The 467411-nt window shown below is 42.4% G+C and overlaps 8 protein-coding genes and 2 long non-coding RNA genes across 33 annotated transcripts; 6 read left to right on the forward strand and 4 right to left on the reverse strand.

The window, feature by feature from the left end:
* Positions 1 to 5083: 5083 nt before the first annotated feature.
* Positions 5084 to 11529, forward strand: IGLL5 (immunoglobulin lambda like polypeptide 5). Its single transcript, XM_084801927.1, has 3 exons — positions 5084 to 5448; positions 9372 to 9487; positions 11104 to 11529. Exons 1-3 carry the CDS (start codon positions 5249 to 5251, stop codon positions 11421 to 11423), a joined length of 636 nt encoding a protein of 211 aa, XP_084658053.1. The 5' UTR covers positions 5084 to 5248; the 3' UTR covers positions 11424 to 11529.
* Positions 11530 to 25625: 14096 nt separating this feature from the next.
* On the forward strand, positions 25626 to 88133 carry LOC311609132 (sperm-associated antigen 6). The gene is made up of 11 exons (XM_084801920.1): positions 25626 to 25753; positions 25834 to 25929; positions 51069 to 51235; positions 58060 to 58243; positions 63682 to 63887; positions 65261 to 65434; positions 66866 to 67018; positions 69093 to 69284; positions 76340 to 76456; positions 80779 to 80924; positions 87234 to 88133. The coding sequence occupies exons 1-11, from the start codon at positions 25729 to 25731 to the stop codon at positions 87301 to 87303; spliced, it is 1530 nt and encodes a 509-aa protein (XP_084658046.1). The 5' UTR covers positions 25626 to 25728; the 3' UTR covers positions 87304 to 88133.
* Positions 88134 to 134920: 46787 nt separating this feature from the next.
* Positions 134921 to 149568, reverse strand: LOC311608791 (uncharacterized protein). The gene is made up of 4 exons (XM_084801426.1): positions 149413 to 149568; positions 143694 to 144106; positions 142493 to 142830; positions 134921 to 135529 (listed from the first exon to the last, which is right to left on the reverse strand). Exons 2-4 carry the CDS (start codon positions 144060 to 144062, stop codon positions 135370 to 135372), a joined length of 867 nt encoding a protein of 288 aa, XP_084657552.1. The 5' UTR covers positions 144063 to 144106; positions 149413 to 149568; the 3' UTR covers positions 134921 to 135369.
* A 26146-nt stretch (positions 149569 to 175714) lies between these two features.
* LOC311608460 (olfactory receptor 7A40) lies at positions 175715 to 176644 on the forward strand (the record flags this gene model as incomplete). Its single annotated transcript, XM_084800966.1, has 1 exon — positions 175715 to 176644. One exon carries the CDS (start codon positions 175715 to 175717, stop codon positions 176642 to 176644), a length of 930 nt encoding a protein of 309 aa, XP_084657092.1.
* A 48950-nt stretch (positions 176645 to 225594) lies between these two features.
* On the forward strand, positions 225595 to 382751 carry FGD4 (FYVE, RhoGEF and PH domain containing 4). 6 transcript variants are annotated; one of them, XM_084800971.1, is made up of 17 exons: positions 225595 to 225656; positions 308948 to 309067; positions 323069 to 323255; positions 331107 to 331731; positions 338890 to 338979; positions 340528 to 340673; positions 341081 to 341237; positions 350238 to 350376; positions 354032 to 354090; positions 354365 to 354511; positions 359201 to 359373; positions 366696 to 366726; positions 367160 to 367252; positions 367847 to 367972; positions 372149 to 372289; positions 375924 to 376064; positions 377091 to 382751. In XM_084800971.1, exons 3-17 carry the CDS (start codon positions 323161 to 323163, stop codon positions 377346 to 377348), a joined length of 2421 nt encoding a protein of 806 aa, XP_084657097.1. In that variant the 5' UTR covers positions 225595 to 225656; positions 308948 to 309067; positions 323069 to 323160; the 3' UTR covers positions 377349 to 382751. The 6 variants fall into 6 exon arrangements, with proteins under 6 accessions (XP_084657097.1, XP_084657093.1, XP_084657094.1 ...); XM_084800967.1 differs by lacking the exon at positions 225595 to 225656 and adding an exon at positions 225743 to 226055; XM_084800968.1 differs by lacking the exon at positions 225595 to 225656 and adding an exon at positions 258589 to 258751.
* Positions 271777 to 272800, forward strand: LOC311608465 (ADP/ATP translocase 2-like; the record flags this gene model as incomplete). The annotated part of the gene is given in 2 exon segments (XM_084800996.1): positions 271777 to 272652; positions 272654 to 272800. Coding segments are annotated over 2 exon segments (1008 nt in total). The 3' UTR covers positions 272786 to 272800.
* LOC311608467 lies at positions 281884 to 333304 on the reverse strand. The gene is made up of 3 exons (XR_014782977.1): positions 333289 to 333304; positions 318688 to 318784; positions 281884 to 282068 (listed from the first exon to the last, which is right to left on the reverse strand). It is a non-coding gene; the product is annotated as an uncharacterized lncRNA (long non-coding RNA).
* LOC311608466 lies at positions 376080 to 384312 on the reverse strand. Its single transcript, XR_014782976.1, has 4 exons — positions 384163 to 384312; positions 383915 to 384069; positions 383555 to 383808; positions 376080 to 376295 (listed from the first exon to the last, which is right to left on the reverse strand). It is a non-coding gene; the product is annotated as an uncharacterized lncRNA (long non-coding RNA).
* Positions 384313 to 390576: 6264 nt separating this feature from the next.
* On the forward strand, positions 390577 to 443062 carry DNM1L (dynamin 1 like). Of its 19 annotated transcripts, none has more exons than XM_084800976.1 (21): positions 390577 to 390940; positions 410696 to 410861; positions 414146 to 414184; positions 415470 to 415516; positions 415815 to 415886; positions 418729 to 418815; positions 420572 to 420734; positions 423461 to 423581; positions 425167 to 425298; positions 427686 to 427892; positions 432486 to 432606; positions 432776 to 432931; positions 433139 to 433228; positions 435084 to 435176; positions 437344 to 437400; positions 437975 to 438052; positions 438347 to 438379; positions 439787 to 439963; positions 440126 to 440235; positions 442078 to 442237; positions 442454 to 443062. In XM_084800976.1, exons 1-21 carry the CDS (start codon positions 390839 to 390841, stop codon positions 442508 to 442510), a joined length of 2268 nt encoding a protein of 755 aa, XP_084657102.1. In that variant the 5' UTR covers positions 390577 to 390838; the 3' UTR covers positions 442511 to 443062. The 19 variants fall into 19 exon arrangements, with proteins under 19 accessions (XP_084657102.1, XP_084657113.1, XP_084657114.1 ...); XM_084800987.1 differs by having other exon boundaries at positions 410696 to 410843; XM_084800988.1 differs by having other exon boundaries at positions 410696 to 410831.
* A 2046-nt stretch (positions 443063 to 445108) lies between these two features.
* YARS2 (tyrosyl-tRNA synthetase 2) lies at positions 445109 to 452154 on the reverse strand (the record flags this gene model as incomplete). The annotated part of the gene is made up of 5 exons (XM_084800995.1): positions 445109 to 445419; positions 447359 to 447529; positions 447828 to 447983; positions 450608 to 450775; positions 451391 to 452154. The coding sequence occupies 5 exons, from the start codon at positions 452152 to 452154 to the stop codon at positions 445260 to 445262; spliced, it is 1419 nt and encodes a 472-aa protein (XP_084657121.1). The 3' UTR covers positions 445109 to 445259.
* Positions 452155 to 467411: the final 15257 nt, after the last annotated feature.

A 467411-nucleotide genomic window follows, 5' to 3' on the forward strand; every position in this document is an offset into this window, starting at 1 on the left:
TTTCTCTCAATGTGTAGTAGCTCCAAATGGTAAAAATAAGTAGCCCTTAAAAAAATAAGTAGCCCTTATAAAAGTTACCATTTCAGGTAGCCTCAGGCATCAGAACCTTTGGTCCTAGCAGTTTTACAGCTCTGTGCAGATCTCAGATATTAGAACCCTTGGCCCTACAAGCCTAATATCCTTGTGCAGATATTGGGACCTTGTCCCTGTAAGCATCATATCCCTTGGTTATTAGAACCCTTGACCTCACAAGTACTATGGTCTCCATGTAGTCCTTTGGTACTATTCCACTAAACCATCTTGTAGGCGAATGCCCCAGTGACCTAATCACCTTCCAGTAGATTCCACCTCTTTTTTTTTTTTGCATGTGTATGTGGCATGCATGCATTTGTGTATGCACATTAATATGTATGTGTGTTGTGTGTATAGAGGTCAGAAGTTCATTGCTGGAGTAGGGTCTTTCACTGGAATCCAGACCTCACCAGTGCAGCTGGTCTACCTGGCCAGCTTGCTCCAGGAGGGCTTACTTCCCACCTTCCACGTGCTCGGAGTATAGATGAGCCTTATGTGGTTCTGGGGTGCGGCCTCTGGACCTCTCTCTTGTGTGTCAAGCACTTTAACCTCCGAGCCATCTCCCCAGCCCCTAGACACCACCTTAAAAAATATTTATTTTTATTTTTTAATTTAAACAATTTTTTCAGATTACATCTAGATTGTTATCCCCTCACTTGTATCTTCATTTTCCCCTCTCCCTCCCTCTTTCACCATATTCCCCTCCCCTAGGCCTGTGACAGAAGGGGACCTCCTCCCCCACCATATGATCACAGCCTATCAGGTGTCATCCAGGTAGCCTGTTTCCCCTTCCTCTGAGTGCCACCAGGCCTCCTCACCAAGGGGATGGAAGTGGTCAAATAGGAGGCACCAGAGTTCACGTCAGAGTCAGTCCCTGCTCTCCACACAACTGTGGAGAATGCGCTGTCCATTGGCCAGATCTGAATAGGGGGTCTAATTTTACTGCATGCATTGTCCTTGCTTGGTACAGTAGTTTGCACTGGCCCCCTGGGTCCAGACCTGCCAGCCTTGATGGTCTTCTTGTAGGGTTCCAGGACCCTCTGGGTCCATCTATCTCCCCATTCTCCCACACCTCTCTTACCTGGAGTCCCAGAAACAAATCCCAGCATCTGTCCCAATCCCCCACTGAGTGAAGACTCTCAGAGGACATCCATGATGGGCTAGTGTCCAATTGTAAGTGAGTATATACCATGTGTGTCTTTCTGGGTCTGGGTTAACTCACTCAGGATGATCATTTCTAGTTCCATCCTTTTGCCTGAAGATTTCAAGATTTCCTTAGACAGCGCCTTTTAAAGGCACCAGCACAAAGCTTGGACCACATGAACTTTTGGAGAGCAAACTGCATCCACACCATAGTGAGTGAGTGTCGGGGGCGTGGTGTTTGTTTTCTTTTCTCTGTCCACATGGGACATCTATGTGCATCCTAGTGGCTTCTGACATAGATTTCAGAGGAGCTCTGATTAGCCTCTGGTGGCAGTCTTACTTAGCACATGCAACACGCCTGTCTCCTTTCAGAACTCTCTGTATTGTGCTGTTAGCTCTGCACGGGACAAGCCCAGGCTTGGCATTTTCAGATGCCGTGGGGTTTGGTAATTTTAGGTAGTGTTGGTAGTGCAGGAGCGGTGGGCAGAGCTGGTCCTGATGGGTGTCCATCCCACTGACCCTCCATCGCTGTGCGCCCTAGGGATCTGTACCCAGCTCTAGCAGGCCTCTGCTCGGACTAGATTTGACTAGATTTGACTAGATTTGAACGTGATCCTTCTGTGAGAGAGACTTGACTATACCTAATAGCTCATGTCTCCTGGTCAGAAACCTGTCTGGACTGAACTCTGTGAGTCTTGAAGCCCTGCCGAGGGCCATCGTGTGCTGGTTCAGTGCAGCAGGAAAGCTGTAGTGAAGGTTAGACACCCCCCCCCCCCCCCCCCCGCTGCTTTCCCCAAAGGCTATCTGTGGAACCCAAGGAGTTAGGAGCAGCAAACATCGTTTCCTAAAAGGTTTTCTGTGGCTTTCCTCACAGTTTTGAAGATAATGGCTCATCAAAGGCTCAGTGTCTTTGGACTTAGGTCCCTTTATCCCTTCCCAGCTGGATAGGAAGTGTCCCAGCACAAACCGCTGCATCACTTCAGCGTGCCATATGTGAAGGACTGACTGTACCGAGCACTCCACGGATATCAGATGACATAGCTGACTTAGTAGTAACGTTCTCTAGAGAAACAAAATGTCTGTGCGTGCGTGTGTGCATGCGTGCGTAGTGTGTGTGTGTGTGTGTGTGTGTGTGTGTGTGTGTGTGTGTGTGTGCATGTGTTCTCAGGAATTGATGCTTACAGCTTTGTAGCAGATTAGAGCCACACACTGCACTTGGCTTTTACTCCAGGCTGAGATGGTCACTTGGGCCTTGCCAGTAATCGTTCGTAACTAAGGGGTGATTGTTATCTGAGGTTTGTGGGGTGGCTCTTCCTTGGGTATCTCAGCCCCTTCCCATGACCTCAGGCCTAAGACATTCCTGGAAAGCCTGGAATTCTTATGATGACTGTGTCTGCTTAGATAAAGGCTCCCTGCCACAATCCTAGATAAGATAAGAGGCTTTGGTATGTGGGAATTGACTTGCTAAAAGACCTTTTATTTAACAGTCAGTAAAAGCGCTTTGGGAGATTGTTTGTGGGGCTCTGCGTGGGGGGTATCTGGAGTCTGGTGCTCATCTTGATCATAGGATAGAGTCACTGAGGGGCTTGATGATGCTCGAATGAATGGTTCTCCTAGGTTTAGATTGGTCAGGGGGTGGGGTGTTGGTAATGGAATTCGTAGTCTAAAAGCTGCCATTAGAAACAGGCTGGGGCAATAAGGAATAGTGATGCTGAGTGGTTCTTCGATAAGTAATTTTATTGCATCTGCAGGTGAGGTGGCTTGGAGTTCAGTTAATGGAAGTTGACCCCCCTGCCCACAACACATTCGGCAGTGCCCTTCTTTCTTTGACCTGACCAGCATCTCTCAGAACACCCACACAGCCTGAAGATGACAAGCTCAGAATGTGAAGGGGCTGTCAGGCCGGAAGCCCAGGGAAGAGTGGTCCCTGGTCCAAGCCATGGTCCCGAGTCATCAGCCAGCAAAACCTCCTCTTGTTTGGGGGAATTCAGTGTTATTGTTCCAGTAAGCTAGACGAAGCCATACGTATCATAAAAGGTAATCTAGATTATTTGAAGTCCATGAGTTAAATGTTCACTTCACCAAAATTATCTACAAACAGTCCAGATTAATGGTTGGCCAAGTCCCGGGGCTCCTGCAGCCCAGCCAGGTAGACACATCAACCTCATCATGGTGCTGGCCGTAGGACTGGCCTGTGGTTGCTATGCTATTATTCCTGTGTCCAGGGAAACCTTGAGATCCGTGGGCTTTGGAGAATGTTTTGAGCCCTCCACAATCGCAGAGGCCATCTTAGAGAGGGTCTTGGGAGCCATGGAACAGGCCAGGGACTCTGAAAGCCAGGAAGCTTCTTCTAGAGTGTTGACATCTGTAAGCTGGAAAAAGCAGTTGTACAGCTGTTCAAAAGTCAGTCTGAGTGTGCGTAGGTGAGTCTGCAGCGGCTACAGGCAGCCTCCCTGCGGCCTTGAGTAGAGAGGTGGGCAGGAGCCAGAGAAGAGGGGTATTGTCTGGTACCAAAGCATGGCAGAAGTACCTGGATCGGAGACCATCCTCTATCCAAAGACAGGAGAGTCGGGCATCTTGAATGTCGAGCAAGGGGATTTTCTGATGGCTACATCTGCATAGCTGTAGGAAGCTGTTCTCTGTGGCTGCTTCTTGCCCAGAGGCTATGGTCGGATCAGGGCGCAGAGAACAGTTGGCGTGCTATCCAGTTAGGGAAAGTCTGGAGATCAGGCACTGCTCCAAGGGGGAAATCATGGGTCCTGGGGTGTGAGGCTTCTGTGGTTGAGTAGCTTAGTCAATGTCCCCTGGAACTTTTCTTCAAGATATAAGGAGCCCAGCATAGGCAGAGGGGACGTGTGCCTCAAGTGAGAGAAAGCTAGGCTGTGTCCAAGGTCACACATCTTTTAGGGAACTCACACTTTACTGTCTGGTACCCTGTCCTTGTCTCAATGGATCACAAGCACTCCAAGCTAGAGTGCTTGTCTGTCAGGGTTTGTGGTCGGTGTCTGCGGACCATAGGGATCCGAGGCGAATCTCATCAGTCTGTGGAGTCTGACCTCGCTGTGTCCCTCATGATATCTGGGAGACAGCAAGATGTCTGCTTGTCACAGTATTCCACAACATGGCTGGATACATGAGGGAGAAATGTTGGATGGCCACGTGAACGCCCCCATACTGGAGCCACGTCGCAGGAGGCCTATAGGTCACAGAAGACAGCAGTGAGGATAGACTTTACACGTTCTAATCATGCAGAAAAACAAATAAGACGGTGGATAAATGAGTCTGCGTTATTTCACAATGCCCAGGGTGTATCCAAAGGACATGTCAATACACTCCTACTCAGCGTTTATTCACTTTCTTTGCTTTGTGTTGCTTCTTTGAGATAGGCCCTTGGTATATGTCCCAGGATGGCCTTGAACTCACCATCCCCGTCTTAGCCTCCACAGTGCTGGAACTGCAGATAGGTGGTGGCACCATGAGTGACTAACGTCGATCAGTTCTACTTTTACAGATACGGGTGATATCCATAAAGATTTGGGGTGTCTTAGTTTGTGATATGAGACCTATAGATGCTGGACATAGTGCGTTAAACACCATTATAATTATTGTATCTCGCATTCCTGGCATTTAGCTGTTCATGGGGCAGGTGTTCAGCTGCTCTCTGTGGCCCCTCTAAGCCCTGGAGACATGGTCCATAGACCGAGAGGCCCTTGGGGGCCTGGATATCAGTCAGGCGGAGCCCCCTGGAGCTTCAGGGATGAGTTAAGCAGGCAGCTGCGAGTTGAAACAGTTGCGCTTGCATCCCAACCACAGCTGGGTGGTTTGCAGATGTCCCTCTGGGAGAGGCCTCCGCAGATGATGACCGCAGTCACTGGTGTGTGTGCTGCTGGTGGAAACCAGAGCCAACCTGGGGTTTGGCTACACAAATCTATTTGCACCAGAATAACTTCTGGCCATCGGAGGAGGAGCAAGCCTTTTGCCGAGAAACCTGTGCTGCAAGTGGGGCCAGAGTTGACTTTGAACTTGAGGGCCAATGAAGCTCACAGCAGGACAGACCCAGGGCACCTTCTCCGGGCAGTGTACGGTTCTCCTCCTCCTCCTCCTGCTGCTGTTGGGCCTAGTAGATGGTGTCCAGCATCCACTTTCCCCAAGCTCAGCCCAAAGGAACAGAGCCACGGGCCCTGGAGCCTCAGTGGGAAGCAGCAGGCCGAGTCTGTGGACCCAGCCAGGAAGGTAAGGACTACCTGGTGGGTGGGAAAGTATATGTTTGGGTGCACGGAATGGGCAACTGGGAAGAAAAGTGGCCGTTGAGACCATAAGTGTGAGAAGGAGGATCTGCCTAAGGCGGGTGGGGAGGGGTAGGGGGCCTGGTCAAATCCCAGCTTAAACTCAGTACTTCGCTCATGCTAGGCCAGTGTTCTACCAATGAGCCACGCCCACAGCCATCTCTCGTTTCCGTTATCTTGAGAGAAGGTCTTGCTAGGGTGCCCAGTCCAGACCTTACTTCGTGTAGGGGAGGCAGGGTTTGGATGTCCTGAGTCCTCCCTCTGGAGTAGCTAGAAGTGTGACCGTGGTACCAGGTCATTTCAGTGTGCCGTGGTCTTCATTCATTTAGAATTAACTGTGTGTGTGTGTGTGTGTGTGTTCATCTTAGTCAAGTAGTTGAAGTTCTGGAAATTTCTTCTTAGGCAATTATCAAAATGTCCATTAAATATTTATGGAAGCGCCTTGCGGTGGGAGGAGTAGAAACTGAGGCCGTGGAGATGACTCAGTCGGGAAGACCTTGGCCCTCAAGCATGAGGACCCGCGTTCAGACATGTGAACAGAGAGGTGGGCGCCAATGCTGCTAACTGTAGCCCAGGGAGGTTGGGATGGGAGGAGCCCCAGGCTCAGGGTCAGTGTAAGACCCTGCCTCAGAAAATAAGATGGTCTGCTCTGAGCTGCCCACAGCTGTCTCCAGCAGAGGGAAGCACTGAGTGTTTTCATTCAGCCTGACTCACTGGATGCTAACTAGGTGGGCAGAGGAATCATTAGTTATTTTCTCTTTTTTTTAATTTTTAATTTTTATTTTATTTTATTAGGAACATAACCTTTGAACTTGTCCCCTTTAGCTTAGTATGACACTTTTGCAGTTTATCTTGAGTTGTTTCATGCATCAATATTTTTCTTTTCTAACTGAGCAGAATCCCACTTATTTTTATTTATTTTATTTTTGGTTTTTTTTTTTTTTGAGACAGGGTTTCTCTGTGTAGCCCCAGCTGTCCTGGACTCACTTTGTAGACCAGGTTGGCCTCGAACTCACAGAAATCTTCCTGCCTCTGCATCTGCTGGGATTACAGGTGTGCACCACCACACCCGGCAGAATCTCATTTTTTTACATTTAATTTTTTAATTTAATTTTTTTTTTTAGTTTTTTTTGACACAGGGTTTCTCTGTGTAGCCTTGGATGTCCTAGACTCACTTTGTAGACCAGGCTGGCCTTTAACTCATAGTGATCCATCTGCCTCTGCCTCCTGAGTGCTGGGATTAAAGGCATGAGCCACCAGAATCCCATTTTTTATAATCATAGCTAAAGGAAAAAAAATCAATGAAGCATTAAAAATTCTATTAAACCATAATGAAGAAACAACATTATAAATGATCAAGAAATGGAAGAGAGAAAAGAAAAGTTATAAATTATCATCCACATTGGTTGGGCATATCTAATCTGAAACGTCCCAAACCCCCAAGCTTTACAGGTGGGGAACTGCATATTTAACTTCATAGTCAAAATGTCGGCCCACTGGAAATGTATAAAAATGCTTCTAGACTATTGCATAATGTGTATATCAAATACAAATTCTTGTTTAGAGTTGGGTTTCATCCCTCGCATATCAGGTATGTGTGAAAATCCCCAAATCTGAAATATTTAAGAATTTCAGGTAAGAAAATCGTTTGCTTGTGACAGGGAGGGAGCATCCTAGCAGGTGCTATAGTCTAAGGTGAGAATCATGAAGACTGTCCTGATATAGTTAAAAACACAAGCTACCAAAATAACATAAGACGAAGCACACATCTATAGTCATCGTTGTGTTTAAAGACCGGATGCTGATGCGAACGCTGCCCTTTCCTGCTGGACGCCTCTGGTGTGGTACAGCGTTTAGCTGTCTGCTTTACCTGAGAGTGGGGCAGAGCGTGAGGAACATGGTAAGGACACTGGTGACGGTAGACTGTGGTCTTCACCCAATGTGATCTTGGCTGGGGAGTTTGTCAAGAACATCAGCATCCTTAGGTGCTTCTCCCTGACCTGGCTCTTACTCTTTCCTGGAAGATGAAAACCAGCTTCTGCTATCTGGAAAGGGAAAAGAGGCCTCTGGACTCAGCTTCCAAGGGTCATGCGTTCACTTAAGTCTTGGTTCCAGGGTGGGCACTGACCTCAATTGGATGCAGCAACCCCATAGTCCAGATTTACTGGCATTTGCATTTCCTGGTTAAATTCAAGCTAGACGGTGTGCAGCTTTGGGAAGGGTTCTAAGAACTTCTTTTGTAAAGTAGGTTTCAAATTCCTTTTCTTTTGACATTGCCGTGTAAGTTGTAGCTTTTACACTGAGCTCTCTGGTCAGTTTGTGTGTGTGGTATGGGACAGGGTAATGTCTGTCCCTTTGTCTGAGCCGTTTGTTTCTTTCTTCCTTTTTAAATTATTATTATTATTATTATTATTATTATTATTATTATTATTATTATTATTATTATTATTTGGTCTTTTTTGTTTGTTTTTTTGTTTTTCGAGACAGGGTTTCTCTGTGTTAGCCTTGGCTGTCCTGGACTCTCTTTGTAGACCAGGCTGGCCTTGAACTCACAGCGATCCGCCTGCCTCTGCCTCCCGAGTGCTGGGATTAAAGGCGTGCGCCACCACACCCGGCTTATTATTTGGTCTTTTGAGATAGGGTTTCTCTGTGTAGCCTTGGCTGTTCTGGACTCGCTCTGTAGACCAGGCTGGCCTCGAACTCACAGCGATCCGCCTGCCTCTGCCTCGCCACCACGCCCGGCTCTCTTCCTTTTTTTAAAGTTTTATTTATTATGTATACAATGTTCTGTCTGCATGTACACCTGCGTACCAGAAGACGGCACCAGATCTTATTATAGATGGTTGTGAGCCACTATGTAGTTGCTGGGAATTGAACTCAGAACCTCTGGAAGAGAAAGCAGACAGTGCTCTTAACGTCTGAGCCATCTCTCTAGCCCCGCTGTTTCTTTCTTTCTTTCTTTTTTAAATTTTTTATTAATTCATTCTTGTTACATCTCAATGGTTATCTCACCCCTTGTATCCTCCCATTCTTCCCTCCCTCCTATTTTCCCCCTACACTCCTCCCCTATGACTGTTCCTGAGGGGGACTTCCTCCCCCTGTATATGCTCATAGGGTATCAAGTCTCTTCTTGGTAACCTGCTGTCCTTCCTCTGAGTGCCACCAGGTCTCCCCCTCCAGGGGACATGGTCAAATAGGAGGCACCAGAGTTCGTGTGAAAGGGTTAGGAGTTTGTTTCTTATACTGCAATCTCTGGTTGGTTTATGTGTATGGTATGGGACAGGGTAATGTCTGTCCCTTTGTCTGAGCGGTTTGTTGAATGATAGTTTCCCTCTTAAACTGTCTTGGCACATTGGCCAGAAAGTCAATCACAAATGTTCGTGCCACCCAGAGCGACAGACTGAACGCACCCCTGTAAGGATACAGTCACGTAAGGCGTGGTGTGGTGGCACACCTCTTTATCCCAGCCCTTGGGAGGTAGAGGCAGGCAGGTCTTTGTGAGTTTGAGGCCAGCCTGGCATCCATAGTAGCCTGAAAGATCAGAGAAGGCCTTATGATAGAAATGAAAACTGGATTTCCCCACACTATAGTGTGCATGGGTCCTGGGAGGAAGCGGGTCTGGAGAGTCACACACACACACACACACACACACACACACACACACACACACACACCAGAACTTCCTGCTTCCACCAAACCCCCAGGAATTCTCTGAGAATCTGCTGGGCCCAGTGTTGCCATCAACACCGAAAACTTCAGATATGGAAGTGGTAGATGGACAGATGGACTTGTGGGATACTGGCTGTCCATTTCCTCTTGGCCAAGGCCATAGTTCATTTACTGTAGTATTGTGTCTGATTCACCCAACAGGTTTCTGTTCCAGATCCTTCCACGGGGAATAGGCCCCAGGTGCTGGTCCCATGGGGCTCCACCCGAGCCCCAGTCATGGCACATCTTTGGTAGTGGCACCCACCTCACCGTTCTAGGTAAGTGGCTCTCATGATCTCATGGTCCAGCGATCTCATGACTGTCCATTCTCACTCTGGGGAGTTAGTTCTGCCTTCCCTAGCCTTACAGTCTGACACGTGCCTTTTTCTGTGGATGAGGGAGAGGCAGTAGACTTAAGGTAAATCACAGGAAAGGCCCCAGTAGCTTTGTCTACTCTTCTGAGGCAGATGGCCAGACGAGGCTCAGAGACTGGAAGTTTTCAGGCCTTAAAGACCACTAGACCCCCCAGCATCTGAACTGAGGCCCAGATGCCCATCCAGACTGAGAAGGCCACATAGTAGGTCCAGGAAGGTCGCTTGTGCTGCGAACCCAGCCTTCAAAAACCCACAGAGGCTGAGAGAGGAATCAGGCTCAGTCTAGGCTGCGGCTCTCTGATCTTCTACTGGCCCATAAAGTCATGAGGATTCAGAAAAGGCTCGGAGTGACCAGGCAAGTAGGACCAGGTCCTCCCAGGTGGGGAGAAAAAAAAATACTAGGAAAACTCTTGTACCTGGGGTCCCTTCAGGCCTGGAACCTGGTGTCTAACTTGGGCAGGTGTTTCACTTGTCCATCTTCCCCAAATGTCCTTAGACATAGATAGATAAGGAATGTGAAAGCAGATGGTGCCCAGCGAGATCAGGAGCCACCAGACACTTCTGCGGTGGCCAGGGGGCTGCTATCCACCATAGTTGGTTGGAGCCCTAGGAGGAAGCCAAGGCAGCGCTTGTGGTTACTGTGGCCACAGCATCAGATGCTTGGCTGAGTTCCCAGGGCTTTTCTAGATGAAAAGTGAGAGAACCGAATGAAATCTGGAGTGCAGCCCCCAGGACCCTTTAAGCAGCAGGCACACCTCAAGACCAACAGGACCGATCCTCTAGAATGAATGAGCGCCAGTTCTCAGAGGAGGCTCTGAGTACCGGAGGAGTGACGGGGTTGGCGAGCTGGGCCAGAGGAGGGATGCAGGAGCTCAGGGTTGGCGAGCTGGGCCAGAGGAGGGATGCAGGAGCTCAGGGTCGGTCCTGATTCAGACTCTAGCTACTAGGGAGTCTCAGTGAGGAATCTGAGATGGCAAGTGGGGCGCGGGGCAGGGTATGTGTGGGTGTGTGTGGGTGTGTGTGGGTGTGTGTGGGTGTGTGTGGGTGTGTGGGTGTGTGTGGGTGTGTGTGGGTGTGGGTGGGTGTGTGTGGGTGTAGTAGGGAGTGGGGGTGGGGTGGGGTACTGGGTCCTTTCACCTGGAAGAGAAACACAGTCTAACGAGGTGCCAGGCTGCCTCCTCTTTAGGGGCCTCAAGTGGACAGAGGAGAAGGAAGCACCCGTGGGTGCAACACCCTGATGCTGAAGTGAATGCTGACAGGGCTCCTGTTAAGAGACGGTGGCTCTGCCAGGCGTGGTGGTGCACACCTTTAATCCCAGCACTTGGGAGGCAGAGGCAGGTGGATCACTGTGAGTTCGAGGCCAGCCTGGTCTACAAAGTGAGTCCAGGACAGCCAAAGCCACACAGAGAAACCCTGTCTCAAAAAACAAAACAAAATGAAACAAAACAAAAAAGAGACAGTCGCTCCCTCTGTGGGCTGTCTTTCCTAGGACAACTCTCATGCCCTCTCTATCCGCACAGGTCAGCCCAAGTCTGACCCCTTGGTCACTCTGTTCCTGCCTCCCCTGAAGAGCCTCCAGGCTAGCAAGGCCACGCTGGTGTGTCTGGTGAGAGAATTCTACCCAGGCACTTTGGCGGTGGGCTGGAAGGTAGACGGAGTCCCTGTCACACACGGCGTAGAGACAACGCAGCCCTCCAAACTGACCAACAACAAGTACGTGGCCAGCAGCTACCTGACACTCACGTCTGACCAGTGGACACCCTACAGCAGATACAGCTGCCAGGTCACGCATGAAGGGAACACTGTGGAGAAGAGCGGGTCACCTGCTCAATGCTCTTAGACCACGATCCTCCCGAAGCTCAGAGGCCGGACCGGAAGTGAGGTTTTTTTTCCCACTAACCATCCCACTCCCTTTCCTGTGCCTAATACTCAATAAATATCTCATCTCCCACAAGAATCGTCACCGTCTCGTTAATTTCCATGTCCTATTTCAGTTGTATGCCCAAGGATGCAGAGTCGGGGAGTCTCAGAATCCATCGGGAAACTAACCCAGGGGGCAGTTCCCAATCTGAGCGTGATATGGGAAATAGCTTTGTTGCTAACATTCCTTCCTATGGGAGACACAAGCGACATCTGCCCCTCCGCCTAAGGGTCCAACGATGACCGAAGGCGTCATTCCAACTAACTTCATTCTGCAGAATCAGTGAGTTTCTGTGCTTCCTGAGAGATCACAGGTGAGGGGTCACGTACAGGGGTGTGCATGCACCTCCCCCCTAACAGGCTACAGAAGGGATGAGGATTTTTCAAGAGCCCTCAGTTAAGGCAGAAAGGTATTCAACAGATTGTAGGGGAGATCGAGAAAGTCCGTAAGACTCTCATGCCCGCTCCAGCCCTCCATTTGGGGGTGTAAACATGCCCAACTGGGATGAATTCTTTTTTTTTTTTTCCAAGGGGCTGAGCCTGACTGCCCCAAGATGGTAGTTTCTTGGCTTTGGAGAACAGTCACTCACAGGATTGTAGCCCGTGCGTCCCTGCTTTCTTCTCCCTCCAGCACAGCCCTTTCCTCACTTACTTCCTCCTTTCAGGACAGAGCTGTGGCCTCCCGGGTGGGATACTGCCTGCCCTTCCATCTCTACTCTAGTGTGAGGGTCAAGGCTTAGAGACATTACGAAGTGGCCCAGCGCACATCTGAGTCAAGATCAGAGCTGGGATCGGAGCATAACCCAGGATGGTTCCCTCACACGGAGCCCATCTGGCCGGTTTGTTAATGGCCCTACTGGCTGCAGCTTGGTTTATCTTCCCCGCCTTTTCCTCACCATCCTTGGTTCTGACTTAGGTCCAAGTTCAGATTAGCCGCAGCCTGGAGGTTACTGGGGTGGCGAGCAGTAGTGTAACCTCGGATGGAGAGCTGATGGTAGAGTACAGTAACAGTTCCACCCAAGTCCAGCTTGGCACGTTAATGAGTTTATTGGATTTACCTTTCAGAACATGGGTGACTTGGAGGGAATTTCATTAGCAAAAGCCTCCCATCATGAGTGGCAGTCTAGTGAAAGCCGAGTTCCCGGAGGCATGCTGGCTCTTCTCCCAGCAGTCATGGTGGTCTTATGAAACCATGGGAGTCTTGTAAATCTTGGATATTTTTATTTATTTTTATTTTTTATTTTTTTATAGATTGATTTATTTATTATGTATACAGTACTCTGCCTTCCTGCACACCCGCAGGCCAAAAGAGGGCATTAGATCACATTATAGATGGTTGTGAGCCCCTATGTGGGTGCTGGGAATTGAACTCAGGACCTCCAGAAGAGCAGTCAGTGCTCTTAACCTCTGAGCCATCTCTCCAGCTCCCTTGGACATTTTTAGATCTTCTAGAGACTTATGCATTTGTTCACTCCCTGAGCCTCGTAAATTTTGTTTACTTCCTGCTTCTTTAAAAAATAGGTTTATTGCTGGGCAGTGGTAGCTCACACCTTTAATCCCAGCACTTGGGGAGGCAGAGGCAAGTGGATCTTTGTGAGTTCTAGGACAGCCAGGGCTACACAGAGAAACCTGTCTAGGAAAAAACAAAACAAAACAGAGGTTTATTTATGTTTATTTTATGTATACAAGCGTCTCATCTGTATGTATGAAATGTGCCCAATGTCCCAGGACGCCAGAAGGGGCAGTAGATCCCCACAAACCGGAGTTACAGATGGCTGTATAACGTTATGTGGATGTTGGGACAAGCTGTGGTTCTCTGCAAGAGCAAAGTGTTCTTAAACACAGCCATCTTGCCAGCCTCTTCCTAAGTCTTAAGAAGCCTCCCTCCTTCCATGCAGTATTTCAGTTTAGAGGAAATTGCTACACACTAATTACAGCCAGGGCTCCTGGCACTGGGGGAAGTGACAGGTTGCAGCCCCTCTCCTTTGTATGGGCCTAATTTACATTCTGCGACATCTCAGGGCACACTGCCCCTCTCAGCTTTGTTGGCTGGCTCCTGCATCCAGGGATCTTTTATGCTTTCTCAGATGGTTGAACTTTATGGTCTGTCACCACCTCCTCCTTTGACTCCTTTGACTCCTTTGGCTGGTATTTCCTGCCAGCTGCCTTCCACAACTTGGGTGGTGACACAGTGGCTCCATGTATGTTGTTGGGTTCTGTCTTAATTAGGCTGTGATTAAAAAAAAAAAACTACGATCAAATACAACTTTTGAGGAGATACTTCAGCCCACAGTTTGCAATCCATCATCCAGAGTAGTTAGAACAGGAGCTCAAGGTAGGAAGTCATGCCCGGTGCCTTTCCACATGTCCTGCTCAGCACCCAGGCCCACTGTTTAGTGGTGGTACCATCCACGGTGACTTGGCCATTCTACATCAACCATCAATCAAGGAGGTGCAGTGTAGGCTTGCCCACAGGCCAATCTGGTGGGGGTACTCATTTATTTTTTTTTCAATTGAGGTTCCCTATTCCCAAATGGCTGTAGTTCGTGTCAAATTGACATGAAACTAGCCCTTTGTCAGTTTGACACACAAACACATCAGTGTCAAGCCATAACCTTTTCTTTTTTTGTCCCTATGATTTCATATTAATATCAACATCACACTATCAAATATTCCAATTTTCAAGGCTCCCACCGTCCTTAAAATTTTCAACACTTTAAAAGTTCAGTCTCTTTAAAAATATCCAAAGTCTCTCTGTAATTCCAATTATCTGCAAAATTCCGAAGCTTCTTAAGTGTGAGCTCCTGTAAAACGCAAAAATAAGTTAAATGTTTTCTTATTCCAAGAGGGTAGAACCAGGCACCGTCACAATCAAAGCAAAACCAAAGTCAAACAGCACAAAGCTCAGTGTCAGGCCTTTGGGACTTCCCCACAGCGCTTGCTGATCACATGACGCACAGCTCAGAGCCAGGCCAGCTCCACGCTACAGTTGTTCTTGGTGGTCACACCACGGTACCGGCATCTCCACAATGCTGCAGTCTCCTAGGCTGTCTTCAGGGACTCTGACCCAGCGATGTGTTGCTAAGGACCAACTTCCCTTCCGATGCTTGTTTCAGCCTAGGCCCCTCTCCACGACTCCCGCATGCCTCGAAAAACAAAACAAACAAACAAACAAACAAACAAACAAAAAAAGCTGCTCTCTTCTGAATCACAGCCGATTTTCAGCCCCAACTGACCAATACTAATTGTCCCAGGAAAGCAGAGTTTTCACTTTAGTAGTTCTTTTTTTTTTTTTTCCTCGGTTTTTCAGGACAGGGTTTCTCTGTGTAGCCTTGGCTGTCCTGGACTCACTTTGTAGACCAGGCTGGCCTCGAACTCACAGCGATCCGCCTGCCTCCTGAGTTCTGGGATTAAAGGCGTGCGCCACCACTGCCTGGTCCTAGTAGTTCTTAATTCAAAATATCACATAAATGGCCCTGATAGAGTCCTCCAGGGACTCCCCAAATTTCCCTCAGAACTTCACACGCCTTCACTTCCTGCAGTACTTGCGACACTGTCTTCCGAGGTCCCACAGAACACACTTTAGAGTGCGTTTACATATTACAGCTCCTTCGGTTAATTTCATCAATCAATCATGTCAGCTGAAATGGCTGGTTTTGTGTGTCAACTTTGACACAAGCCAGAGTCAAGGTCATTAGAGAGGAGGGAGCCTCAGTGGAGAAAATGCCTTCGGGTGGTCCAGCTGCAACGATTTTTCCCAGTTAGTGGTCAGTGGGGGAGGCCCAGCCCATGGTGGGTGGGGCCATCCCTGGCTTGGCAGCCCTGGGTTCTGTAAGAAAGGTGGCTGAGCAAGCCAGCATGCAGCACCCCTCCGTGGCCTCTGCCTCCAGGATCCTGCCCTGTTTGAGGTCTTGTCCTGATGGCTTCCTTCAAGGATGAACGGCAACATGGAAGCGTAAACTCTTTTGGGTCTGGGGTCACACAAATAATGAGGGCAAGATCACTGAGGTCAAAGTGAACCAGTAAGCAGCTTTACTCACCGTGGGGAACTACTTGTAGCTGCCTTGGGAGCTGAAACTGCAGGCTCAGGGAGCGAGAGCAGGCACTTTTTGAAGTGTAAACACCACCACCAGGTGTCCAGGGGACGATTAAGGAGGAATTCGGCTCAAGGCTATTTCAATAAAGCAGCAGTTCTTATCTCAAGGTTTTACGGGATTGAGCAGGCCAGGTGGTCCATTCTGTAACTGGAGGAAAGGTGGGGCTGGGCGCATCCCACAGGCCCTCAGGGGCACCGTAGGAGGAGACCCTGGTCAGGGACACAGATCTTCCAAGTCTTCAGACCTCATTTTTGCCAATGGTGAGTCTCAGACTCAGGCATGAGGACAGGAGTCCTGCCTGTGTCAGGACTGTGTGTGTGTGATGATAAAGGGAATACTTTCTATTGAAAAAGTAGCTGTTAATTTACTTTTAAGATTCTTTATTTCTTTATTTTATTTTAAAATTCTTTTTAAAAATATTTTATTTATTTATTTAACGTACGAAAGATCTATCTGCATGTACACCCACATGACAGAAGAGGGCACTAGATCCCATCCTAGATGGTTGTGAGGCACCATGTGGTTGCTGGGCATTGAACTCAGGACCTCTGGAAGAGCAGGAAGTGCTCTTATCCCCTGAGCCATCTCTTCAGCCCTTAAAATTCTTTTTAGTTGATATATTTTGTTACATAGTATGGCTTTGTTATGCATGCATATATTGTGGGTGACTAATTAGATTAATTAATACACTCATTTATTTATTTTTTGAACCCTCTCCCCTTTGGTACCTTACTATCTACCTAAACTCTGTGGCTTTTTCTTTTTTTTTTTCTTTTTCAGACAGGGTTTCTCTGTGTAGCTGTGGCTGTCCTGGACTTGCTCTGTAGATTAGGCTGGTCTTGAACTCAGAGAATCCCACCTGCCTCTGCCTCCCGAGTGCTGGCATTAAAGGTGTCTGTGGCTACATTAAATGAAGCACACACATCTAAGGTTAAGGGGCTCACATATAAGAAAAAAAGTTGCCATGTTTGTCTCTTAGGGTCTGCTTTATCTCACTCAGGATGAGTGTTTATGGCTCCGTTTACCTGAGCTTTTCATTTTTTAAACAGCTGAATGATACTTTATTACAAAAATGTACATTATTTTTATTATGAATTCACCAGTTGATGGACATTTTGGCTTTTGTGGCTATCATGAATAGATCAGCAATGAACTTGGATGAGCAAGTATCTCTGTAGTAAGATGTAGAGTTTGTTGGGTTTTTACCCATGAGTGGTATAGCTGGGTTTTGTGGTAGATCTATTTTTTTTTTAAGAAACATCGATTTCCACAGGGCCTGTATGGATTTGCACCCCCACCTGCAGTGAGTGAGTGTCTCCTTTCCCCTTGTTCACCCCAGCATGTGCTGTCATTTGTTTAAATTTTATTTTATTAATTTATTCTTATTACATCTCAATGGTTATCCCATCCCATGTATTCCCCTATTGATCCCTCCCTCCAATTTTCCCCTTACTTCCCTCCCCTATGACTGTGACTGAGGGGGACTTCCTCCCCCTGTATATGCTCATAGGGTATCAAGTCTCTTCTTGGTGCTCTGTCATTTGTTTATCTTGGCCATTCTGCCTGGTATAACATAAAATCTCAAAGCAGTTCTGATTTGCATTTCCCTGATAACTAAAGAGATAGACCATTTAAAAAGTGTTTTCTAGACATTTGTGTTTTAGTTTTTGAGATAGGTTAGTTCTATACCCCATTTTCAAAATTGTGTTACTTATTTTGTTGATGTTTAGTTTTACTGAATGCTTTGTATTTTCTGGCCACTAACTCTCTATCAGATGTATAGTCAGTAAAAAATTTTCCCCCATTCTGTGGGCTGTGGCTATTGCAGGATATTCGATCCCATTTCGAACCCTGATATTGTAAATGGTAAAAAAAAAACAACCCTGTTTCTAATTGTAGTGTGGCTCAGCCTTTGATCCTAGAGCTTTCTGTTTACTGTAAACAAGCACTTGTGGTGTGGCTTAGCCCTAGCACACACCTTTAGTACAAGAGCTTTCTGTAAACAGGATTAAATAAAGGCAACCCTAGGCCCAGTGGCAGAGCAAGCAACCAGCTGACAGGGGTTAAACAGGAAGGAGGGACACCGAGTTGAAGGGTATTGAAGACAGCGTGGAGAAGAAGGGGCTTTTTCCTTCTGGGGCACAAGCTGAGGAGGAAGGTCAGCTGGGTGCTCTCTTTGCCTCTCTGAGCTGGGAGGCTTTCACCCCAGCATCTGGCTCCTGAGTCTTCATTGGTAAAATCAAGTGGTTGGAATTTTCTTTCACTATAACAACATGCGGCTTTACTCAAATGATGGTGTTCTTCACTGTGCTGCAGCTTTTCAGCTGCCTGGGGCCCTGTTGTTCACTTTTGTGCCTGTGCTATTGATATCCTCCTGTGGAGCGAGTCCTTTCCTGTGCCAGTGAGGTCGCGCTTATTCCCTGCTTTCTCTTCTATCAGATTCAGGGTGTCAGGCCCTTACACTGAAGCCATTCATCGATTTGGAGCTGAGTTTTGTGCAGGGAGATAAATATGGGTCTAATTGCATTCTTCTTTATATACACTCAGGGTAAAAGGGTGGAACAAGATATTCCAAATAAATGCACCTAAGAGGCAAGCCAGTGTACCCATTTTAATATCAGACAAAATAGACTTCAACTCTAAGCTAATCAGAAAAGATAGAGAGGAACACTATGTAATAGAAGTTTTGGTTCCTTTGTAAACTCAGTTGTGCTTTGTAAATATGCTTTTATTCTAATTCCAAGTGTGGAATTTTCAGTATGAGCTTTAGCTTGTCCACACTGGTTGTCTCATGAGGGGCGTGGCTTTTGCCACCCAGTATGGGCCTTCCTCATGCAGCATGGAGTGGGGTGTGGCCTAGGGCTCTGAGGATATAGAGAGAGCGTGGTGTGATGTGTTGGTGCATGGGGGTGTAGCAGTTTGAAGAGACCAGAGACAGATGGTATAGTGGTTTGGAGCAGACTGCTGGCTGTGTCTGCTGTTGACAGAGACAAGGATAGCCCAAAAGAACCCAATTGACCCTAAACGGCTGGGGGAGGTAAAGAGGCCCCCTCTCCCTACTAACCTTCTCTCTCCTACACAGGGTTGGGAAGTTGGAAAGGAGGCTGAGGCCTAAACACCCCAAATAAAGTAGAGTTTAAAAGAAAATAACGCTACAACACTACCTACTCATCAAAAGAAAAATCCACCAAGAGGACATTGCAATTCTACACATTTATGCACCAAACACAAGGGCTCCCAAGTTTATAAAAGAAACACTACTACAGTTGAAACTGCAAATTGACTTTCATACAATGATAGAGAGTGACTTCAGTACTCCACTTTCTTTTTTTCCAGCTTTTAATTATTGCTATATATTCTTTTTTTTCATTTTTATTAATTTATTCTTGTTACATCTCAATGGTTATCCCATCCCTTGTATCCTCCCATTCTTCCCTCCATCCCATTTTCCCCTTATTCCCCTCCCCTATGACTGTTCCTGAGGGCGATTTCTTCCCCCTGTATATGCTCATAGGGTATCAAGTCTCTTCTTGGCAATACTCCACTTTCAGCAAAACTAACAAAAACTAAACAGACAAATGCTGAAGTTAATGGGATAAACCATATGGATCTAGTAGACATCTACAGACCATTTCACCCATATACTGAAGAATATACCTTCTTCTCTGCAGCCCATAGAACTTTCTCCACACTTCACCACATACTTGGACACAAAGCAAGTTATAACAGATATAAGAAAATTTAGTGTTAAGGCCAAGGCTTATGCTGAAAGAGATGAAAAAATTAGAGAAAAGCCTGATCCAAAATGAAATAAAGGGAGTGATACCCTTAGGGCAAGCTGCCATCCTGCTAAACTTCCAGCTTGTAAAAAAAAAAAAAAAAAAAAGAAATCCTCCTGGGGAGTTGTCTACCCCTAAAAGCCAATAGCAAAAGAAAATTTCTGCAAATGTGATTCCAGGTGGCCAGGCGTCATCCCATGGTGAGCCTCCCACAGCAAGAGCCTTGTTACTGGTCCGACTTCTACCTTCGTTACTCTTCTACTGCTGTGATAAGACACCTTGATCAAGACAACTTATAAAAGAAAGTGTTTAATTTGGGGCTCAAGTTTAGAGTCAAGGTTAGAGATAGTGGAGCAAAGACATGGTGGTAGGAGTAGCTGAGAGCTCACATTGGAGGCAGAGAATGGGTGAAGAGAAAGACAGGGGGCTGACATAAGTCTTTTGAAACCTCAGATCCCACCCCCCAGTAATAGACCTCCTCCAACAAGGCCACACTCCTAATACATTTCAAATCAACTGGGGACCAAGCGTTCAAACATATGAGTCTATAGGGGGTCATTCTTATCCAAATCACCATAAGGATCTACAACCAACACTTTTAAATTGTTCAAAAAAAAAAGTAGAAACAGAAGACACTCTATAAAATTCCTTTTATAAAGTCAGTGTTATTCTAGTAGCAAGACAAGTTAAAAGCACCACAAATTGAAAATTATTAGTCAGTATCCACAATGAATATAGATGCAAAAGTTCTAAGTAAAATACCCACAAACTAAACACAGGCACATATCTCTGGAAGTTATAGAGATGGGTTAATATATGCAAATCAATACATAATAAATTATATAAATGTACTTAAAGACAAAAATCATAGGGTACAGAAAAGGCCTTTGAAAAAAAATCCAACATGCTTTCATGATAAAAGTCCTCAAGAGAGTAGAAGTGGAAGGAAAATGCCTGTCTTAGAGTTTCTATTGCTGCGATGAAACACTAGGACCAAAAAGCAAGTTGGGGAGGACAGTGTTTATCTGGCTTACACTTCCATATTGCTGTTCATCATCCAAGGAAGTCAGGACAGGAACTCACATAGCGAAGGAAGCTGGAGGCAGGAGCTGATGCGGAGGCCATGGTGGGTCTTACTACTTACTGGCTTGCTCTGCGTGGCTTGCTCTTACTGTCTTCTTATAGAACAAGGATGGCACTATCCACAAGGGGCTGGCCCCTCTCTCGTTAATCACTAATTAAGAAAATGCTCTACAGGCTTGCCTATAGCCAGGTGATCTTCTCTTCCTCCTCTTCCTCTTCTTCATTTTTAAAAAAAGACAGGGTCTCTTTATGTAGTCTTGGCTGTTCTGGAAATTGCTCTAGACCAGGTTGACCTTGAACTCACAGAGATCCACCTGCCCCTGCCTCCTGAGTGCTGAGATTACACTACCGAGTTTACAGCTGGATTTTATGGATGAATTTTCTCAGTTGAGGCTCCCTCCTCTCAGAGGACTCTATCTTGCATCAGTGGGTACAATGTCTCAACACAGTAAATATTATGTATGTCAAAGCGATAGCCAACATCATCCCAAATGAAGAAAAACATGAAATGATAACATTGAAATAAGGACCAAGATAGGGCTGCCCACTATTCTATCTTCTTTTCAATATAGAGCTTGATGCACTAGCTAGAGCTGTAAGACAGGAGAAGGAAACTAAAGGACCACAAATAGGAAAAGAACCCATCAGAGCATCTCTACTTATAGAGGATTTGATATTATACACAAACAGATGCAAAAAATTCCACCAGAAAACTTCTAGAAATGACCAATAAATTCACCAAAATGGCCCAATCAAAGACCAACTTACAAAACCCAGTAGCCTTTCTGTATACCAACAACAAACTCTGAGAAATCTATCATGGGCACACCTGCATTCGCAATAGTAACAACAAATCATCTTAGAATTAACCTGAACAAGGAAGTAAAAGACCTCTACAATGAAGACTTAAATCTTCAAAGAAAGAAATTGAGGAAGACACCAGAAGATGGAAAGATCTCCCATGCTTGTAGTTTGGTAAAATTAATATTGTGAAAATGACTATTCTACCCAAAACAATTTACAGATTCAATATAACCTCAATCCAAATCTCACAACACTCTTCACAAGAATAGAAAACACTATCGTGAAATTCATATGGAACCATAAAGACCCTGGAATAGTCAAAGAAATATTGACCAAAAAGAATAGTGTGAAAGGATTACGTATCAGATTTCAGGCTATATTACAGAACTACAGTGATAAAAACAACATAGTACTGGCATAAAAACTGACATGTAGTCCTATGGAACAACTTAGAAGACTCAAACATGAATGCAAATGATTACACAAATCTGATATTGAACAAAGATACAGAAAAAAAATACAATGGAGAAAAGACAGCATCTTTAACAAAGGGTGCTGGGGAAAGTGGGTGCCTACATGTAGAAGAATAAAATAGACTCATATCTATCACCTTGCACAAAAGTCAACTCCAAACAGATCAGATACCTCAGTGTGAAGGCTGAAATGCTGGAAGAAAACAGTCACTATCTTACAAGATATAGTCGTAGGAAAGAATTTTCTGAATCAGACTTTATTTGATCAGAAATTAAGGTCAACAATTGACAAGTGAGATCTCATAAAACTTAAAAGCTTCTGTATATCAAAGGAAACAACAATTTAAGAATAGAAAAATCCCACAGGGTGGGACAGAATCTTTGACAACTTTATGTTGCAGGATAGTTGATCCCATTGTGAATTGGAAAATTATGGTATGGCTTAGCCTTTGATCTAAGAGCTTGTAATCTTAGGAGGTCTCTTTACTTTTCTTTTTTTTAACTGAAGTTGGAGAGTTAAAGAATGTTACATTTTAGCCTTGAACAGTAAAACTATCTTCTGAGCAGGGAGGGCACAAGTTCTTCCTATATGCTGCCCCCTAGTGGAATCCTGCACAGAGCAGGCGAGCATCGCCTGGGAAATTGGAAGAGCCAGCCAATGCTTACTCTGACTGGAGACCGGCTTTACTGACAGGTAGGACCCAGAGCCTGTGTCTGTACAGCACGAGGACTTCCGTCATCTCCTGTGCTGTGCCTGGAGACTGGGGGCTGACACGAAGCAGAAGATTGCCACCTTTCCCTCAGGGTGGCCATTTTCCTTTTATCCAGAAACCAGCACCCGTTGTCAGATACTAAATACTCAAGTTGGAAGGGCCAGGCCTGGGGACAGATGGCACTTTGCCTGTTTAGCTCTAGTCTGTGCTGGACCTATCACCAACCAAAGCCAAACCAAACCAAACCTCTGAACAAATAGTGAGTTCCTATCAGTCACCCAAGGGGACGAAGGAAGTACCAGGCCACATTTAGATGATCACAGTGCATCTTTTTTTTTTAATGTTTAACAATAAGAAATAAGGCAATAAGATAATAAGATGCCCAGACAGCATATATTAGAATATTAAATGAGCATGGGGGAGAAGGATAGGGGGAGGGGTACCTCAGAGAGAAAGAGAGGGGTAGAGATAGAGGAAGAGAGAGAGGGAGGGGGGGGCAAGGTAGGTCTGTCCTTTTATATGGCCCTGGGCAGGTAGGCAATGACATCACAGATAGGTGCACAGAAGCAGAATCCTAACAGTATTAGACAGGGTTCTCTAGAGCAACAGAACTTACAGAATGAATCTCTCTCTCTCTCTCTCTCTCTCTCTCTCTCTCTCTCTCTCTCTCTCTTCCTCTCCTCTCTCTCTCTCTCTCTCTCTCTCTCTCTCTCTCTGAGGGCACATAAGTGCTAGAGCCCCAAGAAGCAGGGTCAGTGGTTATTTCTCATCCAGGTCCATTGGTTGCAGTGTGTTAATGGTCTTGGTCAAAGAAGAAACAAAAGGAAAGAAGTTAGATTCAGGGATTTTCCTAATTCCTCTCTCCCCTCTCTCCCTGTTTCTCTTACATCTAGTAGCAGGGCCTGAAACTGCAGTATAAAGGGTAGGGAAAAAGGTCACCCACACAATGACATGGTCAGGATCTGAAATGTAAAACCATTTGAACTCTCTAGCCACAAGTAGACTGTACTATGTTTGTAGTATTAGAACCCTGCCTCCCCCCACAAATGGCAGGGATGGCAGTTCAGAAGAACAGCTTATTTAAAGACAAAAATAAAATCATAGGAGCTCTTTGGTTTCTTCTTCTTCTTCTTCTTCTTCTTCTTCTTCTTCTTCTTCTTCTTCTTCTTCTTCTTCTTCTTCCTCTCCTCCTCCTCCTCTTCCTTCTTCTTTTTCTCCAAGACAGGGTTTCTTTGTGTAACAGCCTTGGCTGTCCTGGAACTTGCTTTGAAGGCCAGGCTGGCTTCGAACTCACAAAGATTGGCCTGCATCTGATTAAAGGCCCGCACCCACCATACCCACCCAAGGACCTTTTAGATTTAAGTGGATTTGTTTTTCTCATAATGCAACAAGGAACTAAAAATAAAACTATGAGGACTCATTTGCAATTTTAACTCTTTACTCCTACGTCTCTAAATGGGGCCATTTGACGACTTTTATTTTAAATGACCTGGTGGGGGAATGTAGAGCTCACTGTGAAACCTTTTCCTTAGCAAATGTACAGTGCAACTGCATCAGAACTGCAGAATTGAAAGATGAGGACAACTTTAGAGAACCTGGGGACAGTGGCAGGGGTGGGGCGGGACTAACAGTGCTTTCTCTCCAAATCTAATCCCTAACTGCCCTGGAGCACCGTCAAAAATCAGCACTTCAAGAGAGCTCAGATATAGGCGCGATTTCAAAAATTAGTGTAGAGGATTCCAAAGATGAGAACCAGGTAAACAGGCGCACTCCCTCTGCTGGACGAGGCAGCTGGGGGTTTCCTGTCTTGCCGCCACTCTGCAGCAGTGGGCGCTGTCTGCCCGCTTCACGTCTGCTGGGGCTGTAGTTTCAGATAGATATTTAAAGTAGACACACATTACTGAGATATTTGGTACAGTTTCCAAAAAGGAAGCTAGAAACCAAGCATCGATAGACTAAGTGTAGTGCATAAAATTTGTTAAAAGAAACTGGAGACTTTCTCAGTTAAGAATTGTTCTGCTTAGCTGGGCATGGTAACTATCAGAAGGCAGGGGCAGGGGCAGGGGCAGGGGCAGGGGCAGGGGCAGGGGCAGGGGCAGGGGCAGGGGCAGGGGCAGGGGCAGGGGCAGGGGATAGATGCAGGGGCAGGGGCAGAGGCAGGGGCAGGGGCAAGGGCAGGAGCAGGGGCAGGGGTAGAAGCGGGGGCAGGGGCAGGGGCAGAGTCAGGCCCACCTCTGTGAGTTCAGAGCCAGCCTGACCTACATAGTCAACTGTATAGGGCATCCAGGACTATGTGGAGACACTGTGTCTCAACCACCCCCTCCCCAGTTGTTCTACTGTATGAGAATGTCAACAACATCAAACAACCCTTCTGTTTAAACATTTAACTTGATATATATCTGGAATTTATTATTCCTACAGGACATTTAAGACACTGGTATGAGAGAATACTGTATATAACTTTAAATTGTTTTTAAAAATCGTTACATTTTGTACATGTATAAAACTTTCAAAACATATATATGTATACATATACATATATATATATATATTTAATGGTAAGAAAAAGAAAATGGGTTTCTTTGAGCTCAAGATATATTCTCCTACCCCATTTTGGAAATGTCACTCAGCCACAAAATGAAGCTCGACTTTAAAACAAAATGTCTAATGGAATGCAGATAACAAAATTGTTATTAAGAATAACCCTGGACTGCAGCATAGTAATTACATTATTAGCTCGTCTGCTTTCCCCACGAAATCTCTCGGACCGCTTAGTTGGATGTCTTAAGTGTAATTAGGCATACAGTTGTTGTGAGCCTTCGGAGATCCGGAAGTAAAAAATGTCATGTGTATCAGGGATACACCAGAAAGAAAATACTGTATCGATCTGATTATCTTTCTTGATGGTTGTATGTTTGGTTGGTCTTGACAGCCCAGCTATAGTTTACTTCTGAAACTCCAGCGCCCGCAACTATGGGCGCCACATTAGCCACAATGGATCGGGGTGTAGAGGACCGTGTCCTCCCCGACAGTCGCGCGCCCGAAAGACACCCCAACTCACCGAGGTCGGTGTGACGCTGTGTGCAGGTGGTACTGTGTACTCGCCTTCTGCATCCTGGCTGTGACGTCACGACCCCTTCTGGCGGTTGCATCCGGTTTTGGTCGGTTGCCCTGGAGACGGATACACAGAGGAACGGATCCCAGTGCGGTCCCAGGGGTGGCGGACGTCCCTGGTATCTGCCGACCAGGCGCTCCTGTCCCAGAGAGTGCAGCGCCATGAGCCAGCGGCAAGTGCTGCAAGGTATGGCCGGGCCGGGCGGGCACCCGGGAAGGGCTGGCGCCGCGGGCCGCAGGACGCCTCCATCGGGTCTCTCTCTTCAGTGTTCGAGCAGTACCAGAAAGCGCGGACTCAGTTTGTGCAGATGGTGGCGGAGCTGGCGACCAGACCCCAAAACATCGAGACGCTGCAGAATGCGGGTGAGTCTGCACTCCGCGCGTTGCCCGCCTGCCTCAGCACATGCAGCTGCCCCTCCTAGCACGCGCTGCCCCTAATTTCCCACGCCCTCCGACCAGCCACCCTCCCCTAATTCACCCTGATCTCTTATCTCCTGGGCCCTGGCCTCTCAGTCCCTGCCTGCTCTCCTCCCTTGTACCTCTGCCCCTCAGCCGCTGTCCTCCCGGGTTCCTTACCTGCTGAGGTTTTTTGTTTGTTACTGTTCTGTTATTTTGTTTGCCTGGGGAACCAGAGGAGACTTCTCCAAGTTCCTCCTGTACAATTTCCAGTACCCTCAAGGGGTCTTAGTGGGTGAGGCCAAGAGGGTGAAAGGGTTTGGTGTCTATTTCCATTTTTACTGATATCAGGCAGGTTGTCAGGATGATTCGAAGCAGTATGAATTGCCCGGAAGTCGTTTTGCATAGATGTTACTCTCCGTAATCAGATCCATTTTATCCAGGAGCTGTGCGCAGGTGGTGTGTGTGTGTGTGTGTGTGTGTGTGTGTGTGTGTGTGTGTGTGTGTGCGTGCGCCATTTCTGCAGGACTGGCTATTAGCAAACCCACAGCCTGTGGGATTACAGGCACCTGCCACCATGTTCTGCTTTTTGGGGGGTGCTGAGGATCCAAACCAGGGTCCTAAAGCTTTCTTAGCAAGCACCTTACTCACCAAGCCATCTTCTCTTTCTCTCTCTTGACGCCCTTTGACCATCTTAGGCTTCCTTACAATAGGGAAATTCAAGACAAGTTTCGTAGTACTTAGGGAAAGCGGAATGTTACGCTTTAGATTGTAAGTAGGTAAAGACCGGTTTTGTAAAATCCTTTTGATGCTTTAAATCTACCCCTTAGATTGAGAAAGTGGGACGTGATGTAGAGAGAGAGAGGGAGAAGGAAGAGGAGAGGGAAGAGGGAAGGAGGGAGGAGGGAGGAGGGAGGAGGGAGGACAGAACTGGAGGGGGAAGGAAAGAGGGAAAGGGGTGTGTGTGTGTGTGTGTGTGAGGGGGAGGAAGCGCCCAGATCAATCATGAGCTGAGAACCCTGACGTGATCACTATTTTGTCTAAAAAGCCTTCAGTTTGTAGGATATATGTGGCTGTCCTAGAACTCTCTCTGTAGACCAGGCTGACCTCAAACTCAGAGAGATCCTCCTGCCTTTGCCTCTGCCTCCTGACTGCTGGGATTAAAGGTGTGCATCACCAACCACCAGCATATTATAGGATATCTTTAAAACTAATGTACGTACCCTGTACCTTTTTGATAAGTTGCTTTGTCCTTTGGATTTTAATGTTTATTTTCTTTTTAAAATTTTAATTTTATTCCTCTCTCATACATTACTTCCTGACCACAGTTGCCCCTTCCTCCACCGCTCCTGCCTCCCCTCCCTCCCTCCCCCTCTCCCCTAGATCTACTCCTCCTCTGCTTCCCTTAAAAAAAAAAAAAGGCAGGCATTCCAGGGATATCAACCAAAACGGTGTAACAAGTTACAACGAGACTAGATACAAACCTTTATTCACATCAAGGCTGGGCAAGGCAACCCATAGGAGGATGAGGCTCTCAAGAGCAGGCAAAAGAATCAGAGACAGGTTCCTGTGTGTCACTTCAGTTTCCGGGAGCCCCTGTGGCCCCTGTGACCCCTGCTTAGTTGATTCCGAGGGCTGGGGTCTCACAGCGTCCTTGACCACTCTGGCTCCTGCAATCCTGTAGAGGCGGTATGGGAAGCATTTAGGATTGAGAAAGGAATTTTTATCTTTAATTTTAAAGTTAATCTTTAACTTCTTCCAGTAACATATTTCCAAAGTTTATGTGACTACAATTGTAATGCTTATAGTGACAAAAATTTATTAATTTAATTCATTTTCCAAGTCATATTGTCGTCTCTGTCTTTCATTCTGTGTAATTTTATTTTGTTTTCATTTTTAAAAATTAATTTATTCTTGTTACATCTCAATGGTTATCCCATCCTGTCTGTGTAATTTTATCTCATGATTACTCACCATCCTTATACTCAGGACACATTACACTCAGATCAGTATACGGGACACTTGCACTGTCCTCCTAGCAAGCACTAAACTGGTACCCATCGCTAAGACACCATCATTAAAGGATGTTGAGGGCTGGAGAGATGACTGTTATTTTTTTCTCTTTAAAAAATATTACTTTATTCATATTACATCTCAATTGTTAGCCCATCCCTTGTATCCTCCCATTCCTCCCTCCCTCCCATTTTCCCCTTACTCCCCTCCCCTATGTCTGTGACTGAGGGGGACCTCCAACCCCTGTATATGCTCATAGGGTATCATGTGTCTTCTTGGTAGCCTGCTATTCTTCCTCTGAGTGCCACCAGGCCTCCCCATCAAGGGGGACGTGGTAAAAAATGGGGCACCAGAGTTCGTGTGAAAGTCATTCCCCACTCTCCACTCAACAGTGGAGAATGTCCTGTCCATTGGCTAGATCTAGGTAGGGGTTCAAAGTTTACTGCATGTATTGTCCTTGGCTGGTGCCATAGTTTGAGCAGGACCCCTGGGCCCAGATCCACCCATCATAATATTCTTCTTGTAGGTTTCTAGGACCCTCTGGATCCTTCTATTTCCCTATTCTCCCATACTTCTCTCACCTAAAGTCCCAATAGGATGTTCTCCCCTCTGACCCACTTTCCTGGTAAGTGAAGACTTTCATGGGACATGCCCCTTGGCCTAGTGTCTAGATATAAGTGAGTATATACCATTTGAGTCTTTCTGCTTCTGGGATTCTGATCATTTCTAGTTCAATCCATTTGTCCACAAATTTCTGGAATTCCTTGTTTTTCATAGCTGAGTAGTATTCCATAGTGTAAATGTACCACAGTTTATCCATTCTTATACTGAGGGATACTTAGGCTGTTTCCATGTTCTGGCTATTATGAATAAAGCTGCTATGAACATGGTTGAGCATATGTCCTTGTGTGCTGGAGCATCTTCTGGGTATTCCAAGGAGTGGAATAGCTGAGTCTTGAGGGAGCTCTATTCCCAGTTTTCTGAGAAAGCAGAGATGGCTCAGTTATTAAGAGCTCATACTGCTCCTGCTGAGAATTGGAGCTTGATTTCCAGCACCCAGATCAAAGTTGTCACAACCTCCTGTAACTCCAGCTCCCGGGATCCAATGCCTCGAGCTTCTATGGGCACCTGCACTCATCACACACATGTACACACACACACACACACACACACACACACACACACACACACAGAGTTTAAAAAAACTTTAAAAATTTATTTTGTGTTGCTGGTGTTTTATGTAGATGAATTTTCTTTGTCCTTGGTGTGTTTGTGTATACATATTCACAATACTCAAAGTGTCCATAGTACAAGTGTCTAGTTTATTAATTACTTTTTACTTTTTACTTTTGTGTTGTTTTGTTTTCTCTGTGTAGCCCTGACTGTCCTGGACTTGCTTTGTAGACCAGCCTGGCCTTGAACTCAGAGCGATCCTTCTGCCTCTGCCTCCCAAGTGCTGGGATTAAAGGTGTGTGCCACCATGCCGGGCCTACTTTTTACATTTTAATTATATCACTTTCCCTGATCATCTCCTCCCATTTTTGTTTCCCCTGCCTCCTAAATTCTTGTCTGCTCTTACTTAACCATTGTTGCTATATCTATCTATCTATCTATCTATCTATCTATCTATCTATCTATCTAAATAAACACATAAACACAATCTGATGAGTGTCTGCTTCTAGGCCTGGTGGCTTGGAATTGGGTCACCAATCAGGGGACCCACCCCTGGGGAAGACTAATTCTTTCTCTCTCAGCAGTTGTTAATTGCTTATAGCTTTTCATCTAAGGATGGGAGGGACCCCAAGAGATCTTACCCATCTTAAGTTGGATGTCATCTACTGTTGGATTGTTCAAGTCTTGTCTCGGCAGCCATGTTGCTGAGACTTCATGAGTGTATCTTTCCTGTCATGGCGAGATGGCACATCCTCACAGCAGCTCTCTTCATCCTCCGGCTCTGGCGTCTTCCCACCTTCCAAAGCTTTGAGCCTTAGGTGTAGGAACTGTGCTGTGGATGCATCAGGTGGGTCTGGGTACCCCCACGGTCAGCTGCTCTCTGCATTTTGACAGTTGTGGCTTTCCGTAATGAACATCTACTGCAAAAAGAAGCTTCTTTGATGGGGGATGGATGAGCTTTATACTTATCTGTGGGTATATGGATAAGAATTTAGAATGTAGTTAGGGATTATATGAACTTAGGAAAGGCGGTAGGTTCTCCTCTAAGATCCATGACCTTATTAGCCCGGGGCAGTCACAATTTCTCCCCTGTTAAGAGGGCTTTGAGTTCAAGTAGACAGCTGTTGGTTACCACCAAGAAATGGCTGCCACCACTGCACCTTTAGAAATAGCTTGCTGTGCTGGCCGTTGCTGTGGCTCACAGGTGTTGCAGCTGGGTCAGACCTTTGCATGTTTTCCTCCCTTAGCAGCCTGCACAGCACCTTCAGGTCTTCCCCCACGGAGGAGGCTTTCAGGTCGGTTCCACCTCAAACCTCTGAGTTCTGTGTCCCAAGTGCATGCTGTCTTCAGAAATAGGTATTTACCCTCAACTCCTGGAAGGCAACCCGGGAAATAACAGTAGCCTATATTGCTGTCTTATGTGTGCTGAGGATAGGACCCAAACAGCAACAAGAGTTCTCGTTAGTCTATAGCTCGTGGGGGAAGCATTATCACTCCAAGTGGCATAACTGCCTTATATTACACACACACACACACACACACACACACACACACACACACACACACACACCATGATTCCCTGATTTTCTGTGTCTTTTTAAGGCATCCTTAGTCATTTATCCTTCCTCTCCCTCCACTGTAATGACCTCACTTTGCAGCCGCGGATGACTTTAGATAATCTGATTACAGGTGTGTATCACCACCTCTCACTCTCAACATACATTAAAAAATAGCTGAAGACACTTTAAAACTAGGTTTCCCCATAGCTTCTTTAAAGTTACCAGTGAAGACATCAGTTATCATGTCACAATATTTATAGGAGGAAATGTCTATTTACTCTTTAAGCACTTGTTAACATCTCACGTAAAGCTAGATGATGGGTATAAAATCCTAGTAAAAAAGCTCCTGCTTTATTTTATTTCATAAGTTTATATTCACCTTTTATTTTATTTATTTATTTATTTATTTTTATATTCACCTTTTCTTTGCTGCCATGGAGCTCATGTTAAGAACTTAACTGCACTGGAAATGCAGCCTGTATTTCTGATACAGTTATCATCAGTCTCCCTCCTCAACCCCTGACTATTTGTTGCTATATATAACATATATTTTCATATATACATATTTGTTATATATGACATATATTTATGTGTGCTCAGGGTTGAACCCAGGACCTCTGTTATTTTAAGCATGTCCTATGTCATATATACATGCCTCTTAAACTAGATAATCTTTAACTTGTACATATAATTGATTTTGTGTGATGTTGGATATTGAATTTAAGCCTTAGCCATGCTAACCAAGTACTCTGCCCATGAGCTGCTTCCTAACCTCAGACAGATTTTTGAATTAACTGTCTTACAAATATTTCTTCTTCAAGTGTTACCCATAAAGCCTCTTGCAGAAGGCTAGCCTTTCTGTTCCTGCTACTCACTACGTGGTCTCTTTCACAATATTCTACTTTCTGCTTACAGGCGACTGCAGTAGGGATGCGTTACAGAAGGGAAGACACATTAGTGCCAATAGGCGAGGCATGGCCAGTTGTGGGCTTCCTAGGAGATCTTCAAATTAAAACAGTGTTGTCTGTGTGGGATGTTTTATGTGAGAGAACAGTGGTCTCTGCCATATCTTCTCACCCCTCCACACCCCGCAATCACAAACCAGACATGGCAGTGCTTGAAGGGTTAGATTATATTTAGACATCATGGCATGGATGTCAGGCATGGGCAAAGAGGACTAACTGGGTATCCAGGAGATTATGAGTCAGTGTAAAATGGCTGATGCCGGATGTCTGAGGAACCCAACAGTAAGGAGTATTGTAATTTTGTATAGTTATTTCTTGGCTCTGTTTCCTTAACGATTCTACTTTATTAGGAATTTATTAAATATATGCACCTCCCTTACAACCTGACTACCCTAAATAGGAGGGAAAGGAGATTAAGGAGAACAAGAATGGAACCTTCTGGGTATCAGTTATGCGGGGTGAATCCCCTGGCGTAATTGTCAGGAGTCTTGCAGATCATCTATCTACCAGAGCGAAGAAACCGCTTCGCCTGTGGACCGAACCCGGAGGAATCCACCGAGCTTGCGCCTGCCGCGAAATCCTCCAACTCCCACGCCGTGGGCAGGAACCTCTGCTCTCTCTCGCTCTGATTCCCCCGCGTCCTTCTCCTTCTCTCCCGCTAGCTCCTCCCGGCTTCCTCCTCCTAATGAACGATACTTTTTGCAGTACATTATCCTGGGCAGAGTTGGAGCCTGTCCTCTGTCTTGGGCTGAAACTTCCTCTCTCTGAGACTATTTAAGATCTTTTATCAGTTTGTTTTTAATCCCAGCACTGGAGAGGCAGAGGCAGGTGGATCGCTGTGAGTTCGAGGCCAGCCTGGTCTACAAAGCGAGTCTAGGACAGCCAAGGCTATATAGAGAGACCCTATCTTAAAAAAAAAGAAAGAAAGAAAGAAAGAAAGAAAGAAAGAAAGAAAAAAAAAGATCTTTCTCAGTTTGTAGAGACAAGGTCTCAGTAGGGTCAACTCACCCAAGACTGCTTTCACCTTGGGCCCAGCCTACGTTCCCTTTACAATTATTCCTTGTAAAATGTGGTAAATATAGCCTTGTGGCCGGAGGTAAGTGAGCAGCCTGTCTATCTGTAGTTCTGTGGGTGTCTACTCCACGGTGGTCTATATCCTGTTCTCTGTCTGTGTCGCCTTTGGCCATCTTGATGAAGGCCATGAGTGTTGGCACTTGCCTGGGTACCTGCTGCCATCTGCCTGCCTAGGGGTCTGCGCAGTAAATAAAGTCTGATTCATGCGTCTGTGGACCCTTGCAGTTCCTCGCAGCATGCCACGGCCTTTCTCATTTCCTGGCACTGGAACTGAAGCCTCATGGGAATCCACTCATACCTGAATTAATATTAAAGTACTAATCAAAACTCAGAGGGTAGGAAAGCTAACGAGAATACATTTAAAAGGAGAAAATAGACCATTCTTGCTCATAACAGGACTTTGATTTATTTGGCACTACTGTTGAATTCTGTCTGAGAACTATTTGTCTTGTGATTCTTTCTGACTGAGTAAAGTACAAGGCTTTGTGTTGTAAGGGACATAACATCTTAGATCATAACTGACTTTATAACCATGACAGTGGAAATTGCTTCACGGGAAATAAGGCGAGTGGATATGTTACACCAGAATGTTTGCTCGTGAGCTCTGCCAAGTCCCTTTCAGCTGAGCACTCTCCAGGCCTCTCCCTCCTCATGCCACCCATTTCCCCCAGGGGACAGCTTCCTAAGAGCCCTTGATCTCAACTTAAATGTCCCTTTGGCTGCAGGTTCCTGTGTGACCCCTCCAACGCCTGCTTTGCTGCAATGCGAGCAGAGAGACCCCGCCCGCCTGTTTCTACTTGCATACATTACAGTGTATTGAACTCATCTTTCAAAACCCTTTGGAGGTTCTTCGAGGACATTTTCCCCAGTGCCTTGCATATTTATATTTTATGTATTTTATATATTTCTTGAGAAAGCTGAGTGTGATGGTGTACACCTGTAATCACAGCACTTGGGAGGCAGGGCCAGGCGAATCACCATTTGGAAGCTATCCTGAGCTACGTAGCATGAATCTGTCTAACAAAACAAAACAAAACAAAACAAAACACACAATAACAATTAAAATACCAAGAAAAAACAAATAAAAATAAATCTTTCTATGGTAATTATAAAACATATGGCAAATGGCAGCCAGATTCTAAATATTTACTCATTATTATGGAATATATTAATGAGTTATTCATTAATAATAAATGTACTGATGAAAACTTAGACTGGCTCCTTTGACACCAACTTGTTGGTATTTACTGAGAATTTGGTAGTTTCTATTTTGTCTCAACTAATGTTCTAGCACTTTAGGAATTTTATCTATTACTACAATTTTATGGGAAATATTAGTGTTCATCACCATTTTACGTGTGAGGAAACCAAAGCTCACATGTTAGGCAGTGTTGTCCAGGCTTCATAACTGGGAAGTGGCAGAGGCCAGATTTGAACACTCAGTCTCCTTTTAGATTTAGCCCCTTCCTCTGTTGTCTCTCAACTAGGCAATCAGATAGTAGGCAGGACCAGAGAGCCCATTCCTAAAGCCTGACATTCCTGTCATATTTTTATTGTGCCCTAAACAGAGTATCTTGAGTCAGATGGCAATACTACAGCCAAAAGTGGATCCTTTGTTTAGTGATTGTGTAGTCGCATATAAACATCACTTGGTCAAGAATGGACCGATCTGTAGCAGTGGTAGATTTATAGGAAATGGGCACATTTTAAAATAAAATGTGTTTTAGGATTTGAATTTTTAAAGCTTTTAAAATGTAAAGTAAATATTGAATGCATTTTGTAAGGCAAAGTAAAGATTAATTTTGAATTGAAAAATGAAAGGAAAAAACTGGTCAAAAGTCAGTTTAAATCCAAAACCAAACAGAAATCAAAGAACATGATCCAGAGAGCATAAAAACAACTGACAGTGTAAGGAAAATACATGAAAACACAGAACTGATAAAAGATTAATATCTATAATTAAAAAGCAAAGAATCCCTGAATCTCAACAAAAATTATCTAATTCAAAAATGGGCAAACAGCAGCCGGGCATGGTGGCGCATGCCTTTAATCCCAGCACTTGGGAGGCAGAGGCAGGCAGATCGCTGTGAGTTCGAGGCCAGCCTGGTCTACAAAGTGAGTTCAGGACAGCCAAGGCTACACAGAGAAACCCTGTCTCAAAAAAACCAAAAAAAAAAAAAAAAAAAAAAAAAGGGCAAACAACTTGAACAGATTCTCTAAGGAAAACATAGATGGCCAATCATCTTCATGTGGAGCGTGACTCAGCAGACAGGAAATGCAAATTAAATCCATTTGAGTGATGTCTCCCTATGGTCCAAGCTGTTCAGGAGACTGGGGCAGCTTTGTTGGTCCAGGGTGAGCCTAAGCTACAAAGAGAGACTGTTCGTGATGGCTGATCTTGGCTGTCAACTTGGTTGCCTCTGTGGCCTGTGAAGGCTTTGGTGTGTCTGTGAGGACGTTTTCAGGATAACAAATGGAGAGAGCCCCTCACAGTGGGTGGTACCATCCCACGGGTGGGCAAGTCCATGGGAAGAGAAGGCAGTGCTCTTACCTGGCTGCCTTCACACCTGCTCTGCTGCTGCTGCTGCTGCTGCTGCTGCTGCTGCTGCTGTCAGAGCCCAAATTCTTCACACTGCTAACATCCACTGGAGGCCAGTGACTCTTCCAGAATCTTTGTTGTTGTCGTTTTGTTATTTTGAAACAGGGTCTTCTTGTCTCTGCCTCCTGAGTGCTGAGATTAAAGGCATGCACCACCGCACCAGGCCTCTTCCAGAATCTTCTAAGCCTTCAGCAGAAGATTGGGACTGCCGAGACATCTAGATTCTTATACTGGGTAGCTATTGGATTTGCAGACTCTCGGGCATTCAGACAACCAAAGCGTCTAGGATATAAACCAATCTCATAAATCCCCTTTATAATACATACCGTTCCACTGGTTCTGTTCCTCTAGAGTCCTGGCTAATACACCCTTTGTTATTTATTTACTTAGTACATGTGTGTGTGTATTTGTATGCATATGTGTGTGTTGGCTCAAAACTGACATGGGTTGATCACTCTTAAAAAGTTTTAACTTAGCCAGGTGTGGTGGTACATGCCTTTAATCCCAGCACCCAGGTGGATCTCTGTGAGTTCAAGGCCAGCCTGGTCTACAAAGAGAGTCTAGGACAGTCAAGGCTGTTATACAGGGAAATCCTGTCTTGAAACACCTACAAAAAAGTTTTAATTTATGATTATTTTGTGGAAGTGTGGGGGTGTGTATGAAGTGGTGTGTGTGTATGTGTGCATATGTGCACTTGCCTCAGTGTGAGTGTGTCATAGCATACATGTAGAGATCAGAGGACACCTTTTAAGAGTTGTCAATTGCTGTGGCAGGCCCCAACAGCTGTTTTTGGAGGAATGTAGGAAACTTTGAACTAAAAAAGAAGTTGAACTCAGACTCAATGGGCCATCTTGGAAGATCCTAGTACTGAGAACAATGTGGACCAAGAGGTGTCATAGGGGAACAATATTAGCAACTAGGCTAGAGATCATTCTTGTGGTATTTTGGCAAGATTGTGGCTGCTTTTTGCCTTTGACCTAAGAATCTGAGACTCTTAGTAGTGGGGGTCATGGAGACTAAAGAGGACACCCTCCAACTAGACAGGACTCTTAGTGGAGGGAGGGGGACACTAACCTACACACACACACACACACACACACACACACACACACTCGACCCTAAATTTACCATGCCTACAAGATGTGCAGGGATAAAGACAGAACAGAGATGGAGGGAATGTCCAATCCATGCCTGGCCCAACCTGAGACCTACCCCATGGGAGAGAGCTAACCTCTGATACTATTAATGATACTCTGCTATGCTTGCACACAGGAGTCTAGCATAGCTGTCCTCTGAGATGCTCTACCCAGCAGTGGTTTGAAACAGATGCTGAGACTCACAACCAAACATTAGGCGAAGTGTAGGAAGTCTTGTAGAAAAGTAGGGGGATGTATAGAACTAACTGAAGTGACAGGTGCTCCATAAGAAGACCAACAGAGCCAACTATCCAGGGACCAGAGGGCCTTGTCTTGCAGAGACTAAAGTACCAATCAAAGTCCTTGCATGGGCTGGGACTAGGCCCTCCATACAGATGTAGCTGCTGCGCAGTTCAGGCTTCATTTAGGTCCCCTAGTAAAGGGTGTGGGGGCTGTCTCTGACATCGAATCTGTTGCCTACTTTTTGATCACTCTTCCCAGGCAGGGCTGCCTCTCCAGGCTACAGAGGAAGAGGACGTGTTCAGTCCTGATGCAGTTTGATGAGCTGGGGTGGGTAGATGGGGCCTCTCCTACTCTGAGGAACAGGAGAGGGGGGAAGAGGGAGGGAGGGTAGGTTCAGGAGGAAAGGAAGAAAGGGGCTACAGTGGAGGATGTAGGGTGAATAAATAAATTAGTTAAAAAATAAAAAAACAGAACAACAACAACAAAAACAATCTGCTTGAGCCCAAATTGAAGACTTTTGGACTTAACGTTTTTGGGAATTTTTTTTGGCAGAATATTTTTCTGTCGTTGTTTTATTTTCAAGACAAAGTTTCTCTGTGTAACAGCTCTAGCTGTCCTGGAACTTCTCTGTAGACCAGGCTGGCCTGGAACTCACAAAGATCCACCTTCCTCTGCCTCCCAAGTGCTGGGATTAAAAGAAAATCTTCCAAGTAGAACGAGTCAAGCATAGGACAGAATATCGGTATGATAGATGAGCCAAACAAAATAAGTAAGGAGTATGAAAAAAAGTGAAAAACACCAGAATGTAAGATACAGGAAATATGGGGCACCGTGAAAACACCAAGCCTTTGAATTACAGACATGGATAAGGGAGTGGAATCCTGAGTGAGTGGATTAGAGCAGATCACAGAGGAAAACTGGCTCAAATTCAGGAAAGACACATCGTACAGCTGTAAGGAGCACAGAGAATACCAAATAGACAAGACCAGAAAACTCTCCATGGCATATCATAGTTAAAACACTAAGAACACATTACAAAGAAAGTGTTGAAAGCTGCTAGAGAAACACGCAAGTTGCGTGTAAAAGAAAACCCATGAGAATAACAGCTGATTTCTTAGAAACTCTGCAAGTCAGAAGAGCCTGGAGCAATGCACCCCAAGTCCTGAAAGACTATGATGGCCAATCTAGGCTAATATAACCACCCCCCATGACAGATATGTGGTCATTGAAGGAGAAAGAAAAAAAAAACCCTCTCTACTATATAAACAGCCTACATCCAAGAAATCAAACCTAAAGAAAACACAAGAAGCATTATTTCAGGCTGAAGAGTGTAGTGAGCATAGAAGAGACCAGGGGAAGAAACACGAAGCCATATTTATTAAAGCATAAGGTAACATGGACACCAACACAACAGTAACACATTGACAGCAGCTAGCACATTTCAGTAATACCTCTAAGTGTCGGTGGCCTCAACTCTCCAATCCAAGACACAAGCTGAACAGATCAAGAGATAAAAATCTATCCACCTGCTGCTGACAAGGAAGACACCTTAGCTTTAAGGACTGCACTGCCCTAGAGTAAGACAATAGACAGAGTATTCCTAATATCTGGCAAAATAGATTCCAAACTAAAACTAGTTAGAAGAGATATAGAGGGTCACTTCATTCTATTCAAGGGAACAGTCGACCAATAAAACACTAATATCCTAAATATATATGCCTCCAATATAATAAAAATGCACTACTGGATTTAAAGACACAGATGGACATCCATTAATTAATAGCAGATACTTTCTTTTTTAAAAATTAATTTATTTATTGTATATATAGTGTTCTGCCTGCATGTACACCTGCACACCAGAAGAGTCAGATCACATTATAGATGCTGTGAGCCACCATGTGGTTGCTGGGAATTGAACTCAGGACCTCTGGAAGAGCAGAGAGTGCTCTTAACCACTGAGCCATCTCTCCAGCCCAGTAGACACTTTCAATATGCTACTTTCTCCAATAGATGGGCCATATGGACAAACAAAACAAGACAAAACAAAACAAAAAAAAGAAAAACAGAAACATCGGAATTAATTGACTTTATACATCAAATGATTTTAACAGATGTCTACAAACACCAATGAATATACATTATACTCAGCAGCACATGGATGCTTTCATTTTGTGTTTGTTTTTCAAGACAGGGTTTCTCTGTGTAGCCTTGGCTGTCCTGGAGTTGCTTTGTAGACCAGCCTGGCCTTGAACTCACAGAGATCTGGCTGCCTCTGCCTCCCAAGTGCTGGGGTTAAAGGCGTGCGCCACCACTGCCCCTCTGCACATGGAAGCTTTTAAAAACAGACCATATCCTTAGACATAAATCTTTAAAATTGAAAAAGGTTGAAATCACTGCTTGTATCCTATCTGATGCAAATGCAGTAAAACTTAAAATTGACAGCAAACAAGTCTAGTAAATGCACAAACTCATGTAGATTGAACAACTAATTGCTGCGTCAAAGAAATCAAGAAAAATACAAATTTGCTGCCATTAAATGAAAATGAAATGAACATGAACAGTAAAACCTCTGGAACACATTGGAAGCATAAGGAGCTATATAGTTCTCAGTGCTTGCATCAAAAAATAAGGAAGAACACAAATACATGATGCCTATACTCCATTAAGTTGGAAAAGCTAAAAGAAATGGCTGAATTTCTAGATTCAGTCAAACTACCAAAATTAAACCAAGAAGTCAACAACCTCATCAGATCTATAACAAAACAGTAATAAACCTTCCAGCTAAAATCACTTCCAGGGCATACTATACTCAAACTTATGGGGCACAAGGAAAGCAGTGTGAAGAGAAAAAAAATTCATAGCACTAAGTGCCTTCACAAAGAAATTGGAGAGATCACATACTAGAAACTTTAAACCTCTGAAAAAGAAAAACTTTAAAGTTACGAAGAAAAAGATAGAGAAAGATACTAGAAAATGCTAAGAAACCTAATGTTCATGGGATACAGAATTAGTATTGTGAAAACGACCATTTTGTCAAAAGCTATTTACAGAGTCAATGGCATCCCAGTTAAAATCCCCACCTCATTCTTTCAAGAAATTAAAAAGAAATCCTGAAACTTACATGGAGACATAAAAACCCCTGATAGCCAAAACATTGCAGAACAAAAAGAACAGTTCTGGAAGACTTAGCATTCCTGAGCTTAAGATATGTTATAGACACATAGTAATAAAAACAATATTGTATTGGTACAAAATTAGACACATAGACCAATGGAACAAAGTTGAAGTTCTGAACAGTATTTGAGAAAGATGCTAAAAACTGAAGCTCAGAAAAGCATCTCCAACAAATGGTAGGAAACTGCGTGTCCACATGCAGAAGACTGAAATCAGACCTGTATCTTTCACTTGCACAACAATTATCTCCAAATGGACCAAAGAGACAGTGAAACATGAAAGACTGAAGATGCTAGAAGAAAACACGGGCTACAGGTGTAGGGAAGGACTTCCCGAGGAGATCGCCACTTGCCTGAGGACTAAGGACTGACAAGTGAGCCCTCATAAAATAAAAATGCTTCTGCATGGCAACGGAAGGGAAAGCCCTGGAAATGGGAGTGTCTTCGTCACTCATACATCTGGCAGATGTGAATATGTGAAGAACTCAAAAAACAATCAAGAAAGAATGACCCCTTTGAAAACTGGGCCTGAGACATGAACAAAAAGTTGTCAAAAGAAGAAAAAAATGCTAAGAAATATCTTTAAATTTACTCACCAATCCTAGCAATTAGGAAAATGAAAATTATTTTTGTAAAAATCATTTCACCCTAGCCAGAATGGCAAAGGTAGACAAAGCAACCAAACTGCCTTTGGGGTTGCATACTGGTGTAGCCACTTTTGGAATGAATGTAGAGAATTCTCAAAAATCTAAAAATCTACTATATGACCCAGGTATACCACTTGCAAGTGCTCAAAGGGCTCCACATCCTGCCCTACAGACACTTCCTTAGTCATGGTCACTGTTGTTCTACTCATGGTACCTGGCAAATAGAAGCATGCTAGGTGTCCTTCAACGTATGAAGAACAACACACGGCACATTATACACACCATGGGATGCTGTAAAGAACACACGGCACATTATACACACCGTGGGATGCTGTAAAGAACACACGGCACATTATACACACCGTGGGATGCTATAAAGAACACAGGCACATTATACACACCGTGGGATGCTGTAAAGAACACACGGCACATTATACACACCGTGGGATGCTGTAAAGAACACACGGCACATTATACACACCGTGGGATGCTATAAAGAACACAGGCACATTATACACACCAGGGGATGCTATTCAGCTATACAGGAAAGTGAAATGGGACCATTGCCAGCAAGGAAGGGTTGTGGGCCGATAGAGAGGGGAATAGCAGAGTATAAGTGATATGACCCTGGAAATGGGAAAAGAAGGGAGTCGTTCAGGAGGAAGAGGAAGGTAAACACAGGAGGGAAAAATAGTAAGGCTGTCTGAAAAAGTCAAACAGACTATTAACTTTTATCAAAAACCTCCGATAGTAATATAATTCTGTACACACACACACACACACACACACACACACACACACACACAGTTTAAATGAACTTTACTCTTAGGCTGACGGTGCTCCCGCCCAGAGCTGAATCCCACCTAACAAACCCCAGTGCCAGACGTAAGAAGCCATGCTTTGACTCGTCGCTCAGGGCTGCCCAAGGGGCCCCGGAAGCATACGACCCATAGCTTTCATCCTTGGTTGCTCCCTTGGTGGAAGGCGAGTCCTTACTGCTGACAGCACCATGTACTTCAGATACAGGGTCCAGAGGCCTCATGCTGGAACTGACCTGATTGACTCATTGCTGAGGACTAGCGTTCATGGTACCCGAAGGTGACATGCAAGCTTCCGAGGGGGGGAGGCCACCACACTACTACCCAGCTGTGATTCCTATGAACCACACCAATGGCAGGGTAACACGAACATGCCACAGTCACACCCATACCTTGTCAGTAACCAGGAGCTCTCAAATTGGACTTAAGTCCTGTTCAAAGAGAGAGAAAACCATTCCTGGTACTGGAAATCTAGCCAACGCTGTAGTGCTAGTGCAGCCACGGGTATCGGAGGAGAACCTGCGAGCACAGCTAAAGCAGCACACCCCTACCAACAATTGATCAGTGTAGTCCTTGCTTCTCTTTAAGGAAACTTCTTTTTCCAACAGCCAGAAAAACAAAACCAATCAGATAAATCCACATGCCTATGGATACCTGATTTTTAATAAAGCCAGAAATACACACTAGAGAAAAGATAACATCTTCAGCAAATGGTGCTGCTCAAACGGAGTGGCTGCATGTAGGAGAATGCAAACAGATCCAGGCTTATCACCCTGCACAAATGGATCACAGGCCTCCACCTAAGGCCAGATGCATTTACCCTGGTGGAGGAGAAAGTGAAGAATAGTCTTGAACTCATTGTCACAGTTTTAGAAAAGTCTTTCTGAGCAGGACAAGATAGCACAGGCGCACTAAGAACGACAAATACTAAATGGAACCCCATGGAACAGACATCTTTTGTAAGGCAAAAGACACCATCATTTGAGCAAAGCGTCTGCCTACAAAACGAGAAAAAAAGAAAAAAAAACCCCTTTGCCCATTTACGTCTGATAGTGAGTTAGTCTCTAGGATATATAAGAACCAGAAACCCAGAATATCAAGAAACAATTAAATTAAAAATATGGTGCACGCCTTTAATCCCAGCACTTGGGAGGCAGAGGCAGGCAGATCACTGTGAGTTCAAGGCCAGCCTGGTCTACAAAGTTAGTCCAGGACAGCCAAGGCTACACAGAGAAACTTTGTCTCGAAAAACAAAAACAAAAACAAAAACAAAAACAAAAACAAAAACAAAAAAAGTCTACAGAATTAAACAGAGTTCTCAAAATATGAAATACAAATGGCTGAGGAACACTTAAAACATATTCACATCCTTACTAACCAGGAAAATGCAAACTAAAACCACTTTTGAGGTTCATTCCGAATGGCCAAGATGCAGTGCATGCTGTTGAGGATGTGGGGGAGGGGAATGCCTGCTCACTGCCGCTGGAATGCCTAAGGCCCGTGGAAACCAGTGTGGAGAGTCCTCAAAAAGAAAATACATCTACCAGGAAATCCAGTGACCCAAAGGAATATATGTTTTACCATGGAGGTATTTGGTCAACCATGTCCAATTCTTATACATAATATCCAGAAATTGGAAAAAGCCAAGATGTTCCTCAGCTCATGAGTGGATAAGAAAACGTAGTCTAAAAAGATGCTTAAAAAGATGAAATCACGAGATTCCCAGGTAAATGGATGGAGCTAGAAAAAAAAATCCCGAGTGAGATTACTTAGACCTCAAAAGACAAATATTGCATGTTTCCTGTGATACAGGCGTTAGCTTTTAAGCATTGCCTATGTTTGTTTCAATTTGAATAATCACATAGTTTAGGTAGCTAGTAAGACACTGGGGGAGGGGAGAGAGGGATCTTACAAGGAAGGGGAATAGAATATAGTGTTATAAAGAGATAAATGAAGGTGTATCACAGGAGAATTAAATTGGGAGGGGATATGGGAGTGGAGGGTAAGGGATGGAATGCGGGAGGGACAGCTAACATCACAGGGCTATTGAAACACCATGTGAAGACCCGCTGTTGTAGAACCTTCCAAAATAAACATACACACACACACACACACACACACACACACACACACACACACACATATACGAGAGACATTTAAATGGCGTCAGCATACAATGGTGGAGACAAAGTCCCAACTAGATATTCTGTTGTTTGTACAAGTCAAACCTTCAGCACCAGAAATGGGTTTCATATTGTTGAGTCGCTGGCCCAAAGTGGCCCAGTGGAAATCCCAAACACCACAGGCTAGAGCAGAGGCTATTCTTCACTCTCCACAAACCCGTGGTAAGGTCCTATTGCTGAAGACGACACTTAGATTTCTCAGTGAAAATGGAGAATTTCAGCTGGTGCCTAACAAGTTGCTTCCCCTCTACTGACTAGTGCTCATGTTGATGGAAGGTACTTTGCACATTACCAAAAGAGAACAGTAACAGTAACAATTTCACCCAGCTACAAAACCTGGGGTGCGCAACAACGACCTGCCTGTGAGATACACTGGTGCAGTAGTGGCATGGATTTTCTGAGATTAGCCAACTATTTTATGATTGGATTTAAGGCATGTTTCATGGAATGGAGCTCATGCATGACACTACTAAAGTGGCTAATAACATGAAACTAGTTTTTTTTTCCTGTGAGAAGGGGATTGTGTTAAATCTATAGATACAGAATATTAAGTTGGGTTATTAGGAAGGTGAAGAGGATATGGGAGGAAAGAATATGATCAAAATATATCACATGAAAAACTTCTAGGAAATAAAAAAATTAAAAAAATACACTATATTTTCTCCAGTACCTCTTATTGAATGATTTATAAGTAATTAAATGGTTGTGGTATTGTGGGTCCTCAATTCTATTCCACTGGTTAATGAGTTCATTTTTGTGGCAAATAGCATCCCATTTTATTATGATAGCTCTGCAATATAACTTGAAATCTAAGATGTTGATACGTCCTACAGGTTTTTTTGTTTTTGTTTGGTTATTCTTGATTGTACTCAGTCATTGAGGCTTGCCTTTGAGATTTGTTTGATTTCTTACATTTTTCTTTTCCAGTTTCATCTTTGTTTGGGATTTCTTTCTTTCTTTTTAAAATGATCTTGTGTTTATTTTCTTTCAGTTTGCTTATATGTTTGATTACATTGGTGGATTTCCATATATTGAACCACCCCTGCATGCCTGGCATGAAGCCTACTTGGTCATGGTGGATGAGATTTTTGAGGTGTTCTTAGATTTGGTTTGCGAGTAGTTTAGTGAATACTTTTGCATCAATGTTCATAAGGGAGATTGGCCTGAAACTCTCTTTCTTTGTTGGGTATTTGTGTGGCTCAGGTATTAAGGTGATTGTGGCTTTTCATAGATGAGTTTGGTAGTGTTCCTTCTGTTTCTATTTTGTGGAATAGTTTGAGGAGTATTGGTATTAGTTTTTCTTTGAAGGTTTGGTAGAATCCGGCACTCAATCCATCTGGCCCTGAGGTTTTTTTTTTTGTTGTTGTTGTTGTTGAGAGACTTTCGATGACTGCTTCTATTTCCTTAGGAGGTATAGGGTTATTTAATTTGTTTGCCTGATATTGATTCAGCTTTGGTAAGTGGAATCTATAAAGAAAATTGTCCATTTCACTTATATTTTCAATTTTTGCGACATATAGGCTTTTGAAGTAAGACATAATGGTTTTTTGCGTTTCCTCGGTGTCCGTTGTTATGTCTCCCTTTTCACTTCTCATTTTGTTGATTTGGATTCTCTTTTGCCTTTGGTTGTTTGGCTAAGGGTTTGTCTATCTTGTTGATATTCTCAAAGAAGCAGCTCTTGGTTTTGTTGATTCTTTGAATTGTTTTCTTTGTTTCTAATTTATTGATTTCAGTCCTGAGTTTGATTATTTCCAGCCATCTACTCCTCTTGGGTGTGTCTGATTCTTTCTTTTTTTTTTCTAGGGCTTTCAGGTGTTTCATTAGTTGCTTGTATGAGATGGCTCCAATTTCTTTCTGAAGGCACTTAGTGTCATGAACTTTCCTCTTAGCACCACTTTCATTATGTTCCAAAGCATATGTCCCATATTATGGATATGATGTACTTTCATTTTCATTGAATTCTAGCAAGCCTTTCATTTCTTTCTTTATTTCATCCCTGACCCAGTTGTCATTGAATAGAAAATTGTTTAGTTTTTTTTTTTTGTGTGTGTGTGTGTAGGATTTTTGTTAATTCTATTGTTGAAGTTTAGCTTTAGACTGGGGTGGTCTGATAAGATGCAGGGGATTATTTCAATGTTTTTCTATCTGTTGAGGTTTGCTTTGTGACTGATTATATGGTAAAATTTGGAGAACGTTTGTATGTTGCTGAAAAGAAGGTGTATTATTTTGTGTTTGGGTGAGAAGTTCTGTATCTGTTGGATCCATTTGGCTCTTTACCTCTGATAGCTTCATTATTTCTCTATTTAGTTTCTGCCTGGATGATGTGTCTGTTAGTGAGAGTGGAGTGTTGAGGTCTCCCACTACTAAACTGTTGGGATGGACATGTGATTTAAGCTTTAAAAGTGCTTCTTTTATGAATTTGGTTGCCCTTGTATTTGGGGCAGAAATATTCAGGATTGTGATGTCCTCTTGGTGGATTTTTTCCTTTGATGAGAATGAAGTGTCTTTCCCTATCTTTCTTAATTAAATTTAATTGAAAGTCTATTTTATTAGATATTAGAATGGCTACTCCAGCTAGCTTCTTGGGTTCCTTTTCTTGGAAAATATTTTTCTAGCCCTTTATTCTCAGATAATGTCTATCTTTGTTGCTGAGGTGTGTTTCTGGAATGCACAGGGCGTTGGGTCTTGTTTCTGCAGCCATTCTGTTAGTCTGTGTTTTTTTATTGAGGAGTTGAGATCATTGACCTTGAGAGATATTAGTGACCAATGATTGTTGGATCCTTTTATTGCAGAATTGGTGGTAATCGTGTGTGGCTGTGTCCGTTTTGGTTTTGTTGTTGTGAGATTATCTACATCCTGTGATTTCTTGGGTGTAGTTGACCTCACTGTGTTAGGGTTTTCCTTCTAGTATCTTCGTAGGGCTGAGTTGGTGCATAAATATTGTTTAAATTTGGTTTTGTCATGGAATATCTTGTTTTCTCCATCTATGATGATTGAATGTTTTGCTGGATATCATAGTCTGGGGTGGCATCTGTGGTCTCTGAGTGTCTGCATGACCTCAGCCCAGGCCCTACTGGCTTTCACGGTCTCTGCTGAGACTCAGGTGTGATTCTGATGGGTCTACCTTTACATATTACTTGGTTTTTTCCCCTTGCTGCTTTTAATATCCTTCCTTTGTTCTTCAGATTTAGTGTTTTAATTATTGTGTAGCAGGAGGAATTTCTTTTCTGGTCTAGTCTATTTGCTGTTCTGTAGGTCTCTTGTATGTTCAAGGGCATCTCTTTCTTTAGGTTGGGGAAATTTTCTTGAAAATATTTTTTTGGTCCTTGGAACTTGGCATCATCTTTTTCATCTATTTCTATAATCCTGAGGTTATGTTGTTTCATGTTGCTCTTGATTTCTGGGATGCTTTGTGTCACAAACTCTACTGCCCCTGAGATTCTCTCCTCCAGCTGTTGAGTTCTGTCGATGATGCTTACCTGTTTGAATTCTGATCTCGTCTCTAAGTTTCCCATTTCCTGGATTTTCTCTGTTTGTGTTTTCTTAATTGATTTTAATTCCATTTTCTTTTTAAAAGATTTAGTAATTTATTATTCATACAGTATCTGCCTGCATGTGTGGCTGCTGGCCAGAAGAGGGCACCAGAACTTATTATTGATGGTTGTGAGCCACCATGTGGTTGCTGGGAATTGAACTCAGGACCTTTGGAAGAGCAAACAGTGCTCTTAACCTCAGAGCCATCTCTCCAGCCCAGCCCTCTAATTCCATTTTCATATCTTGAGCAGCTTTATGTATTTCCTTCACCTGTTTGATTGTGGTTTCCTGTTTCTCCTTGATGGTCTCTGTTTGTCTGTATTTTTCTGTAATTTTTGGATCTATTAATTTACTCTTTATAATTCTCAAATAACTGTAAAAGCATAACTTTAAGGTCATTTCCCCTGAGATTCAGCTGCATTAGAGTGTCCATTGTTCTCTGGGATTTCTGGTGGAACCATGCTCTTCTTCTTTTTGTTGGTTGAGTTCTTATCCTTTCTTTCCTTTAGCCATCTGCTGAGGGGGCTGGGGTTTTCTAAGCTGGCAGTGGAGGGGGTGAGCCTCTTCGGAAGGCAGCTTCTTTGTTCACTGGCTTGGCAGACACCGTCCTCCTGGAGCTAGATTCCTCTGAGCTCTGCCACCTGGGATCCGAGATTCAGCAGGGCTCCTCTGACTACGTGGTCTCCTCAGAGGGATCAGCCACAGAGTAGAACAGTGGCTTGGGGGCCAGGACACATCATTGGTTTTGCTGTGCCTGTGCTGATCCTCTGTTCCCCAGGGGGCCTGTGCTCACTCCAGTATTTGGAGGACTGCAGGGTTCTCTAAGGGCTGTCCACCTGTGACGGAGGCCGAGGACTGGCTATTCTGCTCCTTTGCTCTCTAGACACAATGCATACTTGGCACTGCCATCTGGAATCTCCTATTTGGTGTTCTTTATGCCTCTAGGACATCTCTTCAATTATGGAAACTTTCTTCTATGATTTTGTTGAAAATATTTTCTGTGCCTTTGATTTGGATCTCATCTCCTTATTATCTGTAGATTTGGTCTTTTATAGTGTCCTAAAGTTCCTGCATGCTCTGTTCTTTGTTTTTGTTGGATTTAACATTTTCTTTGACTGAATAATCTAATTCTTCTTCCTGGTTGTCGAGCCCTGATTTTCTTTCTTGCACTTGATCCAATCTATTGGTGAGGCTTTCCTCTGAATAATTTGAATTTTTCATTTCTCCTAACTAAATTCTATTTTCTTATTTTTGAGTTGTTTTCATTATATATTCAACTGTTTGTATTTTTGTTCATTTGTTTGTTTCAAGATAGGGTTTCTATGGGTAGTGCTGGCTGTCCTGGAACTCACTCTGTAGACCAGGATGGCTTTAAACTTAGAGATCCTTCTGTCTCTGCCCCCAGAGTGCTGCGATTAAAAGGTGTGCACCACCACTACCCAGAGATCTTTATCACAGCATTTATTCATATACTCTCTGAGTTCCTGCATCACGCCTATTGCCATTTTGAAATAATTGTCTTGTACACCATCTAGGTCATCTTTCTTGGGGATGTTACTATGGGAGTACTAATTTTTGGTGGAGACTTATTGTTTTGGTTATTTATATTTGTGTATTGTTTATGGGACCTAGGCATTTGGGGTTAGGTCATTGGTAGTGTTTAATTGGTATAGAAATCTTGCCTTTGATTTCTTCAGAAGGTATTTCAGACTGTTTCCAACTTTTTTTTTTGTAGACAGGGTTTTTCTGTGTAATAAGCGTGAGTATTGAGGAGCTTGCTCTGTAGACCAGGCTAGCCTCAAACTCATAGAGATATACCTGCCTCTGCCTCTGCCTCTGCCTCCTCAGTGCTGGGGTTAAAGGTGTGCACTACCACCACCTGGTCCTATTTCCAGATTTTATTTTATTTTATTTTTAATTAAAAAATTAAAAAAATTTTCTTTTGTTTCCAGCTTTTAAGGTGGTTAACCAACTGTATGGGACTTAAGATTCAGTCTTTTAGCAATTCAGTGTTGATGTTTGAATGAGTAATCAGAAGTATTTTCTGCTCATCTTGGGACAAGTATGGTTTCTAAGCTCAGGACCATTCCTTCTATAAAGTTAGATGATTTTCATAGTCTGTCTTATGGAATCCGGAGGGAGGTGATCAGGAAGGAGTGCTGCTGCTTGTGGAGTTCTAATGTGAGCCTTGGATTCCACCAGAAGAGGAGATGTAGGAGAAAGCTGCCAGGCAGGCAGCAACCATGGTCTTCAGTCAGGTTGTGGGGATGGGCAAATGGTTGAAGTTACCAGTGTGGATCAGGTGTCCCTTCCTGAAGAGGGGTGGTGCTTGGCATGTCATCATCATTGAATCGCTCAAAGATGGAATCCTAAGCCCCATACAGCTGGCCAGCCACCTTGAACGTTGGAAACAGAGTCTGAAACACCTGTTCAACAAATCAAAGGGAAGATTTCCATACCAATAAACACTACTAGTGACCTAGCTCCAAATGCCTAGGTCCCATAAAAATATACAAATGTCGTATTGGAGGGTTGTTGGTGGGATTCTAGGTTCTTTTCCTATAGATGGAATGGACGGGTTTAGCAATGTGATTCTGGGGTTTTTCTTGAAACAGGGGTGTGAAGGGGTAGGTACAGGAAGTCAGGTGTGGGACGCATGGCCCTCAGGCAGGGGTGGGGTGGTTGGGGTAGCTTGTGTTGGTCTGGAGTCCCTCGCTGTAGAGGGGTGGTCCTTCAGTCAAAGGGGTGGGAGAAGTTTATGGAGCAGGTCTACGGTTTGTGTATGGAGAGAGAGGCAGGTGAGTGAAGAAGACATGCGTGTACTTGGAAGGAGTGGGCATGGTTGGAGGCTGGAGCCTAGGCTTCTCGACCATTGATAAGGGAAGAAGGAGAGGGAATTTGGCAGAGATAGATAGGGCTAGTAAGCATGAAGCTGGACGTCCTATCTGTTGGGGGGGAATTCTGGAAGTTTCTGGAAGGAACGAAGACAGCAAGCGACCGACATCTGTTTATGGTGGCTGTATTAATTACTTTTGTATCACTGGGATAAAACGGCCAACTTAGAGGAGAAAGAATTTCTTTGGGCTTGTGGTTCCTGAGGGACAGGAGTCTGTCACGGGGAGAGAGAGGAAGGACAGCAAGCAGCCAGCATGATGGTGGTCACTGGGCTTCACATCTTAAACTACAAGCCAGAGGCAGAGAGAAAGAACTGGAAGTGGAGAAGGGGTTCTCACTCCTCACACCAGCCTCCAGTGGTGTGCTTACCCCAGTAAGGCCACACCTCCCACACCACTTCACATGGTGCCATCAACTGGGAACTAGGCACACGAGCCTCTGGGGACACGCTCCTCTGGGGACACGCTCCTCTGGGGACATGCTCCTCTGGGGACATGCTCCTCTGGGGACACGCTCCTCTGGGGACACCTGCCTATAGATCACCGCAGTGGCACACGCTGTAGAGTGTGCTGAAGATGTGTTAGCAGGAGGACCAGGAACTCACTGATACAGTTCCATGAGTTTGTATCTTGTCCAACTTAATACCAGTTACACATCTCTGTATTTGGCAGAGTCCTCTTTTGCAATCTGGGCTAGCTTTGAACTTGTAATTACTCTACCTCTGCTGCCCAAATGCTGAGATTATAGGCATGCACTAGGTTATCCGGCTTTTAATTATCTATTTCTGCTGATTTTTTTAGCCCTTATATTTTTGTGTGCATATGCCAAATCACATGTTTTAAAAATGTTTGATTTTACATGTCTAAGTGTTTTGCTTGCATGTATGTGTATCGTGTGTATGCCTGGTTTCTGAGGAGGCCTGAAGAGGGTATCAGGGCCCCTGGAACTGAGGTCACAGACAGTGGGTGTTGGTAACTGCGTGCAGGTCCCCTGCTAGAGCAGCAAGGGCTCTTAACCACTGAGCCACCTCTCCAGCCCCCATTTTCTGTTCTAATAAGAGTTTTGATGATTTCTGTTTTTCATGTTTAACTCAGGCGTAATGTCTTTGCTGAGGCCGCTTCTTCTGGACGTGGTCCCGACAATTCAGCAGACGGCGGCCCTGGCTCTGGGCCGACTGGCCAATTACAATGATGACTTAGCAGAAGCAGTTGTGAAGGGTGACATTCTTCCACAGCTTGTTTATTCCCTGGCAGAACAAAATGTAAGAAAAATTTCCAAAATGATTTATGTACTTTTGGTTCTAGCTACAAATATGACAAGGTTGGCACGGTGTGGGTTTGAAGGAATTGCAATGATAAGGTGATTTTCATTTGGACTTGGTAGCAGCCTCTTTCCATTTTTGTTTATATATGGAAATTGTTTTTATATAATTGTTATTTTTTATTTTTATTTTTATTTTTAATTTTTTTATATAATTGTTAATATATAAAAAGAGTTCTTGTGAGTCATACATAAAGAACTGTGTCCATGGGAGCTTTTGAGGGAAGAGTACACAGTTCCTAAGCAAAGACACAGTTTCATTCTGCGAGTTTCATATGAAGGTGGTTAGTGGAAAGAATAATTCTTAAAGAGACAGAATGTCTTTAATGAAACGTTTGATAAGTAACATTTTTTAATTAATTAGACAAGCATTTCCAGTCATTTAAATGCACCCTTTGATACTTTCCCAAGGAAAATCTATAAACAGTCAACAAGCTGTAAAAAGAAGCTCAATAACATTAGCAATTAAAAGCTATAAATCCAAACCCGAATGAGATAATAACTCATATCTGCTAGGATGGCCATAATGAAAATAATAGAAAAGAAGTGTTAGTGATGATGAGAAAAGATTGAAACCCTCATGTGCTGTTGGTAGGCATATAAGATGGACAGTTTCTATGACAAACAGTTTGGAAAAGTGCAGTAATATCGGTGTATTTACCATCTGATTAATCACTAACGTCAGGTGCTCACAACTACCTGTAATGCCAGCTCCAGGGAATCTGACGACTCTGTCCTCCATAGGCAGACACACACACACACACACACACACACACACACACACACACACACACACACACGCCACATGTTCAGACAGGCAGACAACACACACACACACATCCATCACATGTTCAGACATACACAAAAAGAACTAAAAAAAGCCAACCAACCACTCAAATCTTTAAAAAGAAGAAAGCATAAAAAAAACCCCAAAACCAAGTGAAAGATGTCAGACACCAAACGCTTATGTTATATAATCCCATTTATACAAAATGTCCAGAACACGCAGGTTCACAGAGACAGGAGCAGGTGGGTGGTTTGGGGGGGGGCGGAGACGGGGACTAGGAAATGACCACTTGACTGCTCAGTCTTAAAGTTTCTGATAGGAACGAAGGAGACTTGGCGACAGGAATATGAGCATTGGTTTGTGCACTTTGACATGAAAAAGGAGAATTGTATGATGTATTTTACTAGAATAAGAATCATAATTGTGCAAAAATATTTTTCTGTATAGATTTGAGACCTATTTGCTAACGTCTCTGCAAAGACTCACACATTTTTGTTTTCCTGTTCATGCTGCTTAGACTTTCCCCATCCAGGCTTCTTGCTCTCGTTGGACGGCAGGCTCTGTGGTTTTGAATTCCATTTTAAAGGTTTCAGAAATTTTTTGAATATGAGTTAATATCTACTAATTATAAAGAGACAAGTAGTTCTAGGCAAAAAAGTGAGGAATAGTAAGAGTGCACATCACATCTTCATCTACCAGCCTGCCTCCCTTCTTGGGAAACCTCTTCTTCTTCTTCTTCTTCTTCTTCTTCTTCTTCTTCTTCTTCTTCTTCTTCTTCTTCTTCTTCTTCTTCTTCTTCTTCTAGGTACAAAGTCTTGTGGCTTTGCTTCACTTAAAAAAAAAAGAATTTTTGCTCACTCTTTTTTTTCTTTTTTTTTTAAATGTTTTACTTATCATCCACAGGATTAAATTTCATGCTGTCAGTTTTGAAGGAAAGCCTCCTCTCTGTCTGCTTCCCAGCATCCTCTCTGCCCTTTGCCTTTCCACCCGACTGTGTGGCTTGCCTTCCATATTCATGATACTTGCGCCTGATTGGTCTCACCCCTCTTTCTTTTTTCATATCCCACAAGCACAGTTTCTCCAGTGCACACATACATATAAACATTGTAAGCCAGGATCTGCAAGTGAGGCAGAATGTGTGTGTTTTTTGCATCTTTAAAAGATTATTATTAATTCTTTACAAATATAGTACAGTGTACTTTGATCACATTCACCCCTTCCCCCATTTCCTCCCATATCCAAGCTCTCTACTTCAGCTTCCTAAAAAACTTTGAGTTTTCTTTAACTTATTCTTCATCAATCCAGTTTGTGTTGCCAACTTCTCTTGGGAGCGGGGCGTGCTCTGGAACATGGCCGTCCAAGCGTCACCTAGAAGAAAACCTCCTGCCAGAAGATTCTCCTCCTGCCAGCAGCCGTCACATGCCAGTGCTCCTCAGCCGGTCTTCCACTGGGACTTTGTTCTCACTTTCCTTCCTCTCTGCTGAAATTATTGTCGGCCTTGGGCTCACAAAGGTGTTGTGCACGCATGCTTTCACAATCCCCATGAGTTCACAAGAGCAGCTGCCTCGTGTCTGGAAAACAGATTCCCTGATATTATCTACAACCTCTGGCTCTTGTGCCCTTTCCTTTCCTCTACTTCATCCATGAAGAAGTCTACTACTGGGCGTGGGGTATAATCCTAATTAGAGTTGAACACTCTATAGTTTTCCACACTCTGCATTGACCAGCTCAGGGTCTCTGTGTTGTCGTTTACTTAAAGGAGAGTTGAGATGGACTGATCTGTGTATACAGCAATAAGTCCTTAGGGGTCATTTTAATAATATGTCCATTTAGCAGAAGCCAGAGTAGCCTGTTAAGCGAAAATATGTGGTCAAAAGAATAGAGTCCCTGAGGCTGGAGAGATGGCTCAGTGGTTAAGAGCACTCACTGCCTGCTCTTCCAAAGGACCTGGGTTCAATTCCCAGCACCCACATGGCAGCTCACAACTGTCTGTAATTCCAAGATCTGACACCCTCACACCAGTACACATAAATTAAAATTAAATAAAATTAAAAAAGGAAACAACAACAACAACAACAACAACAACAACAACAACAAAAGAATAGAGTCCCTGAATTGTGTAGAGACCTAACCTTCAAGCTCGGCCTGCTCAGCCACCTGTAGGGAACTGCCACTAAGGAGGTGGGCTGCATTAAGCCATGCTAAAGTGATGGGCAGAATAGTTTATTCCTTGTGTTGGGGCCTGACCAGAGGCTCATAGAGAGACACTGTGGTACCAACAGTTGCCATTCACAACATTATTACAACAATTTGTTGTTACTTTACAGAGAGCGTCATGTCACATGAATTTCCCAGGTCTTGCCGTCTCAAGTATTCGCTCCCATTAGGTGCTGGCTCTAGTCTTGGGGGTACATGGTTAAGCAAAGTAACTCCTCTAAAAACTAGTAAACATCTCATATAAAACACTTGCCAAGATTAAAAAAAAAGCCCCTCCCTGGAAGTCTGGCATTACTTCCTTAGTTCAATATATAAAATGCAGTGTCCTTATCACTCAAGAGCAGAGATCGCTCTGGCTTCACATGGCCATGGTTGCATTAGGCATCCGGGAAAGTGATCCTAAAAAAGGAGGCGAGGATTGGGATGTGGTACAGGAAATTTTAGGGGTGTGGCTGTCCCCTGAGGGCTCAGTGGTACTGGGAAGTTTGAGAGGTGCTACCATTTTGGTTTATGCTGTATGGTTGTATTGACCAAAGTAGCAACGAAGTCATATGGCCTTCAGCATCTTGATGCTATCGCTAGGCAAGATGGTGGCCATGTCACATGGCAGCTACTGTCTTAGTGGGACCACTAGCCAAGATGACGACAAAGCCACATGGCTACTTTTTGTTTGAGCTTAGCTTCTTGATGAAATAAACCCATCAGAGCACAAGGCCTTCTAGGATCCCTGTGTTTCACAGTTTAGTGTGGACGCACCACACACACACACACACACACAAATAATATATAACACACATACATATACATATATACACTCATACACATAAATATTCACACACACATATACACACACAAATAATATATAACACACATACATATACATATATACACTCATACACATAAATATTCACACACACACACACACACACACACACACACACACACACACACACACACACACGTATGTAAGGAGAAAGTGAGTCTGGTGCCATGTTGTCCATCCAAGCATGGTGTAGGCTGAGATCAGATCTGTGATAATCTATATGGGAGGGATTCATTTGTTTTTGTTTTTGTTTGTTTGTTTCTTTTGATTTTTTGAGATAGGGTTTCTCTGTGTAGCCTTGGCCGTCCTGGACTCGCTTTGTAGACCAGGCTGGCCTCGAACTCACAGCGATCCGCCTGCCTCTGCCTCCCGAGTGCTGGGATTAAAGGCATGCACCACCACTGCCCAGCGGAACATTTTTATTTAGCATTTATTTCAGGTTGTGTCTCCTTTAGGGCAGATGCATTTGGGCAGCAGAAAAAATTCATCTTTAAAGTGAAAAAAAAAAAGTAGAGTTAGCACAACTAAATATAAGGATTTAGGTGGGTGTAAATACCCCTTTTTTAATCTTTAAATTTGCCAATTAAGTATCTGTTGGTGTCATTCCACAATAGCTTGACCCTGTGGATAGCAAGGGGTTCCAGTAACATGATTAATATTAAAATCCCTCAAATCATTTGCTAGCATAAGCAGTACCATTTTTAGTATTTAGTTGTAATGAGAATCCTACAAAGGAAATGTATAAAGAGCTATTCGACTAAGTGAAGTTCCAGACAAAATATAATAGCATTTTCCTGGAGCTCCCAGGGCCTCACGCCATGCCTGGGCTGTGCTCTGGAGTTGACTAGTTAGGGAGCAGCATTGTGCAAGCCTGTAGTGAGTTTTAGCACAGATCTGTACATACCTGAGAGCAGAGAAGATCCCATATGTAGACAGCAGTAGTTTAGGTGTTAAGCTGATGTCCACTTATTACTAATTATATATTAGAAGCATGGAATAAAATAATACTTTTATATTGTATAAAGTGATGCCCCTAATAGAGGATAGCCTTTATGCCTTTAAAAAAATTCCTCTCTTGCCAATGTCTGATCATTTATCAGACCCAGGGCAAATATAAACATTGAAAAACAGACCTAGTTAATTAACTATGGAAATTGACTTTTGAAGATTTAAACTTAAGGCTTTTGTTAATGTAAGATTTAGAACAATTTTAATTTTGAGCTCAGGAAGACTCTTCTGGTAGGTAACAGGATGCCTAGAAGTACCTCAGAAATAATCTCAGAATGTCAATTGAGTTTGTCCACGTAAGCATGAAGGTTTATGTCCTGGTGGTACTGTGAATGAAACAAAACTGTGGCTTCATGGAGGAAGAACTTTCTGGAAGGCTCTAATTTTCATTATGTTCTGTAGACAAGATAGTTTGATTTAACAGATTTCTAGGATGTGCCAACCATAATGTTAGGTGAAAATTTCCAAATAATCTCATTTTTACTGATTGCATTTTTTCGTTTAATTCATTTTTAACCTCCAAGGGAATTTGAGAAACACGCAATTATGTTTGCATTCCATGGCCACTGTATTACTCAGCAGAAATCTTAAAACAAAACAAAACAAAACAAAACAAAACTTTTTTGATTCTAATTTATTCTGATTTCCCTTTAAATAAATCCCAAGCCTGTTTTTTAAATTTTATATTCTTTTGTTTTGCACAAAAATACAAAATTTAAAAGAGTTTTAGTAATCATGAATATAAAGAAATCTGAGTGGGTTGGGTTTTCAGTGCCTAAAAGGCCTGAAATGAGATAAAACAAAACAAAACAAAAACCTCTACTTTTTGATGTAAAGGATCAGATAAAATTTCTTTCTTTCTTTACAAAAAAAAAAAGATTTATTTATTATTATGTATACAGTGCTCTGCCTGCATGTACACCTGCAGGCCAGAAGAGGGCATCAGATCACATTATAGATGGTTGTGAGCCACCATGTGGTTGCTGGGAATTGAACTCAGGACCTCTGGAAAAGCACTGAGCCATCTCTCCAGCCCCCCAAGATAAAATTTCTTATTTGGTTAATACTGTGACCAGGCAATCACCTATTAAGTATACCTGATCGTAATGAGCTTTATTTGTTTTTAGTTACTTGCTTTAGGCTTAACTTTGACAGCATATATAGAAGGCTAAATAAATCTTGTGTTTGGAAATGAATTATATTTGTAGTTAGCATGACTACAAGCATAGTTTTGAGCAAATTAAAGAATCTGATCATTTATAAGGTGACTGTCAATTTGTATAGCTAAATTATTTTTAACTGTTTACAAGTTAGTAGCTTTTATAAGACTAGGATTTATAGTTTTATCCCTGTAAATAGCCATATATTTTTAATTTCTCTTGGTAATGCAACTACGTTGCTGGGTCTGAAAAATATATTTCTAAAAGGGCCAAATAACTTATATTCTACTGTTTAGCTTATTTCTTTTCTGCCTTATCTGGTGACTGCTCAGAACACCTCGAAACCTGACTTCTATTTCAGAGTAACTTGGAATACCAGAAAAATTAACTGTGGTCATGAAAGTCCTGCTATGCTTAGAGACTGAAGGCAGATAAAGGAAATGCATTGTTGACAGAGTACGGTGACACAGTGTCCCCACGAGCTCAACAATACCTTTCAGTGTCATAAATTCTCATTACTTCGTGAAATTATGGAAAGCATTGTGCTTATATTTTATTTTTACAATTTTAAAATGCACACTTAAGTGTAAGATATTTGAAAATGTAAATTTAAACACACTTTAATTTCATTGTACCAAAGAGGAGCCATGGGGGAATTTCAAAGAATCAAAGTGATTTTCCGGGCTAAGTTTTTTTTTTTCTGTTGTATTCTAGATTGCTGAGCTTTCCTGAAGGTAATTTTTAAGCTGTTTCTTTCTTTCCCCTGGTAGCGTTTCTACAAGAAAGCGGCTGCCTTCGTGCTGAGGGCAGTTGGCAAACACTCCCCTCAGCTGGCCCAGGCCATAGTTGACTGTGGGGCTCTGGACACGTTGGTGATTTGCTTGGAGGACTTTGACCCCGGAGTCAAGGAGGCCGCAGCCTGGGCCCTTGGATATATTGCAAGACACAATACAGGTAACGGAGTCGACTTGGAAATAGGGCAACTCTGGATCTATCAGTCCAGGGCCAACTGAGCCACTCAGTAAGATCGTCTTAAAACCAAAGTAAACAAAACCAACCAAAACAAATATCTCAGTTCAACCAATCAAATAAAAATATCCTTGAAACTTTTCTTTTTTTCTTTCCTTTTTTTTTTTTTTACTGACTATGGTGAGTTTTATTGTTCCTGCTTAACAGGGAGCTCAAAGTCAAATAGATCCAACAGGCAGAATCACAACCTATAGGCCTTTCTTGCCTACATTTTAGCCTCCTAACAGCACATGAGGTAGAAATATCATGTGCTTTTTCTTTTTTTTAATTTTTAAAATTAATTTATTTATATTACATCTCGATTGTTAGCCCTTCCCCTCTTTCCTCCCATTCCTCCCTCCCTCCCACTTCCCCGCTTCTCCCCTCCCCTATGTCTGTGATTGAAGGAGACTTCCTCCCCCTCTATATGCTCTTAGAATATCGAGTCTCTTCTTGGTAACTTGCTATCCCCTTGAAACTTTTCTTAAATTAACAAATATATCTTGGATTGTCACCCCATGAGAACATGTTGGGTCTTTGTTATAAGTTAGGGTCAAATTGATAAAATTATATATATATTGATAATATGTGTAAGCTTTCATATGGAAAGAAGTTATAATGAACTATGTGTTTGTATTACAGTTAGTAGAATAAGAATGCTTCTTCAAAACTTCTAGATTTTTCTCATTGTGTTTATGTATAAAGTGGCAGCTCCTGTCGACTGAATAATTATGAGCCTGGCTCTGAGCCTGTCATTTCAGATGCCGTTGTCTCATTTCGATTGTAGCTACTTTGTTTAGGTGCTTGTTGCTTGTCTCCCTACTAAACAGCGTAACTTAGAGAAGGTGCCTGAAGCTATGTGGATTGTAACACCAGAATTTGGGTTTAATTCTGACTTTGAAGACCATGTTTACTACTTGACCATATGACTCCAATATCTACTTCCTGACCATATTGATGACAACCCATAAAACTAGCAACAGTGCCCGGCATGGTGGTGCACGCCTATAATCCCAGCCCTTAGGGAGGCAGAGGCAGGCAGATCTCTGTGAGTTTGAGGCCAGCCTGGTCTACAAAGTGAGTCCAGGACAGCCCGGACTACAAGAGAAACCTATCTCAAAACAAGCAAGCAAGCAAGCAAAACAAACAAACAAACAAACAAACAAACGCTAGCAACACCATTAGAGGCAGAAAAGAAATAGAACATGAGAAAATTGAGCTGAGAAACAATATCATTGTCATGCTTAGAAGGATTCAAAATTATTGCATAGCGTAGTATCTAGAGTTTGGTTTCCTCCATAAGTTCACTTAAGCCTGTTGTCTAATACCCAATGGGAAAATAAGTAATACTTTTTTCTTTAAAATTAGCATATGCTAATGGTATGCAACAATAGGCTTCATTATGACATTGTCTCTCTCCCATCTCTCTCTCTCTCTCTCTCTCTCTCTCTCTCTCTCTCTCTCTCTGTAGTTTGAGCTTACTCACTCTGTACACTCCAACCCCTACTACCCTCTCTGCTCTGCTTCCCACTAATCATTTTCCTTTCCCCAGCTCGTCCTCCATCTTCATTAGGGTGACTATTGCTGTGATGAAACATCATGACAGAAGCACCTTCAGGAGGAAAGAGCTTATTTGACTTATATTTCTACATCACACAGTTCATCGTCAAAGGAAGTCAGGACAGGAACTCAAGCCTGGCAGGAACCTGGAGGCAGAGGCCGCGGAGGGGCGCTGCTGGCTGGCTTTTCCCTCGTGGCTTGCACAGCCTGCTTTCTTACAGAACTCAGAATCACCAGTCCAGGGATGGTACCCCACTTCAATCTCTCTCATCAATCACTAATGAAGAAAATGGCCTATAGGCTTGCCTGAAGCCTGGTCTCATGGAGACATTCTCTTAAGTGTGTTTCTTCCTCTCAGATGACTTTGGGTTGTGTCAAGTTGACATAAAACTATCCAGCACATCCTTTGACTTTTATGTCTTTTTCTTGTATTTTATTTTGTTTTGTTTACTCAGTGAGCTTCACTGGGGTTGAGAATTTGATACATGACTGAGCGGTATGCATCATTTCTATGCCTCCTTCTTCTCTCTCCAAGTCTCTTGTGCTCCCACTCTCACTTCCTCTCAAATTCATCACCTTGTTTATAAATATTGCTTATGTATGTGCGTGTCTATATATCTGTATATTTAAATCTCCCACTGAGTGCGCTTAGTTCTGATGTGCATATGTTTAAGGCGACTTAGGCCTGGGAGCTTGTCTTTGAAAACAGCTGCTGGTGACTTTTCATCTAGGGGTTAGGGCCTTGTGAAGCTGTCCTCTGTCCCTGTGGGCGTGTCAACCGATGTGACCTTTACACGTCGTGCTGAGAGTTCATGGGTGCACATCCCTGTCCTGTCTAGAAGATACTGTCTTGTAGCCACCATCTGCTTCTCAGCTCTTAAAATCCCCGCTCATTGGCCATGTTCCCGAGCCCGAGGTGTGTTTGTTATAGATGTCCCACACGCGGCTGAGCGCTTCATGGTCACTTGCTCTCAGCATTTTTACCACTTGTGGATCTCTCTGATAGTCTCAATTCCAAAAGGAGCTTCTTTGATGAGGGGTGATTGCTGCACTGACCTATGGGTATAAAGACAAACATTTAGAAGACAGGTGGACACTGTATTAATTTAGAACATGGGCTGGCAGGTCCTTGTTTGGGGTCTGCCTTCATTTGTGGGTTACTGGCTAGGTTTACAGTAACAGGCATGTGTTTCCAATTTCCTCACTCCAAACCCTCACATATACCTTCCTGTTCTCTTTCAAATTCATGGCCTCTTTTTACATAATTATTGTTTTTTTTTTTTTGAGACAGGGTTTTTCGGTTAGCCTTGGCTGTCCTGGACTCACTTTGTAGACCAGGCTGGCCTTGAGCTCACAGTGATCCACCTGCCTCTGCCTCCTGAGTGCTGGGATTTACATAATTATTGTTACCTACATGTATGTATACCCATATATGTCCATAAAACATAAATATGCCCCGCCCAGTCTGTATAATGTTATTTGCAAGTATGTTTTCAGATGACCACCAGTTGGTGTGCTCTTCCCTGGGAAAGACTGTTTCTTCTGACGTCAACATTCCTTAGGGTCCCATGGTTCCTTGTGTAGGGTCGAGTCCTCGTGAACGTCCCCCTCCACTTTAGCATGTCTGTTGCTTTCTTTAGATTTGGGAAATTTTCTCCTATGTTTTTGTTAAGGATATTCTCTGCGTCTTCCACCTGGGTTTCTTCTTCTTCCTTTGTACCCATCATTTGTAGATTTGCCTTTCTCATTAGTGCCCTACATTTCCTGGCTGTTTTGTGTCTAGATTTTTAAAGATTTAACGTTTCCTTTGACTGACTTATCCATTTATTCTACCTTGATTTAAAGACTTGACTTCATGTCATTTAGTCTGTTGGTGAGGTTTTCCTCTGATCTTTTTATTTGACTTCCTGAGTTTTTTTTTTTTTTCTTTTCTTTCAATTTCAGTATGGCTTGACTTTGGTGATTCTATTTCTTTGGTAAAGTCTATTTCTGTATTTTGAATTATTCTTACTATTTAATTAAAATGTATTTTCACAGTCTTTGTTGAAGCATTTATTCATATAATCTTTAGGGTCTTTGAGCATATTCATAATTGCTATTTTGAAGTTTTTGTTTTGTGCTTCAGCTAAAAGGATTTTTTTTAAATCAAGGAATATCACAGTAGAGTCCTGATTTTTGGAGATGGCATGTTGTCTTGGTTGTATCCTCCCAGATACCCCAACCCGTCCTTCCACATCCACCAACTTTATATTGCATCTCTTTACATATCCACTAAGTCCAATTTCTGCTGCTCATATATTCCTGTATGTGTGATATTTAGCTGGAGCATGGTCAATTCATGATGAAATATACTCTACAAGAAAGCCAGCTTTGCCTGTCCTAACAGTTGTCACTTGCCAAGAGTTCCTTGGCTAGGGCTGGGACTTCTTGTCTGCCTCCCCATCCATGCTAGGATGTGGTCTGGCTGAGGCTGCACAGGTCGTGTATATACAGATTGTTATAATTGCTGGGAGCCCATGTGTGCAGATAACCTTGCATTGTAAAGGACGTGACGTGTGGGAGTATAAAGAGAAGTAGTCGTTTTGCAAAAGATGATTATATTTTTGCTAATGTATGTATGCATGCATTTATTTATTTATTTATTTATTTATTTATTTATTTATGGGTTGGAGCTCAGAGTCTCAGTCAGGCTTAGCAAGTGCTCTACACTGAACTTCATATCCAGCCTTAACTGTATTTTTAAAGGCTTGTTTACTCTTATAAAACATGTATAAGATTGGAAACATGTGAGTTAGGTGAGTGCATTCTTTCTTCATGACACAAATGTTAGTTAGGCACATTGCATGCCATTACACACATATTAAGAAGATATTAATTTAAGTCAAATTGAATTTTTGTTAAATTTAAGCTTTTTAGTATTTTTAAAAAGAATTTATCATTCCCACCTACTTCCCCCACGTCTTCTACCACATACTCACAATTCCCCTCAAAATAATGACATTTTCAATTATTATTGTTTTACACACACACACACACACACACACACACACACACACACACACACACACCAGGACAACCATTGTTGAGGTTTCAGATGTCCAGGATTTCCTTGTTTTTAATAAGTAGTATTCCATAGTGTAAATGTACCACAGTTTCTTTATCCATTCTTATACTGAGGGACATTTAGGCTGTTTCCATGTTCTGGCTATTATGAACAAGGCTGCTATGAACATGGTTGAGCATATGTCCTTGTTGTGTGCTTGAGCACCTTCTGGGTATATTCCAAGGAGTGGAATAGCTGGGTCTTCAGGAGGCCCTATTCCAAGTTTTCTGAGATAGAGCCAAATAGATTTCCAAAGTGGTTGTACAAATTAGCATTCCCATCGTAATGAAGGAGTGTTCCCCTTTCTCCACATCCTGGCCAGCATGTGCTGTCACTTGAGTTTTTGGTTTTAGTCATTCTGAGAGATGTAAGGTGTAATCTCGGAGTATTTTGATTTATGTTTCTGAGACAGAGCTTCTTGTAGCCCAGGCTAGCCTGAAACTTACTATGTATCTGAGTCTGGCCCTGAACTCCTGATCTCCTTGCCTCACCTTTTTAAGAGACATGTGCCACCATGCCCAGTGGTCAATAACTGACAGAAAATATGAATATTATATAAATGAATTCTACCCATCACGCTTGGCATTCTCTTCGTTTCCCTCAGGTGGATGTGATGTGTGGGAGACCACCTCCTCTATCCCTTGTATCAGTCAGCATGAAAGAGAGTTTGCTCAAGAGCCAGTCACCCATCCTCACTCACTAACTTCTCTTGGACCTACAGAATTATCTCAAGCTGTGGTGGATGCAGGAGCAATCCCTCTTTTAGTTCTCTGCATCCAGGAGCCAGAAATTGCTTTGAAAAGGATCGCTGCCTCAGCCCTTAGTGATATCTCAAAGCACTCTCCAGAGTTAGCGCAGACGGTGGTGGACGCAGGAGCTATTGCCCACTTGGCCCAGATGATCCTCAACCCTGATGCAAAACTGAAGGTAAAATAAAAGGAAGCGAAGACACAGATGAGCCGGTGCTTTTATAGTCTAAGAAAATGGGAATACGCACACGTTATATATAGTAAAAGAGTTAGTACATGTAATTGAAAACATACAAATATATTATGCAGTTTGTCTTCTAATATGTGAAAATAATGCTATTAGGATGATACAGTTAAGATATTATTGGGGAAAACTGTTTCATTTGCTCTTCTGCTATGATTAAAAACACCAAAGAAACTTGTGGGAATAAGGGTTCATCTGGTTTTTGTGCTGGAGGCCATCACTGAGGGAAGCCGGGACAGGAGCTCATGGCAGGGACCAGGAGGCAGGCACTGAGGCAGAGGCCACAGAGGATGCTGTTCACCGGCCTGCGGTCCTGCCTTGCTTCTTCCTTTCACAGCTCAGGTCTGTCTGCCCAGTGATGGCACTGCCCACAGTGAGTTGAAGCCTCATACATCAAGTAGCAGCTAAGCAACTGCCCCCAGATGTGTCCATAGGCCAATACAATCTGTTAAATTCTTCATTGATGTTCCCTCTTCCCAGGTGACTGTAGGGTTATGCCAAGTTGAGAACTGAAGCTAACTGTAACGTTCCATACCCATCAACTTTGACATACAAGCACATCACTTTAAATGATAACCTTTTCTTTCTTGTTTGTCCCCAAGACCTAACATTAACGTCATAATATAAAATATAGTACAATCTCAAAAGTCCCTTAGGCTTTATAAACTCCAGCACTGTAAAACCTCACTGTCTCTTAAAAAATCCAGAGTTTCTTAACTGTGGGCTCCTGTAAAAAAAAATATTACATACTCTTTTTATTCCAAGATGGAAAAACCAGGGTACATCAGATCAAAGTAAAACCAGTGCCCAACAGTATAGCTCAGTGGCTGATATCTGGGACTCACGCATAATATTCTGGTCCCCGAAGGCCCCTTTCTACCTCTGCCATCTGTAGCACACACAGCCGGCCTGGTAGGCTCAGGCCAGCTTCACTCCATGCCTGCTGCTCGCCTTTGTCGCTCCAATATGGTAGCGTCTCCACTGTAACCGAGCCTGTACTGTCACCAATGAATGGCTTCCCATGGTCTCTTCAGTACCTCTGACCTGCCACCTGGTGCCACGCCTCAGCTTTGCCCAAAGACCCCTGCAGCCCCAGCGTTTCCTCTGTAACTGAGGCTGTGTCTTCACCAGGAGCCTGTCCTGGTTGCTGCCACACAGCTCCAAGCCTTAGCTGTTCTCCATAATTTCTTTATGCCTTCCCAGCCAACACTGCACGGGACTAGCAGAAATCTTTTAAAACTATATCTGAATTATGAGGGGGAACTGTTGGATTCCGTATAACGTTTCGTTTCGTTTTTGCTTGACAGCGTCAGGTCCTTTCAGCTCTCAGTCAGATTGCAAAACATTCTGTGGATCTGGCAGAGATGGTCGTTGAAGCAGAGATTTTCCCTGTTGTACTTACCTGCCTGAAGGACAAAGATGAATACGTGAAGAAAAATGCTTGTACCTTAATTAGAGAGATTGCTAAACATACACCGGAGGTAAAAAAAAAAAAAAAAAAAAAAAAAAAAAAAAAAAAAGCAAAAACCAACTGAACAGCGAGCTTCAAGGTGCAGTTGCACTTAGTTTTAGTGAACGCCAGTATTCCTGGCCTTTGCCCACTAGATAGCTGTATTATCTCTCTCCCAAGTGGTAACAACCAAAAAGTAACTTTGTACATTGCTAAAAGTTCTGTAGGGTGTAAAATCCCCTTCAGCTGAGAACTGCTGAATTTTATTAATCTAGCTGGAGTTTAACATCCAGTTTCTAGTCACTTATAGCTTTCTATTTCTAGTTGTAAGGACTGTGGAACTCTGCCATGTTCAACATTTTGTGTCATCTAGGAGCAGTGAGATTATATGTTATATTTCTGGGTCGGTTCAGAATATAAAGATGCCCTGGCCAAGTATCAGTTGATTTACATGTGGGAAAAAACCCCATGAAGCAAGCCTGTGTTGATTCTGAAGTTTTATCCTTTTTTTTGTGTGTGTGCATGCTTTACTTAGCCAGTTTTAATTTTATCATATATTAGTCCCCATGATTCATATTTGTATGAATCATGATCATATTTGTATGAATTTTTTTTTGTAATTGAAGTACAATCAGCTTAGCAGTCACTGCCAGCAAAGAGGCAAGTAGATTAGATTATTCTGAATGTCCGAGCTTTCAGTGATTAATATAGGCCGAGTAATTAGTTAGTCATGAGCACGCTCTGCACTTAGTGTCTTGATGAAGGATTCTAACATCCATGACAGGAGGGATAAAACTTCTGCCATTGATGTGAAGGAAACTGAACTACAGAATAAGGTTCCTCTATCTCTCAACAGCACGACTGCTACACTTGCATATCTCTTTGGAAAGTACAATAGTTTCTCTAAATCACAGCTCAATTTTATCAATTGTTTTTTATTTTATTTTTCTTTTCTTTTTATTTCTAAAAAATATTTTATTAATTTCTTCCTATTACATCTCAATGGTTATCCCATCCCTTGTATCCTCCCATTCCTCCCTCCCTCCCATTTCCCCCTTACACCCCTCCCCTATGACTGTGACTGAGGGAGATTTCCTCCCCCTGTATATGCTCATAGGGTATCAAGTCTCTTCTTGGTAGCCTGCTATCCTTCCTCTGAGTGCCACCAGGCCTCCCCATCCAGGGGACGTGGTCAAATATGGGGCACCAGAGTTCCTGTGAAAGTCAGACCCCACTCTCCACTCAACTGTGGAGAATATCCTGTCCATTGGGTAGATCTGGGTCGAAGTTTGAAGTTTACTGCACGTATTGTCCTTGGCTAGTGCCATAGTTTGAGCAGGATATTTTTCTTTTTATTTAATTATATTTTTTCAGGTGTTTTTTTAAGTCCTAAATAAAGTGTGGTCAAGCTGTATTTAAAGATCATCTTATGTAATCTGGGCTTTTGTTCTCTTTCCCTCAGCTTTCACAGCTGATTGTTAATGCAGGAGGCGTGGCTGCTGTGATTGACTGCATTGGGTCCTGCAAAGGGAACATCCGGTTGCCTGGCATCATGATGCTGGGTTACGTAGCTGCTCATTCTGAGAACCTGGCCATGGCGGTGATCATCTCCAAGGTGTGAGGTTGTTCCACACCTTGTGATGCACTAGGCTGTTGTAAGGTAGAACCGTAAGGTGATGTTCGCCATCAGAAGAGAAAATATAACTCAACAGAGCAAAAAACAAAGTTACCCAATTTTTTCAGTTGTTTTACTGTTGAATTCATTGTTTGTTGGCATGTTTCCTAGAGTGAACTAGAAAAATGGCTGAGATCACAGAAAAAATTGTTTTATTCAGTGTCTCCTACCAATAATTATTACCACCTTTAAGTATTACAGCTATATGGAATTTATCTGTTAAGTATATGTGTATATTAAACAACTAATTTGCATATTTGCAAACATGCCAAGCACACTGTGGCTACAAAAGGTCATAGCTGGGTTGTGGCCCATGCCATTAGTCCTGGCCCTAGGGAGCTGAGCAAATCTCATGTGTTCCCATCAGTGGGTCTTCACAGTAGACCCTGGCTCAACAATACAAAACCAAACCAAACCAAGTAAACAAACGCATCACAAACGATTTGACCACTAGTCACTTTCCCTGCTCTCAGTGGTCTTTATATTCCTCCATTTCCTGTCACGTAGATATGGACACATCTCTCACAAATGGGTTTCTTTCCTCAGGCTGAAGTTGGACGTGTGCACAAACAGCAGACAGCAAGGGTGTGCTCTTGTTTCATTGCTCTGGCAAGATTAAAAAAATTTTTGGGTTTATATCAATCTATCTTTGAATAAACTCACTAGGTAGTGTAGGTTGGGACCATAGTAGCTGCGCACAAAATGTGTTGGTGCAGACCTATTGATCTCCTGAAGAATGCTTCTGAGGCAGTGTGCTCACGGAGAGCCTCCAGCACAGACAGCCTGCTGCTGGTCCCCACACAGGACTTTGAGAGCTTTGCCATGCCTGCCAATCAGAACGAAGAGCAGCATGTTATCTTCTGCCTGCTCCACGGGATGCTCCGCCCTTTGATCCCGCCCTTCTGTGTTTGTACTTCTGTCATCATAGGCTGTGACAGTGACTAGGGCAGTGGTGGTCCTTTTATAAGAGGTGCTGTAAGGATGTCACCAGGGAAAGGATGATGGAAGTTTGGCGACTGATCACTTCCTGGGCTTTCAGCTCAGGCAGCACGGAAGCTTCCCTCATTCATGGTGGGTGGCTGTGGTTGCCAGTTCTTCCTTTGTTTTTTTTCAGTTTCCTGGAGATGAAAGTGTTGTGCTTGGGGTGCTGTGGTTAGTGTCGTTTTTACGGAACCACATACTTCTGGCATAGCTGAAGGATTCATTCCTACGTAGGCATCCAGTCACATTAGGATGAGCAAAGCTGGACTTAAGTTGACCAAAATTAATAAAGAAAGAAAGATATTAGTGGGATATATTCCACTTGCTCATATTATTTCAATTTTAGTCTACCATAATAATCTTGTTCTCAGATTTACTGTATTTGGTAAAAAATTAAGTGTGTGTGTGTGTGTGTGTGTGTGTGTGTGTGTGTGTGTGTGTGTATTGATGAAGATTGAACCCAGGGTTCCACATATGCCGGGCAAAGGCTCTTGGCTCTACCCTCAGTCCTTGGTTAACTTTTTTGTTTGTTTGTTTTCTTGACACAGGGCTTCTCTGTGCAGCTCTGACTACCTTGGAACTCACTGTGTAGACCAGGCTGGTCTTGGACCCAGAGTTCTGCCTGCCTCTGTCTCCTGAGTGCTGGGACTAAAGGTGTGCACCACCCTACCTGGCTCCTTGGTTAACTTTTTAAAACAGGGAAAATAAAAGTTTTATGATCCTAATCAGTTTTATTTGGTCACAGTAGCAATTGGTGGCATCTGCTGTTCCTTTGACCGTCCCTCCATTAGTGGAGTAAAAGCTAATAGGGATATAAGGATAGTTAGGTTATCTTGTTACAGATGCTTAGTACAGTTTGGCTCTAATTTGTTGACTTGTTCAATGGTAGGCCTTGTGATGTGCCCATTTCTTGAACCATGTAGGAGAAAGGAATGAAGGCCAGAATGTCTTCTTTCAATGTCTGAGAGGCAAGGAAGATTCATGCCGTCTGCTCTGGCTTATGTGTAACACTTGCTCTTTGGGTCTCCCGCAGGGTGTGCCCCAGTTGTCAATTTGCCTGTCAGAAGAACCGGAAGACCACATTAAAGCTGCCGCTGCCTGGGCCTTAGGGCAGCTGGGAAGACACACTCCAGAGCATGCCAGGGCTGTGGCCGTCACGAACACTCTGCCAGTTCTGCTTTCTTTGTACATGTCACCGGAGAGCTCTGAGGACCTGCAGGTGAAAGTGAGTGCTGGTCTTTATGGTTTGGGAGGATTTGTTAGATAGGACTAGTTTTTTAAAAAAAATATGTGATATAAAGTCTTTTACTTTTTGATTGGCAATATTTTTCTAAATCAAGACGTAGAAATGAAAATTAAATTTAAATATAAACTTAGACACTAAAGGTAGAGTAAGAAGGGTAAAAAGTTCAGTCATCTTTGGCTACATAGTGATTCCAAAGTCAACTTGAGCTACGTGAGACCCTGTCTTGAAAATAAAGATAGAAAATTATCAGAAAAATTAAGATTACTTTTCTTAGCCAGCACTTGGGAGGCAGAGGCAGGCAGATTTCCGTGAGTTCGGGGCCAGCTTAGTCTACAAAGAGAGTCCACAAGAGCCTGGGCTCTGTGTAACAGAGAAACCCTGTTTTGAAAAACCAAAAGAAACTAATAATTTAGCCATGTGTTTTAAAAAACATTCTCTACAGATATCAAATTGTTTATAAAAATCAATGTTGTTTTATAAATTCTACATTTCTGTTGATGAAGAATTATTTTCATGATAGTTTTATTAAAGTTTGTGTGTGTGTGTGTGCATGCGTGCACACGCTTGCGCATGCACACACCATGGCGTATATGCAGAAGCCAGAGAACAGCATGTGGGGTTCGCTCTCTCCTTCCGCCCTGTGGATCCCTGCAGATTAAATCTGGGTTTTCAGACTTGGCAGCAAGTACTTCGACTCACTGAGTCATCTTGTCATCCCTGCCTCTCCTCTAATGTGTTTTAGTTTATCAAATGTGGTTTATTTAACCGAAATTGAGTATTTGCTTCCAGCCACTTCTCTAGATACTAAACTGAGAAATGAGCAGTTGTCAGTCCCTGATCTTAACAATGTCAAATCAGACTTTAGTTCACCCGAACATCTTTTATTGTAGGAACACCATCATTCTTTTTTCCCATTCTCTAAAGTCTCTTGAATTATATTATCTGTTGTTTTACAGATTTAGAATGTAGATTGGTCAATTCTACTTGATTTGATACTACCTCACTGGGGAAAGCTGTATCTGAAAATATCAGGTGTCTTCTTATGGTATTTTCATTTACTATTTTGTAGCAGCTTTCAGACTATAAGGCCATGTGGACGTTCATTTTGACGCAAAGTCATGTTACCATTTTAGTAAGGGTTTTATTGCTTTGATAAAGTAATGTGACCAAAACCAATTCAGGGTGGAAAGGATTTATTTGACTACTATATTCTGGATTTCAGCCATTGAAGGAAAGAGTTCAAGGCATAATAAGCCTAGAGGCAGGAACTGAAGTAGAAGCCATGATAGAACCCGGATCCCTGGCTTGCTCCTCCTGGCTTTCTTATACAGCTTAGGTCCATCTGCCTAGGGTTGGCATCCTCCACTTCAGTCATTAATCAAGAAAATGCCTGATGGATTTACCAATTGGTCGGGGCCATTTTCCTCAATCAAGATTCCTTCTTCCCAAAAGACTTTTACTTTTGTTAAGTTGACATGAAACGAACCAACCAATCTCCTTTTATAAACAGTCCCTAATCCCTAATTGGTTCCAGTCTCGGAAAGCCAGAGAGCAGCCATCAATTAGCATTTTTTCTATGCTGTCACTATCTGTCCAAACTCTTCAATAAAAACTAAGGTATTTTATCTGATAAGCTACCTGGTTTTGTTATGAAAATTTTTGTCTGTTTTTATTTGTTTTGATTTAGAGAAATCCATATTAAATGTTTTATCTTAGTACCTATTGTGTATTATTTCTAGAATATTTGATATTAATTAATGCCTATTGTGTTAGTTATTTCATTTTTAGAAATTTTACGGAGATAAAATTCATATACCATCCATTTTAGTCATTTAAAGTACATAATTACAATAGTATTCAATATAGTTACAAAATGCAAAACTATCACCAAAAATTAATGTTTAAACCTCTGTATTTCAATCAATAGACAAAGAGAACTTAGGTAAAGAGAAGGATCTGGGGACACACAAGAAGGAGGTAACAGAATCCATGAGTGGACTAGAGGTGGAAACAAGAGAGGGGTAATCATGTTGAGGGGAGATGGGGCAGAGGGAGAGACAGCTGGAAGTGGGGGGCACTTGGGAGGTGGTGTGGAAACCTAATGTAGTGGACTCTTCCTGGAATCTATGAAGGCGACTCTAATGAGGACTCCTAGTAACAGAGTCCCCGCTCGCCATCTCTTCCAGCCAGCTGAGGCTGCCAGTGGTGGGACTAGGTTACATTCAACCGAGTAGTTGGCCAGGGTATCTCATAGAAATCCGCAAACAACCTAGGCTGCTGTTACGACAATGACGGCTCTCCACAAATTTATAGCAGGGTCCTGTTGTTGAGGAGACACCCACACAACTCATAGAACTTGGAGAAGTGGAGCAGGTGCCTTCGTGGAGCCCTCACCCCTATGTCTCTCTGGTGTGGGAAGTTACTTTGCAGGCCAGCGAACGAGGAATGTGGACACCAAACCAGCCACAAACCCCTTTACTTCCAATCTGTCCTGCCTACAAAATATGCCAGGGCAGTGGTGGCCCAGAACTTGTGGGAGCAGTCACTGCTTGGGCAACCAAGAGACAGAGACTAGATAGCCCAGAGAGCTAGGGTAAAACCAAGCAGTACTAGTCTAAAAGCATCTGTAAGATGATTTCTAATGAGATTCAGTGCCTTATCCAGTCCCTGCCAGACAGGCTTTCTCCTGCAGCAGACCGGAACAGACGTGGAGACTCACAGCTACATAGTACACGGAGAGACAATCTGTACTGAAGAGCTCCAGACAGCTGCTTTCTGAGCGCAGGGAACCCCCTTGGAAGAGGAGGCGGAAAGACTGTAAGGGCGAGAGGGGACAGAAGATGCTAGGAGAACACAGGCACACACAATCTCAAAAACCACATACTGCTAGGGGTAAAGTCATAGCTGAACCTCAGCACAGCAGTGGTAGATGATTCAGTGCACAATACCGATCAACTGACAGGCCATCTGGGAAAAATATAAATAAGATGTTGAAGACATGCACAACAAGTATTTGCATACATATTTGGTGGTAGTAAATTCTCCTCTATAATCTATAATCTATAACCTCACTAGCCCCGGGGAGCCGGCTAGGTTCTCAGCAGTAGGCACACTTCCTCTCCTCTTTAGCTGCCCTTAGGTCCAACTAGACAGTTATTAGTTACTGCCAAGATATTAGTGCCACTATTGCGCCTTTAGAGATATTTCATCACGTGGCTACTGGTGTGGTTCCCAGGCATCACAGCTGGGTAAGACGACTGGTTCCCTCCCTCCACTGGCGACTTGTAGAGTACTTCTTGGTATTATGAAAGCTATATCTCAGGAGGGAGCATGTCATGGCAGAGTCATCTCCAGCACTCCACGTTCTGTCTGAGCATTGTGTGGTAGAGGCTTGTGCTCAGTCTCTGGGAGGCAACCAAGAGCAACAGCAGCAGCCTATATTGGTGTGGTAGTCTCTTGGACTCCCCTGCCCAACAAAATGGAGGGAATTCTCATGGTCATATCTGCTGCTGGGTTTTTTTTTTATTAGATAGTCTATGGCTTGATGAGGAGGCCTGGTGGCACTCAGAGGAAGGATAGCATCCTACCAAGAAGAGACTTGATACCTTATGAGGATATACAGGGGGAGGAAGTCCCCCTCAGTCACAGACATAGGGGAGGGGAGTAGGGGGAAAGCGGGAGGGAGGGAGGAATGGGAGGATACAAGGGATGGGCTAAGAATTGAGATGTAATCTGAATCAATTAATAAAATATTAAAAAAGAAAATTAAAAAGTTCTCCAATAGCAAATATATATATTATATATACACAATTCCTTCTGGCTTTTCAAACATATTTAGTTCTATTTTTTCTCCTCTTTCCCTTTCCATGTGTATTGACTTTCCCTTCCCTTTCCCAATTAAGTCTCCCCTACTTCTCACTTTATGTCATTGGTACCCCGTTAGTCCCCCCTCTAATGCTCTTACAAGCCCCCACCACATGCTTCAGGTTTACTTTCCTAGTTTTTGTGGCTACTCCAGGGGACACACCGACCTATGAAGATCTGGGGCAAGAATGTGGATGAGCGAGAACCTGCAGTGGTCTTTTTTCTGGGACTGGGCATCTCAATAATATTGTATTAATAAAAATACTAATTTTCTAGTTCTTTTAAAGTTTCTTTTGAGTCAGAGTTTCTCTGTGAGGCCTTGGCTGTCTTGAACCCACTTTTGTAAACCAGGCTGACCTCAAAATTACAGCGATCCACCTGCCTCTGCCTCACCGACAGCTGGGATGAAGCTAGGTACCACACCTAGCTTAATTTTCTAGTTCTACCCATTTACCTGAAATTTTAATCTTTCTCTATAGCTGAGTTGTGTTGCATTGTGTATACATACCACATTTACATTGTGTATACCTACCACATTTACATTATTTATTTGTCACCTGGAGGGTATTCATATGTTACTGTTTCCTAGCTACTGTGAATAGAGCAGCAATGAACATGGCTGAGCAAGGATCTGTGGAGAAGGATGTCAGATCCTTTGGACATAAGACAAGGAGTGGTTTAGCCGAGCCATAGGGTACATTTAACTTCTCCACACGGGTTATCAGAGTTGCCATGCAGAGCTTGTAATCCCACCACTAGTGGATGAAGGCTCCCTTTCGGCCATATCCACTGCAGGTCTGGTGGTTGTTTGTTTGTTGGTCTTTGCTATTCTGAGCAGGGTAAGATGGACTCTGAGTGTTATTTAGATTTGCATTTCCCTAAATGATTAAAAAATGATGAACAGTTTCAAAAATATTTTTCAGCTGTTTTATTTCTTCTTTTGAGAACTCTCTGTTCAGGCCCTCTGAACTACCAGAGTCCTATATCCCTAGTGTCCAGTGTCTTCAACAGTAGGGGCTCACCCTTAACCCCTGAGAGGCGACCAAGGTCTGCATCAGCTGTCTGTATTGCTTTGGAAGTCACTTAGACTACTCTCTCCAACCATGGAAAGGAAGTTTCTTGTGCATGGCACTGGGGTTCTTATTAGTCTGTGGTTCTTTGGAGAGACTTGCCAGCCCAACTGGCTTAACTTCCTTTAAGGTGTGTGTGTGTGTGTGTGTGTGTGTGTGTGTGTGTGTGTGTGTGTGTGTGTACATTGTGCATAGTTTTCGGGAACTATAAAATATGATTTTTTGGCTTTATCAAATAGCCTTGGTTTTGTTGGTCCCTTGTCCCTCCTCTTTCTCCTGACCTCGCTCCTTCTCCCCAGTTGGAGATGTCTCACTGTTTTAGCCATTTCCTGCCTCATATCACCTGTACCCTGCTATTCCCTTCTCAGTTGTCCCTCCCTGCTGCCACGGTTGCTATACACTTTCCTGGTTTCTGTGTTACATGCTGGTTTCATGCTATGTGCTCACATCTGAAGATCCGGAACTAGGAAACTCTGGCGAGAGAGAACGTACAGACTTTCTTTCTGGGTGTGTGCTACCTCACTCAATGTAATTTTTTAGGCCTGACGGTTTATCTGAAAATTTCCACGATTTCATTTTTCTTTACCGCTGAGCAGTATTCCATTGCATATATGTACTAGAATTCTTGCTCAGCAAATTTCATAGCTGCCCTATTCTGGAAATGGAATCAACCTAGATATCCTTCAACAGATGAGTGAATTTTCATTTTTAATCTAGTCGCCCATCGGTGTCTTTTGATTATAATTATGGTCATTAATATTTACAGTTACAATTGAAGGTTATGCCTTGACTGTAGTCACTTTGTTGGTTTTTGCTGTTGCTGTCTTTGTTTTTCAGTGGTTAGTCTCATTTTAGTAACTGTAGCCTGCTTTCTTTCTTCAGCCCCTTGGCTGTGCTTATTTCTCTTTACATTTAAAACATTGTTTCCAGTATTTTGTTCAGAGTTGATATTCTGGACATGAATTCTGCTAGACTGTTTGGATCACAGATACATTTTCTTTTTCCTTCAACTATCGCAAATAGTTTTGTTGGGTACAGTAGTTCATATAGGCAGTCCTGTTGTTTTACAGCTGGATGTGTATTGCTCCAGTCTCTTCTGGAGGGCAGAGATATACAAGTTATATTTTCAAGAAAAATGTTGTATTCAAGATGTGAAAGGAGCTTTTAACGGTCTACTCAGTCATACAATAGGCCAAAACAAGGTGGGACATGTCACCATGTATAGGCAGATATCCAATTAGCACACACAGTGACATTCAGTGTCATTGGCCACTAGAGAAACCATCCAGTAACTCCACTCCTATGTCTCTACCCAAAGAAATTAAAATATTTTTTTACACCAGCACTTTATATATATATATTGATAGCCCTAATATTCATAGTAGCAAAAATGGAAACAGTTGTTCTTCCATCCTCTGGAAGAAGAAAATGTGTTAACCACCTATGTTGGAATTCTAGTATACAATGAAAAGAAACAATGTAGTATAGAGCATGGTAAAATACATGGGAAATTTACACATATGGTATGATTTAATCCACATGAATTACCCAGAAAAATATTTATAGAGACAGAAAGTAGGTTAGTAGATGCCTGGAGATAGGGAAAAGTTTAGATTTTTTTTTCAAAAACCTACTTTATTTAGGGTTCTGCAATGCATTTACCTCCCTTCTCACCCATCTACAAGAGGTAGAGGAGAAAGAAGGTTAATTGGAAGGGGAGGTTGTGGACCTGTTCAGAAGTGGCTCCTCCAGGGATTCCGCTCTTCGTTGTCAGGACACCAGCAGGCCCATCAACTAGCAAACACCAAACAGCAACATGGATCAATAGTGGCAGCATGATCCAGCAGAAAACGCAAGGCTCTGCTGAATCGGCACATGTCAGCAGAAGTGGCCAGAATTCACTTAATGTTTTAAGGTTTAGCATGAAGATTAATGTCAAAGAATTCTATGATAAAAGCCAGTCAAAATAGTTTTTATACAACTACTTTAAAAAATGTAACAACTGCAGGTTAGATCAGCAAACTGCTTTCATTTTTAAATCTAGGAATATAGGCTATCTATTAAGCTTTTATATGCATTTTTTGCTTTGTATTTCAACAGAGTAAAAAAGCCATAAAGAATATCCTTCAAAAATGCACCTACCTGCCAGCCCTTGAGCCGTTCCTGTATGATGCACCTCCCAATATCCTGAAGCATGTCGTTGGGCAGTTCAGTAAGGTAAGGAAATGAAAGCCGTCTGTCGACGTGCTGCTTTCCCTGTTCTCTTCGTAAGGTGGACTGTGGGCTTCAGTGTTTAATTCTCACCCCCACCAATATGCATTAACACAGATACATAGGTGAAAACCCGTAGACAGCTAGAACTCTTCCTCCTTTTCCACGTTTCCCATATGGCCTCCAGACTGCTTTTTAAAAATTATTCTCATAAAGCATCACAATCGGGCTGGCGAGATGGCTCAGTCTTCTCCACTCAAGCCTGGCAGCCTGACTGGCATCCTTTGGACCCATGGTGGAAGGATGGAACCTGAGAGACTGTTCTTTGGCTTCCACATGTGTTTCCTGACCCGAACATGTCTGTGTTCACAACAATAAAAAAAAATAATAGATGATGATGATGATGATGATGATGATGATGATATAAGTTCTAAAAGGTGATTTCCCCCAATGCTGCTACTTTGCATTGATAAATAATTTTCATCTTTCCCAGTGTCCTTTAATCTTAGACACCTAGGACCACAGCAAATATCTTTATTTAAAAAAAAGGAAAGAAAAAGAAAATTTTGAGCCCCTGTACTATTTTTCAGAAACTCTATGCACTTTACTGCAGATTCTGTCATTTAGTCATATTCATTTGTTTTAAAAATGTTTCAATTCAAACTTACTTGATGTATGTGAGATTTGTTCACATGTATGTCTGTGTACCACGTGAAGGTCAGCAGAGGGTACAGCTTACATTAACTGGAGTTGTAGGTGATTGTGAGTCACCGTGTGGGTTCTGGGAATGGAGCCCAGGTCCTTGCAACAGCCAGTGCTCTTACCTGCTGGGCCATGCCTCTAGATCTGCATAGTCACAGCTTTATGAAAAAAATTAACAAATGTGACTGTCATATTTCGCAGATGATTGCAAGTTCACGGTAAGTAAATGACAGTGAGATAGACATGTTCAGCTAAGAAACGTGGCTGCCAGCTGATGAAGGACGACCCTGTGATGCCATAGTTGGCCAGACACAGTGTTTGGTTCCTGAGAACTAATGAGATGGCCTCTGTCTTTGATGCAGAAAAAGAGCCCATGTAAGTCACCAGGCACAGTGGGTTGTTTTGTTTTTTGAGACAGGGATTCCTTGTGTAGCCTTGGCTGTCCTGGATTTACTTTGTAGACCAGGCTGGCCTCGAACTCACAGAGATCCACCTGCCTCTGCCTCCAGAGTGCTGGGATCAGAGGCGTGCACCAGCATGCCTGGCGCCACAGTGGTTTTGTGTGGGATTATTGTTATTGTTTTGTACTTGGCATGGTGCCCAGGGTTTTCTGCATGCTAGACAAATGCTCTGCAACTGGAGTGTAACTATAGCTACATTCAAATTTTTTGTCCAAGTCTTGACCCTTCAAAACCTTAGTTTGGCTAGATATAAGGTGGGAATAATAAGTGCTTTTTATTGTAAATATTAAAGAGATGGTGTGTACTAAGAATTTATTTTAGTTCATGACACATTAAATAACTAAAAAAATATAAAACAGAAATAACCAAATATTATTTTAAATAAATAAAATATTCAGACTCATCATGCTGGTGCACACCTATAACCCCAGCACTTGGGAAGCAGAGGCCTGCCAATTTCTGTGAGTTCAGGCCCAGCCTGATCTTCATAGCAAGTTCCAGGCTAGCCTGGGCTATATAGTTGAGACCCTATCTCAAGCAAACAAAAAATTAAAAAAATAAAAATAAAAAAGAAACAAAGATTTTAAGTGGTCAAGTCAGTTGAAACTTGGGGCTAATTAATAGAAGAGGACATACTCATTTGAGTAGTCTTATGGAGCCACAGCAAGGAGACTGATGTTTGCATGCTGTTCTGCAACTGATTAGAACTTTTTAAAAAAATTCATTCATATTATATCTCAATAATTATCCCATCCCTTGTATCCTCCCATTCCTCCCTCCCTCCCGCTCTCCCCTTACTCCCCTCCCCTATGACTGTGACTGAGGGGACCTTCTCCCCCTGTATATGCTCATAGGGTACCAAGTCTCTTCTTGGTAGCCTGATATCCTTCCTCTGAGGGCCACCAGGCCTCCTCATACATGGTCAAATATGGGGTACCAGAATTCGTGTGAAAGTCAGTCCCCATTCTCCACTCAAATGTGGAGAATGAACTGACTAGAACCTGTCCTGATTCTTCTGTCTCTGCTTCCTAAGTGCCCACCACTGCGCCAGGCTTGTCAGCCCAAGTTTTAAAGCAGACTCTGGGGTTTGTGTCTCTGAAAACCTCGACTTCTCTGCTTAGCTGACCTTTACGCATCATTGCTATTGGAAACAAGGTTTCCCTGGACGAAGCCCCCTCTGACTAAGGCTCTGTGTAACACCCTGCACTCTGCCTTTCTGAGTTCAGGAAAGCCACGGAAGGTTCTTTTCCTCTTGGCAATGTGACAATCCAAGTAACCACACAGCGCACATAGACTATTACATTGTTAAATGGAGAACGCTGATCCGTTTTTCACTTCCATGTGAAGTGGCACTACATAAGAAGTGGCTGACCTGGTCACCCCCGAATGAGCAGTAAGGGCTGAGGGGGCCACCCTCAGAGAGCTGCTCTACTGCAGCTCTGCTCACACTTCCAGGTTTTAGTCAGTGATGGAGATACGCCGCTCTTGCCCAGCCGGCACTAACATAAAAACTCACCTCCAATGGTGAAGGTCCAGGCCGGGCGTGGTGGCGCACGCCTTTAATCCCAGCACTCGGGAGGCAGAGGTAGGCGGATCGCTGTGAGTTCGAGGCCAGCCTGGTCTACAAAGTGAGTCCAGGACGGCCAAGGCTACACAGAGAGACCCTGTCTCAAAAAACCAAAAAAAAAAAAAAAAAAAAATGGTGAAGGTCCATACTGAGTAAAGAAAAGTAATTTTTGTGTTACAGTGAGAGAGAGGGAGGATGGGAGAGAGGAGGGAGGGAGGAAGGGAGGGAGGGAGGGAGGGAGGGAGAGGGGGAGGGAGAGAGACAGAGAGAGACAGAGACAGAGAGACAGAGAGAGACAGAGAGAGACAGAGACAGAGAGACAGAGAGACAGAGGCAGAGACAGAGAGAGGAGAGACAGAGACAGAGAGACAGAGTTCAGTATTACAATGTTTTTAATTTTCAAATACAGCCCTTATATGGAGTACGTAAAGATGTGAACTTTGAAATTCTATACAAGGCCAACATACAGCTTCCTTCGGACCTCTTTTCCCTTATGAAAGTTAAATGTGTTTTTTTGCAGTTCAGGGACTGAACCCAGGGCCCCGTGCTCGCTAGGCAAGAGCACCACCACTGACCCCCCTACTCAGCTCAGATTAATATTTTAAAAAGTAAAGTTCATTTGCAGAGCAGAGAGAGAGAAACAAAGTCGGATGGGTAGGGAAATAGGGAGGATCTGGAAGGAGCGAGGGGGAGGAAACATCGTCAAAATATATTATATGAAAGTATTAGACAGAAAAGAGAAAAATCAGTAGACTACGTGGAAGTTGGACCACCAAAGTCAAGTGAAAGATGCTATGTCATTTATATATGTGTCTTTGATGATGTTTGCTCCCAGCAGATGCTGCAGTTTCTTAAAGGTTCCTCTCTGTGTCCCCTGACCCTTCTCTCTCAGTCTAGGGATCAAACCTAGGGACTTGTTCTGCCATTGGTCTCTACCTCTTAGACCTTGAATTTTTTTTTTTTTAAATTGGGAATCACTGTGTAGCCTCAGCTAGCCTCAGATTCCTAGTCATCCCGGCCTGTGCTCTTCTGGCTTGTGTGCTGAGATTACGTGTGTCTGCTACTAGACACAGTAAGCATTTTCTTCAAGTTACCCCCACAAACAATGAGTAGGAGTTAATCAGGCAAGAGGGGAGGTGTCTGTGTGGTGGAGAGGCATTCTAGAGAGAAGAGACTGTGTGGGTAAAGACAGGTGCCATAGCATTTGCCCTCTTAGCTCCTGAGCACGGCTTCAGCTAATGACTGCCTGGCAAGGAGCCTGGCCAGAGGTATTCAGGGCACGGGTACAAGGGACCCTTTCTGCCGTTGCTAAGGAGCTTGGCTTTCATTTCCTCGAGGGTGGTGAGACTTCGGAGGGTTTAGACTCCGTGTGTGAGGGGATAACATCCCCTTTGCTCATGTTCAGTGCCTTAGTCCATTTCTACAACATAAAAAGTTAATATACTTTTCAAAAGAGTGTAGTTTACTTCCAATTACCAGCAGGTTTGGTGTACTGTGTTCTAGATACACTGAGAATAGATCCTCTACCAAGTTATTTTCAGCAGTAGAACTCTTACTTGGGAACGAAGAGATGATGGTTTGTTCACTTTCCCTTCAAGGTTCTGCCGCATGACAGCAAAGCCCGGCGGCTTTTCGTGACGAGTGGTGGCCTTAAAAAGGTCCAGGAGATAAAGGCAGAGCCGGGCTCTCTCCTGCAGGAATACATCAACAGCATCAACAACTGCTACCCAGAGGAGATAGTGAGGTGAGAGGGTGGACTGAGGTGTGCACCATGACAGTGTTCCCAGTCTCCAAACACAGCCTTATGTGGCATACACAGAAATGTGGACTTTGAAATTCTACATGAGGCCAATATACAGCTTTCTTCTAACCTCTTTTCCCTTATGAAAATTATATAATAATAATAATAATAATAATAATAATAATAATTATTATTATTATTATTATTATTATTTTCAGTTCAGGAACTGAACCCAGGGCCTTACGCTTGCAAGGCAAGAGCACCTATGGAAATAGCAGAATATCATTAAGGGTAGTTTTATTGCTATGTTTCTTTAGCTGAATAATAGTATTTGTTTTTCCCCAAGGAGCCATGAACTAGCTAGTCTCAGGTTCTTGGCCACCTTTGGTGTCATCTATGAGTTTTATCTCATGGAGTGTGCCTTGAATCTAATCAGAAAGTGATTGGTTACTCCCATAACATAGTGCACCAGTATATCTTACAGGCATATCTTGTTGTAGGTAGCAGAGTTTGTAACTGAATGATACTAAGGATTACCTTTCTTCTGTGGTACTGTGCAGAGTACCTTCCAGTACCAGGAATACTAGCCAGTAGGGGAGAATATTCTAGTTAGCAGATCAATTTCTCTATGTTTGATGACGTATGCTCAGTGTTGTCTTCAGCAATAGGACCTTACCATTGGGCTATGGAGGGCAACCATAGCCTTGGTAATAGCTTGTGAGGTTTGGGGGGTTTCCATGGGGCCTCTTTGGTTAAGAAATCAACTCATTTCTGGCACTGGAGATTTTTTTTGGTGTCATAAAATGTCTAATTGGAGCATTGTCTTCACTATTATTTGGTAACTCCATTTAAATTTCATATATATATATGTATGTATTTTTTTTAGGAAGCTTCTACAAAGATAAGTTTTCATATGGGTTTTCAAATGTCCCTTAGTATTAGTCGTCCCTCACCACACTCAATCTTCTTACCTTTCTTTTCTCTAGCCTTCCCTAGTTAGCCCTCCTTTCTTGGGAGATCCTTTCCTCCTCTCTAGTACTTGTGGGGATCTGAATGAAAGTAGCCCCCATAGGGTCCCACGGAGTGGAATTATGAGGAGATATGACCTTGCTAGTGTAGGTGTGCCCTTGTTAGAGGAAGTGCGTCACTGGTTTGGAATGCTCAAACCAGGCCCAGTGTCACTCTTCCTGCTGCCTGCCAATTCAGATGTGGAACTCTTGCTCCTCCTCCTGTACCATGTCTGTCTGCATGCCGCCATGCTTCCCACCATGATGGTAATGAACTAAACCAGGCCCAATGAAATGTTTTCCTTTGTAAGAGTTATTGTGGTCGTGGTGTATCTTCCCAGCAATAGAAACCATAACTAAAACAGTCCTTAATAGGTACTCAGCCTCTATGGTTCAACAGCTCACAAGCTAACATCCACATAGGAAAAAAAAAACCCCATAAAATATTTGTCTTTTGAAGTATGAGTTATCTCACTCAGGATGTTTGTATTCTATTCATTTACCTGCAAATTCATAATTTCATTTTTAAAACAGCTAAATAACCAGAGATGTATCTCAGGGAGCCAGCCAACTTGATTGTGGTGTATGACCTTTGTGAAATATATTTGTGTTTGGTTTTCAGAATTTATTTTTGCTGTATTTTATTATCCTCACCAATTTTGTTTATGGAAGGTACTCCTTCAGTTTTGAGTTTTGGGGATAATTTCAAAAGTATTGATTATAGATCTTTGAAAGTCTGGTAGCATTCTATTGTTAATGCATCTTGGCCTGAGACATCTGTGTGACAAAGCTCTGTTTAAATTGCTGATCTTTTCTTGATTTGAACTTGCTGGTTTGGATGAATTTACAAATTATGAATATTATTTCAGATTTCATAGTTTAATGGCACATGAGTCTTTAAAGTGTTCCCTTACAATACTCTGAATTTCTTTGGTGTCTGTTGTAATGTTTCCCTGTTTTGTTTTGACAAAGCAGCAAGTTAAATTATGATGATACAAATTACCATGTTTTCCAGTGTATAAGATGACTGGGTGTGTAAGACAACCCCCAACTTTTCCAGTTAAAATATAGAGTTTTGGAATATACTTGCCATACAGGACTACCCCTCTTCCAACACACACCCTGTGTAGCAGACTCGGGCCTGTGCCTATTTGCAGGCAGGGCACAGACAGCCAGGCATTAAAAAGTTAAAAAGTCATCTTATATGCCCAAAAATATGGTAGAAGAACCACAAATAATTTAAAGCTATTAATTAAGCTTGTTCTTTGACATTTTTGTTCATGTATAAAATGCATTCTAATTATTCTTACATTTTTCCCTCTGTCAAGTCCCCCTCCTCCCTACAAATCTTTCCCTTACATTTATGTCTTTTTATTTTGTTTTATGATATAATGAGTGCTATGGGATTTTATTTAAAAATATAGGTAGGTATTATTAGGGGGGGAGGAGCCTGGGCTTTAGAAGAAACTAAGCTTTAAGTCTGGCCACCAGGTAGGATTTGAACTCCTTCATCCTAACTCTGCGAACAGGTGAGAGTGATAAAAAAAAAACCCAAACACCGTGTCAGAGACAGCCCTCACTCCCCTTACTAGGAGACCCACATGAAACCTGAGCTGCCCATCTGCCAAATCTGTGTACTGGGTCTGGTCTAGTCCATTTATGGTCGATGGTTGGTGCTTCAGTCTCGGTCTTCCTGTGGAGCCCCTGGCACCTCCAGGTCCTTCTGTCTATGCGCTTACTTTCCCACAAGACTCTGCGCTTCATCCAATGTTTGGCACTCAGCACATTTTTTATTAATTGTAATAATTTATAAATTTATTAAATTCTTATCCTGGCAAGATTTTTAGTCAACTTGACACAAATTAGAGTTATCTAGGAGAAGGAAAATGTCTCCATCAGATTGCCTATAGGGAAGTCTCTGGACCATTTTCTTGATTAATGGCTAATGTGGGAGGGTTCAGTGCACTGGGGATGTTGACATCCCTGGCCCTGTGGTACTAGATGGCATAAGAAAGCAGGATGACGAACAGGCCAACGGGAACAAGCCGTAACTGTGTTCCTCTGTGGTCTCTGCTTCAATTCTTGCCTTGAGTTCCTGCCCTGACTTCCCTCAGTGATGGAGTGTGACCTAAGAAGTAAGCGAAAATAAACCCTTTCCTCCATAAGTTGCTTTTAGTCATGATGTTTTATTACAGCAATAGAAACTTTGCCTAAGACAGTAACATAAGAATATAATATACTCAATAGTAACCAAAAGGCTAAAAAGCAATACAACAACATAATAATATCCAACATTCTACACGGGCTAGGGTAAAGTTAATATACTAATACTCTGAGAGGCCATTTGGTAGGTTAGGATAACAGTGATTGATAAGAAAAGGGAAATAATCCTTTGAGATTTACTTTGGATCTTTGTTAAGAAATATGGCTAAAATCTCAGCTTATATGTCAAAGAGACATGGGTTCCCACCTCAGTTTCAGTTACTTCTGTATGACCTTAGGATAGTGTTTAACCCTTTCAGCAACAGTATCTGCATCTGCAAATTTATTTCTTATATCATATCATTAGAGTTAAATTAGAACAGTGCACAGCCACAGTGCTTGCTTTAGTAAAAATTCAGTATCTTAAGCTGGGCGTGGTGGCGCACGCCTTTAATCCCAGCACTCGGGAGGCAGAGGCAGATGTATCACTGTGAGTTCGAGGCCAGCCTGGTCTACAAAGTGAGTCCAGGACGGCCAAGGCTACACAGAGAAACTCTGCTTCGAGAAACCAACCAAACGAACAAAACCAAGCCAAATCAAACCAAAACAAAGAATTCAGTTTCTTAACTATTTCTTATCCTTTTTTCAGGCACCTCCATCATCTTTTTTTCACTTTTGAGTTTATTATTAGATAAAGTATATTTAAAGAAAATTATAGTATTGGAGAAACTATGTAACATTTCTTGGTTACTCATTTTCATTGTTAAAAAGTACATAACAAGCAAATTTTATGTTTCATGTTTATAAATATAAAAAGAATAAAATAAGATTATTCTCATGAGATTTAAATCGCCTTTAGTTGCTGATATAGAATTCCATACTTCTTTATGTTGAGAAGATAGTTTTTAATTCCTTAGTATCAGATACATTGGGGAGAATGGGGACCTTCTGGTGGTTGGTAGGCAACTTGGTACATTAATTTATGAATCAGCATTTTAAGATTCATATATGGCCTGTATGAACTTATAAGGAGCTGAGAATGTGATGCGTGGCTCTGCTGATAAGGATTAGTGAGAGAGTCTGAGTATATTTTATTCTTTGGGAAGCGTGGGATCTATAAGGCCTCTGAGGTCTTGGAAGAGGAAGAATAGCAACAGGAAGTAGCATACACACACACCTGGTCAACGGGAAGTAGCATACACACACACCTGGCCAACGGGAAGTAGCATACACACACACCTGGTCAACAGGAAGTAGCATACACACACACATACCTGGTCAACGGGAAGTAGCATACACACAAACCTGGTCAACGGGAAGTAGCATACACACACACCTGGTCAATGGGAAGTAGCATACACACACACCTGGTCAACAGGAAGTAGCATACACACAAACCTGGTCAAGTCTAAGGAAATGTTTGTTGGGTTAGTGGACTTAATGGAGACTTTTAATTTAAGTTACTGTCTAATAGAATATAATATGAGCTACATGCATAATTTCAATGTTTTGGTAGCCATGTTTAAGAAAGCAAAATAGAACAGAATAAATAAATTTTAATGATTATTTGTTAACTCAAATATCCAAATATAATTTCAATTTGTATCAATATAAAATTGTTAATTAGTTACTTTATATTTTTATGATATTTTGTTATTTATTTTAAGATGCAACATTGGAAAATTTGACCTGAATTTATATTACAAAATTTACAGTTTAATAAAGTGACTCATAAGTTATTGTAAGACCCACAATTGGCCTGTGTTTCAGGAGTGAGAGAGTTTGGAGTACTCAGCTGTAAATGGGATGTCTTCATGAAACCTTTCCCCTCAGGGCTCAGAGATATATAAGGAAGAAGAGGAGGAAAGATGGTTAGAACCAAATTAAAAAAATGGTGGATAACTCTGAGGAGTTGTTGTCTACCAGACACAACTAGACTGACACACATTGGAGCTGACAGAAACCATGGCAGCACGCAGGGAATTCGCACAGCTTCCAGCCAGCTGGGGTCCGGCTGAGAGGGGGAGTTGGACATGGGCTCCTACTCACAATGAAAATGCTATCTTCAATTGACACTCCCTTTCAAAGGAAAAATTAGTGTTTTCCAAAGGAATCTCGTTTGGCTTATTATATCCTAGAATACATGCCAAATATTATTTGATATGTTTTTATGTTCATTTCCATGATAGATCAAATGATCCTACAATGTATTTCTAATGTTTAATATTTTATACTAATCTTTTATAAAAATGTCCAATTTAGAAATATATTCATATCATTCGGTATGTGTCCCCAAGAACCAATAAAGGTGACACACTCTGGTTTATATTGTAATAATTTTTATGAAAATTATTAAAATCTATTAGTTATCCCTTTAAAGTAACATTACGGAGCTGGGGAGCTGACTCCGCAGTTGAGAGCACTGGCTGCTTTTCATGAGGACCTGTGCTCAATTCTTAACGCTCATGTGGTGGCTCGCAATCCTTTGTAACTCCAGTGCCAGGAGATCTGATGCTCTCTTCAGGCCTCTGAGAACACAGACCTTGAAAGTGGTGTACATATAAATAAGCAGGTAAAATACACATACACATAAAATTAAAAGAAAAAAGTAACACTACTCACTTGATTAAGAACAGTGCCCATGGATTAAAGGTTTTGCTTAGAAAACATCTCAGTTGCTATTTTTGTTATAAATGAAATTTATCTCATTTTATGTGCATTGGTGTTTTGCCTGCATGTATGTCTGTGTGAAGGTGTTGGATCCTGGAGTTACAGACAATTGTAAGCTGCCATGTGCATGCTGGGAATTGAACTCCAGTCTTCTGAAAGAGCAGTCAGTGCTCTTAACCACTGAACCATGTCTTCAGCTCTGTTGTAGCTGAAGTGTTTTGTTCTTAAGTGTTTTGTTCCTTTTCAAGCACAGCATTGTGAGTTGGTATTCTTCATAGTTTCTAACTATGTGTAAAACATTACTAGAAGAGTGTAACTGCTACAAACATATATGATGCTTTGCTTATATCATTTCAATACATTCTTGTGTAGAATTGTTTGAGTCCACCTTTGAAAAAAAAGTTCCTGTCTAATAGCAAATTTTTGCTTTTAGGTACTATTCACCTGGATACTCGGATACACTTCTACAGAGGGTGGACAGCTACCAGCCAGTTACTAACTGAACAAAGTATATTTTTTATTTTCCTGTGTCCCAAGAGAGTATGAATAATGATTGTTAAAGTTCTTTGAGAGTGTATTCTAGCTTTATTCAGTGTGAAATACCTTTAGATAATGTTTTCTAAATGTGTGTAATAGTTTAAGAATTAGTAGGCTGGAATATATGAAGGACTGGTCACAGTCATTTGCAAGCATAGGAGTTTCTCTAAAGATAAATTTTAAGGCCTTTAAAGGGTTTATAAACTTTGTACTGTCCTGATGAAAACCAAATACAAACAGGGCACACACAGACTCCACCAATGCTGTTCAGCAACACTTAGGCTATTTTGGCCATTTCCTTATAAGCATTAGCAAGGACAACTTGCCTTTCAAGTTCCATAGAACCATCTGGAAGGAAAAGAGCTGAAAGACGAATTTGATGACCCGGCATCTAACCTTGGTAAGAGGTTCTGATGCTGCACACACCGAACCAATGCAGAAGCTACGATAGCCTGTTAGGGTTTTAAGGAATTTGTGCATGGTCTCCTCATCCTCGCTGGTTTTGAAGCTCTTTCCCTTTACTCTACCTCAAGGGTCCTGAGCATTGCATTATGGTATCTGGGCTCTCTGTTCTTGAGAGGTTTCTTATTCATGATCTGCACTCAAGGACATGACAGAGAACTTCTGCCTCCACTGTTCCCTTGTCCCAGGTTCACTTTACCAAACTTCAAGGAGTCATGTTTTTAGACATTTAATTAATGTGAGTGGACTACATCAGACTCAGACTTTATATACATTTTATATTAGATATAGTAATGGGGTAAGAAAAGATTTCAATAAAATGTTACAAACAGCATTAGAACTGTCCTTTTGTGTTTTTTATAATTTATTTTTATTTTTTTACATATACATTTATATTATTACACATATATATGATAAAGTACCTACAGCAAGACGAACCATGAAACAATCAGGAATTAGAATCATGAAGCAATCAGGAATTCCTTTTGTGTTTTGTATCTAGTGATTTTCTTACATTGGGAACTTGTCTTTGGACTTAGTCTTTGATTGCTGGTGTATGTGTCTTTGGGCCAAGAGGGATCTTCCTTAAGGAGGTTTCACCCGGAGGTCAGCAGGTCAGCCTAGGCAGCCACATTGGAACCAGTCTTATAAACCTAGTTCTAGCTTCCTTCTTATACTCCTCAGCCTTTAATTTTTCATTAAAAGAAGTATTCATTTAGCCCAAACATTTTTCTGGACCCATCTCTGTCACCAACATTTTTCAACAATGCACATCTTTGTTTTATGACCAGTGTTCTACAATCTGTTTTTTACTTATGTCAAATTAGAATTGCTATCACGGCACAGGTAAATGTAATGTGCCGTTCTTCTTTTGACGTTCCCCAACACCGCATGACCACTGCCCTCTCAGGGACCCATACAGCATCTAAGGGGTCAAGGATTTTTATGACCTATTTGAAGACTTTTCCTCCTGAATTGATTAGGCTCCATTCTTTATATAAAGCTTCATATATATGGGTGGTGACAATGGCTATTTAGAGTCCATGTGTATATTGATAACTGTCCCTGCTGCTGGTTGGAGACCTATGGTCAGCACCCCAAAGACATTTTCCTTCTTTCATAAAATTATCAGAGGTGAAATACTCATGTCAGAGTCCCTGAGGGCTGGTCTGTTAAGTCTAGTCATGTGGGAAGAGCCTTGTGCATAGCTTTAGTGTAGTCATGATCTGGATTCCCTGGTCTAACATGTGGTAGGATCTCCAGGGTGTGTGTCCACACTTCTTAAATAACTATGTGGGCTTCTCACATGGCCTTCATTCCCTGATACCTGACCATCTGGGCTAGTCAGCCAGTGTTTACCATTAATACCTTAATGTCAATATTGAATGTTTGGACTGTTTGGACTGTTGGACTGTTAATTCATACACCAGAGTCAGTCTGTCAGCTTCTGGCACTACATGGGCCATGGTCATGCACATCCATAGGCAGGGTGGCTAGCCTTGGGCAATTGGATATCTGTGCAAGTCCCAGGCCAGGAGCATCAGTGAGGACCTGCTTTATTTCAAAGACCTTTTGTACTCACTTCCATAACAAAGTTCTCTCGCTCTTCCATCTGTAGACTCATAAAGCGGTTTCACTAAGTCAAAAGAAATCAGAGACCCAGAGTCTACAGAAGCATGAGGCTCTGGGGAGTGATGTTGGGTTGGCAGACATGTGCCAGGATCCGTGCATGCAGAAAGGGCCTATGGCAAGCCAGTGAGCATCCTGACACACTCCACCATTGTTTGAAAGGCTGAGCAAAGGGAGAGCCCTGGCTGAGGCATGACCCCGGGGACTTTGTCTCCATGTTTCTTGCTGCCGCTGACATGCCTTTCCATGCTTGTCATTGCTGTATCTCTAACGCATCTGGTGTGTCATAAAGAATCTTCACTGCCTGTGCTCTGGTGTAATTGCTTCACTCTATTGGGCAGATTTCCTGCAGAATCAATATGAAGATAATGTTATAATTCCTGATAATGATTTTTATATAAATCTCTTATCTGAGTCAAGTGATTCTAAGCTTCCCCCACCCTGCAGAATAGCAGAGTTGTGCATAAAGAGTCCATGAACGTTCACACATCAGTAGCACATAAACTGCAACAGGGAGAAGAACAGGATCAAGACAGATTCATTATCGAAGGTAAATATTTGCTCTAGGTTGGAAATGAAGTCATGGTTCTTGGTATGCACCATGATAGATAGCCATGAACAGAAAATAATTAACTAATTGTGGGATGGAAGACCGATAGAAATATTATTCTGAACTTATAATGAGCTCATGGAACTACGAGATAGCTGGAAAGGGTTTAATTAAGTGTGAACCTTAATGGAAAGACATATAAACAATAATCCTGCTGTAACCCCTTGGGCCCCGTTAAACTCAAGCCTCATTACATGAAAAATTATTGCTCTGAAATCTCAATGAGCCCATGGGATGATGACATAGATAATAAATGTTTAGTTAGATACGAGGCTTACTGAAAAAATATAAATCAACAATCCTGCTGTGTAATGAATATTGTTTTAATTGCTTTTATGACTATGAGATAATTTTTCTTCTGACACAGAAGACTTTGCTTTAGAGGATACGAAAGGTACTAAGAAATAATAAACACTATGGTTGATAGAGCTTTGCTTTATGTTCCATACATCAAATATGTTTGTCTGATTGTATGTATATATGTATGTATGTATGTATGTATGTACGTATGTATGTACATATGTTGTTGGTTGGGTTAGACCTTTGCTCTATTCATCATCCACCAAAATTATTTGTATGATTGTCTGTACATATGTATATTGTTGGTTGGAGCTGGAGCTTCTGCTCAGTTCACCATCCAACAAATATGTGTCTGCCTGATTGTGTGTGTGTATATATATGAAAATAAATGGCGTGTGTTAGAGCCTATGTGCAAGAGCCTCACTCAATCCACCAACCAGATATGTATATGTGTATATATATGTATGTATGTCTATGTATATGCATGAAACTGTTAGAGCTTGTTTGTCAGGGCTTTGTTCTACCAGATGTATACATGTTTATACGTACGTATGCAGGTATGTAAGATGGTTTGTGCTTTGCTCCATCCAGACGTTGTGTAAATAAGTTTGCATGTCTGTATGTTTGTCTCTCTGTTTGTATGCATGCATGTGCGTGTATGTGTGAAATGTTGGATCCTGCTTTGCTTCATCCTTTGAATGTTGTTTTTCCTTTTTCCTTTTCTTTCTTGATGGTTCATAAGGAGTTAATGAGCTCCAGATTCCTCGTCTGCTGTCTCAGAGTAAAAGCCTGGAATCTTTCGGAGTCTTTCACAGGCGTAGGTAATTAAGTTCCTTTTCTTTAAAAAAAATTTAAAAATTCATTATAATTTATTCAGTTTATATCCCGATTGTTATTCTTTCGCTTGTATCTTCCTGTTCTCATCCTCCCTCCCTTTTCCTCCCTAGTCCCCTCTCATAGGCCTCTGACAGAAGGGGACCTCTTCCTCCACCATCTGACCACAGCCTATCAGGTCTCACCTGGATATCCTGCTTCCCCTTCCTCTGTGTGCCCGCCGGGCCTCCCTGCGGAGGGGAAGTGGTCTTCCTGGGTCCAGATCCACTGGACTTGACGGTCTCCTGAACCCTCCAGGTCCTTCCATTCCCTCAACTCTTCCACACAGCTCACAGTGCTTCTCTCGCAGTCCAACAGCCAGTCCCCACCCTGTCCAGATGCCCTGCTGGGTGGAGTATCTCAGAGGACATCTATGTTGGGCTAACATCCTTTTCTTTACCACCTGCGGCTAATCCAGAGGAGGCCCCAAGAAGTCAGAAAGCTAACAGCTCTGTCAGTCTAAAAGTTAAAAAAGCTTAAAACTACAAACAATGGCTGACCCCAAGAAGCCAGGAGCAACCAGATCTTTGGCTTCTTTCTTCCAAATGCTATGTCCTGCCTCAGTTTCCCCTGCATTAAAAGCTGGTCTTGTACAGTAATGGGATTGAGAGTACATCTTATTTCCTCACTGGGACAAGTTCCTGCTATTCATGGGATAGGTGAAGCCAATGTGTTTGACTTTCTTGACAGTGGGCCTTTTTTCTTGAAGCCTCCTACAAAAGGGTGAGGATCTGTCATGCTCTTCCTTGGACTCCTCCTGTGTCCATCCATCCAGCGACAGGTCATCCATACATTGCCATGTTGGTTCACTGGGGGAGGCTTTTAAACCAGAGTGTGAAAATGTTGGAGAAAATTTGAATCTCCAAGACATTCTGGTTCAGTGCAGTTGGCCTTTGTTATCATTTTCAAGGTTTTTCCCTCTGTAAGGCAAAAGTTGGTTGACTCTCAAAGACACGGTGGATACAGTAAAAGGCGTCTTTAAGGTCCAGACAGATGAAGAAGGAAGGCATCTAGGAGAGGTAGGGGTTAGGGACAGTTTGTTTTAGGGTAATGGTAGCCTGGCTCACTAATTATCTGTTCCTGGATTCTGAACTGGCAGAAGAGGCATGTTCTTGGACAACTAGCATGGTTGGAGGATTTCATAATTTAAACACCATTCCAAGTGCTCTAGACCCCAGTTGCACCTTGCAAAGGATGAAATATGGTTCTAATGAATGACTTGTTCTCTGGCTTTAGGCCTCTTACTATTGGGGCTTATGTTCTAGGCCAATCTAGGGGGATTGTCTTCAACTCATACTCTGGCAATCTTGAAAGGAAGTGTAGATCCCTGCTGTGGTCTCTTATTGAGACTGTAGAGATACCATTCTTCTTGTGGGGGGGCATGATAGTCATGATTTTTGATTCTTTATTTCCTAAGATCAGGGCTGCTTGGCTATAGGAGTTGAAAGTTACCTGTTCCTGCAGCTTTCCCAGTAGGTCTTGATTCACTAAAGCCACAGGATAGCTGAGGATATGTAGGAATTTAGTGATTTTATGGCTGCTTAAATTACCCTTGGCTTCCATAATAGTGGCTTTTCTCTGTGAGAGGGTCCAAGGGTTGAGTAACCACAAACTGTTCTACTCTGGAACTACCATGAAGTCAATGGCTTTGTCCCTACAGCTTACTTGGACCAAAGATTCCTGGGAACCAAACAGAATGGATCCAATTCTGTCCTAGTTTTCTTCATAATTTTCCATGGCAGCCAGAGCACACAGGTTCCATCCCAATGTTGTCTCTGGGCGAGGCAGGTTTTTTATTTATTGATTCCTTCTCTGGGCTTTTGCTTCAGCTTGGTGGGGTACTTTTCTAGGATTTCTACCATCCCACCAGGACAGCAGCAAACAGATCCAACTTTTCAGTTGATGAAGACTTTCATTGTAACTTCTAATATCTGACTGGCATTCCTTCTAGCAAAAGTTTCCAATTTATGTAATTTGTATTGGATGTGTCCTTGGGCATGACTGACAAAGGCTGCACTCATCATTTTCTATTTGTGATTGCTTCTGGGTCAAAGGAATAATAATAAGGGTGGATGTTTCACACAGCCTCTGAAGACTTGACTAGGGCTTCCTTCCGGTCCCTGAAGCAGCTCTGAGGGTTTGCTAATGTTCATGGTGCTCTGCCTCCTTCCTTCATGAGCCTCTAGGTAATACCCAAGCACCTGAAGTCCTTGCCATCATTAAGGTTCCACTGGAGATCTTCATTAGGGAACTGACTCTAGATGTAAGTCTGGGCATTTCCTGTCCCTGTTGGCATGTTTCTGCAACAGTTTCAAAGTGGCCTGAGTTAAGTCTGTGGTGTCATTAATTGCTAAACAGAGTCAGGAGAAGCTGGTGAAGTCAAACCAAATGGACTTTTGGCTTTGGATGATGGATTACAATTAGATCAATGATGGGCTGAGGTTTCTTAGTGAATGAGGGAGTATGTTTTTTTTCTAGTTCAGAAAATCAGTGGCATTGGGAAAAAGGCATTGGAAATATAATGTCCTCCTTTCAGTCTTAACTATAATAGAGGGACCTCTGAGCTTCCCTCAGTGTAATCTGCAAGACACCTCAGCACCATGGGGTTGGGTCTGCTAGTAGGGTACTCTTGATTCTTTGTCTATGGAATGTATGGATTTGAGATGAGAGGCTCTGGAGTGGCTAAGGTCAGGGTCATCTTGGGTGACTTTATGGGTGTGGACAGCATCTGATGTGGTGCTGCCTATGGTAGATGCAGAGAGTGTGGGTAGTAGATGAGGATACAATGGAGCATCAAAACCCATTCCCAGTGACACACCTCCTCCAACAAAGCCACACCTCCTAATAATCCTTCCCAAACAATCCCACTAACCGGGGACCAAGTATTCAAATATCGGTGCCTCTGAGGACCATTCTCAGTCCAAACACCACGATGCTGCTTCTGCCACAAAGTTAGCTATTTAAGAAATGTTAAAATTATTTGAATTTCTTATTCTTTATTTTATTAAAATTGGTTTTTATGCAATATATTCTAATTACAGTTTCCTGTCTCTCTAGTTCTTCCCCTCTTTCTGGATCTACAACCTTACTGTCTTTCATTAGAAAACAAACATGTATCTAAGGGATAATAATAAAATATAAGAAGATAAAACAAAAACAAACAAATTGCAATAGGTCAAAATAAAACAAAAACAAGGAAAAGAGCCCAAGAAAGGGCACAAGAAACAGATCCAGATGCCAAGTTCCACTCTTTCACACACTCAGGAATCCCATAAAGAGCACAAAAACAGAAGCTACACTACACGAAGAAACTTTAGGGTAAATAAAATAAAATAAATTGAAAAATACTCCTGACACATTATAAAACAAGGAGCCTCAAAAGATGCAATTCAGAGAACAGACTCGATATTCTAAGAGCATATATAGGGGGAGGAGGTCTCCCTCAATCACAGTCATAGGGGAGGGGAGAAGGGGGGAAGTGGGAGGGAGGGAGGAATGGGAGGAAACAGGGGAAGGGCTAACAATCGAGATGTAATATGAATAAACTAATAAAAAAAGATGCAATTCAGTTCATTTTCTGTTGGCTATCTACTTCTGGTCATGTGGCCTACTCTTAAGAATAGTTTGCTTTGCTCTCTGTTCCTCTTTATCTCTTACCTATTCTCTCTCTCTCTCTCTCTCTCTCTCTCTCTCTCTCTCTCTCTCTCTCTTGCACCTCCTTCCTTCTCCACCCATGCCCATGTAATCAACTTCTCCATATCATAAAAAACAACAACAACAACAATAGTTTGTTTCCCCAGTGAGACTCACTTGGAAAAACAAAAATTTCATTTGAAAGTGCTTATCAATTGGAGATAGCTTCTGGTTTAGAGATGCGTATGTGTTTGTCCACTTTTCCTTTTACCTCTAGGGCACCATCTGGTGCAGACCCATGTAGGCTCTATGCATGCTGCCACAGTCTCTGTGAGTTCATATGTGCATCAGCCCTGCTGTGCTTAGAAGGCCTGATTCCTTGGTGCCCTCCATCTCTCCTGGATCTTATGCTCTTTCTACCTCTTTTTCCAAAGGGTTCTCTGAACCCTGAAGGGAGGTTTTTGATGGAGACATCCTATTTAGGGCTGAGTGTTCCAATGTCTTTCACTCTCTGCTGTAGGTCTTTGTATTTTTTTCCCATCTGCTGCAGGAGGAAGCTTCTCTGATGATGGATGACCAAAGTACTGATTTTTGACTATAGCACAATGTCATTAGGAGTCATTTTATTGTTATTTTCCCTTAGTATAATAGTAGCATTTGCTTTTACCCTATGTCCTTGGGATATCTAGCTTTAGTTTCTTGGTCATTCAAGCTGTGTCAGTTATAAGTTCCATCTTGTGAAGTAGGCATTAAATCAGATATTGATTGGTTATTTCCAGAAGCTTTATCCCATCATTTCACTAGGATATCTTACATTGGACACTTCTGTAGATCAAAGAGTTTGTACTGGGTTTGGTGTCTATGGTTTTCCTTTGGTAACATGCAGAGTACCTTATCGTACCAAGAACACTAGCCTGTTTGTTCTAGCCCATGGCGATCTGTGTTGGCACAAGCTCAACTTGTACATGTTCAGTGAATTATGTAGATGTTTTCTTCATCAATGGGGGCCTTTCTGTCTTTTTTTGGGGAGCAACCTATAGTCTTGACAACGGCCTGAACTGATTGGGGGTTCTCAATTAGATGTAACTCAATCCCAGTACTGGAAACTTTATTTGGTGGCAAGAGATGGCCAGTTGGGGCTCTGTATGCTCTGTGACTTGGTTATTTCACTTATGTCCCCTTTATACATGTATACATTTTAGGAAAATATATCTACTCTATTAGGTTTCCATAACACTCATCAAATGGCCCATAATTCAAGATGTCACTTCCTGTGTTCTCCCTATCCTTGCTAATTTTTAATTATTCTGTTTTTTAGAGATTAAAATAATCAGGTTACAGTCTTTCATATAACTATTGCATTTACCAGTTGGTTCAAAGCCCCTTCTACCAACGAGGATCAGGGAACATCATGGAAGAGAGAAGTAATATAAGAGCTGGGCCACGAGGAGGACTACATGACATCACCCACTCATTGCACACACGAACTCTAGTAGTTATGGACACCTGCATTAAGACCTACACAAGATTATGCCAGTCAAAATCACAGCATAGGTCATCGCCAAGTCATCCTCTTACTGAGCAGCTGTTGGCAGATAATTTCTGGGAGAGGGAGACTCATTTTTCTAAGGAGATGTTCACAGGTGGCTTCCTATGATTCAATGAATGGCCTCAAACACATGCCTATATAAACTTAGTGAGTTATAATGAAAAAGTATGAGGTTATATGAGCATTTTTGCAGGAGGAGTATGAAGTATGTTGGAAGAGATAAATAGGGGGTAATATGATCATATTTCAGTGGATACAATATAAAGTTCTCAAAAATTTATAAATAATGCCAATTGTGGTGACACACACCTTTAATCCCAGTACTCAGGAGGCAGAGACAGGTGGATCTCTGAACTCCAGGAGAGCCTGGTCTGCAGAGTGAGCTCTGGGATGGCTAGGGCTACACAAAAAACCTTGTAATCTCCCCCCAAAATTAGAATTAAAGTAAAAATAATGCATGAAGTTAAGAAATGAACATGTGGGGTGGTGTAGGAAAGAGTAGGAGGGAGAAAGAATTGATGTCATATTTAATTGTATACATGTTTGAAATTATCAAAAGTTAAAAAAATTAAAGCCCCTAGAGTCACAGGATTCTCCTTGTCTTGTAGATCATTGAGTTTTCACTTCAGTTTTTTTCTTTTGTTTATCTCAGTGGACTTAGGGTACTGTATTTTCTCAGTGAATAAAATTCAATGTAAAATGTTGAGTTTCTTTCTTTAATGACTGATGTACTTTCTATAGTCAATTTTCAGATAAACGTCATGTTGAGAATATTAAGATCATAAGGGGTTTAGCATACATATACAATAAAAAAAGCCTTTTATTTTCCATGTACACCATTTATAGCAACCCATTAGTGTTAAAATTTATACTAAATCAGAGGTTCTCAACCTGTGGGTCATGATCCTTTTGGGGGTTGCAGATCAGATGTCCTACATATCAAATATTTACATTATGATTTATAGCAGTAGAAAATTACAGTTATGAAGTAGCAACAGAATTTTATGTTTGAAGAACTGTATTAAAGAGTAGTAACATTAGGAAGGTTGAGAAACACTGTACTAAAATATGAAAAGTATATATTACTAATTGAGTGTTCGTTCTAAATGTTTTGAATGTAAAGAAGTTGAAGTGTTTGTGATTGATTGTAACTTACATTGACTTCTCCGTTTTCCAAATTTCTGTGGCATGCACAGTATAATTTAAAGAATCCAAATATGATTGTCCTATTCTCATATGCTCCTGGTGCTAACCAGGCTTGCAGCGAGCACATTTTAGTTAGACCTAGCAGCAGGTTGGTCTGGAAGTTAGGACGTCTGGGCACCTAGCTGAGTTAGACTGATTCAACTTTCAGACCATGGTCAGGTCTTCTTACTACTTTTCTGATATATCCCAGTGTAATGCTGAAGGAAACAGACTGAAAGCCACACAAATACCTCAAAATTACTCTACTCTGAGTTAGTAGCCTTAGGCCAGTTACCAAAACACCCTTTCATAAAATCCTGAACATTAATTAAACGAGGCTTGAAGAGTCCAGGGGTTGGCAGGTAATTAAGTCGTGCTACCAGAAATCTATATGGTATTTTTGTAAATTGAAAAGGTCCTGATTACCCAAAATACTTTACTAATACCTTCAAAATTATTGTAATACTCTCATTTTGTTATATTAGAACACTTTATTGCCATCCACTGACTTTTTTTTGTAAATACGTAAATATATTATGTGTATTATTTAAGCTATGCCACTACAAAAGTGTTGGTGAACTTGTGCATGGAGTGCACAAATGTGCATGTAAGTGCTTGATAGAGTTCATTTTCTCCTCTTCTTTTCACTGTTGTAAATGGTATTTAGATAAGCATCCAGATGTTGCTATTGTATGAAGAAATTCATTTACAAAAATCAAAGTTAATCTTAATAAAAAGAGCCAGAATTCTGTTCCAAAAATCTTTGAAATATTTGTACCCACTCTTTTCCTCATTTCCCCACCAAAATTATGTTTTACCATAAATCAACAACTTAAATTAGCAGAAAAACAAAGCCAACATTTTTTGATTTATATATATGCCAATATTTTTAATTTATATTTGGATATAAAGCCAAATTAGAGTACATATTTTATGTATTAAAAAGCTAAATTTGTTTTATAAGAACATATATAGTCTTTTCATTATGATTTGAAAAATTGGACCAAAATAGTATGCTGATAATATATAACTATTGTAAGATTTCAGGTCTCCACCAGAAAGCAATTCTGATATGCTCCATTTAAATTTGTCTCAGAACATGGACTGGGATGTAACAATTGATTCACTTTATAACAAAGTAGCCTTACTTCCATTATGATTGTAGTAACCTTTTATATACAAAAGAAACAAATTGCATCACTCTCATTCCTAGCACTACAAGGGAGTTTATAGATGGCAAGGACCCCAGGCTCTGGGATGGCTTCTTAAAACATGGAAGAAGCAACACCTTAAGGTGACAAATGCAGGAAAGCCGCAGTTACCAAAGTGGATGCAGAGGGCATCAAAGTGTCCACAAGGTGGGCATGCTGATGTGTGTACACTATGTAGGCATGGAAAACTCATCAGCTAGCTGTGTCCTGAGGAGACCCATGAGAACATGGTGGTAACTGATGCATTAAGAAAGTAATAATCACTGGCACTGTAAGTGGAAGAGACAAAGCAGGGCTCCTTGTCAGAAAAAAGATTATAGGGTCCCCAAATAGGAAGCCCAGTATTTACCTACCAGAAGCAAGGTGGGTGAAATTGTTACAGTGAAGTAATAAAGCTGGCATGGCATCCAATAGCATTAATCCACATAGACATAAAAACCAATTAACAGAACATAATATTTCTAGAGGCAAAATAAGGACAGTCTATAAGAGTATCAGGGTGTAACTTGAAATAACTCAAGAATGCCCTAGCAGAAAGTCACTCACTAGGCCAGTTTTCAGTGTGGAGTCACTTCTTAACATGTACTCTGAACCATTCCGTCAGACAACGCAGCTGCTCTGGAGTAGAAATGCATGCTCTGTGCCACAGAGAGACCTGCAGTGGAAAGGAAGCCAGGGAAGGTTACAGGGAATCTCAACAGAAGAATCACAGCATGGACTCCTAGGATTTTTGGAGCAAGATCCATGCCTCCTTTAGAAAACACATATTCAAAAGAAGTTATTGTAGACTAGCAGTACATGACTGGATGGAATTCATCAATTTTACCGGGAATTTTGAATAGTGAGTTGGTTTTGACATGACAGATGGCAGCCCATTAGAGAATTCAGTGAACTCCCTTTTCTGAGGGATGGTGCTTGGTTACCAAGAGCCTCAGTGATTTGTTTTTTCTTTGGATTACATAAGAGACTCTAGTATAATTTTGTAAATATATGCTGTCACTTAATTTCTTTCCAGCTGACTTCTATTTGCAAGAAGTTTGGAAGAAAGGCATTTTAAAAGAGATAGGTTGGATCTGGGTTGCATTCTGCAAGAATTGTGGTGTTGCTGAGGGGAATGGTGGGACAGAGGAAGGAGAGGGAGTGGGGATGTAGTGAGAATTTTGTTTTCTTTAAAGACCCAGTTATGCTGTGTACATACATATACTTTTGTTTTAATCCCAGGTGTGGGGTATGAGGCTGTCCACAGCATTGTCCACAGAAGCTAACTGTAATGTGACTCATGCTCTGGCAGGAGCATTGTTTTTTTTTTGTTTGTTTTTTTGAGACAGGGTCTCTTTGTGTAGCCTTGGCTGTCCTGGACTCACTTTGTAGACCAGGCTGGCCTCGAACTCACAGCGATCTGCCTGCCTCTGCCTCCCGAGTGCTGGGATTAAAGGCGTGCGCCACCACGTCTGGCTGGCAGGAGCATTGTTAGTGCCAGTGTAGATAGTTTAATTCTGGGAACTCTTTAAAGGGTATAAATGGGAGAGCCTTGAGAGGGCCTGTGGCAGGTGCTGCTCCCTTGCTGCTGCTGGTTTGTCCTGCTGTTGCATTTACTGCTGTTTTTACTATTAGTGGGTTGCTGGTTTGTTGATTCTGAGATTGGACTTGCTTTAAGGAATTGTATGTACCTAACCAGCAGGAAGCAGTCTAACATGATCTCAATGCTTCCGCTCCCCCACTAACTTTATACTGGTATTGGGGTATTGAAAGGGATTGAGGTGGAGATATATTTATCTACTATATACATTAGATAAAATAAATATGCCAACAATGGTGCCCAGACATGGCTAGGCATAATGGGAAATTTGGTTTCTAATGCCATAGAGGAGATGGCAGGGTATGAAGGAATGAACACACTGTTTAATGATGCCATCAAAAGCTTTATTGCAGCTGCTGACACTGAGTTGTCTCCTGCTTTGTTCCCAAGGGGGATTTTGAATGGCTGAACAATTGGAAAAGTTGCAAGTAGATAGGAAGATGTCAGAGAAATAAAAAATAGATGAAATAGGAAAAAGGATCACTCTAGTCTCTCATTTTGAAAGGATTACAGATTGGCTATAAAACTAAGAGTTTGTGCATGGAGGGTGAACCATTTGGAAAGTAAAAAGGGCCAGAAAAAGGAGAACAAAAGAGTTCAGATCTGATGACGGAGAGCGGGAGCTTCCTGCAGGATTAAAGAGGGAAGCAGACTGGACTGGAAGGAAGATTTCAGGCCTTCCCTGTGACATACACTTTCAATTTCAAGTCCTCATAGCCCCTGAGTGGGGCAGGGAGCCGGGAGGACCAGGGGGTCATACAAGGTGACAGGGTTAAAGAGAAACAGTCTGTTTCAAGAGAAAGGATTACTCTTGAGCCAAGTGTATCACCAGAGGAGCGGCCTGGGAGTAGTAACTGTTGGCTTTTCCAGTAACTGTGCAGCACCTGCCTGCTAATGGTGACGATTGTGAATATGGTGAGATAACATGGCCTTCAATAGAAATGATAGATCTGAGGCATTTTAAAGAGGCCTTTGTTTCATATAGAATGCATTCTCCTTTTGTTAAACAAATATTAAGTAACTGAGCTACCTGAAATAGAATTTTTCCCAAGACTGAGACGCTTTGGTAACAGCTGTGCTAAGCGAGTCAGCAGTTACAATGGTTAATGGGTGGAAAAAGGAAGCCTCAAGTATAGAACAATGAAATAGAGGAAGGGGAATAAATATTATTAAATATCAATTGCTTGAAGAAGGATGGTATTATGATCTACAAGAATAAATTTGATTGATGATGTCATTATAAAACAATGTCACTTGGATGCTTTAAGAACTTGGGATAAGGTTGAGGAACCCAGAGAATATCCACTTCATTTATGAAGATAATACAAGGCTCTAGGGAAGCCTTCACAGATTTCTTGCAGGGATTGGTTTCAGCTTTAAACAAAGCCGTATCAGATCCTGACACAAAAAGGTGTTAATAGAGACCTTGGCATTTGAGAAAGCAAATACCAAATGCAAGAGAATAATTACACCATTAAAGGTATGGGCATCACTAATGGATGAACGGATAAGAGAGACAGCTGATATTGGCTCTCACAAGTATCATGTCAATATCATAGGACAAGCCATAGGTAGAGGTCTTAGATCTCAAAATACCTTTTGCTTTAATTGTGGTGAATTGGGCCATTTACAAAGAAATTGTAAGGTTAAAAACCTCAGAGCTAAAAATGGCAGGTGTGTTAATTCTGAGAAATATAGTACGAATATAGTACTGTCAGTCAGAGATGCAAACAGCTTCTGGTGTCAATGGAATTCTTAGGATTTCTGGGGCTTGAAGACAATATGGTAAAGGGTGCAGTATTGGACTAATAAGTGCAGGTCCAGGAGGGATGTAGGAGGTGTCCTCTTGCCATTATAAAATGAACTGAGGGGCCTGGCAGCTCTAGGCCCTGCATCAAAATGTATGAGACATTTTCCACAGGTTATCCAGAAGGTAACAAGCAGGCAGAGAAACCACAAAGCATTTCTGATCTCATTCATTATACTGAAGGCAGTGGGTCTTTAGATCTGACCACAGATAAACCTCTTGTCCTTTCCCCCCAAATTCAATGTTACAAAATAACCACTGGTGTTTATGGTCCTTTGCCTTCAGGGACAGTAGGGATGATCTTAGGAAGAAGTGGATTGACTTCTCAAGGCTTTATTGTGCATCCAAGTATTACACATGGGAATTGCAAGGAAGAAATAAAAATTATGTCATATGTAAAAAAAAGATGCAGATTAGAGAGATCCAAGAGGGTGACACTGATCACATACTATGTCTGATCAACAAGACAGCAGTGACTGCACAGTGACCAATGGACCAAACTGTGGGCTCCAAAACACCAGTGCTTATATTCCCCAGGTGAGAGGAAACCCTAAGGTGTGGGACACAATGGATCTGATCCCAGGTCATCCAGATAATACATGGGAAAGTTCCTGGGTCCATGCATGTGCATGTCCACGCATGTTCCCTAGCATCTAGCTACATTCCTGTGTGCAGCACACTGTACTCAGTGTCTCAGACCAAACTGCAGGCCCTAAACACTACTGATGAGAGGAGACATGGTGGTGTGGGACACAGGTAGTTCTTACCTCAGGTCACCCTGCTAATCCACAGAAAAGTTCCCAGGTCCCTGAAGGTGTAGGGTCTCAACCTAAGCACTGGGTGCTCTTAACAGGCAGTTAAGGGCATCAGAAACTACTACCCAACACCAGAGACAGTCATATGGCTAGAGGCCAGTGTGTAAAAACACAACCAACAAAAGCCAAAGCAATATGGCATCTCCAGAACCCAGTCATCTCAAGGCAATCAACCTTGGAAACTCTAACACAACTGAAACTCAAGAAAGTGACCCCAAATCTATGCTTATGAAGATGATATGGAAGAAACTAAGAAAATCCATAAAGGAATACAAGAAGATACAGTCAAGCAGATTGAGGGCTTTAGAGAGGCCTGTAGAGAAGAATAAATCACTTGAAGAAATTCAGGAAAACACAAACAGTCAGGTGAAGGAAATAAATTAAACTGTTTAAGCTCTGAGGATGGAAATGGAAACAATAAAAAAAAGCACAAAGTGAGGAAATCCTAGAGAGAACTTAGAGAAGAAAACAGTTACTACAAAAGTAACCATTGACAACAATGCAAGAGATGAAGGAAAGAATTTCAGGTGTAGAAGATAAAATGGAAGAGTTTGATGCAACCATAAAAAAATGTTAAATTAAAAAAAATTCCCAATATAAAACATCCAATAAATCAAGGTCACCATGAAAAGGTGAAACCTCAGAATAATAGGGATAGAGGAAAGAGATGATTCCTGGCTCAAGGGCTCAGAAAATATTTTCAACAAAATCACAGAAGAAAATCCCCTCAATTTAAATAAAGAGATGCATATAAACATACAAGAGGCATACAGAACACCAAATATATTAGACCAGAAAAGAAAATCCTCCCACCACATATTAACCAAAACACTAAATATATAGAACAAAGAAAAATATTAAAAGCTGCAAGGAAAAAAATACCAAGTAATATGTAATGGCAAACCTATCAGGATTACATTTGAATTTTAAACAGAGACCAAAAAAGCCAGAAAGGTCTGGGCAGACATCTTGCAAACCCTTAGAGACGGTCCAGACTACAATACCCTTCAAAGCTTTCAATCACCATAGATGGAGAAAATAGCCCAGGACCAAAACAAATTTAAATAGTATCTATTCCAAAATCCAGGCCTACAGAAGATACTAGAAGGAAACCTCCAACCCAAGGAGGCTAACTAAGCACAGGAAAACACAGGAAATAAATAACTTCACTATAGCAAAATCTAAAATTATACAAACACACTAACACACTACAACATCAAAATAAAAGGATTTAACAGTCCCTAGTAATTAATCTCTCTCAACATCACTGGAATCATTTCTCCAATGAAAAGACAAAGACAAACAGAATGGATGTATAAATAGGACCCAACACTCTGCTGCATACAAGAAACACACCTTAGGCACAAAGAGTAGAGGGTTAAAAGACGGTTTTCCAAGCAAATGGACCCAAGAAGGAAGCTGGAGAAGCCATTCTAATGTCTAATAAAATAGACACTCAACTGAAATTAATCAAAGAGATGGGGAAGGACACTTCATACTTGTCAAAGTAAAATTCAACCAAGATGACATCTATGCCCCAAATACAAGTGCACCCACATTTGTAAAAGAAACATTAACTATGCTTAAACTACACATTGATCCCCACATTAATAGTGGGAGACTTCAATACCCCACTTTCGCCAAAGGGCAAGTCAATGAAATAGAAACTAAACCAAGAAATAACACTAACAAAGATCAAGAATCAAATGGACCTAACAATCATCCACAGAACTTTTCACTCAAACACAAAAGATTATACCTTCTTCTGAGCACCTCATGGAACTTTCTCCAAAACTGACCATATAGTAGGTCACAAATCAAGCCTCAATGGATACAGGAAGATTGAAATAATACCTTGTATTCTATCAGGCCACCACGAACTAAACCTCAACAATAGCAGAAATAACAAAAAGCCTACACACACATGGAAACTGAACAAGTCTCTACTCAATAACAACTGGGTCAGGAGAGAAATAAATTAAGGACTTCCTAAAACTCAATGAAAGTGAAGGTACAATATACTCAAATTTATGGACACATTGAAAGCAGTGCTAAGAGGAAAGTTCATAGCACTAAGTGCCTTCATAAAGAGATTGGAAACATCTCATAGGCAACTTAACAGCACACTTGAAAGCCTTAGAAAAAAGAAGCAGATGCACTGAAGAGGAATAGATGGCTGGAAATCATCAAACTCAGGGCTAAAATCAATAGGTTAAAAACAAAGAGAACAATTCCAAGAATCAATGAAACCAAGATCTGGTTCTTTGAGGAAATCAACAAAATAGACAAATTAACTAAAAGGCAGAGAGACACTATCCAAATCAACAAAATCATAAATGAAAAGGGAGACACAACAACAGACACTGAGGAAATCCAAAGAATCATTAGATCTCACTTCAAAATTCTGCACACCACAAAATTTGAAAATCTAAGTGAAGTGGATGGTTTTCTTGATATATTCCATTTCCCAAAGTTGAATCAAGATCAGGTAAACAAATTAAATAGTCCTATATCCCCCAAGGAAATAAAAGCAGCCATCAAATGTCTCAAAACAACAACAACAACAACAACAACAACAGCAGCAGCAGCAGCAGCAGCAAAGCCTAGGGTCAGATGGTTTCAGCACAGAATTCTACCAGACCTTCAAAGAAAAGCTAATACCAATACACTTCAAACTATTCCACAAAATAGAAATGGAAGTAACATTACCAAACTCATTCTATGATGCCACAGTCGCCTTGTTACCTAAACCACTCAAAGACCCAACAAAGAAAGAAAAATTCAGATCAATTTATCTTGTCAAAATTTATGCAAAAACACTCAATAAAATACTTACAAACTGAATCCAAGAACACATCAAAAATATCATTCACCATGACCAAGTGGGCTTCATCCCAGACATAAGAGGTGGTTCAATATACAGAAATCCATTAGTGTAATGCACCATATAAACAAACTGAAAGAAAAAAACTCACACGATCATCTCCTTAGATGCTGAAAAAGCATTTAACAAAATCCAACACCCATTCATGTTTAAAGTCTTGGAGAGATCAGGGATATAAGGCACATACCTAAAGAGAATAAAGGCTTGATTCAGCAAGCTGATAGCCAAGATCAAATTAAATGGAGAGAAACTCACAGCAATTTTACTAAAATCAGGGACTAGACAAGGCTGCCCACTCGCTCCATATCTCTTCAGTATGCTACTTCAGCTTCTAGCTACAGCAATAAGACAACAAATGGAGATCAAGGGGATCCACATTCAGAAAGGAAGAAGTCAAAGTATTGATATTTGCAGATGATATGATAGTATGCATAAGTCACCCCAAAATTCCACCAGAGAACTCATACAGCTGATAAACACCTTCAGTAGTGTGGCTGGATACAAGATTAAAAAACAACAACAACAACAACAAAAAACCCAGTATCCTTCCTGCCTACAAATGACAAACAGGCCGAGAAAGAAATTAAGGAAACCACATCCTTCACAATAGCCAAGAGGATACAAGTGAGGGGTTAACAATTGGGATGCAATGTGAATAAATTATAAAAAAATAAAAGATAAATTAAAAAGGTGTGGATTAACACAGGGGATATAATTGCTCAGCTGTTACTGTTTCCCTACACGAAGGGCAACGAAGCTACTAGAACAGGGGGATTTTAGAGTATTGGAAAACGACTGTTCTGGAAAACAGTGGTTAATGACCACAGACCAAATTAAAATTGCAAATCAATGGTATTGAAGTAGGTGCTTTGGTGGATATAGGAGCTGATGATACTATCATTTCCCCAAAATCCTGGAACTCAGAATGACTACTTCAGAAGGTTTGTACACAGTTTATAAGAATTGGTAAATTATCTCAAATAGGTCAAAGTGTAAATGGGTTAAATGTGTGGGACAAGCAGGGCAGACAGACATTGAGACCCCACGTGGCTGACATACCCATACATTTATGAGGAGGGGATATTTTGCAATATTCCTGAAATCCAAGAGATAGTTCACAATGAAATTAACAGGGAAATGGTAGGTGCACTTTGGGAAGGTATTGATATGCGTCATCAAAAACAATTACAAGCTGGGCGTGGTGGCACACATCTGTAATCCCAGCACTCAGGGAGGCAGAGCCAGGCAGGTCTCTGTGAGTTTGAGGCCAGCCTGCTACCAAGGGAGTCCAAGGCTACACAGAGAAACTCTGTCTGAAAATGCTGTGTCCTCCCTGCCCCCAATCACAAGCTGTGTCCATTGTCCAAACACAGGACATCACAGTGATTGAGTTTCCAAATTTATAAGTGGGCCACTGCTGAAACTCAGTTACTGTGTGGGTAAAGCAATGGCCCTTAACTAAGAAAAATTGCAGGCACTTGAGCAGCAGGTATGAAAGCATCTGGGGGCTCATCTGATAGAGTCTACTAGCTCATGAAATTCCTCTCTGTTATTATAAAAAATAAATCAGGAAAATGAAGACTGTTAAGGGATTTAAGAGGGGGTAAATAGAATAATTGAACCAATGGGTCCTTTGCTGTCTAGAATTCCTTTACCTTCTTTGTCACCTAAGTCATGGCCTACAATAGTAATTGATTTAAAATATTGCTTTTTCACAACCCCTTTGCATCAGCATGATAGGAAAAGTTTATTCTCTTATTACCTACTTGCAATAATAATGGTGTAATAAAGATATATCATTGCTAAGTTCTTCCATAGGAAATGTTAAACAGTCCAACCTTATGTGTGACAACCACTAGAAATAGTTCAGAGGCAATTTCCTCAATCTATTATTTATCATTATATAGATGATATTTTGTTGGCTGATTATGATACAGGCACTTTAGAGAAAATGCTTAAGGAAACACAAAGAATTCTGCCATGCTGGGGGTTACAGATTGCTCCTGAAAAAAAAAAGCACAGAGAGGATATTCTATTAACTATCCAACCATAAAAGGTACATCTCTGTAGAGATCACTTGTAAACTGATGCATAAGTGTATCGAATTTATACTAGACTTGATTGTGTTTTGGTTATTTCGCCTTTAACTCATCCTCGTATTAGGCTCATTATACAAAGGAAAGATAGTATTATGGAATAGACTTTTTAAAAACACATAATCACAGTAAAAAATAAAAAACATAGGTAGAAATGTTTCTGAATTAATCATAAAAGGCAGAATGAGACTACATCAATTGTGAGGAACACACACAACCAAAATTGTTAATAATGCTGAGACTGTCATTATGGGCAATTAATGAAGACTGGCAAAGAGCATGTAGTAACTGCTTAGGAGAAATTAATAACAAATATTAAAAAAGCAAACTTATACAGTTTATAAAAAGAACTAATTGGATTCTTCCATAGATTATAAAGGATTGCCAATTCCTGAAACACCTACATTCTTTTTTAAAATACATTTTATTAATTTATTCATATTACATCTCAATTGTTATCCCATCCCTTGTATCCTCCCATTCCTCCCTTCCTCCCGCTTTCCCCCTACTTGCCTCCCCTATGACTGTGACTGAGGGGGACTTCCTCCCCCTGTATATGCTCATAGGGTATCAAGTCTCTTCTTGGTAGCCTGCTATCCTTCCTCTGAGTGCCACCAGGTCTCCCCATCCAGGGGACATGGTCAAATATGGGGCACCAGAGTTTGTGTGAAAGTTATACTCCACTCTCCACTCAACTGTGGAGAATGTTCTGTCCATTGGCTAGATCTGGGTAGGGGTTCGAGGTTACTGCACGTATTGTTCTTGACTGGTGCCATAGTTTGAGCAGGACTCCTGGGCCCAGATCTTCCCTTCATAATGTTATTCTTGTAGGTTTTTAGGACCCTCTGGATCCTTCTATTTCCCCATTCTCCCTTGCTTCTCTCACCTAGAGTCCCAATAGGATGTCCTCCCCTCTGTCCCACTTTCCTGGTAAGTGAAGATTTTCATGGGACATGCCCCTTGGGCTAGTGTCCAGATATACGTAAGTATATACCATTTGACTCTTCCTGCTTCTGGGTTAACTCACTCACTATGATCATTTCTAGTTCAATCCATTTGTCCACAAATTTCTGGAATTCCTTGTTTTTAATAGCTGAGTAGTAGTCCATAGTGTAAGTGTACCACAGTTTCTTTATCCGTTCTTCTACTGAGGGACACTTAGGCTGTTTCCACGTTCTGGTTGTTATGAATAAGGCTGCTATGAACATGGTTGAGCAAATGGTCTTGTTGGGTGCTAGAGCATCTTCTGGGTATATTCCAAGGAGTGGACTATCTGGGTCTTGAGGAAGCCCTATTCCCAGTTTTCTGAGATAGTGTCAGATAGATTTCCAAAGTGGTTGTACTAGTTTGCGTTCCCACCAGCAGTGAAGGAGTGTTCGTTTCTCTCCACATCCTCACCAGCATGTGGTGTCACTTGAGTTTTTGATCTTAGCCATTCTGATGGGTGTAAGATGGAATCTCAGAGTTGTTTTGATTTGCATTTCCCTGATGATTAAAGTCTTTGAGCATTTCTTTAAGTGTTTCTCAACCATTCGATATTCCTCTGTTGAGAAGTCTCTGTTCAATTCTGAGCCCCATTTCTCAATTGGGTTATTTGGTTTGGTGGTGTTTAATTTCTTGAGTTCTTTATATATTTTGGATATTAGACCTTTGTCAGATGAAGGGTTGGTGAAGATCTTTTCCCAGTCTGTAGGCTGTCGCTTTGTTCTCTTGACAGTGTCTCCTGCCTTACAGAAGCTTCTCAGCCTCAAGAGATCCCATTTATTAATTGTTGACCTTAAGGCCTGGGCTGTTGGTGTTCTGTTCAGTAGTTGTGTCCTGTGCCAATGTGTTCTAGGCTCTTCCTCACTTTTTCTTCTCGCCAGTTTAGTGTCTCTGGTTTTTTTGTTGAGGTCTTTGATCCACTTGGACTTGAGTTTTGTGCATGGTGACAAATATGGGTTTAATTGCACTTTTTTACATGTAGACATCCAGTTAGACCAGCACCATTTGTTGAAGATGCTATCCTTCATTGAATAGATTTGGCTTCTTTATCAAAAATCAAGTGACCATATGTGTGTGGATTCATTTCTGGGTCTTTGATTCAATTCCACTGATCAACCAGCCTATTGCTGTACCAGTACCACGATGTTTTAATTACTGTTGCTCTATATTACAGCTTTAGATCAGGTATGGAGATTCCTCTGGAGGAACTTTTATTGTACAAGATTGTTTTAGCTATTCTGGAACACCTACATTCTATACTGATGCAAATAAGTTGGAAATGTCAGGCTATAAGTCAGACAAAATAATCAAAATGATCCAAAGCCCAAATCTGCCATTTAAAAAATAGTTGTATGCAATCCTTATGGTATAATTAGATTTTTCCTAAATCTCTTAATGTAATTACTGACTCTAAATATGCAGAAAGAGTTGTTTTGTATATAGAAACTGCTGGATTTATTTCTGATAAATCAGAACTTTGTTATTTGTGAAACTGCAATCATAAATAGAAACTATTCATTATATATCAGCCATATTCAGTCTCATACAGTTTGCCAGGTCCATTGGCACAGGAAAATGAGGAAATTGATCAATTATTAATAGAATGTGTTAGAAGCCTCAAATTTTTATGAAAAACCATGTTAATGGTAAAAGTTTAAAGAGAAAAATTTCTATCACTTGGCAAAAAGCCAAAGAAATTATAAGAAAATGTCCTACTTGCTCTCTGTATAATCAAATTCCATTATCTATCAAAAATAACCCTAAGATTTCCAAAAGACATGAAATTTGGCAGGTGGATATATTTCATTATGCAGAATTTGGAAAAATAAAGTATGTACAATATTCCATTGATAAATATTAAGGGTTTTAATGGGCAACTGCTTTGAGTTCTGAAAAAACTAATTTTGTAATTACACATTTATTGGAAATAATAACAATTATAAGGATATCTGCACAAATTAAGACTGATAATGCTCTCACATATGTCTCTAGGAAGATGAAGCAATTCTTTGCATATTATAATATAAAGCAGATTATAGGTATACCACACAACCCAACAGGACAAGTAGTTGTAAGAAGATCTAATCATATTTTAAAAGAAATGCTTATTAAACAAAAAGGAAGAGTAAAGACCCTCAGGGAGAGGCTAAGTACTGCTTCATTAAAAATAGCTAAATGTTTTAATGTTAATGAAAAAGGAACAACAGCAGCTGAGAGACACTGTGTTATAAAAAAAACTGTTGAATTAGATCAACCTATATACTACAACGATGTGTTGACATCAGAATGCAAGCCTGTAATAGTTTTGCGATGGGGACGTGATCTTGATTCTGTTTCTACAGGGAATGAAAAAGTATGGCCACCATAAGAACTTATATAGATTAGATTTGACCAGGGAAGACCTCCTGCCAGTCGAGTCATGAACGTCCTTGCAAAGCCAATGAGTCTTTTTGGCTACCTGGTTCTCATGACTTATTATTGCACATCATCCTTTCATATATCATGGATGGAGATTTATTTTACAATTCAAATGGACTTGTAAAGCTGATAGATGCCTTTCACCTGCTCAAACATAGAGCAGAAAAGCATGTTCAGCTGATTTGCGCACACTGTACATTCTATGCAGGTGTTAATGCAGAAATGTTCTGGTGAATTTACACAATGGAATACTACTCAGCTATTGAAAACAAAGAAATCTTGAAAATTTCAGGCAAATGGATGGAGCTAGAATGATCACCCTGAGAGAGGTAACCAGACCCAGAAAGACACACATGGTATATACTCACTTATAAGTGGCTATTAGCCATATAACACAGGATAACCACACTACACTCCACAGACCTAAAGAAACTAAACAACAAGGAGGACCCTAGGGAGGATGCTTAATTCTCATTCGGAAGGGGAAATAGAACAGACACTGAAGTGCTTGAAGAGAGGGAACAGGACGGGAGCCTGCCATAGAGGTCCTCTGAAAGACTGCACCCAGCAGGAAATTGATGAAGATACTGAGACTCGCAGCCCAACTTTGGGGCAGAGCGCAGGGAGTTTTATGGAAGAGTTGGGAGATAGAAGGACCTGAAGGGGACAGGAGTGCCACAAGGAGAACAACAGATACAACAAATCTGGGCCCAGGGAGACCCCGGGGGAGACCTACAGAGACTGATGTACCAACCAAGGACCATGCATGGAGAAGACCTAGATCCCTCTGCTCAGATGTAGTTGATGGGTAGCACAGTCTCCACGTGAGTCCCATAATATGGGGAGTAGGGGCTACTTCTGACATGGACTCGGGTGCTCGTTTGTTGATGACTTCCTCCTGGCTGGGCGGCCTTGCCAGGCCACAGAGAAAAAAGGATACAGGGAGTCCAGATGAGACTAGGTAGGCTGGGGTAAGATGACAAGGGAGGAGGGCTCTCCTTTCTGAGGACTAGGGGAGGGGGGAGAGGGTGCGGGGGAGGGAGGGTTGGGCCAGGAGGCCACAAGGGAGGTGGCTGTGATTGGGATGTAAAGTGAACAAATTAAATGTTTAAATTTTTTAATGTAAGAAAAAGAAAGAAAGAAAGACAGGAAGAAAGAAAGAAAGAAAGAAAGAAAGAAAGAAAGAAAGGAAAAGGTTCCATGCGACTGCACACAGGCCAGTCTCTTGGGGGTATGTTCCTCAGTCAAGGATCCTGCTTCTCAAATGACCCTGGCTTGTCTGAAGTTCACGAGTCTAATGAGGACAGTGGGGCATTGGTAGATCTTCCTGAATCATGACAGAATTTTAACTGGCTTGATCTCATGCTAGTCTTCAGTCTTGTGTGGTTAAACTCAGCTGTGTGAGTTGATGTGTACAGCAGCTATGCCTTGTCCTCATCACCTGTGACACTCTTCACCGTCTCTCTCACAGCGCTCTGACCTGTGGACGGGTGAGCTTGATACAGACGGCTCATCCTTTGCCAAGTGCTCAGTCATGGTTTACATGTGACCATTTGTGATTCTGAATTAACTATCTACCACAAAAGAGAAAATTATCTGACAAAGTTGGTAGAATCAGAAGTCTATCGGGTAAGAATAGATATTTAACCTCTAATCCCAGCACTCAGGCAGGCAGATCTCTTTGAGTTCAAGGCCAGCTTGAACCCTAGGTCAAGAGCGAGAGCAAGAAACCAACTGGCAGGGATTAAATAGAAAGGGGGCACTTTGAGAGAAGAGTATTTAAGAAAGCAAAGAGGAAGGAGCTCTTTAGCCCTTTAGCTCTTTTTTTGGCTTTTAGTTTTTGGCCTTTTTCTCCTGGGCCTCCAGCTGAGCTTGCAAGATTTTGGCCTTGGGCTTTTGGTTTTCAGTGTTTTCCTCCTGGGATGTGAGCTGAGTAGGAAGGTCAGCTGGGCACTTTCTCTGCCTCTCTGAGCTAGCAGGATCTCCCCCAGCATCTGGCTCCTGAGTGTTCATTGGTAAAATTGAATGATTCAGTATTTTCATTCTTTATAACAACCCCAGTGACACACCATTGTAGTAAGGCACACATATTCACATTTAGCTGTGTCCCAGAACTATCCCATGGTGTGAGTACACATATTCACACATGAGCCGTGTCCCAGCACCATACTTTGGCATCATGGGCATGGCTATTCACAGATGAGCTATGTTCCTGTTTCATGGCAGAGTGGGCACATGTGTTCACATGCGGCTGTATCTCAGTACCATCTCTTGTCAGAGTGGGCATGCCTGTTTACACATGAACTGTGTCCCAGTTCTGTCCGCACTCATAATTTAGCATGATCTGCATCCCAATGCCATTCCATGGTGACATCAGCATGTCTGTATGCAAGTTGTTCCTGCCCAGTATTATCCCGTGGCAGCATAGGCACACCTATTCACACATGAGCCAGGTCCCAGTGCCATGCCATGACATCATTGAGTACCTTTGATCTCACATAGGCTGTGTCCCAGCATGTACTTTGGTAGCATTGTGCACACGTGTGCTATGTTTTGGCTGCATGGGTATATGTGTTCACAATCAAGCTGTGTTCCAGTGCCAACTTTTGGTAGTATGAGCATACCTTTTCACATGTGAACAATGTCCAGTCAATTTCTTATGGAAGCTTGTGCATGCATGTTCACACACAAGCTGTATCACTGGACTCCTTCTTGGCAACATTTACAGGTATTTTCACACATGTGCTGTGCCTCAGCACCATCCCATGTCAGTGTGTACATGAGGGTTCCTATGTGAGCTATGTCCCAGTGTATCCCATGTTGGCATACAAACACATGTTCATTGCAATCCACAATCCAGTGATGTTCCTGGTGTCAAGGGCATACATATTCATATATAAGCCATGTCCCAATAACTGTCTTGTGGTACCTGGGCACTTGTGTTCACACATGAACTGTGTCCAGGCATCTTTCCATGTCAGCATCAGCACAGCATGAGTTCTCCCTCATGGTATGTCTCAACCCATCCTGTGGCAGAGTGGGCATGTCTGCTGCCAAGTAATCCATTTCCCAGTGTCACTCTTAGGTGGCATGAGCATGTGGGTTCAAAAAACAATCTGTTCCAGATCTCTGTCTCACGGAGGCATGGACACACACATTCACATGGAAGCCATGCCCTAGCATCATCCCACAGCTACATGAGCACATGTGTTCATACATGGCCTGTGTCCCAGCACTGTCCTCTGGCAGCATGGGTATACATGTTCACAATGACCCATGTCACAGGGCTATCAAATGGGCACATGTGCTTTCATACAAGCTATGTCTCATGACCATCCAATGGCAGTATGAGCATATATGTTTACATGTGAGCTATATTCTGGTGGTGTCATGTAGTGATGTGGTCATATATGTTCACATACTTGCCATGCCTCCACACTACTATATAGCTGTATAGGGACACAGAGTCTCATATTCTATGCCCCAGACAGAGCCATACCACTGTGATGTGGGCACAAGTATTCATACATGAATCACGTCCCAGCACCATCCCATAGTTGCATGAACATGTGTTCATATTGTAGCTGTATCCCTGTCTCACCACCATAAGAGTGGACAGACATATGTATTCACATGCAAGCCAGGCCTCCAGCATTGTCCCACGATGGCATCGGCATATGTGTTCACAAATGAGCCATGTCCTAGCCCTCTCCACAGTGGTATGAACACACCCATTAATAAGTAGTATTGGTAATAAGTAGTATGGGTAATACCATCCCGTGCTAGGGTGTGCACATATATTTACATGCAAGTTGTTTCTCAGCATTGTCCCAGGATGATGTGAGCATGCCTGTCCCACTGCCATACTTTGGTATCATGTACACATGTGTTCACAAGTGATCCATGTCCTAACTGTTGTGTAAAACTATGAAAATGTGGGCTTCCTTTTGCTGAGGGATCATCAGCTATCAGCTCACTAGTGTGAGGAGAACAGAGGTTGGGGGAAGGAGGTGGGGGGCAGAAGAGAACAGAGGTGAGGGGCAGGCTTTGGATGGCCGTTGGTAGCGTCTGCTTCACTGAGAGAGCGCCACTTCATTCAGGGTGAGCAAGGGCTATATAGTTCTTGGAGGTGGGTGAGGGGTTCCCAGGGTAGGTGTGCACTATTGGCTGGGGGCTAAAAACATTTTATTTACATTTCAAGAATTCTAGATACTTGTTGGACAGATTCTAATCAGCAGAAAGGAAGTCGAACCTGCATTTTGGCCATGAGCCACCTCAGGGGTGAGGGCTGTGCTTAGAGACACTCTCCAGATGATTTCAGGCAGAGACACAGAAGCCTCCTGCTGAGTAAGGGAGGCCTCCATTCTGTGCAGAGCTCAGGAGAGCTATCCTGACATGTGCACTGGGACCTGAAATAGCAGGGCCTTCCAACATACGAACTTCATCAAACTGCCTCCATGTTGGACCATGGAATTTGAGGTGACCTAAATCTGTGTTCCCACGCAATGGCCACTCAAAATGGTTCCAGAACAAACCATCTCTTTGAGATGAGAACTGTTGCATTCCTATCAACTCACAGCTTTTCTGTAACCAACATCTCTATAACTGAACTTAAGAAAGACCTGTCCAACAAGAGGGCAAGCATGCCTACTCCTGGAAACCCAGCCAACTACCCAAGGCTAGTGAAGTTGTAGATCATGGAGGAAAACCCACAATGACCACTTTACTAAACCAGAGTAACCCCTAGCTACATTTTAAATATGTGTCCTTATATAAGTTTAGTCTTTCTCTCTCATATAGGTTAAGGACTTTGAAACAAACAGAAATCATTAACAGAAAGCCACAACCAATAAAAAAGTGCAAGGCTGTGGATCCCAGCCCTAAAGGACACATCTACAAAATGTCTGAATCTAAGATACAGGGAACATGGTGGAAGTGAAGGCAGAAGGTATTAGAGCCAGGAGAACAGAGAGTTTCCTGTGAGATTGCATCTCCCAGGAACGGAGGAGGCCCACATAAAGTCTCACCACCATGGCTGCCTAGCCATGAGCCTAGGAAGATGACACCAATAGACAGGCTGAAACATGTGTGTGGGGAGCCGGGGAGTAGTATGGGGGTGGGGCAGGACATTGCGGGGATGGGGGAGGCCAAGAGGCCCCAGGTTTACACAGGCAACTAAGGAATGCTGAGAGTCTGAGGACTTGTATTCTTCAGGAAGAGCACACTAATCCGTCATCCAATGCCAAAAGGTCAGCCCTGAAAACACACATACAAGTAATTTTATATGGATTGAGCTGGCTATATTTATGAATATATAGGTTCCTCATAAGCAGCTATGAATTTAAAAAAGAGCAGGCAGGTATAACAGGAACTTTTGGAGGGAGGAAAGGTAAGGGATAAAAAGTCTCACAAGGCATCCGGTTACCGTGCCCCTACACTTCCTCCTCTCTGGAGCCTCATCAGACTATAAACAAAAGTTACCTCCTGACTTCTGGAAAAAAGGATTCCTCTGTCCTTGTGGAGCCTGGGTACCTGCTTCTTCACTTGAGTCCAGGCACCAATGTGTACAGATGCTGGATTCAAAGGGATGAGCCTTATCCATGCATGTGGGGCATCCGGATCCTGAGATCCTGATTCGGCAGTGAATGCCTGAGAAGGGAGACTGACATCTCTGACATGGCTTCTCTAGTGATGCCCTTCTGAGATACAATAAGGAAAGGGTGTGTAGGTGAGAATTAGTGCACCAGCCTGCTGGCAGGTCATATGAATCACGGAAGTCCTCAGATGAGGACTCCTTCACTTCACCATATGTCACAGAATGTTCTTTCAGGAACTGCTGCTGCCTCTGGTATTTTCAGGGATTATTGCTAGTATAACCTTGCCCACTGAAGTTGGGGGTATGTAGTGCCAAGTATCTTGAACAGTTCTTGAGCACATTCAAGCATGATCAAGCATGTTTGATCTTTAGAGTACAGCAGCCATCACAAGCAAGCCAGGCCTCGGGCTCCTGGGCACTTGAATAGTGTATTTGTGTAAGACCGAGACCTCCAGAGAGATCTCTAATCTATTCCCGGAGGCCCCAGAGAGAGATGGAGTTTGATTCAATGCAAAACACACAGGAATTTGTTGAGCAGATGGGAAGGGGTCTGTCAAGCTCTTTCAAGCTGCAGACCCCGAAAAGCAAGAACAAGTGCTTTTTATATCTTTTTGCAAAAGCAGAATTTAGCAGGCTAGGTGGGGGCGGGGGTAAGTACATTTCAGGGGTAGTGTCCTTGAGTCAAGCTGGACCGTGAGCACAGACTGAGACTTTGAGTCAAGTTGGACTTTTTATTATCTTTAAACATGAACTAACTGTTCTTGGGACAAGCTGGACTCTACAAGGGGGGGTGTGTGGCAAGTCTCCCTACTGTCCTAGACACACAGGGTGATGTGATATCACTGCCTGTCCTTGGTTCAAACTGGACCCTCTAGAAATTGACATGCTTTGGCCTTAATGGGGGTCCTTAAGGAGGCGGGGCTGGTTCCTTTATTTGCTACTGTCTGTGGCTGTGACAAGGAGCAGTTAGTGGGAGGAAGTGCTCATTTGGATTAAGATTGCAGAGGTAGAGTCCTTCATGGTGGCAGGAGAGTGGCCATAGGTAGCAAAAACAGCAAGCTGAGAAATGATGTCATTTTGGTTTTCATAGTTTGTTTATTTTGTGATGTGTGAGTACTTTTTCTTGGTTACTTCTTTTATATTTTGGTATTAGAATATAATTATGTTATTTCTGCATTTCATTTTTCCCCCTCTAAATCTTCAAATATACCCAACTTGCTTCCTTTCAAATTCCTGGTCTGTTTTTTTCGTTAATCTTTGTTACATGCATATGTAGTGATAATCATGAAGAAGAGAGAGCAAAATGCAAGTGTGTCAAAGTTACAAACTCTCAGAGCCCACCCCTGGTGACGTACTCGTGCAGGAAAGCTACACTTCCCAAGGTTTCTAACCCCCATACCAAATACAACAGCCAGTACAAGATACCAACAAAGAAAATCAATGATAATGCCATTCTGAGATAACATTAAAAATAGTCACATCTTTCAAAATAATACACATTTTGTAAACAGTATACACATGGGAAGTTTGAGTACCAAGGTGGAAAATGTTATATTTGTACTTTCTTACTTTTGTTTTAAAAAATCATATATACTTTTGGAAAATACTTTTAATTCTGAAATCTTACATTCCGAATTTTTATTCTCAGGGAAGAGAGGCACAGTGTGAGGGGCTTCTGATTTGAAACTGCAAAATTAACTATTTGTGGAAATAGGAAAGAGATGAGGACATTGTAGAGTAGGAAACCGAAAATCAAAAATGGCTGCAGGAAATTGACCACAAATTTGAACAGAAAACTATTGTATTTGGAAAGGTCCACCTGACAAGACAGACAAAGCATGCATCGATGAGGTGTTTTGAGCTTGTGTTCTCCTGTGGGGCAGCTGAACCTGCTCCAGTACCCAGTCTTGGCATGATAGAGAAACAACCATGACTTCTGCCATGCAACTGATAGAGGAATGATCTTCTCTCAACACAAATCCATGTTCACAGAAAGGTTTCTGTCAACAGAGACACATCCCAGCCCTGAGAAGCCATAAAGGAATGAGGCTGTGTTGTGTGATGAGAGGGTTGTGTAAAGAGGCTGGAATATCAATTTCTCAGCAGAGTTTTCCTTCCTGCAAATGTCACCGTGGTGAGTTAATGGCAGTTCCCAGTCAGACATCACATACCAAATCTTATGTCTTTTTTACTTTAGCACAGTGTGAGGAGTACTGAGGATGACATCCCAGAATAAATGTCACCATCAGCCTTGACCACTGATGGTGATTTGGAATTTGTCAGGGAGGTAAAATTATTGTCAGAAATCAGACTCAATCTGAAACCCTAATCATCAACGTCACCGACAGAAGTTAACACAATTAAAAATTTTTTATTGTTATATGTGTGCATTCTGAGAGTAGTGTGTGTGTACAGACACGTGGGTCCATGTGTGCACACCAGAGCTTCATCACTCTGGGACTTTTTCCCTTGGGACAGAATCTCTCACTAATCTTTTCAGCTACTGTGGTTGGCCAGAAAATCCAGGAGAGAGGGAGAGAGAGAGAGAGAGAGAGAGAGAGAGAGAGAGAGAGAGAGAGAGAGAGAGAGAGAGAGAGAGAGAGAACTTTTAGATTACACTTGTGCACATGACTGTGCCAGTTTTTATGTGGGTATCAGGAATCAAACAGATCCTCATGTCTGTATAGGGATGACTTTTACACACTGAACCATATCTCCAGTGCTCTATAGCATGTTTTAGCTGTCTATGATAACAGGAGCCAGTTTTCTTCAATGTCCTGGTGTTTCCTGCTGTTGAATTCAGTGTCCAATGTGGTTTGGAGCTGGAATCCTTACTGGGGTAGTGAGGGAATCCCCACACCAGCACAGCATGAGAATCAGTGATCCCTGGTGGTCTTAAATGTCTCCACATCCTGAGAGTCAATTATTTACACCAGTGCCTCCATGAGACCAATTCTCTATAAAACTTTATAGGCCCTGGACTACTCAATGTCTTAAATGCCAGGATATAGCAATGGGGGTTGTTTTAGAAATAAATTGTTGGACCACTATAGAAAAGTGACAAGGGGAAGTATTAGAGAGAGACTAAAACTGCTGGGTGGGAAATGTTTGTCCGTTACTCTTCCTACAGGTCCAGGATATCAGCACAGACACTCAGCCATGTGCCCTCCTGTCTCAGAAGCTCATTGTTTGGGGGCGTCATATAGATTCTATCTTCTTGATTAACTCTCTCCAGTCTGAGTCCCACTGAGGACTAGGGTCCTTAGATATGTGACCAAGAGAGACACAGGTTTCCCTGGCACTAGGAATCAAACCAAAGGCCTCTTGCAGGAAAAGATAGCACTTCACCAACTGAGATATTTTTATCCTAGAAACTTTGCTTTTGTCCTGGAAAATGAGTAATGAATGGTCTGGACAAGATGGGTGCTATGGTGAAGGGCCTATCCTAGTAGTTCTCAGCAAACAGAGATTCTAGGATTGCTGAAAAAACTATGGTGTGCATGAGAGATAATACTCTTCTTTCAATGTCGGTCATTTCACTATGTACACTGAGGATCTAAGTGGACTCTGGGAGGTGGTGGAGGAAAAACAATGAATAAGAAAAAAGTGCCTACAGACTGGGAAAAGATCTTCACCAACCCTACATCTGACAAAGGTCTAATATCCAAAATATATAAAGAACTCAAGTAATTAAACACCACCAAACCAAGTAACCCAACTGAGAAATGGGGCTCAGGAGATCCAAGATGGCGGCGAGCAGTGTGGACCATATTTGGAAGCTCCAGTGAACAATTCAGGGAATTGCACAGATTTCTGAGCCAGGTTTCTGAGGTCCCCACACCACGGCAGCAGGAGTGATCCACGGTTTGGAGGGACAAGGATGTGGAGGACCTGTGTGCCCCTGCACATGGGAGGAGCATGGATTTTCTCGGATCAGAGCAGCAGGGGCAGAGGCAGCAGCAGCGGCACCAGCATCAGCAGCGGCACCAGCATCAGCAGCGGCACCAGCTTCAGCAGCGGCACCAGCTTCAGCAGCGGCACCAGCATCAGCAGTGGCGGCGACTGAGGTTTGCAGCTCAGAGCCTTCCAGTGGAGGCGATTGGTGTGGTGGCTGGTGGGAGTTGCTGCAGGAGAGGGGACTCTGGGCAGGATTTGGGTCACGGAGTGCCTTAAGACCCAAACTGGACTCGGCAGACAGTTCAGCCTCAGAGTCCCAGGTTCAGCTCAGTACGCAGTGCTGTGGAGACCCTGGCTCAGCTCAGCAAGCAATTCTGCCTGAGGCGCTAGCTCAGCTCAGCTCAGCCACAGCTCCCCTGCTGTGACACAGGCTAGGCAGAGTGCTCAGTTCCACCCGAGGCACTAGCTCAGCTCAGCGACCAGTTCTGGGGAGCTGACACAGGCTGAGGTCAGCACGCAGATTTGGCCCAGAGTCCCTAGCTGGACTTGCCAGGCAGTTGAGCCCAGAGACTCTAGCTGAGCTTTGCGCACAGTCTCGGCAGCCCTAAGACTCTGGCTGGACTCTCCACACAGTTTAGGCCCGGAGTCCCTGGCTAAATTCAGCACACAGTGTGGGTCCAGGGTCCCTGGCTGAGCTCGGTGCACAATTCCGCCCCGGAGACTCGGGTGGAGCTCGGCATGCAGTTTGGGGCCAGAGTCCCTAACTGTGCTTGTCAGACAGATTGGGCACAGAGACTCTAGCTGAGCTTTTGGCATAGTCCCAGCTCTAAGACTCTGGTTGGACACAGTGCGCAGTTTGAATCCAGAATTCCTGGCTGAGCTTGGCGTACGGTTTGGACCCTGAGTCTATAACTGACCAAAGCACGCACTCTGGGCCAAAAGCCCCTAGCTGAGCTTGGTGCGCAGTCTCAGCCCAAAAATTCTGGCTGGACTCTGCATGCATTTTGAGGCCAGAGTCCCTAGGGGAGCTCAGTGTGCAGATTGGGCTGAGAGTCCCTAGCTGAGCTTAGCGGACAGTTCGGGCCCTGAGAATCTAGCTGAGCTTGGTGCGTGGTTTGGGCCCAGTGTCCCTGGGTGGACTTGGCAGGGGACCTAGAAGGCTGTGGATATCTTGGCCTGACCCAACACTCATTCAGAGACCCAGAACAATTGCAGGACCCACAGTACAGGGGAGCTGAGGATCACTGGCTGTGAGAGTCCAAAACGACAGGGCTAGCCTCCTGCCATCCACACCAGCAAAACATCAGAGCTTCCAGCCTAGGGAAATGGTGAGAAAACAAGTGAATCTAGCATCAGACTCCCTCCACCCAACTCTGGAAGCTACCCAACACAAACAGAGACAGCAAGATGTCTAAAGGACAGCGTAAAAGCATATGCAAAAAAACCCCAAAGCAACATGGTGTCTCCAGTTTCCAGCTATCCCAAAGAAAACAACCCAGAGAACTCAAACACAACGGAAATACAAGAAAATGACCTCAAATGCTTAGTAATGAGGAAGATAATGGAGGAAACAAATAAAATTCATAATCAAATGCAGGAAGACACAGCCAAACAGGTGAGAGACATAAAAGAAGCACATAGAGTGGAACTGGAAAAATTTCAGGAAAATGCAAACAACCAGATGAAATAAATAAATAAAATGGTTCAAGCTCTGAAGACCTATAAAGAGGAAATGGAAGAAACTCAGGAATATACAAACAATCAGATGAAAGAAATAAAAAAATCAGTTCAAGATCTGAAGATGAAAATGGATTCAATGACAAACACACAGACAGAAGAAAAATGAGAACGTGTGACCTCAGAGAAGAAGGCAAGCAACACAGAGGTGAGCTTTTCTAACAGAATCCAAGAGATGGAAGAACGAATCTCAGGTCTAGAAGATACAATCACAGACCTTGAAGCAACCATTAAAGAAAATGCCAAATCTGGAAAACTCCTAACACAAAACATCCAAGAAATTAAGGACACCATGAAAAGAAGAAATCTGAGGATAATAGGCATTGAAGAAAGAGAAGATATCAGACTCCAAGGCCCAGAGACTATTCTCAACAAAATCATAGAAGAAAATTTCCCCAATCTAAAGAAAGAGATACCTATGAACATACAAGAGGCCTATAGAACACCAAATAGAATAGACCAGAAAAGAAAAACTGCCTGTCACATAATAATCCAAACCAAAACATATAGAACAAAGAAAAAATATTAAAAGCTGCAAGGGAAAAGGGCCAGATAACATTTAATGGCAAACCTATGAGAATTACACCTGACTTCTCAGCAGAGACCATCAAAGCCAGAAGGGACTGGACAGAGATCCTGCAAACCCTAAGAAACCACAGATGCCAGGCCAGACTACTTTACCCTGCAAAACTATCAATAACCATTGATGGAGAAAACAAAATATTCCATGACAAAAACAAATTCAAACAGTACCTATCCACAAATCCAGCTTTACAGAAGGTACTAGAAGTAAAACTCTATCCCAAAGGGTCAAGCTACAACCAAAACTACTCAGGAAATATATAACTATACCATGGCAAAAACACAACTACACAAACGCTCGACTGGAAACAACATCAAAATTAAGACTCTTAACAGTCACTGGTCATTAATATCTCTCAATATCAATGGTCTCAATTCTCCAATAAAAAGACACAGACTAACTGAATGGGTGCATAAACAGGATCCAACATTCTTCTGCATTCAAGAAACACATCTCATCCATAATGATAGGCATTACCTCAGGATAAAAGGTTGGAAAAAAATATTCCAAGCAAATGGTCACAAGAAGCAAGCAGGCGTAGCCATTTTAATATCGAACAAAATAAACTTTCAACCAAGATTAATCAAAAGGGATGAGGATGGACACTTCATACTCATCAAAGGTAAAGTCAACCAAGATGACATCACAATTCTGAACATCTATACTCCCAATACAAGGGCGCCCACATTTGTAAAAGATCTGCTAAAAAGGCTTAAACCACACATCGATCCCCACACAATAATAGTGGGAGACTTCAACACCCCACTCTCACTGAAGGACAAGTCATTGAAACAGAAACTAAGCCGAGAAATAACATCATTAACCAATGCCATGGGTCAAATGGATCTAACAGATATCTATAGAACCTTTCACCCAAACAAGAAAGAATATACCTTCTTCTCTGCACCCCATGGAACCTTCTCCAAAATTGATCACATCATAGTTCACAAAGAAAGCCTCAACAGATACAAGAGGATTGAAATAATACCTTGTATCCTATCAGATCATCATGGGCTTAGGCTGCAATTCAACAACAACAGAAATAACAAAAGGCCTACACGTATGTGGAAACTAAACAACTCTCTGCTAAATGACACCTGGGTCAGGGAAGAAATAAAGAAAGAAACCAAGGAGTTTCTGAAATTCAATGAAAATGAAGGAACAACATACATTGAAAGCAGTACTAAGAGGAAAATTCATAGCACTAAGTGCCTTTAAAAAGAAATTGGAAACATCGCACATAAGCATCTTAACGGCACAACTGGAAGCCCTAGAAAAAAAGAAGCAGAAACAACCAAAAGGAGTAGACATCTGGAAATAATCAAACTCAGGGCTGAAATTTACAAATTAGAAACTAAGAAAACAGTCCAAAGAATCAACAAAACCAAGAGCTGGTTCTTTGAGAAAATCAACAAGATAGACAGGCTGTTAGCCAAACTAACTAAAAGGCAGAGAGACAGTATTGAAATCAACAAAATCAGAAATGAAAAGGGAGCCATAACAACAGACACTGAAGAAATACAAAGAATCATAAGATCCTAGTTTGAAGACATATATGCCACAAAATTTGAAAATCTAAGGGAAATGGATGATTTTCTTGATCAATTTCACTTGCCAAAGTTGAGTGAAGAACAGATAAACATGCTAAATAGTCCCATTTCCCCCACAGAAATAGAAGCAATCATTGATAGTCTCCCAACCAAAAAAAGCCCAGGGCCAGATGGTTTCAGTGCAGAATTCTACCAGACCTTCAAGGGCGAGCTAATACCGATACTCTTCAAGCTACTCCAAAAGATAGAAATGGATGGAATATTACCAAATTCATTCTATGAGGCCACAGTCACATTGATACCTAAACCTCACAAAGATTCAACAAAGAAAGAGAATTTCAGACCAATTTCTCTTATGAATATTGATGCAAAAATACTAAATAAAATACTTGCAAACGAAAACAGGAACACATCAAAGATGTCATTCATCATGACCAAGTAGGCTTCATTCCAGGCATGCAGGGATGGTTTAATATATGGAAATCCATCAATGTAATCCACAATATAAACAAACTGAAAATAAAAAACCACATGATCATCTCTTTAGATGCAGAGAAAGCATTTGATAAAATCCAACACCCGTTCATGATTAAAGTTTTAGAAAGATAGGGGATACAAGGCACTTTCCTCAACATAATAAAGGCTATATACAGCAAGCCAATAGCCAAAATCAAAGTAAATGGTGAGATACTCAAGGAAATTCCTCTAAAATTGGGAACAAGGCAAGGCTGCCCGCTCTCTCCATATCTCTTCAATATAGTACTTGAAGTTCTAGCCAGAGCAATAAGACAACAAAAGGAGTTCAAGGGTATCTATCCAAATGGGAAAGGAGGAAGTCAAATTATCCCTATTTGCAGATGATATGATAGTATACATAAGTGACCCTCAAAATTCCACCAGAGAACACCTACAGCTGATAAACACCTTCAGCAAATTGGCTGGATACAAAATTAACTCAAAAAAGTCTGTAGCCTTCCTATACACAAATGACAAGCTTGCAGAGGAAGAAATTAGGAAAACTACACCCTTCACACTAGCCACAAGCAATATAAAATATTTAGGAGTTACTCTAACTAAGCAAGTGAAGGACTTGTTTGAAAAAAATTTCAAAACTCTGAGGAAAGAGATTGAAGAGGACATGAGAAGATGGAATGATCTTCCTTGCTTATGGATCGGGAGAATTAACATAATAAAAATGGCCATCCTACCAAAAGCAATCTACAGATTCAATGCAATCCCTATCAAAATACCTACACAATTTTTTAAAGACATTGAAAGTTCAATTCTGAACTTCATATGGAAAAACAAAAAACCCAGAATAGCTAAAACAATCTTGTACAATAAAAGGTGCTCTGGAGGAGTCTCCATACCTGATCTCAAACTGTACTATAAAGCAATAGTAATTAAAACAGCATGGTACTGGCACAGCAACAGGCTGGTTGATCAGTGGAATCGAATCGAAGACCCAGATATGAATCCACACACATATGGTCACTTGAGTTTTGACAAAGAAGCCAAATCCATTCAATGGAAAAAGGATAGCATCTTCAACAAATGGTGCTGGTCTAAATGGATGTCTATGTGTAAAAAAATGCAACTGGACCCATATTTGTCACCTTGCACAAAACTCAAATCCAAGTGGATTAAAGACCTCAACATAAAACCAGAGGCACTAAGTCACTTAGAAGAAAAAGTGGGGAAGAGCCTGGAACACATTGACACAGGACACAACTTCCTGGACAGTACACCAACAGCCCAGGCCTTAAGCTCAACAATTAATAAATGGAACCTCATGAGGCTGAGAAGCTTCTGTAAGGCAGGAGACACTGTCAAGCGAACAAAATGACAGCCTACAGACTGGGAAAAGATCTTCACCAACCCTACATCCAACAAAGGTCTAATATCCAAAATATATAAAGAACTCAAGAAATTAAACACCACCAAACCAAATAACCCAATTGAGAAATGGGGCTTGGAAGTAAACAGAGAATTCTCAAGAGAGGAATATCAAATGGCTGAGAAACACTTAAAAAAATGTTCAACCTCCTTAGTCATCAGGGAAATGCAAATCAAAACAACTCTGAGATTCCATCTTACACCCATCAGAATGGCTAAGATCAAAAATTCAAGTGTCACCACATGCTGGTGAGGATGTGGGGAGAGAGGAACACTCCTTCATTGCTGGTGGGAATGCAAACTAGTACAACCACTTTGGAAATCTATCTGGTGCTATCTCAGAAAACTGAGAATAAGGCTTCCTCAAGACCCAGCTATTCCACTCCTTGTAATATACCCAGCAGATGCTCCACCACACAACAAGAACATTTGCTCAACTGTGTTCATAGCAGTCTTATTCATAATAACCAGAACATGGAAACAGCGTAAGTTTCCCTCAGTAGAAGAATGGATAAAGAAACTGTGGTACACTTACATTATGGACTACTACTCAGCTATTAAAAACAAGGAATTCCAGAAATTTGTGGACAAATGGATTGGACTAGAAATGATCATAGTGAGTGAGTTAACCCAGAAGCAGAAAGACTCAAATGGTATATACTCACTTATATCTGCATACTATCCCAAGGGACATGTCCCACAAAAGCCTTCATTTACCAGGAAAGTGGGACAGAGGGGAGGACATCCTATTGGGACTCTAGATGAGAGAAGCATGGGAGAATAGCAAAGTAGAAGGATCCAGAGGGTCCTAGAAACCTACAAGTAGAACATTATGATAGGCAGATTTGGGCCCAGGGTTCCCGCTCAAACTATGGCACCAGTCAAAAACAATACAGGCAGTAAACTTTAAACCTCTACCCAGATCTATCCAATGGGCAGAACATTTTTCACAGTTGAGTGGAGAGTGGGGTATGACTTTTACATGTACTCTGGTGCCTCATAATTGACCATGTCCCCTGGAGGGGAGACTTGGTGGCACTCAGAGGAAGGATAGCAGGTTACCAAGAAGAGACTTGATACCCTATGAGCATATACAGGGGGAGGAAATCCCCCTCAGGAATAGTCATAGGGGAGAGGAATAAGGGGAAAATGGGAGGGAGGGAAGAATGGGAGGATACAAGGTATGTGATAACCATTGAACTATAACAAGAATAAATTAATAAAAAACTAAAAAAAGAGAGAAATGGGGCTAAGAACTAAACAGAGAATTCTCAACAGAGGAGTATCAAATGGCTGAGAAACACTTAAAGAAATGCTCAACCTCCTTAGTCATCAGGGAAATGCAAATCAAAACAACTCTGAGATTCCGTCTTACACCCATCAGAATGGCTAAGATCAAAAATTCAAGTGACACCACATGGTGGTGAGGATGTGGAGAAAGAGGAACACACCTTCATTGCTAGTGGGAATGCAAACTAGTACAGCCCCTTTGGAAATCTATCTGGTGCTATCTTAGAAAACTGGGAATAAGGCTTCCTCAAGACCCAGCTAGTCTACTCCTTGGAATATACCCAGAAGATGCTCCACCACACAACAAAGACATATTCGTAACCATGTTCATAACAGCTTTATTTGTAATAGCCAGAACCTGGAAACAACCTAAATGTCCCTCAGTCAAAGAATGGATAAAGAAACTGTGGTACATTTACACTATGGAATACTACTCAGCTACTAAAAACAAGGAATTCCTGAAATTTGTGGACAAATGGATGGAACTAGAAATGATCATAATGAGTGAGTTAACCCAGAAGCAGAAAGACTCACATGGTGTATACTCACTTATATCTGGATACTAGCCCAAGGGATATGTCCCATGAAAGTCTTCACTTACCAGGAAAGTAGGACAGAGAGGAAGACTTCCTATTGGGACTCTAGGTGAGAGAAGCAAGGGAGAATGGGGAAATAGAAGGATCCAGAGGGTCCTAGAAACCTACAAGTAGAACATTATGGAAGGTAGATCTGGGCCCAGGAGTCCTGCTCAAACTATGGCACCAGCCAAGGACAATATGTGCAGTAAACTTCGAACCCCTACCCAGATCTATCCAATGGACAGGACATTCTTCACAGTTGATTGGAGAGTGAGGACTGACTTTCACACGAACTCTGCTGTTCCATAATTGACCATGTCCCCTGGATGGGGAGGCCTGGTGGCACTCAGAGGAAGGACAGCAGGTTACCCAGAAGAGACTTGATACCCTATGAGCATATACAGGGGGAGGAGCCTCCCCTCAGTCACAGTCATAGGGGAGGGGAGTAAGGGGAAAATGAGAGGGAGGGAGGAATGGGAGGATACAAGGGATGGGATAACTATTGAGATGTAATATGAATAAATTAATAAAATATATTTTAAAAAAGAAAAGAGGATATTGAGCATAGGATGTCCACAGCCTCCGAGTAGCTTAAGATGTCCTTGAACTCACCCTGACATCACATCTTAAATACTGGGATTTCAGATGTGTAGTATCTCCTCATTGGGACCAAACCCAGAGCATCTTACATATTAGCCAACCATTCTCACACCTGAGCTACACCTTTAGCCCTAGCATGATTTTTTAAAAGCAACTGGACCATTGATATTTATTTTTTGAGACAGAGTCTCACTATAATATTCCTTGTAAGTTTGGAACACATTATGTAGACCTACGTGGCCTCAAATTCAGAGATTTGTCTGCCTCTGCTTCCTGAGTGCTGGATTAAAAACATGTATCATCAAACCTAGCTGATATTTACTTTTAATTCAAGAGAATTATTTCTGCCTCTATTATCTTGTACATTTTGGAAGACATTTTTTAAAAGTTTATTTGTAATGCTGTTAGGAATAATTTCTAAATAAGCCAGGCCTGGTGACACACACCTACAATTATAGGTCTAAAAGGGGGAACATAAGGTCAAACTGGGTCAAATAACGAACTGTATGCCAGCCTTTAATAAAAAAAAAAATATGATCCTGTCTGAAATACAACAAAAGCCAAAAGATTTAAATTAATGTTAAGGACCTGAAGCTTTGCTATTGTGGAGGACTCAGTGTCTGAGAGAAGTGGGTTCTCAGCACTGCATTGTGCTCTAGCGCCACCACCTGGATGGACTGCAGCCTCTCCAGACGGTCATCCAAGGGAGCATGCATCCTGCTACCTTTAGTGCTACCACTTAGTACAGCGAAGATTTTAAAATCAGTGTTCTTTAAAATAAACCTCAAAACATACTGTTCTGTAGTGTATTGGACAGATGCACAGCAGTGTGGAGTGCGCAGAGATGAACTTTATCTGAAGGCAGGCTTGAGCAGAGGCCAGCCTCATCTACGTAGGGAGCAGAGGCCAGCCTGATCTACATAGTGAATTTGAGGCCAGTCTGATTTATATAGTGAGTTTGAGGCCAGCAAAGGCTACATAATGAGACTTTGTCCCTTCCTCAAAAAAATCCCAAAATAAACAAATGTACTAAATATATTTCTAAAATTTGTATTTAGCCAGGTGTGTTGATACATCCTTTAAATCCCAGCACATTGGAGGCTGTCTTATTTGATGTTCTATTTCTGTGAGGAGGTACCATGATTTTAAAGCAACTCTTGTAAGGGAAAACATGTAGTTGGAGTCTTGCTTGCAGTTTTAGAGGGCTAGTCCAGGCTCATCATGGAAGAAAGCAGACAGGCCCAGCACTGGGGCGGTAGCTGATTGGTGCAGAGGGTGAGAAAGCAGACAGGCACAGCACTGGGCGGTAGCTGATTGGTGCAGAGGGTGAGAAAGCAGACAGGCACAGCACTGGGCGGTAGCTGATTGGTGCACAGGGTGAGAGAGAAGCCTTAAAACCGACCTCAGCAACCCATGTCCTCCAGCAAGCCCACACCTGTTGCAGGACGTTTGATCATACTATGACCCCCAAGCCTGCATTGTTTTCTGGAAAAACCTGCTTCTGGTTGTGGCTCAAGAAGACACCTTTTAACCAAGAGCTTTCTGCCTGGACATGATTGAATGAAGTCAACCTGGTCAAGAGACAGACTGAGCAGTTAGCAGGGAATGAACATAGGGGGGAAAGCAGAGTAAGAGGAAGTCGGGAGGATGGATACGAAAACGCACAGGAAGTAGAAAGGATGCACATTCAGTTTGAGGGTTTTTTTTTTCAGATAGTGTGGAGAAGACGTTTTTCCTGTTGGGGATGTCACTAAAGTACTGGTACTCAAGGATGGTGGAATTAAATCTTTAAATAACAAAATTGAAAATTTTGTTTCTTGAAATTTTCAGTTTCTTTTTCTTTTTCTTTGTTTTTAATTGAGCCCCTGGTTTTTTTTGGTTGCAGTGAAAATGGTATTTGGTGATGTACTTTCTGTAAAATGATCTTTTATTTTGAGACAAGGTCTCATGGAGGGCCAGCTGGCCTGGAACTGTCTGAGTTCCAGTTAGCCTGGAACTCAGAGGTAAGTCTGCCTGTCCTGTGGTGGTGGTCTGCTTGTCTCTGTGGTGGTGGTCTGCTTGTCTCTGTGGTGGTGGTCTGCCTGTCTCTGTGGTGGTGGTCTGCTTGTCTCTGTGGTGGTGGTCTGCCTGTCTCTGTGGTGGTGGTCTGCTTGTCTCTGTGGTGGTGGTCTGCCTGTCTCTGTGGTGGCGGTCAGCCTGTCCTGTGGTGGCGGTCGGCCTGTCCTGTGGTGGTGGTCTGCCTGTCTCTGTAGTGGTGGTCTGCCTGTCTCTGTGGTGGTGGTCTGCCTGTCTCTGTAGTGGTGGTCTGCCTGTCTCTGTGGTGGCAGTCAGCCTGTCCTGTGGTGGTGGTCGACCTGTCTCTGTGGTGGCGGTCAGCCTGTCCTGTGGTGGTGGTCTGCCTGTCCTATGGTGGCAGTCTGCCTGTCCTATGGTGGCAGTCTGCCTGTCCTGTGGTGGCGGTCAGCCTGTCCTGTGGTGGCGGTCAGTCTGTCCTGTGGTGGCAGTCTGCCTGTCTCTGTGGTGGCGGTCAGCCTGTCTCTGTGGTGGGGTCAGCCTGTCCTGTGGTGGCAGTCTGCCTGTCTCTGTGGTGGTGGTCGGCCTGTCCTGTGGTGGTGGTCTGCCTGTCTCTGTGGTGGTGGTCTGCCTGTCTCTGTGGTGGTGGTCAGCCTGTCTTGTGGTGGCTGTCAGCCTGTCCTGTGGTGGTGGTCAGCCTGTCCTGTGGTGGCGGTCAGCCTGTCCCTGTGGTGGTGGAGGTCTGCTTGTCTCTGTGGTGGATTTGAATGAAAATGGACCCAATAGACTCATGTATTTGTATGCTTAGTCACCAACTGACGGACTGTTTAGGGACAATCAGGAGCTATGTATTATTTTTAACAAAATATCAATGGTTCAATTTGCCCCAGGAAGACTCAGGAGCCAGATGCTGGGGTGAAAGCCTCCTAGCTCAAAGAGGCAGATTGGGGTAGGAGACTGAAGCCTCAGTTAAAAGTTTAAAGACAAAAACGCTCAATAACTTTCCCTGGAATGTTCTGCTATGAGCAGAAATGCCTTTCTCCCCCATTGACACAGAGACGAATGAGTTAACAGAAGCCAAAGAAAGCGGTTAAGCATTTCATAACAGCTATACATGTCTGGGCCAAAGTGACTTTGATGATAACTTCCTAGAATTTTTGTTCACCAGATTCAGGCTCAGGGTCCCTGGCAGAGTCAACCTCTGGATCCTGCTGGATCTTAAAGGGAAGAAACAGGAGGTGGGACCACTGGTTGGTGGAGACTGCGGGCAGCAGTGAGCAAGAAAAACAGACCTCTCATGGGACAGCTTCAGTGAGACAGCCCATTTAGTTGGGAAGAAAAAAAAAAGGCTGTTGATATCTTTGTGGTGTAGGGGCTCTTGAGGTGAATGCACATCACTGGTTAGGTCCAGCATGCTGGGAACTCCGTATTCCCATGACGAGGGATTCCAGGTGCTGCCTGACGTGATGTCATAAGGGAAGAAGTTTAACCTGGATGCCAGAGTTTCACTTTCTCAGGAGGGAAGGGGTTGAGGCACGGATCTAAGAGCGCTGGAACACGCAGGCCTAGGGAAGGGGGAGTGACATCCTATTCCTGCCTAGCTCAAGTCGAACATGGCTCCTGCTCCATGCTGGCTCACCTCCGATCCCACTCTGCCATCCCACGTAGGGACACAGTGTTTGTGAAGAGAAGACACACGTAAGAGAAGAAACAGTGTGTGTGTGCAGACAGGACATGTAACGAAAGATAGGGACACAGTGTGTGCAGAGAGAGGACATGTAAGAAAAGACAACACAGCACATGTGTGTGCAGGTAGGACATGTGATAAAGGAGAACGAAGAAGTGTGTATGCAATTAGTACACGTAAGAGAAGAGAGGGATTCAGATAAATACTTCTCCCAGGACAGAAAATGCTACAAATGCCCAGGACAGGCTCTCAAGCCTGTCTCACAGCAACCAAGAAATCACCAGGAGATGATTATCTCAACAAGAATGCAAAAACTAAACACCAGAAGCCTGGACCCCTACAGGTGTTCCTTAATCATCCTTAAAATAGCTGATGAAATTGCCACCTAGCTTCTCTGACACCATATCCAACTCTGTGGTGCTCCAAGCCCCATCAGATGATGCCACCACACTCACTCAAAAAAGGGAGTGAGGATGTTTTGCCTGCTGGCTCCTGCACCTGCTGCTCCTGGGACTGATTCGTCATGTGTTGGTAAGAAAACAGAGGATCAGAATAAGTTTAAGATATCCTGATGAAAGGAAGATTGAACTTGACCCCAAGGAACTTAATGCTCCTAATTAGCAAGAATTCATGGGCTGGAGAGATGGCTCAGCAGTTAAGAGCATGGTCTGCTCTTCCAGAGGTCCTGAGTTCAATTCCTAGCAACCACATGGTGGCTCACAATCATCTATACCCTCTAATGCCCTCTTCTGGGAGGCAGCTGTACATGCAGATAGAGCACTCACATACATAAAATAAATAAATAAAATCTTTAAAAAAAAGAATTCATTTAGAAAGATTTCAATGCCTCCTTTCCTGCAAACTTTCTGTCTCTCCTACCCAGTGTTAAAAGAGATTGCAGTGGAAAAATTTTAAATACACCTACAGTTTTGTACTAAAGGCAGCTGCTGGGAAACCACAGCACATTTGCTGCTGCAGGCTCTGAGAAACAGGCTCTTCAGTTATACCATAAGAGTTTAGGACTAAAAGAAGACTTCATCTTGCGGGGGGAAGAGACAGCTCAGCAATTAAGAGGATGTGTTGCTCTGGTAGGGAACCTAGGCTCAGTTCCCAGCAATCACCGGGTAGTTCACACACATCTGTAATCCCAGCTCCAGGCTTGAACCAGGATACGCATACTGCACACCAGCCCACTCCCTTCTCTCCACTTGAAATCATCCCACCAGTAATGTTCAACATCTAGGCCTAGCACACCCACACTTCCTCTCTGTTGCTCCAACCTGTTCTGTCCATTGCACACTTAGAAATAAAAAAGAAGTCCACATGCACAGATCTCATCATAAAAATACTGCTCATATGAAAGATCAAGCTAGTATCTTCTCTCCAAAATCCACCAATCCTGTAGAAATGTTTCCCAATGAAAATACCTAGGTGAACCCAGGATACAGTGTTTAAACAATCAAAACATCCACCAAAATTTAAAAGAGTCTAAAAAGACACAGAGAAACAGCTCAGTAAAAATAAAGAGAACAAACTTCGACATATAGAAGCTATTTACTACACATCGACCTGAAAGGAGAAAAACTGGAAATCTCACTGAGCACACATAACTTCAGTTATTTTATATTTAACAAGAATGGCAGACACATAATCCAGAGAACAGAAGTCATCTTCAGCGTACAGTACTGGGAAATTGGATGTTCACGCACAAAAGATTGACTATACATTACCTACCATCTTGCACAAAAACTAACTCCAAATGATCAAAATCTGACACATGAAACACTGAAAATGCTAAGGAAAAACATAGGCAGTTCCATACATACTACAGGTGTAAAAAACAACTTCCCGAGTAAAACTCTATTTTCCCAATAAGTAAGGCCAACAATTGACAAGCAGGACTTAATAAATCTTAAGAACATCTACATACCTAAAGATATAATTAACTGGATGAAGAGGAAGCTCACAGAATGGGACAAAATTTTTGTCAGCTGTACATCTGCTATAGCAGTAATACAGAATACATACATACACACACACACACACACACACAGAGACAGATTGAAAAACAAACAGTTCTGTTTTTTTAAAAGAGCCATTTAAAAAAAAATGGGTCTGGAATCTAATCAGAATTTTCCGAAGAAGAAAAATATGGGTAAGAAAATCTATAAAAAATGTTCATTGTCCATTAGAAATATTTTCCCCTCTCCCTGAAGGTATAAGTGACAGTTTAGTTGTTAACCATTACACTAGTGGCAAGGTTTACATTAATTAATTAAATCACTCATTCATATATTCATTTTTAAAGAATATAACAGTATAAAATATAATAAGGACAAGACAAGCCAGGAGAAGGAAATGAGCCTTAGAGAAGACAATAAAGACCCACTTGTTGCCACACTCAGGAATCTCTTACAAATACTCAGCCGGAAGCCATTAGGTCAGAGGACCTGGTGCAGACCGGAGCAGGCCCTTGCATGCTGTGCCAGTCTCTGTGGGTTCATGCGGGAGTTGCTTCTTCGTTGATTTACAGGGTCTTGTCTCCTGGTTTCCTCCCTTCCCTCTGGCTGTTACACTCTTTCTGCTGCCTTTTTCCAGGGGTTCCCTGAGCTCTGAGGGAAAGCGTCTGATGGAGACTTCCATTTAGAGTTTTGTGTTCCAAGGACTCTCCACACAGTGTCTGGTTGTGGCCTCTGCATCTGTTCCCATCTGCTGCAGGCAGAAGCATCCCTGATGATTGAAAACAATAAAAAAAAAAAAACAACAACAAATACAGATCCATGAACAAACACAGCAAACTGTCTATCATTAGGAATCATTTTACTGATACTATTTTTTAAAAGCAGTAGTGTTAGGTTTGTCCTAGGTCTTGGGGTTATGTAGTCTCTGGTTCTTGGCCAGCCAAGCGGTGTCAAGTATACGTTGTAGGCTTTGGATTTTTAAAACCTACTTTATCTGGGGTTCCTTAATGCTTCCATCTCTCTTCCGACCCACTGACCCCAGGCAGGAGAGAAAGCGGCTAGTAGGGACCACATAACGTAGACCTTTATAGAATCAGCTATTTAGGGCAATTCCACTCTTTATTGTCAGGACTCCAGCAGTCGAACTAAATAATAACAAGCAGTAATAACAAACAGCAAACAGAGGCAGCAACAGTTGGAGGAATCGGCAGAGTCTTGAGATGACTCCCCACCCCACCCCTCCCCCATACACTCTTATTTATGCACTCTCAGAGTCCTCACAAGGATGTGTTCTAGCTGGCAGGGACCACGCCCCCCAAACATGAGGCAGTTCCCAGCTGACAGAGATCACGTGTCCTCTCACAAAGTTGTTATCAGCTATGGGTGAGCTAAAGGAAATTTCACATCCCCATACTTGGGATGTGAACATGTTTACATAACATACCCAAAACTTCTGCTACATGCCCCTCTTTCTGTTTGAGAACCAATGGCTTTTTTCTCTAACATTAATAAAACTATATACAATAAGAACGATGAGACTTATCAGGTAAGAATTACATTCACAATGTCCTGTCCACCTGCATATGGCAGTCTTAAAGTATTCCACTATCTCCTCCTTTCCTAGAATCCAAGGTTCTGTATCTAAATCACTTCCTTATAACTTATTTTACAACCTAAAAAATGTGTGATTACACAATCATCCATTTCAGAACTTAAAGCAGTTGCCCATTGAAGCCCTGGGTATGTATTAATGGTATGGTGTACATACCTTTGTTTTCCAAATTCTGGAAAATGAAGCACACCCATCTGCCAGATTTCCTTTCTTTATCTACTTTTAGGGTCGCTTCCAGCAGGTAATGGAGTTTGGTCATACAGAGAACACAGGACATTTTGCTTTATTTCTTTGGTTTGTTGCCAAGGGATAGAGAATTTTTCTTTAAACCTTTACTAACAGGATGTTTCATGAAATTTGAGGCTTCTAACATTTCCTATGAATAATTGGTCAATATTCTCATTTCTTTGTCCCAGTGGACCTGGCAAACCCACGAGACCAAATGTGAGTGTTTCTACTTCTGATGGCCTGTTGCCATTGCATAAATAATAAAGCTAGTTCTGAGTTATCAGGAGTAAGTTCAGTGGTTTCTATATGTGCAATTAATCTTTCTGCATATTGACAGTCAATGATTATATTAAGAGATACTATAAGGATTTTCATATAGTTCTGATCTTTGATCTCAGGTGTATGAGCTTTTGTTAACTTTCTGACTTTGACTTACAACCTGCCACTCGCGTCTTGTTTGCATCAGTACAGAATGTTCGTGTGTTTAGAATTAGTGTTCCTTTTACAGTACATGGAAGAATCCAATTACTTCTCTTTACAAGGTGTATATATGTTTTCCAGGTATTTGTTATTAATTTCTCCCAAGTAGTTACTACAAACTCTTTGCCAACCTTCATTTATTACTCACAGTGACATGATCTCACCAACAGTAAGAGGCACTACAATTTTAGCTGCATTTGTTCCTGACAACTGACATAGTCTTATTTTACCTTTTGCAATTCAGAAATCTTTTCTATGTATGCCTTCAATTTTTTACATTGTTTATGTGCTAAGAAAATCCATTCCATAATACCATCTTCCCTGTCCATAGTGATCCCAGTAGGGGAATGAGCTGAAGGCAAAGTAACCAAAATATAACACATTCAGGATCAATTTGATCCACACATGAATATTGCAGTCTTTCTTGTACCAGAGTTAAATCTCTTTCTACTTCAGCTGTAAGACATTTTGGACTGCTTAAATCGGAATCTCCTTGTGATGTTTGAGCAAATTACTTAATTCATAAGTATGCAATTCAATTGTAGGCCTCAGCCAGTTAACATCTCCCATTAGTTTTTGAAAATCATTAAGTTTGCAAGTGGTCTCTAGGGATCTGTACCTTTTGTGGTCAAAATTTGTTGGCTTATTTTATAACCTGAATAGCTAATTGAATCTCCTCCTTGTACTTTTCCTGGAGCAGTCTGTAACTCCCAGCATGGAAGAATTATTTGTGTTCCCTTTAACATTTTCTCTAAAGTATGTGTCAGAATCAGCCAACAAAAGATCATCCATATAATGGTAAATGAAAGATTGATAAAATTGCCTAAAAATTATTTCTAGCAGTTGTGACAACAAATATTAACATAAAGTTGTACTATTTAACATTCCCTGTGGAAGTACTTTTCAGTGGTATCTCTTTATTGAACCACTGTTGTTCAGAGTAAGTACTAAGAAAGCAAACCTTTAGCTATCCTGGTCATGAAAGGGTACTGTGAAAAAAGCAACCTCTTAAGTCAATTATTACTATAGGCCATGGCCTAGGTAACAAAGATGATAAAGGAATTCCAAGCTGTGAGGGACTCTATTCACTGCTCTTAAATCCATTTTCCTGGTATTTCAGCAGTGGTCCTTCTTATAAATTTGGGAGCTCAATCCCTGTGGTGCCCTGTGTTTGGACAATAGGCCCAGCTTATGATTGTTGTGGGTTACAAATCATACGTTCCCCAGGAGCTTCCATCATTTCACCCCTAATCTCATCATTGTCACTGGGATTGCAGTAATATTAATCTGAGCATCCTATTGTTGTAAAAGATCCCTTCCCCATAAATTTATGGGTGTGTGAGCCACACAGGGTCTCAGCTTCCCTGTTTGTCCTTCTGGTACCATACACTTAATCCATAATACACTTTGCCTTATTTGAGATAATCTAGCAATCCCTATAAAGTGTGTATAAAGCCTCTGAAGTGGCCATGCTGGATTACAAGAATTTTGGGAACGTATACTGATGCCAGTTTCTGTATTTAACCAAACTTCTACTTCAAAATATTAATTAGGGTCTCGGGTCGTTAATCACTGTTTGTCAGAACTTAAGTTTTCCTGTATTCCTAAATGCCCCTGCTTTTCCTACTGGAGGAGCTTTGTCCTTGATGTAAGGAAACAGTAACCGCTGAACAATTCTATCTCCTGAGCTAATTTGCATCTCCTCTTTTACATATGCCATAGTTTTAATTTTTTTCCCTTTCAATCCCAGTCTATAATACCTGGATGCACAATAAATCCTTAAGACGTTAATCCACTTCTTCCCTTCCACAGATTATTCCTGCTGTCCTTGAGAGTAAAGGACCATAAACACTAATGGTCATTTTATAACATTCAACTTTTGGAGATAGTGTAGGAAGTTTGTCTGTGGCCAGATATCCAAAGCTGCACTGCCTTCAGTAGGATGCATAAAATCAACATTTAGTTTGCATTTTCCTGCCTGCTTGTTAACTCCTGGCTAACTGTAGGAAAATGCCTCGTAATTTTTGCTGTAGGGCCTCAAACTGACAGGCTCCTCCACTCACTTTCTGAGGACAAAAGATTACGTTGTAAGCCCCTCCTGGACCTGCAGTCCCTAGGTCAATGTCTTCCCTTTCCACAGTTGGCTGCACATCCCTGGAAGCCAAGGCATTCCACTGCAGCCTGAAACTCCTTGCTCTCTTCTGTGAATACTGTTTTCTCCAGAGTCAATGCACCTGCTATTTTGAGCCTGAAGCTTTTAATCTTACAATTTCTTGGTAAATGGCCAATTTCACTGCAATTAAAGCCTTTATAGACTTCTTACAGAGCCTGGCTTCAGCTGCACCATCACTGCCACAAGGGTTGAACAGCGTAGAATGCCACAGCTAATTGGTCTTGGCTAAATGGGATGATTGCACTATGACAGCCAGGGACATGCAGCCTGAATGGCAGAATCTCCTTGGGAGCACGGAATTTATGTTTATATAATCCTTGAATTGAGTAACAAAACCATGAGTCCTGAAGGAAGAAGTCGGTAAAGGCAAAGACACAGGTATCAGATCAGCCCAAGGTTTGTAAAGCAGTGAGAGGAGAGGCTACTGGGAAATACATGGCTTCTCTTCTCTGCATCCACATTTGGCCTGAGTGTCTGAGAGAGAAGCAGACTTCCGAGGCAGCTTCCAAGTGGTGCACCTTAAAACAAGCTGGAACCTGCCATTGTAGTGCATGTATCCATGTTTTCGTTTTGATCCCAAGTGTAAACTGCTAAACTCCCTTGGGTGAGGACATGTGGTGTTTGTATGCTGCAAACAGACTCATGAGAGGGTTCCTGAGTGTTGCCAGCAGGAAACTGCCTCATGCTTGGGTGTGATCTTTGTCAGTTGGAAAAGATCCTGGAGGATCAGTCCGAAAAGATAAATAGGAGGCAAAACAAACAAACAAACAAACAAAAAAACAAAAAACAAAAAACAAAAACAAAAAAAAACCCAGAGACATTGTTTCACATACTTTGCATCACTTCATACCTCCTGGCTGTGCATTGCTTTTCTCTGGGACTTTCCTAGGGAGAAATGCTCCAGAGAAACTATTGAAGAGGCTGTTTTTGGTCCCTGCTGTTGCTCCTACTGCTGTTTGTTCCTGATGCTGTGCTTGCTGTTGAAATTCTAACACCAAAGGACTGCGTCTAAAAAGATCTACCTTCACTGTCCCTACTAACTTCCCTTTTCTACTATCTATAGTAGGTGAGTTGCAAGGGAGGTACAGGCATTAAAGAACCCCAAATAAAGTAGGTTTTAAAAAGATCAAAACCTACAGGTGATGCCCCATACTGTGCACCAAAATGTTAGTTGTTTTTATAAAATTGTGTTTGCTTCTGTTTCTCTCTTACCCTGCTATCAAATAATTGAGACTCTTTTATACAATTTTATCCAGCTTCACAGCCCAAGAACTGAGAAGTTATTACTCTGTTCTTAACCCTCTAAGCTAATTTGGTTTCCTCCCAGCATACATCCTGGAGATACTTACACTTTGTAGCTTTCCCTGCTGAACTCTTTCTGTCTTAGTCTCAGACCTCTTGGGTGACTCAATCCCCTACTTCCTCTTCTAACTCCTCTCCTGGCTGGCAGGAAGTCCAACTCTGTTCTCTCCCTTGCTCAGCCATTGTCAATAAGCTACCTTATTGGCATATCAGGGGACAATTGGGAAGCAGTGGCGTGCAGACAACACTGACGCAGGAGAATTGCAGAACGAGGATTGTACCCAGATATGGAGGAGGATACAGAAATCGGCATTTGAATTACACAATAACATTATACCTACACATCAGAAAAATGCAGTCTTCTCCTCCTGGGTACCCATGCCCTACACCCCACAACACCTTCCTTTAAGGGAATTTTACTCCTTCCTCTGCTTGCCATGGCCCATGTTGCTGCCCCACACATTCACCTCTTCTGTGCGACTGGAATGGAAATTCCTGCGCACAGACTCCTCTTCTTCGCGCAGCTTTGTGACCTGTCCTTCTCCCTCCCTCACTGCTCTTCTCTCTTGACATGACCCACTTGACCCACTCTTTCTTTTGTCCCCTCCTCTTCATGTCCATTTTTAACTCCTTAGCAGAACCTATGCAAGCACCTCTTTGAATCTTGTCATCAGTTGTGTTGATGGAAATGAGGAACAAGCTCAAGGAGGCCTGTGGGAAATGTAGTTCTCTCCAGTGAACTGCAGAGGTCGGATGGCTGGATGGCTGTCTCTCTGTGATTCCCCTGAGCCTGATCTGCCCTCGAGCACCAGCAGTCTCAGGAAGAAGAGAAGCTGGGAAGCAGGGCCTAGGGTGGCTGTGAGTATGACAGGTATGAACAGCCTGGGAGACTTTGGGAGGACAGCACGTTTATTGAAATTGGGGCGGGGGGGGGGGGGAGGAGGGGACAGATTTATATAGCTTGAGTTGAGGGGATGGAGGAAATTATGTCAAGGGAATAAGTGCTGGGGGTGGCCCAGGGATATTCCCAGCATATTACTCAGATTAGTACACAGCAGGTCACATGATTACTGAGGAATTTGTTCTCTGGCCAGGAAACAGAAGCAGAGCTGACTGTGTCATGACCTGGCCTGTGTCTCCATGGGGTTGGGTAGGAACTCATCAGAGCAGGGAGTGGTATCACTACAGCAGAGCTCTGTGAGAGATGCCCAGGGTACGGGCAATGCTCCACCTTCCCTCACCTGGCTTGGGAACCCACATCTCTTCATAATGAAAGAAGTATGTTTCTGATGCCTCTGTCCAGCCAGTAGTGTACTGGTAACAGTAACCTAGAAAATTGGGGAGCTAATCATTCACATGATGGAGGAGGTGAGGGGCAGAGAGATGATAGTGTCCTGGTGGATGAAGGTGTCTGACAGGTAACAACAGGTTGTGCACACTGCTTCTGGTCTGGCTCTCTCTGCAGCTGTTATTCCATACCAAGCCAAACACAGACCCATGGTTTAGGAACTGTGGGCCTGGGCCTGATCATCAACCCTTGAAAGAACAAAGGACTGTGTTAGTGACTTTTACCCTGGAGGACTAGTCAAGAGCTGCCCTGTGGTACCGTTGGTCTCCCCAGGATTCCTCTCTTCCTAACCTGTGCTCCCTTTCACCAAGATGTCCTCCCTCTTCCTCCTCCTCTCCATCCCCAGACTCTGGTCACATCCTCTGCTCTCTGCGTCTCGTTTAACATCCTCGGAATCTACAGAAGCAGGATTCAGTGGGAAACCTCCATCTAGGAAAACAGACATCTTAACTTTCATGTCCTATAAATAGGTTCAGCCTGTCAGTGGCAAAGTGATTTTTAAAAAAGATCAAATATGCATGTGAATGTTGGTGGCCATGCCTACTCAGTTTCCTCGGGACTCCATTTCCCACTGTTTCTTATCCTTTACCTGTATGCTGTGTGTCTTCTCCTTGGAGTGGGGAGGCAGCAACACAACCTGCTAAACAGGTGACTAATCTGCCTCTTCACCCTCTTCCATCGCCTCCTGTTGTTTCTGTTTGAGCCTATGTGTGGCTCCTGAGAGTGGTCCTCAGCGGATGGTAACTCAAGGATTATGTCCGTGACTACTTTATAGTCATAGTTTCCATGCTGGGGAGGTTCAGTAGAGAAGATAATATTACACGATGTCTCACTGACAGTTTCATCTACATCTAGTTGTTTGCAGATGCTCTTATTGAAATCAGTATCATCCTGTGGTCCAGGGTTCTCTTCAATGTTGGTGTCCTCCTAGAAAGACAACACATCAAGAACTACGTCAATAATTGTCCTGGTAATGCCTGTTTCTTCATCTCAGCCTCCACATGTGTCCCCTTGTGTGGGCCCTTGTCTGTATGTGGAAGGAGATGCTCTCTCCCAGTAAGCTTTGTGCTCATAGGTGAGCATACTCCTGCTGGCAACAACCCACCAGGCCCCAAATGTGTTAAAAGGCTAGTTCCTTTCAGGGACACTTCCAGTGCACAGACCTTAAACCACACAAAAGGTGTCTCTTTGAAGAAATACATATCAAAGCTGCCCTGCAGACAAGCCCTGGGGGGGGGGGTTCCTGGTCCTGTGTCCTGCAATTCAGTTACCCTTGGTTTAAAAACCCAAGGTGTGGGGGCGCACATAACCCATTTCCTCTTCCTTAGTTCCCTGTTTTTGTCCTTTTATCATTAAGCTTAATGAATTAAAATCTAGCTGTTTGACACTTGACTGTCTTTATTTTAACCTAATGTGATTGGTTACCTGGCCTTTTACAGGGCTCCCTTCCCCCACTGGAAGGGACAGGGAATCCCTTTGTCTCAACCACAGCTAAGCTGGAGGCCACCCTGAGCTCTCTCGAGCTGGGGAATCTGGCCAGAAAGCTCTCTCCCTGCCCAGGAGGCCTTCTTGGTGATCAGTTTTCAGAACAGAGCCTTCCTTAGCTAGACTCCAGAAGGCTGAAGAAAACTCTGTGACCAGCCTCCCCTAGAAAGGAACCTTACATGTGTCACCGAATAATTTAGCATGTCTCCTCAAACTTATTTCTCAGAGTACTCACACTCAGGTGCATTGATATGTAAAAAAGAGGTGAGTTGGACCTAGAAAACCTTACTACTTTTATCACTTACCTCCTGCACTTTATCGCCTTTTGATGATGATGTCATGAACGTGGGCAGATCCAACTCACTCCATCTTCTCTTTAAGGGGAAGGGAGGGAGGACAATACGATGTGCTGGCCTCTTGATTGAGTGGTTCTTTTGAAGATGTGCTATTTGTCCAGGGATGTAATACCTCTTGTTACGGTAGAGTATATCATTTTGTGCCAGGATATCGTTAAAGTGCTTTGTTGTCTCAGTGTTCACGTTTTCCTCTGCCATGTGCTTCAGAGAACACATAATGTCCACCAGGTTGGAGATGGACCACCCCGAACCTGATTGTCTGGAAGCTGGTGGTATGTTTTCATCACTCAGGTCTATCCATGAATATTCATCTGCCATGCTCTCCCTCCTTTTCAGGTGGAGCAATACATCAGTACAACATGCTGCAATTTGAAAAAGAACACACTTAGGAGACAAGGTAATGGCTACCAATCTGTACTTTATGAAAATAAAAAATACTGCGTGTATCCTAATGCAGCATCATGGGGTCAGAGATAAAAAACAAACAAACAAACAAACAACCCCAAAACAGTTATGAGAAAGCATAATAAATATCAGAACTGCAAATAACTGGACACCGAGAGATTGAAACAAAGGTGACCGAAACAAAGAGCTGGTCCTTTGAAAGGATGAACAAACCTGACAAAGCCTTGACATGAGTCACTCAGAGAAAAGACACAAGTTAATGAAACGTGAGACATGGTGGAGACAGGGAACTCTAGGGCAAATTGTACTCCAGAGTGTTGACAATCCTCAGAGAGATTGCTCAGTTCACAAAACAGACATGTTGGGGGATGGGCTGATGTATTTTGGTGCTAATTACAGCTTCCTGTCTCTGTGACCCAACTTTTGCTTAATAAAAAGCCATCCCAGGCTGGAGAGATGGCTCAGAGGTTAAGAGCACTGACTGCTCTTCCAAAGGTCATGAGTTCAATTCCCAGCAATCACATGTTGGCTCACAACCATCTATAATGAGATTTGTATACATTAAAAAAAAAAAAAAGCCATCCCTCCTGGGCAGGGCAGGAGATAAATAGGGCTAGGAGAGAGAGAGAGGAATTCTGGGAAGAAGAAAGGACAGCCAAGAGGAGAGAGACCTGAAGTAAAGAGAGGAAGGCTGCCATAGGTTAGCTGGAGGAGAAGCACACATGGCCGCCGGCGTGGATGGAGAATCCGGCCCAGATGAAGAACACGAACAAGTATTTGGGATTATGGATGGGAGGTAGCTTGATGGAAGTTATTAGAAGCAGATGGCATGGGATTGAGGCAGGGATCCCATGCCCGTCCCACTATGGGAGGTAGTTAAGAGGATTGATATCTGCCCTGTGCCAGGTTAACTAAGGCTATTTAAAAATATAACAAGTGTCTGTGTCTTAATTGATTGCTACCTGGGCCTATAGATAATACTTATAATACATGTAAATTTAAAAACAATACAGACACCAACATTGATACAAGAGTTTCCCATACATGCACCACCTGTTGTTTCCTGGTTGCTACCTCCTGACTGTGATGATACTTTCAGGATCTTATGACCATGTGAAGAGATCAATATAAATACAAGATGGAGAGAGGAATACACTCTCCCCCAACAAGGACAGCCCAGCACCAACGGAACACAAAGTGGGTCTTACCTACTTGCTACAAAGTAGAAAGGAGATCAATGATTCTCAAGCTACATCTCCAAAGAAACAAGGAAAGATCATTCCAACCTTAGTCTACAAACTCAGTATTACCCTAATACCAAAAACAACACTGCCCCCCCAACGCACACACACACACACACACACACACACACACACACAGGCACACACACACACAGGTACACACACAGGCACACACACACATAGGCACATACACACAGGAACACACACACAGGCACACACACACAGGTACACACACAGGCACACACACACAGGCACACATAGAGGCACACACACAGGCACACACACACAGGCACACACACAGGCACACACACACAGGCATGCACACATACACACACAGGCACATACACAGGCACACACACACAGGTACACACAGGCACACACACACAGGCACATACACACAGGCACACACACACACACAGGCACGCACACACACACAGGCACACATGCCTGCGCACGCGCACACACTCGGCATGCACACACACACAGGCACACACACACACACAGGCACATACACACAGGTACACACACAGGCACACACACACAGGCACACATAGAGGCACACACACAGGCACACACACACAGGCACACACACACAGGCACACACACAGGCACACACGCCTGCGCACATACTCGGCATGCACACACACACAGGCACACACACAGGCACACACACAGGCACACACACACAGGCACACACACACACAGGGACACACACACACACACACACACACACACACACACACACTGTATAAGTTAATATCCTTGATGACTACATGTACATCTGAAATAAGAATCCTTGGTTGAGTACATACTGTCCAACAACACATGACAGAGATACTTCACGTTCATGTGTGTTCAGCATGGAACACTAGGATACATCCACACACAGACTAATCAACAACCAGCGGATGAGCAGGTCAAGACAAGACGTCATGCTAAGCCAAACTTTAATGTAACAGCCAAAAACCAATCCTGTCAGGTTTGGAAACGCACACGGACACAGGGCCGGTTGTACGGCACATGCTGGTTCCAGAGATATACTGAACCTAACCTGAGCCATGAGTAGGTGGGATCTTAGCCAAAAGGGGAGAACTGCAGGCACATGCCAGGGTCTGCAGCAATTTAACACAGCAGTGAAAAATGACCCAAGTTCACAACATGCATGGGTAAAATTGTCACAGGGAAATTTCTTACTTTACACGGTTACGGTTTCTACCCCCCTCCCCAATGAAACCAGAGCACAACATGGCAAAGCAAAATTATCGAAAGAGTACCATTAAAAAAATGTACACACAAACAGAAATCAATGCCTCAAACAAAAGCAGGGTGCTCATGAATCAAAAGGAAGCATGAAACCCACAGCAACAGAGAGGAAAACTCCCAGTCTGAGTGCCCAGGAAAGCCCCAGGGCATCAGGACCAGTGCTAGAGTCCATCAGCTTTCCATCCAGCAAGAGTTTCCCTGCAGCATCAGGACAAAGCCCAGCACACTGCAATGCCTCCTGTGAACAGACTCCATCCTTTCTCACAAATAGTGTCCTGCAAGGGATGGACCAGAAACATCAGGAAATAACCCAAAGTTGTTTGTCTATCTATCCCCAGGGACAGCATTATTATCATGGCAGTGAACAAATCCTCAACAAGATGCCACCTAAGGGACAAAAGTCACCCTTCCCCCAGGCTCTAGAGGAGAGGGAAGGCATGGCAGCTGGAGGAGCAGGTGACTTGGGAAGATGGGTCTGAAGCAGCTGGTGACATGGCTTTGGCAGGTCCTGTGTCCAGTCACCCAACTCCTCCTGCTGCTTCCAGAGCACTGGGGTTTTATGACCTCCCCAACCAATCAGCACTGCCTGCTAGAGACCCAGCGTTCAGACACGTGAGAAGGTGATGGCCTTCCCAGCAAGCACGAGGAAGACATTTTGGCTTTAAAAAGAGGAAGCCCCTTTCACATGAACTCTGGTGCCTCATATTTGACCACATCCCCTGGATGGGGAGACCTGGTGGCACTCAGAGGAAGGATAGCAGGCTACCAAGAAGAGACTTGATACCCTATGAGCAAAGTCATAGGGGAGGGGAGTAAGGGAAAAATGGGAGGGAGGGAGGAATGGGAGGATACAAGGAATGGGATAACCATTGACATGTAATATGAATAAATTAATAAAATAAAAAAAGAAAAAAAAGAGGAAGCCCCATGGGGAGGGGGCAGGGGAAGGACAGACTCAGGAACTCTATTCTGACCTGGATTATGAGCCTAGGCCTGTTTGAGAGTGGACCTTCAGGCTGCTTCAGGGGCCTTTTCACTAGCACCATAATTTCTAAAATCTCCCTACCACAGACATCATTACTACTAGACTCATGATATTCAATTCCTTTATCTTAAACTTTTATGGATGAACATCTAAAGGATGGAAGCTCTCATTAGATACTTCAATACTGTGGGCTCCACCTTGTGGCCACGACATGGGTTTTTTTGTTTGTTTGTTTTTTGAGGTGGGTGGGGGGAGATGACATGTCAAGTCTACAAGATAGTTAACAGTATAGGGGAACTTGTAAGCTCATCAAAGCTTGGGAGTGTAAACATTAAGAGATGTTCAAAGTGCATACTGTAGTGAAATCCCTTATTTTCTACACCTCTTTCATACTAGCAGAGCATTTAAAGAAAAAAAAAACTAATTTCAAAATGTCAAAGTATCATGCTAATTTGAGAATAAAACTAACAGTGCTAGAAAGCAAGAAACTAAAGTGAAAGCACAAATCAATCCAAACACCACTGAAGAGATATTGATCAAAGGAACCAAACAGGAAACAAACTGAAACCCTTGAGGTAAAATCAGAATAACTAGCCAAGTGATCAATAATATCAAAGTCTACGTGACCCAATGTCTGAGCCTAGACACTCTACAGCCAACCAAGCAACAGCTTCTCTGCAGTGTGAGGACAACACCCAGAACCAGCCAGTGCCCTCAATGGGTGGGGTCTGCAGGTCCTCACAAAGGCTCCAGTGAGGTCACTGCAAGAAAGGAGCCAATCATACTATTCACAATCTAAAGAGCTGTTTGAATTTTGTAACTCACAGCACTGTGTTACTTTTCTGATGGCCATGCCCAAGTCTCTGAGAAAAGGCAACATACAATAGAGGTTTTATATAGACTCCAGCTCTCAATGGACAGGGAAGGCGTGGCTGCAGAGTTGGGAAAATGGGTCTGAAGCAGCTGCTTCCACGGCTTTTCCAGGTCTCGTTGCTTCTATCAATCCAGTTTCTCGTTCTGGGTTCCACTGCCCTGGTGTTTCATGACATCCCCAAACAGCATCCCCTCCAGAGAGCAGGAGTTCAGAGATGAGGTGGTATGAGACCTCTGTCACTGAGACTTAAGGAGGACATTTGACCATAATGAAGGGAGAAGTGACACCAAGAATGGACTCAGTAAGCTTTGTGCTGACCTGGGTGGGAGACATGGCTTTTCACTAGTTAGAGAGTGAACACATCGGCGCCTGCAGTGTCCTTTCCAGTCAGACCCTCAGAATCTCTGATGACTCTCACTACTGCAGACCCCTCAATCGCTAGGTCATGATGCTCAGTCCTTTTCTCTTAAACTAGGAGTCATAGGGCTAGAAGCCTGTCCCTAACACTGTGATTCCCTGAGGAAATGTGCTGTCCCTCAAGATCCCACAGGACATGTTTTGTCTCATGAGTTTTAGGTTGGCAGGGGAAGACTCCTACTATGATAAGAGAAATTAAAAACACAGGTAAACGTCATGGGAAGTAACAGAGCTGGTGGGTAGTTTGCAAGTGCGTGGCATAGTCACACTCCTTATTTTTTACATCTAATATATACATGCTAACAAGGGTTTTAAGGCATAGAAATAAACCAATGTACAAAATGTCAAATATAAATAAATAGATAATAAAAAACAAATGATTTTTAAAAAATCCTGAAGCAACGGCACAAACTGCACCCAAAACTATAAACACAAAAGCAAAATCCAGGCCTCAAATACCAAGCCACGAGCAAGCAAACTCACTATGTTCAGGTCAGTGGGAGATCACAGATGTTCAATTTAAAAGACAGAAAATAAAAATCAAAACTCTAAGATCCAATTCTGAGTCCAACTGGTCTTAGGTGACAAACAGCCAGCTCTACTACAGTAGAATGACAAGGCCCAGGCTCGGCCGCTGCCTTATACGGCTGGAGACTATCATATTCCTCACAATGGCTCCTTGTGAGGTCACAGGAACAGTGGACCAATCACAGCCGGCCCAAACCCATTACCATTCTTTAGGTTTCCTCATGGCTCTTCACAAGTCTATGCCACATTACAACTGCTAAACAGCAGAGGTGGTTTTGCCTCAGGCTTTCAGAGCATCGGTCACGGCAGGTTGGAGGGCTTAGTTGCTGGCACTGGCAACAGAATGTGAGGCAAATGGTTTCAATGTATGAACAATCCTAAGGGTGGTCCACTGCCTCCCTCCAGGCCACATGTGCAAGGGTTCCCTAACTACACAAACAGGGCTGCCTAAGGGGACCAAGGGCTTAAACACATGAAACAGCACAGGACATTTCATATTCAATCTATGACAAACACCTTTTCTTTTTTTTTAATGAGAACTTTGCCCTTTATTTTTTTTAATTATTTAAAAATTTTTACATATGCATTTAGATTATTATACCTATATAAAATAAGCTACATACAGCAGAAAGAACCACAGAACATTCAGGAATTACATTCATGTTATATTTCATAGTGTTTTGGCTGTTTGTATTTGGCAACCTTGAAGAAAACATTTTCCTATCTCACTGAGTCTTAAAATTCTGGATGTAACTCTATCATATTTTATCTCTTTCAACTTAAAACATCAATCTAGACCTAAAGACATCTTAATCCCTAAACAACTGGGCTTAACTGTGAAACTCAACTATTTGGCCTTCAACCCCATCAGAGAATTGAGTAAAATTAGTTACCTGAGTAAACAAGAAGTGTGGGTTAGCAACTTCCAAATTTAATAATAATAAAAAAAATAGCAGAGACAGTTTGCTGCCTGAACAGTCACTCATAGCTTTCTAAAATGTTGAAACATCATCTTCTGCCTTCTGGCCCAGTATATCTGATAGACATATTTGTGAGGCAGGAACTATTGAGGACTTGCTTACCTTGTCTTGGCAGAATTTGGCTGTCGACTCTGCCTGCTTCCAAGCTTGCCAAATTTTAGGCAGAATTTTGTCAGTGGTTGAAATTAGGACATTTTGCCTTGTGGCTGGTTCGCCATATTTGAAGCCATCTCCATGAGGAGGGTCACTGATGCTCAACATCATCTTTGTGGTAGGCAGGGTGTTGCCAGGATTTAATCTGTCTTGTTATCAAAGAATCATTAATACAATATAAATATCTTTAGTGCCATATTCTGTAGGACTCTGAGGTTTTAAAAGACCTCAACCAACTGTTTTACCTTATATATCTATAGAATCACACCTATATGTTACATCTAGGATGTATATTCTTGTGGTATAAATAGAATAGTAATTGAAATGATGACAATTTGATCAATTGACAGTTAGCTTCTCTAACTTAGTTATCTTAAATAGCTCGCAGTAGCATTTTCAAAGTATTAGAGGTAAACCTTGTCTTCTACTTGAGTGGTATGGGTACAATACCTCATATTAGAGTAGAAATATATATATGATATATATAATATATATAAAGAAAAAGAGATATATAGAAATAGAAATAATGTGTGTGAAGAATAATCTTAACTTTGAATTTTCAACCAGTGTATTGAACCTCAACTTATTTTGCATCAATATATACATTTCTATACCGGTGAATTAAAAATAACCTTGTGAGCACAGTTAAGACCTTAAGTTGAGGGGTCGACTCAACAATCCACTTTTTGTCGAGTCTCCCCATGCACCTCCACATTCCCCTTCTCTCTTTTCAGCCCCCAACTCCAAAACCAAGAAATAACGATGAAGGAAAAGAGAGAGATCCCTGAGTCCAACCTCGTTTTCTCTATGGGTAAGACCAATAGTAACTTATAATGTTATCTGATAACCAACTCCCAGTGAAAATAAACACCAAAAGCCCAAGAAAGCATCCAAAAAACCCACCCAAGTCCCCTTAAGGGAAATGGGGTGTCATTCTCTTAGGGTTTTTCCTGCTGATTTGGGATGGATTATACCTTTGTAGAGGCCCAAATAAATTGGTGGAAATGATTTAAAAAGATAGGAATATAATTTGTGGTGTAGTTTCTAAATGTTGAGAACTTCCAGGCTTAATAAAAGTCCTATGTGTGACAGTCTGAAATGCTGGGCCAGTTGGGTACAGAAGTGATCTTCAAAGCTGTCTTGGGACCTGTCCTGTTCTGATGGAGAACAGCAACGGAAGCACTTGGTGCTGGAACATGAAGGATGCAGGATGTCAGCATCTATCATGCTCAGAGGAATAAATCCTGTCAGGTCTGATCCAGCTTCAAAGTCTGGTTCTCTTGTTCTGAAAGCATATAGTTTCTCACAAGCATTATACCATCCTAAAATTATAAGTGTGTGAGGTGTACATGGTGCACATAGCAATTAAGGCTGGTTCTCTTTTCATAAGCAGAAGAAAGACATCTGCAAATCTTCATTTATGTCATAGAAAGAATGGCACCTAGTCCTAAGTCACATGTATTCTGTAACCAATAAGAAGCATTGTCTATGCATAGACATTCATGTCTCAGCCTGTCTCAGAGCTGTTCTCATGTAGTGGAATTAGGAATATATGATACCTGTTTATTCTGCAGTTTTAATTTTTTTACATCCTGATTTCAGTCCCCTCCCTGATCACCTCTTGATCCCACCCTCCCTCCCTCATACCCTCTCCTTCCCTCCCTTACCCCCTCCCTTCCTTCCTCCCTCCCTCCCCTAGCCCTCAGTATGAGGAGGGGCTAATATCTGATTTCACCTCATCTAGTCTCATCTGTATTATCTGTATCCTCTTTCTCTGTGGTCTAGCAAGTCTACCCAGTGAGGGGGAAGTGATCCACATTGGGGGACCAGAGTCCATGTCAGAAGTAGTCCCTACTCCCCATATTGTGGGGCCCACAAGGAAACTGTGGTGGCTATGTACTACAATTGAGCTGAGTGTCTAGGGCTTCACCATGCACGGTCCTTGGTTGGTGCAACAGTCTTTGCAGTCACCCCCTCCTCTGTGGGCTCAATTTCCTTAACAATTATACTTCATTATGAACTTATTAAATGAGCGTACCTCCCTTATAACCCGACTAGCCTAAATAAGAGGAAAAGGAGATTAAAGAAAACAAGATTGAAACCTTCTGGGTATCAGTTCCTAGGATTTCAGCAGACCAGCAATTCAATGAAAGTTGCTGCTGAAATCCAGAGCAGCAGCCGAGGCCCAGAACAGTAGCCAAAGCCTTCACTGGAGCAGTTCTCTCTAGGAGCATCTCAAAGAGAAGCAATGAATAGCCAAACAATACCAGGACCCAAAAAATCCCCACCTTCTGTTTTGGGATATATGTATCCTCCCAGTCTGTTCAAGGATATTTTTCAGCTGGCAACAATCAAGCTCCCTGCTGCATGTGGTTCGATTTCTAAATGAATAAACGTCACCTGTTCTCTCACAAGTCTGTTCCTCATTCACATTTGGGATCATAACAAAAACAGGTTTATCTCTGCTTCATCTCCCCCTTTCTGTTAATTATAAAAAACTATATACAATAAAAATAATTATAAGAATTATCTAGTAACAGTCACAGCTACAAGGACCAGTCCATTTGTATTTGACAATCTTGGAGAAATTATTCCACTATTTATCCTATCCTATTGAGTCTTATCCTAGTGTCCAAGGTTGTTTTTTTTTTTTAAATCTCTCTCTTTTTTTTTTTAACTCTTAAACTAAAGCTTATGGTAACACTGTGGCTACATAGTCTTCAACCCCATCAGAGCCCCCAGAAGGAAATGCTATCTAACATGAAGGAAGTTCAGGCAAGCAACTTCCAAAAGTATAGTCAGGAAAGAGAGAGCTGACTGCCTGAACAGTCACAGGTTCCTCTCCATCTTCAGGGCATCCAGTCTTCAGCCTGCTGGTGCAAAACCATCTGACAGATTGTTCTGTGAAGCAGGAATCCTGAAGGACTGACCCATCTAATCTCTGCAAGACTGGGCATCCAATTCCTCAGTGTCAGGCTTGATCATAGTAGATGGTCAGTTTATCATCAGCAGTAGAGATAAGCACAGTTCCTCAGTCCAGTGGCTGTTTGGTCACACTCATTTCTTGATGCCCCTATAATTAGACTGGAGGTGCTGCCAGGAGCGGATGTATCTCTCTGTCATAAAATCCCTTCATTATTAAGTGCCATATTCTGTGATCTCTGAAGTGTTTGAAGACCATCTACAAGAAACTAAATAAAGCTTATTCTGTAATTAAGTAATTTAGTATCTAGTAAGATTTATAGATTATTAACTACCAAACTTTATCTCCAACCATCCTGAACAGTTAGCTTTCACCTTTTCAAATGAATTGTACCTGTATAAATACATCAAGTTAATGTCGAACAAAATGACCTTAAGTTTCAACCAACATAAAATATACAGTTTGTTTCCATCAACATATAACATACAATACATAAAGCAAAAGTTGCATAAAATAAATTTCCATCAATCTACAATATCAATGTAAAACATTCGAATATCAATGCAACATATTTGAGGCTAGTAGATTCAATAATCTACTTTTTACTCTATAAATCTATATCATCCCTTATAGCCTTCCCTCCTTCCCCCTTTTTCCCCTAACACTAGATATGATAGGAAGATAAGAGAGAAAGAAGGATAGAAGAAATTCCTAAATGAAATCCCTTTTATTAACTTATAACCAACCCCCCCTAAACAAAAATGAGCATCAATAACCCACCAAAAACACCCACCCCACCTATTGGGAATGGGGCATCATTCTCTCAGAATTATTTTTTGCTGTCTGGAGGTAAACACATCTTTTGGGTACCCTTAGAGAAATAAGATATTGGCCAAGCACTGGAAAAGCTAGCTGTATCTGGTTTTGTCCATTCTTTTTGGGATCAATCCTTTGGGCTATCCCTTTTAAAGCTGATATGCATGCAATTTTTTGAGGAAACAGTAGCTGAAGAACACTTCTTGCTGTGCCAAAGGCAGTCTCCAAGGTTGAATCATCCAGGCTGTCTGCTTTATCTTCATTATTATTCTGTTTTTTTGCTTCGAAAATAAGCAAACATTTGAAATTATTAGTGTAGGTACATTTCTACATATATGGAATATGAAAGGTGTACAAATAATCTAAAGGTAAATGTCTGTCCCATTTTCAAGCAGGTGTAAGCCATCAATTTTATACATCTGTTTGAGCTATAATCTCCAAGCTGTATGAAAGAATGTCATGTTATAAGGACCAGGGAGTCCCTTAAGTTCCCTTGTTATATGAATGTATTCTTGTTTTAGGTACTAAGAGGTCTTTCCTGGTCAGATCTAATCTTTATAAGTTTTGTTGGCAACCATATTTTTTCCCCTCCCTGTAGAAACATAAACATAACCACGGCCCCATCTCAAAACTTTCACAGGTTTCCAGTCCATGGTAGAGAAATCTTTATAGTAAATTGGTTGTCCTAGTTCCTCAGTTTTTTCTGTAACACAGTGTCTCTTAGGTGCTGTTGTTCCTTCATCATCAACATTAAGAAAATTTAAAGTCAGCAAAGCATTATTTAATCTTTCCCTGGGGGTCTTTACCCTTCCCTTTTGTTTAATAAGCATTTCTTTCAAGGTACGATTAGCTCTCTACAACTGCCTGCCCTGTGGGATTGTGAGGTATACCAGTAATGTGCTTTATATTATAATATATAAATAATTTTTTCATCTGAAGGGACACATATGCAGGAACATTGTCAGTCTTAATTTGTGCAGGTATTCCCATAATTGCCATTATTTCCAATAAATGAGTAATTACACAATCAGCCTTTTTAGAACTTAAGGCAGCTGCTCATCTAAATTCTGAATATGTATCGATAGTATGATGTTTGTATCTTAGTTTTCCAAATTCTGCAAAGTGAAATACATCCATCTGCCATATTTCATTCCTTTTTGTACCCTTAGGGTTAATTCCAGCAGGTAAAGGGATTTGATAATACAAAGAACACATAGGACACCTATTAATTATTTCTATGGCTTGTTGCCAAGTGATAGGGAACCTTTTCTTCAAACCCTTACCATTAACATGATGTTTTTCATGAAATTCTGAGACTTTAAGCACATTTCCTATTAGCAATTGGTCGATTTCCTCATTTCATTGTGCCAATGGACCTGGTAAACCTGTATGGGATTGAATATGAGTAATATACAAGGGATAGTTTCTACTTCTGATGACCTGTTGCAGTTCTATAAATAGTGTAGTTAATTCTGAGTTATCAGAAGTAAATTCAGCAGTTTCTATATGCAGAACAACTCTTTCCACACACTGAGAGTCAGTGATTATATTAAGACATTCATGAATGCCCCATCCCGCGGGACAATTTTGAACCAAGGTACACCTGAAAGAAGAAATGCAGATGGGGCGGAGAACAAAGATGAATGTTGAACTGCAAATTCAATTAAGTCTAGTTGCATAGTGTTTATAAGGAGCAACACAAGTCCAGGGGAACCTTAGCATGGCATAGTAGCCTGCTCAGTTGTCTCAGGATAACAACACAATTAGCAGTCCGTACAGTTTGAGTTAAGGCAATAGTAAAAAGAAAATAGCAGAAATTTTGTATAGGGAGCGTGAACACAAACTATTACAGATTCCTTCTTCTAGGGAAGTCTCTGTTCAGCACATTTCACAGTCAGGTCAGCACAGTCTCAGAGTCTGGAGGGTGTCTCATTGGAACAGCCTGGGACCCAAAAGGTCCCACAGTCTTTATTTTGTCAGTGTAGGCGCTAGGCATGCCCACTGTCCTGAAGCCACAGCCTGAGACGGATTAAGATTGAGCACTCGGTCGGTTGTTCTGCTGTCATTCCCTGTAAGGCCACAGCTATAGCTAATCCTTGATTGTAAGATGGGCCAATATCAGCACACAATTTTATGTACCCTGACGAATCAGTTTTATTTTTGTAGGGCCTAATCAATCTCAGTGTGACAAGGAGCATTGGCATTTTCTTTTTTTTAAAATTAATTTATTCATATTACATCTCAGTTGTTATTCCATCCCTTGTATCCTCCCATTCCTCCCTTCCTCCCACTTCCCCCTACTCCCCTCCCCTATGTCTGTGTCTGAGGGGGACCTCCTCCCCCTGTATATGCTCATAAGGTATCAAGTCTCTCCTTGGTGACCTATTATCCTTCCTCTGAGTGCCACCAGGCATCTCCATCCAAGGGATATGTTAAAATACTGGGCACCAGAGTTTGTGTGAAAGTTAGATCTCCTTCTCCACTCAACAGTGGAGAATGTCTTGTCCATAGGCTAGTCTGGGTAGGGGTTCGAGGTTTACTGCCTATTTTTTCCTTGGCTGTTGCCATAGTTTGCGGAGGACCCCAGGGCCCAGACTCGCCTGTAGTTTTCCAGGACCGGCTGGATCCTTCTATTTCCTCATTCTCCCAGGCTTCTCACACCTAAAGTCTCAATAGGATGTCCTCCCCTCTTACCCACTTTCCTGGTAGGTACAGTTTTTCATGGGGACGTACACCTTGGACTAGTGTCTCGATATAAATGAGTATATACCATTTAGCTCTTTTTGCTTCTGTGTGAACTCACTCATTATGACAATTTCTAGTTCAATCCATTTGTCCACAAAATTTGGAAATTCCTTGTTTTTAATAGCTGAGTAGTATTCCATAGTGTAGATGTACCACAGTTTCTTTATCCATTCTTCTACGGAGGGACACGTAGGTTGTTTCCATGTTCTGGCTATTATGAATAAGGCAGCTATGAACATGGTTGAGCATATGTCCCTGTTGTGTGGTAGTGCATCTTCTGGGTATATTCCAAGGAGTGGAATAGCTGGGTCTTGAGGAAGCCCTATTCCCATTTTTCTGAGAAAGCACCAGATAGCTTTCCAAAGTGGTTGTACTAGTTTGCATTCCCACCAGCAATGAAGGAGTGTTCCTCTTTCTCCACACCCTCGCCAGCATGTGGTGTCAGTTGAGTTATTGATCTTAGCCATTAGCCATTCTGATGGGTGTAAGATGGAATCTCAGAGTTGTTTTGATTTGCATTTCTGTGATGACTAAGGAGGTCGAGCATTTCTTTAAGTGTTTCTCAGCCATTTGATATTCCTCTGTTGAGAAGTCTCTGTTTAGTTGTGAGCCCCATTTCTCAATTGGTTATTTGGTTTGGTGGTGTTTAGTTTCTTGAGTTCTTTATATATTTTGGATATTAGACCTTTGTCAGATGTAGGGTTGGTGAAGATCTTTTCCCAGTCTGTAGGCTGTCGCTTTGTTCTCTTGACAGTGTCACCTGAGCATTTTCAAAGGCTAATTGCTTTACAAAAGGAATTCCGGTTTTGAGAATTGCCAAAAATTCTCTCTTTTGCTTTAAGAAGTTTGTTTACATCCTCCTGGAACGGATCCTCAGGGCCCTGTTTGGTACTAGATAAACTGGTGTTTAGATTTTCTTTACCAGGAACTTTGTTCCACATTCCCAGGCAGCCACAGTGATTTGGAGATCCACCACAGGAGGGTAATTAATTTAATTACTGTTATCCTCAAATGGCCCTTCTCCTGCTAACATGTTAACATTCCATTGAGGATTCCCTGCTTTAGCATTAAGTGTTGCAGTTCTTTTTACAGCATTTAAAAATTCTGCTTCTTTCCGTAGCAAGTAATCTCCTCCAGTCAGACAAAACTTGCTTAGAATTTTCCAGTCAGCAGGGGTGAGGTTAGTATCCTCAAATGCATCAGCCATTGCTGTGGTAAATGGAGCTGTGGACCCACACTGAGCACAAGTAGACTTTAATTCTTTGATTTGTGTCCATTCTATAGGGGCATACTGTCTAATTCAGTGGCCCTGAGCATCTAATATCTCTACAACTGGAAAAAACAAATTCATCCTCTATTTCCTGTCCTGAATTTCTAGCTTTCTGTATGTATGGCAGTCTCTAAGGGAGACATACCCAGAGGACTGTTTTGTGCTAAACTGGACGCCTTTTCCTTTTGTCCCCAAGAATTTTTCTCAGCATCAACACAAATCTTGATTTTTTTTTCTAATTCTTCCTCCAACTGTTTCTGTCTCTTAGCTAAGCTAACCTTTTCTTCCAGAGTTAGAACCTGTTCCCAGAATTCTTTATTAAAGTCCCATTGCTCTACAGAAAAAACTGGAGGTGTGGTAAGTAGAGGCCTCCCATCAGGCTCGTGATCGAAAGCAGCCTCTCTTTTTTGTTCTTTCTCATTATTAATCTTAGACTGCCTCATTTCTCCCAAGATTTCTTTAGCTTGAGAGAAAAAAAAATCTATTATTTTTTCAGTTTCATGTTGGGGGTCGAGGACACCCCTAATCAAAGCCCAAAGGTAAAAACACCATGGCAGGCGCTTCTTCTGGTCCCTTTGTAATATAATGTTCCTGAAAATTTTCCCCCTACTTTATCCCACAATTCCAGATTAACCGTTCCTTCTTCAAGATACCATGGGCATACTTCATTAACAAAATCTAAAAATTTAATTAATTCTTTAGTATCGACCTGAATCCCATGTGTTTGAAGAAGAAATTGCAATGCTCATTTAAATAATTCTTTAGAATTACTCTCTCCCATGCTTTATCATTTCTCCACGAAGCCGGTCACTCAGGAGGCGAATCCTCCTTTCCATTTTACTTTCTTAGAGTGTGCTCCCGAGTGACAGCCATCACTGTTCCCTTTGTGTTCAGGTCCTGTGTTCGGGTTTTTGTCCCGTCCTGAGAGTCAGTTTTGAACCAGGGTCCACCTGAAAGGAGGGGTGCAGATGGGGGGAGAACAGAGACATGGAGATATGAAGGCCAGGACAAAGATATTCGTCTATTATAAGGAAGTGCACCTTATATACCAAAAGACGCACCAGGTTTCTTGTTACAAGGCCCCTCCGCAAGCTTCTCAGGCAGGCTGACAAGAAGTCAGAGCCTGGAAAAACTCCGCTCCCAAGTTTCCTTGTCTCTCACAGTGGTAGGTAATCCAAAGGCCCAGGTGCAGCAACTCTTCTCCAGCAGTTTAAGTAACACAAAGGATTCTCCCAGCAGGGGTCAACAGCTCTAAGGTGAGCAGGAGCTCAGCATAGAAATATGGTCCTCAACACAGAAAACTCTCCCAAATAGTTACTACAAGCCAATCTTCATTAATTACCCAGAATGACATAATCTCAGAATTAGTAAGAGGCATTACAATTTCCTCCTGGTAGGTCCCTGACAGCTGATACAATCTTATTCTTCTCTTTGTAATCAATCCAGAAATTTTTTCTATGTATGCCTTCAATTTTTTTACTTTGTTTATTTGCTAAGAAAATCCATTCCACGATTCTATCTTCCCTTTGCATAAGGAGCCCAGTAGCCCAGTAGGAGAATGTTTTGAAGGCAAAATAACAAGAATGCAATTAAGTTTAGGATCAATTCTATCCACATATGCCCTTTGTAGTTTTTGCTCTACCAGAATTATTGCCTTTCCCGCTTCAGCTGTTAGACACTTTGGAATGTTTAGATCTGAATCCCCTTGTAATGTTTGAAACAAGTTACTTAACTCATAGGTAGCTAGTCCAATTGTAGGCCTTAAACAGTTAATATCTCCCATTAATTTTTGAAAGTCATTTAGAGTTTGCAACTGATCTCTACATATCTGTACCTCCAAATCAGAATCAGCCAACGGAATATCATCCATATAATGGTAAATGATAGATTGAGGGAACTGCCTATGAATTATTTCTAATGGCATCTCTTCATTGGAGCACTATTGTTGAGAGTAGGTACTAAGAAAGCGAACCTTTCCCTATTGTTCTCAGGCAAAGGTATTGTGAAGACAATCTTTTAAATTAATTACTGTTATAGGCCATGATCTAAATAACAAGGAAGGTAAAGGAATTACAGGCTGTAAACAGCCCATTGGTTGAATTACTTTATTCTTTGCTCTCAAATCTGTTATCATCTTCCAGTTGCCTTTTTTTTTTTTAAACCACAAACACAGGGGAATTCCAAGGACTGGTAGACTCTTCTATATGCTAAGCCTCCAGTTGCTCTTGTACTAAATGGTGAAATGTCTGCAATTTTTCTTTTGTTATGGGCCACTGCTCTTGCCACACAGGGCTGTTTGAAATCCATTTTAGAGGCAAGGCTGTTGGAAATCAGCAGTGGCCCCTCTTCTAAATTTGGAAACTCAATACCTGAGAAATTCTGAGTTTGGACAATGGGCATAACTTGTGCTTGCTCCTGATTACTCATTTTAATATCTTCCCCAGAAGCATGTACCATTTCACCCCTAGCTTCATAATTATTCATCTCTGTAATTGCAGTAATATTAATCTGAGCACCCTATTGTTGTAAGAGATCCCTTCCCCAAAGATTTATGGGTATGTCAGCCACATAGGGTTTCAGCTTTCCTGTTTGCCCTTCTGGTCCCACACACTTAAACCACTGTACACTTTGTTGTATTTGAGATAATTTAATAATCCCTATAATTTTTGTATAAACCTTCTGAAGTGGCCAATTTGGATTCCAATACTTGTTAGAAACAATTGTGATGTCTGCATCTGTATCAACAAGACCTTGTAATTCAACACCATTAATTTCCACCATTAATTTAGGTCTCTGATCATTAACCATTGTTTGCCAGAACACATGTTTCCCTGTACTTCCAAAAGCACCTGTTCTTTCTACTGGAGCAGCTCTGCCCTGAATGTAAGGAAACAGTAACAGCTAAACAATTCTATCCCCTGTATTAATTTGTATCTCCTTATTTACACACGCCATGATTTTGATACTTCCCTTACAATCCCTATCTATAACATCAGAATACACAATAAGATCCTGAGAAGTCAATCTAATTCTTCCCAGAGTTATTCCCACAATCCCCGTAAACACCAGTACTTAATTTGTAACATTCAACCTGTGGAGATGATGTAATAGGTATATACCTGAGGCGAGATCCAAGGCTGCTCTGCCTTCAGTAGCGTGTATTAGGTGACTACTGCCTAATTCCCATTTTCCTGTGAGTCCATTACTTCTGGACTGGCCAGGGAAACCCAGCTTGTATTGTTGGTGGGGCCCTGAAGCAATGGGCCCCTCCTGCCATTTCCTGTCAGTAAGATATCACTTTGACATCTCTTTTAGATTGACAATCCCTGGACCAATGTTTTTCTTTCCCACAGTGGCTACAGTACCCAGTAACCATCATGGCCAGAAGCTCCCTGTCCTGTCCTATGAGTACCATTTACTCCAAAGTGAGTGCACCTGTTATTTTGAGGTGTGGAAATTTTAACATTGCAGTTTCTTTTTACATGACCAATTCTGCCACAATGAAAGCACTGGGTGTTATATCTGAGTCTTCAATTCAATTCTATTGATCACACTATCTGTTTTTATGCCAATAGTATGTAGTTTTTAATTACTATTGATCTGTAGTACAGCTTGAAATCAGGGATGGTGATGTCTCCAGAAGTTCTTTTATTGTACAGGGTTGTTTTAGTTATCCTGTTTTTTTCCCAGAGGAGGTTGAGAGTTGCTCTTTCAAGGTCTGTAAAGAAGTGTGTTGGCATTTTGATAGGAATTGCACTGACTCTGTAGATTGCTTTCCATAAAATGGCCATTTGTACTATGTTAATCCTACTGATCCATAAGAATGAGAGATCTTTACATCTTCTGATAACTTCTGCAATTTCCTTCTTCAGAGACCTGAAGTTCTTATCATACAGGTCTTTCACTTGCTTGGTTAGTAATACAACAAGATATTTTGTATTATTTGTGGCTATTATGAAGGGTGTTGTTTCGCTAAGTTTTCTTGTAGCCCTTTTAACGGTTGTATTTTAAAAAAAGGGCTACTGATTTTTTTCAATGAATTTTTGTATCCAGCCACTTTGCTGAAAGTATCTATCAGTGGTAGGAGTTCTCTGGTAGAATTATGAAGGTCACTTATTTACACTGTCATATCATCTGTGAATAGCAATACTTTGACTTCTTCCTTTCCAATTTTTATCCCTTTGATCTCCTTCAGTTTTTTTTTATTGCTCTAGCTAGAACTCCAAGTACTAGGTTGAACAGTAAGAGTCCCTGATTTCAGTGACATTGTCTTAAATTTCTCTTCATTTAATTTGATGTTGGCTATTGTCTTGATGGATATTGTGTTTAGATATGCACCTTGTATCCGTGATCTCTCCAAGACTTTCAACATGAAAGGGTGCTGGATTTTGTCAAAGGCTTTTTTCGGCATCTAATGAGATGATCATGTGGGTTTTTCCTTAAAGTTTTTCTTTATATGGTGGATTGCATTGATGGATTTTTGTGTGTTGAACCATTCTTACATCCCGGTGTGAAGCATATTTGATCATGGTGGATGATATTTTTGATGTGTTCTTGGATTTGGTTGGCAAGTATTTCACTGAGTATTTTTGCATCTATGTTCATAAGGGGAATTGGTCTGAATTTCTCTTTCTTTTCTGAGTCTTTTTGTGGCTTAGGTATCAGAGTGACTGTGACCTCATAAAATGAGTTTGGCAATGTAGCTTCTGTTCGTATTTTATGGACCAGTTTGAGGAGTACTGGTACTAGTTCTTCTTTGAAAGATGGTTTGAATTCAATGCTAAAACCATCTGGCCTAGGGCATTTTTTTGTTTGGGAGATCTAATGATGGCTTCTATTTCCTTCAGGGTTATAAGACTGTTTAAGTTGTTTACCTGTTCTTGAGTTAACATTGGTAAGTAAAAATCTATCAAGAAAATTATTCATTTCCCTTAGAATTTCCAATTTTGTGGAATACAGGCTTTTGTATGTTTATAGGCATCTGTTTCTTTAGGTTAGGGAGGTTTTCTTCTATGATTTTGTTGAAAATATTTTCTGGGCCTTAAAGCTTGGAATCTTCTCCTTCTTTTACTCCTATTATTCTTAAGTTTGGTCTTTTCATAGTGTCCCAAATTTCTTGCATGTTTTGTATCAAGAACTTCTTAGATTTAACATTTTCTTTGACCAATGTATCTATTTCTTCAGTCAGATTCTTTCTCCCATCTCTTGTATTCTGTTAGTGATACCGTGTCTGTATTTCCTGTTCTCTTCCCTAGGCTTCCCTGCTTCAGGATTGCCTCAGTTTGCAGTTTTTTTATTTCTTCTATTTCCATTTTTCAGGTCTTGAACAGTTTTAGTCTTTTCCTTCACTCATTTAGTTGTATTTTCCTGTATTTCATTAAGGAATTCATTTAATTCCTTCACTTGTTTGTATTTTCCTGTATTTCTTTAAGGCATTTGTCCATTTTGTTCACCTATTTGATTGAATTTTCCTGTCTTTAAGAGATTTAGCCATATCCTGTTTTAAGGTCTCTATCATCTTTATAAAGCTGGATCTTCTTTTGCTTTGACTGTGTCAGGATGTCCAGGGTGTGCTATGGTTGGGTAGCTAGGTTCTGGTGATGCCATATTGCTCTGGCTCTTGTTGGTTGTGTTTTTCTGCTGACTTGATCCTGGTCTTGGCTTAATATTGCTGATGCTGGCAGGAATCCTTGGGGAGGCAGGCAGAGTCTTGGACCTAATAGAGGAGCTGAGGGAATAGCAGGCTGATCATTCTTGCAGGTTGGATATTCCTGGGGTTCTGCAGGCCTGAATGTTCTTCTTTTTGCTGTGTCCCAGCTGGAGCCAGGAGTCAGGAGAAAGTCTAGTTGGGGTCTAACCTGGCTGTTCCTGAGAACCCACAGGCCTGTATGATCCTGGGGCCTGAAAGCCTCCTCCAGAGGAAAGATTATGGAGCTTGAGAAGGAGGAGGCAGGATGCCACTCACTTCTGTTGGTAGTGTTCCCGAGCAGGCAGAGGAAAGCCTGACCAGGGTCTAACATGGATGTTCCTTGGAATATAAAAGCCTGAATGATCCTGGAACAGCAGAAATACTCCAGGGCGAAGGTAATGGAGCTGAGGTAGGGAGAGAGGCAGCATGTAGCTCACCTCTGCTGGCTATGTCCCCCTACAGGCAGGATATATATATATATCCAGGTTATATTAACTTAGGTTGGTCCTTATACTTTTTGGGGCTTAGAATGCATGCTCTTGGCTCTTTTGGCTTTCACAGTTTTCACTGACAAATCAGCTGTTATTGTGATGGGTTTTCCTTTATATGTGACCTTCTTTCCAGCTTTCAGCACACTTTCTTTGTTATACATACTTACTGTTTCAACTACGATATGCCATGGGCATTTTCCTTTGTGGTATTCTCTATTTGGTGTTCTGTGTGCTTCTTGTGTCTGTATCAGGGTGTCTTTTCTGAAATTGGAGACAATTTCTTCTATGATCTTGTTGAAGATCTTGTCCATGTCATTCATTTGGGACTCTTCCTCCTAATCTATAATTCAAATATAGTAATTCAAAGACAGGTTTTTAAAGGTATCCCACATGTCCTGTGTGTTCCCTGTGATTTTGAAAGTTTTTCTCATTTCCTGTTTCTTTGGTCTTGGTTCTGTACTTTATCTTCAAGTCCTGATATTGTATTTGCTGCTTGATTCATTCTCCCCTTAGGCTTTCCTTTGAGGTTTCAGGTAGCAGCCTGGACTTTTCAGTCCCATCTTCATTTCAACCTGAGCCTTCTCCTGTCTTTCTCTCTCCTTGTTGAACTCCACTCTCAAGTCCTGGACTGTTGTCATTTCCATCTGCCTTAAATTTGTGTTTTCTTGGGCACCACTCACATGTTCCCTCTCCTTAAGACCTTTCTCCTTAATTTCAATAAGCTGTTTTATTTATGTTTTAACTGTGTAAGTCTGTTGGTGAGATTTATGAGTAGTTTTGGTGCTTTGTTTTTTGTTTGCTTTTGCTTTTTTCAAGACAGGGTTTCTTTGTGTAGCCATGGGTGTGCTAGAACTCTCTCTGTAGACCAGGCTGGCCTCAAACTCAGAGATCTGCCTGCCTCTGCATCCTGAGTGCTGGGATTAAGATCATGCCCCACTATAGCCCAATTCTAAAATTTATATACTTATGTACTTTTTTTAAATGTAGGAGTGCTCTGTCTGCATGCACACCTGCATGCCAGAAAAGAGTATAAAATCTCTTTAAAGATGGTCATGAGTCACTATGTGGTTGCTGGGAACTGAACTCAGGACCTCTGGAAGAGCAGCCAGTGTTCTTATCTGCTGAGCCATTTCATGAGCCTACATGAGTGTTGGACGGTTGTTTTGTTTTGTTTTAACTATGCATCCTGGAATTCCTTTAGGTAATTCTCATTGGCAAACACTTCAATGGAGCTGGTAGTTTTTGAAGAAAGATACTGATAAGAACTTTAGTATTACTTGTATATTTTGCAATGATATCTGGGAATGTGGACTTCTTTTCTTAGTTCCTTTTTTTTTTCCTTTTTTTTCAAGAGTTTCACTGTGTAGCTCTGGATGTCCTGGACTCTCTTTGTAGACCAGGCTGGCCTCAAACTCAAAGAGATTCACCTGACTCTGCCTCCCTGAGTGCTGCGATTACAGGCGTGTGCCGCTGTGCCTGGCTCTTTTCTTAGTTCTTAGTGTGATATAAACAGAGAAGTTTAGAGCAGAAAAAGAAGACTTGTGACATGTTTAGCCTAGACGTTGGAAATGTCTTGTGTGGAACCAAGTCAGGTGGACAAAGAGAAACGGACTGGTGTACAGAAAGTATTTCCTGTTGGGCGTAGTTCTTGCTGGATGGAAAGGTTGTATATGGCATGGGAGGGTCCATGGGTGGAGGGTGTGTGGAGAGGGTCCTGGCATAAGCCTAGACATTGTCCTAGTGCAGGCAGGGGAGGCCAGTCTAGGCCAGGGCACCAAATGTGTGCTTTAGGCTGGATTTAATGCATCGTGCAGAAGGAGTGACGGGGCAGTCAGGGAGACGCAGCATGCTACACTGTAAAGGAGGACATGCATAGGCTAGCTGCCCTTTTTACCTTGCAAATATCCTCTTTGTTTGTGTTGGGTGCCATGGCTATTATTTTTCTCCTTCTTAACATCTTTACAGTTTGGTGTGGAGCATGGCAGTGAACTGTCCCTAAACTAAGCATAAAGATCCACCCTGAACATCTAAGAAATAAGAAAAAGGGAAATGTGTGGGGCTGTAGGAAGCTCTGTGTGAGATCTACCTGCCTCTGTTTCCTGAGTGCTGGGATTACAGACCCGAGTGTATGTGATTTTGACGTGGATGAGGTTTATTGAGGACTGCAAGGCCAGGTGGACTATGGGAACTTGGCAAAGCCATAATTAAACATACCAGACTAAAGAAGAATAGCAAAGTTTTCCTTAGGAATTGAAATAAGATTGTTTATGAATGTTGATGAGTGTGTGCAGAGTCTAGGAATGTCGGCCTCCTCCTGGCTCTTTACAGCCTGAGATGCTCACTTTCAGGGAGTAGCTAACCCATTTCCGTGTGCTGTACCTTACTAGATGCATGTTTATTACCAAGCCGAGGCCCCGGGTTGTAATAGCAGTGTTAGAAAACCCTGCTTTCACTGTGTGTCTGTGAACCTGTCTTTTCTTTATTCTCCTTTTGCCTCTAGCCAAGGATACAGGACACAAGCCATGCAGGATAGGGGAGTGAATGAAGGTTCCTATTTTCGTACAACCTTAGCTGTCAGTTGTTTCTTGGTCTTAGCCATTCTCACTGGGGTAAGAGGAAATCACACATCTGTTTATATTTGTACTTCTTAAGCGCAAAGGACAATAAGCAGTTTTCTTTTTTCTCTTCTATTGAGAACTCTCTGTTTTGATCACTAGTCCATTTTTTTTGAGCCATTTGTTTCCTCAATTGTTGTTGTTGTTTAGTTCTTTGTATATTCTTGATATTAATCCTCTGCCAGATATACAGCTGGTAAAGATTTTCTCCCATTCTATGGGTTTCTTCTTTTCACTCAATTGATTTTTGCTAGCTGTACAGAGCTTTTTATTTGTTTGTTTGTTTGTTTGTTTATTCATTTATTTGAGGCCCCACTTGTCATTCATTGCTGTTAATTCCTGAGCAAATGGAGTCCAGCTAAGAAAGTATTTTTCTACACTAAGATCCTGTAGGGTACTGCATGGGCTTTCTTCTAGAATTTTTGTTTGTTTTTTTGAGACGGAGTTTCTCTATGTAGTCCTGGCTGTCCTAGACTCACTTTGTAGATGAGGCTTGAATGCACAGAGATCTGACTGCCTCTGTTTCCTGAGTGCTGGGATTACAGGCCTGTGCCACCATGCCTGGCTTCTAAATTGAGGTCTTTGAGGTACTTGGAATTAACTTTTGTGCGTGGTGGTAGATAGGATCTGATTTAATTCTTCCTTGTGCGGACATCCAGCTTCCCCAGAACCATTGTGAAAGATTCTGTCTTTTCTCTAGTGTGTAGCTATTTTTGTTTGTTTTGATTTGGTTTTTTTGTTTTGTTTTTTTGCCTCTTTTTAAAAATCAAAGATGGCTACGGTTGTTATACTTATATTTGAGTCTTATATTTTATTCCATTGGTCTGTGTTGGTTTTTTGCCAGTTCTATATTTGTTTTCATTACTCTAGCTCTATAATATCTATCTTGAAGTCTGAAATGGTGATTCCTCTAATATTATTCTTTTTTATTAGAATTTTCTTGGGCTACCTTAGGCTTTTTCTGGTACAGTGTGAATTTTAGGATGCCTTTTCTATTTCAGTAAGAATGTTGTGAGTAACTTGATTTGTATTGTATTAACTCTCTAATTAGTTTAAGCAGAATGGCCATTTTCACAAGATCAATTTTACCGATCTATTAGCAGTATATATTTCCCACTTTGTTAGTGTCTTCTCCATCTCTTTCTTCAGAGATTTGAAGTTTTCATTAGGGCAGATTTTCACATCCTTAGTTAACTCTATTCCAAGATATTTTTATTGTCTTTGATGCTGCTGTAAGTGGGAGTGTGTCTATGATCTCTTTTCAGTGCTTCTTGGTGGTGAATAAAAGGTCTACTGATTTGGGGGAGTTGGTTTTTTTTACCCTGTCATTTTGATGAAATTGTTAGTTTCTTTAATTTTTTTCTGGTGGCATTTTTAAAATCTCTTATGTGTAATATATCATCTACAAACTGTGATTATTTGACTCTTATTTGCATCCTTGTAATTTTCACTTTTTTGTCTTTTTGCTGTGATTAGGGCTTCCAGTACTGTATTGAAAGGGAGTGGCAGTAAGAGCCTCTCTGTGGCACTAAGTCAGCTGATTGTCCTACCCAGCTGCGAAACCTATGATAACAATGAATAGCATGGCTACATATTCATAAAATGCAGTTAGTGACATGCACGTGTTGGAAGTACCTGTCTGATTCAATGTAAGGACTACTCAACAGGAGGCAAATCGTGCCTGGCACTAGAAACTGTGGGGGAACTGCAGCTCTGCTGGTACTGACCGTTGCTTTTGTTTTTTTGTCTGCAGTTGAAACATTGTGCTCCACTGGTTGCCTTCATTTTCCTAGTTTTGAGTCTCATTATTTGGTCATTGGTTTGTTCCCTCTTGGGGACTTTCTACAGTGCTGTTCCATTGCTGGTTTCTACCCTATATAAGCAGTTCTGATATTCCCAATAAACGGCATTCTCTTAGCACGAATGACCCACTGTTGTGTTGTCTTTTCTTTCTTTCTTTCTTTCTTTCTTTCTTTCTTTCTTTCTTTCTTTTTCTTCTCTTTTTTGCTATTGTTGTGTTGTCTTTTCAATCCGCAGACCCTCACCCTACCTAGACTAGCAGAGCAGGCGCTGCAAGTGGAGGTTTCACCGAGATACAGAGAGCAGGGAAAGTCTGACAGATCGCCCGGGGAAGCTGGCCAGCGCCTCTTGGAAGGAAGACATGGGTGTATTGGGATCGGTGCCGCTAGCTCTTCTGCCGTTCTGGTGGGGGCAACTAGTGAAACTGCTTAGGGAACAAGGCACTGGGATTAAGTATAAGCGGTAAAAGATTTTATCCAAACTATAGAACAGAGCAGTCCATGGTTTTTAGTCTTCGAGGGCCTAAATCTTTCTGACTGGGACCAGATAAAGTCAGATTTGCAAAAGGCCTTATACAAGGAAGGCCCAGAGACGATTCCTGTAGTTACCTTTTCTCTCTGGAGGTTAGTGAGAGACGCTTTACTTAGTGAAGATAGGAAAGTCAAAGAAAACCTTGGGAAGGCTGAAGCTGTTTTAAATGAAGTCCATGAAAATTTCCTACAGGGAACTGGGAAGTGGGGGGCAGTCCTGCAGAGGCAGGTGTACGGAGCCTTGCAGACACCTGCCCTAGAGAATGTTCAAACACTCACCCCTTCTATCCAATTGTCCCACAAAAAATCCCTTTCTGTCTGAGACTTCGTCCAAGGCACCCCAGGAAATACAAGATTGGACTTCTGTGCCTCCTCCCAAGTCATACTAACTCCGCAAATGGTACCCCAGGCTATAGGTACAGGAGTCCTGGGGCCCCTACCTTCAGGAACCTTCGGACTGCTACTTGGAAAAAGCAGTGCTGTCATGAGAGGGGTGCAGGTGATTCCTGGGATAATTGATGAAGATAGCATGGGGGAGATTAAAATTATGCTTGAAGCAACTAAAGGGGGCAGGAGCAGTTTGACATGCTGTGGGACATGCACATGGCTGCTTGCTCCCCTGTGTCCTCCCATACTCATGTCACCCCTGTTCCAGCCACTCACGCTTCCTGTCACCTTCGCACACGCAATCAATATGTGGCCGGACCTTGGAATGTAAATTTTAAATTATACAGGGCAATTGCCTTCCCAAATTGTTAAAATTAACAAGACTCAGACTCCCCCTATTAAGGGAGGGCACATTTTTGCAAGGAATGCAGACTTTTGGCAACCTGATGAAGGAGTGGGATGGAACTTTGGCCATTGGTACCATGGCTTGTGGCATAGGGGGTTTCTCCCTTATGCTTCTATGTCGACTCCACACACACACACACACAATGCTCAACAATTCAGGTTTAAGCAAGCAGTCTTGTCCCTAGCTATGGACAATCCCACTCCCCAAATCTGGATAAATGAGTCTTCAATGATGGGTAAGATCCGGGGGATGTATGATCAACCTAAGACAAGAAGTTCATGATATACATGGGCTCTCCCATGACGGGTAAGATGTACATTGACATCCCGGAGGACCTACTGCAGGAGCTCATTTTATATACAGAAGGGGGATCTGTAGGAAGCTGTAGCTGTGCTGGTACTGACCATGACTTTTTTTGTCTGCAGTTGAAACATTACTTGTTTTTCTCTGCAGTTGAAACATTGTGCTCCACTGGTTGCCTTCATTTTCCTTGGTTTGAGTCTTGTTATTTGGCCCTCAGTTTGCTCCCTCTTGGGGACTTTCCACAGTGCTGTTTGATTGCTGGTTCCTCCCCTATATAAGCAGCTCTGTTATTCCCAATAAACGGCATTCTCTTAGCAGGAATGACCCATTGTTGTGTCCTCTTTTCAAGCCGCAGACCCTCTCCGTAGCCTAGACTAGCAGTGCGGGCCCTGCAAGAAACCTAGCCAGGTTCCTAGGGCTAGTGAAGTCATAGATCTTAAAAGAGAATCTACTATGACATTTTGCTAGACCAGCACAATTCTAAATCTTATCCTTATACCCATAAACAAGTGTAACTATCACCCCTCATCAAAGAAGCCATGTTTACAGCAAACAGAGATCACCACAAAGAAGCTCAACTTAACATAGCATAGAGATCAATGTACTATGGGGAGTCCAGCCCCAATGGATACACCGACATCACAGCTCTTACACCTCTGGACTGTGGGAGTCCAGCCCCAATGGATACACCGACATCACAGCTCTTACACCTCTGGACTGTGGGAGTCCAGCCCCAATGGATACACCGACATCACAGCTCTTACACCTCTGGACTGTGGGAGTCCAGCCCCAATGGATACACCAACATCACAGCTCTTACACCTCTGGCTCGGGAAACATTAGCGGAGAGGGCGTGGAAAGGTTCTAATAGCTAGAATACCAGAACGTCTTCTGTGAAGACCAGAGCAATGGCAATATATTGATACAGGCTTATATGGAATGGGGGAAGATATCATAGGGCCCCACCCCTAGACAAAGAGCTACAGATAACTAATAACTAATAACTGCTGTGAGAGGGCAAATTAGCCTCTCCCAGGGATGAGGCCCCTTAGTTATTTTCAATACACAATGATCAGTTCTTAAAACACACACACACACACACACACACACACACACACACACACACACACACCAAAACAAATCTAACAGTTGCATTTATATATTTGTACACATATAAATATATATGCAATAATAATGAAAATATGATATAAATTGAGGATGAGGGGCAGGGGTAGAAGGGAGGGCATCTGGGAAGAGTTAGTGGAGGAAGGGGAAAGAAGAATGTGATGTAATTCTATTTGAATTAAAATATGTTTTAAGTGTTAACAAATTTAGAAAAATTGAAATAATTTTGAAATCTTTTCCGATTACAATGCAATAAAACTTAAATTAATAACTAAAGAATCTCTAGTAATTAGACAAACTCAGGGAGATTAACTAACACAATGATTGAGTCGAAAGAGAAATCCACAAAGAAATATAAAGACTATCCTGGAAGTAAACTAAAATTAAAACAGCACAACAAAACCTCTGGGGCACAGAAACAGTCCTGAGAAGAAAGCATAGCACTATATGCCTATATGAAAAAATAATAATAAGGGCACAAATAAATTACTTAATGATGCAGCTCAAGAATTTGGAAAAAACAAGAACAAATGAAATCCAAATCAAGTAAACAGATATAAAAAGTAAAAATAAAGGGATTTAAAAAAAATTGAAATAAAGATAACCCAAAGAACCAATAAATCTAAGATCTGGTTCTTTGAATGATAAATATAATCAGTAGACCATTGACATAATGTTACTGCATTTAATTCCATGAATCTAATGGTAGCCATCCTAGTTGTGTAAGGTTACTTTAAAATGATAATTTAGGGTCATGAATTTCTTGTGTTTCTGAATTTCATCAATGTCTTCATTGATTTGAAAGATAATTTCCATACCATTAGTTTCCACGCCACACATCTGACCCTTTACCTGCTTTGTTTTAGCTCTGTATATCTAATGAAAAGTGCTGAGTGTTTCCTCCTTTATAATATTATAATATTACAATTGTTTTGCAAGAAGACAATGAAGCCAAGAATTGTAGTGATTATGGATTGGAAAAAAATCTTGTTTTAGACAAGAATAGTAAAGTTTCTGGAAATATTAACAGTTGTGTCCACAAACCAAGTCAAGGCATTGGAGAGCCCATGAGACCTGGTCATTACATGACCTAGTCATCAAAAAAGACAGAAAACAAACATGAAGCAAGCATTAGGCCAGAATGATGTTATGGTCTTAGCAGATTTTACTTTTGAAAAAGAAACTAATACATAGAGTTGAATACATCAAGTCTCATTTGTCTAACATTTAATCAGGTACCTTGGGAACAGAGACTCCACAAGAAAAACTTATTTCTATGAAGAGCAAAGTCCCATAGGAAAATTGTGTAATCAGGCTGACTGTGACAAGAGGGAAATGTACATAATATGCAGATATACAGGGCTTTAAATACCTCCCCTGCCTTTGTCTCTGCATGTGCAACATTGCTGTGGACAGGACGTTTCTGTTTTCTTTAGGGTGTTCACCTATCTTGGAGGTTGATGCATGACCCCCTCCTGCTGTCTTAAAACTATCTACAGTCTCTATACTCAACCATACAGAGGACCAACTAGATTTTCAATAAGGGTCTTTTCATCCAGAAGCTCTATCCAGGTGAGTCTGATTGCTCAGCAGGTGCGACAGGAAAGAGACTGAGCGATCAACAGCAAGGCCATTTACCTAAGGTCTTCCCTTCTCCTCAGAGAAGGGGATTCCTCCCATGGGTACCAACCTACCCTGGAACATCAAGCCTCAGCAGGACTAAGCACATCGTCCTCCGCTGAGGCCAGACAGGGGACCCTAGCTATGGGAAAGGGATGCAAAGGCAGTGAACAGAGTCAGAGACAGCCCCTGCTCCCGTTGCTGGGCGACCGGCATGAAGAACAAGCCACACACCTGCTACACATGTGTTATAGGCTTAGGTCCAGCCCAGGCGTGCACGTTGGTTGGTTGGGTCCATCTCTGTGAGCCCCAATGGGCCCAGATTAATTTACTCTGTAGGTCCTTTTGTGGTGTCCTTGACTCCTCTGGCTTCCCAAATCCTTCAGAGAATTTTGCTTTGACTTTTTGCAATATGTTATCTAGAGGATCAGTATCATCTTACTCTAGATTGGTAGTCATCTATTCAAGTTTTATTTAAATATTTAAGCTCTTACAACAAGCAGTCAATACTTAAATCATGTACATACAAGCAACGCTAAATAGACTCAGCATGTTGCATTTACATATTTATGCGTATATAGAAATATCTATGCAAAAATAACAAAGAGGAGGAGGCCATGAATCTGAGAGGGATTGAGGAAGACATGGGAGGGGCTAGAGGGAGTGAAAAGGATAAAGAAAGTGATGTGATTATAATTCTTAAAAATTGAAAAGATAAAGTTGAACTTAAAGAAAACATTAGTATGTGTTACATTTCCAAATGCACTGAGACTTGGTTCCCAAGTTACTTTAATAAATGGTCATTGAGCATGTACTATGTACCACAATGTTAACAGAATGTTATGATATTCATTTATTTATAGGTCATCTCCAATGTAGCAATCAATTACTCTTGAAAACATTCGAGGGATTATATTGCTCTTTCAATTAATGTTAATGTTCTACTTAATTTTGTTTAGTGCAAATGTTTTAGAATAAGTTAGTTAGGTCTCACCTTATTCCTCTGACATTATTTTTATTACATAATACCTCCTTTTAAAACCTCTATCCCATATAATACAAATATATTTGCCTAACTGTGAAAACAGGAATGAAAACAAAACAGAATACTGAAAATTTAGATCTTTAATTCAAATTTCAATACAAAGCACGCAGTTACAAGCGTGTGCATGATGCAATGCCCTCAGGCCTGAGGCACATTCAGCACTTTGTTGATGTAAAAGGTAAAGCTGTCCTGGTGGGTACAGAATTTACTATAAGAAAAGATGCCGAGGCTTGGAGACTTTGAAGGTACCAGGCACAATTACAGTGCTCCTATGTCATTTGTCCAAAGAGATACGTTCTGAAAGCTCACAGTAAGACAGAAAGTGTACTCTGCGGGGAAAACAGAGGGCTAATCTGCTGTTGTCCACATGACAACCATCTGATATTTGTCTTTCTATACGTGTCATACTCGACAGAATCAGACACACTAGTGTTTCCCTGTGGAACCCAGCACACTTTTATTACACAAATTGAGTAGATTAGTAGTTTTCAGAGGCTGAGGAGTGGGAATGAGGGACAGGGCAGCTTAGGTAAGACAGAAGTCACAGCAGAGGCTGTACCCTACGTTGCACACTGGGGTGGGGGACTGTAGTCTCTAGACTTGATCGCTATGTCAGGTGTACATGTATCACAGCACTGTATTGTGTAATGCAATATATTCCATTATCACGTGTGAATTCAAACTCTAACTAATCTTGCATGGTACAGGAAAAAAATTCTTATATTTCACATCTGTTGCTCTCTTCCCCTTGCATTTTTTCCCCCAAATGGAAGCTCAACCTGTAAGTATGTGAGTACCACACTGATGAAATACTTAACTTCTGAGAAGTTTGATTTGATGTGTTACTGTTTTTGTGACCCCCCCTGACCGAATGTGACTGGGTTTGAACGCAGCCAGCATCAAAGAAGCTTTCCTTCCTTTCAGTCTCTCAGGAACCACTTGAGCTAATTAGACAACATTACCCCCGGAGACATTTTTTTTAAAAAAAAAGTGTATGTCTTTGTTTGTGGAACTAATGTATTAAACTTATTTAATCACGAGATAGAAATTATTATGGTAAAATTTAATCTCAAGGGCATATATAGTGCACAGCCAAAACTAAATTGTATTTCCAAACAAAGAATTCATTACATTTGTAATACCATCTTCTTGGGTAAAGGCTTGGAGTGAGATAGAAGTTCCAAATGAGTCGTACCAGGGGATGCCCTAAAAAGCCAACCACTTATACACAAAACAGGAGTTAGCATCCTAGCAGTATACTATAAACTATAGTTTTTTGGTCAGGTTAATCTTGTGTAATGTTTTACATAATAATGTAATTGCATCAGCTTACTTTCTCCTTTTTGTTATGCTAGCTATATGGAGTTGGAAAATGCCACACACATTTCAAAGTTCATTCTTCTGGGAATTTCAGAGGACCCTCTATGGCAGCCCTTCCTTTTTGGACTATTTTTGTTCATGTATCTAGTCACTCTACTTGGGAACCTGCTCATTATAGTTGCCACAGTTGCAGACTCCCATCTTCACACGCCCATGTATTTCTTCCTTTCCAACTTGTCCTTTGCTGACATCTGTTTTACCTCTGTCAGCATCCCAAAGATGCTAGTGAACATACAGACACATGACAAGGTGATAACGTATGAAGGCTGTATTGCCCAAGTGTACTTTTTCATCCTGTTTGGAGTTTTGGACAACTTTCTTCTGGCTGTGATGGCTTACGACCGATATGTGGCAATCTGTCACCCTCTGCACTACACGGTCATCATGAACCGCCGCCTCTGTGGACTACTAGTTTTGGGGTCCTGGGTATCCACAGCATTGAATTCCTTGCTACAGAGCTCCATGGCGCTGCGGCTCTCCTTCTGCACGGATTTGAAAATCCCCCACTTTGTCTGTGAGCTTAACCAACTGGTACTGCTCGCCTGCAATGACACCTTCCCTAACGACATGGTGATGTATTTTGCAGCTGTCCTGCTGGGCGGTGGTCCTCTTGCTGGCATCCTTTACTCTTACTCTAAGATAGTTTCCTCCATACGTGCGATCTCATCATCGGAGGGGAAGTACAAAGCGTTTTCCACCTGTGCATCTCATCTCTCAGTTGTTTTGCTGTTCTATTCTACACTCTTGGGGGTGTACCTCAGTTCCTCTGTCACCCAAAACTCACACTCAACGGCACGAGCATCTGTGATGTACAGTGTGGTCACCCCCATGCTGAACCCGTTCATTTACAGTTTGAGGAATAAGGACCTAACAGGAGCTCTAAGAAGAGTTTTCAGAAGGAAGCCATGAGAGAGACAGTTATCAGGAAGAGCCCGTTGCCTTGGGTAGAAAAATCTAGGCACTGCAACTCTTTAATCAAACAATGAAAGAGAATTTCATCTTTCCACTTGTTTCCTAGAGTTTTGGTTTCTCTTAACTGCTTTATTGATTTTCTCTAACATCATTAGTAATTTTTTCTTCTCTGATATGGAATATTTTCCAATTTTCCAGTATTCATCCCAGTATCATGTCAGAAGCAATTTGTAGATTTTCATTTATTTTACATAGCCCTGACTGGTGCTAGTACTATGGAATAAACTACGGTTAATGAGGTCCTTGGAGTAATTTCAATATAGAAGAAATTCTGTGGCTTTTTTTTTTTACCAGTTTTCTATTCACCTGTCCTTATTGCTGTCTTAATTCTTCTTACAGTGTAGACTTCAATGTCATAGTACTTTTATATATGTGTAAGTTCATAATCCTTACTAGGACACTATTTCTATATTCAATTTCTTGTTCATAAGCCTATTCTGCTCCTTGGTACAGAATGTTAGTGAAATGTTGATATAAAATATACATTACATGTATGCTGGTACTGTTTGCCTGCCAAGATACTTGTCCTAATGATATTGGGATGTACTTTGCAGCTATCCTTATGAGTGGTTGTCCCTTTGATTATGGCATTTACTCTTATGCTAGGATAGTTTTATTGTTCATAAAACGTGTTGTACAAAAAGATAAAATTGCAAAAGATGTCTTAATGTGGTTTCCAAATCAGAAAAAAACTTCCATATGTAAAGATTTATACATTAAAATTTTAGTAATATACTTTCCATGAAATGTCCAGTGTATGGTATGTGTCTGTTTAAATGTTAAACATCAGTATCAAACATAAATACATTTATTAAATGGCCTAAAATATCAGATACATGTGAAATGGTCTCATTTGTTTTGTTTTCTTAAAAAATTTAAGTGCTTTTTTTCCTTTCAGTTTGTTTATATGGTCGAGTACACTGATGGATTTTCATATTGATATCCATACTGAAAATCCATCAGTGGATTTTCAACATATGAAAATCCTGTCTCTGGGAAGATATAAGGGGGACTATAGGTGCGACTCCTAGTAGCAGGGGCCATAGAGGCTGAGGAGGACACCCTCTAATCAGACAAGTGGAGAGAGAACACCAACTAACCCACAAAAACTTTGACCCAAAACTCACCCTGCCTACAAGACATGCAGGGATAAAGAAAGAACAGATATTGGTTAGATCTGGGTAGGGGTTTGAAGTTTACTGCACGTATTGTCCTTGGCTGGTGCCATAGTTTGAGCAGGACTCCTGGGCCCAGATCTGCCTTTCATAATGTTCTACTTGTAGGTTTCTAGGACCCTCTGGATCCTTCTATTTCCCCATTCTCCCTTGCTTCTCTCACCTGGAGTCCCAATAAGAAGTCTTCCCCTCTGTCCCACTTTCCTGGTAAGTGAAGGCTTTCATGGGACATGCCCCTTGGGCTAGTATGCAGATATAAGTGAGTATATACCATTTGACTCTTTCTGCTTCTGGGTTAACTCACTCATTATGATCATTTCTAGTTCCATCCATTTGCCCACAAATTTCTGGAATTTCTTGTTTTTAATAGCTGAGTAGTATTCCATAGTGTAAATGTACCACAGATCTAGCCAATGGACAGGACATTCTCCACAGTTGAGTGGAGAGTGGGGTCTGACTTTCCCACGAACTCTGGTGCCTCATATTTGACCACGTTCCCTTGATGGGGAGGCCTGGTGGCACTCAGAGGAAGGATAGCAGGCTACCAAGAAGAGAGTTGATATCCTATGAGCATATACAGGGGGAGGAGGTCCCCCTCAGTCACAGTCATAGGGGAGGGGAGTTAGGGGAAAATGGGAGGGAAGGAGGAACGGGAGCATACAACGGATGGGATAAGAATTTAGATATAATATGAATAAATTAATAAAATATATTTTAAAAATTAAAAAAAGATAGAACAGATAGAGAAGAGATTGAGGGAACGTCCAACCAATGCCTGGCCCAACCCAGGACCCACCCCTTTGGAAAGAGCCAATCCCTGACACTATTAACAATACTCTGCTTAATGCTTTGCGATCTTCTACTGACATACCCCCTGAAACCAGGCTATACCTCCTGGTCCTTTCCAAAGACTTTCATCAAACTATGAAAATATGAGGGTTCAAAGTTCTCAGATTCAATAGGGTCATCCCATACATCCCCACCCCTAAGTTATAATGTCATTGTTTTACTCACCAACACCCTCTGAGGCTAGGGATTGAATTTTGTCTGTAATTCAGCCAACCTGAATTATGAGGGCTTTGGTTTGATTTTCTGCAACTTGAGCTCTGTGGCTGCCAGAGAGAAAATTCTCTTCCAGGGCACACAGAGAAACCTTTAGCCTATTTCTGTACTATTTTATTTAATTTATTAGTTTTATTACTGAGTTCATTGTTGTCCATCATTGCATTCCAAGATGTAAGAAGCTGTCTTAAGTTTGTCATGGAGTTCTTTTCCTTTGCCAATTTATCCAGAGATACTAGAAGCAACTAACCAGCATCATCATTTTCCTTATTTTTTCCACAAACCATCAAAAATTGAGTATACAGAGTCATTAAATCCACTGATGAATCAGGATAATCAATACATTTGTTTACTTTAGTTAGTAAAGTAAGTCATATCATGGGCCATCAGAACTCTGCAAGCTCTCAGGGAAGGCTTCAGTAATTGTAGGTGTTGACAAATTGGAAAACCTATTCCAAATACTTAACATACTCTTCCTTATACTTCTGCCTCTCTATAGCCACTTCTGGTACCAAAATCTGTATTGGTCAGGTGTTTTTTCAGTAATAGAACTTATCGGAAAGGTCTAACCAATGCCTGGCCAAACCCAAGATGCACCCTATGGGTGAGACCAAACCCCTGACACTATTCATATTTCTCTGCTATGCTTGCAAGACAGAAGCCTAACAGAGTTGTCCTCTGAGAGGCTCCACCAAGCCCAACATTGGGGGATGCATAGGGAGTCTTGTGAGAAAGTGGGAGGAAAGAGAAAAGGACTTGGAGGTGACATGACCTCCACAAGAAAACCAACAGAGCCAACTAACCAGGGCCCAAAGGGGCCTGCTGAGAAAGAAGCACCAACCAAGGACCATACATGGACTGGACCATGGCACCCTACAAAGATGTAGTCAATGGGCAGCTCAGGCTTCACGTGGGTCCTCTAGTAAAGGGAGTGAGGGCGGGGTGCGGTGCTGTCTCAGACATGGACTGTGTCACCAGGTTTTTGATCACTTCTCCCTGGTGGGACTGCCTTCCCAGGCCACAGAGGAAGAGGAAATGCTCAGTCTTTTTTTTTTTTCCTGAAACAAGGTTTCTCTATGTTATCTTGGCCATCCTGGACTTGCTTTGTAGACCAGGCTGGCCTCGAACTCACAGCGATTCACCTGCCTCTGCCTCCCGAGTGCTGGGATGAAATGCTCAGTCTTGATGCAACTTGATGAGCTGTACAGATGGGACTGGGGACTAGGAGAGGGGGATGGGGGAGAGGGAGGACAGTGCTGGGAGGAGAGCAGGGATGGGGCTACAATTAGATGTAAAGTAAATAAATGAAAAATAAAAAAGAAATCTGTTGGAACTTTTATGAGAATTGAGTTGAATCTGTCCATTGCCTTTGGTAAGATCGCCATTTTATTAATCCTTCCTCTTCATGAGCACGGGAGACCTTTCAATCTTCTGATATCTTCTTCAATTTCTTTATTCACATACTTGACATTTGTATCATACAGGTATTTCATTTGCTTGGTTAGAATTACACCAAGATGTCGTCTGCATCCAAAAGAGAACTAATATAAAAAATATATAAAGTACTCAAGAAATTAAGCACCAACAATCCAAATAATGCAATTTAAAAATTCAGTACAGAGCTAAACTGAGAATTATCAACAGAGAAACCTCTAATGACCAAGAAGCACTTAAAAAAATGTTCATTTACCTTAGCCACCAGAGAACTGCAAATCACAATTACTCTGGGGTTCCATCTTTTACCAGTCAGAATGGCTATTATAAAAAATCTCAAGTGACAGCACATTCTAGAAAAGATGTGGAGAAAGAGAAACACTCCTGCATTGCTGGTGGGAGTTTAAACTTATATAACCACTTTGGAAATCAATCTTGTGCTTTCTCAGAGAACTGGGAAAAATTCTACCTCAAGATCCAGCTATACCACTCTTGGGCATATATCTAAAAGATGCTCTACCATACCACAAAGGATACTTGCTCAACTATATTCATAGCAGCTTTATTCATAATAGCCAGAATCTGGAAACAATCTAGATGTGCCTCCACTGAAGAATAGATAAAAAAAAAAGTGGTACATTTACACAACGAAATACTACTCAGCTATTAAAAACAAAGATATAATGGCATTTTCAGGTAAATGAATGTAACTAGAAAAGATCATCCTGAATGAGGTAACTCAGACCCAGAGAGACACTCACGGTATGTACTCATTTATAAGCCACATTAACCATAAAGCACGGGATAACTATATTACAATCCACAGACCCAAAGAAGCTAACTAAATAAGAGAGAGAGAGAGAGAGAGAGAGAGAGAGAGAGAGAGAGAGAGAGAGAGAGCCCAAGGGAGGATGCTTAAAGTTCACTCTGAAGGGGAAATAAAGTAGACATCAGAACTGGGTGTGAGGTAGGTGTGGGGATCAGATGTGGGGAGAGCAGTGAAGGGGGAAAGAGGGCCAGGAGAATGGAAACAACCAGTGGGGTGGGCATCTCTGGGATAAGATGGAGAGGCTCCCTGGAGTCTATGGGGGTGACCCTAGCTGAGACTGCTAGCAGCGGGGAATATGGAGGCTGAAGTAGCCACCTCTTGTGGCCAGGCAAGATTCTCAATGGAGGGAGGAGGACACCAACCCATCCACAAAACCTTTGACCCAAAATTTGTCCTGCCCACAAGAAGTGAAGGGATAAATATGGAACAGAGACTGAGGGAATAGCCAACCAATGACTGGCCCAACTTGAGACCCATCCCATGGGAGAGAGCCAACCCCAGACACTATTAAGGACACTCTGCTATGCTTGCAGACAGGATCCTAGCATAACCATCTTCTCAGAGGCTTCATCTAGGAGCAGATGCATAGACTCACAACCAAACAATAGGCCGAGCTTGGGGAGTCTTGTGGAAGAAAGGAGGGAAGGATTAAGGGAGCCAGATTGGTCAAGGACACCACAAGAAGACCCGACATGACAGAGTCAGCTAACCTTGGCCATGGAGGTCCACAGAGATTGAACCACCAACCAAAAAACCTACATGGGGTGGACCTAGGTTTCCTACCCATATGTACCAGACGTACAGCTTGGTCATCATGTGGGTGCCCTAACAATTGGAGTAGAGGGCTGTCTCTGACTCTGTTGCCTGCCTTTGGATCCCTTTTCCCTACCTAGGCTGCCTTGTCTGGCCTCAGTGGAAGAGGATGCACTTAGTCCTGTTGTAACTCGATGTGCAGGGAGGATTGGTACCAACGGGCGCCTCCTTCTCTATGAGAAGGATATGGGAGTATGGGGGAGGGGGTATGAGGGTGGGACTCGGAGGAGAGGAGGGAAGGGGGCCGCAATCAGGACTTAAAGTGAATAAATTAATGAGGAAAATTCCTCTTATTAGTTTCTGCCTTTTCTCAACGTGTTTGTTAAATAATAGAGGAATTTGGTTTCTCTTTTTCTAAAGTACCAACTTAGGTTGCTAGAAGTGCAGGCTTTTCAAATTTAAGATCTGCTCTAGTTAATATGCTCTTGGTTATTCAGTCTCTCATGATCCCACTTTTCTGTCAGAAGCCTGGGCCTTCCTTCCTGCCACCATCTCTCTGTTACTTGGTTTTAAGGCCAGAAGCCTCAAGCCCATGCCTTTGTGGAGGAAAGTCGTGCAGTCAGCAGCTCACTCTTCTCCGTGGGGTGAATGCCACTGCAACAGCAGGAAGCCACTTTAGCTTTGCCTTTTCTAAGGACTATCCAAAATCCTACCAATGACACCAACTGTCACAAGCAAAAAGGTAGCTACGTGTATTTAGTAGAACAAAAGTTATGTTTTACCATGCTGAGCAGCATCACATAAAGTTCACACTCTTACTTCCCAAGTATGGTCCTTACCTCACTTCCCCCAAGGATGCTCACCTGCGTAATGTATCTAACCGTCTCTAACAGAAGTCTCTGATTTGAAGGGCCAGGATCCTGGGGGACATTCTCTGGCCCCAAGGCAGATCAAGGTGGCATCAGTGGCATCTCTCTGGACATGTAGAGCAGAGCAGAGCATTGCTCTTGGTCTTTGCTTATACCCTGTCCCGTGGGAGTTATGGGGTTCTAGGACTTGAGTGAGTGATATCACTGGGTTCTGGTTGCCAGGTGCAGACTTGGGTGTAGCAGGGTTCCTGACTAAGGTAGTTTTGCCTTTCTAAAAGACATTTTTACCATGATCATTACAAGAGGACAGCCATGTAAGGTCTTTAACATCAGACATGGATTTTTGGGATTTGGAGTTTGCTCAGTTGGTTTTCAGTCTTGCTTTGGTACCATGTTTTCTCACTGTGCTCCCTTTCCTCCCTTTTGAAATGGAGTCATTTTATTTGGAAGTATGTGATCTGTTTTGTTTTATTTTTAAACAGAGGATTTCAGTTAGTAGACAGCCTTAAGCAGTGTTGAGACTGTGATAGACTATGGGGACTTTTGTAGTTGGATGAAATGCATTTTGAGTTATGATATGGCTACCAGCCTATGCGGGCCAGGGAGTGGAAGGGGGACGTCTGAACGAGAATGACTCCCATAGGTTCATATATCCATATGATTGGTTCCCAGTTAGTGGACTGTTTAGGTAAGATTAGGAGGCGTGTCCTAGTTGGAGGAGGTTGTTGGAAGGGTGGGGTTTGAGGTTTCTAAAGCTCATGCTAGGCCCAGGCCCTTCCCCCCCAAAACCTCGCCACTCCCAACCCCTGCCTCTTGTCTGTGGGTCAGGACGAAAGCTCCAACACTATGCTAGCCTGCCTGCTGCCAGGCTTTCCCATCGTGATAATCATAGACTAACCCTCTGAAACAGTAGGCAAGCCTCCAACTAAGTGCTTCTGTTTGCAAGTTATGTTGGCCATGGTGTCTCATCACAGCAATAGGAGAGTAACAGGAGGCCAGACAGTGGAAGAGGCTAGGATCTCCAACTCCAAGTGTATCTACTTCTTATCTGTAGAGGAAGGTTTTTTTCTTGTTATTAATTCATTCATATTACATCTCAATTGTTAGCCCATCCCTTGTATCCTCCCATTCCTCCCTCCCTCCCACTTTCCCCCTACTCCCCTCCCCTATGACTGTGACTGAGGGGGACCTCCTCCTCCTGTATATACTCATAGGGTATCAAGTCCCTTCTTGGTTGCCTGCTTTCCTTCCTCTGAGTGCCACCAGGTCTCCCCATCCAGGGGACATGGTCAAATATGGGGCACCAGAGTTCATGTGAAAGTCAGTCCGCACTCTCCACTCAACTGTGGAGAATGTCCTGTCCATTGGCTAGATCTGGGTAGGGGTTCAAGGTTTACTGCATGTATTGTCCTTGGCTGGTGCCATAGTTTGAACAGGACCCCTAGGCCCAGATCTGCCCATCATAACGTTCTTCTTGTAGGTTTCTAGAACCCTCTGGATCCTTCTATTTCCCCATTCTCCCATGCTCCTCTCACCTAGAGTCCCAATAAGATGTCCTCCCCTCTGTCCCACTTTCCTGATAAGTGAAGACTTTCATGGGACATGCCCCTTGAGCTAGTCAAAAATTCAAGCGACACCACATGCTGGCGAGGATGTGGAGAAAGAGGAACACTCCTTCATTGCTAGTGGGAATGCAAACTAGTACAGCCACTTTGGAAATCTATCTGGCGCTATCTCAGAAAACTGGGAATAGGGCTTCCTCAAGACCCAGCTATCCCACTCCTTGGAATATACCCAGAAGATGCTCCAGCACACAACAAGAAAATTTGTTCAACCATGTTCATAGCAGCCTTATTCATAATAGCCAGATCATGGAAACAGCCTAAGTGTCCCTCAGTAGAAGAATGGATAAAGAAACTGTGGTACATTTACACTATGGAATACTACTCAGCTATTAAAAAAAAAAAGGAATTCCTGAAATTTGTGGACAAATAGATTGAACTAGAAATGATCATAATAAGTGAATTAACCCAGAAGCAGAAAGACTCAAATGGTATATACTCACTTATATCTGGACACTAGAGTCAGTTTTAGTCCAGCAACATGGCTATACTCTAGCAAGGGATCACATCTAAAGACCTTCTAGGTCTATGTGATCTGACTCGAATACAGACATACCCTTAGCACACACCTTTAATCCCAAACAATACAAGGTCAAATTGGTTTGTAGAATGAAGCAGTAATGTTTGAAAATGATCTCTAATTGAGGGGCAGACAAAGTGGCAAATCAGAGAAGGATTTGACAGCCGAAGATAGGATACTCCCAACTCTCACGAGAACAGCACAGGAAAGAGAAGACTTAAAAGAACAGTGCAGAGAAAGAAAGAGACAAGGGTTGGCGGTGTGTGTGTGTGTGTGTGTGTGTGTGTGTGTGTGTGTGTATGGGGTGGGGGATGGGGGAGGAGCAGTTTTACTGGGACAGTTTTACAGAGACAGGTTGCAGATAAGACAAAATGAGCCAGAGAATGAGGAAACAAACAAACAAACAAACAAAACCCCAGAAGATTAGAACAGGTTGCCAGAGTTAGTTTGAGGCCAAGCAGAGCAATTCAGTCAGAAGCCAAGTTTGAATCAGTCAGCTTAAAGAGGAGTTTAAGCCAGAACATCTGAATTGAACAAGCCAACCAGAGTTCAGAATGAACTAGAACAGGTGAGTTTATTCAGCAGTAAGCCTCTGAGATGACAATTATATCAGTTGACTAAAAGTTGCTTTTACACTTACCTCTTCTTTTGTAATTCATACCTTCAGGTGCTGAGCCATATTCCTTACTGCATCTGACCTGGTTACATAAAAATATCATTCCTCATTCAAGAAGAGGCAGATCCTTTTCAGTAGCCAGTAAATCTTGTTCTCCTGTTTTCTAGGCTACCCTAGCTAAGGAGTTTAGTTGGTCCCTTAAGGCCATCTGTCAAGTCCCTGCATAACCAGTGATAGAAGGTGGCTGATGAAGCAATTTCCCCTATTGTAGGGCCTATCTCAACTGTAATCCCACCCCAAGCACTGCGTAAACTGCATAAACAGGATGGCTCTTTTGGCCACATGGCTGCAGTCAGGAGAATTCTAAGAGTTTGGTTATTGGGAGTAATGTCCATCTGGTGAGTGAGGAAAGCCAGAGTGCTGTGCAGACCTTGGACTGACTGAGCCAGTTCATCAGCAGAGAGCCTGCTGATGGGAAGCAAACGCCTACAAGGACTTTGCTTCAAGCTGCCAGGCTTTTGTCTCAAGTCAGGAGGGTGAGGAAGAAGCCAGGCATCTTGGAAATTCACCTCTTTTGTTACCTAGCCACGGCTCCTTTCCCTATCAGGCTGCCTACCAGGAAGTTTGTCTAATGCCTAATCTCTCAAAACCTGTTTGTGAGTTTACCTCTATCAGTAGAAAGGCTGCTAGCTCTGGGGAAAGGCAAGGCCTAATTTTCACATTTGAAACATTCAGGGACCTCTTTATAATCTGTCTTTTTATAAATTCAGTGAAAGAAAGAACGCAATCTCTTTACTTTTTGTCTCTTTATATCTTGCTGTAGAATATTAACAAAGTATCAATAAAGATCTTTGTAGGTTTTTGCTTGCTAGTGGAGACAGACTCTGAGCCTTACGACAGGGCATTACAGGGCCTGTGTGTGCAGAACATCATCCGACTGTGTTAGCTTCTGTCACACTGCTTGCTTCTGTGAAGCCCCCACTACAGCTGCAGAGCAGGATGCCAAGATGTGGTTTCTGTCTTCCAAAACCCCCATGCTCTGAACACTCAGCGCTGTACCTGGGTCCCTGAATACCTGAATGTAGTCCCAGATGGCTGTAGTGAAGACCTTCAGTTGACTATACATGTTAAATATGAAATATGTGCCACACAAAACATATGGCATGAGATTTATTATAGAAAAGGAGAGAAGAAAGAGGGGGAGGAAGGGGCACCCCAGGAGGAGAGACAGGGAGAGAGACAGAGAAAGAGACAGAAGGACAGAGTAAGAGGGAGAGCAAAGAAAGAGAGGTGGAGAGTTGGTCCTTTTATATCCTGGGCCCCTGGCACACACCTAGTGGTGGGTATGATGATGTCAGAGGTTGCTAAGCAACCTAGAGGCAGGTATGCTAACAATAAACATATTTTAAAAATATGTCTGAGTGGTCATCTCTGATGAGCCTCCTTTCACCATGTCTTAAGATCGGGACATTTGATGTTCTTAATTTAAGCCCTTGTGGCAGAGTCAAAGCCTGGGAGGCTCTGTGCTTGTCAATTAACTAACAAAGCCTGGTAGGAAATTGAGCCTCGGGTTTGAAGTTATTCTATTTCAGAGACTCGGGTAATCAAATTTCTTTTTAAAGCTCGCGGATTTGTACCATCAGCAACGACATGCCCATCCTCTGAATCCAAATGTATCCTAAAGCCATAATGTTTTTATGGCGAAAAGAGGCTTTTTGCTATGGATAAACGGCCAGGCACCCTCAGTCAAGGCGCTGGTGGAGGCCTGGGGCGGGAGTGGGGTGGGGGTAGGGGGAAGGCGGGAGGGGGGAAGGAGGCGGGGCACAGAGGTGATGAAGACAGGGCCTGGAACAAGGAGGCCCCCACAGGACTGTGCATGCATGGTGCGGTTGGCGGTTGGCGATGAAGGCCTCCAGGTTTGCTGTAGGGGAAAGGCTTGGAGTCTCCAGGCCTTCCTGTGAAGTCTGTTTTAACCCTTTCCTTAGCACAATGCCATTAGGGCCATTTTCGGTACTTTTAGAAATATTTCTTTCTTTCTAAAAATCTTAGTTACATTAGTCTGGACTAAAGACTTCATGTGGGGGCTGCCAAGGGAGGACAAGAAATTTTAATTTCTTCAGCAATTTTCTGGCCCCCGGAGGGAGACTTAGGTTTGTCTCACAGCGCCTCCAAGACAACGGTAACAGCATTCCAAACACAAAATAATTTTTACAAGAATTGGTTCAACTTGCTCAAGTTTTCAATTCACAATTCTTCTTTTTCTTTGCCAATTCTCAGGGTCTGTCTCCCCTTCTGGAAACCATGGATTAGTCTAAACATGCATCTAAATTATCTTTATTAATTTTAACTCCTCTTAACCTCAACATATTACTCAGTAAAGAGACATAATGTTTCTGGACACTTTTGGAATTTCCATATTTTGGGGTACTTGCCAGTTATGAGCCAGTATGTTCCAAAGCTTACACACTCCTTTGTGGAGGCAGTATTGTTTGGGCCTCAGGACAGAAAGAAGGGTGTTGGTAGGCGGGGACACGGGGCTCTGGGTTCACGGCAAGAAGAAGCAGTTTTCATTTCCGGCTGCTGTTTACATGTTGTTTAGCTGGCCGCTGGAGACAGCACTGCAAGCTGACCCTGAGCGAGCAGTGCCTTTGACTCCTCACCTGGGCTCTTCCTTCAGCAGACCTCTGCTCTCATGGCCTTGCTTTGCCCTGGAGGAGATTTCCCCCGGGCCTGCAGTTTCCTGAAGCCACACAGACTTAGCTGGGTCAGGGTTTGTGCTGAAGAAGGGAACTACAGACCACCTGGGCGGCAACAAGAAAAGCCTGTGGACACAGGAGAGTCCGAAATCCTGCAAGGGGATCAGCCCTTGGGATGTTGGGGCCGTATCTCCAGACAGAAGGAAGCGAGGGTTGTTGAGAGTTCAAGGATTCCGTCCAGAGTTTAAGAAGGCAGATGAGTGGTAACTTTTAGGACCCGTTGTCCCATCTGCTATGAGATGGAAAAGAAACAGTAGAGACATCTTGGGTCAGGGTTGCCCTCTTCCTGCCCTCATTCCCTAGTCCACTTGGATGGGTGTGTCCATTCTGTTATCGGGGAGCAGCTAGTGCTGTCTAGTCTGCCCTGTGGAAAGGTTGGAATAAGTTGTGGAATTCCTGCACCTTACTTGTGAGTCAGTACTCTACTGTCTCTCAGTTTCCTTCTTTAGTAATTAATCCACGCAGAGTTCTGAGAGAAACCAGAAGCCCCATTACCTGTGTGATGGCCGAGGAGGCTCTGCTCCAGCCTCACATGATCCAGTGAGGGTGCAGAGCCAGATGCAGAAGGCAGTGAGGTGGGCGCCAGCCCATTAAACCAAAAGCTAATACAAGGGATGGGATAATCATTGAGATGTAACAAGAATAAATTAATAAAAAATTTAAAAAAAATTTTAAAAAAGCAAAAAAGACAAAAACAACAACAATAAAGCTAACCCATCCACCTGCTAAACAGAAGGTCTCCTCTAATCCCAAGAGGGAAGAATCAGGGCACGATTATAATAAAAAAAACACTTCACTGCCCAATACCTGGGGCCTCTCACCATCTTTTGGCCTCCAGGGGGCCTAGGCAGCTCTCCTTTTCCATCTGTGCCCGTCTAGCTCTAAAGTACAGCTGCTGCTGTCCTTGGTGGTCCTCCCACAGCCCTGCCATTTCCTGTAGCTTTTCTGCCACCTAAACCAGTAGCAGGCCAGAGACTTCCACATTTAACAAGTCTGGCTGACAGCACAAGATGCAGCTTTGCCTCTCTGGACCACAGTTCTTATGTGTTGGCCCTTACAAAAACAATTCACAGAAGATTACACTCAATGACACGGGTCTCTAATTAGTCATCACTGATTCTCCAGCCCCAAGTGAACAGTATCTATTGTCCCAGTAAAGCAAATGTTTCTCTTCAGTGGTTCTGGTCTCTTCTTAATCATAGCTGATCCTTCGGCCCCACTTGATCACATGACCGGCCCTGGTAGAGTCTTGAAGAGACTCTCAGAATTTCCTTCTGAGCCTTCACAAGCCAGGCCTCCTAACTCATCGTCAGCCACAGCTGGCAGGCAGCTGCGGGTTTGCTTCTGGTACCCATCATGTTTCCATCTGGTGCTCGGATGAGCAGGCTGGAGGCCTTTTGGGAAGAAGACTTTTGGTTATGCCATCCCCATACCTGTGACGTGGTCTCAGCAGGGTCTAATGCCACCCTACTGACACAACCTACAGGCGGCCCCTGGGCCCTTTCAGTCTCAGGCAGTGATGTTTCAGACGTGCTGGGTGTGTTCTCGGGCCACTGCCACTTTACAAGTGCCCTCTCCATTTTCAGCAGCATATCCACCCTACCAAGTATATCTCACTAACAACCGTGGAGTCAAGAGTTTAAGGTTTACAAAGCAGTCGTACAGAGGGTAAGATCCTCAGTGGGAAGAGATATAAAATCATTCCTGGTGATATAAGGGGAATCTAATTGAGAGCAAAATGATCATAGTTCCAAAGTCCACCATGATAGCAGAGGGCACAGCATATCAATGGGCATCTGCAGGGACACTTTTGGTCGTTAAGGTAACAGCATTACCTGCCGTCCCTCAGATCCTCTAGCATAGACGGCAGGCCAGGTGCAGGATGTGTGTGTGGAGGGGGGTGTGTGAGATGGAAAAGTGTAGCTGAAGCCATGAAACAAGATGCTATACACCCACTCTCAGCCACAGGGCTCCAGAACCTAGAAGGAGGCTCCCTGCAGGTGCTCAGAGCGCAGCCTTCTGACCTCAGAGCCAAATACTTAACCACTTCTTCTTCTCCAGAACCTACAGAGTGGGAGGATCTGCTACATCCTATGTTCTTTCTCCGGGGTTACCCTAAAAGTTCTTCTTTTGTTGGCAGTTCTTGGCAGAAATTGTGATGTTCAGAGACGTATAGCAACTTTTCAGGCTTCATCCAGCCCCTGCCCCCCGCCCAAAAAAAGTCAATCTAACTCTCAACCTATGCCAAAAAACCTTCTCATGGCTGTGAAGACTTACTTAGGCCATGCCAGCATTTTTTTTTAAGTGGGAGGTGGGGACAGGGGCAGTATTCTTTTCTTAAGGCTCATGGATCACAAAGCTCCCAATGAGTAACTTTGCTGATAATTATTCAGCTGTAGACAAGATAAGATATGCTGTATTATCTTTCAGATTTATTTGTCTCCCTGTCTAGAGCATCCTCTGAAATATTACAGACATGGGTATGAATATTCTTCCCTTCTTTATTAGGGACCATGAAAGAAGGGGATGCCTGTACTGAATATTTGCTCTACAGAACTGTGTAATACTTTGTGACCTTTAATGAATTTCAAATTCTATAAGATCCAACCTTCAAGAAGAAGAGGAGAAAGAAAAGGAGGAGGAGGAAGAGGAAGAAGAAGAAGAAGAAGAAGAAGAAGAAGAAGAAGAAGAAGAAGAAGGAGAAACAAGAACAACTTTGGACTAAACATCCTGTTTGCCCACCCTTCAAATTTATAATCTGTAAGCAATCAGGCACCGTACACACTCAGTATGGACAATTTACCTACCACATGTACCCATAATTTAGAGAACGTGGAATGTTCTTTTCTCTCCGCCTTTAGGTTATAGCAATTGAAAAGTAAAAACAAAATTTGGGTGCTCAGTATGTGATGGAAGTAGAAACAAAAGCAGACTGCAAGCCTCCTTTCCCCCTGCTGCAGCCTCCCTTCCCCATGCTGCAGCCTCCCTCCTCCCTGCTGCAGCCTCTCTTCCCCCTGCTACAGCCTCCCTCCCCCTTGCTGCAGCCTCCTTCCCCCCTGCTGCAGCCTCCTTCCCCCCTGCTGCAGCCTCCCTCCCCCCTGCTGCAGCCTCCTTCCCCCCTGCTGCAGCCTCCATGCCCCCTGCTGCAGCCTCCCTTCCCTCTGCTGCAGCCTCCCTCCCCCTTGCTGCAGCCTCCCTCCTCCCTGCTGCAGCCTCCCTCCCCCCTGCTGCAGCCTCCCTCCTCCCTGCTGCAGTCTCCCTCCCCCCTGCTGCAGCCTCCCTCCCCCCTGCTGCAGCCTCCCTCCTCCCTGCTGCAGCCTCCATGCCCCCTGCTGCAGCCTCCCTTCCCTCTGCTGCAGCCTCCCTCCTCCCTGCTGCAGCCTCCTTCCCCCCTGCTGCAGCCTCCCTCCCCCTTTCTGCAGCCTCCCTCCTCCCTGCTGCAGCCTCCCTCCTTCCTGCTGCAGCCTCCTTCCCCCCTGCTGCAGCCTCCCTCCCCCTTGCTGCAGCCTCCCTCCTCCCTGCTGCAGCCTCCCTCCTCCCTGCTGCAGCCTCCTTCCCCCCTGCTGCAGCCTCCCTCCCCCTTGCTGCAGCCTCCCTCCTCCCTGCTGCAGCCTCCCTCCCCCCTGCTGCAGCCTCCCTCCCCCCTGCTGCAGCCTCCTTCCCCCCTGCTGCAGCCTCCATGCCCCCTGCTGCAGCCTCCCTCCTCCCTGCTGCAGCCTCCCTCCTCCCTGCTGCAGCCTCCTTCCCCCCTGCTGCAGCCTCCCTCCCCCTTGCTGCAGCCTCCCTCCCCCCTGCTGCAGCCTCCTTCCCCCCTGCTGCAGCCTCCATGCCCCCTGCTGCAGCCTCCCTCCTCCCTGCTGCAGCCTCCCTCCTCCCTGCTGCAGCCTCCTTCCCCCCTGCTGCAGCCTCCCTCCCCCTTTCTGCAGCCTCCCTCCTCCCTGCTGCAGCCTCCCTCCTCCCTGCTGCAGCCTCCTTCCCCCCTGCTGCAGCCTCCCTCCCCCTTGCTGCAGCCTCCCTCCTCCCTGCTGCAGCCTCCCTCCCCCCTGCTGCAGCCTCCCTCCCCCCTGCTGCAGCCTCCCTCCCCCCTGCTGCAGCCTCCCTCCTCCCTGCTGCAGCCTCCCTTCCCCCCTGCTGCAGCCTCCCTCCCCCCTGCAGCAGCCTCCCTCCCCCCTGCTGCAGCCTCCCTGCCCCCTGCTGCAGCCTCCCTTCCCCCCTGCTGCAGCCTCCCTTCCCCCCTGCTGCAGCCTCCCTCCCCCCTGCTGCAGCCTCCCTCCCTCCTGCTGCAGCCTCCCTTTCCCCACACTCCCATCTCCAGTGGATCCCACAGATCTTTCTTCCTAGCCTTCCTCCCTGTATCTTGCTTTACCCCAGTCCTCAGCTCAAGCAGGCACTTCTCAGGAACCTACAGGCCAGTCCTGCCAAGGAAGCAGGCAGACTCCCTGCACTCTCTACATTGTCCAAGTCCAGTCCATCAGTCTCATCCCCACCTCTGCAGCAGAACACCTGAGCACCCCCACCCCATCTCCAGGGGACCCCACGGATCTTCCCTCCCCACACTCCTTTGCTTTCTTCCACCTCCTCCAATTCCAGAAATCACTCCCTGAGAACATACCGACCACTCCTTCCAGGGGAGCTAACTACAGATCCCCACTTTTCCACCCATTCTCACAAGTCACCTCCCCCCAGCCTTATCCCAGCTCTGCAGCAGCCGTCCGCTGTGCCCTGGCCTCACTCCCTGGCCTCATTCCCAGGGGAATAACTAAGCAGATCCTGGTGGAGCACCCATCCTTTCCACCTCTTGCACAATTCCCAGCCCATACCCACTTCTAAATCTTGGTCCTAATCCATGAAATAGATTTTACCTAGAACCCCCAGTGGCCACACTTACCAAACCCCAGTAGATTTTCCTACAGGCAGCACGCAGCTGCCACACTCTCCTAGAAACTAAAGGAGGAAGAGGTAGCAGAGACCAAGGAACAAAATGTCCACCTAACAACAATAAGACTAGATATCAGTACTTAGAATTATAATCTTCATGATTCCAGATGTCTAGACAACAGCGTAAAAACACACCACCACCACCACCAACAACAACACCAATACCACCAACACCACCAACACCAACACTACCACCACCACCACCAACAACAACAAAATAACAGGAACAAGCTACTACTGACCGTTGATATCTCTTAACATCTATGGTCTCAATCCTTAAATAAAAAGACTGCCAGAATGTGTGTCAAAACAGGATCCATACTTCTGTGCCATCCATGAAATACACCTTGACACTAAGGATAGACACCACCTCAGGGTAAATGGTTGAAAAAAGGCAGTCTAAGCAAATGGATCTAAAAAATGAGCTAGTAAAGCCACTTTGGTATCTGACAAAATAGACTTCAAATCAAAACTAATAAGAAGATAAAGAAGGACACCAACTACTCACCAAAGGAAAAATCCACCAAGATGACATTTATATTCTTAATTTCTAAGCTCTAAACAGAGGCATACCTCGATTTGTAAAAGAAATACTACTGACCCAAGGACATTTGTTCAACTATGTTCATAGCAGCCTTATTCATAATATCCAGAATCTGGAAACAACCTAGATGTCCTTTGACTGAAGAATGGATAAAGAAACTGTGGTACATTTACACAATGGAATACTACTCAGCTATTAAAAATAAGGAAATCTTGAAATTTTCAGGCAAATAGATGGAACTAGAAAAGATTATCCTGAGTGAAGTAACCCAGACACAGAAAGACATGCATGGTATATACTCACTTATAAGTGGATATTAACCCAACATGGATGTCTTCTGAGAGACTCCACCCAGCAGGAAATTAGGACAGATGCTGGGAGTCACTGCTAGACTCCAGATGGAGAGACAGAGTGGTATGGAAGAATGGGGCAATGGAAGAACCCGGAAGCCCCACAAGGAGACCATTAAGGCTGATGGATCTGGACCCAGGGTGGCCTGCACAAACTGCTCTGCCAACCAAGGACAATGCATGCTGTAAACCTAGACCTCCCGTTCAGATCTAGCCAAAGGACAGCTCGCTCTCCACAGTCGTGAGGAGAGCAAGGACTGTCTCTGACATGAACTCTGGTGCCCCAATTTGATCACTTCCCCTTGGTGGAGAGGCCCTGCAGGCACACAGAGGAAAGAGAAGCAGGCCTGATAGAGGCTGTGGTCATATGGTGGGAGGGGATGTCCCTTTCTGTCAGAGGTCTAGGGGAGGGGACTAGAACAGAAGAGGGAGAGGGGATGGAAACGGGAAGACACAAGCAAGTGGAGAACAATTGGAATATAATCTGAGTAAATTATAATAAATTAAAATTAAAGAAGAAACACTACTACAGCTTAAATTATATATTCATCCTCACTCACTGATTACAGGAGACATTAATATGCCACTTTCACCAGTGACCAGGTCACCCAGATAAAAACTAAGGACAAAATGCTAGAGCTAACAGACGCCATAAACCAAATGGAGCTAACGAATACTTGTAGAACATTTCATCCAAACAGAAAAGAAAATATGGAGACATTTTCCAAAATTGAACACATACGCAGAAACAAAGCAATTCTAAACCTTTACAAGAAAATCAAAGTAATACTCTGCATCCTATATGACCACCACAATTTAAAGCTGGATTTCAATAACAGAAATAACAAAAGCTTATAAACTCATGGGAACTGAGGGCTCTATTGAGGAAAAAGTGAATCAAAATAGAAATTAAGAAAGAACTCAAAGACTTTCTAGAATTGAATAAAAATTAATACACAACAGACTCAAATGTATGGGACACAATTAAGAACTTCTAAGAGGCAAGTTCATAGCACTAAGTGTCTATATTTTAAAAAATTGCAAGCTCTCCTTCTAGTAACTAAGCAGAATACCTAAAAACTCCAGAACCAAAAAAAAAAAAAAAAAAAAAAAAAAAAAAAAAAAAGAAGAAGAAGAAGAAGAAAGAAAGAAAGAAAGAAAGAAAAGAAAAAAAAAAACCACACAAGGAATCAATCAAAGAGTTGGTTCTTTCTGAAAATCAGTAAGATTGACAAACCCTTATCCTAATTAACAAAAAGTCAGAGACAGAATATACAAATTATAAAAATTATAGATGAAAAGATACTGAGGAAATCCAGAGAATCAAAAGGACACAGTTTAAAAATCTGTATGCCACCTAATTGTAAAATCTAAAAGAAATGGACAATTTTCTCAATACCTACCATCTACCGCAGTTCAACCAAGCTCAGATATGCAATTTAAACAGATCTAAGAACCCCTAATGAAACAGAAGCAGCAATTAAAAGTTTCCCAAACAGAAAGAGCCCAGGTTTTAGTACAGAATTCTACCAGATTTTCAAAGATCTAGTACCAATACCCATCAAATTATCCCACAAAATAGAAACAGAAGTCACATGGCCAAATTCCTTTTGTAAGGTTACAGTCGCCCAGATACCCAAACCACACAAAGACTCAACAAAGAAAGAGAAATAGAGAGTAATCGTGAACACAGATGCAAAAATAATAAAATACTTGTAAACTGAATGCAAGAACACAGCAGAAAGACCATCCACCATGGTCAAGTAGGCTTCGTTCCCAGAGATACAGAGATGATTCAACATACACAAATAGATGAACATAACTCACCATAAGCAAACTGAAAAGCAAAACTACAAAACCATCTCATTACACGCAGTGAAGGCCTTTCACAATACCCAACACCCCTTCATTCTAAAAGTCCTGGGGAGACTAGGGATATGAGGGACACACCCCAACATCATAAAGGCAGTTTTCAGCAAACCTATAGCCAACATCAAATTCAATGGATAGGAACTCAAAGCAATTCCACTAAAATTAGGAACAAAACAAGGATCCACCTATTCAATTTCGTGCTTGAAGTCTTAGCTAGAGCAATAAGGCAACTGAAAGAGATCAAGAGGGTACAAATTGGAAAGAAAAAAGTCAAAGTATCTTTATTTGCATATGCTATGATAGTATACATAAGCGGCCCTAAAAATTCTTCAAGGAAACTCCTACAGCAGATGAACAGTTTGAATGAAGCAGCTGGATACACAACTCACAAACTGAGTAGCCCTTCTATATACAAATGGAAAATGAACTAAAAATAAAATCTGGGAACAAGACCTTTTTCAATAGCCTCAAATAATATAAAAAGTCTTGAAGGGATACAAGATGGCAGCACTGATCACACACTGCATCTGATGGGCAGGACTGAGCCAAGGGACTGGCCTGGGAGCTACAGGGCACCAGAGCTGGAATGCCCTTTGTAAGAGGAGTCCACACTTTGTGGAGCACAGGTAGGTCTGGCCTCAGGCCATCCAGCTGGTCCATGGAGTGTAGTCCCTTCAGTCAGGTCCCAGTCCCCAGATTCTGGGGGCATACCTACCTACGCACTATATAACCAGACTCTGTGTCTTGGACTGCACTGTGGCCTGCAGAACACCAGCATCTAGGTCTGCTAGCTCAGGGGAGACCCCAGGATGTAGAGCACGAGTGGATCTGACCTCAGATTATCTAGCTAATCCATGGAAGGCTCCAGGGCCCAGGCAGGGATGGCCCAGTCTCCAAAGCCCAGCTAAACACAGACTAGCACACTGAACCAAACTCTTTCTTGGACTGAACTGTGGGCTGCAGAGCCCTAGCATCTGGGTCTGCTAGACCAGGGGAGACCCCAGGGTGTGGAGCATAGGTGGATCTGACCTCTGATCACCCAGCGAATCCATGGAAGGCTTCAGGGCCCAGCTGGGCATGGACATGGTCACCAAAGGCTAGCCACAGGCCTGCCAGCATGCTGCACCAGCACTCTGTCTCAGGATGAGCGGTGTACTGAGGCACACCAGGGTCCTGGCCTGCTAGCCCAAGCAAGACCCCAAGGTGTAGAGCACAAGTGGATCTTACCTCAGGTCACCTGCCAAACAACTGAGAGTTCCCGAGCTCAAGCAGGCACAGGCTCCAAAGCTTAGCTACACACACACTGATCGGTGAGTAGCACCCGTGCCCTGTGTTTCAAACCAAACTGTGGGCCACAAGGTGACAGTGTCTTAGAGCCCGGAGGAGACCCCACAATATAAAGCAGAAGTGAATATATCTCAGGCCACCCAGCCTATCCATGGAAAGTTCCTGGATCTAAACCCAGGTCACCTGCCTGATCCACAGAAAGGCTCCCTGATCCCCGCAGGAGAGGGGTCTCAACCTATAACCAGTAACCTATGAGCTGCTCTCAGCAGCTAGTGAAGGACACCAAAAACTACTGCCCAATGCCAAAAACGGCAAGATGACTAAAGAGGAAGGTACAAACATACTCAAATTTATGGGACACACTGAAGAAAGTGCTAAGAGGAAAGTTCATAGCACTAAGTGTCTTCATAAAGAGGTTGGGAACATCTTACACAGGTAACTTAACAATGTATCTGTAAGCCCTAGGGAAAAAAGAAGCAGAAACACCCAAGAGGACTAGACAGCTGGAAATCATCAAGCTCATGGTTGAAATCAATAAATTAGAAACAAAGAGAACAATTCAAAGAATCAATGAAACCAAGAGCTGGTTCTTTGAGAAAATCAACAATATAGACAAATCTTTAGACAAACTAACTAGAGGCAGAGAGACACTATCCAAATCAACAAAATCAGAAATGAAAAGAGAGACATAACAGCAGACACTGAAGAAATCCAAAGAACCATTAGGTCTTACTTCAAAAGGCTATACACCACAAAATTTGAAAATTTAAAGGAAATGGACAATTTTCTTGATAGATTCCATTTGCCAAAGTTGAATTAAGATCAGGTAAATAAATTAAATGGTCCTATTTCTTCTACAGAAATAGAAGCAGTCATCAAAAGTCTCCCTACCAAAAAGAGCCCAGGGCCAGATGATTTCAATGCAGAATTCTACCAGACCTTCAAAGAACTAATACTGAAACTCTTCAAACTCCACAAAATAGAAATGGATGGAACATTATCAAACTCATTCTATGAGGCCACAGTCACCTTGATACCTAAACCTCACAAAGACCCAACAAAGAAAGAATTTCAGACCAATTTCTCTGATGAACATTGATGCAAAAATACTCAATGAAATACTCACAAACCTAATCCAAGAACACATCAAAGATATCATTTACCATGGCCACATAGGTTTCATTCAAGGCATGCAGGGATGGTTCAATATACAGAAATCCATCAATGTAATCCACTATATAAACAAACTGAAAGAAAAAAAAACATGATCATCTCCTTAGATGCCAAAAAAGCATTTGACAAAATCCAACATCCATTCATGTTTAAAGTCTTGGAGAGATCAGGGACACAAGGCACATACCTAAACATAATAAAGGCTATATACAGAAAGCCAATAGCCAACACCAAGTTAAATGGAAAGAAATTCCAGTAAAATCAGGGCCTATACAAGGCTGTCCACTCTCCCCATATCTCTTCATTATAGTACTTGAAGTTCTAGCTAGAGCAATAAGACAACAAAAGGAGATCAAGGAGATGCACATTGGAAAGGAGAAAGTCAAAGTATCGCTATTTGAAAATCATATGATGGTGTACATGAGTGACCCCCAAAATTCCACCAGAGAACTCATACTGCTGATAAACACCTTCAGCAAAGTGGCTAGATACAAAATCAACTCAAAAAAGGCAGTAGCCCTCCTGTATATAAATTACAAATTAGGGAAACTACACCCTTCACAATAGCCACAAATAATAAAAAGTATAGGTGTGCAACTCTAAACAAGCAAGTGAAAGACTTATATGAAAAAAAACTTCAAGTCTCTGAAGAAAGAAATTGAAGAAGATATCAGAAGATGGAAATATCTCCTATGCTCATTGTTGGGAGAATCAACATAGTAAAAATGACCATCTTACCAAAAGCAATTTACAGATTCAATGCAATCTCCACCAAAATACATACACAATTTTTAAAGACCTTGAAATATCAATTCTCAACTTCATATGGAAAACAAAATAAAACCCAGAACAGCTAAAACAATCCTATACAATAAAAGATCTTCCAGAGAAATCTCCATCCCTGGTCTCAAGCTGTACTGTAGAGCAACAGTAATTAAAACAGCATGGTACTGGCATAGAAAAAGGCTGATTGATCAAAGGAATTGAATTGAAGACCCAGAAATAAATTTATACACCTATAGACATGACACTTGATTTTTGATAAAGAAGACAAATCTATTCAGTGGAAAAAAGATTGCATCTTCAACAAATGGTACTGATCTACCTGGATGTATACGTGTAAAAATTTGCAAGTAGATCCATATCAATCACCCTAAACAAAACTAAAGTCCAAGTGGATCAAAGACCTCAATATAAAACCAGACATACTAAATCTGTTAGATGAAAAAGTGGGGAAAAGCCTTGAACTCATTGGCACAGGAGACAACTTCCTGAACAGAACACCAACAGCCCAGGCTCTAAGATCAACAATTAATAACCGGGACCTCAAGAAACTGAAAATCTTCTGTAAGGCAAAGAACACTGTCAACAGACCAAAACAACATCCTACACTCTGGGAGAATATCTTCACCAATCCTACTTCTGACAAAGGGGTAATATCCAAAATATATAAAGAACTTAAGGAATTAAACACCACCAAACCATTAAAATATGGGGTACAGACCTAATAGAGAATTCACAACAGTGGGATATAGAATGACCAAGAAACAGATAAATAACTGCTCAATATCCTTAGTCATCAGGAAAATGCATCAGGGAGATTCCATCTTACACCCGTCCGAATGGCTAAGATAAAAAACTCAAGTGACACCACATGCTGGTGAGGATGTGGAGAAAGGGGAACACTCCTTCATCGCTGGTGGGAGTGCAAACTTGTACAACCACTTTGGAAATCACTCTGGTGCTTTCTCAGAAAATTGGCAATAGGGCTACCTCAAGACCCAGCTATTCCACTCCTGGGTATATACCCAAAAGATGATCTACCATACAACAAGGACATTTGCTTAACTATGTTCATAGCAGCCTTATTTGTAATATGCAGAATCTGGAAACAACCTAGATGTCCCTCAACCAAAGAATGAGTAAAGAAACAGTGGTACATTTACACGATGGAATACTGCTCAGCTGTTAAAAACAAGGAAATCTTAAAATTTGCAGGCAAATGGAGGGAACTAGAAATGATCATCCTGAGTGAGGTAACCCAGACCCAGAGAGACACACATGGTATATACTCACTCATAAGCGGATATTAGCCCAACATAGAGTCTCCAGTCAGTGGGGGATCAGTACAGATGCTGGGACTCACTGTTGGACTCCAGGTGAGAGTAGAATGGAAGAGTGGGGGGATGCAAGGGCCCAGAGGGAGGGTTCAGGAGACTCACAAGAAGACCATGAAGGCTGGAGGATATGAACCCAGGGAGGCCTACACAAACTGTTGTACCAACCAAGGACAATGTAGGCAGTAAACCTAGGTCCCCTGCTAAGATCTAGCCAATGGACATCTTATTCTCCATGGTTGAGGAGAGAGAGGGGACTGCCTCTGACATGAACTTTGGTACCCCCAATTTGATCATTTCCCCTTGGAGGAGAGGCCCAGCGATACACAGAGGAAGGGGAAGCAGGCTATCCAGATGAGCCCTGATAGGCTGTGGTCATATGGTGGGGGAGGAGGTCCCTTTCTGTCAGAGGTCTAGGGGAGGGGAATAGGGCAAAAGAGGGAGGGAGAGTGCGAAAGGGAAGATACCAATGAGAGGATAACAATAGGGATGTAATCAGAATAAATTATAATTTTGGAAAGACTGAAAAAGAAGTCTTGGGGTAACGCTAAGGAAGCAAGTGAAACATTGTATTTTTAAAACTTGAGGTCTTTGAAGAAGGAAATGGAAGAAGATATCAGAAAATGGAACAATATCCCATGCTCATGGATCTGTAAGTTTAACAGTAAAACTGGCCACCCTACCAAAAGCAATCTACACATTCAAAGCAATCCCTATGAAAATTCCAATAAATTTTTTTCTCATATCGTGAAAGGACAATTTCAGCTTTATATGGAAACACAAAACCTCAGATAGCGAAAACACTCCTGAATAATAAAAGAACTGTTGGAAGTATCGCCATGCCTGACTTCAAGTCATACTACAAGAGTTATAGTAATAAAAACAGTATATAGGCATGAAACAGATTTACTAATCAATGGGATAGAATGGAAGACCCAGACACAAATTCACACACCCATGGATATCGGATTTCTGTTAACTATGCCAGAAATACACACTGGGGGGGGGGGGCGGGAAAGACAGCGTCTTCCTCGAAAATGGTGCTGGTCAATTGCAGAGCTACATGTAAAAGAATCCAAATATACCTATTCTTATCACCCTGGCCATGCCTTAACTCTAAATGGATCAAAGGCCTCACATAATATCAGATACACTGAACCTGACAGAAGAGGAGGAGGCAGGATGAGTGTCAAAGCCAGAGGGGACAGAAGACACCAAGAAGACAAGGCCCTCTGAACCAACATGAGCAAAGCTCATATGAACCCCCAGAGACTGAAGCAGCCTCAATGTGTCTTTACTAGGACCTCTATCCTTACATTATAACTTCCATTTTAATGATTTTATGGAGTTCCTTAGTGGACAAATAAGTGGGTCTCTTAACTCCTGAGCCTTCTTTTTGTCTCATCTAACTTCAGTGCAATAATTTTTGTTTTATTATATATATTTTTTATTTTGTTTTGTTTTAAAAGAAAGAAAGAGTGGATGTAAACCTAGCCACTAGGATAAAGGTTAACAGCAGAATTGTCATTTCTACCTGCTGGGAGAGGGAAAATGAGGTATCTTCAGTGTCATCAATGGCGTGACACTGGGTTTATCAACCATTCCAGTAGATAGGAAGTGCTAAGGCTGGAACAAAAAGTCAATAAACTGGAAACATAAGATACAAAAAAAAATCAACAAAGCCAACACTTAGTTCTTTGAAAGGACAGAGTGAAATACCCTTAGCTAGACTAAAAGAGACAGAAAACCTAAATTAATAAATTAAAAAAGAAAAGGAAGCCATGATGATAGACACCATTGAAATTCAACAAATCATTTTCTTGTCTTAAAAACACTTGTTCCTGCCTGGTAGTGGTGACACATGCCTCTGTTTCTAGCACTCAGGAGGCAGAGGCCGGTTGATAACTGAGTCCAAGGCCAGCCTGATCTGCAGAACAAGTTCCAGGACAGTCAGGACTACACAAAGAAACCCTGTCGTGAAAAACCAAGGAAAACAAAATGAAACAACAAAAACATTTGTTCCATTAAATAGGAATCTAAAAGAAATAGATTAATGTCTAGGTGCATGTGACCTACCAATCCTTAACCAAGAGAAGATAAAATTTTAGAAGATTTATAACAAGCAGCGAGGTAGAAGCTGCAATTAAAAATCTCCCAACTGAAAACAGTCTAGTCCCACATGGATTCACTTTCCTTAAAATAGAAAAGGAAAGAATGTTATTAAACTCTTTTGATGGAACTAGTGTTACCCTGGTATAAAAGCTAGATAACATCACAACCAAAAACCAAGAAAAATACAAACCCGTCTTGATGAATGTAGACACAGAATTGTGATCAATTTAGCTTTATTCCAGAGTGTTGTCTAGTGCCTTCCCCTGAGATTGAAACATTCTATCCTACAGGGAATTTCATTAAGATAGAAAGTAAACAACTCAAAATAGCTTCAGAAAGTCCCTGAATCGAACCAGATATGCTAGATCCTCCCTCCCTCCCTCTCTCCTTCCCAAGAGTATATAAGTAGAAAAGCCTGCTGAGAGACACTCTCAGATAAAGCAACACACAAAGGGATGTGCTGAGTACCCTGGAATCAGGCACCAAACTGCCTAGAAGAAACAAGGAGCAACTGAGCTGCCTGGAAGAGGAAAGGACATTCCACACCCTAGCTGCTCGCAGGCTAAGCACCGTTCTCTAGGTTCTCTGCTTTTGTGAGCTGTCACCCATGCTGGGGTGAGCTTTGGTGATGCAGTGGATTTTGACTCATCTCTGCTCCTGTAAGTGACCCCAACTAATATGGACTCTAGCAGCAACTGTACTTTGGTCTGCTGTGGGCTCCCTGTGTTGTATTCCCTCAGGAAGTCTGTCACACGCAGAGAGAGAGACGAAAGGTTGGTTTGACATATTTAAATGAATGAATAGACTCAAAGACAGAAATTACATGGTCATCTCAACAACTGAAAATATTCATCCCTCATCATAAACATTCTGAAAAAACTCAAAATAGAAAAAAATGCATTTTAAAAAAGTATTTTAACAAAAATACAGTATACAAAAAAACCCAATAGCTAACATTGTATTAAATGTGGGAGAAACTCAAATCATTTCTGCTAAAATCAGAAACAAGACGAAGATCCCATTTTCTCTATTTGCATTCAATGCAGTACCAGAAATATTAGCTAGAATGTTATAGAGCGTGTGACCACTTGGAAAAGACCGTATACTCAATCCAATCATAGTTAAAAGACTGGTGATTAATTTCTAGCCTTAAAGGCAAATCTCAGGCATGCCAGGAAAGAAAGAGGGGTGTGGGGAAGGTCTTTCTATTTGGTTGGTTGTTTTTCCTTTCTTTCTTTCTTTCTTTCTTTTCTTCTTCTTCTTCTTCTTCTTCTTCTTCTTCTTCTTCTTCTTCTTCTTCTTCTTCTTCTTCTTCTTCTTCTTCTTCTTCTTCTTCTTCTTCTTCTTCTTCTTCTTCTTCTTCTTCTTCTTCTTCTTCTTCTTCTTCTTCTTCTTCTTCTTCTTCTTCTCTCCCACCTTACATCCCAGGCTCATCCTCCCCTAAACCCCCCGCCCCTGCTCTTCCCAGTCCCTCCCTCTCAGCTCACCTCCCAGACATCTTCCTTCCTCCCTTTCTCCCCAGAAAAGGCTCAGAAAAAGGGAGGCCTCCTAACCGGCCTTGGCATATCAAATTGTAGTAGGACTAGGTGAATGTTATCCTATTGTGTCTAGGAAAAGGATGCCAGTTAGAGGAAAGGGAACCTAAGGTGAGCAACAGAGTCAGAGACAGCTCCTGTTGCACATGAAGACTGAGCTACACAGCTGTTACGCATGTGCAGAGGACCTAGGTCACTCACTGTTTGGTGGTCCAGTCTCTGTGGGCCCTTATGGGCCCAGACTAGTTGATTCTATAGGTTTTCTTGTGGGCTGCTTGACCTCTCAGGCTCCTTCCGTCCTTCATCCCCATCTTCAGTAGAATTCCCTAAGCTCCACCTCATGTTTGGCTGTGGGTCTCTGCATCCGTTTCCGTCCATTGCTGGATAAAGCCTCTTAGATGACAGTTATGCTAGAGGCCCCTGCCGGGAAGCATAGCATCAGGGGTGGGCTCTCTCTGTGGCATGGATCTCAAGCTAGGCCAGTCATTGGCTGACCATTCCCTCAATTTCTACTCCACCTTTACCCCTGCATATCTTGTTGGCAGACAAACTGTAAGTCTAAGGTTTTGTGACTGGGTTGGTGTTCCAGTCCCTCCATTGGTAGTCTTTTCTGGTTACAGAAACTGGCCAGTTCAGGCTCCTTATCACCCATTGCTAGAGATCTTAGCTAGGGTCACCGTCATAGATTCCTAGGAGTTTCCATTGACCTAGGTTTCTAGCTTGTACCAGAGATGCCCCCTCTCCCCCTGTACTCTCCCACCTCGTGATCCCTCCTGCTCTCCTTCCCAGCCCCTCCCTGACCCAGTTCCCTCCCTCCATTCCCCAGTGACTGTTCTATTTCCCCTTCTCAGTGAGATTCAGGCATCTTCCCTTGGACTCCCCTTGCTACTTAGCTTCTTTGGGTCTCTGGATTGTAGCACGGTTATCCTGTACTTTATAGCTAATATCCACTTATCAGTGAATACATACCTTGTGTGTCTTTCTGGGTCTGGGTTACCTCACTCAGGATGATCATTTCCATCCATTTGCCTGCAGATTTCAAGATTTAATTGTTATTAATAGCTGAGTAGTATTCCATTGTGCAAATGTACTACAGGTATTATTTTAAATCCGTTCCTTGGTTGAGGAACATCTAGGATGTTTCCAGATTCTGGCTATGAATGTAGTTGAGCAAATGGCCTTGTAGTATGGTGGAGCTTCTTTTGGGTGTTTTCCTGGGAGTTGTATAGTTGGGTCTGGAGGTAGAGCTAATCCCAGTTTTCTGAGAAAGCATCAGATTGGTTTCCAAAGTGCTTGTTCAAGTTTGCACTCCCAGCAGCAATGGAGTTTCCATGGTGAAGGGTTTTCAAAACCGCCGGGCGTGGTGGTGCACGCCTTTAATCCCAGCACTCAGGAGGCAGAGGCAGGTGGATCGCTGTGAGTTCGAGGCCAGCCTGGTCTACAAAGTGAGTCCAGGACAGTCAAGGCTACACAGAGGGACCTTGTCTCAAAAAAAAAAAAAAAACAAACAAAAACAAAAAAACAAAAAAAAACCCCAAAATAAATAAAAATAAAAATAAAATAAACGGGAAAACCACAAGATGATCTCCATATCTATGCAAGCAAGCAAAAACTGGCCTGTACTGCCAAGTTAAGTGATAAGGAGATTAAAAAAAAAATTCTTTGAGTATCTGAGTAAGGAAGTTACAGAAGCCATCCTAGCAAGTAGGTGGTCACGGTCCTACATTTCTGAGTGGGGTCACTGACCAGGGTTACTGGGAACTTATCTTCTGGGAAAATGAGCTCAGAGACAAATGGCTACTGGGTATCAAGATGGATGCATAACATGAAATGGAGTTTCTTTAGCCACAAGAACAGTAAAACAAGAAAAAGTAAATAAAAATAGGTGTAAATAAGAAAAGAAGTCACAGTAGGTTTGTTGCAGATAATATGATTGTACACATAAGTGAACTTTCAGACTCCACAAGCAAACTACTAAAACAGAGAAACACTTCCAACAAAGTGGCAGCTTATAAAAATAAACACATGAAATTATAGCCTTCCTATATAACAGTGACAAACAAACTGAGAAAGAAATCAGGGGGAAAATCTCATCATAAAGTCCCAAATTTACCTTATAATAAGCTAACAAGGGAAATAAAAAGACCACTATAATGAAACCCTTAAAACAATAAAGAAAGAATTTAAGGAAAAACTATAAAATGGAAAGACTTGCCATGCTAAGGAATTGGATGAATTAATACTGTAAAAAAAAAAAAGTCTCCAAAGAAAGACAATCTATAGACTTAATGCACTCAAAATTCCAGTGTTGTACTTTAAAAATGTGTTTTACAAAAGGTAATCTTAAATTCATATAGAGCACAAAAAACAACAACAACAACAAAAACCTTCCAGATAGCCAAGGAAATCCTGAGCCAAAGAGTACTGCTGGACCCATCACCATACCTGATTTCATGTTACTGTAGAACCCTAATAATAGCAGCATCATGGTCCTGGCACAAAAGCAGACCTCTCAACAAATAGGATAAAGTTAAGGACTCAGTTTGGACCCACACAACAGTAGGCACGATAAGCATGCCTAAAATGTGCATTGTAGAAAAGACAGCAAATGGAGTTGGAGAAACCGGCTACTTACCTGCAGAAGAATGAAAGTAGATTCTCACCTCTCACGGGTTGGAACACCATCCAGGAGTGGAGTTGTGTGGAGAATTCCATGTGCATGTGGGGAGGGAACACGCCAAGAAAGCAAGACAAGAGTCCTGTGACCTCAGTTTCTTCAAAACACAGAATTGATCCTGGAATGTGTTTTTGTGCTCCTCCATGGTATGGTGGCTAGGAGTGAGTTTACTTCGGATTACTCATTATTGCTTGCTGTTGTTACTCAATTAAATGTTTAAAGTTTAAACTGTTTATGCCTCTGTGGGAAAACACATTTATCGGCTCCATTTTCCCAGCTCTCACCACCTCTACAGCACAAAAAAATCAATTCAAAATGGATCAAGGTGTTTACCATCATACTGGAAACTCTGCTAGAGGAAAAAGTAGGGGTACACTTTAGGATGTAGCCATAAGCAGGGACATTGTGTGAAGGATTCCCATCACTCAGTGGGGGAAAGCCTGTGACCGGCAAGTGGAACAGCATGGAATTAAAACTTCTGAACGTTCGAGGAAACTGTCGAGTGAAGAGGCAGTCTATGGAATGAAAGACCACCCTTGCCAGTGTGCCTTTGAAAAAGAATCTAGAACATACAACAAAGCTAAGAAAAAACTGACCATCAGTAAAACAAACAACACGGTTGAAAAATTATGGAGCTGAACAGAGATTTCTCAGATAGCTAATAAACATTTTTAAAGTGTTCAACATCATTAGCTGTATTAGTTATTTTTCAGTTGTGATAAAAGTACCAAATCCAAAGGCAGTTTAGGAAGAAACTTTATTTTGGTATGTGGTTCCAGAGGGATAGAAAGTCCATAACGGGCAGCAGGGCAGCAAGCAGGCGTAACAGCAGGAGCTGGACGCAGAGAGACAGTATCTCAGCGGCACACAGGAAGCAGATGGACCAGGCAGGACATAGGTGAGGCTACATGCTCCCAAAGATGACCTCCAGTGATGCGCTTTCATCAGCAAGACTAGACTTCTTAAAGGCTTGATAATCTACCCAAACAGAGCCACCAACTGGGTACCAAGTATTCAAACACATGAACCTGTGGAGAACATTTCTCCTTCAAGAAATGCAGATGAGGGGCTGGAGAGATGGCTTAGAGGTTAAGAACACTGTCTGCTCTTCCAAAGGTCCTGAGTTCAATTCCCAGCAACCACATGGTGGCTCACAATCATCTACAATGAGGTCTGCTGACCTCTTCTGATGGGCAGGTGTACATGCTGGCAGATCACCGTATAAATAATAAATAAATAAATCTTAAAAAAGAAAGAAAGAAATGCAGATGATAAGGCCTGATTTGTGATGTTTCAGCGGGGGGGTTAGGGGGTGCGGCAGAAGCAGAGTTAGTATGATATTTTGGATGAATAATTTATGGTGTCTGGTCACCACAGAACTATTATACCACAGGAGTCTGGAGCCACAGAATTGGATGTGAAAACAAGATATAAACAAAGCTAAAGTTTTATACCAGCACTACTTGGAGTCAAACCTTAGTTTTGCTGGGCCAACGGATGCTTGTCAGCCGAGGCTGGAGAACGACCTGTGATTATGGAGCATCATTGAGGCCGACTCCTCCGGGAAGTGTTTCCTCAGGGTCGGCGCACACAAACTGTGATTCAGAGGTGGCGAAGGTTGTATCTCACGCTGGCAGGTGAACTTTGTAATACAAGAGTAACCCAGGTGGTGCTAGTCTTGATGGCATAAAGGGGTCATGGACAAGAGCTGAGGCGTGACACTGTAAGAGACACGGAGAGGCCATTTGCGAAGGCGCAGCCTCAGTCTCAGTCGAAGCCCCAGGATTGAAAGAGTCATGGAGAGAAGTTGAGTCTTGGCACCACGAAGAAAGCCGATGAGAGGCTATTGATGAAAGTGCAGCCCAGTTACACCAGGAGACCCTAGCCTTTTGGAGATGCTAGTGCTGTACGTCAGCCGAAGACAGAGGCAGCCATAGTGCACACGTAGCCTGAACCCAGGAGACCAAGTGTGTGGACTACATAGGGCAAAGCTATAAAAGCGACCAAGACCCTTTGGAGGAATCCAGAAGACTGTGAGTGAATCCCAGACATGGGACAGGTGGTTATTGATACTGTCAGAGTTTGGAGTTTGTCATTGCTTTGTTCAGATTGTGACTATACCCTGGTTCTTCCCTGATGACGTAAGATAGTATTAAGTTCAATCTGATTTTACAGGACCCACAACTGAGAGACTTGGAGCTTTTAGAGAGACTTCATATTTTTAGAGATACTTCGAATATTTTCCCTCAGGATTTAGATTTTTACTTGGCATTTTAAATGATACCTTAACAATTACTTTCTAAAATATTGTGGTTATGTTACAAATGAGCCTAACAAAATTTAAGGAGAGTGACGTGAAAGATAAACTTTATGTTTCTAGATTTAAAATACTTTCTAGCATAAATTCAGCTCTAATAGAATCTCAAAACCTAAAAGTTATCTATTGGTATTGAAAGAACTAAACATACATTCACATTTTTTTCTGCTCTGCAATTCTGATAGCTCTTTTTGTGTTTCTAGTGTTTACTAATTTGAATGTTGCTCACTGTTTCATACCCTCTGTTGTTCTGGGGACTATAACTTGGTTATCATCGACTCAACAGCTAATATCCACATAGGAGTGAGTACATGCCACATTTGTTTTTCTAGGTTTGGGTTACCTCACTTGGAATTTTTTTCTAGTTCCATACATTTCCTGGGAATTTCATGATTTCAGTTTTTTAAACAGTTGCGAAATACTCCATTTTATACATGTACAATATTTCTTATCCATTCATCTGTTGAGGGACATTTAGGTTGTTTTCACTTTGTGGCTGTCGTGAGGAAAGTAGCATGCTTCAGCAATGCACATGGAGTCTGTGTGGTAGGAAGAAGTGTCCTTTGGGTATACGCCCAAAAGTGATATGTCTGGATCTTGAGGTAGATCTATTCCCAGCTTTCTGAGGAACTACCACATTGATTTCCACTGTGTCTGTACTAGTTTGCACTCCCACCAGCAATGGAGGGGTGTTCCCCTTACTCCACATCCTCACCATTCCAATGGATATAAGATGGAATCTCAAAGTAGTTTTGATTTGCATTTCCCTGGTGGCTAAGGATGTTAAACATTTCTTTGTTTCTGAGCCATTTGAGTTTCTTCCCTTGAGAATTGCCTGTTTAGATCTGTATCACATTTTTAATTGAGTTGTTTTCTTAATTACTTAGTGTTTTGAGTTTTTCTGTAGTTAGAATATTAGCCTTATATTGGATGTGTAATTAGTAAAAAAAGAAATCTTTCCCCATTCCATAGGCTGCTTCTTTGTCCAAATGAGAGTGTCCTTTGCCATACAGAAGCTTTTAAGTTTTGTGAATTACCATTTATTAATTGTTGCTCTTAGTGCCTGTGCTAATGGTGTTCTATTCAATATGTAAGTCAATAATAAACAGTAATAATTGCAAAAATTGTTTGCAGTGCCAATGAGTTCATGGCTGTTCCCCTATATCTTATACCCAACTCAGTGCATCTGGTTTCATGTTGAGATTTTTTATCCATTTAGAGTTAAGTTTTGTGAAAAGTATATATCTCTTTGGATTCTTGTACGTGCAGCCATTCAGTTTGCCCATCACTATTTATTGAAGATGCTGTTTTTTTTTCTGGTGTGTATTTCTGTCTTCTTTTTAAAAAGTCAGTTGTCCATGGATGTATGAATTTATGCCTAGGTCTTCAATTCTATTCAGTTGATCAGTGTGTCTGTTTGTGTGCCAAACATGCATGGTTTTTATTAATTATAGATTTATAGTACAACTTGAAATCAGGGATGATGATACCTCCAGCAGTTTTTATTGTTCAGGAGTGTTTTAACTATCTGGGGTTTTGTGTTTCCATGTGAAGCTGAAAATTGTTCCTTCATGATATGGAAAGAATTGTGTTGGGATTTTGATGAGAATTGCATTTAATATGTAGATTGCTTTTGGTAGGATGGCCATTTTTACCATGTTAAAACTACCAATCAATGAGCATGGGAGATCTTTGAATATTCTAATCTCTTCTTCAATTTCTTTTCTCAAAGGCTTGAGGTTCTTGTCATACAGGTCTTTCATTTGCAGTAAAATGCCAGATCTTACTATCTGATCCAATTGGTTAGTCTATGTCTGCTTATTAAAAAGAGAACATTAATATTTAGTGTTGTTATTGAACAGTATGCACCAATCTGTGCAATTTTGTTATTTTTGTTGTGTTCTGTTAGACTTTTCTTGATTCTGGAATTGTGTATTTGCTCTTTTACTTTCTTGGGCATGTAACCTTCTCTTCAACCTCAGACATCTCTGGTATCTTCTCTAGAGCTGTTTTAGGGGTCATGCATTCCATAAGTCTATTTTGATTGTGGAAACTTTTTCTTTCCTCTTCAATTATGACTGATAGTTTTTCTGGGTATAGTAGTCTGGGCTGGCATTTGTAGTCTTTCATAACTTGTAGAACACTAGTGCGATCTCTTCCACTGTAATTTTGATGGGCTTCTCTTTGTATGTAATCTAATCATTCTCTCTGGCTGCTTTCAATATTCTGTAATGTACATTCATTGTTTTGACTATGATATGACACAGGGAGTTTCTTTTCTTCTCTTATCTATTTAATGTTCTATGTGCCTCTTGAATCTCAATAGGCATATCTGTTGTTAGATATGGGTAGTTTTCTTCTAAGATTTTCTTGAAATAGTTTCTGTACCTTTGATATTGGTCTCTTCTCCATCTTCTATATCTATTATTCATAGTTTTTGAATAGTGTCCCAGAGTTCAGCACATTCTGTTCTTGGGGTATTTTGAATTTGATATTTTTATTAGACTGAGCGATCCAATTCATCTACCTTGTCATTAAGAGCTGGTATTTTTCTCTTCTGCTTATGTCCACTCTATTAGTAATGCTTTCCTCTGAATTTGTTGTTTTAATATTGAGAGATTTTATTTCAAAATTTATTTCCTTTTGGCTTTATTTAAAACACTCCATAGATTTATTAAATTCTGTTTTCATATCTTGAGTTTTTAGCATTTCATTCAATTGATGGTTTTCATAATATTCATTTCAGCACTATTCATGACCTCTTTTAGTTCTTTCATCATGTTTCTTATTACTGTTTTGAAATAATTGTGTTGTACATCATCTGAGTCATTTTTCTTAGGGACATTACTATAGCAGCACAAAAGCTTGGTAGAGACTTACACTTTTTGGTTATTCATGTTTGTGAATTTGTGGTGTGACCTGGCATCTGAAGTAAGGTCATTGGTAGTGTATTTTTGCTGTTGTTGTTTGTTTTGAGACATGGTTTCTCTGTGTAACCTTGGCTGTTCTGAAATTGCTTTGTAGACCAAGCTGGCCTCGAATTCATAGAGATCCACCTGCCTCTGCCTCCCCCAAGTGCTTAGATTACAGAGGCCAGCTGGTATAGACTTTTTCACTCTCTTTTGTTGAATGGGTCTTTGAAGTTTGTTTCCTGCCATTTAACTTGTTAGTTGCTTGTCCAAATGGTTGTGGGGTTCAATTAAGTATTGATGTTTGAATGGGGTTTCAGAAGTAAACTTGGTTCAGTTTAAGCTAAGTGAGGCTTCTAAGCCAAGGATAAAATCCTTTGTAGAGTTAGTGGATTCTTTGTCAGTCTTTAGAAGTCTGTGGGGTTGTAGTGTTCAGGAATTGGTACTGGTAAAGTTGGTGATGTGATCCTGGGATTCCCTATCTAAAGAAGAGGGCTGTGAGGGAAGGTCAGAAGGCAGGTGTGGGATATGTGAGCCTCAGATGAATTATGGGAGCAGATGGGTTCCTAATGTGGGTCTAGTGGCCTTCCCTGGAAAGGCACAGTCCTCATGTCTAGGAGGTAGGTGTAGTTGGTGTTGTGAATCTAGTGTTTGTCGGAAAAGGGACTGAGTGTGAGAAGCTAAGATGGGTAGAGCTGGTGAGGGTATGTGAGGTAGAGTTTGAGAGGGAGTCTAGTTTTCCCATCTAGGGATAAAGGAAGGGCACTTAGGCAGTGGTGGATGGGGTTAGCCATGTGGGTTGGGGCTCCCTGTCAGCTGTATGTGGAAAGGGACTAAGAGTAGCAAGTAAACATGCGTTTAATAAGGCAATTCATAGTGGAGGTGGAGTTGCTAGTACAGGTCTAGTATTCCCTACCACCAAAGAGGGTAGACCTTCAGAACAGTGGGGTGGGTGCATTGCCCAGAGCTCGTGGGAGCCCATGGCCAGGCAGCAGGATGGAGGCTGGATCTGCATAGGCTCCAGGGTGTGTGTACACCATCCTGCCAACCCTGCTGGGCAACGACAGTGTCCACCAGCCCTCTATCATGCCTCCACTTCCGATCTTTCTGTACCACGCACACTACTCCGATCTCTCTCTTTCCCACCTCTCTATCACATATTTGTTTATGGTAGTGTTGCCTGCCTGTCCTGGGTCAAGAGGCCAGGACTGCACTTGGGTGTCATCGGAGGCCAAGGCAGCCTCTTTTGTATGTCTCATATTCCCCTGCCCCCCGCCCTTGCTCCCTAAGACAGGGTTTCTCTGTGTGGCCCTTACTGTCCTGGAACTCTGTAGGCCAGGTTGACCTTAAACTCAGAAATGTGCCTCCCAAGTAATAGGATTAAAGGCATGCGCCACCGCCGCTGCCACCACCTGGCCTCCTTTAGATTTTGTTTTGTTTTGTTTTGTTCACTTTACTTCCTTGTCATAGCCCCATCCATCCTCACCTCCCAATCCAACCTGCCCTCCATCTCCCCTTTCCCTCCCCTATTCCTCAGAAAAAGGGAGCCCCACTTCGTATCCACCCCAACTCTTCAAGTTGTATCAGAGCGGAGCATGTCTTCTTCCCCTGTGGCCTGGCAAGGCAGTCCTGCCAGGAGAAGTAATTTAAAAGCTACCAAGAGAGTCCATGTCAGAGAGAGCCCCATCTCTCCTTACTAGGAGGCCCACATGAAGCCCATCAGCTACATCTTTGTGGGGGGCCATGGTCCAGTCCACATATGGTCCTTGGTTGGTGCTTCTTTCTCAGTAGGCCCCTCTTGGCCCTGCTTAGTTGGTTCTGTTGGTCTTCTTGTGAAGCCCATGTCCCTTCCAGGTCCTTTTCTTGTTCCTCCCACTTTTCCACATGGCTCCCTACACATCACCCAATGTTTAGCCGTGAGTCTCAGCATCTGTTTTGAATCACTACTGGGTGGAACCCCTCAGAGGACAACTCTGCTTGGCTTCTGTCTGCAAGCATAGCAGAGTATTGCTGCCTGGGATTGGCTCTCTTCCATGGTGTGGGTCTTGGGCTGGGCCAAGCATTAGTTGGACCTTCCCTTAATCTCTGCTTTATTTGCTCTATCTTTACCCCTGCACATTTCTAGATGTTCCTCAACCAAAGAATGGATAAAGAAACTGCGGTACGTCTTTACAATGGAAAACACTCAGCTATCAAAAACGAGGACATTATGAAATTTTCAGGTAAATGGATGGAACGAGAAAAGATCTTCCTGAGTGAGGAAACCATACACAAGGACACACATGGTTTAACTCACTTATAAGTGGATTTTAGTCATAAAGTACAGGATAAACATTCTACAATACACAGACCCAAAGAAGATAAGTAACCAAGAGGATCTAAGAGAAGATGCTTAATTCTCACTCAGAAGGAGAAATAGAATAGAAAAATGTAGTGGTTGAAGAAAGGGAACAAGGTAGGAGAAGAAACACAGAGAGATGTGAGGGTGGAGATCAGACCTGGGAGGAGCAGGGGCAGGAGGACAGAAGGCCTGTAGAGAGAAGAGGAAACTGTGGGCCGAAGCATCTCTGTGACAGCTGGAGACCTGAGTCAGGGTAGGCTCCTGGGGTGATATGAGAGGGACTCTAGCAGAGACTCCTAGTGTCAGGAGCCGTAGAGACTGAAGAGGACACCCTCTAACTAGACAAGTCTCCTTGTAGAGGGAGGGGAACACCAACCCACCAACAAAAAACTTCCGCTCAAAATCCCTCCTTTGGACTTTTAAACAGCATTAGAATTGTTAAACACTATGAGTGCTTTTGAACTTAGACTACATGACTTTGACCATTAAAGAAAGAAATAGAAAAAGTCTCAAGAGCCACATCAAGCATGACTTGGGTTCTGAAAACCTAAAAGGGGTAGTGAGGGAATGAAAAAAGGACAGACAGATAGACACACATACACAGAAAAGCTGGGGTCAGGTGGGCTGTGCCCACGCTGACAGAGTGGCAGTTGGAAACAACATATTTCTTTTGTATAGTATAGGTAGGCAGTACCTAGAGTGTAGTTTCAGACAGTAAACATCCAGGAGGGGGAAGCTGTGGTTGCTAGTTTTTGCATAGTCTGCCAACATTTATCATAAGACCAGAAAAAGGGTTTTGTCATCTGTCTGAGCCTCATGTAGGAGGAGAGGGAGAGGCCACTTCCCAGGGGGTCAGAAACACTGGTCCCTGACATGGCTGTGCCCATGCCAATGACACACAGCCACTCGGGATTGCGTCTGTTCTTTGTACGTTAACTCCACGCTGAGTCCCCACTGTTGAGAGTAGAAAGACATCTCAAGCTCGTAGACTGGCAGAATTAATATAGTAAAAAGTGTATATACGAAAAGTTACGGATTTAAAGATAATCCCCTCAAAATTCCCATAACATTCCTCAAAGAACTGGGTGGGGAGCCCTCAAATTTCCTATGTAAGCACAAGAGGAGCTGAAAGCAATACTGTCTGGAAAGCCAACGAGAGAGTACATAACAGTATATGATCTCAAATTACATCATCATCATCATCATCATCATCATCATCATCATCATCATCATCAAGACAGGCAAACAGACAAGGGAGTACGACAGCAAACTGAGAAACAAACCAGCATGATTACAGCCATTTGGTCTCTGGTGAAGATGCCAAGGACAAACATTGTATCTCCTAGTTGTTGTGAATAGAGCAGAAATAAACACAGATAAGTGCTTGCCTCTACGTAGGACACAGCCCTACGGCTATATGCTGGAGCAGTAGAGTTGGATCGGGTGGTAGGTCCATATCAGCATTTCCGGAGGAACCCCCGACGCTGATCTCCATGGTGACCATACCAGTTTTCACTCCCACGAGTGGTAAATAAGTGCCACGGCTACTTTTCTATCGCTGTCATAAAACGCCATGACCGAAAGCAGCTTGGGGAGGAGAGGGTTTATTTCGTCTTACACTTCCAGACAGCAGTTCATCACTGAGGGAGGGCAGGGCGGGAACTCAGGGCATGGGCCTCGGGGCAGTGAATGAAATAGAACCGCAGAGGCATCCTCCTCACTGGCTTCTTCCTCACGGTCTGCTCATACCGCTTTCTTGTAGGACCCAGGATCGCCAGCCCAAGGATGGCACCATTAGCTGTTAAGAAAATGCACCATACCCTTGCCCACAGGACAATCTGGTGATGGGGACATTTCCTCAGTTGAAAACTTTCTTTTTCCCAAAATGCCTATGGCTTGTGTCAAGCTGACACAAAACTAGCCGACACAATGTGTGTTCCCCCACATTGCTGCCAATATTTATGCACATTTTGGGAATCTTAGCCATCTTGACTGGGGTAAGATAGCATTTCAAAGTAGTTTTAATTTGCATTTCCCTTAAAGCAAGGGATGCTGAACATTAAAAAAAATATTTCTCAAGTATTTTCATTTTGCCTTTTGAAAACTCTGTGCTAGCTAGTTTTATGTCAGCTTGACACACAAACTAGAGTTATCTGAGAGGAGGGAACCTTAATTAAGAAAATGCCTCCATAAGATCAAGATGTAGACACACCAGTAGGGTGCTTTCTTAATTAATGCTTGATGGAGGAGGGCCAATGGTGGGTGATGCCGTAGCTGGTGGTCCTGAGTTCTATAACATAGCAGGATGAGGAAGCCATGCAGAGCAGGCCAGTGCACAGCACCCTCCATGGTGTCTGCATCAGCTCCTGCCTCCTGGTTGCATCCCTGTTTGATGAGTTCCTGTGCTGACTTCCTTCAACGATGAAAATGTAAGCTAAATAACCTGTTTCCTCCCCAACTTGCTTTTTGGTCATGGTGTGTTGTCACAGCAATAGAAACCCTAACTAAGACAAACACTTTATTTAGTCCTAAGCCCCATTTTTTAAAATTGGGTTGTTCATTTTCTTGGTGTTTAGATTTTTTAGTTCTTTTTAAATTCTAGACACTAACTCTCTGTCAGACATAGAACTAGTAAAGATTTACCCCCATTCTGTAGGCTGCTTCTTTACTCAAATGATAGTGTCTTTTGCTGTACAGAAACTCTCTTGTCTCATGAGGCTCCATTTGTTTAAATATTTGTTTTACGTTTTATTTTATTATTTTACCTATGTGAATGTTTTACCTACATATATGTCTGTATACCACACACATGCTTGGTGCCTGTGAAAGCCAGAAGAGGACATTGAATTCCCTGGAACTGGTGTTACAGATGGTTTTGAGCTGCCATGTAGGTGCTGGAAATTGAGCCTAGGTCCTCTGGAAGGGCAGCCAGTGCTCTTAACCACTGAGACATCTCTCCAGCCACAAGGTCCCAGCTGTTCTTTTATTGTCCAGGATCATTTAAAACTATGCAGGTCTTTTGTGTTTACATATGAAATTTAAGAAATCACATAAGAAATTTCTGTGAATTGCATTGGAGTTTGGATCTACTAATGATGAATTAAAAATAAAATGTGGTACATTTAAACAATGGAATGGTACTCAGCTGTTCATACTATGAAATTATGAAATTCTCAGGTAAATGGATGGGACTGAAAACAATCATCCTGAGAGAGGTAACTCAAACCCAAATAGACGAATGTCATGTGTTTTCTCTCATTTGTGGATATTATTTTTAAATCTTCGTTTTGTGTGTGTGTTCCATTTGGAGCACCCATGGAGGTCAGCTAAATGGTGGGGGTGGATTCCAAGGGAGAGGAGGTAGAGCACAGAGTATAAAGAACAGAAGAGGTTAGCCAGAGAGGGGGTGGGAGGGCAGGCATAGGACGGAATACGGGGAAGGATAACAACAAACACATCTCAGGAAAATCATGTGGGAACATAGAAGGTCCCTAACATATGTGCAAACAACACACATAAAAAAGTCTAAAAGAAGTTACTCTAAGGCCAGTGTGGTGACGCACGCCTTTAATCTGGAGGCAGAGGCAGGCAGTGGCTGTGAGTTCAAGGCCAACCTGGTCTACAAAGCGAGTCCAGGACAGCCAAGGCTACACAGAGAAACCCTGTATCAAAAAAAAAAAAGTTACTCTATAGCTAGCCAAGAATGTGTTTACCAGACACCACAGGATAAGAGATTAAAATCTCAGGAATTGGTTACACCTTTTGGATTCATTGAAAAATGAAGTCCTATCAATCCCAAAATATTTCAAGCCATTGCAGTGTTCTTGGTTACCCTGCAGACTTTGATGGTAAGACCCTATTGCCGATGAGCCTAAACTCTACGTGATAGACAACCGAGAACTCAAGCTTGTACTTAGCTGTACACTTCATACCCACTAGCTCTCAGTAGTGCTGGAAGCTGGTATTCATGCCAGTAGACGAGAAAAGAAGCAACAATCTTACCTAGCTATGCTGCCTGAAAACTACAACAATAAATGGCCTGGTAAGAGATGCTGATCAGCGCAGTGTTGAAACAAATGTGACGCAAATAGCCAAATGCTTCCTATTTAAAACCCATATTTTGCCCCATTATCGGGATGAAGAACTTGTGTCTAGACTGAGCCTGGGCCCCGGGGAGAAACTCTTTCCATTACGTTGCTAATAGATATAATTTTAAACTGACTCTTAAAAACTTACAGTTATGCCTGTAGTTTTTAGTGCATCTCTCAGCACTCATCAGGGAAGCTGCCTTTTGCAGGAAATAAGAGTCTGTGGGGTTCTCAGTTCTAAACGAAATGCCTGTCTCACATCTTACCCTCCCAACACTCAGGGATCATTGTGGAAAGGAGTGAAAAGACCCTAGGAGCCAGAGGTAAAGAATGGCTACAAGAAAACTGTTTTCTGGGCACAACAGGGAAGTTGCACACATGACTCCACAGCTGTTGAAATAGGGTGCACAAGACCTGGGCAAGCAGGTGAAATCCCAGCATGGAAGCGCCATACGAAGTCCCACTTTCAGAGAAAAATCTATGGGCAATCGATAGCTACTGAGGAGAAGTAGAAACAGTTTTCTTCTTTAAGGGTGCAGCCCCTAGTGAGTTGACAACTTTTGTACAATAAAGGAAACTATCAGAGCAGCTAAAGCACAGCCTACGCAAACTCAAAAACAAAATATAAATTTGAAAAATGGGCAAATGGAATGACTAGATAATACTCAGAACAAGAAATACTAGGGATGGAGAAGTGGCTCAGGGGTTAAGAGCACTGGCTGCTCTTCCAAAGGATCCAGGTTCAATTCCTAGCACCCAGAATGCAGCTTGTAACCCTTTGTTACTCCAGTCTCAGGGGATTGGGCATGCACACAGACATGCATACAGGCACAACACCCATACACAAAAATAAATTGAACACAATTAAAAACAGGAAATACAAATAGCCAATAGACATTTGAGAAAAATGTCCAACATTCTTAGCTGTGTTGCTTAGTTTTTGTAAACTTGATCCAAACTAGAGTCATCTGGGAGTGGGGAGCCTCAGCTGAAGAATAGAACTGCCTCCATCAGATGGTCCTGTGGGCGTGTCTCCGGGGATTGGTGACTGATGATGGATGATGAGCACCCAGGTAGGATCCAGCCCACTGTGGGTGGTGCGACCCTTGTGCACGTGTTCTTGGGTTGTACTAGAGTGCAGGCTGAGCAATTGGAATGTGTAAACGTTCTCCTTCCTAGGTAAACGTTACCTTTGGTCATGGTGCTTCTCACAGCAATAAAAAGCAATCTGGGACATTAGCCATTAGGGAAACACAAATTAAAATAGCTTTGAAATTCTATCTCACCCCCCCCCCAACAGCCGGAATCAAGAAAACAAATAACAAATGCTGCTGAATGTGTTGAAACCAAAATATCTTTACACATTTCTCCTGGTGTTGTGAGAGGGGAACAGGGCATAAGGAACAGATTCAGCAGGGAAAGGACCACAGCAGTGGGGGTGGGGCGGAGGAGTGATGAAGGGTGGGGGTGGGGCGGAGGAGTGATGAAGGGTGGGGGTGGGGCGGAGGAGTGATGAAGGGTGGGGGTGGGGCGGAGGAGTGATGAAGGGTGGGGGTGGGGCGGAGGAGTGATGAAGGGTGGGGGTGGGGCAGAGGAGTGATGAAGGGTGGGGGTGGGGCGGAGGAGTGATGAAGGGTGGGGGTGGGGCGGAGGAGTGATGAAGGGTGGGGGTGGGGCGGAGGAGTGATGAAGGGTGGGGGTGGGGCGGAGGAGTGATGAAGGGTGGGGGTGGGGCGGAGGAGTGATGAAGGGTGGGGGTGGGGCGGAGGAGTGATGAAGGGTGGGGGTGGGGCGGAGGAGTGATGAAGGGTGGGGGTGGGGCGGAGGAGTGATGAAGGGTGGGGGTGGGGCGGAGGAGTGATGAAGGGTGGGGGTGGGGCGGAGGAGTGATGAAGGGTGGGGGTGGGGCGGAGGAGTGATGAAGGGTGGGGGTGGGGCGGAGGAGTGATGAAGGGTGGGGGTGGGGCGGAGGAGTGATGAAGGGTGGGGGTGGGGCGGAGGAGTGATGAAGGGTGGGGGTGGGGCGGAGGAGTGATGAAGGGTGGGGGTGGGGCGGAGGAGTGATGAAGGGTGGGGGTGGGGCAGAGGAGTTACAATGATATGTTAATGACACATGGAATTTTCTTAATGAAATCCGTTACTTTGTAAGTTATCTTTAAAAATTAATTTTAAAAACACTTGTTTAAAACATTAAGAGTTACAATTAAAGTTTATACATTAGAAAATATATTACTCAATTCATATATTAATGTAAACTGAGGTGGGTGTTTGGGAGATATGGGGGGTCTAATTAGTGGCTTTATAAGGATTCCTAGAACTTCTCTGCCACTGACATAAACCGCCATGACTAAAATTAACTTAAGAAAGAAGGTGTTTGTTTTGGCATATGGTTCCAGAGGAAAAATGGTGAGGGGGCATAGAAGCAGGCAGCCAGAGCAGGAAACTGAGACATCTGATCTTCACCCACACACACAGTGCAAACCAGAGATTTAGTGAGGCTATTGGCCCTCAAAGCCCACCCCTGTGACATACGTCCTCCAGCCGAGCCCACCCCTGGGACATGCCTCCTCCAGCCGAGCCCACCCCTGGGACATGCCTCCTCCAGCCGAGCCCACCCCTGGGACATGCCTCCTCCAGCCGAGCCCACCCCTGGGACATGCCTCCTCCAGCCGAGCCCACCCCTGGGACATGCCTCCTCCAGCCGAGCCCACCCCTGGGACATGCCTCCTCCAGCCGAGCCCACCCCTGGGACATGCCTCCTCCAGCCGAGCCCACCCCTGGGACATGCCTCCTCCAGCCGAGCCCACCCCTGGGACATGCCTCCTCCAGCCGAGCCCACCCCTGGGACATGCCTCCTCCAGCCCAGCCCACCCCTGGGACATGCCTCCTCCAGCCCAGCCCACCCCTGGGACATGCCTCCTCCAGCCCAGCCCACCCCTGGGACATGCCTCCTCCAGCCCAGCCCACCCCTGGGACATGCCTCCTCCAGCCAAGCCCACTCCTGTGACATATGAATGATTCACTTCCTCCAACATTTGATAGCATCCTAATAGCATCTCCAGTTGGAGACCATGAGTTTAAGTACCTGAGCCTCTGGGGTCACTGCTTAGTCCAAACGCTACACCAGGGTAGTGCATGCTTGTTCTGCCTCCATATGAAGTCCTTTCTACCTTGTCAATCTGCAGCCCTTTGTATTTTGTTATTGTTACCTGATACTAAGATGAAGGCACCATGCTTTAGACATCCCAGTCTCCTAAGTCCAGTACACGATAGATTTGATTTTAACATTTTTATTTATTTTTAATTTTATCTCTGTGGGTATTTTGATGGCAGGTATGAAAATGCATCACATTTGTGTAGTCTCTGTAGAGGCTGAAAGGAGTGTTAGACACCCTGGAACTGGAGTTATACATGGGTTAGAGCTGCCATATGCGGGCTGGGGAATTGAACCTGGGTCCTCTGGGAGAACAGCTAGTGCTCTTTAACTGCTGAGCCACCTCTCCAGGTCCTTCAGCCCCATATTCTTTATGAACTACCTGCCTCAAGGGTTTTGCTACAGTGCCAGAGGATGAAATATGATTAACATATTTTTAAGATTTTACTTTATTTATATGATTGGTTTGCCTGTATGTATGTATAGATACCACGTCTTAGATACTTTTCTTTTGCTGTGAAGAGACACCGTGACTGAGGAAACTTGTAAAAGAAAGAATTTATTCTGAGTGAGCTTACAGTTTCATAGGGTGAGTCCACAGCCATCATAGTGGGGAGCATGGCAACAGGCAGGCAGGCGTGGCATCAAAAGAGTAGCTAAGAGTACGTACTTTGAGAAAACAAACACAAAGGGGGGGAGGGAGAGAAAGGGGGGTATCATGCTAACTGGGAATGACATGGGCTTTTGAAACCTCAAAGCCCTTTCTCAGAGACCCACCTTTCCAGCAAGGCCATACCTCCTAACCCTTCACAAACAATTCCACCAACTGTGGACCAAGTGCTCAAATATAAACCTATGGGGCTGGGCTGGAGAAATGGCTCAGAAGTTAAGAGCACTGTCTGTTCTTCCAGAGTTCCTGAGTTCAATTCCCAGCAACGACATGGTGGTTCACAACCATCTATAATGTGATCTGATGCCCTCTTCTGGCTTGCAGGTGTACATGCAGGCAGAACACTGTAAGTAAATCTTTCAAAAAAAAAAAAAAAAGCTATGGGGCCATTCTTTGATTGGTCTTGGTTTTTCAAGACAGGGTTTCTCTGTGTAGCTTTAGCTGTCCTGGACTCGCTTTGAAGACCAGGCTAGCCTTGAATTCACGGAGACCCACCGGTCCTTTGCAAGAGCACTAAGTGGTAACTACTCAGCCTTGTTTCCAGCCCCCCCCCCCCCCATTTTGAGACAGGGTCTCTCTATATAGTTCTGGCTGTCATGGAACTCACTATATATGTAGTTAGAACTACATATACAGTAAAACTACATATATAGGCATATATAGTAAAACATGTATAATAAAACTACATATGTACAGGCTGCCCTCAAACTCACAGAGATCTGTCTGCCTCTGCCTAGGAAGTGCTGGGCTTAAAGGTGTGTGTCACCACACCTGGCTTCCAACATAAAATTGTCGTACATTAGAAAAGATAAATGAGTTACACAGTGAAGTCCAAGCCAGACTGGTCTTTATAGAAGAGCCTATCACGAAAATATGTTTTATATTAAAAATAATCTCATGTATTATGGTATAAGAATTTTGTGCTAGTTCAATTCCTGGCAGAAGCTGCAAAACACTCCATGTGAAACCGCAGACATGCATCGATGTGAACACATATAAGGTAAATGTGAGCAACTTAGATCAAGAAACACAATTGTGTATAATATAAGGATCTGAAAATCTTCCAATGAGGCAGCTTGAAATCACTGCTCTAAACGTGTACATTAAAATTCCTCTTTGACGAGCTGGGCGATGATAGCTCATGCTTTTAATCCCAGCTCTCGGGAGGCAGAAGCAGGCAGATTGCTATGAGTTCGAGGCCAGCCTGGTCTACAAAGTGAGTTCAGGATAGGCAAGGCTATACAGAGAAACCCTGTCTTCTCAAAAAACCAAAAACCAACCAAACAAAAAGCCCCCAAATTCCTCTTTGCCCCATGGAAGTGCATCTATTATGGAAAAAGAATTGTCTGCTAAGAAAAGATGTTTTTAAGGATATGTTTATTGGAATAGAAGCCAAGGAAAGTAGAAGAGTTGAGCTGAGAAGAGATGCGTTATTGGGCTACAGTTTATGGAGCTGGGCGTAGCAGTCTGAGGAGGCTTCCAAAACTGACGTAAGGGCTGTGAAACTGCTTGAGCCGGAGAGCTTGAAAGTGCCCCTCTCCTTCCTGTCTCTGTGGCTTAGGAACACAATCTCTTATTAAACAGGGTAGTGATCACGTGCACACACACACACATGCACTCACGCACACACACAAGCACATACACACGCATATTCAAGGTCTCACTATGGTGCCCAGGTTGACTTCAGCCAGAATTCTAGATTCAAGTGATCTTCTTGCTCCAGCATCTCCCAACAGCGGGGGCTACAGGTTTCCCCCACTGTGAACAGCATCCCCCAACAGCGGTGGCTACAGGGCCCCCCCATTGTGAACAGCATCCCCCAACAGCGGGGGCTACAGGGTCCCCCCATTGCAAACCACCCCATAGGCATTTGCTCATACTTTTCCCTGTAAGGGAATGTAAGAAGAAATGAGTCGTTGTGGCCCATTTTCAACATAAAGTATGCTAAAGTTCAGGAGCTGTGGCTAAGCAAGTGGCCCAGGCTCCTCTCTCTCCTAGCTGGAGGCTATCTCACGGCTCTGTAAAGCTGGAAAAGTAGGAGTGGTCTGCTGTGGGACTGAGCCTAGACTAAAGAAGGCGGCAGTGTGAAACCCCAAAGTATTTATTAAGTAAGGTGCCATATCCTAAACCAATACGATGGGAAATTTGGAAAGAGAGCAAGTCCTGGTCTCTGAGAAGAGAGGACAAATGTTTCTTGTAATCAGGGACTTTAACCGCCACCGCCTTGAGCCAGAGCCCCATTCCAGCCGCCTTTGCCTTTTCTCTACTGTCATGTCCCTTTTCTGCAGAGTTGTCCATTTAAAGCAGCTTCGTTTTCACAACTCTCTTGAGTGTATTAGTACATTACTTTCCACAGTGGCCATGATAAATGGGGTCTTGTGCTGTTCTGGAAACCAGTGGGTGTTTGCCCCACCTATGGCTTATTCTGTACATGGAACCTCCTGAAAGGAACCTGCCCGTGGAGGCTGACTGCTGACCGTTCAGAGACTGGAACGCTGCAGGCCCAGAGGCTAATAAACCTTAGCTTGGGCTAGCTTTAGTCTAGGGCAACAGCCATTTCTTGCCCACCTCTGTCTCAAGACTGACATCCTGTGGCCATCGGATTAAAAACCTTTGGAATCTATTGGTTTAGCCGCCCCACTGACTTCTAGCAGCCCCAAAGCTCAGAATGTCATGAGATAGTATCTCAGCCCTACACAATAACCTCCATCTTGCTTGTAACAGCCTCTCCGATACACCTACCAATGTACTTTAAACTTGCCTTGATTTATGACTTGCTTTGTTCTGTGAAACTGTAAGACTGCTTCTACGATGGACCATGGAATTTGGGGTAACCCAAATCTGTGATCCTGGGCCATGGTCACTCAAAAGGGTTTCAAAAAACCCAAAAAACAAACAAACAAACAAAAAAAACCCCAAACCAAAACAAACTATTTTATTCCCTTTAAGGTGAGAGCTGTGCCTCTTTACCCTTTGAACACTGCTGCTGGTAAGATAATTCACATCTTCCTATAAGAAGAGACTGCGGTACAGACTTGGGTTGGTACTGCTCTGCTCTCCTCTGTCAGTTTCAAAGCTTTTTTTTTTTTTTTTTTTTAACTTAAAGTTTACAGCACCTGAGCCTGAGACACTTTGTCCCTTGAAGAGTGGTAAACTACGGGACTGCTCTTCCGGCAGCCCGGGGCGTGGTTTGTAGGTGAGCGGGCGAGGCGGCGTTCCTGAGGTTCAGGTGAGTCCCGCAGGTGCGGGCTCCCTTCCCCAGGGCCAATGGGCGACGCCGGTCCCCCGAGCCTCTCGGGCGCTCAGGCGGGACCGCGCCTCCCTCCAGCGATTGGCTGCGCAGCGGAGGCGGCCCCGGTCGGACGGAGCCGGAGCTCGGCGGCCCGGGGAAGCGAGGCCTGCGCGGGGTGGGCGGGTGCCGGGAGCCGCTCAGCCTGGACAGCTGGCCTGGGCTTCCGGGAGGGACCGCAGGCCACCATGAACGGTGAAAGCGACCACAACTTCAGGCGGGTGGCGATCCGGCGGAAGTCGGGCTCCTACCTGCCGCCCGGGGTCCCCCGGCCCTGGAGCAGGCCCTCGCCGCACTTGCAGCGCGCAGACCACGTCCTGGTCCCGGGCCAGGCCACCGGTGAGCGGGCGGGGAGCGTGGGTCGGTGGTGGGTGGCGGGGGTGGGGTGTGCCGTGAGTGGGTCGCTGGCGACCGCGGTGAGGGTGCCGGAGGGGGGGGTGGGCTGGTGGGGGCGTGCCGTGGGTGGGTCGCTGGGGTGTAAGTATGCCGAGGGTGGGTGGGCTGGTGGAGAGGGCGTGCCGTGGGTGGGGGTGTGGGAGGGGGCCAGCGGCCAGCTCCGGCGACTGTGACCTCTCCTGTTGGGAAAGGAGCTTCGTGGTTAGTTACCCGAAGGGCGCTCTTACTAGTTAGTTTGCTCTATGTCCAAATGCTGCTCTAGCAACAGCTTGTCCTTCAAAAGTTAAGGTGTGTCTTTACGACAACTTTTATTAGGAGTTATAGAGCCTGTTTTCTACGTGCTGCAATTTATGCTTCGCTAAATTCCTGCGTTAGTTGACCTTAGTTACCTGGCGCTCCTTTCTCGGAAGAAGCTAGCCTACTTTCCTGAGGGCAAAAGCCAGACATGCAGAGATCAGGATTAAATATTTACGTTAAAAAATTCTTTGAATATTAAAAAGAAATCTTCTCACCTTTCTTTTGTTTGCTTTCATTCTGTAATGAGCTTTGATTATTTAAATAAGACAAGAGTTGAGAATGGTTTAAGTGTCCTGTCTAGTCCTTGTCCCAGCGCGGCGGAAGGCAGAAAATCCGTATTGGATGGTGTGCTGTTAAGTGCGTGCTCACAGTAGATAAGGTCGTGATGGGCGAAGCTGCGTGAAGAGGACCTGGGTCGCGCGCGGATCCTCCTTTGTAATCTTTTTCTGCTGAAGTAGGAGACTGAGAAAGTATTCCTGAGATCTTTTCCAGTTCTAGGCGTGATTCACCAAACGGAATGAAAACGTTCTCTTAATAAGTGAAAACATTTTGCTTTGAAAAGACCCGTGTGTTTCGGAAAGGGGTGTTTAGGCTTCATGTTTTTCTTCATCAGCTGTTTTTAGTGCAGGTAGAGGGCCGGCTGCACTGTTGGAGTGACGTCACTTAATTTCTTTTCAGATGCTTTGGAGAAGTGATCAAATATCCTCATTCAAGAGTCTCTGTAGAGTCTATAAATTATTTTTTGTAAAGCAACTGCGCTTGAGGGAGGAAGAGTTCTGTTCTTAACATTTGTTGTTTTCTGCTGCTGAGGGTGGAAACTCGGTGCGGTGGGTAAGCAGGCTACCACTCAGTGTGCCCTAGCTATCCTTTGTTCTTTTTTTTAATTCAAAGAGAATATGTTGCAATTTAAGAAGCAGAGACAGTAGAGAACGCTCAGCGGGCCAATTAGTCATTTGCTGGCCAACCTAGGACCAGCGCTCCATCCTGGTGGCTGTGGCGGGTTGTGCACTTGAGTGCTTCCCCCGCATCCAGTGACGAGAAGGAAACAGTTTACAATCAACCTTCCTAGTTTTGTTACATTGTCTCCGTATTGACCCCTTCCTGGAACTCGGCGCCTTCTGCCGGGATTGTTGACCTTGAGAAGTAATTAATTGTATCTGAATAGCAGTAGCTGTTCCTTTCACGCAGCAAGATCCTTAGCAACTTCACAAAGGAGAAGGATCTAGTTTCTAAACCTTTTACTGACACCACACCTTGTTGAATTTGGGAAGTGTAAGAAGACAAGCTAGAGGCGGCTTCTTCCTTTGAGTCGAATGTGGCTTTCTTCTTAAATCTCATCAAACCATCCGTCATTAAATAAATGTGCCCTTCCTCAAAAAATAAACCAAATTAAATTCTTGGGCTGTGCCCGTTCGTTCTGTAACTCTCAGGGGGAAAATTATGTGTGAAAGCCACACAATTGAGGTGAATCAGAGTGGACAGTCCTCACAGAAATGTTACTTTTCTTGAACAAGAAAGTCAGAGAAGAGAAAAACTTAGCCAAAGCTACGTGGGAAAAACACTTGGGGTCCCAGGGTTTGGAAGGCTGAGCTTTGAGGACTGTATAGGCTACCATAGGCTACAGGCTGAGACTCTGCCTCAACACCAGGCAAAGCCATCCAAGCAGTGACAGCAAAGCTAAAACAACAACACAAGAAGAGACAAAAAGAGAAATCAGATATCAATCACTGTTTTGCTAGATTCTGTGGCTGTGAAACAGTATTTTTTTTTCAGTACTATTATTTTGTGTGAAAAATAATAAAAACAAAGTCTATAAACTGCATTTTTGCATTTGTCTGAATGTTAAATCCTCATCTGAGTGAAGCAGAGATGTAAAGGTTTAGGACAGAGATTTGGGGGTCATGTTGCATTCATTAATATAGCTTTTATCAGTAACTGTGAAATTCACTGGAGAGTGGAAAGTCGTGATGCTTAATAAATTGGGATGGCTAAAGAAGATTACACACATTAGTTGTCTGGCACAGGCATACATGCTAGGTAGTATTATAACAAATAACCATATATTCATGTCTGTGTCTCCTAAAATCTGCCACTAAGAAATTCTTTAATATCTCTGAAATGAACAAATGACTGTTCTGCTCCTTCATGTTGAGTAGCTATTATCTATTGAGTGCCCTTTTTAAATTCAGAAATGTGTTGTGATACATATAAATATACATGCACATAGATTTATTTCACAAAAATCATACTCGGAAGAGAATATGATGCTTGTTTACAGGTGAAGAGATTCTTTAAGTTTGCTGGAGTAATTAGCTGGTGATTTGTGGGCCAGGATTCAAACCTTAGTTTGTCTGGCCTGTAGCTGTCTTTTATGACTCCATAGTGTCTTCATGAATCTTAAGGAAGTGTTTGGCAAGCATTTAGAATTTAAAGACTCCAAATAGACTTCTGTCTTAGAAGGAGTATTTTGGCAATTGTGGACCCACTGTTTAATTTTTTAAAAGAATTTTATTATTTTACATATGTGGGTGGTTTGACTGCATGTTTATCTATGTACCATGTGCATGTCTGCTGCCGAGGAGGCTTGAAGGCATTAGATCACCTTGAACTGGGGCCACAGACTGTTGTGAGCCACCATGTGGGTGCTGGGAATTGAACCCCTAGTCCTTTGGAAATACACCCTGTGTTGTTAACTGCTGGGCCACCTCTCCAGCCTCTGAATTCACATTTTAAGATTTAGAAGACAGCCACGTATGATTACTTCCTTATACCTGCAATCCTAGCATGTGGGAGGCTGAGGCAAAAAGGGCATCATCATACCTTCAAAGCCTACAAAGTGAGTTAGGTCCAGGCCTGTCTGGACGGAGGAGTGAGAGTTTGTCTTATACAAGGTGAAAATAACAAAAACAAGACGGAAGCAGAGAAATCAAGGCGCAGTTTGGGTACGTATATTCTCTCAACATTGATTTCTTCATGGTGAAAATCAAACAGCCTTTACAGAACAACTTCTTTCCATGAACTCTAATTCCCAACAGGCACTTCAGGTGAAATCTGCGCTCTGGGTCTCATATGCTATCTGGGTTGATGGGATCTGGTCTCACATACCTGCTGTTCCACACTGGATAGTCACAAACATGCTGTGTCACACACACACACACACACAGGTGGGTTAAAGGGGTTAAAGGTAGTCCAGGATATTTTGACTCTAAGGGATACACGCAGTGTAAGATTAAAGGGGTTTTTGTTAGCAGGCGAGCTTATTCTGTTTATATTATAATTACTGATGAACTTGTACTTCTGCCGGCTCATTTTGGGCTTTATCCCAGTTACATAGTGAACTGCATGGAGGTTTTGGGATTGGTGACCTCTCCCCTGCTCAGTGTTGTTTCTGCTAACCCCCACTTAAAGCAGCTCATTTCTTTCATTACCCTGTTATCCCATGAAGTGTCTGCACTGATAACATCCTTCTGTTGAAAACTGAAGTTTCCAAGGGGAAGGTGTCTCACGTGTGGAGTCCAACCCTTGATAAAGATTCTACAAGGCTGATTAGCTGACAAGAGATTCAGTGGTTGCCCAGAGCCAATAATCTTGAGTTTCCAAGGCTGCTGGGTTGGATTTCAAGTTAAGCATTTGCTCCTGGAGTCCTTAGGGCCTTGCCTCTGAGAAAGCTTTCCCACTGAGGCTCATCACAAGCACTTGTATGAAGAGGGTACAAGAAGCAACCGTTGTTTTTCTGGAGCGGTTTTAATAACAGTCTGCGTTTCTCAGCTGTCCCTCCATTCCGTTTTCCTCTCAGAAATGCTCTTTACTGAGTTTAAAACTCATAGGCCAGACTGTAAATCCAGAGATGGAAGTGTGAGGTGCAGCTCAGCTCAAGCAGCATCAGCTAGAGCAAGGCTCCTGTTGGCCACTGGTGTGGAGGCCGCACATGGGTTTGGATTTTTTAGGTTTTTTTTGTTTTGTTTTGTTTTGGTTTTTTGTTTTTTGTTTTTGTTTTTTTGTTTTTTGTTTTGTTTTGTTTTGTTTTGTTTGGCAAAGAATCTGCGTGTTTCCTGCCCTTGTCCTAAGAATTCACACAAGATTGAATTTAAAAGTAATGGGTTAGTTCCTTTGCCAGAGAGAAAATTTCAAGACAGCATAAATGATGTTGAGCCTATACAAATGCTTATTCAGTTTTATAGAACTCACATGCAATTCTATAGTGAAGAGCAAGTGAGACTAAAAGGAATACAAAGTGTACAATTTGGATAAAAATGCCAGCAGGATAAGCCCCTCCCCGCCAGCTGAGCTTACAGCTTACTTCTAGAAAGCAACTGCTTTAAATTAAAAACAAAAAACAAAACAAAACAAAAAACCTGCTGCTACTGTAGTCCAAGAGGGTAAGGGTCTTTCCCAAGTTGGCATCCACATTTGGCAGTCTTGTTTTTGTGAGACTGGCTTTGGAGGCATGAAAGATGCAAGAGAAAGGGGCACCATGGATTTACCCTCCACGACTTTAGAGAGCTGCTGAGGCCAGACTATACATGGCTATGTAGTTTCTGTAAAGCAGTTGTAGGCCTTTGCGGGAAACTGTGAAAGCTCAGCCTGAGTTTTGGTGGAACCCCAAGATATTGGAGATGCCAGAGCCATAAGACTTCTGCCAAGGAGAGCTGCAAGCAGGGAGTGGAGCCAGCCCAGGAAAGAGCGTGTGCTGTAGGCAGGAAGGCGGAAGGCGGAAAGCATATGAGCCCTGTGAGGTTTAAGTCCCAGACATGGATGTGGAGGACAAGGCGTCGTGCTTGGTGCTTAGTGTCCGGCTTAGTTTAACTTCTTTAGCCCTGTTTCCCTCAATATGCTTCCATTCCTTAAACCTGGAATAGGGTGTATATTCTGTTATTATTGGTTTGAAATAGATAATTTATCTTTGACTTTACTGGAGGCAGTTGTAGGGGTCTTAATGGGGTTCATTTTCTCTGCCAGTTAAATAATTCAAAGGCAGGAAACGTCTGTAAGCCTACAGGTAGCGGCAGAGAAAACTCAAGCATCACAGACAGAAATCAGTTGATGGAAGGTGTTTATTGGACCTTGCATGCAGGAGACACACAGAAAAAGAAGACCTGTTACAGGCAGAGGGGGTTGCTTGGAAAACTGAAAGTCAAGTTCTCCTCTGAAGAGTTTTCCTCCCCTTCTTTAGGGTTGGTCTGTTTGAAGACAGATAAGATGGTTGATTGGTCCGCAACCATGTGTGATATGTGTTGATCTGGCCGTGAGCCAGCCCATCAACAGGGGACCTGACAGCTTTTGTCTCAGGCCAGGAGGTGGAGAAAGAAGCTGGTCATCTTGGAAATTTACTACTTTTATTACCTACCTAGACGTGGGCCTCTCCCTATCTGTGTGCCTACCAAGGAGTCTGGCTAACTCCTGGTCTCTCAGCTTTGGGTCTCAGAAGAGACTTTGGACTTCTAAACATGTTAAGACTGTTAAAACTGTATAGAACTTTTGAAGTTGGATTAAATAAGATGGCTGTGAGCCTATGGGTCCAGAAATTAATGTGATTGTTTGAAAGAGAAATGCCTTCATAGGCTCAGGTATTTGAACACTTACTTGATGTCCAGTTGGTGGTGCTGTCTGGGATTTATCGACCCTTTGGGAGGTGCAGCCGCGTTGTAGGGAGTACATTGTGCTTACTGACTTGCCTAACTTTCTGCTTCCTGGGTATGGATTGAGATGTCTCAGCTGTCTTTCTGCTCCTGTTGTGTGCTGCCACAGCTTCCCTGTTATTATGGACTTCTTTTCTGGAATGGTGAGTCAACTCTTTACCAAGCTGCTCTTGGTCTTGGTATTTTGTTTTGTTTTGTTTTGTTTTGTTTTGTTTTGAGACAGGGTTTTTCTGTGTAGTCTTCCCTGTCCTGGACTCACTTTGTAGACCAGGCTGGCCTCGAACTCACAGCGACCCACCTGCCTCTGCCTCCCGAGTGCTGGAATTAAAGGCGTGTGCCACCACGCCCGGCTGGTCTTGATATTTTTGTCACAATACAAAAAGTCGGACGGCCACAGAGTGTGCAGTGGTCCTTCCTTCACGTGTCACCTGGATTCTCCTTATGCCTGCCTGATGCCCAGCTGGACCCGTTGCACCTGTCGTAGGTCTTTTCTACACTGCTGTTGTCTCTTAATCCTATCGTATCTCTCTTCAAATACACCCTAATTTATGCTACACATAATTGCCACCCAGTGTGTGTCTGCGGTGGCTAACTGGCCTTTCGCTTCTGACCTCCTGGCATTGGCTCTCCTTTTTGTAGCCCTCCTCCTGGTCTGGAGCACACTGAGCAGTCCTGGAAACGGTCCTCCGGGTCCCCTAGGCTTTGCCTCTTTTACTCTCTGACTTCTTTCTCCCCTTTTCTCCTGTGAAGTATTCTTAGACTTTAACCATGATGCTCGCTGAGGTACTGATGACTTTGTGTATCAAGTTACTCTCTGTGCTTCCTATGCGGCCTTCATTTATTTCTTTGTCTCTTTGCCCTGCCCACAATAGCTGCTAGCACGGGAGTAGTAGTTGTGAAGCCAGCAATGAATTTCCAGTCACCATCCTGCAATCTGATGTTTATTCTTAATCTCTCTGTGGTATTTTCACCTTTAAAAAGCTCTTTTCCTGGTCTACATCACTTCAATTTTCCTACTTTATTGGTTCTTTAAAAGTTACCTATTTTTTCCCCCTTCTTGTTCCCTTCCTTTGTCCTCTGGTCCTTTATTATTATTATTATTATTATTATTATTATTATTATTATTATTATTATTATTATTATCTTCCTTTATATCTTTCCCCCCATCCCCAGTCTTCATGCAACCTCCTGCTTCTGGGTCTATTTACTCACCCATGCATACTGCTCTTCTGGGACTGGTATCCTGAGTGTAAATGTCCAAGGGACCCCAAAATTGAGGTTTTAAAATAATTGCCGAACTCCAGTCCCTCCATAGAGTTTTACTTACTTTGATAGGTTTGGGCTTTAGATTTCAAAACAAACAAAAAACCAAAAACCAAACTTTATTCTTATCTATTTTCCTGCTTGTCTGTTAATCAACTATCTATTCTTATCTTTCATCTTTTTTTCATGTACGAGCCACTGCCGAACCTCAAGCTTCCTTTTTTTTTTTTTTTTCTCTTCACAATTCTTTCAACAATAGTGGTATAATTTTGAAGTTTGTAATTCTATAAAATTCCACCGTAGTTTTCTTCCTCTCTCCTCCGCCCTTTCATTAGTGGGATGTCACCTGGGGCCTCGTGGACATTTGACAAGTAGTTTACTGTTCAGTCTCGATCCAACCTTTCATCAAATGCTTTGTTTCCTCTTTCATTCCTTTTCTCCCATGCCTGCTCTCCCTCCATTTTCCCACTCTTTAAAGATAGTAAAACAACACCAACAGCTCCTTACTAGGGCCTAAGACTTCTCAGGCCGTAAGATTTGACTCAGTTTACAGTACCAGACATGAAATCTGTCTTGTGGAATGAGGTTCTGAGTCTAAGCTGAAAGTGATTGGTTACCTCTATAACGGACTTGCCACTGTTGCATTGGTGGGCATACGCTTCCTGGCGTGGCAGTGATGTTATACCCAGGGTTCACAGTCAGTTAAGACTGTTGACAGCTCTCCCCCCGCCCCGCCCCAGCAGCATCAGAGTATGTTCTAAGCATGAGGCATGAACAGGACATGTGGTACTCCAGTAATAGTCTTACCTGTGGGCAGTCGCAGTCAACATCTTAAAGTTCTTTATTCTAAATAATAATACCATCTGTGATGTGTAGTTGTCCCTCCTTCTGTAGGCTGCCTCTTAGATCTACTGAAGTTTTTCTTTGATTTTTTTTTTTTTTTTTGGTATGACATCCCATTTGTTAATTTTTAGGATTAGTTTTGGTGCTGTTGGAGTCCTTTCAGAGCATTACTTGTGTGTTTTTTTTTTCCTTTCTTTTTTGTTTTTGTTTTTTGAGGCAGGGTTTCTCTGTGTAGCCTTGCCTGTCCTGGACTTACTTTGTAGACCAAGCTGGCCTTGAACTTACAGAGATCTACCTGCCTCTGCCTCCCAAGTGCTGGGATTACAGGCTTGTACCATAGTGCCTGGCTCAGAACATTACTTTTTATGATTATTTCTTCAAGTGTTTTTACTCCAGTTTCAGAGTTTTAGCCTTTGATGAAGGCCTTTGATCTGTTTTCAATTGCTTTTTATACAAGATAAAATATATGGATCTAATTTCATTCTTTCCCATGTAGAAATCCAGTTTGGCCAGCATGGGTTGTCTTTTCTCTAGTTACGTTTTTGACACTTTGCTAAAATATTAAGTTGCTGTAGTTATGTGGATCTATTTTACTCCATTGATCTACATATCCATTTTGAACCAGTACCATTCCCTTGGTAAAGTTAATCCTTGGGCTTTTGTTTTCGTTTTGATGTTATTAATGGGGCTCCTTTCCTTAATTTCTCTCTCTGCAACTTTGTTAATGCTATATGGAAAAGCTTCTAATGTTTGTGTGTAGATTTTATATCTTGTAACTTTGATGAAAGCTGTAAAGGGGCTTTTTCTTTTTTGATAGACTCTTAGGATTTTTCAAGTGTAGGTTCCTATTGTCTGCAAATAAGAATAATTTGACTCCTTATTGCTCTAAGACTTGGAGCATCATATTGAGTAGAAAATGAACAATCGCTTATTCTAGATTTCAGAAGAAATGCTCTCAGTTTCTCCCCATTTGCTGTAGTGTTGGCTATAGGGTTGACACATGTGGCCTTTATTATGTTGCTTCAGGACTTTTATCACAAAAGATGTGAAAGTTTATTAAAGGCCTTTCCTGGGCCAATTGAGGTGATCGTGTGGTTCTTATCTTTAAGTCTCTTTCTTTGTTCTGTTACACTTATTGATATGTATATGTTGAATCCTGTCATGTCCAAAATGAAAATCTGGCCATGGTATATAATATTCTTAATGTGTCCTGAATTTTATTTGCCAGAATCTTATTGAAGAAATGTGAATCTGTGTTCATGAAGGAAATTGATCATTTGGTTTTTCAAAACTATTATTTCACAATTTCATATATATGCTCACAATTGCAATGGTCATGTCATATCCATGTGACAGTGCCCCACTTCACTCCTTCCAAAACTGTACCTTAAACAGTCCTCTCGGCTCCTCTTCTGTAATGTTCCGTGGATCTCAGAGGTGGTGGCATAGATGTCCTATTTGGGCTAAGCACTCAGCAGTCTCAGCAGTTTAGTTACTTACAATTCCAAATTCTGACTGTTGTTCACTGTAAACCATAGAGGACAGAATAGAGTTTCAAGGTGTGTGTGTGTGTGTGTGTGTGTGTGTGTGTGTGTGTGTATGCATGCATGCACACGCACATGTGTGTGTTCTATATAAATTATATCTTGTATCTATATTAGGTAAGGACTTTTACAATCAATAAAAGGACTGATAATCTTGTAATAAAATGATCAAGAGCCTTGAGTAAATAATTTACAAACCAAAATCAAATGGCTAATAAGGGTAAAGAAAATTTCAGCCTCACTGACAGTAAGGATAGATGTTATTACATGCCCCTCAGTATGGCTGATGCTGAGAAGGTTGAACTGACAGCTGTTGGTCATGATAGTGAATATGAAGCCAAAACTGTCGTGTGTTGCTGCTAGAGTTGGAATTGGTATAATGGCTGAGCAGTATCTACAGTGGCTAAACTAATGAAAATTTTAGTTTTGATAAACATATACAGTAAAAATTCTTGTATGTATACACTGAAATGTCATGTGCACCTATGGCCACATCATTTGTGGTAGCCTGGAAATGCGAACAACTCACTCTAACAATTCACAATAATAACTGAGCTTCAGTTGTGTGTAACATTGTGAATGAATGTTGCAGTATGGACAAAAACAGCGGAACACATAAAACAAATAAAAGTCTGTGTATATAAAACTGAGAACTGGGATTGATTTACAGTCTTGTAAATCTGTTTCATGGTCCATCCCGCCCACTCCCACATTTGCTTCAAGTGCTGGGGATCTAGTCTAGGGCTGGCTTTTCTTAACTGAGTAATTTCTTTTAAGAGTGGTGGCTATTTTTGCTGAAGGAGGTAGTAACAGGAAGTGGAAATGAATTGATTTTGGTGGGGTAGGGGAAGGGGAGCTGAACTCGGGTGGACTGTGGCACTCTTGTTTCTGGAGTGGGTTAGCCAGATTAAATACATGTGTTCATTTTTGTCAATCTTTTGAACTGTATTACATTGTGGATATTCTTTTTATATTAAATCAAAGTAAAATATACTATAAAATTTAAGTTTTTTTTAAAAACCCAGTTGTGGTTTAAAAAACATATGTAATTGAAATGGTGTTTGACACTGTCAGTTATGTGATTGGTATACTGGCATATCTTGTGTAGATGTTTAGCCAAGTGACACAAAGGAGCAAAGGTCATTGATTAGTAAAGAATATGACGTTCCTCTAACATTCACCAGCTGGAGAGGTCTGGGTGTGTTCATGAGCTGGACGTGGTGGCATATGGGACACGGAGGAGAGTGAAGGAAGCCGGAAAGCCTGTGCGTGGTGGACTGTGATCGCTTCGGAGAGTACTAAGTGCCAAGTAAAGTATTTAACGAAGACTGTCCCTTCCTTAGAGGGAAGGGACCTCGGATGAATATAATACTCATAGCATGGCTCTTTAAAAACAAGTTTTTATGAGCGTAGTGTCTATGAACTCCTATGTTAAGATTTTCCACTTTTGTTTTTGCTATATTGGTGGTATAAAAGCAGGTTGTGAACACGTTTGACTCTGTCCTACATAAATGCTACTCTGCGTTATACTGCTTACGAATGCCTCGGTTGCCAGTTGGGAGTTACCTCTTTATGTGGATTAGGACTGTGCCCTTAAGATGATCATTCCATGTTTATCACTGTTGAGGCTCAGGCGGGTCTCAGGTGGGGCTGCCTCCCTCCTGTGGAGGTGACTTCTGGTACTGTGAAAGCTGCTCCTCAGAGAGGAGGCGTTGGGTCAGTTATGGTTCAGTGGTGTGTGTGGTGGCTTTAGCAATAAGAACTCACCTCTGTGTCTGGAGGCAGCAAAGAGACACAGGTTATATGCTTAGGGAGTCTCCTGAACAGCCCAGGCATCTCCTGTCTAGTTGCTGTTAGACAGCCTTTGGTTTTTAGAGGGAGCATTATTAGCCCAAATGCGAGAAGTTTATTAAAATAAAGATGTTATTTATGCACAGAATCATATGTATTTTAAGTTTTTTTTTAGGTAGTTAGTGTGATTGCTTATGAATTTGTCAGATATCTTTTTACTGTTATTTTACTTTCTTCTCTCCTTTTTCTCTATTTACCTCTCTTACCCTTCCTCAAAGAGCTCCCCCTTCCAGTGACCCCTGAGAGATAACTTGTAACCTGTTACTGACCTTTCTGTTGCTCCTGAGCCCACCTATCCTTGGAAGTGGTCCTGTCCTGTCTTAGTCAGTGCCCTGTTGCTGTGAAGAGACACCACGACCACAGCAACTCTTACAAAGGAAACTTTAGTTGGGATTGCCTTACAGTTTCAGAGGTTTAGTCCATCATCATCATCATCATGGTGGAAACCGTGGCAGCACGCAGGCAGTCTTGGTGCTGCAGAAGGGGCTGAGAGCTTTATATCTGGATCTGCAGGCAGCAGCAGGAAGAGAGAGCCACTGGGCCTAACGAGGGCTTTTGAAACCTCAGTGTCCGTCCCCACTGGCACACCTCCTCCAACAAGGCCACACCCCCTAATCCTTCTCAAGTAGTGCCACTTCCTGTTGACTAAGCATTCAAATACATGAGCCTATAGGGGCCACTCTTATTCAAACCTTCATACCCCCTCTGGAACCAAAACTTATAGGCCAGCAGGACTTAAGGTTGTGGGAACAGGAAGCAAAAAAAATTCCTAGTGGGTCAGTGGAGATGGTAGTGAGTGGAGCTATTCCTCCTTTTCACTCCTTGCTTCCTAGACACGTGAATCCCGGCCTTGGGACTGGCTTTGGAACTAGTTCAAAACGTATGTCTGGAAAACCCTGCTCCAGCCCTCTAGGTGGCTGTTGCCTAGTTGGTGCTGTAAGTGTGTCTTCAAATGGACATCCCACCATTCTCTGAGGACAGCTGCCTCGGGATCTCGGGGACCATGACAACATAGTGGGTCCATGAGCATTGGCTCTCCGCCGTACTCGCCTGTCTGTGAAGTGAGTTCCGTGGTCAGCAGCAATGCCGTGTTTCCAAGTCTCTAAGTCTACAAGATGGTAATTTTGGCAGAAGTATTATGTGCAGGAAAAGGCAGATTTGTAATCAGAGTAAGTGTGTATTCCAGTAAGGACAAAGCGTTGTCTTCCTCATGGAGGAACTGGTACAACGGAGTCAGCCTGAGACCCTGAGCCACTGGACCTAACTTGAGCTTTGGAAACCTCAGTGTCCACCCCCTCTGGCATACCCTCCTCCAACAAAGCCACACCCAGCCTGGGCTGCTGTCTCCTGGAAATGGTACCATACAGAGTCTCAGTGTAATCTCTGTTGTAGGCAGATCCACTGGATTATATTGTCCAGTGGTAGGCCAGTCTGCGTAGCAGCCTGGATCTGTTGAAGAGCCTTCTCCTGCTCTATGCTCCTCTCAAACTAACAGCTTTCCCAGTCACTTTTCGTATATGGGCCAGAGTAACACACTGAAGTAAGAATCGTGCTGCCTCCAAAGTCCAAATAGGCCCAGTAAACATTGTGTTTATGTCTTGGTAATGAGAGGTGCCTAGTGCAATTACCGTATTTTCCAGTGTATAAGGCAACCCATTCTTTAACTTGAACTTTTCCAGTTAAAATATAGAGTTTGGAATATACTCACCATTTAAGACTACCCCTCTTCCAACACACATCCTGTGCAGCAGATTCAGGCTAGAAACTCTATATTTTAACTGGAAAAGTTCAAGTTGTGGGTCATCTCATACACCAGAAAATATGGTACTTATCCTTCACCTTAGAAGCAATATCTCTGCATGACCCACACCACTGAACTCATGGAAATTTCACCAAGGTGCTTGAATTTTGGTTGGATTTATTTCCCATCCTCTGATGTACATGTGTGTTATCAGTGAGTCCAAATCGATTGTTAGTTACCTTCTACTCACTTGATCCGATCAGCATAATGTAATCAATAGAGTGCAACAGTGTGATATTTTGTGGAAGAGGTAGATGATCAAGATTGCTTTGAACTAAGTCGTGACACAGCTGGACACATATTCTCACTTATGAATAAGGCAGCTATGAACATGGCTGAGCAAAGTTTCTTATTGTAAAACTGTAAAGGAATATTGCTAGGTGTTCCAACGGAAAGAAAATTATTTCTGATGATCTTTATGGACAGGTACAGAAGAAAACACATTTGCTAGGTTAATAGCTGCATACTCTGTACCAGAAGATGTGTTAATATGCTCAAGTAAGGGTCCGGTTCCTCGTACCAAGTCTGTATTAGTCAGGGCTTTCTCAAGAAACAGAAGTGATAGAATAAATCTGTCTGTCTGTCTGTCTGTCTGTCTGTCTGCTCAAGTAAGGGTCCGGTTCCTCGTACCAAGTCTGTATTAGTCAGGGCTTTCTCAAGAAACAGAAGTGATAGAATAAATCTGTCTGTCTGTCTGTCTGTCTGTCTGTCCGTCCGTCCGTCCGTCCATCCATCCATCCATCCATCCATCTATCTATCTATCTATCTATCTGTCCGTCTGTCTGTCTGTCTATCTACCTATCTATCTATATCTATCTATCTATCTATCTATCTATCTATCTATCTATCTACCTATCTATCTATCCATCTGTCTATCTGTCTGTCTGTCTGTCTATCTATCTATCTATCTGTCTGTCTGTCCATCCGTCCGTCTATCTATCTATCTATCTATCTATCTATCTATCTATCTATCCGTCTGTCTGTCTGTCTATCTATCTACCTATCTATCTATATCTATCTATATCTATCTATCTATCTATCTATCTATCTATCTATCTATCTACCTGTCTGTCTGTCTGTCTGTCTATCTATCTATCTATCTATCTATCTATCTATCTATCTATCCGTCTGTCTATCTATCTATCTATCTATCTATCTATCTATCTATCTATCTCCATCTATCTAATCCATATCTGCTGTAGATTTATTGCAGACTGTGGTCTGCCTAGTCCAACAATGGCTGCTTCCTCAGACAAAATCCAAGAATCTAGTAGTTATCTGGCACAAGGCTGGATGTCCCAGCTGGCTTACAATATGTGTTACAATCCTAAAGAAATAGACTAAATATTAACGAAGGAGTGAACTTCACAGCGAGCGTGAGAGCAAGAAGGCGAAAAGCAAATGCTTTTTTGGTCCCATGTCCTTTAGAATTTCTGCCACCAGAAGGTGTGGCCCTGAATTAGGGCGAGTCCTCCCACATGGAAGAACCAACCAGGAAACATCCCTCACAGTTGAGAGCAGACGCTTGTGCTTTAGTTAACTTCAGATGTAGTCAAGTCCACAAACGCTAGCCATCACAGCAGTCAATCTGCCCAAGATTAGAATCTATTGCAAAGTCAATAGTTCAGCCTAGGTCTTGTATATTAGCTCATTCTCCTGATATATTTTTCAGATATATTAGTACTGGTATTTGAAAATGCCAGTGGCTAAGGTAAATAAAATGACTGATTTTCCCTAATAAAATCACTATAGATATTTATCATTACTATTGAGCTTTTAATGTAAAATTATATTAATTATATGCAAGAATCTAATGAATGCACTGGTATGTGTTATTTGTTCCTGTGTCTAGAGTTCATCAGTCACTCATCATATTGAAGATATTAATATTTTTATGTTGTTTTTGTTAATACATTATTCAGATATGAAAAAGTACTTCAGGGAAGCTAGTTTTAAATCAATTGCATATAGAAAAAACCCACAAATACTCAAATAATAATTAAAATGGCTATTCAGTTGTGATGGGATGTGCCTATAACCTCAGCTTTTAGAAGTCTGAGGCAAGATTTTTGAAGATCACTGAGTGTTTCCACAAAACAAACAGAAAAATTACTGGGAGAAATTTAAGATCACTGTATACTATATTTTTAAAAATTTTATTAATTTATTCATATTACATCTCAATGGCTATCCCATCCCTTGTATCCTCCCATTCCTCCCTCCCTCCCATTTTCCCCTTACTCCCCTCCCTTATGACTGTGACTAAGGGGGACTTCCTCCCCCTGTATATGCTCATAGGGTATCAAGTCTCTTCTTGGTAGCCTGCTATCCTTCCTCTGAGTGCCACCAGGTCTCCCCATTCAGGGGACTTGGTCAAATATGAGGCACCAGAGTACGTGTGAAAGTCATACCCCACTCTCCACTCAACTGTGGAGAATGTCCTGTCCATTGGCTAGATCTGGGTAGGGGTTTGAAGTTTACTGCCTGTATTGTCCTTGGCTGGTGCCATAGTTTGAGCAGGACCCCTGGGCCCAAATCTGCCTATCATAATGTTTTTCTTGTAGGTTTCTAGGACCCTCTGGATCCTTCAACTTTGCCATTCTCCCATGCTTCTCTTATCTAGAGTCCCAATAGGATGTTCTCCCCTCTGTCCCAGTTTCCTGGTTAGTGAAGACTTTCATGGGACATGCCCCTTGGGCTAGTGTGCAGATATAAGTGAGTATATACCATTTGACTCTTTCTGCTTCTGGGTTAACTCACTCATTATGATCGTTTCTAGTTCAATCCATTTGTCCACAAATTTTGGGAATTCCTTGTTTTTAATAGCTGAGTAGTAGTCCATAGTGTAAGTGTACCACAGTTTCTTTATCCATTCTTCTACTGAGGGACACTTAGGCTGTTTCCTTGTTCTGGCTATTATGAATAAGGCAGCTATGAACATGGCTGAGCAAAGTTTCTTATTGTGTGCTGGAGCTTCTTCTGGGTATATTCCAAGGAGTGGAATAGCTGGGTCTTGAGGAAGCCCTATTCCCAGTTTTCTGAGATAGCATGAGATAGATTTCCAAAGTGGTTGTACTAGTTTGCATTCCCACCAGCAATGAAAGAGTGTTCCTCTCTCTCCACATCCTCACCAGCATGTGGTGTCACTTGAGTTTTTTATCTTAGACATTCTGATGGGTGTAAGATGGAATCTCAGAGTTGTTTTGATTTGCATTTCCCTGATGATTAAGGAGGTTGAACATTTCTTTAAGTGTTTCTCAGCCATTTGATATTCCTCTGTTGAGAATTCTCTGTTTAGTTCCAAGCCCCATTTCTCAACTGGGTTATTTGGTTTGGTGGTGTTTAATTTCTTGAATTCTTTATATATTTTGAATATTAGGCCTTTGTCAGATGTAGGGTTGGTGAAGATCCTTTCCCAGTCTATAGGCTGTTGCTTTGTTCTCTTGACAGTGTCTCCTGCCTTACAGAAGCTTCTCAGCCTCATGAGGTCCCATTTATTAATTGCTGACCTCAAGGCCTGGGCTGTTGGTGTTCTGTTCAGGAAGTTGTCTCCTGTGCCAATGTGTTCAGGCTCTTCCCCACTTTTTCTTCTATCTGACTTAGTGTCTCTGGTTTTATGTTAAGGTCTTTGATCCACTTGGATTTGAATTTTGTGCAAGGTGACAAATATGGATCCAGTTGCACTTTTTTACGCATAGACATCCAGTTAGACCAGCACCATTTGTTGAAGATGCTATCCTTTTTCCATTGAATGGATTTGGCTTCTTTGTCAAAAATCAAGTGACCATATGTGTGTGGATTCATATGGGGGTCTTTGATTCGATTCCACTGATCAACCAGCCTGTTGCTGTGCCAGTACCATGCTGCTTTAATTACTGGTGCTTTATAGTACAGCTTGAGATCAGGTATGGAGATTCCTCCAGAGGATCTTTTATTGTATAAGATTGTTTTAGCTATTCTGGGTTTTTTGTTTTTCCATATGAAGTTCAGAATTGAACGTTCAATGCCTTTAAAAAATTGTGTAGGTATTTTGAGAGGGATTGCATTGAATCTGTAGATTGCTTTTGGTAGGATGGCCATTTTTACCATGGTAATTCTCCCGATCCATGAGCAAGGAAGATCATTCCATCTTCTCATGTCATCTGCAATCTCTTTCTTCAGAGTTTTGAAATTTTTTCAAACAAGTCCTTCACTTCCTTGGTTAGAGTAACTCCTAAATATTTTATATTGCTTGTGGCTAATGTGAAGGGTGTGGTTTTCCTAATTTCTTCCTCTGCAAGCTTGTCATCTGTGTATAGGAAGGCTATGGACTTTTTTGAGTTAATTTTGTATCTAGCCACTTTGCTGAAGGTGTTTATCAGCTGTAGGAGTTCTCTGGTGGATTTTTGAGGGTCACTTATGTACACTATCATATCATCTGCAAATAGGGATAATTTGACTTCCTCCTTTCCCATTTGGATACCCTTGATCTCCTTTTGTTGTCTTATTGCTCTGGCTAGAACTTTGAGTACTATATTGAAGAGATACGGAGAGAGTGGGCAGCCTTGCCTTGTTCCCAATTTTAGAGGAATTTCCTTGAGTATCTCACCATTTACTTTGATTTTGGCTATTGGCTTGCTGTATATAGCCTTTATTGTGTTGAGGAAAGTGCCTTGTATCCCCGATCTCTCCAAAACTTTAAAATGAAGGGTGTTGGATTTTATCAAATGCTTTCTCTGCATCTAAGGAGATGATCATGTGGTTTTTTATTTTCAGTTTGTTTGTATGGTGGATTACATTGATGGATTTCCATATATTAAACCATCCCTGCATGCCTGGAATAAAGCCTACCTGGTCATGGTGAATGATATCTTTGATATGCTCTTGTATTCGTTTTGCAAGTATTTTATTTAGTATTTTTGCATCGATGTTCATAAGAGAAATTGGTCTGAAATTCTCTTTCTTTGTTGAGTCTTTGTGAGGTTTAGGTATCAATGAGACTATGGCCTCATAGAATGAATTTGGTAATATTCCATCCATTTCTATCTTTTGGAGTAGCTTGAAGAGTATCGGTATTAGCTCGCCCTTGAAGGTCTGGTAGAATTCTGCACTGAAACCATCTGGGCCTGGGCTTTTTTTGGTTGGGAGACTATCAATGATTGCTTCTATTTCTGTAGAGGAAATGGGACTATTTAGCTTGTTTATCTGTTCTTCACTCAATTTTGGCAAGTGAAATTGATCAAGAAAATTGTCCATTTCCCTTAGATTTTCAAATTTTGTGGCATATATGCCTTCAAAGTAGAATCTGATGATTCTTTGTATTTCTTCAGTGTCTGTTGTTATGTCTCCCTTTTCACTTCTGACTTTGTTGATTTGGATACTGTCTCTCTGCCTTTTAGTTAGTTTGGCTAATGGTTTGTCTATCTTGGTGATTTTCTCAAAGAACCAGCTCTTGGTTTTGTTGATTCTTTGGACTGTTTTCTTAGTTTCTAATTTATTAATTTCAACCCTGAGTTTGATTATTTCCAGACGTCTACTCCTTTTGGGTGTTTCAGCTTCTTTTTTTTCTAGGGCTTCCAGTTGTGTCATTAAGATGCTCACTGTATACTTTAAGAATGGATGTATATTCACATAGTTTGTAAACTATGCTCTGTAGTTATTTCTTTCATCTTTGTAAAGTTTTAACTTGACCTACATTGTGGTTTTATTTTGGCTTCTGCTTATCAAATATTTATACCCAGTTCCACCAATGCTTATGCAAAGGTTTGCACTTCCGTAGCCGTCAGCTGCAAATGTATTGAGTTTCCTTAACCCGTTGTCTAATGCACAGTTATTGTTTTTCTTTTCTACTTTAAAAAATACTTTATTCTAATATTACTGTATCTTTGGATGTCCATCTTAAACAGCAAATGCCTGTACTGTGCACGCATCTTTACACTAGTGCAGTAACATAAATGTTTTAAGTTATTTTGCATTAATGTAAATTTTGATATAAAAATATGAAAAAATCCTGCCTTCTTTTTGAATACAGCTGACCACACTGAAGAATACTAGTGTCTTTATTGCACACACTCACGGAGGTCTGCTTGCCTTTTCTGTCATTGTCATCCAGACACTACTGCACACTACCATTTGCTTTCTCCTGTTTGGTTTTTACTCGACAGGAAGTAACATGTCCTTTTACTTACAACTAAACTCGAACCAGGCATGGTTGTATACTCCTTTAACCCCAGCACTCTGGGAGACAGAAGCAGGAGGATTTCTTTGAGTTTGAGGCCACCCCGGACTACATATCAAGTTTCAGGCCTAAAAACAAAAACCTTTGATTTTTGTCTAAGTTTCCAGATATTTGTAAGAATATATCAAATTCTAGACACTGTATGTGCAGAAAGGTGGGGGTCTTTTCCCCCACCCCCATTGGTGACAGTCAGGGGGATAATGCTACCAACATGTCCAAGAAGTGCTTTGCTGTTTGGTAATGGTGGGTGATGTCACCCTCATTTACACTCAGTGAAGGTAGTCCCCGGGCCCTGCAGAGCCACATCACAGAAGCCTGCCGCCGTGGCACCCCCAGACCTTACCTCAGCAGGATGCCCACCATATTATCATCAGTGTTCTAAGTTTTCTGGAACAAGATAACTCATAAGTTTAAGAAAACAACCACAAAGCCAGTGTCCCTCAGTGTCTGTCAGACTTAATGGCCAGTAAACATAGCTTTTCATCTGATTACCCCCCCCCCGCCATGTTTTCTAAAATTGTCTGTCTGCCAATAAACCAGTTAATTAAAAATTACAAATAACTGCAGTGTTTCCTAATTTTAGAAGAAGAAACAACTGCAGGTGAGTTGTTACATACCAGCTTTTGTGCGTCCCTTTTGTCCTGTCGGAAGAGAACACTCAGAGCTTTTGCATCTTGAATGTAAATGGAAGAAAATAGGAAGGTATAAGAAATTATAGAATGCCGGGCGTGGTGGCGCACGCCTTTAATCCCAGCACTTGGGAGGCAGAGGCAGGAGGATTGCTGTGAGTTCGAGGCCAGCCTGGTCTACAAAGTGAGTCCGGGGCAGCCAAGGCTACACAGAGAGACCCTGTCTTGAAAAACCAAAAAAAAAAAACAAAAAAAAAAGAAGAGACATTATAGAATAGTATTTGGCCTAATAGACAAGTGAAATAAAACAATGTGTACGGAAATGGACTGAACCAGAAAGTATTTTACTGAATGAGTGGTGTTAACCCCAAAACACAGGCACCACGGACTCTCTCTTATTTGGATCCTAGCTCTAAACTTTTAGATGTCAGGATATAACCTGGAACAAGTGTGCATACCAGGAAAGCAAAGAGGGACTCCGGGCCAGGAGAGGGGCACTCCAGAGAGGGCGACGGGAGGACACACTGCTATGAGGTAGGGCCAATGGGTCGCGGGGGACTTAGCTGGGGATGGAGGGCAGTGCAAGAGGAAGGAAGGAGGGATAAATAATCCCAAGCATATTTGAAAAAGCAGTAGGGAATTATATTTACTTACAGTTATATGTACATATATATATATATATATATATATATATATCTTATGACACTTGCAGCAACAATACCCAAAGCCATAGACTAGGAAAGTAAAGTCCTAGGACCAGGCATGGGAAACCTACTTTTAAGTTCAGGGGAGTCCAAGAGACCCCAAAATTATATGGCCTATTGCCGTGGCCCTTCATTGCGTTTCTAGAAACTGTAAGTAAGACCTACTTGTTGAAGACATCACGCACTTAGGACAGAGGGCTCGGAAGGATTGGGTTGGGAATGACTTAAAAGCCTCCTCACTGGGGTCTACGGCAGTAGTGCGAGGAGCTACCAAGGGAGAAAAACAACCGAAAGCCTCACCTCGGGGTAAACCTAAGAACCACAGCGATAGCCAGAATAACAAGATATTCTGGAAGGTGAAATAGTACACATACCGCGGGAGTAGCCAACAGTTGCCTAATTAGAATTTAGTTCCATTCCGCAGCAGTGAATACACGCCTGGCATGGTAAACCTAGACTCTGCTCATGGTTGGTGAGGTCAAGGACCCTAGAGAAGAACCTACTACTGTCACTTTCCTAAAACAGTATAATTCCTAATTGCGTTCTAAATATTTATTCCACACCACAGATAAATGTAGTGTTTCTAAAAAAAAAATAGAAGTTCCTATCAAAGAAACTTCATTTTTCAGCAGGTGGAGACCATTGCAGAAAACTGTAGAACAGCTGACGGTGGAGCCCGTCTTCTGTTTTTACAGTCACAACACATCCCTACACATAAGGCTCGGGGAGCCGTGGGAAGGGGGAGGCAGGGAGATTCTAAGAGTCAGGGACCAAGATACCTGCTACGAGGTGGTGTCCGCTATGGTAGGGAGGGCGCCCTCATGAAACCCAGCATATGGTTACCTACATACAACATGTAACTACAACATGTATTTCAACATGTGTTGGGGGAATCTCACAAGCCCCCGTCACTAGATGAAGGCCTGTGGGCAACTAATGGTTTGTTGAGAGAGTGACACCAGTCTCCTCCGGGGATGAACCCCTGGTAGGCTTTTCAGTCCCTAGCAATCAGACCCAAACACGCAGACATAGGAGCAGCGCTAAATGAAATGAGGGAGTTGTGTTTGTGAGTTTATGTGTATGCACAGTTGAATAATAAAGACAGGATGCCCCCGATTTGAGCGGGAGTCAGGGGGATGGGAGGAGTTGGAGGGAGGGAAGGGAGGGGAAATACTGTAAACACAGTACTCACATATGACCTCAAAAAATAAAGATGCTATAGTCAATGTGACATTTTAATGACAATGATTATTAGATATTTGAATAATTTTAAAAATGAGGCTGGGAGGATGGCTCAGTGGGTAGGTAATAGTACCCGTGGAAGCGTAAGGTCCCACATGAGAAGCTGGGCATGGAGGACCTCTGGAACTTGCTGGAAATAATGTACAGAGTGATGGAGTAGGGCACACAATGTCCTCCTCTGCCCGCTGAGCATGCACACAGGCATGTTCACCTGCACACAGGCATGTTGTTCACCTGCACACAAACATGTTCCCCTGCACACAGGCATGATGTTCACCTGCACACAGGCATGTTCACCTGCACACAGGCATGTTCATCTGCACACAGGCATGTTCACCTACACAGAAGCATGTTCATCTGCACACAGGTATGTTCATCTGCACACAAGCATATAAATGCGCAGAACCACAAACACACATTTTAAAAACAGATTAAACATTTTATTATTTTCTGGATTTTATCTTTACCCAAAGCCAGGAGGCTCCTTGTGTTAAGATAGCATTAAAGGAAAGTTCTAATGCTCTTTGGGCAGTGAACTTGGAGACATATGAAGTAGTGATGGATATTGTCAGGGATCCTGAGCAGGACCAGGTTCCCCTGCTGAACAGCTCATGTGTTAATGCACATTTGCCCTTCATCCCCCACACAGCAGTAGACTTCTGTGCTATTGTCCAGGACAGTGCCCTTGAGTCTATCGCTGGATAAAGCAACTTCATGCTTTCCTGGTTCCTTTTTTTTTCTTAATACTATATTTTAAATTTTTAATTAATTTATTCAGATTACATCCCAATTGTTATCCCCTCACTTGTATCCACCCGTTCCTCCCTCCCACTTTCACCCTATTCCCCTCCCCTAGGTCTGTGACCGAGGGGGACCTCCTCCCCCATTGTATGGTCATAGGCTCTCAAGTCTCATCTGGGTAGCCTGCTTACTCTTTCTCTGAGTGCCACCAGGCCTCCCCACCATGGGGAAGTGGCTTTCGTGGTTCTTAAAGTTTCTTTAAAATCCTATGTGCAGTATATTCTGCCATTTTTAATGGATGCCTCTGAATTGGAGGATTGTCTAGAAATGAAGTTTGTCTTTCTGAAGACAAGCTTTGGAAGGATGAAGGGCAAGCAAGTCTTTGTGTTTGCGATCTTTCCTCCTCCCTGGAATGTCTGTAACACTAGATCGGCAAGCCTGCGAATCCTGCTGCCACCAGGGGGCAGTGGAGAGACAAGTTTTCCAGGCGGACCTGCAGGCTAAGGAAGCCGCCTGCGCACTGGCTGCAGAGCCTCTGGGCGAGAGTGTGTGCCTTAGTATCGCCCTGCCACTTACCTGTTACCCTCCCTCTCCTGGAAAAAGGCGTTACTTCCGACTTGTCACTTAAACGCACGAATCTTAGCTGTGGAAACTTTGTAAAATCAAAGGAAGCAGGACATTGTGACCCCACTGTGTAGACACACCCAAGGTCCCCAGCACAGGGAAGATGCTCAGTCAGTGGCGCACATGCCTTGTAGGCTTGAAGACATGATGGATTCTCGGAACCTATGTTGTTTTTTTAAAACCGGGTGTTAGACACAGGCACATCTCTGGTGCTTGCTGGCCAGCCAACCTAGCCCGCCGGCCAAACTGCACATCAATGAACAACCTTTTCTCAACACACACACACACACACACACACACACACACACACACACACACACACACCCCAAACAAAAATGGTGGAAACAATTGATGGATGACACCTGAGGCCGCTGCATTCCGCGTGTACCCGCACATCTATGTACCTTCATCTGCTACGGTAACGCGCACGCTCACACGCACGCACGCGCACGCACAAACACATTGTCCTTCCTAGGAATTCCTTACTTACTTATTTACTTACTTTCTTACCCATAATGCTTATGGGTATGTGGCTGGAGCCGGATCAACAGGTAAACATGGTGATGACTATACTCCCCAGTCATCTAAGGGTCAGAAAATAGGCTTTATTATGGCATTGCTCGATGCCGTAGGAGCTGTTGCGCAGGGTTATGTGGATTAAGTGAGGGCACTGTATGTGGAATGCATAGAGGCGATTCTTCTGGTAGCTACCTGCCCTTTTCCTAGTGGTTCTTTTTCATACCCACATTTATTTTTTTAAGAATATTTAAGTGATCTGTGTTTACTATACAACCAAAACAGGAGGAAAAACTTTTCATAACCCAGCTTTTTAAGCTGTCTGCCTTTTGTTTGTCACGACAGTAGACTTTTTTTTGGGGGGGGGCAGAACTATAACTATAGAAATTGAATATACAGTGCTTTTCCACTTTATTTTAGGAGAGACAGTCCCTGTGATTTAGAACAAAGGCTTTTGAAGCTTTGTACCATAGCCTAATAGGAAGCTGTGGGTACTTGTGTATCTGCAGTAAATGTATCTATTCTGTGAACTTGTGTTTTTGCAGTAAATGTATCTATTTTGTGTACTTTCACATTTTCAGTTTTTGTTGTTGCTTATCAAACCCATTAATGGAGTGAAACCATAGTTTGAAAAATTAATTGCCTTAGTTAATTTTTAGTTTTTATTTTTAATTTACTCACTTTACATCCTGATTGCAGCCCTCCCCCCCCATAGCCTCCCAGGCCCATCCTCCATCTTCATCTCCCACCCCCTCCCCTAGTCCTCAGAAAGGGGGGAGCCCTCCTTCCCTGTCAGCTGACCTCAGCCTATCAAGTCTCATCTGCACTGCCTGGGTTCTCTTCCTCTGTGGCCTGGCAAGCCACCCCTCCAGGGGAGGTGTCCAAGAGTGGGCACCAGAGTCCGTGTCAGAAGTAGGCCCTACACCCCATATGATGGGACCCACAAGGAGACCATGCTGCCTATGGACTACATGTAAGCAGGGGCTCTAGGTCCTCACCATGCATGGTCCTTGGTTGGTGCATCAGTCTCTGCAGCATCCCCTGACCCCCACCCCCCACCCCTTGACTGGATTTGTTAGTTCCATTGGTCTCCTTGAGGAGCGCCTGTCCCCTCCAGGTCCTTCTGTCCCCCAACTCTTCCATAAACTCCCTGTGCTCCACCCTGAAGTTTGGCTGTGAATCTCAGCATCTGCTTCGATCCCCTGCTGGGTGGAGTCTTTCAAAGGACCTCTGTGCTAGGCTCCATCCTGTTCCTTCCATTCCACCACTTCCAGTGCCTGTTCTAGTTGCCCTTCTGAATGAGAGTTAAGCATCCTTCCTAGCATCCTCCTTGTTATTTTAGCTTCTTTAGGTCTGTCCATTGTAGTGTGTTTATCCTGTATTGCGTGACTAATATCCGCTTATGAGTGAGTACGAACCATGTGAGTCTTTCTGGGTCTGGGTTACCTCACTCAGGATGATCTTTTCTAGTTCCATCCATTTGCCTGCAATTTTCAAGATTTCCTTGTTTTTAGTGGCTGAGTAGTATTCCACTGTGTAAATGTGTTCCAAAGTGTTAGTACAGCAATGGAGGAGTGTTCCCCTTGCTCCATATCCTCACCACCATGAGCTGTCACTTGAGTTTTTTATCTTAGCCATTCTGATAGGTATAAGATGGAGTCTCGGAGTCATTTGTCATTTTGTGTTTCATGATGTTGTGATCCCATTGTGATCTCTGAGATTGTGAAGTGTAAAGACCTGTCTTTTCTTAGGCGTGATTGAGCCCTAACACACACTGTTAATCCAAGAACTTTCTGTTTGTTCTAAATAGGTGATTAAGGTGTGGTTCACCCAGCCCTAGCACACACCTTTAATCCAAGTGTTTACTGTATAAGGATTTAATAAAGTTAACCCTAGGTCAAGAGGCAGAGCAAGAAACCAACTTGTTGGCTCTGTTTCTTTCTTTTTTTTTTTTTTTTTTAAAGATTTATTTATTTATTATGCATTCAGTATTCTGCCTGCATGTACACCTGAACTCCGGAAGAGGGCACCAGATCTCATTATAGATGGTTGTGAGCCACCATGTAGTTGCTGGGAATTGACCTCATGACCTCCGGAAGAGCAGACAGTACTCTTAACCACTGAGCCATCTCTCCAGCCCTTGGCTCTGTTTCTTAACAATTAAACTTTATTATACAACCCAACTAGCTTACACAACAGGGAAAAAAGGTTAAAGGGAAACAAGAGTGAACCTTCCGGTATCCGTTCCATGGGACGGGTCCCTAGGTGTCTCTGGTCTGCGCACTGGTCTGGCCTGTTCGCTGATCCTTGCCCGGTCTGAACCAGCTGCTCCTCTCTCTCCTCTCCGCCTGCCTGTCTCTCACCTGCAAGGAGCGGTCTCCCTCTCCCTTTGAGGGTCGATTAGAAACACAATAGTCCAGGTGGAGTCCCCAGGTCCGCTTCCTGAATTCCAGGCCGAATTCAAGGTTAATCTCAGGGAGTATCAGTGGTGTGTCCAAGGGTAAAGCCCTCCAAGATTGCTTTCACAAAGTGTACAATCCTTCCCACACCAGCTGACAGGGACTAAAGAGTAGGTGTGACTGTGAGTTGAGGGGTGTTTAAGATAGAGGTGAGGGGTGTTTAAGACAGCGTTGAGGGTGTTTAAGACAGCATATAGAAGTAGAAGGAGCTCTTGGGCTTTTAGTTCTTGGGCTCTCTAGCTTTTAGCTCTTCAACACTTGATCTTTGACCTGTTGATATGATAATGTCATCTACAAAATTCATGCTCATTAACAACACAATCAAGTCACCAAGTACAAGTTCCTCTTGTATTAAATCAAGTTAGCTTCGCAGTTGTGCTTGTTTGTAGCTATGTTCATAGCTGTACTTAACCACATGAAGCTGGGCCATAGGGCAGATGGACCTTCTACAAAAGTTAGGTCAAAAGAGGTCATAAATGTAAAACTTAAAACTGTCATCATTTTTAGCAGGAGTGGTTTGATGTATAGCTCAGACTAGGCTCAAATTCAGTATCCCCAGCTTCCTGTGTGCCTAAATTACAGGTGTATACCATTGTACCTGACTTACACTATAAACTTTTAAAAGAAGACGTGTGTGTATGTGGGGGTGGGGGAGAGGGGTGCGTGCTGGAGAGATGGCTCAGCAGTTGAGAGCACTGGCTGTTCTTCCAGATGACCTGGGTTTAAGTCCCAGCACCCACACGGCAGCTTACAACTGTCTGTAATTCCAGTTCCAGAGGACTGACACCCTTACACAGACAAACATGCAGGCAACACACCAGTGAACACTAAACAAGACATAGGAGAGTAATTTTCTACCTGTGGCTTAAAAAATGTTTTAAGCTGAAATATCAAAAGCATAATTTATAAAAGAAAAGATATGTTAAATTGAACAATCTAAATTAAAATTTTGCATAAGACTATATAATTTAGTGAAAGAGTTCATTCTTAACATTTATAAGGTTTGGGTTTAATTTCCCAGCATTAAAAATAAAAGTATAAATTTTAAAAAGGAGGACATTATTTTACTCAGAAGGATGGCAGATGACACATAAAACCAGTTAGATGCATGTATGAAAACACGCATGTGAATGGGCCTACCAGTTATTTGCAATAGCCAAAGAATGTAGGCAATCATGTCTTCCCTAGAATCTGGGCAGTTAAGTCTCCAGCGGCGCAGCCACCCGGTAGAGTCCTCTGCAAGAGGAAATGGCAGTCTCATGCTTGTGACATTCTCACAGTCTGTATGGGATCCCAATTACGCAGCACCCTGTAGCTGACAAAACGATACAGATGGACGACAGATTAGCGATTGCCGGGAGTTAGAGACACTGAGAGACGGGTCAGCCTGAGTGAACACGGAGCACAGGGGGCTCTTGACGGAAATGGCGTCGCTTTGTATGTTGGTTATGTTGCCTAAAAATTGACACAAGAGACAGACTGGCCTGGAAGTCAGCACACTGTGCCCATGGCAGTGGCTGGTTTTCATTCGGACTGATACTGTACTGGAGTTATTTAAGATATAATCATCAAAGAAAAGAAGGAGTCTCTGCCTAACCGCGCCTGCAGCGTCCTTCTTCCAGTCTGCTAAGTATTGCAAATTACAAAGCTAAAAATAGGCAGATCTTGTCGTTAGACAAGTCAGTCTCGTTCGCTCAGGTGCTGATTAAAAATATTAAATATCAACTAAATAGAGTAACATTTACATCAGTTCTTCAGTCACCCGAGCTGTGTTTCAAGTGTTCTTGTAACTACCGTATTATGTGTCTCAGAGGCAGAGCAGCTCAGTCACCACAGAAAGTAGTTATGCACTCTGTTCGCCATCCTCTTCACAGTGACAGGTGACACCTGTGTTGGTACTCAACAAGTAATGGTCTTTTCCAGTAAAATCAGAGAAAATACATGTACTCAACATGTAATTTTTATAAAATATTCACGTTTTTAGTGGGTAACAATTAGTACCAAGACTCATAACTGCTCAAAATGCTGAAAATGAATGAATATTAGGTGCTTTTCCCTTACAGAATATCAATATCACTCCCTCCAAGGTTCAGGAAACATTGCAAAAAAAAAAGGATCAGGCAGATATGAGGAGCTTGAGGATGGGGAGAAACAGTCTATGAAACACTGTCGGTAAGGCATTGCACACACACACACACACACACACACGCACTCGCGCGCGCGCGCACACACACACACAGACACACACGCATGTGCACACACACATACACACACGCATGCACATGTGCGCACGCACACACACAGACACACACGCATGTGCACACACATACACACACGCATGCACACATATGCATGCGTGCGCATACACACACAAGAAATGTAGGTAGAAAGGAGAAACAGCAGGGTTATGGTCACAGGACACTGCATGCTTATAAGAGGGGGTCCTGTATTGTAATAGGGAATTGAAATACTTGGTTCATTTCCAGTAAATAAATAAATAAATAAATAAGTGAACAAATGCTTTTTCTTCTTCTTTATTTACTAAAGCAGTTAGGGTTTTCTCCAAGTCATACTGTAGCACATATAGGCTAAGGGCTAAAAGGAAGCAGGTAGATGTTGAGAGGAAGGGAAGTTGTCTGGGAGGGCTTTCACTCCCCATGCTTCGTGTTGCGTGCTGCTGCTGGGGACTGACTCTCCAGGGCAGCTTACCACAGAGGAAGTGCAAGCAGGCCTTAAGCCTGATGCTATTTCTGGGTCAAAATGACCTTGAGGAAGTAACAATTCTCTTCTCGTTTTCTCAGAGCAAACCAGCTAATTGAGACCAAGATAGCTCGCTGGGCTTCAGGATGCTAGAAGATGCTGGGAAATTTAAATTTTACAAGTGGATTAGATGTGGAGAGGGGAGGACTTGAGCTACGAAGAGGACCACATGCTGTAGAGAGCAGTTTGTGACAGGACCATAGAGTGCTCATCAAGACTGCAGGTGGCCTGTTTCCCTTACAGTGGAACGTGCCTGGTCAGGCCTCGCAGTGCGAGCTCTTGTAAGGATAGCAGATAGCCACGTTTTACACTGTAACTGCTCCCGGTGTGCCTGGGGTGAGGACATGGAATAAGGCAGTTGCTTTGGATATATATTCTCCTTTCTTGAACTTTTGGGTTTAGCCTCATAATTTTGGGGGTTACTGATTTTACCATTAAGCCAAGTTGATTGAAATTTTGGATTCTTAAACCACTGTGAAATGTAAACATATGGGATTAAATTGGTCAAAACTGCTTTGTTTACAGTTATATCTGGTGTTATGAAGTCTAATGGGGCAAGCTGTAAGCCATGGATATAGAACACAAGACTCTCACCCAGGGCCACATGTCCCACAGCTACAGCCACATAGTACAGGGGCCATGAAAAGCTCCAGCCAGTGGGAAAGATTTGAAAAGTCAACAGTATAGGATTTTGTTGTATCTGTAAAATTTTATGCTTTGAATCATTATGAGATATTGTAAAAAATTTTTATTCTTTGGTTTGTTTTTTGTTTGGTTGGTTGGTTTTTTTTTTTTTTTTGCTTTTGTTTGTTTGTTTGTTTGTTTGTTTTGCTTCCTGTACTGCTGAAACATTGAAAAGGAGGTTAAAAAATAAGGGTCATGATGACACAGCTTTAATCCCAGCACAAAAGAGGCTGAGGCAGCCAGAATTTGGTGAGTTCAAGGCCAGCCAAGTCTACATAAGTGAGTTCCAGGCTAGCCATGGTTATAAACTGAGACCCTGTCTTCAACCAGCCAGCCAGCCAAGGGCCAGCCAGCCTAGAGCCAGCCTAGAGCCAGCCAGCCAGCCTAGAGCCAGCCAGCCTAGGGCCAGCCAGCCTAGAGCCAGCCTAGAGCCAGCCAGCCAGCCTAGAGCCAGCCAGCCTAGAGCCAGCCAGCCTAGAGCCAACCAGCCTAGGGCCAGCCAGCCTAGAGCCAGCCAGCCAGCCTAGAGCCAGCCAGCCAGCCTAGGGCCAGCCAGCCTAGGGCCAGCCAGCCTAGAGCCAGCCAGCCTAGAGCCAGCCAGCCAGCCTAGGGCCAGCCAGCCAGCCTAGAGCCAGCCAGCCAGCCTAGAGCCAGCCAGCCTAGAGCCAGCCAGCCTAGAGCCAGCCAGCCAGCCTAGGGCCAGCCAGCCTAGAGCCAGCCAGCCAGCCTAGAGCCAGCCAGCCAGCCTAGGGCCAGCCAGCCTAGAGCCAGCCAGCCTAGAGCCAGCTAGCCTAGAGCCAGCCAGCCAGCCTAGGGCCAGCCAGCCTAGAGCCAGCCAGCCTAGAGCCAGCCAGCCTAGAGCCAGCCAGCCAGCCTAGAGCCAGCCAGCCAGCCTAGGGCCAGCCAGCCTAGGGCCAGCCAGCCTAGAGCCAGCCAGCCTAGAGCCAGCCAGCCAGCCTAGGGCCAGCCAGCCAGCCTAGAGCCAGCCAGCCTAGAGCCAGCCAGCCTAGGGCCAGCCAGCCAGCCTAGGGCCAGCCAGCCAGCCTAGAGCCAGCCAGCCAGCCTAGGGCCAGCCAGCCTAGAGCCAGCCAGCCTAGAGCCAGCCAGCCAGCCTAGGGCCAGCCAGCCAGCCTAGAGCCAGCCAGCCAGCCTAGGGCCAGCCAGCCTAGAGCCAGCCAGCCAGCCTAGGGCCAGCCAGCCTAGAGCCAGCCAGCCTAGAGCCAGCCAGCCTAGAGCCAGCCAGCCAGCCTAGGGCCAGCCAGCCAGCCTAGAGCCAGCCAGCCAGCCTAGGGCCAGCCAGCCAGCCTAGAGCCAGCCAGCCTAGAGCCAGCCAGCCAGCCTAGGGCCAGCCAGCCAGCCTAGGGCCAACCTACTCATTAAGATCCTTCTCCTTGGGACATGACAATAAAGCAAGACAGTGTCAGCTTAGCGCTCAGTACACTGGCATGTGCTCATTTTCAAATTTCCTGCCACATGCCTCGGAGCTACAGAGAGGGATCCAAGAATGCTGACACCTCAGAGACACATGCCTGAGCACACTGATGGCACTTCCCGTCCACCAGCAGTCAGTAACTGGGCGAGGCTGGGGACCGGAGGTGGGGGTGGGGAGTTTGGAAAGCTTCAGGCCTTGGGGTGCTGTGATGCCATTCACCTCTCAGAGATCAAATTGCAAGGCTCCTGATTGTAACAGTGTTCACTGGCAGCACACAGTAGTCGCAGGTACATTGATGTCTGCAGGGAGCAGCGGGAGCCTAGAAGCCTGCCTGTGTTCCTGTGGCCCAGATAAGGACAGAAGCAGGGAACCAGCTCCACACAGTTGCTCTCTGACTTCTACACACGCCCAGTGGTACATGTACACCGCTACCCTACACACATTACACACACACACACACACACACACACACACACACACACACACACACAGTGAATACTCTTTAGGCTCACTATTCACACGTGCCATTGACAATTGCAGTGAGAAAGTGTGCGCCGGAGCTCCCCTCTATGACGTTCATGTGCAGAGGCCATGGCACCTTAATCCAACAGGAACATTTCTAAGCCGCCCTGACTGGGTTTTGGGTGTCTTTCTCCAGTGGGTCTCTTCCATGCTGCCACTTGCCGGTTCCTAAGTTGTTTTAGGTGTTTATTTTGCTGTGCCCATTGGAATCCTTCAAGTACTGGAAGGTACTGCCGTAGTGTTTATCTTGAGCCTTCTTCAGAAATACAGTAATTTGTTGAAAGGATTATGAAACTGAACTGACCCGAGGTTTTACAGTCTGGGTCTGATTATAATATGAAAATAAATATACAAAAAGGGAAATTAGAATTTAGATTATTATGTAAAAGTTGAGTATGCATGTGCCTACTCTTTAGGTGTCCTAAGAAGCCTGTATTATAAGCAACCAAAATATTCATTTGAACCAATCATCTTATCTTTATTACGGCAGGATAGTATCTTTGTTATGGCTGTGCTATAGTTAAATTGCACGGAGCTAGCCAGCGTCACCCTTCTATCCCACCCACAGGGTTCTCTCCCTCTCACTACATTTTGAAATACTTTCTTGGGGTTTTGAAATATACTGTGTCCTTTTTTGGGGCGTCCTCACAATGAGGCCCATTATGAAACAACTCTGCAGTTCCTGTTTTTATGCATTTGCCATGTCCGTCTAACACAAGATGCATGCCTGCTATCTAACTGCAGACTGATAAGAATCTCACCTCCAAATGACTGATGTAATTCCCTTTCCTCAAGAGGCAGGAGATAAATCGATTGGAAGAGAAACAGGAGCTGCTAGCTGTTTTTTGAAAAGAATATTTTATGGGGTGTGGTGAGTACTGCTATTTTATGACCACGGTTTCAGAACAATCTCAGGAGAGAACAACAGAATTTTGGGGGTATACAGACTGGGTGGCTGGCATGTGGCTTCATCAGTATGAATTGATTAAGAATATTTCCACTATGATTTAAAGTTATTCTGACCCTTCATCAGAAAAGTTCTATGCTGCCATTTCTTTCTTTGCTTAATATGTGTTATTTCTTGTTTTCATTATCCAAGATCTAGTTGAAGGAGCAGCCGTTTTCTCTGTGGTTCATAGGATAACAGTGTTTCCCAACAGCTGTAGAAGTGAGTTAAAAAGACCAGAGTCAAGCCGGGCGTGGTAATCCCAGCCCTCGGGAGGCCCAGGCGGATCGCTGTGAGTTCAAGGCCAGCCTGGTCTACAAAGTGAGTCCAGGACAGCCAAGGCTACATAGAGAAACCCTGTCTGGAAAAACCAAACCAAACCAACAAACAAGAAAACCTGTGGTCTTTATCATCATTCTCCCCCCTGGAGGCTTTTGAGAAATCACGTCTGATATATCAGAATCTGAAGTCTGGTTTGTTTGACCAGATTTTCTTAATATTTTACTTAATCTTACATTCTTATTTTATATTATAATATATAAAATATATAATATATAATATAATAATAAGAATATTATCTTATAATCTTATATTTTCGTATTTAACCAACTAACCAAACGCACAGAACAAAAAACAATTTATGTGAATATATTCGTTTAGGAAAAAAAAAAGTTTTTCAACATTCATTTTTGCCGAGCAAGAAAGGGAGAGAAGCAGGCCTCCAGGCATATCTGGTGTCGCGTGCTGGTAAAGCTTGGAGGCTCTCCTGAGCTCCTGTGCTCCTGCAAAGCCAGGACTGCAGTGTTGGTGGACCTGGGTGCTTCTCATAACTCCGTCATATATTATTATGTCATCGTTCAAGCTACTAAAAGTTCTCTGGAAATTTTCCTGTCAGGCATTTTATGATGTTGCGTGACAGGCTAGTTAGTGCCTTGATTGTAACACGTTCTGTGTTGTAATTTTGGCTTACGGATAATGTTGAGAAGAACACTGGTGTTTCAGGTTACCTTGCAAGGTGCCTTAGGACAAAGCCCCATTATTACTTAAACTCTTGATTTTAAAATAGTAACAGTACCTGACCTTAAATATATGAGTCGATAGTGTATTCAGATTTCATTTGAAGTTGCAGACCTCACTTTTTCTGAAACTGTCACATCCTCATGTGCCCACAAGCCTGTGCTTTCTCCATACTGACAACGCAGAGTGAGACACAGAGGGGACATTTGCAGACAGGACCGATTTCAGTGGCAACTCTGGCATTTCGATTAAGAGTTCTGTCGTTTGACATTACCAGAATCAACTTAAATTCAGTGTGTTGTTGTTGTTGTTTGTGGTTTAACTTAATTACTTCTAACATAGACCATGTTTTCTGTTTCATTCTGTTTCTCCTAATACAGTGCTCTCAGGGCAGAACAGGAATGTGAGAATTTGTCAGTCACTCAGAGTTGTTTTTACTAACAAGTGGGCTTTTGTGGGATTTTAGTGTTCTGGAGAATGAAGACAAAATGGTGTCATGTTGCCCAATGGAAGCAAACTGTTTTTGAAGGTGAGAATAGCCCTTCAGTGAAAGATTATGGGGCTTTGGGTTATGGTCTCTCTAATTAGGTTAAAATAGAATATCAATACAGCGGTCCATCCAGACAGTTCTTTACTGTAGTGTTTGATGTGTTCTGTAGCCTATACATAACCTGTATACATCAAGAATCTTTGACTTTTCATTCATAAATTTCCATTGGTTTTTTTCTCAGTAACTAATTTGATCTTTAAGTAAGTATTAAGACAAACAGGTACATGCATAAGACTTGGATCTGGCTATGATGCAGCAATAAATGTTGAAGAACTTCCTTGCAATTGAAAAACAAAACCATAGGCCCAGTTAAAGGACTAAGCAGGTAGAGGCACTGCTGTTATGCCTGGCTACCCATGTTTCATTCCAGGCACCCAAGGAGAAGGCAAGAATAGACTTCCACAAACTGTCCTCTGACCTCCATATGCCATGGTTTGTGCATGTGTACATATGAACACAGATACACACACAGAGGCAATAAAATTTTATATTTATAAATAAAATTATTTCAATAGCATATTCTACAGTTGCCTGCAACATATAAGCTATTGCACCTATATTAGACTATATATTAGAAAAGTCTAAAGTCATTGGTGCAAGAATCTGTTATAAACCTAGAGGAAGCAAATTAACTCTACCTAGAAAAAAAGCAGTGGTAAGCATGAAAATTAAAACTATACTATAGAGAAAATAAAAGAAGCAAAAGGTAATCTCTTGGGAAAGCTTGATAAAATTGATAAATCCCTATCCAGGCATTAGAAATGACAGGAAACAATCCTGATGTTTGTATTCTACTTAGCTGTAAGTGACTTTATGTCAGTGAATCCTGCAACATATGTGAAATAGACCATACATAAGACTGGGGCATAGGCTAGGGTAGAGTGCTTCCAGTATGCACAGGCCCTGGATTTAATCCCTACCATGACCTGTAGGACATATGTACTTGGGAAAACAATACAGAAGCAGAGACTGAACATTGAAATTGCTCTAAGTCTGCTAAACAAATTGAATTTGTATTTAAAAGATATTAAGTGTGGTTTGCCATGACACTAACAGACCACATTTGAGAGCCTGTCAGGCTGTGTCCTGTGAGCAAGTTAGCACAGCAGTCTTGATCAATGTTTGTCCACCATAATCGATTAAGTGACATGGCACAAACGAGGAGTATTCTCTTTGGGGAAAACAACTGATAATTAACTAATTCTTTCTTTAATTAGGAACATTTGATCTTTTCTATAGCTTACTTCAGAAAATGTATGTTTCTCCTAAGGAGAGAGAGCTTCAGTTTTTGTGTTTGTTAAATTATATGTGAATAAGTGTTTGCTGGGATTTCCTTCCTGAACGTATAAATCAGGCTGAGTGTAAGTACAGTTATACTGTTTATGGACATGCTGAAATAGCAATTTGGTTTTTGGTCCTAGAAGAGAAAGATGAATGAAGTATCTATCTATATCTATATCTATATCTATATTTATATCTATCTATATCTATATATCTAATCTGTACAAGAAGGAATCTCTTCTCACTTACATTGTCTTCTGTTCAAGCACCAAATTAGAGGGATAGGATACAGTTCAGTTAGCAGAGGATTTCCTTTTATGCCTTAAGCCCTGGGATCTGTATCACTAGTACCTCATAAACACAGCTTGTTAGCACATCTTGTAACTCCAGCAAACAAGAGGTAGAGGCAGGAGGAGGAGAAATTCTAATCGCCCAGTGTACGGTTCTAGATTATATAAGAAATCAGGCTGAGCAAGCCATGAAGAGCAAGTCAGTAGACATCGCTGCTCCATGTCCTCCGAGGTTCCTGCCTCCAGGTTCCTGCCTTGAGTTCCTGCCTTGACTTACCTGGATGATGAACTACAGCTATAATGAAATAAAACCATTCTTTACCAAGTTGCTTTTGTCCAGGATGTTTCAACACCTGAACAATAGAAAAGCCAACAACTAAAAACTTGGTACCAGGTCAAAGGTCATTGCTCTGACAGACCTGACCTTGTTTTTGGAAGGACTGTAATATGACATTTGAACTTTGGGCTAGAAAAGCTGCTAAGTGTGCTGAGCTCAGTGAGCTGTTCTGTGGGTGCTTGGAAGATTAAAAAGGTAGAAAGGACTGCAGCCAGTGGAGGCATTGCTTGTGAAGGGTTAGAGGGAAGGAAGCAAACGCTGTATCGGGGTTGTTTGTGTGGTATTTTGAATTAAGAGCCACTAAAGCGAAATCTGCACTTTACTAGAACAATTGATGCTGGTCAGCTGGAGCTGAGAAACTAGTGATTAAGAAGAGTCCAGCATCGTTGGCTAGTCTGAGACTACTTCTTCAAAGATAGCACATAGAAGCCGTGGTCCCGAGAGGGCAGAGCTGTATCTCATGCTGGCAGCTGACCTTGGTAACCTGTAGAGTCACCCACATGGGGCTGCTTTTGAAGGTATGAGGGGGGTCAAGGAGAGCAGCTGAGGTTTGGTGCTGTGTGGTAGGGCTGGAGCCCCTGAGCAGAGGCCGCGAGAGGCCGTTATTGAAGGTGCAACCTTAGTTGCAGTAGAAGCGCCAGGGCTGAAGGTGCCTTAGAGCCTAGGAGAGGCGATGGTGAAGGCTCAGCCCAGCGACAGAAGCCCTAGAACCTTGGAGATGCCTGTAACACGCAGAGAACACCAGACACAGTGGCAGCCATTGAGTGCAGCAGCCTGAGCCTGTGGGACAAGCTGTGTGTGGCAAGTCCTTTGGAGGCCATGAGTCACAGACGCTGTCTCACAGTGAGCTTTAACACTGTTGACCATGAGTCACAGAAGTCTGACAGTGAGCTTTAACACTGTTGACCACGAGTCACACAAGTCTGACAGTGAGCTTTAACACTGTTGACCGCGAGTCACAGAAGTCTGACAGTGAGCTTTAACACTGTTGACCGCGAGTCACACAAGTCTGACAGTGAGCTTTAACACTGTTGACCGCGAGTCACACAAGTCTGACAGTGAGCTTTAACACTGTTGACCAAGAGTCACAGAAGTCTTGACAGTGAGCTTTAACACTGTTGACCGAGAGTCACAGAAGTCTTGACAGTGAGCTTTAACACTGTTGACCGCGAGTCACACAAGTCTGACAGTGAGCTTTAACACTGTTGACCATGAGTCACACAAGTCTGACAGTGAACTTGAACACTGTTGAACTTTTTTTTTTTTTTGAGACAGGGTTTCCCTGTGTAGCCTTGGCTGTCCTAGACTCGCTTTGTAGACCAGGCTGGCCTTGAACTCACAGAGATCCACCTGCCTCTGTCTCTCAAGTGCTGGGATTAAAGGCGTGTGCCACCACGCCCGGCAACACTGTTGAACTTTTACTAGGATTTGAGGGATTTCAGTTCTTCCCTCTTAGAATAAGAAAGTATTCAATTTGTTTTGTTTGTTTGTTTGATAAGAACCTATAGTTATGAGAATTTGAATATTCAAGAAAGAGTCTGAACTTATAAAACATTTGAAAATTTAAAGACTATGCACTTTTTCTAGGTTGAAATGTTTTATATTTAGTATCAACATTAATATAAGATCAGGGAGATGTGGTGGCACTCAGAGGAAGAGTAAATAGGCTACCAGAGAGAGACTGAAGGTGTCTTATGTGTCTTTTCCATCACTGAGATGAAACATCGTGCCTGTGGTGGTTTAAATGGCAATGACCTCCATAGGTTCATATATTCGAACACTTAATCACCAGGGAGTGACACTATTTGGAAGAATTAGAAGGAATAGGAGGTGTGGGCTTGTTTGAGGAAGCATTTTGTGTGTGGGGCGGGGTGAGCTTTCAGGTGTCCAAGGCTCATACACAGCCCTCTTTTTCTCTCTCTGCTTGGTGATCAAGATATAGCTCTCAGCTCCTGCCGGCACGCTCTCTGAAGCCGTGAGCGAGCCCCCACGTAAATGTGTTCTCAGTAAGAGCTGCAATAGAGCCATAAAGCACCGAGCGAAGCAGCCCAGGGAGGAGGAGATGGTTTGTTTCATCTTACAGTCTGTAGTTCGTTATCCAGGCAAGTCAGAGCAGGACCCTGGAGGCAGGAACAGATGCAGAGTTCATTGAGGAATGCTGCTGTTATTGGCTTGCTTTTCAGTGCTTGTTCAGGCTACTTGCTTGCTTTCTTCTTTCTTTCTTTCTTTTTCTTTTTTTTTTTTTTTTTTTTTTTTTTTGAGACAGAGTCTCTCTGTGTTAGCTTTGGCTATCCTGGACTTGCTTTGTAGACCAGGCTGGCCTCGAACTCACAGCAATCTGCCTGCCTCTGCCTCCCGAGTGCTGGGATTAAAGGCGTGCACCACCACTTCCAGCCTGCTTTCTTATACCATTCCGGACCACCCAGCCAGGTGTCACACCATTTCTTGAGGGATAAGACCTCCCACATCAATCATCAGTCAAGAAAATTTACAATGGGCTAGTCCAGTGGGGGGCATGTTCTCAGCTGAGGTTCCCTCTTCCAAAATGATACTATTCTGTGTTAAGTTGACATAAAAAATAGCCTCCTATTCCTTCTAATTCTTCCAAATAGTGTCACTCCCTGGTGATTAAGTGTTCAAATATATGAGCCTATGGAGGTCATTGTCATTTAAACCACCACAGGCATGATGTTTTATCACAGTGATGGAAAAGACACATAAGACACCTTCTTTTTTTCTGACACGTGTGGTTCAGTGAGGGCTTTGTCATACATACATGCGTTGGTATAGCATAGTGACCTATATCCAGGCTTTGTTGTTTATAAACCAGGTTCAAATTTCAGTGGTAAAATACATAACAAAGTCCCTGAAATCTGTGACTCAGCCTTCATACTTGATAATCTGACAATAAAGACAATATCTACCTGAGTTTTAAGCAGTTGTGAAGTTTTTATTACAGCACGTGACACATCGTAAGAACTGAATATATTGTGCACCCCTATTAATAATACACCATACACTTTTGGGTTTTGCCATATGATTTTTTTTTGTGTGGTGGATAACTATTGTTAAGGTTTGTATGTGGTGTTCCCTTAAAGTTCATGTATTGGATGAAGGTCATATGTTCAGAAATGGGGCTTTGAGTAGTGACTGAATTTTGAGAATGCTAACCTGACTGGATTATTAGAAAGGTAGGCTAGGTGGGGGAAACAGGTCACTGGATGTGTGGGTGTTAGTTAAGGTATTTCGTGCCCCCAGGTTGACTGGTTTCTCTCCCCTGCCTCCTCCGATCCCCAGTCTCTCCATCTCTGCTCCCCCCCCCCCATACCATTGCAGTAAACAGCTTTGATTCACCACTTGTTTTCATCTTGGTTTTCTGTTTCAGAACAGGCCCCTACAGGCGGTTTGTTTTGTACCTTGTTTTTGTTTATTCATGTGTTTATTACTTTTAACCCAAAGCAACATAATAGCCTGTACAAGATATGGATATTATTAGTTATATAATTTAATACAATATTGGATTCTTAGGATACCTCTAGGTTTGCAATAGAGGAAAAATTTATATAAGGCCTTTTTTTTTTTTGTTTTGTTTTTTTTTTTTTGTTTTTGTTTTTAATTTACGCCACATGTTTGTTTAGTGTTCTGTGTATAATACCCTTGGCACTGGAACCCAGAGTTTCAGATAGCATGCATGGCCGCGGACATGAGGGTTCCCCAGGGTGCAGGGAAGACGTGTACAGGTGCGTCCCTCTGGCCAGGGGTGAACATCACCCAAGTTACTGAGACTGTGGTGAGACGGCACAATGCCAGGCTTTACCTCGAAATCTCAGAGAAGGCAGAAAAAAGTTGTAGGAAGCAGAAGTTCCTGGAGCCCATTATTTGGGCCTCTTAATAAAACCGGAGGCAGAATGCAGCTAGGGACTTACTGAGGAAGCCAGGAGAGAGTCCGTGTGTCTTAGCCGGGTAATGGGGTGTAGAGAAGGTAACGGATGGCTGGACTGGAAGGAACTGCAGCATGTGGCACTTGGCTTGGGTATGGGGTCTCAGGGTTAGACGGACAAGTATAGTTTCCTGTTTGGGTCAGGATGGCTGCAGTGTAGCAGAATCTGGACTCATCTCGGAAGTAAACGTCTCGGTACGCCTGGAAGGCAGTCTCTAGATGGAGTTAATTGAGGTTGAAGAATGGCTCAGCACTGCGGCACCATTCTGTGGGGAGGTAAAAGCAGCCGAGCAGGAAGTCATCTCAGCTCCCTGACTGTGGATGCAGCATGGCAGCCGTCTCACTGCTGTTCCATCCGCACTCCTTTCCGCCATGGCAGGCCTCATTCTCAAACTGGGGTACAAAATAAGTCCTCCCCCCCCCCTTAAGTTGCTTTTTATCAGGTACTTGGTTATGGCAATTAGAAGGTAAGGAACAGCATTCCTAGGGGGTTAGCTTGAGTGCTGAAGGGATAGGGTCGCCATTTTGTAGCTGTGTAAGTTGCACAACACCGGGGCTGTGTAGAAAGTCAGAAGTGGATTGTGGATTGTGGAGTGCTGGATGTGAGTTGTTTATTAACCACGTAGAGAGAGTCAATAGAGAGTCCTCAGGGCTTGCCTTAGAGTAGTAGGCTTGGGAAATGAGTGTATGCTTATTTATAACGAGTTTTAGAAGCTTGAGATGGTCAATGATTTTAACTGCCTTCCTATTGCTTCTTTTACATAACATCTTCTTTGATATTTTCAGCTTCTTTAAAAAATTCATATAAGCAGAAAGGGTATAAGAGTGGCACACGCCTGTAACATCGGAGACAGAGGCAAGTGGATCTCTGTGAGTTCAAGGCCAGCCTGGTCTACAAAATGAATCAAGGACAGCCAGGGCTACACAGAGAAACCCTGTCTCGGAAAAACAAACAAACAAACAAACAAAGAGAATGGATTATGCAGGCAATATGATCAAAAACATTATATTGTATATAAATTAAAAGAATAAATAAGTTTAAAACATTATAAATAAACTTCTTAAGTATATTGAAGCTCCCCAACTTAGGATCTTTGAAGTGTACCTAAGAATCTTTCAACACCTTGTATTCACTTAAATGATTTCTTATAGTAAGAGTTTATGCTTTTCCCCCCCTCCCAAATAGCTCATCTACATTTCTTGACGATATTATGTCTAGTTTTCTTCTTTTTTCTTTCTTTTTCTTTTTCTCTTTGTAGTCATTGTTTGCAAACTAAGTCTTGCTAAAATGTTTTTTGGTTTTTTTTTTCCTAAAACTAAACTTCTGACACTTTAAAAGAAGCATCTTACTTGGTCCCTCTGGTTATTTTTATAGGGATAAGTTTATTCCAGCTTCAAGTAATATTTATATTTTTCCTTCTAATATCTGTATTATATTTCTTTTTCATGCCAAGAAAAGAACCCTGAAGTATGTGATACAGAGTGCTGATAAAGGAGTCGGTTAAACCTGCAGTGTCGATGCACTAGATGCACTTCGTTTTCTTTTGGTGTTTATCCTAAATTTTTTATCTTGTATTTTAAAATGTTTACTCATGCCATTTTGAGTGCCCATGGGCATGAATCATTCCCTGTATGTGTTTTCTGTGTGGTATGCTTGATTTTTTTTCAGCCATCATCTTCCAAGGATTAATCTCTGATGTGTTAGTGAACAGCACTAAGTAGTGGAGACAAGTAGAAAAGGGCAGTTTTCCTGCTGAGTCAGCACTAACCTTCATGAATGCAGAAATAAATTAAAGCCATTCAGTACAAAACCAAGGCATTGCAGCTTATCATGAGTGAGTAAGACTCTAGGTAGATTTAGATTTTAAAATAATCAGAGCCTCTCCTCTCATTCAATATAGAACAAAAAATAACTCACGGTTTTCTTCTAAAACAAATTAATTTTTTTAAACTTGATTTTATTTCCAAAATAAGATGTTCTATGTATTTGTTTTTAAACCCCTTAAAAATATAAAACCAGCTTTCCATTCTGATGGGGATTATAGATCAAAAACTGACCTGCTGATGCAGCTTAGTTTTCTACGACGTGCTATCTTGACTTTGCAAGTGAACTTTCAGGTTTTTTGTTTGTGCAGTTAAGTTTCTGCGACCTTTCCTCCTAAGGGAGTAGACCGGCCTCTCTGAAACATTAGGACTTTGTCCTGGCAGCGGTCAACTTGCAGAAAGCTTTTAGTCGGTCAGCACTGCCTGGTTTAAATAGCCAAACACCTGCTGAGCAAGCCCTGTGCGTGGCTGTGCACTTTCTTCACTTGGGCTTCGCGGGGCGGGAGCACAAAGACTAGGATTGTTCCCCCAATAAGCCCGAGTCAGATACTTCTACCAATCGCCTGAGGAGGGCTGGTTACCATGGAATCCGCCATCTGTTCACTCCCCGCTGCCGGAATGTGATTATCCTTGCTGGGCTGGGAACGTGGGGTTAGCAGGGAGCTGTGAAGTGTGAGGTTATCTGCAGTGCCCTGGGCCACTGGGAGGCTTCGTTTGGCTCACTGGAAGAACAAATGAAGGGAGTCGGTCTCCAGCCATTTGTGACGTGTAACCACAAGGAGTAAATCGGCTTTTCTAAGGTAAGTAGCTGGTGGCATTGCGTATCCAGTTTGTACCGCATTTGGTGTGAGTATCTTCTCTCTGTGGTCAAGGAAAGGAAGCCCTAAGCTCTTTGGTAAGAACCTCCCCCGCCCCGCCTGCCCCACCCCACCCCATGCTTGCACACTTGCCTTTTATTGATTTAGACAGCCTGTACCATTATATGTCAGAATTGTTCGGCAACGTTTAAAACTATTTCCTGCCTGTGAGCTTGTACTGCGGTCCTTGCATGTGGCAAACAGACAGTCATCTTGTAATGGCTTCTACAGTGAATTACACCAGTGTTCTTGCTCAAGTACACCCACGGCCACAGCCCGGGCAGTGCTCGCTCTCATTTGAGAAATGACTCCCGTCAGCGGCGTTTGTAGATTATATTAAAATGAAGGTCTGTGCTGGGCCACATGTGTTAAGTGTGATGCTGGTGTAAGTGCTTCTGTCCAGCTTTCAAGGGCCAGAGCATGTGGAAACAATGTGACAGTGCTGTAGTGACAGATGGAGGCTCAGCACGGTGAGGGAGGGGTAAACCAAGGAAGAGGCACTTCCTTTGTCATTGTTACTTCTTTTGGCCATCGCTGCTTAAAATGTGTGTTGCATATTGTCAGCTGCGGGAGGAGATTTTAGTTTTAACAAATGGATGACTGACATTTTTCCTTGTGGCTCAGAGGTTGGTTGGTAACTCAGACAAGGGACTACTATGTCCTTTGTAAAGCAGCATTGTGTCTCCTTCCCCCAAAACTGTGCCCTAAAATACAAAAGTGTAAGACGGAAATAGCCCAATGCTCTGGAGACTTTGTGTCTTTTGTGTCAGTGTTCTTGCCTTTGAAACCCCAGCATTAGCGCCCTGGTTTAGCAGGTCTGCCATTTTATGTTCTGTAGGGAGGGCTGTAATTAAGGCTTTGCCTGTGCAGTTCAGTCAGACTTGAACCCTGTTGTCATCTTGGGTGTTTGTCTTAGTGGGCCAGTGGCCACGCAGAGAGCTAGAGACGGGATGCTCATAGGTGCTGTGCTTTTCTTCTTCTTTTTCTTCTTCTTCTTCTAACAGTATGAAATTAGTTAACCTGGTATTAGTCAAGGACACAGCTTATATTTCATTTGTAGTTCACAAGCCTAACTGTTTCTGTGGATTTCTGGCATTATCTGTAGTTAACTTTGGTGTTCTGCACTTAAATCGAGTTTTTTAAAATATGAAAGTTAATCTAGTACATATTATCTTTAAGAAACACCTTGCAACAATACTAGACATGTGTCTACCTGAAAACTTCCTTAGTAACTATACAAAGTTTCCAGCTAATCTTGTGTGATTCTGAAAAAGTTCTACTAATCAAAATCAATAAATAATTTAAGGTTTCTAAAGCCAAATCATGTGTTCTTGTGATATTACTGTTGCTTTAATTACTCTGTGTCTTGGCAACCTAAAACAGCATGGTGGTGCGATTTGTTTAGTGTGTACCTAGGCCACTAAGAGGGCAATATAAATCTACACTTCACCGGTTGACTGTTTGCGAATGTACTACTGTTTTCCAGTTATCGGCTTCAATTAGCAAGGGGGTAATTGTAAGCAGATGTCTGTCCAGATGTGTAGGCATTGAACGCTATACTTAAAAGCACATTTATTAAGATCCTGCTTGTTTGTTCAAGTTTCTAGCATAACAAATAATTCACACACAAAGTTTGATAAAGTGTGATCAAAATCTTTTAAAAGAATTTTCACTCGGGAAAGGAAACATGGCCTGGGTTGATGTCAAACAGTTCCAGTGCCCAGCTCCCTCACCTCTGAGGGCACAGCACCCTCCATGCCCAAGACAGGTGTGGACTACAGGGAAGAGGGCCATTTCTCTCTAAAGGGTTAAATGAGCAGCCATTCACTCACCTCTGACCTTACAGTGCAATTTTTTATTTTATCTTACGTGAATAGCAACATGACGAATTTTTTCCTTTTCTGTAATTAAAAATATCTATATCTAGGTTCATTTAAGACATATTACATTGAAAGAATAAAAAAGGCTCAAAGTCTTTGTTATATCAACCACTACAAACTTAGCAACCATGGAGGGTGACCTGGACTGAGCCTCTCGAATTGCAGGCCAGTCCATATCGGAGCAATGCTGCTCACTACCCAGACACCCGAAGTTGAGGCACAGAGCCGGCCAGCCGCCCGCTGTTGAGGAGGAGGTTCCGACCTGGTGAGATGTCCGCTGCTCTTCACAGCATTGCCAGACTGACACCCAGCCCTGGTGCCGGCATCTTTCATGAAGACTGAGAATACAGTTCTCGGGCCTGCACTGGCTTTGATTCCCACATCCTCCCACGTGTGGGGACTGCTAGACTTAAGTGGATTTTTTTTTTTGAGCGTTCTGCTATCTCTCCCAATTCTGTCTTTTCAGTACTTCAATGCCATTTAGGAACTATGTGCTTTTTATGTTGGTAAATATATATATATATATATTTTTTGGAGTTATTTTTTAAATAGGAAACAAATAGAAAACTAAATCAATTTCTAAGAGTGACTCAAATATTTCACTATTATGGAAGACAGCAAATCGACCTACTGTGGGTTTTTGCTATTTTATTTTGACACATAATGCCAAAATGCTGACTGACCTAACACGTTCCCATAAAATAGGTCACGGAGCTAATACTAGTAGTTGATTTGAATGACTTTCTTTCTGCTCTTTAAATCTTATTTTATCAAACTTCTGAATTGAATCCTTCTGTCTCTTTAGAGCACTGAGTCGTTGCTTTCTCTCTTTGAGGCCCCTCTGACCTGCCGTGTCCCTCAGCTTGCTGGGATGCTGGCTGGAGCAGAGGCAGGGGTTAGATTAGAAAATCAGTGTGTACTGTCACTGCTAGCAAATGCTGCTCTGCTCACAGACAGGCACTGAGAACTGTGCTATGTGTTTGGTTGGTTGGGTTTTTTCGAGGCTGTTTAAGGTACAGGTACCGAAAAAAAATTTCTTTCCCCTCCTCCATAATTCTGTAGTGTTATGGTTTCATATAATAACTTTGAGTGAACCCCAGAGTCCAGGAGTCAAAGCCAGTTGTCAAGCCAGAACTGTCCCGCAGGCCTCTGCCTCTTTTTTTTTTTTTTTCACATTCACCAAGACAGATGCCGCTGTGTCCTTCGCCAAGGACTTCTTGGCTGGTGGAGTGGCCGCAGCCATCTCCAAGACGGCGGTAGCGCCCATCGAGCTGGTCAAGCTGCTGCTACAGGTGCAGCATGCCAGCAAGCAAATCACGGCAGATAAGCAATACAAGGGCATCATAGACTGCGTGGTTCGTATCCCCAAGGAACAGGGAGTCCTGTCCTTCTGGCGTGGTAACCTGGCCAACGTCATCAGATATTTCCCCACCCAGGCGCTCAACTTTGCCTTCAAAGATAAATACAAGCAGATCTTTCTGGGTGGTGTGGACAAGAGGGCCCAGTTTTGGCGCTACTTTGCAGGGAACCCGGCATCAGGTGGTGCCGCTGGGGCCACATCCCTGTGCTTTGTTTGCCCAGTTGATTTTGCCCGTACCCGTCTAGCAGCTGATGTGGGCAAAGCTGGAGCTGAAAGGGAATTCAAAGGCCTTGGCGACTGCCTGGTTAAGATCTACAAATCTGATGGGATTAAGGGCCTGTACCAAGGCTTTAATGTGTCAGTACAGGGCATTATCATCTACCGAGCTGCCTACTTTGGTATCTATGACACTGCAAAGGGAACGCTTCCGGATCCCAAGAATACTCACATCGTCATCAGCTGGATGACCGCACAGTCTGTCACTGCTATTTGTTGGCCTGACTTCCTGTCCTTTTGACACGGTTCGCCGTCGTATGATGATGCAGTCAGGACGCAAAAGAACAGATATCATGTATACAGGCCCGCGTGACGGCTGGCGGAAGATTTCCGGAAGACCATTGTAGGATGCTAAGCCATGGTTTTCTGTTCCATGGTTTTTGTATTCTCTCTTTTGTTACTATGACCAAAGCATTAGAAGCGAAGGGGCTTGTTTAGGCGTGAGCACCAGAGAGACAGAGTCCGTCATGATGGCGCCAGCCTGCCAGGACACAGAGGGGACGTAGGACGTGCGGCTAAGCTGGGAAACGTCCTCCGGCACGCAATGCACGGTGTGGGAAGGCGCCGCGGCTGCGCAAGGAGGAAGGGCTCGCGCCCGTCCGGAATCAGACTCTTAAGAGTGACATTAGAGTAACGTACACAAGGTCAAAAACCTCAGAAGAGTAATACAGGTTTGCAGTGTTGGAACGCTGAGGTTGAATGTATGAGTGCAGTAGTTAGGAACAGACGTCAGGGCTGTAAGGCACGTGTGGGGGGTGGGAGTTCGCGGCATGAGCTCACTGGAACTTCACACGGGGTGCATTGAGGGCCTGTGTATATTTTGAGGCTATGGCCTTGGCAGATCTGTGTGGGTGCGGGGCCTTGCCATTTCGCCGGGGAGCAGTGGGGAATCTGAATGAAGACAGTGGCACAAGGACGCAGAGGAAGGGACAGGACTTTCTCAAGTTGTAGAAGTATTAGGACTTAGCAATTAATTGGATGTGTGAATTGAATGTGAGTAGATGGAATATTATTAGCTAATACTGGTAACACAAAGAGGAAGTACAATTGAATGCCATATTTGACCCAAAGCTTCAATTTACTTCTTGTTACATATCTAACTGGTCCTGACTGGTATATGAAATGTCTGCTCTTTATATGTTTAATTAAACTTGTTCTTTGATAATTTTGCATAGTGAAAACGGTCACCAACACCCCCTTATGTCCCTGATACCCTAGATTCCATCACTCCCTTCCCTGTGAATCCCTTCCCTACATTCACATCACTTTTAAATTAGTATATAAGGCGTTAGATATCAGCGTGACACATTGTAACAAAGTGTGCTTTGGTGATTGGGTCTTCATCCTCCATTCCACCCACCCCTCACGTCCCAAGGAAGCGCAGTGTTCTCAGTCTGTTGGCCTTTCTCAGCACTGGCAGAAGAACAGAAGGTGACAAGAAGGGAAAGTGAGATTTAAAGATAAGTTTTTAATTATCTTCCTACATCATAACCTCAATTTCTAACATTCATTACCATTTACAATTGTTGACTACAGACGTCTAAACTCCTGCTGTAGGTGAGAGCAGGAAACAGAGTTCACCTGAATTCACAGCGTAAAGCTAATATCCATGTACATTTGTGCAAAGTCTGGACTCTAATGAGTCAGCTACTTGCCATTCATAGCTCAGTTATAAGATACTGAAGCAATGGTAATGCTGAGGACCAAAATGGCTACAAGGTCTTGGTTTTTATTGTAAAATAATAGGACAAAATATTGCCGTTAACTAAACTCCTGAAACATACTCCTAAACTACCACTTTTTCTCAGTTTTTGCATTTTCTTATCTGAGTTCTCACAGTGCTCTGAAGTTTTATCCATCATCACCACACTTGAGGGCAGGGCGGGTCCACTTATAATCATTATTTTATTTTGTTTTAGGTTTGGCGACAAACCACATAGCCTAGAAATATCAAAAGAAAGGAAAGCAGCATCTCACAAATGTCTTGAACTTACTTATAGAAAGTAAGTGTGGATCTAGTCTAAGATCCTGTGAACCTAAGTCAGGGACTCTCCCCTTGCTCCAGTGTCCTAGTGTCCGACAGGTCTCACCTGCTCTCGCTCAGTTCTCCCTCATAATACAGTAGGAGACGGTAGAATCTGCCTCAACTATCTGTGTCCTCCTGGGCGCTTGCCTAAAGCCTCATGGGTGGAAATTGCTAGATAAAGCACTTAATGAAAGAATAAGGAAAAGACTACCTCCTTCTCAGAAATGCCTCAAGTGCTTGAGAATAACCAAGGACTCTGCAGGCTTCATTGGTAGGTCTGGGAAATTACAGCCAACGGTCCTCTTCTTGAATGAGTCGAAGTCTGTGGACACTCTTTTTGCTTTTTCTACCGTTGGCAGACAGGAACTCAGCAGAAGCAAGAACCTGGAAGCAGGAACCGCAGCGGACACCACAGAGGACTGCTGTTGCATTACAGCTTGTTCTGTTTGCCTCCTTAAGCAACCCAGGACTGCCCACAGGGGGCTGCACGCTCCTAGAATCAGGAAAGTGCCCCATAGGCTTCCTACATGCTGATTTTATGGAGTGTTTTCTCGCTTGAGGGTCCCTAGTCCCAAATGATACAAGCCTATGCCAACTTGACAAAAAAATTAAGGAACAGACCTTACTATTCTTTTTTTTTTTTTTTGGTTTTTCGAGACAGAGTCTCTCTGTGTAGCCTTGGCTGTCCTGGACTCACTTTGTAGACCAGGGTGGCCTCGAACTCACAGCGATCCGCCTGCCTCTGCCTCCTAAGTACTGGGATTAAAGGCATGCGCCACCACGCCCAGCCCGACCTTACTATTCTTTTAAGAGTATCTTTGCTGGTATTCAGCATTCTGCTTGTGGTGCCATTTTACATAGTTTGTTTCTTCTCGAGAATTTCTTAAAACCTGGTCCCTCTGGCCAATGTTGAACACAGGGCAAGCAAACAGAAACTGGATTTTTGCAGATGCTTGCGAGTGCATGTGTCTTTTCAATAAAGAAATGAAAGTGAGAATCCAAAGAGAAGGAAGATTTGAATTTAAAAACTTATTTTGAATGTATTTATTATGTAGAAGGACTATTTACTCCTTTAAAATAAGCTGGAGGCAAATGAGCTCCTTTCTTTATTCCCTGTCAGTGGGGTCAAATGTGGAGGTCAAAGGTTAACTTTCAGGAGTCAGTCCTTGTCCTCCACCCTGTGGGGTCTGAGGATGGAATTCAGGTTTTCAGGACCCTTTCTTGCTTAATCAAGATAATTGCACTTATATTCTTATACCACAAGGGATAATAGCTACTTCAATAGCTACTGATTTTATTTTTCACTTAAAAAAAAAGACCTATTTTATTTTTAGTTGTCTGTGTGTGTTGGGGAAGGGAGGGGTTGCACATTTGAGTATGCATAGAGACCAGGAAAGGCTGTTGGATTCTGCAGAGCTGGAATTACAGGCAGTTTCATGATATAGAGCTCATATGAGGCTTTCAGCAAGAACAACAAGCTACCTTAGCCGCTCAGTCATCTGTCACTTTTATTCACTTAGTTTTGTGAGGATTGAACTCACAGCCTGAAGCATGGTAGGTGTGTCCTCTACCACTGAGCTACCCTACCCCAGCACCCCCTATGAGAACTCGACTTTACTGTGTAATTTATTGTTAATTCCAAGTCAGTACATTAGTATAATAACTAAATTTGCCCAAAGCAGAACTGAAACTATTCTCAGAAGCCAGTTAAAAAAGTAATTACATTAGTAAGCAGGAAAAAAAAAAAGACCCCAACAGGCTCTGAAAAGATCCAATGAAGCTGCAAACTGGAACTTATTTCCCCCTGGAAGCTGTGGTTAATCTGATTACCAAGCCAACTTTCCCCTTAGTACCATGATCCTGTTAACACCATCCTGGCTCATTATTTATTTAATGGTGACATTGGTGAGGGTCATTAGTACTGAATATAAATTCTTACACTGGTGCTTGATAAATTGCAAAGGGTTCAAATTATAATGTGGCATTCTAGACAAACTTTTTGGCTGTGTGTGGGCAGGGAAGAGATGAGACAGCGTCCCCCTATGTAGCTCTGGCTGTCCTAGACTTGCTATGTAGACCAGGCTGGCCTCGAACTCACAGAGACCCACCTTCTGAGTGCTGGGACTAGACAAACTTATATTTAAAACAGAATTAAGTTTGTAGTAGAATTAAAACCCTCATTCTGAACCCAAACGCCTTAGGCAGTTCTATTAAGAGTACACATTACTTTTAGGTACCAGGCTTCTGGTCTATGGAAGTTCCACAAGCCCTACTCATTGCTCCAGGGAAGGAATGTGTGTGGGGAGATTGTAACTTTATCTGATTGATACCTCTATGACGTGGTGTTGGGAATACTGCTGAGATGCCTGATGGAGGTTCTGAAAATGACTATCACTTCACTGGGCAATTTTAGGTCGAGAATGCTCTTACTGACTGCTCAAAATGTTCCCAGATACTTAGAAAAAGTCACTTTATTAACATGCTTTCAAATCAGATATTTGTGTATCTCCTGCGTGGTTTGAACTGTCCTTTTCTTCCAGGAGAGAATGTAATTATCAAGCCTAAATCTGATTGGGTATGGTAGCAGTAGGCATAGTGCCACTTACGTGGGAGGCTGAGGCAGGGGGATTGCCGAGCCCAGAGTTCAGCGTCAGCCTGGACAACAGAAATGATGTCTTTAAAACATAGTTGTTGTTAATCTGATGTTCATTCTAAATTCTATTTATCTTTGCATAGATGGCTTTTTCTTTAGTGGAACTTGACCAAGGTTGCAGACTTGTAGTTTTCCGGTATTTTTTTATTCAGTTGCTGCTTCAGTTTATATTTCGGGGGGTAGGGCTTAGATTGACAGTGTCTTTAGCATTGGGTTATATAATTTATGATCATTTATTTAGATTCCAAGCTTGTAAAAGTATTGTTTTAATATGTGTCTTTACTATGAGAACTTTTTATTCAGATATTTCTTTATCATATTATTTTACTGCGTTTACATGTGTATTATTTTTGGAACTGGGATCAAGCCTGGAGCCTGGTGCATATCTAGCCATATTCTTTTACTTCTAGATAAGAATTAGACGGGCTTTATAAACTAATGAAATACTTCTAATTTTTTCAGTGTGGTGATTTGTGTCCTAGAATCAAACTATGGTTTTAGATTGTCTCCTTGCAATCCAGACCAGTCTAGAGGAAATGATTAAAATTCCGGAAGCATGCATCTTGAGATCATCTGATTCTCAGTGCCTTTATAGGTAGACAGTGCATGTACCTACTCTCTATATTGAACCATAACTTTAGCATTGGTGCTATAATGTATTAAGTCCTGTCTTCGCTTTCCGTTGCTGTAACAAACACCATGGTCCACGCTCTCACTTCCTGATAAGCCCGACACTGAGGGAGCCCAGGGCAAGAACTCAAGGCAGGCACTAAAGTAGGGACCCAGAAGAGTGCTGCGTGCTGCTGTGACCCTCTGGCTGGCTCTTCTTGTTTCCCGATGCAGTCCAGGCCCACCCGCCTAAGCGTGATGCCCTGCACAGTGGGCAGGGGGGAGGGGGTGGGCGGGGGGGCTCTTGATTCAATTATTATCCAAGCCAGTCCCTTACAGCCGTGCCTCAAGAAACCTGATGGAGGCAGCTCCCGTGCTGATGCTCTCGTCTCCCCGGAGAATCTGGTTTGTGTCAAGTTGACAGTAAAAACCAATCAGCATACGTCAGTTCAAGGATCTTACATATTTTATCTTTAATATTCAATTCATTCCCAAGATTTAAGTGAATCATAAATACGACTTATACTGATTAGGAACACAAACATAATTCATACATATCTTTTAGATGTCATCTTATTCAAAGCAATAGTATGTGTAGTGTTGTGTGCACAGACAGACTACTGGGGACAGGAAGCTGGTGCCAAAACGAAATAATTTTCATAAGGTGTTTAAAAAAAAAAAAGACTCGGCACTCTCCCCATGCCTAAACCCATGGTGCCTAGAATTCATTATATAAACCTGCTCTCTCACCCACAGAGATCCTCCTGCCTCTGCCTCCTAAGTGCTGGCATACAGGCCTGAGCCATCACAGTTAGCATCCCTGCCTCTGCCTCCTGAGTGCTGGCATACAGGCCTGCGCCATCACAGTTAGCATCCCTGCCTCTGCCTCCTGAGTGCTGGCCTACAGGCCTGAGCCATCACAGTTAGCATCCCTGCCTCTGCCTCCTGAGTGCTGGCATACAGGCCTGCGCCATCACAGTTAGCATCCCTGCCTCTGCCTCCTGAGTGCTGGCCTACAGGCCTGAGCCATCACTGTTAGCATCCCTGCCTCTGCCTCCTGAGTGCTGGCATACAGGCCTGAGCCATCACAGTTAGCATCCCTGCCTCTGCCTCCTGAGTGCTGGCACACAGGCCTGTGCCATCACAGTTAGCATCCCTGCCTCTGCCTCCTGAGTGCTGGCATACAGGCCTGTGCCATCACAGTTAGCATCCCTGCCTCTGCCTCCTGAGTGCTGGCACACAGGCCTGAGCCATCACAGTTAGCATCCCTGCCTCTGCCTCCTGAGTGCTGGCATACAGGCCTGAGCCATCACAGTTAGCATCCCTGCCTCTGCCTCCTGAGTGCTGGCATACAGGCCTGAGCCATCACAGTTAGCATCCCTGCCTCTGCCTCCTGAGTACTGGCACACAGGCCTGAGCCATCACAGTTAGCATCCCTGCCTCTGCCTCCTGAGTGCTGGCATACAGGCCTGAGCCATCACAGTTAGCATCCCTGCCTCTGCCTCCTGAGTGCTGGCATACAGGCCTGCGCCATCACAGTTAGCATCCCTAATTCTTAGATGTATTCTGGCACCTTCCTTCCGTGTCACAAATCCATGTTGTATATCTGATTCTCTGAGGAATTCTGGCCGAAGTGAGAAGCTGAGCGTGTAGGCGGCTCCCTGCGGCCTCTATGCCTGCCGGTGTATCATTTGCTGGCTATGTTGACTGATATTACATTATCTCAGGCAGTGCATTCTGGCAGCGCTCGGTACTATGTGACCATAAACATCACCAGTTACACCGCGGGCGTAGGATTTAAGCAAGTGCCGTACCACAGCTCTGAGTGTTCTCATTTCGACAACTTTCCTGTGTAGTGCTTAGAAGTTTTCCTAGTACAATGTACACAGCATTTCCATTTGAGCTCAAAGTGACATGTGAATGGGAAAGTATTGGGAAAATGTACTAGGGAAAAGGTCTGTAAATGGTTGCCTGGAAAGGTCTCTGTTAGATTAGGTGCTAAATGTATTTTTTTTTTCAAAAGCAGACTTCTGCATATTTGCCCTGCATTGCAAGAAGATTCTTTTAAGTTGGCATAAGTCATTGAAATGAGTTTAGCAGACTTTGGACCAAACTTTTAAAGGATAAATAAATAAAGCAACTCCATGTAATCTAAAAGGACTGATGGCAGTTTGCTAGATTTCAGAAGAAATCTTTAGGAAGTATAGCACTGAGTTCTCCATTAGAGTAAACATCAGTACCGTGTATGGGAAGAAACTTCCAGATTGCTGTGTTCTGAGCTGTAGGAGCAAGGTTTTAAAATGACAGAAGCATATTTATCCATGTTTTAGCCTCTATGTCATCCTAAACTGTTTCCTGTTTAGGATTTATTTTATTTTATGTGTATGAGTGTTTTCCCCTACACAAATATATATATGTGCACTGTGTCTGTGTTGGCTCCTGCAGAGGCTAGAAGAGCATGTCAAATCTTCTCAAACTGGAGTTACAGATGGCAGTGAGCCACCATACGGGTGCTAGGACCTGAACCCAGATTTTCTGGAAGAGCAGCCAGTGCTTATAACCTCTGGGCCGTCTCTCTAGCCCCCTATCTTGAGTTTTATTTTTATTTTATATTGTGCCTATTAGTCCATTGATACATAAGACATTTATGGGAAACTTTACAGTCAAAGGGATCAAACATGAAGAAATTTGGAAGACGCTGATCTAGATAGCCTTTCTGGATCCTTTGTGCGCCTGTAACAAGAAGGACCACAACCACACTTGTCAATCACCATTCTCCTCGACTGCTTTCTTTTTTGCTGTTTGAGAAGAGACAGTCTAAGGAGACTATAGTTGCAGAAGGTACATATCAACCCTAACAGAGAACAGGATGGGCGTTCACCGTGCTCTCTTAAGCTTTGGCTGTAGTGGAGTACTAAGGAGTGTCACAAGGGCACTTGGTAGGTGTCTGATCCCTTATGGCTCTGAAGACCCATATGGTTGGTGTGGCTGATGGAACTGTGAACCTGGGAAAGAACTGAGCAGAGCTTTGCATCAGCACCCCAGGGGCCTAGGTGTAAGTCACACACACACACACACACACACACACACACACACACACACACTATATTGAGTTCCATATAGGAGCTCAGCGAGTCAGCTGCTGCCATGTTAGAAGGATTTTGAATTTAATTTCAGATTTATTATTTTATTATTTTTATTATTTTTTTTAAAAGAAGCGTTTTCCAGTTTGCTGCTGGTAACTAAGTTTCTAGTGTTCTTAAGCTAGAGGACGTTTGCTGCCATTTTACAGTGTCCAGATGTGTTTCCCAGCACTCACAGGGCAGCTTACCACTGTCTGTAGCAGCTCAGGGGATCTGGCCTCCATGAGCAGCAGGCACACAGTGCTGACTATATCACGAGAACCCAGTGAACAGTGTCGTCTTATGTCAGAAGGGCTAGAGAAATAAGTAACTGAAGATGCTAACTGGCTACATTTTTAGATATGTTTTCTTTCAAATTCTTACTGAAGCCCTTAAGAATTTTGTAGCCCAGGCCAGTGAGGTGGATTATCAGGGGAAAGCACTCTCAGTCAGGCCCGAGGATCTAAGATCTGCCTGAGACAGTCGGCCCCTGCCAGTTGTTCCCTGACCTCCATAGTATGTATGGCCAAGCACACGTGCACACAGGCACACACAATAAATGTAAAAATAATAATACTAATATTGTAGACAGCACAGAAGGCTTTCCTGGCTGCTGTTAATCCAGCTAGCTGCACTGTGCTCTTGGGGAAGGAAGAGACTAGAAGTTTGGATCAGGTAGCCAATAAAACCGACAGAAATGAAAGCCAGAGCTTCCATGCCCGAAGTTGGTATTACTGCTTGTAGTATGCCTGCCCTTTGTTTCATCTGTCAAGGGCAAAACCTACATTTTATTTTATTAAAGCCCTGGAGGAGGTTTTTCTGGGACCTGTGTCCTTATTTCCGAGTTAGATCTAAAAGTAGGTTCCCGTGGAACCTGCAAAATACACATTTTTTTTTCCTGACTTCCTTTCTCAAAACCCAAGTGACTGTTGGGAACATATCCGAGGTGCAGGACAAGAGATGGGAGTGGGAAGGAGAGCAGAGGCAGAGCCTACACGCCTCCTGTGGAATGTGGGCTTTATTCCAAACGCCCCGGTTAGCCCGGCTCGCTCTGTCAGCTGTGTATTGTGGCCCCGTGGCGACCGGAACTGGAGAGAGCCACGCAGACCTGACAGAGTCCTCACTGTGAGGCCTGAAGCACTGTTGTTTCTCTTCTTTTGCTGCCTGGTAAAACCCTGCGTGTCCTTGTGGACAGTCTTCAGACTTCAACGGAGATCCATCTGGGAACAAGAGCAAGAAGGCGGAGAAGGTAGAGTGACTGTCTATAGCCCCCACGTCTGTCAGCTGACCAAGGAGGGCAACAAACAAACAAACAAACAAACCAAAAACCCCAACAACCTAGTCAGAGATATGGCCTGGGCAGTGGGCTGTGCGATCAGCTGACTAAGCACACGTGGCTTAGGAAGCAAGGACAGGCTGACTGCCTGAACTTGGGAGTCATAAACAGATACTAGGCTATATTCTATTGTAATATTTTTTTTATTGTGATGATCTCATCTTTAAACATTTTACGTTTAAAAAATTTTTTTGTTATGGTGGAACAAAACTTTTTGGTGTGATAATTCCACTTTAAACCTTTTACTTTATTTTTATTGAACATAAATTTCTTAATGTATAATATATTCCGATCATGGTTTTTCCCATCTCCTCTAAGGTCCTCCCCACATCCCACCTGTCCAACTGCACGTCTCTTTCTCGCTCTCTTTAGGAACCAAAGAAGAACCGAGGCAGGGGTGGAGTGGGGAGGCGCACGCCTTTAATCCCAGCAGTCAAAGAGGCAGAGACAGGTGGGTAGTTGTGAGTTCGAGGCCAGCCTGGTCTACAAAGTGAGTCTAGGAAATCAAGGCTACACAGAGAAACCCTGTCTCGAAAAACCAAAATCAAAAGAAAAAAGAAAGAAAAGAGAAGGGAAGAACATAAGAGAAACCAAGCAATCCAGAATAAAACAAAGCAGAGAAAAGAAACAGAAACAAAAAGCAGAGGAAACACACGCTGAGGCGCAGATACCACTGAGTTCATTTTGAGGCTGGCCATGCACTGCCTGACGCGGGCCCTCCCTTAAGTGTACACCCAGGGAAACTCCTTGGAGAAGCTACTTTTTCCTTTGTGAGCGGCTGTCGGTCAGATATGGTTTGTGGGTTAGAGGTGGTGACGCATGCCCACGTCCTCTCCCAGCATTGGGACCTCACTTGGGATATGTGCGTGCTGCCACAGTCTCTGAGTTCATTTGTGCACCAGTCCTGTTGTGTCTGAAAGACACTGTTTCCAGCCTCCTCTTCCGTATTTTTCCCTGATCCCTGGAGGAAGGGTTTGATTTGGACATCCCATGTAGGATTGAGTGTTCCGGGGTCTCTTGCTCTGTGAATATTGTCCACTTGGGCATCTACTGAGGGAAAGAAGTTTTTCTGGTGGTGGCTGAGTGCTACTTAGCCTACAGATAAAGCGGAATGTCCTTAGGAGTCATGTTGTTGCTTTTTTCCTTTAGCAGAACAGTAACATCCCCCACCCGCCAGGCCCATGACCTGTCTGGTCTCAGACTGTTGGCCACGCAAGCAGTGAAAGGCACGGGATCTGGCTCACGGAGCAGGCTTTAAGTCCAGTCAGATAGTGGCTGGTTACTGCCATAATTGGCACCAGCTTATCGGCATGCTGGCATGCAGGCAGGTCACCATTGTAGCCTGCAGAGTTTGCCGTGGGTTAGTGTTTACCTTTCTCCGCTGGCAGTGGGCAGAGCACCTTCCCGTACCATGACACTGGACTGTAGGGTGAGGGCTCTAGGTGGGCAGCAGCTTAACTTACGTATGCTCAGTGAGTTAGTGGAGGTGTAGGTATGAAACTGCTACTGTAGTACAGTTTCATGTAATCCCTCAAATGGCCCCTTAGTGTTAGCTTCCCTCCCTTCCTTCCTTCCCTTACCCCGTGCCTTCTGTCCTTGTCTTCAGCTAATCCTCCGCACGCTGCCCCTCATCTGTCCTTAACTGTATATTCTATGTGTCCTACCTGTCTCTTCGCTCCTCACTAGTCCCTTACACCTTAGCTCACCTCTGTAGTTCTGTGGCTAGTATCAGTGGTAGCTCACACGCACATATCAGTGTAAGGGAACACATACCATATTTATACCATATTTGTCTTTCTGGGTCTGGGTTACCTCACCCAGGCTGATTTTTTTTAATTAATTAATTTATTTATTTATTTATTTGTAGCTCCATCTATTTATCTGGGAATTTCATGACTTAGGGTTTTTGTTTTTTTAACAGCTGACTGATATTCCACTGTGTAAATGTATGACATTTTCTTTATTTATTAAGTTGGTGGATGTCTAGGCCTTTTCCAGTTTCTGACTATTATAAATAGAGCAGGAATGAACATGGGTAAGCAGACGTCCCGGGTCAGATGAGGTGTCCTTTGTGGATATGCCTAAGAGTAGTATAGGTGCTTCTTGAGAAATCTGTGCCCAGCTTCCTGAGGAGCGGCCACACTCACGCCCAGAGTGCCTGTGCAAGCTGTGCATGAGCGGCCACACTCACGCCCAGAGTGCCTGTGCAAGCTGTGCATGAGCGGCCACACTCACGCCCAGAGTGCCTGTGCAAGCTGTGCATGAGCGGCCACACTCACGCCCAGAGTGCCTGTGCAAGCTGTGCATGAGCGGCCACACTCACGCCCAGAGTGCCTGTGCAAGCTGTGCATGAGCAGCCACCTCACCCCGTGTCCTCACCAGCCCGAGCTGGCCTTTGTTTTATTCATCTTGGCTATTCTTGCTGGTGTAGAACAAAACCTCTAAGTAGTTTTGATTTGCATTTTCCTTATGACTAAAGACTTTGAACATTTCCTTAAGTGGTTCTTAGCCAGTTGTGTTTCATCTTTTGAAAACACTCCATTTATTCCTGTAACCCATGTTTTAGCTAGGTTGCTTTCTTGATGTCTACTTTTGTTGTTGTTGTTAACTCTTTACATATTACAGATATTAACCCCCTATTGGATTGTAGTTGGTAAGATCTTTTTCCATCCCGTAGCCTGTCAATTTGCCCAAATGACGGTGTCTTTTGCCATATGAAAGCTTTTTAGTTTCACAAGGTCCCGTTTATTGATGTTGCTCTTAGTGTCCTTCAGAAATGTGCATGTCCCTTGCATGCCCAGTCTCTCCAGGACTTTTATCAAAAAGAGGCGCCGGATTTTGTCAAAGGCCTTTTCTCTATTGAGATGATTGTGTGGTTTTTTATCTCTGGCCTGTTTATATGGCACATGACAGTTATCACTTTACATACACTGAATCATGTCTGCATCTCCAGGAAGACGCCTACTTGGTCATGGTGTGAGCCTTTGATGGGTTGTCTTTGTAAATTTTTTGAGGGATTTTGCCTCTATCCTCACAAGAAAAATTAGTCTGTAATTTTCTTTCTTTGTTGGACCTTTGTATGGTTTAGGTATCAGGGTAACTGTGACCTCATTAAAAGAATTAATAATGTTCCTTCCGTTTCTATTTTAAGGAATATTAAAGTGTATTGGCATTAATTCCCTTTTGAGGGTCTGGTAGAATCATGAATCCAGTGTTCCCGGGCTTCTTTGGTTGGTAGACTTTGAATTAGTGCTTCTATTTAAGTAGGAGTTTGCGCCTGTTTAAATTGCTTATCTGCACCAGTCTTAACTCCAGTAGGCCATCCATATCAAGGTTTTCTAGTTTGGTAAGTACAGATTTTAAAGTATGTCCTTATGATTCTGGCTGTCCTTCTGTCATGACGCTCCTCTTTTTGTCTCTAATTTTACTAATTTGGATCTTCTCTGTCCTTTAGTTAATTTGACTAAGGGTTCATCAATCTTACTGTTTTTTTTTTCTCAAAGAACCAGCTCTTTGTCTCATTAATTTTTGTATGTTTTGTTTGTTATTGGTTTTTCTATTTAATGATTTCAGCCCTGAGTTAGATTATTTCTAGCCTTCTACTTTTGGGTATTAAATCTTCTGTTTCCTCCCTAGATCTTTCAGATGTGCTATTAAATTGCTAGTATGAGATCTTCCCAATATTTTTATGTAGGTACTTAGTGTTGTTAACTTGCTCTTAGGAATGTTTTGATTTCTGTCTCGACCCATTTTTAATTCAGTAGTGAGTTGTTTGGTTTCCAAGAATTTGTATATTCTGTGTCTAACTTTAATCTGTGCTGATCAAATAGGATGCAGGGGTTTATTTTAATGTCTTTATGTCTGTTGACTTCCTTTGTGTCCAGGTATGTAGTCAATTTTGGAGAATGTCACATGAGCTGCTAATAAAAAGGTATATTTCTTTTTTTGTTTGAGTGAAATGTCCTATAAATATCTTTCAGGTCCATTTGCTTTATTTGTTTAGTTTTTGTCTGGATGACCTATCTATTGGTGAGAGTTGTGTCACCCGATATCATTGTGGGGGTCAATGCATGATTTTAGCTGTAGTTGTATTTCTTTTTATAAATTTGGATGTCATAGTGTTTGGTGCATAGATGTTTAGAATTACAATATCCTCTAGGTGACTTTTTCTTTTGATATGAATGCGATGTCCTTCCCTATCAGTTATGATTAGTTTTGGCTTGAACCCTATTTTGTAAATATTAAAATAATAAACCTGCTTGTTTCTTCTGTCCATTTTCTTGGAATATCTTTTTCTGTCCTTTTACCCTGAAGTGATATTTAAGGTGTGTTTCTTGGATGAAGCAGGGCAGTCGATCTTGTTTCCTAGTCCAGCCTGTCAGTCTGCACTTTCTTATTGGGGAATTGAGACCATTGATGATGAGAGTTATTAATGAGCATTATTTATTGATTCCTGTTATGGGATAGTTTCTCCTCCCCCCCTCCCCTTGATTTTTCTGGTCTGGGGTTATTTATTCCTTGTTTGATTTTCCCCCCTTGGGTGTGGTTAGCTTCATCAGGTTGGAGTTTTCCTTCTACTGCCTCTGTAGAGCAGGCTTTGTGGGTAGAAATGCACACATGTGTTTATAGTGGGTTCCTTAAGAAACGCCTGCTGCAGTTGGGGGCTGGTATGAAGCAATGAGGATGGAGAGGGAAGGCAGGAGGGGAGGAGCTGTGCAATCCGCTGGACAGGCGGGGAAGGAGACTTCAGCAAGGGGTCTGCTGAAAATGAGACTGGGGCTTAGATTTGGAGGAGAGGGGTGGGGTGGAGGAGAGCTGCTTCCCCGGCAGCAGTGTGGCTGCAGTTTTAACTGAACATACAAGTAACGAGGTAATAGACTATAGGAACAAAAAAAGAAATAAAAAGGAAAGGAGAGGACGTGGCTGTGGAGGAGAAAGTAACTGTAGATGAAAGGGAGAGGCAGAGGCAGGACATCTGCGAGAGTCCAGGGTGGACATCACCTTGAGCGTGTGAAGAGGGGAGAGGAGCCGCTGGCCTAGAGGGGCAGCCTAGGCCAGGAGAGTGGCTGGATTATACAGGGAAGGGCAGCCCAGGGCCTGGGCTTGAGAACTTTAGGGTAGGGGTGGGCTATGGCAGCCATACCCTATAACAGGTAGGGACTGAGGAATGCTGGGAGAACAGAGAACACAGTGGCCAAGTCTGCTTTGATCTGTTAGCTGCTTGTTCTGGGTTTGAGACTTAACACTATATTTTTATTTATTCATTTTAAATAAAATAACAAGGCTCAGTTCTTTTTGATGATTTATGCAAAAACAATTTAGTACAAAATATGCCAATAAAATATTTACTAGCTTATGTTTTAATATTTCCAGGCTTCGTTTTATTAAGGGTCACAAACATGCAAAGTGGAGGGAGGTTCTATGCCAACCGATTCTTGTACTTTTTAATGTTATTATTTTTAGCCATTGAGAAAATTGTTTTACTACCATGCTATTTGGTGTTGCTATATTGTGATTAGAATACCAATAAATACAAAATCAATTAAGGTTATATTTGTTCTGTGGAAGTGGGGATTTCTCCTAGTTAAATGGCGTATGAAAATGGGAGGTTTTACTTAAGTGCAATCAAGTCTTCATTTCATTTCCTACTGTCATTTTTATCTGAAAAGGCTAAATACTAACATCTATGGGTATAATTTTCCTTTATTACCAAGACATGCTTATTAATAGATAATTTATTGAAGCTGGTTTTGTCATTAATACACGAAAGTTTTTAGTTGCATGATGTGCTAGTTTATATTAGCTTTAAATGAAAACGCTAAGACAGAAAACTTAGCTAACTTCTTAAGTTTCTGTTCAGTAAAATTTGTGTTGAAATAATATCTCTGTAGGGAGGGAAGAGGAGGGCAAGGTGGCGGCTCACTGAGGCTGCAGAGAGCAAGGAGTTCCCCTTTGGCTTGCTCTGCAAATTATGTCTTGCTGGTATTTCTTGTTTTTGTTTGCTCGGGTTTGTTTTTATTGTTGTGTTTTGGGGAAATAAGGTCTTGCTATGTAGCCCAGATGAACCTCCGGTCTCGACCTCATCATTGAATTTTTTAAAAACAATAATTGTTCTTATTCTGTGATTTCTAACAAATAAAGGATTTCAAACATTAAGATAACTCCTTTTATGGTCCAATTGTGGGTCTTGACCGTCCATTTCACTGTGTAAGAGCCACTGTCTCATAGAATGCTGCCATGACCCTATCAGCCTGCCATGCTCGCTCTTCCTCTCCCCTTGGGTTTTCAAGGTGTCATATGGAAGACACATACTTTGCCTTCGGCATCACGCGTGAGTCTGCAGCTTGCTCCTTGTTCTAGCTGAGTTTTACCGTGGCATGGCTGCAGCACAGAGCAGCGTGTGTGCGCTGACTAGGCTTCTCTGGTATTTAAGAGTACAGCCTCAGTTAATATCCACTCATCCAGGTCAGCGTAATTTCACTTTAGGGACTACCTAGAAGTTGGTACTGTTGCTTAAAGTGCATGTGTGAGTGCATGGTTAACTGGACAGGCAACTTCCACGGAGAGAACGGAAAAGCCTGGAATTCGCTTCTACGTTTGTTTATGTTTGCACATTGTCTACTTATGGACAACTGAATCTCCATTTGCTCGTGCAGTTAGTTTGATGTGAGGGTTGAAGCCAGGGTCCCAGGCTTGCTAAGCCCATAGTCAGCCGTGGGGTCCTAAGGCAACTTTGCCTTATTTTAGCTGTCATTTTCCTGAGACAATATTTTGGTTTTCTGGCTTTCGTCTATAAAGGAAAAGAGAATGCAGGCATATCTTAACTTGTTAAATTAATTTGTCTGGTTGTCCCCCATTTATTTACTTATTCATTCATTCATTCATTCATTCATTCATTCATTCATTCATTCATTCACTTTACAGCCTGATCCCAGCCCTGTCCCTCCCCTCTTCCTCAGTGTCACCCTCATGCCCCCTCCTCTCATTTCCTCCTTTTTCACCTCAGAGAAGGAGAGGCCCCTAAGGGATCCCAACCCACCCTGGCATCCCAAGTCACTGCAGGACTAAGAGCTTCCTCTCCCACTGAGGCCAAACAAGGCAGCTCAGTTAGGGAAAAGGGACCTGAAAGCAGCAACAGAGTCAGAGACAACTCCTCTTCCCGTTGTTAGGGGACCCATGTGATGACCAAGCTGCACATCTGCTACATATATGTAGGGGATCTAGGTCCAGCCCATGCATGCTCCTTTTTGGTGGTCCAGCCTCTGTGAGGGCCCCATGGGCCTAGGTTAGTTGACTCTGTTAAATGTCCTGTGGTGTCCTTGACCCCTCAGGCTCCCTCTACCCTTCCACAAGACTCCCTGAGCTCTGCCTGGTGTTTGGCTGTGCGTCTCAGCAGCCGTTTCTTTCAAGTTTCTCAGAAGACAGTTATGCTGGGCTCCTATCTGTTTGTCCCAGGTGGCCACGGGCCTCCGGGGATGGGGTTGAGCTGCGGGCCAGGAATAGTGTGCACAGGGCATGTGGCAGGGCTCCTCACAGCCGGTTTTGTTTTGTCTTTGAGACAGTGTTTCTGTGTAGCCCAGCTGTCATGGCACCTACTCTGTAGACCAGGCTGCCCTGGAATTCAGAGATCACCTGCCTCTGCCTTCTGATTAAAGGCCTGGGATTAATCTGATTAATCTGCTGGGATTAAAGGCCTGTGCCGCCACCACCCAGTTTAAATTCACTTCTTAAAGCTTATCGTTTTGTGGGGAAGAAGGGCGTATCAGGGGTTAAGAGTACAGGCAGCTCTTCCAGCAGTCTTGAGTTCAATTCCCAACAACCACCTCACAACCATCTATAACGGGATCTGATGCCCTATTTTGATGTGCAGGCGTACATATAGGCAGAATACTGAATACATAGTAAATAACTAAATTTTTTAAAAGACTGTTATCTGTTATTTTATTTGTATAAATAGCCAAACTTTTAAAACTCATAAACCTCATTTTCTCTTCAGTAAAATGAAGAGAAATCATTACCTTTTAGTATGTAAGAGTTTGATGAAATGTCCCACGAAAAGAGCTTCAAGTAAGTATTAACTATTTACAGCAAAGAAAAGCAAACCTGGGGCTATAATTTGAATAGGAGGTGGGACATTTGGGAAACAGAAACCTTTGGCCTTTACAGCGATAAAACTTGACCAGGGCTCAGTGGTCTCTGTAATCAGGGCAGTGAGATTTAACTAGACACCTAAGGGCAGTTTTGGCTTCTCCTTGGCTTCTCTTCTCTGTTATGAAAACAGATACATACATGTAACACTAAAAGGATGCAGCAGATTGCATTTATATACCTATGTATTGTATGTTGTACATATAATGTTAAAAGAAAAAGAGACCATGAATCTCAGGCACATGGAATGTGTTGGAAGAAAGAGAGTGATTATATTTTAACTAAAAAGAAAGTACATTTAAATATATGTTAAAAATTTCCATCTGCAGAAAACAAAACTTATTCTTTAAATTCAAATGACTTATGGTGTGTACCTCTGTGTGTGTGTGTGTGTGTGTGTGTGTGACAGAGAGAGAGAGAGAGAGAGAGAGAGAGAGAGAGAGAGAGAGAGAGAGAGAGATTTTTGATCCATGCAAAATGTGAGGACCGTTATGTATGTGGGGAAAATGTCTGTTAATCTGTCATCCCTCTGTGATCTCATAAATACTTTAATTCAGAGAGGTTATTTTATTTATTTATTTTTAGTGTCTCAGGGCTCTGAGAAAATTTTAAAGGCCTTTCCCAGTTATGTAATATATGCATGTACTAAGATGAGCAGTAAATATTTTTGCCAGGTTATGTTCTGAAATAACAAAACACTTTCCCAGGAAACTGTTGTGTAATATTTATTAATTCTGCACAGTTTTTTCTCCAAAATCAGTGAGCTGTGCTAAAAAAGAAAGTTATAGTAACAAAATAGCAGTTGAGGTCAGTGAACTTAAGACCTTCGTCTTAGTTTCCAGACTGAGAACGTGTGGCCCCTTTGGTACAGGGCAGCCACTCAGAGGGTGGCAGCTGTGTTCCCGCAGAGCCCGGGTCGGTTAGCAGCTGCCCCGCGGCTTGTGCCGCTCCACTCTTTACTATGCTACACTGGAAAGATGTCTCCCCGTCCTCCTCTACATTGTCCCCTGAGCAGCGTGGCGGCAGCCCAGCCTCCGGAAGGTGTGGGAAGCGGTGCGTGGGCTTGTCCTTACCCTGTCACAGCACGCTGGCGGGACTCCCACCACTTCCCGAGCATTAAAGCCACGAGATTTTAAGCACGTGAGCGGAGGAAAGGCCAGATGTTCTGTGTGTGGAGTCGTGGCCACTATCGGGTATGCGGTTTCGCTTTCTAGCGTATCCTTCGATTGTTACTTTTAGTGTACGGATTACTATAGAATCCGTGTGCCAGGCCAGAGTTTGGTTTTATTTAAAGTTAAACGTAAATTTCACATTGCTTTTCACCTTCGGGATTAAAATAGGTATTCTTCACAGCTTTTGTCTTTTTTTTAGGGAAGCTTTCCCTCTCTTAACAAAATGCAAATTCGTTTGGTTAATAAAAAAACAGAAGCAAACTAAAAGTCTTCTTGTTCAGCTGCCAAGAGAAGTGCAAAGGGAAAGCCAGCCAAAAAAAAAAAAAAAAGAACCTTTTTCTTCTGGTTCTAATGAGAACAAAGTTAAGAAATGCTTCTAAGACAAAGGATGATGTGTTGCCCTGTGAGCAACACAAATCCCAAGGATCTCAGTCTTGTTTAGGTAAAGAATTTTGGGAGAGTATTCCTTGTTTGTGCATGTAAAATAATATTGTAGAGAAAGGTGTGGCTTTGCTTCTGTTTTTTAATTGTTGGTGGTAGTATTAAGTCACTGTGGTTTTCTTGAATATTCTAGAGAGCGAGTTTATGAGAATTGAGTCTTTCAAACAGAAATGAAATTCCACAGTATGGTAAAATCATAATCAGGTGGCCTGGCAGGGTTGCGCATGCCTCTGATCCCAGCATTTGGAAGGCAGCCTGTGAGTTCGAGGCCAGCCTGGTCTGTACAGCCAGTTCCAGGAATGCCAGGGTTACACAAAGAAACAAAAACAAAAATAAAATTGTAATCATGTAATAGGAAATATCTCCTAAAATATTGTTTGAAAAGGAATGCAAAGCTGGGTTTGATAGATGAACAGGAGGATTGCCATAGGTTCTCAGCAAGCTATATAGTGAAAGCTTGTCTCAACAGCACCCCAAGCCCCCCAAAAATGGAAAAAAGAGGCAATTAGACAAAGCTTTAACCCCAGCACTTGCAAGTCAGAGTTAGGAGACTGTATTACATGAGAAGGGCAGCTGAAGAGATGATTGGCACCCACTGCTCCTCCAGAGGAAACAAGTTCAGTTTCCAGTACCCAGATCACGCATTTAAAACTCTACCTATAAGGCTAGCTCTAAGAGATGCAACACCTGCACCTGGCCTCCAGAGGCACCTGCTCTAAGGGATGCAACACCTGCACCTGGCCTCCAGAGGCACCTGCTCTAAGGGATGCAACACCTGCACCTGGCCTCCAGAGGCACCTGCTCTAAGGGATGCAACACCTGCACCTGGCCTCCAGAGGCACCTGCTCTAAGGGATGCAACACCTGCACCTGGCCTCCACAGGCACCTGCTCTAAGGGATGCAACACCTGCACCTGGCCTCCACAGGCACCTGCTCTAAGGGATGCAACACCTGCACCTGGCCTCCACAGGCACCTGCTCTAAGGGATGCAACACCTGCACCTGGCCTCTACAGGCACCTGCTCTGAAGGATGCAACACCTGCACCTGGCCTCCACAGGCACCTGCTCTGAGGGATGCAACACCTGCACCTGGCCTCCACAGGCACCTGCTCTGAGGGATGCAACACCTGCACCTGGCCTCCACAGGCACCTGCACCTGGCCTCCACAGGCACCTGCACACACACGCATAGAAAAAGAGAGGCAGCATAAACAAATGACCAAAATGGGCTCGTTTCTTCAGCTCTTCTCTTACTGTTACAGTGTGAGTAGAGCCATAGATTCTTCTTTTAGAAATGCCAGATGAAGGGGCCGGGTGGTGGTGGCGCACGCCTTTAATCCCAGCACTTGGGAGGCAGAGGCAGGCGGATCGCTGTGAGTTCGAGGCCAGCCTGGTCTACAAAGTGAGTCCAGGAGACCCAAGGCTACACAGAGAAACCCTGTCTCGAAAAACAAAAACAAAACAAAAAATGCCAGATGAAGGGAAACATCACTGGAAATCCTCAATGTTGTAGAATTCCCTTATTGTGGCAACTCTCACCACCACCCCTTCCAGGTCGGGACATGTTGCAGAAGTCCAGGTAGGCTGACTGCACTGCGGCAGCAGGACTCCGCTAGCTCTGAAGGACCCATGCCAGGCCCTGCCCCTCTGCCTCCCAGGCAGAAACCAAGTCCTGCTTCCAATTCTCTTGTGTAGCCTTCAGGGCTCCCGTAGGGGTTCACAGGTTGCCATGGTAAAGCTTGTGAAACTTTAAAAGAAGAAATGTAGCAAAAGGGAAGTAAAGATTCCCTCACTCCATCGGTCAACTTCTGTTTTTCTTGAGATAACCATCTCTCTGGAAGGTGGTTCTGGGGCAAAGGGGACCAGCGTTAGAACCAAGCGGCCTCATCGTTAGTGGACAGCACTCTGTGGAGAAGAAGCGCTGCAGCAGTGTGGCCTTCATGAGTGCCTTTCGGGAGGGACTTAGCTGAAAAGACAGAACCATTTCCTCACACCTTAATGGGTAAATTTATTTCTATTAAGTCATGTAAGTTAAATGTGTGTGTGTGTGTGTGTGTGTGTGTGTGTGTGTGTGTGTGTGTGTGTGTGTGTGTATTTAGTATATATGTCATTTGTACCTTTTATAATATCATTTTGTTTTATTTTGTCTGGGTTTTTCTTTTTTTTGGTTTTGTTCTGGGATTTTAATTTGGTCGGTTGGTTTTCGTTGTTCTTGGGTACTTTGAGACAAGGTCCCAAAAGAGTAGCACAGAATATACTGCGTCAGTGGAGGGGTGCTGTGCAGGTCTCTGAAGGGGTAGTCATTTGGTCTTCGTTTCTTGTAGGGGTTACTTTTACCCCTACAAGGGTTTATTTTCTGTGGTGTGTGTGTGTGTGTGTGTGTGTGTGTGTGTGTGTGTGTGTGTGTGTGGTGTATGAGTGAATACAGGCAGCAAGTGCCATGATGCGCACATGGAGTCAGTGGATCACTTTTAGGAGTTGGTTTTTCTCCTCCCACCACAGGATCTGGGATGGACCTCAGGCCATTAGGTGTGTACTGTGTGGTGGCTAATCTTAGCTGTCCACCTGACACCTGGAGAAGGGAGTGCCACTCAGGGGCTGGCCTCCAGCAGCTTGGCCTCTGGGTCTTACGACTGATGTGGGAGAGTCCTGCCCAGGGCAGCTGCATGCGAGTGACAGAGCATGCCAGTAAGCAGCATTCCATAGTGGCCGCCTGCTGTAGTGCAAGCACCTACCCTGGCCTCCCTCGACGACAGACTGTAACCTTAAACCAAACAAACCCTTTTCTCCTGACCTGGTTATGATCAATGTTCACCCCAGCAACCGAGAAGCAAATTAGGCCTTACCTCAAGTACTTTTTACCTCCTGAGCCCTGGTTTTTATTTGATACACCTAAACCTATATGTAGCTTGAGTTGTGATGTAACTATACCGTTTAAAGTTGCTCCTCTTAGGTAGCACAATAGCTTTTATTTATTCATGTTTAAATTATCTTTATCTTATCTATTTGTGTGCATGTGTGCACACATGTAGTGCGTGCATGCATCAAGCACACATGAATGAGCTCTGGGCATTGGTTAAAGCTCTTTCTGGTTTTGAGAAGTGCATGAAGAAAGATCAAAAAGTAAAAAGTGAACGTAGGCCGAGAAGTGAGGGCGAATGAGACGCTGGCTGAAGCCTGTTTGCAGAAACTGGTAGGCTAAGACTTCAGCAGCTGCAAATCTAATTTGGAAAAACCTGACTGGGAAAAACTAACCAAAAGATCAAATAGGAAATGAATGAAAATCTACGAAGTCTGGAAAGATTTGCTCATTAAAAGGCTGTATTTTTTCCTTTTTGCAAAGAAACAGTAACATACGTCTACTTTGGTTGAGGGAATTGAAAATTATAGTAATTGGTTTTAATAGCATGTTAACCAAAAATATATGAAACATTGGCTAGATTGATTTTCTTTTTCTTCCTAGCCATATATATTTTTGGGGGGACTAAATGAAAAATAGTTTGGAAGTGGCCAGAAAGAACAAAATCTTATATAAATGAGTTGGCTATAGCTTTTAAAATAAAAAATAAAAACCAAAATCTAACTTTGCCCTTTAAATGATTTCCCTCCCTGAGGTTGGTTTTGTTTTTGTTTTCCATGTTTACATATATGAAGTGAATATAAATTTTCCTTTCATTGTTTTCTGGATCTGAAGAGCCCTCCATGATGTGGCCATCTTAATCTTATCCTTTGAAATTATCAGAGCTCCTAGTAAATGGCTTTTTTAATAAAGCAGCTAACATCCCAGGAGTTGTTTTTCTTATTCTCACTTTGAGCTCCTTCAATTCATAGAATACTTCTGACACCAAACTTGTGAGGTTTGTGGTGTTTTGTTTTATTTTTCCAGACAGGGTTTCTCTGTGTAATCCTGGCTGTTCTGGACTTGCTTTGTAGACCAGGCTGGCCTTGAACTCACAGCGATCTACCTGCCTCTGCCTCCCAAGTGCTGGCATTAAAGGCGTGCGCCACTGTGAGGGGTTTTTTTTTTTCCTAACACCAATTTTAATTCTCCAACTCTCCCTTCAACATTAACCAAGTGTCCCACAGTTTAATTTTGATACCAAGATCCCCAGAGTTCGCCTCAGAACTCAGAGGTTGAATATACAGTCTCACAAGATTGCCTCCGCCTCTGACCAGTTGGCTGGGTGGGAGGAAGTTCAGTGGCTTGCTAGAAATGCTCACAGAACTCGGGAAAGCTCCGTGCTGTCAACGTTGCAATAAGGGAAACAGATGAAGGAATGCGTCCACGCTCGGGAGTCTGCATGCTCCGCCCCACGACACTTAGGTATACATTCTCACTGGAAGCTCTGGAATTTGTCACTGAGAGGTGGCGTCACATGGACATGGCTGATGACCAACTCAGTCTCCAGCCGTTCTTTAATCCAGAGATTATAGAGGAGGAGCAGAGGGATTGAAATTCTTTTAAGTCAATTAGTCTTGATATTTCTGCAAGGGACCCACTGAAGCTCTCCAGGGTCTCACCTTGCAGAACACAAGCAGCTCCTGTTATCCAGGGAACTCTAAGGATTTTGGGGACCCCCCCCCCATTAGGAGTATGTAATGCTCCTGTTTCTTAGTAATTCCCAGGTGTTTTAGGAGATGCTCTTGACAGAATCCAGAGACAAGGATTAAATACTGTATATTTCTGTGGCACAAATAGAGTCTAAGGTCAGTTAATCTTATTTTCCCACCTACCCATGAAGAGGGATCCATGCTTGGATATAATACTGGCTCTGACTTCATCATGAGGCTACAAGCCTAAACAATTCCTTGTAAAATGTCAGCAAGTCTGCATAATACCCCTTTTCTGGTTTTGGCAAAACTATAGCTCAATTGATCAAACTGTAGGATTCATTTCCAGGAGCTTCCATGGCAAATACTAACTTGATCTAAGCCAAGGGTGTAGTCCTCAGCTTGACAGCATTCAGATCGAGCAGAAAGTTTAAACCGTCTGACACCTGGGACGCACCCCATCCGAGGTTCTGATAAAACAACTTTGGGTGCAGACAAAGTGTGGCCGTTTCCTTTTTTAAGGTTCCACGAGTGATTCTAATGGTAGTCACTGCCGAGAGCCACAGAAACGTAGGTTTCCCATGCAGGACATATCTCAGGAAGGTACTTTTTGTTGAACATAGTCAAAGAAACAGTTGAAACAAGAGTTGTGCGAGGCACGTAGGGCTTAGGACAAAATGAGAGTAAAGGTAGCACTGCTCGTCGGCTGAGCGTGTCCTGCGGTGGTTGTAAGCTCATCAGCCGAGCACTGCTGATGACCTCCATGAAGCTCAGATTTTACTTGCTCAAGATCAGACTTCTAGTCAGGGACAGAACTGCAACCCGGTTGACAGTTTGTATGCAAGCGGTCAGTCATGAGTACTCCGTCACAATAGTGACCATCAATACATGCATGCGTGAGTGACTATAACTCTCCTCTAGTAATTGACAAAATCAGTGACCTGTGGACTGCAGACCCATGACAACTGGGTAATGCTCTTGCGGATCTGCCTTGGGGCCTGTCCCTGCTGAACTGTTTGTTGCTAGTATTAAGCTCTTCTCTAATGCCTCTCGCCCTTTTGTAGGAGAGAAATGGCACATATTCCATTCTTGGAGAGAAAAATGCCTTAGAAGCCTATGGCACGAATTGGGTAGAATTCTTAAAATAAATTTGGAATCTAAATTCACCCTGTGGACATTAATTATTATCTCTCAAGTTTTAGAAACAAATCTAAAACTCCATTTCAAATAGGAAATTCTTAAATTTGGTTCTATCCTATACCAGAGTGTTTCTAGTGATTTCTGTGATTGGTGCTAGTGTCTGAAACAATAGTTTTCAATTCACGTTTTAAAATCGCTATGCTGCTGACGTATAATGAGTGGAATCTTTGTCAAAGGGTAACCATACCAGGAGTTCTCCCAGCCCTGCCCACAAACACTGGCGCTGAAGCTCCGAGTCCCGGACCCATGCCTGTACCTCGACTTGGAAACGGCTGTTTGTGATGCACTAAGAGCAATAACCTGGGCATGAGGTCTCCTTGTCAGAAGCTGCAGCCATGTAGCACAGACCTAACTCTCAGGGGAACCTGCCACAGCAGGTCCCTGGATTCCAGAGAGCGTTCAGGAGACCCTGCGGTCGGGGCATTCTGTCAGCTTTAGAAGGAGGCTGATCAGGAAGGGTGACAAAGGTCTGAGGACCTGAAGGTAGGCACAGGTGGCTCCACGCTGGTGACAGAGAAGGCAGCTGGATTCTGCACCCCGCTGCTGAGTTTTCCCAAATCGAGACCAGAGTGCTCTTAGCATGTGTAATTGTTGAACTGTTAGTAAATATTATTAATTGTTAATAAATATACTCTGTTTAGTATGCATTGTTATTAAATTATCTGTGATAATGGGTCTTTCAAAGCGCTTGTCTACATCATGTGGGCTGAAAATGAGGTCAGAGTAAACAGAGAGATATTCCATGTAATCGCTTGAGTTTCTGGGTCAAATTCAGGGATTTATAAGCTGGATTCCAGGTGTGCCCACAATTTGAACATGGATCTGGCATCTGACATCAGCCTATCCACTTAATCCTGCTGTTGGATTCTTATAATGGACATAAATCTCTTGTTTATATCACCTCGTAGGATTCCCGGGGGGCGGGGGATAAACCATAAAATGTGCTTTGCAAACTTCGCGCTTGGTTCAAAATGAATCAGTAGACGCCATTGCTCTCATAATTTAATCGTAATAAGAATTCCAGGGTGCTGGGGGTGGGGGGTGGGGGGTGTGGCGCACGCCTTTAATCCCCGCACTAGGGAGGCAGAGGCAGGCAGCCTGGCCTATAAAGCGAGTCTATGACAGCCAAAGCTACACAGAGAAACCCTGTTTCAAACAAAAAACAAAACAAAACAAAATCCAGTGGTATCAAAAACAAGAATCTTTGTTTCAGACTATATAAGTGATAAAGCAGTATGCAGTTCTAAGTCAGTGTTTCTCAACTTGTGAGTCTCAACCCCTTTGTCAAACTATGTCTCCAAGAATACTACATTAAAATTCATAACAATAACAAAATTGCAGTTGTGAAATAGCAACAAAAATGGTTTTATGGTTGGGGATCATCACAGCATAACCACAGCTCTTAAGTTATGATTGTCACAAGTTTTGTGATATTTAGGATATTTTCAAACGTGTACAACTAAGGACACCAAAGTTCCATTAGGAAATTGGGGAGCACCCGAGACATTCTCGAGCTCTTGTCCCTTGCCGCTTCTTCCCACCATGCTGGTATTTGTGGCTGACGTCAGCAAGTTAAGGGAATCAGTCCTCAAAGGAAAGACAAATTATTTAACCCGAATTTACTGAGAACAAACTAGAAGAGATGCTCGGACCCTGAATGCAGCTCCCTGTAAATCACACCAAGATACATCCCTGCCTTTTTTTCCTTTCTAACCGTAGTTTCTGTTTCAAGCCCCATTTGTTTCCAAGTGCACATTTCATATTTTAAATATGTACGTGTGTATCATATACTGCTACATATGGTAGTGCCTACCCAGTTCCCAACAATTGGGAAACAGAGGCAGGAGGATTGCAGTACGTTTGAGGCCAGTCTGTTTTATGTGGTGAGTTTCGGGCTAGCCTGGACTATATAGTGAACCCCTGTCATCAAACATATCTATCTATATGTACACACACATATATACATATGCAGATGCATATACATGTGATACATACACACTTACACGTTATCATGTTTTGAATGTGAGTGGTCCCCATAGGCTCATATATTTGAGTGGACCTGTTTGAGAAAGATTGGGAGGTATATCGATGGGGGACAGGCTTTTAGGTTTCAAAACTCATTTGCTGTGCCCTTTGTGCACCTGCTTGGGGTTTGAAATGCGAGCTCTTTCTCAGCTGTTGCTGTAGCCATGCGTGGTGCTGCTGCCACCCGCATCCCATGATGCCAGCGATGGACTCCTAGCCTCCTGGAGCCACGATCCCCAAATAAACTGTCCTTCTATGATCACGCGATCGTGCTCTTCTGTCACAGCAGTAGAGGGGTGACTAACACAGTGCACGCACACACGGACACTGTACATGTTTAGACTATCGGGGTATTTTAGATGTGTCTTGTCTTTAGTATATCATAAGCTATATCACTTCTGCCTTTCCTTCTTTTCCTCCAACTCGTCCCATGCCCCACTCACTCTAAAACTAATAGCTTCTTCTATGATTATTTTTCACATATGCAAATGTATTCATAAGTATATAAATACAACCTTCTGAGTCCATTTTTGGTTGTTGGTTTTTTGGGTTTTTTTTGTTGTTGTTGTGTTTTAACTGCTTTGGGTATTAATAATTCCGGGATGTTGTCACAATAAAAATAGTGCCTAAATGTGCATTTACCAGAAGAGACATGAGAGAGCTGCCTTGAATGCCTTTACTGTAGCTCTCAGTGGTCTGCCTCCACCTAAGAACTTACCACCCAAAAGCTGCGGCCCAGCCCAGCCCCAGGGCAGAAGGCACCGTGGACTTTGTACTTCTAAATGTTCTGCAAAGCAAACTTGCTGTCTCATAACATGTGGTCTCCCAGAGAGTGACAAAATGGAGACTTTGACTCATTCAAACCTACTTTTTAAATGCTAATTTTAAGAGATAACAATCAATAATATAAGAATTTAACTGTTGCTCTTTTTGTTCCCTTGGGGTTTCAAAAGGGAAACCAGAAATTATGGAGTGTGTTTGGGGAAGAAAACACATTTCTAATCTGAAAATGACCTTGAGTGGATGGGATCTCTTTAGAGTCAATATAGGTGCAACCCATTCAGCTGGCTTGCCTGCCATTTTAAAAAATCTTTCAAATGCTGCGCATTTACACAGCTTCAGTTGTCTGCATACTTTTTTTTTTATGGCTTAAGATACAATGATAAAGGTTGCCTTTCATCTCTTCTACCTTTCTTCACCGTAGTGGTGTTTTGTTTTTTTTTTTAACTCTTAAAAGACATCAGGTGACTTGTTTTACTGTCTATTTGTTTTAGGTTTTGTGGGGATGGTAGAGCGCTGCCTGGGCAGCCTGTACATAGCAGTGAGCGTGTCATCTTAAGGCACCTCGTGTCAGTGAGCGCTGACATCTGCTGTTGTTATTAAGGTGAACATCCGGGTCATTCACAACTCCAGATGTTTACAAGTTTGCTTCTGGGATGTGAGTTTAAACTTTCTCCCTTTATCCCTTCTGAAAAATTTGGAACTTGTATAGAAATAATGTTTAATATTTCAGATTCTAGATATAAAAATTAGTGTGGAAATACAGCTACATGTTTTGCTATTGTTTGAATTTTTATAAGTATTTCACATGAAATGGAGACTAAGAATCTAGGCAAGAAAAGAAATGCTTGTCCCTAAGGTCCCTAGAATTTTTTTGTTGCAACATGTTTATTGTGCTTCTGTGTGTGACAGCTGGTAGTCCAGGAATCTATCCAAACAAAGTTAACTGTGCCCTACAGCTCATATTCTGAGCAGAAAATGCAGACTGAACTGTTTATTACATGGTACAAGAGCTGCAGGAAATGACTCAAAAAGACTATAGGAAGACTAGTTGCAGAAAGTTGTGTGTCGGGGTCATCTGTACTGAGAAGGTGCGTTTCAGCTAAGATTTGGAAAAGATAAAACAAGTAGCCAACAGGTATCCAGAGAAGCATCCCAGCAAAGAACAGCTGAACTAACGATAGTACAATGTGTCTGGCCTGTGTGTGGAACAGAGGAGCAATGTGACTGGAGTGACGTAAAATGGTGAGATGCCTGGTAGCGGAGCCCAGGCTGGACTGCTCAGTGGCTACAAGCCACTGTAAGGAGCCTGAGGCTTTCCTCCTGGGGAAATGTGGAGCCACTGAGGATGTTTAAGCACGGGCTCTCTAGGGATCTAGTTCCAAAGTGGTGACTATATTGGAAGTAAGAGAAAGAGTATGGAGACTCTATGGAGGGGCTTTCTAGGATCCAGTTTAAGATGGTGGCATTTAATGGTAGCAGAGGGACAATAAAGGTAGTGACCAACATGCAAATTCTGGCTATCTTGAGGGCAGGAGTCTGGTAGTTTGAATGAGAACGTGCCTGTGGTCTTGGGAATTTGAACACTTGGTCTCCAGTTGGTAGCAGGGTTTGCGGAAGTTACATGGTGGAGCTTTGCTGGATGAAGTGTGCTCCTGGGGGCGGGGGGGCCAGCTTTCAGAGAAAATGCCCTGTGCCACTGCCAGGGCACTCCGCTTTGTCCTTGCGTTTGGAGCTGTGAGCTCTCAGCTTCCTGCTCTTGCCACCAAGCCTGTGCGTCATGAAAAACTTTCATCCCTCTGTAAACATAAGCCCCGTACTGCAGCTCCACTGAAATCATGAACAAGACAAGATTGTCCATACCTGTACCCGAAATTGTCACTAGAGCAATCAAACAAGTAAAGGGGATCAGGGAATATGAATCATAAAAGAAGAAGTCAAAATATCTTTATTTGTAGATAATAAAGTAACACACACACACACACACACACACACACACATCTCACCCAAATTTTCAACTCCTTCAGCAAAGTTGTTGAATACAAAATTATCACACAAAAATCAATAGCCTTCTTATATACAAATGACAGACATACTGAGAAAGGCATCAGGGAAACAATTCCACTCATAGTAGCCTTAAATAGTATACAATATTTTGGGGTAACTCTAACCGAGCAAGTGAAAGACTATAATAAAAACTTTAAGACATTGAAGAATTTACCAAAAGATGGAAAGATCTTCCATGTTCATGGTCAGGTAGGAGTAGTATAGTAAATATCCACCCTCCCAAAAGCAATCTACAGATTTAATTCAATCCTCATTAAAATTCTGTCACATTACTTCACAGATCTTGAAAGAGCAAAGATGCGCAAAAACATCCCAGAGTAACAAATACAATTCTAAATAATAAAGTAACTCCTTAGAGGTGTCACTATTGCCCATCTCAACTTGTATTACAGAGCTATAAGAATAAAAACAGCCTTGTATTGGCACCAAAACAGATATATTGATCAATGGAATCAAATTGAAGTCCCAGACATAAATTCACACATCTATTGATACCTGATCTTTGATAAAGATAAAATAAAAATTATACACTGGAAAAAGGACAGCATCTTCAACACATGGTGCTGGTCAAACTGGATGGCTGCATGTAGAGAAATGCAGATAGATCCATACTTACCATCCTGCGCAAAACCCTACTCCAAATGCATCAAAGACATCAACATAAGGCCAGATGCACTGAATCTAGAAGAGGAAGTGAAGAATAGTCTTGAACTCATTGGCACAGGAAAAGACTTTCTAAACAGGGCAGTATTAGCACAGGCACTAAGATCAAAAATTAGTAAAGGAGACTCATGAAACTGAGAGAAAGATACCACCATTCAGACAAAGCAGCAAGCTTCAGAATAGGAAAAGATTTTTGTCAACTAAGTATCTTACAGAGGGCTAATATCTAAAATATATAAAGAACAACAACCAAAAGAAAAAGAAAACCCGGACATCAAGAAAACAACAGGTTAAGTGGGTTGCAGGGCTCAACAGAGAGTTCTCAAAGGCTGAAACACACCTGGCTGAGAAACACTAAGGAAATGTTCAACATCTTTAGTCATAAGGAAAGTATAAATCAAAACTACTTTGAGATTTCATCCGACATAGGAAGAATGGCCAAGATCAATGAAAAAGAAGAGTGACAGCTCATCCTGGCAAGGATGTGGGGTTAGAGGGACACTCATCCATCCCTGGTGGAAGTGCCAACTTGCATAGGCAGTATGGAAATCTGTGTGGTGGTTACTCAGGAAGCTAGAACTGGATCTCCTTCAGCATCAAACTATACCACAGAACACCCTGCCATAGAGACATTTGCTTAACCGTGTTTATTTCTGCTTTACTCATATTTGTCAGAAATTATTAACAGTCTAGATGTCCATACACAGATACATGGATAAAGAAAATTTACGTAATGTAATATTTTCAGCTGTTAAAAAAATGAAATCATGACATTTGAAGTTAAATGACAAGAGATAGGAAAAAAAAATCATCCTGGGTGAGGTAGCTCAGACCCAAAAAGAGAAATATAGTCTGTATTTACTTATAGGTGGATGTTGACTGTTAAGTCTGTGTAAGCAATCTACAATCTGTGTCACCACATAGGTTGGGTATAGAGTAATTGACTGTGGGGGAGGGTTGAGTGGGAAACAGGGTAATTTTGGGTAGACGGGGGAGGGGGTGAGGTGGGTGGGAATGAGGGAGAAAATCTAACAGAGAGGGTGAGGGAAGACAGGGTTAAAGAACAGCTACTACTAAAGGCCATTTGTGGGGTTGTATGCAAATCTAATACAGTAGTAAGTAGCGTGTGTGTGTGTGTGTGTGTGTGTGTGTGTGTGTGTGTGTGTGTGTCTGTGAAGGTGATCTAAATGCAGTCCCTAAATAGCTGGGAGACTAAACCCTAACTGGATATCTCTCATCACCAAATGAAGCTCCTGTTTTCAGAAATGGATGACATACATCGAGTGCTGGCCAAGTGGCCCCTGGGGACACAGAAAAGTCTAGCTGGTTTCTACCTAGAGCCCTTACCCCTACTGATTAATGTTCATGGTGCTGGAAGGAAGGTGCACCAGATCAAAGGACGAAGGTCAATGCCAATCCAGCTGCAAACCCTTTGATCGACAACAGTGACCTGCCTGCAGTAGTAACATAAGCCTATGGGAAAGACCACCAATATCTGATTAAATGTACCGCCCACTCCCTGAGACAGAATCCATTCCCAACACTGCTTGGGGGACCAAGAACCTGAGACTAGGTCGGCTGGAACCTAGGGGAAACCAAATACTTCTGTTCTGTTAAAGGAATGTAGCAATAAATGGCACCAGCAGCATCCTGCTACACCCAGAGATCAGTGTCTTGCTCGGCCATCATTAGAGAGGCCTTCTCCCACAGCAGATAGGGACCCACAGCTAACGAGAAAAACCTTGATATTCCCACATGGGCTGCCTCTGTGAAATCCTTCCCCCGAGGCTCAGGAGATCCTGTGGAAGATGGAGAGGCTGTAAGATCCAGGGGAGATGGAGGGCACCAAGGAATCAGGCCTTCTAAGCACAGCAGGGCTGATGCACATATGAACTCACAGAAGCTGTGGTACATGCACAGCATCAGCACCGTCCTTACGGGGTCCCGTTGCAGAGAGCAGAAGTACACACGAGCCACACTGTAACCCAGAAGCCACCTCCAACTGATAACTGCTCACAAGTGAAAAATTAGTTCTCTCCCATGGAGAACATGGAGTCTCTCTTGAGATACAAACCACTCTTAAGGCTACGCCGTGTACCCAGCAGTAAGATGCTCAACACAAAATGAGCTTAATGGCATTTTTGAGGGGTTTTTTTTTGTCTCAAAATGCTTTGTTACGGCTTTTCCCCCCTTACAGGTCTTTTGTGTGTATATTATGGTTTACTACTTTGTGTTTTTATGTGATTTCTGTTCATGTAAACATGTATGTCTCTGTTGTATATGTGGGGTTTTTGTGCTTTTTCTTTGGCCCCTTGTTTGTTTGTTTGTGTTTTGTTTATTTTCTATCATTATTGTTTGTAGATGCCTATATTCTAATGATAGAGAAAAAAAGGTGTGGAGTTGAGTAAGTGGGTAAGTGGTGCAGTTCTCAGGTGAGTTGGGGCGTAGAAAACTGTAATCAGAATATACTGTATAAAAATATTTTTTCCATAAAACAGAAGAAATAAAGTCAATGTGATTGCCAGGCTTACACTGAGGACTGGAGTACATGTAGATCTACGCTGGACACTCAGTGCAGTCAGGGAGTCAAACTGTCTTTACGGTTGTAAAGATTCAGTCTCAAGTGATGGGCGGTACAAGGTGTCCTTTCCTCAGAAATGTGTGGCCAGAAAACTCTAAACACAGACTAAGGAGGCGCCTTCCTAGGATGGTTGTAACTGCCCAACATAGCAGTTCACAAAAGTTGCCAAAACCACCCTAACTAGACTAAGGGAATATCTGCCAAGGAAGGGTACTAACGTGGTGCATGTTAAATGCAGAAAGATAAGTGAGATAGAAGCCACGGGTGTACTCTGCCCAGTTGCAACGGGAAGGGAAATGCATTGAAAATGAAAATGGGTTGGGATGCTTTGAAGTTAGCATGTCTGAACATTCTGTAGACGTGATAGTCCAGCAAGACAGCAAAATGGGTTAGGAATAGTGGCTAAGCACAGGCCTCAAAGTGACAGAGTTTTTAAGTGAGATGTGCCCTGTGCTGAACCACAGCCTGCCGCTCTGCTTAGTCTACAATTAAAGCCAACTCCTTAACGCTAGGTCAGCTCGGAATATAAGACTCGGTAGTTAAAGCAGAGTATCCTGGATGTGAGGACGCGTTAGTTTTTGTTCCCTGTTGCCCTATAAGCTCACAAATAAAAACTCTCCAAATGGGAGAAGGCTGAGGCAGCCACAAAAAGAAAGAAGGTTTGTTTTATTGTTGGTCTCCAAGAATCAAGATGAAGTAGCTCGTGACCGGGTGCAGGTTCTGTAGTGCGTGTGACACAGACACTGCTCAGGAGACCCGGGCCAGGCTAGCCCCACCCCCAGACCAGGCTAGCCCCACCCCCAGACGGAGATGCTCCTCTGCTGGGCGTCCGGGGAGGGGCTCGTCTCTAGTGTGCTTTCGTGACTGCTTTAAATACGTTTAAAAATTGTTAGCATTGCCCGCGTCCTACCTGTGTGCTTCCATGTTCGCTGATTGTGGCTGAAAGTTGGGAACTTTTTTACTTGCTCTGAAATGAAGTTTCTAGTCATCCAGATCTGTAACCGTGAATTCAGTGAAGTGCTAAGAAAATTGTGGTGGAATTGATCTCTTATTATAAGAACTTCGAGTCCATCCATGGGAGGTCGCCTATAGAAATAGCATTTGCGAGGCCCATTGTACCGGTTAAGCTTGCTAGCTGGAAATTAGGCACCTAATTTTGAAAGATACAGCTTGTTTCTTTCTAAGATGTGTCAGTAGTGGTCTGTTCCTTAAAGACTTGCTTTTGTTTTTCTAACCGACAGAATGAAACAGTATTGTACGTGTGTGTGATGGGTGGCTTACAGCTAGTCCAACAAGGGCTACGAATCCAGTAGTTTGTTCAGTCCATGAGGCTGGATTTCTCGGGTGATCTTTAGTGAGTGTCAGAATCGCAAAGAAGGAGCTTCTAATAGCAGCGAAGCGCTGTCCCAGCAGCAGGAGAGATAGCTTGCCAGCAAGAGTGAGGGCAAGCGGACAAAAGCGGAACCTCCCTTCACTCCGGTCCTGAAGGTGCGGCCCAGACTTAGGCTGCGGCTTCCCACCTCAGATGATCCAGCTAAAGAAAGTCCCCTCCTTGCCCGCCAGCTGCTTAGGTTTCAGTTGACCGCTGAGGTCAGCCCACACAGCCTGGCTTTAGCTTCTGTAGTCTGAGGATAAAGCAGCAGTCTTGCTTTGCCAGAGCAAGCGTACCTCTGTGTCAGGGTCGTTCCCTCTGGGTTACATGGTGTGTTTTCACTGATTCTGCCCTAACGCTACCCCTCAGAAGATCACAGCAGGCATCCTTAGGGTGCCTGGCTGTTCTTCAGTTGTCTCAAACACCCAAATTGCCTTAAAGCTTGTCTGGCTGTGCCTCTGTTTTGGTTTTTCTAAAAATAAGTGTATGCTTATCCATCTAAACACATGATCTTTTAGCTGAGCGTGGTGGCACATGCAACTCCAGTATTTGGGAAACAGAAGTGTGGAGTGGGTGGGGATTTCTCTGTAAATTCAAGACCAACTTGGCCAACATAGCAAGTGCTAGGCCAGCTAGGAGTACATGGCAACACCCTGTCTCAAAAGGATTTGGATTTTGGTTTCTTTCTTTAGGAATTTTAAGAGGATTCTATTGAAATTTTTCCATAATTCTTATTTTGCTAAATGATGCTTAATCCAGAGCAGAGTTGCACCATTTAGCAGAAAGTATCTGTCGATGGCGACAGTAGTTTCTGCTTTAGCCCCAGCTGTCTAATAACTCCTCAGATAATGCTTGGAACTCCATGTTTTCTAAAATCTGACTTGATGACTAAATTCCAAAGGGAGTACGGGGAACACAGTAGTCACGGCTTTATCGATCTTGTCCATCTTTTCTGCTGAGAGGCAGTTTGATGACTCGGGAGAAGATTGGTTGGACTGTTCAGATAAACATTTGCTTTCAGAATGATTTCAAGGCTTTAAAAGATCGTGAATAGTTTTCACTTCAGAGATTTGAATCATACAAAAAAAAATGAAGCTTCCTTTCATAACAAAGGATATCTTCTAAAATTACAACTTAAGAAATTTGTTTCAGGGGGCTGGAGAGATGGCTCAGCGGTTAAGAGCACTGACTGCTCTTCCAGAGGTCATGAGTTCAATTCCCAGCAACCACATGGTGGCTCACAACCATCTATAATGTGATCTGATGTGCATTGTATACATAATAAATAAATAAATCTTTAAAAAAAAAAAGAAATTTGTTTCAGTCATAATGAATTTCTGATTGAAGTTTTATTTTCTCCTAGCTGGTTAGTTTATTATTAATATTGCCATGTCACCCACTTGGGGGGAAGGGAACATTTGGTTCAATTTTACTTCAAGACATTCTTCCTGAGTCTCCATGTCAGCAGCCATGGTGTTATTTTCCTTGGTTTAGTTGAGTAATTTGGTCACTGACTAGACACTGAAGTATCACTTAGCAGCTGTATGCTGTCCTTTCTGCAGGGAGAGAGGGGGCTCCCTTCTATGTCAATATGAAAATTAAAATGAGGTCTTCCCCAGGAAAATCTATCCAGGACACACATCCATGACAAGTGTTTGTAAGGTCTTAAAATGCAGTTTTTGTGTGGTCAGAAGAACATTAACTCTTTGAACCAGAGCTGTACTGTATGTCTGAATTTACCTTCCCTTTCCTTTTAAATTCTAGGCATCAATACCTGCCCAAAGGTCGCTCCACCTTGCACGACAAGCAACGCAACCACAGGGGCTCAGGGAATAAATGGGAGGACACCAGCAAAACGCTCAGCTGCAAGTCCAAAGCCACAAGGTTTGTGTCCTGGGCTGTGATTGGTCAGGTTCAAGAAGGGCTGAATGGGACTGTGTGTGACCTGCTCAGGTAGAAACCAGCATTTGCCCGCTCGTAAAACAAGGTGCACGTTCCGGATTGTGATGCTTGGCATGGTATCCAGTTGCTCTAAAGTCTCTTTGCTAAGGGCTTTCTGAAAGAGATACTTAAAAATGAGTGTAAAATAAAACCCAGTGGATTATGGAATCCTGGCCCCTGCTGACTGTGTTCATTGCGGTATAAAGTATGGGCTTTCAAGCAAAAGCCAGTAACTGGTGGCTTACATAGCAAAACCAATTGTGAGCCTATCACCTTTACTCCTGACCATATTTCCCTCTATAATAATAAGATGAATATAAACGTAGAAAGTCTTAACCGTGGTTTAAGCTGTTTTATGTGCACAACACAGGACAGGGCTTTGCGCATTAGACCTGAGTTCAAAGATGAAAAATGAGAGTAAACTGAAATTAATGTAACTTTGTTTATGTAATTACCCAGATTAAAAGAAGCTTGGTATTTAAAAAGCTTTTACGGCTTTGCTTTACTTTCAGAAGATGCATTGCTTTACGTTGTCTTCCCGTTAGAACACTGGGAAAACAAGGCAGTGATCTTCTAGCCATCCCATGCCAAAGCAGTCCCGAGATGTAGGGAGACAGCGCTGGGCCTTGCTCCTGCTGTTTTATAGTTCAGTGGTTAAGCCAGGATATTGTCACTCCCCATGTTAAACCCAGGCTAATAATATACCAGGTTCTCTAACTACAGGAACTAAGTCGGTCACAAAGCAGACGCTGTGGCACAACACTCCTTCTTGTTCATTGGCCCTCTTCCCTGGTGCTCGTGGCTAAAAGCCCAGCTCATCTTTTACGCAGAGTGACTCCCCAATACTCCCTTAGCATCCGTCTTTGTCTGACCTCCCGTGACAAAGTATCACCAGCTGGTAGCTTCTTAACAAGAGCAGTTCACTTCCCGCAGTTGTGGCGGCTGCAGAGCCTAGATCAAACCACCCAGTGCAGAGAGCCTGCTTTCCGGTTTGGGTAGCACAGTGAAAGAAGCTGGTCTTCTCTCTGGGATGCTGTTTAAGGTGCTTTAAGCCCATTCGTATACTCTCTCCCAGTGCCCTCCCCTAACAGTTATAACATGTACCAAATGCCCCTGCCTCCTTACGCCACAACCTTGTGTGAGAATGACATAGACTTGCTGAAGAAAAGCCAAATTAAAGTATCCCAGCAAGGCAAGTAAGAGCTCCTGAGAAGCCTCTCCAATGGAGCACAGCATGTGGAGAGAGCAGCGCCACATCTTAGGCACAAGGCAGAAGAATTAGGTCATTCAGGAAAGGCTATTGACAAAAAGATGGAACGTGTGACAGGTTTGAGACGCCATGAAAAGTCTTAGATTTAAAATTATATGCACAGAAGAATGAAAATACTTTCAAAAGAATCACAGAAGAAAATTTCCAAACCTAGAAAAAGAGATTGCCACCCAGGTTCAAGAAGCATGCTAAATACTTTACCTTGTCTAACTAAGATGCGATGGTTTTTGTTTTATCTTACTCTGTTTTGTTTTGCCAGTTTGGTGGTTATCTCTTAGAAGCTTGTTCTTTAATGACAGACGCGAGAGTGGATCTGGCTGGGAGGAGGTGAGGAGGAGCGGAAGGGGAAACTGTAATCAGGATATATTGTATAAGAAGAAAATCTGTTTTCAATAAAAGGGAGGGGGAGACGCCTACAGAAAACCAAATAGACAGGCCCCGAAAAGAGCCATATTGTAGTTACAGCACTAAAAACACAGAATAAAGAAAAGGTACTGAAAACTGCAGGAGAGAAAGCCAGGGGGCTTATAAAGACAGGATATTCAGAATAATGCTTGTTTATTCCATAGAAACTTTCAAAGCCAGAAGAGCCTGGAAAGATGTCTTCCTAGTTCTGAAATATTAAAACCTACACTGTTGTGTCAAGAAAAAGTATTGACATTTACAGAGAAGTGAAATGACAGAAACTAATCTTTCAACGATACAATGCTAATGTCTCAACTCGATGACAAAAACAAAGACTACGACATTAGGTTAGAAGACGGGGTCCATCTTTTCACTGCCTCCTGGATGGATGATGAGCATTCACTTGAAGCAAAAGGATTAAAGTAGATTTTCCAAGCAGATAGAACAAGCAAACACAGCTATTCTATTCTCTGACAAAATAGTCTTCGAACACAAACTAGCCAGAGGAGATTATGTGTTAAGAGAATAATCCGCCATGGAGTATTTTAATTCTAAACATATACACCAAACATAAGTGCACTCCTTTTCTTAAATCAGACTGTACTAAATGTAAGGCCATGCACCGACCCCAGCACGGTGAGAGTGGGTCACTACAGCACTGCGATCTCATGTTTCCCATTAGATCGTCTAGACAAAAGCCAAACAGAAGCATTAAGTTAAATGACACCATAAATAAAATAGGTTGAATTGGCATCTGCCACGGGCGTGGAGAAAAACAAACTCTTAAATATTGTGTAAACTAGTACAGCCACTTTGGAAATCAGTCTGAAGGGTTGTATAAAAACCAGAGAGAGCTGTACCACCCTGCTCATGCACCAGAGGACTTACTATCCCGCTGCTCAGATACTTGCTCACTGTTGCTATGTTCATAAGAAATGGAATCAGCCGGGTGGTGGTGGCGCACGCCTTTAATCCCAGAACTCAGTAACCAGGAGGAGGGTGTGCAGAGGCAAGCGGATCATTGTGAGTTCGAGGCCAGCCTGATCTACAAAGCCAGTCTAGGATAGCCAAGATAACACAGAGAAACCCTGTCTTGAAAAATAAAATTAAAAGGAAGAAAAAAGAAACAGAATCAACATATAAATGTCCGCCAACCACTAAGTGGAATAAAAATGTGGTACATATACACAATGGAATATTCTTCTTTTTTTTTAAGAGAAATGAAAATTTTAAGTAAATGGATGAAATATAAAAAGAAATGATACTGCATAAGGTTGTATAGACCCAGACAGGGAAAAAACAAACAAACAAACAAACAAAAACCATGTTCTGTATCATGTGTGGACCCTGTCTGGAAGACTTTGTCTGTTTAGTGTGGAGTGTGTGTGGTAGCCAGGGGCTGGAAATGGGCAACTGGAGGACAGAGAAGGGGAAAGAAGAGTAGGACGTAGGGGACAGGAAAGGAGGAGGAGGAGGAGGAGGAGGAGGAAGAGGAGGACATCGGCAGGAAGGGGATGACGGGTATTGGGGTAGAGAAATGCTTGACCAAAATGAAGGCTGTGTTAAAGGCCACACAGAGTGCTACGGTTTTGCAACCCAATTAAAAAATATAATCAGAAAGTATAGTAGAATGCATCATATAAAAGAGAACGAATAGGGAAGGTTAAAGATTTCAGTAGGAATGAGGGTTAGAAGGCGAGTGTGGGACAGCCAAAACCACGGGTGTATGGAGATGCTGTGTAGAGACCCATTTGTTCATCAACTAATAAAACTGTAATGGGGGTGGAGGCTGCACAGAGGGTGGACCATACATGTGTGGACCATGCTGCCTAGAAGTCATAAGTTCTTAAACAAAAATCTGAGTCCTGGCCACAAGATGCCCCCCTATTAGTTTTTAGTCAAGAGGCCCTAGAGGTCCCCAAAACAACATAGGCTATCACCAGTGTTCTTGATTGCTCACCTTAGGTAGATAGATGTTAAGGCTATTTCTGGAGATACTGCACACTTTATTTGTAGCACATAGAGAAATCGAGTTGTAACTGTCCAATTTTTTTTTCCTTGCTTGCTAACTTCCATAGTGTTGAAGGTACTAGGCGGGCTTCCATCTTACCCAGTGACGGACTCCGCATGCTGCAGTACTGACCTACCAGGCAGGACGGGCCCATTGGCACGACACTGGCATAACTGTTACAACATAACAACCTTCTAGCAGGCTCTGAGGCCTTCTCCTTAGGAGGCCGTTTAAAGCCTGTTACTATAAACCTGGGCTGTAGGCTCTAGTTGGAGGTGCTGAAGGCACTGTACATTTTCACTTAAGGCCACAGAGAAATCCGTTTCAAACTGACTTAGCATCTTCTTTCTGGCTGGGTAGCTTTCGTTGGGCCAGAAGTTGCAATGCAGGCTGCTGAGAAAGAGAAGGCATCAGATTTCGGGAATTCCTTGTTTTTAATAGTTGAATAGTATTCCATAGTGTATATATACCACAGTTGCTTTATCCATTCTTCTACTGAAGAATGTTTCCATGTTCTGCCTATTATGAATAAGGCTGCTATGAACATGGTTGAGCAAATTTTCTTGTTGTGTGCTGGAGCATCTTCTGAGTATATTCCAAGGAGTGGAATTCCTGAAATTTGTGGACAAATGGATTGAACTAGAAATGATCATAATGAGTGAGTTAACCCAGAAGCAGAGTCAAATGGTATATACTCACTTATATCTGCATAGTAGCCCAAGGGGCATGTCCCATGAAAGTCTTCACTAACCAGGAAACTGGGACAGAGGGGAGGACATCCTATTGGGACTCTAGATGAGAGAAGCATGGGAGAATAACAAAGTTGAAGGATCCAGAGGATCCTAGAAACCTACAAGAAGAACATTATGATAGGCAGATTTGGGCCCAGGGGTCCTGCGCAAACTATGACACCAGCCAAGGACAATACAGGCGGTAAACTTTAAACCCCTACCCAGATCTAGCCAATGGACAGGACATTCTCTACAGTTGAGTGGAGAGTGGGGTCTGACTTTCACACGTACTCTGGCGCCTCATTTTTGACCACGTCCCCTGAATGGGGAGACCTGGTGGCACTCAGAGGAAGGATAGCAGGCTACCAAGAAGAGACTTGATACCCTATGAGCATATACAGGGGGAGGAAGTCCCCCTCAGTCACAGTCTTAGGGGAGGGGAGTAAGGGGAAAATAGGAGGGAGAGAGGAATGGGAGGATACAAGGGAGGGGATAACCATTGAGATGTAATATGAATAAATTAATAAGATAAAATTTTAAAAAAAAGAAAGTTAAAAAAAGAGAAGGCATCAGTGGTCTCACGCAGAGCCCGACCTTGCGTGCTTCATGCAGTATCAGCCAGCCAGGCCGTACGTGCAATGGAGACATGAGTGTTCTGGAATAACCCGCAACCTTTTACATTTGACTTGAGGCTTGCACCACAGGATGGAATGCATGCCTGACACAGTAAAGCCTGTGCCTACAGAGGTCATAGCCCCTGGGGTGCAACTTGCTATTGTTGGTTTATTAAATGGACATGTTGGCAAATTGGCTTTTAAATCTTTGTGTTTGTACCCATAGACCTGGGTTGCTCTCAACCTTGGTCAGAAAAGCTTCTTTTTGCTGTGGGTAGTAGTTGGTGCAGAGAGGCATAACTGGCCAAAGTACTGAGAAGGCGTGCCTGAGCGCTCAGCCCCAGGGGAACAACTGTGTTTTGTTCTCTCTTCTGAGAGCTTGCATGGCCTCAGGGGCTGGACTTGACCGGATATGCAGAAGGAATGGTGGAGAAAAGACAGACAGGCACGTAGAAAAGCTTGGGTCAGGGGACCTGAGCTCTCTGATGGAGAAACCAAAGCCTCCCCAAAGCTCAGTGTGTTTATTATGTACATTCGAGCCGGGAGGCAGAGGGCTGTTGCACGCGGGTGACTCGGGGAGGCAGGTTGAGATACTGGAACCTCCTATTAATGGACAAATTTAAGGGATAAAATTCCATTGTCCATTTGTAAATTTTCATTATCTGTTCATTGGCTAGTGTCTAGGTTGCTTCCACTTCTTTGCAATTGTGAATAGAATAATAATAAATGTGCATGTGCAAGTATTTCTGTGTCAATGTTTTGAAGAGTCTCAAGTATGGTATAGCTGGGTAATGCAGGAGATCTTCTTTTAATTATTTTTAAAACTCCATACTGATTTCGATAATGGCTGGACTAGTTTGTACTCTTGCCAGCAGGAAATAAGGAAGGATTCCTCTTTCCTCACATTTTCTTAAGGATGTTTGTAGTGGATGTAAACATGTTTTTGTTTTGATCCCAAGTTTGGGATGTGTGAGGGTGTGCAGTGTTTTTCCACTGAAAACAGACCTGCGAGAGAACAGGTGATGTTTGTCCAGTGGGAAAAGAACCGCCTCTTGTGGCGGCATGGTCTTTGCTAACTGATAAACATCCTAGTACAGACTCTGAGAGATCTATATATGAACCCAAAACAAGAGGCGGGGCTTGTTTTGGTCTTGGCTGTTCATCACTTCACTTTGAGATGCTTCTAGAGAGAACAACTGCGGCGAACGCTTCATGGTTCCAGGTTCCGGCTGCTGCTCCGGATTCCAGCGGCTGCGGTTGCAGTCACTTTTGTTGAGTTGCTGGTTTGCCGTGTAAGGGGTCTGCTGAAGTCCTGCTGACTGCGCCAGCGGAATCGTTCCAAGGGACTGAGTCTGAAAAGGTCTACTTCTCCTGTTTCGTTAACCGTTTTTCTCTCCTATCTAGGGCAGGTGGGCTGGAAGGGAGGTGTAAGAATTAAAGAACCATAAGTAAGGCAAAGCAGGTTTGAAGAAGTTCAAAGCCTGCAGGTGGTTGAACACATTTTTTAGTATTTACTTGTAATTTCTGTTGCCTGTTTGACAACTATCCTCATTTTATTAATCCATTTCTTGATAGGCAGTTTAGTTCCATTTGTTTATTCTTGAGGCTATTTCTTGTGCTATGGGAATTCTTTCAGAAAGCTATTTGTCTAGACCTTTATCAGCAAGTATATTCCCCAATATTTTCCTCGAGCAATTTCAGCTTTCAAATTTAGGCTTCTGATTCAGTTTACATGGATCTTTTTTTTTTTTTTTAAACAAAGTGAAAGGCATGGATCAGATTTCATTCTTCTTCAAGAGAATACCTGATTTTTTACCAGTACTTTTTGTTGAATAGGCTTTATTTTTTTCCACCACATTTTTTTTACACCTTTGTCCAAAATTAGGTGTCCATAGTTGTGTGTGTTTATTTTCAGGTCTTTTGTTCTATTCCATTGGCCTACCTTTCTGTTTCTATAGAAACATTTAAAGTTTTCTGAGAATTTATTTATTCATTATTTTATGTGCATGAGTGTTTGCCTGAATGTTTGTGTGTATAACACATATGTACAGTGACCATGGAAGCCAGAAGATGCTATTGGGCCCCTGTGACTGAAGTTGCATATAGTTGTGAGTCTTCGTGTAGGTTCTGGGAAACGAAGAGCTGTCACTGCTTTGAATTACTGAGCCATCTCCTCAGCCCTGGGCCAAATGTTGTAAGGTGTCAAGGGTCATGGTCAGAGCAGAATGCTTTACCAGTTGATGACTGAGCTGCACGATGGCAGAATTACAGGAGTTAGCCAAGTAGGCTATGGGATTTTAAGAGACATGCTGGTTGTTACAAAAACTTGGAGACCGAGATGATAGTCTATTACCACTGAGGAGAGAGAATGTAGGCTGCACAGATAAGGTTGTAGAAGTGCAAGTAGTGGGCTAGAAAGCTGGCTCAGAGGTTAAGGGCACCACCTGCTCTTCCCGAGGTCCTGAGTTGAATTCCCAGCAACCACATGGTGGCTCACAACCATCTATAATGAGATTCCGGTGCCCTCTTCTGGCCTGCAGGGGTACATGCAGGCAAAACAATGTATACATAATAAATAAATATTTTAAAAAAGCAAAAAAAAGAAGTGCAACTAGTATGAGAAGTCTTATTTTTCCTATGAAGGAAAATGAAGTCTTATTTAAAAAAAAAACTCTCCATAGTGTATGTCTTTTTAACATGTTTTTATTTAAATCTAGACATATCACAGAGTCCTTGCTACATGATTCTGAAATTGTTTTAAGTCCTGGCAAGACATACTTAAGTATTCTTTTGTGAGGTTTGTTTTATTTTGTTCTTACTGTATGGATTAAGCCATTACAAAATTAACAACCCTCTGCCTCTACCTTCTAAGTTCCAGGATGTGTGCATTGCCAGCCTTGGCTACTTAAATATTCTTCTTTATTTAGAAAGAGTTGTAGATAGTTTGGATCTAGGGTGGCCTTTACCTGAGCATCCTGTTGCTGTGTGATGTCTAACAACAAAGCAGGGAAGGACTGTAGTTACATACTAAACTTAATGCAAAACCAAACCCAGAAATGAATTTTCTCGTTTTAAAAGTGAAATTAATGTCATATTTTTATCTTTAGAACTAACATATCACCCAAAGTACATAGACATAAATGAATTAGTAAAAGAAGAAACTGTAGTGTTAGGGGTCCTCCATTTTCATGGTCTCTAATACCAATCATGCTGGCGAGTTTTTATGTCAACGTGATACAAGGTATCTGAGGAAAAAAGAATCTTAACTGAGAAAATGCCTCCACAATATTAGCCTGAGGTGAAGTCTGCAGGGCATTCTCTTCACTGATGGTGACAGAGAGGGCACAGCTCCTTTCGGACAGCGCTGTGCCTGTCTGGTGCTCCTAGGTGCTGTGAAAAAGCAGCAAGCAAGCCAAGAGGAACAAGTGAGTAAGCAGCTGGAGCTCCAGGCTCCTGGTGAGCGTCTACCTTGGCTTCCCTCTTTGATGGATTTGTAAACTGTAAAATGAAATGACCCCTCTCTTCCACAAGTTGGTGGGTTTTTTTGTTGTTGTTGTTTTGTTTTGTTTCTGCCATGATGCTTTATCAGAGTGATAGAAACTCTAAGACACCAATAGTATGTCAAAAACTGTGGTCATAGGCTTCTGCCTTCAATTTATGACAGACTTTCTCAGGTATTATAAAATCATGGTTTCTTAGCTCTAGATTCTAAGATTCCTTTTCATTGTATTATAGATTCTTTTGGGGTTTTTTTGTTTTTGTTTTTGTTTTGGAGAAAGAGACTATGTAGACCAGACTGGATTCAAACTTACAGAGATCTACTGCCTCTGCCTCTCGTTCTGGGATTATAGGTGTGCGTCACCACAACAGTATACCATTCGTTCTTAATCTTTGGATATTGATGTGTAAGAAAGGAAGATTACTTAATGCTAGTTTCTAACATTATACACATATACACATATAGGGGACTGAATGCCTCTTCTCTGTGATTTCAAAGTCTGTGTTGAACCTAAGAGTCGCCTCAGGATGTTGGCAGTAGCTGAGAGGGCCGAGGGTGGCATCACGTCTGTCTGGCAGCTGGGATCCGCTCCTCTCTTCAGGGAAACACCAACAGATGTTGGCAATTCCAAGTCTGCAACCAGCGCACCAGATTGCTGGCTCTGCAGACATCAGCTCCTGGAACTCAGACTCCACTGGTCTCTGCCATCTTGGAATGGGACCCTGGTTGTTCCTACCGTCCATCTGGTCCCCTACCTGGGGATGGGTGGAACCGTTGGCCTGAGGCTGGGCCCCTGTCCCTGGTATTCACAAGCTATCCAGGCGCCATGCTTTCCTGGAACCTGGGAGTCTTCAGGTGCTGGGAGCCAAGGACCCTGTGTGTCTCTTGGACCTGGGAGCCATCCACTGAGGGCGGGGGCGTGGGGGGCTGGAACTAGCAACCCTAGCTTCCAGGATGCCTCCTTTCATCTGGGAAACAATGTTGGCGTTTTGTAGTCAGAGCCAGATTGCTCACCTTATCCAGAGCCTCTTACCTTCTGCTGCTCAGATACCCCACGCCCAGTGCGCCTCCTGTAGGCTTCCTACACAGATGCAGCTGGTGGCAGCTCAGGCTTCTTGTGGGTCTCCTACCTGGTAAGAGAAGTAGGGACTGTCTGTAGCATGGACTCTGTTGCCTGCTTTGTGATCACTTCCTCCTGTCAGGGCTGTGGCCAGGCTACAGGGGAAGAAGACAAGTTCAGTCCTAATGCGACCCGATGAGCTGTGTTGTGTAGGTAGGGGGGCCTCCCCCTTTTCTGAGGAAAAGGGGAGGGGAGAGGGAGGGAGGGAGGGAGGGTGGGGAGGATGGGGCTACAATCGAGATGTAAAGCAAATAAATAAAGTAATTAATTAAAAAAAGACTTAAGCTGACATAGACGTAAACTGATGTTCAGGAGAAAAGCATACATTTTAATTTTATTTTTATATGTGACCCAGACTCACAGGAATAAGGGTCCTGAATGTTGTGGTGTTGAGCAGAAGGTCTTTCAGCTGGTGACTTATTTCAAGGACGCTCATTAAGAAGTGCAGTGTCATGTGTGCTATTTGCGCAGAGAACAGGCCGCGGTCAGCAAAGAGCTAAATCAGCCAGTGTGGGCAGAGAATGCAGGACAGCTCGGGCACGGCTGCCTTGGGACTGATAACTGCAGCCCCAGAGAGCTAGAGAGAGAAAGCTCGTTTCCCAGGAACCAAACCGTAGCTCCTTGAAGGCCCTGGTCCTAGCCCCAGCCGGGACTTGCCAAGACTGCCCCTGGGAAGGGACACAGAACTAGTGCTCCTTTTGTCTTTTCATCGAGGCCTCTGGGTGGCAGCCTTGGGTCAGTCTGGCTTCCAGCAATATGTGTATTAGAACCACCACAAGAGCAAGGGACCTCAAAAAGCTGTTCGTTGTGAGCTTTTGTATGCTAAAGTAGGTAGAGAGATGAATTATGTAGACATAAGAACACCAGAAGGATTTTTTATAGAATATTGGGGAAAACTAGAAAGAGGAAGATTAGTTTAGCAAGGCTTGTTAACATAGACTTTTCTCAGCCTTAGCCTCCCAGTAATGAGGATAAGAATGTTACTCTTCTCCTGTATGAGGACATCCCCGCAGGGGAAGGGACAAGGTCAAAATATTCTCTAATGTCTGTCTTTGCTCAAAATAATCCTTACAACAAAGTGGGCATTATCTGGCAAGAATATTCTACTTCGTATACTACCAGAGACACATCATATCAGATCACTGCTAGTATAATAATTTTGAAATAAAAAAATAGTAAATATTTCCCATTAAAAATGTTTTATATAATATACTTTATCATTTCCTTCCCCAAACTCCTCCTGTATCTTTGCTGTCTCCTGCCCATCCAATTTCATGTTCTTTCTCTGATAACCAAAACAAAACAAAAGTCAAAACAACAAACAAAAAAACTCACTGACAAAAAAAAAAAACCAAAATAAAACAAAAATATCTCATACACACACACACATACACAGAGAGAGAGGAGGGGAGGGAGGGGGGAGGGAGGGGGGTGGAGAGAAACAAAAGCAACAAAGACAACAACAAATCCATTTTGTGTTGGACAGCTGTTCCTGGATATAGGGCTGTTCTTGGGTGTGGTGTGATATACCTAGTGTCACTCCATTGTGGAAAATGGATTTTCTTCTTTCCCAGCAGGTAACAATTGCAGATACCTTCCTGATTAAGAGAAGGGCTTTGTGTTCACTTCCTCTTCTCCCTGCTGAGGTTGTCCTGTTTGTATGTAGATCCTTGCATCAGTTATGCTGTGTCTGGAAGCTGCTGTTTCCTTGGAGTCATCTGCCATCTCTGTTTCAAAAACTTTTTGCCTTCTCTTCTGCATGCATCCCCGAGCCTTAAAGGAAGGGGTTTGATAAAGCTGTTCCATTTAAGGCTGAGTGTTCTAAAGACTCTCACTCTGTGCATAGTGTGTGTGTGTGTGTGTGTGTGTGTGTGTGTGTGTGTGTGTGTGTTAGTTAATTACTCTAAGAAGAAACTTCTCTAATGATGGCTGAGAGGGGCACTGATCTATGAGGCTTTAGCAATGTCATTAAAGAGTCATTTTATTGCTATGTTTTATTTTATTGCTATGTTCCTTTATCAGATTTGGTTTTCCCCTAGGCCCATGAACTATCTAGTTTCAGGTTTTTGGACATGTTAGCCATTTCAGTTATGGGTTCCATCTGATGAAGCAGGCCTTAAATCCAACCAAAACGTGACTGGGAAAAGAGGAAAAGCAGGATCATAATATACTATATGAAATTTTTTTGTTTCATTTTGAAAAAGTTGCCTGGTCACTCCCATAACATTTGTCCTACTATAGCTGGAGTATATCTTACTGATAGGTCACTGTTGTAGTTCACAGGATTTGTAGCTGCGTGCACCTGATGACTACTTGTCCTCTGTAGTAACATGCAAAGTACTTTTGAGCACCATGACACTAGTCAGTAGAGAAGCTTCTGGTTGGGCAACACCTCAAATCTCCATGTTGGATGATATGAGTAAGTTGTGTCTTCAGCAATATGGCCTTGGCATCAGTCTATGAAGAATAACCAACAGCCAATGTCCTTGAAAATACCCTGTAATGTTTGTTTGCCTCATTCGAATGGTTGTTTTTAGCTCCATCCGCTTACCATTGAGAATTGTTTGGTTAGTGAATCACATTTGATTGTGTAAATGTACCACACTTTCACTATCCAACCATCCGTTGATGAATAGGTAGGCAGTTTCCAGTTTCTGGCTGTTGGTAAAAGAGCAGCAGCGAGCATGGATGAGCAAGTGTCCCTGCAGTCCTTTGGGTATGTGTCCAAGACTGGTGTAACTGGATGCTAGGGCAGTTCCCACGGTGCCAAAGCAGTCTGCGCTCCCACCGTCTCCTTTGCCTGTACCCTCATCATCACGTGCTGTCATCTGGTTTATCGATCTTGGCCACTCTCACTGGTGTAACATGAAATCTAAGAGTAGTTTTAATTTCCATTTCTCCAGTGGCCTAGGATGTTAAACTTTCTTATAGGTGTTTCTCAGTCATTTCTACTTCATCTTTTGAGAGTATTCGTCATGGACTCTCTGGCTTTCAGAATCTCTTCCAGAAATTCAGGTGTTACACGGATGGTCCTGCTACATTAAAGCTCCTGTTATGTTAATGCCAGCTCTCTACTCCAGAGTGTGTCCTTCCTAGTGGATATTGCACCATTCCCTTGAGTATATCTTTGAAAACATTGTCTTTAAAGAAAACATGCCAATATTTTTATTCAGATCTCCTTATGTTCAAAGAGAATTAGTCAGATTAATTGTTCCATTTACAAAGCTCATCACGACACATTTGTGTTCCCTAAAAGAAATTGATTAGTGCCCCTACTCAGATCTAGCCAGTGGAAAGCACATTCTCCACAGTTGTGTGGAGAGTGGGAACTAACTCTGACATGAACTCTGGTGCCCCATATTTGACCACTTCCCCTTGGTGGGGAGGTATGGTGGCACTCAGAGAAAAGATAAGCAGGCCACCAAGATGAGACTTGATAGACTGTGATCATATGGTAGGGGAGGAGGTCTCCTTCTGTCACAAACCTAGGGGAGGGGAATAGGGTGAAAGAGGGAGGGAGGGAGGAACAGGAGGAACAAGTGAGAGGATAACAATTTAGATGTAATCTGAATAAATCAATTAAATAAAAAATAAATGAATGAAAAATCATGAAGTCTTGGCATATTATATCTTTATGTATAGCTTTCTGAGGAATTCTGTAAATGTTAGTATTTCATGAAAAGTGCTTTTTGTTATGTAAGATACTACATGGAAAACAGCAACAACAAATAAAGAAATAAAAAGTTTAAGAATAGAAAACTGTTATTATGTTACTTTGCCATTGTTTTGCTGTTCTCTGTGTGTTGTTGTTGTTGTTGTTGAACTTTGTAGCCCCGCATCATTCTCTTATGAGAAAGTCTGCATTGTAAAACACAGTATCTTGCTAGTACCTGGTTTCTAACTTATCTCCTTTTCTCTGTTTGGAAAAATAAGTACTCTGCAGTCTGTCTCATAGTTTAGAATGCTGTAGCCTTATATAGATTTCCAGGTCTCTCTCTCTCTCTCTCCCTCTCTCTCTCTCTCTCTCTCTCTCTCTCTCTCTCTCTCTCTCTCACACACACACACACACACACACACACACACACACACACACACACGCACACACATACCATCCATATATATTTCCCCACTGAGATCTGGAGAAATAGCAAAGATTAAATAGGTCAGTTCCAATTTGACAGACTCCGTTACAATAGCTTACTAATGCTGAAGATATTTGCACCCGGGGTACCAGAATCTTCACTGTTACAGAGCAAAACAGTGAAATGTTGAATTCTCTTTTTTTTTTCTACAGTGCCTCCAAAGCCATTACATCTGCAGAATCCACCTTTACCCCATACACCGCAAGTCCCCAGGCTTAAAGCTTTACCTCACACAAAACCAAGGATGGAGGAGTCTAATCCGGCCCCTGCTTCCTGTGCCTCAAAAGGAAAACCTAGTAAAGTATCGGATCTCATCAGTCACTTTGAAGGAGGAGGCAGGTAAGAGCAGTCCCGGAGCATGGGGAAGGAAAGAAAGATGGTCTCTGAAAGTCGTAGTAACTTATAAGTACATTTTAAAAATGAATTACTTGATCTTGCCCTAGGCGGCGTTCACACTTACGATGTATGGCTATGCTGTGTCTCATTTCCTGTGTCTGTGTGTGTTGCTCTGGGCTACAGCTTGTAGCAGTGCTGCAGTCAGGGACATCTCGCTTTGTAGAAAAGCTTCGAGTCGTGTACGGCTCCGTTCCCCACACTCTGCAAGGATCTGAGTCCGGTGGATTCTTGCCCACCTGGGCCTCTCTAGTTTTTCTGGTCTATTTCATACAATGAGAGGCCTCTATACGAATGCAATCTATTTCCCTCTTCCCTCTTGGTATGTTACAAAGAGATGTCATTACTAAACACAATATTCATAGTAAATACCCACTTCATTCTCAGAAAGATAATTTTATGTTCCTTAGTAGACTGTGTGGGCAAAATGTGTTTTTCTCATGTAAAGATAAAAACCAAATCCATGTATAAGTTCCTTCGCTATATATACTACCTAAATTGGTTTACCTTAGAATTTCTATCGCTGACTTAAGGCGATTTGTTTTTTAAAAGTGTATCAAAATTTTTGTTTATGTCACTAGAAATCTAAAAAAGAGTATATGTATATGATTTCACTTGCACGCACAGAGCCAAATATTTCATTCATTCAGATGTGATACTGAGAGAATCTCCCATTCATGAATCCTTTTTTAAAAATTGTTTCTTTTACTATTTTATCTCTGTGGATATTTTATGCATACCATTACATTCAATTTTGTTATTATGTATGTAATGATACTGTAGCTAGGAATATTTTGGGATGTCTTGGAAAGCATGAGCAAGCATGAAACTACAATGTCGTTCATTCAAAATTCAGAATGTGAGTATAAACCAGCGAAGGGGCACAGGCATAATTACAACACTTGGTGGGGTGTGCTGAAGCCGGGGATCAAGAGTCTGGAGAGCCTGGGCCCCCTTCTAAAACTCCTCAAAAATGAGAAACTAAGATGTAATGTTCTTACAGAGTAGTGTGCTTACTAAAGCACAGTTGCCAGTTCTAGAGAAAAGCGTTTAGAAGGCTGCCTTCTTACTTCTTTGCTGAGCACTCGTGGGCTCTTCTGTAAACTCATAATGCTTTTGGGAGCTGCCATTGTAGCAGTAGCTAAAGCGGTGATTAAATTCCATTCCGATTTTCTTCTTCTCAGAATTGATTGATTCAAAAACAGAAAAGAGATCCTTCCAGTTTACAGGTTCTGCAGCCACTGCCATGACTGCAGATTATGAGGAGCGAGCACTGGAGCCGGAGCCTGACATGAGTGCTCTCACACTGGGCTCAGGGAGGCCCCAAAGGACTCAGTACTGCAAAGGCTATGTGGAAATTGTCACTCGGGCCTGAGCGCTCTGGCGACTGGGAGGGAGCAGCTCACTCTGGGCAGCCGAAAGCACGGTGCCATCAGGGTTAGGGCGGCTGTCATGTCCTCACACCAGGACGGCTAGCCCTAAAAGGGTCTGCAGAGCAGGTTGATATGCATCCACTTTACTCTAGGATAATGTCCACAAGCCTGCAGGCTGCGGCTGGTTTTCAGTTTTGACCTCCGTTGGTCACAGCCTGATACTTCGTAGAACAAAAGGAGGCGGCCTTGTTCTGAGTAAGTGCAGAAATAAGCCAGGAGACCACTGAGGGCCACATATCACTGCTGTTAGGGACCTCAGGTGAAGAACAGTGACCTGGCTCAACAAGAGAAATACTTGCCTCGAAAGCCTAAACACAGTCCCTGAAACTAAAGGTAGGAGAGAACGGACTCCCAAAAGTTGTCCCCTGACTTCCATAGCTCTCTTCTCTTCTCTTCTCTTCTCTTCTCTTCTCTTCTCTTCTCTTCTCTTCTCTTCTCTTCTCCTCTCTCTCTATCTCTCTCTCTCTCTCTCCCCCTTCCTCCCAATCTCCCTCTCTCCCTCCCTCTCTCCAACACACACATATTAAATGTAGTAAAAACTTTTAAAGAATGAGCATATACAGGGGGAGGAAGTCCCCCTCAGTCACAGTCATAGGGGAGGGGAGTAGGGGGAAAACAGGAGGGAGGGAGGAATGGGAGGATACAAGGGATGGGATAACAATTGAGATGTAATATGAATAAGTTAATAAAATAAAATTAAATAAAGAACCAGCTGAGGATCATAGTTTGACTTGGGTGACAGTAATACTGTTCTGTGAAGTAGAATTATTTGTTTCTTTTGTTTTTCAAGACAGTTTCTTTGTATCCAGGCTGGCCTTGAACTCACAGAGATTCACCCACATCTGCCTCCTGAGTGCTGGGATTAAAGGTGTGCACCACCACCTCCAGCAAAGTACACTCTTTTCTTAGCTTAGAAAAACTTTATGATTTTAAAAATAACATTTTTCTACAGACAAGAGCACTGGGCTTTCCCAAGCACGTGACCCCACCACACACACACACACACACACACACACACACACACACACACAAACACACACAGAGTCTAGCATCCACAGGCAGCAGGATTCTCCTGGGAACTAGTTTAAGGACTGCTTTCCCTACCCACCCACACCCCTCCAGCTTGTTTCTTCTAGTGCACATGCACCTATGACGTCACTTACTACAGTAAATTGCTAGCCATTTTCCATGGTGTTCCTTTAGAACACTACAGAAAGCAGGCATCTTAGCTCATCTTTGAGGATTTATTTTTTGACAGAATATCCAGACTCAAGATGCCTTATGTGTAGAAGTCAAATAACAACAGTAGAATGTGCCACATTTATTTATATTCATTGCTTCCAACATTTTACATATAAGCATTTCTCCATCTGAAATATTTTTCTCTTCTCTTATTACTGTGGTTATGGTGTTGGACTTAAGCCAGTTTTTTTTTTCTTCTTCTTCTTCCTTTTTTACTTTGGTGCTACCATCTCCTTTTCTACTCTTCAGTTCGCAGTCGCAATGGCTGGGTAAGGGTTAGGGTTAGGATGAATGAAGAAAGTTGTCACCTTCTCAGTATTTTATAAAGTATATTGCCTCGGCCCACTTCTCCACCCAGCACCAGAGTTCTACCTGTATGGAAGATGGTAACCAGTCTTGCATTTTTGTACCTTCTTTTTGTTGGCAGCTTATTTACCTGCTCTTCATTGTATCCAAAAAGGAACAGAGATGGTGATGGGATTTAGAGCCAGACTTCATGACAGGACTCTGGGTGTGCCACCTGCTACCCAGGTGACATTGGCTATAGGACAGAAACTTCACATGTATAGATTCATCTGTTTATGGGCCCCTGCTTTAGGAATTGTTGTAAGGATAAAACACAGTAACCAGAGTAAAAAGACTTAGGCTTTAGGCTCTTAGTGGATACTTCATAAATGTTGTCTGCTGTGTAATTGTCATAGGATCATCAATCTGATAGTCCACAATACATCTGTTGAACGCTATGCACACATCAAGCTAAGTTATAGGAATAAACTAGGAACAACATGCCATTTGCAGGCTTATAGAATTCTAGTTTGTTTGAATTTCTTATTTACATCTTATAGATTTCTCAGATTATAGCTTGGAGTTCTATGTTCCCTACCCTCAACATTGAGTTAATGGGTAAAAGCTGGGCAAATACTATACAAAGGCATGTAGCTATGTCCTGGGAGTGAGGTTCTATTGTGCTGTTAGTACTCCCAATATTGTATAGAGTATCAACAGTAATAAGCCCTTTTAAGACAAATGAAAGAAGACTAGAAAGCATGGTGGGATGTGCTACTTCAATAGGCCGAGCAAACAAAGGCTCACAGAAAGCCTGAGTGACAGGGAGGATGCACTCAGTCAGTGTCCTGAGTGACAGGGAGGATGCAGTCAGTGTCCTGAGTGACAGGGAGGATGCAGTCAGTGTCCTGAGTGACAGGGAGGATGCAGTCAGTCAGTGTCCTGAGTGACAGGGAGGATGCACTCAGTCAGTGTCCTGAGTGACAGGGAGGATGCACTCAGTCAGTGTCCTGAGTGACAGGGAGGATGCACTCAGTCAGTGTCCTGAGTGACAGGGAGGATGCACTCTATCAGTGTCCTGAGTGACAGGGAGGATGCACTCAGTCAGTGTCCTGAGTGACAGGGAGGATGCAGTCAGTGTCCTGAGTGACAGGGAGGATGCACTCAGTCAGTGTCCTGAGTGACAGGGAGGATGCAGTCAGTGTCCTGAGTGACAGGGAGGATGCAGTCAGTGTCCTGAGTGACAGGGAGGATGCACTCAGTCAGTGTCCTGAGTGACAGGGAGGATGCAGTCAGTCAGTGTCCTGAGTGACAGGGAGGATGCACTCAGTCAGTGTCCTGAGTGACAGGGAGGATGCAGTCAGTGTCCTGAGTGACAGGGAGGATGCACTCAGTCAGTGTCCTGAGTGACAGGGAGGATGCACTCTATCAGTGTCCTGAGTGACAGGGAGGATGCACTCAGTCAGTGTCCTGAGTGACAGGGAGGATGCAGTCAGTGTCCTGAGTGACAGGGAGGATGCACTCAGTCAGTGTCCTGAGTGACAGGGAGGATGCAGTCAGTGTCCTGAGTGACAGGGAGGATGCAGTCAGTGTCCTGAGTGACAGGGAGGATGCACTCAGTCAGTGTCCTGAGTGACAGGGAGGATGCAGTCAGTGTCCTGAGTGACAGGGAGGATGCAGTCAGTGTCCTGAGTGACAGGGAGGATGCACTCAGTCAGTGTCCTGAGTGACAGGGAGGATGCACTCTATCAGTGTCCTGAGTGACAGGGAGGATGCAGTCAGTGTCCTGAGTGACAGGGAGGATGCAGTCAGTGTCCTGAGTGACAGGGAGGATGCAGTCAGTGTCCTGAGTGACAGGGAGGATGCACTCAGTCAGTGTCCTGAGTGACAGGGAGGATGCACTCAGTGTCCTGAGTGACAGGGAGGATGCAGTCAGTGTCCTGAGTGACAGGGAGGATGCAGTCAGTGTCCTGAGTGACAGGGAGGATGCAGTCAGTGTCCTGAGTGACAGGGAGGATGTAGTCAGTCAGTGTCCTGAGTGACAGGGAGGATGCACTCTATCAGTGTCCTGAGTGACAGGGAGGATGCAGTCAGTGTCCTGAGTGACAGGGAGGATGCAGTCAGTGTCCTGAGTGACAGGGAGGATGCAGTCAGTGTCCTGAGTGACAGGGAGGATGCACTCTGTCAGTGTCCTGAGTGATAGGGAGGATGCACTCAGTCACTGTCCTGAGTGATAGGGAGGATGCACTCAGTCACTGTCCTGAGTGATAGGGAGGATGCACTCAGTCAGTGTCCTGAGTGACAGGGAGGATGCAGTCAGTGTCCTGAGTGACAGGGAGGATGCACTCAGTCAGTGTCCTGAGTGACAGGGAGGATGCACTCAGTCAGTGTCCTGAGTGACAGGGAGGATGCACTCAGTCAGTGTCCTGAGTGACAGGGAGGATGCAGTCAGTGTCCTGAGTGACAGGGAGGATGCAGTCAGTGTCCTGAGTGACAGGGAGGATGCACTCAGTCAGTGTCCTGAGTGACAGGGAGGATGCAGTCAGTGTCCTGAGTGACAGGGAGGATACAGTCAGTGTCCTGAGTGACAGGGAGGATGTAGTCAGTCAGTGTCCTGAGTGACAGGGAGGATGCACTCAGTCAGTGTCCTGAGTGACAGGGAGGATGCACTCTATCAGTGTCCTGAGTGACAGGGAGGATGTAGTCAGTCAGTGTCCTGAGTGATAGGGAGGATGCAGTCAGTGTCCTGAGTGACAGGGAGGATGCACTCAGTCAGTGTCCTGAGTGACAGGGAGGATGCACTCAGTCAGTGTCCTGAGTGACAGGGAGGATGCACTCAGTCAGTGTCCTGAGTGACAGGGAGGATGCAGTCAGTGTCCTGAGTGACAGGGAGGATGCAGTCAGTGTCCTGAGTGACAGGGAGGATGCACTCAGTCAGTGTCCTGAGTGACAGGGAGGATGCAGTCAGTGTCCTGAGTGACAGGGAGGATACAGTCAGTGTCCTGAGTGACAGGGAGGATGTAGTCAGTCAGTGTCCTGAGTGACAGGGAGGATGCACTCAGTCAGTGTCCTGAGTGACAGGGAGGATGCACTCTATCAGTGTCCTGAGTGACAGGGAGGATGTAGTCAGTCAGTGTCCTGAGTGACAGGGAGGATGCAGTCAGTGTCCTGAGTGACAGGGAGGATGCACTCTATCAGTGTCCTGAGTGACAGGGAGGATGCACTCTGTCAGTGTCCTGAGTGACAGGGAGGATGCACTCTATCAGTGTCCTGAGTGACAGGGAGGATGCAGTCAGTCAGTGTCCTGAGTGATAGGGAGGATGCAGTCAGTCAGTGTCCTGAGTGACAGGGAGGATGTAGTCAGTCAGTGTCCTGAGTGATAGGGAGGATGCAGTCAGTGTCCTGAGTGACAGGGAGGATGTAGTCAGTCAGTGTCCTGAGTGACAGGGAGGATGCAGTCAGTCAGTGTCCTGAGTGACAGGGAGGATGCAGTCAGTGTCCTGAGTGACAGGGAGGATGCACTCAGTCAGTGTCCTGAGTGACAGGGAGGATGCAGTCAGTGTCCTGAGTGACAGGGAGGATGCAGTCAGTCAGTGTCCTGAGTGACAGGGAGGATGCAGTCAGTGTCCTGAGTGACAGGGAGGATGCAGTCAGTGTCCTGAGTGACAGGGAGGATACAGTCAGTGTCCTGAGTGACAGGGAGGATGCAGTCAGTCAGTGTCCTGAGTGACAGGGAGGATGCAGTCAGTCAGTGTCCTGAGTGACAGGGAGGATGCAGTCAGTGTCCTGAGTGACAGGGAGGATGCACTCAGTGTCCTGAGTGACAGGGAGGATACAGTCAGTGTCCTGAGTGACAGGGAGGATGCAGTCAGTGTCCTGAGTGACAGGGAGGATACAGTCAGTGTCCTGAGTGACAGGGAGGACGCACTCTGTCAGTGTCCTGAGTGACAGGGAGGACACACTCTGTCCGTGTCCTGAGTGACAGGAAGGACGCACTCTGTCCGTGTCATTGCATGTGGCAGGACCACAGTGAGGGGAGATGGTCCCGGGCGGTGGGTGACAAGGGAGCTGGAGAAGGCAGAGTCTTACTGATGTCATGGACACATTAGCAAACTCTTGCAGGTATAAAAATCCAATTCATGAGGACCAAGTTGGAGAGATCAAGAGGGAAATCAAAGAAAACCATTGGGGATAAGTTGGCAGCTACCGCAGCATATATAATAAAGTTTGTTTAAATGTTTCTACTTTGAAAATAAAACTAACTCAGCTTTATAGCCAGTTTAAAAACTAGGAATTCCTATTCATATTTTTTAAATTAAGAAATAAAGATCCTGGGGCTGGAGAGATGGCTCAGTGATTAAGAGCATCAGTTGCTCTTCCAGAGGTCGAAGGTTCAATTCCAAGCACCCACCCACATGCCAGCTCACAACTATCGGGAACTCTAATTCCAGAGGATTTGACACCCTCACACAGACATAAATGCAGGCAAAACACCAATGCACACGAAATAAAAATAAATAATTTTTTTAAAAAAAGAAAAAATAAAGATCCTGGGGAAAGCCAATCTCATTAAGTACAAATATTGCTTTCTTTACATCTGCTGCGTTCTGTGTTACTAAACTATCATGGAGCCACTCCAACAGGAAATGATCAGTCTGCTTTGGGGCATGAGCTGTCACCCTTTCATGGAAACACTTGTTTACATGTGACCTTTGTTCAAAAATTCTGTTTCCAAAGCAATCATGGATAGAAATGATGTCTCTTTTCACCTGGCATTGACTTGTCTTCATTCCAAAATTTTTCATGCAGGTATTTCTGCTTGTATTTTATCTTACAGTGCTTTGTCGAATTACACTGATTTGCAAAAAGATTCTACTGTGAACCTAAGTACTCCCCAAGCTCCAGGACAGCGTGGATTAACCTCCTCGCCACCTCGAAAATTCCTATCCCAGCACTCTCCACAGAAGCAGGAGAATGATACAGACCAGACTCGAGGCCAACACTGCTGTTTGGCCAATGGAGTGGTGCCAGCACAGAAGCACGCGGCGTGCGAGGATGAGAGAGAGACAGCGCAGAAGGACGCGGCGTGCGAGGATGTGAGAGTGACTGCGCAGAAGCACGCGGCGCGCGAGGATGTGAGAGCGACTGCGCAGAAGCACGCGGCGCGCGAGGATGAGAGAGAGACTGCTCTGAGCCCAGAGACTTCCATTCAACCTGCTGCAGCCTCTCTTGATACACACTTGGTGAACGGAGAAGGAAATGAGACCGCCCTAGGTTCTGTATCGCCCATAACCAATAGCCATGATGAAGATGCTCCTGACAGCCACTGCAGGACTCCAGGTGCTGACGTAGGGCCTCCCTCAAAAGGAGGAGAGCCAGGGATGGAACCTGACCTACAAGAGAGGGAAAATGGAGAGAGCACCATGGAGCTGGATAAGGTGGAGCAGCGCCATGACGTGAAGGTAAAGAACAGACTGCCTCACCCAGGGAAAGCACTGCCCAGGGTGTTGCTGCTCTTCTACGGCACCTGTGAAATGCACGAATTAGGCTACACACTCCAGCAGCTGGGGCTCTGGGAGCTCCTGGGTTTTACGCCCTTTCAGAGGCGTTTCCCTTCTTTTGATTGTTCTGTGGTTTATTTTGTTTGTTTATTTTTTGGTTTTTGTTTTGTTTTGTTTTCAAGACAGGGTCTCTCTGTGTAGCCTTGGCTGTCCTGGACTCGCTTTGTAGACCAGGCTGGCCTCGAACTCACAGCGATCTGCCTGCCTCTGCCTCCCAAGTGCTGGGATTAAAGGCGTGAGGCACCACGTCCGGCTGTCCTGTGATTTCTTAAAGCATGGTTGTGTTGTACAAAGAGCACAGCACCCGTGCCCTATTCACTTGGGAGGTTCTTTGTGGCTCTAGATGTTGGTTCTGTAGGCCAGACTTGTTTCCCTGGGGCAACAAACCACAAGACTAAATAGGAGCATGCAGGAAGTTCTGTCGGCCACGACCAGGGGTATCACACTAGGCAGGGTGGGGCTGTGGGAAACTGCACCAGCACGGTGAGGTGGAAGTGAGGCTGAGACCGATTTCACCCCAGGCGGAGGGAGCACTGCCTCATGTGTTGCTTTTTCGGAAGGTTTCCTAGCATCTGTGCAATAAATAGCTCGGCTTCTTGGGGACGCTCGGTAGAGCTGAGTTCACATGAAACAGGAAATTTTACTAGATGTACTTTGTTGTTACTTTTTAGGAAATCCTTTTTTAAAATGACAAGGTCGAATATTATCGGTCAAACAGAACCAGAAAATCTTGAGACTGTTTCTGACTCATCCTTTAACTAACTCACGATGCTTTGGTCTTGTTTACATTAGAATTTTACTTAGCGATTTTTTTTTTAGCGTGGTTTTCATGCCATATTCTGGACTTCTTGTAGCAAAGGTGACATGTAAGTTTCATTCTGAAATGTTTGTTTGTTTGCTTTTGAGACAGGGTTTCTCTGTGTAGCCTTGGCTGCCCTGGAACTCACTCTGTAGACCAGGCTGGACTCGAACTCACAGAGATCCACCTGTCTATTCCTCCCAAGTGCTGGGATTAAAGGCGTGCGCCACTACACCCTGCTGAATTTCCCTAGTCTTTAACATTCTGTGTATAGCTCTAAAACTAAATTTGAAATTTCTATTGCTTGGTCTTTCTCACTGATTATATTAAATAAAATTCAAACTTTGACAAATGTAGGAACGTTAGCAAATAGATAAGCCAAATCTTAAATCTACTTACGATAATTTATGGTTCTATGCCCTAGCATAGGCAGACACTCATAAGTAAAGGGCTGATTCTAAAACATTAGCGTGACTGTCTGGTGGTTCTATTTAGAACTTTAACTGAAGTGCAATCAACAGAGATTATAATTTTCAGCAAATGGGTGAGAGAAAGTGACTCATACTTTACAACACTGTCTGAAACAGCAAAGAAACACAGCACTACAAAAGGAATCTTTTCATGCCTCATCAGCAGACTAACGCTTAGTGTTTTCTTACTTGAGCTATAGTGAGAAGCAAGGCTCTCTCACAGTGGAGCTGGCACACAGCAGCTGGGATGCCCTCAGGGTTGGACGGTGGCTCCTGCAGTCAGGGGCACTCCTCCGCTTAGGGAAGGGATATAAATGTCCCTGGTCACAGAGCCCTTCTGTGATAACACAATGATTCTATGGAGCTGCATGTGATCAAGTCCCATAACAACCTTCAGATCAACCACTGCTGAAAAATAATTACTGTCTTTATTTAAGTGGATAAAGAGAGTTATATAAGGAGAGTTTCAAAGCCGCGCATGGTGGTGCACACCTTTAATCCCAGCACTCAGGGAGGCAGAGGCAAGTGGATCTCTGAGTTCGAGGCCAGCCTGGTCTACAAAGTGAGCCCAGGACAGCCAAGGCTACACAGAGCAACCCTGTCTTGAAAAACCAAAAAAAAAAAAAAAAAAAAAAAGAAAGAAAGAAAGAAAGAAAAAGAAAAAAGAGTTTCAAGTAAATCTCATTTAAACAAATATTCAACCATTTTCTTGAGAGCTTTTTTGGAAGTTCTCCTGGGTAGTACAGCAACCTGCATACCCTTGATGAAGGAACAGCCCTCCTCTGTCCAGAAAGAAGTCCTCTTATTTCTGAGCACAAAGCTTCTGAAGGAAGGACACCCATGGAGCAGTGAGGCAGGGAGGAACACCTCAAAACTAAAAATGACAGTAAGCTTAAATCATAAGCATTTTGGTACACCTTTAGTCACCAGGTGATACTTTGAGGAAAGAAACATCCTAATAACTCTGAGAATCCTGGAGAGTTTATCTTATGCTCACGAAGCTATTGAGAGATTTTCATTTCTGTGACTTCGTAGATGCCTGGCACGTATCTGTTAAAGTGCATGTCCTTAAGAAATAGCAACTATTTGTAATTAAATTCATTCTAAAACATACTATTGTCTCATTACAGAATATGCTTAATTTAGTTTTAAGCATTTATGAAAACTAAACTTCTTCACTCCAGACAGGAATTAGGATACCGCAGCCTTGTGACATCCTTGGCACATGTGCCTGTTGGGCTGACCAAGCTGCCTTCCCCTCCCAGTAACTGAGTCACAGCGTTTTCCTCCCGCTCTGGCAGACTCCAAGCTTCTACTGCTGTAGTCTTGACCCAGCTGTTTACAGGGTAGGCCCAGGAGACAGCACTTCCCCATCTGGAAGAGACCTTGTGAGTTACTCTTCACATCACTGTGACAAAGACTCTAACAAAAACAATCTAAGGGAAGGAAAACGACTGCAGTGTGACAGTCCAGTCCAGTCTGGGAAGCCTGGAAACAGGCCACGGTGCACAGTAACCAGGAAGTAGATAAACGCTGTCATCCCACAGCATTCTCCTTTGTTATTCAGCCTCAGAGCTCAGTGATGGAATGCTGCATTCGTACCAGGGTGGCTCCGCCCACTTCAGTCAAACCTTTTTGGAAACATATTCCTAGACACAGCCAGAGATGTGTTCCCTTGGGGTTCTAAACTCAGACAGGCTGGCAATCAAGATTGAATATCAAACCAGCATCTTCCCATATGACATCCAAACATATCACTTTAAATCATGACATTCCACCCTTAGCCCAAACATCTCGATTTTATCTTATAATGCAAAATGCATTTAGCCCATCTTAAATACTCCTTATAGTCCTTAACTATCACAAGAATGGATTTTTACATTTGAGATTTACGTTCAGTTCTGTATTATAAGCGAAGTATAAGTGGGTAGGTTTTTTTTAGAGTAAAATTTTATGTAGATGTCAATATTATTTTAAAAATACACTTAAATTTATAATAGGTGCCAAGAATATAGCAGAAGATGGATGGACTTTATTTGGGGGAAAAGTATATATTAAAATACACGGTAGCTAGAATATTTTGTGTTAAAGGATTCTGTTTTATCAGCAGATAATTTGTGTCTATTCAGTCTGTGTTCTTTGCATATCAAAGTCTTAGTTTTGTTGCATAGAAAGATAAGAGGAAACTATTAAACTATGGAATAATAGTTACGTAAAATCTTTTATGACTGGAATTGATACAGTAACTTTGTAACTGTGTGACCCAGCCCCCTTCAACTAAGTATTTTTGTTGTATGGACATGACCTGCAAAGCAAGAATAAAAATTGTTCCTGCTTTATAGCTAAAAAGATGAATCAAGGGTTAAGCATGATGGCCCATGAATTTAATCCCAGCTCTCTGAAAGTCAGAGGCAGTCATGTCTGTGTGAGTTCACAGCCAACTTGTTATATACCTGATGATGAGTTCAGGACAGCCAGAGCTACATAAAGAAACTGTCTCAGAAAAACAAAGATGAGTCAAATTACGAAAACTATGACTATGTTTGGCATGTAACACAAAATCAGGGACTAACTGTTTGTAGTTCTTTGATAATCAGCAACTGTTTGTAGCTCTTTGATGTCGTTGTTTTGTCAAGTAACCTAAACCAACGCTCCAACAATCCACTCCTCATCCTCACCACAAGATACCTAGTAACTGTTCTAAGAATGTGTGTGTGAGTGACTAAACTGGCTGCCAGCGAGCTCGCCTCATGTGTTTGTCAGCTTGGCAAGGCTGGACACCTAATATGCAAGGTGCTCAGTGCTAGCTGAGCAGAGCCTTTGCTGAGTACCACTGCCCCCCATTGGGCTCTGCAGAGTATAACCACATGTGTTCATACTTGGCCAGGTTCAGCTCAGGTGCTCTGCAGTCAGCAAAACACTGTTTCTTCTGAGCATCCTATTTAAGGCACCATGGACCTATGACCTCCATGATGACCTCATCGCATCTTAATATTAAGTCAGCAGTGCGACCAGTCAGGGTATTTTATGGCCTGTGAAACATACTTTATTAGAGAAAAAAAAATCTGCTGAATAATTTTTTAAATAACGTGAGGGACCTGGAGAGCTGAGGAAGCAAAGGGACTTGAGTTCAGACTCCCCAGAACCCATGAGTGGATATAGTGACCACCCGTAATCCCGCACACAGGAAGACAGATGCTGGATCCCCAGAGCAAGCTGGCTGGGGAGGCTAGCTCTGTGGAAGTACCCTGGAGCAAGGTGGCTGAGGAGCTAGCCCTGGCAAGGTAGTCTAGGCTTGACCGGGAATGGGATTGAGAAAGATTCCCAACATTGGCCTGGAGAGATGGCTCAGAGGTTAAGAGCACTGGCTCTTCTTCCAAAGGTCCTGAGTTCAATTCCCAGCAACCACATGGTAGCTCACAACCATCCATAATGAATCTGGTGCCCTCTTTGGGCATATAGACACACATGCGGGCAGAGTACTGTATAAATAATAAATAAATCTTAAAAAAAAAAAAGATTCCCAACATCAACACACAAGTTTATAGACTTGCACATACATGCTGCATACACATGAAAAGAAGTAAAAAATATTGTTATATCTAGATGTAAACCATGCAGAAGAGTGTAAGTCAAAAGGTACATCATCACTATAGATAAAATTAAAAGAACTACTAACACTAGAAATAATGTGAATGTATCACAAAGGGAGCTAGCTGAGTGACAAGCAGAATATCACAGGCCTGGTTAGGGTGATTGCACCTCATCCTTGGTATCAGGATCTGGACTAAGCCCAAAAGAGGAGAGGAGTTTAACAGCAGGGGCAAAGTAAACTGAGGCATGATGGGAATATCCTGCCCCTAGATTGTGGTAGTGTTTACATGTTTATGCAAATTTCTTAAACTCCACAAGGGGTGCATTTTACTGTCAGAAAAGTGTGTCTCAGTAGATCTGACTTTAGTGTCGTGTTAGTGCAGACCAGCATTCCTTGTGGGTATAAAGGATAATACGCTTCCATTTTTTTCTTCTGAAGCGTATTTATATGTGCAAAAGCAAAGTTTTAGAGAGATTCCTCATGCAGCAGTATATGAGGAAAGTGACAGTCAAAGCATCTTGGGTTCTGAGGGTGTAGACACGCTTGCCTGGCCTGAGCTTGAAGTAAGAGTTGCAGAACGGGGTGGCTGTGATTATAATAAAGTTTATAATATAATATAGATTATAATAAAGTTGCGTTGCTCCCTCCCCTTCCCTCCTGCCAAGCCTTCCCATCTACCCCTCCTCACATTCTTCAAATTCGTGGCCTTTTTTTCTTCACTAATTGTCACTGCATGCATGTGTGTGTGCTTGTGCATATGTGTGCAATGTAATATACATGTTATGTATAATTTGTTTATTCCTTTAAATGTATGTGTGCTTCCAGATATGACTATTCGTAGGACTTAGTTGTCCAAATTTAATGAACAATAGCCAGGTAGCTGAAAAGGGTGATACCAGGATGGGAGAGTTTATAGTTTGATCATCAGGCAGAGGTTCTTAAAAAACATAACTCTGATAGCTTGTCAAAGTCATGATAATTGCAAAATAGCTATGCATTTTATCAGCAATATTTTGTTGAATTCTGGGATTCTCATTGGAGCACTACAGCTGATTAAAGGAGTTAGAGACCTAACAAGGAAAAAACCCTATCATCATGAAACTAGTAAAGTTATACAAGTAAATTTAAAGGTTAAATGAATATATTTATTTAAGGAGGAAACAGTAAAAGTTGAGTTTAGTTAAAGATATACGGGAGCTGGATTGCCAGTGCACACCTTTAGTCTCAGCACTTGGGAGGTAGAGACAGGCAGAGCTCTGTGAGTTCGTGCTCAGCCTGATCTACAAAGCCTGGTTCTAGACCAGTCATGACTGCACAGTAAGGCCCGGTCCCAAAACAAAAAAATAAATACATAGAGTATGAGAGGAGTGAGAGGGAGTATGGCTGAAACAAGATTGAAAGAAATTGATAGTTGCACCCTAGCCCTGGACACCTGGAAATGCATCTTACTGTTTCTCGATTAAATAGTTATGATCATATATTTCATATAATATATTTTTAAAGGCAAAATGTTTCTTACATGAGTTAATAAATATGACAGTGTGGTATTGTGTGTAAGAAGTGGGTAAGAGCAAATAAAGTACTGGGCACTGAGGAAGACAAAATGTGAGAAAAGGGGTAAACAGCAGTGTTGGCAGGTGCAGGCATTACAGCAGTGTTGGCAGGTGCAGGCATTACAGCAGTGTTGGCAGGTGCAGGTGTTACAGCAGCAGTGTTGCCAGGTACAGGCATTACAGCAGTATTGCCAGGTGCAAGCATTACAGCAGCAGTGTTGCCAGGTGCAGGCATTACAGCAGTGTTGCCAGGTGCAAGTGTTACAGCAGCAGTGTTGCCATGTGCAAGCATTACAGCAGCAGTATTGCCAGGTGCAGGTGTTATAGCAGCAGTGTTGCCAGGTGCAGGCATTACAGCAGGGTTGACAGGTGCAGGTGTTATAGCAGCAGTGTTGCCAGGTGCAGGCATTACAGCAGTGTTGACAGGTGCAGGTGTTACAGCAGCAGTGTTGCCAGGTGCAAGTGTTATAGCAGCAGTGTTACCAGGTGCAGACATTACAGCAGCTACAGTTCAGGTCTGATTGATCACCCAGGTCTACTTTGTCTTGTTGCTCCTGAAACACTCTGATTGAGCTTTGTGCTTAAGAAAAATGTCTAAGCTTCTTCTTCTTATATGCACATATCTGTCTGATTTTTTTTTAGGAGACTAATGAGCAGAAACTTTACAAAATAGCCAGCGAGCTCCTGCTTACAGAAAGAGCTTATGTCAGCCGGCTCAACCTCTTAGATCAGGTAACATTTGTGGTTATCTGTCATTTTGTCCCAGGTGCTTAAGCATTTCAGGAACTGCAGTCCAGTCCTGACTGGTTTGAGTAGCGAAAGGTACTTGCTTTAAGGGAATGCTCACAACTTCATTGATAGATTTGCTGAATATAAGACACTTGCAACTTATAAGAGTGTAGGTTTCTATAGATAAGTCACAGACTGGCTGTGTTCCATTATGTCAGAGATTGTTCTTCGCTATTGACCATTAATTGTGCTCTTGGAAGGCCATGTTAACCACTACAACCTAAGTAAGCTATCGGCGGTTACTCTAGTGTCTCTGTCTTATTTGATATGTCACACGGCATCATGCCATGGGGCTTTGAGAGCTCACTGCTCAACAACCCTGTTGTTATTTCTGTTCACTCATTGTCCAGACATTAAGCACCTGTTCTACTATGGGTACTAAGTTGCTTATCCACCCCCTTTTCAAGATACATAGAGTCTTTGGCGCAAGCATGGGTGATATCAGCAGACCGCCACAATATAGTTACCTTTCTGTTGCTGTGGTTCAAGCCCTGACAAATGCAGCTTAAAGAGGGAAGGATTCGTTTTGACTCACAGCTCAAGGCAGGGTACAGCCCATCATGGCAGGAGAGCCAAGAGGGCAGGGCCTTGATGAAGCTGGTCACATTGTATTCACAGCGAGTGCTGCTGTCTACGTGGGCAGGCCTGCCCATCAGTCAGTGCAGTTAAGATAGTTGCCACAGCCACACCCAGAGGCCCATGTGATTCCTGACTCCTCAAGTTGACAAGCAACACTAACCTTTACTCACAGCGCGAGCAATTTACAATTGCTATTAACGTCATTCAAAGCATAGTAAGTGAAAGGTACCACACTGTACATAGTAAAAGATCTCTTCACATCCTGTAATTATTGTAATAGATGGGAAGGATAAATCCCTCCTCAACAGTTGGAAATTCTCTGGCATAGAAAAGTTCTGTTAGGACATTCTCCACAGTTAAGTGGAGAGTGGGGTCTGACTTTCACACGTACTCTGGTGCCTCATATTTGACCATATCCCCTGGATGGGGAGACCTGGTGGCACTCAGAGGAAGGATAGCAGGCTACCAAGAAGAGACTTGATACCCTATGAGCATATACAGGGGGAGGAAGTCCCCCTCAGTCACAGTCATAGGGGAGGGGAGTAAGGGGAAAATGGGAGGGAGGGAAGAATGGGAGGATACAAGGGATGGGATAACCATTGAGGTGTAACAAGAATAAATTAATTAAAAGAAAAAAGAAAGAAAAGTTCTGTTAACTTAACATCTTGTAGGGAAAAACTACATACATGCCATATAGGTGGGGGCCTAGTTTCAAATATAAGCAAACCTTCCTAAATCTAATTTAGAATTTTTCAAAATCAAACATACTCCTACATTTCAAGGAGTCATTGCTTTCTCAAGCCATAAGCACCCCCATATGTTCACAGGGCACTGATTGCAGTGCAGGCCAGCACAGTGGAAACCGGCCAGCCCACAAAACTAAAGTGACATTTGCTTTATTCTTTTGTTCAGGTATTTTATTGCAAACTGTTAGAAGAAGCAAACCGAGGCTCGTTTCCTGCAGAGATGGTGAATAAAATCTTTTCTAACATTTCATCAATAAATGCCTTCCATAGTAAATTCCTATTACCAGAGCTGGAAAGGCGAATGCAAGAATGGTAAGACGGAGGAAGAGGGCGTCTGTGCCTACGACACGCCGTCACGGGGCTGCTTCTTAACCTTTAGAGTAGACAGATACGCTGCACACCGCTGCCGTTAGTATAGGTCCAAAGTGTCGCATAGAAACTGTTGGGAGACACTGGGCAACGTCTTCAGCTTTGCTGAATAGGCTTTCACTCCTGGGCTCTCAGTGATGCTGTGAGTGGTGAGGACAGGATTCCCGCATGATGGTGATCAGTGGCTGGGGATCCCGCAGACTCTTTCTGAAACTCCTAAGCTCCTTTTGAAAGGTGTTGATTGCGAGCGTTAAGGCAGAGTGGTTCTAACAGAGTGGATGGCCCGGACTGACCCACAGCTTTCCTCATTCTATAAGAAACCTTAATGATGTTCCTTATATTTCATACAGGGAAACGACTCCCAGAATTGGAGATATCCTGCAAAAGTTGGCGCCGTTCCTCAAGATGTATGGGGAATACGTAAAGGGATTTGATAACGCGGTGGAGCTGGTTAAAACTATGACAGAGCGTGTTCCCCAGTTCAAGTCGGTGACAGAAGAGATCCAGGTAGAGGGACACTTTTCCTCCTGCTTCAAGATCTGAAATTGAGATGTATTTTTTTTTCTGAGAAACTTAGCCAAAATCCATTCTATTCTAAATTCTGCAAAGATGTTATCTGCAGAGTTAAAGCCGTTAGTTATTGAGCACGGGCCACATACTACGTGGAAGAAAATGCTCAGTGGGCATTGCTTTTAAATTTTTTATTGGTAATTTTTTAAATTAAAATATACTTACAGCATTTCCCCCGCCCCTACTGTGATCCCCCATTCCGCTGTATCTCTCTTTGCTCCCTCTCACGTCCATTGCCACGTCTCTAGCTGCCATTGTTACATATATGAGTACATATGTACATATGTATGAATATATGTGTGAGTGTGTGTACGTATGTAAACACACACACACACACACACACACAAAACACCTGCTGAGTCCACCTAGTGTTATTGTCTATGTATGTTTTTAAGGCTGGTACTGAAAAACCGATTATGGGCTCACCCCTGAGAAAGACCAGTTCTCCTCTCTCAGCCGCCGTTGGTTACCTAGAAGTGAGCTCCATTGTTCAAGTCTCGTTTAGGCAAGCTCTTGGTTACCTCCAAGATCTGAGTGCCTCTGTGACACCTGTGGGGACACCTACCATGCTGCTGGTCATTTCTGTGATTCATAGGCGTCACACCTGGGTGGGATGACTGAGTGCCACTCCATCCCAACCAATTTGCATAGCATCTCAAGTACCATGAAAGCTAGCCCGCAGTGGGGAGGCCCTTAGCCCTCCCCTGAGTGCTGGTGTCCCAGCTGTGCAGTACCTTCAGCAATACGGACCACCCTCAAGTTCTGGAAGGCAAGCAAATGCAGCGGCAATAGACCATGAGGTTGGAGAGTCTCTCGGAGTCACTCAACCAACAACTTGAAAGGAGATTTCTTATGCCTGACACTGGAGACTGTTTAAAATGACTCTTGTGGGGAGCATTATCGCTCCAAGGGTCATAACTTCGTTAAAACTGTATGCATATATGTGACATGTATGTGTATTACATGTGGTTTTAGGGAAATGTAGAATGATATAATTCCTTATGAGTTTTTGAAACATCCTAGTGTTGCTAATCTCCCTTTAATCATATCTTCTCCCTTTCAGTTGGTACTTTTCCACTCTCCTGCTAAAGCCCCTCTTTCCCATTTGTCTTCACATCCTCTCTGCCCTGCTGCTCGCCTCTGCAGCGCTCCTCTCCCAGCCCACGGGCCCTTTGTACCTTCCTGATTTCTTCAGTTACTTCATAAATGTGCCCACATCCGAAAGTCCGGAGCCAGGAACCACAAATGAAAGGACATGTGGCTCCTCCAAGCCGGGGTTACATCACCGAGTATAATATTTTTCTACTTCCATCCACATACCTACAAATTTTATATTATTTTACAGAAGATTGGAATTCCGTTGTGTATATGTACTACATGCTCATTATCCGTCCATCAGCTGGCCAACATTTCAATTGTTCTGTTTCCCAGCTCGTGTGTCTACAGCTGGGCAAGCATGTGCGGAGTAGCATACTGAGTCTCCTGGGGCATATGCCAATGCTGGGTCACATGGTAGATTTTACTTTTTAAGTTTTTGGGAGCTCTCCACATTGATTTCCAGAGTGGCTGCAGCACTGCACAGTCCCACCAACAACAGGGAGGGAGGGTGCCCGTTTCTTTGCTTTTTCTCCAGCAGCTGTGGATCATTATTTTGTTGATCTGAAACATTCTGCCTGTTGTTTCCACAATTGCTAGGGAGGATGAGTTTCTCGGCTGTCGCTGTTTCTTCTTCTGAGAATGCTGTTCAAATCCCAGGTCCACTATTGAATGAGTCAGTTGGTTTTTGTTGTTGTTATTGTTGTTGTTGTTGTTGTTAAAGTTCTTTATATAATCTGAATATTAATCCTCTAAGAAATGTATACTTAGCAAAGACTATCCACCACTCTGCTGGCTTCCTTGTCACTGTATAGATTCCTTAGCTATACAAAAACTTTTTCATTTTATGAAGGTCTAACTTGTCAGTTGTTTGCCTTAATCCATGATTACAAAAATAGAAAAAAATCCCCAATAAGATACTTATAAATGAATTTAGGCATATACCAAAAAGAGCATTACTGTGATCAAATTAATTTTATCCTATCTATGCAAGAATAGTTCAACCTACACCAATAAATTTAATAATCTGTAAAAATGGACTTAAAGACAAAAATCACATGATCATTTAAGAGATATAGAAAAGGCCTTTGCAAGAGTCAACATATTTTCATGATAAAGGCCTTAGATGAGTAGGACTGGAGGGGACAGATCACAGCATAATAAAAACTATATATGATAAACTCACAGCCAACATGCTCCTAAATTGAGAGAAACTTGAAGCAATCCCATGAAAACTAGGGACAAGACAGGGCTCTTCATTTTCCCCATTCCTTTTCGGTGTTTTTCTCAAAGCATTGGCTGAAACAATAAGACAAGAAAAGGAAACTGAAGAGCTCCAAATAGGGCCAGGGCATGATGGCGCACACTGTTAATCCCAGCACTCCTGAGGCAGAAGCAGGTGGATCATTTTGAGTTCGAGGCCAGCCTGGTCTACAAAGTGAGTCCAGGACAGCCAGGGCTACACAGAGAAACCCTGTCTCGAAAAACCAAAAAACAAAAACTTCCAGATAGAAAAAGAAGAAATCAGGTTGCCCCTATGTACAGATGACTTGCTACTATTATTTATGTAAGAGATCATGAAATTCCACAGGAAAACATATAGAATAAATAAAAAATCTCAAGAAACCAATAGGATACAAAATCAACTTGCAAATATTAATAGCCTTTCTATACAACAACAAATATAATGAGGAGGTAATCACGGGCATGCCACCCTTCACAATTCCCTCAAATAAAACTGAAAGAGAGGAAAGACCTCCACAGTGAAAACATCAAATCTCTGAATAAAGAAATTGAGAAACACAGTAGATAACAAAAAGACTTTCCATGCTTATAGGAGGTAGAATTGATATTTGGAAAAATCAGCATTCTTCCAAAAGCAGTTTATAGATTCAGTACAACCCCCACAATGTTTTTCCAAAAAAATGCAAGTTTAATTCTAAAATTCATATGGAGCCACAAAAGATTCCATATAGCTGAAGTAATCCTGAACAAAAAGAACAATTCAGGAGGAACTACCATTCCATATTACAAGATATATTACAGAGTAGAGTAGAGTAGAGTAATAAAAAAAAATGGTACTGGCAAAAAACAGACATATAGACCAAGTGAACAAAATATAAGACCCAAAAATGAATACTCATATTTATAGCAATCTGATATTTGACAAAGATTTTTTTTAAAAAGAGGACACTGGAGGAAATATAGCATCTTCAACAAATGGTGCCGTGGAAATTGGATATCTGCATGTACAAGAATGAAATTAGAATCCTATTATCCTGCATCAAAATCATCAACTCCAAATGAGTCAAAGACCTCAGTGGGAAGCATGATGCTGAGCCTCTAGAAGAGACATGGACATGACCCTAGGAGGTGTAGGAAAGGATGTCCTGAGCAGGACCCTCTTTGCTTTGAGACTAGTAAAGACTGGCCTTTTAGAATCTGCCTTAGTCACTTCCATTGTAAAGAGATGCCAGGGCCAACGCAGCACCCACTTTTTATTTGTTTGGGGTTTTTTTGAGACAAGGTTTCTCTGTGTAGCCTTGGCTGTCCTGGACTCACTTTGTAGACCAGGCTGGCCTCGAGAACTCACAGTGATCCTCTTGCCTCTGCTTCCCCCAGTGCTGGGATTGCAGGCACATCCCACTGCACCCAAAGACCAAGTCAACTCTTATGGGAGGAAACATTTAATTCAGGGCTTGCTTATAGTCTTAGAGGCTTAGTGTATTATTATCATGGAAGGGATCAGGCATGGCACTGCAGCAGTTGCTAAGAGCTACATCCTGCTCTGCAGGCAGAGAGAATGAAAAAGAGGCAGAGAGCAAGATAGCCTGGCATTTTCTTTTGAAGCCTCAAAGCCCACCTTCATTTACACTCTTCCTCCAACAAGGCCACACCTCCTAATCCTTCTAATCATTTCACACAGTTCCACTCTCTGGTGACTAAAACATTCAAGTACACGAGCCTATGGAGGCCTCTCTCATTCAGACCATCAGATGTTACTCTCTGGCCCCCATAGACTTGTAGCCACATCATAACGCAGAAATGCATTCGGTTCAACTTCAAAAGTCCCCATAGTCTGTCACAGTCTCACCCTGTTTAAAAGTCCAAAGTCTCTTCAAAGATTCATGGCGGCCTCCTAACTGTATCCCACTGTAAAAATCAAAATCGAAAACTAGATCCCATATTTCCAACATGCAGTGGCACAGAATATACATTACCATTCCAACAATGAGGAAAGGGGCACACTGAGGGAACATTGGACCAAAGCAAGACTAAAACCCAGCAGGGCGCACTCCAAAATCTGCATCAAAAGCCCATGACAAGCCTAGTGTCTCTCTCTCTCCCTCTCTGCTGCAGATCAGGGTGTAGCTCTCAACTCCTTCCCCAGCACCGTGCCTGCCATGCCTGCTGCTATGCTCCCCACCATGATGATAATGGACTGTCCTCTGAAACTGTAAGCAAGCCCCAGCTAAATGCTTTCATCCATTAGAGTTACCTTGGTCATGGTGTTTTTTATAGCAATAGAACTAAGACACAAGTCTATATAAATTTATTACGTGTGGTAAGCTTGCCCATGTAATTCTAGCACTTGGGAGACTGGGGGAAGCAGAATGGCAAATTTGAAGCCGGTCTTGGCTACTTAGTATGATGGCATCTCAAGAAAATACCTAGATGTTTGCAAAGTGAGTTTCCAGTTTCTTCCATTTCCCCTTCTTTCAGTGGTTGAAATTTAAAGGGGAATGGCTACATTCCAATGAAACTTGATTTTTTTTTTTAAATCATTTTGTACCTGCAATAAGGTTTGCCTCCATTTTACCAAGCCTATATAATACATTTCAATAATGCCATAATCATTTTTGTTAATTCTACAGTGTGTACTCAGACTTGTAGATAACTAACTCTTTGAAGGCATGAAATAGAATTTATGCATCACATAATATTCTTGTGGCTGGAATTCTATGGCTCTTTACTTCTGCCTTTTATGTTATATAAGTAAATTCTATGGTACCATTTTGATTCCTTGTATTTTTTAAATAATTTTTTAACTTTCTAAATTGATTGCTCTTAGGAAAATAACATGCCTCCACTTATTATAGCTAGCTTCAGATTATGCTAACATGAATCAATAAAATCCTTAACTTCTGTATCACTTTCTTCTCTACTCTATGCTTTATTCTATTACTGTCATTTCTATTCCTCTTAGTGAGCCTTTCCATTGTTGCAATAAAACACCATGACCATAAGCAACTTGGGGCAGAAAGGGATTATTTCATCTTACAACTCTCAGGTGACACCCCATTACTGAGGGATGTCAGGGCAAAAACTGAAGGAAGGAGGAGCAGGAAGACATGGAGGGGTACTGCTTACTCATGGGTCATCAGGACGCTGTGTTCTCCATGCGACATTAGGGCTGCTTTCTCATACGTCTCAGGACCAACTGCCTAGGGCGGGGCCATCCCCAGTGGGCGGAGCCCTCTAGCCCCTCCCACTACTGGCTGATCTGGTAGAGCCATTTTCTCAGTTGTGGTACCCTCTTCTCAGCTAACTCTAAATGTGTGTCAAGATGGCCAAAAAGATAACCAGGGCAATATTTTAAAACACAACTTCATGTGTTTTAAACTGTAGAGCCAGTAAATATTTTCTCCCATTCTGTAGGCTGCCTTTTCAACTGAATGGTGATGTCTTTTGCCATGCAGAAGTCTTGTAGTTTCATTAGATTACATTTATTTATTAATTATTGATCTTAATGTCTATGCTGTCCAGGTCCTGTTCAGGAAGTTCTTTCCTGTAATAAATAGTTCAAGCATAACCATTATTTTCTCCTCTATCAATTCAGGCTTCCGCATGTAATGCTGATAGTAAAATAGCTATGCCCGCTTGTTTCTTACTTCCGTTTGCTGGGAATATGGCTTTCCATCCTTCCATCCTAAGGTTGTGTCAGTGAGCTATGCTTTCCGGGAAGTAACAGAAAGATGAACCCTGTTTTCTGGTCCAATCTGCTCATCTAGGTCTTTTTATTTAGGAAGCTGGACCATTACAATGCAGAGCTATTGCTGAATAATGTACATTAATTCCTGTTGCTTTGTTTACTTTGTGGTGTGTTTGCCGCTCTCTTTTGATTACTTGGCCTGGCACTGTTTGTTTCCTTGGGTATGTTCATTCTTCCCTTAAGACTGATATAATATTCCTTCTAGTAGCCTCTGTATTAAGGTCTTTCTAGTAGTCATGACTTATTTTAATCTGTTTTATCATGGCAAGCTTTTATTTAGTCTTTAATTTTAATAACCTAGGTTGAAAGGTATGGTCCTTCAGGACTTGGATTCCACCTTTCCAGATGTATTCTAGATTTAGATGTTTCTGTCATTACGATCAGGTTTTATTTTAATAGGCATTGCCCTTGTAGATGACTATCTTCCTCTCTTTCGCCTTTCATTACCCTCTCTTTTATTCAGTGTTTGCAGTATTTGTGGGAACTTGAATGGAAAGCATCTCCCATAGTTTAATGTATCTCAACATTTGGGAGGTTTAGGTGGAGTGGCCTTAGTGGAGGAAGCACATCACAGCAGGAGGAGACTCACGCTGCTTCCCGGTAGCTCTCTCTGCTTCTTTCTTCTTGGCCACTATGCCTCCTTGTTGTGATGGAGTCTTTTTTGTTGTTTGTTTGTTTGTTTGTTTGTTTGTTGTTTTTTGAGACAGGGTTTCTCTGTGTAGCCTTGGCTGTCCTGGACCCGCTTTGTAGATCAGGCTGGCCTCAAACTCACAGTGATCCACCTGCTTCTGCCTCCTGAGTGCTGGAACTGAAGGCGTGTGCCACCACGCCCGGCTTGTGATGGAGTCTTAACCGTATGGAATCATAAGCCAAAATAAGCTATTAAGAGTTTTCATTTTCATTATTATTTCAGTTTTTTTTTTTATAAATATGTAAGCTGTTTTTATGTCTTGGGTTTACTTTAGTGGAAATGCTTTCAGCTTTTCTCCATTTAGTAAGATGTTGGTTGTATTGGAGAGAGTAGAGGGTTGAAATCAACTACTGTCTCTGTTATGTCAGTCTGTGGTTGTAATATAATCTTTGTCTTTTTTCCAGTTGTTTGACCATGGTTGTAATCGTACTTTTGAATTCTTTGAGAGTTCATTCATATCATTTCAACAGGAGTCATTATGAAATTTTTTTTTAAAGATTTATTATTTATACAGTAGTCTGCCGGCAACTGCCCTCCACAAGAAGGCACTGGATCTCAGTATAGATGGTTGTGAGCCACCATGTGGTTGCTGGGAATTGAACTCAGGACCTTTGGAAGAGCAGCCAGTGCTCTTAACCTCTGAGCCACCTCTCCAGCATCATGAAATTTATATTTGGGCGAAGAGACTTTTTTTTTTTTTTGGTCTTTTTGGGTGTGTGTGTATGTGTGTTGTTGTTGTTGTTTATACATTAAGATTTGTGAATCTAAGCCAGGCACACCTGTAATCCCAGCACTTAGGGAGGCAGAGGCAGGTGGATCACTGTGAGTTTGAGGCCAGCTTGGTCTACAAAGCAAGTCCAGGACAGCCAAGGCTACATAGAGAAACCCTGTCTTGGGGAGGAAGGGTTGTTAATCTGGAGTTAGTTTTTTGGTTGAGCTTTTCTTTCTTTTTGTTCAAATTACCTTTCTTCTTTCGTTGGGGTATATTTGTAATGTTTAAGTGGAGGCAAAATTAAGGCAAGATTGGGGTGTCAGTTGCTTTGTTTGTCTAGTAATTGGACTACATCCTCTATCCCGGCACTGCCCCTAGCACCTTCAGTGGTTTGGTAGGAAGGAGCTTGTAAGAAGTCCTGCTGATAATACAGACTGGGCCTGGGCCTCAAGACTGCATAGGGCACCTGGAGGTTCCAGGCATGCAGCTTTCACGGCTCTGGGAAGCCATGAAAGGAGACAGTAGCCTGGATCTTCCAGCCACATAGTGCTGGCTACAGAGTCCCTTGTGAGAGAAGGCTGAGAACTTGTGAGACCCCAAAGGGAAAGAGATGGGCCAGGAGGAGGGGAAAGTCTCTGGCAAGCAGCCATCGGGCTAACAGCATTCAGTGGGGCTGCGAGCTTGAGTGCACAGAGCCTGCCGGTGTCTCTAAGGCAAGTGTCCAGCCCAAAGTGTCCTGGTGGGGAGGGTTCTGGGTTCTGGTGAGTCCCATAGGGTGACAAAAAGGAGGGGAAGAGGTCATTGTCTGTGGCAAATAGCCTTGGAGTAGTCAGGACGAAAGGTAACTTTAGGGAAGCTCAGAATCTCCATGTCATATGGGCAGCAACATGCAGTGTTTTAAAATGCATGTTCTCTGGCTTCTTCCCCCAACATTGTGATTTCATAAACTGACTGGGACTCAGAAACCTGCATTTTTTTCAAAGCACCCAGAAGTCTAATGCAGCTATGTACTTTGTAGAAAAATACCACCACTGGTGAAAGTTCTTTATTACACCAAGGTGTTAGATTGGTTAACCTAATGATTAAGTGTTCTTTTAAAAAACCTTGGTTACAAGCCAGGCGTGATGGTGCATGCCTTTAATCTCAGCACTCGGGAGGCAGAGGCAGGCAGATTTCTGTGAGTTCGAGGCCAGCCTGGTCTACAAAGTGAATCCAGAGCAGCCAAGGCTACACAGAGAGACCCTGTCTCGAAAAACAAAACAAAACAAAACAAAAAACCTTGATTACAGGGTTAGCGAGATGGCTCAGTGAGTAAAGACACTTGCCACCAAGCCTGATGACCTGAGTTTGGTCCCCAGGACCCTTGTGGCACTGGTCCTCTGATGTCCATCCACGCGTGCAATAAACGTAATAGGATATTTAAAAATAAAGTCTCGCTGATTACAGAGGCAGAAGATCTGTGGAAACTTAACCCTGCAGCACCACATGCTGGAGCCCATTCAGCGCATCCCTCGCTATGAGATGCTCCTTAAGGACTACCTGAAGAAGCTGTCCCCTGACTCCCCAGACTGGAATGATGCAAAAAGTAAGTGCTTCTATTCACCCTCTACAACGGCATAATGACATAGCCAAACTGCCTTTTGCTTCCAACGATGTGACGTACAACTGTTGCAGTCAAATGTTCCTTGTCAGGAAATCATGTCACTGGAATTCATTGTCTACACCTTAACTGGTGCTCCACCTTAAATCAGGCCACACCCATTTCCACCTTAAGTCAGGGCCATGCCCATTTCCACCTTAAGTCAGGGCCATGCACATTTCTACCTTAAATCAGGACCACACCCATTTCGGGAAGTGCAGATCATGTGTCTCACTCTGGATCAGGTTCATCACCAACTGTGAAACCTAAAACCATAGCCTTAGAAGCATCTGAGTGGTAATACAGTTACCTTCCCATAGGAAGAACGTGTGCTGCTGCTGTCTACCAACAAAGCTAAGACATTTACTATGCAAATACAACCTGTTAGTATTACATCCTAACATACACAGAACATAAGGTTTTCAAAAAAAAAAAAAGGCCTGATGGTGTGTGATGCCACACACCTTTATTCCCAGCACTCAGGAGGCAGGGAGCAAGGGCAGGCAGATCTCTGAGTTCGAGCCCAGCCTGGTCTACAAAGCGAGTCCAGGACTGCCAGGGATACACAGAGAAATCCTGTCTTGAAAAGCAAAGCAAAGCAAAAGAAAACAAAACAAAAAAACAACTTTATTCCAATTGCATTGGTTGTCTTAATTATTTCATTAGATAGAATGAAAGTCTTTTAAAGACTAATACGTTTCATTAATTCTTTAGTTTCTCCTGCAGTTTTAATGTTTTGTGATATTAGAGATTGAGCTCAAAGATTTACATGCCACATTCTAATATATACACCGTGGCCTCAAATCTCAGCACTAGGGAGGCAGAGGCAGGTAGATCTCTGTGAGTTCCATGCCAGCCAGGACTAAATAGTGAGACCCTGTCTCAAAGAAAAGAAGAGAGAGAGGGGAAGAAAGGAAGAGGAAAAAAGGTGTACCTTCAGGCCTCTGATACAGTGTTTTAACTTCTCAATGAATAAAAAATTAATAGTCAGGGTTTAATATTTGACAAGTACTAATAATACTAATGTGGTCTTAAAAATATCCTTCTCCTTACATGTTCTTAACTTCTTTCATAAATGGGTGTTGTTCTGAGGTGAGGGGCTCAGAATCCCAGTCATGGTGAACATGGGCCGTTTCTATTGTTTTCCGCCACCCCTGTGACTTGGTGGCCACAGAGCCCTCCCTCACTCTTTTCCCCTTCTGAAGTCTGTGTGAGTTCGCCATGTGATCTTTCCCTGGCTTGATACTCCCTAGGAGCTCCGCCGAGCTTCCGGTGAATCTCCCTACACGTCCCTCAACAGTTACCCCAGCCTCTGCCATTTTGTTTTACCTCATCCTGGATATCATACACACAGAACTGCCTGTGCCCACATAGACCTGGAACATGCAAAGATGCTCAGGCTTTTTCCTTTAAAGTGACCTTATTCTCTTAAGCCACCTTAGGAAGATTCATGTTTAGAAAGGAAAGTGGATCTTCAGAGCCAAACACCTAAGTCAACCAGGTCACACAGAACATGGGACATATCACCTGCTCAGAGTATCAGGAAATTCTTTGCCTGGGTACCCGGACCCTCAGATCAGATCCTGGCATGAGGACATTGCCCCCTTCACTTAATCCTCTCCTTACCATTAAATACAGGACGCAACACAGCAAAGCCACAAAGAGATGGGCAGCTCTTTTTACAGCACCAGCCGCACAGACTGGGGACACTTTCAAATGAAAGCAAAAATGATGTTAACTATCCAGTTTTGAGATACTGACATTACCCCGCCCTAGGATATTGTTAGAGGTGCCATAGAAATGCTTGGAGAAGCTGGAGAGATGGCTCAGAGGTTAAGAGCACTGACTGCTATTCCAGAGGTCCTGAGTTCAAGTCCCAGCAACCACATGGTGCCTCATAACCATCTGTAATGGAATCTGACACCCTCTTCTAGCCTACAGGTGTACATGCAGGCAGAGCACTGTGTACATAATAATAAATAAATAAATCTTTAAAAAAAATTCTTGGAGAAGGTGAGGAACGTAGCTTGGATGGGGTATGTCACTTGCACGGAGTTTGCCTCAGTAGAGAGAGGCTTGCTCCAGGGCAAGCCCGTGGCAGCCGCCCGGCAGACGTTCTGCATTCTTTCTTTGCTTGCCACCTGTTTCCTCTGCAGTTTTGTTCTTGGTGCTCGCCTTGTCTGGTCTCAAATTTTCCTGAGGTTATTCTTCAAATTGCTTCTTAACCGTCAGGAATATGCACCTAGATGATTTTTTTTTCTCTTCCTCTGTGGCTTTTCATCTGCTTCCCCAGCTTTGCAGCTCCAGGAGCAGAAAACACACTGTGGCCGGCAGGCCAGGCTCGTTCTCGCTTGGGCTGTGAATGCGCCATCTGCAGCCATCCTCCCCAGCGTGCAGCGCAGCCCTCCAGGAAGGGGCAGTTCTCCTTGCGTGGAGCCGCCAAGCCACGGCCCCCCAGGACAGCCACGCGCCTGATCCAAGCCCTGCCCGCAGCATCGCTCAGCAGCCAGCAGTGTATATGGAAAGGCCTATTCTTGCCCTAGGATACAGACATAACGCACTGCGTGGCTCTTCCTGGCTTTCCTTTGCTAAGGAGATCCCGGAAGACAGCCGCTTAGAGTCTCGAAAATAGACAATGAAGCAACAAGAGTATGTTCCTTTCAGCGGTGCGAAGGACACAGAAACTGTGGGCCTGAAGGAATGGAGCCGTCCTCACATGCCTTGGGGCTGGAGGTGCTCCAGGTGGTTGGCCACCGTCACCGTCACCGTCACCGTCACCGTCACCGTCACCGTCAGCCACTGGCACTCCACACTCCACTCCTCCCTTTCCTCTCCCTCCCAGCACTCCGGTCTGAATCAGGCTGTCATGCTTTCCCAAAGAAAGCTGTTTACATTTAAGAGGGATAGTGCAGCTCAGACGCTTGAGTCATATGATTTGGGGTCCATGTGGATCTAGCCAAGTCCCATCACTTCCTCATTTCTATCATGGCAAAAGGAAATGAAAGAAAGAGCTCACCAACTGTAGACACTAGTTCCTCAGGGAACGCTTTCCAAAGTGTTCCCGCAGCTCCTTTCACTGTTCAAGTACCAAACTTTACATATCGTAATATTTCCCCCTACATAGTCCTATGAAATGGTTTAATTTGTAAATTAGAGATTAACAATATATATAATAAAATAAGATAATTTTAACTATATGCTGTAATAAAATTTACTTTAAATTTATGATTTTTTTTCCTAGAAATTTATATGTGCTATTTTTGACCCACAAGACATTGACAAATAGTGTGGAACTGCTGTGTGTATGAAATTCTCTGGCAAAGTGCTTTGAGCCTGGTTAACATACACTGTAAATGCAAGTTCATTTTTAAGGCCTAGTATAGATCAAATGCACCTGTGCGCCTAACCGTCACGCATGTCACTTTGCAAGTAAATATCCTGTCCTTTTAGATAAACCATTAACAAATGACTTCTGGAAACTAGTTGCCAGATTGTAAGTGGGAACTGCTGTGACTTCCATTGTCTTTGCTCTCTATTTGTATGCTGCTCTCGGCGCATAGAAAGGACAAAACATTCATTTACTTTTCTTTTTTCCATTTAGAGTCACTTGAAATTATATCGACAGCAGCAAGCCATTCTAATAGTGCAATAAGAAAAATGGTAAGTCCCTTTAGAAGACCTAGGAACCTTCCGGTTAGACAGTGGTTGATAATAAAGCCTCTGCCTGTTGTAGCTTCAGACCAAAGTGAGCAGCAGATACAGAGGAGCAGAAAAGAGTGTTTACCAACATCTAATCTAGTCCCCTCTTTCCTTAGGATTCACTTTATACCAAAATATAAATTACTCTTAATATCTACTAAATTATGGAGATTTTAGTTAAATTTAAATTACCGTCTTGTATTTGATCTTGCTGTGTTTTGTTTTAATTTCTCAGGAGAACCTGAAGAAACTCTTAGAGATTTACGAGATGTTGGGAGAAGAAGAAGATATTGTAAACCCCTCAAATGAGCTAATAAAAGAAGGACAAATCCTCAAACTAGCAGCTCGGAACACATCAGCACAAGAGCGCTACCTCTTCTTAGTGAGTACCGAGTGTCAGCAGGTTGCACACCAGTGGGTCACTACAGTTCCTGTACAAACCTAGGAGAAGTGACGTCATTCGTTGCCTTGAAGGCCTGAGAAATTCTAGAAGATTATTTATATCTTTCTTTGGAAAAAAAAAAGATAGAGATTGTCATAGGAGGAATTTTTAATATCCCAGTGTTTTTGATTCTTTTAGTTTTTTATAATTTATTCATATTACATCCCTAACGTTACCCCTTCTCCTTTATCTTCCCGTTCATACCCTCACTCGGTCTCTCTTCCGCCCTATTCCCCTCCCCTCCTCTGACCACGGCCTATCAGGGCGCATCAGGATAGCCTGTATCCCCCTTCCTCTGGGTGCCCACAAGGCCGCCCCGCCAAGAGGGACTGATCAAACTGCAAGCACCAGAGTTCGTGCCAGAGGCAGTGCCCCCTCCTCACCTTCTCCACGTGGAGAGTGAGCTTATTTGTGAGTGTTTGTGTGTTAGTGTGTGTGTGAGTGAAGGGGTGTGTGTGTGTGTGTGTGTGTGTGTGTGTGTGTGTGTGTGTGTGTGTGTATGAGTGTGGGAATGTGTGGCAGGTGAGTGAGTAGGGGGATGAGGGTGAGGTGTGTGCATGTGTGTGTATGTGTCTGTGTATCCGTACCGTGTTATGTGGAGCAGTCCGAGGAAAACGTACAGGAGTAATTTCTCTCCTACCATATGGATTCTGAGGATCAAGCTCAGGTTGCCAGGATTGGTGGCAAGCTTCTTTACCTGCTGAGCTGTCCCAACGCAGTCACAGGGTGTTTGTTTGTTTGTTTTGGGATTTTTTTTATTTTGTTTTGTTTTTCACTTTGTTTTCTTTCTGAGACAAGGTTTCTCTGTGTAGCCTTAGTTGTCCTGGACTCACTTTGTAGACCAGGCTGGCCTCAAACTCACAGAGATCTACCTGCCTCTGCCTCCCTGAATGCTGGGATTACAGGAGTGAGCCACCATTCCTGGGTATTTGTTTTTTGTGTTTGTTTTTAAGGAACATTTTGTTACCACACTACACAACTATTTCACTCTAAGATCATCAACTCAAAAAATAAAAAACCGGAAATCCATACAAAAGCAAAGGATAGTATATTCTAAGCAATGAAATTGTTATGTCAACAAAGGATAAATTTGTGACTTCTTTAGTTAAGACTGCATTGACTTAGTCTTACTTATATAAAACATGTTTAGAATTGACTGTTTGGGATTAGATAAGTCAAAGGGAACTTGTTCCGGAAGGAAACTGATTTTCTTCCTCAGCAGCCGTATTATTATTGCTTTTCATCAAGAGGTGCGATCTTGTAAATCTTTCCCATCCACATTAGCATGTCAACTGATGTTGTTATGCAAATTTTTTGTTCTTTTTTTTTTTTTTTTTTTTTTTTTTTGGTGGGGGGGTGGATTTTGAGACAGGGTTTCTCTGTGTGGCCTTCGCTGTCCTGGACTTGTTTTGTAGACCAGGCTGGCCTCGAACTCACAGTGATTTGCCTCTGTCTCCATGAGTGCTGGGGTTACAGGCATACGCCACCACATCCAGTTCTGATAATATGGTTAAGTAACCATATTATTGAGGTTTCTTGGATGTAGCATCTCTGTAAAGACAACATTGAGTAGAAGGCATCCTGGCCCTTTGCCTCTTACAATCTTTCTTGCATCTCTTCCATGGTGTCCCTGAGCCTGGAGTGTGGGGTGATGCTGTAAATGGGCCTGAGCACCCGGAGGCCTTCCCTACATCATGAGCAGTTGCGACCTCTGTACAAAACTACCTGTTGCAAGAAAGAAACGTTTTTGATGAGCAGCAAAAGCTACACTTACCTGTGGATATAAAGCTAATTATTTAGAATGCATTTAGAAATTACATTATTTAAGAAAACAACAGTAGTAGAGTCTTCTAGAGCCTATAACCTCTCTAGCTGCAGTTAGTAGGCTAGGTTCAGAGCTCTACATATGAATTCTGTCTTACTGAGAGGGCCGTGAGTCCAGTTAGACCATTGCTCGCTACCTCCAAGAGAAAAATACCACTATTGCAGTATTGGAGAAATTTTTCTGGGCCAGCCATTCAATACCAAGTATAGATATTATCCAAGTTTGCCATAAGATTTCCTGATTTTTGCCAAGCAAAAGTACTTTGTCTTGCCTAAGTTATAATTTTATATATAGCAAAATAGAAAACAAATAAAGAATAATCACATCAGGGTTCCAGGTTCTATTCAGAAGTCCATTGCAAAATGCAGGTTTCATTATTGTTTACATAAGAGCATGGTTGCCGTCAAAAACACTGACCCCAAGGGGAGGATCTGCACCTGCCATGGAGAGGAGCAACAGAGATGCCATAGACTCAGAGGCAGAGAAAGGCCAAAAGTGAGCAAGAGCCACCATGGTTTACAAAGGAAACAAGAAAGGCCGAGTAAAAGGTTTAAAACCCATGGTTTGAGCAATTTCAGGGTCACTGTCCAATACCTGGCCTTGCTGTAATGAGGGTAAGAGATGGTGGCTCCAGAAAATAAAGAGTATCTGAGTATGGCCTCTGGGATACTTGACTAAATGGGAATGTGTGTTCCCACTACACACTGCCTGACCTGCAGGACTGTGGCCAAAACTTTGGGGAATATGCTGTATTTTCCTCTGACTTCCAAAGAGTCACTAATATGGAATATGGAAAGATAACTGAGGAACAAATAGAGTGTTCCCTAGTTTTTAAAGCTTCTTAGTACTATTCCATGCATTTAGATAGTATATTTTGATCATATTAAATCCTTACTACCCTCTCTTAGTTGCTCCTTTTAAACTGAACCCCTCCTCCTTTCCAGCAGCTGTCTCTCTATCTCTCCGTCTCTGTCTCTCTTCTTTCTTTTCTTTCTTTCTTTCTTTCTTTTTTTTTTTTTTTTTTTTTGGCCTGATGACTTTATTTAGGGTTTTTTAGATAAGTATGAGGAGGGAATTACGTACAACAGCAGAAGATGACTCCTCTTCACCCTTGGATGATCAGATTTTTAGGAAATGCCATCTCTGTGCAGGTCTCATGCAGATATCTGTAGCTTCTATGAGTTTACAAGTGTGGCGGCCACATTATGTCTAGAAAACTGTGTTTCAAGTCACTCTCTTCTGTTCGTGGGGTCTTAGATATTCTTTTCTCCTTCGTTTGTGTTCTCTGAGCCTTGCAGTAGGAGATGGATACAGGTCAACAGTCATTTAAAGATTTATTTATTATGTATATAGTATGCATCAGATCACATTATAGATGGTTGTGAGCCACCATGTGGTTGCTGGGAATTGAACTCAGGACCTCTGGAAGAACAGTCAGGGCTCTTAACCACTGAGCCATCTCTCCAGCCCCAACAGTCATTTAGTTCAGCGCCTTGAGCAGGCGCTAAACTAAAAAGAGAGGCTTCTTTCATCAGGGCAGAAAGTATTCTTGGTGTATGTATGCAAACACAGATAACTACAATGCAGCCCGATGGTGTGTCCACTTAGCAATGCAGCAGCGCTAAGTAGTACCACATCTCTCTTTTTGACAAATTTCCTTCTTGTAGACTCCAAATCCAAGCAGGAAGCGCTTGGTTACTCCCACATCAGTCATGCCACTATTGCTTCAGTAGGCACATCTTGTCTGCCAGGTTGGTGTGGTAGCTCACAAGGTCCACACAGGAATGACACCATTAGTGACTTCTGTCCTCAGCAGCCTGCATAATGCCTGCTAGTTCTGCGAGAGCTAACCAGTGAGAGGAAAGCTTCCAGCTCAGTTTTCAGTTTCTCTACTCCCGGCATCCAGAACGTGTGGTGTATTGAACAGCAGGGTCTTACCATTTAGTTCTGATGTGCAACCAAAAGCAGTGTCAATAGCATCTGTTGGTGCTGCATTTTTTCCTGATAGTTTGACTATATCCATGGCTAGCAATGGGGAGTACACTATGAAAATGAAACTCACGGGAAGTAATACTTTCTAATGTAGTGTTTTGGAAGGAGGGAAAAGTGTAAAATATATTATGTGGAGAAGGAAGCTATTCGGATACGTAATATGTTTTGTATGACTCCTATAGCCTAGTGGTTACTTACATTAATCCCTTCATTTAAATTATACCTTAGAAGGAAATGCTAAATGCATCCTCATGTTTTGTATGACAGACCGCTAAATATTGTATGTTATCTCACAGTTCAGTCACCCTTTAGTTCATTTATTATGTATTTGTCCAATGAATATTTAATCGAATTCTAAGAAAATATCCAAGTGTGGTACTATATGTCTATACGCCCAGTACTTGAAAGTCTAATACAAGATTGGAAGTTCAAGACCTGGTGTGGTTATGCAACAAGATAATGGAGAGGAAGAGAAAAGTTGTTTCTTCTTCTTCTTCTTCTTCTTCTTCTTCTTCTTCTTCTTCTTCTTCTTCTTCTTCATTGTTGTTTGTTTGTTTTGGTTTTTTGAGTAAGGTTTCTGTATGTAGCCTTGGCTTTCCTTGACTGTTTGTAGACCAGGCTAGCCTCAAACTCACAGCGATCCCCCTGCCTCTGCCCCCTGAGTGTTGGCATTAAAGGCGTATGCCACCCTGCCCAGCAAGTCATATATCCTTAATAGAAAATGTCAGTGGCGTTTCTGTCCAGAGTTACATAAGTCAGATTTTATTTTCTTTATCTTTCTATTTACTAATTAGTACTCTGTCTCTTCACAGTTCAACAACATGTTGCTGTATTGTGTGCCCCGATTCAGCTTGGTGGGCTCAAAATTCACAGTTCGTACTAGAGTTGGCATCGATGGAATGAAAATTGTGGAGACTCACAATGAAGAATATCCACACACTTTCCAGGTGTCTGGGAAAGAGAGAACTCTGGAGCTGCAGGCCAGGTGAGAGGGCGGTTCCTAACACAGCTTCCTCACAACTTCAGAATGAGCCATAAGTCTCCCTGAGGTGGTGGTGTTTCTGATGTTGTTGTTGCTGCTGCTGCTGCTGCTGCTGCTGCTGCTGTTGTTGCTGCTAACTACCTGTAAGTGGAAATTTGGGGCCTAATTGAGACAGACATCATGTCTTTCCTCTGATCCCTGTATTGCCTAGGACAGAGGTGTGTGTTCGGTAGCTATCAGTCAGGTGTCTGCAGAGTGGCAAGGTGCTTAGGGGATGTGGCTGCTGCAATTTTGTCTTGAGACCTGTAGGAAAAGTCTCTTTCCTATGCCTCCTCCTCCCACAGCAAATGTTAATGATTGCCATTCCATGCTGGCATTCTGAGCCCTCCAAAAGAGACAAGCCCAGAGCAGCTGAGGAGGAGATGCAGCTCACCGAGGGAAAGTGTTGGGCTACACCGCACTGGGAAAGGAAAGGAAACCGGAATTCAAAACAATAAAATGGGGCAAAAGAGGTGACTCGGGGGTTAGGAGCATTTGCTGCTCTTCCAGAGCACTAGAGTTTGGTTCCCAGCATTCACATCCACATCTCACAGCTGGCCTCTGCAGACCCTGCATGCCCGTGACACATCACTTACAGACACAGGCACATGTATGTATGTATAAAATAATGAATGAGTAAATCTTTAAAAAATACATAACTTCAGCCAACAACTAACTCCTACATGTCTCCTTTAAAAACTAGCACTCCTATAGTAAGGACCAACAAGGAAAGCAAATTGGAATAACTTCCAGACAAAGGACATCTTTAAGTAATTTTTTTATGAGCTGTGTTCGCACTGTGGCTTGCCCTTCTTGCATCCTGTCTGATGCTCCTGCCTCCCCAGCTCACTAATTCCACGTTCATGCTCTCCCCTCTCCCCCTCACTCTCACCCTCCCCTCTCCCCTTCGCTCTCCCCCCTCGCTCTCCCCTCTTGCTCTCGCTCTGTATAGAACAAATAGGCAAACAAACAATAATTCTAAAACTAAAAATAATAAAACATAGGAAAGACACACAGAGATACACACATACAAAATAAAAACAAAACCCAATAAAAATCCCACAAAATTGGAAACTATACTATGCAAGCCAAAGACCAGGAAGACCAAAAAACTGCCCAAAGCAAGTAGTATGAGAAGCAGAAGCCTGCAAAGAATACCACAGGGGTCACTTTGTCCTGTCTGTCTTCTCCTGCCCTTAAGTGAGATACCACTGGAGAAAATAAAATGTCTTTTGCAAATGATGTCAGTCTGAGATAGCTTCTTGGTTAGGGATGGAATCTCATCAGACATAGAATTTAATAATTTAATAATATGTGAAAAGAGCTCAAGAAGGATAAATGTACTCTAAGAAAGCATAAACAGTTGAATGAAATAAGGAAGTTGATTCAGGAATGCAAATAATATCAATAAAGGATAGAAGTATTGAAGGATGCCAAACATGGTGGCGCACGCCTTTAATCCCAGCACTCGGGAGGCAGAGGCAGGTGGATCTGTGAGTTCGAGGCCAGCCTGGTCTACAAAGCAAGTCCAGGACAGCCAAGGCTACAAAGAGAAACCCTGTCTTGAAAAAAAAAAAGTTGTAAAGTGATTAAATAAGTAAATGAATGAAAAAGAAAAATCAATAGCAAAAATAGAAAAAAAGTTCAGTGGAGAACCTCACATACAGAATGGATTATATGGATTAGTATCATGGCTTGAAGACAAAGGAAAAAGATTGGATCAGCCAGTCAAGACTAATGATAATTGAAAAAAAACAATAGTAATTTAATAGAACACAGGAGAACTTTGGGATACTATGAAAGATTTTTTAAAAATCTATGAATTATGATCAGAGAAGTATATGTCAAAGAAAGAAAATATCCCAATAAAATCGTTAAAGAAAACTCAAGGCTTGGAAAGAAAAGCTAATTCAGATGCAAGAGACACATAAAACACCAAATAGACCAAATCAAAGATACTTCCCACATCATATCATAGTTAACAAAAATGCAGAACAAAGAGAGTCAGAAGCTACAAGAGAAAGAAGAGAAGTCACACTTACAGGAAGGCCAATTATAGTAACAGCTGACTGTTCAGCAGAAATTTTTAAAAGGGAAAGGCTTAACTATGTATTCAAGTTCTGAAAGACCACAGCTAAGCCAGACTCTATCTGATGTAACTGAAGGAAAAAGAAAAATAGTTTCCATGATAAAAGGAGGCAAATAAGAACTAAAAGAAACCCTAGAATCTATTTTCAATAAAATGAAAAAAATCTACATTAAAAAAAGACAAATAGAATTTATGACCTTAACGTTGTTCTGTTCTAAGATGCTAGAAGGAATACTTCAGATTAATGAGGATGAACACCTCCAAGATGCCACAGGAGAAAAATAGATAATTCTAAGTGAGTTAAGCAAATGAAATAGAAAATAGAAAATAACCAGAATTAATGTATACCACTCAATAATAACTCTGAATATTAGTGTTCTTACTTCACCCAGTAAAATATACAGACTACCAGACTAGAGTAGAAAGCTTTAGATTCACCTTTTTGCTGCCTCTAAGAAACATATCTCACCATCAAAGGCAGACACCACCTTAAGAGAGAAGGATAGAAAGGGTGTTCCAAGTAAATGGAGCTAGACTTCAACTAAACACTAGTTAGAACACATGAAGGGCACTTGAGGGAAATTAAATATTACAACCCAAACCCCTATTTACAATGTGTCTTTTTATACTGGTAAAAACTGGCTAAAAGTATTTGTAAATAAGAAGGAAGCTTGCACACTGAAGGTGCAGTGAATGATCTTGATTGTAGTAAAAATATCATACCAATCTAAGAAATCAAAATTACAGACTTAATGAGACAGATTTTCAAATGAACTAGTTCCAAAATTAACTTTACTGAGTATGCATTCCTCATCTGCTTATTTAGAATTTTATAATATCTTGTAGCTATAAATGCACAAAAAGATAAAAAGTATTGTTTCATATAGTTTTTAGATAGTTTCTATTTCATTTAGTTTTAGATTTCAATTGCTAAATAGAAAATTTAACAAGTAAATTAAGCAGAGGAGTAAATGAATCTTTCCTGCCTTTAAAAACAAAGCAAAACAGTAAAGTCTTTGGATTTAAAAGACTGATAAATGCATTTACTTCCAGAACAACAGCAGTGCCGACTGAAGCTTCCCGTGGGAGATGATGCAGAGTCTGCCATGTTGGTTGGCATGGGTCCGTTATCACCCCTGTGTGTCGTGCTGCTCAGTACAACTCAATGCTGGAAGATGGGTGTCTGCATTGAGAGGACAGGGCACAGGTCTATACTGTCAGCCTCGGCAGCCTGAAGCCTCCTCTTAATGTTTCAGGGACCTCAGCTCATGTCAAACTAAGATTCATGGCTCAACCAGAAAAGAATTTCAAGACTATTTCAGAGAAGAATTTCAAACTCAGAGCAAAGCTGAGTTTGGGTTTTACTAAAAGTAATAATGGGAGCAGGAGCACGGGCCTGGGCTTCTCAAAGAAGTCAGGGAAAATAAAACAGAACCAAGCGTAAGAAAGATTGGGCTTCCCAAGACAGAGTCCCAACCAGTGTTCACAACATTAGCTCTATCTGATCTGCCATTTAAAAGGTGTAAAAAGCCCTTTTTTCTTTCTTTCTTTGTGTTCTAATAAGTGAGATAGATATAGGGTGGCTTCAAACATACCTTGAATGGAATTATAATTTATAATGTAAAGCCAGAAACACCAAGGCTCCACAAGGGATTTGGTACGTTTGTGACAGTTCCCTTTGAGTGGAATTTTTTATGAGAGTCTTAGAATGCCATAGGTTTGCAGGTAGGAAGAGAAAAGAACCTTTACCAGCTGATTTTGCTGCAATTTTTTTCCCTAAGCATGGTTTTTATTGGCAGAGAAATTTTTAATTAACTTACGTACTCACTTTATAAACCAATTGTAGCCCCCTCCCTCCTTTCCTCCTGGTACCACCATCCCTCCCTCTTCCTGTATCCCCCCCTACCCTACCCCCTCAAAAAAGGGGAGACCCCCCCCACTTACCCATCCCAGTCACGTCCAGTCGCATCAGGACCGAGCTCATCCTCTAACACAGTGGCTTGGTGAGGCAGCCCCACCAGGGGGAAGTGACCAAAAAGCATGCAAGAAAGTCCTTGTCAGAGACAGCCCCCGTGCTGCTTACTAGGGGACCCACACGAAAACCAAGCTGCCCATTGGGTACATATGTGTAGGGGGCCTAAGTTCAGTCCGTGCATGGTCCTTGGTTGCTTGCTTCAATCTCCGCAAGTGCCCCCCCACCACCACCACCAGGGCCCAGGTTAGTTTTCTCTCTTGGTCTTCTTGTGGAGCTCCTGTTTCCTCCTTGTCCTTCTGTCATTAATAACACTCTTTACAAGGTTCTCTCTGCTCCATCCAATATTTGGCTGTGAGACTCAGCATCTGATTCAATCAATTGCTAGATGGGGCCTCTCAGAGGATAGCTATTCTACGCTCTGGTCTGCGAGCGTAGCAGAGTGCCATTAGTAGTGTCAGGGGTTGGCTCTCTTGCATGGTTGTGGCCAGGCATTGGTTGGACATTCCCTCGATCTCTGCTCTTTCTTTATCCCTGCACATCTTGTAGGCAGGGTAAATTTTAGGTCGATGCTTTTGTGGGTGGGTTGGTGTTCTTCTCCCTGTACTAGGAGTCCTGTCTGGTTAGAGGATGCCTCTTCAGTCTCCAAGTCAGTCACTAGTAGCAATCTCAGCTAGAGTCGCCTCCATATCCTCCCAGGAGCCTAGCCTGTTGGAGGTCTCCAGCCTGTCTCAGGGACCCCCTAGACCACAGTCTCTCTTGTCTCTGCAAGCCCTCTGTTCCCTCCCCTTCCCTCCCCATATCTGATCTCCACCCTCACAGCTAGTCCTCACAGAGGAGGCGTCCAGGTCACGTGTAACTCAAGTCCTACAAAGATCTGTGTTCAAAGTATGGCACCTTCAGCAACAGGAACTTAACTGACAGGAAACCAAAGCCCATGTTGTTTTGACCCATGTACTCTTCCAAGCACGAACTTAAGAGGAAGTTTTCAATGCCCGGCACTGGGTTTTTATTACATGGTATGTAGCTCTTGGGAACATCATTCCCCCATTTTGTAGAACTCAGACATACACACAAATGGTTTGGTGAGGTTGTAAAATAATGTTACCCCAGGTGTTTTCAAACATACTTAGTGTTATTTATCCTTCCTCCCTCCTCTCCCTCTTCCCCACGCACCCAGGACATCTCTCTCCCTTTATAGTATCTGTGGCCCAACATCCCTATGGTCCCCTTTAAATTTCCTGGTTTCTGATTGCTGTTAATTTTTTTTTTCACAATGGTCAGATTTGGGATATATGGCAGTCCTCATCTTTAAGAACTTAGAGTACACTGCTTCAAGCTTTTCTGGCTTTCAGAGTTTCCATTGGGAGGTTAGCTGTTACTCTTTTTTTTTTTTTTTTTTTTTTTTTTTGGTTAGCTGTTATTCTGATGGGTTTTCCATCCTTTGTGACTGTGTGTTTCTTTCTTTCTTGCAGCTTCTCTTTTTTCCTTTGTTCTGTTTATTTAGTGTTTGAACTATGATACATCAGGGCAGTTTCTAACCTGGTATTGTCCAGGTGTGGTTCTGTGTGGTTTTTGTACTTGTATAGATGTGTCTATTATCATTTGAGGAATGTTTCTTCTGTGATCTTATTAAAGATCTGCTCTTATGCCTATGATTTTGGATTATCCTTCCTCATCTATGCCTACAATTCAGATTTGCTTTTCTGATGGTGTCTCATATCTGGTGCATTTTTTCCACGCTTTGTAAAATCTTTCATGTGTTTTGTTTATTTGGTCTATATCCTCTGCTTTATCTGTGAGCCTGACATGCCACTCTCCCCTCGATTCCACCTGTCTCTCTCAGTCTTGAGTTTCTTAATTTGGATCCTACATTTTTATGTCTTATCTTCATTTTAATTTGTGTTCTTCTCAGTGTTTCTGTCCCTATTGAATTTAGTTTTCAAATCTTCAGTTACCGTCATCATTTCCTATATAGTGTGTATTTGTATCTTGGAAATGACTCGGATAGTTATTATTATCCTCTTAGAGTTCAAGGGAGTATCTTTTTAAATTACTTGATAAAATTCCTTCGTAAAATTATGATTCTTTAAAATTATTTGTCCCGGGGCTCATCTAGGTAGTTCTCACTAGAGAACACTTCAGTAGGACTAGTGGATTGGACAGGAGACCTGATGCCTTGGCCATTCGTGTTGTTTTGTTTGTTTGTTTGTTTGTTCTGCAATTTGACCTGGATGTGTGGAGTCCTTTCATTGGTTATGTGTCTGATGTGAGAATCTGCCCTTCTAGTGCATGGCACATACATGGCAAGAACTAGCCCAGGTACAAGGGGTGGATGATCTGTTTAATTGATCCAGGCTAAGATGGTTCCCAAACCATGGGTCCAGTCCTTGTAATAATGGCAGCAGGTAGATGGAAGGATGGAAAAAGAAAGCAGCATCTTCCCAGGTCAAGGTGATTTGCAAGCCAAATGGGTTTCATGGATATGGAATTATCCACGTGGGTATGGCTATGGGTGTGGAAATGCCAGCAGGCGTGGTGAGAGATGGGAAAGGGAGGGAGAAACCTGCCTGTCCTGAGTAGGCCACAGTTAGTGGGGGCAGAAAAGGCAAACAGAGGGGAATGCCCAGCCAGGGCAGCTGGTGAACTAGACATGTGGACGTGCGCTCCTGTCTCATTCCTGTACTGAATTTTTCTAACTTACGATGGTGTTGGCTGTGAGTTTGTCATATTCATTGCACTGAGATATGATCCCTTTGCTATAAAGAAATACATCTCTCCAGGCCTGCCTTCTATAGGACTTTTACCATGAAGACATGTTGAATTTTGTCAAACGCTTTTTCTTCAAAGGTCGAATTCTGCTGTGAATCACGTAGACCTGGACTCAAAGATAATTTTAAGACTATAAGAATAATCATAATCCTTCCTGAGATTAGACATTAGAGGTTTTTAATTGTCATATATTTTTGAATTATAATATTATCTTTGATCTTCTAATATGCCAAACACACAGAATCATCTGGTAGGTATAACTAGACAGTGGCTGTTAATGCCGTGGCTTGCTGTCAAAATGTATGGGTACCAAACTCAGACAAACAGTCTGATTCTATATTAAGAACTAGAGTCTTTTTAATTGTTTCCGAAGAGTAACATTAAAGCATGCTTTCATTCACAAGCTGTAATTGTTAATGTTCCATCACTCATTTTAGCTTTGTTTTCTTTTAGTTCTGAGCAAGATAAAGAAGAATGGATCAAGGTAACTTTTATTTTTATTTTTGGACCTCAGTGCATAAGAAATGTATACATTGAGGCCTGGAGAGATATCTCAGTGGTTACGAGTTCTTCTTACTCTTGCAGAAGCTCAGTTTAGGTCCCAGGACTTACATGATAGCTCAAAAATCACCCCGACCTCAGTTTCAAAGATGAAATGTCCTCTTCTCACCTTTGTGGACACCAATCATACATATGATGTAAAATGCATACATACGCCAGGCAAAGCATGCATAAAATAAATTTATTATATATATACATACACACACACACAGGTTTAGATTTTTAAATATACACTATAAGAACAAGTTCACTTAACTTTAAAGGTGATTTTTATTATATTTATTTCTGTGGTAAGGTATACTTATTAATGTATATCTGATGTTGTAATATACATTTGGTATTTAACTATATTTTAGGCCCTTCAGGACAGTATTGATGCTTTTCATCAAAGGCATGAAACCTTCAGAAATGCAATTGCGAAAGATAATGACATTCCCCTGGAAGTTTCTGTAAGTTTTTAACTTTGAGATCTTCTATCTCTTTGTTTCCAAGGCATCACCTAACCATGTCATTAACAAATCTTTTCCCTTGCAATACCAAAATTGGTTGTATAGAAACAGTCATTCTCTCAGCTGGGTGCAGTGGCGCACACCTGTAAACCCAGCACTCAGGGAGGCAGAGGCAGGTGCATCCCTGTGAGCTTCAGGCCAGCCTGGTCTACAGAGCGAGTCCAGGACAACCAGGGCTACACAGAGAGCTGGATACAATAGTAAATGACTTGTAGTGCTTTGAAATTTTTACTTCCTTTCATAGATCTTGAGTATCAAAACATGGTTTGAACAGCATTGGTAGCATGCTATTTAAAAGGGATAGGGGCTGGAGAGATGGCTCAGAGGTTAAGAGCACTGACTGCTCTTCCAGAGGTCCTGAGTTCGATTCCCAGCAACCACATGGTGGCTCACAACCATCTATGATGTGATCTGGTGCCCTCTTCTGGCCCCCAGACATACATGCAGTACAAAAACGCTGTGTACATAATAAATTAATCTTAAAAGGGATAATATTTTTTTTCTATTGAAAGTCAACCTGTCTTTCCCATTTAGACTGCTGAGCTAGGAAAAAGAGCGCCGAGATGGATCCGGGATAATGAGGTAACAATGTGCATGAAGTGCAAAGAGTCCTTCAACGCCCTGACCAGAAGGCGGCATCACTGCCGCGCATGTGGACATGTGAGTGGGCTTTCTTGGTTCTTAGAGCTGTTAGTAACCACATAGGTGAAATCAAATCAGCAGCCCAGAAACAATAATAATCACTTAGTAAGCCTGTTCTGGAGCTAATTGAGTGCAAAGCACTGTGCTGTCCCGTGAAGAAAAAGAATACGGTAAACTCCTGGCTTGGTGGAGATTACACTGTGAAGAAGAAAGTGAATAGTAATTCAAATTAGTGTGCAACCAGAAAGTTGAATTGGAGAGCATTAGTAATGGAAGATTTGGGACTGGATTTAATTAGACAAAAGAAGACTGATGTGAGGGACCAGCATTTGCTTAGATGCCTCAGGGGCGAAGGTCTTCATCCTAGTTGGGAAATCAAGAGGAGTTTTGCATACCAGGAGTCTGTCCCTACTCTGTGCACTAGGACAGCCATGATCCATGAGTGAAATTGCTAGGAAACCTTGTGGCTGGGCATAAGCTTTTAAAAAGTGACACGGATTGTAGTTAGAGTGATAATAATCAAAGAAGTTGATGTATTTGAAAAGGCAAGAGAGGAAAGCCACCTTCCACATGAAAGTTACAGCTTTCACAGGGTAGGGCAAAGCCCTCTCTTTAACAGACGTGAGAGACGGGCGAACTGGATAAGTGAACTGGGGGGCATTTCACTATTGGGGGCATGTTAGTGGTGGGCAGTGAGGGTGTCTAGGGTCAGCTGAAAGGAAAGGAGAAAGTGAGAGTCAAGAGAGAAGAGAAAAGTGAACCTTGTAGCCACACAGATGAAACTTCCAGTTAGAAATCCAAACAGAAATTGTTAGCTTAGCAACAATGACTCCTTTTTGATAACAGAATTCCGCAACACCGGCTAGAGAAGGCAGAGAGCAAGGTACATGGGGAATAAACGTAATGAAAAAAAGTGAGCTTGAGGCCGGGAAAACACGCAGAAACTCCAGAACAGAAATTGAGGCACAGCGGAGTTGGTGGCGTTTGTCTCTGAGGGTGGGGACTGCGGTCGCAGGGGCCTTTGGTGGCACGGCAGCCTTCTGGCAGCGTATCGAATGCAGCAGGATGCTTGCTGAGGTGGACACGAATCACCTGGCGTTGCAGTAATGATAGGAGACGGGCAAGGACTTGGAGCAAAGGTCAGGTGTGAAGCGCAGGAAGAGATTGGTTTAAGTAGCGGGGAAGATGAGGAGACGCAGGACAAGGAGCGCACGGAGGTCTGGGTACCCGGATGTGTGCGAGGCGCCGTAAGAGATAGGAAAATCAGATGAGCCTCACTGCCCCGCCATCGTGTGCATTCTTCTTACTTGTGGCTACTTCACTTTTATTTGTTCTTTGAATATTTTTAATTTCTAACTTGCTTTTCTTCTAAATTTACCCAATCCTCTTTGATTTTTTTTTTTACTGTTGTTTACTTTGTTCAAACATTTCTTGTGTAATTTTAGAATGTATATTCAGTAATGCCCGTATCTGAAGAACAGTGGTTTCCAATTGTGCTTTTTGGGGTGTGTGTGTGTGTGTGTGTGTGTGTGTGTGTGTGTGTGTGTGTGTGTACTCCTGCAGTTGCATGCCAGTGTTTTGTTGCTACTTCATGACACTTCTTTCACAAGTTCCAGCATAATGAGTAGGTCTCAGATTCCCCTTTCCTGTGTCCTTTAGGGTTCGAGAACTTTCTCTTCCTGTTAAATGTGAGTTTTTGCTATTCATATAACATTACAGTTTCAACTCACCATTTTTCCTTTGATTTATTTATTCATCAAATTGCTCTGTTTCATTTTTTGTATTTTTAATGCAAAGAACTGAACCATTAAAATTATATTTGCTTTGTGTCCATAAATCAAGGTCTACTATGGCAAAAAGCTTCTCAGAGAACTATCTATAAAGCCTATCTTGGGCTGGAGAGATGGCTCAGCCATTAAAGGCTAGGTTTACACCAAATATATAAAGCCTATCATGTAGTCAAAGCAGAGCTTATATTCCACTCCTGACTTTTGTATGCTCTATCAATAGTAACTATGTAAACTTGACTTTTCTCTAAGCGAAGCATTTATCCTAGAGATATTTCTTATCATAATTTAATAGTTACATTACTAACATATAAAATAAATGTTTATATAATTATGTTACATATGTAACATGCAGATGTATGTTACATAATTAGCACATGCTGTGGCTGGCCACCGAACTGAGTTTCATTTGGAAAGAGGAGGAAAAAAAGTGTGAAATGAAGTTACCAGGGTGGGGAATAGTACCTTTAGAGGGGGCCTTGTGAACCAAGTTAAACAGTATACCTTAATAATAAAAATTCTCTTAAGATTGAGTAAACATGTTATGACCTAATATGTTATTTGTATGTTAAGCACAATTTAGATAGCTAACACTTAGCTCGTTCTTCTTTATTCTTAAATTTTCCTGCATCTCTTTTCTTGACACTTAGATTAAACTTAGTAAGGCAGTTTGTAATCAAAATTAAATTAGTGGCAAACACCTATATCTGAATAAACTGTGTAAATTGATCTTTGAGTTTGTTTAAAATGAGTAACTTCATCATTGGTCAACAGATTTTAAAAAATTGTATGTAGATTATCAAATACAATGATACGATTTGAAAATAAAATAGTTAAATTGAGTTACAGATACATGTACATCTAACATTAAGCATCCAAAGTAATTTTGTTGTAATCATGAGAAAACTGTGGTATTTATCAAGGTTGGGTAGAATTTGAACCCAGGCCTTTGAACACTAAGTCTGTGTTCTACCACTGATCCATACCCATAGCCTTAGACCGTGTGTGTGTGTGTGTGTGTGTGTGTGTGTGTGTGTGTGTGTGTGTGATTTCAACCTCGGAATCTACTCCAAATTTTTACTTATAAGTTTATACATGTTTAAATAAACTTTATCTACTATAAGTTTGAGGGAAATGTAATTTCCTGAGTAAGAAAATAATTATGTGAACCTAGAAAATTTCTAGACCACTATAATAAATTGAAAAGCACCATTTACTCACATGCATTTGCATCATTGTCATCTACTCATTGACACTATGTAACTGTTGTATGTAGTGAACAAAGTACTCAAAAGCAGTCTCCTTCAAGGACTGTGAGAGACAGAAGAAGAAAGGAGCATGGTGCTTCTGGGCCATAGTAGACGGAAGAGGAAGGGAGCACGGCGAGGAAGCCGGAGCCAGTGAAGAGAGGCCAGTCACACAGAATGTCATAGACTATAACTAATATTTTATTTTAACCAAAAACAAAGGAAAGACTGAAGTCTTTTTGGTTTAGTTTGGTTTAGACAAGGTCCTACTTTCCAGTCCTTACTGGCCTAGAACTTTCTACTCATGTAGACCAGGCTAGCCCGGCCCTCAGCTCAATAGAGATCCTTCTGCCTCTGCCTCTACTGTGCTGGAACTAAAAGCATGCACCACCAGGCATGGTTTTAGACAGAAGAAAATTTAAGTATAAGAGGAACATGTCAAACTCACATCTTAAGACTGCTACACACTACTTGGAAAATAGATTCTTGTAGAACGTTAGGGCAGAACCTAAGGATGTGTCAAGGACCAGTCAGTCTATGAGTCCAAATGCGAGTGCTAATACTTACACTTAAAAAACAATTGAAGAAATGCCTTTAGGGGCTGGTGAGATGGCTCAGAGGTTAAGAACACTGTCTGTTCTTCCAAAGGCCCCGAGTTCAATTCCCAGCAACCACACGGTGGCTCACAACCATCTATAATGAGATCTGGTGCCCTCTTCTGGGCAGGCAGGCACACATGCAGGCAGAATACTGTACAGATAATAAATAAATAAATATTTTTAAAAAAAGAAATACCTTTAGAAGTTAAAGTCAGCGTGACGCAATATGCTGCATCTATAAAGGTAGGTAAATAGGCATTGGAATTACCTGCACGCTGTTGGATGGCTGTGCTATTCCCTGTGAGAAGTGGGACTCTGAGCGGAAATAGGGTGGCATGCTACACCCAGAGCCAGGGGTTAGAGGTCAACATGGTACTCAGATTCTGTCACAGACATTACCAAAATACGTTGATATGTTCAATATCATTTGAAATGTTCTTAGGCTAATAAAAAGTAAAAGTTTTACGTTTAACTTTCTTTTGTACATATGAATGTGTCCTAAACCTAACTGTCTTACCTATAATTATTCATTTTGAATATCCCTTTTAAAATTGAATCAAGGTGGTTTGTTGGAAATGTTCTGACTACAAAGCTCAACTTGAGTATGACGGTGGAAGATGGAACAAAGTTTGCAAAGACTGTTACCAAATAATAAGTGGATTCACAGACAGTGAAGAAAAGAAAAGAAAAGGGATTTTAGAGGTAAAATTAAATTCTTTGTATTTTTAGATAAAGGACTCTCTTAGCCATAAGGAATGTAAATAACGCACCTTCTTTGCCTTTGCATTAGCATTCGGGCTAACAGTGAATGAGAGTTGTGTTTTTTACTTCAGTTTATTGACCTTGAGCTCCGGCCTGATTGTATAGAGAGGTGGGATGCATAAATTGTTGTGTTTTCTTTATAGGAAAGCTTTCAGTATCATCATATTAATGTTGAAAGCCCCTCCATATGAATTTTCAAATTTAGATAAAGCACTGTTTTATTTCCTAAAACACAACTTCAGCTTACTGTGGTTGTGTGATAGCTGGGCCCAGCACTTTCATGACTGCATCACTGTCAAAGCCAATCTCAAGTCAGTTTGACTTGTATTTTAGAGTTAATTTAGATTCCGGCAAGGAACTCTAAAGTAGCTTGTATCTGAAATGGATTTACTTCAAAAGATGTGTTGACAAAATAAGGGCAATGTGTACAATAACACCTTGTGGTAGGATGGTCAAGATCAGCTAGAGATAGGATCAACACTTTCTGCATCCAAAGCCATAAACAGACTTAGTTTAACAAGCAAATGTACAAAACTCATTTGTTAGCTGGGAAAGGATCTTAAACTTCAATGCCCATTTGACATTAAATTATAAGCCCACAGCTAAAATTGTAATTAGGATTTCTCCTAGGATATAGATACTCCTTGCACTACAGCCCAAGAGGAAGCTTTCCTAGGCAGGAGGAGTGGGTTGTTATTCCTCACTGGGACCCAGGACAGCAATCTCAAGGATGCAATAAAAGTGACTGACTAGTGTGGTGAACACAGTGAGGCTGGTCCCGTGGTTCTGATGAGAAGGTTCAGGCCACACTGATAAAACAAAAAAACTTTACCTATTTAGAAAGTCATATGCTGGGGGAGAAATCATTAATTGGATCAATTCATATGATCAAATAAAAAATGTAGCATCTGTAAGTAGAAAATAAGCATGCCTATCCATATGAAGAGCATGGTGAGCCCTTTATCCTACACCAACGGGTATATTGTGCACTTGACAACAGTAGTCAAGCTTTCTGTAAACAGAATGTGGAAACATTTTACAGGCCAAAACAAGGATTTTACAGAGGTATTTTAAGAGAGAAAAGAAATTTATATTGATAAAATTTAAAGTATTTAACTCAATGTATTTTAAATTCTTTTTCCACTTTATGCTTTTATAGTGTTTATGTGTATATCTGCATGTTCTTGCGTGTGTGTGAGCACACATGTTTTGAGGTGTGCGCACACACACCTGTGTTCGTGGATGGTTAGGCCACCTTCAGTTGCTCTTCTACCTTGCTCATTGTCGCAGGGCTTCTCAAACAAACCGAGAGCTCACAGCTGTGGTATGGCTAGTCTTGGTAGCCAGCCTGCTCCTAGGTGTCCTCTGTCTCTGCCTTCCAAAGCTGGAATGACAGGCAGGTCACCATGCCCACGGTGCAGCTATGTGGGTTTGTGAGACGGGAGCTCCTGTCCTCACATAGGCTGGGCAAGCACTCAACTCCTAAGTACCGCCCACACCCACACCCACACCCCACCCACACTGCCACCCCGCCCTCCATCCCCACCCCGACCCCCACGCTCACCCCTACCCCGCCCTCCATCCCCAAGCCTGTAAGCTTCCTTTTGTCCTTTCAAACTGCTATACCGCTGTTTACGTTTTTTAAGGAAAAAAGGAGAAACTTTTCAGAACATAACATTATTTAGTATATGATTTTATAATGTTGTGTAGTCATTTTTGTAACTACACTTTTTTTTAGGAAGGGTAGTATTTTACTTAGTGTTGGTCACAAGCATTCGCCTGCTAAAACTGCTTATGGGACATGTAAAAACCAGTGATGCCCTGGAGCTGACGTGCAGATCGCCATTTGGTTGATGCTTCTTAGACTGCCTAGGACCACACCTTGGTCATATCGCAAACCATCACCTCGTCATCATGCCCCTGGGCTCTCGCAGTTAGGGTTCTCAACCTTCCTAAGGCTGCCACCCCTTACAACACTTCCTCACGTCGTGACGATCCCAACCATACAGTTATTTTCATTGCTACTTCATAACGATAATTTTGCTACTTTTATAAATCATAATATAAATATCTGTATTTTCCTATGGTCTTAGGTGACCCCTGTGAAGGGGTCATTTGAGCCACAAAGGGGTTGAGAACAGCTGCTCTAGAGGGACAGAGGCAGCTGACAGAACCTGAGAGCTAGTCAGTTCTTTACTTCAGCAGTCTCGCCGAGGGCCTGGATGATTCTTGGAAAGTTGCTGATCTTCAGCCCAGGTTGGAAGCCAAGAAGCTAGATTGCAGAGTCCGCAAAAGACAGCAGCAGCAGCAGCAGCAGCAGCATCAACAACAACAACAAAGGGAGAGATGCCCTCACCAGCAAGAAGCAGCAATCCTTTCTCTCAGTGGCTACTGCTCTGAGAAGGGTCTTTTCAGTTTAGTTGCCCCTGGAAACACCCTGGCAGACCTGCACAGAGTCACGTATCTTAGTTAATGCCAGATCCATTCGTGTTGACAGTCAAGATTAACCATCTCAAAAAACCACGGAAAAAGTCAATTGCTTAGAAGTTTTCCATTGTTGTATTTTGTTGCTGTTGTTTTGGAATAGGATCTCACAAAGCATAAGCTTGCCATGATGTTAGCAGGGGTGACCTTGAACCTCTGGCCTTTACTTCTACCTCCCAGGCATGGCGTCCAGGCACGCAGCTACATGCCTAGTTTTCCAGCTGCAGTTTGAGGAGTTTGAGAAGAAAATGTCACCTTCCCCCAGTGGCTTACAGTTTTATTGCTAGATCTATAGTATATGAACGTCTACATGTAAAAAATATCTTTAATATTATAAATATAAATCAGTAGGATTTGTTTGCTTTTTTCATGTAAGTACCAATGTTGCTGCCCGGATTTGGAGTCCTACCCTTTGGAGTAGTAAGCCTTGCTTGCTACTATTCTGAGCACATATTAGTTGTCACAAAGTAAGACCTTTACCTCCCTTACATCTTGTATCCTGTGGACAAAACTGAGTAGCACTGCCCTATGGTTTTTACATAGGAATAGAAGCAAAATGGCTTACTTCTAATAAAATATTTTAGCTAAATGTTTCTTCCCTTTTTAATATATCAGTAAGCGAAGCAGAAAGCTAAGGCACTCTTCAAAAGTTTGCTCTAATGAGATGCTTCTACCTTGGGAGCTAAGGGTCACGCTGGAGCCGTGGGCCCAGTGCTGACGCAGGCTGGCTGAGCTCAGGCTCTGGCATGTCAAATTCTAAGTATGGATTCTTAGGCGGAGCCTGGTTCAAAACCCTGAGCTTTAGAAACGATGAAATCTCTTGGCTTCTCCGCATTAGTGTGAACACTACACATCTCAGTCAACAGTCAGTAACTGGTGCCTGTTTAAGTACAAAGTCTAGTATCGTAGAGTTAAAGATGACCTTGATATTTTGTCGTCATACAATAGAGAAAAACTAGTAAATATAAATACATCATTTGGGAGGGCAACCCAAGGAGACATGTTATATAAACACAGCATATTTTATAAATATTTCCCTTAAGGTATGTTTCATCTCTATCTGATTTACTATGTTTATTTTTTTTTCTAGATTGAATCAGCAGAAGTATCTGGAAATAGTGAGGTGTGCAGTTTTCTCCAGTACATGGAGAAGTCAAAACCTTGGCAGAAAATATGGTGTGTGATCCCCAAGCAAGACCCGCTAGTACTGTACATGTACGGCGCTCCTCAGGTAACTAAGGCGGATGTGGGCGGGTGGCATGGCTGGGACAGAGAGAGGCATGTGGGCACTGATCCTCAGGAGAACAAAAGAGGTCAGGCAGGGTCGCTGTGTCACATCCAATTTTAAAAAATAATTAAAAGTAAAATTGATTCTGTTGATTTAAACTGTTCTTCTTACCGCTGCATATGATTTATTTGCTAAATCATTAGTCCCCTGTCAGCTCACATTTTTATCTGGAAGCTGTAAGAAAAGGTAAAGTTGAGTAAGGATCACGGGAGTAAGAAGGAAATGAGTCAAACGGCGATGAAGAGAGGGAGCAGCAAACAGTTTGTAAAGAAGGAACATTGGGACATTTTTGTGGTTGATTTTACTTGTTAATAGTAACAGAGACCTAAGGACAAAGTAGTTGAAAGGAAGAGAGTTTATGGGAATCTTGAGTTAATATTAGTCAGGAGCACGTTTTTGTGAACCATGTGTACAGCTAAGCTGGGATCAACTCCAATGCCAGTGCAGCTTCCGGTACAGCGAGAACCTGACATACAGATTGTTTTGCTTGGAAATAACACCTAAATCAAACCATACATTCATTTCCTTTAGAAATATAAAGAATTAAGTTTATAGCCTCATCTTACATCAAGAACTAGTGGGGAAAAAATTAGAAAAGCCCTGAAAATGCTGTTTTCCCTGTCCATAATTAAGTTGAGCGAATCATTAAAGAAAACATCATTATTAATCCTTAGTGATATTTGCTGGCTTAAACACTAAGATGGCTGTAATTCAACCTCCACCTAAGTGGAGAGCTGCACGGACTTTGAATGAGCTCCCCCACAGCAGCAGGCTTTTGCACCCGTGGTTCCTAGCTCATCTGAGTGTCAGCTCTACTTTATTTAGCCAATATTATCATTGGGCCCCATACACAGACACTAAAATCACCCTTTGTCCAAAGAGAGTTCATGAGTGAGGATCTGTGCGACGCAAAGACCACATGTAACCATGTAATGTCTTACACTCACATATACAATGTCCTTTGCATAGGACGTCAGAGCCCAGGCGACCATACCACTCCTGGGCTACGTCGTGGATGACATGCCGAAGAGTGCAGATCAGCCGCACAGTTTCAGACTGACCCAGTCCAAGTCTGTGCACAGCTTTGCTGCGGACAGTGAAGAACTGAAGCAGAAATGGCTGAAAATCATCCTTCTAGCTGTCACAGGAGAGACACCAGATGGCCCGAGTGAGCATCCAGACACCTTGAGCAATCTCCCTGGACCCAAGAACAGGTCCGAATGCTGAACAGCAGCTGCCAGGGTGGAGCCTCCAGTAAGACACAAAGCCCAAGGTGGCCCAGCCCTCTCCCTCGTCTCTTAGCACTTTACATTGAGAAATGTGGTCTCATAAACACATCTTTTGGGAACTTTTTCATATGTTTGTATACTCTCAGTAAAATCAGTGTGCAGGCCATTCTTCTGTGGAGGTTCTGACATATGTAGAAAATGGAACGTTTTTGATAAGCTATTCCTTAACTCAAGGCTCAAGCGGGAAGATGCCAATCGATTGTATCACTACCTGGTTATAACGGGCCTTTCATTGAAGAATCCTTCCGTGTCTTGTTCGCATGTAGGACTTGTGATAGTATGGAAGATATACCTCCACGTAACCAAAATAGATCTGTGGCTAAAAAGTACAGGGACAGTTTAAAGTGTCGGGTGAACTTGTCTAGTTTGTAAGTCTCAAGCTACATCAATGGTTTCTGTTCTTAATACAACACAAAACAATACAAGTTGCTGGTGTTCATACTTTTTGACTTAAGGTAGTACTTGGTTTTGTAGAATTACCCGACTAATAAAATATCTAAATATAAATCAATTTACCTGTATATAGTTTTGAAAATGAGTTTGAACATGTGAGCTTTTCTCCTCAGCGTTGGTTTCATTTTCACTCTGGTTCTTTTTTAAATATACAACCTATTTTATCTCTTAATTCAGCAATGTTCTAAACTTAAGAAAAAAATTGGTAATTTATGTTGAATTGATTGGAATCCAAGTATATTGATATTTTTATAGTAAAAAGCAGTGATTTATGTGGTGTAGGATATGGTTTGAATTCCAACAGTGTTTTTAGAGTGCTATTTTTTGTTCTGTACCTATTTAAAACAGTGCCTTTGTTAGAAGGTGCTATTAATATTTATTTAGATAAAAGATGAGAGTTTAGTTAATGTTAACTAAACACTTATTTTTAACTACTCTGATTATTCTCAACTTAAGTGCACTTTGGTCACTGGGATTAAAAATTATATGGATTATTTTACATTTTACAATAACGTAACTGTCTTAGTGATTTAATGTCAGCATATACAAAACTGTTCCTAAAACTTGAACTATATAAGAGATCTGACCTTATACAGACCCAAGATATGTGGAAAACATTTAATGTTTAATGTTCTCCTTTCCATAAGGCTACTATGAAGGACTCCATACAGTGACCACTAAAGATATCTGTGTGAGCTTTCCTTTTGTCAATTACAAAACGGAGCTCACGCATGTGCCAGCTCTTTGGGAGAAGAGAGTCACTAGCTAAATAGTAAAGGAAATGTATGCTTTTAGTCGTTCACTGAAAAGAGAGTTGAAATCAATATTTCAGAATCAATAATGGTATGTCTCCAGGAGATGTGAGTCATCAAAGAAAGTGCAGAAGTACACTCTCCTGATTCCACGTGGACTCTGAGAGGAGCTATGGCTGTCTATTACAAAGTCTCCCCTCACTAGTTTCTGTTTGTAGCTAAAACCTTATGTTGTGTTGACTATTTAATTTCATTCTTCTCTCGTATTAGAGGTTTTGGTTTTTTTTGTTTTTGTTTTTGTTTTTTCTTCTTCTTCTTACTTTTTCATTCTCCAAACATCACCACTTTCCCCGCACTGCTTACTAGGGGTCCGGGGCACACAGTACTCAAGGGCTGCACCTGAGATGTAGAGTACGCATGCTCAGAGTCTCCGTGTTAGACGGTCCGTGGTGCTCAGACCTCTGCGTGCTTAGACAGTCCACGGTGCTGCGACCACCGTGTGCTTAGACAGTCCACGGTGCTGCGACCACCGTGTGCTTAGACAGTCCACGGTGCTGAGACTCATCTGTCTAGAGCCACTCACAGGGGAAACAAAACAGCTAACTTCTTATTCCCTGCTCAATAAGGGCCGAGTAGAAAGAGATTGTGCGTTGTTTCTTTTTTCTAGTCATCAACGTTGATGCTGTGTTTGGTGGGAGAAGAAGAGACAGGTGTGCAGGGTACCTGCTGACAAAATGAAGCGGCAACTATACATCTTATTTCACTTTTCATATTTCAAGGAAAGAGAAACAGTTAAAATGTAGAGTGACTATCAGATAGAGATGACTTTTGTAAATATAAATAGAATAGTAAGTGGGATAACTCACTTAGAAGATTTATGTCAGATTATTAAAAAATAAACTCTTCGATCAGCAAGAAGACTGCGTGTTTGCCTACCAGCAAATTCCCGAATAGAGGTAATGTGCATAGATGTTCAGTGTTGTTTAATTTAGATTACTGAAAGGATACTCACAGAAAGGATGTTAGCATGTTCTTACTGTTCATTAAATAAGGAATGTTAGTGCCAGAGATGATCTGTGGTCACTCCAGTCACCACCTTTACCTCTCTCCCACACTCTTAGCTAAGCACAAATACTGCGCAGGTTTCCCCCTCCTTCTCTCAAAGGAATCATCAATACTTTTAGTAGGAGGGGAAAGTAATATAATCATATTAGTTGCTTATTAAAAACTCAGCCCTGGGGCTAAGGAGACTTCTATGCAAAGGTGAGAAACAGTTCTGTCAGAGAAACAGTTCTGTCAGATCTCCAGAGCCCACAGAAAGGCCTGGCAAGCCTGGCCCAGCACAACACAGCCAGGGACAGGATATCGTGGTCCAGGTGCACTAGCCAGACAAGTCAAAGCAACAAGTAACCTTGCCTCAACACGCGAGGCAGAGAGGCACCAAGGAAGTCACCTGACCCCGGCCTCAGATCTCTACACATATGCACAAATCCCTAAATATATGTGAACACACATGCATGGACACAGTGCACGTACATACATATTCAAATTTTAATTTAAATAGACTCTAATTCAAGATGTTATTAGAATAGTTAACCTCTTGAGATAACTGAGGTTTCACGACAAATTGAGCCTGAAAATATCAGTAGTTGCTTTACCATTCAAATAAATGTTCTATATGGTTCTTAGTTTGTTGTTTCCTCTAATTTCATGCTTTTAAAAGTCATCTTTAAGAAAAGTGTCCTTCCTTCAAACTTAAGAAAATATTTATTTGATGGAACTATTATTCATCCAAAGCATTCCCAACTTTCAACTTCGTTGTTGCTTTTGTTGAACGTCTACTGTTTGGTAAAGTGTGAGGTGTGGTGCATACATTTATCCTGAGTTTTAAATGGAGTTCGATATTGAAAAATGCCACTAGCCACTTTTGTACTAATGCTAAGCAATAAAGCTCTCCAGGTATGAGTTTATGCCAAAAGTTTAATATGAAGGCCACAGCATATAGAGACCAACTTCTAGAAGTGATATAATAATTCAGATGGCTGAGTACAGGACAGAAATGGAAGGCACCATTCCATGGCTTAGATACTATCAACTGTATTTAATTTTTATATATAAATAAAGCAGTTAATTTCCCCCTGCTCTGTTTTACCAGCTATATTGTTTTCTTCTGTTAACTGGATTCAACATAAAGGCTGCCATATTATCTTCACTGAATCACCCACACCATTTAAAAAAAAAAACATAGAAATTAACCTTGTAAATGTGGAATGTTCTAAACAAGAATATTTGTTGCCACCACAACTGTTTAAAGAAAACTATAAATTCCATGGTACTTCAGGGTTATCAAAGAACCATTGATGCCTTCTAAAAACTGTTTCTCAAAAATACTTGTGGAGCTCATAACTGTGTCTTTCTTCCTCGTCGTCAACATAGAAGGGTTTCTGCCCCCCCCTTTCAATTGTCTTCAGATATCATTCCTTCCTCTCTAAAGCTGTAAGTTGATCAGAGCATATTGTCTGCAATGCACTGTTAGTCATCATCTGTCCGTAGCGTGCTGTCGTAGCAAATGAACATGCGTAAGAGCAAGCCAGTGTCTAGGAAGGACAGGTATTATTTAGGCAGTTATCTCTGCTGTTGTGCAGAATAGAAGGTGACTTAACTTTCCTACATCACATGATGTTCATGTTAATAGATACAAAATAAGCACATGGTATTTATAGTCCAAAATCTGAAAGATGGGAATATCTTAGTGTTTTCATTTTTTAAATGTTGTATTCTTCAAGAGTATACGAATATAAGAACCATGGCTGCAGAGTTCCTCCTGTGAGGATTATGTTGGCGTTGGTAGTGTTCCTTCTTCATTCTTAGTTTCATTAAAATCAAATTGTTTTTATTTTCATATAACTATATAGATTTTTTAAAAAGTATTAGACCACTATATCTATATAAAATCCCTTTCTGTGACTTTATATGTTTATGTGTAAGTGTAAAAATTATTAATCTTCAATTCTCACCAAAGGAACAAAATGTTATGTAAATTTTAATTTAAGTATTTTAACAAAAATTTTTCATATGTATTTTAATGTTATAATTCACCTTTGCCCAAGCCCCCTCAATCTTGCTAAGCTACAGGAAGAGCCAATGTTGCTTTTGTTAGAGGTGTATAGCTAGAGAACACTGAGCTTACCAACTGGAACAAGCAGTGACTGGGGCTGGGTGGATGGCCTGACCACTGGTCTCCAGGGCACTGACCGTCCCAGGACATAAAGTGAGGATATCGGTGTACTTGTCTGTTGATGAATCTTTGTGCCCAGGCTTTGACCTTGGCCTCTAAATTATAGATGACACTATCTTATTATTACTTTATTTTTCTTTTAAGATTTAAATTTTTTTTTCATTCTAGAAGTCGTCTTCTGCTATTTTGTTTTGCTCTTTTGTTTTTCCCTCTAAGGCCAACTTTTCAAGCTAAGGGCCTGGCCAAATGCCATGTCTTTTATGTATTTCGGGACAAAAATAACACATGGCTTCTACAAGATAGTTAATTTGTTGGGAGGTGGAGTCACTGAAAGTTAAAAGAAGGTAATCCTTTGTCCTAAAATTCATTGTGGTCAATTTGATAAAAAAAAAAATGTAATCAAATTTTAGTGTGTTTTAATAAGTGAATACTAAATACGTCCAGTAAAGACAGGTTTGAGAACTAAAGGGCCATAAAGCCCATTATGATGCTAGAATTGCTTTGTGTTTCGTGGTATATGAGGACTCAAATATATAATAGGTGTCATTAGCATATGATCATTCATATATAAAACCAGACTGGTACTTCATATTTTAAGAGATTATTAAAAGTGTTATTTTTTAAAAAATGTATTATCTTGATTTTTCTTTTGACTTGTTGATTGAGTTTGAAAGGGCATATCAGAATTTTATAGTTGACTGTAATGTGAAAAGAAAAGAAACATCCCTATTTTCCAGTGGTATGAATGTACAATACTTGGACATAGTGTATATATAGTGTAACATCTGTATATTTGATCATAAAGGCAGATAATTGAAAACATTGTAAATTATGCCCTTTAATTCTTGTTAAATATGAAGCATTTGTACCTTGTAAATAAAGACATTCTTAAATTGGTTCCGCAGCCTTGCTGTTATTTCTACTATAATTATGTGTATTTTGTATGTATGGTTTTTATTTTCTGGTCAGAAAAGGATTATTCCAACAGGATCCTTTTACTTCTAGTTTCTAATCATTTAAAAAAAAAAAAACTAAGAAACTTTCCACTGTTATGTCCATTTTTTTCAGAGATCATATTTCATACAAGTTTATCAGCTTTTTTAGGCCATAAAGAACTAAATCTCAGTTTATCAAATCATACATAAAAGCAATTGGCTTTGGTTAAAGAATTTCTTATAATAAATATAGTTCTTGGGTTCATATTTTTTTCTAGGTAAAGACGTGCAGAGAGCACCGTGTGTGGTCATTTTGTGCAGGGCATTGTGTTATGAAGGCGGCTGGGACTTAGAGGGCCACAGTAGATGAGTTTTGCCGTCCTAGATGGGCCTGCTGCTCCTCAGAAGCATCACAGCCGTGAGCCTACAGTAGAAAGAGTTTTGCCAAAGCCGTATGAGTGGAACCCTGGTCTGTCACTGACTGTTGTGACTTCAGACACAAACTCTTTATTTTTTTAAGATTGATTGATTGATTGATTGATTGATTGATTATGTATACGGTGCTCTGTCTGCTCATACTCCTGCAGGCCAGAAGAGGGCATCAGATCACATTGGAGATGGTTGTGAGCCACCATGTGGTAGCTGAGAATTGAACTCAAGACCTTTGGAAGAACAGACAGTGTTCTTAGCTGCTGAGCCATCTCTCCAGCCCCCACAAACTCTTTCTTGAAGAACAGTGTGACGTAGACGAGACAACATGTCTTACCTGGCCCGCATGAGGCATCGGCTTCTCGTTGCTAACATTAGAGGTCATTTAGCTAATGCAGAAGTTTGCAGGCCTCGGCACTACGACGTGACCACCTGGACGTCATCTAAACAGACCGTCTTCACTCCACCCTCAAGTTCGTAAACCCTTGGATTAGGCTCTGGGTAGTAGTAGTAGCTCAGAGATGCCTCATGTGGGAAAGTACTTGGAGACACAGGCGTAGTGGGGAACTTTCTGAGCAGCGCTCTACTAGCCTAGAAAATAGTAGCAAGAAGTGACGAGGGGACTCCTGCTGTGTGCAACCTTCTACATAAACAGAGAACGACCTGAGAGGGAGCAAAATCTTTGCCAAATATTCACCTGACGGAATGTATAAAGAAGTCAAAAATGTCCTCCACGACTTCCCTTGTTTACAGGCCACGGCCCCCTTTTCTGCCGTCCCTCATTCGCTGCACAGTGACTAATTCTGATTCTTTATAGTCATCACTGATGAAGGGCAAAACAGACACCAATTTCTGGATATAAAGAGAAATATTTGAGGGATTAAGGGTTTAATAGCATTCAATAGAATAATCATAGTAGGGTCTCCTCCAGGGCCGATTACCTACCCACCACATGTTCTTGGCCCCGTTAACAGTGCCAGGTATGAGTCTCATCTTATGGCACAGGCCTTGGAAACAATCTAGTGGAAGACAGCTTGCTGGACAGGAACAGGCCCAGCACACATGAGCTCACAGCAGCACCTTTGACTCCATATACAAGACCTGCACAAGATAAAGCCAGATGCAACCCCAGCATGGTTGAGATGAAGGTCATGAAGTCTCACCCGTCGCTGATATGCTCCGTGGCTGCTGTTGGAGGGAGCATGCTACTTTTCTTCAGGGTTGCAACCTCCGGTAGGCTACCCATGTTCTGATGGGTGGCGCTACATCTATGACACACTAACAGCACTAAGCCCATTCAGTGGGTTTAAGACAACAACATACAATTGTGGAGGGAAAGTGACGGTGAGGCAATAAGGAAGGGGGAGGATTTATTCAGACCACTACATCCATAAATGAAATTCTCAGTAAGAGCTCAGGTATCTTTTGCCTTCCCCTTATAGCCTTTCATTACCACTTTTGACTATTTCCCATCCTTTTTTTTTTCTTTCAAAGATTTATTTATTTATTATGTATACAGTGTTCTCCCTGCATGTACACCTGCAAGCCAGAAGAGGGCATCAGGTCTCATTATAGATGGTTGTGAGCCACCATTTGGTTGCTGGGAATTGAACTCAGGAACTCTAGAAGAGCAGGCCATCTCTCCAGCCCCATTCCCATCCTTTCTTAATTAAGAAAAAAAAAAAAGATTTAACAAGCTTCAGAAAAGCTCCTATCTTGATGACATTCTCATTTAGGTCCAATCCAAAGGGAACTGAGTTGTCAACACGCCAATGTTTTTATCATGAGATTGGCAAGCTAGACATGAAATCTGTAATGTGCATGTAGCCAACTAAGTGGAAGCAAAGTCAAGAAAGTAGCTTTTCCAAAATCTGTAGGTTGGGTAAGCAGGACAGTACCATATGCCCCAGCAGTGTGAAGTCCCAGCGCCCAGATTGATTGTCTGGAAATAGGAAAGGCAAGGACTTAGACCTCAAGGAGGAGCCTGGATACGCTGCTTGGAGTTGACATAAGTTTGGCTCCACTAGCTTTTAAAGTGTGTGCTTGAGATCTCAGACACGGATAGAAGTGAATGTTTTAAAATATCACCACATAGCTAGGCCTAGTGGTCAGTGGTAAAGGGGCTGGCAACCTACTGTTCGTAAGCATCTGGTTTCATCCCCCCTGCACAGCAAAATACAAAAATAGTAAATAATTAGTGTAATGGGGAAATGGGCAAAGGATCTATATAGGCAATTAATAGAAAAACAAGCATTTAAATATATTCAAAACATACAAATTATTAACTACAAAGACAATATTGTTACTTTTTAAAAATTGCTTTTCTTAATTTTTATTGGAAATTGGTTGGTTTGTTTGTTTTTTGTTTTTTTGTTTTTTTCTTTTGGGAGCTGGAGAGATGGCTCAGCGGCTAAGAGCACTGACTGTTCTTCCAGATGTCATGAGTTCAATTCCCAGCAACCACATGGTGGCTCACAACCATCTATGATGTGATCTAATGCCCTCTTCTGGCCTGCAGGTGTACATGCAGGCAGAGCATTGTATACATAATAAATAAATAAATAAATAAATAAATAAATAAATAAGTAAATAATCTTTTAAAAAAAGAAAATAGTTTTTTTTCTTTTAAAGTTGCTTTTCAAGTCTATGTTTAAAAAACAATTTTTTAAGAACTCAGTTTTCTCTGTGTTGCTCCTAATACTTGGCTTCAAGTAATTTTCATATGTCAGCATCCCAAATAGTTGAGGCTAAAATTCCGGGTTCATTGCACTGTGTTATAGGCTATAGGTCAGTAAAACTAAAAGTATTCATGGTGCGGTAGAGCGATGGTCAAAGATTTTCTACAATTTATTATGAGATGCTCAGACTTTAATCTTTGGCATGGAAAACACAACCAACACCCCCTGGGAAGTTATTATAGAAAGGACATTCCTGTCATGATCACTAGACCTATATAAACTGCTTTATGTCTGTAAAAGCAATTTTGAAAGTGCTACTCATATTTTAAAGAATCACACATTTGGCTTAACAATTCTACTTACAGGAATTTCCTTTCGCATCCTGCTGGTTCCCCCTTTTCCTCAGCATCCCTCAGCCATTGCTCCTAGCTTATCTGTTCCTTCGTGTCTCCCTTATGCTCCACAGAACCGTGCTCACCAGGCACCCCCACAGCCCCACACTTAGATTTCAGATGGTCTACCTGTGCTCTCCTTCCCGCCTCCGTTTTGGATTGTCCGGAGTACTCATAAAGCTGCTGTGTCCCCCACCTCCCGTGCCACCCTGGGAACCTCCTCCATCCTCTTGGGACTTGGTCTCATGGTGCCGCCTCGGGAACCTCTGGTTCATTCTCACAGGCCTCTCCAGCCACACCTCTCCTCCCATCTTATTCGTTCATGAATCCCACTGACCCCCAGAACCTCTCTTTAATGGAGACCTGCCAGCTGCCACATATCATACAGGATGTCTGTGGCCTCCTTCATCTTTCATCCTGGACCCTGCACAGTTCTCTTGGAATGGTGCTGCCTGGTCACCTCAGCCTCCTCCTAACCCACCTCCATCCCCTCTGGATTCTCTGTCATCTGTCAGGCTACTGCCTGGATACACTCGGTGCTGCCGCCTCTGCTGCCCTTTGTGGAACCAGACTTCAAGTCTACTTAAGAAAACTTTGCAGTCAGTCCATTTTCTGATCTGAGGCCACTCAGATGCTGAGCTGCAAACAGAAATTCAAATCTGGGACTAGTTAGTCTGAAGCCAGTCTTCGAGGCTGACCCAAGACTGAAGACTTCCAATTCACAACCTGTCAGATTGGGACAAAAGCAAACATGGAAACAAGCACCCACTCAACAAAGGCAAGACCAGACATGTACAGCAACAAGCACTAAAAATACTAAAACATCATTTGCCTGGGTCCCTGCACCAAAAAAAAAAAAAAAAAAAAAAAAAAAAAAGACAACCAAGACAATATTCTTCCTCCAGAAACCAATAGCCCTATTTTAAGATGCTTTAAGAAAAGTGACTTAGCTGAAGTAGGAAACAGGAACGTTAAAAATGGCGATTATGAATATATTCGCAGGCCTTAGAGAGGATATGAAAGCCTTGACGAAGACTAAAAACAAAAACAGTTAATTGAAATAAGAGAAGTAATTCACATATGAAAGCAGAATTAAACAAAGAAATAAGACCACTAAATACAAGCCAAACTGAAGTAAAGGTTGAAATGAAAAACTCAGGAAGTCAAACAAAAGCCTCATAAGTAAGCCTCACCAACAGATTAAGAGACATAGAAGAAGCCAGGCACTGGTGACTCACACCTTTAATCCCAGCACTCGGGAGGCAGAGGCAGGTGGATCTCTGTGAGTTCGAGGCCAGCCTGGTCTACAAAGTGACTTCCAGGACAACCAAGGCTACACAGAGAATGCTTGTCTTGAAAAACCTGGGAGAAAAAGAGAGAGAGAGAGACCGACAGACAGACAGACAGACAGAGAAAGAATTAAAGGTATTGAAGATAAGGTAAAAGAAACGAATAGCTTGGTCAAAGCAAATGATAAATCTAAAAACTAAGTCCAGGAAAAAACATTCAGAAAATTCCAGACACTATAAAAAGGACAAACCTATGTAAATGTAAACAAAGAAGGAACTCAAAGTCAAAGGCACAGAAAATATTTTTAATAAAATTACAGAGGAAAAATTCTCTAAAGAAAAAGGTTAGTTCTAAGGCTCAAGAGGCATCTAGAACAGCAAACTTAAAAAGCCAGAAAAGAAATTATGTGAGGCACATAATAATGAAAACACTAAATGTACCGAACAAAAAATAGTAAGAGCTGTAAGATGAAAAGGCCAAGTCCCGTACAAGAGCAGGTCCGTTAGAATGACACCTGGCTTTTCACTGGAGACTTTTAAAGCCAGAAGGGCCTGGGTGGCTGCTTTATTATCCCTGAAAGACCACAGATGCCAGCCCAAACTGTCATACAAAGCAAAACTGTCTGTTACAGTCAACAGAGAAAGAAAAACATTTTATGATAGAAACAGATGTAAATTTTTGTCCACTAATACGTCTCTACAGAAGGCAGTAGTAGGAAGACAGCAGTCTGAAGAGGTTAGTTACACTCAAGATGACACAAGGAATAAATAATCCCAAAATAGTTCACCAAAAGGTAGAAATGCCACATGAAAACACAATTAATAAAAACTGCTCAATAATAACTCAATTCCCCCAATAAAAGACAGACTAACTGGATTAGGAAACAGGATATATCTGCTGCAGCAAGAAACACATCTCACCATCAAGGATAGACATCACTATAGAGTAAAACAATAAAAAGGGTATGCCAATTAAATGGAACCAACAAGAAATCTGTTTTAGCCATTTTTAATATCTAACAAAATAGACTTCAAACCAAAACTAATCAGAAGAGACAGGGATTGACTCTGTCTACTCACTATCAGAAAAATATGCTAAGAGGACATTGCAATTCTCAACATGCACCAAACACAAGCGAACTCAAGTTCATAGAAAGAGACACCCTACATCTAAAATCACGCATTGACCCTAATACAGTGATAGTTCCATTCTTTGCCTTTGTCATCTAGTCAAAAACTATATAGAGAAATAACATCAAAAATCAAGTGGACCTAAAAGGGATTTTTCAGAGCATGTCACATAAACACAAAAATACACATTCTTCTCAGTAGCCTATGGAATTAAAAAAAAAAAAACACATATTAGGGCACAAAGCAATTCTTAATAGATGCATAAGAATTGAAATGGTACCCTTTATCCTATCTGACCACCATAGATTAAAGCTGAAAATAACAGTTGTAGAAACAGCAGGTGAGACTCACAGCCAAACACTGGGCAGAGCCTTGTGGACGAGTGGGAGAAGGATAGAAGGGCCTGGAAGGGGCAGGAGCTCCACAAGAACACCAACGGAGCCAACTCACCTGGGCCCAGGGGGGCTTGCGGAGACTGAAGCACCGACCAAGGACCATGCATGGGTCCCCTAGAAGGGGGAGCAGGGGGCTGTCTCTGACAAGGTCTCTGTTGCATGCATTTTGATTCAGGCTTTCCCTGCAGGGGTTGCCTTGTCAGGACACCATGAAAGAGGAAGTGCTTAGCCCAGATGTGAATGGATGTGCTGGGGTAGGTTAGTAGGTGGGGGGGGATAGAGGGGGCTCGCCTTCTCTGAGGGATGGGGGGGGGAAGGGGGGAGGGAGGAGAGGAGGGAGGGGACTTTAGGATATAAAGTGAATAGCTAAGTAACCATCTGCTTTGTTGTTGTTGTTGTTGTTGTTGTTAGATGAACTACATGCAGCTCTGGCTGTCCTGGAACTCACTGTGGAGATAGAACTGATTCTTGCCTTTGCCTTGTCAGACTGAGGTTACAGGTATATGCTGCCACAATCTGGCCTTGGATTCTGAAATCTGTGTTTTAAAAAAAGGGGGGCAGGATGGTCACAACATTTGCCAAGATATCCAAGAGCCACCTTTAGACCTTCAAATCCTTTCATTTAGTTTACTTGTTTTTCAAAGATAACTAACCAGCTACCATTTGCCTGCTGAACAAGCAAAACGTGTGTCCTGTGGTAGGTGTTGCAGGCGAATCGCAGCCCCTCCAATTACATAGTCCACAACTTCACGACTCTGAGTGCTCCTTGCCATCAGGGATTGAAATCTAGGAAGTTCAGTCAAGTTTTATTTAACTTTTCATTCCTCTCAGACAGGTGGTTTTGTGGTTCAGGGCCACTCTTTTCTTTGACAATATCATAATCCTGTGTGTTGTGATTATATTGATACCCCCACCACCTTCTAATATTCCCCCATCCTTTCTAGGACTTGTTCTTCTTCCTACTCTATTAAAGACAATAAGCCCCAACCCCAGCAAACATGACCCTTTAGAAAGGGTGGAGCTTCAGGGCTGGAGAGTTGGCTCAGTGGTTAAGAGCACTGTCTTCTCTTCCAAAGGTCCCAGGTTCAATTCCCAGCACCTACATGGCATCTCACCATGCTAGCCTGTCCAGTCAGAGGATAGGAAATCTAGGGCGATGGAAATCTCTTGAGACATTCTTTAAATTTTCCTCAAGTGTCTTTGACTGATCCTCATAAAGTGTTCTTATACGGAAATGCCATTAATCAATAAGACTCCATTCTTTTAACAACGGGATTCACTATGTAGCGCAGGCCTTGTGTTCCTCTTGCCTACGTCTTCCAGGCCTGGATTTACAGGTGTGTACCCCGACTCAAGTAGGTATACTCATACGTAACACTTTAACAGCCATTATGCGTCTAGCTGTTCCCTAGCGTTTTGACGACAGTAGACCCAGCATCACTGCCTTAGCCTTCTAACTAGCTCAGATGGATACCTGAAACCTTCTGGAACAGGCCCACCGCGGTCCACTCAGCCTGAACTACACCTCCCGGCAGCCTTTGCACCTCTCCTCCCCCCCCCCCACCTCCGGCGTGGCGCGTGGCCTGCCGGGAGCGGGCTGGGAGGTGGCGGCCGGGCCCAATGGGTGCGGGCTCCCGAGGAGAGGGCGGAGGAGAAGAGGAAGCCAGCGGGCTGTGGGCCTCGTCCCCATTCATTGCGGTGGCCTGCTGGGTGGGGGGTCTCGTGTGTCCCGAGTCATGGAGGCGCTGATCCCGGTCATCAATAAGCTGCAGGACGTCTTCAACACGGTGGGCGCCGACATCATCCAGCTGCCTCAGATCGTGGTGGTGGGGACGCAGGTAAGACGAGGGCCGCGGTTGGGAGGCCGGCCTGCAGGTGTCAGCGCGAGGAGGAGGAGGCCACCCGCCCGGGGCTCCCCTCCGGCCGCCCGGGGCTCCCCCCACCCCAGCCCCGATTCCCCCACCCCGGCCTTGTAGTCCCCGGCCCGGCGCGCCTTGGCCCAAGGGCACTCGGGGGACGCCCGGGCGGGCGGGCGAGCGGTTCCGCTTCCTTCCGGCGGCGGAGGGGGCGGCAAGCTAGTGGTGAGTTGGGGGGGCCCCACGCCGCACTGCTACGTAAAAATAAGATGAAAAGAACCCCCCGTGTGTGGTTAGCGTCCTACGGTGAGGAAGGAGGAGCACCAAGTTTTTCTTGTAGTCCTCCATGACTTTGGTGTTCACAGTTTTGTGACTGTGACCCAAATTTGGCGTAAGGTTCTAGGGCCTTTTCATGTGGGGTACAGAGATGAGTAAAAAAAAAAAAAATTTTTTTTTGTGGGAGACGAGTGTTGAAGAAATAACTATCTAGAATGATTTTATCTGTGTATTATTTTTATTTTATAATGCCTGAAGTGAAATCACAACTTTACGAGGGGCTTGTTTTTGAGACAGAGCCCTACTCTGTATTTCAAGCTGGCTGAGAATTCACCTTCTATCCTGAATTGGCTGAGGCTCGCAGGAGTCCTGCTGCCTCAGCTCCCGTGACTGACAACTCATAACGCCCAGATTTTTTATTTTATTTTATGTATATGAATTTTTTTTTCTGGTGCTGATCAGAAAAGGGTAGCAAATCTACTGGAACTGGAATTAGAGACAGTTGTGAGCTGCCATGTGCGTGCTGGGGCCCGGAGCCTCTGCAAGAGCAACGTTTTCTCTTAACCTCTGAGCCATCTCCGTAGCCCCTTTATAAACATATTTTTAAATGTCCCCATTGGTTAATAATGTTCTCTTCTTCTGAGGCAATGGGTGATTTCTCCATTTTCCCATGGGTTTTAGCCATGCAGTATGGCTACACCATACATACTACAGAAAGTGTATAAATACTATGAGACTAACACAATTCGTGTGTGTATGTGTGTGTGTGTGTGTGTGTGTGTGTATGTGTATATATATATATATAATTTATTTGGGCTTTAAATATTTAAAGCAGTAGGAATTATTTTTCGACCATTGCTTGGTTTCTTAACTGGGTAAGTATAGATTCTATTCTGCCAATTGTGTCTGTGTATATTCCAGTGATGTTGGCAATGATTAGAAGCTAAATTAGTGAATATACTACAAACGCTTTTTCTTTTTAAACATTTTTTCCCATTAGGATCATTTAGTAGGTCTCTATAAAGATTTTCAGTGATGCACATTGCTCGTTGTAATGAGATATTTATTTTTGCTTTTATGTGTATGAATGTTTGCCTACATGTATGTATATGCATCAAATGCTTGCTAATTCCTTTGGAAGCCAGAAGTGGGCAACTGATCTCCTGGCACTGGTGATACAGATGGTTGTGCGCTGCCATGTGCATGCTGGGAAACTGAACTTGGGTCCTCTGCAAGAGCAGCAAGTGCTCTTAACTGCTGAGGTATTTCTTTAGCCCCAGAGTTGTAAAACACTGGGACTTTTAAAACTAGTTTTTTTGTAAATAAAATTAGAAAAGATAACATAGTTAAATTTTTCTTTCATAACAGTTGAGAATTGTCACTTAGCTTTAGAGCAGATTCTTTACATATACTTTTAAGAGATTTCCAAGTGCATTTTAACCACGATTCAGTAAAAGAATCAGGGATATAATGAAGCCATGTAAAGCATTTAAAATGGAGACAGTTTTTCTTACACACAATAGTGTGTAGGGGTTAGTGGAGGAGGAAGGAAGGCCTCTGATATCCATCCCAGTAACGTTTCGTACCTGCCATTTCTGTGTGCTGATGTTAGAAAGTTTTGTTTTTGTTTTGTTTGTTTCAGTTTGACAGGCTTTATCTCTGTCCAGTCCTTACTATCTGAAATGTAGTTTCTTTTTTTATTCTGGTCCAAAAGAAGGTAGAGTCTAGAAACTTCAGCTTTCCCCATGTTTATCATACATACCACTATATCTTCTTTGCCATTTGTACTCTGATGATGCAGAACAAGAATGCAGCACACAGCTCCCACTCTTATTAACAGAGGAGTGTACAATGGCTGAGTTCCAGACATACACATACGTATCAGTACTTGTATTCCTGTTTTTGTAGAAATAGCGGTGTCTCTGTCTTCCCTGTTATCTGTGCACTATATTACTGTTGATTATATTTTCTTCCATGACTCTGAAATAACTATATGAAAATCATGTCGAAAACAAATTTCCTGCATCCTATCCCTAGATGGTTTGAATTTATAGGTCTAAAGTGAGCAAGGTGACATGAGATTCTGATAAAAGCTGGTTCGTATATCCTAAGCTGAAAGATATATTAATGAATGTTTTAATTTTAAAATTTTACATGGAAAAGGAGAATAATTTGGGGACTCTGAGTCTTTAGAGCACACTGCATTCAGTACATACTGATGTGGATGGCATTTAGCCTCCTTTTTTCTTTCTGTCTGTCTTGTTTTGAGATAGGTATGTCTGTAGTTAGCCTGAAACTCGTATGTATACCAGGCTGGCCTCCTACTCACAGAGATCTGCCCCCATCTGCCTCCTTAGTATTGGGGCTAAAGGTGTGTGCCACCACATTTAGCACCTGAGCGGCATTCTTGGCAGCCTTTGTCAAACTCCTAAGTATCCTGGGTCTTGATTTCTTATGTTGTGCACGTACTTCCCTGGGGTCAGGAGTTGAAGGAGTTGGAGAGAAAGAATTGTGTTTAGAGGTACTAGTCATTCATTTTTTATTGCTTAGCTAATGCTTTCTGATCTTTGAGATAGTCTGCAAGGAAAGAAAAGAAAATGGGGGAGAGAAGTGGATACTTTCAGACCATGTTGTACTTTGCCGGTGGAGAAGAAGGTAAAATTTAAAACAGCTTTTGTGATTGAACTTGGGAAATTTAATCACAGGTTTTTAAAGTTGAGAATCACAAAGGGCAGTCCTGGAGGTGTATAATCCAAACCTCCACCATCCAGCGCTGGTGTCACATCATTAACCTCAGGCTATCTATGGCCTAGGATAGCTTCTGATGCCCGTTTTTGTTTAATTTGTTTTATTTTTTGAGATAATGTTTTTCTCTGTAGCCTTGGCTGTACTGGACTTGCTTTGTAGACCAGGCTGGCCTTGCACTCACAAAGATCCACCTGCCTCTGTCTCCCTAAGTGCTGGGATTATGGTGTGTGCCACCTCACCCAGTGATGCCCTTTTTCTTTGCCCTTTTAGTAATTTCAGCACTCCTTCAATGATTAAGACAAATATAAAAGAATTTTAGCAATCAGTTTGTAAACTAACTTTTAAAGAAAGTTGAAATACTTATAACACCATAAAAGTCATAGAGAAGTACACCATTCAATGGTTTTTAGTTATAGACACAGAGTTGCGAAAGTATCACTAGGGTTTGATTCCATAACACTGGCTGGCTAGCATTTTGACATGCACTGGAATCATTTGGGAAGAGAGAACCACGTTTGAGGAAATGCTGTTAGTAGATTGGACTGCAGGAGAGTCTGTCGGGTGTTTTCTGGGTTAAATGGTTATGTGGGAAGTTCCAGCCCATTGCAGGTGGGTACATTCCTGGGCAGGTGGTTATGTGTTCTGTTAAAAAGCGAGCTGAGTGACCTATGGCAAGCAAGCCAGTGAGCAGTTTTCTCTCATGGTTTCTACTTCAGCTCCTGCCTCTAGGATCCTCCTTGTGAGTTCCTGCCCTGAAGGAACTGTTGTATTGCCTCATAAAGAAAGCCTTTTCCCCCCACCTTGAGACAGAGTTTCTCTGTGTAGCCCTGGCTGTCCCATTAAGGATGAAAGCCTTTACCCATAAGGATCCACTCTTTTATTTTACCTTCTCCTACGTACTGATAAACACAATCTAATTTTTGTATATAGTTTGCCTGGTGTAGACATTTCATGTAAATAGAGTCCAGTGATAACGGTTTTTTTCTTTCTTTTACTCAGCATGCCTATGGTATATATTAGTGTAAGTTGAGTATCTTTATTGCAAAAGTGATCCAGTATCTAAAATTTCTAGTGTTAGTATGATGCTACAAGTATAAAATTCTATGTTTAACAATATGGCAAATAGATTGTGGTCAATTCATAGATACAGGTTACAGAGATGGCTCAGTAATTAGGCGCGATTGCTGGTTTTGTACATCAGTGAGCTCCCAGGTGCCCATAACTCCAATTCTAGGGGATCCAGCACCCTCTTTCTGGCTTCAGTGGCTATCTGCGTGCATATGGCATCACTCATATGCATATACAATATACATACAAATAAACATATTTAATAAACATGGGCACATTAAAATATTGATAAACATGAAGTAAAAATGAACTGTGTTTAGATTTGTATCATTATACACATTCAATATTCTAAAATTCTAAGAATCCCAAATCTGAAATGGTTCATTTTTGACCCAAGCATTTCAGATAAAAGATATTCAACCTACGTTCCTTCCTCCCCACCCACCCCCACCCTCCCCCTTTCTTCCTTTTTGGTTGGATAATGCTCTGTTCTGTAGATTTACTACAGCTTGTTTATCTAGTCAGTATACCTTTTAGGATTATCCATATTATGGTATGTACTAGTGTAGGTTGAATATTCTTGATAGACACTGGTCCTTACTCTGCTTTTACTAAAATAATGCTGCTGTAAATATTTACTATTAAATTATTATTATTATTGAATTAACCACCTCGGGGCAGTAGTTTTTCTTCCAGCACCTTACACTATTTCACTGCATAGCTTTTAGTGGAAAGTCTGTTACATGATTCTTCTTGTTTGATGTTTGTCTGCTTTTCTACAAATTGATTCTAATTTGTTACATTGGATTGTTTGTATTTCCTACTTGTATGGAGTTCAGTAGACAGCTTGTATATTCAAGATTGTATTGAGCTTCTCTGGAAAAGTGCAATGGGGCTGCATTTCTAAGGTGAGACCATGAGGATTGAACCTGCGAGTTACGCCTATAGCTCTGTGGAGTGGGGGAGGGGGGTATGGATGTAAATTTGGTCATATCAGATATCTGACTATTTTATGATCTGGAATTTTAGAGCCAATAAAACTTATTTGCTAATGGCTGTTAGGAGTATAACAGTTTACAAGGCCTGGACTCTGAGAGTTAATATGTTAATATTTTGAGCTATCTGTATATTAGTTATTAAGTGTAGAAAGAGTATGCTAATGCCACAGATTATGAAGTCTCTTAAACTTCATACTTAGATTTTGTCCTTAGGTAGAGTGTTATGCCTGTAAGGAAAAAAGCATATAATTTAACTAGTAAGTTGATAAGAATATTCCTAAGAATTCTATGAGAAATGTTTAAGCAAAGTAGATAGATATTAAGGAAAGTACTATAAATCAGTCATTCCAAATAAAATAAAAAATTAAAGAAACATTGTTATCAGTTGCATTAATAGCAGAGATTTAAGAGTCTGTTGTATGTAGTAAAAAATGTAAACATGAATGAAACATTTGAGTGGGCATGGTGCACATGCCTTTGATTCCAGCATGTGGGGTTGGGGTGCAGCAGCAGGAGGGTCTCTGAGTTCTAAGCCAACCAGGACTACACAGTGAAACCTTGTCTCAATAAAAAGTGAATGACTCAGCCTTGACTAATGTTAGTTATTGATGAAAAGAGCTGAAACTATTAATAAGTTTTTAATGATACAGCATATCTCAGGATTGAATTGAAAACACAGTAAGTCCCATTACAGTATAATTTTTAAGAAACTACAAAATGACTGTGAGATCTGGTACACAGATCATACCCTAAAGCTACACTAGCTTTTGGAAGTAGAGATGAAGGACTTCAAGTAAGTCTTATTTTCTGAGCAAGTCAGCTCTAACTATGATGTTTGGAACTTTTCTATGGTAGCTATTCTGCAAACTTTGGAAAAAGTGAGTGAGCGTAGTTTTAAGTCACCAGCTGAAAACGAGCACTAAACGTAGCCAATTGTGGAAGAAGCTAATTCTATTTATAGTTCCAAGTCTAGAGAAGAAAAAAGGACTAGAAACTCAAGACATGTTTTGTTTAGTCTACGTGTGTTGACATATATGCTAACAAAATAATCAGTTAATTGTGTTTAAGAATTGGTGGATAGTTGACTGCCGTTGAAGCAAAACAAAAAGGGGTGGACCAGAAAATCTGACAACTGGGCCCAAATTCCCAATGGATATAAAATAATGTCTGCCGTCATTGGTCTAGGGTACGTAGCTACTGCTCCCTCTGGTGTTAGCTGCCTTCCTTGTGCATTCATAACCATGTATGTGATTTCTAGTGTAGTTAGGGCAATGAAACATTTTGTTTCTCCATCTGTATTAAGTGCTGGAAAAATGAACACTCTGGTTATGATTCAGTCATGTGTTTTGTTACCTAAATATACTCATGTAATTTGTATGGTGGGAGTTGAGAGTGGCAGTCTCGCCCTGAAATGCAGGCTAGTTTAGAATTTACAATCCTTTGCTTCAGCCTCCTAAATCCTGGGATTACAAGTGTGTAGCCTGTGTTTGACCGCCATTTTTAAAACTCCGTTGGTAAAATGAGATTTAATAACAATCTTATACAGGTACTCAGATTAAATGTGTTAGTCATGTGAAATGGTAATTGTTATGTTATATTCGGTAAATGTTAGCAATTACTACTGGTTTTAAAAATGGCTATACATTTTAAGAAAAATGAGGACATCTTGGGGGACTTTTAAAGCACAGAACTTTGTGCATGTTAGGTGAGTACCTGTGAGATACACTTCACTTTTATTTTTTTGAAGTTAAAATACAATTATATGATTTTTCTCCCTTTCCTGCTTCCACCCTTTCCCAAGCCTCCCATCTTTCAAATTATGGCCTATTTTGTCTTTTTTAATTGTGTTGTCACATACATACACATAGGCACAATACTCTTTGTCCAGCCAGTGTTGCTTGTATGTATATAATATCAGAGGTATGATATTGACTAACCAGTTCGGAGGCTTCAGTCCTGAGGAAGACCGTTCATTCTCAGCATCCCTTGGTTGTTTGTAGTTCCTTGTCTAGGGGTAGGGCCCTGTGAGAATCCCCCGTCCATGGTCTCGTGTGTATTGATGCAAGCTTGTTCAGGTCTGGTTCAGGCAGTCTTATTGTGGCTTAGCTTCCCTGTCATTTCTAGGAGGCACGATCTCAGCAGATATTCTGTTCATTTGGCGTTTACAGTCTTTCTGCCCCACTTCTGTGATGCTCCCTGAGGCTTAGGTATAGGAGTTGTATTGTAGCTGTGTCCCTTGGGGCTGGGCACCCACAGTCAGTTGCTCTCTGTATTTTGTGGTTTTCTCTAACAGTCTAGTATGTTACAAAAAGAAGTTTCTTTGATGAGGGATGAAATTTGCACTTATCTGTAGGCACAAGGATAAATATTTTTTATTGAAGAAGGTAGGTTGTTGAATAAAGTGGTGGTAAAAGGCTCTCCTATAAGATCTGTGACCGATAGCCCCAAGGAATAAGGTAGGTTCCCAATTCAAGACCTAATTTCCTTCTTGTTGAGTGGCTCTTCGGTACAGTCAGCTGTTCGTAACCACCAGGGTATGTGTGCCACTGCTGAACCCTTAGGGATATCTTGTCCTGCTGGTCGTTGTGATTTATAGCATCGTGGCTGATTTGGGCTGTTGGATGCTTCGCTCCCTTGGAACCTTGCATAGCACCTTCCTGTGCTATGAAAGTTAGTCCCCTGGGAGGCAACCGAGGGCAACAAAAATAGTTTGTGCTGCTGTAGAAATCTCTTGGACTACCTGACTGGTGACTCCAAAGAGGATTTCTCATGACTGGTACTGGAACAGTTATTAGTCTATGGTTCTTGGAGTAGCATTGTCAGCCCAAGTGACATAAATTTATATATATACACACACACACACATTTACATGTCTTTTATGTAATAAAATATGATATAATTCTTTGTCTTTTGCAGTAATTCTTAGTGTAATTTGTCCCTCTTCCCTCCTTCTCTATTGACCTACTGCCTCCCTCTCCAATTAACACCTCCCAAGTTTTTCTCATTTTCCCCTTCATATCACTTTTATCCTGCTGTTACCCTCTGTAGTGCCCCTCCCTTGTCTCAAACCATGTTACCTTTTTACTTTTCTAGTTTTGTGGTTATTCCAGAATATATACTCAGATCTGAAGAGTTGGAGCTAAGAACCACAGACGAGAGAGAACATGGTGTGTTTTCTTTTAGCATACCGGTTGCCTCACGCAATAGTTTCTGGATCTATCTATTTACCTGCGAATATTATGCTTTTATTCTTCTTTACAGCTGAGTAGTAAGTATTCCATTGTGTATGTACCACATTTTCATTATCACTTGAAGGGCATTTAGGTTGTTTCCATTTCCTAGCTATTGTGAATAAAGTGGCAGTGAAGATGGTTAAACAAGTAAGATGTTGCGTCCTTGGGCCGTGAGGTGTCGGAGCTGGGACATACAGTAGATTTATTTTTAGCTCTTTGAAAGCTCTCCAAACTGATTTCCACTAGTTTGCAATCCTACCAACAGTGAATGAGGTTCCCATTTCCCCACATCCTTTCCAGCGTTTGTTGTGTTGTTGTTGATCTTAGGTATTCTGACTAGGGTCAGATGAAACCTCAAAAGTTAATTTAATCTGTATTCCCCTAATCTTAAGGATGATAAACATCTTTTGAAATATTTTTTTCAAGACATATTTATTTATTATGTATACAGCATTTTGCCTAGATTTGAGGCCTGCAGGCCAGAAGAGGGCACCTGATCTCGTTGTAGAAGGTTGTGAGCCACCATGTGGTTGCTGGGAATTGAACTCAGGACCTTTGGAAGAGCAGGCAGTGCTCTTAACCTCCGAGCCATCTCTCCAGCCCCCTTGAAATATTTCTTAGTCATCTTGTAATCTGGAATGATAATTCCTTTAGAAACTTTGCTCAGGCTATTCAGGGTAGTATTTATGGTTCCATATAGACTTAAGACTTTTCTATTTTTGTGAAGAGTGAGATGGGGATTTTGATTGGGATCGTATCAAATCTGTAATTTTGTAATAATGGTCACTTTTACAATATTAATTCTATGTGGGTTATACAGCATGGGCATGGGAGGTTTTCTGTTTCTAGTGTCTTCAGTCTTTTTCTTTAGAAGTTTTCATTGTAAAGATCTTCTTACCTTCTTGGCTATTATTTCTTAGATAGTTTTTCTTGAAGGCTATTGTGAATGGGGATGTGTCTATACTTTCGTGGGGTGTTTATTGTTCCTGTATAGACAAGTGATTGATTTTTGTAAGTTGATTCTGTATCTTGTCACTTTGCTAAAATTTCTGAGGTAAGTTTTATCTCACACGTATAGTATATCATCTGCAGATAGAGATATTTTTAAATTTATTTCTCTTGCCTTATTGCTCCAGCTGGTGTTTTAAGGAGTATATTGAAAGGTAGTAGGGATAGTGGACCGCGCTGTCTGCTTACTGATTTAAATATGATTGTTTTGATTTTTTTTCCCATTTAGAGTAAATGTTGGCTGTGGGTTTGTCATCTATAGCTTTTATTATGTTGAGTATGTTCCTTCCCTCTAGTTTCTCTGTAGGACTTTGCTCATGAGGGCATATTGGATGTTGTCAAAACCCTTTCTGCATTTGTTGAGATGGTCATGTGATTTTTGTCTTTAGGTTCATTTATTTTATTAAATTATTGACTTGGATATGTTAAACTATCTCTCATCTTCTGGATAATGCCAACTTGGCTGTGTTGGATGATTTTTTTTTTTTTTGATGTATGCTTGTATTTGGTTTGCCAGTATTTTATTGATCTGAGTTGATATTGATCAGAACTATTGACCTGTAGTTTTCTTTCTTTGTTGTGTCTTCACCAGGTTTTGATATTAGAGTGATACTGGTTTTATTATGGACTAGAAGTACTTATTTGCTTTTCCCCCCTTCTTCTCATATATTTGTTCATTTGTTTACTTATTTTTAATAATTTAAGAGTATTTGCTGTAGATATTTAAAAGTCTGGTAGACTTCATCTAGGCTTAGGTATTTGGGTTTTGTTGTTTGTTTGTTTCACCATTTTGTCTCATTTATTCTGGGTTGGTTTAGGTGGCTGATTTCTTGGTTTAACTTTGGTGGTTTGAGCCAGGCATGGAGGCAGAGGTTGTGAGTTCGAGGCCAGCCTGGTCTACAAAGTGAGTCCAGGACAGCCAAGCCTACACAGAAAAACCCTGTCTCAAAAAACAAAAACAAAAAACATTGATGGTTTGGATCAATATAGAAATCCCTCCATTTCTTTTAGATTTACAGCTTATAGGAATACAGGTCTTAAAAAGCAATTCCTATAATACTCGGGATTTTTTTTGTGTGTCTGTTATGTTTCCCTCTTTGTTTCTGATTCTGTTACTTTAGGTCCTCTGTTTCTTTTGATTAGTTGGACAAAAGTGTGTCAATATTATTTATATTCTCATAGAACCGGCTCTTAGATTCATTCTTTGTATTATATTTGTTTCTGTTTCCTTAATTTCTACTTTGAATTTAATTATTACTTACAGTCTACTGGGTTTGGTCTGTTTGTTTTTCCAAGTTCTTGAGTTGCATCGTTAAGTCCTTTATCTGTACTCTTTCTGATCTTTGTTTGTTTTGTGTTTTGTTTTCAGGCACAGAGTTTCTCTGTGTTGCCTTTGCTGTCCTGGACTCACTTTGTAGACCAGGCTGGCCTTGAACTCATATCAATCGGCCTGCCTCTGCCTTCCAAGTGCTGGGCTTAAAGGTGCGCATCTTACCACGCCAGGCTTGTTTTTATTTTTATTGCAATAGTCTCTATTAAGGACAATTTTTGTTATTAACGTGACTGCATCTGAAATCAGCTGGATCACAAGATGTTGGGCATACCTGTGGGGGATTTTTTTTTTTAAGTCAGATTATTTGAAACAGGAAATTTAATGCTAAAGAATACCCTAAGTAATAGGCCACGCCTGCTGGTGGCAGCCCACATAAAAGGGCATGAAAAATGGGATTTTTGCTGTTTGCTTGTTTGCTTTCATTCTTGCTGGCAATTTCATCCATCCTGCTAATGAGGCATTCTTTCACTAATGTTAGAACATACTTCATAATTCAAATATAGACTGAAGATAGCATCTCTCCAGGAATCCTCCAAAGACTTCAGTGCCAGAGACTGGAACTGCTTAGACATTGAGTCTAGTGAACTTAACAACTGTAGAGTTTTCATCTTTTCCATCTCTAGACTGTCATTGTTGGAATAAACAGGCTACAACATGTAAGCCTATCTATTAAATTCCACATATTTGTTATATATTTTATTATTTCTGTTAACCCTGACTAATATAGTCAGGATACATGGAGTTACTTCAGTTTTTCTCAGTTTCTTAAGTTTTGTTTTTCAAAAACGTTTCCATGGGCTGCTGAATAGAATGTACTTTAGCATTTGAGTGGAATATTCTGTAGATACCTGATAAGCCCATTTGATGTATGAGGTCATTTTATTCTGATGTTTCTGGGGTTCTTAGTTTTGCTTGTAGTTTTGGTTTTGCCCAGATGACCTGTGTATTGGAGAAAGGAAGAACGATATTGAAATCACTTTTTAAATACTGATTTCAACTTATTGAGATCAATATTGAAATTAGAGGGTTGATTTTAATATTGTTTTTAATTCCAGTTGTATTCTTTATAAAATTGGAAACACCAGGTTTGGTGCGTTTGATTGCTATGTCTTGGGTAATTGTTTGGTTGATAAGAATGAACTGTCTAGCCAGGCATAGTGGCACATGCCTATAATCCCAGCACTCAGAGAGGCAGAGGCAGGAGGATCTCTGTGAGTTAAAAGCCAACCTGATTTACAGAGCAGTCCAGGACAGCCAGGGCTATACACAGAAACCCTGCCCTGAAAAAATCAAACCAAACAATAACAAAAGAATGAAATATCTTTCATCTTTTCTGATTAATTTTAGTTTAAAGTCTGTTTTTTCCATTATTAGTATACTGGTGCCTGTTTGCTTCCTGGTTTCATTGATTACAGTAACTTCTTTCATCCTTTCCCTTTAATGTGTTGCCTACTCTAAGACAAAGTAACCCCTGAGGGGGTTTCAATGAGAATGGCCCCCGTAGGCTCACATATTTGAATACTTGGAACTCAGTGGAACTATTTGGGAAGGATCATGAGGTGTGGCCTTGTTGGAGAAAGTGTGCCAATAGGTGTTAGCTCTGTGTGCCTGCCTGCCTGCCACCATGCTCCTTATGGACATGTTCTCAGCCCTCTGGAACTATGTATCCTCCCCCTCCACCCAGTGCTCCCTTTCATAAGCCTCAGCTATGGTGGGAGGTTTTTTTTTTAGTATTAATAAAAATGTAACTAAGATAACCATCTTATTTTTAATGTGCAGATGAAATATCGAAAGAGTATAATATAGCTAAATTTTTCTCTACGTTGAGGTATGATTTACATTCTCATAGCATTTTGACGAAAATCTGGGTTGATTTGAATTCATTTCTATTGTGGATGACCAAATTTGTACTCTGCATTAGTTTGGTAAGGCTACCATAACAAAAGCATATAAACGGGATGACTTACTGTTATTATAAAGACAACACCTTGATGGTCCTATTTTAATTTAGTTACCCTTTTCAGAAGCCCTGACTCCAAATACAGTCAGTCACATTCTGAGGTGCTATATGATAGAACTTCCAATTACACATTTAAGGAGGGTGATCCAACAATATGACTTAGCATGATGGCTTAGTTATGGTTTAATTACTGTGAAGAGACTTCATGACCGTGGCAACTCTTAAAAAGGAAAACATTAAATTGGGGCTGGCTTACAGTTAGAGGGTTAGTCCATTAAACTTTGCAGCATAGTTCTGGAGAGGTAGCTAAGAGCTCTCCATCTCAGCTGCAGGCAGCGGGAAAAGAGGGTGTCACTAGACCTGGCTTGGGCTTCTGAAACCCTAAAACCCATCCTCAGTGGCACACTTCTTTCAACAAGGCCACACCTTCCAATAGTGTCCCTCCCTATGCGCCGATGGAGGTTATTTTCATTCAGACCACTGTACATTGTGTGTGTGTGTGTGTGTGTGTGTGTGTGTGTGTGTGTGTGTGTAACTTAATATGGAGTCATAAAGGAGGACAGAAAAGCAAATAAAGTGATAAAATGAGTTTATATCAAATTCAAAAGTATTTAAAATGTAGTCTCTGTAAAATACCTCATTTAAAAGCAAAACCCAAAATGTTTGTTGAACTTTATGAAAATGTAAATTGTAGAATAGAAAAATAACTTGGAATTCTTCTAAAAGATCAAAAGCAGAAGTTACGGACTTTATTATAGATAAGAGACTGAGAGTAAGCTCTTAGGTTGGGAAAGAGCATGTATGGCAGCTGACACAAGAAACTGCGCTGATCAAGAATAGATGATCCCTAAGGGGAATTAAGAACTTCAGATCTCAACTGCTGTGCATAAATGCTGAAGTAACCTTCCTGTCAAAGTCACCGTTGTTTTCCAGCATCCATAGCTCTGTGCTATCCATGGAGCTGGCCCACAAGGTAACAGAGATCATGTAGCAAGCCATGGCACACCACCAGTGTCATGAAAGCCACACCGAACATATCAGCTTTGTGAGAGAAACAATTAGAGAGGTGTATCTCTTAAGTTCCTCAAGAATAACCAGGCACTCAGGCTTATCAAGAAGAGAGTGGGGTGCACATTCAGGCCACCAGAGGAAGCACAAGAAACAGAGTGTTGGACCACAGTGGAAGAATGTAGCTGCTAAGGACCAATCCCATCCTACTTGTCTTCTCCCTCAGTTAATATAATGAAAAAAGGAAAAATTATATAGTCCAGTTTATGAAATCAAACAAAAACACAAAGTTCTGAAAAGAGGGATGAGGAGGTACAGGTTTCCTAAAAAGACTCAAACTGGCATCAGATTATTTGTATGTAACAACAAACGTTGACTATATGCAACATTATTAAAAATGTGGAGCTCGTGGGAAATTATGATTGAAAATGTCTGTTTTCCTCCATATCATAGTTGTTCCAGTAGGAAGTGTTACGGTTTAATTTGGTCCCTAGCATAGCTTGGAGGTGTTTGAAGAGGTAGGCCCTAGTGGGAGTTTGCTGGTTCATTGTGGGTATTCCTTTTAGAAAGTTTTTTTGGTTTTTTGTTTTGTTTTGTTTTTTTAATTAATGCTGGCTTTCTGGAGACAATTCTTAGAAGAAAATCTTCTGACTCTGGGCATATGCCTGAAGGAATCGCAATCAGTATACCACATGTACTTGCACCTTCGTGTTTATTGATGCACTATACCTAAATGGTTAAAAGGTATGTAGTATGTGTTATGTGCAATGGCATTTTTTTTAGCTTTTGTATTACTTTTCTGTTGCTGTGATTAAAACTTAGAAAACCAGGCCTGGAAAGATGGCTCAGAGGTTAAGAGCCCAGGTATTTTAGAGGTCCTGAGTTCAATTCCTAGCAATCACATGGTGGCTCACAACCATCTATAAATAGATCTGATTTCCTCTTCTGATGTACAGGTATACATGCAGGCAGAACAGTGTATACATAATAAATAAATAAGTCTTAAAAAACAAACTAAAACTTAGGTACAGAATGTCATTTAGTTTTTGGCGGCGGGTGTCCTGGGTCCCACATCCTATGGGTCGGTTCAGACACTGCTTGCCTACAGACTAGAATAGATTGCCCTCAAGGTCAAAGGTCCCAAGGTCCCATTTCTCACTCAGGGACAAGATAGAGTGCTCAGGGTGATTGGCCTGGCCACTAAGCTAGGTTCCCTGTTTCTCTGGGGGAGGTGGGATTCTCTGGGAGAGGTCAGAAATGAGTTTTCCACGGAGAGTTACAGTGTAGCTCTTTAGCTCTTTCACAAGGAGACAAGTCTCAAATGGTAGTGTTGACTGGGGAACCCCACAGGCCCCTGATGGTACCAAAGTGTTACAGATCCTTGTTTGAGCTGCTGTGCTAAAGTAGCAGGATGTCTGAAACCCACCGGCAGGCAGGCCTGGCAGTGCTTCAAGCTAATGGTGCATCCAGTGTGCCCCCACCCCACGCTAAATAAATGGAGTCTCAGCCAGTCATGGTGGAGGAACGACGAGCAAGAGAACGAGCACTGCTAACAAGCCAGCCAGCCTTTATTTATAAACCTTGGGCAGTGGGGAAGGGTTTGAGGGTGTATGTGTCTGATTCAGTAGGGCTAAGGGTGCCAGGATACGTAATCTACATACAGTAGCTCATTTACATGCAGTAACACGGAGCCCTATCCCAAGAAGACGAACACAGTACTTCATTGTCCTATGGGTGAGGGAATGACTTCTAAGTATGATTAAAGGTCATTTTCTGGAAGCTAGGATCTCCTCGGCTTATGGTTGGGTACTTCCAGGAATTCCCTGTGCTGGCTAAACAAGGTCCTGTAATCTTCCTTGAGAGCTATGTGACACTTCTTACAAAATCTGGGGTTACCAGATCATATGGAGTGAGAACTCTGCTGAGAAAAGGGAGTCCACCTTCATAGACCAAGCACCAAATGGCTATCGGAGATGAGACTACAACCTTATCCAGCAGAGTCCCACAGAGAGTTAACTCGAACCACCATAGTAGGGAAGTCTGGAAGGAGGCGGGCGTTTTGCTGGAGCAGCAAGCTTAGAGTTCACTTTCTGGAAATAAATGAAAATGAAAACAACACAAAGCAAAAACCCCATGGCAAACTGAAAGCAGTCCTATGAGGGAAGTGTTTAGCTCTAAGTGCCTATGTTTAAAAAAACAAACAAACCCACAAATGAGTGGTTTAATGATACAACTTAGAAAGTTGGAAAACCAAGAACAAACTGGAGTTAACAGAATCAGAAATGAACAATGAAACATTATAGCAGACACCAAAGAAATTCTGAATATTATATGGAAATATTTTAAAAACCTGTACTCTGTGAGGCTAGAAAATCTAAATGAAAGGGATGATTTCCTAGATGCATTGAAACCACCAAAATTAAACCAAGAAGTCAACAACCCACAGCACAGGAAGAGATTGAAATAGTAATAAAAGGCTTTCTAGCTTTTTTTTTTTTTTTTAAGGAAAAAAGGCCAGGACCAGAAGAATTCACAGCAGAATTATTCCAGACTTTCAAAGATGATCTGTAGCCAATAGTTTATTTCTTAAACTGTTTAAAATAATAGAAACAAGCAACACTCCCAAATTCCTTCTACAAAGCTAGTATCACTCATAATACCCAAACCACATAAAGACTCAGCAGTAAAAGAAAACTTCAGACCACTATTTCTGAGGAACATAGACTAAAAATGCATAATAAAGTAATTGCAAGCAGGATGCAGAGATACATCGAAAAGCATGTACACCATGACCAAAGTTGGCTTTATCTCTGAAATGCAGGCATAGTGCAACACTTGCAAGTCAAAAAAAATAATAAATCACATAAATGGGCTAAAAGACTACAATCACATATTCATTTTCAAAAGATATAGAAATCTAGCATGCGTTCATGATAAAAGTCTTAGAGAATGTAGGGCTAGAGGAAACAGTAAAGGCTACATATGAAAAAAACTCTATAGCCAGCATCTTTCTAAATGGAGAAAAGCTTGAAGCAATCCCACAAAGCCAGGAACAAGACAGGGATGACCACTGTGTCCACTCCTTTTCAGTACTCGTTGAGCAATAAGGCAAGAGAAAGAAATTAAAGGTATTCAAGTAGGGAGAGAAGTCAAAACTGTCCCTATTTGCAGATGACATGATATTATAAATTAGCCCAAAAATTCTACCAGAAAACTTCTAGAAACCGTAAACAAATCCAGTAACACGACAGGATACACAATCAACTTGCATGGATCAACACCTTTTCTGTATACTAACAACAAATGTACCAAGAGGGAGATCATGAACATAATAGCCTCAAAGAAAATAAAATATCTATGTATAAGTCCAACCGAGGAAGTAAAGGACTTCTGCAGTGAGAACTTTAAGCCACTGAAGAAATAAATAATGACACTAGAAAATGGAACGGTATCCCATGCTCATGAATTAGAATTAACACTGTAAAAATGGCCATTCTACCAAACACTATTTACAGATTCGGTATAATCCCAACCAAAGTCTTCATCTTATTCTTAGAAGAAATACATAAAATGATCTTTAAATTTATATGGAACCACCAAAGATGAAAGATACCTAAAACAATCCCAAGAAAACAAAACAAAAATAACAATGAAACAAAAACAAAACCTCACAGTGTTGGAGGGATTACCATTCCAAGTCTGAAGATATGTTACAGAGCCACAATAGTAAAGGACAGGGTAGTATTGGCACAGAAACAGGCATGTTCACCAATGGGACAAAATCAAAGGCCCACTCATAAGCATATATAACTTTAGCCACCTAATATTTGACAGATGCCAACAACATATGCTGGAAAAATGAAAACATCTTCAAAGCATGGTGCTGGGAAAACTGGTTGTGCACATGCAGAAGAATGAAATTAGACCTCACACAAAAATTAACTCCAAATGGACCAAAGGCCAAAACCTGAAACGCTGACACTGCTAGAAGAAAACATATGCGGTTTCTTCTATCTAGATCTAATTGATATAGCTAGGTGTAGGAAAGCACACCCTGAACAGGCCTCCATTTGCCTAAGAACTAAAGCGAAATATTAACAAGCGGGACTGCATGAAACTAAAAAGCTCTTCCGCACAGTGAAGAGAAAGCCCACAGAACGGGAGGAAGGCTGCTAGCTATACACCTGACAGAGGATTGATATCTAGAATATATAAAGAACTTTTTTTTAAAAAGTAAAAAAACAAAACAAAACAAAAGAACAACAAGCCAGGCGAGATGGCACACCCCTGTAATCCCAGCACTCTGGGTAGCAGAGGCAGGCAGATCGCTGTGTTTGAGAACAGCTTGGTCCAGGACAGGCAAAGATACACAGAGAAACCCTGTCTCAAAAAACCCAACCAACCAACCAACAAACCAAATAATCCATTTAAAAAGTGGGCCTGGGACCTAAATACAGAGTTCTCAAAAGAAGAAAAAAGAGTGGTTAAGAAATATTTCCAAAATGTTCATTGCTCCTAGTAATAGAGAAATACAAAGCAAAACAACTTTGAAATTTTATCTTACACCTGTCAGAATGGCAAAGATCAATGGAAAAACTGACAGTAAATACTGAAGGGGTGCAGGGGTTGTGGGGCCCCTCGTTCACTGCTGGTAGGATTGCAGACTGGTGTCGCGCTGTGGAAATGAGTTTGGAGGACCTACCATGTGACCCCGCTGTAACTCCTTGGCTTACGTCCAACAGACTTGACATTCTACGCCCCAGACACTTGCTCAGCCGTGTTCATTGTCTCTCTGTCATAGTACCTAGAAACGGAAGCCGTCTAAATGTTGTGCAGCTCAGGAGCGGATCATGAAAATGTGGTACATAAACATTGTGGGGCTTTTTGGGTGAGGTAACCGCAAAAATACAAATGCCACATATGCTGTCTTCAGAGGCTAGCTCTAAATCTTCAGATATGAGCACCATAGTTATTACAGAAAATAGGAAAGTAAAACAGGACCGTTGTCGCAGTGGGTGGGGGTGGACCTCAGTAGAGAAGGGATCTCAGGGTGCCAGTGTTCTGATCATAGAAATGAGAAAAGGGGGTTCCTTAGGTAGCGGGATGAAGATAAATACGGAAGAGGATAAGATACAATAAGGATGTCTGTCAAGCATATGGACACAGGTGATACGGTGGGGAGATGAGCTCGCTACAAGGGATCTGATAGTGGAGGTGGGAAATGCGTGCCTTAGGGAGTGGAAGGGAGGTTAGTACAGAAGAAGGAAAGAGGGAAAACGACAATGTCTGAAAACGGCACCAAAAAATCATGCTATTCGTTGTCTGAGAATGAAGAAACAAATTATAACGCAATTCAATGTGTAACTACACATACACAGTTTTAATGAGTGCTTCTCATCTATGCTGACGGCACTCCCTCCAGCAATCTCCAACCACCTCACAGCCCCTCCCCACATATGCATGACTTTAATCCTGGTCACCAAGAATGCAGCACATGAAACCAAAACCTAAAAGAGACAGAATGCCAGTGATTACAACATTTGGCTCAGCTTTGCTGGAACTGTATCACAAGCTGTGCTGCCTTAAGACTTTGGCCAGTTCCAGGGGATATGGCTGTGTCTCTCAACCTGCTTCCCTATAGAAGCTCACAGTCCTCAGTGAGTTTGGCCTTCCTTGTCAGTAATTAATTAAGAAAATGCCTACAGACTTGCCTACAGGCAATCAGATTAAAGTATTTCCTCCTTTTGAGGTTCCTCTTCCCAGATAACTGGCTTATGGCAAATTGATAAAAACTAACCAGGAGTTACATTATTAGAGAGTTTAAGTCTTGTTGGCTACATTAAAAATTAAGTGAGCAGTGCCCCATTTATAGGGAAATAACTATGTATGATTGCTACCCATATCATATAGGTTTTAAGACTTGGTTAAGAGAATATCAAAAAAGTAGAACAGTTTTGGGGAGAATGACTATTTTTTTATGTATTTTAATTTTAAGTGTGAGCTTTTATTGTCTCTGAATTGGAATTAACTTGTGTGTATGCTGCTTTATTAGTATAGTCTATTTAGAGAAGTCATTTATTTTGGTTTTGTATGTTTTGTTTTCAGAGCAGTGGAAAGAGCTCAGTGCTGGAAAGCCTAGTGGGGAGAGACCTTCTTCCCAGAGGGACTGGTGTGGTCACCCGGAGACCTCTCATTCTGCAGCTGGTCCACGTTTCGCCAGAAGATAAACGAAAAACAACAGGTGAAGAAAATGGTAAATTTCAGAACTGGAGTAAGAATTATTTTAAAATGTTATTTCTTTTTTTTGTCTGTTTTCAAAATAGGAATTTCAAAGTAAAAAGTTGATTAGTGAATTGGGAGCTAGTGGCTATAGCAAAATCAGAAATCCTGTGGAGTAGTATCTATCTTTAATCCCAGCGCTTGAGAGTCAGAGCCAGGTGGAGCTCTGTGAGTTCAAGACCTGCCTGGTCTACACAGTTGCAGTACAGCCAACACTACACTGAGAAACCCTGTCTTGAAACAAAACAAAACACACAAAAAATAATTTTCTTTGATTTGAGTAAAGTTGCCGAGAATAGTACCTTTTGAATAATTCAGCTTAGTAAACTGTTGTTAAGTAGAAATCAGTTACTTAAAGTAAAAAAAAAAGTTTCTATTTTACTTGCCTTTTTCTTTTCTCATTATATGCTCACTAATTTTCATTAAACTTTCCTTTAGTCTAAGAGGAAGGCTATTATTTAAAGAAAGATTTTTTGGTGTTGTGAGATAATGTAGTTCAAACTGGCTTCAGAATCCTCTTATAGCTAAGAAGAACCTCAAACTTGTGATCCTCCTGCCTCTACCTCCCAAGTATTTGGTAATAAACATATGCTACAAAAGTCCAGCTATAGGAAGAGATATTTCCACTTTTAAAGGTCCTCCCTTTTGCCGTGTTCTGCTTATACTACCTAAACTGTTTTTTGTTGTTTGTTTGTTTTTTAATACTAGACTGTATGAATAGTGAAGCCATCTATAGCTGACTCTTTAAAAATTGAAGTATTTTAAGAAATATTCTCTACTAAGAAACTTTAAATTGTTGTACATATATATAGCCTATGTTAATCACATTAGTGAGATTTGAAATGTTTGAGAGTAATACATTCAATATTTTTGTCCAGTTCAATGTTTGACTTAGACTTTGTCATCTAACATCCTGTGAAATGGCTTTGCCTTTTCAGATAGTGTTTGTAGAGAGCGCTGTCTCCGTTTTTACCTGCAGAGACTTGTTTTCAGTGTAGTTTCACTTTATCTTCTGACCTGAGGTGGGGTGGTAGTATTATATCTAATTTTCTCATTTATCTTAGAAGATATTGGTGGTGATGATTCTGATTTTATTTTAAAGTAGTGAGAAACTTGTCATGAGCATCTACTATACTTTAAACAGGGGCTCCAAGATTACTGAAGAAAGTTAGTGAGCTTGTAGATATTAGTAAGTAGTATTGTAGAATAGATGATCCCCTATATAGGAGCCCTTTAATTACTAGGGATCGTCTTGATATACTAGTAGCTACTTTGTATTTTAATATTTATTATTGAAGTTCTTTTTGTTTTATTTATTTTATTTTGAAACAAAGTCTTATTACATAACCTGTACTGGCTTATAATTTACAATGTAGACCAGGTTGGTTTATCATTTATAGTGATTCTGTGACCTCTGCCTCCCAGTTTCTGGAATTACAGAAATGGGTGACTATGCCCAGATTATTTAAAGTCTGAACCTTGAATTTATTCACTCTTGGCTAACCTGTGGCTTAGCCTCAAATAGCAAGAGTAAAATTTTCAGAATTTCATTGTTCCCACTTCCATTAAACACATTACCTAATATGGTTTGAGGCCTTCTTATTTTTCCTCAGCCATTTTGGAAGGGCAGTATCTCTATCAGAGACTGTTTGCAGATGTGGTGTTTCCTTAAATAAGTGTTTGCTTGTTAAGAAAGGGCAGAGACATGTTAGTCCTTGTGACCACCGTGCTCATATGCCCAGCAAGTTTGGTTGATACAGGGGCAGGTCGGTAAAACTGCACAAATGTATCTGCACATAGATTATTCCTGAACTTGGTCCCTTTTACATGTATATGTGTTTGCTTGTACATGAAGAAGAATATATGTTGTGTTCCCACTTACAGTGATATGTCATTATGTGGGAATAGGTGTGACTGTGTGTGTGCGTGTGTGCGCTCGTTATATGTGTTTTAAAGAGAAACTTGTCATGAGCATCTACTATGACTTTCAACAGGGACTCCAGAATGACTGAAGAAAGCTAGTGAGCTTGTGTGCTCAGTTAGAGGACAGCTTCAGGGATTGGTTATCTCCTTCGCCATGCATTTTCTTGGGGACGGAACTAAGGAAATGAGGCTTCGCAGTGGGGGTGGGGGAGACACTTTCACCTCCTGAGCCACAGTGTGGCCAGCTTACCTTCTCATCAAAGCCACCTTCTCCTTCGGATAAGAACTTGAGGCTTTTCAGATCATTCTGCCTTTGTATAAACCAAGAACTAATAAAACATTAACATAGAGTTTGAATTTAAAAAGCATGAACAATGAGAGAAAATAGTTTTGAAGAAACCATTACAAAAAAGACCATCACAAAGGTAAAAACAAACCCAAAACCTTTTTGTATGTGGTTTTTATTTCTATTTTTTACAGCTGCACTTTTATTTATTTACTTTCTGTTAGTTTAAAACCATGAAGGGTGCAGCCTCACGGAGTCTGTGTCCAGGGGCCTTTGTGGGAAGTGTGCTTTGGAATTAGGCACAAACCAGGCCAGTTTCTAAGACGCGAGTTACCAAGATGACTCTTTATTTTGTTCAAGTTGCTTCCAGAAGTCAGTGTTGTATTTTGCTTTATATACATAAGCACATCTCTTGCATAATAGAATACAGTTTCATCTTGGACATAAAAGCTTATTATAAAAGCTCCTTGAGGTTTTATGCATAAGATGAAACAAAATGTAATTTTAAACTGAAGCCTATGAAAACTGGCTAAAATATTTTCTATTTAATGTATATAATTAACAGGAAGGACAAGAATTGTGACAGTAGATTCCTGTTGAATTTAGTTCATGACTTGAAAGGGTTAATATTTTGTGGTGCTCTAATAAATACAATTTATATTTCAGAGAAAATGCCCTTATAAACAGTCATTTTTAGCCAGTAGGCTAATTGCATTTACTTACTAATTCTGAAAGTTTCAGAGGATGTGCTTATCATATTTCCTGGGCTCTTTGAAACCAGACAATTTATCTTTTCCCTCAGTAGGCTTTCAAATCCCAGGCAAACTTTTTGACAGTAAAATAGAAATTTCTTTACTGAAATCCTTAGAAAGCTGAAATATTATACATAATATACTTTGCTTATAGTATGTAAAAATACAGTTCCTGTGACTTTAAATAATTTTTGAATAATTAAATGCTTATGCACATTTGAAATGTTATGTTTCTACACATTTGAGTTTTTAAAAAGTTTAAAGTTTTGGGGATAAGCAGTAAAATTACTTTGTGCTATTTCTCTTTAACTACAGACCCTGCTACATGGAAAAACTCAAGACACCTTTCTAAAGGTTTCCTTTATCCATTTGTTTTTAGCCCTTCTTTTTTTATTATGCCTGCATGTGTGCTTATGTACCTCTACAGGCTGTGTGCATCTTTTTTCCCTCATTTTTATTTGCCTGTTCACATTGGTTGCAGGTTTTAGTGGCTCTTGTTAGTGTTTTGGCATTGCATTTACATGCAACCTTTTTTTTTTTTTTTTTTTTTTTTGTAAATTTAGTTTTTGTTTTGTTTTGTTTTGTTTTACAAAAAACATAATTGTGAAGATACTGAAATATTACAAGGCCAATTAAAATTTAAAAATACCACTTTGGTATGTAGTAGTGCCTCTGTGAGTTCTGTCACCTAGATTAATCTAGTCCTTCAAAAGTCCTTTTTGGAAGAAGGTTCTAAGCTCTTGAATAGGTGAACATTTTACTTGCAAAAAGGATCTTGTTTTATATACCTTTATTCCAACAAAGAATGATAATACATACTTTTTACTAAATAAATATTTATGTGAATATTTTATTTTTATTTCAGGTGACTTGTGCATTAAATACTTTAAAACATAAGCTATTTTAAGCTTCTGAATTTGGTGAAAGCAGAATAGCAGTGCTTGGGTAAGGTGTCAGGAAAAGCAGAGTATATGGAAGCTAGCAGGGTATCAGTTCCTCACAGTACGGACATGCATCTATTCTCATCCATTTCCGTTCGACCATCCCATGAGAGAAGATGGACTTGACTGGGGAGAAGTCACCTTGGCAATGTGCATTACAAGGCAGCTACTACCCTGTCACTGAGAGCCTTGTATATAGCTGACAGACAACCAAATAAAAGACAATAATTTTTTTTAATGGAAAACTTAGCTATTTCATTCATATATTGCATGCACATTTTAAACTTTAATGTTATATACACATTTGTTACATGATTTTTTTTGCATTTTCCAATGAGATTTTTAATTTTTCTTCTATAGTTCTTCAAAAGTTTTCATTGGATAAACTGTTTTCATATATAAGATGTTTAAAGAAATCAGTTATGATAACCACAAACAAATAGGAAATGAACAATTTATTTGAAAGAGCTGGATTTCAAATTCTGGGAGGACTTGCAGGCAACTCGACTTGAAGTTAGTCCTGTGTAGTCTGTGCTGTGCTTTAAAAACGTGAATGAGTCTTTAGCAGACCTTAAAATTAAAGCACTTGTTAACGTATAGTTAGTTTTTTAAAAAGTTTACTGTGCTATCTTTTTATATTCCTAACTATAAAACCTAATTTCCAGTCTCTGAGAAGTGACTTTTCTTTCTTTCTCTAGGAGTGGAAGCAGAAGAATGGGGTAAATTTCTTCACACCAAAAACAAGGTAATCACTCAAGAATATAGTTTCCTAACGGAAATATGTTTCTTGTAAAATAAAACACGTCTCAGAAACACTTTTAACCTCAATGGTTTAATTTGACTTGATCCTTTCAAACTTGGAGATTTTTAAGTTTTGTGAGATCGGGCAACTTGGAAACAGATCTTAGAAAAATGTATGTATACATAAGAAATGTGAACTAATTTTCTGCAGTAATCCATACATATTCTTTAAATGTGGCCGCCACCTCTTAAGAACGCCTGATCTTATTTACAGTATGATTTTTTGTTTCAATAATTTTCAGCTTTATACAGATTTTGATGAAATTCGACAAGAAATTGAAAATGAAACTGAAAGAATTTCAGGAAATAATAAGGTAGGCATTTCAAACCTGAAAGGCTTAAACAAAAATAAATCTATTGCTGAATAACTTCTGTATATAATTTATAAGTGCATTGCTAAACCATAATCTCCTCCTGCTTCTAGTACTGACAGTGAAGGTGGGGCCTAGTACATGCTAGGTAAGTGTTCTACCGCTGAGCTATATCCTAAAGCCATATTTAAATTATTATTATTTTGAGACAGTGTCTTATGAAATTACCCAGGGTAGTCTTGAACTTGGGATCTACCTGTTTCTCCTGAGTCACTGGGAATTAGAGTCCTGTGTTACTAGGCTTATCAATTCATAATCTTTTTTTTTTTAATGGACTACTCATGCCAGGCAGTGGTGGTGCATGCCTTTAATCCTAGCACTCTGGAGGCAGCAGCAGGTGGACCTCTGAGCCTGATGACAGCCAGGGCTACACAAAGAAACCCTGTCCCGAAAAACAGAACAATGAAAACAACAAAAACAAACAAACAAACAGAAGAGTACTCCACAACATATAAAAACTTACCTGAATAAATATCTCTCTTGATGTAGTTGTGGTGTCCTGAATTCCCAGGATTGGGGAAGTAGAGGCAGAAGGATGTGAGGTCAAGCCAGCTTGAAATAGTTTCATAAACGCCGAAGGCTAGGGACGTAGCTCAGTGATAGACCGTGTCGTGGATCTTCATCAGTACACGCTGTCGTCCTCTCTTCTCTATTGTCTGATAAATACCCCAACAAAAGCAGGGAGGGTGTTTGTGTAGGGAAGGTCTGTTCTCACTTGCAGAGAAGTCACAGCACGGGCTGGGAGCAGCGGACCAGAAGCTGACGGCATGAGTGCATATTAACTTGTAACTGTCTTTGTCTACCTGTGTAGCTGAGGTGCCGCTCATAATTCAGGCCGGCCTTTGTAATTCAGGAGTGGTAAAGGCAGCCTCCTGCACACACACCCTTTTCCCAGCTGATTCTAGTTTCTGCCAAGTCAACAGTTGACACGGATTATCAGACACAAACATACAGGTGTGCATGCACACACACCTTGAGACTTTTATACATGGAAAATATTTCATTTATGTTTTGTGAACTTAGTTGCATAGTACTTATAGTCAAATATTTCCTAAGAATGTGAAAATTTAAATCAAGTGTCTAAGATACTTTTAGTATAAAAATCAGCCTCTTTTAAATCCTTTTTTTGCCGTTTATTGTTGTTACTGTTTTCTTTTTGGCTTTATGCTATCCTGTGGTAACTGAGGGAACATTAAATCTCACAAGTGACCTTCAGCCTGGTAATACTCAGTATATTATTTGTTGCCAGATATTGTGATTTTGTAGAAGTTATTTCCTGACAGAAAGACACTTTTGCAGCTGTTTTAAGTTTTCGTGCCTGTTGAAAATATTTGCGTCTTTCAGGAACCGTGTTTAGCTTACTGTGAAACTCTAAATTGGCACCTTGGAGTTACTGCTGTTGCCACCATACCTCCCTAAATGTCTTTGCACCAGGTTGTGACAGGGATGTAACTACGGTGTGTCGGGGAGAGCTTTGTGTCTTGGGGATCTGAACACTGAGATACATTGCCTGAGGAAACTCACTATATGTGTACACCTTTACTGCTTGGTGTTCAGATATCTAGGGCCAATTAATGTGAAGAGCTGCGTATTTATTACTTTTTCAGCTGAACACCATCAACTCAAGAACATCTAATTTTGGATAGATGAAGAATGAATTATTCTGTTAAGTACTTAATCTGTTAAACCCCTTTAAAAGCTGCCGTGCATATAGAAAAGCTGAAGGAGAAGTGCGGTGTGTTAGTGCACACACACACACACACACACACACACACGGGGTGAGGCAGCATAGGGAGGAGAAGTGCTGTGTGTTAGTGCACACACACACGGGGTGAGGAGCATAGGGAGGAGAAGTGCTGTGTGTTAGTGCACACACACACATAGGGTGAGGCAGCATAGGGAGGAGAAGTGCTGTGTTAGTGCACACACACACACACACACACACACAGGGTGAGGCAGCATAGGGAGGAGAAGTGCTGTGTTAGTGCACACACACACACACACACACACACACATAGGGTGAGGCAGCATAGGGAGGAGAAGTGCTGTGTGTTAGTGCACACACACACGGGGTGAGGCAGCATAGGGAGGAGAAGTGCTGTGTGTTAGTGCACACACACACACGGGGTGAGGCAGCATAGGGAGGAGAAGTGCTGTGTGTTAGTGCACACACACACACACACACACACATAGGGAGTGAGGCAGCATAGGGAGGAGAAGTGCTGTGTGTTAGTGCACACACACACGGGGTGAGGCAGCATAGGGAGGAGAAGTGCTGTGTGTTAGTGCACACACACACACACACACACACACACACACGGGGTGAGGCAGCATAGGGAGGAGAAGTGCTGTGTGTTAGTGCACACACACACACGGGGTGAGGCAGCATAGGGAGGAGAAGTGCTGTGTGTTAGTGCACACACACACACACACACACACACACACACGGGGTGAGGCAGCATAGGGAGGAGAAGTGCTGTGTGTTAGTGCACACACACACGGGGTGAGGCAGCATAGGGAGGAGAAGTGCTGTGTGTTAGTGCGCACACACACACACACACACACACACACACACACACACACGGGGTGAGGCAGCATAGGGAGGAGAAGTGCTGTATGTTAGTGCACGGGGTTCGCCAGGGTTATATATAACCTCACTTGTCACTCGTTTCATTAAACTTTTATTATTGAAAGATTCTTAGGAGCCATAATTTAATATGAATTTCATATTTAATAATTCATTGAAATTTAATATGATTGTAATATATTTGGAACTTGCTTCTAGGGAGTAAGTCCTGAGCCAATCCATCTTAAGGTTTTCTCACCCAACGTTGTCAATCTGACACTTGTGGATTTACCAGGAATGACCAAAGTAAGGCCTGTTACTCATGTTTTCATTTAAAGAAATGTTTTGTTTTCTGTTTAGCATTAACCTAATATGAGATTAGTGAATAGGTTTGTAGTTGCTATTATTTTATATAGTTGAGCCCTTCTTTCTGCTAAAACACTTTCTTTACCTTGACTCCCAGAGTACCAGAGTTTACACTTTTATCTGTAATCTTACTGGCCACTCCCTTTTAGTGCCTTTTGCTGATTTCTTCTCCTCTCACCAGACTGACAAACAGAGCTCTTTTTTTTTTTTTTTTTTTTTTTTTTTTTTTTTTTGACCTCTTGTCCTCTTTAGGTACATATAACACAATCTAATTAGGATTATCAGATCTCATAGTGCTAAGTGCATGAATTTCAGTATTTTGACATTCAGATTATTTCTAGGTACATACCCAGCTATCCACTTGGCATGCACGTTTAAATGCCTTACTAGGCACTGTTGCTTTCCTGTGACTAATACCACACTCCTGATGTGTCCTTTACTTACATTTGATCCTTCTATCAACTTCCCTAGTTCCATTGTACTATTGATTGGCGGAAACCTTCCAGTCACCCTTGATATATCTTTACCTTTTATCTCTCTTCTCTTCAGCAAATCCTCTGGCTTTCCTCGTTTCTATAATATATCCAGAATTCCATCACCTCTTAGCATATTCATGGCAGAGGTAGCCCTTGTTATTTCACTTGGCTTAGTGTAATAAGTTACAGGATATGTCGTAGGTCTCCCTTGCTTTTTTACTTTTACGTAACCACAGTATTCTATTAAAGTGAAAATCAGATGATGTCGTTTCTTGACTTAAAAATCTCTTCAATGATTTCCCAGTTCCCTCATTATTGAGAGTACAAGTTTAAGTTCTTAGAACTGTCTACTCCTGTATTATTCTCTCACTTTGTTAGTTGATTTCAAGGTCTCAGGATGGCCTTTGACTGCCTGTGTGGCTGAGGATGACCTTGAATTCCTCATCCCTCTACTCCTCAGCTCGTGTGTTATTCCTCCAGTTTCTTTTGGTCTGGGCATCTGCCCTTATTATTCACTTAGGATGGATTGTTTTTCTCCAGATATCTATGTGGGCATCGTTTTGTTTTGCCTTTAATGTCTAGTCACCTAGTGTTTAGTCACCTAAACATCATTATGTAATTGAGGTAGATCCTGATTATTCTGATTTAAAACATTATTTAAAGTAGAGCCTGGGAAGTGCTGGCTATAGTTAGGCATCTCACATTGAGGTTTATGTCTGTAATAAATAACACGGGTTTAGACGACAAAAAAAAAAAAGTAAGAATTTTAAAGCATCCTTCCCAAACCTCTGTTGTGCCCTACAGTGTGTTCTTGATAGGCCCATCTGCCACTTGGATGATATATTTGTGTGTACTTATCATTTGCCTCTTAACACTAAGACAGATGCTCTAGGAAGGCAGTAATTTGTCTCTTAATTTTATTGGTATGACTTAATGCATCAAGTAAAAGAGTGCCAGATCACCAAACATTGAATGAGCAATCATCCGTATGTAGTTGATACTCAGCCATCTTTGACATGATTTATGCACTAGTGAATTTTTGATATTTGGAAGAGTTACACTTTGAGGCTTTGTATATTACCAGATTCACAAATACCTCTATAGCACATTATTGGTTTATTTGAGCTATTTTAAAGTACAGAAATACCTGTATTCTATGAATTAAATGCATGGAGAAAGCCGAGTTGATTTTGATGACTGGTTCTCTTTGTTTGGCTCAGGTACCTGTAGGTGATCAACCCAAGGATATTGAGCTTCAAATCAGAGAGCTTATTCTTCGGTTCATCAGCAATCCCAATTCCATTATCCTTGCCGTCACGGCTGCAAATACAGACATGGCAACCTCGGAGGCTCTCAAGATCTCCAGGGAGGTGGATCCAGACGGTAAGGGCAGGCGCTCGTAGTGAACGGATGTGGGGTTCACAGTGGTGAAGCTTTCCTCAAGAAAAGGGTATGATTGAAAGAGTATCTCCAGTTGATACAGATCTTAAAATGCTCTCGTACTTTCTAATAATTTTAAACAGCAATTGGGATGGGAAACAATTACTTGATTACTAAAATGGTAGACAAAAAATACTTCCCATAAGATTTATATTTGCAGTAGCTACAGAATAATAATTTTAACATCAAATTACTTTGTAAAATGTTTCCTTATTTGTGTAAATGAAAGTTCAATTTTGAATAGCTAATATTTAAGAATAAATAACTCATAATTGTATAGATTATTATAATATAGGAAATAATTATAAAATCTACTTTCTGAAGATTTAAAAAAAAAAAACTAGACAAGCTCAGTATAGAGGGGAGACTCTGAAAACATCTCTTTTTATAAGTGATTATTTACCCCGATTGTGACTTGGTAATACTCAGGAGATTAGCGGCTTCTCTGCATCTGTATGAAATGCTAGCTTTGTAAGTGAGTGGATAATTAACCCTTAAGGAACCCATTTTTTTTCACCTCAATTCTTGAAGACCTACATCTGTGTTACAAAGTTTTTTCCTGCTTTGAAAAATAATTTCAAATAAAAATTTTATAGGAACACTACAAGTGTTAATTAAAATTTCCATAAGCAGTCAGGTATGGTGGTTCACACCTGTAATCCTAGCACTTGGAAGGTAAGAGCAGGAAAAGGTCATCTTCAGCTATAGTGAGTTTGAGACTAGCCTGATCTACATGTAGCCCTGCTCTAAATAAATCAGGAAATACATAAATAAACAACAAGATGGATATACATTTGATCTAGTAACTTTTTTCTTTTCTTTTGAGGCAGTGTCTCGCTGTGCAGCCCTGGCTGCCCTGGAGCTTGTTACATAGATGGTCTAATAATCTAAATTGTCAGTACATTATAGAAAAATAATTTCATTTGATACTAATATATAGTAGCGAAATTTTAGAAGTAGGGAAGGCCAGGTGTGGTGATGCACACCTTTAATGCCAGTACTTGGGAGACAGAGGCAGGTGGATTTCTGTGAATTTGAGGCCAGCCTGGTCTACAAAGTGAATCCAGGACAGCCAGGGCTACACAGAGAAACCCTGTCTCGGGGGTGTGTGTGGGGGGGAATATATATATATATCAGTAGGGCTGGAGAGATGGTTCTGTTGGACAGTAATTGCAGTGCAAGAATGAGGACGCAGGTTCTGACCCTAACAGGCAGACACAATGGGGGAGCACCTTAGTAGCCCAGGGCCTGGGAAGGGAGGAAGGCAGACCCCTGGGGCTCACTCTCAGCCAGGTCAGCCAAGTGGTGAGCTCCTACTTGAGCGAGAGATCCTGACTCAAAGAGCAGGATGGAAGGCAATTGAGGAAGGGACGCCATGTATGGACTTGATGCAAACACACATGCGTACACACATGCACACAGAAGCAATTAGGTACATTTTAGAAGTAACTGTTTGGGGGAGGTTTGGTTTTGTTTGTTTGTTTTTTGAGGCAGGTTTCCCTGTGTAGCCCTGGTTGTTTTGGAACTCTGTAAGCCAGGGCTGACCTCAAACTCACAGAGATCCACCTGCCTCCGCCTCTGCCTCCCCCTACCCTGCACCCTCCCCAGTGTGGCAGGCTTGAAGTAACTGATTAATGGGGACAACACAACGTGAGATGACTGTAAGTGGTGACTTTGTAGAGATTTGGAACAAAAGAAAACGGTTCATAACTATAAAGTGCCTATTTATAGGCAGAGCAGCTGAAACTGATGCATGGGCTGGTGTAAAGTACAGCCTTTACTTTCAGAAAGGAGAGCACGTTCAGTCAGCAATTCCATGTTAAATTTTCATGTGAAAACCTGTGGAGCCTGGCGTGATAGCTCATTACAATATCCAGCATCCAGGAGGCTGAGGCAAAAGGATTACAAGTTGAGGTTAGCCTGGGCTGTTGTCCACTCAGAGAGACCCCATTTTAAAAATGTGGGGTTTAGCAGGTGAAGGCTCTTGCTGCCAAGTGTGATGATGTGAGTTGAAGGCCTCAGCTCCCCACATGGGGAAAGGAGAGAACAACTCCCAAAAGTTGTCCTCTGACCTCTCTGTATGTGTGGTCCTACTAATGTGCCCCTTCCACCCTCAGAATAAATGAGTGCAGGAAAAGCCTTTTATATACAAACATCTATTATGTTGAGTTTATTTGTAGTTTCCCCAAACTAGAAACAGCTCAGATATTTCTCAAATCCGAAACAATAGCCAGATTAGTACACCCATATAATAAACAGCACTGTTCAACAGTGGACTGCTAACATGTACTACAGTATGGACAGCAGTCAGATTTGGAATGCTGAGTGACAGCCTTCATGCACGTCAGGCCGCTCACAGCTGCTCTGTACACCTCTAGCTGCACAGGATCCACCACCCTCTTGTGGCGCTATTGCATGTGCATACACCCACACACATATACACATACTTTTTAAGTTATTTTTTAAAATCACTCATTAAAATAAGTTTTGAAATTATATGCCGTATTTAAATTTATTTATATAAAGAACTGGAAACAAAGATTTTAAAAAATTACCAAAACGATGTAAGAGGCAATGTGTTATGTAGAACTATAGATGAAAATTTCCTTAACTAAATTTAATGCTTTTCTTAATGGCTCTTTCTTCCCCCTCCTTTTTATATTTACCAGGGCGCAGAACTCTAGCTGTAATCACCAAACTTGATCTCATGGATGCTGGGACTGACGCCATGGATGTATTGATGGGAAGGGTTATTCCAGTCAAGCTTGGAATAATTGGAGTAGTTAACAGGTTAGCAATTAAACCCAATAAAGGGCTGGAGAGTTGGTTCAGAACACTTGTTATTCTTACAGGAGACCACAGTCCCTACTGAGTGACTCGCAGCCACTTGTAACTACAGCTCCAAGAGATCCCACACCCTTTTCTGTCCTTCAAGGATACCACCAACACACATGTGCATGTATAAACATGTAGGTGAACACACATGCACACAAATAAAAATAAAATCTTTTTAAAAATGGCATAAGGTCACAGCATTCTCATTTCAAAGCAAGTATGAAAGTCCTCTGCAATGTGTCCTGTCCTGCTGTCCCTCTTGTCCCTGTGGTCCTGTCCTGCTGTCCCTCTTGTCCCTGTGCTTGCATTGCGGTGGAGGCCATCTCGTTATAGGACGAGGCTCACAGTGCCTCTCTGAGCACTTGTAGGCTTGAGGTATTAATGTGTATGTGGAGGTCAGAGGACAACTTGGCCGGAACCAGTTCTCTCCTACCATTTGGGTTTTGGGGATTTAAACTTGGGTATCAGGCTTGGCAGCAAGTGCTTGTACTCATAGGCTCCTTTAAAAAAAAAATTCTTTCTCTGGTTTTTCTAATGGAAAATGTTTCTAAGGTAACCAGTGAGCAAAACAGAAGATGATTTAATAAATAACCTTCAAATATTCTTGCCTGCTACTTAAATTATGTATGAGAAAGGCATTGGGTAAAGACAAAAAGTGTTATCTAATTTGTATCCAATCAGGACAATTTAAAGGTGGTGGAATTTAATGGCTGTTTTCACCCCATATCATTACTGATGCTGTGTAATTGCCAGGATGTGACTTCAAAGGAAACTTTAAAAGATATATCCTAAAAATTTCTGGTGTTAAAAAGTATGGGGTGGCGGGGAGGGCAACAACTACTGTTGAGTGTCTGTTTTCAACAGTCTGCAATGGTATCCTTGGAATGCTCACTGAGTAGCAGGGCTGTGTGCTCACTTTCTCTTAGGTCAGAGCTTCTGTGTAGTAAGGAAACCAGTTGTCAAGAGACTGAGTTCTAATTCTAGTTTCTACGTAGTCTGGATATAATAGACTTTAAATCATCTTTGGCCCTCAGGTCATTTAAAAACATATTAAGTGATATCTAAGACTCATTTCAAGCGTCTGTATGGTCCTCCATACATTCCTTTTCCCATTTAAAGAAAACATACAGCAGTTTTCTTTTTAGGCAAGCATGTGCTATGTATACTGCTATGTTCTGTATTCGTAGATGACTGTACTCCAAGCTATTATTCTTGGTAGAAATTAGTCACCTGCCCATGGATAAAATATAGCTGTACAACTTACTTAAGGATTCTGCTTAATCCTTAATAATCTGCTTAATATTCAACTTAGGTTACGTCCTACAGTCAGAACCTTGACTGTCTGTGCTTCCTTGGGAGCTCATTGCCTGAGACATGAGGGCCTTGTTTTGGAGTGTAGTGATGGTGCCTGTTGTGGAACACTAGTAAGGAAGTAAGCAGTCCGGAGAAGTCAGGAAACGTCGGGTGCAAACGCACATCTCGAGCAGAGAAAGTATGGTCGTGGCTCTAGTTGAACAAGTGTGTTATTTTTCAACCACAGGAGCCAGCTAGATATTAACAATAAGAAGAGTGTGACTGATTCAATCCGTGATGAATATGCTTTTCTTCAGAAGAAATACCCGTCTCTGGCCAACAGAAATGGAACGAAGTATCTTGCTAGAACACTGAACAGGTACATTTTTAAACGGGGTCTCTCTGAGTGGACAACAGCCCAGGCTAACCTCAACTTGTACAAAAGGGAAACCTAGTACCCAGATCTTAAAAGTGTCTGCGGACGGACGGCTGCTATGACTAAGACTAACACAGACCCAGGGATTTGGGATGATCAGTCCCGATGGAGCTGATGCCCAATGCGTAGTGAGGTAATCGATCATATCTATGTGATGAAGATGATGTTTCCATTTTGCCAACAGTTGTCTTAGAATGTTTAGTTTCCTATGTTTTCATACTGGTCCTTACAGCTTCACTTCTGTTTTCATTGGGATACTTGATATTAAATCATGAGATCTGGAATGAATATTCAAATAATTTTCTTTTTTTTTCAAATAATTTTCTTAATTAGGGAGTAGAGTTTTGTTTTTGGTTTTAGTTCAAATTCATTTCTAAAATTACTATTATATGATTTAATACTCAAGGAGAATTTGTTCAAATAAAACATTTTCAGTAGTGTTTACAGTCAGAAAGCAGCAACAGCAAATCTTTGGGAAGCCCGTCAGAAGGAGCTCACACTTCGTTGAGGCCCAGATCCTGGAGTTGAGATTCTCAGTTCTTTAAAGTTGATCTGACTTCCTGGATAGGGGTAAATTTGCCTATGGGGTCTTCCTTTTTCCTTGACAGCCCCCAGAATGTAAACAGCACCAGCAACGTCATTTAACTGTCCATATGGCCACAAAGCCAGCATGAATGTTCATCCCTTTATACAATGTCTGGCTTGTTGAAGTGTCACCTAGTGAATATCAGAACTCTCATCTGTTTTATCTGACCCATGAGAACAGTAGCTGACTGGGCAGCAGCAGTGGCTAATGTGGGGTGCAGGGAGCTTTGGGGACTGATGTCAGGAGGGCAGTTGCAACCACAGTACCCTGACTGATCAGTTAAGAAAATGTTGACAGTTAATTGGGCTTTGAGCTTTACTGAGATATCAAGTGACTTCCAAACACTTTAGATTTCATGAATTGAATTTTTCAGTTATCACATGATATGCTTCAGATATCACATGTGATATGAATATTACGATACTCGATTCCTTTTGCATTTATTGATAATAGAAATAGTGTGAGTTCCATACCTCCTGTTCTGAATACCTACTGACACTGTAGGAACTAGAAAACCTACCTTTTATATAAGTGACGAGAGTGAAAACCATTTTCTCTTATCCTGTAAATGGAAGGCAGATGAACTTGGATCTTAATAAGATGGATTTACTTTTTTGGGGTTTTTTGTTTGGTTGTTTGATTGTTTGGTTTTTCGAGACAGGGTTTCTCTGTGTAGCCTTGGCTGTCCTGAGCTTACTTTGTAGACCAGGCAGTGATCCACCTGCCTTTGCCTCCCAAGCGCTGGCAAGATGGATTTACTTGTACTATGCCGGGTACTTGTTGTAAAAGATAGGTTATTAAGCCAAATTTACAGGTAGAATTGGACTGAGTACCTTACTTTAGATTACAATGACATGAAAATAATGTGCATTGGTTTAGTTTTATTTATGGTTTTCTAGCAATCACTATAGTTGGGGGGCTACAGGCATATGTCAAAAGTATTGAGCAAAACAGTTACTTTTGTATAATTTTCTTTAGACTAAGGACCTCTAATCTAAGATTGTTTTATTTCCTGTTCTTGTGCTATGGGATGAGGGTGGAGCTAAAAATTTGTTTTCTTATTCTGACAGTTACTGAAATGAACAGAGAGTACTTCTGACAGCAAAGTTATGTAGGATTTTTACCATATTACACCGTACAAGTAATTCTTCGGTAGATTGTAACCAGATGTCTTCTAGCTCGCTTCTGACAGCGTTTAAATAAGCCATCCCATCCTGTGGGTTAAGGCCGCAGTTGTTTATAGATGTGCCTTCTACTTCAGAAGTTACCTGCAGCCAAGGTTGTGGATGTGCTCCTTAGTGGTCGTCCCTTAGTGCAGAGGGAGTAGGTCTCAGGGGACATTTGTTTCTGTTTACTCACACACAGGAAAAGGTTATTCTGAAGGACGGGGGGAAACCAGCTAGAAGAGAGAATAAGAAACATTGAGAAGTGCTTTATTCCCTCTGGGCATGCTATGCGGCAGAACCTTTTTAGTTAGTTTTATGAACTCTCTGCTTGAGTTTTCATGGCAGCTTCATCACATAGATATGATCGATTACCTCACTACGCATTGGGCATCAGCTCCATCGGAACTGATCATCCCAAATCCCTGGGTCTGTGTTAGTCTTAGTCATAGCAGCCGTCCGTCCGCAGACACTTTTAAGATCTGGGTACTAGGTTTCCCTTTTGTACACATTTTTAATTGACTTACTTGATGTATCCAGTACCTAATTTTATGCTAAAACCCTGTTTTTCTAATCTTTAGGTTACTTATGCATCACATCAGAGATTGTTTACCAGAGCTAAAAACAAGGATAAATGTTTTAGCTGCTCAGTATCAGTCCCTTCTAAATAGCTATGGTGAACCCGTGGATGATAAAAGTGCGACTTTACTCCAGCTTATCACCAAGTTTGCCACAGAGTATTGTAACACTATTGAAGGAACAGCGAAGTATATCGAAACTTCTGAGCTGTAAGTAAGATGTTTTTATGAAGATTTGGTTGCTTGGATTGCAGGGTCACTTTTATCTTCGAAGTGACTTAGATCATCTGACTGTGATTCATTATCCATAAAGCAAATATAAATTTGTAGAAACAACAGGAGGAGGAGGAGGAGTATTGTGTCAGATATTTATAAGCTGTGAATAAAAACATGGTAAAAATTACAGGTTTTTTTTTTTAAAGGAACTTAAAAAAACTTTTAAAAAAAGGCTAAACTAAAGATGAAAAGCTAAAACAATGCACATTATTTTCATGCTCTCCTCAAACTCTGATCCTTGTAACAGCCTCCTACATAGCTAGACTTGTAAGGCTGTGCCACAAAGTCGGGCTTTGAAATAGTTTGGTTTTTTTTCCCCCTAAGTTTTAAAATGAAATGCTCTCTTTCTCTCCCCTGCACCACTCCTCTCCCCCTCCCCCTCCCCCTCCCCCTCCCCCTCCCCCTCCCTTCTCTTTCCCTCCCCCTCCCTTCTCTTTCCCTCTCCCTCTCCGTCCTCTTGCTCTCTCACTGACTGCAGACATGTAGAGGTCAAAAGACAACTATCAGAAGTTGCTTCTCTCTGCCCCCTTGTGGGATTGAGGGCTTGAGCTTGGGTTTTCAGGCCACTGTTCAAGAACCACTACTCACTGTTAACTTTTCCTGGGGAGTTACAAATGAACATCTATCTAATCACCCCAGATATCAATAGTGGCTGACTTCACCAGAGTCTAGCTCATGAGACTAATGAGTATGTTGGGCTTGTGTGCAGAGCACTTGTAAAGAGTTAGTTACAGAAGTGTGGGTAACCTCATAATAGCTACATTGATACCGTGTCCCACCTCATGCTGCATGGAAGCCTCATGGAATCTGCATTGTATTGTCCCACTTTCAATCTTAACCTTTTCACTGCCTTGTCTAGTCTCTTCTCCCAAGATGACTTGCACCTGGGGGAGAGAATAATTGCTGGATCCCTGGTGAGAATCTTCGGATTCTCTATAGCAGCATTCTTCAACTGAAGGGTTACGACCCCTTTCAGGGTTGACGGTCCTTTCACAGGTGTCACCTAAGACCAACACATATATTTATATTTTACTTCAGATAATAGCAAATTACAGTTATGAAGTAGCAATGAAAAGACCTTATGGTTGGGGTCATCACAACATGAGGAACTGTATCAAAGGGTTGCAGCATTCGGAAGGTTGAGGACAACTGTTGTATACCACGTGTCAGACCAGGCTAGCACTGCTCTTGTTCTGCTCTGGTTTCCAAGTCTATCAGCGCAAAGTCCAAGATAACATCTTGTTGCTATGCAGTGTGTGCTCAGCCATCTTACCAGCCTTTCACTTCTAGAACTGCACTAGTGACTTCTCTATTGCTGTGATAAAACACTCCCACCAAGACAGCTTATATTAGGAAGTAGTTTTATTTGGCCTTATGGTTCCAGAGAGACTAAGAATCTATCACAATTGCAGTGGGGAAATGTGGCGGCAGGCAGGCATGTGACTAGAGCAGCAAGCTGGGGGTGACTAGGAACCTCAAACACAGTGACATACGTACCCAAGCAGTGCCACAACTGTAGATGGAGGATTCAACAACATTTGAACCTTTTCATCTGAACGTTCTCAACCAAAGCACCACAAGAAAACTTGTGCTTAAAATAAGTTGGGGTCCAGGTTGTTTATGCAAGTGCTTTGTCACTGAGGTGCATACCCAGCCCAGTTGTTTCTTTAGTACACTTTAAAAGTTCTGAGTTTGAGGCTCAGAGGGACACTGTGACAGATGGTCTTTTTTATGAGATTTCTTAGGAGAGATTTTTAACTTTTAACATCACAGACTGATAGGGCAGACAGCTGCATGGGGAGTAGGAGCTGAGGAGAGATCAGGTCCACATGCAGAGTGGGTCCATTCTTACGGGTTTTAGAGGAAGGAGGGTGGGAAGATTAAATGCTTTCCTCTCTTGTCCTACAGTTGACCATTGCAAGGTGTAACCAGTGACAGTTCAGTTTGAAGAACAGTCCTGTGATTGATAAGCATCTTTCTTGGCTGCCCATAACTGGGATTTGGTAAAGCAGGCATGAGCTAAAGGAACTCTTCAGTTGAGAAGATGCATCCATAGGCTTGGCCTGTAGACATGTTTGTCAGTCATTTTCTTGATTGATTTGGATGGTGGTCCTGAGTTATATAAGAACACAGGCTACGCAACAGTAGGCAGCACTCCTCCATGACCTCTTGATTCCGGCCTTCAGGTCCTGCCCTGACTTCCCTTCATAATGGACTGTATGCTGTAGGGCAGAGTAAACCCTTTTCTCCCCTAGTTGCTTTTGGTCATGGTGTTTATCATAGCAATAGAAACCTAAGTCAGAGGAGAAAGCAAGGCTCTAGAAAAAGATGTCACTTTCGTTCTAGAAATCAAGTTAGTGTCTACATTTACTATTGTTGAACCAATGTGTAAAGGCATGATGGTCTAGGCATGGCCAGCACACATAGTGAACATTCAAGTGAATAAAAATAAAATATATAGACAAAATCATCATGTGAGATGACCCCTGCTGTCGTACGTTGACCTGCACATTTCTCTACACATCTGCTGTGAGACAGATGAGTGCTTGTAGGTTATCAGGTTCGGTACATATTACCTTGGTGTCATTTCCCCAATCCAGGACGTCACAGACAACCTACTGCTGGCAGTATATGAAAATACCCTCTCCTTTTCTCTCCTCTTTGTCCATATGCTCATTAAAAGAAGGGGGGGAGTGTGCTTATGATGTAAGGATAATCAGAGGCACACAGGAAGTTGCCAACAACTGTACAAAGAGGCTCCATGCATCCTCTCTCGCAGTGTACACATCGGAGTGAGAAAATGCATCATCCACGTGTGCTAGTTTTATAGGTATGATAAGTACAAGGGTGAGGAGGATCATAAAGTATTGTGCTAATATTGGAAGGCCTCTGAGGCCAAACTGTGAAAAGGTTGGTTCTCTGCAAGGAGGCTCTGAGTAGTTAGTAAGTGAGACTGCAGTAGAGCCCCCGAATGTTTGAAATGCTAAGACCACTGGCTTACTGTGGGTAGCAGAACTGGGTGGTGGGGTCACCCTTGGTTCTCCTTGGACCCAGATGATTCCCTCATGAGCCCAGATGCTGGACATGGAGCCACAGGGTTTGTATTTACCCTGCTGGGTTTCAGTCTTGCTTTGATCTCATCTTTCCCTGCTATTTCATTCCTCCCTATATAATTAGGTGAATTAAGAAATGATATTTACATATGTAAATATGAATTTTTTAAGTAAAAAAATTCAGTATTTCATGACATTTGGAAACGTTATAAAATTTAAATGTCAGGCTATATATTTTATTGCAGCATAGCTATACTCAAGTCATTTTCTCACAGATTGTCTGTTACTTACTGGCAAATTTGAGAAGTTCCAACAAATACTGAAAGACCTACATATTTATTATCTAGCCTTTTAAGGGGAAAAATAGGCTGACTTCTAGGTTTTGTAAGTCAGCGGAAACAAAAAAGCCACTATTTCCTAGAGAAGCTGATAAGCTAGCTGAAGAAAAAAGCAGGGCAGGGAAAAGCAGTTTTATAGTTTTTAGTTGCCTGAAGCCTTAGGTAAATAGCTATATACCAAATCATATGAAAACATAATATCCATAATCCTGAAATTATTTAAATTTAAATAGTAGAGAAACTGGATCAAAGAGATTTTGAGTTGAAGACAAGAAAGACATAAAAGGGGTATAGGAAGGAAAAAGCCATGCTCTGTCTTTGTAGATGACATGGTTCTTTAAAAGACCCAACTAAGCTGAGCGTGGTAGCACACATCTGTAATCCCAGCACTCCAGGAGGCAGAGGCAGGAGGATCTCTGTGTGTTCGAGGCCTGCCTGTTCTACATTGTGAGTCCAAGACAGCCAAGGCTACACAGAGAAACCATGTCTTGAAAAAAAAAAAAAAAAGGACCCCATTAAGTCTACTAGAAAACTCCTAACACAATTTAAAAAAGAAATTAAGAAAAATATCCCATTCAAATAACTCCAAAAAAATTAAGTATTCAAGAAAGGAGAACCCCAGGACCCCACAAGGGGAGATCACAGGGTGTACTAGACGGTGGAAGGAACTTTCATCCTGCCAGACCAACAAAATTTATATTTTGAAAATGGCTGTGAAACAAAAATTAATTTACAGATTTAATGGAATAACCTATTAAAATTCTGATGTCACATTTCATGGGTTTAGAAAAGCCCACATGCCAACCTCAAATTATACTGTAGAGCTGTAGTGATAAAGACAATCTGATGCTGGCATAAAAAAGACGGACAGATACACTGATGGAATAGAATAGAGAACCCAGAAATAGAATGAGAAAGCTGTTCCCATTTAACAAAAACTCGGTATATCAGCTCTAAAGAAAAAAGTATTAAGAGAGAAACTCTTATTCGTTGTTGGTAGGAGTGTAAGTACAGCCATTGGGTTTTTTATAAGGCCTTCTCAGAAAATGAAACAGCCTTGAAGCCTAAAGAAAGCCATAACTTGTAGCTTGTTTTCTTTATAGTAATGTGTAATCATATAATTCATTGCTTTTCAGATGCGGTGGTGCTAGGATTTGTTATATTTTCCATGAGACTTTCGGGCGAACTTTAGAATCTGTTGACCCACTAGGTGGCCTTAACACTATCGACATTTTGACTGCCATTAGAAATGCTACTGTGAGTATGCTTAACAAAAGAAAAGGTTAAAGCTTTGTTTAAGCATATTTTAGTTGACGTGCAATTTATTTTGTTTATACTTGTAACTTTTTTCAGGAATATGAATAAATTTTTTTTTTACTCCTTTGGAAGACCTTAGTTATACTAAGGACAAATTTTATTTCTTCAGGGCCCTCGTCCTGCTTTATTTGTGCCTGAGGTTTCATTTGAGTTACTGGTCAAACGGCAAATAAAGCGTCTAGAGGAGCCCAGCCTCCGCTGTGTGGAGCTGGTCCACGAGGAAATGCAGAGGATCATCCAGCACTGTAGCAACTACAGTACACAGGTACCTGGGAGGCGGACAGGCTCACAGACCAGCCCTGTTCTCATGGGCAGGAGGAGAGGAGCTAAAAGGAAAAGCGTTAGTTTCCTGACCTAAGAGTGATTTGAAATGGTGTTCTTCAATGTCAGGTCCCAATCCTGTTCACTACCCCAGTGATTATTTAATTTTCAGTTAAACAGACTGACAGCTTTACTTCTTTATTACATGCAGGAGTTGTTACGGTTCCCTAAACTTCATGATGCCATAGTTGAAGTAGTGACTTGTCTTCTTCGGAAGCGGTTGCCTGTTACAAATGAAATGGTAAGCACCGTCTTGTTTGAATCACCGTTAGCAAAGGCCTAAACGTTCTTTTTTTTTCAGCATAACATTGTGATTACTTCAGGCCTGTTTGCCAGTGTACTGTGCAAGTCATAAGTACTTAACTCTTATTTCCAAAGAAAGGTTTTAGTAATTCTATTATACAGTACGTTTTGGTATTTTAATCACTGCTAGCCTGAAACTCCAAGTTTTCATGCAGATGGAATATTATTGCAGTTCTTGAGTAGCTGGTTCTGTTCTATGCTGCCATTGATTTTTGTGGGAAAGTAGTTCTGTCTCTGAACTCCGTTAACCAGACATTTACAGCAGGCTCTCTTTTAGTCCGAAGCACAGCACGGTAACTTGGCCTCTGCCACATTTTGCTTGTTCTGTGACCTAATGACAAGAGTTGTTACTGTAGTGCGATGTAGCTGTCCACCTCTGTCCCTTTGAAATTGCACGTATGCCCCTCTTTGGGTGGCAGTTTTTTGGTTTTCTTCTAACCACTGAAACTGCATTGAGCCTCACTTGAAGATGATTGATAGTGTCTTGGAACTGTTGTGAGTGTGTGCTGAGCGGCTGCTGGCCTCTATTAGCAAGGCTTACTGTCAGAGTCAGATGCCTACTTGTACTCTCACACTCAACCCACCAGCAGCACAGAATCATGGGAACTTGATGGCACCGACTCTACACCAATCAGTGGTGTTCTGGAACTTGAGACAGCACAGGGCATCACAAGAGCCTTGCTTCCTCTTGCGCTCTTGCAGAAGAAATCTTCTGGCTTTTTCTTCAGCATATTTCCATCTGTATCTTGTGATTTAACTAGAAGCACTATAGCCTTGGCCAGCAAACAACCACTGCGTAAACAAGTAGCTCACATTGTGCAGCAGTTCATGTGATACCTGATAAGTAATGTTTGATAATTTTTCTTTTGTTCAGAGTTGGCAGTGGGGGAGTCAGTTTTGGAGAAAAGCTGTGACCAGAAACATTTAAAGACTAGAAGATAAAAACACTTTAAAGGTGGCCATGGTCCTGTAAACAGTCCCTTACCCTCACCAGTATTTCTGTAAGCAACCCTAATGAAGCTCGGTGCGTCATTAAGGACACATGAAAGAAGAGGGACTGCTAGTTGGCAAGGAGAGAGGGCTCAGCAGGAGGGCGCGGGGCGGGGCGAGGGGGATGGTGAGTATGGCTAACGCACATTACAAACGTGTACGAAACACCCCACGTGAAACCAGTTATGAGTAACTAGTAAACGTTCATTTTTTTTTTTTAAACGTTAATTTTTTTAAGCTAAAAGAGATTTAAGCTTATTCTCTGTAAGCCTTAGGAATTCTGTAGAAGACTAAAAACATAAATTTTCACTTTTGCTTTGATTGCTGTCTCATTGGACTTCTAGCACTGTCAATTTTAATTATGTGCTTCGTGGTTAAGGCTAAGTTATTACTAACTACCTCAGGCTAAAATATGCTTATTATCAGAAAAAAACTTGCTTCTATAATTTATACCTATTTATGAACTGTTTCTTATTAAAACTGAACATAAGCTTTGACACTATAATGCATGGTCTGAAATTTGAATAATATAGTTGTTTATTGGATTTAAAATTGCATCAGGTAGATAATTTTTCGAAGTAATAGTAAAGCTCTCTTAATGTCATATAAATACTTTAAATTAGAGCTAATTGTCATTGGGTGTAGAGTGGGATTTGGAGTGTAGTTATCAAGTGTTTGAAAATGTTTCTTATACTTTTGCAGTATTTTCTGTATAAGTATTTTATATTTTATATTTAGACTTCTCAAACTTAGGTTAGATTGGCATTTTTTTTTATATTCACCTTATTTTGGTTTTTTTGTAGGTGCATAATTTAGTGGCAATTGAACTAGCGTATATCAACACAAAACATCCCGACTTTGCTGATGCTTGTGGGCTAATGAACAATAATATAGAGGTAAGTCATCATTTTTCAGAGGTTGGAGATCGTTGCAAGAGGTGTGGATGTTACTGCTGGTGCATGCCTAGGAAATACGCTAACGTCATTACATTGTTCTCAGTCTGAATTCTCAGAATAACCTGGGACAAATATGTTTACTCTTTACTTACCAACCGAAAAGGATTTATTGATGAGTGTTGAAGGGTGGGATGGTCTTGCATCCCTTTCAGTATCTATTATAGTTTTTTTTGGACTGAAGTGTATAAAACCAAATAAATGTTTATAATTGAGGTTTTGTTTTGTTTAGAGTTTTTTGTTTGTTTGGCTGTTTGGTTGGGTTTTTTTATTTTGTTTTGTTTTGTTTTGGCTCTACGAACTATGAAGGAAGCATTCTAAGAATTACCTAACTGCATAATTTGGAAAAGTAGTAGATTTTTCACAGGGAAGCCTCTTTTCTAATACTCAGAGGTTGGAGTGTGTTAATGTAGGCACTCAGGGAAGTGGGTTAATGTAGGCACTCAGGTAAGTGTGTTAATGTAGGCACTGTAGGCTACACTGGAGACACAGCTCCATGGCTGAGAGCACGGGCTGCTCTTCAGGGGCCTGCATTCATTTCCTAGCACCACAGCGTCTGTCACTCGAGATCCAGGGAATCTGACACCTTCTGGCACCAGTGTGCATATGGTCACAGACATACATATAGGCAAAACACCCAACACATAAAATAAACATTTTTAAAAATAGGCACACATTACCTTGGTTTAAGGGTTCTTGTAACATTGAAACCAACCTCAAAGGAATATTTAGTTTGGAGCAGTTTTGTTTTACTAACAGATTGTATATGACAAGTGTGTTATGGCTCTATAGAACCACTTTAGAACTTATAGAAGGAACATATTATTCCATATAGGTCTGTCGTCTGTTATTTTTTTCCATCTCTAATTTTTTACCTGAAGTATTTTATTTTCTGCTTTTTTTATTCTTTCATATTTTATATCCCAGCCACCGTTTCCCCTCCTTCCCTTCTCCGCACCTCCCCTCTCTCCCAGCCCCACCTTCCCACCCCTCCACTCCCCCAGCCTTCCCCCAGGCAAGGGCAGGCCTCCCAGGGACATCAGCCAAACACTGCATAACAAACTACAGTAAGACCGGGCACATCAAGGCTGGATGGGGAACCCACAAGTAGGCCGAAAGAGGAGTCTATGGGGTCTGACGTAGAGCCTCTGCGTATATGTTACGGCCGAGGAGCTTGGTATTCTTGTGGGAATCCTAACAGTGGGAGTGGGAGCTGTCTCTTTCATCTTTTATCACTTGACAAGCCATGAAAATTTAAATGGTTTACATTTTTGCTTTAAAAAGTTCTATAACTAAAAAATCATTTTGGAACTTTGTAAACGTACAGATCTTTGCAAGCTTGAGAGTGTTCATGAGTGTTTTCATATGAGGAACAATTTTGATATGAGTTCAACTTATAGGCTATTCTACTACTCAGGTTTAAATCAATCAGTTTTCCAAATGCCTGTAAGAGACTGATTATGTCCTCATTTGTATTTGTCTCTATCTACTTGTTATGGTGCTTAGATGTTGCAGGTGCTCAGTACATGATGACTTGGCTCTAACGTGGGGGTCTACAGTTTTGTAACAGTTTGATAATGTAGCAATGAGTGTTAAATTAGATAGGTTATAGAACAGTCTCTCAGTCTTCAGTATTATTTCCAGGAGACATTCTTTAAAACATAAACCTTTTAAAAACAGACTTTTAAGTTAGGGAAGTTTTGTTTTGTTTTTGTAGTTTGACTTTTAAGACTTAGTATTCTATGAGCTATATACTTCTTCAAATTCTTCATGGTATACTGAAAAGCTGTGTTCCATGTGGATGTGGGGACAGTTGGAGTCAGTGCTTCTTAATTTCCTAAAGAAGAGATGTTTATCTGCTGCCCTTCACTTGAGAGGCCCTGGTTGGTAAGGGAGCCACATGCTGCTGATGTGTGTTGTATCCCTCAGCAGATGTGTTTGGGCAGAAAACATAGGGAAGCATTTGGCTTCATGATTTATTTGTTCTAAAATATAATCAATTACGGCATAAGTCCCAAGAGTAAAACAATAAATGCATGTTGCTCCACACTGTAAGCAGGCCCATATCTCAGTATTCTGATAATCACAAGAACTTGGTTGCGTATTACAGGAACAAAGAAGAAACAGGCTAGCCAGAGAACTGCCTTCAGCTGCATCACGAGATAAGGTAATGAATAAAACTGTTGGTATAGTTTATTCTCTGTACCCAAAGGTCAGACTCAGCTGGGTGTATTTGTCTGTGAGAATGTATTTTTCTTCCTCTGTCTCTAATAGTTTAAGGGGTGTTGGAGTAAGAGTATACATGTTTTTAAAACCTTTGAATAATTTAATTGGAAAGGTGTCAAAGTTTTTTTTTAATTCATATTTATTCAACAGTGATTTTATCATAAGGGCTTTTGGAAAGACAAAGAGGGACGACAACTGTGTACGTAATAAGTTTTAATTTTTGGCAGTAACTTTCAACAGTTGTTATACCTCTTACGTTGCATTCCACCCACCCCACCCACCCCCAAAAAGCAGCAGCAGCAACTTTTGTGTTTGGGTTTTCTTGTTCATCTGCAGAAAATCTTAACAACTGACACTGGTATAGGAAATAAAACAGAATACGTACTTTATCTCCATGGTTACTTTTGTTTTTATATTTTACTATTTCTTTATAGAGGGAAAATTTTGTCTATAAAATGTTTCCAACTGCATTTTTGGCATCCTTGATTTTTTTCCCCCTGCATTTTTGCCTTTAGTCTTCTAAAGTTCCAAGTGCTTTGGCACCTGCCTCCCAGGAGCCCTCCCCTGCTGCTTCTGCTGAGGCTGATGGCAAGGTCTGTTCTGATTCCTAATCTAAGCCTGCATGCCTAGTTTGGAGACAGTACGCTGAATAAACCAATGTTAATGTGTGATATTGTGGTTAGACTATGGTTAACCTAATCTAAATACTTAAATTATATAACAGAGTATATAGCAAAGTATTGTTGACATGCTTTCCTTTGCTTGCTATATAGAAGATAAACACAGAAAAATGATTCTAAAAGGAAATTATCTTCTTTTAAATTTTCAAGTCATTGCTATTTAAATCTTGCTTGTTAAATTGCATGTTTTAACATATCTTTTAACAGTTAATTCAGGACAACAGAAGAGAAACTAAAAATGTGAGTCTCTGCTTCAGAGGGAAATGTTGGTGCCTTTGGTTCTTACTAAAACACTTCAAGTTCATCAAGAACTTGTTTGTACAGTGGCCTCCATTTTTGTTGTCTGTGTTATGGTCTTAATGTTCTCTTATCTAACGCTTATAAGGTGGCATAAGTCTAGCTTTAACCCTGTTTTAACTACTAACACTAGCCTTTCCTACTGCTCTTACCTTCACGGTTAGCTTTCAGTGTCTTTTGGTAGAGACTGAGATTTCAGGGATGGAAATGGAACTTGGGACATTTCCTCTGTAAGGTCTGAGCTCTACCCTCACCAGTGCTTCCGTGTGCAGAATTTCACATGTGCTTTCAAAGCTTGAGCAAATTCAGAACATGGATGCTCAGAGAAGTAGGGTGTGCAGACCTCGTCCATTTCTGCTCTTTTCTTCCACTACTTACTTTCTAGGTAGCCTTCTGACATCTCTGTCAGCCGTGATCTTCAAAGAACCGTGCACATCACTGCACTGCACTTAGGGCATTCGTGCCTCACTTTCCTTATAATCTGTGTCTGTTTAGCAGACACTCAGTAACATCTATATTCAGACATTGCTTACTTTTATATTTTTGACACTTTGGCAGATTTTCCAAATTTTAATGATTCCCCAAACTACTGTTTTTCTTACAGGTGCCTTAGCATTCTTCCATTATATTTGTGTGATTCAATCTTCTGTTACATTTACGAGATCTTATAGAAGATCTAAAAGTATCTCTTATGTGTTGTTCTGTTTTTCTCACTATAGTAAATAGTCACTTTTTCTTTTGGAAGTCAAAACCCCATAAAATAAGGTTGCAGAAACAATTGTGATGAAAGGTAGCAATGGCTTTCACTAGATCTTTTCTCAGGAGTACAGACCGTGAGGGTGCTTATGTTATGTTTCACATTTTAGATGGCTTTTTATTGTGATAGTTGGGTCTAAGGATGTAATCTTTTATTAAAATGGTCCACTTTTACTTTTGACTATGAAGGATATAATCTAGTTTTAGAAATATGTGGAGCCGTAAGCTCACAGCACTGTAAGATCATATAGTTCAGTGGTGAAGTGTTTAAATTACTCTGATAAGATGAAAGCAAGGGCAGTTCTGTTTCCTTGTGTATACTTTGAAGGCGTGGGAGGAAATGGAACATTTTGAAAAGTTAAAAAATGATGAATAAAATTTATTAAATAGGACCTGAATTGGCTATTGACTTTCAGACAGCTTCAAATAGGACCCCTTAGGTTTCTAGTGACAAGTGCCACCATCATCTCTGACTTCATTATCTGTCTGAGCAAATTCCAGATAGGTCCTGCCTGTATGTTCTCGATTACCATCAAAGAAAGTGAACCTCCCTCGCTGTCAGATCTAGAGTACAGGTTTGGAACGTGTTTTCAGGTTGCGTCTGGAGGTGGTGGGATTGGAGATGCCGCGCAGGAACCAGCAACAGGCAACTGGAGAGGGATGCTGAAAACTTCAAAAGCTGAAGAATTACTTGCTGAAGAAAAATCAAAACCAATTCCAATTATGCCAGCAAGTCCACAAAAAGGCCATGCTGTCAATTTGCTAGATGTGGTAAGCCATGGCAATTTCACTTAAATCTACAAGTGAGCCAAGTTAGTAGCTGACATTCTCTAGGCAGAGGAAATTAAAGTCACAAAAATTTTAACTTTTAAATATTAAATGTTCCACTTCAAAATGACACAGAAGTGATATTTTCCCCTTATCTTCTTTTAGCCAGTTCCAGTTGCACGAAAACTGTCTGCCCGTGAACAGCGAGATTGTGAGGTTATTGAAAGACTCATCAAATCGTATTTTCTAATTGTCAGAAAGAATATTCAAGATAGGTTAGTATTCAATATATATGTCCTGCTGGATGAGTTCATGTTTTTAAAAATGCGTTAGAATTCTTAGATTAGCTGTGATTCTAAATGTTAACTGTGGTAACAAGATTTAGTGTGCTGACAGAGAATGATGAGGACATTGTGTACCACCTGGAAAATTTACAAATAAAAGTATCTGGGAATAGTGAAAATATATCTGTGATCACAGGTATAGGAAGACTCCGCCTCAAACAGAATGATCGCAAATGTCAGGCCAGCCTGCGACGCCCATCCCGACCCACCGCAAAACAAAAATAAGTCAGGAAAGGGAGCAATGTGGTTCCGTGGTATAGCATAGAATAGTATGTAGTTTAGTATTAGTGTTCATGAGGCTCCAGATTCAATCGCACACGATGCTCTGAATAATATTTTTCTGTTCTAGTAGTCTACATGATTACATCTTATTACCTTATTCAGAGTAAAGCACACCCCTTGTCAGTCATAGCTTTCTATCTGCCTCGGCTCTAATATACCATGTCTGTGCATTAGCCTGTCAGACATTTCATATCAGTGGGAACACAAGAATTAATATGTGGCCTTTTGTCTGGCTTCCTTCCCTTGTGGGTGTCCCTCCCCTTTTAAAAAAGCATTCGAGAACTCCTTTTGTTTTTATCATTTTCACTCTATCTCCCCCAACTCTTCGAAGTTCCATCCCCTCTGCTCTCTCTCACCCAGATTTGTGTTTCTTTTTTCCCTCCCCAGTCAAGGGCAGTCTGTGCATCTGGTACTCTTGGGTGTGTGCACTTGAACTAAGCAGAGCTGACTTAGCACTCTGACCCTCTCCCAACACCTCTGCTGGGGGTGGAAGTCTGTACCCACGCCTTTACTTATGCTCAGGTTTTGGTCTTGACTTAGGCCTGCCCTGATCTTGTTCATGTTTGCAGCTGCCCTGCTACATCCAGAAAAGCTTCCTTTCACCCACCACCTATTCCACAGTGATCCTTGATCCTTGGGAGGAGATAAAGGTGCTCCATTTATGGTTTAACATTGTACAGTGTCTTAACTCTCTGCATCTTGGCCACCTGCGGGTCTCTATATTAACATCTGTAACAAAGAAATTTCTCCGATGAGGGTTAAGAGGCGTACAGTCTATGAGTATAGTGATAGGTCATGAGGAACTGGTTTAATGCTATGTCCACTTAGTATGTAACAGTGGTCAGTTCTCTTCTAGGGTCTTTGATCTGTCTAGCCATAGCTTCTAGGCCCAGGAATGTTGCCAGGTATGGGGTTTAGAGCAGGCCTTCAATCTAGTCCAGCTGTCAGTGTGTCTTACAGCTTGTTCACACTACATCCTGGAGCAGCGCTTTTTACAGTTGAATATAATACTGGATTATGATATGCCATGCTTTGTGTATCTGCTCATCACACTATGAATGAATATTTGGGTTTTCAGTTTGGGCTGTTTCATGAGTGAGATGAAACTAAAATACCAAGGATTATGGCTTAGTTTAATGCTTCATTAAATGAACACTTAAAAGAGTATCTGTTGTATTAGGTATATTAAATATCCAGTTCTTATTTAACTTATTTTACAAAGCCATATTCTTTAAAGTCTAAACCACTGGGTGTTCTTAACCTCCCTAATGCTGCACATGACCCTGTCATACAGTGACTCCAACCATAAAACTATTTTGTTGCTATTGTTATGAATTGTAGTATAAATATCTAATATGCAGGATATCTGATATGAAAGGGTTGCTTGACAGACACCCAAAGGGGTTGCAACTCACAAGTTGAGAACCACTGGTCTAAATTTTTGAAAATAGAATTATTACCAAAACTTCATAATTTGACTTTGCTTTGCAGTGTCCCAAAGGCAGTAATGCACTTTTTGGTTAATCATGTGAAAGATACTCTTCAGAGTGAATTAGTGGGGCAGCTGTATAAATCATCCTTATTAGATGACCTTCTGACTGAGTCTGAGGACATGGCACAGCGCAGGAAAGAAGCAGCTGATATGCTAAAGGTAACTATTGCGTCTTTTCAGTTTCTCTCTCTGGGACGTACACATACAAAATTAAAACTGCATTCTGATCTTGCCCCACCCCCCATTGGTACATGATTAGACTCAAATTCTAGAGAAGATAACTACCTTTTTTTTTTTAAGCATTGAAAATGGAAACATTTCTTTACAAAAATCAAATTAACATTGTAACTTGAATTTTATTTTCTTTTAATGCAGGCATTACAAGGAGCCAGTCAAATTATTGCTGAAATCCGAGAAACTCATCTTTGGTGAACAGAATTGTTCAACACCCAGACTTTGTTGACTTGAACCTGCTGGCTACTTACTGCCTACCTGAGTAGTTTATTTATGAACTCTTGTGTATTGCAGTGTGTGAGTTTGCTCATGTGAAGACTGGCTATAAGCTGAAAAGTACACTCTGCATTATGAAACAGATCATATGTTTAATTCACATTTTTCATGTTCCCTATGTACATGTATATCAAGTCTGTCCGTTTCAAACTTACAAGAACAATTGATATTCTACGTGTACAGAGCAGTTTGCCTGTGTATATGATGGCCATGTAACCTTTTTTAGTCTTAAAGCTGCAGCTGTAGTCCTCAAAAAAGAAACTCCAGGACATTTCATGACTATAATGCATGCACTATTTATGTAGACTGGCCTGGCGTTAGAAGATGGGCCTTGACAGGTTCCTCACATAATCAATGTATCCATCCACGTATCCTCCTTTTTATAGTCTTTGAAAACAAAAACAAAACTCTGTAACTTTTGCTGTCTGAAGTAATGTATAAGATCTGAAAGACTCATAAAAATGTAGGAACAGATGTGTAGTTAATGGCTCCTGTGTCTACACTGCCCTAGTGTGTTAGAATTTAAAATGTGGCTTTGATTCATAATTAAGCCTGAAAACATAATTGACTTTCTTCATTGAAAACAACTATTGGGAACCTTCTTGGTAACAATGGCCAGTCCTGTTAGTTCCTAAAAGATTCAATGATGACCAAAATGTCCCTTATTTATTTACAAATACAGCAATAGCAATTCACAAACACCCTTAAAGTAGGGCATCTGCCATGGACCTTAAGACTCACAGCAAAGTGGGACCCAAATTTCCACTCTCTTGTACACATTGGTAACAGTTACCTTAGTTCCCGACAAAGAGAATACATTAGAATAGTTAGGTGAAAACACCAACGGAACTTTGTCATTGGGAAGAAAAACAAAACAAAACGTGGACTACCTAAAAGCTTAATGACTAAACTGTATTCAGGGTTGGAGGGTGATGTTTACAACCTATTTTGTGAAAATTACCTGGGCAATTCATGGTGTAACCTAAGCATTGAAAAATCTTCAGACCAAGCCGGGTGTGGTAGTGCACGCCTCTAATCCCAGCACTCGGGAGGCAGAGGCAGGCAGCTTGGTCTACACAGCAAGTCTAGGACAGTCAAGGCTACACAGAGGAACCCTATCTCCAAGCAGACAAACAAAAGAAAACTTCAGACCTAAGTTAAAAATCTTTGATGTATCTATCTAGTTCTATCTCTGACCAAATACTAAAATCTCTTTTCAGGTTTTGGCCAGGCATTTCATGAAATATTATTAGCAAGGTAAACAAGAACACCTTATCTTTAGTTTATGATACTCATTGAGTGATCTCAAATACAAAAAGGCCCACTTCAGTCAGATGATTTAGTACTCAAGCTGTTAATAGCACCAGTTTGACAGTGAGTACACACTGCCTAAATATGTTAGCACACTTTAAACAAATACCCTGATTTATTTTTCAAGAGAGATGACTACCACTGTAGCCTTTTGAATTTGTAAGGGGAAAAAAATGCACCTTTATCCAACATTTCAAATAAATACATTTTAAATGGAAGGTGGTGTTAGCTTTATAAATGTGCTATGATAATGCACTTGTTAGCACTACACACTTCGTACAAAGAAAAGCAAGCAAGAAACCCAGGAAGGAGCTTCCTTTGTGTGCTTTTACACCGAGTTGTGTTCTGAAACACGCAGATAACCTCTGGCATATTTATAAGACCACTGTATGTTCTTTCTGTGTAAATAAAAATACTGGTATGAAATGGCATTAAAGTTTGCCAGTAAATTAATTCTTCCTGACTTGCCTCAAAAAAAAAAAAAGGTTTAAATAGCTGCATCTTTTAAGCATCTGAATCTACTTCATAATCTAGCAGTTTAGCTTGCCTGCACCAAAAGTTTTAAGGCATTTTTCCTACTTCACTGTCCCCACCAAGGCCTTGTTGCATCCGTGTCTACAGATGAAGACAGGTAACCCAAGGGTGGATGCCAGAATGTGAGGACTCGCTCCCTCTGCACCCTGGGGTGGTAATACCTTGATTTCTACAGAAGCAGTTTGGAAGAATGAGCTTGGCCAGTGTGTGCAAACCTGAACTAGTAAGGCCTCAAGACGCACTAAATCTCTCCCGTTCTTACCGACTGCATACTTGGTGAGACACTTTTTTGTCTCTTTGGTTCCTTAAAATCTCTGCCTTAGGAACCTATTGACAAAAATAGGCAATTATGGGCAATGAATAATACTGAACACAGGCAAGGAAGTGGAAAACTGAACTAGAAATGAAGTCTGATACTGTTTTGCTTAAGAAACTATTTCTTACTACAGTTTCTATTGGCAACCACTGCCACATCTAACGTCTTTTTAAGAATTCTGTTTGCTTCTTAGCATCAGTCAGAAATAGGAGATTTCTCACCTCTAAACAGACACCATGAGCTTGGCCAGTCTGTAGAGCTGTGTGGCCCTGCTGCAGTCAGCACATGTCCTGCAGCGCACACCTGTACACACTCATACACTTCATTCCCGCTGTACTTCGTCAAGGAGAGGTCTCTCATTAAAAAATAAACTAATTAAATAACACTTTATTTATCTTGAATTTTTAAATGCACAAGTATTTACATTGTGAGGGAACTCCTATATATATTCCATTCCATTGAAGACCATGTTTTGAAAATGGATGATTGACAAATCTGGACGAAAATCTGTCACAGCTGAAGCCATTTTATAATGTAGAAATTCCGTTTTCCTATTTTGAGTAAGGAAAGTCCATTCTTGAGAATATCTTGTCCAATTACTAAAACACTCTCAGGATTCGTTACCGGCCTGTGATTTATACTGACTCCACCTTCTGTTATCATCCGATACCTGCGAACAGAACGGGTTCATATGTAACCAGAAGCACCCTCGCCTGCCCTGACTGCTGCTCCTGAGGTAAGGTGTGAGTAAGGTGCCCATGCCGACCTGGACCTGAACTTAACTGCAGCTCACGCAGGTCTTAAAGTTGTAATCTTCCTGCCTCAACTTCTCAAGTATCTGAGATTACAGGCCTGTTCCATCAGGCTCAAGTATATCAGCTTTCTGACAAATTCACCTCATAATGGTTTTTAATGGAGATTCACTTTCAGAATTTCTCTCTATTTTTGGAGGTGATAAAAAACTCCAAAATTCCTGAAAAAAAAAAACAAAACTTTGTTTTTTCTTTTAACGTATGCTACCCATAAGATACAGGTAACAAATACCCCTACTTGAATCTTTAGAAAAGTTGATGGGAAAGTGGAAAATACTGAGACTACAAATAGTAGTTTAAAATAAAAACAATTCTTAATCAAATGATCTCATAAATGGGAAATCACTAACAATTTAATAGCTATGATAGCAGAAGTAGGTTTAACTGAATTTCACATCCAAGTCGTTGAATAAAGTGCTTATTATGTGCTAACTACCCACTGGTGTCAGAGAGACGATGCTAACACACAGGACCTCAGGCACTGTGCCGTGCTTCTCTGAGGGCACACTGGCTGCGTAACTAAGAACTGAGGGGATTCTTGCCAGGTAAGATGTGCAGACACTGGGTGACTACAGTAGTGACGAGAGGAAAGTGTGGGAGCCGTGGAAGTCTATGAGTAAAGTCAATACTGGCTTTCTTTTGTCTGTGTTACTCAGTAAAGCTAGGCAACTGGCTGCACAAGTTTCATAAAATCAGGCCAACAACTAGACTTCTTTGGTATTGAGACATTTATTTGTAGGTAAGCGATTGCATGGGGAAGACCTTGCAGGCCAGTCCTATTTATGGTAATGAAAAATGCAACATTACTTCTGACTCTGGCTAATCCAGGTGATTTACATAGAGGTAACTGCTGGGCGTGGTCATGCACGCCTTTAATCCCAGCACTCGGGAGGCAGGGACAGGCGATTGATGTGACACCAGCCTGGTCTACAAAGTGAGCCTAGAACTGCCAAGATAAAAGAGGTAAAACTTGGTTGTCAGTAAATTACCAGAGTAAAGTTCACAAGAAAATATGCAAAACTAGATTTACTGTAGGGGAAATTTTGATTCCAGACCTAAATTTGGTATATTTTAATTTTAAGCCAATATATTAGGGAATAAATAAATAAAAAAGATAGAGTGGCAGATCATGAACAGGGAGACATGGTAATTTGTCTACACACAGAAATTTAGATCTCACTGGAGGCAAATATTCCAAAACAATTGAAAGAAAGCAACTGTAACATGTAATTACCATGGGCAAATGACAGGGACTTTACTACAGGTGAGGGACTCCTTACATGTTGCTGTTCAGTTATAAATGGACACTACATGTGAAATCGCTGCTTGTTGACCGAAAGTATTATTCCCTAATAAAATGACAGAACTGAGGGACTGCGATGTCATTTCCTTCTACAAAGGGAAAATGCAGTTCCCGAGGAGAATATTCTCCAATTTATAAGCTTTATGCAGTTCCATTTCTATGCTCATTTCTTTTTAGTAATTAGGTTTTAAAATAGTTCCTGTCCTCCAATAAGGCCACAGGCTGAGTGTGAGGAAGGTCATGAGAGTCTTTTCACTTCTCTGAGATCAAATCCCTGGACTGATGCCGATGAGACCAAGGGAAGGAATGCTATCCTTTACAGAAAGGTCAAGGCACTCAACTATATGGACTCTCAGTTTTACTTTATTCTTGGGCTTAACCTAACTTCTGTAAGAAATGAGTTACATTAGAGCATTATCAGGAAAACACTCTGGAAACATGCTGTGTAGTGCAAAATTTCACGGTGAATTAAAAATCACAAAGTAAAATCTTACCCTCGGGGACCATCTGGAATGGCATTTGCTTTACGGCATGTGTCTATGACACTCGTTCCAGGGTCAAGAACTAATTCAGAAAATGAAGCTTCTTTAAACAGTTCTTTTAACTCTTGGTCAGACATGACCTCCAGTGCCTCTATGCTGCTATGGTAAAGGGCTTGTGTACACCTGAAAAACATAAGTATGAACATCGCTCAGCATTCCTTAGTCGCCTGTGCTTCTCTGTTGAGGGCTGGGGCCTCCTGAGATTTCCCCTTTCCTTGTCAGCGTGCCTATCAGGATCATGCGTGTTTAGGCAATCATACTGTTGCTCGTGGGTGAAGCTTCCCTGTTCTTTCTAGGAGGCACAATCTCACAGCCAACTTCCCAGGCCTGTGACCCTTACAATCCTTCCTCCTTTCTTCCAAGATGTTCTCAGAGCCTTCTGTGTAGGAGCTGTGTTAGCATTAACTATTCTAAAGCCAACCTTTTGGCAGCATCCAGACCTTCTTGTCCATGAACAAGCTTTGTTACTTCTGCCGCAAGCCGTTTCTGAGGACCCCGCTTTTCTGGTTCTTTGGCGTGCAGCTGCATCAGGTGGTCTATCTCTGCAAGTGGCAGGAAAGTGAAGAGCTTCAGGTACCTGCAGGGCAAGAGAGAAAACATTACATGTGCGTCACCTACCAGCTCCCTTATCATGGCAAGAAAATCCTACATTCTCTTTTGAATTTATCAATGAAAAATTGTAGACTTAGACACATACAATCCTCATGAGCAATATTTTCCAATACTTGTTTTCCATTTTCCTTACATAACAAAATAATACAGAAATAAATGAAGGATCCAGCTCCATCTTCCATTTTCTACCAAGAGATAATTTGTGTGCCTTCTTTCTAAGCATACTTTGACATTTCTGTTTTATGTGTATCCTTAAAAAGTATTGTATAATTCAGAAATTGACATGAATAATATTCTGTGTGTTAACTTTTGCAAAATGCTATGTAGAAAAAGCTTAATGAACCATTATGAAGTAAACACCGATGAAACCATCCTCTTAAGAAATTCAAGATAATGAACAAAATCATGCAGAACACATTTTTATTTCTTACTACTTTGGCATACCAGCATGTCCAGGAGATTTATGATGTCACATCACAAGCACAGCTTTCCAAGCTACTAATGTTCTATGATTTACTCCACTGTGAGCATTGTCTGTCTAGTTTTGAACATATGCTAATCATGCCATGAATATCTTCATCTTTACTTGGCACACACATGCATGAATTTGTTAGGCATGCACCCAGTAGAGGTTATGTTGGATCATAGCTTATGTATAAATCTATGTTAGTAAGGATTGGCAACTATTATTTCAAAGATCTCTGCCTTCATCTCTTTTGGTACTGTCACTGGTGGTGAAACAGGAGACCAAGACCGACACACGTGACTGAGAGTTGTCTTCCCCCTGTGACATCTGCATTCCTGTGAAGCTGGATCCTTAACTATACAACAGAAAACTTGAGGACCAATCAGAATGGAACAAAAGTAGTTGAGTTTAACTAAGATTAAGGGACAGTACACAATTTAGACTCCATGTGGCTAGGCATTTTCACAATAGCTGCCTACATACAGAATTCTGTGGCTAAATTACACGGCTCAAAAAATATCATTTACCACAATGTTTAGAGATGAGACAAAACTAAAATCGTTAAGTAAAAACAAAGGAGCTGGCTTTTTAACGAGTATCTTTTTGTATGTAAAACTATGTGGTAAATTGCTTAGATCTGGGGTGAGAGGGACGTCCAAAATAGCCTAGAACCTAGAAACTTCCAGCCCCGGCTACTCATGTGCCTGGAGTAATGGGCACGATCCCTGTCTGGCCCCACATGAGGAGAAGGGCAACTCAAGGCGCTTGATGTAACACGGAAGTCCTGTGAGATGATTCAAAGGGAAAGGAGTGAGTAACCTACTACACAGAAAAACCAATTTCGGTTTTAAATATTCTAGGCAGTCACTGTAGTTTTTACTTTAACCAGCAGACAATACCTAGAAGGACTGTGGTGCAGTTCCATGCTCACCTAGCACGTGCATGTACATGGGGCCAACCTCACACTACAAACGGTAAAAACAAAACAAGTCAGGCATGGTGGTACAGAGTCGGTAAGGCCAGCTTTTTGGGGGGTGGGGTGGGGTGGGAGTTGTGACAAGGCTTCTCTGTATAGCACTGGCTGTCCTGGAACTCGCTCTGTAGACTAGGCTGGCCTCGAACTCAAAGAGATCTATCTGTCCCTGCCTCCCAGAGCACTAGGATTAAAGGCACGTACCACCACTACCCAGCAATCCCAGTTTCTTATGGGGCTGAGGTAAGACTGGAGCCAGACGCTGTCCTGGGCAACTTACAAAACATATCAATCATCATCATCACCATCACCACCACCACCACCCCAATCTGGGATGTAGCTCAGTGGTTAAGTACCTGTCTAATAGCCATTCAGCTATTCAGCCATTCAGCTACAAAATTATGACAGTTAACTGACTATATCCTGTGACACAATGATTTACACCTTAAATAGAATCAATGTTAAAACAACAACAACAACAACAACCTCAGAATTCTGCCCAAAAAAGGGCAAGCTTGGATGCAGGCAGAGTCAACGACCAAACTCTGCAAGTCCTCAATAGTTCCTGCTGAAGAAAATGCTCCAATGTTATAGAGAGCTTTGGGTGACTGTTCAGATAGAAAACTGTCTGTCATCTTTTCATTTGGAAAGCTACTAACCTGCACTCCTGGCATACTCAGGTAATCAAGTTTACTCCTTCTCAAGTCTTTGAGGGAGTTGAAGAACAGGTAGCTTAGCTTTACAATGAAGCTTAATTGTATAGGGGTTAAGATGTTTTTAGGTCTAGATAGGTGTTCTAAGTTGATAATGACAAGATGTGATGGGTACTGATTTACATTCAGAAATTTAGATGCACCAAAATAAGAAAGATGTTTTCTTCAAGGCTGTCAAATACAAATAGCCAAAACACTAAGAACACAACATTTACATAATTCCTGATTGTGTCACGGTTCTTCTTGCCATAGGTAATCTATATTTATATTTAGATAATATTTAGATTTAGGTAATATGTGTGTGTGTGTGTGTAATAATATAAAAGGATATGTACAAAAATAAAAATTTTAAAAACCTACAAAGACTATATAGATCCAATAGCTAAAACTAAATCAGAACTACACACTATTTTCTCAGCTGTTCATTAAAAGCTCACCTTTCTACAGAATCGTCTGGCTGTCTGACAAAGAACTGATAAAGTTCAAACGGTGATGTTTTCTCCCTGTTCAGCCAAACCGCGTTGCCAGCAGACTTTCCCAGCTTTGCTCCACTTGTGCTTGTAATGAGAGGAACAGTGATTCCAAACACGTCTTCCCCAGTCAACCTACACACAAATTCATGATATTCTGTAAGCACAATTAGCTCCATCACGCACAGTCCAGATTTGAATCTTACGTTGTTTAAAGGCCCTTCTCAAGCTGGACTCTGGTCCTTAAGAACTGTAACAGCTCGCACTGAACTGAATGCTGAACTGCAATTGCACCAACACTTCTGAGTAAGCCAAAAGGAAGTGGTTCTCAAAAGATCAGGCGGGGAAAATGACAAAACTGGGCGAAGGAGCACCAGGAGCATCTGCTTATTTAGCAGGTGGTTTTTAATTTTTTTTTTCCTTAATGAATTTTCTAGTGTAGCACACGAGTCAGCCCTGTAGTCCATGTTCCTCAAGAAAACGCTGTGAAAATCTTTACGGGGGGGAGGGGGGGAGGGGTGAAGACCTAATTTAACACCGACACTACTAAACAGAAGTCCAATTATTTCCAGGATAAACAACAAAATCGATTTCTCAAGTTAGAAACTGAGGGCAACTTAGGGGAAGCAGACACGGGCCAAATCTTGCCTAGCGGTCTGCTTCCAGCAGTTCTACAATCTGTCCCTAATCCAAGCCACCGCGGTAAGTATTGCTCCCTGGATTTCTGGACTTGGTGGTTCACCCACTTACTTGTGGATGAACTCGTACCCAGACACGATGTTGCCCAGCTGATCTGAGCCGCCCAGCTGGACCCGGCATCCATAGCGCTGGAAGAGGTGGTAGAAGTCGTAGGCCTGGAGCACCTGGTAGAAGAACTCGGCCAGGCTCATGCCCTCGGGGCTCCTGAGGCGCGCCTGCACGCTCAGGCGGCTCAGCAGAGTGCCCATGCGGAAGTGGCCGCCCACCGTGGCCAGGAAGTCCACCAGCTGCTGCTTCCGGAACCAGGCCGCGTTGTCCAGCACCGTGAAGGAGCCCCACGGCCGCCCGTCCGCGAAGTGGCGCGCGTGGTTGGCCGCCAGGGTCTCCAGCCCGCGGCGCAGGGCGAGCGCGTTGGCCCCCACGCACTCCGCGCCCAGCGCCTCGCGCCCCTTGGTCCGGCCGCTGGGGTCCCCCAGGAGGGCCGTGGAGCCCCCCACGAGCGCGATGGCGTGGTGGCCGGCTCGCTGGAAGTGGAACAGACCCAACACGGCGAGCAGGTGCCCCACGTGCAGCGAGTCGCCCGTGGGGTCGAAGCCGCAGTACACCGTCTGCGGCGAGCAGCCCGCCCGGCGGCGGTCGAAGAGATCGGGGAGCTCTGTCTTCGTGCCGCTCTCCGGGAAGAACTCCTTGAACAGGCCCCGCGCCCTGGGTGCCGCCAGGATGCCCCGCGCGCCCGGCCGCCCCGCGCGCAGCCCCCGCGGCCACAGCCCCGACCGCGGGACGCGGTACAGGCGTCCCAGCGTGGGCGCCGCCATCTCGCAGCGCCCGCAAGGCATGCTGGGGCCTCGGCCGCCCCGGCGGGCACCGGCGCCTCGGTGTCTCTGCGCATGCTCGGGCGGGTCGGGCGCCTAGTTAGTCTCAGTTTTAGTGCAGTGAGCGATATCCGGGACCCGGTGAGTTCCGCCTTGCGGCCCCTGGGTTCCTCTGTAGTTTCATGTCCGTCTTCTCAGTGCGGATGTCACGACGACAGTCCTTCCTGTCTCACGGCTCTTGTGAGAGACGGCGCTTGGCGGTGTAGTAAGCGCCCTACAAATGGTTACTGTCATTTAAGTGATCACGCTAAAAGCTTGTGCTGCGCGAGTTCCGTTAAGTCTTGGGCACGGCGTGATGTGGAGATTTCCCAGTTGATGAGAACCTCGGCATCCGCCCTCCCCGGGCTTCTGTGTGTGTCCTGGAGGTGGCAGTCCCAGTAAACAAAGGAAAGAGCTGCTGCCTGTTTGTTTATTGTTTACCTAAACCCCGGGGTCATTCAAATTCATTCAGTCTCCCGGGATGAAAATTTTCACCGACCGCTGTATGGCGGGTTCATCCCCCGAGTCCCGTCCTAGAATCCGACTCATTTTCTTTAAACATTTTAATTAGTGAAGGGACCCAACCCCCCCCCCCAAGACCCCACTTTGCCTGACAAGGCCATGACAGGCTTCAGGTTTTCACTCTGCCTAAGACCATGTTTCTAACAACTTCTGGAAAAACCACAAGTTATGCACAGCTCATGGGCTTATTGAATAAAATGACTAGATAGCATGTTTTATTACTGCTTGGCCTTAGTAAAGAACACAGCTGGCCCCATCCAATCAAATTAAAGGCCAACTCTTGAGTAAGAGCCAAAACTTCTGTGACTCAGGAGTCCCTGATAACCAAATAAACAGCCAGTCCAGAGTCCCCTCATACACTTTGACTCAATTCTGACCAATTAATTAAAATTTGTCACAAATCCCTCCAACTCTGTCTATAAATTTAGTCTGAGTGCGAGAGAAAGAGGGAGAGAGAGAGAGAGAGAGAGAGAGAGAGAGAGAGAGAGAGAGAGAGAGAGAGAGAATAAAAACACTTTTGGTTTTGCATACTGCCTAACAATAGGACAAAATAATGCATTTCTTCTGGCAATTTCATACATGAATAAACTCTGACCGTACTTTCAATGCCAGCTGGGCTCCCTGAACTACCAGATTCATGGGCAGGAGAATTGTTTGTGGGCCACGCCTGCAATAGAGTGACATGGGGTATGGTGGCGAAAGAGGACAAGTGAACCATGAGTGATTTGCAGTAGCTGTGCTGGCTGGTTTTATGTCGGCTTGACAGAGCTACCCTCGTTGAGGCACTTCAGCTGCGAAAATGCCCTCAACCAGACCGGCCTGTGAACGGAGCCAGTGGTGCATTTTCTTGATCGGTGAATGACGTGAGGAGGACCAGCGCACTGCGGGTGGTGTGAGTCTTGGTCCTGGAAAGCAGGCGAAGCAGATCACGTGGAACAAGCCAGGCAGCGGCTCGCCGCCATGACTGCTGCAGCCCGCGTGAACGAGCCAGGCAGCGGCTTGCCTCTTTGCTGCTTCAGTTCCTGCCGGTTCCTTCTGCCTTGAGTTCTTGCCTTGACTTCCATAAACTAGGAGATGAAATAAATCATTTCCTCCCCATGTTGATATTGGTCATGTTGTTTTATCACAGCAATAGAAACCCTACATAAGACTAGAATCAAGGCCGGGCGTGGTGGCGCATGCCTTTAATCCCAGCCTCGGGAGGCAGAGGCAGGCGGATCGCTGTGAGTTCAAGGCCAGCCTGGTCTACAAAGTGAGTCCAGGACAGCCAAGGCTACACAGAGAGACCCTGTCTTGAAAAACTAAAGAAAAAAACAAAACAAACAACAACAACAACAACAAAAAAAACAAACCCAAGACTAGAATCAGCGACCCCAGGGGAAGGCGGGAACTGAATTTCCTTCTGTAGTCTGAATCGAAGCAAGGAAGTAGGCTGTTTAGTTTTATTGACTAATCTTTAAATAAATATGGGATGCTCTCGGAAAGGAATCTAAACGTTGGGCAAGTCTTTTGGCTGAGAGCCACATGCAGAAGCAGTTTACAGACTGGGTACCGTGGTCCTGAAGCAGGATCCCCACTCATCCCCAGACCATTTGCTGCACGTCGTTCCATTTCCTAACACTAAGTTAGGAATACGAATAAGAAGATATTATTTTGGGGCTGCAGAGATGGCTCAGCAGTTCAGAGCACTCTGACTGCTCATCCAAAGGACCTAGGTTCAACTCTCAGCACCCACATGGCAGCTCACAACTGTCTATAGCTCCAAGAATTGACACCCTCTCACAGACATACATGAAGGCAAAACACCAATGCACATAAAATAAAAAATAAATAATTTATTAAAAAAGAAGATATCATTTACTTTAGGCATTAATCAATTCATTATTTTGATTAATCAGTGTATTTGTTTAATTACCAATGAGTTTAATTTCTCATTGCCAATAATAGACAGGGTTCTCTGATCCTAGAGAAAATAGCCAGTGTTCTTTCATGTTGTTACTCAAAATTTCTTTAAAATTCTAATCAGGAACAAACAAAAAAAATTGGGCGGTGGAATGCCTTTAATCCCAGCCCTTGAGAGGCAGAAGGAGGTGGATCTCGGTAAGATCGTGGTCTGCAGAGTGGTCTACAGACTTGAGTTCTAGCCTGGGCTACACAGGAAAACCCTGTCTCAAAAAAAGAGAAAAAAAATCTATTAAGAATCTGCGGCTCTGCAGTTTTATGCCCTACACTTTGACCAGGGACAGACTGTAAGAAGCCGGGCAGCAAGTGCTTCTGAGCACCCAGCAGCCTGGGAAACAAGTCTTTCACTCACAAGATTTGGGTTAATATAATAAATACCTATCTGTGGCCTTAAAGGGCATGCCAACATTTTTATATTAGAAAGTGTAACTTCACACTGTACTCACTTCAGTTCTGCTTCTTTCTACACATGTCTCCATCATGTCTCTTCATACACGATGCACGTCTCTATCATGTCAGATTACATGATGGCCCCATACTTTGGAGGAAGTCTTCAGATGATGAAAAATTAAAAACTACCATTTAGTATTAAACTTTATTTGTAAATCTTCTAAAAATAGATTTGGCTCTGAGCATGGTGGTTTATACATGTAAATCCTTGTATTCTGGGAGCTGAGGCAGAAGGGTTGATATAAACCTGAGAGCAGACTGTCCTACATAGCAAGTCATCCGTGCACCCAACCCATGCCCCCATGCCATTTTGTCTCTTAGTATTTCATAAAACGACACAAAAGCAGGTGCTGCATGAGACTGACAGTGGCAGCAACCGTCTTGACAGGCATGTTCACATGAGTGTCTCGTCTTTACAGCCTGGTGTTGTGATGAGGCTGGAGCTTTGTTACATCTCTAAGTATTGCAGCTCTGAAGGGAAAGGCTTCCCCCCTCTGCTCCAAGCCTCGGGGAAAGCATCCCCAGTGCGAGGTTATCAACTCTGCTCTGGTGGGGGAAAGTTTCCCCGGCAGAAGGGTCACAGCTCTGCTCCTAGAGGTGTCCTGGCAATCGGGGGCCCAAGGAACACCACAAAGTCACATGGCACAACAAACCTCACACAAGAGATTTACCTGGAGGGGAAACCCAGGAGGGTGGCTGCCTCTGCTTGGAAGAGAACTGGGCAGAACACAGGCTTTATGTAGGGTTTGTTGTTGTTGTTTTGTTTGGAGGGGGAGGGGGACGTCCCTGCTACTTGAGTTGGGAATAGCCAATAACATCCATATCTAGTAATGCTTTCTAGAACTTTACTTGGACTTGGATTAAGAAAAGGTGACAATTGACAAAGAAGCCAAATCCATTCGATGGAAAAGGGATAGCATCTTCAACAAATGGTGCTGGTCTAACTGGATGTCTATGTGTAAAAAAATGCAACTGGACCCATATTTGTCACCTTGTACAAAACTCAAATCCAAGTGGATTAAAGACCTCAACATAAAACCAGAGACACTAAATCACTTAGAAGAAAAAATGGGAAAGAGCCTGGAACATATTGGCACAGGAGACAACTTCCTGAACAGAACACCAACAGCCCAGGCATTAATGTCAACAATTAATAAATTGGACCTCATGAGGCTGAGAAGCTTCTGTAAGGCAGGAGACACTGTCAAGAGAACAAAGCGACAGCCTACAGACTGGGAAAAGATCTTCACCAACCCCACATCTGACAAAGGTCTAATATCCAAAATATATAAAGAACTCAAGAAATTAAACACCACCAAACCAAATAACCCAATTGAGAAATGGGGCATGGAACTAAACAGAGAATTCTCAACAGAGGAATATCAAATGGCTGAGAAACACTTAAAGAAATGCTCAACCTCCTTAATCATCAGGGAAATGCAAATCAAAACAACTCTGAGATTCCATCTTACACCCATCAGAATGGCTAAGATCAAAAATTCAAGCGACACCACATGCTGGCGAGGATGTGGAGAGAGAGGAACACTCCTTCATTGCTGGTGGGAATGCAAACTAGTACAACCACTTTGGAAATCTATCTGGTGCTATCTCAGAAAAATGGGAATAGGGCTTCCTCAAGACCCAGCTATTCCACTCCTTGTAATATACCCAGAAGATGCTCCAGCACACAGCAAGAAAATTTGCTCAACCATGTTCATAGCAGACTTATTCATAATAGCCAGAACATGGAAACAGCCTAAGTGTCCCTCAATAGAAGAATGGATAAAGAAACTGTGGTACATATACACTATGGAATACTATTCAGCTATTAAAAACAAGGAATTCCCGAAATTTGTGGATAAATGGATTGAGTTAGAAATGATCATAATGAGTGAGTTAACCCAGAAGCAGAAAGACTCAAATGGTATATACTCACTTATATCTGTATATTAGCCCAAGGGGCATGTCCCACGAAAGCCTTCACTTACCAGGAAACTGAGACAGAGGAGAGGACATTCTAGTGGGACTCTAGATGAGAGAAGCATGGGAGAATGGCAAAGTAGAAGGATCCAGAGGGTCCTAGAAGCCTACAAGTAGAACATTATGATAGGCAGATTTGGGCCCAGGGGTCCCGCTCAAACTAAGGCACCAGCCAAGGACAATACAGGCAGTAAACCTTAAACCCCTACCCAGATCTAGCCAATGGTCAGAACACTCTCCACAGTAAAGTGGAGAGTGGGATATGACTTTCTCACATACTCTGGTGCCTCACCTTTGACCATGTCCCCTGGAGGGGGAGACCTGGTGGCACTCAGAGGAAGGACAGCAGGTTACCAAGAAGAGACTTGATACCCTATGAACATATACAGGGGGAGGTAATCACCCTCAGGAACAGTCATAGTGGAGGGGAATAAGGGGAAAATGGGAGGGAGGGAAGATTGGGAGGATACAAGGGATGGGATAACCATTGACATGTAACAAGAATAAATTAATAAAGGAGAAAAAAAGGAGAAAAAAAATTTTTAAAAACAAACAAACAAAAAAAAAAAAAAAAGAAAAGGTGACAATTTCAAAATAGCTAAAGTAGAGGATTTTGAGTATCATCCACACAAAGTAATGGTAAACGTTTGGTGAATCAGTGAGTTTTATTGAGGCTACTTACAGGAAAATGGGTAAGGGTTTTTTTTTTTACAGCAGTAGAAATGACTCAAAGCCACATTACCGAGGCCCATCCCAGCATGAATAACAGCTCACAAAGCTCCTAACCTGGGAGGAACTGCACACAGCCTGCCGGCAGCTCAACAAGTGGGAGACTGTCTGCAGCTCGTCTTGTCTAAGAGCGACTCTCAACAGTCTTTATTGCTTACTCTTGGAAAGAGGAGCCTAGACAATCTGGCCACTTTGAGGGAATTCCTGAAGCTGTTTACTTTCTGGCTTAAGGAGTCTCCCTCAGGGCGGAGCATTTCAGTCTCCTACACAACAATTGCCCTCCATCTTCCCCACTAGGAACCCCCTTATCCCCCCTTGCTAGCATCTAGGTCCCACCATCTCCTTCTCCAGAGACCTTTCTCCTCCCACCCCAACGGTCTCACTTGACTTTTCTGGGTTTTTTGCCATTACTTCAGATTATATACTCCCATCTGAAGGTTTAGAGCTAGGAAAGGCAGACGAGAGAGTATAAGTCATTTGTCTTTCTGGATCTGTGTTACCTTGTTCAATATAATATTTTCTAGAACCATACACGTACCTGCAAATTTCACGCTTTTCTTTTCTTGCAGCTGAATAATATTCTATTGGGCATATGTACCAACATTTTATTATCCACTCAGCACTAGAAGAACATTAGGCTGTTTGCATTTCCTAGCTATTGCAAATATAATGGCAATGAATACAGCTAAGCAAGATATCTGTAGAGTACTGTGTTGAGTCTTTTCAGCATATGGCAGGAAGTGGTATAGCTAAGTCTTTTTGTAGATCTAAGTGCTGGCTAGCTTTATGTCAACTTGACACAAGCTAAAGTCATCAGGGAGGAAGACTCTTCAACTGAGAAAATACCTCAATAAGACTGAGCTGTGGTGATTTATAGGAGAGAGCTCTGTATATATTCTACATAATTAATACTCTACCAGATTCTCTCCCACTCTCCAGACTTGCTCTCACTTGATTGTTTCTTTTGCTTTTTATTTTGATGAGGTCCCAGTTGTCAACTGTAGACTTTGTTTCCTGGGCAGATGGATTCCTATTTAGACAAATGCCCTCCTAAGCTTATATCTTGTAGAGTACTGCCTGTGTCTCCTTCTAATAAGTTCAGTGTTTCAGGTTTGATATTGAGGTCTTTGGTCAATTTTGAGTTGGTTTTTGTGTAGGGTGATTGATATAGGTTTAATTTCATTATTCTGCACGTGGGCATCCAGTTTTCCCTGCACCATTTGTAGAAGATGCTGTCTTTTTTCCAGGGTGTGTTTTTGTTTGTCTGAAATGAGTTGTAGCTGTGTGTACTTATATTGAGAGCTTCTGTTTGGTTCCTAACCAGGGAAGTGAAAGACCTCACTAGTGAAAACTTTACATCCTTGAAGAAAAAGGCTGAGGAAGACATTAGAAGATAGAAAGAGTAGAAAATCCAAGAACCAGTGCTTTTGGTAGAATTAATAATATTGTGAAGATGAACATCCTACTGAAGGCTATTTAGAAATTCAATGGAATCCCAATAAAAACATTCTTCTATGAAATAGAAAAAACTTCTAAGATTCATGCTGAACCAAAAAGCCACAAAAAAAGCAAAAGACAAAAAATAAACAAGCCCTGTATTGCCAAAGCAAAATGCTAAAGGGGTTACCATACAGGATTTCAAGCTATATTACAGGGCTATGGGACTATCGTATTAAAAACAGTATGGTATTGGCACAAAACAGACATGGAGATCAACGGAACAAAATAGTATGTGTTTTAAAAGTATACCCTTATTATCTTCTGGATTTTAATGTCTCTTGTATTGTCTCCTTTGGTTGTTTGGATTTTTGAGACAGGGTAGCCCTGGCTGTCCTGGACTCACTTTATAGACCAGGCTAGCCTTGAACTAATAGAGATCCACCTGCCTCTGCCTCTCAATTGCTAGGATTAAAGGAGTGCACCATCATGCCTGGCTCCTTGGCTCTTTTTTTTTTTTTTTTTTTTTGGTAAAATTGGCTAAGGGTTTGTCAAATTTTCTTAACTTCTTAAAGAGGTTTTGATCTTTTGTATTTATTACCTTGGTTTGTTCTTGATTTTCCAAAGCTTCAAGGTGCATCATCAGGTTGTTTAGGTGTTTAATATGACCGTTTCCTATAGGCACTTAGGACTATGAATTTCTCTTTTATGGTTCCCTTAATTTTATCCTATAGATTTTGATGTACTAGATTTTTATTTATTTATTTCTATTTTTTTCTAGGATTTCTTTCATTTGAAAATTTTGTATCATTAATTGCTGTTTCATCTCCATACATTTGTGTTTTCTGAAGTTTTTCTTTTTTGTTGATTTCTAGCTTTATTTCACTATTATCATATACTATATAAAATATTATTTCCACTTTCCCATATTTGTTGAGACTTGGTGCTCCCAGATGTGGTCTATCTTTTTTTTTTTTTTTAAAGATTTACTTATTATTATACATACAGTGCTCTGCCTGCATGTACACCTGCAGGCCAGAAGAGGGCATCAGATCACATTATAGATGGTTGTGAGCTACGATGTGGTTGCTGGGAATTGAACTCAGGACCTCTGGAAGAGCAGCCAGTGCTTGTAACGTCTGAGCCATCTCTCCAGCCCCAGATGTGGTCTATCTTAGAGACTCCTCTATGGGCTGCTGAGAAGAGTATGCATTTTGTAGTGTTTGTTTTTGTTTTTTGGGTTTTTTGTTTGTTTGTTTGTTTGTTTTTTGTTTTGTTTTATTTTTTGAGACAGGGCTTCCCTGTGTAGCCTTGGCTGTCCTAGACTCGCTTTGTAGACTAGGATGACCTTGAACTCACAGTGATTCGCCTGCTTCTACCTCCCGAGTGCTAGGATTAAAGGCGTGCACCACCACGCCTGGTGTATTTTGTAGTGTTTGGGTAGAATATTCTGTAGATGTCTATTAGATTCTTATAAGCTATTATGTCATTTAACTAAAATATTTCTGCTTATTTTTTCATCTGCACAATTGCTCTATTGGTGAAAGAGTATGAAGTCACCTACTATTACTGTGCTGGGGTTAATATATGGCTTTATCTGGATGGTAGTGGCCCACGCCTTTAACACTGGAGTGCTGGCACCAGGGAAGCAGATGCAAGCAGATCTCCAAGTTCAAGGCTAGCCTGATCTATATAATCAGTTCCAGGACAACCAGGACTACATAGAGAAACCCTGTCTTCAAAAGTCTTCATTTTTAAGATTTATTTTATATGTATGCTCGTTTTGTCTGCATGTGCGCCTGTGCATAATGAGTGTACCCGGTGACAGCAGAGACCAGGAGAGGGAGGACACTGGATCCTTTGAAACTGGAACTACAAACAGTTGTGAACTGCCTTGTGGGTGCTGGTCCTCTGGAAGAGCAGCTCCTAACCACTGAGCCGTCTTTACATCCCTGTAAAGGCTTCTTGGTTGATTAGTCTCTTTGTCAATATGAAGTGACCTTTTAAAAAGTCTCCTCTTGGGGCTGGAGAGATGGCTCAGAGGTTAAGAGCACTGGCTACTCTTCCAAAGGTCCTGAGTTCAATTCCCAGCAACCACATGGTGGCTCACAACCATCTATAATGAGATCTGGTGCCCTCTTCTGGTACAAAACACTGTATACAAATAAATAAATAAAACTTTGAAAAGAAATTTCCTCTTAGCCAGGCCAGACACCTATAATCCCAGCACTCGGGAGGCAGAGGCAGGTGGATCTCTGTTAGTTCAAGGCCAGCCTGGTCTACAAAGCAAGTCCAGGACAGCCAAGGCTACACACACACACACACACACACACACACACACACACACACACTCCTCTTTCTAGGTTTGGTTTAAAACATATTTTATAGATATTAACATGGCAATACCTACTTATTTCTTGGTTCTATCTGCTTAAATGACTTTTCTTCATCCTTTTACTCAATTGGGTACTGTCTATTTTTGATGATGAGACATGTTTCTTATAATCTGTGTGTCTGTGTCTTTTCATTTAAGAATCAGGAGTACTATTCCTGAGAGCTATTATTGAAATCTGTGCATTAATTCCATCCTCTTGTTGATTATAGTGCTGTGAGCCTTGGTTTGTTTTGTTTTGTTTTCTGTTTTTTGTTTTTGTTTTTGTTTTTTTTTGTTTTGTTTTGTTTTTTTGAGACAGGATTTCTATGTGTAGCCTTGGTTGTCCTGGACTCCCTTTGTAGAGCAGGCTGGCCTCGAACTCACAAAGATCCACTTACCTTTGCCTTCCACGTGCTGGGATTAAAGGCATGCACCACCACACCTGGCCAGCTGTGAGCCTTGTTAATCCTCTTTTGGTAGACAACTGTCCTGGCACTGATTTCTCTACCTGTAGCCTCTTAGATATGTTCTTTTTTATCCTCAATCTGAAGTATTCCTTCCAAAAACCTCTGTAGTGCTGACTTGTGGCTATAAATTCACAACCCTTTTCCAGACAGGGTCTCTCTGTGTAACCTTGACTGTCCTGGACTCGCTTTGCCGACCAGGCTGGCCTCAAACTCACAGTGGTTTGCCTCCCTCTGCCTCCCAAGTGCTGGGATTACAGGTGTGCGCCCTTCTTTTTCTCCTTCCTCTTCCTCTCCTCCTCCTCCTTTTTCTTCTTCTCCTTCTTCTTCATCTTCCTCCTCCTCCTCCTCTTCTTCTCTCCCCCGCTTCCTATTTTTATCCTCCTTTTCACTCTCCTCCTCTTTTCATATGGAAAGGTTTTCTTTCTCGTTTGGTTGCCATTGATAATTTTGCTGTGTATGTAGCCTGGGTTGGCACTGTGGTCTTTCAGAACTTGAACTACATGACTGTAATAAAGTTTCCATTGAAAAGTCAGCTGTTATTGTGGGCAGTGATTAAAGTTTGAATTCATTATTATTTCGAGTAATATCTTTACTTCTTAAAGAAGTTGCATAACTTATGTAATTTGATCATGATTGCACACTATTATGGCCTCCAACGCTCCTAGAGCCTCCAGCCCTATTTCCCTCCCATCTTCATGCCGCCTTCCTTTGTGTGAGTAATCTCCTGAGCCCACTTAGTGCTACTGGTAGCGCCCGGGTACGGGGCCACCACCTGGGTACGGGTGCACCACCAGTCACCAAGTCACCAAAGGAGCTTGGCTTTCTCTGATTCAGCAACCATCAGCTGGTAAATAGCCTTTCTGCTAATGAGCTTTAATTGTTCATTTTCCGGCTGAATGATCCAAATCCTCTGCTTTGTCTTTGAGCCCCAATCTTCTTACTTCCACATGAACTGTTTTATTAGTAAAGATTTCGACTTTGTTTTTTGACTTGGTGAAATTTTCATTTCAGGCTTCATTTAATTTTACATTTTCTTCAGTGTTTCTATTTCTTTTTTGAATTCTATTTTCTTTCTTTTTGGGGGGGGGGGGTTGAGACAGGGTTTCTCTATGTAGCCCTGGCTGACCTGGACTCACTTTGTAGACTAAGCTGGCCTCAAACTCACAGTGATCCGCCTGACTCTGCCTCCCGAGTGCTGGGATTAAAGGCATGCGCCACCACCGCCCGGCTTTGAATTCTGTATTCACATAGTGTGTTTGGTTTGTTTGTTTGCTTGTTTTGAGCCGAAGTCTTTCCATGTAGCCTTCATTGGCCTAGAGCTCACAGACGGCTGCCTATCTCTGCCTCTGAAGTGCTGGGATTAAAGAAGTGTGCCACTCCTCCCAAATATTTTTACATTCTAAACTGTCTTATTTTATTCATCTGTTTGTTTGTATCCCTTGGAGTTCACTGAGGAGCTTATTGCTGTCCTCTGCTTTCATCAGATGTTTGCCTTCTTTGAGTCCTATCAACATATTTATAATTGTTCTTTTAAGTCCTTACCTAGAATTTCATCTAAGTTATCCTCATTGGATTCCACTATTCCAAACCCATCGTTGTGTTAGGTGAGCTTTGGAAAGACACATTGTCTTGGTTTTTTTGTTTGTTTGTTGTTTGTTTATTTGTGGTATATGAGTGCTTTTTCTGAAGAAGAGCACATCAGATCACATTATAGATGGGTGTGAGCCACCGTGTGGTTGCTGGGAATTGAACTCAGGACCTCTGGAAGAGCAGGCGGTGCTCTTAACCACTGAGCAATCTCTCCAGCCCCATTGTCTTGGTTTTAACGTTGACTATATTCTTATTATGGCCGTGGCTTTTGGTATGAATTTCTGGCCCACCTATGTTCTGTGCACATGTGAGTCCCTGTGTTTAACAGCTTACTGGGTTAGGTCAGGTTGGTGATGCTTATAGTTCAGTCTTTGAGCTGCTCAGTACTGATCCTTGGGTGGGTTGGCTGAGGCAGTCTCAGGTTGGACACAGGAGTATGTTGCTTGTGATGACCTCATAGGCCAGTACTCAATGCAAGTTGGCAGAGGAAAGGTGTGTGTACAGGGGGTGGCAGGGGTGTGATCTCTGAACTGAGAGACACACAGGTTCCAAGCAGATGCCAAGGCACTGGAAGCTAGGTCAAGGTTATGGTAGCCTTTTATTTGAGGAGACAGACATGACATTCCATACTTTGCTAGGAGGGTCAAGGTTAGAGCAATAAAAAGCCATGCTGTGTTATTATCTTTGACCTGGGGAGTGAGAGGGTGTTCTGTATGGGTCATGCGATATGAAGGTTAGAGTGCCAAAGGGAGGTACAGGTGTAGATTTTGATATGGGAATTGAGTTCTGCATGGATCCTGAGATGCCAGGGTTTGGGGAGGAAGGGAGATGTGGCCTCTAATCAGAAGAGCAAGCTCCGCTTGGGCTCTGAGACATTTTGTGGTGTCTGAATATGAGTTCTGAGTTACTGAGAAATGAGGTATCAGATTGGATGGAGTGTATGGTTTCTTATCTGGGAAAGGGGTGCCCATGGGTCAAGGGTATTTGGTGTTAGAATGATACAGGGCTGAGATATGACCCGGAACCTGGAAGTGAACTCTACTCAGGCCTTGAGGCTCCAGGGAAGAGGATCCATGTGGACCCTCAGGCCCTTGTGGTTTGGTGCTGGCAGAGGGAGATGTGGCTTGAAACCTGGGGAGTGAACTTCGCTTGGGTCCTATGGCACCTAGGAACAAGTTCCACAGGGGCCCTGAGATGCTGGGGTTAGGGTACTGGAGGGAATGAGATGTAGTCGTGGACCTGGACAGCTACGGGCAAGTCATTTAATGCTTTTAGTCAGAGCACGGGGAAGACAGAGATGTGGCTCTGGCAAGGGAGCCCTACTCAGGTCCTAGAGCCTGGGACTGAACTCACAAGGGTTCTGAGAGGCTGCGGGTGAGAGTGATTCAGTGAGCAGGCTGTGGCCTCTAACCTGGTGAGTGGCTGCCTTTCTCCTCCTAAGGTGCTAGGAAAAGGACCTGAGGGTGCTGGGGGAGGGGGAATGGATCTCCTGCCTGCAAGATTTTATGTGTCTATATAAAATCTACCAACCATAAATAATAGAAAAAAGTGCCACATTTATCTTTCTAAGGCTAGCTCTATTCACTTACTATGAAGCCACCTAACATTTCCAGTTACATGTATTTTCTTGCAAATGGAATGACTTTTTTCTTCTTTATGGCTGAAAAAGTTCCTGTGTGTGTGTGTGTGTGTGTGTGTGTGTGTGTGTGTGTGTAGTTTTTAAAGAAAAATTGTTAATTTTTATAGTATCTGAAATAATTTGCATTCCTCCCATAAGTATATAAGGGTTGCCCTTTGTCCACATTTTTGTCAGTATTTTCTTTTTTTTTGTTTTTGTTTTTGTTTTTGTTTTTGAGACAGAGTTTGTCTGTGTAGCCCTGGCTGTCCTGGGACTCACTTGAAGACCAGACTGGCCTTGAACTCAGATATCCACCTGTCTCTGCCTCCTCAGTGCTGGGTTTAAAAGCATGTGTCATCACAGCCTTGCAACAAGTAGATTTTTGATTAAAGTTAATATATTTTTTAAAACTCTCATATTCATGCTATACTGAAAATCTTCTTATGACATCAGAAAGTTCAGTCTAAGGCTGATGAGATGATTCAGTAGGTAAAGAAAGGCACTGCCACCAAGCCCAACAACCTGAGTTCAATTCCCAGACCCACATGATGGAAGGAAAGAATAGACTCCCATAATCGTCATCTGACCTCCACAGGCCTGCTTTATCAACTCCGTGTGTGTGTGTGTGTGTGTGTGTGTGTGTGTGTGTGTGTGTGTGTACATGAGAATATATGTGAGACTGTGTATGTGAGAGTGTGTGTGTATGTGAAAGCATGTGAGCATGTGTATGAATGTGTGTGCATGAGAATGTGTGTGTGACTGTGTGTGTGAGTGTGAATAAGTGTCAGTATGTGTAAGTGTATGTGTATGAGTGTGTGTATATGTGAGAGTGTGTATGTGTGGAAATGTGTGTGAGTGTATGTGTATGAGGATGTGTGTGAGTGTGAGTATGCATGAGTGGGTATTTCTGTGTTAGTGTGTGTGTGAGTGTATATGTATGAGAGTGTGTGTGTTTCTGTCTGTGTATATGAGTCTTTGAGTGTATATGTGAATGTGTGTGAGAGTGTGTGTGTGAGTGTGAGAGAGTGTGTGAGTGTATGCATGTGTATGCATACCCCAGTTTCTTTTCTTTTTTTCAATTATCCGTTGACATTACTTAGATTACTTTTAGGTCTTTGCAATAGCAAGTCACATTATTTTAGAGATTATGTTTAAAGAACTCTATTTTTTTTTGTCTAGAATACACGTTTTCTAGGGTAAATGTGAGTGTTTTAGGCCAAGTGTATGCCTTTCAGCCCTGCCTTGGGTTTGCATGTGCCCATTTATTGGAATGACTTTATCAGCACGAGGGAAGACTACTTTGTAAAGAGCATTGTAATGAGATAAAGAGACCCATCTTGATAAACCCAGTTCTTTCTCTGTGCGTTCTGGCCAGCAGCTTTCCCCAGGAGTTGACGTTCTGTAATCTAGCCTGGTCCTTGTACCTTCTGGGTCTAAATTCTTTGTTTTTGTTTTGTTTTCTTTTGTTTTCTGTAGTGCAAGAGAGCAAATTTCAGGGCCTCACATATAACAAGTAACGTCTCTATCTTTGAGCTACACCATTCCTGCTTTGTTTTTAATCATTGTTTTAAACTTGGTTATGAATCATAAAAAAAAAAATGAAATAAATGGCTTATTGGTCAAGCAGCATATTATCATTACATGTTATAAAGTCCCACATAGCTAGGAAGCTCACTCGCAGGCTCTGGTGGAGTGGAGGCTTTGAAGGAGCGATGCCTTAGGGGAGAGGAAGAGTGGCCAAAGACCATTAAGAAACACCCTCTGAACCATATCAAAACTATTAGCCGTCATGATCTGGAGCTGAGCTTTTTATACTATCTGTATCTGACATAACTTTTACATGGGGCATAGATTACTATACCTAAAATTAAGTGATCAAGAACATAGTTTGGCTTAATGGACTAAAGATTACAGATGAAACAACAATCTAAAATTCCACAATTCCCTCTTTCTGTCTAATAAAAAGGCTGTTTTTATAATAAACAATATACCATAGAAAATTATGAAACAATCAGGAAGACTATACATAAAACATGCACAATGTTTAGCTAATTTGTATTTGGCAACCTTGAAGAAAATACTGTCTAGCCTA

This window comes from Acomys minous (assembly GCF_964271855.1).
Source record: "Acomys minous genome assembly, chromosome: 11".
NCBI lineage: Eukaryota > Metazoa > Chordata > Mammalia > Rodentia > Muridae > Acomys > Acomys minous.

What these genes read in the sequence shown, in the direction of transcription:
- LOC311608791 (XM_084801426.1), bottom strand. Translation starts at nt 144,062, where the DNA reads ATGGCAGATGAATATTCATGGATAGACCTGAGTGATGAAAACATACCA. An exon ending in AAGGCGATAAAGTGCAGGAG is followed by an intron (nt 142,831 to 143,693) that starts GTAAGTGATAAA and finishes TTGTCTTTCTAG; the next exon opens with GAGGACACCAACATTGAAGA. An exon ending in AGAAGACACACAGCATACAG is followed by an intron (nt 135,530 to 142,492) that starts GTAAAGGATAAG and finishes TTCAATCATCAG; the next exon opens with GGATGCTTCTGCCTGCAGCA.
- LOC311609132 (XM_084801920.1), top strand. Translation starts at nt 25,729, where the DNA reads ATGAGCCAGCGGCAAGTGCTGCAAG. An exon ending in CCAGCGGCAAGTGCTGCAAG is followed by an intron (nt 25,754 to 25,833) that starts GTATGGCCGGGC and finishes CTCTCTCTTCAG; the next exon opens with TGTTCGAGCAGTACCAGAAA. An exon ending in CGAGACGCTGCAGAATGCGG is followed by an intron (nt 25,930 to 51,068) that starts GTGAGTCTGCAC and finishes TGTTTAACTCAG; the next exon opens with GCGTAATGTCTTTGCTGAGG.
- FGD4 (XM_084800967.1), top strand. Translation starts at nt 225,905, where the DNA reads ATGAACGGTGAAAGCGACCACAACTTCAGGCGGGTGGCGATCCGGCGG. An exon ending in GGCTCAACCTCTTAGATCAG is followed by an intron (nt 338,980 to 340,527) that starts GTAACATTTGTG and finishes TCTTTTGTTCAG; the next exon opens with GTATTTTATTGCAAACTGTT. An exon ending in ACATTCCCCTGGAAGTTTCT is followed by an intron (nt 367,253 to 367,846) that starts GTAAGTTTTTAA and finishes TTTCCCATTTAG; the next exon opens with ACTGCTGAGCTAGGAAAAAG.
- DNM1L (XM_084800976.1), top strand. Translation starts at nt 390,839, where the DNA reads ATGGAGGCGCTGATCCCGGTCATCAATAAGCTGCAGGACGTCTTCAAC. An exon ending in TATATCGAAACTTCTGAGCT is followed by an intron (nt 427,893 to 432,485) that starts GTAAGTAAGATG and finishes ATTGCTTTTCAG; the next exon opens with ATGCGGTGGTGCTAGGATTT. An exon ending in CTGCTGAGGCTGATGGCAAG is followed by an intron (nt 438,053 to 438,346) that starts GTCTGTTCTGAT and finishes ATCTTTTAACAG; the next exon opens with TTAATTCAGGACAACAGAAG.
- IGLL5 (XM_084801927.1), top strand. Translation starts at nt 5,249, where the DNA reads ATGAAGCTCACAGCAGGACAGACCCAGGGCACCTTCTCCGGGCAGTGT. An exon ending in CTGTGGACCCAGCCAGGAAG is followed by an intron (nt 5,449 to 9,371) that starts GTAAGGACTACC and finishes TTCACCCAACAG; the next exon opens with GTTTCTGTTCCAGATCCTTC. An exon ending in CACCCACCTCACCGTTCTAG is followed by an intron (nt 9,488 to 11,103) that starts GTAAGTGGCTCT and finishes CTATCCGCACAG; the next exon opens with GTCAGCCCAAGTCTGACCCC.